A 576716-nucleotide genomic window follows, 5' to 3' on the forward strand; every position below is an offset into this window, starting at 1 on the left:
ATTCTAAAGCTCCACTAAATGGCTCCCCACGCCCCCCCCCCCGTCATCATTTTCTATCTACTGTGCATTCCTATTGAACAGATGAAAAAATAAATTAATTTGTTTTTCTTCTTTTGCCAAGTTTCACAGTATTCAAGGAAAGGTAAAAGCTTATTCAATGGTGATTCTGAAAGGCTTTCAGATCTGTCCTCTTGGCAATGGGTGCTCTAAAAGTATAGATTTTTTTTTTAAAGTAAAATGAAGGACTGAAAATAAATGAAGGAAGGAATGTTGGGATTGTAAATGTGTTTGAATGTCTTCTTTAAACTACCCGTGTGAGGATTTTATTTGTGACTTAGTTAGAATAAAAAGAATTTAACATAGAACTTTAATAAACTGATTTTTTAATGAAAAAGAATAAATAGTTGCCATGTAACTGAATTTCCCTGGAAACGGTGACTTAGTGACAAAGCTACCGGTAGGTAAATCAATTCTCAGGAGGTGATAGAGGACTTTGAGTAGGAAGGAGGTTGCTGTGTTCACGAAAGACAGAGAAGGTCTCAAACATGCAGAACAAGCTATATTCTCTCCCTCCCTCCCTCCCTCCCTCCCTCTCCCCACTCCCACCTATGCTCACTCATAGGCGACTTCACAGCACCTTCCATTGAAGAGGACGTACCTTCCCCAGCCCTAGATCCCGGGCTTCAGCTTTACCATAAACTTTTCCTTGGTCATCAGAATGCCAGCAGATACGACTTGACAGCATCTTCAGATGCACGGGTCTATTCTGGTGTTCTTCCATGCCTTTAGTGACTGATCTCAAGAGCCAAGGAGAGGCATGCAGACCAGCACATCCCCAAGGCAGCCTGCACCCGAAGCAAGGCCACCCCGTGCACAGAATCTCTATCAGCCAGTATTTACCTACCCAACAGCTGTGTGGGCCAAACAGATAAGCAACCCCAAGAGAAAGAATTGTATGGAGCCAGAGTTTGTGGGGGGTATATCTAGAAAGAAAGCTTGCAGTTAAATCCAAGGCCCACATGACTCCTACACTCTGAAGACAATCAGAGCCACAGAGCCTTGTGACCAGGGATGCCTCCCACAGGACTTCCCAGGAGGGGCACAGCTACTACCTACAGCCCCCTTTCTTCTTCTTGCTGCCATAACCAAAGGACCACTAGAAGAAATAGGCTGTCACCCCTTGAAGAGAAATCATGGGAGAGGTGAGCTGCTGCTCTCCTGGGTGTGGAGGAGGTTTCTGACGAGCAGAAAGCTCCAGAAGAACTTGCATGGACTCAATGAGCTTCCCTCAGGAGGAGGAGACTAATTTCTTGTTCCTGTACTAAATGTTCACCCTGGGCCCAGTGGGAGCTCTGAATGGAGAAGCAAAGCTTCCTGTGAGGGCATGGCAGTTGCCCCCAAATTTGTGGTATTATAGAAACTGTAGAATCACTTCTGATCCAGAATGTTCTTTTTCTTTTCTTTTTTTTTTTTTTTTGTCTTTTGTTTTTTTGTTTTTTGTTTTTCGAGACAGGGTTTCTCTGTGTAGTCCTGGCTGTCCTGGAACTCACTCTGTAGACCAGGCTGGCCTCGAACTTAGAAATCCACCTGCCTCTGCCTCCCAAGTGCTGGGATTAAAGGCGTGTGCCACCACCGCCTGGCCAGAATGTTCTTAAACCAGGTGTTTTACTGGCACAAGCCCATAGGAAAAGAGATGACTGGGACCCCATCGCTTCTCTGTTCTCTACAGTGCTCAGAGCTTGTGGAGGGAGATCACAAAATCTGCTTTAGGTCTTGTGGAGAAACATATACCTCAACAGAAAGGTGGCGGGTGAAGGTCACCTAATAGGCCATAGAGAGTCAGCCTTGGGAGGGACCATGGAGAAGGTGAAAGTCAGCACTGTTAAAGGAAACTATCCACATAGCCTCAGAAGAGACCATCAACCCCGCTGTACCTTATCTCTGCTTCTCTAACCTGGAGTGGGAATTGGAATCTTGAGACAGATCACACCACCTCTCTCAGATCACACCACCTCTCTCAGATCACACCACCTCTCTACCCAAGCGGCCATTGGGTCATAGCTCTAGATTTTACTAGGACACAGGGAGAAGACAAATTTAAGGACTGAAGCATCAGACTGAAGAGAATTAAGTTTTACCAACTGAAAATGATTGAGTCATTATGGAATTGGGCTAAGATCATGTTAAGGGTATTTCCAACCAAGTAAAGTAATAAAACAAATAAAACCATTTCATATTTCTATGTCTATGTCTTGAGACTCTTCACCAAACCATCGGAACCTATTAGTCCTTAATGCAGAGACACCAGGTGAAGAACATGAGTTTATCTCCAGTTGTTTTTCTAGTTTCCCCATTGATTTATTCTTTGAGCCATTCATTGTTGAAGGACAAACTGTTTGGGTTGGGTATATGAAGCTCAGGAAAGTTACAGGAAGGAGACACATTTGGGAGAAACGGGCTTGCACAGGGATGCGAATGAAAGTTAAAATGATGAGAGTTGATAAGGCCATGTAAGGAGAGCTGCACAGAGAGGAGTCCTAGGACCCTCTGAAAGGGTTAAAAAATTTCAAAAACTCCTAGCAGGCAGAGCAGAACCAAGAGTGCAGGTCAGCTTGGTGGTGAGCTCTGTGTTTCAGGAACTTGGCTGACCACAAGATAGATGGTTGATTACAAATAGGCTCTTAGAGAATAGCCTATACAAAATGTTCCCCATGACTGTTCCTTGGACCCTGTCACAAGCTGAATAATGGGCTGGGACTTTCCACAGATAATCTCCAATAACCCTCCTTTACTTCCCCTGGGTTGTGTTTCCCCCCCTGAGTTGTGGTTTTTGGCTTTAAATTCTCTGTCTCCAAAGCCCCGGGGTCAGACCCCACTGCCCCGGGTGGGTCATAGGTCTTGACTTCAACATGTTGATTGAAATATACCCCTTGCTAATTGCATCAAGTTCAGTGTCTTGTGAGTTACTGGGTGGCCTCGAATTCCTGAGGCTTGGGTGAGGTCCTCCCTTCGTGGGGGCCTTATACCTCCATGTTGGGATGTGAAGCAGCCGTGCTGTCACAAGTGAGAGAGAGAGAGAGAAGAGTGCTGTGGATAGTCCCAGCCTTGTATTTTGATACAAATTCCCCTTTCCTGTGAAGGGCTGCAGAGGAGGTGTGAGTCATTACACAGGTGACTTCTATTGAACCTTCTGCCTATCTTAATTTGTAAAATAAAAGCTGGAGCCAGTGATTGGGCAGAAAAGGACGAGGTGGAGAAATAAAGGTTGGTGGAAGAGAGCAAAGAGGAGGACTGGAGGAAGACAATGGAGGAGGAAGATGACAAAGGAGAGGATGACTGGGAAGCAGGAGGTAGAAGGACAGATGCAGGGGCTGGAAAACCCTCAAGTTATAAGGGTCTCATAGCTGGGGAATAGAGTAGTGAAGTGGTGAATCTGCCCAATCTAGGTTTGCAGAATATATTCATAATTAATGAGTTGTGTTTTATTTGACCGGTCATATTTGGGTTGGAGATTTGAATATCTCCCACTACAGAAGAGGACCCTGAGACAAGAGAATGCTTCATGCAGCAGAGAAAGCACAGCCACAACAGCTTTGGGAGATGGGGTCTTTATTGTGAGCAAACAGCTCCACTGGAGATGGCTGCAGGGACAGAGGCAACTGTAGAAGCATCCAGGCTTCAGGGAGATCCAGCAGAAGGACAGAAGCATCAGGGCAGTGGCTGAGACTCGATGGGAAAGTGATATGACAGGCCATTAAGTTCCAAAGTGCAAGATGGGTGGGAGCTTAGGAAGTTAAGAAGAATATGAAACTGGGTCAGATGAGAGGAAATACAGAAGGACGCAGAGGTACAAATCATATGGAAGGTCTGGGGGTGGGTGGGTGTGGCCTACAGGTGGGTTGTGAAGAACCAGCAGTGAAGGCATCACAGGGAGGAAGAACTGGAAAGTTCATTTACCCCAGCTCTGCTCCCACTGTATCGCAAAGGATAAGCACTGGCTGCAGCAAGTAGGACAGACATTCAGGGTGTTATCTATTCATAAGGGTTTGCATCTTGTTCTTGCTGTGAATTACAAATTTGCAAATTTCCAAGCATGCTTTGGAACTGAACTTGGGCTCTAGACTAATACTGATAATCTGAATGAATCTAGAATTAAAACACACAAATGATCCAAGGGGAGAGAAGAGGCATAAATGAGACCTCTTTTTATCTCTTTTAAAGGTCCTTTCTTACCTTCACCATTGAGTGGAGTCATCAGAGCAGAAAGTAGTCAGAGTTGCATCTGCTGAATACTATGATGTGATTTTGGTGAGTATGCAGTTGTTATTCCGATCGAATCTTCTTATACAGTACTGCTTTTAAATGTAATACTGTATTTTTGAAATGACTATGAGTGGATGACTAGTTGATAAAATTATATACAGTATATGGTAAAATATGCCTGCTTAAAATGACTCACATATATATACATTACATGTGCCTATAAGATATTATTAAGTCCAGTAATAGAACCTGAAAGTGGATGCAAAAAGGAATAAATAGAAAGGTGATAGATAGATAGATAGATAGATAGATAGATAGATAGATGATAGATAGATAGATAGATGATAGATAGATAAAATATAGATATGAGGTAGATGATAGAGTTTCTTCAGCCTTCCTTTTTCACAGTATTCAACTGTAAGTCAGGAGAACCAGAGACAAAGAAGGTTCTTATTTTTCATGGTTAGTAGATAGTCTGGGTGTATAAATGCACAGAGTCCAAAACTCAACCTCAGATTTTGTTCCTTTGTCTTGGTTATGATCTCTCTCTCTCTCTCTCTCTCTCTCTCTCTCTCTCTCTCTTTCTTTCTATTTTTGTCCAGTAACAAAAATTTGAGAAACTTTCTCACTGGGATCTGGGCCTTGCCCAACATGCTAGGCTGACTGGTGAGCCCCCCACAGCTGCTGATTGCTGCTTCTCCAGCCCTGGGAATACATGACTGACTATGTCACCATGCCCAGCTGTTTATGTGGGTCATTATACTTAAACCCAGGTCCAAAGCAAGCACTTTCCTAACTGAATCATCTCCCCAGCCCCAAGGTTCTGCTCTTTGATCAATGATGGAGAGATGTGACAACTCATCTCAATTGACAAGTTGACTGGACTTAGAATCTCCTAGAATTTTCCAGATGGGTCTTTGAGGGAGTTCCTAAAGAAATCTGAGAGGGAATGTGGGTGATTGGATAAGGAGCTGAATGGGGCATGGCAGCTGAGCAACACTGTTGCAGGCTCTCCCCTTCCTGGTCTTCCCAGGTGTGAAGGGTCAAAGCCGCATGCCCTTCACACCATAAACTCTGCTGCACCTTATCCGCTATAAGGGACTGTCTCCCCTGAAAGAATGAGTCAAACTATAACCCTTCCTCTCTTAAATTCCTTTTGTTTTAGCAACAAAAACCTAGAACTCAACCATAAAATTAGAGGGCATGGAGAAGCCCACCCAATTCCACAGCAGATTAAAATACCACAGTTGGAATTGACACTGCCAAGAAGCATCCTTGTGGAGGCCCAAAAACCCAGGTGACAGGAAGGAGTGGGAAAAAATAAGTGGATGTGTTTCTGACCACAAGAAAGTAACTCCTTAGGATATTCAGATAATGAGGAAGACCCCAGAGAATAAATGAAATTGGTCATGCCAGGCTGGCAGTGGTAACATGAGCCCTTAATCCCCAGCACTTTGGAGGAAGGAGCAGATCTCTGTGAGTTTGAGGCTAGCCTGGTCTACAGAGTGAGTTCCAGGACAGCCTCGGTTGTACATAAAAACCCTGTCTTGAATAAAACAAACAACAACAACAATAAAAATCAATTGATCACCAAGAACTACCTATAGTTCAGACACCAATATGAGTAAAGATGCTTTATCATTAAAGGCCTGAGCTGGGCCACATGAGGCCTTTCCATAGTCTTTCAAATGTGGTATTAGTTCTCCAGCCTGCCCAAGAGTATGAATCCACACCTCTTCTTGGTCCTTGGAAAACCATGCTTTACTGTGTCCCTATGACTGCTGTCTAAGTCTATTTGGTATTTCTATAACAGAATATTTGGTGCCGAGTAATTTTTAACAAAAATAAGTTTATGTTTTACAGTTCTAGAGCCTTGGAAGTCCAATATCAAGGGGCTGGATCTGTGTGCTGTGTATCACATGGCAGAGGGTGCACGTAGCAAGAGCGAGGGAAGCATATTCTTTTTCTTCTTCTAAAGCTATTCATCTCATCATGCCTGACCCCATCCATGGTCTGTCACTCAAAGGTCCTCTCCAAATACCATCAATTTGAGAGCTGAATTTCCACAAGAAGTTTAGTTCAAACCATAGCAACTCCACTTGAATTTAGGTCAGGGCTTCACTAGCCTCTTGGGGGCCTGGACACATTTGACACATGCTCCATTCAGGCATCAGCCTGAACTTCTAGCAAAACGAAGTCTTTGATTTAAGAGTGTGCCATGGGCTCAGTTGGGAAGCATATAAGTAATGGAAGCTGGAGGGTGGAGAATGGCAAGCTGGGACAATCTCATTCATCAGATCCAGATGCAAACACTGGAGCCAATGAAAAATTCACGCAGGATTTCTTTTTAAACATTAACACACTGCTATTTTAAACGTCGATTCTGACTGCGAAATTCCTCTCTGCAGGTACTTTTTTTTTTTTTACCCCCATAACCTTAGCACATTGCCAGGGCCTCTGGAGACTAAACAAATTGCTAACTTAAAAATTCATTATAGTATCTGTTCCCTTTCCAAGACAGATTCCACTCTATAGCGTTTGTTCTTCTGGATCCTGAAATTGTAATCATCAAAGCTGCGTCGTGTCCACTTAAAATCTACTAGTTATAGGTTGGTTTTTTTTTTTTTTTTTTTTGAAAAAACACACCACACCCAGAAGTCTTAAATGGGAAGTGAAAACACCCCTAAGCAGCACATTCATTTCCGCCATATAAGCAACATCAACAGTGATGACAAGGCTGGCCCCGAAAGGCCTGGTCCTTGGGAAGGAAGTGTGGAGTGCTGCCAGTCTACATGTAGACTAGCAAAAAGACAATATGGCCCAGGGCCCAGAGTCACTATTAGAAGTTCATGTTCAAAAGAAACTTAATTCCATGTAACTATGCAAAAACTAACATTATCTTGAGATGGGTAGAGCTCAAATATGTCCCATTAGACATTGGCTCTCTATAAAGTAGGCATGTGGGAAGAGGAAGAAAGTGAACACCCAGATCCAAGGAGTCAGACCCAGCCAGAACTATGAGGGGCCACTGAGAAAGGGATAAAAGTAAAAACTTGAGGTTAAATGATATTCCTTTATTTTAAATAAACCTGTGAAGGTCAGGCCATGATTAAGAACTTTCTCCGGTTGCTTGAAGCTAAATTCTCAACTGACTTCAGTTCCAAGCATCTCTCTAGAACATAGTCCATAGAATAATATAGCAGAGATGGGTTTAATAAATGAAGGACTTAGAAACCTAATTAAAGAAAGAACCCATAGATTACTAATGGATAATATTCTGCTCTAACGAAATGGAATGCTTTCTTGTTTTATTTTTTTTTTTTTCAGTGATGTGGAATCCAGGGCTCCACGGTGTCTAAGTGAGAACTCTGTTCCTGAGCCATATCCTTAGCTCTCTCCCTCCTTTTCGGATGCAATGACAGATAAGTGGAGGCCAAGGGAACAATGTGATCAGGCCATCTATAATAACCCTTTAGAGTGGCCATCGGCTATAAGTCATTCCAGATTACATGAGAAGTAATGCCACTTTGAAGAGGCAGTATGACCTCACTTCTACTTGACCTTGATATTATTATAGCTGATGAGAAATGTGTCACTCAGTGGAGTAACAGCCCAGCCGGAAATGAATACTCAGAAAAGTTAGTGGTGAAGACCAGCAATGTCAGTCACAACAGGATCACTTCTCTTAGAGGTGCCTGCAGGAGGGCTTAAATGTACCCCACTGTCCCCACAGCCAGGATAATAAAGCCCTTGGAATCATTCCCATAAACTCACTTCAATCTTGTCTTCACTTAGCAGCTTTCTGATTGTGCATTCAGTCTCTCAAGCACCCTAGTACTGGAAGGCCTCATTAGGTGATAAAAATGAATATTTTAGTGCCTGGGAAGAAATATCCCATTAAAATTAATAAACCAACAAGCATATTTATCCACCATTCTCTCATAAGTTAATATGAGCCTATCTTATTCTCTTCCTCAGGGAGTATCCCACGGGGTGTTGGCACAGAAACTTCTCCAACTGCAAATCTAAAATCAGCCCCAGACAATAGCAAGTCCACTAACCAGTGATTCAGCAAGACAACCAGCTAGCTAACCCCCTTGGCTATTCTATCCCTCATGTCACAAAAAAAAAAAAAAAAAAAAAAGATTAGGAATATGTGATTTTCTTATTATTCTGTAAATTTAGTACTAGATGATTATTTGAACCTGAAAGGAATCCTGTCAATCAAAATCTAATATTAAACTCATTAGATTATTGCAAAAACAAGCCACATATTTATCTTGTTTTCTGTGGGCACCAACATAATATCTAGCAAATTTTAAGAAATTTAAAAGATAAAAAAAAGAGATGCATTCCATTAATTTTTGTGTTTATTTATTTTATTTAAATATTTATGTGTATGAGTGTCCTGCCTGAACATATGTATGTGTATCACAAGCAAGCGCAGTGCTAACGGAGGTCAGAAGATGGCATCTGATCCTCTGGAACTGGAGTTACGGATAGTGATGAGCCACCATGTCGGTGATGGGAATTGAACCTGGGCCCTCTATAAGAGCCATAAGTGCTCTTAACTGTGCATAAATTTCTCTAGCCCTTTGAGAAAATACTTTGAGAAGTATTTTTAAATGAATAAAATTTGAAGAAAGGGGAAAAAAAGATTTAAAGCCAATTGTCTCTCCAGGAAATTTAACTACTGATGAGAAGTGATGTTTTTCTATGAGGCTATTATGTCAAGTGGTTTCTACCCATTTGGAGCTACTCTTAAAAGTCTTTTGGAGAAAAGAGAACTAGGTCTATAGATCAGTCAAGTAATTGGACATTCACTGTAGTACAAAACTATTATGATGCTAGCTGTTTTTGTGTGTATTAGTCAACTTTCTGTTACTACAACAAAATACCTGACATAAATAATGTAAAAAGAGAAAAGGTGTATATAGTTCCTAGTCTGGGAGGTTTCAGCCCATGGTCTGAGGCAGCACTTCATAGAGGAGGTAAGTGGAGGGCAAGGTTCTTTTTCTTATGGTCAAGGTGTGAATAAGAGGAGGGAGAAGTTAGAATCTCAGAGTACGCTCCAGGGCACACTCTCAGTGACAAGACACCCTCCCAGTAGATTCCATGTCTTAAAGTTTCCACCCACTTCCAACAGCACCAAGCTGGAAACTACCCCTTTAACAGGAGTCATTAGAGAACATGACAGATCCAAGCTACAGAACAGCATTAATGTAAGTATAGATTGAGATTACCTTAAAATGATTCCTGTGTGTTTATTATCCTACTTGAAAAAAAGCAAGGCATCTCAAAGTCCACAGTATTTGTCACTCAGGGATACACATCTACACATCTACAAACAGATGTTTCTACCAAAACTATGCTGGAGAAGGAGAAGGGTGGGCCATAAGAAGATAAGGGTGGGCCATAAGAAGATAAGAAGATAAGGGTGGGCCATAAGAAGATAAGAAGATAAGGGTGGGCCATAAGAAGATAAGAAGATAAGGGTGGGCCATAAGAAGATAAGGGCCATAAGAAGGGTGGGCCATAAGAAGACCAACTACAGCTGGTCCTTCTGTGAGGGAACCTTTTGTGGATAATAGACAACATGTAAGCCATTGACATGAAAACTCAACAAGCCTTTCACAAACAATGTAGATGTTGCTGGTGTGTGGTGTGTGTGTGTGTGTGTGTGTGTGTGTGTGTGTGTGTGTGTGTGTGTATAAGAACTGTTATTCTCCTGATGTGTCATCATGGAGGCGTACTGCCTCTGCTAACCTAGGCCTAGTCCTGGAAGCTTCTAGCCTCTGTACAATCTAATCATGGCCTAGAATGTTTTCAGCCTCTGAGACTTACTACTGAATAAGCTAGCCCTTTCTAGTTCTTTTTGAGCTCAAACTGGCTGGTTCAACTCAGCTGTTACGGCTCCAGATTCCTCCTCAATCTGACTGATTCAAACTGGCTTCTTTCTGCTTCTCACTGAATTACCCTGCTTGGCCTCAAACTAACTCTAGCAATCTGTTTTAATCTTCTGGCTCCTTCTCATTCTCTGAACACTTGAACACTTTATACAAGGTATTTTAAATACACTCAATATCTTCAATTACCACCATCTTTATCCTCTCATCCTTTCCTTTCCTTCCCTCCTCCTCCTCCTCCTCCTCCTCCTCCTCCTCCTCCTCCTCCTCCTCCTCCTCCTCCTCCTCCTCCTCTTCCTCCTCCTCCTCTTCTTCCTTCTCCACCTCCTTCTCTACCTTTTTCTCCATCTTCTTCATTTCTCACTAAGTCAGATTGTATTGCCCACCTCATCTTGGGAGTGGAGGCTGCCCCAATGTGTGATAAATCTATATCATCATTAAAGAAAACTGGCTCTCCTCTCTCCTAGCAGCTATCAAATGCCAGTGTCTCTTCTGCTAGCGATGAATTTTCTGTCCACCTTCCACCATCTATGCAGGGATTTTTGTCTGGCTGGGTCACTTTATATGGTGATATTCTAACATATTCTGAGTCTCCTGACATAAGCTCTTCACATGTTACAATGTCAGAGAGTAGGGTTTGGAAAAATCTAAGCTATCCCAGTATTGCTATAAGTCAATCTGTGAAGTCTCTGAAAAAATAAATTCTAGTGAGAATTTTATGCTAATGAAACAGGCCAGTCACAGAAGGTCAAATACTGGCGACTTCACTACATGAGGAGGCTGGGGGAGTCAAATAAAGAGACAGAAGGCAGAAGAGAAGTCAGCATAGCTAGGAGGAGGGCACAGTGGAATGATTGTTTAATAGGTACAGACCTCTGTTAAGGTAGTAGACATCTTTTCTAGAGATGAATGGGGTGGGGGTCTGTGCAACAACATGAATGTCCTTAATCACACTTAAAACATAGTTAAAATGACCAATCTCATGTGAATTTACTACAGTAAAAAAGTCTAGTGAGAAACTCCTCCCTCACTGGACTCTGTGGGAACCATTCAGTGGTGAGACCAGCAATCCAAGGCACCATCCTCTGCCCACAGGAATGCTGGGTAGTGTTCTGAGAGGCCGTCCTCCCTTGTGACCCTTCAGCAGAGAGAAAGACCCCCATTCCTGGCCTAACTGATATTAAGAACTCGGGTGTCTTTTTCTGAAGGCCATTATTGTCATTCTCTGAGGTGTGCTGTGTGCTGCCAGATTCCTTCATGCAAGCCACTGCTTTGGAATAAAAACCAAGACTCTGATCTAGATGATTTTACTCATCTGCCTCCTTCTCCAGGTCCCTGCCCAACTGCTGTGTTCCACCTCAATTCTACACACAACTAGAGAGGTGGGGAAAAGAGGAAAGGAAGGAGACACATACCTCCACATGTGCAAGTGCACACACACACACACACACACGGGGGAGAGACAGAGATGGACAGACAAACACAGAGACAGAGACAGATAAATATACACATACACAGAGAGACAGAGACAGAGAGACACAGAAAAAGACAGACAGACATACACAAAGAGAGACAGACAACAGATAGATACACACACACACACACACACACGAGAGAGAGAGAGAGAGAGAGAGAGAGAGAGAGAGAAACAGATTTGTTCCATATTAAAATCATTTTTTAAGAAATCAGATTTAACTTGTGTGTGTAAAGACCAAAATATTTTTTAGGTTTTTTTTTTGTTTAATTTTGCTTTAAAGTCTTCAGGACATCCTACTCAGTGGTCAGTCACTGGCCAGGGAATTGCTGTAGTGCCTGAGTTCTTTATTTTGTTCTTGAAGTGTGAGGCCCCTCACACTTCTCCCTGTCTGGATCTGCATCTTACTCTGTTACAGTTACTGGTCAGTGTGCGCCTTCTGTAAGGCGTACCACAGTGCCTGCCACAAAGAAAGGACCAACTCTCCTTCAGGTGCTTTCTTGAATTCAAATACGGCCTGTTGTTGTTGTTGTTGTTGTTGTTGTTAGTTGAGTTTTCAAGACAGAGTTTCTCTGTGTAACCCTGGTTGTCCTGGAACTTACTCTGTAGACCAGACTGGCCTCCAACTTAGAGATCTGCCTGCCTCTGCCTGCCTCTGCCTGCCTCTGCCTGCCTCTGCCTGCCTCTGCCTGCCTCTGCCTGCCTCTGCCTGCCTCTGCCTGCCTCTGCCTGCCTCTGCCTGCCTCTGCCTGCCTCTGCCTGCCTCTGCCTGCCTCTGCCTGCCAGGTACTAGGACTAAAGGCCTGAGCCACCACTGATTGGCTGGGGCCTATTATTTTTAACAAACTGTATCCTTCCCACTTACAGTGAACCAGCTGAGACTAGGAGAGGCTAAGTCACTATCCCAATGAAGCACATCGAGGAAGTAGTGGAGATGGAATCGAATCTAACTCTCTGCAAACCTTTCACTATAATACACTATATTTATATACTACAATTATATTATATACTATATTATAGTATATTAATATAGTACATCTTTGAAAGAAAAGCAGGCTGTAGACTTCAAGAAGACTGTGAACCAATGAGTGGCACCCATTCCCAGATCATTCCACTTCAAGAAGACCGTGAACCAATGAGTGGCGCCCATTCCCAGATCGTTCCACTTCTTATATATTTTTTGGAGACAAGTTTTCACAAAATGTGTAGGTCAGATTAATAACGGGTAACATGCTACTGAGACTTAATGGCTGTTCTCATAGGCCCATTTACTTCACAGGACTCAACATGCTCTTTTCCAAGAATCTAGATTTTAAAAGAAACAACAAAGCTGAAATATTTTCAATTATCAAGTTTCTAAGCAAACAATAAAACAAGCCAGAAAGTGAACCCTGGAAACTGCCCCCTATCTTCCACCAGGACTGCTGATGGGCACCCACTCAGTCTTAGGAACAGACCGTAAATAAGGTGTTCAAAACACAAAAGGAGGGTTTCAAGTATTCTCGTGGCTACACTGAAGCTCTACCACAGTCCTTAGTGCCCACTAAAGGCAAACATGGCTGAAACTCCTCCGTGGTCTGGCTGGCACAGAGCACCTGCCACAATAGACACACCTACATGAAACTACTTTGCAAAACACAGAGTGCTGTTGACATCTAAGGCTGATGTCCTCTGAGTAACTTCCTTCTCTGCTTAAGAGAGGAGTTTGGCTGCCAAGTCCCAGGTGACATGGGAGTGCCAACGGCTTTCTTCTCTGTAGCCAAGCCTGCCTTTCATTATGGAAAACTTTTAAGTACATACAATAGTAAGTAAACATTTCTGCCTGTACTTGAACAAGACTGTAAGTACAGAGTGTACAAGTCTGTGACTAAGATGGTGAGTCAGCCTACAGAGAGGTCTGCCCAAATATTCCAGTGCCATATTATAGTTTGGGCCACTCCATACTAAATCTTGGCACAGATGAATGGAGACACCTCTTGTGTTAGCCTGGAAGCCTGGGAGTTTCACAGTTGGCCTGCTAGCTACATCAAGCTTGTCACATGATATGTTGGAACTTTGTGGAGAGATGTTCATGGAATTGCCCAGTGGGCATAACCCAGCAGGCAGGAAACCACAGTTAAGGATAGTTGGAGTTCAGTGCTATGGGGGTGAGTCCCCAGTTATTTAGTTTATTGGTCTTAGGACCTTGAACAACTTAAAACACATCTTTCAGTATGTTCTCCATCATTTGTGCCAAGGAGTTATCTAAGGGGGTATTGCAAGAATTAGATTATAAAATGCAAGTAAAACCTTCAGTCTCAGCACGGCTACTTTTCATTTTAAAATCTTCAATAAATCATAAGTGTGTCACACTGTGAGTCATGACCATGAGTTCCTGTAACCTTCTCCCACGCCCAGCTCTGCTGAGGGCCTCCTACCCAGAAGCCGGTCCCCTTGCGTCCCACTGTGTCTCATGGCCTCCTCGCTTAGAGGCCCCGTTCTAATATTCTGAGTCTGTGGGTGGTGATGCTGGGTTGTACAATCAAAGCTGCCATGATGGAGTGTGTGGTGAAGCCACTTGGGGTTGATACTTAAAACCCCATACGTCAGGGCTTGTTGTGACAGGATCTAAAACCTTCAAAAAGTTCATTTATGTCTTTTCCTAAATCATAGATATTTATGGGATTTCAAAAAGATATGTGACTGTTTAAGACATGCAGTAGAATACAGACAGGGAAATAGAAAACCTTCTGGGTATAATTTTACCAAATCATGTCCCAGGCAACCTTGGGGTGGATACGTAGATACAGGTAAATTGGCTTATAAATGTCTAGTTAGCAATGGGGAAAAAGAACAAATGACCAGTTATAGCATTCATGTGTGCCCGCCTATGTCTTGTATGGCAGGCACTGCTACAAGCATTTTATCTGTATCAATTCACTTGATGGCCACTGTTAGCCCCTCCTCTGTTAACTGGTACTGTTGTTGTTGATGCTTAGATGAACAGGGAAGAGAGATGCCAAAGGGCTAATAAGTACCCATTCTAGTCGCTTGGCAGCACTAACATTTGAACCCTGGTCATCTGGGTTCACAGCCATCTTAAGGATGGAGTAACACTGTTTTGATAGACAAGGCTGCACAGATGAATGAAAGGCCAGCCATGCAGACATGCAGATGACCCATTTCCTAATACTGAGTCTTTACAAAGACAAACCATTTTGACAGAACACTCACTCACCACCCAGATACTGGAGTTTTCAAATCAGTTCTTATTTAAAAAAAACAAACAAACAAACAAACAAACAAACAAAAACCAGTCGACACAGAAGTATATGGCTTATGAATGACAACCTTTGTTTGCATGAATTAAAAATGAGAACATTTTTAAAACAATAATAATCACCCGAGGATTCCAACATCACTTCATGTAACAAATGACCACACAAAGAGTAGAAAGGACGTAATCCGAAAAGTAAAGATGTTATCTCTGCATGAGAATACATGTGGCCTTGTGAAGCAGATGCTGTTTGTATTCTCATTTGGCCCCTGCTGGTGAAGGCCACCTGGAGAGTACCAGTGATGCAGGGACTACCATGAGCAGACCACTGAAAACCTCCCCTTGTGATTTCTCTGTGACCTCAGAACACCCAGACTCTAGTAAGCCACTGGACACCTCATTCTTCTCCTGCTGGGTCCCAGCAAGTTTTTAGAATTAATGTCCTAGGAATCAAATGATGTAATCCAACCATAGGACTCAGAAGCTGTGAAGAGGGATGTGAATGGGAACCCACGGGCTTCACCTTAATGCTCACAGTGCCTGCAAATATCAAGGCTGCAGTGATGGAGATAGCCCAGTGATACTTCTGAGCTGTTAGTGATGGAGATAGCCCAGTGATACTTCCGAGCTGGTGTTCTTAGTCTGGACAAACTGGTGACTGCAACTTTTAAAAGAACGTCCTGTGTGCCTGGGATTGGTGGCACACACCTTCCATCTGGGCACCTGGCAGTGAGTTCAAGGCCAACCTGGTGTTCATAGAGAGTTCAAGGCCAGCCAGGGCTACACAGTGAGAGCATTCTCTTGTCTGACCCATGAGTGACATTTTTCTCTTCTCTTTTGTAAAGAAATTTTACACTTCTTGTAAATTTGTGCTAAATACACTGGATGTTTTCAGAGACTGAAGTGAACGACCTCATGTGTTCAGGGTGTTGTGTTTATAATGCTTACAGGCCCTATATTTCCATTAAAATGCAATTATCTTGCTTGGGTGGGGAGGGGAAATCAAGGTCACTGGGTTAATGGAGCTCACCTTTCATTTTTAGTCCATTAATAATAAATTAAATATAATATTTAAAATGAAAGCTACATCCTATACATCACCGTGCTTCTGATGCTTTCTTCATAGGACCTTTGGATGGTGGCCCTAAAAATGGTTCTAACAGTTTCCTTCCATCAGGTCCCCATGGTGCTGGCTTGGTGAGGGAGTAGATGGCGAATGACTACTAGGCTGATTCCCATCAATAAAGCCATCCAGACCTGACATTTTCAAATCAGATTAATGTACATCCTGTTCCACATCTGAGGAGCCTGTAACGGGATGATTCATGTACAGAAAACCTCACACGCTTTATTCAATAAGTATCGACAAACACTTAAAATTTCTGAAATCAAATATAGATTCCAACGCACTTCTGTGCTTCTAGAACAGCTCAGCAACAGTCCCTGGGAATACTCAGCAGGTGGGACTTCTGACCCAGGCCCTACTAATAACTATCTCCAGGTAAAGGCCTGCTACCCTTAGTCACCCTAATGAAGGAACAGTTTCCTGGCAGCTAAATAGATGAGCAGGGCTCTTAGCCCAAAAGAGCCTAATCAATGCTTTCACTTCAGTCTTCCCAGGGGATCAACTAAGCAGTCCCTCCATAGCTAGCACATAAGAATTTATATGACGGAATAAGGATGTGTGGCCTAAACAGCGACAGAAAACCATTTGTCATCAGTAATAAACAACAAAACCAGCTCACAGAAGCTCCCATTAGGTCGGTGCAATCCTCAAAACCAAGTCTGAGCCCCATGAGATTTAGAAAATACATTTTTTAAATAAAAAGAGGATTACAGTGCATCTCCATGTCCGATATTTAAAAAAAAAAAAAAAGTTAAATGCTTCTAATCGCTCTCCTGAATAAGGCAAAGGATCTCTGCTTTCTGACTGATACAGTCACACAGCCTGGCTCATGGCCCTCGCCAGTCACTGAGTTTCAGGAGCCTCTCGGCAAGGCCAAGGAACAGGGATTTTAACCTGATGTCACAGACAGCAATGAACCAGTCACTGGTTTCCTAAGCAACACAGCTTTTACATTCACTTGACATTTTTAAAAACTTAGGATTGTCACTAAATTAATAGATAGTAAACACACAGTAATTGTTTATTTAAAGGACATATGTTTGTCACAAACAGCAAGTAATTATTTTTATGTAATCAGCAACAATCACTGTTCCAATTTCATTTTCTTCTGTTAGTAGACCAGTATGTGGTCTGACTGGCAGATTTCATTTAATCCTTGAAAACAACTTGTGGGCTGTGAAACTGTGTTATCTAATTAAGACCGTACTGCCTGTCAGCACACAGCATGAAGAGGTAACATTTTTATCCTGTAGGCAGAATTTTCAGAGTATTCATTCTTAATGCATTTTTGGTTTTAAGATAAGTCCAGACATTATTGTAGCACATCTGACCGATACCAAATCTCACCCCAACTGACATTTCTTTCGTTGTTGTTTTAAGATTATTTACTTATTAATTTGTTTATTTATTTTTATTAAATAGTTTTTTCATACAACATCTTCTGATTATGGTTTCCCTCCCCCATCTATTCCCAGATCCTCACTTCCCCACCCACCCAGATGCATACCGAATCTTTCTGATTCTCATTAGAACACAAACAGGCATCTAAAATTAATAATAATAATAATAATAATAATAATAATAATAATAGTTAAAAACAAGCCAGAAATAAGACAACAAATAGAATAAAAAAAGAGTCAAAGACAATGCACAGCAAACGTGTATTTGCACACACAGAAAACTCATAAAAACAAAATTGGAAACTAATCTATAAGCAAAAAACTCTGTAAGGTAGAAGAAAAATAATACACAGACAAAGCATTGTGAGGCAAAAACCTTCAAATAAAACCACTGAGTTCATTTTAAGTTGGCCGTCTATTGCTGGACATGGGCCTGCTCCTAAGTGTGGGCTGTATACCCACCCACTGAGACTCCTTTGGAGGGTACTAAATTTTTCTTTGTGAGCACTTACTATTGGAGACAGTCTGTGTTTTAGGGATGGGTGTTGCACCCCACTCGACCAGCAAGGAGGATGCGAACAACCGGATCCTTCTCAACAGCCTTTATTGCAGAAGCGCTCTTTTAGTTTTCAGGAGGAGACCTCGAATGCCCAGGGTGAGCTGCTTATATACCCTCAGCCCTGGGGGGGAGGGAGGGGGAGGGAAAGCGCGTGGAGGTGCACGATTGGTCAGAATTGCAGTGCCTCATTAGCATACCACATTAGCATACCCTGCCTGGGAGGGGGTGATTGGTCAGGATCTGTGGTACCTCATTAGCATACCCCGTTTGGGAGGGGTTTGACACCAAACTGAGTTGATGCATGCGCAGTGCACTATTTACTAGTAGTCGATACCAGAGGCCGAGGCTGGCACCATCTTGACCAGCCGAGTCTGGTCTGCGGCCTACAGATGGGGGTTTGCATCTGTTTCCTCCCTCAGCACTAGGACTCCAGCAATCCCAGACCCCTTGTGATGGTTTGTATATGCTTGGCTCAGGGAGTGGCACTGTTAGGAGGTGTGGCCTTTTTGGAGGAATTATGTCATTGTGGGCGTGGGCTTTAAGACACTCAACCTAGCTGCCTGGAAGTGAGTCTTCTCCTAGCAGCCTTCAGAACAAGAGGTGGGACTCTCAGCTCCTCCCATGCCTGCCTAGACACTGCCATGCTCCCACCTTGATGATAATGGACTGAACCTCTCTGAAACTGTAAGCCAGTCCCAACAAAATGTCATCCTTATAAGAGTTGCCTTGGTCATGGTGTTTGTTCACAGCAGTAAAACCCGAACTAAGACAGAAGTTGGTACCACAGACTGGGATATTGCTGTGACAGGCCTGACCATGCTTTTGTTTGGAAGAATGTGGATTTGGGGACTTTGGAAAGCAGTGGAATGCTTTAAATGGGGCTTAATGGGCCATCCTAGTAGGGATATGGAAGATTGTTGACAAGAGTGACTTGAACTGTGGAAGTCTGGCTATACAGGTCTCAGAGGAGAAGAATTTTAATAGATTACTGAGAGACTGTTTTTGTGGTATTTTGGTGAAGAATGTGGCTGCTTTTTGTCCTTTTCCAAAGAGTCTACTTGAGGCTAAGGTAAAGAGATTTATATTAATTGCATTGACAGAGGATGTACCAAAAATTCCCAACAGGGACTTTGTTCTCAGGTTAAGCCTCATGAAGAGTGTTTTGAACAAGCGTAGCAAGCTTAGAAAGGAAAAATATAAGATGTATAGTTTGAGTGTTTAAGAGGCACCAGGAAATAGCTGAATCCTGTATTCTAGAAGACAGAAGATTAAGAGAGTGGGACTTTGGAGTAAGATCCCGTCCAACTAAATTTTTAGGTCCAGGCATGGTGCTACACACCTTTAATTCCAGGAGACAAAGCCAAGCAGATCTCTGAGTTCAAGGCTAGCCTGGGACAAAGAAAGTTCTAGGTGAAGAAAAGCTTGACTCCAGGAGTGATGAAATATACCTTTAATTCCAAGGAACAGAGACATTCAGATCTCTGAGTTCAAGGTCAGTCTACAGAGCAAGTTCCAGGACAGCCAAGCTTAGGCAGTGAGGGAGTGGGAAAGATAAAAGGGGGATCATGTTCCAGCCACAGCAAGCAGCAGAACTCGGCAGCTTTGGCCATGTGGCTCTGGCTTTAGTGTCCAGAATAGAAGGGACTACTGGGACAACTGATGCTGGTTAGCTAGAGCTAAGAAATTAGCAGTGATTAAAAAGAGACCAGTATCACTGAGGTGAAATCTTCTGGGACGTGTTTTCTGGGAGCACAAAGAAGTTGTGTTCCAGGTAGGCAAGGTTGTACCTTGTGCAGCAGCTGGACTTGGTAATGGGTAAAAGTCACCCAGGCGGTACTGGTTTTGAAGCATGAAGGGATCATGAAAAGCAGCTGAGGCTAGCACTGTGAGAGGCCATGGAAGGCCATTGGTGAAGGTGCAGCCTCAGTTGCAGTTGATGGCCCAGGACTGATGGGGTCATGCAAAGGAGTTGAGGCTTGGCACCATGAAGAGAGCCTATGAGAGGCTGTTGGTGAAGCCTAATTGCAGTAGAAGATCCCAGTGTATTGGAGATGCCAGTACCATGGAATGACCACCAAGAACAGCAGCAATAGTGGAGTGGATCAACCTGACCTTAGAGTGCTACAGAGGGCAGAGCTGGAGAAGTGACTCCAGCCCTTTGGAGGAACCCAAAGATCATGTGTGGATCCCAGACATAAAAAACAAGAAGCTGTAACATTGAAGTTGCCTTGGAGCCCCCAAGATGTTCAAGATGCCAGAGCTGTGGGCTACCTGCAGAGGAAAGCTGTTAGCAGGGAGTGGAACCAGCCCAGGAGAAAGAAGTTTTTTGCAGTCAACAAAGATGAAAAATGAGTTGGAGATCTGAAGACTGCTTTGACATCAGACATGGAGATGCAGAGTTTAGGGTTTGCTCAGCTGGTTTCCTGTCTTGTTTAGGAAATTACAGTTAAGTGACTGGATGGATCTCAGAAGAGACCTTGAACTTCGGATTTTTCACATTGTTGAGATTGCTATAGACTATGGGGACTTTAGAAGTTGGAGTAAATGTACTTTTTATTATCCTATGGCTAGGTATGGCCCCATAGACTCATATGTTTGGACAAAGCCTATGGGGACCAGGAAGTGGAATGTCATGGTTTAAATACACCCAGCCCAGGGAGTGGCACTATTAGTAGGTGTGGCCTTTTTGGAATTGTGTCACTGTGGGCGTGGGCTTTAAGACCCTCTTCCTAGCTGCCTGGAAGTGAGTCTTCTCCTAGCAGCCTCCAGAAAAAGAGGTGGAACTCTCAGCTCCTTCAGCCCCATGTGTGTCTGTAAGCCAGCCCAACCAAATGTCATCCTTATAAGAGTTGCCTTGGTCATGGTTTCTGTTCACAGCAGTAAAACTCTAAGACACCCCTGTAGGCCCTGTGTATGCTGCCACCACCGTCTCTGTGAACTCACATGTGCGTAAGTCCTGCTGTGAAGTGGAAACGTAAGGATTCTTCGGAAAGTTGGATGGATGGTGTTTTGCTGAGGCAAACACATGAAGGAACATCTAGCTGAAGTGGACACTGGTGAAAAGCTAAGGCAGACTCATCAAGGAACATTTGGCTGAAGCAGACACAGGTGAAAGGATGTTCTGCTAAAGCAAGCATGTGAAAGGACGAGTGCTGGAAGATTGGTATGCATGTATTGGTCTGCCTTATATTGCTTTGTTGAGCTACATTTCTCGGGATTCCATAGAGAGAAACGCACCAAAAACTTCTGGTGGTGTGCCGTGGCTCCTTGCCACTTCTGTGGTCTCAGGCTGATTGGCCGAGTGATGTCAGCTGAGGCAAGACACATGCTGAGGCAAGACTCGTGGAGCACATGTGATGTTTGGAGAGTATAAAAAGGACTTGACTCTTTTATAAGCGTGGCTTGCTTACAGAACTAGCTGTGCAACGCTTGTTGATCTCAAGGCTTTGCTGATCTTCACTTGCTGAGAGAGGCACAGCTGTGAATTTCTCCTGGTGTCCCTCCTGGTCCCTCCTGCTGACTTGTGCTGAGGCTGAGGCCAGGCTGTTCCTTCTAAGTCATGCCATCGCTGGTGCTGACCGGACTCTACTGAACTGGACTGATGGTGTATCCATGAGGGGTTTTCAAGTGGATCAAGCTGCTGCCGCTGGCCTGTGAACTGAACTGCCGATTTCTCAACAACACAGACAGGAGTTGCTCCACAAAAAAACATATCTAAAGAGGTCCAATTCCCTCATATCCTTTCTTTCCCCTTGCCTCTGGTGGGCAGTGGGCTAAAAGGGAAATTAAAGCATTTAAGAACCATCATTAAAAATAGACCTTGAAACAATTAAAGTTTAGACACACCAAACTGTTTAGACACTGCTGTGTTTAGAAGGTCTTGTTTTCTGGGTGTCTTCCAGCCCCTCTGCCTCTTACAATCTTTTCTCCTCTTCTGCAGAGTTCCCAGGGCGCTGAGTGGAGGGGTTTGATGGAGACATTCCATTTAGGACTGAGTGTTCCAAGGACTCTCACTGTCTGCACATTGTCCAGTAGTGGGTCTCTGTATTTGTTTCCATCTGCTTGCTATGTTCCTTTAGCCGATCAGTAGTATTTGGGTTTCCTCTAAGTCCATGGTCTAACTAGTCTCAGGTTCTTGGCCAGCTGGCAGTGTCTGGCATGTGATCTATCTCATGGAGTGGACCTTAATTACAACCAGATAATAGGTGGTTACTCCCGAAACTTTTGAGCTACTTTTGCACTAGCACATAGTGCAGGCAGCTCCCCACTGTAGATCACAGGGTTTGTAGCTGGGTTGGTGTTTACCAGTCCACTGTGCAGAATACCTTCCGGTACCATGAACACTAGTCAGTAGAAGTGATGGTTCTAGGTGGGCACCAGCTCAGTTCCTCCGTGTTCAGTGTGTGTGGGGGTGTCGTCTTCGGCAACAGGGCTTTACCATGAGTTTGTGGAGAACAACCACTAGCCTTGGCAAAAGCCTGGGTTATTTAACGGTGTCTACGGGGCCAACAACTTGTTTAAATGTAACCCTTTTCTGGTATTGGAGGTTTCATTTGGTGGCAACAGATGTCTAATTGAGGTTAGTCTCCCCATTATTTATATTTATTTCATATGTATATATATTTTCAGAAGAGTCTACTGTATTTCAAAACCAAACTCAGCAGATACTTCCTCCCACTTCCCGAGTAAGGACTTCTGGATTTAAAGATCTCCAAATTCAACCTGGGCTTGGCTCAAAATAGAAATCAGTTAAAGCTTGAAGGCAGGCTACTTTCTTAGCCTAAAATTTATCCAAGACCCCCCCCCCCAAAAAAAAAATCTCCTGCAAGTGTAGAATTTCTTTAAAGGATAGAAAAGTAATCCTCTCATATCCACTACATTATGTCTAATTTTTTTTAAATAAAAATTATAAGGAGGGGCGATAGAGATGACATGAATTAAGAGTGCTTGCTGCACCTCCAGGGGACCCGAGTTCAGTTCCTAGCACCCACATCCAGCAGCATACTACCATCTGTAACTTCTACTCCTCTAATGAGTATTGGCGCCCTCATTTGGCCTCTCAGGGTACCCACACATAGGTGCACGTGTGCACACACATGTCACATGCTCACATACAGAAGCATACACACAGACACATAAATAAAAATACACCTTTTAGAAATGATAAGAGACTGAGAAAACGAGACAATGTTTCCCCCTATAAAGCCACCTTCAACCCATTTGATATATGAAAAGAGTTGAAATTTTCGTTCATGCTGGTGTTACCACGTATGAGCTTTAAATGTCCTTCAAGGACCAAGTAGCACTCAAGTGGAGTAAGTCCTTGTCTTAGAACCATGCTTTCAACTTCTAACCTAGAGAGAAGAAATCCAAAAACATTTGACTTGTAAAAGTCACTGGTGATGGATGAAAACTCAAACCTGTCAATTTTTTATGTAAAGAAATTCACTTTTGCTAAGAAGTGCTCTATGCAGATCCCATGGGCAGGATAGCAGACATCTTATCCAGTGCTGGAGTATCAGGGTATGAAATGGCACAGGCCCCAAGTCCCTTTCAGTGTGAACAGAAGGAGGAGTTACACAAGAAGAGAAATGACTTTCTCTATATGAGCCTTGTTATTTCACAAATGCAGGCAAGTTTTAAAGCACTACTGCTCCATTTGTGGCTTAAGGCACGGTCTTTAGTTAAATATGGTGCTGGTGTGTGTATACTATGTATGTATGTAGTATGTGTCTAGTGTGTATGCATGCATGTATGTATGTAGTCTGTGTCTAGTGTGTATGCATGCATGTATGTATGTAGTCTGTGTTTAGTGTGTATGCATGCATGTATGTATGTAGTATGTGTCTAGTGTGTATGCATGCATGTATGTATGTAGTCTGTGTTTAGTGTGTATGCATGCATGTATGTATGTAGTAAGTATGTATGTTTGTGACTATCTTTAGCAACAGCTTTTTAAGTCTGTTTGGGGGTATTTAGGCCGAGCATCCTGGTTGGTTCATTTGTGGTTTATGAACACAGCATATCCCTGACCAAAGAGCATGCAAGTTTAAAGAGATACAAAAAGTCACCTGGTACAATCAATGAGAAATACAACATTCCTTTCCACCCTGAAAGCTCTGATTAAGTAGCTAAGAGATTGAATCAGGAATAATTTTTTCAAAGATGCTCCAGATTATCTTGATGAGAGCAGCCTTAAGAAACACTGACTGCTTTGGGTGGTTGGAAAATGGTTACCTCTGATTTTATTCTTCTCATTTATGTTTTATTTTTGTTGAAGTCCGGAACAAAACATGTATGTTCTACTGGAGGGCACGGTTACCTGCAAAACTTAAGATTATCGGTTAGTAACTATGTTACCCAGAATGTTCCTTTCCAAAAACAAAACCCAACAAACTGCAATTATAATTTCCATATCCCCAAATAAACAGAAAGCAGCCGGAGAATGAGTGAGACCAGGAGCATGAACAGAACATGGCACAGATACGTCCATTCCTGTGCCACCTATGAATGCTGGTCCTCAATCTGTGTGACTTAGTAAAATGACACTGGAAAGGCCGGGCGGTGGTGGCGCATGCCTTTAATCCCAGCACTTGGGAGACAGAGGTAGGCGGATTTCTGAGTTCAAGGCCAGCCTGGTCTACAAAGTGAGTTCCAGGACAGCCAGGACTACACAGAGAAACCCTGTCTCGAAAAACCAAAAAAAAAAAAAAAAAAAAAAAAAAAAAAAAAAAAAAAGACACTGGAAAGACAACCTCCATGTCTCTCTGGTTACAAAATGGGAATGAAACTGCATTTAAAAACATTACTGGATGGTGGGAGGTCGGATATGAAACATCTAACAATGGCTCCTGTTCTTGAAACAAATATATTTTACAAGGAGTTAGGAATTTTTTTTAAAAATCCTAATTCAATACAGTTGACACTGTGAAGGAACATTAGCAGCAGGCAAACTCCACCAAAATAACTACAGAAGAAGTAAGTCCACCTCTGCCCCATGTGTGAAGGTAGAAAGCAGTGGGCTTTTAAAGGAGAAACAAAGGACTGTGTCAGCCACAGGAGGAGGGGTTGTTTGAGCAGAACACATTTAAGTATGACCACATTGGTTCCATGTCCCATGAGGCCAAGGGGAGGGCCAGTGATCACGTGCAGTGGGCTGGTCTCCTGGGCTCAGGAGCCTGTTGCTTTGACAGCAAGCAGTAAGCAAGGGTGTTTACTGAAAGGAGCCCAGCCACAATGAAAAAAAAAAAATCCCAGTGCACTATCATCTCTGGATTATCAAATGCACAGGGCCCTGTGAAAGAGTGCCCTGGGACTTTCAGCACATTGTAGCAAAAAGTATAGGTGCACAAGGGACCTATAGGAGACCCTTAAGCACGCATAGCATAATAATGCAAACGAATGGACTGAATGAGCAGGATCAACTACATGGCTCATTTCAAAGGAGAACATAAAAGATCAAAAGGTTAGTGTCATTTTCACTGACTTTGCCCAGAAGAATCCCAGGAGTAAAATATGAAGACCTGGCTTCTCAGTGCCAAATTTAAAAAAAAAATGTTACTACATACACTGAGGGTTAGGTGTCATTGTAGCATCTTTAGCCAGTTTGTTTCAGTTGATTCTCCTCCCATCTCACCCATCCATTCCCCATCCCGTCTTGAGCTCTCCCCACCAGTCTCCTTTCCAGTATCATATTAATGTGTCCCTTTGCCCCAACGCATCAACACCTCTATTTTATTCTTTTATCATCTCTTTGTCTTATTTCTAATTTCTAAGCTTCACCCACATTTACACATATATACATATGTATCAAGCCAGCGTCTGTACTTGAGAGAGAACAGGCAGCTTTTGTCTTTTAGTTTGGGTCACTTCACTTAATATAGTATTTCCCAGATCCATCCACTTTCCTGTAATTTTCATAAACCGTTTTTCTTCACAGCTGAGTAAAATTCCATTTTGTATATGTACTGTGTTTTCCTGGCGCATTTGCCTGCACAGGGATGGGTATCTACACTGACTGCACTTCCCTGTTATTACCAGTATAGAAGTGAGAAACAAGCCTTTTTAATGCAAGTATTTTGTGGTAAGATACAGAGTCCTTTGAGGATTTATAGATATCCAATTTAAAATTGTTAAACTCCATGGGACTGGACAAAAAATATTTTTAAGTTGCAGAAGTAGCTGCTACTTTAGAGAATTATCCTCAATATAATGGTTGGTTTAATGACCTAAAAAAGAGCCAATGGACCCACTATGGAATCAGGTGAACTCGGCCGAGAATGAGAGACTGTGAAAAAGGAGAGAGTGTGTGGCAAGCTGGACTACAGAGGAAGGCCCAACCCATGGAAGGCAAGACTCCATGGAAGAGTCTGGGTTTCTGGATTCGGTTGGCTTAAAAGCATCACAGAGAACACAGGAGGATTACTCTGCATCCTGTTGTCTCTCCTTCACATTGTGAAAGTGTGGAAGAGGGCCAGTCACTCTCAGCCAGGTTTTGAAGTGCACCATTTGGGAGCCAGATGCCCATTAATGCTAATTGGATCAGCGGCCTCCCCTGCCTCTCACCGACCCAAGGATGGCAGAGCTGCCCCTTCCTTCTGCAGCATTAAAATTTAAGACTCTGTCATCTATACAATAAGCCATAAAATATTCACACGGACCATGCTGCACTCTACATTGCAACTACTGGATAAATTCTTCAACAGCCTACGTAGCAATGTGAAGAAACACCAGTACTCAATGCATTGCTCGGATTGAAACATTTAATATATGCTTCAGGCACATTTGAAGCACTTGTGAATGGAATTTTCTTATTTTTTTTTTCTTATTGAAACTCTAGACTCGGCTATTCCAATATATCTCAGTTAGAAAGAAGTTAGAGGATTTTTCAGAATATAAAATTTGAATACCTTCATTTCAGAAATTAAATACCTTCATAATTATACATATGTCTATCCAGATAAGGTTATAATGTACTCTAAGAGCCTATGAACACCATTAATTATGTATGAGCACATTGATTTATTTTCAGTTTTTCATTTCAACTTGAAAGGGTAAATTTGAGTGAACATTAATGTCAATCTTCATTGGATGAAATGTTGCTTAAAGGAAACAATTCCCCACTGAAATTTATAAATATCCATAATTTTTAAATGAAGCAATATTATTAAAATTTTTCAAAGAATGACTCACACACAAAAAGGAATGTGAGACAATTCTGGCTTGTACAGGACAGAATCCACTCCAGCCAGTTTAAGAAAGGTTTTAATTATAGGAGGTAGGTAGACTTCAGAACATTTGAAAAAGCTTGGGAATTTTTTCTACTTCAAATTTCAAGTAAGAACTCTAGAAACACATGGCCCATCTAGGAAACAGGAGCCCACACAACTGAGCAAAAGGTCAAGTGGCCATTGCCCAGACCCATACCAGGAACACTGACGCCCACACCCCTTTTATGGTCTAAAAGAAAGAACAGCCAAGAAAGTTCACCCTTCAGTTCTAATGGACATTGAGGTGGTAGGCTTATACTACAAAGAACCGAAATGTCAGCCGGTGCACAGAAATGGCAAGTCCGCCTCTAAGCATGAAGTCTGAGGTACTTTGCCTAAGATATTTTGCATGTTTTTCTTGCTGGTTACAAATGTGTAGCTTGTGCCAGCACTTACCCAAGCTTTTTTATTTTTTAATTTTGCAACTATATTTATGTACAGAAAACTTAGCCGTGTATATTTATCCCAGTTTGGTGGTGACTTCTTTAGCCTTTACCTTTTCCAGCTTGGCAATGTGAGCTACAGATTTAGGACCCAGGGTGTTACCTCCTATGATGGTTAGAATATGCTTGACCCATGGGAAGTGGTATTATTAGGAGGTGCAGCCTTGTTGGAAGAGGTGTGTCGCTGTAGGGGTGGGCTTCGAGAGCCTCTCTCAAGATGTAGAAATTTCGACTCCTCCAGCACTATGTTTGTCTGTCTGCTGCCATGCTTCCTGCCATGATAATAACAGATGGAATCTCTGAAACTCTAGGCCACTCCCAATCAAATAATTTCCTTTGTAAGACTTGCCTTGGTCATGGTGTCTTTTCACAGCAATGGAAACCCTAACTAACACCCCCGCCCCAATAGCAGCAGATGTCATCATATCTGGTGCTATAATTGATCCTAATAGTTTTCACCAGCTTAGCCAGAGTGCCCTCGTCTTCTGAGTTAACCTGTGTGGAGGGAACAGTGTTGTACAGTGATGTACATCTTCCTGAGGACCAAGTGCCCCAGCCTGGGCTTTCCCTTGTTGATACAGTAGGAGGGACCCCATCTTTCACACGAAAAACCACCAGCTCAGTGGGATCTACATCATGGGCAGTCACCACCAGCTGAGCCTTCCTGTTCTCCACCAAGGTGGTGACTGTATTGACTCCTGCTCGGAGGACAGGTGGTCTCTTAGTTGGGACGTCCCCTTTGCCAGCAGCCTTCTTCTCAGCGCGGGCCAGTAGCCTTTGCTTCTTCTCTTGCTTTGTCTCTGGCCTGTACTTGTGGGCAAGCTTAAGCAGCTGAGTAGCTGTTTGCCTGTCCAGAGCCTGGGTGAACTGGTTAATGGCAGGAGGTACCTTGAGCTGCTTATAGAGGATGGCTCTTTGCTGCTGCAGCCTGAGGTAGTGGGGCCATTTGACAAAGCGTGTTAGATCTCTTTTGGGCTGGATGTCCTGTCCAATGCCAAAGTTCTTGGGCCTTTTCTTAAATAACAGACTGACCCCTCTTTTGGCCTCCTCTTTCTTCATGATGGTGGAGGCCACGGCCACCTTCTTCCCCTTGGCCATCTTTCCTGTGGGCATCTTGCTTGGCTGGAGGAGAGAGCCACTTAGCCAGTTCAAAAGCTGTTTTTCTACTTTGCTTACATGATCGTCATGCTGTTTTCAGTTCTACTTTTCTTCAGGTAGGTCTGAAAAACTCACCACTAAACTATTGACTTTACAACACAAATTTTATTTGGTCAATATTAAATGTGAACCATGTCTTTTGTATATTTTGTTTGTTGGTTGGTTGGTTGGTTGGTTGGTTGGTTGGTTTGCTTTTTCTTGTTGTTTGCTTCTTTTTGAGATGGAATCTCACAGGGCAGCTAGCTCAGGCTGGCCTCAAGCATACTGTGTGATGCAGGCTGGCCCTGAACTCATGGTGATCCTTCTGCCTCAGCCTCCTATGTGATGGGGTCACATGCTTACACCACAACACCTAGTTCCTAACATGCCTTTTGTGTCTGATGTTCCACTTAACTCAATTCTCCATCTGTCACTTCTCTTCATAGGAAATTGCCATGACCAGGGGGATATTTTTGTGTCATTTACTCTTGATACACCACAGTCTGATAAAGTTGGAGCTGTGTTTAATCTGGTAAATTTCAGAGATGACCTGTCCTTCTTTAGGTTTGGATTGAAGAAGAAGGAGGAGGAGGAGGAGGAGACAAAGGAGGGTGAGGAAGAGGGAAAAGAGGAAGAGGGAAGGGGAGGAGCAAGAACAGGAAGAGGAGAGAAGGGAGGAGGAGGAAAGGGGAGGAGGAGGAACAGGAGGAGGAGGAAGGAAACAAACAAACAAACAAATAAAAGCTTAGAAACTGTCAGGGGAACGTACTGGAACTCATTCTGATAACCAAAATAAGAATGGCGTTTCTGTGTTCCCCAAATGCTAGCTTTCTTAACATGATGGATACTGGGAAGTATAATCTTCTGTATTCGGAATCTTGAGAATGTGTCATGATCTTAATAAAGCAAAAATCCCCCTGTGGAAAGGAAGATGTCACATACAGCCAGAACATGGTCCTCACAGCATCCATGAGCTTCCACGGTGCCAGGCGGCCAACCTCTTCGGAGAAGCTGGTGAACAATCATTCCTAACCTAGCTTGCCCGATGGGTATTTATTTACATAGCGATGGAACAAAATACCTGAAACAAGCAATTAAAGGGAGGAAGGTTTTCTTAGCTCACAGTGTGAGGAGACAGTCCACTGTGGAGGGAAAATAAAGACGGGCAGAGCTTAAAGCAGCTGGTCACATGGCACTCACAGTCAGGAAGCAGAGCGATGGCCACTGACACCCTACTTGCTGCTTCCTTCTTTAGCCCAGACCTCCAACCTACAGACGGGCACTGTGCATAGCTCAGGAAGGGCTTCTCGTTTCAATGGTCCTCACCTAGATAACCTCTCACATGTGTGTGCCCAGGGTTTTGTCTTCAAGATGGTTCTAGATCTTGTTGAGTTGACAATCAGTATGAACCACCATGCCCAGCAAACAGGAGAAACCAAATGCCAGGAAAATGAAATCTGCTGGGGCCCAGGGGTCATTTCATAGAGTACTAAGGATGAGAAGTTCAAATACGTCTTCTCTTTTCTTTAAAGCACTACGTTCTGATAGGCATTAATATTGCATCCGACTGCTATTTTTGAGAATGAACTGTGATGCGGCTACTAAATCTTTAAAATGTTTGCATTTTTAAAAGTCTAAGAGGACAACTCAAAACCTTTAACTTTTACCATGCACAAAGATTAACTCCACCTTCGGGCATCAGCAGGAGGGTCAGTTAGAAACTCCTGGCTCTCCCGCCACACCCCACCCCAGCAAAATAAATAGAGAATACTCAAAAACGAAGCAGAAATCCCGGTGAACATAGAACCCCATGGTGGCTACACATAGAGCTAAGGAAAAGCCTTGCTCTGGTACTGTATTCTCTAGGTGGGATGAGCTCAGGACCAGGATGGGGGAATGGTAAGCAAGGGGGCTCTGGAAAACCCCACTGCCACTAGATTTCTGTAGCCTTAGATATGGAAGGTTCGAGAAGGCTTTGCAGGCCTCTGAGCCCAACTGAGGGGGCTCCCCAGACTCTACATGTTAACCTCAACCCAGAAAAGGAGAGCATGCTATTCCCTGCCTGGGCTGTTGGTGCTCTAAGTAAGCCCTGGGGACCACAACCATGGCTAGACTGAAGATTGCTCTGGGGGCAAGTACCCATGGCTTGACCCATCTCTGAGTTTCAGCTACGGCTTCTCCATGTCCACTCAGTACCATGTCATCACTGAGAACAACTGTGTCTCTTGTCTGTGTTTTAGGGCCAAGTTGATGCAAAACCACTTCACCCCTAACCCATTCTAGCCTCTAGTGTAGCCGTTTGTTAGGGGCAACCTGATGTGGTACCCTGTGCCCAGGAACCTAGAATTTTAATTAACTACTGGAGTAGCCATATCCTGAAACCATAGCCAACTAGGTACCTCATATCTAGTTGATCTGAGACCTTGTGTGTTGATCATCTGCCACCCTCCCACCTGGTGACACAGGTGGATGAACACCTCCTTCTGAAAAGTGCCAACCCTCAGGTACACTAGAACAACTCTGTGTCCCAGCAGCACCGCTACCCTGGGACCACGTTGGCCTAAGAATCTCAGCATTTTACTGAGTCAAACAGATGTTCTTTCTGGGTCTAAACAGACAAGGTATCTTCAATCCAGGAACTCGGAAGCTTGGCTGGGCTTGACTACATCTTCCTCCATGGTAGCCTTGTCTGCCTGGAAATAGACTACAGTCCAGACTAGAAGAACCCATCCTCTCCAGAGGTGGCTGAGCAGATCCTCGGCTCCTGAAGGCTGAGCTACAAAGTTCTCAAGGCAGCTTGAGCAACCTGCTGCTGCTACAGTTGGTCTGACAGAATGTGGGCTTCCACATGGCAGAGGCCAGAGTCTCAACTCTGTGGTACCTTGTTCCCTAGAGACCAAAGCGCCTTTGTGTCCCCTTGTTTCTGGTCTCTGCAGCTGCCTTCTGTCCCCTGAAGCCTAAGTATTCTGTTTCCCAGAATCATGCCAATAGTTTGTCTCTTTTGTGAGGGTCAGATCCACAGCTGTATGCCAGGCTCCTGGGCTTGGGGTTTCTGGGTGGTGCCTCAAAGCAGACTTTTACACAAACTGGTTGACCTGAGTTTGATCTCCAAAACCCATAGTAGAAAGGGAAAATATTTTGTCTCTAACACACACACACACACACACACACACACAGAGAGAGAGAGAGAGAGAGAGAGAGAGAGAGAGAGAGAGAGAGAGAAATTTAAAAGTAAATCATTAAAAAAATTTGAAAAACCAAAAGTCACCCTGTAAAACCTGGAAGAAGTGCCCACATATCAGGTTTGCAGAGTCAACACAGGGACACATAAGAAATACACACAGAAAGTAAGGAAACACCTAAGGAACATAGTTCTCCAGTGTCTAACCCCAAAACAGAACTATGTGGATTTCCTGAATCCAAATAACAATTTTAAAGAAACTCCAAAGAAACGAGAATATAAACATGTGTTTTGATAAAATTAAGAAAGAAAGTCATAGCCTGAATGAGAACGTAGAGGCCAAGTATGGTGGTATGTGATGTTAATCCCAGCAGCTGGGAAGCTGGGGAGAAGGTTACCATGAGTTCAGGGCCAGCTTAAGCTTCACAGAGAGTACCCAGCCATCCAGGATGGGGGAAGAGTGTTCACTGTGCATGAGGATCTGGGTTTTGATTCCCAAGACCCACATGAAAAGCCAGGCAGGCTGTGTGCATGCCTGTAACTCCAGTGCTGGAGTGGTGTGGAGGTGGGGGTGAAGTCAGATGAGGATCACAGGGTGGCTGGTTGCCAGCCTAACTCCAGTGTCAGTGAGGAATATCTCAAAGGAATAAACCAGAGAGAAACAGAGTAAATATCCTTTTCTGATCTTTGCATACATGCATGGATCTACACACACACACACACACGCACACACACACGCATGAACACACATATGTGTCCATACACCACACACATACATGTGTGCGTATATGTATACCACACACAAGCATATGTACATGTGCATGAACACACACACACACACTCACACAAATAGGAAAGAAAAGTGTTTTTAAAAGATAAAGTAGCATAACAAATACCTACACAGAAACCTTAGATGTGGAGAATTCAGTCTGTTAAAAGGTAGAGTTCAGAGACTCAATAGCTAGCTAGATTAAGTATACATTTAAAAAAAATAAATCTGTGAATTTAAAGATAGAACCTTCTAACGAACTCAAAGAGAAGGTCAGTGAAAAGGAGTGCAAATAACCCATAGAGTTTGTAGGACACAATTAAGCAAATAAATATTTATACTATGGGAACACAAGATGGGAAAAGGGTTTGAGAAAGAAAAGGTGATACACGGGGGCATTTAAGGAGGTCATTTCTGAGAATATGGAGGTCTTAAGAGAGGGGAACATCCAGGTGCATGAAGTTCAAAGGTCCACAGGTAGATTTAACAAAGAGGGTCACCCTCAGCCATATTATACTTAAGCTGTTGAAAGTCAAAGACTAGAGGAGAATTTAAAACAGTAAATGGGTTGATTCACATAAAAGGAAATACTCAAAAAATCCATGGAAGTCTGGCGTAAGTCCTTGCCTACCCATGGTGACTCGAGTGAAATGGGTTAAATTCATCAGTCAAGAAGACAGAGTAGCAAAACAAATTGGAGGGAACAAAGAATCAATTGCATGCTGCTCATAGGTGTCCCAGCCAAGCTGAAGGATGGGCACAGTCTGACAGAGGTTACATGGTAACCAAAGGGAGGTAGCAGGCTGGTTCTATGGTATCTGATACAATGGACTTAAAAAAAAAAACTGCTATGAGAAAAAAAGACCATTACACAGTGTTAAAGGGGTCAACTCAAGACAACACAGCAATAACAAGCAAAGACTCCCCCTACCAATAAATTTAAAAAAAAAAAAAAAAAAAAAGCCCAGGACCTAAATCCATCACAGCCAAACTGTACCAAGTACACGTGGGAGTACTCATACCAATACTCAAGAGTACTTCCAAGTATATATTATTAAGACAGCAGCATTTTGATACTCAAGCCAGATAAAGGCACCAAATAGGAAAGAAAGGTGAGCAGATACAGTTCAGTTTTGATAAAATACTGGCAAACTGGATTCAACACATCATCAAAACAGACACTCATCGTGACTCAGATATCATGACACAGGTCTATCACTGGCACACAAACATTTGCTAGAGTCAAATGCTCCCTATTTACAACTGAGACTGATGGAGGCCAAATTTGGGATTCTGAATACCATTGTCTAACGACAAAATGTACTGATTACAAGATTGGGGGGTGGGTTCTAGAACTCTGAGCATGGAAAATATAAGGTGAGACTAGGTTACGAATAAAAGGTAATGTTAGGGAAAACTTTTTTTTTTTTTAACCAGAGAGATGTGAGAGTATCAATGGCCAGAGCCAGAATAGTTTGAGCTATAGAGAAAAACAAAAAAAAAAAAAAAAAAAAAAAAACAAAAAAACAAAAAAAAACAAAAAAAAAAAAAACAGAAGTGTATTATAACTCAAACCATAAAATATCTATTCTAAACAAATGCTCAAGAGTGTGTTCATGAAATTGAACTGTATGAACAATGGAAGGAAAAATGATACAGTAGAGGGAGGGAGGGAGGGAGGGAGGGAGGGAGGGAGGGAGGGAGGGAGGGAGATGATTCTTCCTAACAAAAACCTTGTACAGTAATGGAGAAAGTGATCAATATTCTACTATTAGTGAGCCATATAGGTGTCTACAAATTCTTAAACATACTCTCTTCAGAGTTGAAGTTTGCTAGTCCTCAATGGGACCCAACCACTCCAGTCATCAGGACGTAATAAACTTAAAGGTATATACACAGGTATATGTGATTTAGTGGTTCTATACGAATTTGAGGTCATGGTTAATCCTATTTCTTTGTTCAAATTGTAAGTTCATTGGTTAATTCAGGACTGCTCATACTCAGGAAAGAATTTCAGCCCATAGCAACAAGAAATTAATTGTCGTGATAATTATGAGGCTTGGCTACTGCCACCACCCAGGCAAAAGTGATGTTGGTAGAGTCAACAATTTTGTGAGCAGAGAAAAAACTACCTTTGAGCTATGCTGGATGCCAAAAGAATGACGGATACTCGTAACATAACACCTTACTTCTCAGAATACTCTAAAATGTTTTTTATCTTAAAATGTTCAAAAATCAATACTGCCTCTTACCATTGCCAGCTTATAAAACATATAACCTCTTTTAAAGGCTAAAAACAACAAATATAAATTCAGTTTGCCTAAGCATATTAAATTTTTAACAGAAACAGAAGAGATCTAACTGATCTCTTAGGAACAGAAATTCGTGTCTACAAAATGGCTCATTGGGGTTCCTGCAAAGATTCTTAACAGGCTAAGCACAGACACGAAGCTCCATAATTGAATTCTTCTCTCAAACACAGGCCACAAATGACTGAAAACTAGGAGCACAAAATAAGGACTCAAGAATTAACAGTTCGTGTTTTCTTTCTCTTTATTTATTCTTTTTAAAGTTTTAGTAGACCAGGCTGGCCTCACATTCACATATCTGCGTGCCTCTGCATCCTGAGTGCTGGGATTAAAGGTGTGCACTACCATGCCTGCAAGGAGTGATATTTCTTTAATTGACGTTTAGAATTAATGATAGAAAATAATTACTTCACTAGATCAAAAGAAAATATATAGTTACCTTATTTTGTTTATAAATCTTAAAAATCGAGGCAAGGATCAAATAGAATCCATGGAGATATCAGGAAAACAGTAACCCGATGCTATATCTTGTGCTAGGTTGTTCTTACACCAGCAGAGAAGCAAAATGGCGCAGAACCCTGCTTTTTGTATCACAGAAAACCAAACATTTTCTTTCTTTATGCCTCAGACTTCCTTGGCTCCATTGCTTGGGTTGAATGTGCAGGAACGCTTCCGAATTTCAAAATCTTTGTTCTGTAAAACAAAAAGTGTTTACATTGACTGCATCCTCATTGTCCCCACGGTCATGAATTCTCTAAAGATCTGGGAAGACATTCTAGCGTGGGGAAGATGAATTGTTGTGCGATTGTAATATTGACCTTTAATTCTGCATACAAACTCTGTTGAAATAACTCAAGGAAGAAGGTTTGCTTAAAACAACGGAGCTCATCGGTCTCGTGCAAGTGGGTGAGTTTGGCTATCAGCAGGACAACTGAACTGTTACCATATGTTGAGAGCAGTTTTGCTGGAGTTAACTGCTATGAGTCACCAGGATCCAGGCTCACCTCAGCCCACTAGACACTCTTCAGGAATGTACAAAAGAGAGTCGGAGTGTTCCAAGTCCCTGGTGTTCACCCGCAACTGCAGATAACACAACACCCTAAACATACCATCCTACCTACAAACATGTAATTTGATAATTCTCAACAGCCATACATACTGATGATAACATCTAATTTATAAAGGAGCACTGTAATACATTAAAGATGGTAAAACAAAACAATTGTTGCCCTCTGCAGCATGAAAGGAATGTGAGTATAGGCTCTTCTGTTGAGGGAGTCAAGGCAAACATTAATATTTGGAGATATCCTCAGTTGACCATGGGTAAGTTGAAACTGAAAGAAAATGAAGCGGTGAATAAAGGCACAGTGGCTACTGATGGCTTTGAAGTGAGGAGCACTTGCTGTTCTTCCAGAGGATCTAAGTGGGGTTCCCAGAACCCACATAGCAGCTCGTAAGCAAACTCCAGCTCTACGGGATCCAATGCCTTCTTCTGCCTACATACAAACGGGAAAAGCATCCACACACATAATTAAATAAATATTTAAAAATTATATTTAAGCCATATGCATATTGTTGAAATTATTATAGTTTTTAAAGTACCAGTTGAAATATATTAAAAGTAATTTGGACAGAGGGGGTTGCTCGGTCAGTAACATGTCTGTTGTGGAAGCCTGCGGACCAGACTTTGGATCATCAAAAGCAACATAAAAAGCCAGGTGTTCATACCTATAATCCAGAGCTGGTGAGTGCGGGTTCAAATGGAACCTCTAAAGCTCAGCCAGCTCAGCACAAGCGATGGGTTTCAGGTTCCACCAGAAAGCAATCAAGGAAACAAGGAAACGCCTGATGCGGACTTCTAGCCTCCTACACATGGGTATGCATGGATACTTTCATGCACATACATACATACCAACACTAACAAATGCACTCAACAGGTCTTCCTCCCCCCTTTCATCCCCCCCCCCCCATGGTGATTCCACTGGTTTCTCCTCCCATTTCTATTTTTTCAGACAAAGCCTTGCTATATAATCCAGGTTAGCCTCAGACTTGCTATGTAGCCCTGGCTTGTCTCATTTCTCATCCTCCTGCCCCCACCTCCTTGTTCCGAGCCTCTCCGTGTCCCCTTAGCCCGCGAAAGAGACACGTGAGGCGGTGTTCGGGTGGTTACCACAGCGAGGCTTTATTCTTGTATCAGCAGAAGCAGAAAGACCCCAAGCCCGGAAAAGGCACTGCTACATGTACCCTAGACTGGCGTGTTCACTTCTGATTGGCTGTTCACTCATTACCCATATTACGCCCGGGATGGGCAGTGACTTTGGCGCGCTTTTGCCTTTTGCACCTGCGCAGTTAGTTGTTTACTTGTGGGAGGACAGGATGCCCTCGCCATCTTGTGACTGTGAATGCTATCACGCTCACGCGGCTCCTAACACCTTCTGACTGCTGGGATGATAGGCATGTGCTATCGTGACCAACTTCTTTCCCCTCCCCTTTTTTGTATGTGGCTACTTGAAACATTAAGATTATGTTTGTGGCTTACATTATGTCTGTATTAGATCGTAACGGTCTAGAGCAGTAAGATCAGCCTCAGATTGTGAATCAGCTACCAGGATGTCCTAGGCATCTTCTAGAAAGAAGCACTAACAGGTCCCAGAGAAACCCAAAATGTGTTTTTGATGAGGGGAGACTTCCCATGAGAAGAAGTTGAGGAGATACACAAAGCAGGTTATCTGCCTTAAACCAGGTTGTCTAGGTCTGAGGATGTCATTGCTTTGATGCTCTGGCATAGCGTCTCCAAAAATTCTGTCCCTATCTGAATGCAAGGTAAAATCTTGAGTTATAGGTTAGGGTAAAATGAGAAGGGTGTCTTACAACAGGAATGACCAATAGAAACTGTCCCTGTTTGCTTTCTGCTTCTGTGATAAATCCCATGGCCAAGAGCGGATTACTACATCTTACAAGTCTCACTCCATCACTGAGGGAACCAGAGCAGGAACTGAAGCTGAGACCACTGAGGAACACTGCTTACTGGATTGCTTCCAAATCTATATTCAACTACCATTCTTGTAGAGCCAAGGCCCACCTGCTAAGGAAGCCACACTCCACAGGGAGCTGGGACCTTCCTACACCAATTAGCAATCAAGACATTGCCCCACAGACAAGTGCACAGTCCAATCTGATGAAGGCGACTCTTCAGCTGAGGCTCCCTCTCCCCAAGTGTGTCAGTTTGACAGTCAAATTCAGCTATCATGCATAGCATGGACCTGAGGGACAGATATTTTTTGAACATCCTAAGCAACAATCTCGTTGTGGCTCAGAATTTTAATCTATGGTCACTTGACCCTGTTTCTCTTGGTCTGGGTTGGTCCAGAACTGCACAGGTGGTACTCCAATGGAGATAGCTTGTTCTCCTAGTGCAGGCAGGAAAGCAGCCAAAGGATCAATACTCCCTTCCAGATTCTACCCCAATAGCCTGAACTTCTTCCCACTAGGTCTCACCTTTTAAAAGCTCCAGGACCTCCGGGTGGGGGGGGGCACTTGCTGCAGACTAAGCCCATAACCTCAGGGGCCTTTGAGTCAACTCTGTATTTACAGTGTTCCCTGCTAACCGTGGTGACATTTGCTGTATAGACTGTGCCATCCTTTAGCTATGATCACACTGGAAAGTCTTGGGGCTAACCACCTAGCAAAGACGCTTCCAAAGCCAAGGGCAATTCGTGACAGAAGCTGCAGGTGTGTCCCATTGGAAGCCTGGAGTCAGAACAGCTGAAGGTAGATGGGCACCTACTGCTGGGAAATAATAACTATATTTGGGCCAAACTATGGCAAGCGCTATCTCAGCATCAGATCAGTTCCGTGGAAGTCCTCAGTAGGTAGGTGATTCTCCATGTGATACACAGCAGGGAAAACTACGTATAATCAAAACGCTAGAGGGCCTGTGCTTAGAGTCTTACACCCTCCCAAAGCAAACATGGCAGACCACACTCTGCTCCGATTCTGTCTCCTACAGGGAGCTGAGAAGAGGATGCGATTTGGGATCTCTGCCTCAGACACAACTAGAGAAGGTGGGGTGGGTCACTAGGTAGCAGGCAAGGTTTCTGTGGATAGATGGAAGAAGCTCTTTTCCTACTAAAAGAAAGTCCAAAAGTTCTGGAGTTCAGACTTCACAGTGATGGCTGGCTACATCCTCAGAGCCTACTGGTAGATTGATAACTAGACCCTGGGCAAAGTAGCAGAGGTTATCAAGATGTAGGTGGCCGTCACAACTCCCCACTGCGCCAGACCCTGGACGGGAAGAGGCAATTGGAGGGGACACCCCAAGGAGCTGAGGTGTCTGGAGAGGAGGTCATCACCACCTTGGTGATTGCTCCACAAGTGCTGTCCCTTGCACAAGAGGATTCAGCCCTCCTGGGAAGGGCCAGAAGAGGGGGGCTTTGGGGACCACACCCCTTAGATTGGAAGGCCTGGCAACCAGGTCCTCCCTCTGTGTTCCTTCTCCTGCAGGAATCTGGAGCTGAGGCCACACTCCCAACCAGTAGAATAGTCTGTGTGAAAGGCAAATTGTATGTACAGTTCTCTTCCAGTAAATTTCTTAAATGGTTCTACACCAGCCTGAGGAGAGTCTATCTCGTTTGATATTAATGAACTTGTCTTTGTCTCTCCACCTCACCACACTCCCCTCTTGATACCCTTATACCCTCCCCGCTACCTCCCTCTGTCTCTTGTCTCCAGTGGCACAGGTTAAATTACTCTGATTTCCCCAAGGCTCAAGCATGTCTCTGATCACTTAGCCTGAAACACTCCGCAGTTCTGTCTCCCTGTAGCCAATTTCTCAAACCACAGTGTCCCAAAACCCCCTCCTTGTAACCCAGACACAGCTGTCTAGAACAGTGCTTTGTTGCGGCCTGAGCTGCTCTGCGTTTGAGGGCCAGAAATGCTGAGAACTGCACTACCCCACTTTTGGGGGCCAAAACGTCTCAGACCTCTCTGTCAATGTTGGAACCCGCACTGCCAAAAGCCTTGGGGGCTAAATTGTTAGAGCCCGCACTGCCCCAAGCTGCTCAAGTCCTCAGGTTGGGGTTCAGCAAGAGAGAGAGTGAGGATGGATTTGAAAAATGGAGACCAGAGAGTGTGATTCAATCCCGTTTATTCTTCAGACTCTCTTCCTAGTCCAAGTCCCAAGTCTTGAGTTCCTAGTCCCTAGTTCCTAGTCCCTAGTGCCTCCAAGTTCTAAGTTCTTCTTCCAAGTGCTAAGTGCCTAATGTCTAATTCCAAGTTCTTCCTCCAAGTGCCAAATACCTAATAGTCTGCTTCTTCCGAGTTCTCTAGTCCAAGTGTCTTCTTCTTCAATGCCCAATTCCTACTCCAAGTTGTACTCTCTAACCTAACTATTCCTAGTTTCAAGTTGTACTCAACTCTTCTGTCTGCCTCTTGCCTTTTATATGTCTCACTTCTAAGCCACGCCTCTAAGTCACGCCTTTAAGTCATGCCCTTAGGCCTTGTCTCTAAATCTGATCTCTAAGTCACTCCCTTAAGTCTTGGCTCTAAATCACAGCTTTAAAGTCTCACACACCCAAGGGAAAATCCTGGGTATCTAAAACAAGATGTTATCAGAGTGTGCTCAGCTGTTGTAGGCTGTTGTAAACAAGTCTCTTGTCAGGATATATGGCTCAAGATGGCTGCAAGGATGATAGCCGCCTTCTGTCAACTCCCCACAGTGCTTCTCAACCTGGGGGTCACAACCCCTTGGCATGCCTAAGACCATCAGAAAACCAGATGCTTGCCTTATAATTCATAAGAGTAGCAAAATTACAGTTATGAAGTAGCAACAACAAAGATTCTTATGGTTGGAGACCACTTCACTATTAAAGGGTCCGAGCTCTAGTGTATGGCATATATCTATTTTCCTTTATTTCACACTTACACCAAATAAACTGTCTACCTGTGTGCAAACAGAAGCTGAATATGGGAAGAGCCTGAGAGCTCATGTCAGAGGGATCTGGGCTTCCAGCCCCACCCCTGCATTTATCAACTGTGCATGTCAGCAAGTTCCTCGGCCTCTCTGTCTCTCAGTCTGTAAAGGAAGAGAGTCACAGTGAAGATCAATCAGGCACTGTGTGTTAAATATTTTGCACATCACCAGGCACTTAGGAATTAGTCATCACAAATGGCTTCAAGTCTGCCTCAAATCTCCTTTTGGCCTAGATTCTTCTCAAGACACTAGATGGTTCTCATTGTACCAAGTGAACACAGAAGGAGACAGAAATCATGGTTTTCCCACCCTCAGAAAAGTCCTTGACACCTGTTACTCAGGGTGGTTATCTGGCCTCTCTGATCTCCATTTCTTTATCTGAACAACTTTGTATAATTACAGTACTCATGAAAACATTTTGAACAAGCTGAATACCACACTGAAGCGACATGATAATTCCCTTATTGTTTGTTGAAAGATGTGATTCTCAAAGTATTTGAAGCTGGGCTGGCAAGATGGCTCAGCAGGTAAAGACAGTCATTTTGTAAGTCTGGAGAACTGAGTTCTCCCCCAGGAGAGAACCAACTCCTGAAATTTGCCTTCTGACCTCCATAGGCACCCCATGGCACACATACCCACATTTACACATGTACACATATGTTACACACATACATCCACATAATAATAAATAAATAAAATATAAATATGTGAAACTAACTGAATGCTGGAAGAACATTACTAATTTAACACAGTTAATCTTCACTTTTAGCCAAGACCCTTAACATTCTTTTCTGTCTTCTTTCACCAGAAAGGATGAGCTGTCAAATAAGTTTATCTTAGTTAGGGTTTTACTGCTGTGAACAGACACCATGACCAAGGCAAGTCTTATAAAGGATGACATTTAATTGGGGCTGGCTTACAAGTTCCGAGGTTCAGTCCATTATCATCAAGGTGGGAACACGGCAACATCTGGGCAGGCCTGGTACAGGAGGAGCTGAGAGTTCTACATTTTCATCTGAAGGCTGCTAGCAGAATACTGGCTTCCAGGCAGCTAGAATGAGGGTCTTAAATTCCACACTCACAGTAACACACCTACTCCAACATGACCACACCTCTAAATAGTGCCACTCCCTGGGCCAAGCATATACAAACCATCACAGTTATTAGACATCTCACCACTCTCTCCTCCCCAGTTTATATACATATATAAACAAATGTGCTGACAATTAGAGGGAAATTTATATTTTGTCCAAAATAGCCTTACATGATTGGTCTTGGGGCTTGTCATGTTTCTACTGCCAAAATGTTAGGTGCTTAGATCACTAGAGCTAAAAACAGAGAGTTCTGGAGAAAAGAAGATTGAGTCTGTGGATGTACTTTCTCAAAAACTGATAAAATGATTACCATAAAGCATACAAGGTAAGAGTTGAAGAAAGAACATTGTAAAAATGTAATAAATTAAAAATAGTGATCAAGGGCTAATTGACTCCTATATGAAATTTTTATTTTCTTTTTGTTGTTGTTGTTGATAAAAAATAGTTTTACATATGGAATGTAATATGACATTTCCATATAAGCATATATTTGTGGAATGATCAGACCAGTGATTAACACAGCTATTCATAATTTTTTGTAGTGAGAACATTTACAGCATTTCTTTGGGGATACACAATGCATTATACTATCACCATCACACTGTGCAGAGGTCATCAGAATGTCTTTCCCCTACCCATACCCCACTGAAATTTTCTATTCTTTTCAATCAGATTGCTGACTTAAATCTCAATCCTAAACCTTCAAGGAGACAGCTAAGAAGCAGCATCCTGGTTTTCTACTGAGGATCCTGGAAGTCTCTGGAATGAGCCACACCAGATTCTTCTGTAAGAAGCAAAACTAGGTCAACCAAGGGATTAGGCAATGTGGTGGTTTGAATATACTTGGCCCATGGAGTGGCACTATTAGGAGGTATGGCCTTATTGGAGTAGGTGTGGCCTTGTTGGAGAAAGTGTGTCACTGTAGGGGTAGGCTTTGAGAGACCTTTCTAGCTGCCTGTAACTCAGTCTTCTCCTAGCAGCCTTCAGATGAAGATGTTGAACTTTCAGGTTCTCCTGTGCCATTCCAGCCTGGATGCTGCCATACTCCCATCTTGATGGTAATGGACTGAACCTCTGATCCTGTAAGCCAGCCCCAATTAAATGTTATCCTTATAAGACTTATAAGACTTTTAAGGTCATGGTGTCTGTTCACAGCAATGGAAACCCTAACTAAGACAGGCAATGCCAGGTCTGTGCAGCAAACTGCATACTTCTCCAGCTCCCAGACACTGGAGACTCATGCACTAGAGAGAGAGCAGGGTTTCTGTTGAGGTATGTTAGGAACAGTAAAGGGGCTACTATGTTGTAGCCAGAATTATGAACACATTGCCTACTGCATGTTGAGAAAACACTTCACCATCTCCAAACTCTTTCCTTGATGAGATATTTTCTGAGCATGCACATGGGGTTGTTTCCCAAGTGGATAATTAGAAGATCTGTCCCTAGGTAACAGGAGCAGCCTAACTTGGCATATGTGACAATGTCCATAGAATGTCCCTGGAAATCACACTTCAATGAGCCCCACTGTCAGCAAGCCCATGGTTTCCAGGTAGCTCGGAGCTCTTAAATGGAACTAAGGGGTAAGCATCACCAGACACTTAGGAAAAAACATAGCCTAGAAGAGACTGACAGAGAGACCCAGGCTGGGGAGCAACCCCAAAAACAGAGATCGCCGTAGTCTTAGGTAAAGACAATTAATGTACTTGGGTACAAAATGGCGCTTTATTCATAAAAAAAGATTCAGCCCCTCTGTGTGTGTGTCTGTCTGTGTGTGTGTGTGTGTTTGTGTGTGTGTTTACTAGTGCACATTTGTGCAGGTGCATGTGGGTGTCAGAGGTTGATTGTTGGATGTTTTCCTTAATGTCTCTTTCCCTCATTCTTTTAAATACTTTTTGTTTGTTTGTTGAGATTATAATTATATCATTTCCCCCTTCTCTTCTCTCCTTCCAAACCCTCCCATGTACATAAGCAAAATCTTAGTTTCAAATTGATGTCCCCCTTTTTATTGTTACGTGTGTGTGTGTATCTCTGTGTGTCTGTATATGTTTATTTGTGTCTGTATATGTGCCTGCATGTGTCTCTCCCTGTGTGTATGTGTGTATATGTGTCTGCATATACATCTCTGTGTCTGTATGTGTCTCTCTGTGTGTCTATGTGTGTGTCTGTGTTTGTGTCTGCATGTGTGTATATGTATGTGTCTGTGAATGTTTGTGTGTGTGAGTCTCTGTGTGTGTCTCTCTCTGTGCGTCTTTCTGTGAGTGTCTCTGTGTGTGTATGTGTTTCTGTCTTTCTGTGAATGTCCATGTGTACCTGTATGTATATGTATGTGTGTGTGTGTGTGTGTGTGTGTGTGTGTCTGTGTATGTATGAGCATGATCACTCCTGCTCATGCCTTGGTGCACATGTGGAGGTCAGAGGGCAGTTTTCCAGAATTTGTTCTCTCCTTTCCCTTGTGAATTTGGAGGATGGAGTTCATGCAGCCAAGCTTGGCAGCACATGCTTTTTACTTACTGAGCCATCTTTCTAGACCCGAAGATGTCTTTAAAATAAAATTTCAGAAAACCAAAAATTTTTAGCAAGTATGCATGTAATCATAAAAGTAAAAACTCCATAGAAAGAAGAGAAGACAAAGAGAGAAATCTGTCTCAATTGTCAGAGCCAGCTGACCACAGGCTCACAGCTCTGGAAGCCGGAGTTAAAATAAAGCCTTCCTCCTTTAAGCTGATGCTCCTGGGTATTTCAACACAGAGAGGAGCAGAAGATTAACACAGATGAAAGATCTAAGTTACCATACATAAAATCTACATAATTACCCCCAGACATTTTGCTCAATGCTTCCGGTTTTGATTGAACAATGCCACTTCTGAGTATATGTATCACAAAGTCATGACACTGTCTACATTTAAAGAAAACAGAAAATAGCAAATGTTGGTGAGGAGGTGTGGGAACGAAAACTCTTCTGCACTGTAGACAGAAGTGTAAATACCATATTGTGTAATGATTTGTTCTCTGAGTATCTCTTCAAAAGAAAGCAAAGACTTAAGTGGGTATTCGCACAAACACGTCCAACGCAGTTTTGTTCACAATAGTCAAAAGCTAGAAATAACTTCCTTGCCTACTGACAGAATGACAAACAATATGTGGAATATAATGGAATGCTATTCAGCCTTTGAAAGAAGGGGGGATTGCTGATCGATGCTACAGTGTGGGCAAGCCTTTAATACATTGTGCTAAATAAAACAACCCAGTCATAAAGAACAAATGCCACATAATCCCACTTAGATGAGATATTCCACTTAGTTAAATATATAGAGCCCTAAAGAATGCTGACAGCTGGGGTCTGGGGTGGGGTGGCCGTCCAGTGAATATAGAGTTTCCTTTTGAGAGGATGAAAAGGTGAGCTGAATAGTGATGACCGTCACACAATGAACAGCACTCCTTAAATGATGACTCTTGTGTATGTTTTCCCATAAAAAAAAAAAAAAAAAAAAAAAAAAAAAAAAAAAAAAAAAAAAAAAAAACCCAACAAGTGAAATATACAATTTACAAGAAACAAGCAAAGTTAAATAGCTCAACAGCTGGGAGTGCTTTTCTCCAAGGATGGCAAACAGCTACTTGTCTTCTTTTCTTTTAACACATACACATACACACACACTACACACACACACACACACACACACACACACTACACACATACACACATACACACACACTACACACACACACTACACACATACACACATACACACATACACACACACTACACATACACATACACACACACTACACACACACTACACACACACTACACACACACTACACACATTATGTATATGTGTATATGTATACTTTTTAACATGTTCTCACTATGTAGCTCTGGCTGGCCCAGAAGTTATTCTACAAACAAACAAGGCTGGCCTTGAACACATAGAGATCACCTGCCTCTTTCTGCCAAGTAATGGGATGGCACACCTGGCAAGGATTACTGCTTTTCAAACAAGTTTTGTAAATAATCTTTTGAAATTTCATACCCAGAATTCTATCTTACTACAGACAAGTAACATGAATAATAAGTTAGAGATTATTTAAGATAAGATTAACTTAAAATGGCGAAGTCAGAATTCAGCATCCTTTGAATTGGCTCTCATAATAGCCACTTCTTGCATGTCCTAAAATAAACATTGCTGCAAGTTCTGCTTGAAGCCTTCTTAAATTACTTTTCTTCATGTTTTATTAAACGCCTAACAACACTGCTGATTTTCCCTCTCTGCCTAGCGTGGCTAGTTAATGACATCCCAACCATACTTCTGAGCTAACATAGTTTTCCTGGTTAACTCCACTATCTTCATAGTCAAATCAAAACTCAAGTTTCAGGTCCTACATTTGCTGTTGCTTCCCCACCGATTGGAGAGACTGTGTGATTAAAGGATTAGACATACCTTTTTAAAAGTGGAGTCGATTAAATTAACTGAGTCCAAAAACCTGCCCATGGCCACCTGTCTGGCTGTAGAAAGCCTCTCCATTTAAACTCAATTCAGCCACCAGTTAAATATTAATTTTAATGTTAATATTTTCCAGTAGAAATGTGATATCATTATAGAGAGCAGTTCAACTGAGCAATAATATATAATTTACCATGCTTCAGTCTTTAGAATAAAATCTTCATATCCATGGTGCTTCCAACAATACCCCATTAGTTAGCAGCTGAACATATATTAATGGGAAGCCATAAAATAATTTTTAAAAGAACCATCAGGACCAATCATCGGCATATCCTCAACACTGACAAAGTGCTTTTTCCCAGAATACTGCTCAGCAAGTGATCAATCTTAGAACACTAAATAAAATTCCCTGTGCTTTTAAGGCACCACCGATTATAACAGCGGTGTCGAATGCTATGCGTGGCTTCTCATCTGATGTCACTGTCTCAACCAGACCATGCATTTCCTCAGGACTACTTACATAAGACGCACCCATGAAGCATTTGTGAAAAGTAATGAATCAGAATGTGGTCTTAGAATGCTAAAGCTGAAACCAGTCTTCCCCCCCCCCCACATACCTCAGGAAAACTGAAGTTTTTAATTTCCTCTTGTCGCCCAAGGTTAGTCATTGTCAAGTCTGATATTAGGAATTGGTAGGTTAATCATTCATATTCTCAGTGTCGATTTCGAATTAGAGGAATAGGGGTGATTCCAATTCAGTGGGAGACAAGAAAGCATGCAAACAGAGCAAGCAGCTTGTGTGCAAACTGTGCGCCCAGGCTCTGCCTGGCAGAGATGAGGGTGATGTAGGTGGACCAGAGTCTTGGCACTCACCAGGCTAAGCAAGTCTATGAGCTGTGTTGTGCCAGGAAGCGTTTGTGAACCCCAAAAGACCACCAACGAGCCATTTCTGATGTAATCACATTAGGATGTTTTTATTACAAACTCAAGTTTGGGCTTACTCACCACCAACCCACAGAGCGGTTTGGTGAAGCAGCCCAGAGCTCTCATCGGGATAAGGTTTTATAGAAAACGGATGCAAATGATGGAAGTTCATCCTGGCAAGCATCTAATTGAATGACTATTGACAGGTGGGTGCTCTGAAACAAGACCGTATACAATCACGAGCAGTCTGAAAGTACATCTGAAACAATCAGACTAATGTTTGATTGCTAGGAAGTAGCTAGGGAGTAACTCTGGCCAAGAACAAGCTGTGGGGTCCTTCCTGGTACTTGAGTGCAGCTTGGGTTCAGCTGCAGACCAAGTTCTCAGGTCCAAGATGAAGTAGGGTTAGCCTGCCAGTTGCACAAACCTAGGCAAATGCTGAAAGTTGGGGGTTGCATGGACAGGTGAGGTTCCAGGGATTCACCAGGGTGGGCAGGCACAAAGGCTGTGAAAGCCTACCTAGGTGGAGGTTGGACAGCTTTGACTCTCTCATGTCTTAAGTAAAGAAATATAGATTCAGTACGATGAAGAGATGGATCCAATACCTCAGGTAAGAAAAGACCTAGAATGGAGACAGGCACGGGGCTGTTTTCCCCAGCTTCTTCATAGCAAAAAAAAAAAAAAAAATAATAATAATAATAAAAACCACTATGTCTTGTATATTCTAAATTTCTGTTCTACACAGGTTTGTATGGAATTGTTAAAGACATTAAAAGGCATCCATTTCTCTCCTCACTTTCTTTCATACTGTTGATTAAGTTTTCATGATGGAAAATTTCAAAATACACCAAAGTAGTAAAGAGAAGCGTAACACACGCCCAGTTTTAACTGTTGTCAACGCTAATCAACAGTCGGTAGCTTTATTTCAGTTTGCTTCCTACACACAGTTTTCCTCCCCTCTCAAATGTTTCAGGGCAAATAATTTCAGATCAGATATATAAATAAGTCCAACCAAACTGACTCCAGGTTGACTTGCTAACATCAAGACTCGGTGATACTGTCAGGAATTCGAGGCCAAAGAGAAAAACAGAACCGAATCTCCACCTGCAGTCAATATGAAACTCCGGCCTCTCTGCTTCTAACCCATTCTTTGATGGCTGGTGTGGCGATGCTGGCTCTAGGATTGTACAAGCCCGGTTTTTGCACCAGCAGTATGATCTTCCCTTTCCAATAGGGGATGTGGGATGTACACAGTTGCTTCAAGTTCTTACCTCTTCGGCTTCCACATAGTGATGGACTACAGCATTGTGAGCCAAAAAAAACCCTTCCTCCTGTAGTGGCTTTGGTTGGACTATTTCATCACTGCCATAAGAAATGAAACTAAAATACCAAGCCTGATTGAGTCTAGGAGGAAGGTAAAGGCCTTGGGAGATTTCCAACCAGGCAGAATCTTGCTTTCCAATATATGTGTGTTTGAAGGCCTCTCCATTTTCATAATGTCAGAGGTATATCATGGCCTTTATTGACAGAAGATACTTGAATGTGTCTCTGGTATTGATGTCATAAAGATTGAACTGGAGTTGAGAAATCTGCAGGTGCCAGGAACTTAGCACTGTTTCGGTGAGAATGGCATGCAGTAAGCTGAAGCTTCTTGCTTGTGTAGACCTTCTAATGACTTTAATGATGCCATAGAAATGGTCCCCAACCTTGGCAATATCTCTCAAGCTACCAATTAATTATTAAACTCTGATGTAATCCAAGGCACCGGGATTGAACCTAAAATGTGATGTCATCAAAGAGGTCTGTCAAGAGACAGAAACACACGATTATCTAGAAAAAGTTTGACTGGGCTCAAAGGACCTTTCATTAAAAAGACAAAAATACTCTTGCTTCATCAATGCAGCCACTGAAGGAAGCAAGGACCATCCTGCCTGGGATGGAGTGGGAGAAAGCTAAAAGTTGACATGATTAAATCATCGAGGAAGGAGCTCCACTGTTTGGATAAGCTGTTTCTGGTCCCCGCACCCAAAAACCCTGGGGCTGGAGTCTAGGGTTGTGACAAGGGCCTCTCAGCTTACCCATGTGGAGGTGAGCTCATCCTGATGAGGATATGGCTCAAGACATTTCCGATTTTGCAATCGGTGGGAAAGCTTTAAACAGGTCTTAGTGCTGCCATGGGAAAGGCACTGCCCTTCGGAGGATGAGAAGCCTCCGAGAAAGAAACCCACCAGATTCAGCTAGGTCTCAAAGAGAAATGGATCATCACATGTACACCAATGTGCATCTCATCCTTTAGTCCAGGGCGGGGCCCATCACATAGGGCTGCTCACGTTCAGGGCAGCTCTTCCCTCCTCCATTAACCCAAGTGAGAACATCGCCAACACGCCAACCTAATCTAGACAGTTCCTCCTTGAGACTTCTTTCCAGGAGTTTCTACATTGTGTCTGGAGGACCACCAAAGTGAGCCCGCACAGTCCCCTTCCAGAAGACATTTACTTTCTTCACCTCTGATTCTTTGTCAACTAGGGTAATGAATTCTGCTTATCCTGCCTACCTACAGGGTTACTCCATTCACTCAATATCGATCATCTACAGACAAGGTCTTGCAGTACCTATCCCAAAGTATACAATTAAAAGGCAAACACGGTTCCTGCCCGAAGGGAACTTACAATCCAATATTTTTCTATGCATCTAATAGGCAGTTAATGGAGCACCTGCTAGCAGACACAGCTAGTAGCTGAGAATACAGCGAGGTCTAAAGTATGGGTTCTTTCTACAAGGCTGAGAGAGACAGAGATGGAGAGACAGACAGGGATGGAGAGACAGACAGGGATGGAGAGACAGACAAGGATAGAGAAAGGCAGAGGGAAGACACGGGCATGAATAACAAGACTGAGTGTGAAAAAGGAGAATGAAGCCAGGCTTGCAATCAGCTACTCTAAAGGCAGGAAGTCAGGGGTTGAAGGCCAGCCTGGGCAATCTATGGAGTCTTGGTCTCAAGACAAACAAAGAAACAAACAAATGAACAAAATGGGTTGGGTTATACCTCAGCATAGAACATTTGCCTAGCATGCATAAAACCCTAACCAATTCCCAGTGTTACTAAATAGTGGCAAAACGAGTCAGCCTGGCAGTTGACATCAAAGACCTCACTGAGAGGGTCAGGTGAGATTGGTGGATTTGTCACTTGATGGTGAACTAAGTTTAAAGACTGAACACTGCAGAAAGTAACTGCCCTTTCAGGGATGCCAGTGACAGGCTGGCTGGTGACACATGGGCTGTCAGAAGTGGAGTGTGTTAGAACAGGGCACAACCCCACAGAGAGAGCAGAAGAGGGACACCGTCTGCAGAGGCATGCTGAAGAGTGGCTCCCAGGAGCTTCTCAGGCAATGAAAGAGTGTCTCTACAGCACAGTGTTCTGTGGTGATTGTGGTCGGGGCTTATCTTGTTTAGCTGCAGCCAGGCCTTGGGAGGTTGACTGTCTTGTCCAGAGGCAGAAATGGCTCCTAGAGCCACGGCCATCCACACTTAGCAGCTAACCACACCTAGCTTTCTGATGTGATTACAGTCCTGCTGGGAGTCAGGCTGGCTCTGTGACTCCAAGCTCTAAGGCAAAGCAACTTCCTTAAGTAGCCAAGGAGTCTGGGAAGCTCACAGGTGCTTGCAGGGGAGTGGAGCTGGTCACAATCAGAGAGGGGAGTGTGTATGAGGGAGAAAGGTTTGGAAACTTTTGTCCATGGTTATGATTGTGAATACAGGTTACTAGTGAGGCTGGACCTAAGGTGAGTACACGTGGTCTAATTTCAAGTTAAACTGATGTGAGTAGGAAAAACACTTGACATTTCCACAGGGCTGTCTTTTTAAATATAATATGCTGACAGAAGACTTCATGTTCAGTAAATCCCTTTGGTGGGTGAACAGCTGCCGTGAAGAAGACAGTTCTTTGAAGGAGTCGGCTCTGCAGGGTCATTGAAGCTCCAGATGTCAAAGTGTAGATTATAGACAATTAAGTAAATGGTCAATAATATTTCAGTATTTAGCTTTAAATTCCTAATATCCATCACAGTGATGTGCACCTAATAAGCAGTGGAAATCCCAGTGTCTGTGAGAGGCTCAGATGGTTGTAGCTCCCACCCCCGGGCATACACCTAGGAGATAGGACAGGTCTCCACTGCCTGCAGTAACCTGCAGATGGTCACTTTCTCAAGGAGGTCTAATCCACTCCCTCAGACAAACATATGTGGACATTTCAATGCATGGCCTGAACACCCTTTAATGAAGGCAGGCTGACAGCAGACAGCCAACAGAGATTTCTTTTTCTAGATGATAGGAAAAACTTGTAATCTTTCAAAAGAAATTAAAGGTGCCAAAAATGAATAAAAAGGAAAGAAAAGAACATGCCTGCTCCCAAGGGGATGTGGGTTTTATTACAGGTAAAAGGGAGAGAACAAGCAGATGCAGAGACATCTGGGAGAGTCCAGAGTGGACATGGGGGTGGGGGAGAGGGGACCCAGGAGCACTAGCCAAGAGGGCAAGAGCTAAAAGGGCAAAATGGTCTGTGTAACCAAAACGGCTGAGTTATATAGGAATCAGAAAGGCTAGGGGAAGGGGAAGTAGGGGGCAGGATATGCCAGCCAGGAGGAGCCTGCAGCAGGTAGGGACTGAGGGATGCTGGGAGAACATGGAGACCAGCATCAGCTTTGATATAATAGGTACCTCAGTTAGCCACTTTGTCCTGGGTTTGAAACTTAACAGGTATTAGAAAGATTGTAAGAACCAGAGGACTGGAATGTCTGCTGTGAATAAACTCATCTGAGAGCGGAAGCGGAAGTTGATTAGGTATACTGAGGCACAGATACAGTGAGCAAATCAGCAAAGAGAAGCCGTCTGTGGAGTCACTCAGGATCGCTTTTAGGGAGCCACTCAACGGGGCAGTGGGCAGTGTTTCTCCGCCCATCTGTCTATCTGTCTATCTATCTGTCTATCTGTCTATCTGAGTCAATCTATCTCTCTATCTCTCTGTCTCTGTCTCTCTCAGTGTAAACAATGAAAACACCAGTTGACATCCCCAAACAGATGGGGGAAATCTGAGTGAGAGAAAATTAATCTTCTCCAGGAATGAGCCTCTAACTGGCTATCAACACCAGCACTAAAATATATACATATGAGCAACACTAAATAAATACAATAGGCTATATGTATACATCATTCACTTATTCATATGTAAATTATATAGCACATATAATTTTAAAGAAGCCATGAATTTGAGAGTGAGTTTGGGAGGAGGTGAAGGGGGTTGGGGCGGGGCATGATGTAAACACAGCACATGTACTTTAAAAATAAATTTGATATGTAAAAACTGAAGAGTGCCCATTCCTTTTGAAGCAAATCTATTTTATTTTACAATTAGTAGTCTTAAAATTTTCAAGAGAAACAATGAACTCACACTTAAGAAGGTGAAAGACAGCACAGTTCATGGGATGGAGGGATGGCTTCAGGCATGGCTGTATCCAAGAACTTCAGAGATGCCCACAGAGCCTCTCCATCTTCATCTGTCTCGTGTCTACTTTTCTCTCTGTGCATGAGGTCATCTTCTCTTTATTTTATACTGGAAATAGCCTCTCAATTGTCAGGGACAGTGGCTTCAGACAGTTTCTGCTTACTTTATGTTTTAAGCTCCTGACACAGAAGGAAGAAGAAAGGCTGTCTTTATTTTTTTCTAGAATATTAAAAATAAAACAGGACAGTGATTGGCTGTACATCAATTAGGATCAGGTGGGGCAGAGAAGCCCAACTGCTTGTCTGAACAGGGGGAATTTAATATCTCCTATTTTTAACTAGAAGTGGGTGAAAGGTTCTTTACCTGAAAGTTAGTGCCTCCTCCATTATTTTTGTGATACCAAAGTCCCTAAAAACAGAAGAAAACACTCATTGCAGGCATGAAGAGAGCGGGTAAAAAAACATCTCCTAGCTCCAGGCTCCAGGTACTAGAACCACAGAAGACAAAAAAACTGCATGTTCTCTCTTGCAAGCTGAGCGGAGCCTCTAACTTGTAACTATGTGTCCAAGTGGGGGTAACCAGGAGTCTTGGTCAGGAAACCATAAGGGCCCGTGAGACTAGGGGTTGGGAGTGGGATAAAGAGGAGCGGGGTGGGAAGGCAGGAGAGCTAAGTAGAAGGTAACACTTGGTGTGAAAGAGAACAACCGGGAAGCGAGGCAGGGAGGTGAGAAGCAGGGTGGGCGTGGGGGGTGGAAAATCAACCAAAATGAAAGAGGAACGGAAGCCACAGGCAAAATCCTATTACTTGACAATCTAAATTGACGATGAATGATGATAATGATGATGATTTAAAAATGAAAGCCAAAAAAAAAAAAGGTCCAAGGTTGAATAATAATGAGCTGGAGATCCTTCAAAACGGCAAACGGCATGGCTACGTAGAGAAGAGGGCGCAGCCAAATAGGAAGTAGACACTGCTATTGGTCAGGAAATTTGGCACAAGACACAATGAGTGGTCTTCCTATAAAGAAAGGCAGCTTGCTATCCTGGGAGGGCATAGTCTGGATGGGCTTCACTGGGTCCATAGAAGCAGCCACCCTTGCCAGAGATTCTGGTCAATCAAAGTCTATGGGGTAAGATTACTGATGAAGTGACAGTCACGTGATATGACGTCCACCCAACACTAATGAACTCACAATGACAGCTGTCGTCAGATGGAGCCATTTGGCAGGCACTAAGAGTCTAACAGATGTCAGCTGATTTCATCTTCCTGACCTAGAGCCGGCAGAGGTTGCAGATGGAGCTCCCTCTGGCTAGCCACAAGGCTCTCATCACCATGGCAACAACAGAGGGGGCAGAGCCAGAGGGGCAGTTATCTTTTGATGCTATCACCTTTCAGGAGCACTCAATCCAAGTCCTCCCAAGCTTCCTCTCAAATTCACGGCCTCTTTAAAAATATGTACTATTTTAAAGATATATATATATGTATAGTGAATATATGTGACTATATTCTATACATATCTATAAGTGAATAAATGAATAAATCTATAAATATAGAGGTGGCTTACCATTCTTCTGGTGAACAAAGCCAGATGACTTCTAGGGCTCACTGTCCAGGCCTGGCTCAGATTCGTTGCTATGGTCAAGCCCGGTGCAGGCCGAGTCTCAAAGTAGAATGGCTTCTTCACAGACAAGGGCAGTTTCCCCCACAGGAACGGGAGGACTGTTAGAGAAATATTGGAACAGTTGGTTCCGATTGGGATCATTAGTTAAAGAAGGGGGGAATGAAAGCCTTTAAGATCAACAGCACTGTGTCCATTCACTCAAGGCTTATGAATCAAATCTTGCCAGCCCTGAACCGCTGCCGTGTCCATGGACTCAAGCAAAACTGGGAAGTCTAAACAAGAAAGGACCACTGAAAAGGTGACGCTGAGAACGGGTGCAGTGGGAAGCTACAAATAGTTACAACTGCTCCCTTGGGTCCTGAAGGTGTTAGTCTGGCCATGACTGTGTCAAACAGTTTGCACACTTAACTTGCAACCATTTCTATCCAGGTGGGGTCAGACAGAGGAAACCTCCCCTGGTGGGCAGTTGTTACTGCTGCAAAAGGGAACATGCCATAATTAGTGGAAATTCCACCCTCTATCTGAATAAAGCATTACTGTGTTGGTTTAAACAGCCCTTTTCTGGCTGTACAAGGGACTGCCTCACTTGGTGAACTGGCTGGAAAATACCTTCCCTGTGCTGTGTGCCCCAGTGTTACAACCCTTCAAAAAAGGCTTCTCTCTTTCTCAGGCCCGGGAGATGGCTTGGTGGTTACGGATGCTGGCTGATCTTCCAGAGGACCTGAGTTCTATTCCCAGCATCTATATGTCAGCTCACAAACTACATGTAATGCCAGGTCTAGGAAATTCTGCACCTTTTTCTGGCCTCTGTAGTCATCTTCACTTATGAACACACACACACACACACACACACACACACACACACACACACACACAGAGAGAGAGAGAGAGAGAGAGAGAGAGAGAGAGAGAGAGAGATAAAAAAAATAAATCTTAAAAACTTCTCAAGTGGTCTGTCCCCACCCCTACCTTTAATAGTGTGGTTTGAGCTACTAGTGTGAAGAAAGGGCCACAGACACTGAGAGGACAGAGAGCAGCTGGCATTGGTGACAGCAGGATGCCCACACCTAGACCCAGCTGTACAACACCAGCTGCTGTCGAGGACTGAGGAATCCCAGCCTCCTGGGTCTACACAGGAGCTTGAATGCTTGTAGTGCCCCGGGTCCCAACACTAGGGCCTCTACAGTAGCTGAATTACTTGCTGCCTAGGGCTGATGCTTCCGGGCGCTTGGCTCTGTACACCAGCTGCTTCCATTTCCCTGCATTCTAAAGAAATTAAGATTAATTATAAAATAAGAGTGATGACATCACAACAATAAGTAGAGGAAAAATGTACTCATTTGGAATCTGGCCAAATCAAAAAGAGAGGGAATTCTTATTCCTCCCTACCCTACCTGGTACCTGTAGCCATCTTGCAGTTGAAATAAAGCCCAACGAGACAGAGGTCAGATGCAAGCGAAGTCAGCTCTGAGACACACAAACTAGTCCTGTCCTGGGGTTATAGGATCCAGACCCCGACCTGCCTTCATGTCTCTGTTCTCTGTTACAGGGACACATTATTATCATTATCATTATCATTATCATTATTATCATCATCATCATCATCATCATATTCATTCATTCATTCATTCATTCATTTATTCAACTCTAATCCAAGGAAACTGGGACATACCTTAAGCATTAAAGATTTTCATTTTTGAAAAAGGAAAGAGTCTTGGGAGTTTTGTGGAGTGGTACACATAAGAGCCCAACCTGAGCCAGGCCTGGCAGCTCTCTGTCCTCCTGGGTCTATTTGTTTGGCTGATTCAGAGTGGAAGCCTCTTGTATCTTTGCATAGGAAATCATCTTGGTGTTTGACTTTCTGTAAGCTTTTGAAACACATTAACACTGCACGTGAAAGTGAGCAGCAGTCTGATATTTGAGGGGAGGTGTGCTGCATCTCTCTTCAGGATTCTTAATTTCCCAGCAGGGCTTAAAATATCAAAACTTAAAAACCAGATTGGGAAGCAATTAAACCAAGACTCTACAAAATGAAAGAGAAATGAAACCCATTTTGTAGTCTCTGAAAATGGCAGTGTTGAGAGGCCTGCCACCCGCCCTCCGCCAGCACAGCTGTAGCCATTTTGATCCATGCCCACCAGCTATTTCATATGGTTGCTGTAATATTCCTGCCAGTCACTGATGCAGAAAAATAACTTGACTCAGAGCAGGATTATGCTAACCGAATACCTTGTTACGTTCTGTATGCTACGAGGTTTGTTAATCTCAAGAAATTCCACAGCTGTAAGCTTCACATAGGACCCATCAAATTAATGATTGATATGAATTATCATGTCTAAAATGGCTTGAGTCAGGGCCGACCACTGGGCAGCACCTCCAGCACCTGTGTGTGATCTCATTTACGGCTTCTGCAGTTTTAGCCTTTATAAGCTGGCCCTGAGAAACGTCCAATGTGCAGCTTTCAGCTGTCCCCCTGGTCACTCAGCCTTTAGGTGTGTGTTCATTAACCAGCCCTGTCTGACTGAGATCGTGTGATTTGTGGAGTGACTCCTGGACCCCAACAGGCAGCAATAAGAATGAGGTAACTGATGAGACTGTCCTCAGACTCTGAGTTCATTGTTGACTCCTCCAGTTGTCTTTCAGAACTGAGCATTTGGTTCCACTGTTGATACCAGAGTTAATCTCCAGCTGCTTTGAGTAACTTGATTCCCTCTGCACCCGCTGGGCTGTGTCTCCAAAGCCACATGCTTTGCTTCTTTACCCAGAGAGATGGGCTGGCTTGTCCTCACTAAGGCAACAACTTGGGAGACTTTCAAATGCCACTTTTCTGTGTTTTTCTCTTACCCTCACTGACAATTCCACAGCATTTCAGAAAATAAATTTTCAGACTAGAATAGTATTCGTCTGTGTGGGAATAATGCTAAGAACCTCTATTAAATATTGCTAGCATTAGTGAACATGTTTACGTGTCTCTTTAGTTTTCTGTGGTCTTTTTAATTCTAAACATTGCATGCTTAATATCTTATTTTTTGAATTAATAAACAATAAAATTAAGGTCTTAATATTTTTCTCTATTTCTAGTTTCTATGAGCTGTCACTTTCAAATGCTTTTAAGGTTTAGGGTTTCAAATTATTTAACTTAGATGATGTTCTTGTATAGTTTCCTTTCAGAATTATTCAAGATGTTAACATGTTTAAAGACATCTTTCCCTTGTATCTACAGAACAACTGACACTATCATGCCAACACAATGAGAATTTACTTCTAGACACAGTTGATAGTAACCATTTGTGATGGTTTGTATATTCTTGGACCAGGGAGAGGCACTATTAGGAGGTGTGGCCTTTTTGGAGTAGGTGTGTCACAGTGGTCATGGGCTATATACCATAGTCCTAGCTACCTGGAAGTCAGTCTTCCACTAACAGCCTTCAGATGAAGATGCAGAACTCTCAGCTCTGCCTGCACCATGCCTGCCTGGATATTGTCATGTCCCTTCTTTGATGATAATGGACTGAACCTCTGAAACTGTAAGCCAGCCTCAATCAAATGTCCTTTGTAAGACTTGCCTTGGTCATGGTGTCTGTTCCCAGCAGTAAAACCCTAAGACACCATTTCATTTTGGAATGATATGTGAGCAGGGTGTAGCAGCATACACCTGTAATCCCAGCATTCAAGAGATTGTGTCAAAGGGATTACTGCAAATTCTGGGCCAGTATAGGTTACATGTCTATACCCTGGTTTAAAAAGAAAAGGAGAGCAGGCAAGATGGCTTAGCTGGTAAAGAGTTTGCTGCCAAGCCTGATGATCTGTGTTCCGCCCCCGAATTCTACCCCTGGGATCCACATGGAAGACTTAAAGAATTAACCTTTAAATGTATCCCTCAAAAAAAAACCCACAAATTAATAAAAATATAATAAAAAAATAAAAATGTAAAGGAAAATATGGGAAGACATATTTATCTCATAAATGTGTTTGACTCTCTCAACTAAAGATCATATCTTTATAGCAAAAGAAAAAAATGATATTGATATGTGATTGGTAAGACCATCTGTGTGAATGTGTCACCGCAAAGTCACTCTGCAAAGGAAATATTAAAAGTCCATCACGTGACTCAGCTCCAGGCACCAAGACGTAAAGAGCATCTGCTGAGAAACATTTACCTTGTTAAAGAAAAGAAGAACCAAAAAGAGATATTTCTTCCTCTCTGTCACAGCAGCCTAGAAGTCAAAAGAAGCGCCAGCTTCTATGAATGGATCTGAAGACTGGAGAGCACGCAGGAGTCAGGCAGGAGCTCACCTCTGGACCATCTACCCGAGGACCTCTTATCCTGGGAGACTGTCCAGTCATGAGTCATACTTCCTGCCACCTGCCACTGAGTTGGTCTAAACATGCTACCAGTTCACCTTCTGACCTTCCAATCACCCCGATGAGCTACACCTTGTAAAATCCAGCCCAGCTTCCCATGCCTTTTCTCTACTTCTTAGACCAGAGGTTGGTACATAGTGTCTTGATAAGTATTTGTCACTTGAATAACTGAACAATCTAAAAATCTCCATCACATCTCTGCTTATAGGAAATAAAGCCCTAAGGGTTGACCTAACATTTGAGGCACATCCTTTGGCTTTGTTCTGTCTTTCCAGCCTTACCTCCTACATTCACATCCTCTGTGACTTTGGAAAATATGATTATTTCCTGGTCTCTCCTAAACCCTGAATTAGCTGTGCTGCTTTAACAAAATACCAAATGTTGTGTAATTTTTAGGGGACAGAATTTATTTCTCACAGTTCTGGAAGCTTGAAGGTCCAAGGTCAAGTTGCCCTGGGGTTCAGGTGTCTGGTGAAGGAGGAATGTTCCAAAAGGGGAGCAGGGGTGGGTGGGGGATGTGTCTTGGAGGGAAGAACACTGTCTTCAGTAGGCCGAAGGTCAGGGAAAAGACATGGAAAGCTACTTTTCTAAGAACCTGATCCATTCATAAGGGAGAAGCCCTTAAAGCTACTCTTAAGGGTCCCACCTGTTAGATTTCTGAGGCAGCATTAGAGACAGAAGGCAGAACGAGACCCATCTGACCTCAGCAGACAGGACTGTTCATTTCAAATAACAAAGGACATACACAGCAGAAAAGGGGTGCCTGCCTTGAAGAGTATATTGGGGGATTGGGGAAAGGAGAAGCTAAGGGCAGCTTCAGGGGGCTACATGGCAGTCCGCAGTTTCTGCTCCTGAAGTTGTTTGTCCAGGCAAGGAGTTATATATATATAATATATTAATATATATTTATATATATATATTTATATATATTTAATATATATTTAATATATATTCATAATAATGAATATATATATATTCATTCTTGTGTGGTGGTACATGCCTTTAACACCAGCACTTAGGAGGCAGAGGCAGGGGATCTTTGTGAGTTCAAATCCAGCCTGGTCTACAAAGCAAGTTCAGGACAGCTGGAAGAAGGAAACCCTATCTCAAGAAACAAACAAAAACCAAGAATAATATTGTGAGGAGGAGGAGGTAATGTTGAGGCCCACACTCTGCCTCAACACTTTTGTCTAAGTGCTCTGTTCAAGAGAGAGAGTGGGGCTGCAGGGGCAGGAGACACGAAGAATGGAGACAAGACAGGGTGTGATCAAGTCTCTTACCAAGTCTCTTTTATTGAAGGGAATTCTGAGGTATTTATATACACAAGCAGGAGAACACAGGTGAAAACACTTTACCACGTGCACCATACAGCTGAGGTCACTAAACAGCAAAACAAGCTATGTGGGATAAACAATATACTTATCAGAGTGTGCTTCAGCTGTTATAGGCTTTTGACAACCAAGTCTTTCATCAGGGTATATGGTTCCAGATGGCTGCAAAGTTGATCTAGCCGCTTTCTGCTTAAGTCAGCTCCCAACAAGGTAGTAGAGGTTGAGGAGGAGGAGGTGGAGACAGAGGCAGATTATATTTATTTTATGTAAATTGATGTTTGCCTGCATGTATGTCTGTGTACTGCATGTGTGACTTGTGCCTGTATATACCGGAGGGCTTAGGGTTTTCTTGGAACTAAAGTTATAAATGTCACAAGCCAACATGTAGGTGCTGGGAATGACACCCCTGGGGCGACGCAGGGATGAGCCTGTGTCATGTGGAAGAGCAGTCAGTGCTTTTAACCCAGCCCTCCCAACCTGTGTTTTAGAGAGGAAACACAACCTTTGGGTTTTACTGATGTGAGACTTTGGCTCCTTCTCCACCTCTGTGCTTTTCTGCCAGCCTTGCTCCAGACCTCTCACTGGACACTTCCTCAGATCCTTGCTGAGATGGTTTGAAAGAGAATGGCTCCCATAGGCTCATATACTTGAATGCTTGTTCCTTAACTGATGGAACTATTTGGGAAGCATTAGGGGGTGTGGCCTTATTGGAGAAGGTGTGTCACTGGGGGTAGGCTTTGAGGTTTCAAAAGTCCACACTATACTAACGCACTCTCTGTCTTCTTTCTCTCTGTGTCTCTTTCTCTCTGTGTGTGTTTCTCTCTGTTTCTGTCTTACTGTCTCTGCTTCTCTCTCTCTCTCTCTCTCTCTCTCTCTCTCTCTCTCTCTCTCTCTCTCTCTGTCTTTCCAGCCTTTGGATCTGGATGTCAGCTCTCGAGCTCTCAGCTACTGCTCCAATGCCTGCCTGCCTGTTGCTACTCTCCCTGTCATAACGGTCATGGACTCATCCCCTGAAACTATAGGTAAATAAATCCACAATTTAATGCCCGCTTCTGTAAACCGTGTTGATCATGGTGCCTCTTCACAGCAATAGGAGAGTGATGATAAAGCTCCATTCAGGCACTCTCCTTCTCTCCTCTTTTGTGCCGTGTTCTCCCTTTCATGGTTCAAATACTTAACGTAACTCTCCTCTATCAGATCATAAGTTCCTGGAGAACGGGAAATTCATCCTCCCGAGAAACAAATGTAATGAATGTTTCACTCTAGCAGGTGCCTAAATATATTTTCGTTTGAGTGGAGGCACAAATAGAATTAAAGTGGGTCCATTTAAATGTCCATTTTAAAAATAATTGAGACCCAGGGATGGGTGCAAACTCTTGGATGCAAAGGCTAGAGTGCATTGCAGGAGGGCAGAGGAAAGCAGAGAGGGGACTTGTTGGAAGCGTTGGGTGCAAGCACAGATGTCTTCCTTTTTTTTTTTTTTTTTTTTTTTTTTTTTTTTTTCTGGGCAATGAAAGCGAAGTTCTTAATGGAAGATGATCCCAATCAATAGCGCCAGACAGCTGATTTATGTAATGGTCTCACGCTGAAGTAGTGGTCTTTCTCTGCATAGCGCTCCTGTGAAAGGGGAAAGGTTGCTGACCCGCGGACTCCCCAAGTAGATCTGTGGCCATCTGTCAGTGTTCATCAATATGATTCTGCATCAGCGATCCAGAGAGCTCCCAGAGAGCAGCCTGCTGCAGGCAGACTGGTTGCTGAATGAAGATGACTAGGGGGTTAATACTGGGTTTGGGCTGCTGAGGTGGGGCTGTCAGTGAGCAGGCAACCACTGGCAGGAGCCTGTTCTTTTGCTAAGAGTAAGAAGGTAAAGAGAGTGGGAACCCGGAGGCTTGCACACCCAGAGGAGACATCTAAGCTGCAACCAGCAGCAGCAGCAGCAGCAAGGGAAGCGTGAGCTTGAACCAAAACACGAGTCAGGTGGAACCGGAGATGTCATCGCTGGTGAAGGAAGACTTGCAGAAAAAACTGTTTAAGCCACTGGCGCAGAATCTCTGTGAGTTCATTGAGATCGAGGTCTCCGTCCAGGACAGGTATTACCTCTGTGTGTCAGGTGAGCAGCACTTTCTGATATCATTTCAAAATGCAAAGAGCTCAAAGGTGCATAAGGGGTAGAGGGGAATCCTGTCTGCTTCCTATCCAACTCAGACATGCATGGATCTTCTCCGAGAGTTTGGCCAAGTAAAGGAATCTATAATCTACAGACTTTTAAAGCACTAAAGTGAACCAAAAAAAACCCATGTTAGACATGGGTTCAGAAGCAAAACTGGGTCTGTACTCTCTTGGTTTAGTCAGGTTTTTTTTTTTTCCTCCAATCTTTTATCTGATTTGCTTCAGCGCATACAATTTTATTGTCTAAAGGCTTACTTTTAAAAATTCAATAGCATTAAGGATATGATTAAATGCATTGCAGAACCAAATTATACAGCCATTCCCAATGACTTTCTGTCCTGGAACATAAACAGAACCTTGGACTTTTCTTCCGAGGACCTATTGAGACTTCATGGAAGTTTATTTTGAAGAAAGAAATTCTCTTTTAAAAGATTCTTCCTCAGAAAAACAATACCAATACTTTAATAATAAAAATTAGTTCATGAAGACAGAACTTTATGGATGAGGGGACAGTCCCTAATATAGATAATCTGATATATTCAGAATCTAGTAAAAAAAAAAATAAGTATTTTCTTCCTGTTTTTAAAATATGTCAAAATTGTCCATGTACTGGCTTTTGCATTAATTATGATTTTTCTAGACCTTTTATGAATTTAGATGGAATTATTGGTGTCATGACTGAGTCTGATATGTAGCTCTCTCTCTCTTCCTGGCCCATGCCTCTCAGTACAAATTAAGGGCTTGGAAAAAAGAGCTCAGAGACTCTAAGTGATTGCTGAGGTGATCCTCTTTAAGGCAAACTTACATTTTCAGACAACTATCGTCTCTATCTACCTGGTAACTGGTTCAGAAAGGCTTTTTGAAGGTATCAAGAGGAAGCCAAGCATCTTTGAAGAAAGTTCTAAAAGTTCTCTAAAAGTTTATAATTCCTAGTACATGTAAAAGTATGTATTCAACAATAAGGATAGTAATATTTGGCCAATACCTAAGCATATTTTACTACACATATGAAATATGGGGATTTGGCATATCAACAGATAGAAGGGACTTAATCAGCTCATAATAATAACTTATGTAAAACAGTAAATTAAAATTACTTAAAAACAAAAACAAACAAAAATAAATAAATAAAATTACTTAATAGACCACATTGGGTCCTCACCACCAAATCACTGAATCAAGAGGTATTTTTATTCACTACGCTGGAGAGGATATCCATTCTGACATAAAGTATAGGAATTTGTACCTGTTATGAGTCCTGCTTTGTCAAAGTAACTTCTCATTAGGTGGCACTAGTCATATTTTATTAGAAAAAAATTAAAAATAAAAAAGCTAGAATATGTTATGGATCTAATTTGCCAAACATATCTTAGTGACTCCCTCCAAAAATTATATAATTAACTAAATTTGTTCTAAGTTTAAATATCATGTACATATATACATGCACATGTATATTATACACACATATATATGTATATACATACACACACATATATCCTACTTTTAAACATTTGAAGGTATTCAGTGATTCTGATGTGTACTAGGGAAATCAGGCTCTTCTCTGAGATGAGGAAGCCATGATTTCATGATTTTCAACATAAAGTTAACCCACTAAGCTTTGTTAGTTCCCCGCTTCCATAGTTCTACTTCCCGCCCATCAGTCTGGGAGCACTTTCCAAAAATGTAACACTTTTTAAAAATGACGGTTACAAACCATTTCTACAAAACAGCAGTTTAAATGATGCTTGACACTCCTAAGAGCGTGACCAGGCTTTACCTGGAAAACATGGATCAGGCAAGTCATTGGATATTTGTTGAAGCAGGCGACTCCATACTTCGAGCACTGTCCGTCTTCAGGGAGGAGTCACGTGACTGCATCTTCATGCTCTTTACTCAAGGGGCTCTTCTTCATGGGACCTACTGGTCCAGGGTAGTTACATTCCATCATGCATTTTTCTGATTAAAGAGAATTTATTTAAACACTGTTGAAACTGCCCTCTTAGCTGAATAGGGTCCATCTTTTGCAATGATCTCAAAACAAGGATTGTTTTCTATTAAATCTTAGTGATTCTATGATTGATATAAAAATAAGACATTATAAACTCAATGTCCCTCTCAGTAGCTGGCTACAAAGTACGTTGGGCATTCTCGGAGAGAGACCTACCTCCTTTGCAAAGCACCTCAGGCTTTTCATGGTAATTTCTCCCTGGGACTAGTCCATCCCTACTGAAAACACCACTCTTTCCTGGCAGATAAAGGCAGTCTCTTCTGGTGAAGGAAGGGAGTCTGTTGTCTGCAGGCGGGAGGAAAGAATACGTCACACGTCACACATGTGGTGAGAAGAATAGAAACCTGTGTTGAAGCATTAGCTCACGCTAAGCGGGAAGAAAAGGGGCATGGTGGGACAGGCCGGGGAAACTCTAGACCTCAGAGCTTATCGTGAAACCGATTTGTTGCCTACCAGCTGTGAAACTGGGGATAAGATAGCGATCCTTTATGGGTTCTCTGCCGGCAATTGCACACATGAACTCAGAGCCGTGTGTCAGCATGTACAAGACCTGCCCAAGCTCAAGCCAGATAAAATTCCACCATAGAAAGGGGAGGTGGCCATGAATCCCTGCCCTAGCTGGGAAGTTATTGGCAACTGATGGGGCTTCAGGGAGAGACAGTCACTTCTCTTTAAGGGTGTGGCCCTTGGTAGGCTGACCATGCTCCAGAGGATAGTCACACATCCAAGAGACTATGGGAAGCACGAAATAGACTTGTTTAAAAATGGGAGGGGCAACACAAAGTTGAGTGTGTGGGTAAGGTAGGGGATGAATCTGGGAAGAGTTGGAGACATTGTATGGCGTTCTCAAAAAACGAATACAAATGTCAACACCTATGAAGTACTCCTCTACTAGTCTCCTTTCTTAATTTTTATTAATCATGATTTATATTCTAAGCAAAAAAAGTAGAGCCTTAAAAGAGGTAGCTTAAAGCTTTAAAATACATAAAAAGCTATTTAATGTGCTGAATAATGTATATATACATATGCTGTAAATTTATATTCATAGTTAAAAAATAAAATATATAGTGAAAAATAGATATGCTGTTATCTGTAAAATGATACACATATTCATATATAGATTATTTTAAGTGGTCTTATACTTTCAAGAAAACATTTTTCAATCATGTTTTTTGTTTTAATAAAAATCACTTTATTGTAATGAACTCACAGCTAAAAACATTATGCACCTAGATTAATACGGCCACGCAAACACTTGGCTAGTTCCAATGCTATACATTTTTATTAATTTATTTATTTATTCACTTTACCAATTCACCAATCGCGGCTTCTCCTCCCTCCTCTCCTCCCAGTTAATCCCTCTCGCCTTACCTCCCCACCTCCCCGCTTTCTCCTCAGAGAAGGGGAGTCCTCCCATGGTTATCAACCCACCTTGGCCTATCAAGTTGCAATAGGACTAGGTGCATCTTCCCCTACTGAGACTAGACAAGGCAGCCCAGTTAGGGGAAAGGGATCCAAAGGCAGGCAACAGAGTCAGAGACAGACCCTGGTCCTGCTGTTAGGGGTCTCATATGGGGACCAAACTGCACATCTGTTACATATGTGCCGAGGGCCTAGGTCAGTCCCATGAATGTTCCCGGGTTGGTGGTTCAGCCTCTGTGAGGCCCTATGGGCCCAGGTTAGTTGATTCTGTAGGTTTTCTTGTGCGTCTTTGATCTCTCTGTCTCCTTTGATCCTTCCCCCCCCCCCCCCTTCCATAAGATTCACCAAGCTCTGCCTACTGTTTGGCTGTGGTCTCTGGATCTGTTTCCATCAGCTGCTGGGTGAAGCCTCTCTGATGACAGTTAACCTAGGCTCCTGTCTGCAAGTATAGTATTAGTAGCATCAGGGGTGGGGCTCTCTCCCATGGCATGGGGCTCAGCTTGGGCCAGTCCCCTTTCCTCAATTTCTGTTCCATCTTTATCCCTGCACATCTTGTAGACAGGAAAAATTGTGGGTGGAAGATTTTGTGGCTGGATTTTTTTTTACATTTCTTTTTTTTTTTTTTAATTAAAATGGTTTTTTCCATACAATATATTTTATTTTGATCATGTTTACCCTACCCCAGCTCCTCCCAGGTCCTCTCCACCTTCCTACCCACTCAACTTTCTGTCCTTTCTCCTCCACCTCTCTCCTTCCCCTGCTCTCTCCCTCCCCTCTTCTCATGCCTTTTAAAAAACCAAAAACAGACAAGACACAAAAATTAAATCTAGACAAATAAGCAAAATACAGGTAAGACCAAAAATGCTGAAACAGAGCAGGGGGAAAGTCCACAAAAATACCACTGAGTCCATTTTATCTTGGCTATCTATTGCTGGGCTTGCCCTGGAGCATGGCTGATGACCAGTGTGACCCCACTGGAGAGAATCAACGTTCCTTTGACAGCAGGTGTCAATTGCAAATAGCTTCTTGGTTAGGGATAGCAACCCATGTCTATTTCCCCCTCAGTGCTGGGACCCCATCTATCTTGAACCTGTGTAGGTCCAGTGCCTGCTGCCACAGTCTCTGTGAAACTCTATGCATCTTAGTGAACTTCTGTACAGTCAGAGTGGTCATTCTAAACCATGGGGCTTCACTTAGGGTTTTACATTTTCATTGTCAACTACGTTGTTATGTACTTATCCACCACAAGAAAAGAAGAAAAGAAAACCAAGACAGAGCTGATTATAATCAAGTTATGTGATAACTGTGTTTTATGCAATTTTAGTAAGATGTCCATTTGTTTCATGAACTAACTCTGTATTAATCCCCTCTTTTAGTAATGGACAATGGAAGGGCAGTCCAAGGATAATGTGTTCTCTTTGGGGACACAGATTTTAATACTGTGCACTGTGTTCATAGCTATATTATGGAATGAAAACAAATGCACATACTGGCTGTGCTCTGTTCTGTGCTCAGGATGTCTATGTGGCAGTTTGGATATATAATGGCCCACATATTGTTACACTGTCATGATGGTAACGTTTTTATGTATATGAAAACTTTCAAGATAGTATCCCATACTTCATTCTCACACATAGCTACCCATCAGCAGGACTGTTCTCAAGTTAGTGTTGACAAGTTTAAGCTATTTGGTGGTGCTTTCAGTAGGCACACTGAGAATATTCTAGAATGGAGCCAATTAGGCAGACCTTTTCCAAGCCCCACTAGATGGCTATCTTTGTTTTTTTGGCACTGTTGTTCCTACAAAATCAGTTTCTTTCTTGTCCACATCTTGTTTTTCTCTAACTTCACCAATAACACAGGCCCTAATTTGCTTAAAGCCAATCATTTAAATATTTTAAAGACTCACAATATAGCCTGAAATGGATTTTATAGATATTTCTAGAAATTTTTATTTGAAAATATGACTTTGGTGAAATCACCCATAGCCTTCTCAACAACCGCAAGGCATTAGCAATGCAGTGTGGCATTTCACTGAGGCTTTTAAAAAGTATTTCACGATAACTTCTGCTATTATTTAATTTAAATGATGAAAACCATTACATAACACTGGATTATGAAACAAAAGAGGCATCTACTTATTTAATGCATTTCTGTGCGGCTTAATTGTGAGTTTCACATTCCCTCGATTCTGGCTAATTATTTTAAATCAATTGGCCAGTTCTTTTCCCATTAGCCCTCTAAATAATCACAGCTCTTTTAAAGGTGATGGAAGAATTTATTAATGACAAAGCCTACATTAAAATTAAAATAGTGATGGCTACAAAGATTGGAATTCTGAAGATATCTACTAAAATATAAATGGGGGGGGGCGGACAGAATAAAATCTTGAACCCAGAACAGGTTGCTTCTGAAGTTTCCCAGGATTGTAGGTATCACTTTCTAAACCATAGTTACAAAACGGAGCCTCTAAGGAAGAGAAAATAACTCTCTAACATTTACACTTTATAAACACGTTTGGGTTTTTAAGACAATGTTCTGCAAGTGCGTTAATGTGGAGATGGCCACTTAATTCCAGCTGGCAGCAAGGCTCAAGTATGGAAATTAGGGATTGGGTCAACTCCAGCCTCAGCAGACTGCCTTGGCTTGTGGCTAAAGAGAACCATCGGTAAAGAGAACCATCGGAACATCCCTAGAGCCTGTGAACCCACGCATTCCTAAAATTGCCTGTATCCCTTTCTTCATACTAGCAAGTTCTGTTGCCTTTTACAACTCCGGATTACTCCCTACGGAGCCTTTCCTCCTGCAGTCTAGAGATAGCCACGCCCCTCCTCTACTGTCCCAGCCACGCCCTTCTTCAGCTTTGTCCATGCCTCATTCACTGCTGACAGCACCCTTCTCTTATTTTCCTCTGGAGCCTCTGTTCTCTGGAGTCTCAGTGATAGCTGGAATGATGCCTTATGGGAATTCATGGGTTTTTTTTTTTTTTTTTTTTTTTTTTCAATTCCTAGCACAGTGCTTGGTTCACAAGGGGTATTTAAATATTTATCAGCTTAATGAAGTGAATGAGTGGCTGACTGGATCCACAGCCAATCGGCTGGCTTTCATAACTTGTAGACTATGTCATGGGATTTGCTCCTTGAAATCATGCTTTCTTGCAATGTCCAATTATTTCTCCAAATCTCTTTACTCCTATTGTCTCTCAGCCCATTTCTTGCTAATGAGACAGCAGCTGGGGCAATAACAGAGTCCAGAGGTGGGTCATCTGACTCAGTGGTTCTCAGCTGTCCTAGTGCTGTGATGCTCTAATACGTTCCTCATGTGGTCATCCCCAACTGTACTGCCTGGTTTTGTGTGTCATCCTGACATCAGAGAGGATGGAGCCTCAGTTGAGGAAATGTAAGATCCAAATGTAAGGCATATTCTCAATTAGTGATCAAGTGGGGGAGGATCCAGCCCTTTGGGGGTAGTGCTATTTCTGAGTTCTATAAGAAAGCAGGCTGAGTAAGCCAGGAGAAGCAAGCCAGTAAGCAGCACCCCTCCATGGCTTCTGCATCAGCTCCTGCCTCCAGGATCCTGCCCTATTTGAGTTTCTGTCCTGTGATGGTTTGTATATGTTTGGCCCAGGGAATAGCAGTATTAGGAGGTGTGGCCTTGTTGGAGTAGGTATATCACTGTGGGCATCAGCTTAAGACCCTCATCTTAGCTGCCTGGAGGTCAGTCTTCTCCTAGCAGCCTTCAGATGAAGGCATAGAACTCAGCTCCTCCAGCCCCATGTCCGCCTGGACACTGCCATGCTCCCACTTTGTTGATGATGGACTGAACCTCCGAACCTGGAAGCCAGCTTCAATTAAATGTTGTCTATGAGTTGCTCTGGTCATGGTGTCTGTTCACAGCAGTAAAACCCTAACTAAGACATGTCTTAACTTCCTTTGGTGACAAACTACAATGTAGAAGTGTACACTAAATAATCCCTTTCCTCCCCAAGTTGCTTTTTGGTCACAGTGTTTTGTTGTAGTGGTAGAAACCCTAACTAAGACACCAACCATGAAAGTATTTTCATTGATACTTTATAACTGTAAGTTTGCCACGGTTATGAATTGTAATGTAAATATTTTTAGAGACAGAGGTTTGCCAAAGGGGTCTTGGCCTACAGGTTGAGAACCACTGTTCTAACTTGACAAACACAGCTGCCTCCCACTGGAAGCTATGAGACCTTCAGTGCCTCCACTTCAGCCCACCAGCCCGCTGCTTGCCCTCTTGTCTTTGCTTTTTCTCAAAGCTAACATGTAGGTCCATGTGCATGGACCCTCTTTGGGGCTAGAGAAATACAGAAGTGCAGAAACCCACTCACTTCTGCACAATGTTGGGAAGATCCTAGAATCTCAGCCTCTGTTGGCCCCAAGTTAAGACTTATAATTGATGTCTTTTCCAGACATGCCCCTCTATTGCTTCCTCTGTACCCCAAATTTTTCATCCCATCTCTTCTAAGTCCCTAGAACATATAGTTTACATCATTCCCTTTAGGCCCTCCTCCTACTAGCTCTTAAAATCTTGCCTGGCCCAGGGCCCAGCGAACAGCATAAATGCAACCTGTATTTGTGCATGGAGTCCTCTGCACGCCACTTGATCGGGTCACTGTAGAGGAACCATCTTCAGGACGGGAGCCAATGATCTTCCCCAGGTCAGATTCCTCAGGTCAGATCGGACCCATGCTCCTCTGTCTTACCTCCAAGCATCCACTGGATGGTTCTCATACTTTGAGCTATCTCATTATCTGATTCCCATGGCATCACACTGAAGGGCCTGCCTCTCCCTTTCTCCTCTAGCCTCTCAGCTGCCATCTTTTCTCCACACTACCTCACTTCTTTCCTCCGAAAATGTCACCACTAATATAACCTTGAAAGCCATTCCACATACACACACAAATCTCAAACCATGAAACTTCCATCTCAACCCCTTCGGAGGCTCCTTCAGATGCTTCCGGGTACATCAAAGCTCCTTGTTCCGCCTTTGGGCCCATCCCCCTCCCCCCCCCCGTCCCCTTCACACCCCGCTTCCGCTGTTTAATTTCCTTTATGTAGCATCTTAATCCAATGTCATCAAAACCTCACCTGAAACTTCACCTTAATTTGTTGATTGCTGCTTACCAACCACACACCATTCACTCTGAGGCTACCTACCAACATCCTCTGGCAAGCAGAAGGAAACTCTCGAGCCATGAGTTTCTACTGGGCACTCTCCTGAGTCACGTGTGTGCCTTAATTTTTCCTTATGAGTCAGATTTATTCTCATGTTCCCTTTATAACACCGGTGAGTGGTATTTCTTCTTTAGAGGTTAATTATCAGTTCATGTAAACCACACTGCACAGTGCTGGGATTTGACTCCAGAACATCGAACACCGGAGCTCACAGAGTATCGTCTCTCCCAAGGTCCTTTGCCTCCTCTTCCACCTCTAATTGTGATACCAGAAAACTTCTTTCATGGGCCACCATTTTATTTAGCCCTGGTTTACAAAGGGAAGGGTGACTACTGACTAGGTGTCTCCATGTGAGCTTGCCCAGAGCACCTGACACAATGCCCCATGTTGCACATGACACCTGGCTCAGACTCCCTTCTCCAGGAGCCTGAAGCCACAGCTGTCTGTTTCCTCACGCTGGCCTTCCCCAAGGGGTGCCCACATGGTGTTCCTCTATTTCCAGATCAAATAGCCTGCTCCCGCTACACATCTATGCCTGGAACTATAGTGTAATTACTTTATGTCTACATAACTAGAAGCTACATGCCTTAGTGCGTTTTGTGCCTACTACAACAAATCACTTGTGATTTAGTAATTTATAAAGAACAGAGGTGTCTCTCTTGGCGCTCTGGGAGGATGAGGATTCCAAGACTGAGGAGCTGGAATCTGGTGAGGGCTCTCTTGTTGCATCGCCTGTAGGGGAAGGCAGATGTGAAACAGTGTGAGGGTGAGAACAGGAGAGGAAGAAAGAAATGCAGGCATTAGAGCAAACATCCTTTCATGAGAAGCACACACCCACGAAAGCTACCACTGATCCTTTCACGAGGCCTCCGACCTCATGACCCAATCCTAAAGGCCTCACCTCTTAACGTTGTTTCAATGAAGATGAAATTTCCAGCACAAGAACTTGGAAGATCCATTCAAATCACAGCAGCATTGTAGGGAAAAAAATGGCTGGGGAACCCAGGGTTTCTCCTGCCACTCTGTGGGTAGTCGGCTGGGAACACCCTGGGTTCCTCCAGCTGGAAGTTAGGCCCGGCTGCTCAGTAAAGGCCTCTCCACTGTTCCTCACGGTTCCTCACAGCACAGCCCCAACACACTAGGAAGTCCCTGGGTTTCCAAAACCGGTTTATTGGCATGGTGGATGGTAGATGGATCTGGATGTGCTCCCCCAAAAACCCAGGGTGGACCTGAATTAAATAGGGAGGGGGAGGAGAGAGGAGGGGCTGAGGAGGAATGCTTAATTGACTCCACCCTCTGGCCTTCAGGTACCTTAGTATGAAAATCTCTCTAGGCCTGGGGCCTGTCTATCAGGACCACCTGTGTACATGACTGAAGGGTGAAGGTGGAATGGAGATTAGACCTCATGTCAGGCCTGACACAGCATGCCAAAGGAAACTTCCAGAAGCAGAAGGAATCTTCTCAAAACAAATTCCAGTCTCACTCAAAGACACAGCAGCTTACCACTCTCCTGGTAACACTAACCACCTGAAAAGGAAACTTTAAGCCTCTTATCCCCTCTGCCACCTCTTTATAATAACCCAGTAGATATGACCTATGGATAATCTTGTCTTCTTTCTAAAATTCTGAGCGTCTTCAGGGAAGATGCCAGGTTTCTTATATGTCTCTGTAGCATTTATACTCTATTCAGCAAATAGGAAGTACCCAGTAGCACTTACTGATCCATTGATAATTTTTTAAAGATGTATTTACTTTATATATGTGAGCATACTGTTGCTGTCTTCAGACACACCAGAAGAGGACATCACATCCCATTACAGATGGTTGTGAGCCAGCATGTGGTTGCTGGGAACTGAATTCAGGGCCTCTGGAAGAGCAGTCAGTGCTCTTAACCACTGAGCCATCTCTCCAACCCTCATTGATAATTTTAATAGAATAACTCAATATTCCAGTGAGACCAGAGACAAACGATTTTAGGAGGAAGCAATTGTTACTCTCATTTTGTTCACATTAAGTAGGGAAAGCTTTCCTCCAGGCCTTTCAAAGTAGAATAATAGAACAGCCTGTGCTGGGGGGCACATTCTAAACACTGGACTTGGAGAGGCACATGTGAGAGGGTTGACAGGCTCAAACATTACCACGCAAGTCACTGGAAGCCGTGCCTCAGGCACCTCTGCATTCAAAGCCTCACGGCAGGTTTAGAAGAGATGCTGCTGTGATCTGAATGGGTCCTCCGAGTTCTTGTGCTGGAAATAAAGTTAAGTCTTGAACAGATCTGGGAGACATGCTCAGTTACACCTGGATTCATATGAGGAGTGTACTTATAATTTGGGCACAAGGTCATTAAATAAAATGGAGATAAATACATATTGTAATGTGACTTGGAGAATTTATAAAGTAAGAGTTTATATAAATTGTTTTTTCTGTTCTACAGTGACGAAAACTGATGAAGTAAAAATCACCATGGTGAAGCACTACAGGGTAGGGCTGGATGAGAAGTATGAAGTAACAAAAAAGTGGTCCCTGAGCGATCTGCGGATGATTGACGGGAAGGAAGCAGATACCGTAAGTGTTAGCATCTTAGAAAGGCAGCAGGATCGATACACTGGAGATCGTTGCGTTCAATGCCCTCCTTTATAGATTCTTGGCATGTACGAAGTGTGAAGATGACATTTTGTCGTTCTTAAGTGGTATGGATTAATTTCCTGGGGTGATCTATATTGGCTTTTATGATTTGCTTTTATGAGTTGGAATCTGAATTTTGTCTATTACATTTAAAAAGCATCTTTCCTAAGTCGTTCTTGACAGGTTAAACACAATCCACCAGCCAACCCTGCAACTTTAGATGCAGCTTCCTCAAACAGATATTTTCTCAGACCCAGTTTGTTGTTGTTGCTTTGTTTTGCTTTATTGCTTGTTAATTTTGGAGGATTCCTTTCTCCTGAGAACAAGTATACAGTCAGCAAGCCCACTTCATCTTCTAGGATTCCATTGAAAACCTACAGACTTAAGAGTTCAAAGGGGACACAGTGGCTATCCCAGTCTCCTCCCCTGTCACTTGGTCAATCTGTGCTTGTGCTCGTCTGTTGATTGAGAGGTCATTCCTCACTTCTGACCTCTGTATGTCCACAGAGCTCACTCTCTTACTGTTTAAGTCCAGTCACTCCCAGCTCTTACCCCAGTCCCGGATTTCCCATTGAATAAATCCTACTCACAATTGCCCATCCCTGTAACACATTCATTGCGGATGCAAATGCATGGTTGATGGGCTACCCCATTCCCCTTGGGATAGAAAGCTCCTAAAATTCTGGGACCGTGACTTCATTCTTTATCACGGCCTTCTGCCTAATAAAGGATCAGTAAACATCTGTGGTGCCTAAGGTTGAATGAATCAAAACTTAAAAGTAATTTGTTATTATTTCCCAATAGCATATTCTTAGTACATCCATTGTTCCAACCTATTGAGTGTCCTCCTGTCTTGCTGTTTATCATCATTATGATGTAATACAGACTTAATACGATCTTAAAGACCTGGTCCAAGTCAACGACAAGCTGATAAAGCAGGTAGGGCCAAGTACTCACCTGTAAGGAATAGATGGCTACTGTTGCTACTGCCGTTAAATCTGTCATCAGTTAACACCCTACATGTAGTAAACAAGCGAGACAGGAGCCAAGCTAAGTATTATACAATATACAATATACAACTGTATTTATATAATACATTATTTTACCTCATCATTAAGCCCTGTGGATTAAATTCTACCACTGCTGCTATTTAACAGATGAAGAAAACAACATTTAAGAGACTAATTGACTTGTCATAAATCACGCAACTTTTAAAGGCCAAATCTCGTTTCTCAGGAAGCTATTAATTCATCTGTTTTAAGTCAATTGTTTAATCCTTGGGACTTCATATATTCATTCAGCCTTCAGTCATTTCTTGAGGATTTATAGACTGTCAGGACCTACCAGGCTCCCAGGCTACAGTGAGTATTCAAACAGCTGAAAGCATTTGAAGCAGCCATTAACTGATTGATTGCTCCAGTCAAGATGTCCCAACTTTGTCATCTTCTAAACTATCACAGTCTGTTATTACCTTTGTGCTCACCTAGAAATCCCACTTTTAAAGCTGAGTGTATTTGATAAGACACTGGCCAAAGAGTTGGGATATGTCATTGTTTTGTGTCCTAAGCACTAGAACATTTTCTGAAAATACATCTTACCTAAATGTTGAGGACTTAGAAAAACTGAGTAAGTGTATTGTGACATGTCTACAAGTTAAATTAGTTTGTACCCAACACAAAAATATTAAACCTTCTATTAAGTATACAGATGTGTCTATGCATTTAAATATGAAACAAATTTTAATAATAATTTCCTGAGTGATAGTGGTACAATTTTTTTGTCTTCATTATACTTTCCTGCATTTACCAGATGTTTATATTGCATTGACTGTGATGTTTGTCTGTATCATGTTTACCAATCCGTAGTGTAGAAATTAGCCATCCTTGTTCACTGTTAGCCCATTTGTCTTTTGTCTTTTCCCTCGCCCAATCATGACTACTATTTATGTCATAATTATTTCTGCCGAGCTTGACCAGCACCTGGGGACGTATAAACGAATCCTGTCAACTTTGATCCATTGGAAGCTGTTAACTGTGTTCTATTTCTTCCCTACTTCTCTTGGTCTCAAATCTCATTGCAAAATTATTGATTCTCCCCCTTTCACTCTGGAGATTCTGGTCTTCCATAGTGAAGCAGGCAAAGCAGGAGAGCTCATCATTTTTGCTTCTCGTCACTGAACCCGCAACACTGAATTGCTAGGAGACGAACTATAATACCCAAATAGCCGTTCTCTTAAAGATTTCTCTTCCTGGCTGCCCTGGGAATGTGCACCTCCTCCTCTTGGGGTTGAATCCTCTGGAGTCCGTAATCATTGTTGTTTTTATCAACGGCAATGATAAAGCGGTAAACAGAGTGACCTCAAGCCAGCTGTCGACTTTAAAATAGACACGGAATGAAATGAATTCAGTTTGTAAGACATAAACAGAAGTAATCTGGGATTTGGAGAGTGACTGGTGTGAACAAGAGATGACTGGTGCCATAGCACTGAGCTGTCTTGAGTTGACTGAGGCCTTGTTCTTGTTCTGGGCTCTGCCAGGCACTACATGGGTCACCTGAATGCCACCTCTTTGGAAACGATTATTCCAATTATACATAAAGGGGTACTACAAATCCATGAGTTCCCTTCTCAGCTCTAGAATTTTAGCAGAAAAAAAAAAAAAAGAAGAATGGGGAGGAAGGAGAGGGAGGAAGAGACTTATTCTATGTATATGCTTGCTCAGCCTCAATTATTAGACTAAAGGAAAATATCGATCTCTTCTAAGTATTTCAAAGGCATGAAAGATTTTCTCCACAGGATGAGAGTTGAGTGTGGGGAGAGAGAACTACCTGAAGGCACAGTCATTGTGATTCCCTTTGGTTGAGACTCTCTGTAATTGTTCTTCAACTGTCAGAAGGACAGCTCGCAAACAGTCCTGAGGTGTGCCTTGAAACCACGGTATCTCCATACCTCATTCATCTTTGTTTTGTAAACAGAGTCTTACTATGTAGCTCAGACTAACCTAGAACTCTTGATGCATCTCATACTGGCCTCAAAATCGTGGAGACCTTTCTGTATCAGCTTCCCAAGTGCTAGGATGCAGTGCTATATTCAACCCAAATATTACATTTTAAAAAGCACTGGTGTGTGTTTAGGAGGGTGCATGTATGCAGATATGTGTGTAAATGTGCTTGTCATGTATGTGAGCCCAGGAGTCATCTTTGGCTTCCACCTTTGTTTGTTTGTTTGGTTGGTTTTGGTTTTTCAAGACAGAATTTTTCTATGTAGCCATGGCTATCCTGAAAGTCACAATGTACAACAGACTGGTCTTGAACTCAGAGATTGGCCTACTTCTTTCTCCCAAGTGCTTAGATTACATATGTGTATCACCACTGTCTAGCTGCTGTTTGCTTTTCTTTGAGGCAAGGTCTCTCAACAAACCTGGAACTTGCCATTTTTGGTTACCCCAGCCAGTATAGTCCCAGCAATCCCTGGCTACTAAGCCTCTGGAAACCGCTTATCTTGGCTTCACTGCTTCTCTCCCCAGCACTGGGGTTTTAGGTGCATATTGCCATGCTCATTATTTGATGATTTGACTTAGATCACTTTCATATATGTACATGTTTTAGGAAGCTCCTCCTGATGAGGTTTCCATACTACCCCACAATGGTCCTTACTTTTAGCTGTCTCTTCTTGTAGAACCTCCTTTGACCCCCTTTCCCACCTCTCCATTTGATCCTCCCATTCTAGTCTCTGCCCCACCACATCCATAACTATCTCTATTTCTTTTTCCTTGGGAGATCTATCATCTCTTTACCTCCCTAGTCTCTTACTCTTTATCAAACCTCTGTGTTCTGTAGATTGGTCATCATCGACTTAAAAGCTAACATCCACATACAGACCATCATTATCTTCAGGATCTGGGTTACCTCATTCAGGGTGGTTTTTTCTTTATTCATCCATTTACCTGTAAGCCTCATGATTTTGCTTTTTAATACTCCATTGTGTAAATGTATCACATTTTCTTTATCCTTCTGTTGAAAGATACCTACAGCACTTCTAGTTTCTGGATGTCATGAATAGAGCAGCCATGAGCATGTAGAGCAAGCATCTCTGTGGTAGGATGGGGCATCATTTGATGTGCACCTAAGAGTACGATTGCTGGGTATTGGGATAGATCCATTCCCACCATCCTGAGGATCTGCCACACTGATTTCCACGTAACTTGTACATGTCTGCATTCCTACCAGCAACGAATGAGTGTTTCCCTTGCTCCGCTTTTTCTCTGGCATGAGCTGGCACTTGTGTTATTATCTTAGCCACTATGTCAGGTGTAAGATAAAATCTCAAGATAGTTTTGACTTGCATGTCCCTGATAACTAAGGATATTGAATGTTTCTTTAGGTGTTTCTCAGCCACTTGAATTTTCACTTTTGAGAATTCTCTGTTTAGGACTGTACCCCATTTTTTAATTGTGTTGTTTGTTTTGGGTTATTTTTCGATATCTACTATTTTTAATTATTTACATATTTTGGATATTAGCCCTCTATTGATGTATAGATGATAAAAAAAAAAAAAAACAACTTTTCCCATTCTGCCACTTTGTCCAAAGGACAGTGTCCTTTGCTGTGCAGAAGCTTCTCCATTTCATGAGGTCCAGTTCATTAATTGTTGATCTTGGTGCCTGTACTAACAGTGTTCTGTTCAGAAAGACATTTCCAGTGCCAGTGAGTTCAAGGCTATTCCCTGCTTTCCCTTTAGCAGGTTCAGTGTGTCTGGTTTTACACTGAGGTCTTTAATTTATTTGGATTTGACTTTTGTGTAAGGTGATAAACATGAGTCTATATGAATTCTTCTACGTGCAGCCATCCAGTTTGGTGAACATGGTTTCTTGAAGGTGTTGTCTTTTTTCTGGTGTGTATTTCTGGCTTCTTTATTTAAAAAAAAAAAGGTGTTAATTTATGTCTGTGTCTTCGATTCAAATCCATTGATCAATGTGCCATACCATGTTATTTTATTACTATAGCTCTGTAGATTGGAGGTCAAGGACAGTGATACCTCCAGTAGTTCTTTTATTTAACTCAGTATTGTTTTAGCTAGCGTGCTCTGTGTGTGTGTGTGTGTCTGTCTGTCTGTCTCTCTGTCTGTCTCTCTGTCTCTCTCTCTGTCTCTCTCTGTCTCTCTGTCTCTGTCTCTGTCTCTGTCTCTCTCTCTCTCTCTCTCTCTCTCTCTCTCTCTCTCTCTGTTTCTATATAAAGCTGAAGATTGTCTTTTCAAGGTCTATGAAGAATTGTATTGGAAATTTTGATGGGGATTGCATTGAATTGTAGATTGCTCTTGGTGGGATAGCCATTTTTACAATATTAATCCTACTGACTCATAAGCATGGAAGATCTTTCCATCTCCTGATGTGTCCTTTAATTTCTTCCTTCGGTGTCTTAAAGTTTTTATTATACAAGTCTTTCACTTGCTGGGCTAGAGTTAGGTGGAGATTTTTACATTATTTAAGAGTATTGTAAAAGGTGGTGTTTCGCTGTGACTTTTGCACTATCTATGTGACCCAAGACCACAGCAGGTCCTCCCCTAGACAATTACTTTTTGTTTGTTTCCTCAGTAAATCTATAGGACCTGTCTTTACGAAAGATGTTACTTGTACTTTACAAAAACTTTCGATATAGTCATGTCTTGAGCTTTGTTGTACACATGGGATTGAGTTAATTATATCCTGGAAACATTTTACCCAATTGTGCTGTGCTTAAATATGTCAAAAATAAACTAGTGGAGGTCAGACTCTCAATATTTGAACCAACACTGGCTACTGAGTCGCGTTCTACTGAACTGCCTTCTTGACTCTGGGATAGTCACGAATAGTGTTCCTCTAGGATCTATAGAGAAGCAGAGTGTGAGCAGCGGCCACACAGCTAGTTTGCTACAGAGCTGAGGATGAGGGGGGAGGGGGATTGGATATGGAGGAGAAGAGGGTGAGTGAAGATTGGAAGCACCCCTGCCTGCTTTGCTGGCCTTCTTACCTCCCTGGCAGGCTTGGCTGATGGGTTCCCCTGGATGCCTGCTGGAGTTGTGGACTGGGTAACAGGATGAGTGGGGAGGAAAGTTGAAGGAGACTGTCTGCTTGATCCACTGGAGGTGGGAATGGGGGATCCACAGCAGGTGATCTTCTACAGAGATGGGGTGAAACTGGGGGATTGGATTTGGAGGAGAGCAGGGAGTTAGCCTGCCTGCTTCTCTGACTAGAGTCGCCTGCAGATTCCCAGGGAATGCCTGCTGTAGTTGGGGGCTGGGATAAAGTAATGCGTGTGCATATGGGAGCTTGGGGGTGGAGTGAAAGATCTGTGTGATACATTGGAGACAGGAGGAGACCAGAAGCAAGGCAGCAGGTAGTCTGCTCCAGAGCTGTGGAAAAGACTGGGGGCTGGATTCAGAAGAATGGAGGGAAAGGTGAAGACCTGCAGTTAGCCTGCCTGCCTGCTTCTCTGGCTAGAGTGGCCTGTGGGTTCCCAGGAGTCTGTAAAGCAATGATTGTGCTGTTGATTTTAAGAAGTGGTGCTCCTCGCTTTGGAAAGCTGATCTTCAGATTTTAGAAATATGTCTGATCGTGACATAGTCAGTAGGCACACCCAGCAGAGTTTGGGAATCCAGACAATGGCCTTGAGTAAAAGGTTAATCAGGTCCCTCTTTCTCTTCTAGGACAACCCGTTTTTTGATCTGCACTTCAAGAAGGTATACAGCTTGGAGGCCTTCAGCTGTGCCTCCAAGTATTCCTTTGCTCGAACAGTGAGCAGGCTGAACCACGTGTATCTTAAGAAGGATTTACACATCGTGAACTTCGATTCTACTTACATTAACGATGACTCCATTTGGTCCTCCAACAACAAGGACTGCCTGGTCCTCATGAGAATATGCTTTTATGCTTTCAATCTTGTGTGCTTGTCCTTGTGTCCCCTGCCACTTTGAAGATGTAACTTAAAGTCCTTTACCCATGTCCGAAGAAAATGGCTCCCTAGCTGAATACCGATGGTCAGAAGTTTGTTTTGCCGCTTCACTGATGGGTATTATTTATACTAGAATAAGACATGGCTTTGAGAATTGAAGTGAAATGTGTTTTAGTGCAGCCACTCAACAGTTGAGACTCTTTTGATCCACTGTGTTCTTTAGGAACTTTGGAAGGTGTTGCATGCTTTGAGCTAAATTAGAATCAAGAAAAACTTTGTATGAGAGCCAGCCCAGGGGAGTTAGGACCAAAGAAAAGTTGCAGACGTGTCCAGGATTGCAGAATACAACCTACTGGGGACTTCCTGATAAAAATGTAGGTCTTGGTGGCCAGGGTACCATTCTGATCCCTGCCATTTGGGTGAGGACAAAAGTGAATTTAATTAAGCTGGAATGTACCTTATTGAGTTACACTCAGTCTAAAGTGTCCCTTAAAGTACTGGTATTCATGGCCTCATCATTCTGAATTCAGTCATAAAACACATATTATTACTCTAGTGACTCGTGTATTTATACTTTCTGGGAAACAGAGAGAAGTGAGCAGTGCATTTCAAGGGCAGTCTGGAGTGTGCATACAATTCAGGATGGCTCAGTCCACTCAGGCGTTTCCTTAAGAGACGTTACCAAATGACTCAACAGTCTGCAACTAGGTGCAGACCCAAACAAGTTCAAAACAGTGATTTGATTGGGTAGTTGTAATTCACTGTAATATTATGAGTCGTATACCAACATGATATTACAAATTGGCTTATAATTGTGTTTGCAGCATTCTTTGTAAGATGAAAAGAAGAAAACATCATGTGTCCATCAAAAGATGAATGAATTAACAAAATATGGTAGACTCAGATAATGGAGTATTATTCAGCATTTCATGGGATAAAAGTTCTGATGCATGCTGCAATGTGGATAAACTTTGAAAACATTGTGATAAGTTAAATAATCTACAAATGGAAGGACAATTATTGCATGACCTGACTTTATGAAATATTTGGAGTAGATGAATTCAGAGACAGATGAGAGGAAAAGCTAACAGACTAGAGGAGAAAAGAATGGAGACTTCTTAATTGTTATATAGCGTCTGTGATGAAAAAAAGTTTTTAAAATGGTTGTGCAACACAGAAATGTAGCAATGCCGCCACCTTCTCCCCCCACCTTCTCCCCCACCTAATCCTCCAACCTTCTCCACCACCTTTTCCCCCCACCTTCTCCACCACCCTCTCCCTCCATCCTCTTCCCCCACCTTCTCCCTCCACCTTCTCCCCCCACCTTCTTGTACATTCTGATCAGTATAATGTTAAATATTGACTATAAATAAAAATAAGTGATGAATAAACAGTATGTACAGCGTACTTTAAATGGGTAGGTTATATGGTAAATGAGCTGGGCAATAATAAAGATATAAAAGAAAAAAAGAATTTTTTGAGTCTACTAAAGGAAAATATGTAAACTCTGCACAGATTAAAAGTGGGGGAAACTGTCCTTACTATTACTCAAAATCCAGAAACATGGTAAATAATATTAATTATATAAAATAAAAAATATTAACTATATTATACATGTTTAATATAGTTAATATAGCATATAATATATATATTATATAGAAAATATACTCTCTATATATACTATAAAGAAAAAACAAATTGCAGCTTGTATAAAAACATACGTGTGTGTTCCTAAATTTAAAGAGTTTTTCTTAAAGATCAGCAAGAAATTGGAAACTATATGAGCAGACAGTTTACAGGAAATGAATTGCAAATGGCACTGAGAAACTGACATTATATCTGTGGGGTGAACTCAATTCTGTCTTATAGGAAAAAACTAAAAACATTGATAGCGTTTCATTGAAGTGGAAAATTAGTCCTTGTGTTTATTACTGCATAGGAAAGTTCACATTGTTTTTCAAATTGTGTGTGTGTGTGTGCACGTGTGTGTATGTGATGTGTGTATGTGTGTGTAATGTGTGTATGTGTGTGTGTGTGTGTGTGTGTTTACTCTTCAATGTGGTGATCTTGATCCCAAAGATGTTTTGGAGCAACTACAAAATGACATGTATGCAGACATATGTTGTTAGCAAAATGTTTACATGAACCCAAGTATCCAACATTGGGAGACTGATAGAATAAACTATTATATACAAAATAGGACAGTGTTCAGGAGAAAATAGAGACAGCTTCAGTACACCCTGATTGGGGCTGGGGTAGATAATTAGAAGCAGGGAATCTTTTTATTATTTAAAATTATTGTTTATTTTTAAAAATAGACATTTATTACTAAGACTTAAAATATAGTTGTTAATCATTTGAAATATAGTTACCATTTCAATCATTTCTTAAGTATTTTTTATAATTTGTATACTAATTCTTATTGATTTATTTATTTTACTTATTCACTTTACATCCTGCTCATTTCCTCCCTCCTGGTCATCTCCTCCCACAATCCTTCCCCCATCCCCTACCCCCTTCTCCTCTGAGCAGGCAGGGACCTCCTGGGTATCCCCCCATTCAGAAGTAGGGAGTCTTATGTGATTACTTAGGAATACATATGTGGGTTCTTCAGTTTGGCTCTAAGTTTCAAGGAGGAGTCAAGAATTAGAGAATCCATTAATTATTAAGCCCTGGCTTCTTGGCTAGCTGTCTCTACTACATGCTATACACAGTGGATAAGTGCATGGAGTAGTTATCGTACATAACATGTTGGTTCCTGGGCTGCTTGTTGCAGTTGTAAGGCAGAGTTCTGTTTTTGTGCATATCATTTGGTCATTATCAGAATACTCAGAACTATCTTAGTTGTGGTGGTAGTTACACCTATGTATAATTGTCAAAATTCAGCAAATGTAAAACCATACTCAGAGATTGTGGTGGTTTGAAAGAGAGTCCCCTTAAACTCCTGTGTTTGTTTGAATGTTTGTTTCCAGTATGTGGAACTGTTTGGGAAAGATTAGAAGGTGTGGCCTTGGAGGGGATGTGGCCTTGTTAAAGGAGGTATGTCACTAGAGGGTAGATATTTAGGTTTCCAAAGCACACACCATGCCAAATCAATCTCTCTTTCTCTTTCTCTGTCTCTGTCTCTGCTTCTCTCTCTCTCTCTTTCTGTCTCTCCTTCCCTCTCCCTCTCCCTTTTCCGCTCCCCCTCACTCTCCCTCCATCTGCCACTATCTTACAGATCAGGTGTAAACTCTCAGCTACTGGTCCAATCACGCCTGTTGTGGACTAACTCTTAGATATTAAATCCCAAATTAAATGCCTTCTTTTAAATTGCCTTGGCCATGGTGTCTCTTCACAGCAGAGAACAGTAAGTAAGACAGAGACACAATAAAAATATAAAATCTTTTTTTAAAAATTCATACTTTCCCTAGATCTGTTCACTGATACCCTGAAGCAAGCAGGTCAGTTAATAATGTTTAACATGCATCTTTCCATGTGGGGTGGAACGTTGACACCACTGCATACTGTCCTCTTAGAGAAACTCATGGCCACCTAGCTGGTGAGGATGCTTTATCACACGCTCTTTGCTTAAAGATCAACAGATCTAGGAAATGCATGCTGCTTTTGAAAACAGAAGCTCATGTTAGTGAATTTATATAATATTTATAACTAAAATGCAGCAGCCTGAAGTTTCCTCTTCTTTGATTTCATGTGCTTATATTCTCTCTTTTATCCTTGGCTCTTAATGACATTAATATTTGGCATATGATCTATCTACCATACTCCCCTAACAAGGCCAAAGTATTTACAGTGCTAATGCCTACTGATATTTATACATCTGGGTATGAGTTTTGTGGCACTTCCTCACCATTCAGTGCTAGTTATTCTTGCTTATGCTATGTCTCTCATCTAGCTGTTCCTGGGCACTTTATATCTCTTTATAAGAGACAGATAAGTCACATGACCCTCAACTTGAATTGCTTTTCCGGCTCTGCCACACCTGCTTCACTTATTATTTGGGATTGTTTTTCTTTCTGAAGATGCTCCCTTCTCTGCTGTCCTCTGAGTACAGCTCCTCTCAGAAAAGGGAAGCACAACGTATCCTGTCATGTTTCCTCTATTCATCCATGTCTATTGATCACAACGATGGCAAATATATTTTTAGTATTATAAGATCCAAGGACTTACTATGTGGCCAAAGACATAAAGGAGAAGCCTATTTTTCAAGGACCTTTAAATTTCTATTCATGTCAGATCCACTAGCATCTCCCACTCAAAGCAAGCAAGTCAAGCCCAAAGTCTGCAATGAGGAGGCTCGCTCCATCGCCCAGGGTAGAACCAAGACTGTGAGCAAACACCTTTGCTTTCTTGACCAGAATTTGGGCTAATAGATTGTTAATGAATATAATTACTTCCCAGATATTATAGGGCTGCATAAATAAATATTTCTCTTACAACAATATTTATAAAATTCTTTCTCCCAAAAAAATCCTATTGAAAGGAAATATCATATATGCAAATAGAGAGTGGGGAGAAAGAGAGGGAAGGAGACTTTGTAAAATGTAGCTGTCAGCTTTGGGTAAGAAAAATAAGGGAAGTTGTTTCTTGGATACAGAGTTTCAGTTTGGATATAGAGTTTCAGTTTTGCAACATAAGGACTCTTCTGAAGTGGGTGGTGGTAACATTGCACAGTATTATAAATTATATCATTGTATTTTTTTTTCTTGAGACAGGGTCTCACTCTATATCTTAGCCTGGCCTTGAACTCACAGAGATCTGCCTGCCTCAGCCTCCTGAGGGCTGGAATTACTGTATGTACCTCAGTGCAAAATGAATGTACTCAAAATACAACCAAACTCTTATGTAGAAAGGCAACTAAATTGAGGCCAGGTATAGTTATACACACCTTAATCCCAGAGGTAGAGGCAGATCCCAGAGGTAGAGGCAGATCTCTAACTAGATCTCTGAGTTCAAGACCAGCCTCATCTACAAAGACCAGGCCAGCTATGGTTTCACAGTGAGACCCTCATCTCAAAAACAAAAACAAAAAAGTGATTAAAATGGTTAGACTTTGTGTTACATAAATTCTAACACACTAAAAGAATTGAAAAAAAGAAAACACAGCAAATAAACAATGTATTGTTTTCAACTTTTTCTACCCTTAACCAAAAGATCAGTTAACAGAAAAACTGTACATTTCCCTAAAAATGAACATTGCTGGGACTATTAAGGCAGTAAAAACATAACACAGAACTCTTTACCAGTGTGAACACCGATACACAAATGGAGCCTATAATTTTAAATTTCCAGATGAGGGAAATGAGGATCAGAGAGGCCAAGTAACTTTCCCTGTGGCTGCTGACTCAGTAAAGGCTGAAACCAAATCTGACCCACACCTGTGTGATGTCGGGGACCATGAGGCTTCTACCCTTTTTTGGTCTTGTTTTGTTTTTCCTACTTATGTTACACTTTAAAAAAAAGTTTTACATTTCTAAGTAAAACTTTCAGAAAAGTCAATTCCTAACGACCAGAACCGGCTTGTTTCCACCATGCTCTTGGATTCTTTCTAGATAATTAACTTTTTATTGATGTTCTGTTCAGATAGGGAGACTGTGTGCAGGGTTCATTTACCCATCCTAGCTGGAAGGGGTTGTTGTATAGGTCAGGCTCTGATTTCTGCCTAAGTATGTGCTTCCCCATCTCACTGCTTAATTCTCCATGTTGGCTCACTACCAACTTTCAATATTTTTCCTGAAAGACTCAGGAGTCTGTGGGAAATAGGCTGCCAGCTCTTACACAACTACTAGATTCATATACAACCGCAAGGCAACTATTCTCTCTAGGATGCATCCCACTTCTCTCCTAGGAAGGCTAAAGGCCCTCATTAAAGGTAAAAGCTAATTCCTAATCTACCTAGTTGAGAACAGACCTATGTGTGTGAAGTTTAAATGTCCCATTCCAGAAAGGCACTTTCTATTGTTTAAATGTGGGTTTCTGAGTTTATGGGAGACCACATTCTCCAGCTGAATAATATAGAAACAAATCATAATTTAATATCTCTTGGGATGAGGGAGGAAAATGAGCTCAAGATATTTAGCATACTTAACATGAAATCTGATTTCCAATAAAAAAATTATTATGTCGGCTTGCTTACATTTCTAGGGAGGGAGTCTGGGCATGCCAGTGACATCATTATGAAGTTTTCCGTGTGCAGATTAGATCAAATGCTGAACCCAAGTGTTTGACCCAAGTGTGACTGAAGACGGAACGTCTAGAGGGACAATGTCACAGAGGAATCCAGGAAGGATGTGGAAAGGCTGGGGAGTGGTTAGATTCGGCATGCATTTTGGTGGTAGAACAAGATTTCTGAGTCACCAGATATAGAGTGTGAGAGATAGAAAGTCCAGAATCGACTTGGGCAGCTGAAAACATGGAGAACCCATTACTTCAAAGAGACACTGAGGGACCATGGTATCTGTTTCCTTGAGTAGCTCTAAGTCCTTTGAGCTTCATCTTAGTCTAGATTCCTGCTGCAGTGTTCAGTCACAGGTGTCAGCTAGCTTCTCTGAAGAACGATTTGATGACAACGTCTCTCTCACTCCTTGGTATGTCATATTGCAGACAATGTCATGGCTCAGAACATCTGAATGATTCAGCCCTGCAGTCACGTGAACACTGAAGCATGTGGTGAAATAGTGACCAGTGGCAGGGGAAGTGACAGATGAACATTTCTCTTTTTTCAGTTGTGTAGAGTTGTAAGATGATCTCTGAGGTTCTCAGAAAGTACCACAAAAATCATAGGTCACTGTGAAAGCCAGAGGGCCTCTGGGGCAGTGGAGCTACACAGCAGACTGTGCTGAGCTCCTGCCCAACTGTTTAACCATAAGAGAAACAGAAGCCGAAGGGCCAAAGATGCTCCAAGCAAAATCCATAGCCTGAAAATGCCATCGACATCAAAGCCTAATAGAAAAGTAATGGGACTTTGAAATCTAGAATGGAAACATTGTGTAGTTTCTAAAGGGACTCTGGCCGGTTCAAGCGTGGCAAGCATGGCTCTGGCCGGCCTTGCCCTTCTCCCCCATTCCCTCTGCCTTGCCAAACTGATAGATTACATTCCTGCAACTAGCCACCAAGGTCCATTCCCTTATTTGGTCACTTCCTCCTCCTCTTAAGGCTGACTACCAAGATGCAGCTATCAAAATATTGATGTCCAGCCATCAAAAGCCCCTCTTGGCTCACCTAATTAACATGCCTGATTAAAATTAAACACCCCATCCTAACACAGGGTTTCCCCCTTTACCTTTAGAACCTGCTACGTCCCTCTGTGCCACTTCTGCCTCCTCTCCATTCTGAGACAAATACCCCTCCTCAGTCTCCTTTGTCCCTTCATTTTCTCCCTTGTCCTTTATCTCCTGTGTTTGTCTTTTATTCCCTGCCCTCTGTCCCTCTGGGACAAATACACCTTGTGCTGAGAACTTGGTCTTGAGGATCCTGAGCCAATACTTTTCCTTTCAGATTTCACACTCTTAAACACTCAGAGTTTTCTCCACTTCAATGTGTCTTTCCTTTTGACAATGAAGAACAGTCTCCCCATGTCTTGAAATGTTGCAAAGAAAGTTGCTTCAAAGTATAACTCTATTTCCTTCACTTCCTGTTCCTAGCACATTTCTTCCTCATTGCCTGGATTCCATAACCAAGCTACCCAGCACAGCCTTTGTGAGAAATTGCAACCCCTGCTCTAGAGAAAGCTTCAGTAAAGGTTCCTCCCTTGTGGCAACTGGAACATTTTGGGATGAATACTTCTTTGCTGTGAAAGGCTAGTGTTATAGACCATTTAACACAAACTCTGGCTTGTATCCACTAGATGTCAGCAGATCTCTTTCAGTAGTGACAACCAGCAATGTCTCAAAACATTGTCAAATATCCCTCAAGGATTGAAAATCATCTGAGATTGAGAATCACCAAACTATGCTAAGATACTGCAAAATGGGCTAACAATGTGCCAATAGGAACAAGTGGAATGTATGTAAGAATAAACATTGAAAGTATTAAGTCAGAAAAATAAATACAGGTGCAAGGCTGGACAGCGGAAGCAGATGACGCTAGCGGATTCACCATTCAATGTTTTAGCAAGGACGGGTGGAGTGAATTCTAACACACAGCCTTTGTACTTCCTGGGCCTGATGATGAGCTATGCCAGACGTGGTTAAGATGCCAGAACGCAAAATTATAATATTCATCACTTGTCTATGTTGCCCAGAAGGGATGTCTGGCAAGTTGCCCTAGAACCCGACCTTTTGCCCCAACAGATCTAAAGGCTTGGGATTTGTGATGGATAAAAGTGCTGTGTGAAATCTCCAGAAAACCATAGTAAGAGTTGCTACACAAATCCACACTGTTCTGCAAGACATGTTTTCTGAAGCAGAGAACAATTTTCTACTGAGAAAACAAAGTTCATCTCTTGTGAGGTGGATATATTATTAGTTCCACCAATCCCCCGGTGAAGTTTCAGAAACAACCTGTTGAAGTATAAAAAAAAACACAGAATCAAGTTGAGCAGGTTCATAAAACACGTAATTTCAAGAATGGATAGTTCACACTCTCCCATCACTTACTTTCAAAACACTGACATCTCCTCTGCAACTCACTTCCCTGGCCACAGAGGAGCTCTTTATACCTACCAAATACAGAATACAGGATTTGATTCTGCCTCATAGATGGGTTGACACATGACATTAACTAGTCAGTAACACTGAATTAATACTGCATGTTACTCTCACTTGGGATAGCTCTTAGGAATATTCAATATACCCAGGGAATCTTACCTTTCAGCAGAGCTTGTATAAACACACTTTATTATTCATTTTTATGTAAAGAAATGGCCTGAAGTGAGACTTTTTTTCTCTCTCATTAATTCTGCCAATGCCCACAATCATCAGAACTATAGCATCCCAAATCACTATTACGTCAACCTACAAATCCTTTTACAGCTCCCTCAGGCTGAAGGCAGAACTACATAATCCATGGCCGCTACCAGATCAGTCTGTTCTTTCTGTTGCTGGGAAGAGACACCTTGACCACAGCAACTTTTATAAAGGAAATCATTTAACTGGAACTTGCTTACAAGTTCAGAGGTTTAGTCAGGTGCCACCTTGTCTGGTCCTCTGAAGTGACTTGTGTAGAGCTTTAAATTCAACAGAGTGAGCAGACGAGAAAGGTGCAAAAGATTGAACCAGAGTGAACCACAGCCTTTGTGCTGTTCTGTTACCTCTTCAAATCCTCTCATCGTGTTTACCGTATCCAGCAACCTGTTCTGCGCATGCTTTAATAAGCTCTGAGCAAATGCAACACACAGCCCCTCGTCCCTCATTCCTGAGTCTGCATATCCTTGACGTGGGTGTACACTGAGATTCACAACTGTGCAGTTTCAAAATGCAGAGTAGTCAAAGCCTGGGAGTGTTATTAACTTTTGGTCAAAGGAAGGGGATGACATACAAATGTTTCCTTTGGTCTTGCCTGTGGTAGACAATTCAGAGATTCGTAAAGTTTCTTAAAAGGCCTAAGAGAGTCAGAAAATAATCAAATATGGAGATGATCAACCAAAACTCCTCCTCTGACTGCATCTTTTTTTAAATGTTTCACTTCTCCTCTCACTCCTGCCCTCCAGGGATAAATCCTCAAAGAGAGAAAAATCCACAGAGGAAAAGGAGACTTAATATAATTATTAAATATGATATACTTTATATTCAATATAAAATACCTTATATAAAATAGTTTATCTTTTATATAAATAAAACATAATTTAACTGTGTAATTAATTAATTAAGTGTAAACATAATATAAATATTTTATTATCATTATTATTATTGCTGTTCAGTTAACCAAACAGAAATATCAGAGGCAGAGAAGTGAATACACAAATCTGGAGTTGAGGAGAAGAGTCTAGCCTTCTAGACTACCAGTCACTTCTCAACCCTGAGGAGAACTGTGACATATAGGTACAAATTTTTTTTAAAAGACCAATAAAAAGGCAAAATGACAACAAACACATCCAAATGGAATTGTCAGCTAAGACACCCAAGGCAAATATTCTGGAGCACAGAAGGAAACACCAGAGAAGTCTATCCAAATATACAGGACTAGATAGATCCTGTGAGATTCATCTCAGGTAGCCTTGAGTAGAAGACAACAATTTCAGCAACAAACAGGTCCCCGTTTATTATTCTCCTAGTTGTACCAAAATTCTACCTTTAGATAAATGGTGCAAAAAACTGTGCACAGCTCAGTCCATCATTTTCTTAAGAAATCTACCCTGTGTGCCTAATCCTGCAGTGACTTGATGTCGCAGGGTGGGTTGGTATCCGAGGAGAAGAGGAGGGGAGAATGAAGGAGAGGCTGGGGAGAATGGCAGGAGGGGCAGGCTGCGATTGGCCCATAAAGTGAATAAATAAATTAATGGGGAAAAAACAGCAAAGAAAAAAGAAGAAGAAAGAAAACCATCCCGGTAGAGGATGTTACCCTGCCTTCGCAATCACCTTTTCTAGTCCTACCTCTTGTAAACTCCTTCGGTATAGACTTAAAGTTTGAATGGTCTTTTTACCTGGAAATCAAAGTTCCCAACACTCAAATCCCTGCCAGGGATGTGGCCTAAATGAATCACACGTCTTATAGCCCAAAATCTTGGCATCATTCATGCCTCTCACACCGGAACAAGCATCACCTTTAAAACAAATTCTGCTTCAGTATCTGATGTGAGCAGGCGAGGGTGCAATTTCTAAAAGGCGCCCAAGAAGAAGGTCTGTGCAGTCGGGGTAGGGTATGTGGAAATTAAGTGGAGAGAAATTAAGGGTTCTAGTGATGTCTAGGTTCCTCTCCCAGAGATTCTGACTTAACTCGCTGAAGTGCTCCCAGGAATCTAGAGTTAACAGCGTTTTACATATGCATACGAGAAAACATTTAATGGGCTTTCAAAAGATTTGCCACAAATAACGGAATGGGTACGTCTAGAAAAAGGAAATACCACCATTATCAACTCTTCCTCTAATCAGCCTATGCTAGTGGTTCTCAAATTTCCTAATGCGTCAACCCTTTAATACATTTCCTCATGTTACAGTGGGCCCCAACTATTATTTTATTTCTACTTTATAACTGGAATTTTGCTACTGTTATCAATTGTAATGTAAATACCTGATATTTAGGCTATCTGATAGGACCTCGAAGGACCCACAGGTTGAGAATCACTGGCCCCTGTGCATGCAGGCCCCGCCCCTACTTTTTCCACGCCCATAGGCCGCCCCTGCCCCATCCATCAAAGCTATGTCCCGCCTCCTCCAAGTCCATTGGCCAGTCTGTTTTCCTCCACTGCCTCTATTTCCGGCTCCACAGGGTCAACTTCCGGTGCATCGCGGCACGTGACCGGATACGGGAAGTGGCGGGTTCTGGCCGCTCCTTTTCCCTGCTCAATGAAAAGCACTTCATAGCTGCTATTGCTGCCGGCGCCCTTCCAGAGTCCGTCTTGGAGCACCAACCTCGGCCGGCCGGCCTCGCGGTAAGCTTCCGGCCGGGGACCCGCGGTCCTGGAGGTGGTAGCCTAAGTGGAAGCTGTGTTCAATCCGCGCCGGGTCGGCCACTCCCAAGTGACCCGGCCCACCCACCCTGCTCTCCTCCGGGGCTGCAGAACCCGGGCTGTGTCCTTACTTACCCCTGACTCTGGGAGAAGGCGGAGCAGGGAGGCAGCCGAGTCAGTCCACAGTTCCGCCCATCCGGGACAGATTTCATTTTTGCCAAACTAGCGTGGCCCGGGAGAGGAAGATGTGACCTGGCTTCTGCCGACCCAGATCAACATAACATGTCCTTATAAAGCTTCTAAGTGCATTGCCCAGCTTCTGAGCAGTTTTCTTTTCTGGATGACATGTCTCCGTGTTGAGATGTTTCTGCAGTACATGGGCCCAACCCACTAAGGCACTTGGTGTGGACGCACAGTGTAATGATGGCCCTATTGAGCTGAAGGAAGTAAGACTCGGGATGAACAGAGGTTAGCTGCCTCTGTAATGGACAGCCTTCAGGTTTTAGAAGGCGAAAATCTAAAGAGAACCCAGAATATGGGTGTGGGTTTTAGATTTGGGAAACAGTTGTGAAGGCCACATATTAATACTGACATAATGTAAAGTTCTATATAAAACACTGGAGAATTCATCACTAGCCACAAAGAAGACTGACTGTCACAATGCTACATCGTCCCATTCATGTCCTTCAGATTCTTCACTAGACCCCAGAGTGCTGCCTGGCACTTAGTGAATAGCAATATTTGTTGAATTATGTTTAATTCCTTTATGAGTTATGACCAGCCTTCTTCTGTTTTACCATTTACCATGCATGTAGTATGAGTATTGACCATTGTTAATTTTTCTTTTGAAGAGCTTTTACTATTGCTATTAAATAGGTCACACCAAGAGGTTGTTAGTACCCAACACACAAACCTGTGATAAAGCACCCTCCTCCTACTCCTCTCAAGAAATGGCTGTGGAGCTCTAGGAGATGACACTCATATCCCCATTCGATGGCAAGCACTTGTCTAGTAAATACAGAAAGAAAAAAAAAAAGTGCTCTAGACATTTACATGAAAAGATCAGTGTGGATTAAGACTTGTATTGAGTCAGCTTCACCCAAATGGAGAAACGTAGGTTTGAATAGGGAGAAGTTAATATGTCCTGCATGGGAAAGCGCTTATGCAAAGATTTCAAGCCAAAAAGAACAGAGTGCTCTGAATGGAAGGCATGGCTTGAGAAAGCTAGATTGCTGTTGAACCAGTATGTAGTTTAATGAGAACTGGTTTAAAGTTACTTAATAGTTTTTCAGGGAACTTATAGAAGCCTGAAAAAAAAAAAATACTATTACTTAAAGGCAGTACATCTTGTTTGCTATGTTGGCAGGAAGGGGGGGGGGCAGTAAGTTGTATGTACATGGAGAAGTCACAGAATATGCTCACAGATTTTATGTTGGGATGGAGGAAGCAATCGATTAGGGCAAAGTTTGAATCTGGGTATTTTCTTAGAGATGCAAAAGTTGGAAAGAGGTAACTTTGAGGGAACTATCCATGGTCTGTTATTGAGTGTGATAGTATTCCCTTAAATGTTGACTCAGCACCCACTGTGTGCCTCTTGGCAAATGCTAGGAATATAAAGATGAATAAGATAAGGTCCTTGCCAACAGAGAACTATTTTTAATAGGGACTAGAGTGCACTAGCTAAAAAACACAGGTTGGAAGAGCTGTTGTCGGCAGAGGTAAGATGGGGAACAGAAGAAGAGGAATTTTTCTAGGAGAAAAGGCTTCAAAGAAAAGATAATGTGTTGCCAGATTCGTTGAGGGTGAGTTGGAATTTGCAGCGTCAAGAATTTCAGAAGAAGGAAAACAGTGAATAAAACCTAAGACAGAAGAGTAAACTGGACAGTATCCATAGGATAAGATGGGCTAGAGCTTTCATGTCCCATCCAGGCCTCAGGACATATTAAGGGGTTGTGGCTAGTTTTACATCAGTGTGGCGCAGGCTAGAGTCATCTGAAAAGAGGGAACCGAAGCTGAGAAGCTGCCTCCATAAGGTCCAGCTGAAGGGTATTTTTTAAATTAGTGATGGATGAGGGCTGGATCATAATGGTAGTTGCATGCTTGACTTATAGAAGAAACTGCTGGACTGTTTTCTAAAACCTCGGTACCATTTGTCATCCTCCTAGCTGTGTGGGAGAGTCTCCTTCATCAGTGCATGCTGCTGTGTGTCCTTTGGGTTTTTAGCCTTCCCAACAGTTAAAAGTATCAGGTATCTCACGGTGGATTTCAATCACATTTCCCAGGTGGTTGATGATATGGAGTGCTTTGGGTTTCTGGTGTGTGTGTGTTTGCAAAAGCCAAAGGGCAGCTGCACCTCCTCAGAACACCGTTCATACCCCTTCTCTTGACATGGTCTCTCACCAGATTGGCACTCCACCAATAGGTGAAGCTGTCTGGTCAGTGAAGTAACTCCAGGGATCTGCTTGTCTCTGCCTCCCCACCATGCACTGCTTGTTATGTGAGCTCTAGAAATTAAGCAGGATTGGACTTGTGTTCTCCAGGTACTAGGAAACACTTTGCCAACAGAGCTGTTGCCCCAGCCCTGTACTGAACTTTTGTATATTTATTGGCTATTTGTACTAGTCTCTGTATGTATGTGTGTATGCTTGAATATATGTTTATATGGGTAGTATCTGTGTGTGAGTGTGTGTGTGTGTGTGTGTGTGTGTACTGGTTTCTCTGATTTCATTTCCAAACTTGAAGCCCCATGGTTTTATGTTATAGATATATTAATATATTTATGTATCTATTAAGAATTTATCATTTGAGTCATAACTGGAACACTTTATGAGGGAGGGCGATGCTTTTGAGATGAGTTCAATACCTCTCTTCTAAATAAACACTTTTCAGCTGAGAAAAGATGACAGCCATCAAGCATGCGCTACAGAGGGATATCTTCACACCAAACGACGAGCGTCTGCTGAGCATCGTGAACGTCTGCAAAGCGGGCAAGAAGAAAAAGAACTGCTTCCTGTGTGCTACAGGTAGGTGTTTATTACGCAAAAATATGTGCTGGCTACCCACTTCCTTAGGGTCATGTTCTCCTTGTTTCTATAACTGGGAGAATTGTTGGGCTGACAAATTAATTTTAATCGTTTTTATTGACTGCTGAATGCTGTAAGAGAATGTTTATAGTGTGTGTCTAAGGTGGCTGACAAGTGAAAGGAAGAACTCTGGGCGTGCAGCGTAAGGTGACAGCTCTGCTGCTGTCTTTGCAGTGTGGTGGTGTCGTCCTTACCCCGTTCATTTCTGCTCTCTGGTGGCTGGTGTCTAGGATCCTGCGTCTTACCACAGTCCCCATGTGTACTTTCAAGCTGTACTTTACTTGTCTTTAACTTTTAATAAATTTAATTATAATTCCCCTCCCACTCAACAGTACATTCATGAGAATTGTGTTCATTTTGGAGTTTTCGTTGTTTTGTTTTTGAGCCGGGATTTCACTCTGTGGCCTGAGGCTCACAGAGCTCTACCTGCCTCTGCAGTCAGCCAGCGCACCTGGCCATGAGTCAGAATTCTGTTCTTACACAAGGCTCTAACAGCGTAAAGTTACTGCTATGGCCTGCTCCGCTGTGAGTGTCCCATGGTCACCATATCCATCCTACCAGGGGTGAGCAGTGAGGTTTGTGTCTGGGCTCTGCTGCTTAAACAGCTCGTGTGTGAATGTGTTTGTGCTTGTCTTGTGATACATTCACCAAAATGATTTTAAGGCAGATGGTTGGTGTGGATTCTGCTCTAGTAGACAGTTCTCGTAAAAGGGACGATTCTCACTCCCACAGCAGGTGCTTCTCTCAAGTTCCCCACACGATGATCAACAGTTGCTCCTGACTGATTGTCAGGACGGCGCAGTGACATAGTATCTCCCTGTCGTTTCAAAATGCACTTTCCCAGGTAATGGTGAGATTGAGCATCTTCTCACAGACGTATTCATCTTAATTTTAGCATCAACTTCTTAAGTTCCAGATTTTGTTGTGTTTTGATTGGATTGTTTTTAAGCTATCGTTCAAGTTGTAAGGAACTTGCATTTTTAAATGATGTTTATATCCATGAACATGTTTGTTTTCTATTTTTATAAGCCTTGCTGTTGTCTTTAAAAGTTTTGCATGTTGTTAGATTTGTTACGAGGTTCGTGTGCTGTTGCCAGTTATGATGGAAGATTTGATGGAACCGAGTGCTCTCTTTTATAAATACTGTTTGCCATATTTGGGTTTAGGATTTTGCATCCATGTTCCTTATCTATGTGTAGTTTTCCTCTTGTTACCTTCGGCTGGTTAGCCATAGTTATTAAATAAGCCAGTGCATGCCCCTTGCTTTCTCACTAAAATACTCGTGTGCTTGGAGTTATTCTCTTCTTGAAAACTTGGCAGGAGAAGTAGGCAGCAGTGCTGGACTAGTGTGGGAGATGGGGGTGACGGCATAGTTTTCCCAGAAAGTGCAGTTTAGTGGGTGTCTTTCAGTCCAGTGGGTCTCACCCTTCCTGATGCTGCAGCCCTTAACACAGCTCCTCATGTTGTGGTGACCCCCAACAAAACATTTTGGTTGCTCCTCTCTAGCTGTAATACTGTTTTCTGTAATACCTGTTTTCGGATGGCCTTAGGTGATCCCTGTGAAAGAGCCTTCCAGCCCCAGGTTAAGGACCTCTGCTTTAGTCCATTTGGTATGGTAAGATTTTTAAGAGAGTAAGAGGGCTTGTTGTTGTTTTGTCTGTTGTTATTGAACAGCCATCGGCTTTTCAAATGTATCCGTGTTCATTTCAAATCCAGACTCCATCCTGTCGCCAGAGTCATGTTTTGAAACTAGAAACTAGAGCATATAATTTCTCTAATAGCATCCCTTGCTACCTCATCTGGAGCCTCTGAAGAGCTGAGCACCTGTCTTTTGTAGTGACTTCATTCTCATCCACCTCCTATTACACTGTGCTGTCTGGGTTGAGTACTTACTGCTGCTCTTCGTGGAGGCATTGGGATCTTACAGACTCTTTGGACTTACATGTGTCAAAACCATTAGATTTCTTTTCCTACACTGTAAAAGAGGCCTGAAGCTTTCCCTCTCGGGCATCTCTCTGCCTCCAACCCTCTAGTCTGATTTAGATGCTTCCTTTAGGATTCTGTGACCTTCTCAGCCGACACATCACAAAACATTGCACATACTTCAGTGTTGCCTGAGAGCCACATTTACAGTGCGTGCACGAAGAATGAGTAGGTGACTGATGTGCTGACAATCTTGTCTGTGTGCTCTGTTCAACAGTGACAACTGAACGCCCCGTGCAGGTGAAGGTGGTCAAAGTCAAGAAATCCGACAAGGGAGATTTCTACAAAAGGCAAATTGCTTGGGCCCTGCGAGACCTTGCTGTGGTCGACGCCAAAGATGCCATCAAAGTATGTTTCCCATAGTCCTTCACTTGTGCTCAGGAAGAGTCTTTCTTGTTGCATACAGTAGTGTATGAGATGATCTAAGCTTGTTCCGTGGCTGTAGGCCTGCCATCTGCTAGTCAAAAATACATTCATCTCTGCTTCTTCAGCCCCGCTATTAGACCACTTAAAATAGTAATAAAACCACATGCATGTGCTTGGATCACTTTTTTACTTTGTTAAAGCTACAGCTGTATTTGTGTTCAAACTATATAAACTAGAGAAAAATAACCTTAATACTATGTATTTTTAAATTAAATATACTTAATATAAAATTCTATAAATTAGTATGGATTTCAAAGTACCATATGTTGTGTGAGTTAACTCTAAAATAGTCATTTTTTGGTAAGATTCAGTTCAAAAGTGTGTGTCATACATAAGGGAGGCTTCCTTTGTCCTCCCAAGTGAAATGAGGACTTGGCAGCTGATGGAGCCAATCTGGGCATTGGTCTTTGTGGTTCAAATAAAGGAAATAATATGGGCTTACGTACCTCATTTTGAGGTGATTAAACAAAATTTTAAGGATATAAATTTTATACCTTTCTTTGAATGTGCCCAAACTTGGAGGACACAGCATCATCCAGTGATCACATTAAAGGGCTCAAGGCAGTTCTCAGCAGTGCCCTGTGACGTCACCAGAGCTCCATCTCTTTGTTAATGGTCCTCCCTCCACCTTCCTTCCTGGCTAGCTCTGACCCGGTCGTTGCTGTGCTCCCTCAGAGCTCAGTGGAGCACCACAGCACACCCACTGTGTGTTGGTGGGTCTCAGAGCAAGGCTTGCACCAGTGAAACTGTCAGACCTCTGCTGGAACTCCAGAAGTCTTGCCTGCTTGCCAGAAGGTACAAAGGAGAAAAAAGTGGTAGAGGCATTTGTAAATTGATCTGGTAAGATAAAATTCCGGGGTTCTGTGTGTTTGTTAGTTTGAGACAAGGCCTCATGCAACCCACATTGGCCTCAAACTTACTGTGGAGCTGAGGCTGTCTCTGACTGAGTTCAGGTTCTCTATGCCTCTGTCTCTCAAATGTTGTGATAACAGGCATGCACCACTGTGCCTGACTGAAACTGTAGTTTTATTCCTACTGTGGCATAAATCTTGGCATCAAAAAGTTGAATAAAATGAAAGGTAGTTGAGCCATGTGCCTAGAAATAAAAGTACTTCTAACACACACACAGAGGACTCTATTTTAGTAAGCTAGTCTTTTTCCTAAGAAGCACACAGGATTTAGGGAAATGTATAACGTGGTTTGACAAGTGTAGAGAGAGAAAGGGAGGATTATTTGGAAAAACAAGTAGTTTGTTTTGTTTTTTAACTTCAGTAAATAATTTCTGATCCTGGGGTGGCAGGAGGAGGAACCCTTTTGGAAAGTTTTAAGAAGCACAGGTTTTGGTAGGTTTTCAGAAGTGTACCTGCTGCATAGCCCATGTGAAGTTCACTTGGCACTACCCAGTACTTTGTCAGACAGACTCCTCTATGCTGACTTGCCTCATGGGTTTGTGTGTTTGTATCATTTATGAAAGCACCTCGGTATGTGTTTACTATAGATGGATATAAACTGTGGAATCGTTAGACTCGGCCTGGGAGTAGCCGTTTAGGACCGTGCATTGACTCACACAGAGACGCCACCTCTGGAGCACTCAGCCTCATTGTTGGTGTATGGGAAGTTGCCAGTGCTCTTAGATGGCTTTATACACAGTAAAGTGATTCCTTTTAATCATAAATACAAGTTTTCAGTTAAAATTAGTTTATTACATGGGGGGGGTGCACATGTGCCATACATGCATGTGGAGGTTAGCAGACAATTGGCGAGAGTGTTGTACCCTTCCACCACGTGGAGCAGGTTGTTAGACTTGGCAGCAGGCGCCTCTGCCTGCTGAGCCAGCTCACCAGCTCAGGGTTTTAGTTTCTAGGATGCTTTAGCTCTGTTTATTCAGATATAAGTTGAATAAATTACTAATTTTGCCATAGTGTTATATGATAATGATGCTAAAAGTCAAGTCCTGTTCCTTAAAATATCCCACTCTTCAAAGTAATGGTTTCATCGAACTTTTCTTGCCTTGAAGGTCTGTGACATTTTTCCCCAAAAATAGTGCTATAAATGAGTAGAATTATCTTTTTAGCCTAAAGAACATTAATATATTAGAATATATTACTGTCCTATAGTGTAGTGCATTTGAGTCTACGTTTCAGTTCTTTGGAAGTGAACAATAATATACATTCATGATTGATTTCCACAGAAGAGTACAATAGACCTATAGTTGAGAAAGAAACATTGCTGTACAGTGGTTGTACTGGTTAGTTTTTGTCAACCTGACACAAACCAGAGTCACCTGGAAGGAAGGAATTTCAATTGAGGAAGTGCCTCCCATCAGATTGGGCGCTAGGTATATCTGTGTGGTATTTTCTTGATTTGATGACTGAGGTGGGAGGGCCCAGCCTCTGTGGGTAGTGCCATCCCTGGGCAGGTGGTCCTTGGAGCTATACTAAAGGTAGCTAAATGAGAGAGAGCATGGAGCAGGCCAGTCAGCAGCTTCTCTTCATGGTTCCTGCCTCCGTTCCTGCTTGAGTTTCTGTCCTGACTTCCCTCTGTGATGGACAGTTACCTGAAAGTGTAAGATGAAAAAATCTTCCTTCCCCAGGTTGGTTTGGTCAGGGTTTTATCACAGCAACAGAGAAGCAAAGTAAGCACTGATCTGCAGACTTGGAGACGGTGTAATATGACTCAGATTGTCTCGATTCCCTAAACAACTTTAAGGTGCACCAACACTGTTACCTTTTGAGATGCCTGTAATTATTCTAGATTTTCACTCCTAGACTTTAAGGGCACAGAGAGAAAGTGGCCACTGTAGGATGCTGTTGCTTGTCCAGTTTTTGCTATAAATCATATTCTCCAAGCATTTTAAGTCACTTGGTTAATGTGTGTATGTGTAACTGAGCCTGGCCCTTGACCATATGAGGCAAGTATATCCCTAGCCATTTACGTGATAGCTAATGGTCTTTTTTGCCTCCCAGGAACAGCTTCCATTCTTAACTTTTAAGTAGCTTTTATAGTAACAGTGAAAAGTGATAGGATCAAATCCTATCTCTATATTCTTTATTCTAGGAAAATCCTGAATTTGATTTACATTTTGAGAAAGTCTATAAGTGGGTGGCCAGCAGCACCGCTGAGAAGAACGCCTTCATCTCTTGCATTTGGAAGCTGAACCAGCGCTATCTCCGCAAGAAAATTGATTTTGTTAATGTCAGCTCACAGCTTTTGGAAGGTAAAGTGAATGAGAATGTATACGTGTGGTCACAAGTATCCTTAAGTGACTATATCATTTGGTGCTTATTCAAAGTAACTAGGATACTGAGTTTGCCTCGCAATATGTCATAAAACATATCAAAATCATTTTTATTACTGAAAACATTATATGCGTGCATTATAGGATATTGGTATATTAAAATTAAAACGTAGAATCACTCATCCTGGGCTTGGTGGCACAGGCAGCAGTCCCTCCCCACTTAGGAGGCTAAGGCAGAAGGATCACAAGTTCCAGACCTGCTTCAGCTCCAGAGTGAGTGTGAAGCCTGAGTGAGTCTTTTGGGCAGCTTAGTGAGATGCTGTCTAAAATCAGCAGTGAGCGGCTAGAGGCAGCGCATTGGTAGAGCACTTGCCTGGAGGTGCAAGGACACTGCCAAAAACATGCTCACCTGTAAATGTGCTCCTTGTGCAAGGACACTACCGAAAACATACTCACCTACAAATGTGCTCCTCGGAGACAACTGCTGGTATCAGTTTGACATATATATTCTTCAAGGCTTTTTCTATGAATACCTAAATAGAGAAGTTTACACTTTTGTTTCTTAACGTTCTTTTTCACAGAATGAATTCAGCACAAACTTTTTTTTATGTTACTACTTACTGTAAATTTCTATTTTAAACAGTCGTAGGGTAAGTGACCTACAGCAGTCCTTTTATGCTGAGCAGTAGAGAACACAGTTCTGATGTTACACGCCCGAGTTTAAATCCTGGCTTTGCTAGCTATTTCTTGGCTTTACATAGTTAATGGCAGCCTCAGTTTCCCTTATTTGCAAAGTAGAGATGATGATAGTATCTAACCTCTAGTTATTATTAATAATACATTTCTTAGCATGTACGCATGATAAGAAGGGTCTCAGGTATATAGAAAATGCTCAGTAAATCCCGTCTCTTCTTGGCAACAGAACCCTTGGACAGGATGTTGATGAGGGCGTCTATGATTTGTCTGCCTTTTCAAATGTTAGTTACTGTGGACTATTTTGTATGGCAAGACAACCTCTACTCTGAAGTATTAATATGTTCAGTGCGATCTCATTCTCTGCAAGTATCTTTCCTAAGGGTGTAAGCTTCCTGTTAGGGATGCCCTGTGCATATCACTCTTCATCTCACAGAAGAAACCAGCTTGCTTGTTGTTTTGAGACAGTCTCCCGGTGAAGCCCAGGCTAGCTTGGAATTCACTGTGTAGCCTGGACTGACTTTGATTTCATGGCAGGCCTCCTGCTTAGCCTTCCTAGTGAGCCATCATGTCTGCCTGAAAACTTTATTCATGTGTTTATTGGAAGGAGGACACGTGCGTCTCATGGCTCTTGTGTGGAGGCCAGAGGAAATGCTGTGAAGTTGGTTCTCATTCCATCTTTATATGACTTCCATGGACTGAATTTCAGGTCACCAGGCAAGCACCCATACCCACTGAATCAATCTCTGGCCCAGTATTCAATAATTTAAGATATAGCTTGAAGCAAACCATTTATCTAGCTACTTGCTTCTTTATTGGCCCTATTTTTATGTGGCTATGCACATTTCTCCTTTCAAATAGATTATTCTTCTCAGCAGTTCTCTCTAGCCTTGGTGCTTAGAACTGGCAGAAAAATGGCAGATACCTCTGTCAGGCCTGAGCATCCCCCAGGCCCCTCCCCACGGAGACACTGGCCTGGGTTAGGAGCATCAAGGAGGCTGCCATGTCACCAGGGCTTTGACTGTGGGGTGTGCTGGGAAAGTGACTTCTGGAAATGTGTGGTCATTTTTCTTGCATCCAACTACAGATTCATTTGTTTTGAATGACTTTGACTTTGAGGATTTTTGTTTTGTTGGGTTTTTTTTTTTTTCAAATTGAAACAAGAATATTCTGATTAGCTAATCAATCATTCATGAAAAGCTTGTTATTCTGTTTTCAAATATTATGTTTCTGGATGTCATGTATTCCTAATACATATTTTAAGTTGACATATTTCATTAAGACAACTATATTGAAAAATGCATACTCACTAAAAAACATTACCAAAAGAATACAAAGACTATTGCTAATTTTAAGGATAAAATTGAACTTTTTTTTAAAGGCACTTAATTTTTCAGGACATACAACCAAAATGTTGAAGTTCATAAAGATGAGCTCAGTGGAGAGTGGTTTTAAGGATGCTAATCGTCCTTCAGGAGGTCATTTCAGAAAGCATTTGCTGGGCCCTAAAATCACAGCCATTAATTCCAGTTTTTAAAAAATAAATGTCTCTAGGCTTAGGACAATGTTAAGGAGGGAAACCCTCATTACAGCCTGTTTTGAAGAGCCAGATAGTCAGCCAAGTAACTCGGCACTCTTACAGCTGTCCATGCGGCAGCAGCGCCCTTACAGCTGTCCATGCAGCAGCAGCGCCCTTACAGCTGTCCATGCGGCAGCAGCGCCCTTACAGCTGTCCATGCGGCAGCAGCAAGGTCGGTAGTTTGGATAAATGACGACAGGATGCTGGAGTTTACAGATGGAGAGGGAGGGAAGTTCTTTTTGTCTTAGCCTTTTCTTTTTTATCCTTTGACTTGCAGCCAGACTTTTAAACAATCTTCCACTTGAATCCTTGAATGCCTGCTTGTACTGCAGTCTTCTGTGTTCGTTTCTTGCCTCAGTCTTATTCTTTGAAACAGTGTTTTGTGACTAATCCTTTGTAAGGGAGTGTCCTGGCAAAGCTGTGGGCCTTGAGTGAAAATAACTTCACTAAACGCATGAGTCAGAGCTGACCTAAAAATAATCCCCGGAAACGATTCGCTTCCCAGCTTTCTTCTTCAAGGACTCATCAGTACTGTTTCTGAAAGACAAGAGAAAATAGAGAAATACACTTTGAGACAATGAATAAGAAAACAAACATACAAGTTTAGCTTCTTAGGGATCTTCCCACTGTGTAGTTGGTCTTGATGTTGCCCTGAGACCCCAAGTTTAACATAACGTTAAAACAAGATATGGGTCGTAGTTAAGAGTTTTAAATCTGTATACTTCCTACCCGCTAATATTCTTTGCTTCCTTTCCTCTGCTTTCTTCATACCTTTCACTCCAGAACTGCCTAAAGTTACAGAAGGTGCGTAACACCTTTTCTTTCTATTCTGTTCCATGTGTATGTATCACTTGCTCTGTTATCCATGGGTTGTATATTTTATGGAGTTGTATACAAGGATAAATTTATTACAAAATCCATATAGTGATAAAACCAATAGTACTATTCGTTATTAGCTTCCAAAAGACTGTTTCAGGGAAAGAAAATACTACTAACATAGTTTTGATGACTTAAAACACTTGTTTATGTCCAGTGTTTAGTATGTGACACTGGTGGGTTATTTAGGCAGTACCTGCCCTCTAGTGGTTAATATGGAGTCACATTTGACAGTTGAGGGTCTCCACCAGGAAGAAAATGGTCTTATTGAAAAGATGAGAAACATAGCAATGCTTCTCTGAAATATTTCTAGAGTGTAATCTGTAAATTGCTTATGTCAGAGATTTTAATCTCCTTCCTCCTAGGGATACAATCAAATCTGCCGAATTTATTATCTCTTCAGAGTAAATACTGTCTCACTTAGAATTATCAGGCTTTTGTTCTGAGACAAATGTCTTTTAAGTCATACTGAATGAAAATATTCATTTTCAAGTAAAATAACAAACACTAAGAGCATCCAGACTTTGCGATTTAATTCCTGCTACAGTCAGTCTAGAGAATCAGTAGCTTTTTCAGATGTATAATTAGGGATAAGTGTGATTTCATCTCACCTCCACCAAACTCAGAGTTTGTATAAAATGCTCGCGCACTGTGTTCCTTTCCCCAAAGTGGATCGAGATGAAGCCTGTCAGGCTGACCTCTCATGTTGTTAGGAAGCTGGGAAGTGTGCGATCTTATAGTTTCATATCCCCATGTTGTTCTCAGGTTACTAACGGCATTCCTGTAGTCTAGCTGTTTTATCTATGCATGGGAAATTTTTAAACAACAGCAAAAAATAGAAAATGCAGTCAATATTTTCAGTATTTATAATTTCTTGTGGATAATACACTTCTTACTTCAAAGTTATTCCAGAGGGGTGTGGTATGTGTGTGTAAGAGAGAGAGAGACAGACAGAGAGATTTTTATAAAAATATGAAAATAGCAAAAATAGCACGAGGAACTGCTACCAGGAGAGAGTTGTTTCCCATGTTCACAATTCATCAGTGTTTTGTTAGAGCAACAGCCATCAGGAGAACAGGAGGAATTAGGGTCACTTCTTCATGCTTTCTATTTTAATAGAATTATGTTTTGAGAGACTGACTAAAGACCACGTTAACACTTGTAAGTCAGCAAGCGTACTAGACTGCATGCTTTCTGTTGCTCTTAGGACCTAACTTCAGTGTCACTGTGGTCCTGTGTGAAAATGCGGTTTGAGACTTCTTTTCATACATTCTGAATCATTCTTTTCTATCTGTCATCTACTAAATGTGTCCTGTGCATATAATCGGTCCTAACTAGCTATCACTTTAGCACCCATGTTATAGTTCTTCACATTTTTTGATGACCTTTTTATCTTAAGAATCTGTGCCAAGCGGAGAGAATCAGAGCGTAACAGGAGGGGATGAAGAAGCGGTAGATGAGTACCAAGAGTTAAATGCAAGAGAAGAGCAGGACATCGAAATAATGATGGAAGGCTGTGAGTGCGCCATTTCTAACGCTGAAGCCTTTGCAGAGAAGTTGTCCCGAGAGCTGCAGGTGCTCGATGGGGTAAGAACTACTCATGCTGTCAGTGAGTGCTGCAGTGGATCGCAGAGGCTCAGGCTGCCTGCTTCAGCACGTGAGCTTTGATAAGTGGGATTTCTGTGTCTTTGTAAGCTTGTTAGCGCCGTTTAAAAGATGAGCCAGGTGCTGAGGAGATGGCTCAGTGGCTAGAGCACTTGCCATGCAAGCTGAGGACCAGGGTTCAGACCTCCACACCCCAAGTAAATGCTGGGTGGGCATAGCAGCTCTTCCATAGTCCCAATGCTAGTAACTCAGAAATAGCAGGTCCCTGGGTCAAGCCAACTAGACTAGACAAATCAGGAAGCTCTGGGTTCAGGTGAGAGAGCCTAGCTCAGTAATAAGGAGCAGAGCAATTAAGGAAGACACCCTACATTTGGTGTCCACGCTTACTTACACAGATGCCAGTGAGTATTCACACGTATCTCACACTCACACACATCACACACACACACACACACACACACACACACACACACTCACTCACTCACTTACTAAAAACAATTTCCAATGAAGACATTTGGCTAAGGCTAAGATTTTAGATTTTGGAGTGTTCTTATGCAATGGTGGAAGAAGAAAGATAACCAGATACTACCTTAGGGGTTAATTCCCCTGGGATCTGAATAGTTCATTACCAAAGAATAAACATTTTTTTGTTTTTGTTTTTAAGAAGCTAATAAGGACAAATTAGCGAATAAGAGAAATGTAGCTGAAGTAAGTGTGGGGAGCAGGGTAAGTGTGGGAGAGGGAGAAGGATCCAGAGCTTCCACTAAAGCGGACTTAGAACAGAGCCTCTGATGTCTCTGCAGTTTCTCCAGCGTGGTCTCAAACCTCCATCTAGAGGCAAGCGAGCCTCCCCAAATACTGTGTAGAGAGTGAGCCAGAAGCTAGCTGACTGGATGCAGACAGACTGGCAGCGTTTTACCTCTGCTTCCTGTACACATTTAAACTGCAAGAACTGTTACATCATCTTTCACTTTGTAGGCCAACATACAGTCAATCATGGCCTCTGAGAAACAGGTGAACATCCTGATGCAGTTGCTGGATGAGGCCCTGAAGGAGGTGGACCAGATTGAACTGAAACTGAGCAGTTACGAGGAAATGCTCCAGAGTGTAAAAGAACAAATGGATCAGATCTCTGAAAGTAACCACCTGATTCATCTCAGCAACACCAATAATGTGAAGCTCCTGTCCGAGATAGAGTTCCTCGTGGTGAGCATTGTCAGAGGCTACCAGCAGCGCAAAAGCAGGAAGAGTAGTAATGTTATGTAAAGCTCATTTATAAACCCACTTCCTCGTTAGATCATGATTTACAGTGATTACAGAGACTGAGTGATAGGCTTGAGTAGCGCCCTGCCTATATTTTCCCCACAACTACACATGCAAGTGGTGTCTTTGAATGTGTTCCAGAACCACATGGACTTGGCCAAAGGTCATATAAAGGCCCTTCAGGAAGGGGATCTGGCTTCTTCCAGAGGCATTGAGGCCTGCACCAACGCTGCTGACGCCCTTCTGCAATGCATGAATGTCGCTCTCCGACCAGGTGTGTCCAGTAGCCATGATAAAATCTGACTGAGAACCAAGACTAACACTGGGACTTGGTAGAAATAGTGTGACAAGAAGTAACTTGGGCTAAGTGATTTAGGGTTACTTCATTAGCTGTACAAATGAGCTTCACAGATTCCCCAACAAATTTCTATCCACACTTTTTCATTTCAGTTCCTTCTAATGGACCATCTTGCCCTCACAAATGTATTCTTATGCTCTATCTAGTTTTTATTTTCTTTAGTTAGGGGATGGCATCTCACACCATAGCCTGGGCTTGCCTCACAGCATAGCCTGGGCTTGCCTCACACCTACAATCTCCCTGCTTCTCAAGTGCTAAGTACAGGCACGTACCACCATGCGGCTCTCACCATGATCTTTTTTCTTTTTTTTTTTTTTTTTTTTTTTTTTTTGGTTTTTCGAGACAGGGTTTCTCTGTGTAGCCCTGGCTGTCCTGGAACTCACTCTGTAGAACAGGCTGGCCTCGAACTCAGAAATCCGCCTGCCTCTGCCTCCCAAGTGCTGGGATTAAAGGTGTGAGCCACCACCACCCGGCTCTCACCATGATCTTGTTTAAGAAAAGTATGTGTGTGCACATATGTGTGCATGTATGCACCATGTGTAGCAATGTATGTGTTGAGGTCAGACATGTTTGTAGTTTAGTTCTCTTGTTCCATCTTTACTGGGGGTTCTTGGGGTTGACCTCGGGTTTCCAGGTGTGTATGTAAGCACCTTCACCTTCGCTTCACTCCGGAGCCATCTCACTGCCCTGCCACAGTCTCTCGATGCTTCTTTAGCAGAAGCAAGCACAAGTAGACATTAGGACAGGCCAGGGAAGATAGGGGTTTCTAGGCAGTGGTTCCAGAACGTGAATGCGCAGTCAGATCACCTAGAAGGCTCACTGAAACAGGTTATCCGGCATAGCCTCATATTTGGTAGGTCTGGGCTGCCATCCTAAAATTCCTGTTTCTAGTGGTTGCCAGGTGATACTGAAGAGGAACCAGAGTGTTGTATTACTTTTCCTCCTTTTAAAATTGTATAAAGCAATGAATAAGCCATTACAGCTTTGGGTTCTTCAAAAGTTAAGTCTGGGTATCATTAGGATAGTATAGATTGGAGCGGGAGACGGTTTGCCTAACATGAACAAGGCTCTAGGTGCCTTGGGGCATGGGGGGCGAGGGGGAAGATGAACATACTAAGCATGGAGGGGAGGCCAGCAAGATGGTCCTCAAGGAGAGGAGTTTGCTGGACAACTTGGTGACCTAAGTTGGATCACTGGAGCTCATGTAAAGATGAAGGCTGAGAAAAGACTCCACAGAATTGTCCTCTGACCTCCACATGCCCCTTGTGGAGAGGTGTTTCTTGTTCAGACACACAGGGAGTCTGCCCTTGCCGAGTCAGTGAGGGACTGTTGTTGTGACGCAGGCCATGACATGCTCCTGGCCGTCCAGCAGCAGCAGCAGCACTTCAGTGACCTGAGGGAGCATTTCGCCCGGAGACTGGCCAGTCATCTCAACAATGTTTTTGTTCAACAGGTAATTTTAATTTACTGTTAAAACTGACATGTTTCCATAGGTCATATTGCTCTTAACTTAAATTCCCCCAAATATTTAATGTATTCATCTGGGACTATAGTGTATTCCTTCACATGTGTGTAGATATTCACATGTTTGAAGATTTTGAAATCTGCATATTTCCTCATAGAAATACCTTGGACTTCAGGTAACCCTTTACACAGACCTCAGGTTTCTTTTAGCTGAAACTGATCCTCGGAATCAGATAGCTGCATTCATTAGTTACATAAGCAATTGGCAAGCGTATGTTAACTTTGGAGCCTTTGTATTTTTCAGTGTTTCAAGGGGAGAATCAGACCTGACTCATCTTCAGTGTTCATAGGTTCTGAGTAGTCAAATACAGTATGTTCATGTAAGGAAACAACTAGTTCAGCTGGGAATTTTAGTTGAGTGGGTCTCCATGTTATAAACTTGCCTCTGTTTTTGGAAAAAGATGTTATAATTAATGATAATGCCAGAATAATTTAATAATGCCAAAGGACCTTACAAAATTTGAACAAAAGATATTTTATAGTTAATATAATTAGATTCTTGGGGGGGGGGTTGTCTTTTACTTTATTACACACATTGAACAGAAAAATTAGGAGAAATATTAATAATCAGTAAATTGTCTCTGAAAACATTGGGTTTTCTTTGAAGTATTCTAAACCAGTTGTCTTTATTATATTTTATTTCCAACTAGTTTACTCAGGCCCTCCTTCAGCTCTATAACAGGTCCTACTTTCTTTCGGTTCCTGTGAGTACATCAAATTGGCTCAAGCTTCTGTGATTTTTTTTATGTCTATAAAGTTTGCTAAAGTTGGCAGCAGAATATTTATGCTTACAGCTTAACTTACTGATTTGAGCTCCCCACTAACTTGATTTGTAATAGTTTTTAATGTCCCATTTGTCCAAAAAGGCATTTAACCTCATGCTGCCTGCCTTTCTCCCTGTTTCTCATCTCCTTAAGTTTTCAGTAATTACTTGTCAGTGGTTGAGATGCAGAGTGGACACTGCTCTGGAGAAATGCTACTGATTCTGTCTATGAGAAGCCCAAAGTCTAGGGCAGGGAGACAGACAGACACACTTGGGAACGCAGCTGTCACTGTGGTTTTATTAAGCATGGGAGGGGGAGGTCAGGACAGACGCCATCAACATTTCACTGGACTTGAAAAGCAGCAAGAAGAAGTCAACTGAAAAGTCACATAGGAAACTCCCGTTTTTCTTAGTTTATTATTTTTAATGCTGTTGGCAGTGATGTTGTCCACATGTGTAATGACATCAAAAATGTCAGTCAACAGTGGTCTTTTTGCATCCTTAACTATTGGTTATAATGTGCAGTTATTCATTCCGTTTGCTTCTTTGCCTTTTAAACTAATGGCTTTGTTTAAAATGAATGCTTCTCATTTCTGAAAATCTAATATGTCCTGTTAACATGTGAGTGATGCATGTTAAATGAGAGTGTTGCAGCAGCCTGTGATGTGTGGCCAACAATGGAAAAGATGTCTCAACTACAAGGAAGAGATCGCTTGTCTCTGTTGAACTTAGTCACCAGGTCACTAGCAAAGGGGCTGAAGAACATGGCGATTTCCGTTCCAGGCAAGGGGAAGATAGCTGGGAGGTTTTGACTGCATTTGGTAGTGCACCTCTGTCACCTCCCATCTTAGTTGCCTCATATAATAACAGATTATAAAAGTGTCTACTTAGACGAATATTTGGCTATCATAGGTTGTTCCGTGGTAACGTTTATTAGAAGCTCTAGTATCTGACTGGATGTAGTGGCACATGCCTTTAATCCCAGTATTTGGGAAGCAGAGGGAGGCAGATTTCTGAGGCCAGCCTACTCTAATAGAGAGTTTCAGGCTAGCCAAGGCTAGCTACATAGTGAGACCCTGTTTTGAAAGCAAACAAAAATTGTAGTGTATATATATGCTGGTAAAATCTTACAGCTAACCAGGTTTTTAATTTGAATAACCTGTGAATTGTGTTAATCATAGAGTTGTTCTTTTAGATGAGAAGTCCATTACAAGGGTATTGTATGGATTTGAATTTATGTATAAAAAGTACCTAGGCAGTGGGCACTCAGTAATTCTGTAATTGTTGTTGGTAATCTATTATATATAATAGAAACCTTTAAAATGTTCAAGCATATGAAGAACAGAATTCTTTATACTTAGTGGTTTGCATGTGATAATATTTGTTGAATTTTGTTGAAATATTGGTTGAATTAAGCAACTTAAACTATTTTACAATTTCCTATCCTTATTCTTGAACATTTTATCTAAAATTATATCTTTAATAACATTCAGTCTATGTTGACAGTAATAATTAAAGATAATGATACTCGGTCTGTGGAACACCAATTTCTCAGGTGTTTGTGACATGGAAATGTTGAGAAAATGTAGCACAGTAACATCTGCAATGAGCTTTGTAAACTGAAAGCTCCCCCACACAATTGCTAATAATTAATTCTTCCACTTCCCTGGAGAGATTATTTTCAATGATTTAAAAGCTTTCTCAACTTGAAATAATCTAACTTAACATATAGTAGACTGAGTAAATAGTTATACAAAATGCAACTTTGTGTCTTGAGTCATTGAGAAAAGTTACGGAGAAGAGTATTTTGGGTGATGAGAGCATTTGCAACGTTGCTCATTATAGCACAGTATTTGGAACATTCGTGAAGCAGGAGACTCTTTTCTCTATCAGCACCACTAGGTAAGAGACACCAGGACACACTCCTGGACCTGCAGATGTAGAGTTTATGAACATCTGTGTCCTAATGTGCACTTCTTAGAGCCCTTCTGTGATGTGATGCTTCACCAGCCATGACAAGTCTAGAGTGGAGACAGAAGAGCGAGACACAATAAAGCATGTGAATTTCAAATTAAAATAATTTTAATTCTTTAAACTCAGGATGTTAATCAAGCTGTTGTATTTCAACAAGTATATACATTTAGGTGACTTTACCAATAAATTAATTAATTGTCCAGCTCCTCTCTGATTCAGCAGCCTTTGTAAATTTAATAGTTTCCATAAAATACAGAAACAGCTTCTGACTATTTGAAATGAACTAATGAATGTAAATGCAGCTTGTGTTGGCCTTTGCTTGCTTGGTGGGAAGTTGTTTCTAGTAGAATCTGCTCTTGCAGCTCCTCATCTCTGGGGCGCTCACTGACTTTAAGCTCCATCACACATGCTGACTAAAGAGCAAGAAAGAGCTAGGTCATTCAGCAGAGGCCTGAGCTGTTACATTTATACAGAGCTAGGTCGTTCAGCAGAGGCCTGAGCTGTTATATTTATACAGAGCTAGGTTGTTCAGCAGAGGCCTGAGCTGTTACGTTTATACAGAGCTAGGTAGTTCAGCAGAGGCCTGAGCTGTTATATTTATACAGAGCTAGGTAGTTCAGCAGAGGCCTGAGCTGTTATATTTATACAGAGCTAGGTAGTTCAGCAGAGGCCTGAGCTGTTATATTTATACAGAGCTAGGTAGTTCAGCAGAGGCCTGAGCTGTTATGTTTATACAGAGCTAGGTAGTTCAGCAGAGGCCTGAGCTGTTACGTTTATATAGAGCTAGGTTGTTCAGCAGAGGCCTGAGCTGTTACGTTTATACAGAGCTAGGTAGTTCAGCAGAGGCCTGAGCTGTTACATTTATATAGAGCTAGGTAGTTCAGCAGAGGCCTGAGCTGTTACATTTATATAGAGAGATGCACACACACTCATCACTATATGCACATAAACTCAAGAGCTAGTTGGCAGTTGCAGTTTTTGATTCTGGCTCGAGGAATTTTAAAGGAAGGCGGAAGTTAGACTTGATTGAACAAGATTCCAGTTATGGCTTTCCTTCTTTGTGACTAGATCAAGTCACTTAACGCCATGAGCCTTGGATTCTTCTAGAAAATAGGGTTAACAGGCCAATAATCTAGCAGTCTATATTTTTCTAAAGCAAAAGTCAAGACATATGATCTAAGACTATTAATTTATTTACACAAAAATGTCAAGGTTTGGAATAGTCATATGCAGTAGTTTGACCAGCACATCACTTTAATAAACGGAATTGCATTGTTATTAGGGATTATCATAGAAAGCCCAAAATATAGCCATCTAGAGTCCTTATAAACTTTAAATTTTATATCCTGTACATTGTTTATTGTTGACAAGTCTGGCTTCTGATAGGAATCTCACTAGACAGTTTGTTCTGGGAAGACTCCCCTTTGGCGTGTTTCCTAACACATGAGACATTGATTTGTAAACGTAAGTAAGTTGTAAAGTCATAGAGAGCTAAGATTTATACGACTTTCTCAATTCTTCTGAAAGACAGAGTTAGTGGTGCTTTATCACGGTGCCACCCATGCATGTGTGTGGCCACTAATGGCGCTAGGAGCGCATGGGTGCACAGGGTGATAAAAGTAGGTAAGGAAGTGCTCAGTTCTTACTTTTCTGTATCCGCTTGGTATTACGACTACGTTTGGTCGTTGTCTAGAATTTCCTGTCGTCGTAACAGTGGTCCCTGAACGTTCCATCGTGCTGATTTACTTGTTTCCCCTAGGGTCACGATCAGAGTTCAACCCTTGCTCAGCACTCTGCTGAGCTGACTCTACCCAATCATCATCCATTTCATAGAGATTTGCTCCGCTACGCCAAGCTGATGGAGTGGCTAAAGAGTACAGACTATGGAAAATATGAGGGACTAACAAAGGTATGGATTCCATGGCAGTTACTCACCGGATCTACAATAGAGTCTTAAGTTATATGTTTAGTTCCTTAAGTTTGGAATATGAAAGAATGTTTTTGACAAAGCAAAAGATAATTGAGTTTCTGAGTGCTCATATATTTACTCAAATAAAAAGAGCCAAATTTTGAACTTCATTGTAAAATAGGATTAAGCTATATTGTAACCTGAAATATTTGTCTGTTCAGTCCAGTGTTGTCATGAACAATGCTTTTTTCTGTTTTGTGTGGGTCTGTGTGTGCATCTGTGTGTGCACTTGTGCAGAGGTCAGACGAGGACGCTGGGTAGCTTCCTCTGTTGCTGTCTGCCTTGTTCTGTTTAGATGGGGGTCTCTCACTGAACCTGGGGCTCATTTTCAACTAGGCTGGCTGGCCAGCAGATCCCAGAGACCTTCCTGTCTCTGCTTGCCCCTGTACTGGGTTACATGGTCACAACCAGCTTTTTTTATTTAGTTAAAGATAGCTTTTTTAGTTCTATGTATGTGTCTGATATGCATGCGTGAGTGTCAGTGCCCTCAGAGGTCAGAGATGCTGTATCCTCGTGGAGCTGTGGTTATAAGTGTTGTGAGCCACCTGACGTGTGCTGGGAGCTAGTCCAGCTTCTCTGAAGGAGCAGAATGTTCTCTGGACTGTGGGGCCATCTCTTCATCCTCACTCCCAGTTTTTTGCATGGGTGCTGGGATCTGACCCAGGTCCTTATACTTACCTAGAAAAGCCCATTTACCCACTGAGCCATCTCCTTAACCTCTTCTGGGTGACTATGTGTAATATAGACACTTGGAAGTATAAACATGCATAGGGATTATTAACCTTCTCAGAATGGATAACCTGTTGGGGTTTTTTATTTGTTTGCTCTAAAGAACAGTGGTGGTGGGAATATAAAGTGAAAGAGTGGTTCCTAAGTCAGAAGAACTAGGGTGATACTTTTCTTATGATGCTGCTCATCAGAACTGTGTCATGAACTAGTGACCACAGTCCAGGCATCTGCATCATTGATTCACCTTATTCAGTCTATTCTGGGCTAACATTGTTGAGTGTTGGAGGTTTGACAGTGAAGGAAACAGGCAAGCACTTGTACTCTCAGAGTGCATATCCTCAGCGGAAAGACAAAAAAGAAGTTAACTATATATGTAAGAAGTACTGTGAGTACTCTAGAGAGAATTCAGGAGATGCCAGTGTTTAGAGAAGGGTCCAGGTGGGATGGTGTTGAGCACTGATTATGGAGGTCAGAGAGGATTGAGCAGTGAGTGTTCTGTCACAGTGCAGACCCCTGAAGCAAAGCATGCATGCCCTGTTCTCCAGAGTGAGCCAGGAGGCCACTGTGGTTGCAGCACTGTGACCTGGGGACAGAGCCTGTGTGGGCTGGCAGATATGGAGATTTTAGAGCATGAGAAGGGAGTGGTCTTACTGTGTGACACTGGAGAGGGAAGAGCAGTAGGTGTTAAGGAACAGAATGATGGGATCCTCCTGGGGCTTAAATAATACCTTCAGGAAGCTCGTGCACCCCAAGTCGGTAGTCTCTGGCATTTCTGCATCACCTTAGAAATTGGACATCAGTGTTCATTAAAAAGGCAGAGAAAGAATTGTGACCCACCTGTCAAGAACTAGCAGACCACCCCCTCACGCTCTCACCCGACACTCCACCCCCACGGTCACGCTCTCATCAGACCCCTTCCTTTTCCTGGGGTTTTCTATTAATAGTATTTAGGTTCTCTTGCAGTAAGTACAACTGTGTGGGTTTGCTGGAGAAGAGACACATGGTTAATAGAATCTGCTTACACTTCTTGTTTCCATTATCTAGATGACAGTTCATCTTTTTCTTTTAAAAAAAATTTTTTTCACTTGCTGGTGACCATTTAAAACTTGGCCTACAACTCAACCTTCTTTCTTTTTTGTTAATTGAAAAAAAAATTAGTTTTTATACAATATCTGGTCATATTTTCTTTTTCCTAACCCCTTCTAGATCCTCTCCACCTCCCTAGCCCTCCAACTCCACACCCGTTGTTTTTTTTTTTTTTTCTCTTTAGAAAACAAAAAGGAGGAGGCTAGAGAGATGGCTCAGTGGTTAAGAGCACTGGTTACTCTTCCAGAGGACCTGGGTTCAATTCCCAGTACCCACATGACAGCTTACAACTGTCTTTAACTCCTGGCGTAGGGGATCTGACACCCTTACGAAGACATACATGCAGTCAGAACACCAATGTACATAAAATTACAAAAAAAAAAGAAAGGAAAAAGAAAAGAAAAAGGAAAAACAAAACACAACTCAGAATTTTAAAAAAGAAAGAAAAAGAAAAGAACCAAAAGAAACAGACCTACGTGCATATACACACACACACACAAACAAAACTTATAAGAACAGAAAATTTGGGAACTATAATATACAAGCCAAAGACCAGTAGGATGAAAAACTGCTCAGACAAAACAATAGGAGACAAAAGGTCCACACAAACACCATCGAGTTCCTTTGATGTCAGCCATGTACTGGTAGGCATAGCTTACCCTTCAGTGTGGTTAAGGTATTCATTGAGACCCAATTAGAGAAAACTAATTTTTCCTCTGCAAGTGGATGTCCATTTGGAGGTAGCTTCTGGGTTAGGATTAGAAGTTCATGTACCCTTTGGCCTTTCAGGGCCCCATCTGGCTTAGACCTGTGCGTGCCCTGAGCACACTGCCACAGTCTCTGTGAGTCCATGTGCACATCAGTCCTGTTGTGTCTGGAAGGTTTTCTTGCTGTCATCCATCATCTCTGGTCTCAACAGTCTTTCCTCCTTCTTTTCTCCATGGTTCCCTTATCCCTGAGGGGAGGGGCATGATGAAGACATCCCATTTAGAACTGAGTGTCCCATGGTCTGTTACTCTCTGCACGTTGTTCATTTGTGGGTCTCCATGTTAGCTCTGCGCTGCTGTAAGAGGAGGCATTACTGATAAGTCTGAGCAAGGCAGGATGTATCAGGAGTTGTTTCACTCTTCTGTTCCTCTGGCAGAATAGTAGTGTTTTGTTTTCCCCTGAGGCCGTGGCATATAGTCTCAGTTTCTGGGCTACACGAGCAGTGTCAGGCATGGGTTCTGTCTTGTGAGTGCGCCTGAAATCCAATTAGAAAGTGTCGATTCCTCTCACAACATTTGTGCCACTGTTAAACTGGCATATGATGCAGGCAAGTCACTGTTGTAGATTGCAGGGACTGTAGCTGGGTTGGTGTTCGCCTTTGTCTCTGGTGGCGTGCAGAGTATCCTAGTACCATGCACACTAGTCAGTCGGGGAAGGTTCTAGTTAGGCACCAGCTTGACTTACCCATGCTAAATGAGATATGTAAGTGTTGTCTTCAGCAACAGGGCCTTACCATCATAAACTGAGATTTTAAAAAGGGGAAGATAAATCTGGTAAAATGTATTCCAAACCAACGTTAAAAATGCCTTTCAAGCGCTGACGAGACAGTTCATCTAGTAAAGGCAACTGCTGCCTTCCCTAGGACCCACAGGGTAGAAGGGGAAAACCAGCTTCGACTAGTTGTCTGCTGACTTCTTCCCGCTTCCACACTCTCAACATCCTCTCCACCTCCCACACAGTGTGAGTGCACACACAAAGTTAAAATGTTCTTCAAAACAAATTTGTATCCCCTGAAGTATCAGTGTGCATCTGCTCTGGCTCGGTGTGTGGTAGCTTACTTCTGCTCCTCAGAGTGAGGCTGTTGGGTGTTAATGCAGTTCTTCTGTTGTGCTACTCTGTTTTATTTCATTCAACAGAATTCTGATTTGGAGGTATGTTAAGTAAAATTATTTATAGTACTCAGATTCTTCCCTTTTTGAAGTTTTAGGACATTAATATTTTAAATAATTAAATATGTCTTCTTAAGAGTTTCATGCCTGTTGGGCCAACAAGTCCTTTGTCCCCTAGTGACTATTCAAATAAGTAATCAATAAGCTTTTTGCCTAATTGTGTTCTGAGTATTATCATCTTGTCTGTATATGTTATGCAGTATTCATGAATGTAATTCAAAGTGAAGAAGTAAGATGAGTACCAGACTCGTGCTGACATGCTCTCTGCTCTAAGAGTTTTTGTTTTGTTTTGTTGTTTTCTTGTTAGTTTTGGCTACAAGAGGGTAATTCTAAATATCCCTCATATTTCCCAGGGATGTTACGTGATCCTTTGCTCTGAGCTTTGGTGTGCTTGTGTACTCTCTCACATGCATACTCCATATATGCCCAATTTAGTTGCTAAAATACTGTAAAAAGTCAGGAATTTTGTTTAAAAAAGAAGGGGAAAATGACCTAACAGCAGCAACAAAAAGAACCCTAATAAACACAAGCAAAGCCGCGTTTCTCTTAGCACTTGGCTGGGTGTGCACAGCTCACACTTGTGGGAATGACTAGGAAACGCCTATTCCAGGGTCTTGAGGGATGAGAATTTATTCACAACTGTACTGAGGCGGAATCTCGACATAGTCCTTAGTTTGTTTACATAATCAAAGAGAAAATAGCCTAACTTTTTATATTCTCTGAAATACACTAAGGTTTCACAAGCATAAAGGATTTAAGGGGAAGATTATAAAGAAAATTGTTAAATTAGTTTACTGATAATTGCTTGTTCCATTTATTTTAAGAATTACATGGATTATTTATCCCGACTATATGAAAGAGAAATCAAAGATTTCTTTGAAGTTGCAAAGATGAAGATGACTGGCACCACTAAAGAAAGCAAGAAGTTTGGTAAGCCTGGCGCTGAGCTCAGTGTCTCCTGTTGAGTGAACTTACTTACTGAGGTATAACTCTGAGGCCTTTAAACAAGTGGAGAGAACACGTAGAGCTAAAGAGGCAGGCATCTGTCCATAGTTCTCACAAGCTAAGGTTCTGTGTGTGGCAGTCTAGCAGCAGCAGGACACAATGCTGGGATTTGAGGTCACTGTGGATAGGGAAAGCAGAGGTGAATACATGCAGTGCAGCCTGGTAGAGAGGGTTAGAGAAGGGTTAGACCAGAGACTGCTGAGAGTGTGGTTCTAATCCAGAAGACTGCTGCAGGTGGGGACAAGTCATTGCTCTTTTCAGAGAAAGAACTAGGTCATTCCTGGCTTCCTACTTCTCACTGGCTTCTTTGAATTTTAGAAAAGTGTTTTTTTCTCTCTCTGCCAAGGGGTTATAAAAACATCACCAGAGTCTCCCTTGTAATGTGTCTTATTTTTCTAAAGCAATTATTTGGAGCCTATTGCTTTTTATTCCCTAACATTTAAAGGGACATGAACAGTATTTGAGAGGAGAGCCAGTGAAAGTATCAAGCTAAGAAAGGATGTGCTGAGGCCACGTTCTGCTCTTGCATGTACCCATCTCTGGAGTTCTCTTTGGATGGAGTTCTGTACCTAGTCAAGTCCAAACCTGGCCTTTAAGGGCTACATTGTGCACTCCTCGGTGTGTCTGCGGACTCCCTTTAGACCCCTGAGTTTAGCATTGACTGTTGAAAGGAGCCTGTGCCCTAAGCATCTACAGGAAGTAGGCAGCAGCACTGAACATTGCTGTCCTAGATGTCCTAATTTGGGACTCACTGTATTAATTATTGTGATCTGGAAATTGGAGTGGTTTGGGTTTGTCTGTTAATATGCTACCCTTGGTAAACGCTGTCTTGGACAGTAGGCTTTGAAAACAGAAATGCTAACTCACCCTAAAGGCTAATTGTTCTTAAACAGCAGTGTGTTTATATCCTTGTTGGTGTTTCACTGTGGATACGCTGTGCCGTTTTTGGGCAAAGAACATAATATGATGCAGTTACATGTTTAATGTTTTCATGAAGTATATTTGTCATTACTTGTTAGTGTGCCGTTTAATGCTGAGAAATCTCTCCTGTATGTGAAAACAAGTTGGATACACATAAAGATAAATGAAATAAAAATCTTTATATTATCCTCATGTTATCCTAGAGCTTAAGCCTTTTCTTTTCCTACCCTCAGTTCTTAAATTACCTTGTGAAATTATATTTTAACTTACAAATATAAGTTTAGAATGCATTTTATAATTTTAAAACAATGTCATAACAAAATGATAAATTTTCAATGTATCTATTAAATATTGATAGATAAGAGAGTAATTTGTGATAATTCATCATAGAAAATTACAGTATCAGTTATTTTGTTATAAAATACAAGAGAAGAAAAACTAACTTCAGAGAGCACCAGCGGTTTGTAGTCAGGTGACACCTGAGGGCCGTGGGCAGCAGTGTTCACGTTGGTGGATGTCAGCTGCACAGTGGTGGTTGCCACGCTAATGTCTAGGCTTTTTGTTTCTGTGCCCTTGAGCTTGAGGGCTAGAAGGTAGGAATAGAACAGTAGCACTGGAGTGGCCAGCTCAGGGCACTTGCCTCATGTGTGGCGCGGCACCTGCCGGTGACACATCGGTCGCTGTTTTTAAGATGGTCTTAGGTTATAGCTCATTCTTTAATCAGATTATGCAATTTACTTCTTGCCCTTCACCTTAACTTCTGAGTTTGAGTTCAGAATGTTTCACAGCATAAGCCCTGAGGTTGATTACAGATATTATGTAGAACAGAGTTTGAGACTAAAAGAAATGCCAAATGACCATAACAGAGTTCTGCCTTCCGAGCTCCATTGTCCCTCAGCCTTACTCTTCCACACAGCTCCTGCTTGCTGTTTTCCCACCTTTCAGTCGCCTGTTCATAGGCTGGTTACCAGGAAACTCAGAGTGGTATCTGATTTTAATTTTAAAGCCCCACTTACATAATCCTTAACAGATAAAGTAAAAGATTAGTGTGGTGAAGGTTCCCTTCAGGGACTTTCAGAATAAGATTGATAGTGTCTAAAGCTATCCCTTCATTCCTTACTGAATTAAATTAGTTGAGTTCAATTTTCTCAGGAAATAAAGCCTTATGAACTTATTCTTTTCAAAGTGTACCAACTTCCTAAACTAAAACAATAATCCCGTACATTTAAAAGGTTGGGGGAGAGTGTTTAAACACTGATATTTTTCTTGAGTAATATGAATAGAAGTCCTACATTAATGGTCTGTAAACTTCTCATGCGTTCTCTATAGTCACTGAGTAACTACACGTGTGTTTGCACTTCTCGTTAGTCAGTGCTCGGTTCTTTGCATGTGTCCTTTAAACTAGAGCTTTAACTGCCTCTTGTGCATGGTTTGTGCAAATTGCAGTTTATTAACTTGTCTTTGTCTTTGATGCTTGCAACCTAATCCATCACAGCTACACTGCCTCGAAAAGAAAGTGCTGTCAAACAGGAAACAGAGAGTGAGTATGCTTACTGTGCTAGTAGGCACTCAGTGCATGTTGTTAATGTCTAGATGTTAGCTGTTTGTCTTGAAAAACACTGATAGCAGATACGTTGGTTGCACCGAATCGCCAGGTATTGGAAAAAGAAACCCAGCATGGTGGTTGTATGTACATCCAAGAAATAAGTGACGTGGTTACAGTTACACAGTGAGGAGTGAAACTTTGTTGTCAGAAATTTATGGAAAACCTTACCATGGCACTTCTGTGGCAGGCTATGTTTAGAAGGGCTCTCACTGCCACTGGAGGGGCACTGGAGGGAGGGTTCAGTAGCTAAGAGTACACTGCTCTTTGAGACCACCCACCTCAGGTGGCTCAGAGCCACCTGGAACACCTGCTCCAGTGGGATCCCATACCACTCCTCCCCACATCCACATTCATGTACACACACACACACAATTCAAAGTAACAAAAAAGTCTTAGTGGTCTGGTAGTGGTTTGTGTACTGAGGTCAGAGCCTGAATTGCCTCTATTATAACTTCACCCTTTCTACCCATTACTAAGTAGTGAAGTTAACTGAGCAGTAGTGAAAACCTGTGGGGCTTTTCAAGTGTTATATTGTTTACATTCTAAATGTAAACATTATATATTCTTCTAAGAATGACCCATTGATTAATTCCTTAGTGTGGGTTTCTAGACTCAGGAACATAGTAAATTTAATCATAAATGATGGACTTTTATGGGAAAATTTGTCAAGAAGTGATATGTGGTTCACTTTAACCTTGGTTTTTAAGATAGAGACAATTAATACTCGGCTATAGGTTTTCTTTAGGAATAATCAGAGTCCTGTGAGCTGTAGTGTTAGCACAGTACTCAGTGAACATGTCTGTTCCTGCCCGTCTGCTCTAGCTTAGCACCATAGCTCTCCCTTTAGGGTGGGGTGGGACAGGGTATAGACTATTCAGCCAGGAAGCGCCTTTCCAGCCTAGTCCCTAGCTACATGTAGTTTTCCTTCCATTTACGATAGGATAGTCTCTGCAGTAGGACCCAGTGTTAATGAATACCAAGGACTCTGCAAAACATAGTAGAATCTGAGTCCTGGAAGGCCAAGACTCTAGTGGAGGCAGATGGTAGGGCTTTCATTCGTGAGACACAGCTTTCAAAGTTCTGTTGTTTCTTAGGTCTCCATGGAAGCTCTGGGAAACTCACTGGATCAACTTCTAGTCTGAATAAACTCAGTGTTCAAGGCTCAGGAAGTCGCAGGTCCCAGTCATCCTCCCTGCTGGATATGGGGAACATGTCTGCCTCTGACCTCGATGTGGCTGACAGAACCAAATTTGATAAGGTAAAATAACAGGTGATTCTTAACATTGGGGTTGCCTTAAGTGTTTTCAGAGATGCAGGCATGAGACACTTTTTAAGTCATTCCTATTCTGCTTTGAATCTGAAAAAAAAAAAAAAATCTCAATCCAAAGGGCAACTAAAATAGAATTTATCAATTCAGTAACATAAAAGACTCATTGGCATTTACTTGTTAAAAATATGATGTGCAAATAAAATCACCCCTGAGTTGTTTGAGGAATGACAGAATCCAGAGTTTGAAGAAACAGCTTCACTGTTGGCTGCCATGCCTCAAGTAAGTTTCAGAGTGTGTCTTCCTTGCAGATTGGAAGTGAGTAACTGTGGGTTTTCTTTTCGGTCTGTTTTACTCTGATATTTATTACTCTGTCCGTCTTGGGAGAGTTTGTCTTTGGCACACTGGGGATTATCTATTCCATGATCTGTGTCCTTGCGGAAGAGTGAACTGAACGTGGAGGCTGTTCCGAGTTCCTGCGGTCCTTTAGCTTTGCTCGTTTGGTTTCCTGCAGATCTTTGAACAGGTGCTGAGTGAACTGGAGCCACTGTGTCTGGCAGAACAGGACTTCATAAGTAAATTTTTCAAACTACAGCAACATCAAAACATGTCTGCATCAATGGTATGGCTTACATTTATTTGGATGGTATTTATAGTCTGTAGTATAATTAACCTAGTTACTTTTGTATTCTGCGTTCACAATTTCAGTATTCAAACAGAAAAGGAAAGGATTTGCAATACATCAATCTTGAAGTATTTTTGTTATTCACAATATACAGAAAAAAGGAAGGTAGTTGGTTTTAGATTTTTAGTATTCTAGAATTCTTAAGCTGACAACCTCTAGATTAATAAGATAGGAAATGTCTGCATTTATTCTGTAGAGACCATCATTCAAAAAGCAATTTTAATCAGGACGTGGTAGTTCCCATCTGTAATTGGAGCACTTGGGAAGCTTAGGTAGGAGGATTGTGTGAGCTCCAGGCTAGCCTAGGATGCAGAGTATAAGATCTAAAGAACCACAAATCCTACCAATTTAATATCTCAGTGTTCCCAAAGAAAAGATCCAACCTAAGAGATAATGATACACAGACGGGAAAGGGGCCTTAGCTTTGAGTCCGAGAGACACTGGAGGTGCTGCCCTAGTCCCCAGTCCCTACTTGTGTAATGCAGATGCAGCTGTTCCCCTCGGCTGCCTTCAAGGCCTAAGAATGGAATGGGAGAATTGTAGCCAGTTTTGAAGAACTCAGAACCACACAGAAAGCCGCTGCCACAAGAACAATGAGAAACTCATGACTGTTGAGAGGCTATTGTTCCTGGTAATAGGAGTGCTGGTAAATTTGTTTGCGCAGCTTCAGAAAGAATTTATGACAGCATTTAGATATTTATATTGAGTGCTATATTGTCTTCATGTAAGTCTGTGTCCCACATGTATGGATTGCCCAGAGAAGCCAGAAGAGGTGTAGGATGCTCAGAACTGGAGGTGCAGGTGGTTGGAGCTGTCATAGTGATGCTGGGACTCCAGCCTGGGTCCTCTGGAAGAGCAGTCAGTGCTTCTAACTGCTGAGCCATCTTCTAGCCCAACAGCCTTTTTTCAAAGCTAAAATTTTCATTCAAAGGTTGTGGATGTTTTCCTTTGTGTGCGTGTGCATGCTTGTGTGTGTGTGTGTGTGTGTGTGTGTGTGTACGCGTGTGCATGTGTACTCTCTTTACATCTGGCTTGGGCACTTTCTTTTCTCTTTACAACCATAATGTACACATAGACAACTACAGCTTTTTACCTGATAGTAATTCTTCGGGTGGGGGGTGGGGTCTAAAAACAGGCTGGTATGATGGGTCATTGGGGAAAGGTGCTTGCTGAGCAAGCCGGATGACCTGAGTTCAGTCCTGGAACCTATGGACTAACCTGAGTGAAGTATAAGAACAGATTCCACCACACTGTCTTCTGCCATCCACACATGCAGTGTGGCACTTACCTGCACACATACTTAACAAATTAATTTTTAAAATCTAAGAACAATGTATTTCATGAAACTTTCTTAAAGAGCATACAATATTGTTACTTTAATAGTAATGAGAAATTACTATTTTCCATAACATATTTTCTTGTAGGTGTTTTTAAAAGTAGCAAGCTTTTGATATATAAACTTTTCACACTATGTTGGTCTTTATTATATGTGGTTGTCTTTTCAGACTGAAGCAGAAGACCTGGATGGAGGCTCATTATCACGGCAGCACAGTTCTGGCACCCTGCTGCCTGTTTCCTCTGAGTATGTATTTATTACTGTGTATGTTCTGGAAAGCAGAAACTTGAATTGAGACATAAGCAAGTGTCTCACATTGATTATCAGTCACCTGCTGTTACCTACACAGACCTGTATGCTCTCCTATGCTTCTGTTGCCATGGTGAGGGAAATCCTTGATTATTGCTATGGTGAGGGAAGAGAAGCAAAGAGTGTATTTTGGCCTGCAGTTCAGGTGGGAAAATTAAGGCAGCAGGAACTTGAAGCATGTGGTCATGTGCCATCTCTTGTCAGGAAGAGCAGAGCAATCAATGCCTGTGTGTAGCTTACTTTCTCCTTTTTATGCAGTCCAGAATCCAGCCCAGGGAATGGCGCTACCCATAGTAGGCAGATGTTCTTACCTCAGCTAACACAGTCATGTCCAGAAGCAATGTAGCATAGGTAATCTTTCACAGATAGATATACATGAAGGCTTATCTCCTGGGTGATTCTAGATCCTGTGGAGGTTGACAATCAGCACTAATTATTACGTGTGCTCACTGTCTTATTAGGAGCTGGTATTGATTCTGCTCAAGGACTTGTGAATTCCTGTCTGGTGATCATAGGTGGACTAGCCAGTGCTAGTGTTTGCTACCAGAAACTTCAAACTGTAGTGGACTTCTTAGCAATAGAAAAGCAGTTTAGTGCCCAGCTTTGCAAACGAAGCAAAGCTGATTGTAATGATAATGCGTACTTTGGTCAGCTACTTTTATATTCGAAACTGTTCTAGAATGGTTCATTGATACTTTACTTGCAGTACCAATGTTTAGCTGTGTTTTTACACAGTACATTATAGTCACTGTTAAAGGTGAATTCCCCTGAAGTTTATGCTAATTATATGTTTTTCATGCTTTCTGAACAGGAAAGATATGATTCGCCAAATGATGATCAGAATATTCCGTTGCATTGAACCAGAACTGAACAACCTAATTGCATTAGGAGACAAAGTAGATAGCTTTAATTCCCTGTACATGCTGGTCAAGATGAGTCACCACGTGTGGACGGCACAGAACGTGGACCCAGCGTCTTTTCTAAGTACTACCTTAGGAAATGTCTTGGTGACAGTGAAGAGGAACTTTGACAAATGCATTGTAAGTTGTCAAAAATAACCCAAGAAGAAGTCTTTCAAAATGGCAGATTCATTTAATCTTGGGTTTGACACCCATGACCCCAGAGCTGTGACGCTGGGAGCTGGCAGTCACCCATTGGGATGGGCTAAGATGCAGAGTGACCCTCAGGGCTCCAGGACACAGGGTACTCATCTGTGACTTGTGACTCAGTGAGGCAATTGAAAGGCATTTAGATTTATTCCTGTTTTCATATATTCTAGTAAAATTAACTTATCTTAATTGAGGACCTTACAGTATTATTTTATTTAATAGTATACAGGTCTAATAATCATACTCCTCTAAGACTCAGTTGCTGCTGCACATGATGGTGTATGGCTCTAGTCCCAGCACTCCAAGGCTGAGGCAGGCCGATCTCTTGAGTTCAAGGTCAGCCTAGTCTACCTGTAGAGTTCCAGGACAGCCAGAGTTACACAGAGAGACACATGACTAATAACTTCTTCCAGCCATCGGGTCTCTCCTTGTAAGAAGCAGCGTAAGTAACTTTATTGTTCCTGTTAGACTTTGGCAATTTATAGGAATGAATTGGGCTAAGCTCAGTTCCTTGAAACACTTTCATTTTATTAATGTATTTTTGAATTTTTATCATTTGAATGTTCTCATATATAGCCTGTAAATTATATCCACTCTTAAATATTCATAGCATAATGGCAGATAAAATATTAAGGCCAATTAAAACCTATGCCATTTTTTTTTTACACTTTAGAAAATAACACTCAGGGCTGGAGAGATGGCTCAGCAGTTAAGAGCCCTGACTGCTCTTGCAGAGGTCCTGAGTTCAATTCCCAGCAACCACATGGTGGCTCACAATCATCTGTAATGGGATCCGATGCCCTCTTCTGGTGTGTCTGAAGACAGCTACAGTGTACTCACATACATAAAATAAATAATATATCTTTTTTTAAAAAAAAAAAAAGAAAGAAAGAAAGAAAGAAACTGGTGCTCTCTGGATTGGGAGTGTATTCAGTAGTACATAGCTTGCCTGGCGTGTGTCAGGCTCCAGGCTCCTCCCAGCACCACATGAACTACGCACCCCTCTCCAAAAGTATTGGTAGGTAGGAGCTTCTTACTACAGGAAGATATTTGAAAGAGCTAAGGAAGGCTGGGATGACAGTGAGCAACACAGTTGGAAGTCATGAAGGACTGTCCATTTCTATCAGCCTGGCTGAGAATAAGTGCTCTGTGCTGTCAGCCTGTGTGATTCACAGCAGTGGCGGCACAGTCCGCCTGATCCTCACAGTACCACCACTTTGGGGGATGGTATTCAAGAGGCAGAGTTACTCTCCTGAGTCGGCAGTTAGAAAGTGACCAAGCTGCTGGGCAGACCCATAAGGCCTGGAGGCAACACTGCAGTCCTCTACTGCCTTCTCAGTCTGACCTAACCTTGCACGCTTGGTTATGCTGATGAGATGGAACATTTGGAAGGAGAAGCCCAAGTCATTGTCAGTCCACAGAGCTCTTTACCCCAGTACCTGCAGTCTAGAAATTACTGTCTGAAACTCTGGTCCGTACAGAGTATAGCTTTTCAGCTCAAAACTGAAAGTTTAGGCAGGAATTGAAGTGATTTGACCATGTAATTATGGCCATAGACTCCTTAAGAAGTACACAGAACTGTACTTGAATCTGTAGATCTTTCTGGACCCCATGACTGAGTCTCAGAATGAAAACGCAACTCTGTAATAGAAATCTGTGTCCTTCTCCTCTGGTCTTATTATACCCACCACGCCCCACGCCACCGCATCACACTGAGAATGTGCTGTCTAAATCAGAGTTCTAGCTGAGCAGGAATCGGCAATGGTTATACTTTCCCAACTTAGCCACACGGCCACCAAACAGGAATAAAGTAGGGACATCCTCTGCGCCCAGGCCTTGGCTCTGCTCTGGCCTCAGTGGACACCTGCGCTGTCCCCGTCTTTCACAGATGATAGAAATATAAACTGCTTCTTGTTGGAACACAGACTTGAAGTTCAAAATCCTTGATTGAATTATTTTTAAATACATTTAATTTTTTTCCTTTTATTTTCTAAACAAAATACAACAGAGTGTTTCTATTCTGGAGAATTGGTTTTCTTCAGTATCCTCACCAGTTGCTGTTCTGAGCAAGCGTCTGTAATGCCTGGGCACTGATGTGTGTATTTGGTCATAGGCGTTTTCTAAGTTGCTTGGCTTTTCTCTCTCTCCTTGCTTCCTGCCCAACTTTAGAGTAACCAAATAAGACAAATGGAAGAAGTAAAGATTTCGAAGAAAAGTAAAGTAGGAATTCTTCCATTTGTTGCTGAATTTGAAGAATTTGCTGGACTGGCAGAATCAATTTTCAAAAATGCTGAACGCCGTGGTGATCTGGACAAAGCATACACCAAATTAATCAGAGGAGTGTTCATTAATGGTGAGTTTTTATGGTTTTCTTCTAAGGAGTGTTGTGCCTCTTCTCATTGTTTCTGGGTAACTGAAGCCGGCTGTAGACATGCTCACTGTTTTCAGTAGTCTGTAGTGAATGGATCTTAATAAACTCTATTAGTTATTAATAATAACATAGCTAGTTCCCCAATAATCAAGGCAGAGTCCTATGGAGTCATTTAGGGCTTTTTTGTTTGTTTGTTTGTTTTTTCCTGTTGCTTTGATAAAATAGTCTGATAAAAAAGCAACTTACGAGAGAAAGATTTAATTTTAGCTCACAGTTGAAGGTACTGTCATGACAGGGAACTTAGGTCATGAGAAGCTGGAAACAACTGTCACATTACAACCACAGTGAGAAGAAGATAGCAGTGAGTGCGAGTGTGTTAGAGCTCAGTTTCCCTTCTCTATGCCTATATAGATCCCCTGCCTAGGGAATGGTACCACCTACAGTGGCCACTTCTGCCCACCTCAATTAATGTAATCACCCCCTCGAAGCCATGTTCCAAGGCCCATCTCTCACATTATTTTAGATCCTGTCAAGCTCACAGTACTAACCATCAGTGTCTGTAATCATTTTACTGACTATGTGGTTATGTATATCACTATTTACTTACTGAATATGCCATTGCAATGGTTTAGTTTATTTCCAGCCAGGAATACAATTGGTTGTTCAAAGGTTTATGTATATATATCAAAGCTTTGCTAAATTATGGTGCTAGTGCAGAGAGCTTATACCAGTTTGGTGCTGTGAGCATCTGGTGGAAGTTGAATTGCTCTGTATACTCTGCAGTGCTGGATATTACTACCAGTGGGTCTTTTTATCCCCTGCCACCAGCATGCTCGAGATGTGCTCACGCAGATCATTGTGCTTCGTGGTTCTGTTCACGGTGTCCTTATAAGAGTTTTCAGGTTTTGTGTCATTCTTTTCCTCAACTCCTGTGCTTGAGTCATTCTTTAGGAGACCTGATTTGTAACTAGATATATTTTTCTTGATGTCTATGATCCTGCTGATGCTTTTTCTTTAAGTACTTGAGCATTTTAGAATCTGCCCATGATGTGCATCATCTGTCCTAACAGCTATAATTCACAGTTTCTCCACTGATTTGAAAAGTCACCTTTACTCCACATGGTACTGTGTGAAGATGACCCACTGTTTCAGGAGGCTGTGAGGACCTTGTGATGCAAAATACCGTGTTTAGTCCCGAACTGTTTAACTCGTATCAGAGATGTTTTTCTTCCTTTTCTGCATTGATTTCAGTGGAGAAAGTAGCAAATGAAAGCCAGAAAACCCCCAGGGACGTGGTCATGATGGAGAACTTCCACCATATTTTTGCAACACTTTCTCGTCTGAAAATCTCATGTCTTGAAGCTGAGAAAAAAGAAGCCAAGCAGAAGTACACTGATCACCTGCAGGCTTACGTCATTTACTCTTTAGGACAGCCCCTTGAAAAACTAAACGTAAATATATTTTTATTCCATGTTTTCCTGGTTTTGAGACCTGCATCTGTGTACTGACATGGGAATGAGGATTGAAGGACGTGACGCTGCCAGCATCCAGACGTTAGTAATTACTGCAAATTTGTAAAGTTGCAGTAGACACTCTTATAATCCTCACTCCCTGGGAGGCTGAAACAAGAGGGTTATAACTTAGGTTCAGGGCCAGTGTGGGCAGCTTAGGAGAACTGTCTCAGAGACATAAATCATACACAACAGAACAGTGATAGGAACTAAGACACTGTTACTCCATTTTACAAATACAGAAACCACCCTGAGGGTGAACCTTGACTGAGTTCTTCCCATTTTTTTTCCTCATAAATTGCCAACTTTTATGTAACTCAGGGGAAGATTTCAAAAGCTTTGTCAAGATAAACGAAGAGGACGGGAAATGGTTTGGGGTAAGGTGCTTGCTGAGTTTCTAACGCCCTCAGAAAAGCACACCCTAACCCTAGTTCAGAGGTGTAGATACAGATCCCAAGTGTTCGCTGGCAACAAATGTAGCCCCAACAGGGAGTTCCAGGCTCAGTGAGAGGTCTTGCTTCAGTAAATAAGGTAGAGAAACAATTGAGGAAGATATCCTAATGTCAGCCTCTGGCCACCACACCTACACACACACACACACACACACTACACACACACACACAACATTTGTAGTGTGTGTGTGTGTATTTGTGCATTTCCTTTCCTGACTTGAGTCATCTCCCTGTGTAAATGATAAATTATAAAATTAAGAAATGGTGGTTTTCCTGGGCATAAAGGTTTGTGTTTGTAATCCCAACATGCAGGAGGCTGAAAGAGACAGAGAGAACCTATGAGTCTTTAACATTAAATAGCAAATGTAGCATATGAGACTGTAGTTTTGTTTGCCCACATTAAAGAAACAGAAGATAGTCCAGATGTTTACAGCAGTTGTCACTTGTAGCATGGAGATACATGACTATCTTAATGTCCGTGTGCTTGCACGCATTGAGCCTGGCTTTTCAACAGTCCAGGTGATAATGAAGTAGTTCTTACCCATTCTTTCTTTCCGTTTCCTTAAAGCATTTCTTTGAAGGCGTTGAAGCGCGAGTAGCCCAGGGCATTCGGGAAGAGGAGGTGAGCTACCAGCTAGCGTTCAACAAGCAAGAGCTCCGCAAAGTCATTAAGGAGTACCCTGGCAAGGAAGTGAAGAAGGGTCTGGATAATCTCTACAAGAAGGTTGACAAGCATTTATGTGAAGAGGAGAACTTACTTCAGGTAGGCACATTCTCGTGGCTGCCTCGCTTTGAAGGCTGCTGCTTCTCTGCACAGACCCTCTACATGCTCTCGTTTTGGTGCCTGAGAAAAGCTCCACGGCTGAGTGGTGCACACCCGAAGCCCCGGCACTCGGCATCACCGTGAGCTTACAGCTAAGCTGGGCTACATAGACCTGCCTCAAAGAAGCCGAGCAAAAGTAAAGACAAATGCAAGTTCTATAAAGCACAGACGGTCATGAACTGAAGGAAGGGATTTGTTATGTAACTGTAATCGTTTCCACTTTGATTTTGTATTTGCGTAGGGTGAGGCTTTGCTGCTTTGGTGGCTTGAGTTTTTGTCTCACTGTTTGTGAGTAAGCTCAGTGTTGCTTAGTGTGGAGCCATGGCTCTGAGCGGGGATAGGGGTGAAAGTGGATCTGGAGTCCGGATTCACATTCTGCGTGATTTGGTTCGTGTTTCTTGAGTCTGAGCTTCAAATTGAAGCCTCTGGTGGGCACTATTGCTGCTTCGTTTCCTAGATAAGAGAAGTGGAACTTGAGAGAGGTGGACTCACATGGCAGCAAGCCTGGTTCATGTGCAGTGGGGCCAGGTTTGAGAGAATGAAGCTATGTCCTTTATAAACTTTGCCGGGAGGCCCAGGGACTGAGAATAATTGTGATTCAGCCTCGCAGAAGCACTGACCCACGGTGCTCCATTTGTGTTCACGTCCCAGAGGAAAGCCCTGCTCACGAGTGGCAGGTGAAAGAAATAGTGGGAGCCCAGTGATGGGAAGCAAGAGGTGTGGACGGCAGTGCCTGCCTGGTCTTAAGTTCACAGCGACGGAAGGCTGGGGAGGCTCAGTTGAAAGCTCCAGAAGTATATTCTGGGGTACGGTCACAGACCCCACCCTCCCCTGGTCCTTAGAAGACTTAAATTGCACTGTGCTGATACAGGGTAAACTCAATGAATTTAAGCCCTGACAACACTATGCATGGAATTCTGTCTTGAAATTTTCTATGTGTCTGCCCCATGGCTGGGTATCTCATCACACAGCTGCATGGATCATCATGGCTCCTCCACAGTATCAAGCTTTATGCAGTCAATTCTAGATAAAGAAGAAATTGAGCCATGACTAAAATGGAACGTAAATGTTAAGTATTGCACTCCTGAATGGTGGTCCTGCTTCCACACACACTTGTGTAAATGTTAAGTATTGCACTCCTGAATGGTGGTCCTGCTTCCACACACACTTGTGTAAATGTTAAGTATTGCACTCCTGAATGGTGGTCCTGCTTCCACACACACTTGTGTAAATGTTAAGTATTGCACTCCTGAATGGTGGTCCTGCTTCCACACACACTTGTGTAAATGTTAAGTATTGCACTCCTGAATGATGGTCCTGCTTCCACACACACTTGTGCAAAGCTGCATCTGCCTTGGATGTGAGAGTTTATATAATAACAGCCGAAGCATAACAGGTGCTTGCTCCTGCCAGACTGGCGTAATACCCTGGATTAGCCCCTTGGCTACCTCAGGAGGGAGGAATGTTACTATCCACACCTCGTTTACAGATAGGAATTTGTAGCCCACAGGACCAATGGCACATACAGAGGTCACTGAGGGCGTTGGTGTCAGAATGTATATTCCTATCTGCCATGTTACACAGATTCTTAGATTCTGTCCCATAACCTGTTCTCCGTGTGTGATTATGGAATCATCCTCTCACAGTCTGGCTTTCACTTTCTGTTTTGCAATAGGTGGTGTGGCACTCCATGCAAGATGAATTCATACGCCAGTACAAGCACTTCGAGGGGTTGATAGCACGCTGTTATCCGGGATCTGGAGTTACAATGGAATTCACTATTCAGGACATTCTGGATTATTGCTCCAGCATCGCACAGTCCCACTGAGCCGAGGAAAGAGAAAAAGAAGTGAGCATGCATTCTCAGTCCACCAAACACGACGTAAAAAGTGAGCAAGTGCTTTGAGAAGCCAGACTCAAATGTCTGTTACTAAATGTCAGATAACTGTAGTACTCTGCTCCAGATGTTTAAGTGCAAAGACGCGTCCTGCGGCTCGGTTTTATTTGACTTCCGGGTGATGTACTTAAGCATTTATCTCATCATGAAAAGCCTTCAGCACTTTCCAGTGATGGGCAGGACGTTTTGCTTTACTGCCAGCCTCTTGTGTTTGTGAATGGCTGTCCCCAGTGGAACAGTGGGGATCGCCAGTACTCACTGTGCGCCAATTGCTCACAAATCATGGAACTATGAAACAAACATTGCACAGAATTGTTTTGTCCCTGTGTCTAACAAGTGTGCATATTGGCAAGGGGGCCGATGTGGTAATCAGCTGTAAGGATTATGTGGCTCTGTATATTAAATAAAGGACACTATTAAAAGTTAATATTTGATAATATTCTTAGGTATTATAAATCTTACATATAAAAGCAAATTCTTCTAGAATTTCTGTATCAGAATTAACTGTGAGGCCTCACACCACAGAATACTTAGAATGTTAACAATAAGAAAGATAATAGAATATTAAGAAAAAGTTATAACAGCATCAAAATATTTAATATATAGGACTATACTGAAACATGTACTCTGGACTGAACAACCTAAATGTCCATCAGCAGTGAAATGAATGAATACAACTATATTCATTCCATGGAGCAGTGATATCAGAATGGAAATGTAGGTAAGTTCCAGGAAACACTGTCAGGTGAAAGAGGACATCACCAAGGAACACATGTATGTGCTGGGATTCTTTGAATATAAAACTTAAAAACAAATTAAGCCATTGTAGCATAGAGTTACAAGTGGAAAAGTAGGGGTTAATTGCAAAATTCTGGTAAAATCAGGCAGGGGCATAGAGGGTTAAAAAGTCATGTGACTTCTACATGCCTGTCATCCCAGCACTTACGAGGCTGAGGCAGGAGGATTGCTGATTTGAGACTTTTGCTGGTTTACCTGTTGTCTCTGTGATGAGCTTGGCAGCAAGCATCAAGGCCGCCTTGTTAACTCATTGTCTATAGCACTTACCTGCTTATTAAGTCCTGAGTCAGAAAGTAAAATCAGCGGGTAGTTCACAGAAGGAGGGACACACATATCCTTAGCTGTGTCTGCAGCATCAGACACAGACACAGCCTCTACTGCCTCAGACAGAGCCACAACCCCACCAAGGGGTTCTCAGCCTGGGGGTTGCCACCCCTTTGGCAAACCTCCATCTCTGAGAAATACTGACATTGAAAGGACTCAAAGGGGGATTCTCAAGTCTCAGGACGGCGCCCACCCAAAAGAACTCACGAGAGACCAGCTTGATGTAAACACATGAGGCAGTGTAATATCAGAGCTCTGGGCCAGTCCATATCTCCATATCTCACATAGGGGATAGAGGGATTGACCTGGAGGCTTTAAGAATTAGGACTTTTATGTGCTGAAGAGCACACATCTGAATTTTACAGGAGACATGAATCACGTGAGATGTTCCTCCATGGCTTTAATTCATTCCACAGACTATTATCCAACTTAAACTGCACTGGTTGCTCAATAGGGTGAGAACTATGTGTACATTTCCTCTTCCTTGAGGGCCAACGTCTAAGAATTCCTAGCCCCGTAGTTGTGAGCCTTCCTCATGCTGTGACCCTCTGAATCAGTTCCTCAACCATAAGATTGGGCTGTTGCTACTTCATCACTGTAGGGTTTGCTAGTTATGAATCGTCATGTTGAAAGAGAATTTTGAAATAGGCCCAAACTAATAAAATAACAGGGCCTTGTGATTCCTTTTCCATAACCTAAATAGTTAAAAATGCCTGTCAGCAGGTTTGGGCCCAGTTAATTAGTTACAGAAAATATAGAGTTATAAGACAAGGACAAAGGCTTGTAAAGCCTTCCAGAAACTGACTGACCATGAAAGATAAAAAGTATATAAGGACATCCTTAGAAGAACAGAGAGATGTCCAAGTGAGTAATGGGCCATCTGGTGTGCCTCCAAACCCTTTCCCCCTCCTCTTGAGGTCTTCTCAAGGCCCAAGAAACTGCAATTTAAGTTTAACTAGATACTATGCTAACTTAAGACTGGTACAGTCTGCTGATGTAAAACAACCAATCATGTGTACCCATGTAAAAAATCTCCCAATTCCCCCACCAAAGTTATATTTTGTTGAAGGTCTTCACATAAGGTTCATACTCCAAGCTCCTGCCTACCACCCTAAGCCTATCTCTACAAGGCTACTCACCTGTGAGATGTGTCTTAGCTGAAGGTTTAGTCCAGTCACTCACAGTAGTCTCCAGATGGAGGGCCAGAATCCTAGAGGAGACTCTGGCTGCGGTGCAGATCAAGGTGGTGTTTCTGATGTCTCCAGCAGTCCCGACAGAGTGGAGAGCAATGCATTGTCTGTCTCTGCTCATATACAGTCCAGTGGGTGCCATCATGTGGTTATCTTGACTAAACGGTGTCACCAGGTTCTGGTTATCCAGTGCAGCCTTGAGCGTAGTGGAGTTCCCAACTAAACTATTTCTATATGTCTAAGATACTTTCTTCCTCACGCTCATCACAGGAGGGTTATACTGTACCAGACCCCAGCATTTTTAAGTATCTGCCAAGGAGTGTTGTCCAGGGACAGGAGTGGGAAAAGCGGTAAGCAGCTAAGGATATTTAAAGCATTGTGCTCTTGAGAAGGTGACTAGTTCTAGTAGGGGCCGCTGCTGTTTATCCTGTGATGGGAAGATGCCTACAGTGGAAACAAGCTGCCAGGAACTCAACCCTGCTCAGAGTGCTGTGCCCTGCCCAGAGCTGTGGCTCCGGATCCAGCATGACTGAGCAGTACCTCCCCCCGTTGGTTTCTCAGGGATGATGTCAGCACTTGATGATACTTCCTTATAGTTCTTTTACTTGACAGCCTCGCTTTGAGAGGAGATACTCTCCTCCTGGGATGTTCAGTCCTGAAGTCCAGCTGGCTGCCTCAGTGAGACTATTTCTGCCAGGTGTGGTAAGCCCCAACTTGATAATGTTACCTTGTATTTGTACTCTTACATGGGCTACTCTAGTCAGCTCTGCTAGATGTGTCTGCTTTGTAGATGCCCTTGAGATTCCATCTCTCTAATCTTCACAGGCAAGAGATAGCAGACCCTAAGCCACTGCCTTAGGGTGATCTTGGGTGACCATTACTGTTCATCACCCTAGGCCTTGGGTCATGCACAACTAGGCTATGAAAAAGTCCTGTCACACTCAGAACTCTGGTGTCAGGGATGATGGAAACAACTGTAGATAGCCTATGAGCCACAGAAAGAGGACCATTGCTCTTCACTGGAGTCTGGAACATGGCTGTTTAAAAGGCCAATCTAATACTAGTCTGTGTTCATATGCATGGAAAACACTGCAGATGTATCAAAGGAAATAAATATATCCCGGTCTTCAGCTCAAATCATTTTAATAAGAGACTAAGAAGCTGGAGCATTACTGCCCCAGAGGATATAGTCAGATAAGTAATAGCTTTAGAGCCTGTGAGAAAACACTGAGGGTTAGGATGTTATTCTGAAGGGTCACCATGCTCACTCATGAGCTCACTCATGCTCAGAACAAATCACACATGCCGAGGGGAAAGCCGACTTCATTCAGCTGCATAAAGGAAACTCCCTTGACCAAAGCAGAGTTCTGTTGCCATGGATATATTCCTATGGCAACTGCCATAGACATTTGCGGGGGAGAGGAAATTGGTACCCTATTTAGAAGGTTGATCTAATTGACCTTGGAGGACCCTAGAAATTCTGTCCTCATGAGGTTGAGTTGATTTTTCTCTGAATAGCATCTATGTGCCCTTATGCTCCAGGGCTCTGGGTGGTCTGCCCAATTCACACTTGCTTTAATCCTCAGAGTTCAAGGTGTTGGCATGTGATTAATGACTTCTGGTAAGTCCTGAAAGCTGGGTATAAAATGTGGATGCTGGGATTAGCTCCTTCATAGGGTTGCCGTGTGATGGGATGGGACAGCACTTGCTAAGCCAGCACTCAGACAGAACCTCAGGTGCATTAGCACACTACAGCACCTACAGTTGCTTTGCTAGCCTCTTAGCACGTTGTCTCACCCGTCGTTTTCCATACGGCTACTCATCTTCCACACCTAAGTTTTCATTTGTGTGCTGATCTGATTTCGATACGAAACATCCCTTCAAAGGCTCAGTTCTTAAAGGTTTAATCTCCAGGTGATGGGCTCTCAAGAAGTGATGGTGCTCATGAGGGTACTGACCTAGAGACTTAAGACTTTGATGGACTCACAATGTGACAGTGTCACTGACATGAGACGGGGACCTTCCACCACAGAGCTTTGCTGGAGGAAGTTGGCTACTGGGCGGTGTTCTTGAGGGCTCTAGCTTATCCTGGGCTCCTTGCTTGGTTTCTGGCCGCCATATGTGAGCATCCTCTCCTGCCACGTGTGCCCACTGCCATTACAGTCTGAGACTTCTGAAATTCCAAGTAAGAAAGTCAACCTCCCCCACCCCTGAAATTGTTCCTGTCAAGTATGTGTCACAGTGATGAAAAGTGACAGACGTGCATGACCATCATTTTCAGGGATTGAGGATATTTCCATACTTTTGCCTATATTAAAATGATTTTCTACTGTCATTCATTTTACTATCAATTTGCAAAAAAAGTATTTTTAGGTCTATTATATTAGTTGTAAATATCTTTCTAGCTTCTTTGTCATTTAGCATGGAATGTGTGACATGGAGAAGGCCTGCTGTTTGGTTGGTTTTTTTAATTCAGTTATATTTATTGAGTTTCTCACTCCCTCAGAGTCTCCACTTACCTCCATTTCTTCTCAATCCAAAAGATGAAAAAAGACTGATTCTTTGCACCACCATTTGAAATGAAAATACCCTATGACTTTGTAGACACAAAAATGAAATTGCTGTGTCACAGAGCTATTCCAGGCCTGTGCTCTTTAAAGGTGACAATTTCCTCAGAGTGATTTCCCAGTGTCTTCTGCTAGAGAATAGCTTCTCCTAACACCTGCTCATTTACACAGCGTGGACATCTTTTTCTTGTCAGGGACAACATATGTCACCAAGACATAAGGTCAAGGCATTATAATGACAACATTTGCTGTCACTAGGCCCTAGATGGACTGGAACTACCACGGGTGGTTCCCTATCTGACAGTGATAATCACATTGCCAGCCAAACTATACACCATTGGTAACAAGAAAATTGAGTCTCTGCTGCTTAAATAAAAAGGACTTGAAGTAGCTGGCAGTATTGACATTTTAGCTTGATGTCCTAGTCAGGGTTCTGTTTCTGTGTAGAGACACCATGACCACGCAACGCTCATAAAGAAAAACATTTAACTGGGTTGGCTTACAGGTTCAGAGATTTAGTCCATTATCATTGTCTTAGGGTTTTACTGCTGTGAACAGACACTATCACCAAGTCATGAGGCCAAGGCATTGTAATGACAATATTTAATTGGGCCTGGCTTATAGGTTTAGAGGTTTCATCTGTTATCATCAAGGCAGGAGCATGGCAGCATCCAGGCAGGCATAGTGCAGGAGGAGCTTGAGAGTTCTACATCTTCATCTGAAGGCCACTAGAAGACTGGCTTCCACGTGGTTAGGAGGAGGGTCTCAAAGCCCAACCCCACAATGACACATTTCCTCCAACAAGGCCATATCTCCTAATAGTGCCTGGGCCAAGCCATCACAGTCATCATGGTGGAAGCATGGCAGCATGCAGGCAGACATGGTGCTGGAGAGGAAGCTGAGAGTTCTCCATCTGGATCCACTGGCAGCAAGAAGAGAGAAGGACATTGGGCCTAGCTTGAGCTTCTGAAACCTCAAAGCCAACCCCAGTGAGACACTTCCTCCAACAAGGCCACACCTTCTAATAATGCCACTCCCTATGAACCAAGGGGACCATTTCCATTCAAACCACCACACATAATTTCTTGGCCAGTTGCTGAAGGGAGGCAGCTGGGATTCTAGAAGGAATATCAGCTAACAGACCTGGGTCATTCAGTTCAGTTACTATTCTCCATCTTCCATTAGGTGCCTGTGGCTTTGCTCAGGTGATGCCTACAGAGAGAGGAACATTAGTCTCTTTATCTCAGGAGCTCACAGCCTAAGGAGGGATGCAGGAAGATCAGTGACTATGCTTGCCACAACGTCCAAAGCCACATCTCTTGTATGTACCCAGCTGTTTCCCAGGCATCTCTGCAAAACCACCTTACATTTCTGAGGTTCAAGTGAATTATATAAATTCCTTTAATTGCATCAATCCATTTATTCCAGTTGATATTTTAATTGTCTCCTATGTTTATTTATTTAACTGTTTTGTGTGTGGCTGGGTGTGTCACAGTGCATGTGTGGACATCAGAGGACAACTCTCAGGAGTTGGTTCTCTCCTATTGTGTGAAGCCCAGGGATTGAACACAGGTTGTCAGCTTTGTAGGCAAAGACTACCTGTTGCGCCATCTTGCCAGCTCAATATTTTAAAATTTGATGATTTTTTTTTACTATCCCATTTTTCTGATTGGTCCTCTTTAAAGAGGCTGGGAAGGCTGAAAACAAGGATTGACAATTTCCTAGTCTGGTGGGAGGCTAAATCCCTTTAAGAGAGAGCAAGCAGAGGGAGGCCTATGAGCACCAGATAGCAAGCAGGGAACCAGAGCCTCAGGCATACCCAGTAGGCAGAAAAACTTCCCAGAGCTGGGGAAGGTAGGCTTGGCTCCCAGCTGGTACACTCAGGCATTAGACTCAGCTCTCATGGAAGGACAAACTGAAGCTCCAGCCCAGAACGGGCAAGGGCACCCTGTTAGACAGATCCAAGGAGATGGAGTTAGCTGCCACAGATGTGTTTTGGCCTGAGGAGCCTGCAGATGCACCTAAGGGCAAAAGGAACATTTTCCCTGAGCTGTGGTGAGACTGGACAGCCCCAAACTTCTGAACTGGTAAGGTATTAAGTTTGAAAACAATAAAAGAGAAAAAATAAACTTGGGTTATAAAAAATCATAGGAAGAAATACTTAGTTTGAAAATAAGAAAGTTAAGTCTTTAAGGAGAAAGAGATTAAAAGGAAAATATTTTCTATGTTAAAAATGGAGAGAAATGCCAGGACACAATGCATCTGGATCCCATATGATCTTGTTTTGCATACAAGTGATTGTTTTTTCAGTAATGATTACAATTATGTATACTTTTCCTGGTGATTTAAATATGCTTGGCCCATGGGAAGTGGCACTATCAGGAGGTCTGGCCTTGTTGGAGGAAGTGCCTCACTATGTAGGCAGACTTTGAGGCCTCCTGGGCACAGGCTCAGCCCAGTGAGGAAGAGAGACTCCTTGCCTACCTTTGGAGCAATTGTAGAACTCTCAGCTCCTTCTCCAGCACAATGTCTGCCTCGATGCTGCCATGCTTCCTGCCATTGATAATTGATAATAATCGGCTGAACCTCTGAAACTGTAAGTCAGCCCCAATTAAATGTTGTCCTTTAATAAGAGCTGCCTTGGTCGTGGTGTCTGTTCACAGCAGTAAAACCCTAACGGAGACACTTTTTAAGATAGATCAGAATAAAACAAACAAGGAGAGGAGCAAAAGATGGAATGCTAGACTGGAGAGCATAGAACAGAGGTTAGAGGATTCTTTAATCAGAATAAAGAACCTTCAGAAGAATCCAATCTGCAATCTACAATAACAGCAAAAAAGGTAGTTCCAGATTTAAAAAATTCATAAAGACTTGAGGAATTAGAATGGCAACCCACGGAGATGCAATATATTGAATTAAGAGTACAAATTACGTTTGATGCTACTTTAAAGCAATGCCATACAATAGATTATATGGTTCATTTGTAGAGTTTGGAGAATTAAGATAAGTATACGTGTTGATACACCATACTACTGATACATATTTTGAACTCCAATGGGCTTCTGCCTTAAATTCTGAAAAGGCTGATTCTAATATTGCACATTTATTAGAGACGGTGATTATCTTGGAAATGCCTTTGCAGATTGAAAGTGATGATGCTTCAACATACTTATCCATTAGTGACCCGGCCCGTGGGTCGGTCAATGGGGTCTTCAGAGGAGAGAGTGGGGATGGAGGGGCAAGAGACGTGAAGAATGGAGACAAAACAGGGTGTCTGATCAAGTCCTGTTTATTGAAAGGCAATTATGGCTATATAAGCACAAGCAGGGGAGTGCAGCTGGAGACACTTAACCACGAGTGCCTTGCAGCTGGGGGCACTAAACAGCAAGTCCAGGGTATGTCTGAGAACAACAAGATGTTTATCAGAGTGTGCTCAGCTGTTGTTGGCTGCTTGCAAACACATCATGCTAGAAAAACAAGTCTCTTGTCAGGGTGGAAAAGTATCAACCTGCAAATATATGGCCCGAGATGGCTGCAAGGATGATAGCCGCTTTCATCTAGGAGTCAGCTCCCAACACATTAGAATGCAATTTCTTACACATTGTGACATAAAACCCGTTACAGATTGTTAGTGTCTAGTGCTTTGGGGTGTCAAGGGTAGGCTCACATTAATCAGGACACAGGGAACCCAAAGTGATTGTGTGCCACTGCATACTGTATTGAACGTTCCATCACCTTTTATGGCAAGCAGAATAAAGATTTCCCACAGCTTCTAATTCTCAACAGACTCGGTAAGACATAAAACTGTCTCCAGCCAGAACTTCAGCTATCACATAGTTAATAAATCTTATTGGGTACAAAATCCTCTGGACTTATCATGCCATCCTTTCAAATAGCATAGATAAACATTTGTATTACGGTTTGGTTATATAATCCAAACAAACTTATGAAGACAGAGATGCCGTCTCTGCTGGAACAGAGAGCAAAGAATCAACTTTAACTGAATTGTGCCAACTGCACATTCCATACATATATTAATGGAGAAATGTGTATTGTGAAAGTGTATATGTTTACAGACAGTAATGAAGTTAAAATGGCCCTGACAAGATTCGCCCTCAGGAATGAATCAAATGCTGAGACATTTATCCCAGCATCCGGCTTGATCCTACCTCAGACTGCCTAAATGCTGTTTCCTCAAACATCTACATCTGAGACAGTTTCAAAACAGCTAGCTAGCACAGACTGTTCCAGCTAGGATTTCAGTTAGGCCTTGAACTTTCTCAGCACACAGAGACTGGACAGCAAATGTAGCAGCTAGCTTTCTTAAGACTAAGCAATATCCCAGTTTTCTTAGTGCCCACCCCCTCCCAAAAAAGGAAAACAATGATTCCAGACAGCAGGAAGCAATTTTAAGAGAACAGTGCCCTATTCCCAAGAGATGGGGTGGATGATTTTTGGTCATTCAATGAATGATGGATGTTTGTCATCATTTAAGGAGGTGATTGCAAGTTAGTGGTCTTAATCAGGAAGAAAAAAAAGAGGTTAAACTCAGGGATTTCTTGTTTTTCTTTTCCTTCCTCTATCATTCTTCTTTGCTAAGGGGAAAAGGGGGGATAAGGGTTGGAAAGAAAAAAGGGGGGTATAGAAATAATAGGGTAAAAGGGTAGGTTATTGAACCTACTTTTAGACCAAAGACTATCAACAAGGCAACTCTTTTGACAGTGGTATGGACTTTATATATCTATACAGATTTAGAATTATAGTTTGCTATAAAATATTATGTATATATGTTTCAACTCTTGTTTAAGGTATTGAACCTATGCAATGTGAAGTTCTAGTCCTTGAAGGCTGCTATTGCAACTGTTTAGGGTGACTAACATGCAAGTTAGTAGTCAGATGATCAAACCCATGGTCGTGTTAGATATTAGTCTAGTTAGTTACAGTAAGATGTTTTCAAAGTTGAACAGATAGTAAATAGCTAGAAACAAACCAGATATAGTATAGATAGTATATCTTCAAAACCACCAGAGATCCACAGAAATTGCATTTAAGTTTATTTTATTAACAAAAGGCATGGCAGTACTCCCATTCTACTTCAAAGAATATGATGAGCATCGAAGAGCCTCCATATGGAGTTTGCAAGCTAGCCATTAGGCAAGAAGCTGCTGACAGTACGCTGTCCAGACTAGATAAACGAGACACAGGGAAGTAGACTGCCAAGCATTACCAAGACAGGGTAAGCAGTCCTTCATAATTCCTGCTTCACAGAAAAGTCTGGGCCAGAAGGCTGAAGATGATGCTCCAACAACACAGAGAAATTTGGGGGGACTGTCCAGGCAGCCAAGTATCTCTGTTATTTCTATAGTTTTGGAAGCTGCTTGCCTGAACTTCCTGTATATCTAGGTAATATTTATTCCTTCTCAAGTCTCTGATGGTGTTGAAGACTAGATGGTTACAGTCTCACAATGAGTTATGATAGAAATTGATTTAGGTATAGAACTTTAAATTCACCAAGCTAGGATAAATAATAGAATACTTTCTTCAGGGTTGCCAAATACAAATGGACTGAACAATGCCAATGTAATCTTACCTGATAGTTTTTTTTAATTGCTATTATTGTTTATAGTTGATTATTGAAAGAGAAAGAGCCTTTTATTGTATTAAAAGGAAGAGTTGTAGGGATAGTCTCTTGTGCTCTGTGTAGAAGCACCACCAGTCAATAAAAAGCTGATTGGCCAATGAGCTGAGGCAGTAGTAGAAGGTAGGATATCTGATAGAGATTGGAATTCTGGGATAGAGTCAGTTGGGGGCGAAATTCACCCTGAACTCTGAAGAATATGGCCACAAGAACCTGAAGAGATGTAATAGCCATGTGGCAGAACTTAGAACAAATGAGGTAACTGAGTTACTAGCCAAGGGACAGTGGGGGGAGCCAAAGCTTTTGGCCCAGGCATCTTTTCATATATACTTAAGTCTCAGAGTCATAATTTCGGGAATTTGAGCGTGGGTAGGAAAGCCTGCAGTTTCAGGTTTTCCCTCAAAGGACATTTGGGAAGTCCTGAAGGCATTGTGACTATAGCAACATCTGAAGTGGAAGCTGCTGTAAGCATCCAATGTGGAGAAGCCAGGAAGCGTGCTAAACATCCCACAATACTCAGGTCAGACTCCTCTCAAAAAAGATCGTTCATCTAAGTGGTAGAAGTGGTGAGCCTGAGAAACGATCTAGATCATTTAAAATATATCTACTACATTCTTTTTACCCACAGAACATCCTGATTTGCAAGCTCATGGTGTTGACTTTCCATCGCTGTGACAAAATACTTTATCAGATTAAAATGCTACAAACACTTCTTTGGGGCTTCTGGCTTCCATCTGTGGTTGGTTGGCTCTGTTGCTTTTGGACCTGTGACCAAGCAAGACAATCATGGCTGTAGTGCGTGGTACAACTGTTTGCCCAATGATGGGCAAGAAGGAAAGAGACTGAGAGGGGCAGAGATCACAATAGCCTCTCCTCCCACCTCTCCCTGCAATGGCAGACCCTAGGTGACCTAGCTTCCTTCCACTAAACTATTTCTTAAAGGATTTGCTGTCTCTCAATAGTGCCACGCTGAAGACCAAGCCATAGCACACAGGCCTTTGGAAGATATTTGGGGTAGTTACCTTTCTATCACAGTACTAAGACACCATGACCAAGACAACTTGAGAGAGTTACAGTCCATGACCATCATGTCAGGGGTCATTTCAGCAGGCAAGCAGGCAGGCAGGTATGGTGCTGGATCAGTAGCTGAGAGTTCACATCTGATCCACAAGCTCCAGAAAGATGGAGCTAACTGAACTCCGGAATGCAACACAGCCTCCAGCCACCTCAGTTGGGGACTTACAAAGGCAGAGAGCACAGCTTATACTTTGACTATGTGCTAGCAGAAGGTCATCTCATGTAAAGCAAGCTTTTGTTTACAAAGCAGAAACAGTAGTTTTGTTAAAGTTGTACAAAACCAGGTAATTTTAAAATCTAACCTTTAACAGGTCTTAACCTTGGGAAGTCCATTTTTGCTTTCTAGTTCTCTCAAGCACAGTTTTAAACTTTAATAGTTAGCCATCATATCTTCAGTGACACACTTTCTCTAGCAAGGCCACACCTCCTCATCCTTCCCAGACAGTTCCACCAACTGGGGATCATGCTACTCAAGTCTATGAGCCTATGCCCTTCTCATTCAAACCACCACATTCCAGACCAGATCTAAACTACAGCATCAGTTTTCAGTGAAAGGACCTCTTTTACCACCTTTACATCTGGCTTTCTTCCTACAATTAGGATCCCCAGCATCCCCTAGGCAAACTTCATTACAGCACTTCAGGGACTCCTGTTTGTGCGGATATGAAGTCTACAAAGCCCAGGCATCACGCTCATTTTCTGTTGTGAGGGGATTTCTTCCTGCCTCCACAGCAGTGCATTTCGCTTAAAGCTCTAGGACTTGGTGGGAAGCAGCAGCAGCATTTTGCAGTCCCATCTTTCAAGTTTTGTGTGTCAGGACCCCTGACCTTAGGCCTCAGAGGTCAGCAGTGAACCTGACTCTGGGTCTGGGTTATCAATGCCACTCGGAACAAAGGTTAACTGTGGCTTTCAATCCATTTACCCCTTTGCATTTCTTCATTGAGTTTTGTTCTAACCTTTAATTGGTGTGTGTTTGGGGTAAGGGAGGCCTACAGCTTATCTTCACTAGATGGCTACTGCACACCCAATTTCTGATATTTATGGCTTCTTTTTTTTTTAAAAAAAATATATTTGTTTTTACAAAAAATTAAAATATGCTACTTATATATGTGCAAAATGGTATAAAAAATCTCTATGGAATTCAATTCATTAGCTTCTTAAAAATTCCATTTAAAAACGGACAAAGCACACAAAATGTTGACGTGAGAGCAAAGAATGAGCTGGCACAAAGGGAGTCACATCCCAGCATACACGTCCATGCTATGCAATGATAACGAACCATTTTCAGAGGAAAAGCCAGCTTGGTAAGGAACATCAGAGAAACAAATAACAAAAGAAAACAAAAAACTCAGCTCTTAACCATCTAGAAAGTTTTTAGGGGAGTGGTGGACTCTGGGGATTTGACTATCCATGAGAAGGCTATGGTAAGCAATGCGTTTCAACTTAACATCTATAAATATTGTGATAGATGCTAGAAAAATACGGTTGAATAAAATAATATTTGATGCAAGGAGCCCACAATTGGATGCATCAAAACAATTATGTTTTGATGGTCGGATTCTATTCTGGGGCTTTACACGGGGTACGGGGCAATAACTTATCAGTTGGTAGCTAGGAGAAGCTGCAAGGACAGTGACGTCCAGGGGGAAGACTGGGCGGATCAGTAGGAATTCACCAGTGAAAGGTCATTCTCTGGGGGCCCGGAGACTGGGGCGCAGCCAATGGTTACCGCCAGCGGCCAGTTGACAAGGTCCTCGGGCGCCGCAGAGGTTAGGGCTTCCCGCCAGGGGGCGCCGTGGCCCCGCATCGGCCGGCCGTTACGTTTCCGGGCACCGAGGCCGAAAGCCGCCATCTCCGCCCGGCGCGCGCCCCGCCACAGTGGGCCGCTCCGGTCTGTTACCGGGGCAACCGCGGCGCTCCCTCCTGGTGGGCCGCGACCGTCTCTCCGCGCCATTTTCAAACTGCGCTCGCGCCGGAGCCATTGGCCGCCGCGGGACGAACCAGCGAGGACGGCGGGTCCCGAGGGCGATGTGCCTCCCGACGGAGCGGCGGTGAGGCGCGCCCGGGGAGGCCGCAGGGTCGGGCGGGGTCGCCGGGCCTCCGGGGCGGTCCCCACCCCCACCCCCGAGGGAGGAGGCCCGGGCGCTGCTGGGAGGAAGTGTGGGAGGGCGGCGCGGGGACGTCCCGCCGTCCGTTGGTTCGTGGGTCCGTGCGGCCGAGGCCGGCCCGGGAAGAACTGCGGTTCCACCCTCCAGGCTGAGCCGGGGAAGGACTGCTTGGCCGCCCCGGCCCCATGCGCTTTGCGGTGCCCGCCTCTGGTGTTTTGTGTTTTAAACGCTTCTGCATCCGCGGGTTAGATATTTCTGTAAAAGTAAAAGGTGCCGGCTTTGAGACAACAACGCGCCGGGGTTTAGTAGACAGCTAGTTGTAAATGCGGATCCTACCCTTTTCGGTTGTTTTGATGTAAAGGTTGTCGTCTGGAATATAGGGAAACCCTAATATGTACATATCCTCCCTCTGACACGCCCCCCCCCCCCCCCCACCCCACGAGGACTTTACTTATTATGGCCTATGGTGTTTTGATTCGTATTCTCATTCTGTCTTCATGAAGGATGGAGAGAGATGGTTTCCTGGGACCCGGAGGTGGCAGCTGTCAAAAAGGGGACATATTTCTTAGAGTTTGCCCTGCTAATCTATCTTGTCAGGTGTTTTTGTTGTGACTACAAGGGTTTCTCTAAAACACCCGGCATCAGTCAAGTCCCTTTTGTGGCAGGACCTAGAAAGCCCCAGGAGAAGCCTTTCAAAGGAGATCCTAGATTTGTTAACGGGAATAATCAAGAAGAGGCACCAGTTTAGAAGTAGCCCCGTGGTTGGGGAAGTTACTTTCATGGGACAGCCTTCTTTGCTGTATGCTTTAAATAGGAATGGCGCCGTTGGTACTTTATCCCACACTCAGGTTTTGCATGTATTCATTTATATGCGCTTACAATTTTTACTAGTGGTGAAGAACGTAATTTTTATTTGACTTAGAAATATGAGTTCTATGGCTACAATTATTTGGCAAAGGTTAGAAATGAGCTTTGCATGATTCAATATTAGGGCAGATTGATAAAGATAATAATATAAAGTTATAAGTGTTTAAAAAGACAAGTTTAGTAGCTGGAGGTATAGCCCAGTAACAGAATGCTTGCCTAGCATGTCATAGGCTCAACGTTTAATCCCGAACACTGTAAACAAACACAATAGACAAGTGTAAAAAATGTATACTGAGATACTTCTATATGCGAAAGGAAGTAAAGTTGGGCATGGTGGTACACACTGTACTTGTAGCACTCAAAGGTACAGGCAGAAGAAAAGTTTGAGGCCACTTAGTCTACAAAGGGGGTTCTGGACTAGTCAGGACATTATGAGGACTTTGTCTCAAAACAATGAAAAGAACCAATAGGAGAGTGAAATTTACATGGTGAGATGCACCGGCCTTGAGTGTGCATTTAAACACTTTCCATCAGTGTCTGTGCCTGGGTAACTTACCCCAGTCAATGCTCTTATCACTCTGGAAAGAAGGCTTTTACCCTCTCCAGTCTCTCTCCAGCGCCAGTGAAACTGTTTCTAGCTGGCTCCACAGTTTAATTTTTACCTGTTTCCGAGCTTTTCATGAATATAGTCACATAGAATATGTGTCTGGCTTCTTTTGCCTGGATAGCCCTTTGAGAGTCATCCATGTTGTCAGGAGGTATTGGCAGCTTCTTGCCTCTTATCTGAGTCATGCTATGAGGTATAGGGTATGATAGCTTGTTCATCCCCTTTCCAGGTCTGTACATTTTTGAGTAAAACTACTGTAGGCTCCTTGTGGATATTTGAGTGTTTTCTTTTGTAAAGATGTAGGAATAGAATTATGGTGTGATCGGCTAGGAGTGTGTTTCACTTTACAAGAAACTGCCCAACTCGTTCCGTGGTGGTTTTCTACTCTCTGAGCGATGTGTGAATTTCATTTGCTGGGAGCCTTTGCTGCCCCTGGGCATCGTCAGTCCTTGTAGTTATTTTGTATTCCTGGTGCTTAACACCAGGAAAACTCATATTAAGGAAAATAATGTTAAGCACCTTTTCATATATTTCTCTCGAGAGATCTTTTGCAAGGTGTCTATTCAAATTTTTGTAGAACTAAAATTTAGTTTTAATACAATTTGAAGATATAGTTTGAAACCGAGTCTCACTATGTATCCCTGGGCCTAGGACTTACTATGTACAGGCTGGTTTCAAATTGAGGGCAGATTCCCTGTGTCTGCCTCCTAAATGCCAAGATTAGTGTCATGCCCCGACTTTCTTTATTGGATTGTTGTGTTATTAAGCTCCCAGAGTTTATTTTCTATTCAGTATGTAAATATTTTCTTAGATCTTGTGAATATTTTCTGGTATTCTGATTTTTATCCTCCTCACCCCCATTCCTCTTTCTTGATGTCACCAGAGGTCAAATCCAGAGCTTCGCAGTAGTAAGAGAGAACTTCCATTCAGCCACACGGCAGCCATGCCGCTACATTTTCCTTAGTAGCGTGTTTTGATGGGTTGATGTTTCCCACTTCTGTGAGGTCCTGCTTAGCATATGTTTCTTTTATGTTTACTGTCACTAGGGGATTCCCTATGGGCTGTGGGCACAGCCCACTGTAGGGCACTTGTCCAGCCTGAGTGGATGCTTGGCTGCCATCTACAGTTCTGTAAGAAAGTGGAATTTCAAGGATCCCCTACCTGCCTCCGGAACAATCTTTGTTTCCTCCTAGAATTTTCATTGTTTTAACTTTTACACTCAGGTTTATGAAGAAACACATGTTGTAATGAAGCAATATGGAGATCATATTGCTGACTACCTGAAAAGAAACCAAATGATTGTTTGGTATTAAAGTTATGTTTCACGGCTTGTGCTAATCCTCTCTTTCAGGGCTTTAAGTTTGGAGTGTGACTAAAACTGGTTTTGGAAGCAAGATGACTACAGCTGCAGAGAGAAAGTATATTAACATTAGGAAGAGGTTAGACCAGCTGGGCTACCGCCAGACCCTGTCAGTGGACAGCCTGCCTTTGGTAGAAAAACTTTTCAGGTAAAGATGAAAATGTAGTTATAAATGTGTGTGATCCTTAATTCACTTACCGAGTTCATGTCTGACCTTCTTTTCATGGTAAAGCAGCAAGTGGATTTTGCAGAAGTCCTTAAGTCATCTGAAGTTTGTCTGTTCTCTCTTCAGTCCTAAGCCTGGTCCTCAAAAGAGGGCCTGTGTGGTGCAGAGCTAGGGATCGCTGTACCCATTGTGCCTTTCCGGGCCACCATTTCTGAGAGTGTCCCTGAAGGGAATCACTCTCTGAGGTTTCTGATAGAGGTCAGAGGCACTCCCTCCGTCTCTGGCTTGTCGTTGGCTGTTATCCTTCTGCAGTGGTGAGGACGAAACAGCCTTGAGTGTGCTGCGCAGGTGCTCTACCATTGAGCTATACTCCCACGCAACTTTCCCCTTACAGTCTGTGGCTACCGAGCTGGTCTTTAATTTCCGCTGGTCTAGAACTGCGCTCTAACTTGGTGTTATTACTGTCACATCTTTCCTTAACAGAAAGGCTCTTTGAGACTGGAGTGTTTAAGAAGGCTGGCTATCAGGACTACAAGGGCTGCTGGTAGAAAACAAGAGTATAAGGTTAATTAGCAGGACTACAAGTGATGCTGGCAGAAAACAGAGAATGGATAAAGAGAACGTGTGGTCTTTGATTTGAGCCCCAGACCTGCTCTCATGACCTGATCCCTTTGGATCGTGAAGCTTCAGCACCCGTGTGTTGAGTCACATGACACTCTGTAAAGTGCCGTGTACTCTGAGCCTTGCTGTCTTGCACACTACTCCCTCTGCTTGTAGCGTGCTCTCCCTTTCTGTCCTGCCCCTGTGCCCTTCTCACTCTCTGTGCTGTGTAGGACAGGCACAGCACAATCACCGTGCATCATCCTTGACATCTCGGTGGAATCCTTGCATTGCAAACTTCCTAAGACTACAGTGTTCTCCTATAGCTACTATTAATTGCTCACCTAGTAAGCACAGAAGTGTTTGCTCTATCATGTTCCATGATGTCTCCGACGACAGTCTGTAGAATATAAGTTCTTCATTAGTAAGTGCATTTGTGTGTGTGTTTTCTTCTCATGAAACATGTTGTGGGGGTTGTATTTTATTTATCTATTTTCTGAGAGGCAGGGAGTGGTTCTCGTTCATGTCTTCCTGGAGGAAGCATATAGCACACACTCAGTCCATGTTTACTCAGTGAAGAGCCGGTTTCCCAGGTTCCGCCGGCCTAGAGATGGAGCCAGACGGGAGAGTGAATAGAGGTTGGGCATGGTGACTCGTTTTGTTGAGGGATTTTTAAACCAAAGGTAAAATTATCAATGAAATTACTTTCAGAACTGAAGGACAACTCAGTCAAACAGCAGTTTGATGTGTTTGTATTTTATAATTTATAGTTATGCCTGTTTTGAGAAACTTGAAGGCCCTTTGATACCTTGAAAGAACCCTACTGTTCATTCTTCTGATAAGTTTTATATTGTTTAACATTAGCATCATATTTAATCCTTTTTAGAAACGTATTTTAAATTACTAAAGACTCATGGAACATGTTCTTGTGTTTGTGTTTTCTCTTTTTCCTTTAGTGATTTAGTTCATACGACAGAAAGCCTGCGGCAGTGCAGGCTGTCCTCGGTAAAGGCAGAAAAGGAAAGTGCCAATTTCGACTTTGTCTTGGAACCTTATAAACTTGAAAATACAAGGCTGAATAAGGAGAATAATGACTTGTATCTGGAGTTAATGAAGCTCAGAGAATACTCAGACAAGCACATTAAAGGTACATGAAACTTGAGGACGAGGTTTTCAGCGAAGGATCCTTGCCCTCTTATTGCCCTCTTAGTTTTCTAAGTGGAAAAGGCCAACATCCCTTTCAAACTTGATATGGAAAATGATACTGCTACTCACAGCTTCCTAAATCCAGTGTGGTGAGCTGTGGTTAGAGGGTGACAGTGAAGGATCATCCCCCAGCTAGGATAACGTGCACTAGATGCGGGTTATGCTTTTTAGTTAGTAATTATAGAGAACATTAGATGGCAGAGCAGAAGATGTTTTCTCAAATGAAAAGTAATAAAGTGAGAGCCATGTATCAGTTACTAAGCAGTGTTTGGGCCAGGTAGTAGATTTCAAAGGTAAAGGGTAAATTATTTGGTTATCTTACTATAAATTTTATTTTCCAAATTTTTTAGCTTAAATCTAACTTACTAGACCAAAGCCATGGTACACATTGGGTATATACAATAATAATGAAAAAACCCCAAAGTCTCCTTCTGTGCTTAGTGGGTTATGTGCAGATTTGTTAGCGGCGGGCAGTGACTTCGGCTTTCTACAGAGAGTGTGTAAGGCTCGGTGGCGCCTCTCAAGTCCCTGTGGACGGCCTGAGCCTTAGAACTGTTTTCATTTTCCTCACTTTAAGACTTGAAAATCACATTGAAGAAATGTGCACGTGAGACAGCTGATCTGAAGTTTCTGAATAACCAGTATGTTCACAAGGTCAAACTCCTGGAGAAAGACAGCAAAGCTAAGGATGAAAAAATCCAACAGCTCCAAGAAAAGAATCTGCGTGCTGTAGTGCAGACTCCTGGTAACTCTTTGGTTTCCTTCTTAAACCAAATTGGTTAAAGTGGTTGTGGATCCAGAACTGTGAGCTTATACTTATTTTTCCTGAGAATGTATTAATTTAGAAAGTATAGCTCTAGTCTTGCCAGCTGCTGAGAAGGTAAATGGGCCAGGAGTTTTATCCCTCTCCAAGGCAATCTACCTGTGTAACATGTGCCTGCTACCCCCAAAGATGTTCACTGCTAATTCAGATTGCAGCAGTGTAGGTAATAGCCTCTTACATTTAGTTTTGCTCATTAGAGTTTAAGTTACCCCCCCCCCGTGTGTGTGTGTGTGTGTGTGTGTGTGTGTGTGTGTGTGTGTGTGTGCTTTTCACCTGATTGTTTTGAGACAAGGTTTCTCACTGAGTCTTGAGCTTGCCTATTAGGTTAGACACGCTGTCCAGCAGGTTCAGGAATCTTGTCCCTCTCCTCTCTGGTGCTGGGATTATAGGCATGGTACCAATGGTTGCCGAGGACTGAGCATAGGTCCTCCTGCTCAAGCAGCAAGCACTCTGCTGTTTGAGCAGCCTCCCAGCCCCAGTTCTCTGTTCTTTTACAGTGCTTACTAAGCATGTGTGTCTTAGTCTTGCTGTCAGCACATGACCCTGACCACCGCAGGACACACTCAGCTTTAGTCCTGCCAAAATCTAATCCAGCTGAGGGACAGTTTAAACTATGTGCTTATGCCTGCCTACTGGCACAGAAAACTTATTTTATAACCTTGTCTTATTGATGTTTCAGAAATACATTGTTCAGTCATAGAGGAGCCCACGTTCTAAGAGGTTCACTTGTGCTGCTTAGTACCTAGAAAGTGTTCTGCTTGTCCCTTCTTCTTAAGCCATGCATCTGTTTCTGCTTTCTTAGGTGGCAGGAAAAGAAACATTGCATTTAGACGCCAACGGATGCAAATTGATGAACCAGCCCCACCCTCGGAAGTCAGTTCATACCCAGTTCCTCAACCAGAAGACCCTTACATTGCGGACCTCCTGCAAGTGGCTGACAACAGGTGTGTGACATACTTCCTGTGCTGAGACTGGGAGTGGGAGAGGTATGCTTAGCATGCCTGAGGACCTGAGTTCACTCCCTAACGCCAAAAGTGGTGGCGGTGGTGGCAGCAGTGACATCATCATCATCTTCTTCATCTTTGTTGGCTTGATTGATCATGTGATCACTGTTGTATTATAAGGTGTACAGTGGGAAGGTTTGAGCTTGTCAATTGTTGTGTCCCCATGTCTAGCACAGAACTTTGCATTGACACTCAATAGGTATTTTGAGAATGATTTGGAATTGTTTTTTTAAAGATTTGTTTATTTATTTTATGTATATGAGTACACATTGCTGTCTTCAGACACACCAGAAGAGGGCATCAGACCTCATTGCAGATGGTTGTGAGCCACCATGTAGTTGCTGGGAATTGAACTCAGGACCTCTGGAAGAGCAGTCAGTGCTCTTAACCACTGAGTAATCTCTCCAGCCCTGGAATTTTGTTTTTAACTTGTTTAAAAACTGTGACTTCAAATAAGTCATGTATCTGAGGTTTCTGCCCATATTTGCTTTAAAATAACTTACTGCTGTTAAGAAGATATAGCTATTTCCTGAGAGGCTCTGCCAGAGCCTGACAAATACAGAGGCGGATGTTCACAACCAACCATTAGACTGAACATGGGGTCCCCAATGGAGGAGTTAGAGAAAGGACTGAAGGAGATGAAGGGGTTTGCAACCCCATAGGAAGAACAGTATCAACCAACCAGACCACCCAGAGTTCCCAGGGACTAAACCACCAACCAAAGAGTACACATAAAGTGACCCATGGCTCCAGAAGCATATGTAGCAGAGGATGGCCTTGTAGGGCATCAATGGGAGAAGAGGCCCTTTGTCCTGTGAAGGCTGGGTGCCCCAGTGTAGGTGAATGCCAGAGTGGGGAGGTGGGTGGGTGGGGGAGCACCCTCATAGAAGCAAGCAGGGGGATGGGATAGAGGTTTCTGGGGGGGAAACCTGGAAAAGGGAATAACATTTGAAATGTAAATAAAGAAATTGTGTGTGTGTGTGTGTGTGTGTGTGGAGAGAGAGAGAGAGAGAGAGAGACAGAGACAGAGAGAGACAGAGAGAGAGAGAGAGGATGAAAACAAACAGGAAGAACCCATGTCACTAGAGTCGCTTTGACGTTACTTTCATCTCTAAGTAGGTCGTCTTTTACTAGAGTCTGTACTGCTTCAGATATAGCAGAACGCCAGCTGGACATGAACACATTCCTAACATGATCTGAAATTCTTAGGAATTCTCTAGCCTTCCATTTATATTTCCTTAGATATAAATCAGACTTAGCTATGGATTCCATTTCCTTAACTGTTCATCAGCCCTCCAGGGCAAGACCCTGAGCAGGTGCCCTGAGGTGGTCAGAGTAAACTGCTGCTGCTGCTGCAGGAAGTGCTTGCAGTCCAGATGCCACTAGAGAGTTATGCACGCACACACAGACACACAGACACACACACACATTGTTTGCACACTGTCTCTTCTGCACTGGTGTTGCATGCCTGCTTTTATTCTTAGCTTAGAGTAGTAGACACGTTTGGCTTTGGTAAGAGTTGGGATGAGCTCTCTGCAACCTTCTTATTGCAGCTCACAGACAATTTGTCTTCAAAGCAACCCTGCTTCAGGCTTTTCTAGCCAAAAGTGGGTTATGCCATACCGAGCCGATAGGATCCATGTAGAGTTCAGATGACTCGGACAAAGTCTTGATTCTGTTAGAACTTACAGGTTCTAGGAAAAGTAGGCTTTGCTGAGGTCACTTAGAGCATTGTGGTTTTCTCGGTTCTTTGCTCTCCAGAACTGTAAAGTAGTTTATAGGCGACACAGGGTTGGTTAGGGTCAGAAAACACCTTATTTCACTTAGTGATGTTGTGAATTTTGAACTGGATTCTCAGTTTCCTGCACCTAAGACTTGGTAGCTGTACCCCAGAATTGTTCTAAAGACCCAGTGGACCAGCAAGCTGCTTTATTGCATGATGTGTGTGAGTTTCAAATCCCTTGCCTCTCAGTTTCAATATCTGCTCCTGTAAAATTTGCTCTCCAAGGTGATGTACTGTATGCATGCTGAGACACTGGCACCCTTGAGCACAGCCCTGCATCCCTCCTGCAACAGCATCACTTTGATGTGCCATTGTGGTGTCTTGTCTCTGTTACACATGCTGACATTGGTGTGCATGTTTCAGGATTCAGGAGCTGCAGGAGGAAGTCCACCAGCTGCAAGAGAAGCTAGAACAGATGGAGAAGGGAGTGCACGACTACAGCAAGCAGGTGGGGTTTTCATCTGTGGCCTGGGTGGGATGTGTGTGCTCTGACCCCTGGCGGCCAGAGTTGTCGTATGCTGATATTATAGAGTCCTAGTTTTAAGTGCAGCCTCTTTCTTTTCCAAAAGCTTGTTAGTTGAGTTAGGTGGAGTAGCTCTCCAGTACTGGTCCATTCCCTTATTATTCACTGAGGTGAGCAGTGATTTTAGTTTTTCTTTTTTTAAATGATCTCTCTCCCTAAATAAAAAATTTTCCCCAAATGAAAATTGTAAGTGTTAACTGTGTTCATTTCAAGCATAGTTTTACTGAAGTACGACAACATACTTTTATAATTATATTTGTTTTATAATTATATTTGTTAGGAGGGCCAACGAGATGGCTCAGCCGGTAGAGGTGCTTGCAGCCAGGCCTGATGACCTGAGTTCGATCTTCAGGACCCACATGGTGGAGGGAGAGAACCGTCTCTTAAAGTTATCCTCTGACCTCCATATATGACATGCACACACAGAATATATCAATAAATCATTTTTAAAAACACAAAAAAATAATTGTATTATTATTTTATTTCTTTCTTATTTACTTTGGATATAAATCTTTGAGAGTTCCTCTTCTGGGCTGCTGCCTTCAGTGCAGCTCCTCTAGAAGTTATCACTACAGCATAATGCAGTTGTCTGAGAAGAGCTTAGCAGACGCTGCATTAGATCATAGCTCCAGCGAGCACTGCTCTTGCCCTTTGTGTTGGTGTCTTTCATTTTATTATTGTTTCATTCATTTACATTCCAAATGTTGCCCCCCTTCCCGTCCCCCTTCCCTTCGCCTCCGAGAGGGTGCTCCACACCCCACCCTCCCACTCCTCACCCACCCACTCACCCCAGATCACCCCACTCCCCTGTCCCCCTTCCCTTGGGACATCAAGTCTCTACATGATTAAGCACATCCTCTCCCACTGAGGACAGATGAGGCAGTCCGCTGCTACATATGTGCCGGGGACCATGGACCAGCCCATGTATGCTCTTTGGTTGGTAGCTTAGTCTCTGGGATCTCCCAGGGATCCATGTTAGTTGACACTGTTGGTCTTCATGTGGGGTTTCCATCCCCTTCAGCTCCTTCAGTCCTTTCCCTGACTCTTCCATAGGGGTCCCTGACCTCAGTCCAATGCTTGGCTGTAAGTATCTGCATCTGTCTCAGTCAGCTGCTGGCAGAGCCTCTCAGAGGACAGCCATGCTAGGCTCCTGTCTGTAAGTAACATGGCATCAGTAACAGTATCAGGTTTTGTGCCTGTCCATGGGATGGATCCCAAGTTGGGCCGGTCCCTGGAAGGCATTTCCTTCAATCTCTGCTCCATTTTTGACCTTGTATTTCTTTTAGTCATGTACAATTCTGGGTCAAAAATGTTGAAGGTAGATAGTGACCCCATCTCTCCACTGGGGGCCCTGTCTATCTACTGGAGGTGGACTCTTCAGGTTCCATCTCCCCACTGTTGGGCATTTTGACTAAGGTCATCCCCACTGAGTCCTGGGAGCCCTCACATCCCAGTTCTTTGGCACTTTCTAGGTTTCCCTGGCCCCAACCCCCTGCAGCTGTATATTTCCATTCATTCTCCTGACCCCTCTGGGCTTGTCTCTGTCTCCTCCCATACCTGATCCTGCCTTCCCTTTTTCTCCCCGTCTCTTTCCCACCCAGGTCCCTCTGTTCCCCCTTCTATGTGGGATTGAAGCATCCTCACTTGGGCCTTCCTCCTAGTTAAGCTTCCTACCATCCGTGAGTTGTAGCATAGGTATTCTGAACTTTTTGGCTAATATCCACTTTCAGTGAATACACATCACGCTTGTGAGTACACACCACGCCTGTCCTTTTGGGTCCGGGTGGCCTCACTCAGGATATTTTCTAGTTCCACCCATTTGCCTGTAGCATTCATGGCTTAGCTGGCCAGCATGCTGTGTTACTTTGCTCACGGGAGTTTAAACTTGGTAACGTGTTTTTCATGTACGTGGCTGTATAATCTGTACATATAATTCTATATGTGCCTAGTATGTTGGTAGTATAACTCTTAGTTTGTATAGTACTTTGAAAATTATTTGGATTAGAAAGGAGTTAAAGGAAATTTTAATATCATCAAACCAAAAAAATAAACGAGCCCAAAACACTTTTGCGAACACACTAAAAAGCAGCAATTCTTCACCCTTTGGGGTCACGTATCAGATATCCTGCATATCAGATATTTGTGCTATGATTCATAACAGCAGAATTACAGTTATGAAGTAGCAATGCGATGACTTTATGGCTGGGGTCAGCACACATGAGGATCTGTGTTATAAAGGGTCACAGCATTAGGAAGGCTGAGGACCATTACACTGCAGTGTCAGGAGTTTACACTGAGTTGTAGTTCAGAGGGAAGGTACTTGCTAGCATAAGGTGCTGGGTTGAATTCTCAACGTAGCAGAAAAAGACAAAAGTGCAGTGCACAAATTGAATGTACTTACTATTTTTCAGTTTATAACCACATCCTCCCCCCAACTACTTTATAAACATAAACTGCCCAGACCTTGCATCTGAGGTGGCTGAAGTGTGTGGAGGATATTGCTTGGCCATTCTGATTAAAGCACCCCGTACTGTCTGCCTGTCGTAGTTGCATCTTCTCTGCTATTGATTCTTTGTGCCTGAGTTTGTTTTTCTCAGAACTTGTTCCAGGTTGTGAGGCTAGGAACTGAGCTCAGTGGTAGGCACTCACCGAGCATGCTCAAAGCCCCGGACAGAAAGCAATACCAGCACCCCGTATTCTGCTGTCCCCAACCTCTCATGATGCCATCAGCACTTCTCAGGCTGTCTCCTTGTTTCAGCTCCCTGTTTGTGCTGTTAATAGTAACATTTGTTCTCAGGGTCTCCTAAGACTTAATGGGCAGGGGGCTGTTCTGGATCAACGCTCAATTCCTCACACTCCTCCCCAGCAGTGAGCTTCCTTGCACGTTATGGTCCAGTCATGCTGAGCCATTTCTGCTGCCTCAGATGTTTCCCGTGGTTCTGTGCTTTGGTGCATCTTGCCTGGGGGCATCCTTTTCCTTGGTACAGCACTGCTATGACCTTGTGTGAACATTCTGTATTAGCAAGGCCTTTGGTGTGTTATAGGCACAGGATGCAGAGTGGGGCGCTATATCCCCTTAACTGCTGGTGATGTTGTAACAGTATTTCCTTCACTCTTCCCTGGATGCCCCTGAGCCAGTCACTATTCAGATGCTTGCCAGCTTTCCCTGTGAAGTTCTCTGTTCCTGAAAGTCAGAGTCCATTGTCTCATTCTTATACAGATCACTGTGTATCCAGTATTTATTGAACTGAATTGTTTGTTCCCCCTCTGTTTTGGGGGAAAAGAAAGCAAAAAAATGTGTGTGCCTGCATGCAATTTTTCTAATTCTTGCATGTGAATTAGTGTCAGCATATGGTTAATACTAGTCCTTTGAGTAAATGTAAATAATAATCAAATTCACTCTATTTTCATGTCCCTTTTAATACTGAATTAGATAGGAACTCTGGTTTTGGTCTTTCCCTTTCATTCACGTATTCATTCATTCTGCCGAGCACTGCAGTGTGTCAAGACTTATCCAGTATTCAAACATGTGTATAATCTGCCAAGACATTTCTCTTCATATAAATAATTGCCTAATTTTAAAGGAGAGGAAACAAACTAAAAATTCAATTAGAATCAGTTCCATAATTGATTGCTCTGTTGAACTGTGGCTCTGCCCTGTGTTCTGTACACGTGTGGGTTCCTGTATAAATGCTGGCTGCTGTGTGCATTGCCAGGACATTAATGAAGAGTGTCTGAATGAATGTGCAGTTAAGGATTCGGTTTGTAACCAGACTTTATCAACTGAAAGCGTAACTTTCTGTTCTCAGATTGAACTAAGAGAACGAGAAATAGAACGACTGTCACTTGCTTTGGATGGCGGTCGTTCCCCTGATGTCCTGTCTCTGGAGACTAGAAATAAAACCAATGAAAAGCTTATTGCGCACTTAAATATCCAGGTAATGGCTCTTAGGGTGGTTTCATGAAGTATATAAAAACTCAAGGTTTATAAAAATCTGTGGGTTTATAAAAGTGACAGGTTTGTTCACTGAAGTATTATTTATAAGATAATTTTTGTTTGTTTGTTTATGTTGAGACAAGGTCTCACTATATAACGTTGGCTGCCCTGAAACCCCCTCTGGAGACCAGGCTCTCATTGAACTCACAGAGATCTGGCTGCCTCTGCCTCTCCAGTGCTAGGATTAACGGTGTGTGCCACCATGCCTGGCTCTGGAGGGTTTCTGATAGAACCAGAGTATGTAGAGATAGGGGTAGCTTTTGAGAAATCAGAGTGCTTAATGAGGCAGCAAGAAAGATACATCTAATGTTACAAACTTAAAGGACCATAAACCCTAGACATTGCCTTCAGTTTGACCTTAAAAAACAAAACTATGAATGAGTGAAGTATGGTAATTGTAATTGTGCACTCAGGAGGGAGAGAGGCAGGAAGATCAGTTTAGGAACTGCCTCAGCCCTGTGGTAAATTCTAGACTACCATGGTTACATGAGACTCTATCTTAAAAGAACAACAACAATATATATATTGTTAAAATAATATTTTAAAAGCTTATTGTGTACATTGGGGAATTTGTGATGGCTCTGTATTTTAAAAACATAATGACTATTTTATAGTATAAAAGATGGTTTAAAGGTATATATATGTCATACTGTATGTCATAAATTATATGTACTGGCTATAAAATATATGCTCTATATCTATTTCATACTTTACATACATACCAGTCCTCGCCATCTGCCTTTTCATCCTCAGATCAAAGCACGGTGCAAGGACACACATGAGTCGCAAGCCTCATGTTTTATCTGAGTGTAGCTGGTAGAGTTTGTTCAGAGATTATAAAGCAGCATTCAAATACTGCTGTCCAATGGAAATGTGAATCCAGACAGATGGAATTAATTATAAATAATATAATTATCCAATAGATCCAAAACTTCATTTCAGCATATCATAATTTTTACTTTTCTAAAAAACAAACAAATTCCCAGGACTTTGACACCTCATGTGTTTATAGCGCACCTCAGTTTAGACTCACTGCCATCTTTCTAGTCTGGCAGCCCCACCTAGATGCCAGCAGCTACTGCATTGGCTGCACAAGCTAATGTCATTGTGACAGTATTGTCATGTCTTTAAAGCTCTGTTGGGAACAAGCTCACACAAATTTCTTATCCTTCCCTTTAGTATTTAAAAATCAATGCCAGTGGACATAGATTTCTATTAAAGTCACATTGTGAGCTTTGGCAAAACAAAAAACAAACCCATAGTATTTAGGGTTACACATACAAAAATAGCTGGATTTAACTTTAGCACCTTTTAAAATACAGTGTTTAGAACTTCTACTTTGAAAATTCAGAAGTTTGGATAGTTTTTCAATTTATATATACTTAATCACTATGATTATAAATTGGATTTAGGTCGACTTCCTTCAGCAAGCTAATAAAGAACTGGAGAAGCATATTCAAGAGCTCGTGGCAACCAAGGAAACAGTGACAACTGAAGTTGTGAACCTAAGTAGCAGAAACGAAAAGCTCTGCCAGGAGCTAACGGAAATCGACCAGTTAGCCCAGCAGCTGGAAAGGCACAAGGAGCAGGTGCTGGAGACAGCAGACAAGGAGCTCAGCGAGGCAAAGGTGACGCTGGGCCTGGGCTGTGACCTCAACACGGCTGAGCGGGGGGGGGGGGGGGGGGGGGCTCTGGAGAGCCGTGCTCAGCTTTGGGGTTCTCTCAGTGGGGCTCCGTTTTTTGCCTTTAATACTTTAAGGTTTTGGTTTGGTTGGTTTTTTGCTTTGGGTTTTTTGTTTTTGTTTTATGTTTTTTTTTGAGACAGTCCTGGAACTTTCACTGAACTCAGAGATATGCCTGCTTCTGCCTCTGGGATTAAAGGCATGTACCAACACATCTGGCTTTTTTTTTTTTTTTTAATTTTATTTATATGTATGTATACGCCAGTAGAGGACATCAGATCCTATTCTACATGGTTGTGAGTCGCTCTGTGGCTGCTGGGAATTGAACTCAGAACCTCTAGAAGAGCATCCAGTGCTCTTAGGAGCTGAGCCCTACCCAGTCCCTCACCCCCGATGATCCAAGGCTTTCTTAAGCATCATTCGCACTCTCTAAGAGACTGCCTCTGTTCTAGCTGGTTTAGTTCTCCTGATGCTTGCCCATTCATAGAATAAATATCTAGACTCTGTCCTGATTTCCTCTATAGTTTTCACTCTTGTTCTTTTATCTCTGAAGTCTGTTCTCTTGTCAGATTTAACTCAAGAATCCTTGAAAAGTTATTTTTGCATGTGTGTATGTGTTTATATCATGTGCATGCATCTATGAGTGTATGTGTATTCATGTGTGTAGAATTGCATATATGCATCAGTGACCATGCCCACCTGTGAGCATGTGTGTGGAGGCCTGAAGCAGACATTGGATGTCTGCCTCAATCACTATTTACTTATTGGGGCTGGTTCTGTTCCCAAACTCAGAGCTCACTGATTCAGCTTGGCTAGCCCGTGGGCTTGCCCTGTGGATCCCATCTCAGACTCTCTAGTGCCGGGATTACAGACAATCACCCAGTCAGCCCAGCGTTCATACAGCTTCCCAGGATCCAAACCCTGGTCATTAAGCCTGTGCAGTTTGCATTTTATCATCTGAGCCATCTCTCCAGTCTCCTAAAGACATTTGAGAAACATTTTCCTTGTATATCTTATAGTTGATAACTACCATTCTTCATCTTTCTGCTAAAAAAGATGCATAGGGTGAAATTTCCTGATTATATTAATCTCTAAAAGCAAGTTTTGCTGTTATTTAAAATGTAACAGTGAGTCTGAATGACCTTTTCCCCTTGAAAGTCTCACAAAATTGTACCCCATTTTAACATTTTATACTTGATACCCTTTTTATCATCGGTCTATCATACTGTCCTAGAATAAAAACATGTAGGAATTGAATTTCTTTTTTTGTCTTTGAAGGTTCAAAGTGTCCTAATACTCCTCCCTGTAGTCTTATCATTACCGTTGTTAGTAATCACTAGGTCAAAGTGACAGTTCGCAGTGCTAATAAGTATTTTAAAAGTAAATTTATATTTGAAATACATCCCAATGAAATGTAATGGAAGAAAAATAAAGCCTTCAGCCAGCTCCAGCTTAGCCTTAAATAATCTATGTATCTGATGCTTCAAAGGGTTGGTTTTTTTTTTTTTAAGTCTTGAAATTATGTGCTTTTAAAACATGAATGAGATTTCTTTGAAGCCGAGTGCTAACAGCAGTTAGGAAAGGGAGAGTAAGAGTGGAGAACTCACACATACCTAGACCACAAGCAGGGTCTTGAGCAGGTCGCAAGGAGCACTATGTGTGAGCTAAATAACTAGATGCCAGTCTTTACACACAGGACACAGGGAAGATGAGGCTTACTGGTGGACACTTCTTAGTGTGTCCTTGCGCCTGGGCTCCCTCTCAGCACCACAGTGCAAAACAAAGCTGCTTGTGCCCATAGCTTGGTATCATGCTTGGGAACTCTTCCTGCCAAGAGTAGGGAGATCCCTGTGTGAAGCCCACTGTCTGCATCACTGTATTTGTGTTAGGCAGTGTTAACTCCATAGTTAGTGAAAGAGAAGAAAACTATATCAACATAATACAACTATTAATAAAAAACCCACAGCAAACACACTCAGTGTTGAAGACTAAAATCCTTTAGAGGCAGGAGCGAGTCTAGGATATGTTTATTCTTGTTTGGCATCATACTGAGCTAGAAGTGGTGTCACATGCCTAGAGATCCCAGCATTGGCAGTGACTGAAGCAGGAAGACTATGCTTTAGGCTAGCCTGGGATACCCTGAACCGTATCTTAATAAAATTAAGCTAAATTAAAACACAATACTGGAAGGCCTCAGCAATTAAACACAAACAGTAAAACAGAATAGAAGAACAACAATTCTTTGATCACATGTAACATGATCTTAATTGTGGAAAAGCCAAAGATTTGTACACAATGAAATATAGTAAACGAGTTAACAAAATTGCATGTTAAAACACACACAGACACACACAGACACACACAGACACACACACACACACACACACACACCAGATGCAATTCTGTATACTAAGTATATTAAAAAAATCCAACAAAGAAATTAGTGAATCTCATTTGTAACTACATCAGAAAGAATGAAGTTCCAGTGAAGTAGAAACTTAAGACAGAACACTGGTGACAGCTGAAGGGTGTGCAAGTGGAAAGGTGTCCTGTGTTCCTGTGAGTATGGTTTAGGAGACCTGTGTTGTAACACAGTCTGCAAGTTCAACTCAGATCCTATCAGAATGCAGTGCAGAAAATAGTCCCAAAGTCTATATGGACTCTTAAGAGACAGCCAAACAGTCTTGGAAGAAGACATGGGTTAGGGATGTAACCCACTTTGTAGAGTACTTGCCTCACATGCGTGAGGCCTTGGTTTTGATTTTCATAAGTGGGCTGTGGTATATAGCTCATCCATATAGTTTTGGTTCTGCCTTTCTGGTTTTAGTGTATTGCAATGCACCTCTGTCTCTTTTCGCACACTCTCTCTACTCCTTTTTGTATCTTCTGTGCTTTCACATGCAGTTCATTGAATGTGGTGCCTCATGGCCTGTTGACCAGGCCCACAGATGTCAACTTGAAGCAACAAAAGATTGCTCTCAGATCCCAATATTTCACTGGCTTTCTGTTCTCTTGGTTGTAGTGCAGCAATCCAGGTTGGTTAAAGCAGGCTGAGAGCAGGGGAGAGCATGGTTAGGAATTGACTACCATCATTCCCCAATGCTGAGGACCAAGAAGAGAGAAATGGTTCTTTACTTTGTAAGCAGGTTCACACAAGCACTGAGGACACCGCAGTATTAAACAGAGGCTTCATCTCAGCTTTATTCTCTGTCCATTGGGGCTGAGTATTAGATTCAAGTCCCAGACCTTATGGATAGAGAGAATGCAAACCAGCTGCTCTCAATCAGGATGCCATAGTGACGGATAGTCTTAGGGTCTTAGATCCTTACCTAATAGGCTTTTTATTCCTAGAAAGAGATTAAAAGAAACCTCAGTGAAATGCGGAACCTTGAGGAAAAAATGTCAAAACTGCAATGGGTAAGTTGATGACACACTGTTGCCAGTGTTCTCCTCCCCGACTTGATGCCTGGTTTCATAGGTCTATTGAGATAAAATGTGTATGGATACTGTTCAGTCATGTTAGTGGGCTGTGTGGTTTTACCACAGTCACAGAACTGTACAACCATCACTGCCAGTCCCAGAACATTCATCACTCTGGAAAGAAACCTCATATCCATTACCTTCTGCTTAGCCTCTGACAGCTGCTCACCTACCGTCAGGTCCTAGAGTTCTCCCGACCATTTGGTGTACGTGAATGATGAGTCCTCCATCCTTTTGCAGCAGGGTTCTTTGGTTTGGGATGTTTTCATGGTTTGTGAGGTTGCAGCATGGATGGGAGCTCCATTCCTTTCTACAGCTGGGTATAAGTGGTCCACAGTATGAGTATGCAATTTCATACTGTCATCATTCTCTTTTTTTATCTCCTTGAATTTTTTATTAATAAATTAAGTGAATTATATTTGACAGTTTAATGAGTATTCATAAGGTATATTGTGTTCCTTTTTTCCTTTTTCCTTTTTTTATTAGATATTATATTTACATTTCAGATTTTATCCCCTTACCCCAGTCCCCACCACCACCCAGGAACCTCCATCCCATCCCCCCTCCTCCTGCTTCTATGAGGATGTGCCCCCACCTACACCCCTTTCCCCCTCCCCACCCTCAAATCCCCCCCCCCACTCGGTGTTCAGCCTTCATGGGACCAAGAATCTCCTCTCCCACCTATGCCCGACAATGCCATCCTCCCCTACATATACAGCTGGAGTCATGGGTCTCTCCCTGTGTGCTCCCAGGCTGGTAGTTTAGACCCTGGGAGCTTTGGTTGATTGGTATTGTTGCTCTCCTCATGGGGCCACAAACCCTTTCAGCTCCTTCAGTCTTCTCTCTCACTCCTCCATTGGGAACTCCATGATCAGATCAATGGTTAGCTGTGAGCATCTGCCTCTAAATATGTCAGCCTCTGGCAGACCTCTAAGGAGACAGCTATCAGCGTCTACCTTTGGTGACTGTAACTGTTCATACACAGTATGAGTATGCAATTCCATACTGTCATCATTCTCTAGCTGTTCATAGCACAGGCTTGTAGGTAGAACTGAACATTTGAGACCCCTGTAGCAATTCCACATTCTACTAACTACTCTGTAGCTTCTCTGGTTACTGATAACAGTAACATCATAACTGTTAGTTAGTTATTTGTTGATTGTTATAAAAATACCCCTTGTAATTGCTTTATTTGGTGTTATTCAAGTGATTCTCCTAGTCACAGTTCTTGTCCCTGTGGCCTTTTAGGGAGAAAACCAGGCTTCATGCCAGGAAACCCCTCAATACAGAGACTGCATGGAATTAGCAGAATGCCTTACAAGTTAAAACTGGTGGTCATTCTGGGGCAGGGGCCTCTCTTCATTGTGATCGCCTCCTATGTCAGAAGGATTTCCTGTAAGATTAGAAACGAAGACCAACACTGACTTGCATCTCTTCATTATGTCTAGTCTATGCTGCTGTATATGGGGTACATGCATTTCTATGGCATGGTAGTGTGTATTCACTCTTTGTAGGTTTTTATACACCTAGTATGAACAGCACATGATAGTGGCTTCTGTTTTTCTTTCTTCGTTCTTTTCCTTCCTTCTTTCCTTCTACCTTCCTTCTTCCTTCCTCCTTTTCTTCCTTTCTTCCTTCCTTTCTTTCTGAGACAGGGTTTCTGTGTAACAGTCTTGACAGTCTTGGATTTCCATTTGTAGACCTGGCTGGTCTCAAACTCACAGAGATCCACCTGCCTCTGCCTCCCGAGTGCTGAGACTAAAGACATATGTATGCCACCACTGTCCAGTGATAGTGGCTTCTTTTTAAGTTGAGCTCAGCAAGTCTTGACTCTGGCATCGAGTAACTATGTTGACTAAGCCTGCTGTTGCTGGAGCTCACTCTCGGGTCCGGTAACTATACAGGGGTTGGTGATGCGGCTCTCTCAGAACATGACCTCTGTGTGCACGAGGGTTTGCTGCTGGCCACTATTGTATACACATCGTGACTGCTGAGGGTGAGTGACAGAGCTTGTCTCGGATCCGTGATCCATTTTCAATAGTGTTGGCTAACACTCACTTTTAGGAGTTTCTTACATTTCCTGTTAGTATTTTTGTATTGTATGCATTTCTGAGACAACACTGATAGTGAGAGCTACTGTTCACTAAGCACTTGCCGAGGAAGAAACAGTGACTATGCCCCTGGGGCTGTTCTGCTGCCCTCTTTAATCATAGGCAGTAGTGATTACATTGTGCATATTCATTTAGAGAGAAGCAGGACAAACGGTAAACAAATGTCTTACAAAATGCTTTCCACAAAAGAGCATCTGTCGACATCTGGGTTTCATGGGATGTTTGGCTTTTCCCTTTGTTTATTTGTTTACTTTCTTTTAAGTTTTTTTTTACATGCAATGTATTTTGATCATATTTTTTCCCTGCTAGCTCCTCGCAGATCCTCACTACCTACGCAGTTTTCATATTCTGCCTCCTTTCAAAAACAAAACAAAAGCAAAGGTCAAAGCAAACAAAAAACAGTAAGACAAAAAATACCAAAACAAAACAAAAAGCACCCTCAAAAACCGTGGAGTTCGTTTCGCTCTGGCCAACTTTTCCTGGGCATGGGGCCTGCCCTGGGGTGTGGTTAATATACAGAATGACACCCCATTATGGAAAACTGCTTTTCCTTTCCCAGCAGATGTCAAATGCAGACAGCTTCTTGGCTAGGGGTGGGAGACTGTCCACTTCCCCTTCTCTGCTGCCACCCTGACTGCCTTGAACCTGTACAAGCCCCGTGCATTCTGCCACAGTCTCTGGGAGTGCGTCTGTCCTGTTGTGTCTGGGAGTCACTGTTTCCCTGGAGTCATCCATATCTCTGGCTCTTACACTCTTTCCGGATGCTCAACCACACAGATCCTTCAGGGCAGGTTTGATAAGCATCCTGTTTAGAACTGAGTACTCAAGTTGCTCACTCTCCGCACATTGTCCACTTATGGGTCTCCATCTTAGTTCCCGTCTGCTATGAGAAGCTTCCCAGCTAAGGGTTAAGACTGGTAGTGATCTGAGTTCTAGCACAGAGTGGCAGCTGTGGGTCCTTGGGAGACAGCTGTTCTTGTTTGGACATTTGTCACTAAAAGTATATGCACACATGTGCACACATGTGCATACACGTATAAATGTACTATTATATATATATGTATATATACATACATATATATTATTATATATATATACATATGTATATATATTGTATATACACTGCTATATATGTGTGTGTATATATGTGTATATATATGTGTGTGTGTGTATATATATATGTGTATATATATATATATATATATATATGCTTATAAAAGTATCCATTTTACCCGTAATTGCTACAATGGTTAATAAGGTTACTAGAATACTCAATTATAGAGTTAACATTTTGCAGGAATTAGACGTAAGCCATAAGGAGAAGGAGAGACTGAACAGTGAACTACTTTTAAAGTCAGACCTGGAGACTGTTGTTCATCAGCTTGAACAAGAAAAGCAAAGACTTAACAAAAAACTGCAAAGTTTTGCAGTCACAGGTGAGATGCTGTTTTGTAAGTAGATGAGCGTTTGTTCGTCCGCTAACAACTCTTGGTTGAGCACTGGCTGTGAAGCAGAGACGATGCTCAATGCTCGGCAGTGTGGACTAGAGGAGGCCCTCCCCCATGCTTTGACCGGCTGCTGTAGGACAGGCTTCTTGAGTGGTTTGTAATGGAAGTGTATGCTCCTTTGAGACAGACTGAGAAGACCATTCTGAAATGACAGAAAGTTGAAGTTCAGAGTCTTTTTATGGAATCCTGTTGTATTGCCTTAAGATCCGCCCTCAGTGTCTCCATTTGATCACCCACTACTCCATAGCTCCTCATCCATCCATTCCAGGAGGCTTCTGCCCTCCCTTCACCAGCAGAACTGCCCTTCCACCCACTCCCTCACCGAATGCAGTGAGTGTTCCTCACTCGGTAGCTTTTACTTCTAAGTTAACTACAGTTGCCCATTCCTTCCCACTTTCCTACTTTCTCCGCCCTCCCTGGCCATTTCTTCTCAGCATGAAATGGTCAGTTCATGAGTTTTCTAATGTCTGGGATGGTTAGCCAGTCAGATCCAGTGGACTGTGAAGAGATGAAGAGGAAGACGGCAGTGCATTGGATAGATCACAAATTATTATTATTATTATTATTATTATTATTATTATTATTATTTTATATCTTTTTTTACAGTCCAGTCTTTATCCCCCTCCTGGTCTGCCCTCTGACTATTCCTCATCTCATACCTCCTCCCCACACCCCCTGAGACTCCTATCTCCAAGAGGATGTCACCATCCCCAGATAGCCACCTCACCAGACTTCCCCACTCCCTGAGGCCTCAAGTCTCTTAAGGGTTAGGTGAATCTTCTCTCACTGAGCCCAGACTAGGCAGTCCTCTGCTGTACATGTGTTGGGGACCTCATATCAGCTGGTGTATGTGCAGTGTCTGAGAGGTCTTGGGGGCCCAGATTAGCTGAGACTGCTGGTCTTCCTATGGGATCACCCTCCTCCTCAGCTTCTTCCAGCTTGGGTGTAAGTATCTGTACTTGACTCTTTCAGCTACTTGTTGGGCTTCTCGGAGGGCAGCCATGCTAGGCCCCTGTCTGTAAGCACACCATAGCATCAGTAATAGTGTCAGGTCTTGGAGCCTCCCCTTGAGCTCTTAAGCCGGTGTCTGTGTGTCTGTCCCACTAGGCTGAACTCTGTGAAATTGCTAGTATTTGCTTTGTTTTAGATCATGGAAAAGTAACTTGTAAGGTAGACTGGATACAGTGTCCCAGGCATTTGACAGGCCGAAGGCCTGTTTGAAGCTGAGACTTTGAGTCAGTCTTACAGTGTGGTGGCATCCTGTCTGAAAAATAACAGCAGCAAAAACTAATAGTTGTGTTTGTTGGAAGAAACTGTGAGTTATTTTGGTTTCTTTGTGCAAGTGTTGAATTGGAGGTCGGTGAAGTACGCTTGCTGCACGCTTGCTGACAGGCATTGTTTCCTCTCAGAGCTACTGTAGGGTCTCTAGAAGCTCCCCCCCCCCCCCCAGAAATGCATTGTTTCGTTTTATAGAACTAAGTGGTATCCTCCTGTGATAACACCAACACAGGGTGACATTCACTTGTTGGACATGAACTCATGTTAATGTTTTTCTTGTGTTTTCTTCTCATTCTTCATCAGTATTTGTCCAACATGTCAGATCCTGTGGTTGACACAAGACCAGCTGGTGATTGCTAGTAGTTTTCACTGTAGATTATTTACCTGACACATTGTATATGCAGCGCTGACACATTGTATATGCAGCGTTTCTAAGGCTAACCACTGTCATTTACTTGACTAGTCCACATATATGCAGCATTAGTTACTAAGGCTAACACTGATTTACCTGACTGGTCCACATTATATATGCAGCTTTCCTAAGGCTAACACTGTAATCTGCAGAAAGAGAACTGACTTTGGAGGTTGAGAGGATGAGGCTAGAACACGGGATAAAACGTCGAGACAAGTCACCTTCTCGTCTAGACACATTTCTGAAAGGCATAGAAGAAGAACGCGATTATTACAAGAGAGAGCTGGAGAAACTGCAGCATCTCATCCAGCGGAGATCTTGTTCTGTTAATTACTGTGCTCGGGAAAAATCTCCTGTAGTCAAATGCTCAGAAAGGGTAAGACCTTCTGTAAGAGTAATCAAAAGGAGTGTGTGTGTGTGTGTGTGTGTGTGTGTGTTGTTATAAACTTTTTTGCTTTGTTGCTGTACTAAATGAAATGTCAATAACACATGCTTTAAAATGTCCTAATTTTGACTTTTGTTTTGTTCTATAACTTGCAGCATGGGACCCCTGCTTTATAAGGAAAACTATCCAACAATAAAGGATAACATTTTGATTCTTGTAAATTTAGGTCGAATAGCTGAGCCATGTGAGAGGCATGTCAGCTTTCAGAAACTAGGACTCAGAGACTCACAACTCTGTACGTTTCTGCTCTTCCCAGGATTTATGTTGTGGAACATTGCACTTTGCCTTTGCTAACAGAGTCCCTCTGTCCTCATGGCGCACAACAGGCCTTTGTGTCATTCCAGGCTTTGTTGGTTGAGTCCGGAGTGTCATCACTTTCAACTTATCAAGTCTTTTCTAGACCCTGTTTTGCTGGGGGGGTGGGGTACACATCCGAAGCGCACGCTAAGTGGATTATTCTGTTAGCCTACTGTCACAGTTGGTTAAAAATGTTCATTTGGAAGACTGGACAAGATGGTAAGCAAGCACATGTATGGCTATGCACAAAGACCAAAGCTCAGAGTCAGCCTGGGTTGCACAGTGACCCCGACTTACAAAAGTGACCTACATGTATGTCACTTGGTTTGCTTTCTGGTTTTTGTAAACAGGTTTGGTTTTTATCTTGTTTTGTTTGTTGTCTGTTTTTGAAGCAGAGGACTGAAAGCAGGGTCCAGTGCATGTTCTGACACTGAGTTCTGTCTCTAGGTCCCTATGGTGTTTCCTAACTGTATCAGCCACTGCGGGTGGTATTAAATGTTGAGCATGATTCCTGAAAGATTAAAGTCACATGCTTATATTTAAGTCCTAATCGTTATCAGTGTCTTGCTACTATCAACTGTATTTAGAGTCTTCTTTTTTATTTTAAAGCTTTGGAGCTATAGAAGTCCTAAAGGTTTCTATGACAGTAGCATTATCTACAGATCAGGTAAAATGGAATGAAGCTGGGACAGCCATTAGTCAGGACATACGATTTCAGATTTGACTGAACTTTACTCCTTCTGTTACCTTCGCCACGAAGACCATGTGTCCGCTGTCTAGTAGTTCTGTGCCTTTGCGTTGACTTTGCTTTGTAACCTCGTTGGCTAACGGCTGCCGTTGGTTGGTCAGTATCAACACTATGCTATCTATTATAAGCAGAATGGGGTTTGAGACAGGCAGTCAAAGCTCATTTACGTTTAATTATGTTTTTATTTCTCAGGAGAAATAAATCACTGGATTGTTCATTTTTATTGTGCAGAAGAATCACAAAATGTATAAATGGCATATAATGTTACGTAGATAATCATGTCAACACTAAGTATTTACTCAGTTGCTTGGTTCACATTGGGAAGGCGGTGGAGACATTGGTGAGGTAGGGTGACAGTTAGGAGATACCATTGCCTCTTCAACCCCTCTGTGCTTTTCAAGTGTTATGTTATCTGGCATAGAATTCATTTTGCATAGTTAAAAAGTTAGGACATTCAGAGTGTTTCACAGCACCAGTAATAAGCTGTAGGCATGGTGGCCATCTGTGTGAGACCACTGGGAGCATGGAGACCCGGGGAGCACATTGCCCATAGAAAAGTAGATATTTTAAGGACTTTGTTGGCAGACAACAAAGACTGCTTTCAAGCTAGATTTGGTACTTGCTATGGCTATCAACTTCCTGCTTTATAGGAAGCTGTTAGGCACAGTTTCTTGGAATTATAATAAATCAAAAAAGGGACACTTTTACCGTTAGTGACGACCTTCATTATCACAGCCTCAAGGATAAGGAAGATTTCATGCTTTCACTTGTCTTTGCTGGGAGTGGTTCCCATTTAACTACACCCACTGTGGTCAGCACAAGCACAAGGTTTTGGCACTGGAAACCTGACACAGTTCCCAGCTTCTTGCATCAACGTGTGATAGATCTTAGAGAAGCTGACTCCCTGCAGCCTTAGTTCCTCATATGCAGGCCCAGGAAAATAACTGCACCTTCTTACAGGGACTGGATGAGATGGTCCACATAAGGGTCCTCTAGCAGAGTGTCTACTTCCCACCTTTGCTTGCTGGTTTAAAGCATCTCTGATCTGTGTAGACAGTTCAGTTCAGTAGATATATACTGTCTGCTGTGAATGAGGCATGTACTGTAGAGATTAGTTCCTAGCCCACTGTGGTGACTTGCATCTGTAATCCCAATACTGTGGGAGAGGTGAGAGGATTGCCACAAATTCAAGGCCAACGTGCCTACAAAGCAAGGACAGACAGGGCTATATAGTAAAACCCTGTTTCAAAGTAAGAAAAGGAGGTTTTGACATGATGTTGTGCTTTGAGCACTGTGCATGTTGCTTGTCAATGTGTTGAGAATAATAGAATGGAGAAACAGAGTGAATTAGCATATAAGTTTTCTATATAAGATATATTTATAGAGACGTGTAGAATTCCTGTGTCTCTCACAGGAATTAAATTAGTGAGTACATTAAAAGCATCATGCAGATTTGAGGGTATGTTACCATTGAGCCACACCCCTGACTGGTAAGTAACTTTAAGATCTCATTTATATTAAGTGCCAATGAGGGATCAATTCAGAATACTTGGAGTTTTATATACATCTAAATTGCATGAAGAATTTTGTAGAAAGTGACATTTAAGCTGAGGGGGAGACAGTAATGAAAACAGACTTGACTCTTCATTCACTGCACTCCTTTTCTAGGATCTGTGCAGACTGCATTCAGGAAGATGTTTTAAGTGATCACAGGTTTTCTTCTATGACTTTAAGCCTGGATTATCTTGAAATCTTGATATGCTCTTGTCGTGTAAAGCATCTTGCCCTTTAATGTAAACCTTGACCTAATGTTTTTATGCTAGTTATGCTTTGTCCATGACAGCCAGTCTTGCCCATCATGCTTTAATTGTGCTTTAAAGAGAATAGCATTTTCCTAAGTGGAGACTCCCTCACACGTTTTTAGCATTATTATTTACTGTTATCATATATGCTCAGTGGATATCAAATATTATCCACTGACTCTTTCCAATTGTAGTTACTTTTTTCTTTCTGTGGCTGACTAAAAACAAAGTGTTTAATTAGGCTTATGGCTTCAGAGGGGTAGAGTCTGTGATGGCAGAGCAAAGGTGTGGCAGCAGAGACAGATGAGAGTTCACCTTTGCATCCACAAGCTGGAGGCAGAGAGCACACTGGGAAAGGGAGTCTTTTGAAATTTCAAACTGCCCCTTTCATCTAACGAGGCCACACCTCCCAATTCTTCCCAAACAGTTCTACTAACTTGGGACCATTCAAACATAGGAGCCTGTAGGAGCCATTCTTATTCAAACCACCACACTAGTATAGCAATAGTATAGTGTATCAGATAGTTTATATTTTTAGTTCATTGGCATTAACATGCCGTAAATTTACCATCTCGTTTTCATGATGGCAGTGAGGACTGGATCTTCAGGATCATACTGTGATAGTAGACAGATTCCTTAAGATGTTGCAAAGAGTTGCTTAGTCAGTGACCGTCCCAATCATCTGTACTTGGACGGTGGCACAGATAGCCCTCCTGTGGGTTGAAGCTGGGACAACTGGGCTGTTGTACCTGAGAAGCGGACCTTAAGTCATAGAAAACGGGTACACACATACCTCTGGACTCTCCTTGGCAGAGAGTTATAAAGTGTCTGAAAACTTACCATGCGTCTGACAGAATGTTCTATACCCTGCTCCCAAAGGTTCCAGCATGGACCCTCTACTTCATGCATAGAACGAGCTTCTGATCTCGTTACATGGGAGCTACTGATCTAGTCTAGAGGCTGTAGTTGAGGTGTCATGTGTAATGGGGACAGCTAGGGATGTCAGCTGCAGAAGCCTCTAACGAGGTCTGCACAGGTAGTATTATTGGCAGCCATGTACCTTCCTGAGAAGCTAGAGGGAGGGAGTCGGCAGCATTTCTGCCGGTGCTTTCATCTGCTCTCGTGGCATGCTCTCAGGAGTTCTTTAATTACGTTTAGAGAACGTCTGTTCTTCTGTCTGTTAGTCAGCCTCATGACCAGCATGGCTGTGACAACCATACAGCCATAATTATAACACATGATGATGCTCATCTTTGTAATGTATTGTTTCAGGGTGACTACAATTCGGACATTCACCTGATCACAAGAGAAAGGGATGAGCTTCAGCGCATGCTAGAAAGATTCGAGAAATACATGGAGGATATACAGGCCAATGTGAAACTGCTGACGGCAGAACGGGACAAACTAAGTGCTTTGTATAAGGAAGTAAGGCGTTGCTCTGATTAACCCAACAGAACATTATAAATAGTTCCTGTAACAGAATCCCAGGTCCTGCAGTATGACTGTCATTGTTCTCAAAACAGACAGTTCTCTCTCCTTTTCTGTCATGTTTGTTCTCTTTTCTAGTTTATCAGTGTCAGGTCATCTAGAGACAGTTTCTCTAAAGTTAGCTGAACAGACTTTAGCTGGCTCTGAGCCAACATTGCCCTTGGATTTAAACATGCTGCCACCTGTCTGGATCCCAGAGATAAAGAGGACATGCACCTCCTGTTTGCAGTCTTGTCTGTCAGCCTCCAAGTTAAAGCCCCTGCTGCACAAGCCCCGAGGACCTGAGGTCAAGTCCCGAATGGTGGTTCTCATGTGACCTTAGCACTCGTGGGGGTCAAGGCCAGTGGCTCTCCAGAGCTTCCTGTTAGCCCAGTGTAGCCAGTGAGTGGGGAATGGTGCTGCACACATACTCTAAGGGTTAACTCCTGGTGAAAATCTGCTCTGGGGAGGGCTGCAGCCTGAGCCTGATACAGAGCCTGACTTAGCAGTGCTGAGTCGGCTGAACAGATCCTGGATCTGTAGCGGGTTTGCTACACACCCGCCTCCCATGGAGCCCCTTACTAATTTGACAGGAGGAAGACATGTAAGTTAAAAGAGACATTTTTACTTCTGTGAGCTTCTCTAGGACGTGGCAGTGCACTAACTAAATGGATCCACTTCTGGAGTTTCCCCACAGTAGACTTAGCTCTCAGCTTTCTTGAATCTGCCTAGTTAATTCTCTAGCCAGCTGCTTCTAGTTTCCAGTGTGTCATGGCCTCAGAATCTTGTCACTGGGACTTCAGTATTTAATTTTAATCCTGTTGTTCCTATTTTATTGGGTTTGGGAAGGAAGGGAAAGAAACTTGTATTTAATATACCCCAACACTAGCCCCTTTTAAAAATGGAATATATTCTAAGTATTTTAATATCTTTTAATTCTCTAAGGCAAAGGAAGAGTTATCTGCACTGAGACAGGAGTCCACTAATACAGCAGTCCCCAACCATGTTGTTAGTTGTATAGAAAAGGAGAAAGAACTCGCGTTATCTGACTTAAGAAGAATTACAGCAGAAAAGGAAGCTCTGAGAGAAAAGTTGAAAGTAAGTAATACAGTTTACAACTTTTTGAAATGTAGTTTATTAAGTATGTGGGGAAAAAGTGAAAGTAGCATGCACTCATTAGACCCACCCCCCACAGTTATACATGCCTCCATTCATAACTGCACTCTTCTGTGAAGTTACTGCACAGCACAGCACAGCACAGCACAGCCCAAACCGGCCCGGCCTGAGACCTGGCACGGCACGGCGGCCTGGCCCTGCACGGCCTGGGCTGAACTACCATTTTTGAGTGTGGTAGCCACTAAGAATACTCCACCATTGATAAAGTGTTGACCATAGCTGGGTTTGTACCACAGTGGCAGAGTTGAGAAGACACATTTGGCCTTCAAAACCTAAGACATTCCTATTGGTCCTTACAGCCACACCCTGTACTCAGGATTGTTTAAGTTCAAGAGTGGCATCCTTTTCTTCTTTATTTAATGACTTTATGGATATTTTTCACTTAAGTATACAATTTACCTATTTAATAAAGGGACAGTACAGTGGCTTTTGCTATCTTTTTCTCCGTCTTTTATAATCTTCACCATAATTTATCTTGGAAAACCTCCACCCAACAGTAAGGAACCTTGTATCCATTGAGATAGCTTCAGTCCCCCCACCCTGGCCTCCTTAGCTGTGGGCATCACTGATTCAGTGTCTGCCTTCTCTGGACAATCCGTATGAACTGAATCATTAAATATGCGAGGGTGGTTTTTCCTTTTATGTGCTAGGGATTGAACTTAGGGCCTTGCATTTACAAAGCCATCACCCTACCACTGAGTTACATCCCCAACCCACACATGTGTTTAATGTTTGGTGGCTCTTGGAATGATATCCGTGAGGTTCATCCATGAGTAGTGCTTGTAGGAGTATTTCTGTGATGTTTTCATTTCTCCTGGGTAGATTATTTTACAGTTGTTCCCGAATAAGTGTGTTAATACGCCAAGGCGTTATTTTATGGTACATCTACACAGTAACTTCTGAGTGATCTTATTGTAGAAGCCATGATTATTTTAAGTTAATATGAAATCAGTGCCTTAAAAGTAGCCACTAAAATTACAAACAAAAATAAGCCTTTTAAGCATAATCTTTGTGTTACAAATTTTCAGTTAAAGTTTTATACTCTAAGACAGTGTAAGAATGTTTTTAATTGAAGTCTTTTGGAATGTTTCCTTCTAGAAATTAAAAAAAAAAAAGTTAAAATTACCAGAGAGAGATGCTCAGTATGGCCTCCTTGTGCACAAGCTTCTTACTTACCCTTTCTCGTATCTGTTGTGATGACCAGAAATGTAAAAATAGAATTTTTAAACTGCATTGGTACTGGTGACTTGGAAAGCTGCCTTCATATTATCAGAACCCTTCTGGGTTGTAGGAGGCAGGCCTTTGTGAATTTCCGAGAGACCTTTTCTTTAAAAATCAGAACTAGTCATGTGACTCCTCAGCCTTCTGGAGTGTTTCCTGTAGGTTCCCTGGCCACCCTGCTTTCAAGCAGCTGTTATGACTAAACTCTCTCTGAAAGCTCAGTCACAGCTGTCAGCTGAGGCCTGCCAGCGCTGCCTCCTGAACAACAGTGTCAACCCCCGCCCCATGAGAGTTCTTTCCAAGTGTGAGACGAGCCACTACAGTGGATCTTCACGAAAGCCTTCTCTGATAGCTAAAGAGTGCAAATGCTTGTCTAGCCTCTCCCAGCTGACCCAGTCGCCTTGACCTCCTTTCTTTCCAGGTGTTCACTCCTGTCTCCCGACCCCACCTATGGTGGTCGGTGTGCTCTCTTGTGCACTATCACCGTGGGACCCTTTGGGCCTGAGTTTAGATTCTTTTTGTTGCGTTAACAAAGTGTATTACCTGTTACAAGATCATTAGTGATCAGCCCTGGCCTATTTCACTGTCTCATCTTTTCCCTGTGCTCATTTTTGCTATTTCTCCTTTTTCTCAAGGCTTCTGGCTTAGGGGACTTTTCTTGCCAGCAGTCTTCTGCCGACTACTGTGAAGGTCTCCACCTCTCCAAGTGCCCTTCTCTCATTTGTCCTTTAATGGTGGTTACTGAGCGCCAGGCTCTAGATTCCTTTTGACATACAGAAATAAAGCTTGTCTAGGAAAATATTCACTTATCTATATTTATTTTCCCACATTTTTGAGAGTTTCATGCATGCATACAATGAAATATGATCATATGTATTCCTGTTAACCCCTCCCAGCTCCCTTCACGTTCTAGTTTTTTGTGGCCATTCCCTGGGGCATAGGAATCCTGTCAACAACTGTATCCTTAAAAAAAAATGTGCTCACTGCAAAGAAGAAGTTTCTCTGACTACGCCCAGGTCTATAGGTACAAACATAAGTATGGCAGGAACTTGGACATCATGGTCATTTACAACATTAGAACAATAACAGGTTCTACTCTCTAGACTATGGCCTCAACAGTCTCGGGCCTTTGATCAGGCTTACAGTATCAGACAGTCCCCTTCTGTGGGGCAGCCCGCAGATCTAATCAGAAAGCAATTACCCCATAACAGTTGTACCATCACATCAGTGGCACATCTTACTTGGTACACATTGCAGCACGCAGGGTCCTTCCTTGGCTGGGCACGACTCTTGATGTCCTTCCATCAGCAACCTGGAGGACACTTTCCAGTACTGACTGTCCCTGAAACAAGGTCTCGTAGCCCAGGCTGACTTAACCATGCTTTATAACTGAGGTTCATCCTGGAACTGCCGACCTTTCGCCGTCATGGCTTACTGTAGTCTCTTGTTTTAGTTCTGTTTTTATGAGGCTTTATGTAAGTATGACGTCAGAGACTTCGCTGATGGCTGTGCCCTAACACCTTGCCTAGTGCTTTGTATAGAGCCTATGTCAGCACCGTTTAAGTGATTTAATTAACATAGCAGTCATCTCTTTAACCAGACATATACTCTAAATATCAAATACAGCTTTAAAATGAATAGCATGGACATGAGTATGCACCTCTACTAGAAAAACTCAGTGGCCATTACATTATGCATCCTTGACTTGGCAGCAGTTGAGACTTGAGTGAGCTAAGAAACGAGAAAACTAGCCTTCATTTATACCCTGACCAGCTGGTTCTTAAAACTGGACTCGTACTGTTCTACCGCCTGAGTCTGTCATGGATTTCTTCCCTGTGTCCTGTTTTCCTTACATCTGAGCTGTAGCTCAGCAACAGAGCAGTAGCGCCGCATGACTGAGCGCGAGGCTCTAGGTTCAGCCAGCAGCACTGAAACAGAATTAATGGGAGGTGTGTGTGTTGGTCCTTACATCTCTTGTGAGGGCGCATTGTGAGCTTGTGACTTGGTGTGTTGTTCTCTGTATGATGCCTGTTAACCAGGTTCAAGCTACTTAAGTCTTGATAATTGAGTCCACTCCCATTTTATCTTCTGCATGACACATGAAGATAGGAAATAGAACTTTTCCAGCTGAAAGAATGCTTTTATGAAATGTATGACCTTTCTATAGCATCCATAGATTCTACGAAATAAGAAACATAGCTCTGCACACTTGCATTACTTACTTTTGTGAGTATTTAATACAAATGAACATTTTCTATAAAATTCTTTTTCAGAATATCCAAGAAAGGAATGCAGTTGGAAAATCAGAGTTAGAGAAGACTATTGAACATTTGACTTACATTAATCACCAGGTAATCTATCAGGCGGTTGGGACTTAGGAGTGAGTGTGCCAATTTTTATGCTTTTGGTAAACTGTATGTTTTTGAGAACTAGTATGCAAGGAAGAGCAGTGCCTGCCCTGAGGCTTGTCATGTGGTTCAAATCTGGCTTCCTGTCTAGACCAGGGTCTTGGCCCTTCTCTTTCAGCTTTTCATTTTTGACATAGGAGGAGTGTTTCTATTTCTTGGGATTTCTGTGAAAATGTAATAAGTAACGAACACATAGGCCATACGTAAGAAAGTCCTGGAATGTTAGGCTTCCGTAGTGGCAAGTGGTGATTATTGTGGTTTGGTCTTAGAAGAGTAATTATGTAATACATACACACTAAAAAGTGAGACTCACTGTTAATTTTCCTTATAATTAGCCCTCAGTATCTATAGGAGATTGCTCCCAGGACTTCTTCAGATACCTAAGTCTGAGGAAGAACTTCATGTTTATATATAAAAATGTATAAAAATGGCATCATATTGAATATAACCTATATATTCTCCCATATCCTTTAAATCATATTTAGGTTTCTTACAGGACTTTGTATGATTTCATAATATCTTATACAATGTAAATGTTTTATAAATAGTTGTTATACTGTGTTTAGGAAATAATGACAAGAAAAAAATCCGTATTTTCATACAGATGCAACCATTCTAGATAACTAGATAGTAGATATTTTCTATAGTTGTCAACTCTGAAATTCCAGAAATTGTGCAGAAACAAAGAGCCAAAAGTCATATAGAAGTTTAAGGAACATGATACTGGGTTTTAGGGCCACTATAATTAAGGTAAGGACTAATAAAGACCAATGAAACCAAATGTAACAAATATACATAAAAAGAACTTACTATATACAGAAACCTAGATCAGTGAGTAAAGAGTGATTATTTAGTAATTCTTGCCTGGACAAATGACTACATATATGTTTCCTACCTCAAATAGACCATAACCAGAAATCCTTTTAGGATTATTTAGAGATAGCTACTCAAGGCTGAAGCCGGGGGTCACACAGTGTCTGCCGCCAGGTTGAACAGTAGCCAGGCCTGCTTGGACCATGGCTGCAGCAGCCACTGAGTCCTCAGGTGACCGAGCACTGGGAAAGATTCCCCACACTGTGAGTAGGGACACCTCTTCCTTCCTCAAAGCCCAGCCTTCCACAGAGGTTTCCACTTGTTCTTCTGGTCATGCCCTTGAACAGAGAAGAGCACAGCCTTGCTAAGGCTCTTCTGGCTTTCATCCTGTTACAAAGTGTGGTAGTTTCTTCGGTAGCCATCCCTTTGTTGGCCTCAATTTCATTTATTTTCTGACTGAACTGCACGTTTTTCAAACTCTCTGCTCTGGTATTTGCTCTCAGTTCTCACCATAAACCTGGCTAAAGGCTGCCAGAAATAACCAAGCGACAGCATGCTTGACTGTCTTAAAGTTCCCCTCCCTAGGTTAATCAGTCTGTCACCTTTTATCTCAGGTTTGTGACATAGTCACAAGTCTCAGGGAACGGACAAAGCTTACATGTTTTGCCATAGTGAAACACAATGGCTTTTAGTCCTTTTCCAGAGTCTTTGTTCCCATGTGAGACCTATGAACCTGGCCTTTGGTCATCCACATTCTTGTGGATGGCCAAATTCCAATTCTTCTCCAATTGGAATTGCCTAACCAGCTCGGTGTTATAAGATTCTTGGTTTCAGATCCCTTCCACAAGCCAGTCCCTAGGTTTCTGAGCTCCGTGGCTGGGGAGTCTCAACAGCCCACATCTCTTTTGCTTGTTTTCAGTGTTTGTCACTTTTCATTTCTGTGAGCCAGGCAACCTAAGGAAAGGTTTACTTGGGCTTATGGTTTCAAGTGTTCAGTCCATAGCTGCTGCCATTGCTTGATTCTAAAGCAAAGCAGAACTTTTTGGTGGAGAGGGTCCAGTAGACTGGTGCCACTCACACGGCATAAGAGACAGGGGCCGCGATGCCATGTGTCCTGTCAGGCCACTCCCCAACAACCTCCTTGCTTCTGCTACGTCCTTCTTCCTAAAGAGTCCACCACCTTCCCAACCATGGTGACCACAGTTATCATCTCAGCCTGTTGTGGACATTGCATGTTCAAACCACAGCAGATATGGTCACAACAACTGCATGCTGTCAGTAGTTCATTTCTAGATGTTCTAAAGGAAAGGTCAGCACATTATGGTTCCTAGATCAGATGGACCAGAGGCACTGCCTGCTCTGTAAGTTGGGTTGGTAAAGATACGGCTGGCTCATTTATTTGTGCTTCTGTATTGTCTGCATCTGCTGTTGTGTTTCACTGGAGTGGTGGTGACAGATGAGAGGTCCCACAGAGCCTACACTATTTGAACCAATATGTGATCATCAGTCATACAGTGGATCATCAATCATATACCTGCTCAATAGAAATCAATACAGTTTCTATTGAGCAGAAATACATGAAGGTTACTAACATCAGAGGTTGACTGGTACAGATGCAGGGTGTACCAAAACATGAAGTTGCAGAAGAAAGCACATGGTGTGATTCTTGGTTCAAAACCAAGCGAGCCTGAGCAGTGAGAGGCTTAGGAAGTGATGCTGCTGTGATCTGTGATGCAGGGCAGGACAGGTGCATGCTGCCCTGGCGCATACCTGCAGAGTCAGCATTTCACGGGTTTATCATTTAGTGAAGTCTTAACATACTTACTCTCCCGTGCAGAGAAGCACCGTGATCTGTATGAAGTCAGGTCTTGCTCCATGCGGTTGGGAAAACTTTGACTTTGTTTCTCCATAAATCTGACCGTGTTGTGGTTACATTCCTTTTGCCTCCCATTTTGTTTAATTCCTTTCTTTTTACTGCTGGTTTCGAGGTTTTTCGGGGGGGGGGGGTAGGGGTGGGAGTAGGGATTGGGGGGGGGAGGGAGAATCTGTTGGTTTTAAAGCCTGAAAATGAACCTTAGAGGGTTTTGTGGGTTCTGTATGAGTTTTAGGAAGTTCCTCTGACTTTTCATCCTGCTTGTAGTTTCGCTTCCTGTCTCTTGCTGTTATGGATTTTATGTTTTTATTTTTGTTTACATGTTTTTCTTTCATTGTAGTAACAGAGAGGAGGGAAACAGAACCCCCCACGCTGACATGTCGGTCCTCAAAGTACAGAGGACAGTTACTGCTTAATACAGCTCCATAATTATCTTTTGGAAATATTTTGAAAGAGTAGCTATGAAAAATAAGATATTATCATATATACTTATTAATTTTTTAAATTTAAATTATAGCTTGAAAATGAAAAATATGAATTGCAATCTAAAATGTTAATAATGAAAGAAACAATGGAGTCATTAGAGAACAAATCAAAACTCCAAGCTCAAAAACTTAGCCATGTGACTGGTGACTCATCTCATCAGAAAACAGAGATGAACTCACTTAGGTAAGTCTATTAAAGCTTTCTTTCATTATTTTACCGCTGGAACAGGCTTCTTGTGGGTATGCAAGGTTCAGTGGTGTTTTGCTCTGTGTCTTTGAACAGTGTTTTCCCAAGGTGGCCTCATGGTACAGTCTCCTAGGAGCTCTTATGAAGGATGAGGGAGGTCTCTGATTTACTGAGTGAGTCTGGAGAGATCTGGTATCCATAGTTTTGAAACTTTCACAGGTTGACATGATCATCAAAAGTTGTCTGCCCTATCTGCTATTAAAGTTCACCTCAGTAGCTAATCAAGACACTGTGCTCTGTAGGAGAGGCCTGCATGGATCTTAGAACCTCTGCCATGTGGACTGTTTCCTTCTTCTTCTTGCCTTTTTTAAGATAATATTAAGTCTGAATGTTATGTCTCCTATTTTTAACCCTTTCTGATTTAGAAACAGAAAAGTTAACCAATGGTTAGGAAACAGGCTGTGCTAGAACATAGAGCATGTGTTTGAAGTCTTAGAGACAGTGATAGGCAGAGGAGGTCACAGGTCAGGACTGAGCTGTGAACCTTGAGGGCAAAAGGCAAATTTAAGAAACGTTTCTTTCATAAAATCAAAAGGTGACTTACATGGGAATAAAGCAGCAGTACACAATGTACATAATGTATATGTTGGGATATTGGGCCATTTAGTTAGCCATTTGTCAATTTCAAGTACATACAACTGAAGGAAATAAAAGCTAACAGTGTCCCCAGTCCCCAGTTGCATAGCTGTCATGCGCAAGAGAGATAACTGAAGGTTAGCAGAAACCCTCTTCTCTGAAGAGTCAGGGGGAATCTATTTCTCTAAGTTACATTTGCCATAAAAATTAGGAAGAAATCTTTGAATGTCAACAAAATCTTTATGCAACTCAGTCATGAAGCAGTAACAGGTTTTGATTAGGAAGGATGGTAGTGATGATGATTCTTTAAAATAGATCGATACGTTACAGTTGACAGGTTATTGAGCAGTAGATTGGCTACTGTAGACAACTGACTTGGTAAAATAAAGAGCAGGTTCAAGAGTTTCACCTACAATTCAGATAGACAAAGAAATGGTGAGAGTAAGAGACACAGACTCCATACACAAAAGCGGGGAGTCACAAGCCTACAGAAGAAACCGTGACCTGTGATGGAAGAAGTCATAGGAAAGAGGAGGCAGGAGGCGGAGGGAGAGACTCAGGGGCTCTTGGCTCCCAACAGCCTTTTCTCCATTGATGCCTCACTACCATCTTTATCAGGCAGGCTTTGTGAAAAGCTTAGAGAGAGCTTTATCCTTCCTGCTTCTCTCTGTCTGCAGGTATCCCATGTAGGAGAGCAGAGTGAGCCTGCATCTCCAAAGTCCAACAGGGCTTTGACTCTACTCTCAGACGTAGATTTTGAGGAAAGGGGGGTTGACGTTAGGGAACTGAGGAGAACTTTAAAACTACCAAAAATCTTCTGGAAGAGAATATACAATTAGTTTCATCTTGATACCATATCATTTTTAAGAAGATGAAAGCATTTTGGAGAGGAGTGGTAGAAATAACATGTATAGTGGAAGCCATTGATTAGACTGGAGGAGCTTTATAATAAGAAATAAAAGAAACTTAAATAAGAAATCTGGCTATTCTAAAACCACTCATTTATCAAAGCTATTTCTGTGAGAGATAAAGAATGCCATTTGTCTTTGTCCACTGATTTAGGATGGTAAGTGAGCAGCTACAGCGGTCGCTTGATGATTGTCAACACCGGCTCGCCATAAAAAGAGGGGAGCTTGAGTCAGCCCACGAACAGATTAAAATGCTGGAGCAGAAACTAGGTGAGCCTTTTGAAATTTTGCTTTTGCTACCCTACATTGCCTCCACCCAACAAACATTCTTCTTCCTCTATAGAGAATCTCAACCACAGGATGACAGTGCAGAGCGAAGAAACTCACGCAATGAAGAAGACCATTGGAGTGATCGACAAAGAAAAGGACTTTCTCCAGGAGACTGTAGATGAGAAGACGGAAAAGATCGCCAACCTACAAGAAAGCCTCCTTAGTAAAGTATGTATCTGTTACACGTTCTCCACATCTCAGCAGGAGAGCCTGGTCAGTCTCCACATGAGACACGAAGTTCATGCAGCCCTTGAGGAAGTCTTGAGACCCATGGCTCTGCTGTGACATAGCTAGATTTCCTCTTATCCTAGTAATTGGAATTTTTACAGTGGGATTTTATCTATTCCTAGAATGTGATTTGGTCTCATTAAAGCACACTTTAAGGAAGCCACTTCAGCTCTTCAGTGGGTGGAGACATACTAAGACGTGACATATAGATGGGCATAGAACTGTGTTTATTTAGAGCGTGCTTTTATGTCTAATTTATGTAATTGAAATTACCTAAATTTAGTTGATTATGCAAATTTAGCAGAAGATGATTCTCTATGAATGACTTATAATCTTTTGTTTCTGTAATTTCTCCAGGAAAAAGTTATTGCCCAGTTGAAGGTCACAGTCTCAGAGTGTGAAAAGTCACTTAAGTGAGTAACCAACAAATGGTGTTCATGAGAAATTTCTAGCAAATATGACCTTCCTACTTAGCAGAGTCTGGAGCCAGCACTGTTTGTCCCGTGAAGCAGCCCTGCTTGCTCGGCCCTGCTCTGACTTGCTCCCTGTGGCTGTCGGATCGCATTGTCTCTGCCTTTACCCACTTTCTCTCTATGCTTACATAGTCACCTGTTCAAGTCCTGCTATCTCAACTTAGATTGTTTTAATGGCTAGTTTTTGCATTTGTTCCTCAATTAAACCTGTCTTGAGCACTCTTAAATTTTTCACATTGTGTGTCTGGTCTCCAGAAAGATTTCAAGCTATCTAAAAAGAAAAGTCACTAATTATATTTATTCTACATGCCTTTATATTTTACATAATAAAGGCAATATAAGCACTAAATATTTAATGTGGTTTTATATTGATTTTCTAACACTTGAAAATGTTATGTTTGTTCAACTTGTATAATAATAATAATAATATTTATTTTGTGGCTTTATTTGTATATAAAGTACCTGAGTATTTTTAGTCTGTGTCCAAGGCCAGCACACAGACTCTCTTGTACTCATACGTTTACTGTGACTGTATAGTCTTACTTTAAGTGAGCTAGAGCTTTCCATAACACTTTGTTCCTACTGCCTTACTCTTTGACAGCCAGCTACAAGAAACTTTGACTAATCGAGACCGAGAGGTAACCAGCCTCCGGCGCCAGCTCGATGCAACTCACAAGGAGCTTGATGATGTTGGGAAATCGAGAGAGATCTCTTTTAAGGAAAATAGAAGGTTACAAGATGACCTGGCCACAATGGCAAGAGAAAACCAGGTATTGAAACCAGACAGAGATTTTTCATGAACTTACTTTTTTTTTTTTTACTAAGTATTAAACTTCCAAATACATTCTTTGAAAATGCAACAGGATTGAATGGAAGCAGGGTAACTCCTTGAGGAGAATGGTGTCTGTCTGCATTAGCAGAGGTCGTTTTCAGATTACAGGTAGCACAGCGGCTAATCAGTGCAGAGACATCTCCTTTTCCATCTGGAGTTAAACGTCCTTCCTAGGAGTTGGTTTGTTTGCTTGTTTGTTTGTTTGGACACAGGATCACATGTAGCCCCAGCTGGCCTTGAACTCCCTATGTAGCCAAGAGTCCTGATCCTCGTCTGCGGCCTCTCGAGTGTGGGAAGGCAGCTGTGTCACCAGGCCACTAGGGAGCACGTTTTTTGTTGGGATGGGGTGAGTACACAGCATCAGTCTTTTTTTTTTTTTTTTTTTAAATGAACCATGCATATAGAAAAGTTCTATTCCAAAGATACCAGAACATTTTTAGTAAAATTATAATACAAATTTTTCAAAATCTTGGGAAAGATATGCCCTTCACAGTACAAGAAACATATATAACACAAACAGACAGGACTCCACATCTTAGAATAGTTAAACACTAAATGCACAGAACAAATAAATTGTAATTTTTAAAAGCTAAAAGAAAAATCACCAACTTACACATAAAGGCAGGTTCATCAAAATAACAGCTATTTCTCAATAGAAACTTTTAAAAGCCAAAGGTCTTGAAGGATGTAGTTGAGTTCTGAAAGGCCACAGCTGCCAACGCACACTACCCACCTAACAAAACTACTTGTCATAATTAAAAGAGAAAGGAAATCTTTCCATGATAAAAGCAAGCTGAAGGAATTTTGACCACTAAACTGTCTCAAAAGAAGATTTTGGAAGGAACTCTTTCAACTGAAGAGAAAAATAAATGTATCTAAGAATCATCAGGAAAAAATAAACCATGCTAGAATAGTAGTTAAGCAAATGATAATTGGGAAATTACTAAATACTACAAGTTGAATTGATACGTACCTTTCCATAATAACACTGAATATTAATGGTTTGTTTCTTTTGTTTTTCCCCTTCACTTTTGTCAGTACTAAGTGTCTGTCTAACCTTACATGATCTTGTGAGGAGATGTCTGCTTTTAAATCATATTTGGCATGTAACCTTGTTTTCATAAATTAGAATGAAAAAGCTGAAAAAAATACTGTCTTTCTGTCTCCTAATTCCTTTCATAGAATTCTTTGGTTTAATCGTTATATCCTAAGGTGGTGCCTATCTTTAATGGTAAAGTCTGTTTCTTTAACAGAAAAAGAAATATGGATCCTGTTACTCTGTGCCTTTTCACTGGGAAACTGACACAGCATCAGTCTTAGGCACCTCTTTTATGTATAAAGGACCATGACAGGTTTAGTAACCTGTGCTTCCTTCCATTCTCTTAGAGACATATCTGTAAACAAATAAGAGGATATTTTAAGTTGCAGATACTGTAAAGTTTTGTTTGTATTGGTTTATTACAGGATTATGCTATGGAGACTGATGATTTCTTTTATGTAATATAAAAATTACTTTCAGTATTATTCAGTATCAACCGTATTATAATTATTTTTAATACCAACTAACTCATCCTGATATAAAATCAAATACAAGGGCAGAACTGTCATGAGAGTTTTATGGCAAAGTTTGCTTAAAAAGTCAAGATCCGGGCTGGGGAGCTGGCTCAGTGGGTAAGGGTGCTTGCTGTGAAACGAAAGTAAGATGTTCTGAATTCAAACCCCTAGCACCTACGTAAAAGGGCTGGCGTGGCTGCTATGACCCCAGAGTTGCTGTTGTAGACTAGCAAATCCCAGGAACTTGTTGGCCAGCCTGCCTCGCTGAAATGAGGAGCTTCACTTTCAGTGAAAGATCTGTCCCAGGAGAATAGGGGGAGGGTGGCAGAGACATCTGGCATCCTCCTCTGCTCTGTGTCTCTGCACATTGGCTTATACATATGCTTTCACTGCACGCACGCGCACACGCGCGCGCGCACACACACACACACACACACACACACACAAGGCTAGCCATGGAAAAATAGCACAGTAGAGGTTTCCCACACTTCTCTTCCTCAGTTCCAAAGACGCTGTGCACATGACTGCAGCCTGACTGGTTCTCTGCTCTGCTCACTCACAGGAGATCTCACTGGAGCTGGAAGCCTCCGTGCAAGAGAAAGAAGAGATGAAGAGCAGAGTCCACAAGTACATCACTGAGGTGTCGCGGTGGGAGAGCCTAATGGCTGCCAAGGTGAGAAACACTGCTTAGTTTGCATCTAAGACCGGACTTCTATGCTCTCTTGGGTCTTAAATTCTGCTTCCAGCATTAAATGTTGGACATTTGAGATTACATATTAGATATTTGAGAGTAGGAGTCTGTCCTACTAACTGTATTTCTCAATATTTAACCATATTGGATCTTGGGATAGTACCTGTATGCATGCTGATGTTTCCTAAATTAAAGCAGTTCCCGGGGTGGTGTGGGGTGGGGTGGTGTGTGTGTGTGTGTGTGTGTCTGTGTGTGTGTGTGTGTGAGAGAGAGAGATATAGATGTTCCATTGACAGTACTGACTTAGAACAATTCTAATTGTTCTTAAACCAGGAAAAAGAAAACAAGGACTTACTGGATAGGTTCCAGATGCTTCACAACCGCGCTGAGGACTGGGAGGTCAAGGCTCAGCAGGCGGAAGGGGAGAACAGCTCAGTCCGCCTGGAGCTGCTGTCCATTGACACGGAGAGAAGGCACCTGCGGGAGCGAGTGGAGCTCCTGGAGAAGGAGATCCAGGAGGTGAGGCTGCGCTGCCCAGGAAAGGCGCCACTCAGGAATGCTCTGCTCTGCTACTGTCCTACTCCAGCGGGTGCCCGGTCCCTTGTCACAATAGTAAGAGACGGGTGGCATAAGGCTTGCCATTTAGCCTCTCATAAGCGTGTGGTCCTGTGGCATGAAGTACATTTTTAACAGTGTGCTAATCTCCACCCTGTGGAGTACCTCCATCTTCCACTTAATCTCAAAATGTATCCGTCTTAAATCATGGTTTGTCCTTTTCCAAGGCTGCATAATGACACATTCAAACGTGATGTAGCCATTCCCCTTTTGGTGAAACGTGTTTACTTCCATATTTGGGGTATTGAGAGTCATGCTCCCATCAACATGGTGTGCTAGTTACGTTCATGGACACTGTGACAAAATGACTAGCAATGGGCCAGAGGCATGGCTCAGGAGCTGAGCATTTACATAAATAAGCTTTCCTCTTAATGACAGTTGAATAACAATTTTATTAATACAGTTTTGAGTTCAGTTAATAAGGACTCACAGTTTGATATAATTATATTGCCTAGTTGTTTTCTTGGTATAATTTTCAAGTTTTCATCTTTCAAGAGAAAGAAATGACATAGAGTATAGAGTTAGAGCCGTGTGTATGTGTGAATGTGTGTGTATGTGTGAATGTGTGTGTGTGTGTGTGTGTGTGTGTGTATACTAAGCTTTATTATTTTGCAGTAATGTCTTTGCAGTAAAATGGGGCTATCCCTTATAAAATTTAGACAAGCAAAGACATATTGGAAATTACTGTGCAAAGTCAGAGGCAGACACTGCTGACAGTCGCTTCTTGCTGACTTTGGAACCTCAGATGCAGGTATGGGGTGGGTTCTGCTTCAGAATGACTCTCCAGAGGGAATCAGTTTTGCTGTCACTTGACATTTGCATCTCTACCTCCTGGAACTGTGAAGACGAAATTTCTGTTGTAAGCCACTAAAGTTGCTGCTGCCACAGCCCCAGTACACCAATTCAGACTTGGGGATCAAGAAGGGGGTCACTGCTGTAACAAACATTGGAAAACATAGAAGTCTTAGAATTGAGTAATGAACAAAAACTAGAAAAGTTTTGAGGTGTGTGGTGGGAAAAGCCTGGACTGTCTTAAAGAAATATTTAGTACTGTGGGCTTCGTAAAGGGGAGAAAGTTGACCTGGGATATCGGTCAGGTAGGGAATGCCTGTGTAGCATCACCAGCCTGTGATGCTACTGCAGGAGGCTAGAGTCTTTAAGAAGTGGAGCCTCACTGAGGACGTTAGCTCATGGGGTACATCATTGAGGAAATATTGGGACCTTGGTTTTTCCTTATCCCCCCTTCTGCTTCCAGGCTGTAGTAAAGGCGTGGACTCCTCTGGACAGAACTGGCCATGCAATTCTGTCATGATATAATGAGCACCTCACCACAGTGTGTTGATACACTATAGTATCTTGGTAGCAGAGATTTGTTTTCTAGTATTAGAGGGAGGTAGCTAGAGTAAAAGGTTCCCTCACAGTGCGCCAGAATCATGGCCATAGCTGCCTTAGACTCCTAAGTGAGCTGGAGTGGATGCTCACACTGTGGGCGGAGGGCCATTGAGTTGGGGCATTGGAGCCAGATGCTTTTGAGTTTCTTCCTGGATCCCACATGGTGGGAAGACAAAACTGACAGCTGCAAGTTGTTCTTTGCACAACCGGTCCAATAAACACATATTCAAATTAAACCTATTAAGTAAAACAGTTTGGCCACACTAGAGGTGTTTTGTGCTTGAGAAGAGCCTACATTTTTCAGGGCTTTAGAGTAGGCACAGTTATGACTGCTGAAAATGTCCCTGGATGCCTGACTACTCATGTGTGTGACCTAGTGGCAGGCAGTGTCAGTGCAGACATGGTTAAGATTAGATCTTGCTCGGTAAGGCAGACCATGATCCAGTGAATAGCCTGTGTCCATCTTAGTTGATGGACATTTGGGACACTGATGAGCACGGTGAAGTGGAGGTACAGACGTCTACAAGGCAAAGTGATTGCCAACAGCACCAAAGAAAGGAGAGAGGCATAGAACTCTGCCTCGGGCTCCAGAAAGCTGTTTCTTAAAATCAGGGTTTGCAGTGATAGAGAAATGGGCCAGTAGTTAAGAGCTCTGGCTGCCCCTTCAGAGGACTGGAGTTTGATTCCCAGTACCTACAGGGCGACTCACAACAATTGGTAACTCCAGTTTCAGGGGAATCTGTCACCCTCTTCTGGCCTCTGTGGGTCCTGCAGACACATAGTGTACAGACTTGCTGGCAAAATGCCCATAACACATAAAGTTGAAAATACTTTTAAAAAGTAGTATTGGCTTGCAGCGTCCAGATCTGAAGGGGAATTGATGATCCTCGGTGGTATCAGCGATTTCTCTTGCTGTGATAAAGCACTGTGGTCGAAAGGGACTTATGGAAGGAAGTTTACTATGGCTTCTAGGTCCAGAGGGGGAGTCCATAACGGGCTGAGGATGACATGGCGGCAGGGGGCAAGAACAGGAAGCTGAGGTCACTCACACAGAAAACAGAGTAAGCCAGGGGTGGGCAGGGCTGTAAACTCCCAAAGGCCATCTCCAGTGACACACTTTCTCCTGCAAGTCTCCGTGTCCCAAAATTTCCATAACCTCTCCAAGAGGGGACCAACTGGGGACCATGTTCAGCTACACAGGCCTATGGAGGACGCCCCTCAGTCAACCAGCACACACAGTTTGCAGCATCTGTAAGGGCAGGCCCCAAATTCTAGAGTAACTCTACAAATTCTTTATTAAAGAAATGCTTGTCTGCTTTTAATAGTTTCTTAGAGGGGATGCCTTATAGTTTTATTCTTTATTATTGCTAATATTCTTGTGTGATGTATAGGATGAGTTTGTGTAGGTTTTTTGTTTTGTTTGTTTTTGTCTGCTGAGGCTGGATGCTCTGCCTGATGCATGCTAGGGAAGTGTCCTACCAGTGAGCCAGACTGCAAGCCTGGCCTTATGTGCTTGTATTGACTTTGGGGGAACTGCTGGTTGCTCAGGGTACTGACAGAGGACCATCCAAGCATTTACTTTTCTGTAGCTGTGATATCTCATAAGCCAAGTTGCACATATTGTGTTTTTCTAATTCATTGATTTCTATGAACTCTGTTAAAGTCATTTTGCTTTTTAAAAGTGGCTATCTTCCTGAAACCCCAAAGTAGATTTTATATAAATTCATAGTTATCACATAAAATTTAAATAACAAGAAGTTTAGATGTGTCTTATTTTGGGAAAGTCTTTGATGAGTATTTCAAATTTTGCTTATTATTTCAAAAATCACTAAAATCTTATAAAGTTAGCCCATGAAACCATACTAAATTTAAATATAAATTTAGGTACTTAGTATTAAAATAAACTAGTTTTGAAATTTAGAATTTAAAAGTGATTTGCAAATATATAAATATGTTTTTATATTACATGTTACTATTTGATGAGAAAAAATTATTATAACAAGGCACATTTATAAATATAAACTTTAAAAACACTGTCACAGCACTTCCATATAGTTTTCATTTTTGTATTATCTAAATATATACATGAGATATTATTTATGATTATGATTAATAATTATATGCCATTTCTTTTATGCATTAACTCCCTGTTTAGGCTGTCTTAAAATAGCACATTACTTCCTGAGAATGTTTTAGCATATGCAAAAGTGGGCACTTGGTTTTCTGTAGTAAGTTTGTGGCTACACAAATTCCAGAAGCTGTCTTTGAAGGCTTGCACTCTGAGTGACCGAGTTACGTTACTTTTCATCTTTTGCTTTCTGTTCTCAGCACATAAATGCACATCACGCGTATGAGTCTCAGATCTCGTCAATGGCAAAGGCCATGTCTCAGTTAGAAGAGGAGCTGCGGCGTCACCAGAGCGAGAAAGCGACCGTGTTAGGTGACGTGTCGTCTCTCCGGGAACTGTGCATTAAGCTTGACTCGGGCAAAGACATCATGACCCAGCAGCTGAGCTCCAAAAGCCTTGAGCTGGAGAGGGTAGGTGCCAGGGGACATTGGTGGGCACACTGCTTTACAGAGGCCTGCACCCACGCTTGACTTCACATTCGCTTTCTGAGTGTTCTGTTTGTTCCCTCTGACTGCAAGATTTGGGTGGCTGGGTCTGACCGGCTCTGTGCCAAGGTTTGTCAGTGGAGCAGGAGGATGTGACGGGTATGGCTGAGCAGGGAGCCCTTGCTTTCCTATGATTTGGTCTAGATTTGGTCTCAGCACTGCAAGAAAATAAAAAGCGGATAAAATTGGGTTTGGAATAGATGGTACTTAAGAGGTTAGGCATTTTCTAGTATAGATCAGGAACATATATTCTTTTTTTATTTAAAAGTAAAATAGGATTGAAGGATTAGTTTTCTGAGTTGAATTTTTTATAATAAAATCTCAAGGCATTTACCTTATTAATTAATCCTTCTTTACTGGACTTGCCCATTCCCAAATTGACAGATAACTTTGACTGGGCTGGCGTGTGCTCATGTGTGAACATGTCGTTGGGTTTCTCTTGTTGAGTCATGTACTGAAAAGTGACAGCACTTTCTTGACTGTGCTCAGAGAGTAAGCATGCTGCAGAGAGCACAGACTCATGGCTGACGGGGTGGGAGGTTTATCATATCATTACCCTCTCTTGCTGAGGGCGATGGCTGGTGATCAGCGGAGAGGTGGAGTGCGCCTTAAAGCCAAAGAAGCCCTGGTAGAAGTAGCAAAGAGGACTTTAAATCATGATGCTTTTCTTACAACTAAAGAGATGTTTTAAAGTCTTCAGCCAGCACTCAAAAACAAAACAACCAAGCCATCAGTTGCTGTTATATTATAAAAAAAATAGTTTCCCAAACTATGGCTAAACTTTTACTGAGTTAATCTTTGTTTTTTTCTGTAGGCAGCAGCAGAATTAGAGAATGTAAAATCAGAATCAGAACTGTTAAAAAAGCAGCTGGTGAGTGAGAGACAGACAATTAAAAACCTCGAGTCGTTGTTAGCCACCAACAGAGATAAAGAATTCCAGTCCCATTTAACCTCCCATGAGAAGGACACAGAAATCCAGCTACTGAAGGAGAAGTTAAACCTCTCAGAAAGCAAACTGTGAGTGTTGTGGAGCCACCTGTGTGGGACGAGTCTTTGACAAAGTAGTTTTCTACTTTTGAGGTAGCAAGGGCATTGGAGGCTGGAGGGCTGTAACACAACCACGGCACCTGACTTTCTCTCCTGTTGATTCTGCACATCCAGGGGAATAGCTCAGGAGACGTGGTGTTTGAAGCCATAGAAATGTACAGCCTTTCCCCAAGGCGGTGCCGTGAGAGGAGTGAGCAGAGGCTTTGCTGAGGACAGGCATGGCCGGCTGAGCTGGTTGTAGATAGGAAAGGCTTAGAGCAGATGAGATTTGGTTCTCATAAGTGTGTTCAGCACCATCAAGGTGATGACATCACCCTAGAAGAGAAGAGCCTGGACTTGCGAGCCTGCAGAAAATGGGCTTTTTACAGGGCCGAGGGGAGATGAAATAGTGCTCTTTGTGAGGCAAGGAAGAACCAAGGAAGATGTTTTACATCCTGTGTTTCTAGCTCAGGGGTTCTGCTGTGTGGGCAGCATGCGCTGCCAGCTCCGTAACTGACAGTAAGCCCAAAGACTGCAGAAGCTCTGAGTTAGAGCCACTGTGGGAGAGCTGTGATCTTTGTCTGTTCTTAAGCTTCACCTCCATTTGTATCTGCACTTGATTCCACAAAAGAGGTCATTCGTTTTTTTATTTCTAAGATCTATACATTTGTTTTTAAGAACTACCCAAAGCCGAGAAACGTCCATGCTTCGAACTAAGGTGGCACAGTTGCAGACAGATTATGATAATCTGAAAAGGCAGATGTCACATGAGAAGTATGAACGGTAAGACGTTTCTATTTAGCAATAAACAGTATTTCTGCATATCTTCTATCCTATTCAAAGAGTACTTCATATGGCTTGTGAATACCAAGCTGCTTTAGTATTAATATGTAAACTACATTCCTTAGGCATTTCTCCCCTAGAGCAAGGGACTCCGTAACAGACAGAGTCTCTGTAGTGGGGAGCTGCTATGGAGGTGTTCTTGGATCATTCTGCAGGGGACATAGGGTACAGAGGAGGACAGCAAAGGTCCGTGCAGGAGCCCAGATGCAGTGCAGGCAGGGGCGCTGAACGCTCTGCCATGGGGGAAAATGATCCTGTCATGAGAGCAGCTAGCAGTTGTGAGCTGGGCACTCAGTATGTCTGACTATCCCAGTGTTGTGCCTACATGATGGGAAACTGAGGTCACTTCTAAATGGCAGAGCCACCGTTAACACACAAACATGGCTTCAGGCCGCAGCTCACGCCGTGATCTCTACATATATTCCCTGCTCCTTAGTCGTTTTCATGCACACCGTGCAGTTCATTTGCTTTATGTGAAAACATGGAGTCTCTAAATAGTGTAGAGATGAGACCTGTTTAACAATTAACATCAAGCCAGATATGGTACCTGTCCATTCAGATATGTCCCACCATTCAGGAGGCTGAGGCAGAGGGATCATGAGCTTAAAACCAGCCTGGGAGACCAGTGTCCAAAAAGAAATGAATTAAAATCAAAGTCTAATTTGCAAATCAACAGCCAACTTATATTTCTCTGTTGCTCTATCCTTAGACGCCTGAGATAGTTCTTGAGTAAGCCAGCATTGCCCATTAGATCATTTAAAGCTTTATCCTCCCCGTTCACGTCAGGACTTGAGTGATGTACTCCATGAAGAATAGAAGAGTTTTACTGAAGCAGTGGTATAATTGTTTGACATTTGGAAGATGGAGTGCTAAATTGTATATAGTGATTTCTCTTTTCTGTAATTCCAAAACTCTTAGTCATGCTCTCTATGGTCCAGAGTTAAAAACCACCCCTTCTTCCTTCCCCCGGGCCTCATGAACACGTGGTCCCTGCTCTAAAGTTTACATCAGACTAAGTGACTCCCCATCATGGGCACCATCTCCCACCCTCTAGACAAAACCTGCTTCTTGTGGGTAGGAAGAGGCAACAAAGCAGTCTAGGTAGCACAGCACTCGATGGCCCTCGGAGGCCGCCATACACTAGCAGGGTCTTGGATAGAAGGAGAAGCCTGGAGAGAAAAAGTCTTTTAGAAGTGTCTTTGGCAGGGTAACATTGAAAAAAGAAAAAGGTTCGAGCGCGTGTCCTGGGAAGAAACAGTGAGTACTGGGTAACTGAAGGAAAGGACAGATGGGGGTTCCTGAGGGAACAGCTGGGCGCTGACACACTCCTGACAATGGGAGTAAAGAAAGTGGGCTTCCTCGTCTCTGACATTTAGGAGACTAGAGGCACAGCGAAGGCTAGGTGTGTGTGCAGAGAGAGAAGAGGGCAGAGGAGGGAAGTGTGCAGTGTGGCAGCACTGTTCTCAGGACCTGGACTCAGTCACAGCGACGTTAACGAGGTACACGTGATTCAGAATTGCTTCAGATGTGGGTGTGTAAAAGACTGTTTTTGAGTTCACACACACACACACACGTATATGATGGTGCACACCTATACTCCTCAGACTCAGTAGGGATAAGGCAGGAAGCTTGTGAGTTTGAGACCAGCCTGCCCTACAAAGCAAAAGCCTATCTCTAGAAGAAGTGCGTAATTGCTGGGTAGAGGCGACTGCAGAATTGTATTGACATTGGAGTTTGAACTTCCTTTTGCCTAGAATCAGGAAAGACTTGATAAAGTAGGCCCGGGAACAACCCAGATGTAAGGCTAGGCAGAAGCAGACTTCCAGTAAAGAACTAGGAAATGCCTCTGGAGGTAGAAGCGGAACCAGGAAAGGCAAGACATAGGCTGAGGTGCTCAACTGCACCAAACACCACAGAAGATGTATGAAAGGTCAGGAAGCCGCATGTTAGCACAGCACTTGAGAAATATGTATACACAGAGAAGAATGTCAGTTTCCCCAGAATCACTGTTAATATTTTGAGTTTAACATCTAGTTGTATATTGGTTTTGGTTTTGTTTGATTTTTTTGAGACAAACTCTCTCCCCTCATGCCTCTGTACCCCTAAGCACTAACATTTAAAACTAGATATTTCATTGTGATTGTTATATTTTATGTTATTTGTTAATAACCTAGTGTTCTGACACAGCTATAGCATAATTGCTCTGAACAATTTTTTCTAATATATATATTTTTAATTGAAATATTTTACATACTCCTGAGAACAACTACAAATTGGGGCTGGAGAGACGGCCCAGTGGTTAAGAGCACTGGCTGCTTTTCCCTGGGACCTGGTACCTACACAGTGGCTCACAGCCGTCCATAACTAACCCTCTTCTGCCCTTCATGGGCCCCGGGCACATGCGTTGTCCATAGCTATGCTTGCAGGCAAAGCACTCATACCTAGGAAATAAAGTTACTCAACCTTCATTTTTTAATCCTGCGGATTTGGTAAAAGTGTATAAGACTAAGCCAGGTATTCTATCGTTTGTATTTCCAGCTGCTTGGGAAGACCAAGGCAGGAGAATCACTTGAGCCCCTGAGTCCAGGATAGCCTGGGTAACATAGTAAGGCCCCATTTCAAAGACTAAACCAACTAAAATAAAATAAAGGTGGTAGAAATACTGATTGCGCTAGCAGGTGTTGTATAGTAGCCTAATAACCCTGACAGCCACGCGTTAGGTCTTCATGCCGCTTACATCATGTGATCGTCACTTACAGAGAGCGAGCAATCCAAGAGATGCGCCGACTTGGGCTCCCGACATCACCTCTGAGTTCCACTCTGAAGTCTCCTGTACAGTCTCCTGAGCACATAAATGCATAGTTACCAGAAAGGTATGCATCAGGTACCAAAGCCAGGTAAAGCTAATCTGCAGTTGTAGAAATTTTGGAATTGCCCCTGTGAGGGAAAGAGAGATGGCTTGGAAAGGTGTCCGGGGAACTTCCTGGAGCAGTGGACATGTCCTGTGTGTGGGTGGCATGGCAGAATTACATGGTATATGCAGTTGTGAACATCCATCAACTGAACATGTGCTCTGTGTATTTCACTGTGTGTCAGCTTTACCTAAACAGAAAGGAAAGGGCCAGGAGTGTGGGTCTGTTGAAGAGCACTCGAGGAGCGCTCGCCTTGCACGCAGGAACCCTGGGCTGGCTCTTAGCACCGCAGAGGAGTGGGGGAGTCAGCAGTTGCTAAGAAATAGGAGATGTCACAGGATGGCATTAACCAGCTACAGAATTCAGTGTACAAATCCAGCTGGTAAAGTGGGACAGGCTTGGAGACAATGCATGCATGAGGTGCAGGGCACTCAGTGTGGCAGGGTGGTGGGCTGCTGGGCAACAGTGTGGGAGAAAGCTTTGAAAGTTAGGGCGGGGCATACAAGCTATGTGAAGGTGATGTCACATGCAGATGCAGACTCTAACTCATCCGTGTAGGGTGGATGCAAAGAGGTTGAGTGAAAGACTTTCTGTAGTGGATCTGCCTCATGGCCGTGTCTGAGCCACACAGGAAATGTAGGAACCAGACATAGAAATTGTAGTAAGAGTTTGCAGTAGATCTCAAAATGAGTTCAGAAAACTCTTCTCCGCTCCTAGGAGGTGGAACCAGAATGGTCAGGAGTTCAAAGTCATCCTCAGCTACATCGTAAGTTAGACCCTTCTAGGTTACATGAGACCCTGACTACAACAGGCAGACAGTCAAGAAAAGGTATCACATCAAAGGTTCATAGCTCACTGAGATTACTCTAACAGATCTATTTGGCGTGCAGAAAGACAAAGCATAGGCGGAAACTTTGCTCTCAAAGCAGCTGTCTTAATCATTGAAGCATAGATTCTTCTTCCTTTGTTTTGGGATTTTATCAGTGAAATTGTACATTTCTGGCTTCTTATTCTCTGTGGTGCATTTATGAGATCCAGCCAGTGATACGTGTGCCTCTGGATGGGTATTGTTGCTGCATAGTGGAGTATCCTGATGTATGCTTACACCGTTAGTTCACACTCTGCGGCTGACAGGCGTCTTCCCAGCTGTTGAGAAGAGCACCCTGAGGATAGATTCAGGACTGAAATTGCCGACATCACTTACTTCCAAGCTTCCAGAGACACGAGGGTCTGTTCCCAAGGAGTTAATGTTAGGATGCCTTTGGCTGAGGCAGAGTTGAAGAGATGGATTAATTCCTTGGAGATTTGAAAAAGGCCCGAGTCAGACCCTGGCTGGCAGATCGTTACTGAAGAATGCGACCCACTCGCTGACAGAAACGGTTGAGTCCCTGTCTCCAACGCGATGCATTTCTTTGCCTCTTTTACTAGAAGCACTGTGTGTAGAAGAGACTTAGCATTTCCTCAGAGGCTCCAAGTCCCATCACAGACAAGGGTTACTCTGTGCCTTCACATACTCAAGCCAGTGTCCAGGGGCCGGTCTAACGATGGCTGGCGGCTGCTTTTGCATGAATGTTTATGTTCTTAAAACATTTATTTTCCTGTCACCCTTACATCCTGCTAGGGTACTATGCTGTTTTGAGGGTGCTTAGGTGACTGTTTACCTTTTGTTACAGCGCCTCAGAACAAGGTGCCAAACATGCTTCCATACGTGACTCTCCATGGCTTAGCTCTGTAGTTGACCAAGTAGAACGTGGGACCAATAGCTTCTGCCTCTCTACAGAATGTTAAACTTTACAGATTGTCCAGGATAGCCTTTTATCTTCATGAGCAAAGCTGGGTGGTTATGACTGACCCCATGGCCTACGCATCTAAAAGTTGTACTTTCTGGCCTCTCACATCAGGTAGCCTCTAAAAAAGTCAGCTGTAACACATGAGAAAGAAGCAGGAAGTGAAATGACAAATGATTCATTGATGTTATGAAATAGGCGGCAAGGAGGGTGTGTGTATCGGGGGGTTTGTCTTTACTTTGTAGATCCCCTAAAATTTTCTTAGGGACTTGGGATTCTTGGATTTCATAAGAGGCACTGACAACAGCTGGGACCCTCCACCGTGGTAGACTGTTCACCGAGCGTCAACAAGGCCCACTGGTTTGATTCCCAGTGACTCATAGTAAATGTGTGTGTGCCTATGTGATGTGCTGGCCCCAGTGTGAATGTGTGAAGGCCAGAACTCAATGTCAGATGCCCTCTGTCGAGTTCTACTTTACCCTTTCAGGCAGGGGCTCTCACTGAACCAGAGCTCTCCATGTCAGTTAGATCAGCAAGCCCCTGAAATCCATCTTTGTTTGCATTCTGAACCCAGCTCAAGCACTTTACCCGCCTGCAGACCTCTGCAGACCGTGTTCCACAGAGCTCCGCTGTTTCCGAGCCTCAGTGCTGCTCTAAGCTCTGGCTGTCCCCGCCTCCACCAGCACTTATGCTGGTTACCATTGTAACGCTTCACGACTTACAATTTTGTAATAATTGTCAATTAATCCTCAAAGTATTGCAGTGCATTTATTAACCAATAATCCTTTTTTTATAGATGTTTCTTAGGTTGTATCACTAAATTTAATTTTAAAGGATTTCTCCAATGAGCACTGAGACACAAATTATATACACATGAAATAATTTCTCAGACTAGTGTCTCTCTAATAGTAAAAATAGATAACCTAATTTCATTTTTATTATCTTTTTATTAACACCATAGGAGATAGGGGAAAAAAACTGTCATGAAGTCAACACAACCCTTCCGACAGTTAATTCTCCACCACACACCCACTAAGTGTCCTATAATTTGACTCTATTCCCTAAACTGTTCTTCTTAAAGACACTGTCAGATCCCGTTGGTAAGAAGGTCCTTTGACAAGACTCTTCCTCTCTTGGGTTGCCAGTTACAGTCCCAGGTAACTGTGCTTCTGATGTTCCTGCTGTTAAGCCCAGGATGCCACAAAAATTTCTTCCCACGTTTGATTGAATTTGCCAGGTGCTTGTGCTTTGCTTATGGTCACCCAGTTACTACCAAAGACACCAGTGAACGGCCAAACGCACAGAAGACGCAGGGTGTGTGTGCACGGCTTCCAGCCTTCAGCTCTCTGGAAGGCCCCCAACCCTAGTCCACTCAGGCCTTACAGAGGCTTCAGCACATGGCATAACAAGATGATATAACATTAGCATTGGCAACTGGCCCTTAGCCTTCCTCCTTTACCCAATGCCGCCATCCTGGTGAGCTGCCCCTTCCCCAAATCCCCCAGCCATTAGTCTTCTCATCAGCACCACCAAGTGACTCTCACTGAACAAGTGCTTATGGGAGCGCTTGCCAGGCACAAGGGAAAGAATGTGTGTTTTTCTTCATCCACAGTATCACACAGGCTCACTGAGGGAACGTGTGACTCAGCAAACCAGAATCTCGTTCTTACTGCCCTTTCCTTCACATGCCCAACAGTTCCTGAGGAAGTAGAGTGATGCGTCTTACACATGATGAGAGTTGGGAAATGAGTTTTCATTGGAGACTGTAATGTAAAACTATAGAATTTAAGTTTTTATTAATATATTGAGTGACTCTAATTTTTGTCTTCACTTACCTTTCAGATTATGGTTTTCAGTGAGTTTCTACATGGATTTTTATAAGAACACAAGAGTAATGAAATATTTGAAGTACTTGTTCCTGTGAATCATGAACATTGACACAAATTCTACCTCTGTCAACCTTTATTTAAATCAGTGGATATTTAAGTTAAAATGTTTAGTTTTAAAAGAGCCTTATATGTATATTTTCATATGTGAAAAAACAAAATATGTATTAATAGCTTAACTGATGTGATATGTGAATTTTTATTATTCCCAACTAAAATTACTCCTTAAAATGTGTTTATACTGTGAATTAATTTAACATGCTCACATTATGCTTTAATAACCAGTGCCTATATATATATATATATATATATATATATATATATATATATGCATGTAAATATTCTTGCACTATTTACGTGTGTTTGGTTTTCATGCCTGTGCTTATAGCCCATAGCATGAGGAATTCAGAGAATGATCCATCTGATGCTCTTCTCTGTAGTGTGACATCAGTCCACATGTGCTGTCTATCATTTAAATCTAGTCTAATAGCAGAACTCATTATAAGTAAAGAAAGAGTGAGTGTGAGCTCATGGTTCTAGGACTTCGTCAGCGAGGCCAGCAGCAAGCACACCATGCAAGCCAAGAGGGAACAGGAAGGAAGGGGAGGCGGTATATCCTAAAAGCCCATCTCCCAGACATACTGTTCCAGTAAATCTGTACCTCTTAACCCTCCCCAAACAGCACCCTTCACAACTGGGGCCAAGGGTTCCAGTATCTGAGCCTGGGGGATACATTTCTTATTCAGACTATTTATAAAACCAAGAATTCAACTGATATCATTTTTCTTTCTCCTGAAGTAGTTTTGCTATGTCTGAAAGTTCAGACATACTGGAAATCAATCAACTCAGCTACCTGTTTGGAAATTACTTATATTCTCATCAACTTTGAAAAGTCTTTTCCTGGATGTAGAGGGAGTGTGCCTAGTGAGCTCTAGATAAGTAGTTATCGCCTTGTGTAGTTAGTGCAAGCAGGAAGGACGGCAGTGGGAGGCATTTGTCTGTGTGGGCCTTATTTGGGCTGTCCTGTGGCTCTCCACATGATGCTTTTATTTTTATTTTTATATTTTTTTTAGAATTAAGCTAAAATATATTCAGGGTTTTGTAAAATAATCAAATGAAAAATTGGGGCTTTTTTTTTACTAATTAAATTCTTCAGTGTACTAGTCTAAAATTTCAGAATATGAAAGTATATAAAGTAAGTGTAGAGAAGTGTTTTGTTAAAAGTCCAGTATGCATCTGGCAATACCTATTTGTGGCCTCGAATACTGTATAACTTACCCAGCCTTGCAGAGTGTTATGTGAACACCATCCTGGTGGCATATAAGTTGAAAACAGCTTTTTACAATTTCACTTTCAAGGCTGTAACTCCAAAGAATTAGGTGTGTGCCAACCCTCAGAAACAAGTAGAAGTACAAGATAAAATGTCAGATGCAAACTCTAATCACGTACCAACTGTTCACGTTTGAAGAAAACCCTTCTAAAACTAGAATTCATTATGATTGAGAAAGAACTTAAAAGTCAGCACAGGCAAGCCAGTCAGCTGCGAGCAGCAGCTTTGTTTCCTCTTGGCCTAATGAACCTGCTCTGTGTGAACGGCCCTGAAGGTGGGTAGACCCTGTGTAACTAGTGCACCTTGTAAGTTCAGGACGTTCCCCTGGCAGTAATTTGCTGTATATTTGAATATAGGACGACTTCCTCTCCCACCATCTTTATAATGTATTAATTCTCTCTCCTTTAAGTAAATTGATGTTTTATAGCAAAATACGAAAAAAGGGGACCATTTACAATGTCATTTGGAAAGTCTTGTAATAAATACATGTGATAAAATTTGTCCCCACCTTTTCTCCCAAAGCAACAGCAAGACACACTGTCTAAAATGTTCATTTTTATTGTTTTCTGTACTGACCAGTTGGTTGCTTTCAGACTTGTTATTTTATAACCATCATACTACAGTTTTTAAAGTGCTTGTCATTTAAAAAGTGAATATTCTTTTTATAGATGTTTTTATTTTTGTTTTAAATAATTTTAAATCATGGAGCTTGATTATAGATTTACCAATAAACATACCAGTCAATTTACTTTCTCTTTTCTTTCCAACATGTTTTATAATTTTATATTAGTTATATTCTTAATTCTAAAATTAAGTACAATTTACTCAAATCAAAGTTTACCATGATGGGACTTGGGAAGAACTTTCAGCTTATTGCCAGCCATCTTTTTAAGTAACTCCTTAATTTTCAGTTCAAAATACAAGAATTTAAATCAGAGTTTCTAGTGGGTGCACTGTGAACAAATGCATTGACATGTGTTTATAGTTACTCCTGTCTTCTCACTGTAAATAATTTAACATTACTATTACGCTGTGCACTTATCCTCCCAGCTCGCTGTAAGTTGACCACACACACCTCACACCCTTCTCCCAGTTTAGAAGATTTGACCACATGGCTCACTGTCTGTCTTCCCACCAGTGGCTCTAACATCAGTCTTTTTATGTTAGTGTTTTTGGATCACCACATTGTAGTTACCTGGAGGACTTCGAGGAAAACCTACACGTAGCTTCTACTCTCCACCAATAGATGAGAATTTCTATGAATGAGGCACAGTCTTGCGCTTGACCAGGATAAAGCATGAATCATCTCCTATGGAATGGGGCCAAAATATAAGGACTTGCTTTAATTTCCTATATTTGTTAAGACATGCTTTGTGTCCTAATATATGATCTACTTTAGAGAAAGCTCCATCAGCCTCCTCTTGAAGCCCTGGTTTCCTGTATCAGTTAGTGATGGGGGTGGGGCAGGCCCTGCTCCTGGAAGTAACTTCTACTTTTCTTCCTGTCTGGGGCTGAGTGACTGCAACTTCATTCCTATTTTTCTGGTTAAAATGTTCAATATGTTGAAAGAAGAGACAAAGAAGCAGATTAATTCAGCCCAGGAGCTGGAGAGGAAGGTCATCCATATGTCGTCAGAAGATGGTGACGTGCGGGAGAGCTTCAGCAGTACAGACAGAAAGACTGCATGAAAGAACGATTGAGCAAACGAAAAAAGCAAACATGACCACAATGTCTAGAACTCTGGGAGATAGTCAAGACCTGTTGGGAGCTGACTTAAGCAGAAAGCGGCTAGATGAACTTTGCAGCCATCTGGAACCATATACCCTGATGAAAGACTTGGTTTTCAAAAGCCTATAACAGCTGAAGCACACTCTGATAAATATATTGTTTATCCCACATAGCTTGTTTTGCTGTTTAGTGACCTCAGCTGTATGGTGCACGTGGTAAAATGTTTTCACCTGTGTTCTCTTATTTGTGCTTATAAATACCCAGGATTTCCTTGTAAAGTGGTGGTGTAGTAGTGGTGGTGTAGTAGTGGAGTAGGGTGGTATAGTGTGTGGTGTAGTGGTGGTGTAGTGGTGGTGTAGTGGTGGTGTAGTGGTGTAGTAGAGTAGGAATTGTGTGTGTTGAAGACAGTAAAGGAGACTTGACTACAGATCCTCTGGGTTGTTTTCCATTCTTCGAGTTTCTCTCCCTTCTTCCCCCCACTCTCTCTCTTGCTAGAACCCGACCTGTGGACAGAGCGGGCCGCAACAAAGACCAAACCCAGGAGTCTGTGAGAATACAAAAAGGAGTTGACTTGAACAGTAAAGGCTTGGAGAATCGGTAGTGTCTGTAAAAATAATAGAAGAAAAAAGCAGAGAATAAGTATTATTGTGTCCTGCTTGAAGCCTTACCTGGAGCAATGAGACAAAGAAGCAAATAGGATACAAATAAGAAAGGAAGAAGTCAAATTATCTCTGTTCACAAACAATAGGATCCTATCTTTAAAAACCTGAAGACTCCACCAGAGAGCTTAATCTGAATGAATACTTCGAGCAAAGCAGCTGGATACAAAATTAACACACAAAATCAGTGGCCTTTGGGTACTTGTTTTATAATTTGATGCTTTAAATTGAGATGGGGTAAGCAAGACCCATAAATGCCAGAGAGGCCAAGGTGACTGAAGGGATTAGAGAAAAGGATGGGGGCATATGTAAAATATATAAAGAACTGAAAATATTCAACATCCCAAACCAAAATCATCCACCAGTAAATAGGCTAGTGAATTGAACACATGGCTCACAAGAGGAAGTGTAAATAGCAATACATACCTGAGAAGATGCTCAACATCAGACATCAGGGAAATGTGATGTTAAAACTGCCCAGAGATTCCAGCTTGTCACAGCCCGCACCGCTAGCATCAAGAAAGTGTGGCAGTGCTGCTGAGGAGGGGGAAAGATGACTGCTGCTGGAAATGTGAGCACCATGGAACTTCTCAAACTAAAATGCTCCAAGAACATTAGAGAGACCTGAAGGACTCTTAGTCAGTTTACCACAGAATGTACACTGCATGCTTACTGCTGCACTACTGACCATGGTGGGCTGGATGTGGAACCAGCCTGGATGTCCATCAATAGAAGAACATACAAGGAAAGTGTGGTTCATAAACACAACGACCACAAAGAAAAATAACACCAGAGTTGCAGGAAAATGGGCCAATCTAAAAATCATGTCGCAAGAATTTTGGTTTCTTTAAAAACACAGAACTATAAGAATGTGTTTTCATTTTAATCCCAGGTGTGGTACATGAGGCTACTTTACATTGTCCACAGCAGCTGACTGTGACCTGCCTCGTGAGCTAGCCGGAGCATGATTTTGACAGCTGTAGATAGTTTCTGTGAGTGTGTGACATTTGGAATTCTGGGGACTCTTCAGAAAGTATATAGATGCTAGGGCCCCAAGTGTGGGTTGTTGGTTCATGGTTGGATGCTGTTGGTTGTGGTTTGTTCAGTAGTCATCTGCAAAGAAGAAAGAAGGAGAAGGACAGGAGGAGTAGGGGGAGGAGGAAGAAGAGGAGGAAATTAGGTATCCTGATGTTAGAATAGAATTAGGTATCCTGGTGGTGAAGAGCACACTTAACCCAAGGATCTCAATGCCTCTAATCAGCAGGAAGCAGTCTCATGATGACATGTATGAAGTCCTACATTCAATTCCAAATAACAAACTGGTAAAACCATTTATTATTCACAAAAGAAACCTAAGAGTCAAAAGGTAAGTTAAGTCAAAATCTTTTTCTGATCACAAAATTTTAAAATAAAAAGACAGAAATTCTAGTATCCGGAGCTTGAAGCTTTTATAAATTTCCCTTGGGCAAAAGAAATCACAAGAGAACAAATGAAGTGCAGTGTATATAATTCTATCCCAGCATGCAAGAGACTAAGCAGGAGGGTGGCAGTGGGTATGAGGCCAGCGTAGTCTACAGTCTCAAAAGGCCAAAAGAAAAAAAAATCATGAAACAAATGACATTATTTAGGACTTAGAATTAGTGATAATGGATGTAGAATCATCTGGGGCACAGCTGGTATATCATCAGAAGACACACAACTTCAAATCTACCAGCAGAAAGCCATTAACAATCTAGTAAACATTACCCCAAGGTTAAAACACACACATAGAGCAACCTCTATTGCCTACAGGAAATAAGACACAAAGTAGGAAATTGTAAAATCAACAACACAGAGTAAGTTTAAGGAAACCAAGAATGGATCTTTAAAACAATAATCTTAAAAACAAAAATCACAAAAAAATTAAAACAAAAAGGAGGAAGTAACTGCAGCAAATGCATGAGGCATCAAAAAACTAAAAGGAGGAGGAGGGAGGGGAGGATGAGGAGGAAGAAGAGCCAGTGGTGGCCAATAATATAATGGATGAAGTAGGTAAGTTCCAAGAAAATTTAAAGTGCTGAAATTTAGAATAAGGAATAATATAACATTTGGGCAAACAATATGCAATAAAAACAGCAGGTCTGGGATTTGAGTTTATGGTCAAAGTGATGAGTTAGTATCTGAATGTTTCATGACACAGTCAGGAAATGTGATTCTTGGGTCAGGAATAAAGGCCCCTATTACTCACGGTACAGCAGGCAACATGAACATCATGTCTCTTTTCTCCCAAGCTCCTGAGACATATAGAAAAGTCCAGATTAATATCAATCATGCACAGGCTCATATCACAGCTTAGCAACACTTAGCTTTGCAAATTTGTTTCCTTTTAGCAGGTGCAAGTATGCCTGCTCTTTGTAGACCCAAGAATCACATTTCCTGACTGTGTCATGAAACATTCAGATACTTACTCATCACTTTGACCATAACCCTCAAGGCTGCTTATCTCAAACACAGTGCTGAGAATTTCTTGGATAAGCATCAAGAAGGGCCTTGCACCCCTGGCTCATCCACAAGGATGTGCAAAGATGCTCAAAGTACACAGAAAACTCTCTTCCTGGAGGAAAAACTACCTTTTGGACCTACATCTGAAAGACAAACTTATAATTTCGTGTGTGTGTGTGTGTGTGTGTGTGTGTGTGTGTGTGTGCAAACAGTTCATTGACCATCTTGCCTTATATAGCCACCAGAGGTTGGGAGCCAACCTGAGTCAGGCATGACTGATCTCTGTCACACCTCCCCCACTTTGGGTTATGTTGTCTAATGGCTCTAGATCATCATTACATTGGGTAAGAAACATGGGCGGTGTCTGTCACTGACCAGATTTAGCCTTGTCAGCTATACGTGATGCAACCCAAGTGTGAAAGTGAATCTTGATCATCAGCTTGATGGGATTTAGAATCATCACTTGAACAAACCTCTGTCTGAGAGGGAATTTTTATAGAGAGTAAAATGAAGCACTATTCTTCCTAAATTCGGGCAGCACAGAACATGGGCTGGGGTCCTAGACTGAGTAGGAAGAGTGAGCTGAGCCCTAGGATTTAACACTCAGCTTCCTGACTGTGGCTGTCACATGACCAGCTACCTCATACTCCTGGCACTGTACCTTGTCTGTCCAACTGTGAGCCAAAGTGAAGGCTTGGATCCTTACACTGCTTTTGAGGCCCTTTATCACAGAAACAAGAACAGTAGCTAGTACCCTGGAGACTGCTCTGCAGTCAGGAGAAGCAGATGCATTTGTAGCCTGTTAGAAAATGATTCTGCTAGTCTGTGTTCATGTCTGGGGGCTCTTCCACTCATAGCAGGTATGAGTGGATTAAAAAAAAAAAAAAAAAAAAAAAGAGCAACCATGCCCACGTGATTTTGTTTCCAGGGCCAGGACAGCAGCTGGTTGGATGGCAGCAGCAGGCTGGGTGGCAGCAGGTTGGGTGGCAAACCATTGCACTTTCCTGACTCAGGCTGGCTATGGAATGAGCGATGAAACTGTGATGTTGGATCTGGGAATAAAAAAGCACATTCACTGCTATTGAGTTGGGGCCTCCTCAAAGGATGCTGATTTGAGATCAAACAGGGTGTTCAAGAGTGGTCCATTCTGCCCTCGCTTGGTCCTTGTGGCTGGAGCAGACACCCAGCTGGTCTGCTCCCTTGAAGACACCTAATCCCGAGGGATCCTAGAGGAGCCACTGTACTCAGAGCACTTGGAGCTCAGGATCACAGGATCACAGGATCACAGGATCACAGAGACAAATGGACCCTGAGGAGTTCTGACACAAGCAAGATAACTGGAAAAGCAGGCTCCAGTCAGAACCAATGAGTGCAGGTAGCACTAGAGTTAACCAGATGGCAAAAGGCAAGCACAAGAACGTAAGCAACAGAAACCAAAGTTACTTGGCATCATCAGAACCCAGTTCTCCCACCATAGCAAGCCCTGAACACCCCATCACACTGGAAAAGCAGGATTCAGAATTAAAATCACTTCTCATGATGATGATAGAGGACTTTAAGAAGGACATCAATAACACTCTCAAAGAATTTGAGGAGAACACAGGTAAACAGGTAGAAGCCCTTAAAGAGGAAACACAAAAACCCCTTAAAGAATTGCAAGAAAACACAACCAAACAGGTAAAGGAATTAAACAAAACCGTCCAGGATCTAAAAATGGAAGTAGAAACAATAAAGAAATCTCAAAGGGAGACTACCCTGGAGATAGAAAATCCAGGAAAAAAGATCAGGAGTCATAGATGCAAGTATCACCAACAGAATACAAGAGATAGAAGAGAGAATCTCATGTGCAGAAGATACCATGGAAAACATTGACACAACTGTCAAAGAAAATGCAAAATGCAAAAAGCTACTAACCCAAAACATCCAGGAAATCCAGGACACAATGAGAAGGCCAAACCTAAGGATAATAGGTATAGATGAGGGTGAAGACTCCCAAGTTAAAGGGCCAGTAAATATTTTCAACAAAATTATAGAGGAAAACTTCCCTAACCTAAAGAAAGAGATGTCCATAAATATACAAGAAGCCTACAGAACTCCAAATAGACTAGACCAGAAAAGAAATACCTCCTGTCATATAATAATCAAAACATCAAATGTACAAAACAAAGAAAAAATACTAAATGCAGCAAGGGAAAAAGGTAAAGTAACATATAAAGTCAGACCTATAAGAATTACACTAGACTTCTCACCAGAGACTATAAAAGCCAGAAATCCTGAACTGATATCATACAGACCCTAAGAGAACACAAATGCCAGCCCAGACTACCATACCCAGCAAAACTCTCAATCACTATTGATGGAGAAATCAAGATATTCCATAACAAAACCAAATTTACATAATATCTTCCCACAAATCCAGCACTGCAAAGGATGATTGATGGAAAACTCCAACACAAGGAGGGAAACTACAACATAGAAAAAGCAAGAAAGTAGTCTTCCAACAACCCCAAAAGAAGATAGTTACACAAACATAATTCTACTTCTAATAACAAAAATAACAGGAAGCAACAATCATTTTTCCTTAATATCTCTTAATATCAATGGACTCAATTCTCCAATAAAAAGACATAGACTATCAGACTGGATACATAAACAGGACCCAGAATTTTGCTGCATACAGAAAACACACCTCTGTGACAAAGACAGACACTACCTCAGAGTAAAAGGAAGGATGGGAAACAATTTTCCAAGGAAATGGTCCCAAGAAACAAGCTGGAGTAGTGATTCTAATATCAAATAAAATCGATTTTCAACCAAAAGTAATCAAAAAATATAAGGAAGGACACTTCATACTCATCAAAGGAAAAATGTACCAAGATGAACTCTCAATTCTGAACATCTATGCTCCAAATGCAATGGCAACCACATACATAAAAGAAACTTTACTAAAGCTCAAAGCATACATTGCAACTCACACAATAATAGTGGGGGATTTCAACATCCCACTCTCAGCAATGGACAGATCATGGAAACAGAAACTAAACAGAGACACAATGAAACTAACGGAAGTTATGAACCAAATGGATTTAACAGATATCTATAGAACATTTCATCCTAAAACAAAAGAATATACCTTTTTCTCAGCACCTCATGACACCTTCTCCAAAATAGATCATATAAATGGTCACAAAACGGGCCTTAACAGATATAAAAAGATTGAAATAATCCCTTGCACCCCATCAGACCACCATGGACTAAGGCTGGTCTTTAATAATGACAAAAACAATGGAAAGCCCACATACACATGGAAACTGAACAACACTTTACTCAATGATGACTTGGTCAAGGAAGAAATAAAAAAAGTTAAAGACTTTTTAGAATTTAATGAAAATGAGGACACATCATACCAAAACTTGTGGGACTCCATGAAAGCAGTACTAAGAGGAAAACTCATAGCTCTAAGTGCCTACAAAAAGAAACTGGAGAGAGCATACACTAACAACTTGACAGCACACCTGAAAGCTCTAGAACAAAAAGAAGTAAATATAACCAAGAGGAGTAGAGAGCAGGAAATAATCAAACTCAGGGCTGAAATCAACCAAGTTGAAACAGAAAGAACTATACAAAATATCAACAAAACCAGAAGCTGGCTCTTTGAGAAAATTAACAAGACTTTGGTTAGCCAGACTAACTAAAGGGCACAGAGACAGTATCCAAATTAATAAAATCAGAACTGAAAAGGGAGACATAACAACAAAAACTGAGGAAATTAAAAAAAAAAAAAAATCATCAGATCCTACTACAAAGGCCTATACTCAACACAATTGGAAAATCTGGATGAAATGGACAATTTTCTAGACAGATACCAGGTACCAAAATCAAATCAGGAGCAGATAAACCATCTAAACAGTCCCATAACCCCTAAAGAAATAGAATCAGTCATTAAAAGTCTCCCCACCAAAAAAAAAGTCCGGGACCACATGGTTTTAGTGCAGAATTCTATCAGACCTTTCAGGAAGACCTAATACAAATTCTCTTCAAATTATTCTACAGAATAGAAACAGAAGGAACAATACCCAATTCGTTCTATGAAGCTACAATTACACTCATACCTAAACCTCACAAAGACCCAACAAAGAAAGAGGACTACAGACCAATCTCTCTTATGAATATTGATGCAAAAATACTAAATAAAATTCTCACAAACTGAATCCAAGAACACATCAAAACAATCATCCATCATGATCAAGTAGGCTTTATCCCAGGAATGCAGGGATGGCTCAGTATTTGGAAATCCATCAATGTAATCCACTACATAAACAAGCTCAAGAGAAACTATTCTCAACAATAAAAGAACCTCTGGGGGAATCACCATTCCAGACCTCAAACTGTACTACAGAGCACTAGTGATAAAAAAAAAAACTGCATGGTATTGGTACAGAGACAGGCAGGAAGATCAATGGAATAGAATTGAAGATCCAGAAATGAACCCACACACTTATGGTCACTTGATCTTTGACAAAGGAGCTAAAACTGTCCAGTGGAAAAGGTCAGCATTTTCAACAAATGGTGCTGATTCAACTGGAGGTCAGCATGGAGAAGAATGCTAATCAATCCATTCTTATCCCCTTGTACAAAGCTCAAGTCCAAGTAGATAAAGTACCTTCACATAAAACCAGATACACTGAAACTAATAGAAGAGAAGGTGGAGAAGACCCTTGAATAACTATGCAAAGGAGAAATGTTCCTGAACAGAACACCAATGGCTTATGCTCTAAGATCAAGAATTGACAAATGGGACCTCATAAAATTGCAAAGCTTCTGTAAAGCAAAGGACACTGTCAATAGGACAAAATGGCAAACAACAGATTGGGAAAAGATCATTACCAATCCTACATCTGATAGAGAGCTAATATCCAAAATATACAAAGAACTCAAGAAATTAGACTCCAGATAACCAAATAACCCTATTAAAAATAGGGTACAGAGCCAAACAAAGAATTCTCAACTGAGGAAACTCGAATGGCCGAGAAGCACCTTAAGAAATGCTCAACATTCTTAGTCATCAGAGAAATGCAAATCAAAACAACCCTAAGATTCCACCTCATACCAGTCAAAATGGCTAAGATCAAAACCCAGGTGATAATAGATGCTGACAAGGATGTGGAGAAAGAGGAACACTCCTTCATTGTTGGTGGGATTGCAAGCTGGTACAACCACTCTGGAAATCAGTATGGTGGTTCCTCAGAAAATTGGACATAGCATTACCTGAGGACCCAGCTATACCACTCCTGGGCATATACCCAGAAGATGCTCCAACATATAACAAGGATTTATGCTCCACTATGTTCATAGCAGCCTTATTTATAATAGCCAGAAGCTGGAAAGAACCCAGATGTCCTTCAATAGAGGAATGGATACAAAAAATGTGGTACATTTACATAATGGAGTATTACTCAGCTATTAAAAATAATGAATTTGAGAAGTTCTTAGGTAAATGGATAGAACTAGAAAATATCATCCTGAGTGAGGTAACCCAATCACAAAAGAACACACATGGTATTTACTCACTGATAAGCGGATATTAGCCCCAAAGCTTGAAATAGCCAAGATTCAACTCACAGACCACATGAAGCTCATGAAGAAGGAAGACCAAGTGTGGATGCCTCGGTCCTTCTTAAAAGGAGTAACAAAATACTCTAGGGAGCATATATGGAGACAAAGTGTGGGACAGAAACTGAAGGAGGGGCCGCCTTGAGACCATTCCACCTGGGTATCCATCCCATGTGCAGACACCAAAGGTAGATGCTGATGTGAATATTAGGAAGTGCCTGCTAAAACAGGAGCCGGATATAGCTGTCTCCTTAGAGGTCTACCAGAGTCTGACATATTCAGAGGCAGATGCTCACAGCTAACCACTGATCTGATCAAGGGTTTCCCAATGGAGAAGTTAGAGAGAAGACTGAAGGAGCTGAAGGGGTTAGTGGCCCCATGAGAAGAGCAACAATACCAACCAACCAGAGCTCCCCAGAGTCTAAACCACCAGCCTGGGAGCACATAGGGAGGGACCCATGGCTCCATCTGTATATGTAGGGGAGGATGGCCTTATTTGGCATTGGTGGGAGAGGAGGTCCTAGGTCCCATGAGGGCTGAGCACAGAGGGTGTATGTGGGGGGAATTCGAGGGTGGGGAGGTGGGAGTGTGGGGGGGAACATCCTCATGGAAGCAGGAGCAGGGGGGATGGTATGGGGGCTCCTGGGTGATAGGAGGAATGGGGTAGGGGGATAAAATCTGAAATGTAAATATAATATCCAATAAAAAAAACAAAGGAAAAATAAAATATTTTCTTCTTTAAAAAAAAAAAAAAGAGTGGTCCATTCTGTCTCAGTACCAAAAGGGTCTGACAGAGAATAAAAGCCTTCCTTTTGGTGGCTGACTTCCTTAGGTACATCCTAAAGCTGTAACATTGTTCTTAAGAAACTTGCCCTGGCCACTTCTGCTTGTGGGGCGGTGAGAACAGTCCCTAGAAGCCACGGAGACTGACACTTCTGAGTTGCCAGCCCACAGGACACTGTCTAAAGTCAGAGGACAGAAGCCGTCCTGCCAGATCTGGGCTTGTACACTGGTGATGAATGGAGGTGGAGTTTGTCCTATTGACCTGTCCCTTGCTTTAGGCGGTGACAGCAGTAATCCTTGATGGAACTTAGAGAGAAAAGACGAGGACACTTCTGCCAGTAGAGTGTTGTTTTGTACTGTAATATACATGAAGTTTCCGTCTTGGAGGAGATCTGCAATCACTGCTCTACTGAACCAGTGATCCCCAACTATGCTCTAAGCAACTGTCCTTATACCACAGAGGAGGATAGACTGCACTCCTCATCAGGAAGTTTCTCTTTAAGATGGAGGGAGACCATTACAGAAAGCCACAACCAATCAAAATACAGCATTGTGGAGCTTATATATTTAGGAAACACCCAATCAAAGAGCCTTTTGGAAGAGGGGGCAGAAAGGTTGTAAAAGCCAGAGGAGCAGAAAGTTTTCTGTGAGACTGTGTCTCTTACAAATGTCAGTAGCTACACTCATGAAGTCTTCCCAATGTGACTGCCGAATCGTGAGCCCTACAAGGAATACAAGGAAGCCATGTTTTAGTGTACGATTTGATGGCATCAAACACATTCATAATGTTACACAGTTACCACCACGTTTCCCTTCCTGGACTGTTTTATTCTTAAGGTACCACTGGGTTTGTTGTTAAAGGCCTTATTTAGATTGTTTTTTTAAAAAGATACACACTAACTAGTGGGACTGGCCCAAGGTTTCCATTCATGTGTGAGAAACAAGATCTTGCTTTTACTTCACAGTTCTCCAGCCTCCTAGAATGAGTTGTGAAGTTGCGCTTTTCCCATGCTGTGGAACGGTTTTACCTGCAAAGAGATTGTTGGTTTCTTTCTAGTTGGTCGGAATTGATGTGCAAGTCAACTGGGCAGTGTCTCAGAGGAAAACAACGTGTTCTTCTTTGATTTCTTCTACAATCACATTCCCTCCACCTTCTTCAGTTGCATGATTATATTCCTGGAAATCTTCCATTTAATCTATTATTATTCCACTTAGAGATGCTTAACTATTTCTCATTTCATTGTGAAAAGCTTAAGTTTTATGTCTCTTGGCTAATAGGCCAGAGATTGATTAGTCTATGCAATCAATTTTTATAGCATGTTTCCTAAGAATCACCTTTTATTTTGTTTAGTTTACTGGGTTTTTTTTTTTTTTTTTTTTTTTTTTTTTTTTGTATCTCGCCAGCTTCTGCTACACACACACACACACACACACACACACACACACTACACACATATACAACACACACATATGCAACACACACAACATACAAGAACACATACACACGCCAACACAGAGAGACACAGAACAAGATACAAGTCAAGATTGATGTGGGTGAATTTACTGGAAAGTATGCTTTGTCCATCTTTAATACAAAAGGTTCTTAAAATGAAGTTTCATCTAAGCAGGGCTCATAGGGGTTCACAGAGACTGAAGCAGCAACCACAGAGCCTGCATGCATCTGCAGCAGGCCCTCTGCATACATGCTGTGGTTCTTTAGCTTAGAGATTTTGTTGGACTCCTAACAATGGGAGTGGGGGTATCTCTGACTCTCCTGGGTTGCTTTGTCCAGCCGTGATATGAGGTGACATGCTTGGTCTCTTACTGCATCCTGTTATGCAAAGTTCAGTTGATATCACTAGGAGGCCTGCTCTTTTCTGAAGGGAGTAGATCTGAGGGAGAGGGGACGTAGTGGGGGATGGGGGGGGAATGGGAGGAGTGGAGGGAGAGAGGACTGTGGTCAGGATGTATGAGAGAAGGCAAAGAAAAAAAATGAAGTTCCAGAGGCTGGAAAGGTAGCTAAATTGTTGGTCTAACCTGAGTAAGGCCCTGGCTTCAATTCTCAGCACTAAAAACAAGAAACAAAAACAAACAAACAAAACTAAATATAAATCATTTAGGTAGGATTTTGATACAAATTTCTAATCCATTGACTTTTGGCCAAAGAATATAGCATGGATACATTTTACCTTTGAAACCTATTGAGTTTTGTTGTATTTTTATCTAAAACTTTTTTGTGTGACTATTGCAATTGTTTTTAGCATAGAGTGTATGTTTTCGATTTGCTGGGTATATAGTTGGCAGCTTTTCTATCAAGCTTGTTAATTTCTGTGTAGTCCTTCCTCTACTTAACAGGGCAGTTTCAAAGACAAAGTAAAACACGTCTTACTATAAAGTAGACTTGCATGCTTTTCCTTTTATTTTGGGTTTTGCCTTAAACCAAATTTTCTGTTGTTGGGTACATAGACTTTCAATATTGCTATGTACTTTTTCCAGACTTATTTTATTATTAATAGTGCTCTATCTGCATGTATGCCTGGAGTGGGAGATATTTAAATCTCTAACCCAAATATGACCGGTCAATGAAAACACAACTCAATAATTATGAATATATTCTGTAAGCCTAGATTGGGCAGATACCCCTACATTACTCTATTCCCCAGCTATGAGACCCTTATAACTTGAGGATTTTCCAGACCCTACATCTGTCCTTCTACCTCCTACTTCCCAATCATCCTCCTCCATCATCTTCTCTCTCTTCTCCTTCTCCCTAGTCGTCCTCTCTCTCTTCTCTCCTCAGTCGTCGACTCCTCTTCCTCATCTTCCTCCTTCACTGCCTCCTCCAGTCCTCCCTCTATTCTCTCCCCAGCCTTTATTTCTCCACCTCCCCTTTCTCTGCCCAATCACTGGCTCCAGCCTTTATTTTACAAATTAAGATGGGCAGAAGGTTCACTAGACATCACCTGTGTAATGACTCACACCTCCTCTGCAGCCCTTCACAGGAAAGGGGAATTAGTATCAAAATACAAAGCTGGGGCTATCCACAACATATGCCTGCATGCCAGAAGAGGGCATCGGACCCCATCACAGATGGTTGTGAGCCACCATGTGGTTGCTGGGAATTGAACTCAGGACTTCTGGAAGAGCAGCCAGTGCCCTTAACCACTGAGCCATCTCTCTGGCCCTGCTATGTACTTTTGTTTGCAATTTTTATCACTTGGTACGTTTTACCCTGAAATCCCTATAATCAGATATCAATAATACATCTGCTTTCTTCTTTGCAAACAGCTTTATCTGGAGATCTGCAGTGATGGCTCAGTTAGGAAACCATTTACCACGCAAGCGTGAAGACCTAGGTTGGGATCTGTGGGATCTCACTACAGTGCTGATAATGGAAGCACATGCCTGTAATTGCAACTCTGGGCAGGCAGAGAAGGAGGCTTCATTTCTGGGGCTTGTAGCCACACACGCTAGTTGAATTGATGAACACCAGGCTCAGTAAGAGACTGTCTCAAAAAATAATGTGGAGAAAGGTGGAGGAAGACACCCAACGTCTACCCCTGGTACCTCCACACACACAGGTGCACACATGCACGTGAACCCGCACATATATGTGCACACATGAACACATCCAAACGCACACAAAAATGTTTAAAAATATCTTCATTTTTACAACTTTATTGATATGTAACTGACAGACCATATAATTCACCACTGTATTGTATGGTTCGATGGTATCTCAGTATATCTATAGTTGTGGAACCAGTTCCACAATTTTAAAACATCCTCATCATTCCAAATATCCACTCTCTGTCGTCTTTCAGCTCACCTTCCTCACGTGACATGTGGCTATTTCAGGAGATTAGCCTATCTGGATACTTGATATAAGGGGTCATGCTGTATGTGGTCTTTTATGTCTGGTTTCTTTCACTCACAGTGTAATGTTCTCAGGGTTCGGCCCTAAAACATATAAGGCTCATGGGTGTTTATTAGCACTTCATTCCTTTTATTGCAAAATAAAGCAATTGTTTCCCAATATTGCTAGTTTGAATATAGATTGTACTTTCCAAACCTTCACTGCGAAGATTTTTTTTCCTAAGAATCTGATCGACTTAGTTCTTACCTTTATGCTTAACATGTACTTTGAGTTAATTCTTGTATAATTCTTTTGTATATATTCAATTGCTTTTATATATTTTGTTGGTATAAACTATGGACCAGTACACTTTGAGAAGTCAGAAGAAATACATTTTGTCACCTGTCACCTTTCCAGCGGGACAACTTAATATAGAAGTTGAAAATTTCCATTAGTCTACAGCCACACCCCCTCAAAGGGCAGGATCTGGTCTGAAAGTTCCGTTCTTCTGGGGTAAACTCAACAGCTCCTTGCTGACTGCGATGTTATCGATACAATGTGACAGTCAAAAGCCAAGGCAAACAGCTGAAAAGATAATCAAGGTTTCCTGTCAGCTTCCGACTTGAGGGCTGATACACAAAGTTCGTCACTGGAGTATTTAATATGAGTCTACTCTAGAAGGTTCAATGGCATGTAAGTTGCCATATTTGCCTTACAAAATAAAAAGTCAATGGAATCCACACTATGTGAATTTGAATTACTATAGAGTGGTTCTTGTGAGGTTGGCACAAGCATCAAGAGTATAGTGTACCAAGAAAAATGCCCTCATTCTGTATTCTGCCCAGATTTGATTTGGAGCTTCTAGAAGTTTCTAGTGCTGCTAAACCAAAGTTAAAGGAGCCTGCTTAACTCTTTCTAAAACTCATTGTTATTCTTATATAGTTTATTATATGTTATTCACACACAGTTTAGGATATGTGTGAGCAATGATCAGTGAAACAACACTCCTTAATTCTAGCACTTGGGAGGCAGAGGCAGAGGCAGAGGCAGGTGGATCTCCGTGAGCTCTAGGCCAGCCTCAGCCCCAGAACGAGGACTACAGGGCAGCCAGAGCTACATAGAGAAACCCCGTCTGGAGAAACAAACAAAACAAAAGAACACAACAACAAAAATTTATCCAGAAAAACTCAGTTGAGTAACCCGCCATGCACGTAAACACCCCAATATCAGTTTCTTACTTCTGACTCACTCACGCCGCCAGCATTGAAATTATTATTGAGTAACATGCCATGCACGTAAACACCCCGATATCAGTTTCTTTCTTACTTCTGAGTCACTCACTCGGTATTGAAATTATTAGTCCTGTTTTTGGCATTGGGACCTTTGATTAGGGTTGGCTTTCTGCATCTTTTGTCGCAGAACATTTTTTGCTTTGGTATTTAATAAGAAGCCTACATTTTGGCACCTTCGCATTTGTAGTGCCAGAAGGCAGAGTGGAAGTGATTTCCAACGCTTCTATTGAAATAGCCATGATAAAAAAAAAAAAAAAAAAAAAGTATGGAGCTAAGTCTCATTTCTTGCAATTAACCCACAAAAGGACGAACTAAGATATCAGAGTCAATATTTAATTTCATTATCACTGGGGACAATAACGACCGATGTCACTGTGTTCAAAAGCACCAAGACTCAGCAATGCAATCGCTAGCTTTTTCTTTCTCTTTCCACGTGTGCGACTCAGGAGTCCCAGATCCATCCTGATAGTTTGGACCGTACAGGGCGAAACCTCTTTATATTCCAGGTCACTCGAGTTACTGGCCGGTTCCGGCTAGTACCCGGGACCTGGACTACATCCCGAGGAGGTGGTGACGGACAGTCTTAGCCTCTTGCCCCTTGCAAGGTGCGCCTTGACCCTTGCGTTCAGCCCTCGGTCTGCCCATTCCTACAGCGGTGGAGAGGGCACTGGTAAGTCCCACACAGTGCCCTGGGCTAACTCCTGGTTTCAGGTCAGCCGGGATGCAAAGTGTCCAGGATGCACCAAGCGAGCTCGGCGGGCAGCGTAGCGGTCCCCGGGCGGGGCGGGCGCGGGTCCGAGTGGCCGAGGCGAGCGCGGGCGGAGCATGTGACCACGGCGCGCGGGGCTGGGCGCGCAGTGCCGCGCGGTGGCGGCGGCGGGGAGAGCAATGGAGGCCGCGGGCGCCTGAGAGCCGGCCGCGCTGCTGGAGCTGCTGCTGCTGCTGCGGAGGCTCGGCGGGCTGGGACGTTCCCGGGGCGCGCGGCGCTCGCCATCGCTCTCTCCACGGCGGCGCCCTGCGAAACCGCAGGTGAGTCCCCCTCGGTCGCGGGAACAGACAATGGGCAGCGGGTGGCTTCTCTCTCCGGCGGGGCCCGCGGGAGACTCCTACCTTGTGCCGGGCGTGGGCTCGCACGGCCGCCGGAGGTCTTGAGGCTACGACCCCTGGAGCGGCGCAGCCCCTCTCCTCTGGATCTGTGCGGGGCGTGCGCACCCGTGGGTGCCCGGGAGGAACCCGCGGGCGGGCTGCAACCCGGGAACTTGCCCAGAGCGTGGGACCCGCTCAGCTCCGCGCTCCTTCCCGCGCCTTGTCCGGCTCCCGGGTCCCCAGCGCAGAGCCCGACCTCGGTAGCCAGGAGCTGGGACGCGGACTGCATCCCCAGGCTGCATTGCTTTGTTTAACCTCTGCCGAACCGATGCGCACAAACTCTTGTTGCCCCAGTTCTGATGAGCTACCAGTTTGATGGCAGAGGCGAACAAAGGTTTCCCTCCCAGGGCTGGAGCCGGGCACCGCACGCCGCTGGGGCGTGAAATGGGCTCGCCTTATCTTCTCGCATCGCGGCTGTTTTCCCCGCAGCTATAACCGCCCTTTCTTGCAGAGCTCTGTGGGAGCGAGATTGGACCTCTAACCCCCTGGATGCAGTGGGTGGGGTAGTATGGCTTTTTTTTTTTTTTTTTTTTTTTTAAGAAAATAAAATAAAAGAAAAAGAACCGAGTATCAGCCAAGAACAGACCTTTGAATTCTATGTTAGATGTTTGCACACTCGCTATGGTTTGCCGAATTGTGGATTTCGAGGGGAAAATGTATATTTGCAGACGTTGATTCAGTGTAGGGGGAGGGTGGGGAAAACCTAGTAACTGTGACCATGTGTTGTGAAATTTTAATATGGTTTTACGAATACAGGCCGGGAAACTGATCTGGCATTGGGTGTAGGTGAGGGTGTGTGTGTGTGTGTGTGTGTGTGTGTGTGTGTGTGTGTGTGTGTGTGATGGGGAGGTGGCGGCGGCAGGGGAGTGGTTAGAATACAAAGGATAGGGCAGTTTTAGTAAAAGGTTTTCGTAGATATCCCGTGGCAAATGGGCAATTCATTAAATTGTCAGTTAAATCAATGTTACCCCGGAAAAAATTACCTCCAGTAGCTGTTGAATTATATAATAAAACGGCTAGCGGTCATTTGGCATTGTCTGTGACTCCGGTATCTGAATACAATGATCGATTTTGAGTCATTTTTAAAGAGTCAACAAAAGGAAGGCACCTTGGCCACCACCTTTATTGCCTGGCTCCCCCCCCCCCCCAAGAGAAAACTGCCTATAGGAAGAAAGAAAGAAAGAAAGAAAGAAAGAAAGAAAGAAAGAAAGAAAGAAAGAAAGAAATTAATTCAAGGCCAATTTTGAAAAGAGACATTTAGAAATGTATCTCGAATTGGTTATGTGGTTGCATTATGGTTTTTGCTAACTCACAAATGTGCGCCTACGTGAGGGGTGGGGTCCTGCAATGAAACCTTATTATTATTATTTTTTTACTATTGATTATTTTCTACTTAAATTTTACTCCAAAGTTTTTGTTTACAGTCACCTGTAACAATTGAGAGACTTTTAAGACTTTTCAGTATAAACAGAGCGTTGAATCTGGAGCCAGGAAGGTAATGATGCTGACGTTAGAATTAGGGAAAAAAAACACAAAATTATCTAGTTCTTCATAGTCTACAGAGCACTGTAACAGCGTAAGTTATTACTGCTAGGCAAAAGAGCTGCATTTTATGCTTTCTTATACAATTTTGTAGCAATTTGTGTCCATTTTTGTGTATGTTTCTATGTAAGTCTAAGTGTGCATGTGCCCATTCGTTCACCCGGGTGCAGCTTTTGGAGGCTAACGGTTTAACGCTCTCCATCATTCTCTTCCTTGTATTTTGAGACAAGTTCTCTTATTAATTTGAACCTGAAGCTCATCAGTTTATCTGGATTGGCAGGCCAATGTCCCCTCCCCAGCACTTTCTTCACCCGTCCAGCTTTTACATGTGTACTGAGAACCCAAACTCCTTGAGCTTGTAAGGCAGGAGCCCAACTGTTGTCTGCTTTTGCAATCTTTATATCTCTCTTTGCTTTTTGTTTGTTTTTGTTGTGTTTTGAGACAAAGTCTCATTTAGCCCTGGCTGCCTTTGAGCTCATTATGTAGCCAAGAAAGGCCTTGAACTCCTGATCCTCCTGCTTCCACCTCTAGGATGCTGGGATTGCTGGTGTGTGCCTCCATGTCAAGCCGCAGTCTATTTCTAACATGACACAGAGTGGTATTCAGTAGTTAATGGTGGAAAGAATAAGCTAGTGATAAAGAAAATGCAAATGAATAAAATATACATGCAGGTGCAGCTGGCTTACAGTGATAAGTATTTGCTGAAGACCTACTATGTGTCAAGAACTGAAAAGCATTTCCATGTGTGGTCCATGAAAGCCTAGTGCCTGACTTTTACAGTCATAGTTGATATGCATATTCATGAAACACGGGGCCTTTTAGGTGGTCTCCTTTATGTCACCCTATAGCTGAATAGGGACAGGAAGGCATTTCTCGTTGAGTATGGTTGTTTTTCACAGGCTCCTTGTGCAGAGGCAGGGCAGATGTTATCATTTCGATTTGTAGGTAAGGAAATCCAGACACAGTGGGATTAAATGACTTGCCAACTCTTGCCACTAGAGCAACGGTGCCAGGGGCAGAGGCTGGATCACATGCATGCTGCTTTGGTCCCTGAATCACAACCTCCTCTGAGACATTTGGCGCCCCTAGGAAACTAGTTAAAGTCTACATCCTGGATACATTTTATAAAAAGAAGAGCCAGTAAATATGCCAAACTCTTGACTGCACTTGAAACTGGCTGTTCTTATAATAAACCCTTTGTGTGGCAAATAGTTCAAAATTTCAGCTTCCTCCCCTGTAAGATTCCTTTTTCTTGAAGGAATTTGTGAGGGTCCAATGAAATGGTATACACATATCCTTTCCAAAATGTAAGCAAAACATCCAAGAACAGTTTATCTTTATTCTCATTACTAAAAGGGTGAGTTTGAATTAAGAGATGTATTGTTTCCTAGTATACAGACACTCAGTGTGTGTGTGGGGGGGGGGCACACGCGCATGATTTTTTTTTTTAAGGACTGAGTGTAAGACCCTACAGATGCTTAGCAAGCACTCTGTCACTGAGACACGTCCCCAGACTCTGGTCTTTTGGGACAGAGTTGCTGTGTAGTTTAGTCCCTATCTTGACCTTCCACCTGCTGGAATTATTGGCACACGTCACCATGCCCAGCACTAATGATGAGTTTAGATCTCCCACAGGTGTTTTCCAGATCACTTTAACGATGCTACTTGAGACCCACTAAATGATTCTGGTACTCATGAAAGCACGCCATAAAAATCTGCTGTGGGGTCTCTACACTTCTCCTTCCATCAGTTGGAGTTTCAATGTCAAATTACAAGTAGAAATATGTTCTTAGAGGATCAAATGGTAAAGTGCTTGCCTGGAACATCTTAGGGAGCCTAGTCTCCCCCTATCCCCACATGTACGTTTCTTAAACATTTCTTTTTCACAGTTGACATTTATTATTTCTCATGCCTGAGGTCCCAAATTAAGCAGTCTCTGTGTTATCTAACTTAGCCCTCATGACCGTCCCGGCAGGAGGCCTTGTGTTTCCATTTGATAACTGAAATTAGGACTCAATGAGCTTTTTGTGAACTTGTCCAAGGTCCCAAAGTTAGTGAGGGACAATGTGGGGGTTCAGTCTGAGTCTTGCTGGACCCCAAAGCCTGTCCTTCCTCTTGACTCCCCTACTCTTCTGGGGTCCCTTCCCACTGATGGCTGCAGGTGTTTCAGTCCTTAAAGAGAACCATAAATTTGGGTGCAACATATAAAATTTTCCTAATACAGCGCATGGCTTACAGCTTCCTTTGAAAGGACTTGTTTGAAGTCCATTTTAAACTTGGTTTATAAGTAAGAAAGCTTACACAGGAAACCAGTAATTCATTTTGACTTGGCTGGTCCTTAATGTAAATATTTGGAGTAGCTTCTCAGGTTTTTTGCGATAGTCAATTAATTGGTCATTTTTATTGAGCACTCAAAGGTTTAATATATCTTCAGAAGAGACACGGTATAGCTGTGCAACTATAAAAAGACTTCATTATAAATGAGTGTCGGCTGTTGTTAAGGCACAAATGAAGACTTAAAAGCCACAGAGGGTGCTTTATAGTGTATTGATTGGTCTCAAAATCACAAGGCAGTAAAAGTAATGTTAGAAAGTACATGTAAGAAACCACCATCAACTATTATACATGTATAGTATATTGAATATATATATATTGAATATACTATATTGAATATACTATATATATTGAATATACTATATATTGAATATATATATATATATATATATATATATATATATATATTCCAGTTTTAAATCAACAGTTCTTATGTTTTAGCAGTTACTTAATTTTAATACATTTTTTGTTTCTGGGACTCTCCTGCTTTTAAAAATATTGTGAGGAAGCTGCAAAGACGGCTCAGGGGACAAAATGTTTGCTGTGCAGGCATGGGGACCTGAGTTTGGATCCCCATCACCCACGTAACAGATCGGGAATGGTGACGTGTATATGTAAACCCAGTGCTAACAGTGGACATGGTGGTCCCGAGGGCTTGTTGGCCTGCCAGTCTACCTAAATGGTGAGCTCCAAATCTAGTGAGGGACTTTCCTCAGAAAATGTAAGATCTAGTGAGGAACTTCCCTCAGAAGACGTAAGATGGAGAACTAACTGAGTATAAGCATCTATTAAAATGTCTTTTCTAAGAAAGATTCTCAGGTAGCCTAGGGTTAGCCTTCAGATCTTTATGTAACTAAGACTGGCCTTGAACCCCGGATCATCGTGCTTTTACTTCTCAGATGCTGACATTACAAACAAACATGTGCTGATCCACTCTTGAGAGAGAGAGAGAGAGAGAGAGAGAGAGAGAGAGAGAGAGAGAGAGAACAGATGCCTACAGAGGCCAGTAGAAGTGTTGTGTCCTTAAGAGTTGGAATTATTGATAGTCGTGAGCCACCCTGTGTGGGTGTTGGGAACTGAACTTGGATCTTCTGGAGGAGCAGAAGGCATTCTTAATCGCTGAATTGTCTCTCTGTCACCCTGTTTTAATTTTTAAATCGCATGTATGTTTCTGTGTGTCCATGTGGGGTACATGCACATGCGTGCAGAGTGTCTCAAAGGCATTGCTTCCTCTAGACCTGGGGTTCCAGGTGGTTGTGAGCCGTCCAGCCCGGGCGCTGGCACCTGACACTGGCTGTTCTGGAGGAACAGCATAGAATGATAACTATGGAGCCATCTTTCCAACCCCAAAGCTGACAATTGTAAAATCAGGATTTGTATAAATGATGATGCTCTAAAGAAGCAGCTTAATGACTTACGTGTTTTGGAAATCTGTGTATTTCTGCTTGTCAATCATTGTCTTTTTCTGGGATTCATTATAACTGAATGTAGATATAGTTGCATTCATTGTTAAGCAGTCAATTTTGTCCTTAGGTTGGCTATGAAAAAAAATTCATTTGCAAGCTGGGCCTGCCTGGAATCCTGGTGTTTGAGACCAAGCCAGAAGGATCAGGAGTTCAGGGGCAGCCTGTGCTACATAGGAAAGCCTGTCTCAAACAAAACAGAACAGAAGTAAACCCACCCCAAGCCATATAAAAATGATTTTGCATCTAATGAAACTGTATTATTGTAGTGGTCCAGGCCCACTGGCGTGGAGCTCAGCACTGAATGTTTTATCTTTACTTTAAATTTGTTCCTTTTATTTTCTAATGCTTAGTCCCTAATGAACTGTTATAATGTTTGTAAGAATCGAGAAACTTAGCTGCCAGACATGAAAGTGCACACACTTAATCCCAGCACTTGGGAGGCAGAGGCAGGTGGATGTCTCAGTTGGAGGATAGTCTGGTTTACAAAGGAAGCTCAAGGACAGCCAGGGCTACACAGAGAAGCCCTGTCTTGAAAAACAAAACACTAAAGAAACTTAGCTGTTGGATGGTCCCAGTTGCTGTACTTTATATGTACAGCATAATAATAACAGAGATAATAAATTTGGCTTTTATTACATTTCACCCCCTTTATTAGTGATGTGAAAAATCTTAAAGACAGACACTGTCATTTTGGATACTTCCTTGTACTGAAGACTTTGAAGCATATGAGAGCGGCTAAGCGGTTTAGATGTGCAATCTCCACACACGTGAGAAGTACAAGGTTGCAGACCCCTACTCCATAAGCGGAACCTGATTTTAACCAATGTCGGTATAAAGACAGAAAATGCCTCTGAGAGATGCTTCATAGCCAGACAATGGTAAAGTGACATTGCCACGTATCTCGTAGAAGCCAAATAGAACAATACCACATGCATAAGCTTCTATACTCTAAAAACCCCCTACGTGTGTGTTTGTTAAAACATCAACAATGCAAAGTGTATTTTCAAGTGAACACTCGAATCCTCAGCAGCCCTTCCAAATATCTGTAAACTTGTTGGATGTCTGCTGTGTTGAGAGGGAATTTCAGTACACTTGCTTCTCAGATTGGTGCTGTTTTCAAAACCAGACACTTGGGAAGGTCAGAAGTCTGTGGCTCCCTAGAGACAGGTAGTCAGAATAGGATGGAGAAGCCGGTAGTAGCTGTGAAGAGGAGTTATTCAGAAAGAGGGGTAAAGAGGGCCAGCTTCACCAAAAGGTACTGACTGGTCTGGGGGAGGAACAAGCAGCTCCATGTGCAGGCTCATTGGCAAGGTCCACTCACCACAAGGTTTGGCTGGCACTAAGGCAGATCTGGAGACAGGCTGGGGGTGAAGCTGGGATCCTTGAACCCTTGCTAGTTATTTAAGTCTGGGAACAGCTGGAGTCAGTAAGTTATCAATGTAAGTTCATATATGTGATGGCCAGCCTGTGTTTTCCTCAACTGGCAGAAGATAAAAGGAAAGAAACACCATAATCCCAAGATCAATGTTAGCAGGCAACAAAACCGTATCACACCAAACCCCACAGCCGTAGCCATGTATGGTCTTCAATGAAGATCAGTCACAGCTGGTGTTCCTGGGTATGCTGTGACAGAGACAGCAGACACTGCTTCAGAATTTCCTTCTGGTTTTTTTGTTTGCTTGTTTTTTGAGACATTCTTGAAAACCATAAATCTTCAATTTTTTATTTAAAATTTAAACTGATGCATAAAACATACAAAATATACACAATTGTCAGGTGCCGTGTGATGTTTCCATATACGTACACCAGTGATGTATGAATCAAGGGAAACATCTCATTTTGCTCTGAGGAATTCTGACTAATACATCTTGAGTGTGACATTTTTTTTTCTCTTTGGGTGTCCCAGTGGCAGCCGAGGTCTGGTTTCTTGGCTTTCTTTATGGTGCACCTGCCAGTCCATGTTTGTGATGGGTTAACTGTTTCTTCGAGTTAATGAGGTCGGGGTCATAGGTTCAGTGCCTGGGAAGGCTAGCTAGCTCTGCTTTGTTCTGCAATTGCTTATTGTACTCTTAGCCCAGACCAGCCATCTGGCGGAGGCAGATCTCTGATCACAAAGGGATTAATAAACAATACCGTGTGTGTGGTGGGGGGGAGGGGAGCCTGGGGAATTTCTCTGAAGACGTGGAGTACTTGGAGAAATGATTGCAAATCATTGCAGATTTTTATTTCACAGCATCATTTTAATATGTGGATGATCACATATTAAAGACTGTTTTCTCGGTCATTCCTATTAAACTCTCATTTTGTGTTTTTTTTTTTTTCTTACTATTTTTTAAGGTGCTTCATTAAGACAGCTCTCACTTATACGTTGTCTCCAATGTTCTTAACTTACCTGGAGATTTGTAGGACAGTGGTGTTGAGAGTCAGGGTCAGGGTTAGAGTGATAGATCCGACAGTTTACTAGTTCACCCAACCACTAAGTTAAAAAGAACGATGTTACAATGAAAACAAAACACTGTTTCTGTTTGTTTGTTTGTTTGGTTGGTTGGTTGGTCTGGTTTGCTTTTTAAAGAATTTCTGGAGAGCTACTTATTTCTAAGTGTGCCCTGGTCTGTAAATCTGTTGTCTTCTTTATTAGAATATCTTGTAGTGCTGAGAGAAATACCAGAGGCTAATTAGACCCGTGCAGTGGCATATGGCCCCACTGGTCCCAAGAGATGGACTGACAGTCTAAAATATGTGCTTGGTTTACTGAGATGAGAAAGGCTGTAAACAATGTCACTAGTGATTTTTAAATGTTCATTACCCATTAAAATTGTACCATTTTGGCTCCGATAGATTAAATATTAATTATTCTTGATTCTGGCTATCATTATGGTTTGCAGCGAGTCCATTAGGAAATTTAAGAAAATGTATCATTGTATATGTAGTTTGCACTGTGTTTCGGTTAGGACCACTGACCTAGACCAACCCCTCTGATTAAAGACTGAGTAACTGAGCTGGGCTCTCCATTGCCCAGAACACTCTCTGTTAGTAGGATGGGCGCTCAGGAAAGCAGGAACGCTGGACCACCAGTGGACCGTTGGATGCACGGAGTTATCCTGTCAGAAGGTCTGTGTAGGGGTCATTGTATGTTGGATATGAAGGTAGTTTACACTATACTAATTTTTCCATACACAGTCATCCAAGGATAGGATGGCTTCATTATGTTCATAATGTTATTTAGGCTTGTTTAACCTTCTGAAATGGGTCAGAGGTCCTGTAGCTTTATTAGGTTCTGAGAAAAGCGTATTAAAATACTAGACGATAGTGGCTGGGGAGATGGCTCAATAGCAGAAAAGTGCCTATGTGTTCTCTAGCATCTGTGTTAAAAGGCCAGACTTGATGGTGCATGCCTTTAACCCCACAGCTGGGGATGTGGAGCCAGGAGGACCCCTGGGACTTACCAGCCCGGCCGACGGGGCTCTAAGTTCAGTGAGAGACCAGGTCTCAGGCAATGAGGCGAAGAGTGAAGATGGCACCCAGTGTTGACTTCTGACCTTCTTACACACACATGCGCATGTCCCTGCACACACGTGAACACATACACACAATAACAAAAATAAAACACATTACCTACCAGTTGTAACTCTGGGAAAGATAGAGAGGGTGCCCAACCAAGTGGGCACTTTAACATGTGTTTCTTCTGGGTAGTCATGGGTGAGCTGTGGGCAGAGCAGCTGCGCTCTGGGTTATAAGCAGCTCCACTGTGGCCATGATTGATGGCTTAAAGATGTCTGTGTTAGGAGGCGTCACGTCTAGAGTTTCTTTCTGGGACATGCTCAGGTCTAGTGATTCTCAGCTTGTTATCTACTTCCCAGGGACAACTAGTGAACAACAAGTTTGTTAGGGAACTCTGATGCTTCACTTAAACTCACAATCCAGACACTGTTAATATTCACAAATCTGTCCTTTTTTAAAAGAACAAGGGAAAGAAGATACATATTGACCACAGAGATGGTGTTATACGGGCATGTTTCTAACTTTTTCCTATGCATTTTCCCTATCATTTCCTATGCTTTTTTTTGGGGGGGGGTGGGTTTACAAATAGTTCTGGTTGGTGCTGGGTACAGAAAAACCAAACCAGACATGACTTCCCATAGAGTTACCCTAGGGTAAGGAAAATGACTGCCTGTGTCCTGTGTTATGAACTTCAGTGAATAGGACCATTTCCATCCTCGAGCCCAAGCGTGTCTACTGTGAATGTGCTGGGGACCCCTGTGTAGTATGGATGACAGTTTAGGGTTAGATTACGTGGGGGTGACATGGTAGGCCTCAGTTATGTTTGTCACAGGGCTTTTTAAATTATTTTTATTTTATGTACATTGGTGTATTGCCTGCATGTATGTCTCTGTGAGGATGTTCAGTCCCCTGGGACTGGAGTTACAGACAGTTGTGAGCCGCCGCCACATGGGTGCTGGGAATTAAAACTTAGTCCTCTGGAAGAGCAGCCAGTGCTCTTAACCTCTGGGTCATCGCTGCAGCCCCTTGTCATGGTTTCTAACTTGAAATCAAACAAAATAAAAACAACTCCCCCACCCCCCAATTGTGTCTTACGTTGAACAATGCATTCTGTCGATGTCTGACGGTTTGCTCACTGATTTCTCGTGTAGCCAGGACTAATGGCATCTTCTGTCTAGCAATAAAAGATTCTTCCCCACTGGATCACTTCCATGGGCAGCAGCAATGGTGGGGTCTGCACTGGCGATAGGAGTCTCACTGAATGTGGAAAGGCAGGAGGTACCCTGCGGATCCCCTCATCCCTTGCCACTCCAGCTGTTTGTGCTGGACACCGTGAAGTTGTTAGGTAATGTAAACGTAAAAACTCACACTTGGCTACAGAAGACCGACAGGGCAGAGCTTAGAGGGTCACAGTGGTGTGAGACCTTGGAGGAAGGAATCGTGTTTCTGGGGAGTGGAGGAAAAGTGAAGAAAGAGCAGGAGGAAATCCATGGGTGAAGAATATTTGAGCAGGGTCTTGAAGGATGAGTAGGAATTTAACAGGTAGAAAGAAGATGGAGACGTATCACCACCCTGGGGAACATAGCTTATGTGGAACACAGTGTACTCGAATAAACCACGAAGCCGTCTCTTACAGGACACCAAGCCTACAGGGAACTTAATCTTAGACTTCCCAGCCTCCAGAGCCATAATAAAAAAATCTTTGTGATTATAACACACTCAGTCTGTGCACTTTGCTATAGCAACATGATCAGACTAAGCAACACCTGCCATGGCGGATGCCCAGGCATGGAGTTCGAAGAGCACATTGGCTTTCTAAGGGTGGAGTTCGAAGAGCACATTGGCTTTCTAAGGGTGGGTGGGCCCTGTCCTGAGGCTCAGTGTTGCTTCTAATTGGCCTCGTGCCCTTGACCTTGGACATTTTGCTTCATAGCTGTGGGCCCCAAATATCTCACGTGGAAGGGGCAAGAGTTAGCCAGCCGGCAGATGTAGACATCGGAGACAGAGACTGCCTCTGTGCCCAGACTGTTGTTCATGTTTGCCCACCGGACTTTCATGGCGGAGAGGATGCTCTGTTACAAGAGAGGGACGATAAACAGCGATGGGTGACACTTTTATCCTGTAAGTCTATAATGTGCTGTCAGGCAGGGAATGGCACCTGGTGTAAAGGTAGAGTAGCCCAGGGAGGTCTGAATGGAATAGAAGAAGCCACGAGGATATTTGTAACCTCTTCCAATTCTAAAATCCTAAGTCTAATTAAGTGAAAAGCCACGGGTTCAGTCTCTTCAACACTGATTACAATCCATTTCTAAGTAAATATTCTTACAGTCTTGATTAGATCCAGCAATGTGGCCACTGATGGGCAGAGAGTAGTCCACTACCCCACTACATACAGACTGCCTTCTTTAGTGCCACGGAAAGAAAATGCCCCGGGACATCATTCATCTCAAGCCTTGAGGCTCATGCACAGGGGAAGGCACTAAGTAGTTCACTGGCTGGATTTAGGGTGGCTGTTTGATATACCAGCGGGCTCGCGTAAGTTACTTTAATATAAATTAAATGAAGTAGGAGCCCTGGGACAAACCTGTTTTAATTACAATTGGAACACATCTTTGGAGACTGTTTGACTGTTAGAATCATTACACTGTTATTATGGTTTTTTTTTTTTTTTTTAAGAATTGTTAATAAGCTGGGTCTAGCCTGGGGTCTTTTACGTTAGTTTGCAGATTATTCTTCTCAACTGAAGTGAAAAGGCTGAAGAGTGCAAACATTTATCTTCAGCATCATTGCTATTGGTGAGGCGACAGAGCTGAACAGAGGCAGAGGGCTATGCTCACGGGCGGCTCGTTCTGTTCTGGGACCGTGGCCCAGTGGCAGTGTGTGCGCTTAGCCCAGATGAGGTCCTGATTCAATCCTCAGCACCCAAATCAACAAACAAAGCAGAACGAAACAAGGCGTGGCCAGTTTCTAGTGGGAGATACCGGGCTGGGTGAACTACACTCTTCTTTGACAGATGGTCTAGTTTTCAGTTGATTTCCCATGCCTCTGTCTGCAGTGCTGGGAAGCTAGCTTGGTAGACTCTCTGCAGAGATAGTCTGGGTGTGATCCCTGACCTTGGCTGGCATGGGATCCAGGCTGTGCTGCTTTGTGTCCTGGGATAGACTTCACAGCCAGTGAAACCAGCCCTGTGTGAATTATTTAACTCTTCTCGTCCTCAAAGAAGGCGGCTGAGTGGTTTACACATTCAGGCTTGCAGTCTACTTCTCTGCTGCTTCTAGTGAAGACAGGGACCTTCTGGGTCTCTGGCTCAGCCCCACGTTTTTAGTCTCCCCACCTCCGCCACATTACTTCATTTTGACAGTCCTTGTTAGAGTGTAACTTATATTTTAAAGTCAAATTCTCATCATATTTTTTGCATGCATCCGTCTTCCTCAGAATGCTTTGTTACTTTGTATAAAACTAGAAAACAAGGAGGAAGAAGAGGAGGGACACGGGGAGGCAGCTCTGCTCTGATGCTGTGCTGTGCTAACAGGCGTGTGGGAAGTCACTTTGCTTATCACATTGAATGTCTAGCATTCTGGGTTTTTTTTCTTCAAATGTTCAAAAAAAAAAAAAAACCCTTTTATCCACATTGTGATGAAATGCTTTAACAGAACACCATTCATCTCCCTCTCTGTTTTCATTTTTTTAAACACTTGGTTTTATTATTTTCTTTTATCACTTAGAAGATAATAGTGGGTGACATTTTGTTTTATTCATCAGTGATCCCACTGATGCCAGATGAGGCAGTCCTCTGCTACATATGTAGCTGGAGTCATGGACTGACCCGTGTGTGCTCTTTGGTTTTAGTGTTTTAGTCCCTGGAAGCTCTGGGGGGTGGGAAGTTCAGGTTAGTTGGTATTGTTGTCCTTCCCATGGGATTGCAAACCCTTTCAGCTCCTTCAGCCCTTCTCCTAACTCTTCCATTGGGGTCCCTGGGGTTCAGTCCAATGGTTGGCTGTGAATACCTGCGTCTGTATTGGTCAGGTGCTGGCAGAGCCTCTTAGAGGGCTCCTGTCTGTAAGTACATCTTGGTATCAGCAGTAGTATCTGGGTTTGGTGTCTGCACCATCCACACCTCTTTAAATGTGTGACTCATTGGCATTTGTGATACTCAGAATATTAAACCTAGCAACCACCTATCACCATGTTCTACATCTGGACACTTGGAGGTGGGTGGCATGTGTGTCGAGGTCATAGGACAGTTTTCAGGAGTCATCTCTCCTCCACTTTGCTTGAGCAGAGTCTCTCCTGCTTTTACTGCAATTGTGTGGCGTCCTCTGGGCCAGTTGGCCCATTGCTGGGAGTTCGTCTATTCCGGGTGTTACAACATTTGCGTTTGGGGGTTTCATTTATCCATTTCACATCTCTTTAGGGTTCATCCATGCAAGAGTATGTACCACCTTTCTTCTTCAACAATGTATATGATACGATTGAATGTATATAAAAGATTAAAGATACATTTATCTTTTCAGAACATACACACACATTTTTCGTTTGGTGGATGTTTAGCCACTGTGAATAAAGGAGCCATGAAGGTGGATATACAGCAGCTGTATCCTGCTTTCTACTCTTTGGATATACTCAAGAGTGCAGTGCTGGGCCATCTGGCAATTCTGTGTTTGACTTTCTGAGAGCTCTTCAAGCAAAATCTCATGGTCACTGCATCATTTTGTATTCCTGAAAGCAACGGTGGAGAATTCTAGTCTCCATATCTTCACCAGTACTTGCTGTCTTCTGTCTCTTTCTGACATGTTTTGTCACCCTAATGAATGAGAGCTGTAATCTCATTTTGCTTTTGATTTGTAAGTCTAATCACTTTGAATATCCTTTTAGTGGGATTACTTGCCATTAGTGTATCCTGTTTGGAGAATTGTCTGTTTAAACCCTTGGCTCATTTTTTGAGTTAGATATTTTCCTTCCTTCATTCTCTCCCTTCCTCCCTCCCTCCTTCCCTTCCCTCCTCCTTCTTTTGCTTTTCTTTGCTGTTGAGTTGTATGGCTCATGTATCTAGATATCAATCAGCAGATAGATGATTTACAAACATTCCTGTCCTGCCTTTCTTTTCATTCTCTGGACAGTTCCCATATATTTTTTTAACTAGCCTATTTATGAAGGTGAAAGGAGGTTACTGTGAAATAATACTAGCAAGCATGCGTTTAGCTTCTCCTGGAGACGGGGCTATTACTGATGTTTTACGAAGGTGCCCAAGATGAACCTAGTGTCTGAGTCCCCACCTGGATTTAGACTGTGGGTTTATAAATGTTCCTCCTGGAAGTTGGTGGGGCAAAGCCATGGGTAAGTCCTGCCAGGTGTTGAGCCTCCTGTTCTCACAACATCTGACATTTAATGGTGTTGGATGTGGTTTCCCTGTGTTGCCTTCCAGAACTTTCCGTAACTTCCCTGTTCATGTTTTTTCTTAGTTGGCTGGCTTCCCCTCATTGCATGCAGATCCTCTGCTGTTCCTGGCCACACTGCTTCTGTTCTGATGTCCATTTTGCCCTGGATAGAATTCTATTGTTCCCTTAGCTCATGCTGGCAAGAAAGCTATCCACCAGCCCAGTGGGCAACCATCTCTGGGTCAGTTAGATGATTTCTTCTGGAGTCAGGATTAAGTGCTGCAGCTCCATCTATCCAGTGGCTTTTGATCAAAAGCTTCTGTTTAGAACAAGTGTTACAGCCAAGCTTCCCCAAAAGCATGCCTTTTGACTTGAATAACCAATTTCCACCCAAAACTGATGTTTAGTCTGCTTAAAGGCTTAATTGTCTTTACGACCACTTGGAAGCCTACATGGAGAAACAGGGAGAAAATGCCCAGGTATGGTTTGCTGACTCTTTCCATCTGGCAAAGAATGTTTTTTCTGTACTCAGTGAGACTTAGAATTAAGACGAACTCTTCCTATGAATCATCAGAAACTTGTCTTCAAGAGTGATGCCTTAGTTAGGGTTTTACTGCTGTGAACAGGCACCGTGACCAAGGCAAGTCTTATAAAGGGCAACATTTAATTGAGGCTGCTTACAGGTATAGAGGTTCAGCCCATTATCATCAAGGTGGGATGATGGCAGTGTCCAGGCAGGGATGGTGCAGGCAGAGCTGAGAGTTCTACATCTTCATTTGAAGGCTGCTAGCAGAAGACTGGCTTCCAGGCAGCTAGGATGAGTGTCTTAAAGCCCACCCCCCCCCCATAGTACCATGCCTACTCCAAAAGGACCACACCTACTCAAACAGAGTCACACCTTCTAATAGTGCCACTCCCTGGGCTGAGGATATACAAACCATCACAGGTGATCTCAGGTGAAACTACATGGGGGAGATGTATGTTTTCAGTAAGTGGTCCTTTGTCTTTAAGTTTAATTTTTTTAAGTGAGTGAGGCTGAAGGACATTAACAGGTTTAGAGATTGCATTGCTTTCTGACATTGCCCTTGTGGAGACAAGATGGGAGATGAAGGCTCTCTGGGCTACAAGTGATTAGAGACTTGCATAGAAAAAGCTGCTCTTATAGCATTTGGTAACTCTTAGTGGACTATAGAATTAGCATTGGTAATAAGGTGCAAACCAAAACACAAATATAGCCATTATCCACAGCTCGGTGCTTACAGCATGGTGAGGGTGGCATCTCAGGTCTCAGAATGTATGACCCAGATGTTGCACAGAGAGATTCAAGGAGTATAGGTTTTTGCTTGTTTCCTTTAATAATTAATTAATTAATTAATTAATTGTGTATAGTTGGGTTTTTTTTTTTTTTTTATGTATGTGTATACCACATGTGTGCCTGGTGTCCTTGAAATCCGGAAGAGGGCATCCAGATCTTCTAGAACTAGAGTTACAGACAGTTGTGAGCCGCCATGTGGGTGCTGGGAACCAAATCTTCTGGAAGAGGAATCAGTGTCCTTAATTGCTGAGGTAGCTCTCCAGCCCCTGTTTTCGTTTTCTTATAAATGAACAAGAGTTGTTCTTGGATATAGCTAAACTTCCCTTTGAGGGAAATGAAATCATAAAACCACTTTGCTGTAATAGCATCCTGGTTACTAGAATTTTGAAATGCATGTGTATGGATATGTATATGTGTGTGCATGCGTGTGCAAATTGTCTGTGAGTGCTAGGCATTGAATCCAGAGCCTTGGACATGCTAGGGAAACACTGAATCCCTGGGCTTCATTTCTGGAGCCTGCCTGGCTTTGTTCTTACGCAGCCCAATTTACTGGTATTTTTGCAAACTACAGTTTCTGTATTTGGTTGGTTGGAAACCACATGTACCTTTAAAAGGCAATAGGGAAACATGTATTTCCTCTGCAGGTATTTCAGTTTTGCTACACCAAATGCTATTTCAGTGTGAAAGAAGTGTCTCAGTGCTTTGCCCCAGGTCAGAAGCATGTGGTGTTTTCTGACCTTCTGTGAATGCATGAGCATCTGTCCCAGAGCTCAGAACACTTCAGGGTAAATTTCAAAGCTTTCTTCATCATTGCAATGAGAGAAGAAAGAGATAAGGATTTCATGGGGTTTTTTTGTTGTTGTTGGTTTTTTTTTTTTTTTTTTTTTTTTTTTTTTGCTAAAGTGGACTTTTCCAACCCTGGTCTTAGTAGAGCTTATTTCATGGAACACTTATGAATATTTTGGCATTATGTAAAGAGGAGAGACAATGCTTGCACAACCAGGATTCAAGATTGAAGGAGGAAGTCATAGGCTTTATGACCTCAGTTCTAGTTTGCTTCTATTGCTATGATAGACACCGTGACCCAAAGCAACTTGGGGGAAGAAAGGGTTTCCTTGGCTTACATGTCACAGTCCAGTCCAGTGGAGGCTGGACTCCAGCATGGAGGAACAGCTCCTACTAGCTTGCTCCCTATGGTTTTCTTATAGGACCCAGGACCATCTTCCCAGGGCTGACACCTCCCACAGTGAGCTAGGCCCTGCTACGTCAATCATTAATTTAAATGCACCATCGACATGCCCACAGGCCAATCTGATGGAGGCCCTTCCTCCTTAGATGTTCCTTTTCCTCTGGAGACTCTACCTTGGGTCAAGTTGACAAAAAATAACAGGCACAGCTTGGTCTATTCCATAGTCACTATGCTGTGAGTTTCTTGCATACAGCTCTGCAAACCACAGCTTCCCTCTCTGATAAGCTTTGTCTTCCAACCTCACTACTTTCTTAGTGATAAACGTTGGTGAAACTTTATTAGAAACCTCTTTCCCTTTGTGCTGGGAATTGACTCAGGGTTTCCTGTGCTCCACCCCTGAGCTAAGAACAGCTTATTGAGTGTACTGGGAAGGACTGTCTTAATTACTTTCCTATTGCTGTGAGAAGACACCAGGACCAAATCAACTTATAGGAGGAAGAGTTTACTTGGACCTACAGTTTCAGAGAGTTAGAGTCCATAACCATCACGGTACGGAAACATGGCAGCAGGCAGGCAAGCATGGCACTGGAGCAGTACCTGAGAACTTATGTCTCGATCTATAAGCAAGAGGCAGAGAGAGCTAACTGGGAATGTGTAGGCTTTTGAAACTCAAAGCCTGCCTTTGGTGACACACCTCTTCCTACAAGGCCACACCTCCTAATCCTTTCCAAACAGTTCCAACAATTGGGGACCCAAATATATGAGCCTATGAGGGGGCATCCTTTTTCAAACCACCAGAGGGTAATAGGCCGAGTCCTGCCTGCAAACTTTCCTGTTTCACCCACCCTATCTTCAGAGTAGGCTGATGAGCTAGCCTGGTAGCACTCGGCAGCAGCAGCCTTCCTAGAACACTGCCCTAGCCCCAGGCTGGCAGACCCAGCGGTGCATCTCAGTCTCCAGCTCTCTTTTTACTGTAGAATTACAGGTTGTGTTCTGTGTCCATTGCCATTTGTAAGGGTAAAGGGGTTTCAGTGGTCTACTCACTAACAATTGCGCTATATCCCATAAATGTTTACAGTTATATCCAATGAAAGAAAATTTCAAAAACCCATTATGCCATTAAAAAAACAAACAAACAAAAAAAAACCAAACCAGGCACATAGATCAGTGGTGGAGTTTTCCAGTTATGGTGACATGTGATTTTACTGTCTTTGACTCCTTACCAGAGTTTTCAAAGCCTTTTCATTCACTTTGACACTGACTTCATTCTGAGTGACTTGGCCTCTTGCCTTTTGGGAAATCCAACAGGAACTTGTTTCTCTTCCTAAACCTCAAACATTTTCCTTAATAACCCCAGAGCCTTAGGTTTTCTGTGGCTCTTTGTTGCCTTGGGGACTGAGCAGAACACCTTCCCAGTGGCTTTTATCTCACTTAGTGCTGCCACCTTCTCCTCCTCCTCTTCCTCCTCCTCCTCCTCTTCCTCCTCCTCCTCCTCTTCCTCCTCCTCCTCATTTCCTCAGATGTTCATGTACTTCCAAAGCCCAGACACTGATTACTCTCTTAACTTATTTCCTTCCTTCCACTCAGCAACTCTGAATTTTGTTCGTTTGTTGGGAAAAGGTTCCAAGCTGGTCTTGAATTCACAGGAATCCTCCTGCCTCCTCTTTCTGAGGGCAGGAGTATAGGCTGAGTGTTTTTTGTTTGTTTGCTTTGTTTTGTTTTTTTAACTGGGGATTGAACCTAGGGCAAGTGCCCCACCACTGGGCATCAGGAACTTAATCCTTAGACTCTGCCCACTTCTCACCAGTGCTTTTCTTTCTTAATATCTTCACTTGTCCTTTATCAACATACATACACACTACATAAACACACACACACATACACACACTACACACAGAGACATGTGCATGTACACATATACACACATTATGCACAGAGACATGTGCATACACACACATACACACATACACTATTCACAAAAGCATGTACACACATATACACACATACACATACTACACAGAGAGACATACATACACACACACACACACAAACACACATGGGGGAGGCACTTACTTCCTTTTGAAAATACCGTTTCATCTTTTCTGCTCATTCATTCACACTTTGTTTGTGTTGAGACAGGGAAACCTCTATGTAATTGTAGACCAGGCTGGCCTGGAACTCACAGAGACCTGTCTGTCTCTGCATCCTGAGTGCTGGGATTAAGGGTGTGCACCACCATGCCTGGCCAATATTCACACTTTTTAAAGAGCTGCCTCACGACTCTCAACCTTTCCATTTTCCACTGTTCCCCATCTGGCTTTCTGTTGTCACCTTTAATTGGTGCTACCTCACACAGACTCACCCAAAATGTCAACCTTGGCACCACAGAACACAGAACTCTTTTGCAGTCTCTTGTCAGGGCACAGGATAGTCACAGTTGTTTGTGATGACTGAAGTCATCTGAGGTTGGTACCCAGAATCAGGATGACCAGGTGTCTGCTTGGCAACAGACAAGGGAGATAATCCAGATAGAAGAGGATGAGAACTCTGAGTCCTTGGGAAAGACACAGGCTTCTGGAGCCTGCTTACACAGCCCTTCGTGATCACACAGAGGGCCGGTGCTTTCTCACCATCCTTCTTTAGAGACTTGCTAGGTGGTTGAGGTCCCTGGAGGTGCCTTGGTCTTAGCCTCATGCTTCTATTGGTGAATGAGTCCTGGCTCCTCAATACTTTCTACAACCTCGGTGAGATATGGCTTAGGCCACTGTATCATCATCAGACTGCGTGGGTGCTGTCCTGACTTGATTGCTGGGCTCATGGCCAGGTAGGAGTAGTTGTATTATTATTGTTATTATTGTTGTCATTGTCATTGTTGTTGTTGTCATTGTTATTATTATTATTATTATTATTATTATTATTATTATTATTATTTATAGTTGTAACAAATTATCCATGACATACACTTTACTATTTTAGCCGGTTTTAGATGTACAGCCCAGTAGTATTAGATACATTTACAGTGTTGTCTAATCACTTCTGTCCCTCACCAGAACCTTTTTGTTATCCCAGCACATGCTAGCTTACTCATTTATTGAACAACGAGACTCCTCAGTCCTACTGATCCCAGACTCAGCCACCTCTTTGTTCTAGAGTTCCACATCCTATATAAGTGGGACTGTACCACGTGAGTCCTTTTGTCCCTAACTCGTAGCTTAAAGGGGTCAAGCTTCATCCATGTCTTAGTGTATGTCAAAGATTTACTCTTATTTTATGGACAAGTAACACTCCATTGGGTTGTTTCTACTTTTTCACTGTCTTGAGTAACACTCGAACAGACACTTTTGAAGGGTGCCGTCCAGTGTGTGGAGGAGCTGTAAACTCAGCACCACCTAGCAGTTGGCTGGTTTCTGCTGTGATGGTGGTAGTCCGGGTTGTCTCAAGACAGTCTCACCATGTAGCCAATGCAAGCTTGGAACACATGATCCCACTTTTTCTGCCTCATGAATACTGGAACTAGGGTGTGTGTGTGCACAACTGTACTAGGAAGTTCTTCAGTTTTGACAATTGATCAAGAGATAAGAAATATGGCAACTAAATTATTGCTTCTACCTTTTTTTTTTTCTGAGCATTGTTAAGTACACATCAAAGCTCTCCGAGTCTAGATGAGGAATTTTCCACTGTAGTTTAAGGTCTAAAGCCAATGTAAAAGCAACTTTGCAATCTTTGTTCCTCAAATGTGAGGAGGAGGCACAGAAGGCAACGGCAGTGGTGACTCCGTTGTTGCAGGCCTGGATGTTCTGTTTTGATTTGAAGGAGTCATCAAGAGTTTGGCTGAGGGTGGCCCAAGATACTATAGTGGGTTGAATAGTGGCCCTCAAAACCTCATGTCTACCTGGGACTTTGGAATATTTACGATTAGAGTTTTTGTGGAAGTATTGATGTGGTTAGTGTTGTCAATTTCACAGATCTGGAGTCACCTGAGCAAGGGCATGTGGGCATATCCTTGAGTTCATCAAGGTGGGAAGACTTACCCTCTGTGGATGGCACTATTCCCTTGTAGGAACAGCAAAGGGAACATTGAATTTGTCCCTCTCTGCTTTTTTGACTGTGGATGCTATGTGACCAGCTTCATGGTTGTGATGGACTGTAACCCAGGACTGTGAGCCAGAATAGAGCCTTTCTCCCTGAAGTTGCTTTTGTCAGGATATTTTATCTCAGCAACAGCAAAAGAAACTCAGAGCCCAGCCCTAAGAAGTGGGGCTGTTTTTTCGTTTGTTTGCTTGCTTTTTGTTTTTTATAATCCTGACCATATAGTCCTTGAGCCTTTAGAATGGTTTTCTGCCTGGAACGTGAAAGAATTTGGAACTTTGGGCCATAGTATGCTGGAAGCAGAACTTTAGGGGTCATTCTGATAAGAACCTGGAGGATAAGACTATCGAGGTGAACGTGGACACTGGAGGCCCAGAGGGGATTAAGAACTCCACCAGGAATGGGAATAGGAACCTTAAGGGAACATCTGGTTAAGAATGTGGCATTATTTTTGCCTATGTCCTGAGAACTTGAATGAGGTTGAATTTAAACTTAACAGATTTGTTTGGAAGAGGAAATTTCCAGACAAGTGGACAGTCAAACTGATGTGAGGACAGCTGTAATTGTTCAAGAAATCTGCAACACTGGAGGGAAACCCCCTGTGTTGCCTCAGGATAACTGAAAGTGCTTCTTCCATCAGAGGCTCTGTCTTGTGAAGATTGGAATTTAATTAAAGGAAAGCCCAAGGCGACAGGGATTCCAGTTCTTTGAAAGTCACTGCTAAGAGAATCCCCAGCCCCCACCCCCACAAGCCCTGGTACAGCTGTGGTCCAAGGGAGTTAAGTTCCATCCTGAGCTGGTGGCAGAACTCAGTAGCATTGTTTATGAAGGAATGGAGGTTAGGGGTGGTGTGGGTCCCAGAGAACAGCTTAGTTGAAACTGTGTGGTATGGTTGGAGTCTTTGAGAGTCATTACATCACACTGTAAGTGAAACCACAATAGCACTGGAGACTTCAGGGGGTCAGAGGTGCCACAATTTATCCGATAAAGAGCTCTGGGCAAGAGGTGAAGCCAGCCCAAGAGAGAGGTTGTGAGTGCCATGGGTAGAAGAAGACCTGGGTGCGTGGCTGTTCATTCCCTTCTGGGCCCAGTTAATTGCGTTGTAAGCCCTGGATGCTGAACAAGGAGTGCCAGGATTTTCTTTCTCTGGCTAGTTTTGGTCTGATTTTCGCCCTGTCTTCCTCCACTGTGCCTCTACTCTTCTCTTATTAATGGGATGGTTTATTTTGTGCCATTTTATGGAAGAAGTGTGTTGGAGCTCACAGTTGACTTTGAACTTTTAAAGTGTTGGAATTTTTAAAGACTACAGGGACAAAAGGTGGAATATTGTGGTTTAAGAATGATTGTGTGTGAAGTTGATAAGGAGCTGTGATGGTCAGTATTAGTTGTTAATGTGGCAAAATCTAGAATCACCTAGGAGAAGGGCTTCTGAGAATGCCTTTGGGGAATTGCCTTGATTGCTTTAGTTGAGGTATCCCCTCAACCATTCCATTAAGTGAGATCATGGATAACATAAAATCTAGGGAGGGAGCTGATGCATTGTTGGCCTCTCTCGGTTTCCTGTTTGTGACTATGGTGTAACAAGCTCCTGATACCTTGACTTCCTGCTATGGTGGGCTACCCTGACCTGTGCACCAAAATAAACCCTTTGCCTTCCGTTGCTTTTGTCAGTCTTTTATCCCAGCAACAAGTAAAGAAACTAGACAGGTGCTTTGTTAAGGATCTTGAAGATGATCTTGTGCTGTGGTTTATCCTTAAATCCAAAGGCTTGTGTCTTCATAGAAGAAGAGGGCCAGAAAGACACAACACAGGCCTGTGTGACGATGTTCAGGGGTTGGAGTTTATGCTCCTCCAAGCCAAAAGGAAGGACTCTCTTAAGAGCTTTGGAGGAGATGTGGCCCTGTTTCACATCTCACCTCTGAAGTGTGAGGAATAAATTTATGTTCTTTTGAGCCACAAGGCTGTAGTCCTTTGTTATGGCAGTGCAGGAAACCCAGCAGGTGCCCAGCAGACACTGATGTGTAGGTGGTAAAATGAGTGAGTTTGGATTTGGGTGAATTGAACAGGGCTGGAGACAGACTTTAAGTCATTAGTAGAGATGGGATTTAAAACAAGGAAGAATGAATACATCCATGCAGAGACACTCCCATGGAGTCTGTCCTGGGCTCTGTGTGGGCAAGTGTGGTGGATCTCAGGAAGACCAGCTGGTGAGCTCATTCTGGCAGAGGTCTGGGAGAAAGCACTGAGCCATCTGAGGTTAGCACTGAGAAGTTTGGCCTATATCTGTTTTGTACTCTTGTGTTAACATTTGACCCCAGGCAGGCAGTCTCCATACATAAAGAACCGTACTCATGTGTATGTGTGCATATATCTTCACCCCCACACGTAAAATGTATAACCTAAACTAAGACTATATCCTTGTCACCAAGCAACTGAGACTTAGCCAATCATAGCAATGGAACCTCCAGCTGCCAAGTTATGACCAAATAAGGCAAATGCCCACTGCTGCCCATGAGGGTGCCTTTGTGTATGTTGCTTCATTTTCTCTGGCTATAAATACAACCTGCACTTTGCTGGAGAAGGGCACTCAGAACCTACTCCAGTGTGAGATGCTGTCCAGTTCTAGAACCTTGATTTTTGTTCAAAAATAAAGTTTGTTAAAATCAACCTCATATGCTTTTCAATAGAAAGGAATAAAGACGGAATACCTTAAAAGAAGGTGCTTAATTCAGTATACCACACACATACGCGCAGGCACGCACACAGTACACCACACACACAGACATACACACACACACACACACCACACAGACACACTCATGCACACGCACACACACACCACACACACATGCATGCACACATCACACCGCACATACACACCACACACACACACACACCACACAGACACACTCATGCACACGCACACACACACCACACACACATGCACACGTGCACACACAACACACACACACATGCATGCACACATCACACCGCACATACACACCACACACAAACACACACACGCATGCACACACAACACACACATGCATGCTCACATCACAACACACACACACACACACACACACAGAGCATGTTACTGTGACTGTTAGTCACAGGAGATCGTTTCATGGTAGGGGAGGGAAGGACAGGGAAGCCCCTTCATCTTGCTGGGTATGGGCAGTAGAAAGGGGCCAGAATACTGAGGAGGAGTGAAAAAGATATCTCTAATGCTTTTCCCTATTCCAAAGAGAAAATAGATCAAATCAAAGGAGAAATTAGAGAGATAGAAGGAGAGGGGAGGGGAAAGGAGAGGGGAGAAGTCAGGAGAGCAAGGAGAAACTGTATATGTATATGATGTATATGTATACATATATGTATATATATGATGTATATGTATATTGTATATTAGCCCAAGTATCTGAAGTTTCTTCCCATTTGCAGTCCCCTGGCTTGATTTCTAGGACACATGTGGAAGCTCTGCCTGCTTCCAGATGGCATTCATGGGGAGGAAAAATTAAAGTGCTTCCAGGCCATCTCCTTGTGAACACTTGTGCCTGTCCTTTTCTGGTTGAGCAGAGTCTGTTGGTTAACTCTGAATGATGTTGTAGCCCAGGGGCTCTCAGACAGGTGACGTGTGTAGGGGTCTCAAGAGAGGCAAAGAATCTCCGTTCTTACCTAGCAGATGTCTAGTCTGTGTTTTGTGTCTGGCTAGGCCTGTCTCGTGTTTGCTGTCATTGTTACCTTGTCAGATCTTGTGTGACCTTTCAAATTGGACCCTTCTCTTAATACTGCCTGAATCGAAATAGCCCACACAATGCCCTATTTGCACCTTGGACTTCCAATAATCAAGGACCTTGCTTCTTTGGGGTAAGAATTATTCTCCTAATATTCTTACACGAAGGTAGACAGACCTATGATAACTCAGGACAGGAGAAAATTGAGCCTTTACAAGAAAGTCACTAATAACAGTGATATGCACCTGAAGCACCTAGCATCTCTTCAGAAAGATGACTTGCGTGTTTCAAGAGCAGAAAATCATTGGTTTCTATGGTGACCGGCTGGAGTGAATGTTTGTGTCCAGTCTTTGCTCTTCCATCTGAAGTCATGTTTATCTTGTTAAAGGGGAGATTTAGATTGTTTGCCTTCACCTTTAAGTATGGGGATGTTAACAATTCCACTTAGTAGCTAGAAGTTCTTGCCTCTGCCCTCCTTCCCTCCCCTGTCTCTCCCTCTCTCTTTTAACAGTCTCCTTGTGTAGCCCAGGCTGACCTACCTCTCAATTTTGCCACAGCTTTTTAAGTGCTGGGATTTCAGATGTGCACCCCCGTGGCTCACGTGTGTTTTCCCTTTTACTTCTTACAGAAGTTTCAGATTGGAATATTAGGTAAAATCTAACTAGTGACTGAGATTCATCTAAGAGCTGTGCTTCTGCTTGTTCTTAAAATCTCACAATTCGTACATGGCTATCTGTGTGCCATGGAAGTGTCCATGACGCTTTGAGTGGATGACAGAGCACGCGGCTTTATGCTCTGTTGTAGCACACACCACGGTTGCACTCTCTCACAGTCAACAGGAAGAAACTCAGTTAAAGTCGTTGGCATGAAAGACAGGGCCTAGAAGCCGGGCCTTAATTCCTACCATGTCGTTGCTTCCTAGTTTGTTAAGAAAGAATTATTAATTTTTATTCCATCTGTATTTCCGACTTTTTTCCTTTAACAAAATTTTATTGTGATATGATTCACACACCATAAAACTCACACATTTAAAGCTTATGATTTACTTTTTAAAAAATATATACGGTTTTTAAATACTTACAGTTAACTATTTTCACTGATTTGAGAATGAAGCTGTTAATCCCCATTCCTTGTTACTCCCTTTCCCTAGCCCTTGACAAACGTTGTCTTGATAGATTTGCATGTACTGAACCCTGCACAGACGTATGAAGCTAATGTGGCGTGTTGGTGTGAGGCCTTTGATGATTGCTGGTTTGTTTAACTTAACGTCTTACCTGTGTTACAGATTGTATGGGATTTTCTTCGTTGCTCTCTCACGATACGATTCGATCACACCGGTGTGGCTCACGTATTTATCTGTTCATCACTTAGTGAATGTGAGTTGTCATCTCATCTTTATATTTATTTTTTTATTTTGTGTAAGTGTGTGGACACACGTGCCGCAGTGCGAAGGACAGAGGACGACGTGTCGTGGTTGATCCTCGTCTTCCACTGTGTGGGTTCCAGGAGCTGAGCAGAGATTGTCCGTCTTGGTGTCAGAGTCCTTTAACTGCTGAGCCAAACCACAGCTCTGTTTTCAGTTTGAAACAGTTATAAAGTTCTGAACATTTGGGGACAATATATTATGTAGCACCATTTTTTTTTTCGGTCTCTGAACCTACATTTAGGAATAGAGCTGCTGGGTCATTGGGAACCTCTGTCTTTAATATTAGAAAAATTCCTGGGGTTATGGCTCAGTACTGGAGCACTTGCCTAGTGTGTATGAGGCTCTTGGTTCAATTCCCAGAACCACCTCAAATAATCAAAGACGAAAGAAAGCAAAAATGTGAGAAGTTGCCAACCCTTTTTCCCCAGGCGACTACACAATTTTGCATGCTTACCTACCGTGTATCACAGTTCCAGTTTGTCCAACCTTTATTATCTCTCTTCTCTTTTCAATACTGGGATGAACCCCAGGGCCTCATGAATAGCACAAAAGTACCACGTCACTGTATCGCCCCCCAGTCTGTCCATCATTTTTCATTCCAAGCGTGCTGGTGAGCATGAGGTAGTATCACATTGTGATGGTTTGTTTGCGTGCTAGCTTGAGATAGAAGCTGGCCTCAAACTTGGCATGCTGCTAAGGCTAGCCTTGAACCATACCATGCTCAGATCTCCCTGTTAGTTTAATTTGAACTTTCCCAATGGCTGATGTCGTGAGCATCTTCTCTAAAAGCCACTACCTTGTTGGATGCTGGTGGAGCACGGCTTTAATTCAGGCATCAGAAAGGAGTGGCAGGAGTTTGTAGGCCAACCTGGTCTACAGAGAGAGTTCCAGGATAGCCAGGGTTACACAAAGAAACCCTATCCTGAAAAAAAAAAATCCACTACCTTATCTGTAGTTATAAAAACCAATGTTCATACTTTCTTCTGCATGCTTTATAGTCTTAGTGGTCATATTTTAAGCATGAGGTCCATTAGGGGCTGGTGTGTTTTCCTGTGGTTTAAGGTAAGACTCCTGGTTCATTCTCTGGCTCCTGGGTATGTGGTTATTCCAGTGCCATTTTATCAAAAAAGACTTGATTGTTTTTTAACCTTACTTGACAACCTTGTTTTTGCTTCCAGTGCCATTTGCTATTTGGCACACTCCCGTGAAAAGTGTTGGAAAAGCATATTCTCAGTGTTGTACAAAGAAATACATGTACAAAATGAAATAACCCAGAAAGGCAATTCAATCTTACTTTAAATGCCAGTGTTTGCTTCTGGACTATACTTTCTTTCCACTGAGCCACAGGTCTGATGCTGGTAACCTACCTTTCTGCTGAACGTGGCTTATGGTGTGTGTGTGTGTGTGTGTGTGTGTGTGTGGAGAGAGAGAGAGAGAGAGAGAGAGAGAGAGAGAGAGAGAGAGAAAGACAGAGAGACAGAGACAAAGATAGAGTTTGTGTCTTATGTATGTGTGTGCATATGTGTGTTTGTGGATGGGGAGGGCGCGTGTGGAGGGAGTTAGTACTCTGAAGCTGTGGTATGAGTGGGTAGGTCAAAGGACACCTTGTAGCTGTTGGTTCGCTTCTTCTACCATGTAGGTTATGGGGGTTGAACTTAGGTTCTCAGATTTGGCAGCAAGTGCCTTTATCCTGAGCCATCTGGCCAGCCCTGGCTTTGTTCCTTTTGATACCCAAATTATAGAGTGGGGGCATGTCCACTTGTTAGATTAAGTTATGAATTCAGTGGGAAAGGTGTAACTATGGGCTTCTCTACCCACACACCAGTTCCCGAATAACAACTCAGAGGCTTAGTATTTAATAAATTCATAGGCCATTAGCTAGGCTTGTTCCCTGATTCACTCATAACTTATATTAACCTGTTTATACTATTCTATGTCTGCTGCATGGCTAGTTACCACTCCTCAGTTTCATACGTCTGACTTCCTTCTAGTCATGGTGGGACATCTTCCATGCCTGGCTCTTTCCCCGAGTTCCGAGTTCCTCTCTCTCTGCCAGATGTTCCACCTTCTAATACTGCCTCAGCTTATTGGCCATTGGATTTTTATTGATAGGTGATTCTCCCACACAATACATAATAGATAATTCCTACAGAAAGGCACCAGACAAATCTGTAAGTCTACCATTGAAAAACTTTCAGAGGTTGAGTTCCGTTTTGTGTTGTACAGAAGCTCCTTGAGATATATAGACTTTGGGTCAGGTTAACTTGTTACTTCCCAGTTAATCTGTAACTAACATCTGCAGATACTAAAAGAGATTTCTTCCTCCTGGCAGGTTGCTTAAGGTGGAAGAGTTCCTACAAATCTGACCCAACTTAAATCCACATCCAGGTTACCTGTGCACCCTGATTGGTTGTCTTAGTCTTCTCTTCACATGGCTTCTAGAGTTGGTGTGTGGGTTTTCAGGCTTTCAAGGTGAATAAGAAAGGCACTGATATTTTCAACCACAGTGGGGGTACTATGGCAGTAGAGTTAGGGAGAGCACAACATGAGACTGTAAGAGCTCCACAAGGCTCTGCTTACATATAGTTTGAGAGGGCATCTATTTTACTTGGGTTTTAAAGAAAAAGATAAGAAATTGGAGAGACACAACAGCACCAGAAGACAGGTTCTCCAAACGAGCGTTCATGAGGTAAGGATCTGCAAAAACAAGGCCACTAAGAAGTAGTTGGTATTTTGCGGTTGGAGACTTGTACCTCTAGCCTCTAGGAGTGATGTCTGATGCTACCTGTCAATTTGACAGAATCTAGAATCAACTGGAAGGCAAGCCTCTGGCCACACTTGTTACCTTAGTTAAGTTAATGGATATGGGAAGATGGGCCCACTGTGGGTGGCACTAATTCCTTAGGCACAGGATGGAAGACTGTGTGGGGGTGGAGAAAGTACATTAGTGTGAATCTCTCATCACTCTGCTTCTGAATGTGATGATGTGACCGGCTCCTCCAAGCTGTGACTTCCCTGCCATGTGGGCTGAATGAACTGCTTCACTCATAAGTTACTTTAGTAACTATTTTGTTACAGTAGCAAAGACAATAAGGCATCTTTCTCTTGTACAGAATGTTGTTGTCCCCCTTTTTTTTTTCTCGAGACAGGGTTTCTCTGTGTAGCCCTGGCTGTCCTAGAACTCACTTTGTAGACCAGGCTGGCCTCGAAATCAGAAATCTGCCTGCGTCTGCCTCCCAAGTGCTGGGATTAAAAGCGTGCACCACCACCACCCAGCTGTTGTCCTCTTATATTGTTGTTTTACTAGATTCGTCCCAGGGAAATGAGTTAAATCCCGCAATTGTTGGATGAGAATGTCAGCATGAATTAACCGTTTTGTAGTTTGTATTGTCTATATTTGCTGTTAACACCTAGATTGAAATGCTAATATTCATAATTCACTGAATTATTTATTAGCGCTCACTATTAAGCTAGCATGGCTGGCCCCAGGGGCCCTCTTGTCTCTGCTTCTTCAAACCTGGGATCTCAAGAGTGTCACCACCCCAGGCTTTTTTCTTTTTAAAAAATAAAGACCCAAGGATCCAACTCAGATCTCTGTGCTTGCAAAGCAAATGCTTTTCTATTTGATTCATCTTCCTAGCTTCTGGTCTCTTCTTTTGATAAGAAAATTGCAAGTTTCCCTTTCTCTTGGGCTTCTGTTGTCTGGTCTTATCTAGGTTCAAGACCACATTTGGTGACGGTGCTTTTTTACGAGCCATCTTGGGGAAAGTTATCCAGTAGCCTGTTTGAACAGAGTTAACCATGGGTGCAGTTATTCAGTTCTACTCTGGCATGGGAGCAGCATAAAAGCATGTCAGGGGATGGAGGAGTGACTGCCTTGTTTGTCCAGCCCAGGTTGTAAAGGATGAAGGATGGAACAAGAGACACGGATCAGGTGAGGTTAGGATTCTCAGGAAATTAAGTCTACAGATTCTTGGCTAGGGATTGAAGGTTTTTTCCCTGTGGAGTTGAATATGTTTTGCCAAGGCAAGGGAGGCCACCTTAGGGGCACTGTGCTGGCCCACACACCAGGCTCTGGAGGTTTTCCTAAAACAACTTTATAGCAGGGACTGAACGGGCTTTTCAGTTCTCTGTGTTGCAGAAGGTTGTGGTCAACTCTAAAAGAATCTATGGAAGGATTCACCTTTTGAGTTTGTGAAAAAATTAAAAGTATTTTTTTTTTATGTGTCACACTTAAACAATCACCTCACATCCTCCCCCTGGCCAGGATGTTTTTGTCTGTCCTTTCTGACTAAAATTATTTATCTGTGTCAAATCCATGCTTAGATCTGACAGCCCCCTAGTGATAGTTTTCTTTAATTTGAGAAAGTCTTGTTATATATTCCCAGATGGCCTCATACTCCCTAGATAGTCCAGACTGGTCTCAGACTCATGGCAATTCTCCTGCCTCAACCTCCCAAGTATTAGAATTGTGAGGATATACCACCATGTCTGGTTTCTAAATTTTCTTTTTTATCTTTCTCTTCTTTTGAAATGTCAAAACGTCAGTGGACACTGTAATACCATTATAAGGTATAATGTTCATCTTTTAACAAGCTCTATATGCTTCTAAATTTGGCCAGCTTAACACCTTGAATAATCAGAGTCTGAGCTCTGGAAGGCAGCCTGGGATGGAGACACACAAAAGGATAAGGAAGACTGGACTTTAGAAATGCCATTACTGGTAACTGACAGCTTACCTCATTAGCCAAAGGCTCATTTATTAAGTCGCTTTTCAGAACCACATTAAATGAAATGCGGGCATAAAAACAGATCATCCCGAAATCCTCTCTCTGGCTGACCTCTGGAAATGGGGCCTTGCCTTCTTATCAAAGTGCTATTTTTCCTAGGTGATGCAAATGGTTCTAGGTGGGACATCTGTAAATTTTCCTGCATCATTTGTTTCCAAATGCACTCGATCAAATGTTCAATTGTGCCAGATTTTTATGTGTCTGGGGGTGTTTTATGGCATAAGTCCAAAGATCAGATGCCAAAGTCTGCCCCCAAAGTCTCACATCATCTAAAGTAACTTTATAGTGCACATATGCACATGTGCATGTTCTTGTATGGGTGGTTCTGAATTCTTTTTTTCTTTGGTGTATAATCAAAAATCTAGTTATTGACCTGAACAATGGCTCCCACACTTATGGAACTTGCTTCGAACCCTAGTACCGCCCTACTATGGCAAGTGTTGGTGATAAGCCAACTTCTTAAGGAGGTCAGCTTTCCAGAAGATACGGTTACAAAACGGGTGCCCCTCTCTCATCAACAGATGGCTCCAGTGGCAAGTCCAAGTGACAATGTTTAAAATATTTATTGCTTCTAAAGACACCCACTGTTTAGTAATGAGGACACCAGCCCCTCATACACAGGGGTGGCTGCTGTGGTTAGAACATTATGGAATAGTAATGTCCCCCAAAGTTCCTAATGTGTGTACTTCCCACGACACACCAGGCCTGCCCATGCGTTTCCTCTTTTACCAAAATTATCTTGTAACCTTAGATCAAATTACACACATGTGTGACTCTTTATCAGCATTTTGATATCAATAGCAGTTTGAAATTAATACTGTTTTCTTGTGTGCCCTGGAGCATTTCCAAGATGAAATGGCATTTATGCTGTGTTATGACTAAGCTGCAGCCAAGTGACAGCCTGAAAGTGTGTTGTTAGTGGTGCATGCACAGTTTTACTCCTAAGAGAGGAGAGAGAGAGAGAGAGAGAGAGAGAGAGAGAGAGAGAGAGAGAGAGAGAGAGAGACTAGTTGAATGAATAGGCTAAATTGGGTTCTTCGAGTGCACGGTGCACCCTTTTTGTAAGCCTCTCTAAGTAAGCAGAGTCTATAACAGGAAAAAGTTTTTTAAGTTGAACTGTTGTAAATACAATTTACAGACATCTGAAACCCAGCATTAATGTTCATAAGAAATGTTTGTTGGCTCAAAACGGTATCTAAAATGTTTTGCAAAATGAACTGATACGGTAGCAAGGACCAAAAGCTAAGTTTGACACTAGAAATCTATTATTAGTTATCTGCCTTATGTCCAGCAAGAGGGGATGTCACTGGCCCCCTTTTTTATGCATCACTTGCAAAGGCCAAGGCTTCTCTACTCTCACAAACAACAAAACAATTAGGGTGTTCAAAAATTGTGAACATAGAGTAGGCTTCAAAGTCAGGAACTACGCCTTGGTGAGGGTTTTTATCTTTGTCCCTCCTCCCTCCCCCTGCCTTCCTGCTGCTTTTCCTCTCTTGCAATTTTCACTAAAAATAAAAATCTCATATGAACTTTTAAAAAATGGGATTTTCTTTACTCATTCATTTGTGTGTGTGTGTGTGTGCATGTGACACATGTGGAAGTCAGAGGACAGCTTACAGGGGTTAATCCTCTCCTTCCTTCATATAGGTACCAGGGACTGAGCTGAGCAGTTCATCAGGTTTGGCAGCAAGTGTCTTTGCGTACTGAGTTGTCTCAATGGCCAGCAGTCTTTCTTTAATAGAACCTGTGTGATGGTTTATCTCAGATTGGACCTAGGATCAACCAAGAGACAAGCTATTGGGTGGGTCTGTAGGTGTACTCAAGGATTAACTGAGTGGGGAAGACCCCACTAGACTCTTCTAGAGTGGTACTCACTTTCACATCCCAGATATAGAGGTCTGAGGAAAAAGCAATGTGGCTTTTGCCTGCTTGCCTTCACTCCTTGCTGGCTAATGCATCTGATCTATTTTGGCAGCTGCTGCTACCATCATTCATTGACATTAGAACCCAGCTACTTTGCCTTTCTATGTAGAACAAAGGCCAGTGACTCCAAGAACCCTCTGGGCCTTTAATGTCAGACTGAGGCTGTTGAGGCCTCCAGCCTCAGGGAATGTGTTTCTATTGCGTTCTCAGCCTCTGCAGTACAGCCCACCATTGTTTGACAATGCAGCCTGAAATGCGCAAGCTGATGTCATCAATCTCTTTTGTAATATATATTCATTGTATTGGTCCAGTTTCAATACAGAACCCTGAATACTATAATATGGAAAGAACACTGAAGACTATAACTTAAAATGCCATCCCAGCATTCTCTGGAAACACTGGGGTGGATTTCTAAAAAATCTATTTTAACGTTGAAGTCTAGTTCTGGCCTCTTGTGATTGAAGGTTTTACTCATGTTGTTTATGATATTGTTACCGTTAGGATCAGCTCCAGCCACAGGCACTGAGAAATGTCCAGATAAATTATATAAAGGCTGTGCAATGATTCATACAGACAGATAAATTATCACTACCCTTTCTTGCTGAATGACACCAACTGCCTGTCACAAGGCGATTTTTGGATGAGTGAGCACCCATCATGGAGAGCTCACGTGGAAACCAGCCTTGTCTCTCTGGAAATTTTTATGCAGTGGAGTGTTGGTAATTCCTACTTGAATTTTGCTTGGCAGCTTTAAGGTGGCAAGTGGATTGCATATGAAACCTGGTTAAAATTTTCTAAAAAGTCATTTTGATAACGGGCTGACATTTAACCCACATCTCCAGACTGTTGTCTTTATGACTCTTACAGTGGTGTTGCTGTCTTCTTTATGGCGTTACTGTGGTGGCTGTGGGCTGCCACATGGCTCTATAGTTTGGTTTAGATGTGTGAGCATGGATGAATGATGCTGGACCATGAACGGTGACAGAGGCTGGAATAGATTTCAGGAGGCAATTTGGAGGCTCCTGATATGAGTGAAAGGGGCTGTCAGGGGTGTACTGTGCACCACTAAATATTTCACATTACCCAACCAGGAATCCCTAAGGAACACTGGCAGAATCTGTATTTTAAAGTTTATTTACTTGGTCTGGTAGAAACCCTAAAGGTGGTTCTCTTTTTACCTCCAAATAGGAGTTATTTCCATTTGCACCTGGCTGGCTATGTCAGCAGTGCTACCATGAGGTGGTAAGGGGCATTCTGAACTCAGAGCCTAGAGGTGGAGTCTTAGCTGACCCCACAGCCTCAGAAGTGGCCCAGCTCTCCTGGGTATTGATTGACTCTGTACCTTTCTTAAAGTTGGCGACTTACAGTAGGCCAGAGAGTAAGTGATTCAGGCTTCCCAGTCTGTTGTTACAACCCTTTAAACACTGAAGAGAGCATTGTTAGTTCCTGTAGCCAGGAAAGCGGAGTGCGGGCTGTGTGTGGCCTTCCTTGCTTGATTCTTCCAATCTATGTTATAGAAAAAGAGAGGAGAAAATTAAGAGGCTAGTTGGAGTGAAGCGCTTTTACAGGGAGACCCCAAAGGGTGGGTCTAGCTCGGTGGTGGAGCACTTATCTAGTATACAATTTAGCTCTGTGTTCAGTTCACAGCACCACACAGGCCAAAGAACTGAAGAAGGCAGACTCATGCAGAAGTAAGTGCCACTGTCCCATGGGCTGTTTGAAGGAGTGTTGGCATCTCTGCTTTCGGGGTCCGAATTCACTCAGGTGTAAGCAAGCCCGTGGCCTCCCAGCCTTTCCAGCCGCAGTGGGCTATGTATCCTCAGAGTGTGAGGTTAAATAAATTCTCCCGTCTTTAAGTAGCTTTGTTCCTGGTAGTTAACTGGTCGTAGGAATGAGGAGAGTGACTTCTATACTCGGTGAGCTGATTTTCAAATGAGAATAATAAAAATAGAACCATATACCCTAAGTGATTTTTAAAGGGACATACAAAGATAACAGTTAGTTTCCATCTGATTTCTAAGCATAACAGACATACCTCATGGACAAGATTCTGAGAAATTATTTTAGTTTTTACTCAGTATTGTAGTCTGAGTATCCAACTGGAGATGTTACATTAGGCGTGAGGAGTAAGTGAATTCTATCTACAGCCACCGTGAAGGACCGGGTTTAAATGTGTCTGTGTCTGCTGCTCTGTGAAGCACACACACGCCTCACGAAGGTCACACCTTTACCTGGAGTGAAGGTCCCTATGCAGCTAAACTGGGTCACTAGCAAGTGAAAGGCGCTTGTGTTGCAGCCGCTGGGCTCCTCGGCCTTTGTGAAGCTGTAAGCAAGACGCTTCCCTGTCCCTCACTGCCCCCTTGCTGCTTTTGTTACTGGAGGGTTCACTTTGCAGAATTTTTTTTTCTGAACCTTATCAGTTCTTTTGATAGGGCATCTGCTGTTAACCTGCCGCCCACAGAGATGCTTCCTGCGGGGATCTCAGCAGGCAGGCGGGCACAGGAATCATTTGGACAAGGTAGTCTAGGTCAGTATTACAGGTTTTATGGTCTGTAATGCTGGCTCCCCAGTTGCTGTGCTCCAGGAGTGTGCCTATAAAGGCGGGGATGTTTATAGAGTGGATTGATAGACAGGGTTACCATCTGCCATTAGTCATCATACAGTCTTTGAGGTTTGCATTTATTGTATGATTTAATCATAGAATTTCATTTTAAAATCACTGTACTTGTTAACAGAAATATATGTGGCTCTGTTGGTACTGTGCTCATCTAGAGTGAATGAAGCCCCAAATTCAACACCCAGCACAACGTAAAACCAGCCTCGGTGGCACATACCTGTAGTCCCAGAACTTGGCCGGTGGAGGCCGGTGGATCAGGAACTCAAGGTCAACCGCAGTTACATAGTGAGTTCAAGGCCAATCAGGGCTATTTAAGACCCTATTTCGTGTGTGTGTGTGTGTGTGTGTGTGTGTGTGTGTGTGTTCATATAAAAGCATCTAAGTGGCAGAAAACTTTGCCTAGTGTAGAGACAAAGTGAAGGTCAAGAAAAACACACTCTGCCTTCCTTGTGTGCACATATCAGGTCACAGTAGGTATGCAAAGTTCAGAGGACAATTTGCAGGAGTTGAATATCTCTTCTCAGTAGGTGGGGAGTGGGGATTTTCACTCACATCATCAGCCTTGGCAGCAAGCTCACTGGCTCAGAAGGCTGACTTTTAACAGGAAGTTCTGCTAACACATGTTAGGTGGATGATGGGAGTGTAAAGGTCACAGGAAGCCATAAGGCACTCGGTGGGAGTCATCTCCTAGCCCCTCCTTTTCTAGGAATCACTTCTTGCACCTCACCATTCAAACGGTGTTTGGTAGTGCAACTTGACTCCTTGCAAGGTCCAAGAACGAGTACCTGCCAAGCAGGGACAACAGTGGCTCTTCCACGTAGACTTTTGAAATGGAGCATAGATGTTTTGCATGTCAGTTTTGCATTGCTATAATACAGCACCTGACACAGACCACTTAAGAAGAAGAAGAAGAGGTGTTTTTAGATCACTGTTTTGCAGTTGCAAATCCTAAAACAGCATAGCATCGAGGCTTTCAGTTACATCACCTTAAGATGGTGAAAACACTGGTGGGCGTGTGTGTGTGTGTGTGTGTGGTGTGTGTGTGTGTGTGCGTGTGCGTGTGCGTGTGTGTGTGTGTGTGTGTGAGAGAGAGAGAGAGAGAGAGAGAGAGAGAGAGAGAGAGAGACAGAGAGACAGAGAGACAGAGAGAGAGAGAGATTATGTCTTGAGCCCTGAGCAGAGGGGGGCCAGACTCGACCTTTTAACAACTCTTTCAAGAACCCAAGGTTTCTCACAAGAACAACCTCAACCCAGTCACCCAAAAGCCTCCCATACATTCTGACTCTTAGACGTTCCATTGCCTCCCACAAGCACCGCTCTGAGCACAAAGCCTTCAGTCAAAACCGGCCCTCATAGAGGACCTAACCCAGATCCACACTACAGCTAGAGACCAGATGACCAAGGCATGTCTGGATGTCTCAACAGTAATGTGGAAGTGTGCCTGCAGTGAACACCTACAGCTCGCACCACAGACCTGGAGCGGTGATGAGGCCATAGCCAGGGATGGGAGAAAATAAATAGGAAACTGGTGGAGATACTGAAGATGAAGAGAAAGGTGTTTAGATTTCAGTCAGAGCTTTCTGAGACCCAACCTGGATAGTCGGATTCGTTTGTTTCTTTAAGGTCGTGTGACTTGAATTCTTTATGCTTTGCATCAGAGATTTGGTGTGTGTGTGTGTGTGTGTGTGTGTGAGAGAGAGAGAGAGAGAGAGAGAGAGAGAGAGAGAGAGAGAGAGAGAGAGAGAGAGTGTAATGTAGATATTTATAGTGTGAGGCTCTAGTTTAAAATGAAAGAACCAGAGAAAGTCATCTGCAGCATCTTTACAGTAATGCAACCATTGGTTAAATGGTTAAGTGCCCAAGCTTGCCCATAAATGATTTATCTAACCCAGTAGTAACTGTGATTGACTTTTATTTTCCCTTAGACTGGGTTCCTTCATTCCTGTTGAAGGCCTGCTGTGTGTGAAGGGTCTTGGAGTCATCAAGAGAAGCACACCTGATACTGTGCACTGGGTCTTTGGGGAGCTTTTGATCCACTGGACCATCTGCTGACTTTTATCAAAGGCACAGGTGCACGTGTGTCATGATCTGCATGTGGAGGTCAGAGGTCAACTTTCAGGAGTCAGCTCTCACTTCCACCATGTTATATTAGATTCTCTCTCTCTCTCTCTCTCTCTCTCTCTCTCTCTCTCTCTCTCTCTCTCTCTCTCTTCCCCCTCTCTGTTCCTTTCTCTACCCCACCCTTTGTGTGTGTATGTGTGTATGTGTGTGGGGGGGGGTATTGGCACACACAGCTGTGCAACATGTCTATGCAAATCGTTTGTACGTGCTTGTGTGCACATGATGCAAGTGGAGGCCCAATATTGAAGTCACGTGTCTTCCTCAGTCTCCACTTTATTTAGTGAAACGAGATCTCCCAGTGGACCTGGAGCACACCAATTCTAAGTAGTGTATCTAGCCAGCTTGTCCTGGGGTTCTCTTCTTCCCAGGAGATTGAGATTAGAGATTACAGGCAGCAGACTCAGCAGTCCCCCAATACTGGCTTTTATGTGGGTTCCGAGGATCCAAAAATTCAGTCCACTCTACCCACTGAGCAATTTGCGTAAGTACCTGAGTAGTTTTTGTTATTCTGAGAAATCGAGTCCCACATCACATTGTCCTATGGTGGACACATCTCATCTGTGGGGAGGAAACTTGGTACTCCCTGTCTATAGCAGTTAATCAGTGTAGCTAGTATTGACTGAGCGTTATCAGTGTGATTCCAGCGTGGTGAAAGACCAGGTCTGCTGTTATACAGCTTAAATTTGGAGGATGGGGAGATGGTCCAACAGCACAGTAGTGAAAAAGAAAGTGAGCAAGAGTTCAGTTAGTGCAGTGCATGATGGGGAAATGAAGGGAGAAGAGTGGAAGAGGGAGCAGTTGGGAAGAGGAAGTGACCATTGTGGGGGAGGGGACTATCAGGAGGGGGAGAGGACGGACCATTGGGAAGGGAAGGAGAGAGGACCATAGTGGGGGAGGCATAAGAGGGCAATGTGGAGTTAATATGATAAAAATACATTATATACATGCATAAAGATGTTATAATGAAGCCTACTATTATGCATAATTAATATATTCTGATAATTTTAGAGAAGTGGCATTCCCATTTTATATTGTCTTATATTGGAGGTTCCATTGCTGTGAAAAGACACCATGACCAAGGCAACTCTTATAAAAGAAAACATTTCACTGGGGCTGGCTTACAGGTTCAGAGGTTCAGCCCATTATCATCATGGTGGGAAGCATGGCAGCATGCAGGCAGACATGGTGCTGGAGGAGCTGAGAGTTCTCCATCTTGATCCAAAGGTAGCTAGCAGGACGCTCTCTTCCTCACTGGGTGGATCTTGGGCACTAGGGGCCCTCAAAGCCCACCTACAGAGAAACACACTTCCTCCAGCAAGACCATGCCTATTCAAACAAGGCTGCACCTCCTAATAGTGGGTCAATCGTATTCAAACCACCACATATATCTAGTCTTAGGCACCCTTTGTAGGAGGGGTGTGTTTGATACAGGGTTTCTCTGTATAGCCCTGGCTCTCCTGGAACTCAGTAAAGTGAGTTGCTTAGATCAGGCTGGCCTCAAACTCACAGGGATCCACCTGCCTCTGCCTCCCAAGTGCTGGGATTAAAGGTGTGAGCCACCACCACCTAGCTTGGGTAACTATTTTAGAAGAACTACTACTTTGATTTATGTTTACCCCATACTTGCCTCACCCTCAGCTGTTAATATTCTGCAAATTACACCGACATACATTTCTCTCAAGGCTTTCTACCATTTAAAAAAAATATGTAAAAAAATCAAATGTTTTTCCAAGTTTTGTTGGCTGTTAAGAGTAATTTTCTAAAAGCCCCTTAGCCTACCCAGGGATTTGAGACATTCGTTTGAAGTTTTAGTGCTTTATACTCATTGAATAAATGAATTTTTTGCTGAAGCCCAAGTAGGGTGTTTAGTAAAGTGTCTTTGAAGCTGGAGTCAAATTGGCTGGAGCCTCAAGCATAATGAGAAAACCAGGAAGGGCCTCCCAGACAGAGGGACAGAGTCCAGTGTGGATAGGTTGTAAACCTGCATTGGGTTCTGTGCCTGTTTTCATTTATGTGTTTGATGTTTTTCATTTTTTATATAGAAAGTTTAATGGTAACTAGATATAAGTATATTCTATGGGTAATTTTACAAAGTGTTATCCGCTTAAAATGCAAGTTAATTATTGAAGTTTATTCTGACCTACTCTGAGAGAATCATTTTAATTGTGACAGATTTGAGGTATCATTTTAACAATGATATAAATGCCATTTTCCCACTTACTAAGAAGGACTTATGGTATCAACAGGGTGATTTGCTCGGTCAACACTTGCTTCCCAGGAGACCCCCCCCCCACACACACACACCACTGACCACTGGCACCTTACCACCTCAGTGGCTTTTCTTATCAAGGTAAAGGACAGAAGCTCCCCACTGATCTCATTGCAAATGACATTTGTATAGAACACTGGCCATTTTTTGACGAGAAGGTGGCTACTTAAATTTCACTGTGGGTAATTGTGGGCCTCTGAATCATTGCTCTATTCTGAGACTGTGGATTTCATCTTTCAAGAAATTGGCCAGTACCTTTAGAGCCACACGGAGGGCTTTGGGTTGGCTAGACTACAACCACTGTAGATACACTGTAGATAGTTGACAGCTATCTATAGTGACTGTGCTACCCAGTGCCTGGCTTAATATTCTGTTTCTTCTGACCCATTCTTGTCAAGTGAAGTTAGATTTTACACACACCTGCTGACCTGGGACCTGCTTTGATAGTGTACTCACCTGTCTTTGCTATGAGGCATGAATTGGCCAAATCCACAGTTTCCCCAAGATAAAAACAGTTCTGTGTCTTAGAGGGACGGCAGTGTCCTCCAGCCGCTCACACTGGGGTGTTTTGAGCTGTTATCCTAGTAACCGTTCCAAATGGCAGATTTCCATGATTCCTGGGGTCCTATGATGGCTTCACCCTGAGGCCTGGCTCTCATTCCTGTGACTTACAGGCATGAGAAAGGAAGCCTTTTGTGAGCTAGCAGACAGCAAGGTTTCCGTGGGCCAGCCAGAATTTAGTTTGTCACTCACGGAGCTAAATTAATTGACTAGCATGTGTGGAGCAGACTTGCCAACTGGACATTAGACAGTGCCCAGTGTGCTGCTGAAGATGAAGCCCAGAACTGTGCCCTCTCTCAATTACCAGAGACTGTGGCATCTTGGGAAAACCATGCACATGCCACTTTTTATAGCAAATCTTGATCCTTGAAGTCAGTTGCGTGGTATTCTCTGACTAGGTTAGTTCTAAACAGTGAAATGAAAGTTTGTTTAGAGGAAAGCCATGTTTAATGTCAACATCAGAAACAATCAATTCGACTTTAACAGCACACATGTCTACATTTATTAACACATCCTAGACATCATTACTAGTGTCCGGGATTGGAGCTTGCCCACGGGATGGGTCTCAACTTGGGTCGGTTACTGGTGGGCCATTCCCTCAGTCGCTGCTTCATCCCCCATGCCTGCAATTCTTGTAGACAAGATAAATAAATAAAGCATGCATGTCTACATTTACTAACACATCCAATTATGCTTTACCACAAGCATATTTGCCATATATGCTAATTCTTTCTAGGTTAAGTGCAAAGTCGTTTACCATTTTTAGTGTCAAGAAGTAGAAGTTACAGAATTTATGAGAACAAGTACTTTTATTTTTTTTTACAAGTACTTTTTTTTTTTTTGGTTTTTCGAGACAGGGTTTCTCTGTGTAGCCCGGGCTGTCCTGAAACTCACTCTGTAGACCAGGCTGGCCTCGAACTCAGAAATCCACCTGCCTCTGCCTCCCAGGTGCTGAGATTAAAGGTGTGTGCCACCACCGCCCAGCGAGAACAAGTACTTTAAATCAGTAAATTTGCCACCTTCCTGACGATAGGAAGAACTTTCTGCCTGGGGGCTGAACTGTGTTTTTATTAAAATTCTAACCCCTGGTGCCTCACAGCATGATTTTATTTGGATAAAAGGTCTTTGCAGAGACAAACTGAAGCTCTTAGTGTGGCCCCTAATCTACTATGACAATTGTCTGTATGAGGAGAGGGCATTTGAACACAAATGGACATGATACACACAGGAAGTTACAGGGAATGGGTGGCTGTCTACAAGCCAAGCAGAGAAAACCAACCTGTGAGCATCTTGATTTCAGACTCTGGCCTCCAGAGCCCAGGGAGTTTTTCATTTTATTTTTTTATAGTACATGAATGACTTTACTCTTTCTTTCACTCAAGATGCTCTATTGTTACTAATTCAACAATTTGCATATTCCCTAATATACACATGCATACATGCATGTATTTGTATAGATATACATGGTATATATGTGTGTATGTGTGTGTGTGTGAATTTTCCTGAAATATTTGAGACTAAATGGTTTGTCTACTGTGTCTTTATTTTAAAAACACTTCTGCCTTCTTTTTTAAAATTTTAATTTAATTTTTTACTTATTCACTTTACATCCTGCTCACTAACCCCCCCCCCCGTCACCTCCTCCCATAATCCTTCCACCTCCCCCCTTCCCTTCTCCTCTGAGTGGGTGGGTCCCCCTGGGTACCTACCCTCCTCCCCATCGTGGCACTTCAAGTCTCTGCAAGGCTAGGTACTTCCTCTCCCACTGAGGCCAGACAAGGCAGTCCAGCTAGAAGAACATAGAATCAATGGGGGTGACCTTAACTGTGACTTACAACATGGGGGATATGGAACCTGAAAAGGCCACCTCTTGTAGCCAGGCAGGAACCCCAGTGGAGCCATAGGAACACCAACCCACCCACAAAACTTTCAACCGAAAATTTATCTGGACTACAATTATTGCAGGCACAGGGGATAGAGCAGAGACTGAGGGAATGGCCCACCAATTGAGACCCATCCCATGGGCAAGCTCCAATCCCTGACACTAGTAATGAGACTCTGTTATGCTTGCAAACAGGAGCATGTCGTCCTCTGAGAGGCACCACCCAGCAGCCGATACAGACACCCATACTTGGGGACTCTTGTGGAAGAATAGGAGGAAGGATTGCAGGACTGAGGGACAGGAACTCCACAGGAAGACCAACAGAGTCAACTAACCTGGACCCTTGGGGCTCTCAGAGTCTGAACCACCAACCAAAGAACATACATGAGCTGGACCTAGGCATCCCCACTCATATGTAGCAGATGTGCAGCTAGCTTGTCCTTCATGTGGGTCCTGAACAACTGGGTGGGAGCTATCCCAAAAGCTGTTGCTATACAGGGGAGGTGTTTTGTTTTGTTTTGTTTTGTTTTGTTTTGTTTTGTTTTTATCGTTTATTGACTTAGCCTCGGGTGCTTGGTCAATGCACTCACTATTGAGTGTGATCATGAGCCAGGCATGCTAGCACATGCCTTCAATATCAGCACTCAGTAGGAAGCAGATGGATCTCTGTGAGTGCAAAGCCAGCCTGATAGTGAGTTCCAGCACAGCTAAGATTATGTATAGAGACTCCCACCATCTCAGCACAGAGGGGAGGGGCAGGGACAATCTAATAACATGAGATTTGGAAGAAATTAAACAAACAATACTTTCGAAACCTCAATATGGATTAAGTATGATCTGGGTGGGGGAAACATACACCATTCCCTCTGTTACCAGAGCCCTAGATAATAGGAAACTGTGAGGCCTTGGGTGTGGAAGGGTCTTTGGATGTCACCGATTGTAAAGTCTGTATTTGTAGTGGACCATCCAGCTCTTCCTGTGCATAGACATTTATTCAGAAGTTACCCAGGCCAGTGATGGGCTCATCCATGCCCAGAACCCAGACCTTTTCTTGTTCAAGGCAAGCCTCAGCCTTCTCTTTCCCCAGGGCTGTCTACGTACATCTGTTTTGACAGAATTGGCTTAGAGACACAGTGTGGTTCTCTTCTCCTTCCTCTCGTATGCTGTTGTGAGTGGTTCCCACATGCAAAGGGGTAAAGACCAGGATCCCAGTCACTTGAGCCTCTGCCACTTACGATGCTCAAAGCCAAGTCGAGCTGCTTTTTTTCCCTTTCTCTAGAGGTGACTGCGATTTGAATCTGGCATCTAGACACTGCATCCTATGAGTATCTTACAGTTTTATTAAAATGATAAACGGTGACTTGTGGGTATGAGGGTGTTATACGCTAGATCCAGGTCTGTTGTGCTGGTGCACAGCAAGGTGCCAAAGAGTAGCTCTGAACCACACAGGGAAAACTAGATAGTGGATGTTTCTATGAAGACATAGTAAATGTTGTGACGATAGACATGTTTAATATGTGATGTAGGGGATGGGAAAGTGGCTCAGTCGGTAAAGTGCGTGTTGCTTAAGCATGGGGACTGAGTTGGGATCCCAGCACGTATGTAAAAGCCTGGTGACATATGTCTGTAACCCCATGCATGACATGTGGAACCCCGGAACACACTGGCCATCCATCCATCTCAATTCAGTGGAAAGCCCTAAGAAGTAACCTGCAGAAACAAAACTGCAGGTTCTCCATGACCTGGGTAACAGTAGGACATCCACGATGGAGTCTTAGTGAGGGCCCAGGATCTGTTATGTGGCAGAAGGCAGAGGCTGCAACCAGACCAACGACTCATGCAGTGAGCATTTCCAAGGGAGCTGTTTGAAATGAAGGGTGTACGGTGTGATGTTCCATAACACAGTTTGGCATGACGTTGTTCATTTTTTTGTTTTCTTGGGGGGAGGAGGTTACAAGGGTAAAGGGTACATATGGAAGGACTGGGGAATGAGTGGGATTGGGGTGCAAGATGTGCAATCCACAGAGAATCAATAATTTTAAAAAGAAATAAAATATAGAGCAAATGAGGAAGGCACAGAAAGTTAACCTCTGGTCTTCGCAGGCAGAAGTGCAAACATGCACACATATGCACATATATCTGCACACTAGTGCACATATCCATATGAACTCATACATACACCACCCACAGATACACGCACAGAAACGCAAGTACATAATGCAATGCATCCTGTGAACATGTACAGTTTTCGTTCCAGTGAAAAGTAAACTAAATTGTTAAAAATCAGTATTAAACATTTCCCATCTTTTTCCCCATATTGAATGTTGTATAAAAACATGTCACACGTATCTCAAGTTCTTTTAAAAATATTTTGCGTCACATGTATCTCAAGTTCTTTTAAAAATATTTTGCATCTCTTTATTGTGTGTCTTTATGGGTACTTACATGTGACAGCATGCGTGTGAAGGTCAAAGGTCTTTCCACCCATGGTTCCTGTGGTGAGTTCATCAGACTTGGCAGTGAGCGTCTTCTCCCACTGAGCCCTCATTCCCCTCCCCCCCAGTCTGTTATTGTTCCACTGAGGCCTATTTACAGAATTTATCCTTGATGCTAAAAATTCTCTTCCAGCACAAACAAGATAAAATAGTGTTTGTTTAATTTATAACCGTCTATCTGCTTCAGTGTTTCTCAGGGTTATAAGATGATACCTAACATAACTGCTACATTATATTGGGGGTTTTTTGGGGGGTGGGTAAAGACAGGACTAGTCTGTCCATGCCTGGAACAGATGCAGTGAATATGGAGGTCAGACTAAGCCGCACTTCCTTGTTCCGTTGCTGATATTTACGCTGCCTCTAGCTGGATTCTGTCATTCAGAATGCTGCTGAGACTGTTCTTACACACACGTTTCTTTGTGCATGTGTATGAGCCTTTATTTAGGGTATGTGTCTGTGGGTGGAATTGCTAACTCACGGGGTTTGGGGGGAGGGTTACACACTTTGATTTCAGTCTTTCTAGAAACTGCAAATGGTATATCCCAGTGTCAATTGCAGTTTATGGTCCTGTTCAATGCCGGGAGCTCCTGGGCTCCGCCTCCTGCTAGCAGGGCTTTGGGGCCAATCTAACGCCTTTAAATATTAGCATCTCTTTCATAATTGCTCATCACTTGCCTTTGGCGTGGGTCCTTCCCTCCTACTATTCAGAGGTGAGTAGAATGAGTGGACCTACTATGCACCTCCATCGTTTTGCTGTGAAAATAGACTAGATAAATGGGGGCATCTCAGGTCCCCAACGGAGGTGTGGGGGTGGGATCTCTCGATCCTCTCTCGATCCTCTGGATCCTCTGCTCGTTCGTTTGTTCCAAACACATGGCAGATTTGAATGAGTGACCATTGAGCGTTTCTGAGCAGGGTCTGGGCGGAGACTGTCCTTAGCTGAGTTCAGTAGACGGCTTGTGAAGCTTATAGTAGAGGCGGGACAGGGGTTTCTGGAATCTGGCCATTCCACAGCATCGGGCGGTGGAAAAAAGCGGAAACTGCGAGCTTCGAGCCTCGGTTACTGAATTTGTTTCTCCTCTTTGTCAAACCCCTCTCGAACCGCTCTCTACTTCTGGCCTACCACTGGCTGGCTTTATCTGTGTAGTTGCTGAACCCCTTCCTGGGCAAGACTCCTGTCCACTCCACCTGCAGCTTCTCCCCTCCTTACCATTGGGCTCCAGTCCCATCCATCCACAGGAAGTGCTGTAACCCCGGCTCTCACGTGACCTTTCCCCTCCGGGGTCCTCATCATAGTGGCCTATTTATATGCCTGGGTATGACTGGGATGCTGCCTCAGAGAATCAGGGGTTAAGTCTGGTATGCTTACTTTCTATCCCTCGCTTTCACCAGTGTGCCTGACGCATGGCGAGAACTCAGTAAACACTGGTGAAGTGAGTGAATGAATAAGTGGTCTGTCTTTACAAAGCTCATCTTGTCTGGTTTCCTGGAGGCAAAGCTGTCTGCCTAATTGGATTTTCCGATTCCTTCCCCAGCTTACCCCTACAGTATGGTCTCTTGGAATAGAACAAATCTTGTAGACCGTTAAAGATGTCTATTCACGTCTCAAAGGACACAGCAAGGAGATAAGTAGGGGAGAAGGAAAAGGAAGATCATTTGTCAGAAGAGCATCAGTTAGCGCTATCTCTGCCTACAAAGGCCGAGTCCAACCAGGCTGTTGTGAGTGTTCCCTTCTGAGAGCTTCTGAGGCCAGTTAGACAGCCATGCCCGCTCCACAGAAAACGCTGCTTGAATCATGTTAAGGTTGACAGGCTGTTGCTCTTCCTGTTGTCGTCATTCTAACTTAGGGGATGCTCGTCAGCTTTGTGTAGTTGTGACAACAACAACAACAAAAAAAAACAAAAACAAAAACAAAAAACAAACAAAAAAAAAACAGACAACTTGGAGGGAGGAGAGGTTTATTTGGGTCATGGCTTGATGTTGAGTGGCGGGGGCGGGGCTTAGTCCACAATTACTTCCACCTGCTATCCCAGTTGGGAATCCGGGTATCCCGGTATTGGGTGTCAAGGCTTTACATCAATCAAGGCAGAAGGCGTGGCACCCTAAAGCTGTTCAGATTACTGCAGCCGAAAAGCAAGAGGGGTGGAGGGAGAAGAGGGGGATCTGCACATGTTCCCCCCAGGGCATATCACTAACCGCGACCCACTTAGTTACTACTGAGCTCTGTCTCCTAAAGGCTCTGCTCCCAATAATGGCAGTGAAATCATCCAGCACATGGCCTTTGGTGGAAGGGAGACATTCAGATTCAAACTGTAACTAAGCCGGGAAACTTTAATGAGTAGATCTCATTTTGCTCCCTCCCCCGACAAATGCCAACTTTGGCTTACATGAGACCTATGTGTTTTTTCTCTGTGATTAATCATTTTGTTACGTTAAAGCACAACAGAACCTCTGATGTAGTCCAAACAGAGTCCAAGAAGTCATCATACTTTTAAAATGTTTATATGTTCACCTCTAGTGTTGAACCCAGAGTCTCAAAGGTGCTGGGTGAGCTACTGACCACATCTGTACCCTGTCCTTTATCTTTAGTTTTCAATCCCCTGGGACTTTCACAGTTCCAGACTTCCTATGGTAGAGGAAAAGAGGAGCCATCTTTCCCCCTTTTTATGGCTATCACTGTGATTCTTAAAATATTAAAGAGACCCAATTCTTCAGTGCAATTCTCAACCCGAGAAAAGAAACAATTCACCTAACAATAGGTAGGAAACAAATGTTTCTGTAAGATGGATGATAACAAACTGCCGCATTTTTTCGTCTAGCCTAAGCAGAGTCTAGACTTTGCTTTGCCCTCGTGTGAGCTTTCACTGTCAGGAGGAATGACTCTAGTGTTGCAAGAATACCAACCATGCCCTTTAAAGCTAATTAAACCGAACTCCCTGCTCTCAAGGAAGTGTAACTCCTTTGCCCTGAAATAGAAGGTATCTGCTTGTAGTTTAGTACTGTTGTTTCAAATGACTGGATAGTTAAGAGCATGAAGTTATTTCTCTAATTCGCTACAAATAAACAAAACCGATAAGGTTGAATTCTTCAGTCTGCAAGGCACCAATTCAAATCTGCTTTCGTTTTTAATTAAATATGTTAATTTGTAGCTCAAGGACCTGTCATATACTTGCTTGGGTTCAATAAGGTTTGACAAGAGAGTTTATAGTTTGAGACTTTCCTCCTATGTAGTAGTAGGAGGAGGAAATAGCCAAGAACAATAGCCATGTTTCTTGCTGGCTATTGTTCTTGTTGCCATTTTTATCATCTAATGATGTTCAGCCTAGCAAACCGGTGCTGTCTCTTAAGGTAGGAATGTCATATTTTCCCATTTAATACCCTTGTTTTCTACCCTAACTCACTGGGGCAACCGATTAGCTGCGCTATGATTGGATATGTAGAATATCTCTGCGGGATGCTGGGTGTTTATTATATTAACTCCAGCATCCTTTTCTTTCCAGTTTAGCTCTGCAAATCCATCCCTAGAAAATGCAGTTGTAGCAGGCACGCCAGTATTTGGGAGGAGACAGTAAGGAGACTGATCTCTGAGGCCATCCAGGGCTACCTAGAGAGACCCTGTCTTCAAAAAATTAAACTTAAGATCCAAGATCCAATTGCTTCTTTTTTGGTGTCTGAACTATAGAGTTGGAATTTGACAAAGTTGCAAATTATTTTACCCCATTAATGCATCAAATAATCCTCTTTGTGACCTATGTCTTTTTAAAGGATTCTTCTCCCAACCTGAGGTTTTTACTCCATTGAAACCCGTTTTCTGAAAAGTGCCAAATGCTGTATTGAAATAACTTTGTTAGACTCAGGCCTCCTTAGGACTTTCAGGCCCACATGAACCGGTACAAATAGTATCATCCTGGGTACTGTCTTTTTGTCATACCCCATAGGGTCTCTCATGAGGCACACTGCACTCTTCTAACACTTTAATAATGATAATCTTGTTTGTCCCCAGGCCACACATTTTTAAGCATGAACCTCTCTGTTTCTTTAGACATCTGCTTGAGTTTGGAAAGGCCCTGAGGAATTTCTGAATCATAAACCATAAACAACTGAAGAGCCCGGTAGGCAGAGACATGAAGTCCAAGTCCCAAGAGTGGATCACACCCTAAGTAATTAGAAAACTGAACTCTAGAGACCGTTAGTGTTTGAAAGCGCTCCTCTTAGGGTTTGGATATGAAATGCCTCCTGCATGCTTGTACGCTGATGCACAGTGCAATCTTCTGAGAGGTTCTGGAACCATAAGGAGTGGTGCCTAATTGGAAGAAGTGGGTGAGCCCTTGACAGTACCTTATCCTTGACCCCTTCCTGGTTTGGTTGGTTGTTTTTTTTTTTTTTACAAAATCTCAGTCTTTAGATTATACAATGGGGGAGCCATATGTTGGAGTGAAAGCTAGCTAGCTCAGAGAGGCAGAGAAAGCACACAGCTGAATTTCCTCTTCAGCTGATGTCCTAAAAGGAAACCCTTTCTCTGACACCATCTCAAAAATCCTTCCAACTCAATGCCTTTCCCTTCTACTTCCTGTGCATCTCTCTGACTCTCTCTCACTCTGTTTTTTAACGAGCAATCTGGTGTTTACTCTGTCAACTGGTTGCTTGCTCTGTCTCTTGACCTATGGTTGACTTTATTTAATCCTGTTACAATATTCAAACAGCAAGCTCTGGGATTAAAGGTGGTACTAAGGCTGAGTCACAACTATAAAGTTTGGTTTTTTTTTTTCAGCGATAATACAACTGTGAAAAACTATCTTACAGCATCTTCCATCTCTCTCTTTGCTTCTTGTCCACCGTGGATTGAGAGCCTTCTTCAGCCCATGCTTCTACCGCCATGATATTCTGCCCAAGCATCTGGAAATAAGCAATCACTGACTGAGCCATCTGAAATCATGAGCCCGACTAAACAGTTCCTCTTCTCTGTGAATGGGGTAATTGCTTATGATTTCACAAACAGCTAACAAAAATCCTTACTGAAGAAGATTTTTACTTTCTTGGCCTTCTTTTCATTGTTAGTCTAAATGGCTTATCTGGAAAGTTCCAGCAGTGGAAGATTGATTTATTCTGATCGGCAATCTCTTTCAATGTTAGCTGTGTGGAAATTTTCTCATCAGCCTCCCGAAACGCTATTTTACAGTCAGAGTGCATTTTGTAGTCCCTAAAGCAAATAGCAGGCTGGCTTATCAGAGCTGGGTGGGGGAAGTCATTATTCTCCCCCCCCCCTTTTTTTTTCTTGCCTCCTCTGTAATAACTTGGCCTTTAATAATCAGATCTCATTTAGGTTGTACAAGAACATGAGGCTGTTTAATGAAGACCATTGAGCTGCGATAATTACCATGGTTTTATAAAGAAGGCAGCCATGTATTTAATAGAAAACTGAAGGTGTTTTTGAGACCAAGCTCCCGCTTTCATGCTCAGGCTGTATGTTCCTGTCACAGCGTTTACACTGGCTGCAGCGATCGTCAGACAGTGACACCTGTCAGCCACACACACACAGACATACCCTCTCAGGCTCCCTTTACTGGGAAATACCTTTTTTTTTTTTTATTATCGAAACAGGGTATCAAAAAGAAAATGGGGAAACCATGGAAATCAGGAAATATGTTTTATGTAGCAGTCAAAGTAAATTTCAGGATGGTATAAGAAAAAAAAAATCTCAAAATAAGAGCCTTGAGGTGGGTGTGGAAGGCAGATCAGCTCTAGTAGGGATAGGTCGGCAGTCTCAGAGCGCCATGCATATCTTCCCGAGGATGCAAAAAGATTCGTTTTGATGCTGAGACACAGGTTCTCACTATACAGCCCAGGCTGGCATAATAGGCCATGGTCCTCCTGCATCTGCCCCACCTAGCAAAATTGACTGAATTCCTGATTTAACTTACCAAGAGAAGGTGCCCTTTGTATATGATTGTGAAAGTAATTGGAATTCGATCCATAAACAATTAGTCACTTGGGGTAGGATGCGAACCGGCATACTGGAGTTCCCGAAGAAACCACAAATAGTCATTAGGGACACATGTCTCAGCTGTGCATAGCATTCACACAGGATTGGTGTGAACAGGCCTCTCGGATGGAGTGGTAAACTGACGTTGCAGGGGGGAAGGGTGGGTGGAGTCGGCGAGAACCCTGAGCGTCTGACCACTATGAAAAGACGGAAAGGTAACAGGAAAATCAAGAGTAGCCAGTGCAACAGACATGGAGCCCAATGCCTAGAGAAATAAATACTCAAAGTCCTGAGTGAGGGTGCTTCTGGGAGGCGGGGAAAACAGGGATAGGCAGGGCACAGCTACTGTGTGACAAAGCAGGTAGAACTCTCTAATTCTTCAATGTGTCTATATAACTTTGGTTGTAAAGCAAACATGCATTAAAAAAATAGCTCCCCAAATGTCAAGTATTTAAAAAGTTTTAGATATTTCATTAAAACTATTTAATGTAACCTAAGAAGTGAATTATTTATGATCATCGTATAATAATCTCAAGACAGAAAAAAAGGTGATAAAATATTCCAGACAGATATATAGCTAGAGGAAGTAGAACTTTATACATATTACAGTCTGTCAGCTGTTCTGCCTGACAGGTCTACCAAAAAACTACAGTCTTCTTGAAGATAAAAAAAAAATTTCATAGACTGAAACAGAAGTTGCACCTAAATCATATTATTTGAAATCTTTTCCTTTGGCTTGGTAGAGTTTTTTCCCCTGTTAGGTTAGTTCCAATTTCAAAAATTAGGTGCCATTAATTTTGTGTTCAGTGTGAGTAAAAGTTGTATCTAAGATCCCCCCTCAGAAAAACATGTGTGTACATATGTATACACAGACACACACACACACACACACACACACACACATACTAGGCTTCTGTGTATGTATAGCCTCATAAAAGTAAAGCTATTGTGGAAATACTAGATTAAATGGAAGAATCAGTTTACAAATCTCATTGCTCCTAGACCAATAGGGTTTTAGTGTCAGAAGATGCTACAGGCATCATGTGGTCCAACCTCACCTTATTTATTTGGAGAGATGAGGTTACAGTTGGACAGCCTTCACCGGGAACAGCCTGGCTGTCATCTTCCTGACCCCTGCAGTTGTTTACTAACTAGGCAGTGCTTTGTAGATGCGGAAGTGAGAAGCCAGGAGAACACTATTTCAGGATCCTTTATTTTTACTGGAAACAAGACGCTTCCACACCGTGGAGTTTGCTGCTGCTGACACAGCCAGGCTTGCCCGTGCCATCATTGTGCTGAACCTCATTCTGCATTCTGTGCTTTTGCAGCCTGGGTCCTCCCTTCGTTAGAATTCCAAGGTTACTGCTGAGGGTACAGTGACCCAATTTCAGAATCAAAGAGATCAGGGAGGCTGTGTCCTCTCCAGTCAGCTTTAGGTGTTTGCCGCCGCATGCTTCCCTCTGCCTGAACTTCTGAATAACTGCTTTTACTAACAAGCCTAGTCATGATCCGAGGCAAACCTTATCAGAGACCATAGCCCCATCTCCCCAGTGTGTGTGGAGAGTTTTTGTCCAGTTTTATGAGGGGCATTGCTCCTGCTCTGTGACTCAGAAAGGTCGGACTAATGGTCCGGCTTCACGATGCACACGGGAAAAGGAGCACACACTTGGAGCAGAGGCTGGAGAGGAGAGAGAGGGAGGAAGGAGGAAGAGGGAGAGAAAGGAAAGTCAGAGGAAACAGAGGCTGACAGACACACACACACAGAGAGAGAGAGAGAGAGACAGAGACAGAGAGAGACAGAGAGAGACAGAGACAGAGAGAGACAGAGACAGAGAGAATGAGAGGGGAGAGAGAAAGTGGAGCCACTTTTATCTAGGACTTAACACGGTTACTATCTCAATTTCTGTGAGGTAGACTTTACCTTTCTTTTGCAAGGTCAGAGAGAGCTCAGTGATGTAATTCAACCCCAGGTCCTAAATTCACTCTGCAGAACCAGGGCGTGCATATAGGGCAAGGGAAAGAGAGCTGTGCTTGGTAGACCTTTTCAAAGGACAGTTCAGATTCTTAACAGCTTTGTGCACTATCCTTTCTGCAAGGAAATCTATTCGGTTTAAAAATACATGCCTTAAATGCTGGACAAATTGTGTACGTGAGTATACATGTGATCCCAGCACTAGAGAGGCCAAGACTTCAAGTTTGAGGCTAGCCTGGGCTACATAGTGAGTTCCAAGGCAGCTCCAGCTACCATGTAAGGCCCTATTTAAGTACACACACACACACACACACACACACACACACACACACACACTACATATATATATATATGTATATATATATATATGTATATATATATATATATATTTATATATTTATATATACATATATATGTAATAGTGGTACATTTTATCTTATGTATTTTTGTATTGTTTATAGAAACACTAAATAGGCAGTTTTTGCATATAACTTGCTTTCCAAGTTCTGATACTAATAAAAGTCTGTCCTATAATTTGTTGCTATTCAACTGATACATTGGTGACAATGGGGACTCATGTAATGCCAATATGATTTGCAAATCATAAGCCAATCATCAACCAAAAAACTGATATCTTAGAGATCGTCTGGGTCCTCTTATTTTGTGCCAGGTAACGTAGCCTATCTCACATGCTCCTGAATGTTTTCGTTCGTGCATGCATGCATTCAGTCATGCGTGTATCCATTCGCTCTTGTAGGAATCTTGCCGACTACTTATGCTAAGTACTAATTGCATCCTGAAGATAGTCTTGACTTCAAGGTGTCTGGAAGCCTATAGGAGGAACAGATGCTGGTTCAATAGGTGGGGTGACAGAGCCTCAAGCTACAGAAGCTTTGAGGACACACTGGTAATGCTGTCTGAAGATTTTCACTGGATGACTAGGAGACGGGTTTTGTTTTGCTTTTGTTCCTGGGTACTTAGACTGTGTAAAGTAATGAAAGAAGGAGACCCAGAAACTTACTGTTTAATGTCAATGGGAAAAGAAGACTACAGGGTAATTTTCATTTGACGCAATAATTTACTCAGTCATACATACAGAACAGAGATCAGAGTTGCCCAGACACTTTTGGCATCTGCCCTCTGGCAAGGATGAAGCTTCCAAAGGTCCCAAAGACATTTCTTGCTTTTAGTCAAGAAAGAAATTTACTTTTCTTTGGGGTCGTTTTTACCCTAAACTGCTTAGCCACTTCTTGAAGATGTGACCCTAACTGCCATTTTGAACTTCCAGCAGAGTTTGGCATGTCAGGCGTAGGAGTTTAGTGGTACTCCTCCAGAGGGCATATCTGGAAGACCCCAATTGTCAGATATAGGGAGGAAGGACTCCTTGTATATGACTGGTATTGTTAAACCTGAAAATTTTGAGAAAGAACAAATCTACGATTGTCCAATTGAAGCAAACATTATTAAATACTGGCCAGGAAGATGAACACTGGCAGGTCCATATCTGGGATTTTCAGAGAAGTGGTGCTGAATTAGGTCACTGAGGTTCCTACAAAGGCCAAACCCACAAGGCTATGTACTTTTACGTTTATTCAATTAGGGGCAAGCATACACCCTTATACTTCCTGCCTACGTGTGCTCTAGCACATCCTGGGCAGTTGAGGCAACCAACCTTGTTTACTGAAGTGAAAACACATGGCTTGTTATTTTACTTGAACAACATTTCAGGAAGTTGCCTGTCCTTGGGCAATTGGAGCTTACAGGGTAACTTTGGCCCTCACAGTATATGGATTGAGATATTTAAATGTTCAAATCAAAGTCCATTAGAATCTCTTGATGGGCTTACAGAAAGCCTTCATCCATTTGGCTCTTTATTGAAGAAAAGAATGCTTAAAAATAAGAGAAGGAATTTGCAAGAAATATTAAATGTGAATCTTTTCTATTAAATACTGTAAAATTTGTATTTAGGATAAGGAATTTCAATCTTTTTGTCTCTCTCACCTTGTAAGACTTTTATGCAAATGCTTTATTGTTCCTTTACTCCCTCTCCTCCCCAACAAAATCATAGTTTACACAAAGACCCTCTGCTGTGACTCTGATGGCCAGTGACACTTTTCCCTTTCCTCTTTCATTTCCTGGGCACCAATTCCTCTCACACTAGCCAGTTGAATAAGACTGTGAAGTCAGACCCCAATAGGGAAGAGAGGCAGTCACTACTTGAGCTAGAATAAAAACTTACTGAACTTCCCCTCGCTGTGTCCTCCCTCTTCTGAGCCAGTTGATTAAGAAATGGTAAAATTTGGCCTGGCCCAGACCCAAACCTAAACAAAACCAAAAACATATAGGACAATACAGTGAATATTTAAGTTCTAGCTACATGGCCACAATTACTACGAGTTTTAAAGGTTCGTCAGTACCACCAACAAGGCAGTTGGTAGGTTGCCCTAAGCCAGATGCTGGGCTACCTGTTGCACATCTCTCATCTCACCTGAGAAGCCATGTGTGGTGTAACCCGTGACTGCACTATCCTCATTGTACAGATGAGGAAACGGAGGCCCAGAAAAATTATTCATCATCCATGATCAACCAGTCTGTGAATGGCAGATTTAGGATTATCCCTGGGCCTGCACTCTGAACAGAAGAGATGGTTATATTATTTAGAAATGTTTGTACATGTTGGGGGTAAGCCATGCTATTCAACTCTGATGCAAAACCCTACAGACAGGGCTCCACTCTCAGCCATTTCTGCTTTTACATGGCCTCCCTAGCAAATCTGTCAGAGCCTGTGGTTTGTAACCCTCGTTGGTTTATTTGGCCCCTGGTGGCTTCCTTGATGATGTCAGCATGTTCACTTCTTATGACTATAGACATGAGATTCTAGCTTCTACAAGACACCTGCAAGGAATGTCCACAGGGGCTGAGTCTGGCTGTTGCCCTCTTAAGTGCCCAACAGCTGTAATTTGCAAGAAGAGACTTTCATAGATTGAACCCATTAATGCCATGAAGGAGCTCATGAGGCCCTGACTCCCTCCTCTAAGGACATACAGGCAATTAACAGTTGTCGGGGGAGGGGCTCACATATCCCCTCCCCTGTCTTATGTCTTTATGAGGGTCTGTGAGCAGTTAACAGTTGTTAGGTGAGAAAGAGACTGTGGTGGTGTAGTTACCCAAGCTCCAAAGCAGCCCCTCACCTCTGCCCCTGTGAGTAACCCTAGTTAAACTCACTGGTTCCCACTCGGGTGCAATCATTGCTTTGTTTCCAGCGTTGGTTCCGTCTTGAGTGAGCAGATGGCCAGTTCTCATGGCCCCAGGAAAAGCCACACAGATGAGCTTTGGAGCACATTTTGAATCGCTCATTTCCCGCTGTAGCGCTTGGGCCGTCTCTGGTCACATTTTACGATTGGTTATATTTTTCATTCCAGCGACCAACAGAGACTCTGGTTCTAAATGTCTTTCAAACCAATGATGGGGACAAGCAAGTTGCGAGGGATACAGCAAATATTTGCTGACATTTGGCCATGATTGCTGCCTAAAAGAGTGATTCAGATCATTTCGAGACGGAAAACTAATCGCAAGGATGATAGGAAAATGTGACTTGCCTCTTCTAAGTTGCTAAATCGTTCTCTATTAATAAGCAGCCGGATGAATAATTGTTAAATTATATGGAAGTTTAGAATTATTCGTTTTCTAATAATTAACCTCAGCCTTCTTCATCTGGATCTATACAAGTTGCGAAATCTCTGAATATATTATCAATCGACGTAAAAACTCTCGATAAGAATCAAGTAGTTTTTCATCTCTGAGAAGTTCCAGCCTATGATGTCTTACCTGGATGGTTTAAGTCAAATGTGAACATTGGACACAGAGTAGCGGATGGAATGGCTATAAATATGCATATAGGGAGTGTGATGTGATAACAACAATGCCAGCGGTTGGCAGCTTGGGTCTTTGTATTTTGTGAAGCATAATTGCCTGTTGGGCCTGAGTTGTCCTGCCCTTTTAGAAACATGTTTGATGTATGCATGCGACACCATAGTAACAGAGGTGTCAGCGCTTGCCTTTCACAGTCAAAACGCATGACCCGCCAACCAATGCTTGTTCTGATAATTATGATCAAGGTTTGTGTTTTTTGTTTTTGTTTTTTAATAATGTCGTGTGATTGATATCAAAACTGAAGTATCAGGTTATAGCATACCTTATATTTAAGCCAGAACAGGCTGGTTTGGTTATATTTATTTTATAGTGCTGGCACCTTGTCCTTGGGACTCTGCTACTGAGTCAGACCCTGTCTTCTGGAACAAATCACTCTTTAAATCCCTCCTCCTGGAACCATAGCTGTTATGTTTCACTCACAATAAGACCAGTAATAACAAGTTTCTACAGTCTTCAGTGAAACAAAAAAAAATTCAACTATTTCAATCATAAAGATACTAATATCAGCTAAAATATTATTCATATAAAATAAAATTTGCCCTTACCGAATACAAATATCATACCTGGCATTTAGTAATGTTTCCTGTTGTAAGGTCACCTAAACAACAGAAATGAAATAATTGAAAATCTTACTCATGGGGCAGTACTGGGCAATCACTGTTAATTCAGATCTGTTGTTCAGGGCATGTCACTACAGCCTCACAGTGTATGTGAGCCAGAGCAGATGAATCCGTGTAGCAGAGTCTGTCTCCACTGGGCACCCTCCACACTAACCTCCACGCACAATAAATTTTTATTGGAGACACAAAACCAAAATGTGCTAACTGGAGGCTTACACGGTGTTAGACCTTGACGGGACTGTGGTGATAAACCTTACGCTAGAAACGGCTTCAGCAGGAGGAGTACTTGCCATTAGCACTGGGAGAGTTAAAAGTAGCTTTGTGTTTTAAAAATTCTCCACAGACATCACCTCCTCTTTTTGCTCACACTAACGTAGACCGTTGCCACAGCCCTGCGTGTGGTGAGCATCCTGAGTTACTGCTTTATTTCTCCTTCGTGCTTCCGTCCACAGTGAGCAATGAACACGCATTGCTTCTGTCTTGACATGCTTTGTGGATTGGGTGTCTCTGCTTCACAGCAAGGACTGTGGCCTTCCCTTACCCAGATCTCAGAACCCTCAGCTGTCCCCAAATTGTCACTTGCAGAGAGGAGGCAGAACTCCCCTTCGCTTTTATGCTTTGGCTTTGTTGTGTTTCAGAATCTCAGTCACAAGAGCAGTAACTCGTGAGTCGAGTGGATTGTCTTTTCCCAGCCCTGCTTATGTCCACCACGACCTTATATATGCAGACAGGTATCTGGAACTCTTGCTTCGGGACAAAATGTATTTATGCATAAAGTAACTCACTAAAGGGCAGATGGGGTGATTTCTTACTATTCTGTGTCTTGGATTTTTTTTTTTTTTTTTTTTTTTTTGTCAATTAATATGAAGGAGCAAAATGTTTCTTCAATCTGTTATAAGCATAGCTATTTCACAATCAAATGCCACATCCATCCAATTTCAGGAACTCTGGAATGGAGTTATATTGCTTAATGGCTATCAAAGGGAGACAGTTGCTTATGTGGAGTGTTCTGTGGCAATAGAGTACACAGTAGAGTTGTCTTAATGTGATCAGCTGTTGGGTAGTGAGAATCGTAGTTGGCATGTGTTGAGTTGAGTGCCGACTGTGTGTGGGGCTTCCAATTACTCTCTGTGGATCTAACTTCTTTGCTCGGGATGCTATAACCATGTGTCTTAAATAACACATAGTTTATTTACTTATTTATCTCATGAATAATGTTCTTCAATGTAGCTTCTAAATTGACATATGGTTTTGTACGGTCAAAGTAATTAAACGCCTCTGTCAACTTTCACATAGTCACTTCTGTGTTTGGGGACCCTTCACTAGAGTCTCTCCACTAGTTACTTTGAACTCTACAATAGCTGTTGTGAATTATACTTGCCCTACTGTGCGCAGACATTAGCACTAATTCCCCGGCTAACTGTGTTTTTCATGCAATATCCACCCTCCCTTTCCTGGCCTGCTGCTCCCCACTCAAGACTCTGGCAACATCTGTTCTTTCTCCTTTTGTAGACACACTTACCCCTCACTGTTTTAAAGACTGGAAGTCTGAGGTCAAGGAACTAGCCTAGGTAGCTCCTAGTGATGGCCTTCTTTCTTCCTGTACAGGACTGCCTTCTTGTGTCTGACAGAGGGAGGGAAAGAAGGGAGGGAGAGAGAGAGGAGAACCTTCGCTCATCAAGCCAGTAGCTCATCATGAAGATGCCCCACCCTCACTTATTCCTAATTGCATCTCATTTTCAAAGGCAGTCACCTTGGAGGTGGGTGCTTCACCAAGTCAGTTTTGTGATGAAGTGATACAGTCAACAGCAGGTGGGTACTTTGATTCCTGGTGGATAGAAGAGGAAACAAAGGCAAACAGAAGCCCAGCAGTGTCCGAGTGTCACTCAGGCAGTAGTGGGCGGAGCTAGGCTTGCAGTGCAAACTCTCTGGCTCTGTGGACCATATTAGTAACTACCACACTCCCTGGTCCCCTAAATGGATGCCAAGTATCACTGAGTTTTATGTACTCTGGAGCATGGCTACCATTCTGGAAGTACACGGTGACAGAACAGCTGTGTAAACCCAGAATCTGGGCAGGCCTGGATCCCAACAGGCTACACTTTCTCCATGCCTGTAGCTGAAATGGCTTTCTTATTTTAGAACCATGCCTTCATGGTGGAAATTTCTAAACACACACAACACTAGAGAAGATAGGTGGACCCTTGCAAGCCCCATCACCCACAGTGGACAAGTACCAATATGGAATTGCTTGATGTGTAGCCTCCACTGTCATCTGACTGGTATATTTTACAGAAAAATCTAGCTATTATATTATTTTGCTAATAAATTCTTCAATATTTATCTTGTCTCAAAAGTACTCTTTTAAAATTCATCACAACAACACCCTTAAAAATGTAACAGCAGCCCCTACCTGTCTAATGTCTAGTCAGGGTTACAGCCTTCCCATTTCATAAATATCTTTTTACAGTTAGAACCAGGCTCCAGATAGGGATCTCAGCATTGTACTTGCTTGATACCGTTCTCCATTTTCTTTTGATCAATTGCAAATCTCCCCCTACCTCTATTTGTTAAAGAAATACTTCCCACATTTTCTACATTGTCTTTCTCTACCTTGAGCTAAGTAGAGTTGCTTTGTATTGTCCATAAAGCCCAGGAGAAGATAGAAAAGTTGCAGACTGTAGTGTTTCCAAGCAGAACCAGTGGCCATGGCAGCAATATCCAGCTGCCCAGTACCACTGCAACATAATAAAGTTAATGTCTGTTACCCATGAGTCCCTCTAGTTAGAAGAGCTAATGCAGGCTGCAGAGATGGCTCAGTGGTCAGGAGCACTGGCTGCACTTCCAGAGGTCCTGAGTTCAGTTCCCAGCAACCACATGGTGGCTCACAACCACCTGTAATGGGATCTGATGCGCTCTTCCGGCATACAGGGATACACACAGATAGAGCACTCAAGATCTAATGGTCCATTTATTCTAAAATCTAGGTTTGGAAACTGGAGAAAGTAGTATTAAGGAATAGGTCCTCATATAAAACTCAACTTTTAGGGCTGGAGAGATGGCTCAGCATTTAAGAGCACTGGCTGCTCTTCCGAAGGACCCACATCTGATTCCCAGCACCCACATGACAGTTCACAACAGCTCTAACTCCAGTCTCAGGGAATTCAACATCCTTCTCTGGCCTCTCTGGGCTCTGCATACACATGGTGCACAGATGTACAAGTTACCCATACACATAAAAGTAAATAAATAAAATGAAGAAAAAAATCATTTTCACCAAGTGGTTTTTGCACCCGTTTATGATCTTTGCCTAAAATACTGGTTATCTGGGGGTTTCTGAATGGTGCTTTTTCAGTTATTATTATTCCGTCTACGTTCATGGATTAGTTGGCATTCTTTTCTTGGGATAGTTTTGATTGTTCCTCACTCTCTTATTTGCTTTCTGGTGATACTCCTTCCTCATCCATTTTGGTTTTCATTCTGGGTATCAATTATAACTCTATCTGTCCATCTATTTATCTATCTATCTATCTATCCATCCATCCATCCATCCATCCATCCATCTATCCATCCACCCATCTGTCATCTGTCTCTATCATCTATCTATCCATGTATCCATCCATCCATCCATCTATCCATCCATCCATCCATCCATCCATCATCTGTCGCTATCCTTCCTATCTATCTATCATCTGTCTGTCTCGATCTCATATGTGTATATGTATGTGTATGTATGTATGTATGTATGTATGTATGTGTGTATGTATGTATGTAATCATTTTTCCAGTGGTGATGATTGAATCCAGGAATTTGTACTTTCCCACTGGCCTTATTCCTTCAAATGCTCACAGCACCTTAGGTTGGCTTCCTGATGCCTCCACAATTTTTACCACATCCCATAAATCTGTGATTGATTCCTTGCTTTATGATCAAACAAGGTATGCCTGACTCACCTCCCTTCCTGCCCCAGAGCAGACCTAAAGCACCCCCTTCGAGGATTACCATGGGAAATAGTGTTTGGAATCTAAGATCTGGGCACACGCTTACCCCTCCCCCTTCTGCGGTGGAAGATGTCACTCCAACTCTGTTCTCTATTGCCTTAATCTCTCATGGATCTTTCACTGATGAAGGCTGAATAAATAGTGCTTTGAGTTTTTCTGTTCCCTAAGATGAAAATTTCTAGTCTCTTTCTGTTCTAACTGGCATCCAATTTCACTTGCTCTGTTCTCCAAAGAACCAGAGCTGTAATCGATTTATGACTTCTTCATAGAAATCATTAAACAATTTTGAATCTCAGCATTTTTCTCCCCTGGCTGGGCCTCTGACTTGTTGAATTCCCCTGCCTCTGTTCCCTGAGTGCTAGGATTATAGATGTGACCTACCAGCCCTGCTAAATCTCAGTGATTCTGAAAGCCTGATGGAAATGGATGACAGCCTGGGATACGCCCACCCACAGACAGTTCTATATGCTAGTTTCAGCTAAGTGAGAACTTGGTCACTTCCTTAGGATTCCACAGTAGCAGAAGCCAGACCAGACCTAGGGGGATTTGCTTTTTGTAGCTATTATTTTCTTCTTATTCCCTTGATAAGAATTTATTTACCTCCAGTTTATGTCACAGTAAGTTCTAGCATATAGTAAGAAAATGAATGTCTGTGAAGAGAGGAGTTGTATACTCATTCACAAATGTGTACATGCACATATACACGTGTGCACACGCACATACATATGCAGACACATATGACAAGAGTCCTTAGACACAGGGCGGCTGATGGTTCTAGTTTAAAAAGAACAGTGTTGGGGCTGGAGAGATGGCTCAGCGGTTAAGAGCGCTGACTGCTCTTCCGGAGGTCATGAGTTCAATTCCCAGCAACCACATGGTGGCTCACAACCATCTGTAATGGGATCTGATGCCCTCTTCTAGTGTGTCTGAAGACAGCAACAGTGTTCTCATAAATAAAAATAAATAAAAAGAACAGTGTTTTTCATATTTAAGCTTTTTCTGCAGTTCCCTCTTCTCTCATCTTTTGCCCTGATGTTTGTATGAAAGGTGACTAATATTTGTGGACGCCAAGATAGAAGTGAGGGCAGGGCTTTGTGGAGTGAGCAGGTTATAGAAACTCCTGCCTGCTACCTGGGGTCTGCTTACCGCATAGCATCCTCAGGCAGATACCTGGCTGTATAGATGACTGTGTTTAGGAACGCTGTCACAGGACATCCTGTCCCTTCTATTAAGGTACCTCAGCTGTCACAAAGTCCTATGCAGCTCTTTGAGATTACTGTATTGGTTCTCTGTAGAGAACCATCACTCAGCACACCACTGTGACCTTCAGGCTGGAAGGCCTCATTAAATCTCGGCTATATTCCAGGCAGCCAAAGCCAGCTCCAAGGAAGCACTAGCTATCTGCTGGCTGTTGGCACAAAGGGACACTCCTGTTACACTGTCATTGATATCACAATGAGAGGAGGATGGAGCTATCACTACCTTGTTTTCTTTTAGTGGGAGACATTGAGGTAGACAAATGAGTGAATTTAAGTGAATAAGATAGGAATTTGTCATCGAGGGCATGTGTGTATGTGTGTACATGTGTGTGTGTATACGTGGGAGTGTGTGTGTAAGCTTGTGTGCATGGGTGTATGTGTAAGTGTCGGAGGATATGATTGTGTGTGTGTGCGTGTTTATGTGTGTGTGTGTTTGGCATGAAAGTGATTGAAATAAATGCTGGTTAAAAAAAAACCACACACACATGAATATATGCTTTTTCAAATATGAATTAGCCAGGCAATGAGCTTATCTCAAGCTGTCTGGACTGAGAGTCTAAAATAATAGATGATATAAATTTATTGCTGATCTTAGACTGTGCAGTTGGTGGCAAAGCATGACTTGGAGACCTGTGGGGGGTTTGTCACAGAGCTGCCTCAGCATAAGATAGTGCTTCCCTTCCTCCCTGCCCTCTCCCACTGGGCCCCTTCCCCTCCTCTCCCTGCCCACCCCCTCCACCCGATCATTTGTTCTAAAAGTTTTTCAGCCTGGTGCCTGGTCTCAGTTAGTTTGCAGGGCACACCTTTCATTCTGTCACAACAAATGCTTCTTGACAAGGACCATCGCATCATCTGCTGATGGCTTTAGTTATGGTTAAGCTGGAAAGGAAATTAGGAAGGTGTTCGGGCTTTATTTCTATAAGATGTGTGGCTGGATGATAGAGCATCCTTTAAAAAATATCCAAGCTCCCGCATAAGGAAGTTCTCTACAGATAATTGTCCACTAACAGGGATTTATTTATGTGTGTGGGTGTTTTGACTGCATTTATGGCTATGCACCATGTGTGTGCTGTGTCTGGCCAGAAAAGGGTGTCCGTGGGGCCACGGGAAACCAAACTCTGGTTCCTTTGAAGAGCAACAAGTGCTTAGAACTGCTCAACCATCTCTCTAGCCAACTCTTTGCATTTAGTGTGTGTGTGTGTGTGTGTGTGTGTGTGTGTGTGTGTGTGTGTGTGTATGTGTATACATATACACACACATATAAAGGTTAACAGCACTGCTCATTGGCCTGGCTTAGTTGTAAAGCTTTTTTTTTTTCACCAAGCAAGTAATTATCAGGTTCACTCTGAGAAAATGAAGATGGAAGCATTTGGACTTCATATGAACTGCCTCTCTTTATAAGCCAAGGACTCCTGTGTGCTGGGCAAGCGCTCTAGCCCTGAGCTGTGCTCCAGCCTCTGAACTGGCCCCTTCCCCCAAGGTCTCACCCTAACTGGCCTGGAATTTCCTCCGTAGATCAGGCCAGCTCACACTCACAGGAGTGCACCGGATCTACCTCAGAAGGTGTGCTGCTGGAAGGAGCATGCTGCCACCTTGACCAAAAATCACTTCTTTCTATCCCTTTCCCCATGTGCTGCACCCTGGGGTTTTGGCAACCTTGGGGATGCTTGCAACCTGGAGCATAGCTCTTGGTCCAAACCAGAAGACACCACAGCAGTGCCAGACTTTACCAAGCCTTTTTGAGCATCATGTGGCTAAGGCTCGATCCTAGGCACTGGGGTTATGAGTAGCAATGACTCCGTGCTCCACAGGGTTTTCCAGTAGAGTGCGGGAGGCAGATGCAGACCGTAAAGTGATGATTTCGCCTTGCTATAGAAACATAAAAGACGTGGATGATACCCTCCAAGCAGCTGCCGTCTGAGCCATGCCTGTGTGACTACGAGTTCCATTAAATTGAAAGTAGATTTGAAAACCAATGGTTCTGTGATTCCTTGCTGTGAAACTGTAACCACAAAGAAAAACAAAGTGTTCCATTAACAATAACATGTTAGGACACTGTCTTAGTCACTGAAAAGAGACAGCATGACTACAGCAACTCTTAGAAGGAAAAGTATTTCATTGGATCTTGCTCATAGTTTCTGAGGTTTAGTCCATTGTCATCATGGTGGAAGCATGGTGTCACGCAGGCAGACATGGTGTTGGAGAGAAGCTGAGACTTCTACCTCTTGATCTGCAGGCAGCAGGAGGAGAGAGCCACTGGGCCTGGCTTGAGGTTTTGACGCTCTGAACCCTCTCTCAGTGAACACTTCATCTCTCAAGGTTACATTGCCTAATCCCTGTCAAACAGTAACACTCCTTTATGTCCAACCATTCAAACATATGAGCCAACAGGGCCATTCCAATTCAAACCACCACAGACATGTAATGGGAAAGACATGTTAGAGGAATTGTGCAAAATTTGAAAGACTATAAGCACCTTAATATAAATATCTAATCAGTCGCCGATTGTTATCAGACAATTGTTATTCTAATCTTTCTTTAAAACCATCTTACTTATCTTTTTGTTAAGATGGACGCTCAATACAGGCCATCGTGGCTGCTGAGAGAGGGAGTCGGTTTTCCTTTTTCTTCTTTCATTTTCAGAGACAAGACCCCAATCCTAAGGGGTCACCCTACACAAGTGCAAGTAAGGATGACACTAACTAGACTCAGTATGGTGTGTGTGTGTGTGTGTGTGTGTGTGTGTGTGTGTGTGTGTGTGTGTGTATAACAAAAATAAAGTCAGCGAGGTCATCAGTCTGAGGGGCTGGTTAGGGGTACAGGAGAAGAGTTGGATGGGGAGGGGTGTGGATAGTATTCAAATACAGTGTACTCATCTGTGAAACCCTCAAATTAAGGGAAAAAAATCAAAGATCAATACATCTTTCTCTTAGTTAGGGTTTACATTGCTGTGACACACCCATGACCATGACAACTTTTATAAAGAAAAACATTGAATTGAGGTTAACTTATGGTTTCCGAGGTTTACTCCATTGTAGTCAAAGCGGAAGCATGGCAGCCTGCGTACAGACATGGTGCTGGAGAAGGAGCTGAGAGTGCTACACCTTGATTCACAGGCAGCAAAAGAAGACTGGATTCCACAGTGGGCATAGCTTGAGCATAGAAAGCCTCAAAGCCCGCCCCCACAGTCCCACAGTGCCACACTTCCTCCAACAAGGCCACGCCTCCTAATACTTCCACTCCCTATGGGCCCTTCCTGTTCAAACCGCCACAATCTCCGTTCTCTTAATTTGTATCTTTCTGTGTTTCCAGTCATTAATCTGTCATCCTCAGCGTTATCATCGTCTGATTTCGATTTCTGGGCAGCTGAGGTGTTTTTAGATTGTCTGCCTTCCAGTTTATCTCACTTTCATTCTCTTAGTTCCAGCGCAGTGCTCAATACCTACGTAGTTCTTTTCCGGTTCTCGTCCCCGCCCTACTAGGATGCTCTTGGCTTCCAAGGCTTTGAGGATGAAGCTGAGACTCCAGACTGTGGCCCTGCTCTTGCCTGCAGCCCTGTACCTCACTGCTCAGCGTCTCTGCTCATGTTACTCAGTGTCTCACCGTGTCAGGACCTCTGTACTGCAGGCCTCCTTTCCCTCTGGCTCCCTTTCTCTCTCCCTCTGCTAACCAACGTCTCTGTCTCCTGTTGGACTGTGCTCAGGTTTTTCTTTCTTTTATTATGTGTTTTTAAATGTTACTAGTTCTTTGAGAGAGTTGTACATGTTTTGATTATATCACCCTTCACAACCTTTCCAAGATCCCTTGCCTCCGTTTCTGCCTGACTGTGTACCTTTTTTCCTGTAACCTTTCAAGACCAAGTTATGCTGCCCCAGATGCTTTTGGATGTGTGGGCTTCCACTGGAGTGTAATCACCGCACCAGGGACTATGTTCTTTAAACTCCTTAACTGATTCCACAGTGTTCGTCGTCATTGCATCCCTCGTCTCTGGTTGCAAGGATGTGACACCTCTCCTCCTACCAGTGGCCTTTCTCAATCATAAGTGTCCCGCCACTTGACTCCAAGGAGACCTATCTAATGTCCCCATTGGCACTGTGCTCTAATTACCACAAGCATCTGTGTCATTTGATCATAAATAATTGAATCATGAAAGTGCTAAGATGCTCATTTAGAAAAAAAAAAAGTCTCACAAAAAAAGATAAGCCCCCACCTGGCTAGTGATATGTAATGCCTGGTATGTGTAACATACTAGTATGCAGTTTGTTCGACATTGTGGACTAAATTGATGGCTACTTTTTCCTGTTTGATTCACTTCCTCCTAATATTTGTCTCTACTATTTTTTTAAAAATATCTTATGATTATTCTGCTTATACCTTTTAAATTCTACTTTTTAAATTTTTGACAAGTTTGTACATTATACATGCCAGGGTAGGAATATTTTGCTTTCATGTGTGTCTGCACTATGTGTATGCAGTACCCACAGAGGCCAGAAGAGGGCATCAAATCCTCTAGTACTGGAGTTAAAGATGGTTGTGAGCCAGTATGTGGGTGCTGGAACTTGAACCTGGGTCCTCTGGAAGAGCAGCTAGTGACCTTAACCGCTGAGCCATCTCTTCAGCCCTTGAAATTCTACTTTAAAAAAATAACTACTAATACAGCAAGTGTTTGCTCATGTTTCATACATAGAACTTTTAATATCTCTTCGGTGTTCTCTTTTTTTATACTTGATCTTAACTGAAAGGCTGAGAAGTGACATTTTCTTTTTAATTCTTAACTGTATTGTTGTATTATTGTGCACCTGGGTGTGCACACATGTGCCTGTGCATGCGGATGTGGAAACCACAGCATGCATGGTGGGCCATAGATATCTTTCAGGAGTTGATTTTCTCCTTAACATTGTGGGTTGTGGGGACTGAACTCAGTTTGTCAGGTTTTGTGACAAACACATTTACCCTCTGAGCTCTTGCTATGACCCACCTGGTTGATGTTTTCAGTGTGGACTCTTACCATAATTCTACATAATTTGTTGAGAAGGTATTTACTTAGTGTCTTCTTTATGTGGTCAGTACATTGGGTACTGGGGACACAGTGCTGAATAACAAAGATGGGTACTGGGGACACAGTGCTGAATAACACAGATTTTGAACTACAGATAATTTCAGTCTGGTGCACACATAATGTAGACTAAGTATATGTTGGATGTTGGATTGTTCCCAAACATTTAATGCTTGAGTCTTGACACACAATGTCAGAATGCTTCCCGTACTTTGGATTTTAGGCATGGTAGCAATCCACCCTTCCACCAGTGGCTGCAAGGAAAATCTGGAACCTCTTGGAGTTAGAACTTGCCAGCATTTAGCACTGTTTGGGTTTGGCGTTGGGGGAGAATGACACCATGCAGCATTTGTCACATTTGGGATCTGTTTCATCTAGTATGGTGCCTTTAGTTACACGCGCTTACCCAGAGCACAGGAATGTGACCAGCCTGAACTGAGAAACACAGTAAATGTAAAATCCATACCGACTGGATCTCAATAATGCGTTGTTTTTTTTAAGTGTGCAGGATGTTAATAATTTCATATTGGTTGCATTTTGAAATACTGCAGAAGATATACATTTTAATTGTATCCATCTTGTATTACCATGACTATGAGACTATTTGGATGACCCGTGTGGTGTGCACTGTTTCTGTGGGACAGCGCTGTCGCATGGGGTCAGGAAATGTGAGTTGTGTTTCGGTATGGTGCAGTTAAGTGTCCCCTTGTGGACTCGTGCCTCTATATGCCTGTGCTGCCTTCTGCTTCAGGAAAGCGTATGAGCACATTTCCCCAGGGTCATCTTTTGTCCTGTAGTAACCCTTGCCTGATTGCCTGCCTGTCAGAAAGTCAAAGTACAATGCTAGATCAATGTTCTATGGAAATCAGCATGTGTACAGAATGCATTACCACTTTACTTTGAATCCACACTTAAGTATGAGTTGAAACCCATACATAACCTGGATTTAATCCTCAAGTCTGGTCATGGAATAAATGACTTCTTCTCCCAGTTGAGTTACAACAATGGCATAGCTTTGCCTTTGAGAGCTGTAGACAGGTCCAGGTTACGGGACATCCTGAGCCTCAGTTTCTTCACCTCAGAACAGATCTGATGGTATACAATTTTATACAGCTGGAGTGTTTGAACAGGTTGTCCCAGTGTGCTGCAGAATGCTTGCCCAACTTACCATGGGAGATTCATAAATTATGTTTACTGCTTTTCAATCAGCTCATCTAACGCTGTCCCCAGTCATACACAGGCACAGTGTCATTCATTTTGCCTATTGGTCACTGTCCCGTTCAACCTTCTGGTGAACATAAAGGATCAAGTAGAATCTGCTTACTTGGGATGTGAGTGGTCCAGCTGACATGACTCCAAACCTTTTGGATATGAGGACTTCTTATTTTACCTGACATAAATAGATATGACATGAATAGATGATGGATGGATGAATGGATGGATGGATGGGTAGATGGGTGGATGGATGATGAGACACTGGAGGGCGTATGAGCTGGATTGACCCAGAGCCAAAAGGGGGAGGGGAATGAGCTCCAGTTGCATCCAGTGGGGATTAGACCCTTGGTCACGGTGACTCACTTGGCTGGGTCAAGACTGGCTCAGGTTGCTTGCTTGAGTTGGTGGCCTCCATGGCTGGAGGTCATCGGCAGAAGATTAGACTGTGGCTTGGTAGTTGAAGACCTTCTCCACCAGTCCCCACAGCAGGTCCCAAAAAAGAGAGATAGTCCATGGTCTTAAGATATGGTCTTAAGATATTTATTGTCATGGTAGAAAATGGATAAAGTTGTACCCCGGTATTCTCAGGGTGGGTCTGAGGTTAAATACCTTTTGCAAGGAGAAGGGTCTGGGAAGGAATGTTTAATTGGCTACACCCTCTGGCCTTTAGGTATCTCATTAGTATGGAGATTTGTCTTGAGGCTCTGTGGCCTGTAGCCATACCCTCTGTGCTACATGACCAATGGCCACAAACCTAGAGTCCTACAGTCCCTGAGGGTCTCCAGGGTTCAAACCTGTTTGACCAGGTATCCAACTGCATCTCACAGCTCCACAGGTGGGTGGATGGATGGATGGGTGGATGGATGGATGGATGGATGGGTGGATGGATGGATGGATGGGTGGGTGGATGGATGGATGGATGGATGGGTGGATGGATGGATGGGTGGGTGGATGGATTGATGGGTGGGTGGGTGGATGGGTGGGTGGGTGGATGGATGGAAGGATGGATGGAAGTGTGGAAGGATGGATAAGTGGATAGATTGATGGATGGATGGTGGGTGAATAGATGAGTGAATAGATAGATGGATAAATGGATAGATGAGTGGGTGAATATATGAGTGGGTGGGTGACTGAGTGGATGGGTGGGTGGGTGGATGGTTGGGTGGATGCTCTGTGGTGTACATAGTAATAATTTAGTACTTCCCCATGCAAATACATGGAAAACTTATATAGCTTTCAACAACCTTGAGGACATCCAGTTGAAAATGAAGGTGTGGATAGTTCAGTCATATTTTTAAATATATTTCACAAGTTTAAAACAATAGTAACCATTTAGTTTTAAAATTGAGAATATCTTCGTAAAACCATCTATATGGTGTTCAGACCATGTTTGGTGTGGATATAATTTTATGGGAAGTCTTGAAGTAGCTCAGCTGGGACCTCGTGCACTTGGGCTGTAGTTTGGCAATGACTCCTCTGGGCAGAGCAGTCACTAGAGTCCTTGGTTTACTGATAATTGACAACTCCCAGAAGAGGCACAGCAGAGCAGTCATCATAGGATGGACATAGCCCATGCTGTGTAGGTGTGGACTAATCATGGGTGCTTTCATTCCAATATTTAGTAACCGTCGCTATCACACTCATGCACACAGATGCACACAGATGCACATACAGAGAGACACACACAATTTCTTTAGTCTTTTTTAGACAAAGACTCACTGTGCAGCCCAGGCTAGCTCAAAATCATGATTCTACTGCCTCAGGGCTAGGATTACAGGTGCATGCATCACACTTGATGAAGCTGCTCATGAGTCTTCATCATGCTTGACTGTGCAAACAAGATTGTCGATGGATTCCCATCTGTTTCCAAAGAGACCGGCTTCAGTAGGGGCTTGTGGATGTGTTTACTTGGAAAGTACATCATAAACCTTTCCTCGGTTTCCCCCTTCACCTCTACCAATCGAAATCCTGTGTGGTTCCCTTCAAGACTTAGTTCATCTATGGGATACTGGCTTTCCCATCTTCTCTGAATGGCTGCTCCACAGGCTTTCATGGTTTATTGTAGTCTGTTTTATATTTTTCCAAAATAGTTCAATGTAAGTCAGCTGTAGAGAAGTTTCTGGATGGCAGCCGTCTCCTCATAGACCCTGCTTTAGACTGCATGACTATTAGCCACTCACTAATAATTACTTATGTCTCTGAGTGAACACTTTTCTGGGATTTTTCTTTTCTCCAATCTCTTTCCAACTAGTCTAAATTGACCATCTAAAATAAATACATGCTATAACACTGATGTGAACAAGGAGGAAGGTCCAGGGGCCTCTGTGACTCGGAGAGGCAGTGGTTGCCATTGGCTTTGGAAAGCAGAGAGTGCTGACGTGATCCCATCTGCAGCCTTCACCAACAGGGCAGAAACTGTAGGCGGTCTGGTCACCCATGTCATCATTTCAGAGCTCTGCTATTGGTTGGGTCCTATATCTAAGATTGTATATCTTCAATATGAAAAGCCCATTTTTTCCCCATCAGAAATGGTTTATTTAGAAACACGAACAGTTAGTGATGATCTAAATTATATCCCCCCCCCCCCCGGCTTTGTACTGAGCACATTAGCTGGCAACTTAGAGGTCATGACAACACCAAAGGACAATGCATCCTGTAGGTAGAGTTTTGACATTATCGTCAAAGGAATTACATATTTGCTATTGTTAATGTTTTCTACTTTCTAATGCAATAAAATAGGATAGTGCCTTGATTTTCGATTTGTTTTTCCACCAATCTGTCAGTCAACCATCAGCCAACAACTATATAATAAACATGAATGTAAAAATGTAAGGAAAACTGTAATTCAGTTTAATAATAGCTGGGCATTTATTCTATCTAAAGCCTTGCAATTAACAAGAAGTGACTGTCTAATTTGTACCTAGTGTTAAAGTAATGTAGGGAGTAGGAGCTGGAGCCGTGGCTCCCTGGTTGAGAGCACTCACTGCTCTTCCAGATGCCCAAGTTCAGTTCCCAGCACTCGTGTGGGGCCGCAACCGTTTGTAACACCAGTGCCAGGGGATTTGGTGCTGTCTTCTGGCCTTTGTGAACACCCGCATGCTCGTGCACACACACATACACACGCATGAAAGTCAGTAAGTCTGAAAAATAAATAAAAGGCTTAAAAGGAGTTTTAAAAGATGTCAAAGGCAATTAGAAATGTGATCTGAATTTTAAAGTATATGGGAAATAAGCTGCATTTGTTGAAACAAAGATAAATATAGCAGTGTCTCTTCTCACAAGCACTTCATACAATGTGTTAAAGTAAATGTATTGATTTATTAGACTAGCAGGTGGGTAAGTATGAAGAAGGGATACAAAAACCGTACTTGGCAACAGGCTGTGTGCACATGCCTTTAATTCCAGTATTCAGACAGCAGAGGCGGGTGAACCTTGTCCTGAGTTTGAGGTCAGCCAGGGCTATGTAGTGAGACCCTGTCTAACAAAGAACAACAACAACAAAGTAATACTTGGGGGTCAGAGGCACTGGGGGATGGCTCAGTGCTTAAGAACACACATTGCTCTTTCAGAGGACCCAGGTTCAGTTCCCAGCACCCACACTGGGCGGCTTACAGCTAACTGACTGTAACTCCAGTTCTAAAGGATCTGACACCATGTTCTGAACTGTGCGGGCGTCCACATGCATATGATGCTTGTTTAGACAATCAGAACACACAATTTTTTTTAAGTAAAAAAGAAGTCATGAAAAGGGGAGGGGCTTTGGTCCCCACTCTGGCTTTGCCATCTGCAACACCTACCGCTTGGCTTCTAAGCTTGGACAGCTTCTGCTTCAAGACTGCTGCTATTATTGGTGTTCATCCCATGGGACTGGTATCTCCAAAATGCTGGTGTCTTCTCTGGTACCTGGGCTGCACTTTCAGCAGTAGCCTCTTGTAGGCTCTTTTCATGGTGCCAGTGTTCAGCTTCTCCACATGACTCCTTCAGTCAAGTCCTACAACTGCTGCTGCTGCCTCTTCACCAATGGGCCCTCCTGGCCTCTCACAGTGCCAAATTTCAGCTGCTCTTCACGCCTCCCAAACCAGCACCATCTGGATAACTCTTACACCACAAAATCCAGCCGCAAGCACAGGGGACAACCCTGGCTGCCCCTGGAACCCAGATTCTGTGTGCTGACTCTGAGGAAACACTTCCCTTAGGATTTTACCTCGCTGATGCTGATGCTCTTGTGATCACAGTTGATTCTTCAGCCCCAGCTAACCAACATCCATTGTCCCAGAAAAACAAAGGTTTTATGTTAGTGGTTCTGGTCTTTGCTTAATCACAGGTATTTCTTTAGCTTCAGCTTGATCGGACACCACACAAATAGTCTGGTGGAATCCTTGCTTCCCTCTGATGCATCTCAAGCCAGGCCTCCATTGTCTTCACTTTCCACAACATTCTTTACTTCTAAAGTCATACAGAACAGCCCGCTGAGCTCTCAACACACCAGAGTTCTTCCACAGTCCTCCCTAAAATACAGTGAGGTCTGTCACAACAATACCCCACTCCTGGTACCAATTTCTGCCTTAGTTAGGAATAGTATTGCTATGGTGAAACACCATGACCAAAAGAAAGTTGGGAAGGAGTAGGTTTATTTGTCTTATGCTTCAGTATCACTGTTCATCAACAAAGGAAGTCAGGGCAGGAACTCAAGCAGGAGAAACCTGGAGGCAGGAGCTGATGAAGGAGCACAGGCCATGGAGGAGTATAGCTCACACTGCCTTCTTCCTCATGGCTTGCTCAGCCTTCTTTCTTATAGAACCCAGGACCACCAACCCAGGGATGGCACCACCCACAGTGGGCTGGATCCTCTCTCATCAATCTCAAATTAAGAAAATGTCCTACAGGCTTGCCTACAGCCCAATTTTATGGAGGCATTTTCTTAATTGGGGTTCCTTCCTCTCAGATGACTTTAGCTTGTGTTGACATAATAGCTCAAGCAGTGTCTTGCATCTATGCTTTGTTTGACTAAGGGCTAGAAGGATACTGGGAACCCCAAAGCAATCCTGGTAAAGCCTGGCTCGGGTGTGGGAGTGGGAACACGGATGTGTGTGTGTTGTATATCTTCTGTTACATTTTCTCTCAGTTCTGAATTGTTTAAAGCTATTGTTGGTCTGTCAGTGGTGCTCAGTGGGTAATGGCACTTTCTGCCAAGCCTGATAACCTAACTTTGATCCCTTGATTACAAATAGTAGAGAGAAGAGATTCCTACAGTTGTCCTCTGGCTCAGCTGTTCTCTAATTTCTGTGTGTGCACCCCCATGTAGATGCACACATGCATGCACAAAAATAAAATACAAATGTAAAAGGAAAAAAGCATCATTACTGGTACTTTTAAAACTTTTAATTTCAAGCCCTTGGATTCTAGGATACATAATTTCCCTCAAATATCTTATGATGTTGGTATGGTCACTTTCTAGCTCTTAAAGCTTTTTTATATATTCCATAAGATCTACTAAGGTAATTATGTTGTCTACAAATAAAAGTAACTGTAGTTCTTCCATCCCGAACTCTACCCCCTGTCTTCCTGTTGTTTCATTGCTATGGTGGAGTTTCAGATAGTGTTGGGTAGAATTACTGAGAGCAGACGTTCTTGCTTTGTGTAAGCTCCTCCTTGGTGGGCATTCCTTCCGCCTTTCACTTTAGGTAAAATGTTGACAGATTATTTCGTACATGGCATCAGATCTCTCATTTCTCTTCTGCCTGGAGAACCTTCTCTGCATTTTTTTTTTTTTTTTTTTTTTTTTGTCCTCTAGACTGCTAGTGCTGGGTTTTATTAACACTTCTTTTTATAGCAATTAAAGGATAGAACACTCACTGGAGGTCAAGGTTGGGACTCTGAACTCTTTACTAACCCCAGTGCTCGCAATTCTGGTCTCCCTTACTCTGTCTTCTTAACTCAGGTCACTGGGCTGCCATGGATTCCTTCTTGTACCCACCTCTGTAAAGTCTACATCAGTGGTTCTCAACCTTCCTAATGCTACAACTCCTTAATACAGTTCCTCATGTTGTGGTGACCTCCAACCATAAAATTATTTTCATTGATACTTCATAGCAGTAATTTTGCTACGGTTATGAATCACAATGTAAACATCTGTGTTTTCCAATGGTCTTGGGAATCCCTGCAAAAGGGTCATTAGATGCCCAAAGGGTGGCAACCCAAAGGTTGAGAACCACTGTTGGTAAAGATGGAGACACCATGGGGCTCGCCTCTGATTCCTCACCCCAGGCATTACTGTGTGTTGTCTAGCATCTGATAAATATTGTGTATTTTGTCTAGTTTTGTTTCTTTTGTCCTTTAAGTAGATGAAAGATTTTGTCCTTATTACTCCATCCTGGACAAATGCAGTTTAAAACTCTTTAAAAACACGAAGAAAGGTAAGAAAAGAATCTAGCATACAGGAGGTCAGTATTCAAATATTCTGATCCTCTGGGACTAGGGTAGGGGCTGGAACAGACAAGATTGTAGTTGCTACTGACCTTCAATAAGACCTTTTTTGGATTAAGACCTACGTAGCACCCACACCTCTCCTGGGATTGGGCACATTGTACACGAAGCTAATGGTGACTTCCATTCTGTGGCATTGACCTTGTGCCTTTGACTGAGATTATGATCCAGGAACTCAAGTCGCTGGTCAGGAGCTGGACAGATAGTGGGGATGAAAAGTCACCCTTCTTATCTCTGGCTGGAAATCCAGGCATCTCCTATGTGTCACCCTGCAGCACAAGCAGCACCTATGGTCCCCACTGTGAAAGCTTAAACTTCCGTAGTCTCTGAAGCAGAGTGACATGGGAGATTTGTGAGAATCCTTGACCCCACCCAAAGCAGCCAGAAATGTGAAAAGTCACGCTGAGGTTTTGTCATCAATAGTCCTTCTCTGTCCTCACATATGGACTGATAAAACTGGTTTCTTTGTGGTACGAGACTCGAGGCATCGCTTTAGTGTTTGGTCATTAATGTTCTATCACTTCCTGGCTGCTGAGAAGCAACACCAAACCAAACCAAACCAAACCAACAAATGAAAAATCCCAGCCAACCCCTTGTCTTCTGTACTGAATCAGGAAATAGCACTGACCCTCCTTTCTTCCTGTTTCTTTCTCATCCTTATTCTGTCTGCCTGTCTGTCTATCTGTCTCCTTTCATTTTTGCTGTACCCCCAGAAGCAAGAAAACTGATAATTCTTTGAATCTTAAAACCAGGGCTTAGAATCAAAAGGAAAGATGAAGGAAGAAAAGGGAAAGCGGGAAGGGGGAGGGAGGGGGAGAAAGGGGAAGGGGAGGGAGGGGAGGTGGGAAGGGGGAGGGAGAGGGAGGAAGAGATGAGGGAGGAGGGAGGAGGCAGCTTTGAGAAGAATGTCAATGCAATGCTGGCTTGGTTTCCCTTTGTGCCATGGCCCCGGAACCTCGGGAGAGACACTTGCTATCTGGCCAGCCTGAAGGGTAGGGAACAGCTTCACTGTGATGACATGATTGACAGCAGCCATCATGGTAGAAATAGGATATGTCCCCGAAATGGGGGTGAATACGAACACCTAACATAAGAGAAAATGCTTTTTGCATAAATATAACTACAGTTACATAAAAAAATAAGGGCATAGCTTCCCTCTACATATTTAAAGCTTGCCCCCCCCACATGCAGCCCCATACTTGCTTCTCTATGTGATGATTTTGACATTAAAATCATAACACAACTACAGTTTGTTGTTCAGGTTTTGAAAGTCAGACTTACATAATACACAATGCAAACCTTGTCTGTTTTCGACACATTTCTCTGAGTGGCTGTAAACTTGTTTGGTTTTGCTTCACTCTGCATTCAAAAACAAGGCCACATCAGATGCCGTGTGCGTGCATCTGTTCAAGGCTCAGCACCATCGAGCTGCGTGCATTTTCTTTCCCTTGCTTTTGGAAACTCATCCTTGACCCTCTTAAATCCCTCAGTCCTCTTCTGGTGTCCAAGTCCCCAAGGCTAATGGTGGCTAGAACCTGTGCTTCCCGGGCTCCTCATTGCTCCTCAGACTTGTCAGTCGTTTTCTTTGGCCTTCAGTCTGATCATGGCAGGGGCCGGAAGTGACGTCACTGGCTTTGGGGAGAATTCCCGGGGCCAGTAGCATCCTCTGCACCTTCTCTGTTTACCCTTCTATTTTGTGTTTGTTTTGCTACCTCAGTAATCTTGTTTTCTGAAGTGTGTGCACACATCAGCAAGAGACATCTTTCTTTAATAAGTGTGATTGATGAAACCGCCCGGTGCTGTTGAGTGTCTGTCTCATTCCTAGTAGAATGACAAATGTTCTTGCGTTATGTAAGAACTTGTGCCTACAGACAGACTGTTCTCTCAGAATGTGTACCTGCAGCCTCAGAGGGGTAAATAAAAAGCTGTCCCCAAGAGGTGATTCAGGACTTCATGGGCCTAGATCTTTCTGCCTCTCCATTAGCCACCCCCTCCTTCACTTAGGGTCCTATCCCATGTGCCTTGCGGTCCATCACTTTTTATCTACCTTTTACAGAATAATAATAGAGTTAATTGGGCTTTATTATAGATACTGTCCTCAAACTTTCAAATACATCATGCCACTTAATCCTCAGAACTCTCCTGAGGGAAGGCGCCATGTTAGCTTGAACTCCAGAGAAGAAAATACAGGTTCGTGGTGTCCTGTATAAAAACAGAGGTAGGAAGCAGGAGGCAGGATTACAACATCAGAGGTCTGACTCGGATCCCCCAGCGGAGCCAAGCGCTATAAGCTCTAAGTGTGCAAAGAACTCAAATGCCAGTCCCTCCCTCCAAAGCCATTTCTAGAGTGTTAAAAAAAACCAAACAAGCAAAACCCTAAAAAAGAGAAGTCACAAGCCAGGCATTGTGGCTCACACTCAGCCCTCAGGAGGCAGAGGCAAGCAGGCCTCTGTTACCTCAGAACCAGCCTGATCTACGCAGTGAGAGCCTGTCTATAGAGGAAGGAAGGAAGGAAGGAAGGAAGGAAGGAAGGAAGGAAGGAAGGAAGGAAGGAAGGAAGTCAGCCAAGCCTGGGAAGATTAAAATGCTTGCTGAAAGACCTGAGTTCAGGTCCCTAGCACCAGTGTAAAAACTATCACGGTAGCATGCCTCTGTAATCACTACACATTGGGTAGAGAAACTGGAGGATTCACAGAGCTTGCTTGCTAACCAGGCTAGTCTAGATGGTGAGCCTCAGATTCAGTAAAAATAATACGGTACATTTCTCTTTAAAAAAAAAAAAAAAGTTTGTATGTTGTCTTAGAATTTGACTTTCCTCCTACTTCCAGGGAATAGGCAGATTGTACATAGCCATGGTTTCTAGCACCATATGGATTGTTTCTTAACCCCTGTACTGCTTCCCATATACCATGATGGTTTGTCTGTCTCAAGAAATAGGCACCTACATTATATTACCTAATGAGCATATAGGTAACTTATATTAATTGATTACATTTAAAATTGATCAGATGGGTTATTGTGCCATAATTTTGCTGCTTCTTCAATTGTCACCTCTGTATTTATTAATTGACTGATTTATGGAATATACCGTAGGGCTTATACTAGTATTTTCTATTGTTGGGGCCACAATACCTGATAGAAACAACTTAAAGGGGAAAAGGTTTGACTTGGTCTTGTCGTGGGGAAGGCGTGGTGAGGAAGCGGATCATGGCCATTGGAATGAGTAGAAGAAAGTTCTCATCTTACTGTAGACCAGGAGGCAGAGGTGAGCAGAGAGCAGGGGCCAGGGTTGACTTTCAGTGACATCCTAAGTGGCTTGCAGCACCAGCTAAGCTGCTCCACCTCCCAAGATTTCCAGACCCAACTCCCCCACCAAAAAACCAGCACCACTGAGATAGTTAATAGTCAAGTTGGCAGGATTCTAATTCCCTATGGGACAAGCCTTTGGGCATTTCTAGGAAGATGATCTAGTTTAGGCCAGCCTCTGAACAGGACTGTTGAGGGTCATCTAGATTCCACTGAGATGCAAGGACCCACCCAAAGTGTGGGCAGCACTCACTATTTGTTCTATGAGCTGTGCTCCTTGACTAAGAAGTAGAAAGCGAGCTGAGCACAAATGTTCGTTTCCCTCTGCATCCTGACTCTGGGTTCAGTGTGTGCCTTGGGTTCTTACAGCCACTTTTACTTCCTGGCCATGGTGGACTTTACCCTGGACCAGTGAGCCAAAAATAAACCATTTATGGTGATTTGAATAGGTATGGTCCCCATCCACTCATGGGAGTGGCCCATTAGGAGACGTAGCCTTGTTAGAGTAGGTGTGGCCTTGTTGGAGGAGGTGCATCACTCTGGGGGTGGGATTTGAGGTCTTTTATGCTCAAGCTATGTCCAGTGTGGAATCCAGTCTCCTCCTGGGTGCCTGCAGATCAAGATGTAGAACTCTCAGCTCCTCCAGCGCCACGTCTGCCTGCATGCTGCCATGCTTCCCACCATGATGATAGGGACTAAACCTCTGAACCTGTAAGCCAGCCTCAATTAAGTGTTTTTCTTTAAAGAAAAGGGTTGCCTTGGTCATGATGTCTCCTCACAGCAATGGAAATCCTAACTAAGATACCTTTCCTTAAGTTGCTTTTGACAAGGTGTTTTATTATATTATGTCAGTAGGAGAAATAACTAATGCAATTATCAATCAGGACCAACCATCCAGAACACAAACCTACTGTGTACAATTCACATTCAGATCAAAACAGTGCCCTTTTCAAAGGGCATTTTTAGTATCAACCTATTTCCTTATTATCCGTGGGAAATCATACAGCAACGGTTTTCAACCTGTGAGCCATGACCCCTTTGGGGTCACACGTCAGATATTTTGTGTATCAGATATTTACATTATTTTTCATAACAGTAGCAAGATTACAGGCATGAAGTAGCAGTGAGATAATTTTATGGTTGGAGGTCACCACAAGAAGAGGAATGGTATGAAGGGGTCCCTGCATTAGAAAGGTTGAGAAGCACGGTCCTAGAGTTACCAAACCTTTTCCTGGTTTATCTTTTTGGTTTTTTTTTTTTTTTCCTTTTCCTTCCATTTTATATGACTTGGGCTAGGGGAATGTAATTTGTTTAAATATAACCACCTTTGCCCGTCCCTCCTCTTGTATTCTTGGCTTTGTTTTCTTTTAAAATTCTGACTGTAGTAGTTGATCTTCATTTAGACACACCTAGGAGATGACCATTCTTGGACATTCCTGTTCTCACGCTACAGTACTGAAATTTCATCATGATGTTACATTTTGCTATCTGAGTAAAGGAGCTCATTTTCACTGATATTCGCCCTTTACCTTAAAAAAAAAAAAAATCCATACTATTGTCCTACTTTGCTAGAAGAGATTTAGACAAACAGTATCTAATTCCAGACAACAATTTCAGTGGCTTGATTGAACTTAAGTTAAATTCAATCTAGAGATCGATGTGGAAAATTTTCTTCATATAAGTTCTATATTTTTTGTGCTTAGTCTTGGAAAATTAACATTCTGATGAATCAGACTTTTTGCTCGTTTCTATAAAACCTAGAAAGATTCCTAATTAGTTCTGGCAGTATTAGAGTGGATACTGATAATTAGAAATAATTGTCTTCCTCCCTCACTGCTATGCATAGCTTAGCCCTGGAAAGCTGACTGGGGCAACAAGGGGTTGAAGAGGACAGACAGACAGACAGACAGACAGACAGACAGACGTACAGAGAAGCTGGTGTTACACTGCTTGCGTTAATGGTGGGCGCCAGCTGCCCAGCTGGGAACCTCAGTGTGTTTATTGTACAGAGCTAGTTTATTATGTACAGCACTAGAAGGAAGGGCTAGGTAATGTCCACCGGAGGTCTCTGTACAGGAGCAGACTCTGGCTGCAGTCATCCTGGAGGAGGAGGCCGCGGTTGGAAGTTTTTGCACACATTGAGAACTGGTGATGTAAATACACAAGGAAGCCTTCACCGTGTTCCTGAGCCTCACCCACAGGAAGACTTGTCCAGTTTCCAGTGGTCTGAGGCATTGATCCTTGCTTCCTCTGCTCTCCACACACTCTCCTTCCCCTGTTCTCACCTCCCCACCTCCCCTCACATCTTCTTTCCTCATTTTGTCTGTCCCTCCCTCCTCCCCTTCATTTTATCCTCTGGAGAGTGAGCCTAGGGTTTTGGACATGTTAAGTAACCACACTCTTGCTGAGATGTGCCCTAAGCCCCGTACTTTTCTTCCTTTTTCTTACTGTGTTCCTGCTACAGTACAAATGTTCACTGCCAGTTTCATAGGGCCCCATCCCATTCCTGTTGCTTCTGTTGATCTGTCATGAGGCACGATGATGCTTTGTACAAAGTTAATACCTTTCCATTTTAAGTTGATTAATGATTCCCATAGTGAATGTTGAAGTCCATCAGATGACTTTTATCATCTACCAAAGTGATTGCATGTGTGTTTTATACTAAGGCTTCCTACCGATGTATCATCCTTGCAGTCCTGAGGTAAAGTCATCTTGACCATGATATATTTTTATTTTACTAGAGTGATGTATTTGCTTGCTCATACTTCATTTCAGATTTGGCATCTGTATTCACAGGTGACGTTGGCCTACAGCTTCAGTGTGTGTTGTCATCTTCGCCATTGGTTTAGATGTGGTACTTCATGTATCCTTTAAATAAGCTCATGTTAAACGTTTGACACATGCCTGGAGTGCTGCTGGGTACTAGGATTTCAGTGGTGGACAAGATGATAAAACTTCTACCATTGTGAACTTGTAAAAGGAGATAGTCAAACAGGAATCCGAAGCACAGGCTTGAAATCCTACTGCAGCAGAAGCACATGGCATGAGGGAGGAGAGAAATCCCTCTCAAACACAGGAGATAAGGCTTTCAGAGGAGGTAGCCTTTAAACTCGAGTTGAACTAGGCCTGTCTATTCCAAAGACTCTGCTGGACAGTAGAAGGACTAACAGGAAGTGAAGAAGAACATGGCGCCTCTGGGCAAAGGATGGCTGCTCAGAAGTCAGCAGTGCTGAGCAGATGTGTGAGAGGACTTAGAGATGAGACTAGTGCATCCCAGAAAGGGACTTGAAACGTCTTGTGGAGCATGTGTGGAGTGTTTCAGTTTTCTCCTAAAGATTAATAAGAGAACCAGCAAAGGAGTTTAAGCAGGGAAGAGTCAGGACTCTATCTCTTTAGTAGAGGGACCTCACCCATTGCTAGGAAGGGAGGCAAGACTGGAGCTAGGGAATGAGTTGAGTTGTGGGAGAGGATGACTGTGGTCAGAAAATGGTAACTGGGTGGAGCCTGGGGATTAAGAAGCTCTGTGGCCCAGGAAGGCATAGTTGATTTTGACTGACTTATGCCAGAGGACCTAACTAGAGTATTTAATCATATTCTTAAATACTTTATTTTTTCCCAGCTATTAGACCATTCTGTCGTCTATTTCTGAGGAAACTTGTGTGTTTTGTGTTTTTATGAAAGTTGATCTATTCTACACATAGTTTCAAAGGTCTAAGAGTAACTCTTAACCTCGTCCCCACATGTATCAAACCTCATTTCTTATTCTAATCATTCTAATTATTCTGTGTTCCTCCTTTTGGACTTGTTCTTGGCCATCTGCATCAGAGACTTCTCCACGGCATCTTCCAAGTGTACAGCTGATATGGAAGTTGTTATGTTGTGCTTTACCTTGTGAGATGCTGAGACCACTTTCCCGAGTTCTTGTATCTATCATTTCACAACCCCTCCAGCAGTACCCGAGGACCAAACTCTTCCACATCTCCAACAACTCCTGTTATAGTCATCTGTTACCTACTTAAATGTGACTCCCTAAAAGCTCACATAGTAATGTAGATTTGTCTGTCATTTTCCATGTAGATTTGCCTATGATTCTCCATGAGTATTTGGAGATGGAACTTTACTGGAAGTTAAAATTAAACAAGATCATGAGGATAGATCCTAATCCACTATGACAGTGTTCTTAGATAAAGAGCCAGCAGGGTGCACAGGAATAGGAATAAGGCCCCATGAAGGCATACCAAGATGGCGGTCATCTACAAGCCAGTGAGGAAAGCTTAGGACAACCAAAGCCTGCTCATGACTTGGTCTGGCACTTCCAGCCTTCACAGCTGTGGCTGTCATTTAAATCACCTGATCTATGACATTTTCATAGGAGCAGCTTCAGGAAATCAACTGTCATCCTAGTTGATGTCAAGTGGTATTTCATGCTTTTGATTTGCATTTTCCTAATAGGCAATCATGTTGAACATCATTTAATATTTACTAGACATTGTTTTTTTCCTGTTGTTTGCAACTTCATGTTATTTTCATTTTCTGTTTCATCTTGATGAACTGAGCAGATTCTTAAGTGCAGTTTCAACTTTAGACTTTAGACTTTTTTCCCCCTTTTTTTGGTGCTGATGATCAAACCCAGTGCTTCACAAATGCTAGGAAAATGCTGTAACTTCACGCTTTGCTACAGCCCTGGCTTCAAACCATATTCACTACATTTAAACATGGATTTTTCTGTCCACGGCAAAAAGGGAACACTGAGACACTTTACCATTTTCTTTCAGTATTCTGCTGCATGATTAGCTTCTGCTAGGTCCTGCTAACTGACCTTGGCTCTATTCTCTGTGCACCACAAACCTGGTTAACATTAAAGAGGAAAAGCCTTATGCTGTAAGGTACTGTAACTCAGTATGACAAAGCGCCAGATTTTCAAGGGAAAGACAAAATTCCCGAACTCCTCAAACCTTACAGTTTGAGATTGGTAAACACCAGATGGGGGAGAGAAATCAACTCTTTTTTTTTTTTAAGCACAAGTTCATACATTGGTTCTTAAGTGTATTTACTTGCAAATAAACCTTTGTTTATTTGCAAGTAAAAACCTTGAAAATTGGAAAATAAATGAAATGACACTGGAGTAAAACAAAATGTTGAGGAAGAAACCTAACTCTGACGTTACCATGTCTATTGAGAGTACGGCGCATGCAAACTGGCTGAGGAGAGTCAGACCAAACCTGTTTTTATGAATCCTTTGAATTTTAGTGGTTAGATGCAATCTAGGTAGGCTATACCTGAGCCTCTTACTCTACTCCAGATTGCTGTAGTGTTCTTGATGTAAGTCTCTCAGCTTTAGCTCTGGCATGAATTTTTCTAGTTCAAATGACCTTTTTCTTATAATTAAAAACTGGGTCTCTACAGCATTGAAAGACTAAAAAAAAATATCGCAGAGCAGTATTGCATCTGATGGCCCTGTTAGAAGTGAGTAACTGTTGGGTTAGGCATCTTTTTAATCCTCATTCTAAAGGGCTGTACTAAGTACTGCGGGGAATCACAGAGAAACTCTCACGCACCTCAAATTCTAACAACATACATGGGAAAGCAATGCTTCAGAGCAGAGTCTGGCTGCTAAATGAGCAAGTTCTGGAGACGGCCTAAATGAACCTGTGTTCCCGTGTGTTAGTGCTGTCGTGTTGAATAAACCACCAAGCTTCAGTTTCCATATAGGAAAATGTGGAGGGAATTGTTCTGGTTCCTGGTCTACAGGCTTTGGACTTTTCAGAAGGATAAAGTGTATATATATATGCCCAACACAGTACCTGGCACACAGTCAGCACTCAAGACGTGTAAACAACTAATGAACAACTCAATAATTTCTAACTTGCATACGTAAGATGACATACGTATCTCAATGAATGACAGAGCTGAGCCCTCATGGAGTGACTGTAACAGGACCGTGTAGAGTGCCACGGATGCCCCAGCACCACTCCTAGAACCTAACATCCCGCCATGACTGTCTGCCCCAGCTCCAGTGTCCCAGTAACATTCACCACAGTCTGTAAGATCCATGCTTGTGGGTGAATGTGACTTCAGTCCACCCATAATCCTGACACCTCTGCGGACTACAGGCTAGTTAAACTGGATCAGCTTACAGACATTTCTCTTCCTCGTGGTTCGTTCACTGGAGGCGCTTAAGTTCATCACAATGTTCTGCTTTGTGTTCTCACTGTGTGTGCTGGGTGGTGGAGGATTGTGATTCATCATATTGCTGACAGTGTTGACTTTGGACCCTTGCTCAAGACTGCTGAGTTTTCCACTGAAGTTACTCTTCTTACTTTTGTAATAAATATCTTTGGCTACTGAATGGTAGCGGCGACTTCTTCTTCTTCTTCTTCTTCTTCTTCTTCTTCTTCTTCTTCTTCTTCTTCTTCTTCTTCTTCTTCTTCTTCTTCTTCTTCTCCTCCTCCTCCTCCTTCTCCTCTTCCTCCTTCTTCTTCCTCCCCTTCCCCTCCTCCTCTTCTTCTTTCTCTTCCCCTCCTTCTCCCCCTCCTCCTTTCCTCCCTCTACTTCTCCTTCTCCACCTCCCCCTCCTTCTCTTTTTCTCCTTTTTTGACTCTGTTTAGATAATTCCAATTTTGTTGGCAATATCTAACACATCATAATCAGGAGACAGCTGAACATACGCCTTTTTCTCTCCATCAGATCTCATGGGGTGTTGGCTTTGGCCACATCAGTGTCATGAAGCTTTGTCACAGTCTGTTTGAGCTGGTGCTTGCTGGCCTTGGCATCCACAGTCCACAGTGAACACAAGCATGGTGTTATCTTCTGTCTTCCTCATGGCTGACTCAGTGGTCAGGGGAATTGGATGAGGGCATAGTGTTCACGATTGTTTCTCCTGGGCACGCTCTTCAGAGGGTACTTCAGCTGCCTCTGGAGACTGAGAGTCTGGGGTCACCTGAAGGCTGCTGATGTGAGGATCTTTTTGTGGTTCTGCCTTCTTGGCTTTCAAGGCCTTCACCTTGGCTTCGGCTTTGGGAGGGGCAGGAGCTTCCTTCCTTGCTTTGAAACCATCTTAGCAAGAGCTTTTTTTCTAATATCTTTTTATCTTTCTTTATATTTTTATACCACCCTTTCTTTCACAATACTTTCTTGCTTTCTGGCTTTGACTTTGTGCAGTGCCCACCCTCCCATGAGAATGTCCTCCTCACCTAAAGGTGACCATGCCCAAGTTTACTGCTCACCCAGGCTCCTATAACTAATAGCCCTGCACATCTGATTGCACCCCTAACATTTTGGGCTATTTATCTTACAGGTGTCTTAAGACTTCTGTTGTTCAAAATAGCATTTCTGTCTTCATGCTTTACTAGGACCCTCCTCCAGTTTTCTCCCTCTCACTGAACTGTTTCAGCACCTTTGTCCATCTAGCCAGATGTGTTAGCCTTTCTTTGTGGTTTCCCACCACACCCACCCTCCACCCGCTGGCTCATTTCATTTTTACCCCAGGATGCGCCTATGTTCCTACTTCCTCTTCACACTCGTACCTCTTCTCCCTTTTAGACATTTTGCTGTCTGCTTCCTCTCTCTCTCTCTCTCTCTCTCTCTCTCTCTCCTCCATTTCTTCCATCCACACATATCTTTGATCACTTGCAGAACAGCTCATCACTTTCTTCTTATTCCTCTCAGAATAAACTCTAGACCTCTAAAGCTCCCTGTGGTCTGGGTTTGTTTGCTCTTCAACTCCATGGTGGCTTGAATAGGAATGAACACCATAGACTCGTGCGTTTGAATGCTGAGCCATAGTGAGCAGCACTGTTAGGAGATGTCTGTCACACTGGAGGCAGGCTTCGAGATCATATACACTCAAGCTACACCCAGTGTGGTACACAGTCTACTTCTGCTGCCTGCAGATCAAGACGTAGAACTCTCAGCTCCTCCTGCACCAAGTCTGCCTGGACACTGCCATGCTTCCCGCCATGTCGATAGTGGACTGAACCTCTGAATCTGTAAGCCAGCCCCAATTAAATGTTTTTATTTATGAGTCACCTTAGTCATGATGTCTCTCTACACAGCAATAAAACCCTAAGGAAGACAGACTCCATCTCATGTTTCTCTTTCTTTCACTGACCTGTTGAGAGCAAGAGAAACCGCATTGTTTCATTCAGCTCCTAAAACCCTCTCCTCTCTTCTCCCTCAGGGCTCTACGAGAGCACGTCTCGTGCATTACACTCGGCCTCCTTATCCTCAGGCCTCACGGTGATGTGCTCCTCAGGTATCTCTTCCTGATCGCCCAAGTGATGCTCCTGCATCTCATGGGCACCTCACTCTTCCATCTCCCCTCATCCTGTTTCCCTAGTGCTTCACATGACAAGACATTGTTCCGAGCTTCCTTCTCTCTCATTTCCCCACTTGACTCTGACTCCTCCCACTAGCAGGTTGGACCACCTCCTGACAGGAAGAGAGGTTAATGACAGTGGCCGGTACTTAACTCCAGTGGGAATGATCACAGTGCTTTGGACCAAGAGAGGAGATACATCCTCTTTGATGTATTCAGAAAGATTTAAATGTGACAGTTGATGATTTTCATAAGCTAATTTTCTATAAGCCATACCCTCTCCACAAAGGGCAGGAAAAAAAGAGAATCAACAAACCTGGTAATAAACTATGAAGAAATTTGCATTAAGGAATTCCCTTTAAAATGGGAAACTGCTTGTTTTACTGGACCTTTGGGCTTGGATAAGATAAATCATGGCTGCGTAGGAGGGAGCTGGGTAGGGTGAAATAAACCCAGCAGAGGGGCTCTTTGCTGTCTGGGAGATTGAGTAAGCAGATGGAGGAGAAAAATTGCTCCCTCGATTACATCCACTCACGTGTCCATGAGGTCTTTGTCACTGCTATGCCAGCTCTAAACTGTAGTGGGAAATCTATTGTGGAGGCGTACCATTTTTATCCAGTGATTTTTTTTTTTTTTTTTTTTTTTTTTTTTTTTGGAGAAAGGTTTTCCAGATTCTTTCTGGTGAAGTCACAATTTGATCCAACAAACAAACAAACAGAAAACAAAAATAAAACAATAATTTCTGCTTTAGCCAGCTGTTCTGTGATCATCAACAGACCCTGAGTCTCAGTGCTTGCAAGAACAGTTTATTTCTTGCCCACATTCTGTATCTGGGGTGAACTGGCCTCAGGCCTACTCCTGAGCTCTGTGTCTTTGTGTTCTGAGATCTAGGCCAGAGGAACAGTCCCTATTTGAGATGTGCTGGGTTGGTGGCTGAGGGAAGACAGAGCCAGAGGAACCGTGCTGGCTCACATGCTGCAGGCTGACTGAGCCTGGTCACATGGCCGAGCCCACTGCACTGGCCTGGAAATAAATAATCCTCCTTTGAAACTATAGACCACAGGGAAGCAGTGGGCAGGCATAGGGATCTTGAGATAACCTGAGGAATGAGGAAGGAGACTTTTGTGGGGCAGTGGTACCTCATTGGCAAGCATTCACTACCTGCCAGCGGTCTTAAATGCTTTACACGTATTGCTCATTGAAACCCCACAATTATCCTGTCAGGTAGGTAATATTATCAGCTCATTCCCCATTCTGAGGCCCAAGTTCACACAGTAGTAAATGGCACAGTCAGGTTTCACAATTAGACTCAGTAGCCCCTCTGTCACTCAAGGTGCTGTGGACATAGTGTTGTGTGTGCTTTTGGCAAACAGTTCTGTGTAATGATTAGATTTTTGGTTTTTGTTGTTGTTGTTGTTTTGGTTTTTCGAGACAGGGTTTCTCTGTGTAGCCCTGGCTGTCCTGGAACTCACTCTGCAGACCAGGCTGGCCTCGAACTCAGAAATCCGCCTGCCTTTGCCTCCCAAGTGCTGGGATTAAAGGCGTGCGCCACCACCGCCCAGCTGTAATGATTAGTTTTAACCTGCTTTAAGACTTACTCTACTTCTATTGCAGCCTGGGAATCGTGCTTTTAATTATCCTTTGGATTTTTTCAACTTTCACCCATAGTTTACTCTTATTGAGCTACATGTGTACTTGCTAGAAGTCACCTAATCCCCTAGGGAATGAGGTAAGTTCTAAAGGAAGATGTGCACACGCATGGGGTCTCTTAGCCCTGCAGTAGTTGCTCCCCGGAGGAACCTCCAAATATGGTTGCTAACACTTAGTGCGAAGAAGAAATTGTAGATCAAATAGGGATGCTGCATGCCCTGTTTCTCTGGACTCTGTCTTCCTGGTGTTTAAAGATGCTCTTGAACACATCTGGATCCTATGACATGGCCGGTGCAGTCTTGATCCCACAGCAGCTGGGGTTAATTGGTGGAAAGGAGAGAAGCTCTTTGAGGAGCTGTTGGTAGATCATAGGTGACCAGAGGAAGGGGAGTTGTTTCCAATGTTGTTGCCACTGATAAATTGTCCAAACTCCAAGAAATAGCTCCCCATCAATACACATCTGGCAGCCTAAACCCGGTAGGACACACACACACACACAAGGGGGTTGGGGTTGAGGAGGGAGGGAGGAGAGGGACGAGTTGGAAAAAAAGAGGTTATCAGGAGAAGAACGGGAAGAAGAGAAGAGAAAACAATAGGGGTTAAGTCTATTCATGTATGAAATTGTAGAAATAAGAAAAGAGAAAGAAATGGGGGGTGGGGGGGAGAAGAGGGCGTCTGGATCCTTCAGGTGGGCTTTCTGATAATGAGCTAGCTGCTGGTCAGCTTCTCGCTGTTTTGCTGAAATGTTGCTTTACCTGGCCATCTCCTGCCCCCTCCAGAACTCCTGTAAATAGTCTGTTTATAACTGCCCCCAAAGGAAAGAATAAAGATTATCCGCCAGGCCATTGCCTCTAGAAGAAACGTAGACCCAGTGTGCACTCTGCACGATAATCTCAAATAGGGGGGCGGTACATTTGTGCTGCAGTCATTTCAGCTTAATTGGCAGCTATTTTATGAATGTTTTATGGAAGATGCTAAATCTCAGGCCCACAAATTGTCCATTTGATGTTTGTTTTAGGAGGAAATAATGCTTTATCTTTATGGCTTGCTGTCATCTCTGTGTTGATATGTCTGAAGGGAGAGAAGAAAATGTGTGTCACTTGGTGACAGGCAACAATCACATCCGTCAAGCTGATGTCACCTGGCTGCCTCTGCCATCTGCGAGCTCAGAAGGGCCGAGCCAGGGAGAGACTTTTTCAGATCCAGTGTTGAGGCCAAGCTTCCTCTGTCAGCATTGCTGTGTGCACTCCAGAAGAACATGAGCGTCCCTCTTGGCCACTTTAAGAACTTTAAGAGTTCTTGCTTCCCTGTGTAGCAACAAACAAACAAACATCTTTCTTCACAACCAGCCCAAAGCCATTACTCTATGAACACTAGTCATCTCTTGGTGCAGAAGTGCATCCATGTTGTAAGCTGTGAACAGCACTTTGCCACTATAGCATTGAATGGTGTTAGAGAAAGGAACACTCTTCAAGCCCTGTTAATAAAGCCATCATGAATAGGCAGGCATGGTGGCCCACACCTTTAATCCCAGCTATTGGGAAGCAGAAGAAGGTGAATCTCTGAGTTCAAAGCAATCCTAGTCTACAGAGTGAATTCCAGGACAGTCAGGGCTACACAGAGAAACCACATCAATCAATCAATCAAACAATCATCAATCAAACCATCATAAGGAAAAGTGGCTGTTGGCATAGCTAGTCAGCAGTTAAGTACTGCAATCTTATATTTTCACCTATGGCTTGGGAAGGGGTCTGTGGTGATTTGAATAAGAATGCACCCCCCCCCCATAAGCTCATAGATTTGAATGCTTGGTCACCAGGGAGTGACACTAAAAGGTGTGGCTTTATTGGAGGAGGTGTGTTGCTGGGGGTGAGCTTTGGGGTTCTCGGTGCTCAAGCCAGGCTTGGTGTCTCTCTCTGTATCCGATGCAGAACTCTCAGCTCCTTCTGCAGCACCGTGTCTGCCTGCATGCTGCCACGCTTCCTGCATAAAATATTACCAACAGCCTTCTTCGAATTTTTTTTCTTTAACAAAAAGTACTAATTAAAATCATATATAATGGAAAAAAATCCTACCTAAATCATTTCCATATCCTATATTTTACCATTCTTTCTTTCAAGGAAAAGGTATATGCTGTTTCTCCCTAATTTTTAAAGCGTTAAGTATGAGCAGACCCTTAGCTCTGTACCGGTGAACAATCCACACTGAGCTCTCACACCTGCTCACTGCACTCTGCCCAAGAGCTCTGGACTCACAAATGAAAGACACACACACAGAGACACACAGGAGTGCACAGCAATATTTTTAATATGCCTTGTTGGCTCAGTGGTTGGGCACTTCCTGAACCTCCCGTGGCTAGCACACACTCCACTCCAGTATTCCTGAGTTAACATTTTCTAAATCTATACTTTATCTCTGCTATCCCAGACCCAATCGGGGAAGTGACCCCTGGGGCCTTGAGTTTGATCTCTCTGCTCCCCACAATTTCTGTCTCTTCTTCAGTCCCTTCCCTCCCACCCCCCAGTAATCTAAAAGTCCCGCCTCTGTCTCCCTGCCCAGCTATTGGCTGTACAGCAATTCTTTATTACCAATCAAAGCCAGCTGAGGGCAGGGACCCTCAGTATCTGGAAGTGTGGCTTTTAGGAGCCAAATTAAGACAAAGTGTTAGAACTAATCCCCAGCATAGCTCCCTCGGGAATATTTCCTCATTCCCTTAGGGGATTGTACCCAGATCCATGCAGGCGTGAGGCATTACTCCACCACAAAACTACACCCTCACCCCTCGTTTCTTTTCATATTGGATCTGTTCATCTGTGCAAGACAAAGCTGGAGAGAAGATAAAATATGGGAGATAAGGGGTTTATCAAAGGGTCCTTAATATAATATGAAAATTACAGAACTATATCATCCACCCTAAATAATAGCCATAGCTTTAAAAAATAAGTGCCGCCAGTATCATCGAAGAAAATAATTACCTGAAATACGCTTACTGTCCCTGGTAATTTTAAGACTAGTTCTGAGTCTCTGGTGTGTGGGTAGCTCCGTGTGACAGGTTTGTTTTTATTGGAGATCATTTAATGAAAGTGATTCTGCCGGGAAGGCCTGAAATAGCACCTTGCTTTTGCATAAATTTACATTTATCTTTAGAAAATGATAAAATTAGAAGGGGCCATGCAGAGGGAGGGCTGTCTTTTGTGGCAGAGGAAACACAGATTTGGGAACTGAGGATGGCTTTGTTATATGTGACCATCAGAGGAATCAAATCTCAGAAAAGTGAAGTGTCTCCCTTTTTTGTTTGTTTGGTTGGTTGCCTGGTTGATTTTTGTTTGCTTGCTTGTTTTTCAAGATCGGGTCTCTCTCTGTAGTATTAAATGTCCTGAAACTCACTCTATAGAAAGGCTGGCCTCAAACTCAGAGATCTGCCTTCCTCTACCTCCCAAGTGCTGGGATTAAAGGGTTGCACCATCGCTCCCTGGCAAGTGTCTCCCTTTTTAAAGTATTGATACCTGTCTTAGATTTTCAGCTTCTGAGAATGCAAGCCCTTAGCTGGCGTTAATCACATCCTAACTGGGCAGGAAGAACTCCAAGTAGCACTTTGATGAAAAGCAGAATTCTGAATCAAAGATGGGTAGACTTATTTCTAAACCTGGAGCTTTTAAATTAAATACTTTGAATGTTATTCTTTTATAATCTCCTTTGAAACACGTAGGTGGCAAAGAGGGCAAGTTAATGCAGATAAAGCGGTCTCTTAGGACCCGGATAATACAGCTTTGCTTTCCAGTGAAGATGTATTTGTCAAAGCCCACTCTGTCAAGGTGCCTTGCTTTTACAATGGTGGGGGTGGGAAAAGGGAACGAAAAGTGTTGAATTCAAGATACTCCTTACTGAAGAATTTTAAAAGGCTGGAGAGAAGGTTCCATGGGTTAAAGTGCTTGCTGCAAATCTGAAGACATGAGTTCAAGCCCTTAAGTGGTGTCATTCAAGAACCACCCACTACAAGTTGTCCTTTGACCTCCAAAGTCTTGTACAAGATGTTTGCCCCCCCCACAATTAGATAAATGTAATAAAGACATCTTTAGTCCTAGTAATAGGTGATAATTCAAAAGTAACAGGTGGAAGTGTGTTTAATCTGTTGTGTTGATTGGGGCTCTCTCTGAGTTAAGGGCAAACTTTCTATAAAGGACCAAATAATAAATCCTTTAGTCTTTGGGGCTGGTGGCCTAAGGTAGTAAGTACTCAGCTTTGCCACCTTGCAGCAGAAGTGGTAAGTCAATGCTTTAATGAGCGGCTGAGGCTGCCTTTCAATAAAACTTTATTTGTAAAATCAGGCTGGGGGAAGATTTGAGCAACAGGGCATTACTCACCAGCTCTACCCTGTTTAGCTGCCCTACTGAGCTGCTATTGATGCCTCAAGGGTATCCTTTTCTGCTTCAGGTAGATGGAGTAAATAATGTTCTGCCTATAAGAAGGGCCAGGGTGACAAAGAGGCCACGTGACTGTGGATAGAACATTTGACCTCAGACAACATTGCCCCTTTAAGGCTATAAATATTGATAAATAATGTCATCCCTCTAATACCATGGAAGATTAATGAGATAGTTCATGTGAAACATTTTGATTTACTCAGATGAATATAATTTTTAATGTTAAATTGATGCTTGCTCTTTAGAAGTCCCAAAGGGAATAAGTAAATAAGTAAATAAATCAAACTGATATCCATAAATACAAATTGATACAAACATTAGAAGCTCAAAAGACAGATCCTTTTTTTCTTTTCTTCTTCTTCTTCTTCTTCTTCTTCTTCTTCTATTTCTTCTTCTTCATTTCTTCTTCTTCTTCTTCTTCTTCTTCTTCTTCTTCTTCTTCTTCTTCTTCTTCTTCTTCTTCTTCTCCTTCTCCTTCTCCTCCTCCTCCTCCTCCTCCTCCTCCTCCTCCTCCTCCTCCTCCTCCTCCTCCTTCTCTCCGTCTCCGTCTCCGTCTCCTCCTCCTCCTCCTCCTCCTCCTCCTCCTCTTCCTCCTCCTCCTTCTTGTAACCAATCTACCCATGTGTTTCCATAGGCATTCTCTTATATGTGGATGTTAAGGCTGCCCTGCCCCCCACCACATCAATCATTAATAAAAAACAAATGACCCCACAGACTTGCCTATAGGCCAGTCTGATGGGGACATTTTCTCAACTGAGTATCTGTCTTCTCAGATGACTGTAGGTTGTCTTGCAGTGAAAACACTATCCAGCACATATATTCTGCTCATGATGAGAAAGAACATGTGGAATTTAGGTTTCTGTGCCTAGTGTATCTGACTTGATATAAAGTCCTAAAGTTTAGCGCTATTGTAATAAATGACGGAATGTCGTTCTCCCTTGAGGCATAGCTACCACACATTTGTTGATGAACACTTAGGTTCCTCTGTAACTCGGCTCGTGAGAATAAACTACACTACATGTGCAAGTGCAGAAAACTCTTGGCCTAGTGCTTTAAAGCTTTGAACATTGGGCCTGGAGAGATGGTTCAGCGGTTGGGAGCATTGACTGCTCTTCCAGAAGACCTGGGTTCAATTCCCAGCATCCACATGGCAGCTCACAACTGTCTATAACTCCAAGATCTGACATCCTCACAGACATACATGCAGGCAAAACACCAATACCCATAAAATAAAAACAAATTATATTTAAAAAAAAAAAAACCCTTTGAACATCTATTCAAAACTAAGATTACTGGATCTAAATGTGACTGTTTTGTCAAGGGGGAGAGGAGGAGTTGGGGACACTGCTTATAGCTCTGTGTGACTGTGTACACAAAGGATTCCTGGAAAGATACAGAGGACCCAGATTGGTCAGATCCCAGGATACCTTTTAAATTAAGGGATTCAGGAGAGGGTTGGGTACCTTTTCTATTACTGCAGGGGTGCTGGGGATGAGCTGGCTCATACGGAGCCTGCTCTTAGTACTTCAGCAACTGACTGCAAACCAATACCTAGAGACAAATTGGGCCTGCAGGCTTTCCTAGCTGATGAATAGGTTATTCTCCAGTCTAGTATCAGGGAGATGCAGTCATTGCCTAAGCTGTGCTTGTGAACAGCTGTCTTGGTGAAACAGGAGATAAGCCAATCGGTTTATTCTTCTGCAGTTCCTGAAATGACTGTGAGCCATCAGGGGCTAGGTATGTGTGGGTTGTGGGAGTGTGTTTCTGCTCTTCGGGAGCAGGCTAATATGGGATTTCTTTTTGTAGCTAAACCAGGAGAGATTCTCTACAATATTCTGAAGTCCCAGTATAGGAGAGCACAGCTGAGGTGAATCATGAAGTAGCTCTAAAACGAAGTGGAAGGAGAGCAGAGAATGAAATAGGCTTCTGTTAGAGGTTTGCTCTGTGTCTGAAGCATAAGTAATTGTTACTATCTGGTTGGGAGCCTTGGGTCAGGGAATGGTATTCTCAAAGGAAATGGCCCCATAGGTATTCTCAAAGGTTGCCTCCTCTGCCTGGTAAACAGGTTCTAGATTCTTCACCAAGCCTCAGCCTTCAGGTCTGAACCCTAGATGGGACCTCAAGGCTATAGTAAATTAATAGCTGCCTATTCTCCAGTCAAGTGTCAATGGAGATGCAGTTACCCTCTAAGATGTGAACACTGACCTTTGAGAAGCTGGAAATAAAGCAGATGAGTTACTCATCTGCAATTCAAGCATCCACAAAGGTATTTAGCCACTGAGCTACTTTACCAAAAACAAAAGAGCTGGTTCAGTAGACGATGGTCAGGTTCTGTTTGTACTTTCACTGAGCCACAGAACAAAACCCTTCCTTTGTCCTTCCTCCTCCTCACCCTCTGCCCTCTGTAATGGAGCAGCATCTTGATGCCACCAACACAGGCACAGAGGACCCTTCCTTTCCTGTCCTTCTGTTCCCTCTGGACATCACATGCTTTCTGGTTTGGTTGGAGTGATAGTTGTAGTCCCGACCAGTTTGGGTGCTTTGTAGGTATTTTACTCATGCTGTTACTCTGTGGGAGTGGGCTAGTGGGCTCATGAGTCACAGGGACAGTGGGGTGTCAAGTGGAAGGTCTCAGGAAAACCCTGAAAAAAAAATACCCTATACTGTATGAGAAATAGTAGGAGCTGGGACTGGGTGTGCATTTCAATAGAAGAGAATGCGTCTAGCTTCCATAAGGGCACAGCATGGGTTTTACTCCTCCTGCCTGCAAGGGATGAAAAGATGGAGTGAGGGAAAAGGGAGAGAGAAGAAGAAAAGAGGAAGAGGAGGTGATGTGGGTAGCAGGGGGAGGAGAGAAGCTTTGGGTAGAGACTCATCCCGGATATTCTCCTGTGATAGTAAGGACATTGATGTGTCTGCCATAGATAATTTGTTTAGGGGGTTGGTAAGTGTTGGGTACCAGGGCAGTCTTAGAGATATAAAGTGGTTCAGTGGACGATGGTCAGGTTCTGTTTGTACTTTCACTGAGCCACAGAACAAAACCCTTCCTTTGTCCTTCCTCCTCCTCCCCCTCTGCCCTCTGTAATGGAGCAGCAGCTTGATGCCAATCTGTGAGGCCAGGGATGCCACATGCAGAAACTTACTGTGTGAGTAACCAGATGTAATCGCATGTTTTGTAGAAACAGAGTAACTTAATGGGAACAGGATGTGCAGAATTAATTTGCTGGATCACAGGATACTGCAGCCTAGTCGGGCCTGCTTAGATGAGAGTCCAGATCAGGGCGGTGATAGAGATAACAAGTCAAAGAAAGTCAAAGAAACAAGTAAAACTAAAAACAACAAACAGTAAACCCAAAGAACCAGACATGGAGAGTCATGGAGAATAAACCTGTCTAATGGCCAATATTAGTGTTTGAACAACTGCACTGTCATCATAGCTGGTAAGGAACAGACATTCCCTTTGAAGATTTGTCAGTGGAGGAGAGCATGTAGAGGGTTCCGTACAGCCAGGAAGACACAGAACCAAGGAAAAGACAGGAAGAAAGTTTATAAAGACCTCAGTTAGCAGTGTCCTGTACTGTGGAACTATGGGTAGGAGGGTTGGGAGTGTTGAATGCAAATTGAGCAAGAGTTTTACTCGGAACTCAGAAGGCTTAAGTGTTTTATGTAGATGGAATGTGAGCAGACTGGTGAGCAGTAATTTGGGGAGTTAAGAGAACAGTGATGATATGGTGGGGTCGCAGACATAGATGATGGAGCTACAGGAATAGATGGTGGAGCTACAGGGATAGATGATGGAGCTACAGGGATAGATGATGGAGCTACAGGGATAGATGATGGAGCTACAGGAATAGATGGTGGGGCTATAGGAATAAATGATGGAGCTGCAGGAATAGATGGTGGAGCTACAGGGATAGATGATGGAGCTACAGGGATAGATGATGGAGCTATAGGAATAGACGGTGGAGGCACAGGAATAGATGGTGGAAGCACAGGAATAGATGATGGAGCTACAGGAATAGATGATGGAGCTGCAGGAATAGATGGTGGGGCTACAGGAATAGATGATGGAGCTGCAGGAATAGATGATGGAGCTACAGGAATAGATGATGGAGCTGCAGGAATAGATGGTGGGGCTACAGGAATAGATGGTGGGGCTGGCAGGCAGAGATGGTAGAGCTGGCAGAAATAGATGACTTGCCTCTGAAATTTAACAGTGAAAAGAAAAAGTGAAATAAAAATGAATAATAGCAATATATAGTAATATAATATAATAGCAATATAATAATAATAATAGTCTTACAGATTATCCCAACTGATTAAGATGTGTTTTCTCTACAAAGAAAAGATAGGAAACCATAAGACTTGTGCAGGTGCTCTAAAGTCCCCCTCGGAGCCTGCATCCTCTTGTAAGATGTCTGTGTGGTGCGGGTGGGGGTTACCAGTGACAATGTTTTTATTCTACTTTCAGCTTATAGCCCCACCCTCACCCCGACCCCCACAAAGCTCTTGGGGACTCATCTGCATCTGCCTTTCCCAGAAACTCTCCTGAGGAAGGCAGGGGATCAGAATTTCTATATTTGAAAGGGTGTGTGGAGGTAGAGGAGGAAGGGAAGGAAATCATTGGTGTCCCCCTTTACGATGTAATTTCATATCTAGGCAAGTCTAGAATAAGCATCTCCTGACCTGAAGTCCAGACCATCCCTGCTGTGCCCTGCTGTCTGCAGAGGAGGAAAAGGAGGGAAGTATCACTTTTCAGGTCGTGCAGTCCACTGAGTCACCAAAACCCACAAGTGTCACCTGTTGCTAATGAGACAGGGTGAGGGCTGGAGATGTTCCAGCTGTTAAAGGCTAGGCTCACAGCCAAGCCATCACGAGTGGGCTGAGGAGACTGTTTATAAAGGGACCACGCCTGCCTAGGAGGTCCTGCAGATGGAAATCTCATCTTACCTGACCGGAATTAACAGGCCGTGCCATCTCCACTCCTGGGCAGAAAGCTCAGAGCAGCTTCTGTTACACTCTGTTCTCAGCAGCCAGGTCACAGGTATCCTGGCTTGTAGAAGGAAATGAATCCCGCAGATGTGGCCTCCCGCTGGGCTTCCTGCGTGTCCTGATTCTCCGTGGGGTGGTCCTGTGACCGTGGGCTGTGCACCTTGCTTTTCACCACCTTCCGGAGTGTTCTCCTTCAGCCGTCCAGTCCAGAATGTTTTGTTTTTGTTTTGTGGCCTTGTGCAGTTTGCTCCTGGCCACGAAGGTGTTACTTCTTTCTTACTGACTTCACGCTCCTGTTTGGGAAAACCCAGATATATTTATTAGTTTCTTTTTGTTAAGTTTTTGGTTAGTGTATAAGTCACGACTTCATTGTGGCATTATCACTAAGCTTCGCTCATACGCATTCACCTTCTTCTTTAGATGTAGGGGGTTGGTTAGGTTTGGTTGTTGGGTACTAGGGACTAAACCCAGAGTCTCGCATGTGCCCGGCAAGTGCCATCCCTCTGAACTATACCCCAACTCGCGCTCTCTCTGTCGGTCTCTCTCTCTCTCTCTCTCTCTCTCTCTCTCTCTCAGTGTGTGTGTGTGTGTGTGTGTGTGTGTGTAATATATACACACTAAGTATTTTATCATTACTGATTTTGAAACAGGGTCTCACTGTTACCCAGGTTAGCCTTGAACTTTCTGTGGAGTGTAACCTGGCCTCCATCCACATGGCTCTCAGGGGATCTTTCACATCTGCCTCTTCCCAGATGTTCTGCTTGGGAAGGCTGGGGATGGAGGGACAGGATTTCTGTGTTCTTTCTGGCATCTGGATCACCCTTTCGCCGCATCCTTTGTAGTTGGTATTACAGGCACCACACCCAACCAGGACCACCTTGCCCGGCTTCCATTCTTGAAGCACAAACTGTTTTAAGCATTCTTCTAAGCTGCTTCTGCGGGCATGAGAAGGGACATGAATAGACACAGGCTTCCAGACGGAAGCTCCTGCCAGAGGACGTTTGGGGTTTTTTTTTTTTGGGGGGGGGGGTTGTTTGTTTTGTTTTTGACAGCTATTTTTTATTGGATATTTTCTTTACACTTCAAATGTTATCCCCTTTCCCCATTCTCCCCCCCCCCAACCCCCATCCCATGCCCTCTCTTCTGCTTTTATGAGGGTGTCCAACCACCCACTCCTGCCTTCCCACCCTAGAATTCCCCAACACTGGGGCATCAAGCCTTCATAGAACCAAGGGCCTCTCCTCCCATTGATGCCCAACAAGGCCATCCTCTGCTACATATGTGGCTGGAGCCGTAGGTTCCTCAGAGGGCATCTGTAGTTGCTGCCCTGACAGTAGGTGGGCATCTGTGGAGCTAGTTTTGTTCTCCTGACACCTTGATGCCTATCCGGACGGACGCATACACTAGGAAACTTACCTGAGACTTTGTACATACTGTTCTGTCTAAATGGCAAAACATTTAAGAAAAAAAAAAAAGAGTTGAAACTTTTAAAACAAACATTAGTAGTATAGTCAAATATTATGTACAAATTTGCCTACAAGTTAAAGTTTGTAATAATTTGTAAAAAAAATAAAAATAAAAAATAAAAATTGTATTTACAGTTGGGTACACACCTCTAATCCCAGACCTCAGAAGGCAGAGGCAAGTGAATTTTTGTGTGTTCAAGATCAGTCTGGTCTACACAGTGAATTCCAGCAAAGCCAGGGCTACAAAATGAGACTGTCTCAAAATATATATATTTGTGTGTGTGTGTGTGTGTGTGTGTGTGTGTGTGTGTATTAATAATTGAAATTTGAAGCCAGGCATGGTGGCACATGCCTTAATCCCAGCACTTGGGAGGCAGAGGCAGATGGATCTCTGAATTCTGGGCTAGCCTAGTCTACAAAGCAAGTTCCAGGACAGCTGGGGCTACACAGAGAAACCCTGTCTCAAAATACAAAAAAAAAGAAAAAAGGAAAAAGAAATTGAAAATTGAAATACTAAATTTAAAATTCATTTCAGTTTTTGTGTATATACATACATATATATAGCATATATGTATATATACACAAAAACTGAAATATATATACAAATATACACATATATAACTATATATGTGTGTATATGTATGTATATAGATACATATATATATTTAGAATTCCACTGCATATCACATGGCAATTTTATTTTTTAACATTTTGAGAAACTACCCTTCCATTTTAAGCATTTAAAGCAACCATACCAATTTACAATCCCACAAACAATGCACAAGAGGTCTACTTTGATGCCCTTGGCAGCCCTGGTTTTCGGTGCTTCTCTTAGTGGCCATCCTCATGGCTGGGAGACAGCATCTCAGCATGGTGTGCTTGCATTTGCTGAGATTAACGGTGCTACAGCTTTCCATGGGGCTGCTTCTCTTCTTTGGGGCACTGTCTATTGAAGTCCCATTTAGAAAATTAGATTGTCTTTTTGTGACTCGGTTAGAGGTGTCACGGTGACACGTCAAAATAGAAGTCGACAACACTGGAATGTTCTTGAGGCTGTATAAACCAGAGCTGTTGTGTTATCGATGGGGATTCCATATGGGACAACCACATTGCAAAGATGCCTGGCCGTTTCTTAGCGTTAACCACCCACTGACCTAAAGCCAGGCAGTTCCACTGCCAGGGTAGGGCATTCTCCCTGAGAGAAGTCAAAATACATATTTGCAAAAAGCTGATAGAGAAAGGAAACAGCTTTATCAGAAATAGCCCTGAATGAAAGCAGAAGATATTGCAAATGTGGCGTTTTCATGAAAGGAATATCTATCAGCAATTAAAAAGATCAAACTGCTGACACACTTAACACTACAAACGACTCTCAGAGACAGTGTCCTTGGTGTGTTCGACCAGACAGACACAAAGAGCACACTGTGCGTGCCCGCTACAGGAAGCTTAGGAAGAGCTGACTGTGCTCATGGAGATGACTATTCCCAGAGGGGCATGGTTAACTGACAGGGTCATGAGGGAACTTTCTGGAAGCATAGATGTGTTCTATGTCTTCTTGATGGTTCTAGAGTTGGGCCTTTTATCAGAATTGTACCTGTGAGTTAGGTATAATGGTGCACATTTTTAACCCCAGAGCTCTGGAAACGGAGGCAAGCAGGCCATATGGGTTCACATAGCAAGTTCCAGGGGGGCCAGAATCACATGGTGAGACCCTGTCTCCAAAACAATAATATATCAAATGAGTCACCCTATAGCAGCACTTTTCACTGTATGTAAACCTTACCTCAATTTTGAAAAACGGCTGTTTTTATAAACTCCTATTAATCTTTAATTACTTCAGAATAATTCATTTTGATAGTACTCTGATTTATTTCCATCGGTTGAAAGTTTTTTACACCTGCTTGACAAACTATCTAGGTTAATTTCTGTAAGTGCCTGACTTGTACCTTGAAAAAAATATGTGGTCACAGTCTTGCGTGGATGGCAAAGAGTTGTGTAACTGTGACCTTTGTACCCTTTCTAGGTTTGTTTTGCCTTTTTTTTTTTTTTTTTTTTTTTTTTGCTTGTATTGTAAGCTGCTAAGTGGTATATGTTACAGTCCTTTACAGGCTTTATAAACTGGAATGTGTCAATCATAGCTTCTTTAAAGACCACATCCTTATCTCTGGATCATGCCAGAGTTTGTTTTGCTGCTGCTGCTGCTGCTTCTTCCTCTTCCTCTTCCTCTTCTTTTTCCTTCTTCCTGCATCCATCCCTATCTCTGGATCATGCCAGAGTTTGTGTTGCTGCTGCTTCTCCTTCTCCTCCTCTTCCTTCTCCTCCTCTTCCTTCTCCTCCTCCTTTTCCTCCTCCTCTTCCTCCTTCTCCTCCTCTTCCTCCTTTTCCTCCTCTCCCTCCTCCTCCTTCTTTTCATGACTCCATATCCTAGCATTGTCTCACCATTGTTGGTTTGCTCGTTCATTTATTTTCTGTGTATGAGTGTTTGCCTGCACATATGTCTGTGCAAATCTGCATGACGTCTCCAAAGAGGCCAGAAGAGGTCAACAAAACCCTTGGGACCCAAGTTATGGATGTTTGTGAGCCTCCGTGTGGGTATTGGGAATAGAAACCAGGTCCTCCAGAGGTGCAGTCAGTGCTCTTAACCACGGAGCCATCTCTCCAGCCCCTTGCTTCATCATCGGTGACTGAATGCAGAACTTTATGCATAAAATATCCTGGAGACTGTAGGTGGTTTCTGTGGGTTTGTTTTGTTTTGTTTTCTCCCAAGGCCCTTTCTTTTGGCTTCTGACAATCATGCTGTCAAAGAGACTGGGCACCACAGTGACATGAAGCTAGGTGGGCACTTTTGAGGTCTTCGTCTGAGCCATGTGTTTGTTTGATTGGTTGATTGATTTGATTGATTGATTGACTGATTGATTTTCACCAGCACTCTTTCAGCAGCAGTGGCAGCTTCTAAACTATAGCTGGTATTCCCAAGCACCATGGAACTACCAAGAGTTCTGTTAACCTGTCAAGTGTTGTTTGCTGTTTGTGTGTGTGTGTGTCTGTGTATATGTCTATGTGTGTTTGTGTGTATATGTGTGTGTGTATATTTGTGTCTATGTGTATTTGTATGTGTGTGTGTGTGTGTGTGTGTCTGTTTGTATACTCTTGCATACCAGGATTACAGACATACACCACCATACTCAGCTCTCCCCATCGGTTTAAACACATTTTGAGATGATTTTTACCTGAGTGTCTAGTTGCATTCGGTCAGAAGTTAGTCTGATATGAGTTAGTCCTTCATGGCCAGGAGCTGAGAAGCCTCCTCTGCACAGGCAACTCTACCAACCCATCTGGAGTGATTTCTCGTTGTTTCTGTCCTGTTTCACTGGGTTTGCAAAGAACTGTGTCAAAACTGAGCTCTTCTTCTCCATGTCCCTCTCAGTTCCTAGTTAAAATCCACCACTGTATGTCACAGCTTTTACTCAGGCAAGGCTAGGGTGCATGTCCTATCACAGGAAGTGTTAAACCTGAGTGGAATTTGAGTGAAAAGATGGCCTCCCCCTAGGGAAAGAGATAACCTGGTGGGTCCCACCGTCACACTCCTGTCACACTGTCCTGTGGCTGCTCCAGCTGTAGCTAATCTCCCGTGAGGAGGAAATGTAAAAATGGTAGGTATAGGAGTGCAAAAGTCTCAATAGTCCTCAGTGTGGTTCTTTTGGTCCTTAAAAACAGGAAGTTTTTCATAAATACGCTTAAAGCCATACAATACATGTAGGATAAGCCATGAAATGCATTATTGCCTGAACCTAATTGAAAGTCTGGCAAAGCAAGCAAGCGAAGCCCACCTCTTTTTCCTGACTTTGGTCAGGAAACCGAAATGAGAACCATGCCAATGGCTTCTGAAGCAAGGATGAATGACATGAAACGTGTCTTCTGTTTGCTTTTCTCTCCACAGTTCCCAAGAGCTGTGATTCCCAGGCTGCCTTGGTGTTGCACCCTGGTTCCTGACTCACATCCCTGAGGTGGGTCCACCTTTTTACAAGAAGAGAAGTTTGGTGAATTATCCAGCAACAATAGGAGTTGCATCCGTTCATAACAGTAAGTCCCCTGCGTAGAGCACTGGCTGGGAAGTTGCTTGTGGAGAAGATACTGGAGAATGTTTCGTGTGTGTGTGTGTGTGTGTGTGTGTGTGTGTGTGTGTGTGTGTGCGCGCGCGCACGTGCACGCTCTAGACTGTAAAATGGACAGGGTGCCTTCACTAAATAGGACTTTGGTGATCTTTGTCACCCATGATCTTCCAATTCTAGAATAGGTTCCCTGCTCTCCTACTTAGCAGCTGAATGAACTTGAACAAGGTGCTGACAGTCGCTGAACGTCATGGGAAGAATATAGAAAGAATCTTTGTAAGTAGGAGAGAGAGTGCATATAAGTGTGTGTCACTGTTATTTTTATTGGCTTTTTGCTGTTATTCCATCCTGAGCTATAGAAAGGAGCCTTCTGTCTCATGGTGATTTTGGATCATTAGAGCTGGCTCTGTGGTTCAGTACTCACCTTCTGAGCGATGGGCCTGGGAGACGGTCCCCACCTGCCTCCCTCCCGAGAATAGTCATTCTGCTCTTGACAGAATAAATGGGCCTGGGTAATTTATTAAAACAAACAAAACAAACAAACAAACAAACAAAAACCCAAAACACAGACTCACTTGGCTCATGGCTCTGGAGGCTACATGTCCAGGCATGTGCCTCTGGCATCTGGTCAGAGCCTCCTTGTCTCATACCAAGGAAGGAGAAAGGGCACAGCACAAGCCTGGGGAGCAAGAGAGGGCCAAACGCAAGCTCACTCACGATAAGCCACACCACAAGAACATCTTGTAGAACACAGAAATAACATCTGTTCATTCTTGAAGGCACAGCTCCTTGTGACCAGGGAGGTCCCCACACCCCAACACTGTTCCCCTCAAAACTAAGCGTCTAACACCTGAACTCTTGAGACACATGTTCAAACATAGCCAAATAATCAGTTTCTCTGCTTTCTTATCAATGTGACTCGGAATTCTAAGTGTATTTCCTCCATGGTTAAAATACACGCAGCCATGCGTGCACACTTAAGTAAGTAAATTAGACCCCCATCGCCATACTCGCTTCCCAGGGGATGCTGTAACAAAGTAATAAAGTGCCAAGACTCAGCGGCTGAGAACAACAGAAGCTTCCCACTTCTGTGAGTTATCAAGTCAACCTCCAGTTAGGGCCGCGCTCCAAGCTGACTCACAATGGGGATTCCTTCCTTCTCACTTCCCAGCTTGTGGTGGTTTGGGGCAAGCATTGGCTGTCCTTGGCTTGTGGCTGCCACACTCCAACTCCTGCCTCTTTCATAGGGAAATGTTTCTGTGCGTGTCTCCACATGGCATCCCTGTTGAACTTGTCTTCACTGGCCATCTCCCCCTTTCTTACAAGGACACACCAGATATTGGATCTAAGGCTCACCCCACTCGGCTGTAATACCTTCTTAACTAGTTACTTGTGCAGCAACCCTGCTTTAAAATAAGGCTGTTTCCTGAGCGTGAAGGGTCAAGCCCTCACCTTATCTTTAGGAGAGGGGACCTACATTTAGTCTGTCACAGCCATCTTTGGTGGAACAGTACAGTCCCCACAGGGCAGGCAGAGGTGCTATCTTGAGTCACTCTAGTGGCTTGCCAAAGGACAGACTCAGTCATCAAAAGGGCCAAGCCAGTGTGGATTTTGCCTTGCCACTCACGTGCCGTTGATAGCGTGTTGCAGCTGTCAGGGACCTCCCTGCCTAGAACAGGAGTTACACAGACACAGTGTTGCAATTTGACTGGATTCTTCCGCTCCATCTCAGGTTGGCTCCCCTCCTCATCCTGTCAAAGGGAAGAAACTCCTCATCCGGACTTCACTCCCTGCTTGGTTTTCATCTCTGGTCCTGACAAATACTGAGGAGAGATGCTTCCCCCCCCCCCTTTTTTTTAGGAGCTTTTCCAAGAAAATAATACTGCAATTTCTGTGGTGCATAGAACATTTAGTGACAGGAACACAATTGTTTTCCTCATGAAACAGGGAAAAATTTACACACATGCACACAAACACACACGTCACACTCTGAGTCACTTGCTTAATACCCTTGAACCAGGGTTATTCTGAAACATTGGATACATTTTACTTTTCATTACATTTAAGTGCCTCTTAAACACAAAGCTGGTCTAGCTATTTGTGAGTGTGAGGCTATACCATGAGTTACAGTATACTAGGTGCCATCCAGAGATGTGCCTGCAAAGGGGGAGCTACAGCCAAGGGACCGGAGCACTTCCCATGCCAGCGAGGACACATGGCTAAGAATGGTGTCCCAGCCAAAGGCAGTCACATCACAGGAGTGTCTAAATCAGGATTGTCATCACCACCACAGAGCTCTGCTCCCTACAGCCAGACTGGCTGGTGGTCCGAGCCTAGGAGACATAGGTCTGTTTATTTAATCGATATGGTAAGAGTATATTATTTTTTAGTTTGGAACAGTGCTAGGGTTCAAACCCAGGACCTAGTGCATACCAGGCAATCACTGTACCACTGACCTGAACTGCCGGCCCTTCAGCCAACTTTGATGATGTAGTTGGCATTTGGCAACTGCTGGTGAATAGCGCTACTCTTGAGGCTGCCCCTGCTGGGTAAGAATGAGAGTCGGGGCTGAGGAGATGGCTCAGAAGGCAAAATGCCTGCCTACCTGTAATACCAGAGCTGAGCTATAGGCTGGAGACAGAGGTAGGAGGATCCCAGGAGCTTCCTGATCAGCCATTCTAGTCAACTGATGAGGACCTGGTGCAGTGAGTGACTGTTTCCAAAAATAAGATGGGAATCAAAGAGGAAGACACATAGAGAGACAAATGAACACATACAGACATATACCCCACACACACAGAGAGAGACAAGTGAACACAGACTTACATACACACATATAATCACACAGACACATAGACATGTAGACACACATACACAGACACACATTGATCTACAGAGAGAGAGAGAGAGAGACAGAGAGACAGAGAGACAGAGAGACAGAGAGAGGGAGCAGCATGTGGCCAAATAAACCAGGAGCCATTTGTTAAGATTTTTTACTACAGGTTCTGGCAGGCAGTGTGCTGGCTCAATCTGTCTGTCCCTGGAGTGGGAATAAAGGCATTCCCTTATTTCTCAGTGATTTGATATTGATGAGAAGTTATGAATACTTTAGTATTCTGAATATTTTAAATATTCAGATAAGATTCATGTAACATGAAGTTACCTACTCCATAAATTTATTTTCTAAACTTGTTTTGTTTTCTATGGCTAAAGTTTTCAAGATGGGTATGTTGGTACAAGCCTGTAATACCAGCTGATGGGGAAGGTGAGGCAGGAGAACCACAAGTTCAATGCCAGCCTTGGTGATTTAGTGAGACCCTGCCCACCCTCCAAAAAAGAAAGAAAGGAAGAAAGGAAGAAAGGAAGAAAGAGAGAAAGAAGGAAAGGAAGGAAGAAAAGGAAAAGACATCAGGATGTGATGGGGGAGGTGGGCCCGCCTAGTATGTTTGATACTTTTTGTTCAGTCCCCAGTACCATAGCACAATGAAGTAAAATAACCCATTTAAAAGCGGTTAGAAGATAATAAATTCAATGATACATTTAGTACATGCCCAGTGTCATAAATTTATTGCCTCTGATGCCTTCCAAAACACCTCTGTCACCTCAGATGGAACTCTGTGCCCATTAAACAGTCATTCTCCATCCCACCCCACCCCTGGCAATTTTCGATCTATACTCTCTACTCTGTGGAAATGGAGTCGTGTTGCAGTGACCCATTGTGACTGGTTAAAATTTAAAACAAAACAAAAACAACAACAAAAAAAACCCTTGACTTGTAATTACAAATCATTTTTCAATGACCTCATCCTCTGAGGACGTATCAGTGGTTTCTAATCTTCTAATCGAATCCTCCAAGAAAACCACCTCAGGGAAGCATCTATCCCTGCAGTTGTTTCAGGAGGCAAACAGCACTTTAGGATGAGATTACTTAATCTGCAGAGGTGTGAGGCATCAGCTTCAACTTACTTCACCCCGGCCGTATGGCCCACCCCCTCCAGCCACCTGGCCCCCAGCCCCTGGCTTGGGCCGCCATCATTCTTGTTGCTTGAACTCTGATATATCCCACCATGCAGCTGAACTTGTAATTGATATTTTGGCTGAGGATCCAGAGATTAGATTGCCAGCCTAAGCAACAAAGCTGTGTTCTCTCCCGAGGGGGTTAGATGATACCAGCTGCTGGGGATGAAAATTTGAGGCATACTCTATACTGTCATCTCCTGGGGACCTCCTTAGCAGCTCTTGCTCAGGAAGGGAACTGGGATGCCGACTTGGAAAGCTTGAAACATGAGTCCCCTCTCCATCTGCCAGGTGTAACCTAAGAAGGCAGCACAGGTGGAGAAGGGGAAACTGGGGCAAACAGGACTCAGTAAATCCTTTTTGGTGGCAAAAGAGCCTATGTTCTAAGACTGCAGAGCCAAAGAATTGGGTTGAATCATGGTAGTGGCTCAGTCAGTGAAGGCCACCCGTACATCTCCCTTCTGAGGCCTCCTGGCAGGTCATTAACAAGGTCCCTGGGACCACAGTTAAATACAAGCTCTTGTTGGCTCCTCTTAAGCAGAGTGAATATCATATTACCATATTGTGCCCGAGATGGGACTTTCAACTCCAAAGAGTTACTTCTGAGAGCCTCGGGTGGTAACCTGTGGCATACTGGGATAGTTTTGACCACAAAACTGATGGGCTTGCAAGGGGTAGTCTTGTGGTTCCTCTCCTCTCTTCCTCCTCTTCTCCTTCCTCTCTCTCTCTCTCTCTCTCTCTCTCTCCCTCCCTCCCTCCCTCCCTCCCTCCCTCCCTCCCTCCATTAGCATGCATGGGGTTGCTTGTGCACCATGGTACCTGGGCTAAGGATATAAATGAGACCCTGCTGTCTAGGGGCGTGTGCCATGCCCTCCTGCTGCCTACCATCTGTCTGCGGCTGCTTGTCCTGCTTCTGCAGAGGCCCGGAGGGAGCTGTGTACTTGTCTGTCTCTTACAGTAGGAGGCAGCCTGAAAACCAAGAGCCCCTGCTTGCCTCGGAGTCTTCGAACCTAGCTTGAGCAAATACCAAGGGCATTGCCATGTGAACCGAACTTCACCAAATTCAGATATGTAAACAGATAAGGATAAAGTGTGGTTAGTGATATTTGAGAGTGTTTTCTGCACACAATGCCTGGATCACAGAAGGCAAAGCCAACAGCCCACACAGGGAGAAGAGGGGCCTCTTCTCCCAGGGGTGCCATGTGAGCCCTCTGGTAAGAGGAGAAAGTGTTTGCCAGACAAACAAGGGGGACCCACAATCAGCAGGGGTCATGCCACATGTACATACTTCTTGGGAGGAGACCCCCCTGACCCTCTGGTCCTCTCCTTCTTCTGGTGTAACTTGAGAACCCAGCTGCTTGATTGGCCTGCAGCATCAGACTTAAAGAGGTTAAAACCAAGGGAGAAAAATATGCAGGGTTTCCTCACCCTTAAAATGCCACCCGTTTTCATCTTTGCCTTACTAAAATAAGTAAAAGTTCACTTCTTTTCTACACTGGCTGGAACTGGCAAGCTTTCACATCCCAGGGTCCTTTCATCATTTGGGCAAACATGCCAAATGCCTCCCACGGAAAAGGCTGGGCTCTGCACTTCAGGCTTGCAAAGGACAAACAGTCAGAGAGCTTTGCTCCTAAGGAGACCAAAATGGACCCTGAACAAAAACGCTAAAGTCAGCGGGGACAGGGGCCTCCACTACCATTTCCTATCATAGGAGGAAAAAAAAAAACCTTATTTATATGCACAGCCTCAGGACTGGTGTTAAGTTCTTTGAAAGAAAGGACTTCCACTCTGAAGTTGAGAGCGCTGGGGGAAACAAGGGAGCAGGCTGTAGTACTGGAAGTGCTGGGCACAAGCCTCACCAAGCCCTTTCCGTGGTGGGAAACAGCCCCAAAGGAACACTTGAGGCAGAACTTAAACTTCACATTCAAGACTTGATGATACCTATGCTTCTTTAATCTGTAACAAATGTCGGCATTCAACTAGAGCGCACAGTTTTATCTGACAAATAACGACAGGGTTTTTTTTTTTTAATTAATTATTTTATTTATTCTAGACGCTGTCCCTCTCCCAGTCCCCCCTCCCACAGTCCTTCCCATTCCCCCTCCCCTTTGCTTCTGAGAGGGTGCTTCCCCCTCCCCCCATCCAGGCATCCCCCTTCCCAGGGCCCTCAAGTCTCTGCAGGCTGGTACATCCTCTCCAACTGAGGCCAGACAAGGCAGTCATAAGGACGACTTTTTACTAGGACCTAATATACTGCCCCACCTGGGAACCCTGGGGCTGGAATTGGAATAGTGCATGTCATAGAGACAGTAGCAACTGTCTGGGCTCCATCCACACACAGTGCCCTTCTCTCTGTATCTTCAGCTCAAGGACTCAGCTGTCCTTCAAACACATTTGCAAATGATAAGTCCTCTGATCCCTCCCCTCCCAGAACTGATTCGCTCCTGTGGATTCATTCCCACAGCAGTTTCTGTGGATGTCTTTCTGCACCCCCTCACATGCAGAGCTTCTGCTCTACCGGGCTTGTGACTTGGTAAATAGGTCCTCTCTTCTACTAGACAATAATTTCCTTGAGCCCGTGGCATTTTCCTGGAGGTCTCCATCACATCCTGTCTCCATCACATCCTCTTCCACCATCACTGCAGCATGAGCCAAGCACTGGGCCCTGATGGATGCTCAGAAACAAGTGAATGCCTTCAGCCGAGTGGACTTTAGACAAAGGTAAATATATGTGAGACTGTCTGCATCTCCTGCCGTCATCGTGGGTAGCATAGCTACTTGGTCTGTTGTTTCCCAGAGGCTCCGAGAGATTGGGCGCACCTCTGCTGGCCTGTCTGTGAGGGTGTTCTAGAGAGTGGGAATGAGTGGGAAGACACTATGGATTCGGGTGGCATCATCCCCAGGGGCTGGATACCTGGATGGAATGAGAGAGTGGGGGAGGAAAAGCAGTTAGTGTCAGCATTCCCCTCCTCTGCCTCCTCACCCGCGTGGCCACCCCACTGCACCAAGTCCTCTCTGCCATACCCTTCACTCAGATGGTACGTACTCAAGGCTAAGGCATTCTGAAGAAAGATTTGAAAGATTGTCTTTAAAGTGTCTGTGGTGAAACGCCTTTGTGGAATTCAGATGTAAACAGAATGCAGCCAGGATCCCTTATTTTAACCCTTCCCAAATTATAGACATTCTGGAGATATTGGAGGTTCCCAAAAGGATTTATCCATAGAAACCTCAGTAGTTTTGCTTGGGAACATACATTAGTTTCCTGTGGTAACTCAGTCTTACAAACACAGTAGCAGAGGATACACTGTAGTTCTCAAGCTACAGGTCAGCAGGACTGTTGGAGACAGATACTGTAGCTCTAGCCATCTTAAACAAGTCATGGGGGGGGGGGCTGCTTCCTTCTGGAACCTTCAGTGTAGAATCTCCTCTCCTGGATCGCTTGGAGAGTCTGCCTGCCTTCCCTGGCTCGTGGTAACTTCTTCTTCAGCACCAGCAACAATGTTCCGCTGTGGCTGTGGCCTCTCCCTTTAGGGACCTGCCCGGCTCTCAGCACAGGTCCTCCTGTGACTGTCACACCCTGCTCTCCTGTGAGTGTCACATCCTGCTCTCCCACTTTTAAAGGCCCCTGTGATTTTACTGGGTTCACCCAGGTATTTAAGGCTGACCTTCCAGTCTCAACACCTCTCACAGTGTCGTATCTGCTGGGCCTCCTTTGCCTTGTAAAATAACATAGTCGGGGGGTTTTAGGGACTCTACCTGCCCCATGACAAGTGTTGTTCAGCACTGTCGCCAGCCCTTCGGGGAGTTTCTTGAAGGAGCACCACAGACACCATGGATGACGGCATTCCTCAGGGGAATGGGCCCTCGGGTGGGGAACCAAACAGATTCACATCTGTGATACACTACAGCGTGTAAACAGTGGGAGCTTTGCCTAGCAACAGTGAAGGTGTGAGCGGTAAGGATCCCTACAAGGGACTAGAGAGGTGACTCAGTAGTTAAGAACCCTTGCTGGAGGCTAGAGAGGTGGCTCAGAAGTTAAGAGCACTGGCTGCTCTTCCAGAGGCCCTGAGTTCAATTCCCAGCAACCACATGGTGCCTCACAACTATCTGTAATGAGATCTGGTGCTCTCTTCTAGCATGCAGGCCTATATACATGCATGCAAAATGATGTATACACAGTAAATAAATAAATAAATAAATAAGAAAAGAAAAAAAACCACTTGCTGATCTTGCAGAGAACATCCAGGGTCTGTTCCAAGCACCCCTGTCAGTCAGTTCACAACCATTTGTTAACACCAGTTCTAGGGGAATCTTAAACCCTCTCTGGCCACTACACACACACACAATGCAGAGACATCCAAGCACAAACACACATGTACGTACAGTTTAAAATAGTTTTTAAATTCTTTAATTGTAAAGATTACTAAATGATCCTTTTATCAAACATTTTTAAGACTACGTAACCATGAGCCTACTGTATACTGAAATAAAAGCAAAATATCATTTTGTGGCAAGCTCATACTTTCATTAAAAGTATATGTATTGGGAGTTTTAACTCTGGCCACTGCCCAGAAGATTCCAGAAACATCTCTCTAATACTGCAGTCACTAAGAGCATGACCAAGTGCCAAACAGAGAGATAGCAGGGCCTGCAAGATAGCTCAGGAAGGAGAGGCACTTGATGCCAACCTGAGCACTTGAGCTCAGACACCAGAACCCACATGGTGGAAGGAAAGAATCGACACCCACAAGATGCCCACTGACGTACATCCACACTCTACGGCATGTGCAAGGTGTGTGCACACACAGAGAATAAATAATTTTTAAAGCTAATAAATGAAGAATAATAAATAAGTAATAATAAATGAAGAAATTGACTCATGGGAAGGTGATTATGAAGTGGCAAAATAAAATGAGAGACAAGAAAACACAGATCAAGGGGAGAGAGAGAGAGAGGCTAACTAGCAAATGTGTCCAGAAAATCCATACGACAAAGTTCAGCAGGGAAAAATGTAGACATTTTCCTGGGAAGAGGAAATTCTGTAACCTAAGGAAGGCATCTGATTCCATAGAAGAAGAATGAAAAGGCTTTTCTATTGCTGTGATAAAACACCACGACCCAGGCAGCTTACAGAAGCAAGAGTTTATCTGGGCTTATGTTCCACAGGGATGAGAGTCCATGACCATCATGGCAGAAAAGCATAGTAGCAGGCAGGCATGGCGACTGAATCTGCAAGCTGAGAACTCGAAGATTAAACTACAAGTAGGAAGCAGAAGGACCAAACTAGAATCGGTGTGTGGCAATTAAAATCTCAAAGTCCACACCCAGTGACATACCTCCTGCAGCAAGGCCACACCTAACCTTGTGCAAACAGTGCCATCAACTGGGAACCACGTAGTCAAACATCCGAGTGTGTGGGGGATGTTCTCACCTGGCATTAAGATTACTCACCCTTCATCCCTGCAGACAGCTATAGCATGAGACTGAGTTCCATCAGGGAGGTGAAAGGATGAGGTTAACCTTGGCCACTCCCCCTTAGGATACAGTTGGGCATATTGCCAGTGTATGCTCAGCACCCAGGAAGGACATATGGGAGTCACTCTCTCTACACACCACAGTATGGATTCATCTGTTTGAAAGCAACTGCTCTAAGGAAGTGTGGATAAGGAAGGAAAGATCCAGAAGTAGAGCATGAAGGAGAATGGAAAGGTTTCCAGTGGAGACATCTAGAGACTTTCTTCACCTCAAGGTGCTCATTTCACTACTATATAGAAAAGTTCCCCAAAATGTGCCATATGGGGAATCAGGAACACAAGTGTATTGAGATTCAGATGTTATGAGAATCATTATTATAATTAATTATAGATCTCTCCTTGTGTGTTCAGTGTCATGTCATATATATATATACATATATATATGTATATATATACATATATATATGTATATATATATATCACATACATTCTTAGATATTATATATATTTATGTACATATATATATAGTCAAATTTGTCTATACTAAAGCAACAGTGCTTATAGGTCACTTTGTTTAGAAAATTAGGGAAAGAAGTTTCTGTTTTCTTCTAATCTTCTAGCCCTGGAGTGTTTTCTATCCTGCTTCTATTTAGAGTATAAACCTGGTAAGAGAAAACATGACTTAGGCCTCCTTTCCTCCTCTTCCTCCTTCCCTCTTCCTCTTCCTCTTCCTCCTCTCTTCTTCTGTCCCAATTTCTCCATTTGCTTCCTTCCGTTCTTTGAAACAGGGTCTCATCCTGTAAGTTGTCCTACACTTTTATGGTGTAAGCTAGCCTAGAACTCAGGGCAAATCCTCCAGCCTTCAGGCCCAAGTGCTGGAATTGCTTGTGTGGTGTTGTGCACCTAACTAATGCCTGTTTACAGTCTCTTTTCTTGTATGATGATACAGTGCACTTCATAAACACTCAGAAAGTAGCTCATGCCTTTTAGAGAAAAAAAATCTAACAATGTGAGCATTACAGAAACCAGTGGGAGTCGGCATAAAATAATTAGAAATACATTCTCACGCACAGCCATTCGAGCTCTGCTACATTCCATCTTTACAAACAGTCGAGACAAAAATACAGGCCGTGTTTGTAGGCTATAATGACAATAGACTCTACAAAAGGAAATACATACCTGACTTCAGACCAGTTGACCAGAGGTCATTTCTAAGTCAATGTTGAGAAAATTATATCCAAAAGCAACATCGTACCACTATGAGAGCAGTAGCAAAGAAAAAAATCATGACATTACAAAATATCCAGTTTTACTGTGATGATGGATAATTGTTTTTAAAGACAAAGTGTTCTTACATAGTTGGCTGATCTAGAATTCATTACGTAGACCAAGCTGGCCCCAAACTCACATAGATTTGCCCACCACTGTTTTCCCCTGTGCTGGGATTACAGGACTGTGCCATGATACCCCGCCCAATGATAAGACTATTGCCGCTAAGGAGGCAGCTAAGATGTACATAACACCTTAAAATTGAATATGTAACAGTTAATACCACAGCATTTACACTTCTGTTTTCTATGCTTGGGTCTTATGTTAAAATGGAAACCTCCAGAGTGGTGGTGGCTGGCAAGGGCCCTGGGGGGTGACAGATCATGAGGGCAGGGCACTCACAAATGGAAGTAATGTCCTTATAAAAGATTTCCCCAGAGAGCAATCTAACCCTTTCAGCCATGTGGGTCCATATACTGAAGACACCATCAGTGCACCAGCAAGGACCCCTTCCCCTGACACCAGATCTACTACCTCAATCTTGGACTTCTATTCTCCAAAGCTGGAGAATGAATTTCTGTGTTTAGCCTACAGTCTGTGATGTATCAATACAGCATCCTGAGAGGGTCCTAAGACACGTGGGAAGCAGAGATAGTGCTCTCACAGTGAGCTGACCCTATGTGGTAGTCAATTCCTTGGGTTGATCTGGTCCATTTCAAATGGAGTGGTGACATTTATGCTAATACTATGTTCATTATCATAGAAAGAAATTCTATACAATTAAGAGAAGCAAGTAATAAATGAGTTTTAAGGGAAGAGGCTTCCTTTAAAAAAAAAATAGTTTCCCTTTTACTTTTATTTTATGTGCATGAATGTTTTGCCTGTATGCTTGTGTACCACATGGGTGCAGTACCAGAGAAGGCCAGAAGAGGGCGAGGGATGCCCTGGGAACAGCATTGCAGAATACTGTGAGCCACTGCGTGCCTGCTGGGTATTGAGCTATCCTTCCAACTCTAGAAGGAACTCTCTGGTTGTAATGTTGATTAAAAGTACTAAAAAAAAAATGTCTTTGGTTAGATGTTTTCTGGTGTGTGTGTGTGTGTGTGTGTGTGTGTGTGTGTGTGTGTGTGTGTGTGGAGAATGCAGACTGAAGGCAGAGGGAAGGGAGAGCCTTAGTATGGCTGTAAGACGGTAGGGAAGAGATCACAGCTGTCCCATAGAAAGCTATTATGGGAAGGTGTCAGAGGTTCTTTAAAATACAGCATTATGGTGCTGAGACAACTTACTAATACTAGCTAAGAAAGAAGGTACCAAAGGAACATGGTACTCACTTACCAAAAGTCATGAACCAGAAAAGCAAGTGCAACTTACCTTTCTGAGAAACAGAACTTAAAATGGAAACACATCATGACTGGCAACACAGGAAGACAGAAGTAAACTGCATTTCTCTATTTTCTGTTGCTATAACAAAATGCTCAAAGCCATGGACTTTATAAATACAAGAAGTTCATTTAGCTCACACTTTTGGATGTCCGAGGGCTTGGTGCTGGCTCCCTGGCTGGCTTGCATCACAATGGATAGAATCGTGGCTGGAACACTATGCGAGGGAGCAGTCATGGTGAGAAGACAACAGAGATCGTAGAGGCGACTAACCCTGATTCACTCTGCTTCATCAGACCTACCATATATAATTCTCTCCTGAGGCAATGTCCTAGTGACAGGTGCATGCATGTGCCTGTGTGTCTATGTGTGTGTGCATGTGCCTGCGCCTGTGAGTGTGCGTGTGTGCATGTGTGTGTGTGTGTGTGTGTGTGTGTGTGTGTGTGTGTAAGGCCATTTCCAGAGAGAATTAACTGAGGATCTGAGGATGGAAACCCACCCTGAATGTGGGTGATATCATTCTATGAGCTGGGGGCCAGACAGATAAAATGAGGAAGAGGAGAAAGGAGCTAAGTGCCAGCATTTCTGTTCTCTGCTGCCCCCTCCACAGAGAGGTGAGGAAGCCTTGTGGCTAGCTCCAGCCACCTCAGGCCAAGCCACTCCATGCCATGCCTTCCATGACATGATAGACTGGGTTCCTTTAAAATATAGACCAAAATAAATCTTTTTCCTTTAAGTTGCTTCAGTCAGATTTGGTCGTAGCAACAAGAAGAGTAGCTAATATACATTCAAACCATACTTTTGACCTTACAGAGATTCAAGGGTTTCAATTTTTTTTCTGTTGGGAAATTTTTTTCTTAATAAAAAGTATCTGTAAAAATATCTGCAAATAATTTTGAGTTACTGGGGAAAATAATGTAGGAACAATTGAAAATTCAGTTACATATAATACTATTTTATAAACCCATTTACTTACCCCAAGAAATGCTAAAATAACAAAAAAGTGCCTGTTTGGGTAGTAGAGGTTTTTTTTGTTTGTTTGTTTGGGGGGTTTTTTTGTTTTTTGTTTTTTGTTTTTTTTTTTTTTTTTTTTTGATTTACTTATTTTATATATATGAGTGCCTCTTCTTCATTACTTTATCTTCATTACAACTTCGTGCCAGTAGAGGGCATCAGATCCCATTATAGATGGTTATGAACCACCATGTGGTTGCTGGGGATTGAACTCAGGACCTTAACCACTGAGCCATCTCTCCAGAGATCTTTCCAATGTTCTTGATTTTAAATTAAAATTTCAAGTTATCATATAAATAAGTTTCCCTGAGGCATCTTTGTGTATATGTTTTATTTAACTTTGGTCTCATCCCCCATATTCCTGCCTCCTCCCTGCTCCCTCCCTTCCTTTCCGAACCAAGGCCCTGCCTCTGCTTTCCTGTATTGTTGTCCATTCCCCTGTTTCTCTCCACTCACAGTCCCCTTTGAGCTTTGTGATATATAAATACACACATACAGACACACATGTCGGTATGCAAACATACACATATATAATTTCAAATCTAGATTCTGCACAGTGTTTGTCCCAGTCTGGCTTGTTTTGCTTAACGCGATGACTCCTGTCTACATCCTCCTTCCTGCAAATGTAGAGATGGCTTTGAGTTAGAGTCACTGAAACACTAAGGGTTTGAACCTTTGATGTGATGCGGCTTTCTTGCGCCTGGTTTAGGGGCTAAGTGTTTTGACTCAGCATAAACATTGAATCAGCTACGAATCAAAAGGAAAGCAGCCCTGAATAAATCCTACCTGTCTTTTTCTGGTCTGAGGAGCACAGCAAATGTCTTCTTCCAGACAAGGGTCAGCAATGTGACAGAGGCTGTAATTCACCGGCTGTGCTGTTTGTGTGGATGGTGGCAAGCGATAAGAGTGTCAGTGTTTGATCACAGGTGACTCTTCGTTTCCTCTGTTCCCATTCGATTACATTTATATGCATCAGCTGGCCAACAGGTAATGAGCTGGCATCCGTGTCCAGCAGAACCAATGCTGTGAGTGGGGGTGGCCACCCACCCCCGTTGCTGGGGGCGGGGGCACCCAGCCCTTGTTCCTGTGAGCATTGCATTCACATGTTCGCATGCTGTACTCTTGTATTTCAGTAACATTTAAAAGCCATGGCCTCGGAGGAAATTAGCCTAATAAAGACTGTCCGCAGCGAGGCCCTGAGTGCTCAAGTGGCAGGTACGGTACCCAGTGACTGCTGTGAGCTGCCAATTAAAGAGACAGAAGCTGCCTTTCCCTGTGGTTCTTTGTGTATAAAAATGCCTGGATTTACTTCCTGGTCATCTACGCAATGACCTCTCCAGTGTTGGATTCAGCAGAGCACCCAGACATGAACAAAGCCAAGCCAGGCACCTCGGTAGAAGCCTGTCATCCCCGCTGACCTCTTGGCAGAGATCGCTGGTCTCCACTTGGCACTTGTGAGTGTGCTTACACTTAATCCCACCATTCTGGATTACCTCATTTCCCTTCTCCCAAGTACAAGAGGCAATGAAGTTAGAAACAGAGTGGTTACGGGAACCAGACTCACCAGCCTAGTAAGAAATGCTAACTAGACTAGGAAAGGGGGCATCCGACTTCTTTTCCAGGTGTGGCAAAGCAGAGGGGCAACAAAGAAGGCTGTGCATATATGTTTCTTCTCCAGACATGGCTCGACTGTGTCTAAGCTCCATATTAGCTCTGAGACTTGGAAGTATTCCACTTAAGTAAGGTATAATCCAGTATGGAGAAATGATCACCCAAGATGCCATGGTTTTGAAGGCAGAGTTACGGGTTACTTAGTAACCCAGACCACCACCTCCTGTCTGCCCAATTCCATCTCCCAAGTGGTGGGAATCGTAAGCATGTGCCACCATGCCAGGCAGACACTTTATAGATGAGGATATAGCATTTAGTCTCCCTGTTCGTCAGTGTTAGTTTGCAGCAGAGGCTCTCTCTGTTTTTATTCGTGGTGCTCAGAGCAGCTTGACTTTAGACTCTGATTTCCATTCATCCTTTTTCCCCTGTGATAGTCCTACAGTTCTCATGGTGGCTTGGAGCACAGCGGGGGAGTGTGGACTGACCCTGCCTTTCTTGGCAGGATGGAAAGGAGATGAGAGAGCTAATGAATCCTTGCTGCTTGATTTCCAGTTTGTGGTATAGCTTTGTCTTGCTTGACCTTTGTACAGCTCAGTTTGTATTTAAAAAGAAAGTAGAAAATGGCTTATTCAGATGCCATACACTTTTGAAAGGTGACAATCAGAACAGGAGTAAAAGTAGCCAGGGGAAGGCACTCTGTGTTCGATAAGACTGAATGTCTCTTCCTCCCTCCCTCTCATCCCTGCCTGTGGATACTGTGTGCAGGGATGCACACAGTCTGCAGAGGGGACTTTACAGTGTCTGAGAAAGCCATGCCCACTATAACTTTCTGTGACTTAGACGATGAAATTGACCACGTCCCTTGAGACGTTCCAGAGCCTGTTAGCCTGCCCCATGTCCTGCTTGTGCAGGATGGTTCTTAAATGTATTTTGTTCTTCTTGGTGACCTGAGTCTCCTACACAGTTCTAATCTTCTCTCATTAGAAATCACAAGATCTACCTGGCTGTGTGATCATCTCCACAGCTACATAATTGCATGTTATCTGGAGGCATAAAAGAGTGGGCTTCCCAGGTGCCTCTCATGTAAATCCCTAAAAACCCAGATTCCATTTGGGGGTTAAAATATCTATATATAAGCCAGGTGTGGTGGTACACCGTCATAAACACCACTACTCAGGAGGCTGAGGCAGGAGGATCCCTTGAACCTAGAGGCCAGCCTAGGGAAGAGAGTGAGGCCTCATCTAAATAAAACGTAATATCATGCTGTAAAGATTTCGCTGGTGTCCCTTTTAGATACAAGGAAATGTGCAGTGCACAACCCTGGGCTTCAAAAACAAAGGAGAGAGGTTAACCAGAGAAGTACCAGATTGGCTTGGCATTGATCTGGTTACACCCTCCATTAGAATTTCTGCCCATCTGTTCCTTGGAAGGGATCGCATCTGGGATGGAAACAGGAAGAAACAAGGGGCCAGTGAATATGGGGTCTGCCTCCAGCTGTGTAGTGCCTATGGAGAAGCTAAGAAGAAAACCAATTGTGAGGTTTTTTTTTTTTCCTTGTTGTTGTTTTCTTTTATTATCACTAGGTTCTGGGTACCATAGGTCACAAATACATGGCCAAGTGCCATTGAGTGTCCACAGAATTCAAAAAGAAAATCTTTCCCCTCCTCATGATTTTTTTTTTCTCAAAACCAAACAACAGTAAAAGGTTTGCTCGCTTAAAAGCTGAAAGACAAATGTCAAGGACAGAACCGAGTCTCAGAAGGAGACCAGAGCAAGTCCTTAGGCAGCAGGTGGGTTGGTGGCTGGGCTTTAAGGAACCAGGGACTGTGGTTACAGTTGCTTAGTAGAACCGGATGTAGCCCTGTGCATTCCAGTTATCAGCTGTGTGCCCCCTGGATTCCCTGGAATTCCCTGTGGATTCCGTCTTGGTTGCTTCTTTGAAACAGAGTAGCATTGGAGGTACAGCCACTCCACCCCCAAACAACAGAATAGCAACTGGTTTCCTCCCGTTATCTTCCCTGACTTTCTAAACACACAGGTCAGGCTTCTGAACGTGTAAGGCTGTGTTTTCAGACCCCAACCTGAACTCCTGTGTTTCTCAGACTGTCCATCAGACCTCCGTATATCATAAGACCCCTTCTTTTGTTCCCATGTATTATTTTTTAATATAAATGGATCTTATTTTTTTATTATTAATTTTAAAGTGTAGAAACAACACATTCAGAAGTCTCTTTTATTAAACCAATGAGTTAGAGTAAAATGATGTCATTTCCATCTTGGAGGTCACCCTAAATCTTTTGGGATATCCTTAATTATATTTTTGTTGCACAGTCAGTCTCTCCCTCCCTTTTTCCCTCCCCTCCCCCCTTCCCACCATGGCTTAGCATCAAATAGAATGTTTATGTAGCTGAGGAGGACCTTGACTTCTGATCCTCCTGAATCCACCTAGGAGGGCTGGGGTTACAGGCATCTGCAACCACACACTTTATGTCAGTGATCATCAAACCCTGAACTTCATGCAGCCATGCAGCCATGCAGCCACGCAGCCACGCAGCCACGCAGCCATGCAGCTATGCAGCCATGCAGCTATGCAGCCATGCAGCCATGCAGCCATGCAGCCATGCAGCTAAGTAAGCACTGCCAACTTGGGTGCACTCCCAGCTCCTTAAACAGTGTGGTGGAAGAGTCGACCCCAGAGAGCCGATGTCCATTACATCAGGCTGCTGATAAGTGGAGTTCATTTATCCCTGTGGCCCTTTAATTAACCGACAACTTATTTTTTTTTCACATAAAAATAACTCAACACAATGAAATCTTCATTTATCAGCAACGAAAAACCCAGCATCTGAGACGGTGTAGACAGACTGGGATGAGTGCGTTTCTTTATTCCCAGCTCCACATTGCCCTCTGACCCACATTACAGGGTGGCATCTGGTGGGCACACTGGGAGCTGGGCTCAGTCTCCACACAGATATGTTTGGTTCTCCCAGTATAAAAGTCGCCCTGCCGTTTTCATATGTGCTGACAGCTCACTTCAGTGACATTCCTCAGGAGCCACTGTCAACTGAGTGCTCACTGAGCACTGTCACCAAAACGAAGGGCTGGGAAAGAGTCTTGCCATGTCTACTAACTTCCAGAGCTTCTTCCGTAAAGTAAGGGAAGATTAATGATGAGTGCAACACAGTTTAAGTAGATTTCGTGTTTTAAAATGATTTCACATTCACAAAAATACAGACCAGAAAAGGTAGAGGTCTCCTCAATATAAGATATGTACACATGTCTACCTATTGCATTTTACTTAAAATTTTAAAAAAGCTTAATAAGCCTGGCAGGCAGAAGCCAGACAGACTCCAGGTGCACGCCTGTAACCCAAGCTATTGGAAAGCTGAGCATGAGGGTCACTTGAGCCTGGCAGTTTGGGGGCATCATGGGCAAGAGGACGAGACCTTGTTCTCTTGGTTAAAAGCTTTTAAAGCTTTTTTAATTGAAGAAGGGAAGGAAGAAAAGAAGGGGGAAGGAAAAAGCAAGGAAAGAGCCTTGTTGAGACCTCACACACATGTACCAGAAAATAAGCCTTTTAAATTATATACTTAAGTGGATTTTTTTTTTTTAGTTTGCTCAAACTTGAACAAGTGCTACTGTCTATTTTTTTTAATTTTTGCCTTTAAAGAATGAAATTAAAATAACATTAGTTTGAAGAAAAGGTCTACAATGTACCATTCAAGTCAAATTTCCCCTAATTTTAATGCATTTTATTTTAGCTCTTAAAAAAAAAATCCAGGTATTTTTATGTGGGCTAATGCACGTCTTGTGTGTATTTATTTTTTTCAATTTCTCAGGAGTGCAGATGGCGCTGTCTCTTTAATGCTTGCCGTGTGTCGAGGTGTGCAGTGTGTGGTTCTTGCTGCTGTGTGTGTACACATGAAATTATTCAAGTCAAGAAAATAACTTCATGACCACAGCTGCAGTGCTAAAGTGCTCTCGTGAGCCATCCATTCTCTGTAGGGCTTCCGAGGGCCCTCAGAATCTTGAGGTTGATGGCCGATTCAGCTGGGAGGTGCCGTTTATGCCTGAAGGCAAGTGTGTGAAACATAGAAAAACCTAACCAAACCGTTATGACCTTAGATAAAGCTGAGCCCTCAAACCCAGGGCAAACCTGTACTTGGCATGATGAAGGAGGGGTTTGCATGTGAACATACAGGAACACGGAGTAGTGAGTGTGTAATCATGACAACCAGACAAAGGTGGTCAATGGACAGACAGCGAATATGGATGCCTTTACAGAAGAACCAATCATATAAGAGACAGAAAGGGTGGTCTGTGAAGATACCAATGAAAACATTTGTTCTCAAGAATCACATAAAGAACAGTTTAAAAGTTGACAATGATAAATGCCTTTAAGAATTTGGAAATGTAGAAATTCATACATTATTAGTATAATTGATAAAGCTTTCAAGAGGCTAGCTGGGTACTAAGAACTCAATAAAAGCGTGAACTGAAAAAAATGTATGTACAGCTGGTATGCACACTTGGAGTCCTTGGGAGGCTGAGGCAGGGGGATTGCTTAAGCTCAGGAGTGGAGGCCACCATGAGAAAAGTAGTTAGATCCTGTCTCAATAAATGATAATTTTAAATGAAACCACTTGCATAAGGACACTCACTGATGCCATATTGGCCACAGCAAGGAACTGGGAGGTTTTGTTCAGTTGGGAAAGTTGGCTAAGTTGTGATCTGGACAGACAGAAGGGTGTGTGTGTGTGTGTGTGTGTGTGTGTGTGTGTGCTGCCCAGAACACTAGTGTGTGATACATTTTATGCATAAAAGAAGATATAGCAATTCACATCCGATTTATAAGAAGCATACTTACAGGTCGGTCTGTTATGGGATCTCAGCTGGTATTGGAGGATATTTTACTTCTTGATATGTTATTAAAATTGAATTAAGTAATTTTTTACTTGTTTTTTAAGCTACATTTTTTAAAAATTAAGTGATATACTTAAGGCTTTTGAAGATGAAAGATTATAGTAACTTGGACAAGCTGTCAAAATGTTGACAAATAGAAACCCTGGAAACTTGCTTAATGACTAAGTAAAAATAATTTGTTTACCAGTTTATCCATTTAATAAGCCACTTATGTGGGAAAAGATAGTTCTAAAATATTTGGAAAAAATTGACTAAAGTTAAATATTTTGACATATTTTTTATTTTATAATTGTAAAAGTAATAAGTCACAATATAAACCCTTTCTTTCTTAAATTAGTGTGGGGGAGGGGATAGGTACTGTAAAGAAGTCTCCTGAGTGTCCCTACACAAAATTAGCTTTGTTACTACTTTATAATATATATATATATGTATATATATATATATATAATTTTTTTTTTGCAGTGCTGGGGATTGAACTGAGGTCCTTGTGAGTGCTAGGCCAGATCTCTGCCACTAAGCTATATATTCAGCCCTTAAGAACTTTTAGCTATTAAACTTTTTACACTTTTGGAGGGGTGTCACACTCCACTGCACACAGTGGAGTCACGGGACAGCTTCTGGAAATTTTGTCTTCGTCCACCATGTGAGTCTGTGGAATGAAGCTCAGTCATCAGGTCTGATGGCAGGTGCCCTTCCTCTGAGCCGCCTCACCGCCCCTCAGGACCTCCCGATGGACACTCAAGTCTTCTTAACATCTTTAATGTTCTTAACATCTTTAATGTAAATTAAACATTAACTTGTTTAATACCTGTACTTTTTGGCAGCCTTGAGAACATTTTTTCTACTTGAACGAGGAAAATATAGTTTGACTGAATCTTTATATATATATATTATATATATATTATATATTATATATATAATATATACTCAAGATATGCATATGTCCTCACATATACCAAAAGAAATGCAAGATTAAAGTAATAATAGTAATAGTAATAATAATAATAAAACCTTACCTTCTGATGGTTTCTTAGAACTTTGTGGTACTTTAGTAAAAATTCCTAGCTGAAAGTCTCTAACAACCATCTACCTCAGTGAAACAGTGGGAAGTTTCACTGACGCGAAAAGAAAGTAATTGGCAAGCTTGATAAATAAGCAGAAAAATGCATGCACACCATTCTGTTGTTGAATATGAATTGAAGTGAGCAATGCCGAGCCCAGTGTGGACATCATCTCTAGATTATGATGTCCAAGAATAAACAAATTCTGTAGCTAGCCCGAGCCAAGAGCATAAATACTAATACCCTTTCCGTAAGGGCGAAAACGCAAGGTGGATAATACCCACCTATGTCAGAGATTGAAACCTACAACTGATAGAACAATCAATACTAATTCAGACTTAAGGCTTTACAGCTGGGGCTGTACTCAACACAACTCCAACATTTAATAAAAGAACGGAAATGCTAAAGGCTGAAAAGAGGGAGACTGGAGGGCAGATAGGCATGCCAATCAAACCCTGAAACTTCACATTACTGAAAGAGGGAGCAGAGGTGTCTGTGGTTGAGATGGGCAGCAAAGGAATTGCTCCTCCTTTCTCCCTCTTCCTGTCTTAGGCTGGCAGCTGTTGTAGAGGAGGAGAGATACCTCTTTCTCTCAGCATTCCCTCTGCCCCAGCCTGGAGACAGTCTCCTTGTGCTCCTGAAGGAGAAAATTCCCAGCAGGGCACAGGTGGAGCCTGCAAATAGTCAAGGTGGATTCAGCAGACAGGGAGGTAAAGGCTGAGACCAAACAGCTCTGGGTCCCGGGTCGGGTAGGAGGGAAGGACATGACAGGGGCGGGGTGCTGAGGGGCGGGGCAGGAGTGCCAAGGGGCGGGGCTGAGTAGAGCAGAAGCAAAGGGCAGACTCCATCTGCATTTGGTCTACCATTTTAACTTCTCTCCCCCTCTCTCCAGGTCAGATGCCAGTCTTCCTTTAATAGGCGGAGGTTTTCGTAGACGTCATCATTACCCACAATTCAGTCTGTTACAGAGGTTTTCGTAGACGTCATTGTTACCCACAATTCAGCCTGTTACAATTTAGATATAAGAATAGACGTAAAAGTGAAACTACCCAAAAGTACTAAGGAAAGGGCATTAATTAGCACCTTTCATGGTGTGTGTGTGTGTGTGTGTGTGCGCGCGCGCGCGCGCGCGCATTCTCTAAGCCCAAATTTGTTGTTTTTCCCAGAGTCCTATGCTTCCTCTTACGGTCAGTACGGCAATCCTAGACCCACCTATGAGTCCTCTTTTTTTCCTTTCCTCTGTGTCCAACCTCACTGTTTTAACCCTACCATTCATTTAGCCATAATAACAACCACTATAATTCCTGCGAGCAAGAGGACAAGAAAGGACTAGTCACCAAGCACCTTCAGGCACTGTTTTATTTATTGGGAAGTCATTCTATGAATGACTCTTTGTGATGTATCCACGTTCACAGGAGAAAGAATTTGGGATTGCAGTTACCCTCTCCATGCTTCTCACCTCCACTACCCTGATGATACAGCCTAAGTGTCTTCTTTCCATGATCGACCCTGGGTCATAAGGTCCCAGCCTTCTTTTCCCCACACACCAGAATTGCCTTGTGAGCTATATCTCCAGGGTGCACTGCATATCAGCAAGGCCTGTGTGTCACCTCTCCCCTCCTGATCAGCAGTTTCCAGTTAGCACGAGAGGATCCCAGCTCTCCTTTAAGGAACTTACATAGCACTCACCTCTGTCTGGGACCCGGGGCCTTCTGATCTTGTAAAAAATGTGTTCCTTGGCAATGAGAGAATGCTGTCCTGCCCTGGCAGATGCAGCTTTGTGGCTCACCTCTTAAAGCCTTGGTGTAGTCAGAAAGACTTGCATGGAGATACATCCTCAGCCAGGGTAGTTCATGGCCTGGTGCTTCATGGGAATAGCAAGTGGGTAAGCTGGACTTTACCTGCCTCGAGCATTGTTGGCCTGGCTTCCTTCTTCCTTGTGCAAAAAAAACAGCCTGTGTCACTTACACAGGACCAGGCTGACAGACCACTGTGTGCTCCCTAAACTGCAGGGCCATAGAGTTCTTTTTCCTTAATAGTTCCCAGGTGACCATCGAAATCCCTTGATCTGGAACCCTTGAAGCACCTAGGCTGCTGTAGCTTGCTGCCTGGTCTTTGTCTCTTTGACCCGCTGAACTTTTCTGCATGATCATTTATTTTGAAAGTTCCTTTTCTGATAATAAAAATGTCCTATATTAATCAGATCTGGGATCTGCCTTCCCTGAAAGACATCTCACTGCAAGATGATGTCTGTATCAACAAAGAAAGGATTTTTTTCCCCTAAGACAAGGTTTCTCTGTGTAGCCCTGGCTGTCCTGGAACTTGCTCTATAGACCAGGCTGGCTTTGAACTCAAAGATCCACCAGCCTCTGCCTTCCAGGTGCTAGGATTAAAGGCATACCCCCCACCACCACCCCCCACCACCACCACTACCACCACCACTCAACTCAAAGAAAGAGATGTTTAAAAAGCAAAGTGGCCCATTATAATCCTATGCTCTTTGGTCATTCCTCATGAGCTCCCCTTATTAAAAGTCAGGGAAAAAATGAGGGCTGAGACAAAACAAGCAAACCAGAGAAACCAGGTTCTCAGAATGTCTTATTTTAGACTAGATCTGACTTTTAAACGTAAAACAACATCAGGCTCAATTTGTTGCCCACAGACCCAAAAAATTAATAATTACCTACCCAGAAAGAGTTTTGGGAGATAGAGTCCTGTTTACATTGGCCCTTTAAACCCCATGTGCAATTCTGTGAATTGTGTGAGAGTAACAAGTAAAAAAAAAAAAAAAAAAAAGTACTACTCGTGCGACAGACAGGGACTATTGGAATGTGGTTCAATGGACTCTCAGACATCCAAAACAAGCGGTTACTAAAAACCCATGAAATTCATTTTTATGATTTTATTTGTGTGTGTGTTGAGTGTAGCATATGTATTTGTATGTATTTGTTAATGTAGTGTGTGCATGTGGAGACCACAGATCAACTTTGGTTGCCTTTGCTCACTTTGTACATTTTTCCTTTTATGAGACAGTGTAGCTGTCTTTGCTACTTTGTGGATCTTCTTTCTTCCATCCTTTCAACCCCCAACACTAGATAAGAGAGAAAAGAGATCCCTGAATAAAGGGGGAGGTGGGGATGGGAAGGGGGCGGAGTTATCATTAGACTACTTCCTGCTGATTAGGGGCGTCAAGTTCCTTGGGGCAAGTTTGATCTTGGCCATCAGGATATCTAATTTCTTCTTGTTGTTATTTCTTCTTTGTGTATGGCTACTTAAGAATCCTCAACTAACAGCATCCGACAACAACAGGCAAGCTCTCAGGGCCCTAGCATTTCTATACCCTCTGAAAAGTTCCAGAATTCCAAACATCACACAATCGTAGAAACATCTGCAGCTGGCAAAATCACGCCCCTACCAAAGCTCAAGGCAAATCATAGTCAGCTGCTGTGGACAATCTGAAGCAGCCCATATCCCACCACACCTGGGATTAAGATGAAAACACATTCTTATAATATTTCTGTGTTTTTTAAAGAAGCCAAAAGTCCAAAATTGTCACTACAAAACAGTGTGTCTCATTGAACCCAAAGCTCATCAATTAGGCAAGGCTGGCCAGCCAATGAGCTTCAGGGATATTCTTATCTCTGTCCCTACCCCCCCCCCCACCGTGTTGGAGTTATGGATGCACACCATCACATCTGGCTTTTTACTTGGGTTCTGGGGATCTGAACTTGGGTCCTCATGTTTGTACAGCAGGCATTTAACCAACTGAGCTATCTTCTCAGTCCTAAATTGTCTTAAGCTGTTTAAGAAACTTGACTACAAGCGTGTGTGTGTGTGTGTGTGTGTGTGTGTGTGTGTGTGTGTGTGTGTACATGTATTCATGTTGGGCTGGGACTTTAAAAGTCCACTCACTCTTATATTAAACTGGGCTCACTCTTATCTACTTGTCTAGATCCTCAGGTTTGTCTGCTATTTCTGATGGCACAAATCTTGAGCCTGTGGTTTTGAGAAAGACTTGGTAATCCTCCTGCCCAGTTTGTCCCTATGAATTTAGAGCTTGTTTGTGAATAGGTAGATGTGCAAAGATATCATATGATAAGGGTGCGTGTATATCTCTACACCCTATAGAAACGTGACATTCTCACCACTAAAAATATCTAAGGCTGTCTAAAAAAAAAAAAAAAAAAAAAAAAAAAAAAAAAAAAAGGTTTTGTTTTTGTTGTTGTTAAATTTGGAAATGTCATTGAACTCTTCTGTGCTGTTGTTTTCTGACAAAAGAATGGGATCTCTTAAGTCAGCGAAAATACAACTCAGATTTATCTTTTAGTTAATAAACCTGGCCATAAAGAGCCGGGAAATTTGCTCCCCACTCCACCCCCAAAAAACCTTTAATATAAAAAGCATAGAACTTTCTGTCTCTTCTAACAGCTCAGGAGTGATGGCTCACAGGCAATGTAATAGCTCTCCTTCATGGGACATACCTGTGTAGTTCCAGGTGGCTGCTAACCATGACCATGTTTGAGGCAGCCAGATGGAGGGAAGGGATGAATAACAACCCCTGCCTTCCCTTTGAGCACATCTTCTGGATTTGTTTAGTATTGCATGAGCTTCAACTCAGCGGTGAACTTTGTAAGGCACAGTAGGGTACCTAGTCACAGGGCAGAGCTCAGCTCCCCTGAGGAAAGCAAGAGTGGATGGATGGAAGGACACTGGAGGGCAGCTGTCAGTCCCGGGCACAGTTATCTCTGAGATCAGATTCTGCCCATCACATTTTTAATCCAGAGCAGTAAGTATGAATGATGCAGTTACTTTCCTAGTTAGAACCAAAATCTGACCTTAAATTCGAATAACTTCCACGTCACAGTCGGTTTTGGGAATCTTCCAGTTGCCTGTGATACTGTGTTAGGTGGGTTATGGGGAGAGGGCGATGCACAAGGCAGGGCACATGGCGGGGCACATATGACAATAAGCAAGGGACACAGCCTAGAATAGATAAGTACTGTCTGCCCAGGGCACAGAGAGAAGAAGAATGTCATGTTTTCTCCTCTAAATTGAGGGAAAACCCTGCAGTCAAGGTGACACTGGTAGAGATGTTTTTCTTTTCCCCCAGAGATTCGTTCCTAAGCAATACTTTAAATTAGGAGATGGAGTTGCATCTTTTCTTGATGTTCTGGGAGAGGAAGTTTTTGTGATGGAAATACCACTGGCTAATAGTAAGGAAAGATAATTGAATGGGGTAGTAGGGTGTATTTTTAAGAGAAAGAAAACAGGTAAACCTGAAGATGATTAAAACAAACAAACAAACAGAACACACTATACATAGTCCCATTTAGGAAGGAAGGGGTAAGACACTAGATAGAACCTGGCAGCTTCCTCCCTGTGTAACTTCCTCTCTTAGACCACTTAGATGGCTATAAAAAGACATCATAAGCTGGTGTCTTGTTTATTTCTCCAACTTCTGGAGGCTAAGTTAAAGATAAGGGTGCTAACATATGCCACTTCTGAAAAGAACCCCCTTCCTCATGGAGATGTCTCTTTATTGTAACCTCGCATGCTGAAGTAGATGAGGGAATCTCTCTCTGGCCCTTCTTGTAATGTTCCCTCCACAGAATCGCCTACACAAAGCTCCAGCTTTTAATACCATTATATGGACATGGACTTGGGCTGGGATTTTAACCTATGAGTTTGGGAGGCACATGAACATTAAGTCTTCTGCACTTACATGTATAACTGAACTAGCTATCTTTGTGTGGGGGTGGGGTGTTACTTTCTCTTTCTGTGTGCTCTACCTTTTCAAAAGAACTGTGAGCTCTTGGGAAACAAATCTACATCAGACCTCTAGCACAGCATCTGATGTATACAAGGAGCACAGTAGGTATCTGTTGCTTCATTGGCTCCACGGATGGGAGTCTGGCTAGCTGTTGAAGTCATTATCCTTCAAGGAGATCGCTCACTGCATAAACATTACCATCTTCAATTTATCTGTGGGATACCGAGATTGGAGGGGCTGAGTGGGTTCTGCCGCTCCTCCTGTGGTGCTAAATGCATTATTGATTAGTAAGGGAGTTGACCGGCATAACTGGCCGTGAGAACTCTTCTCTTGTCTTTGCCATTTAGCAGAAGTGAGACGGTTTCCAAGCTTCCTGGGAGCTGCGTGACAAACAGCTGCTGGGTAAATTAATATGCTCTTATAGATGAGACCAAATCTAGGGGCCGAGCTTGGCCATCCTGGCAGGAGCCGCCTTGCTCTTGGTTTGGCCTCAGCTCCTCCCTTGCTTGTCTGTAGCTGTGGGTGAGTCATGGCAACCTTGCTGGCTCTCCTCTTCCAACTGTGAAGGAGAGGAGTTGCCACCAGATCTTGTCCTCTAGCTCCTGGACAGAAAGCCTAGCTGTTGATGGTGAGGGGGCGACTGAGGAGCTTCCCCTCTCCCCTCTGTCAGACTTCCTGCTGAGGTAAGTGATGTGGCTTTCTTGCCTTACCTTCGGCTTCCATTCCCTTTTGTATGCATCTGCCTTGTAAATGTGGTGAATAAATGCTATAATTATGACCCTCTTTGACAGCTCTGTAATCTAATTGTAATTCACTCTGAGCATCTTTTTAAGACAATGCTGTGTATGGAAGAAGCAGCTGTTCTAATCTCATCTGCTAAGCTGACGAGAATCAGCAACTATGGGAACTTGCAACCTATTCAAGACCTAACAACAGAGAACTATTCATTCTCTCTCTCTCTCTCTCTCTCTCTCTCTCTCTCTCTCTCTCTCTCTCTCTCTGTGTGTGTGTGTGTGTGTGTGTGTGTGTGTGTGTATGTCTGTGTCTGTGTCTGTGTCTGTGTCTGTGTCTGTGTCTGTGTCTGTGTCTGTGTCTGTGTCTGTGACGTATGCACCCATGGCTATCTACTTTCTATACCCTAGCTTGGCAAAAGAGTACTTGTCATTTAAATTGGTTTTTCCATGAACAACAACAACAAAATGATTCTGAAGTGAATGAGCTCTTCACATGTATTTGCAGTAAGCAAGATCATTCTTTCCCTTTTAACAGAGGCACAGTCCCTCTTAATCAGGAGTGAGTCCCTGGCACTGCTGGCTGGAGGCTACTGGAGACTCTGTTCATCCACTGTGCTCGTTTCCTAGGGTGCTGTAACTTAAGTGCCACACACTGGGCTGCTTACGCAGCAGAAATCAGCTGTCTGTCAGTTCTGGAGGCTAGAGGTTGGAAACCGAGGTGTCAGAAGCATTGATTCCTTCTGAGTTCTGTGAGGGAGAGTCAACTTCAGCCTCTTCCCGGGCTTCAGCTTTCCAGCAGCAGGTGTTCTTGGCTCGAACACAATACTCTCCTTAGGTGCTCAGATTATCTTCCTCCATTTGTGCCTGAGTCCAAATTCCGTCTTTTTACAAGGGCATAAGTTATATTGGATTACAGCCTACCTGAATGACCACATTTTAACTTGATAGCTGTTATAATGACCCTGTCTCCATATAAAGTCACAATCAGAGTTTAAATGTGCAAAGTCTAATACATCTTTTTGCTGGGCTTAAGGGAGATGCAGGTCAACCCCATGACTGGTGTTCATTTGAATATTCGAGATTTCTCTTCTTATAGCAGCCATCAATAATTTGTGCCCTACAAAGCTTTTGAATAAAAATGTATGCGGAATCTCAAGACCATTTCATAATGGTATTGTCCCTTTCATTTATTTTGGGCTATAAGGCAGAACAATGAATCGGCCACCCTTGCTGGTATTTGGCCAAGTCCTTGCAGTGGAGCCTGGCCTACCTTTTAACCTTGATTGCCCTGAATACAGCATCCTGAACATGAGACAATATGAAAGCTGATGGTGGAGTAAGTACTTCTGAACCCTCTGAGTGGTAGGTGAGTAACAGGGGTCTTCCTGCCATCTCTGCTCTCCGTTGCAAGAGGGAGGGTGAAGATGAATCGAGAAGGCCTCCTGGATTAGAAAACTTCTTTATTTGAGGGCTCCGGGGACCAGACATGAAAGCAGTGTCTGAGATCAAGTCAGAAGCAAGTGTCAGGAAAGAGGAGGCAGCTCAGTGTGGTGGCCGTAGCCATGAGCTGAATGTTAGGGAACAGGCCGTGGCCAAGGTTCCTCAGTCAATTAATGTGGTAACGGACAGGTGGACGCCTCTTGACTGTGCAGTGTGGGTATTGAGCTCAGGTATGTGCAGCCCACAGTCCTGCAAGGGCAGGATTGCCCAGTAGGTATAAGGGTGACAGATATTCAGTAGTAGGTCAGTACTCAAGTGTAAAAAAGTTGTAAAAGGCGTCGGGTAAAGGTCAGTCTGTTTTCTCCTGTGCAAACAGGAGTGAGTGCCAGGCACACCAAGAAGGAAATATGAGGAGCTGTTGAAAGAAATTCAAGAAAAGACAGAGGAGATTATTTGTGACTGAAAGAGGAAAAGTGGGGAGCAGATTAAAGGACCCCACCACCCACCTCTAGGCATACATGTGGGGTGCTGGACTAGGAGACTAATTACACACTTGTCCACACTTTGACCAGCAGACACCTGTGTCACAGTCACTTGATAAAGTGTATTTCTAGGGACAGATAACGTCCCCATAAGCTCAGAGACAGCTTCATTCACACAACAACAACTGAGAAGACAGAACTCCTTTGCTTCCTGGGAGGTGAATGTAGGAGTCTAGATAGAAAGACACACAGGGACTTCAAGCCTTTGCTACTGTGGCCAATTCCTGGCTCTCCAAATGCAAGCGTCACTGTGTGAAACACAGTGGGGGTTAGACAGCACACACACCGAAGGGCATATCCTTTTTACTTGGAGTGAGCCCGATGAACCCTGTTGGAAGGAGGAGACAGGCCTCAGGGGAGCTCTTGGTGTGGAGAGTAAACAACACCAGATGCTCATGTCAGAGACCATGAGGGATGAAGATAAACGGATAAGTGTGTTTCTCTGGACGGCTACCACACCCCAATCTTGGCTTTTACTATTAGTTTTGAAATCTCATTCTTAGAACATGACCCTTGGGGAGGGGACTGGGAAGAGTGGCCCATGGTAGGTTGCCTATGGGAGCTGAGGGCAGGCTTCTGAAAGGATGTATAACTCTCCATGAAGGACAGATAGAAAACAAAACAGTAAACAAGGGCTGAAAAGAAATTCCAGGCAAAGCGATAGCATTGGACAAAGAAGAAAGCAAGCACTTTGCATCTTAGGAAATCTAGCTGTTAATCCAGCATGCCTGGTGTAGGGATTGTTCTAAGGGTAGTACCCAGACCCCTGGAAGGCTGCAGGTTAGAGCTAACTCATGAGGAAACTGGGTGTTGTACCCTGAGGGGGAGTTGCACTTGATCCTGTAGGTAAGAGGAGAGGCTGAGTGTTGTGACCTCACCAGTTTCTGTCTGCAGCCCGGTGGGGGTGGCTGAGAGGGTGCAAGGCTGTGGTCAGGAATGTGCAGCTGCAGGACTCCAGGGAAAGGCAGCAAGATCAGCATGTCCTGTACACACGTGGATTGGTATTGCCTTGTAAATTAGTTTTAAAAATCTCTAGGGAAAAAAGTATGTAAAACTAAAAACAGGGTTATCAATGGGGAGGAGAAAAATTGGTATGAGGTGTGTTTGCTTTTTAGTGAGCGCCAGAACTGTCCAGAAGTCTGCCCTCTGTCTCCTTTTCCTTTTTCTGTATAATACCATAAGTTGGGCCTAACAGATTATAAGTTCTGTTGGCCCACGTACAGCCTGAGTTTTGCTAGTTGTCCATCTGTGTAGTGGTTTATATGTTCCTCTGCCCTATGTATTTGGCAGTGATTTAGGTGCTATCAGATATATATAAATAATATATATATATATATATATATATATATATATATATATATGTCACTGGCTTATTGGTAATGTGGTCTTCCATCTTGGGACAAGTAATACTAGGTAGGTTACCTCATGTTTTCTTGCATGTGTGTGTATGAGTGTCTGTGTGTGTGTGCCTGTGTGCATGTGTATGTTTGTATGTGTGTCTGTGTCCTCCAGCTCTCCCATTTGTTCAGGAATCTAACTGATGATTGAAGATGCCATTTTTATCACTTACTAGTTTACCAGTGTCCTCAGTCTATTTTCTGGACTTTATGTTGTATTCCATTAATCTGCCTATTTTTCTAACTTTTCATATTGTTTTAATTATTGGCGTTTATAAAGCATCCTAGTTTCTGGTAGGGTGGTTTGGTGGTTTGAACAGGTTTGGCCCCCACAGATTCATGTATTTGAACACTTGGCCATAGAGAGTGGCACTATTAAATAGGAGATGGTGTGGCCTTGTTGTAGACAGTGTGTCACTGTGTAGGCGGGCTTTGAGGCCTCCTATACCCAGGCTCTGCCTGGTGCAGATGACAGTCTCCTTCTGCTACCTTTGGACCAAGATGCAGAACTCTTGGCTCCTCCAGCACCATGTCTGCCTGCACACTGCCATGTTTCCTGCCATGGTGATAATGGACTGAACTTCTGAACCTGTAAGCCAGCCCCAATTAAATATTTGCCTTTATAAGAGTTGCCTTGGACATGGTGTCTCTTCAAAGCAATGAAACCCTAACTAAAACAGGTGGTTTCCCCTACTTTTTCTTATAAGAACTTACTATTATTTTAATTTGAATTAAATTTTACTCCCATCTTAAGAAGAGTAAGATGTTTATAGTCTTCAAAACTTCTTTTACTAAAGACCAGGCATTTGATAGTTCATGTGTTGGTTGATTTGCATGTGTTGGTTTTGAACTTGTGTAAGCAGCTCTCCACCTCGACCGTCTGTGTGTTGAGATGGTGGGCAATCCCACCAGGAGCTGGCTGTCTTGAAATTTTCTCATGTTTCTATTAATCTGTTTGATTCTGTTGGGTGGCACAATCATTGAGGTCTTTTCTTCCATGATAATTTCCTGTTGGTTGTTTGTAGAAGCCATCAATTCATACCCCATCTGACCCACTAAAGCCACCAATTCATACCCCATCACACCCACTAACTTCTTCTCTGTTGTGGTAACTTTCCAGTTAAACCCTCTTGAGCTTTCTACACAGTGCCGGCAAATACTGAAGGCTTAATCCAGTGTGATTCAGTCTTTTACACATCTAATTTATTTTGGTTGTGTTAACTAAGCCTATAATCCTGGCTCAAACATACATGTTTTCAGTTACTAGTAGCAGTTTACTATAGATTTACTATAGGTTTAAACCCAGGTCAGCCAACATTTTACTTCTCCCTTGCTGTGGGATGGGACCATGTGTCCTTAGTTGGCGTCAGGTCAGATAGAGATTGGGTGTCGTGGGCTTTCAAGCTTCAGGCCATCCCCTCAGTCTCCTCCTAAGGGTCTTTGTGTCATTGTTGTTGTTGTTGTATTATTTCTAGAATCAGGGTGTTACTCTATGACCCAGATTGTCCTTGAACTCATGACCCAGCCTTCCATGTGCTGGGATTACCTCCATGTGCTGGGATTACCACCAGCCACCACAACTGGCTCATGCTCTTATTCCTGTAAGGACATAAAATACACATCTTTTCATTTCATAGGTAATGTCTGAAATACAGGCATCTTCTTAATATTTCTTCTATGTTTTCTTCATCTTGAAACTCTCCCCGTTTTCCCACTGTTGAAACAGGGTCTTGCTAGGCTGGTCATTCATGTATGTTTCAATTGCCTAGGCTGGTCTTCCACTCCTGGCTTCAAGTGATTCTCTTATCTCAGACTCCTGAGTTCTGGCCACCACTTCCATCAGCATCTGCCTTGGACTTGATTTCTCCTCCTCCTCTTCTTCCTCTTCCTCTTCCTCCTCATCTTCCTCCTCCTCTTTCTCTTCCTCCTCTTCCTCCTCTTCCTCCTCTTCCTCTTCCTCCTCTTCTTCCTCCCCCTCTTCTTCCTCTTCCTCCTCCTCTTCCTCCTCCTCTTCCTCCCCCTCTTCTTCCTCTTCCTCCTCCTCTTCTTCCTCCTCTTCCTCTTCCTCTTCTTCTTTCTCCTCTTCTTCCTCTTCTTCCTCCTCCTCTTTTTCCTCCTCCATAGCTTTTACTGTACATTATGCTTGAATTTGAGTCTCAAGACAATCTTCTTACAAGGAAAAAAGATGTGCTCTTGGTTAGGTAAATGCCCTCTGTCCTTTCTTTAGTCCATCATTGGGGTACTGAGATGGGAGTGACAAATTTGTAAAGTAGGGAAATGTGTACAGACAACTTGAAATCTTTCTGGACGGGGAGTACGTCCTGATCAGAATATTACAAGTTATGAAACGTGTCTATAAAATATACTGTGTAATACAAGGATGTCCCCAGTTTTAGCTGATACTCACTTTCTGAAACCACCTCTCCAAGCTAGTGCCAATGGCCATATCCTGGCTAGGGGAAGTTGTTTTCTGACTACTCATAACTCCTTCCTTGTCCATTCAACTAATGTTCTGTATTATCATCAACCAAAGGACGAGTGTGAGCTGAGCCCTACAAGACGAAATACTGGGCTTTGTGAGGTAGTATTCAGACAGCAAAGTGGCTCTACATGAAGCTACCTGGGTGAGCCTGGTGTGCATGCAATCACATAGCATTAGTATCTTGTTTATGAAGAGAAGAAGCTCATCCAGCAAGATGGCCCAATTAAATTCAATCCAGGGACCCGTGACAGAAGGAGAAAACCAACTCTCCAAAGTTATCCTCTGACCTCCCTACATGCTTGTAGCAAATGCATGCCCATGTGTGTGCATGCACACACAGCCACATATACACACAGATAAAACAGAAAGGTAGAGACCATTGTTAATGATGGCGATTGTTGATTTACTGAAACTAACACTATAACTGGCTCTACAGAGGCATATTGTGGATATTTAATGATTGAAGAATTAAATTAGATCAAGCCATCCCATTAAATGGGCATTTGAGGAGAATCTAGCGGTTTGGATATGAGTTCTGTTGCTTGCTTTAGATCCTTTTGCTTCTGGTATCCCACTGCATATTGGCTCCTGAGGAGGAGAGGAGAGAATCACAGATAAAAAAAAAAAAAAAAAAAAAAAAAAAAAAAAAACCTGTACTCTTGGCTCTTTAGCCTGTTCAATTAGCCTTCATCCTTTAATGGCCTCAGAAGCGTATGGTACACTACATTTTATTGTGATGATTTTGAGTCAGCAAAATACTAAGACTGTTCTTTACACTCTAGGTTAAGAAGAGTTTTAAAGCTTCCTATAGTTTTAAAGCTTCCCATTAACCACGGTTCATAGTGTGGGTGGTTGTGTCAGTTGTGACTTTTGTGTCTGTGGCAGAAACAATTTACCTGAGAGAAATAATCCTTAAAAATGGAATGATCCATTTTGGCTTGCAATTTCAGAGGTTTTGACCCAGCATTGGCTGGATCTGTTACTGAGAGAAAGCAGAACCTCGTGCCAGAAAGGCTGTAATGCACTGGATATGCTCACATAACATCCAGGAAGAAGAGGGGGATGGAAGGGGGTCAGCTCATGGGATCCTCTAAGGACCCACGTCTGCCAATCAGGCCCCACCTCCCAATAACTTGATCAACTTTTGAATCCTCAGTGGATTAATCAGTTGATGAAATCAAGTCCTTTATAATCTAGTCACTTCCCCAAGGCCCCGTTAGCTAGAGCTGGGTATGTATCTTAGTGCTAGAACACTTGCCTAGCATGCACAGGCCCTGGGTTTAGTCTACAGCACTGAAAAAAGAACCTGTGACTCTCTTCCTGTTCAACCAGACAATAATAGTAGTGACTTCCCGTAGTTATATAAACCACTCATTCCCTTTGTCTACCCATTGAATTTCTTCTGCAGATGAGCTTAGGGGATAATCATAGCCAGACTTGGTGCTTAAGGGCTTGATAAATTCAGAGCCAGGCCACAAGAACGAGGAAGAGAATCCCAGCTTCACAGACAGACCCTCTTGGACAGAATTGTTCAGTGTCTTCACTGACAAAGGAAACTTCTTGGCCTTTATGCATCGACTAATAGCTTCTGGCCTTGTTTTTCCTTTGTGGCTGGCTTATGAAAAGCACGCTTGCAGCAGAGAGCTGCCAGCTTTAGTAAAGACCACAAAACTCCTAGCTTTGAATGATTCGCGGACTCAGCAGAGACTCTGGGGCGATTTGTAGGACATAAGCATCCGGAGTTACCACTTACACAAATAGGTGTGTCCATGTTCTGATAAAACTTTATGTACAAAAACAAAAGCGGTACAGACTCTTAACGATAATTATGTGGGATGGGTGGTGGAGGTGCCCGCCTTTAATCCCAGCATGCTAGAGGCAGAAGCAAGCAGAGCTCCGAGGTTGAGGCTAGCCTGGTCTACAGAGTGAGTTACAGGACAGCCAAGGCTACACAGATGCATCCTGTCTGGAAGAGAAAAAAAAATTCTGAACTGAGTGGTATTTCCCATTGTCAGTCATGGGTATATTGCACCTCATACATACACAGTGCCTTATCAAAGGTGACTGGCTTCTATTTTCAAGTCAGAATCCATCAGTGATCTTCCTGGTTACCTCTTTTTAATCCTAGCCTTCCCCTTCCCCTTCCCCTTCCCCTTCCCACTTCCTGTCCCTCGGGAACTACTTAAGTCACCTCCACCTGTAGTTCAGTGAAGGCCCAACCTTGAAGCTAATATTCTTTCTTAAGCAGGAAATACATAAGGAGAATACCCACCAAGTTCAGAGCTTGCACACCTGCCCTGCACCCCAGCCCTGAGCCTGGTACCCCAACTTGTACCTCAAACACTGACACTCTCATAATCCACAAATTTCAGTGACCCCATCCTCAGTGATTACTAAGCTCTGTGTTGAAATCTAAGCACATATTGCTGGAACTTGTGTTGCTGGTGACCTATTCTGTGTCACAAGTTCATTTGTAAATAGGAGACCACCCTTTCCTGGAAAGAAATTTGATCTTCAAACAGAAACAAGACCTCAACACAATGAACAATTAAACATTAGATAATTTAACCAATACAGTTTACAAACGAATAAGCAAGTATGGCTTAGTACGAATGTATTAAATATAAAATATGCAATCCAGACATCTGTTGTTTTCAGATGGGAATGATATATATATCACAATGTGTGTGTGTGTGTGTGTGTGTGTGTGTGTGTGTGTGTGTGTGTGTGTGTGTGTGTAACAGGAAATATTTAGAAAACGGTGCCCTGTCTGGCTTGTTCCCAGGCAGCCACCATGTTCCCACTGCTCCTTGGCTCTGTCTGGGACTCCAGCTAGCTAGATGTGCAAGCCCTGGTACCCATGAGACACCAGTGTTGGGGATGGCTCTGCCAATCCTTCACACTGCATCCACAAAGCTCGGCTGAACCTCAGACAGTATCTGCCATCCTCGCAGTACCCAGTAGAAATGAGACTCTTAAAGCTTAGTGACTATCTAAAGGATTTATATATTTAGAAATGCTCAATCAACAAGGTGCCCACACAATTAGAGTTGTCACCCAATATCTAACCTTTTGATAGAAGTTGCTAACCAGGACAGCTTTCCACCATCCGTGGTTCTCCATGGCTGCTAGCCTCCTCCTTCTCCTTCCCTTCCTCTCTTTCTCCCCTCCCATTTCTCTTTTTCTCCCCTCCTCTTCCTCTCTTTCTCTCCCAGCTCTACCTCCTCTACTACTGCCTAATCACTGAGCTCCACTGCAAATACAATGTAGCAGAATAAGTATTTTGCTACATATGTATACTTTTCCCTTTCCCTGTGTGCTGTTTTTATTTTTTCCTTTTTAAACAATTTTTTTATTCTATGAAACACATTCTTTCTCACCAACTCCTCCCATAACCACCATTCTGCCCCTTTCTACCCAACTTTGAGTTATTGTTGTCTTATTGGTAACCATCAGATCCAGCTTTGGGTTACTCAGCTAGCCTTGGGAGTCAGGCCTATCCTGGCATGTGGTCAGCCTACCAGGGTCGTATCTTTAAAGAAAATTGACTCTCCTAGCAGCTATAAAAGGACAACAAACAGCTCCTCCCCAGCCAGGAATGGGATTGCCCACCCTCTTCTGGGATTTTGCCTCCCTGGAGCTCATGCCGGTCTAGCTCATGCTAACACAGTTGTGATTCCATGTATGCAATGGCCATGTTGTGTCTGGAGATGCTGTTTCCTTCTTGGGTGTTATCTACCACCTCCAACTCTTATAATCCATCCCTCGTCCCCATAGGTCCCTGCGCCTTATGGGAGGAGGAATGGAATATGTATATCCCATAATAGGGTTCTTTCTCATGTACATGATCATGCACTCGTATGTGTATGCAGAGACCTCAGGCTGATGTCAGGAGTTGTCTCAAATTACTCTTCTATCTTTGCTATTTCCTGAGGCAAGGTCTCTCAGTCAAAACCAGAGCAAGCCCATATGGTTATTCTTGCTAGCCAGCTTGCTCTGGGATCTTGTCTCCTCCATCACTGGAGACTAAAATCACAGGCAAGTGTGTCTCTCCTCCAGAAGCCCTCCCCCAGCACTTACATGGGTTTTCAGATCTGAACTTGGGTCCTGATATTTATGAATTAAGTCTTTAACCACTGAGTCAACTCCGTGGGCCCTGTTACCAACACTAGAAAGGCCATCAAAACTCTCGAGGATGGAGAAGAATACTGAGCCCACCCTGAGGCTGTAGAGTGATCCAGAGGACAATGGGAGACATTTGGGTCTCATACTGTCATAGAAGAGTCATAGACTAAAAATCCCCAAGTTCAGGGCTTCTGTTTGATCCCTACTACTTATTAACCATGAGATATGAAGTCAATATTTAACATCTCCATGCTGAAGTTTCCTTTTATGTCAAATGACAAAGTACATATCATGGAGATGTGCTGAGGATAAAACGAGAGGGGACATGACACATGATTGAAAGTCATGGCTAAAGTTCTCCTCAGTGGTGGGAGACAGCCTTGATAGTTCAGCAGTATCGATGAGAGACTACACAGAGGTGTGAGCAAAGCAAGGTGTCTGGGATAGACCAGCCAGGGTGGCTTGCCTCAGGCTCATTCTATGTGTTTGTTTCAGAAGCCATGAACCTTAGGGTTCAAGACAGAGCCCACTGGAGGTGACTAGATCAGGCTCCACGTTTCTGAGTGGAAACCACACTGTTACAAAGGACCTGGACTAAACTCTCTGGGGCCTTTTGTCCTTTGTCTTCTTGTGAGGAACAGAGTTTATTTCTCTATGACTAGATGAATCACGGTTCATCTGTGAAGAAGGGCACCCACAACGATACCAGTTTTTCTGCCACCTTAATCTTGAACTGGGAAGGGCAAACCTCAGTAAACACAATTATGTGTTAGGATGTATGAGGCAGTCTCTGCCTCTGTAAGAACCATGTTTACATTGTTCTGACATCACCTGGCCCATAGGTGTTTTCTTGTAGTAGAAAACTCATGAACTGAGAACCGTGTGACTGAGAGAAAGCCTTTTTCTCAGTCTGAAAACCTACAATAAAGCTACCCTGTATGTACAGCAGGGTGGACATTTACTGACACAAATGCAGTCTCATAATCATATTATGTATATCAATAAGAACTGCAGAGATCTTTATGAGTTTAGGGAAAATGACCTTTTTATAGACTGAGCCAGAGATAAGGTGTGTGCCCCACGAAGCCCACGGGCTTGTTTCAGCTTCTCTCCATCCATGGGTGCCTCTGGATGGCTCTGAGCTCCCCTGGATGCCTCACTTCACCTCTCAACCTGAAGTGCTTTTACCATGACAGGAAATGCAACTTTGAGCAAAAATGACAACTTAGCAATAAAAATACCTCCTTCATGTGTGTCTGGGTTCTACAAATCTACTGCTTAATATTTCTCCGTGTCTTTTATCTTACCTTTAAGGTTTAAAATAGTCCACTTTGCCCCACATCTGCCCACCACATTAAACGCTGTGGGTAGGAACTTTCCATGTAGGGTTCCTCCCGGTTTTACAGTTTAAGTTCGTTATGCACCCCTAAATAGCTTTGGTTTTCACATCTTTTTTTTTTTTTCAAATTATTTATTTTATGTATGTGAGTACACCATAGCTGTCTTCAGACACATCAGAAGAGGGCATCAGATCCCATTACAGATGGCTGTGAGCCACCATGTGGTTACTGGGAATTGAACTCAGGACCTCTGGAAGACCAGTCAGTGCTCTTAACCACTGAGCCATCTCTCCAGCCCTAGTTTTCACATCTCACTCTTCTTTCTGCCCCTTGACTCCAGCTAAGGAGGCTCGAGTATGGAAACAGAGATGGCCCTTAGCTTCCTCGCTAAGAAGTATGGGTGGCTTTTTCTGTATGCAACTTGCTTTATTCCGGGCAAATTACAGGCATGTATCAGTTACTCCGTTGACAGGATGTTCTGAGCACTGCTGGCCTGTGTGGGGACACAGGGTTACAAAACGTTGCTTGTGTTATGGGAGAGCCCTTTGAAAAGCCTGTTTGAACAGCATTGGAGAGCTGGGAAAGATCAAGCCATGATTAGAAGCAGTGACTCTGCATGCTCTCGCCTCGTGGCCCTACCACAGCTTCTTTTTCTACATAATGAGTGACTTTCAAACAGCGACCTTCTTTTTTGAGGTTTTTGAGACATCTTACTCTGTAGCCCAGGCTGGCCTTGAAGTCATGGCAAGGGCTGGGGTAATAGCTATGGAACACAATGCCCAATTTCAACAGGGTTTCTTTTCTTTGTGTGTGCATGTGATGATGATGGTGGTGGTGATGATGATGGTGATGATGATGATGACAACAGGGATGAAAGGTGTGCACCACCATGCTCAGCCTTCAAACAGTGATTCTGAAGGATTCTTGCATCTGAGGATCTGTCCCAGGGGGCTAAGCTCAGCTTCTCATATCCATTAGGTTTCCATGTACTGTTTCAAATGGTTCATATGATCGATGCCATTTGAAAGTAAGAAAACTAAAGGAGCATGACACAGCTCTTTCCACTCTGACTTGGTGTGAGTGTGCAACCTTACAGACAATACGAGGGCATATATGAGTGTCGCTAGGGTGTGATACGGCACTCTGCACTGGGTGTGCAGTAAGCGTAGAGTGCGTGGACACCAAAGCTACCATCAACGCCGTGTCTTGGGCATTCATACAGAGATGGATGAGAAACTTAATTTGGCCAATAGTCCTAGAAAATAGAGAAAAGCAACAAAGAAAGAAAATCTGCTAGCTGACCCCAGAGAAAATGGCTCTTAAACTTCTGGGTTCTCTTCCATGTCTTTTTCTATCAAGATCTTTTAACCTTGTATTCCAGAAGTAGAGCCATGCTGGTTCTCCAACTTCTGGCTCACTTATGTCTCTGTTTCATATTGTGGAGGTCACGTAAACCACTTGCTTCTTTCTCTTTCAGAATTCATCTAATCATGTGAAGTATCCAGGACTTTACATATAAATCCGTAGGCTTATGTAAGTGATCTGAACACTTCTAGGCAGGACCAGGATCAGCTACGGGTATTTAGCTATCAAGTGTGCTTTCAACTTGAGTTATTTTCAACTGATGATAAATCTTTAAGAAAATAGCTCACATCAGTCAAGGAGTGATACACAGACACAGCTATACAAGGATGGATTGATTGGTTGATTGATTGATATTCTGGCTCCTTATTTAACATGGCAGCATGGATATTTTCCGAGTGCTACAGGGCCAGGCCAGTGAATATCACCCAATGATCCATGACCAACATACAGCACAGCACATGACTCAAGTACTCAACAAATATTGATGAATCAAATTGCTTGTTTGTAAAATGCATGCAAATATAAAAGGTTCTATTTTGTGTACTAAGTGAATGAATGAGTGAATGAATGGTCCATTAGAAGGTATTCATGCTGCCAAGTTAAATCAAAAGTTATAATAGGTTAGAAGCATGGAGAGAAATGGAAACCGAGCCCACTGTCTAACAGTCGGGATGTGTACCCTCCTTCTCAGTCCTTCCCTTGCTTCTGTTGCATCCCTTACCTTATGCAACCTCTAACATTCCACCCACCACTAAAGATGGGCTTCTGTTTTCTAGAATTATAGATGAAATCATGTAAGTCTGCACCGACCAGCCATTCTCTCTTGTGTGCACCTTCTTTAACTCACGTGTTATTTTGAATACCCCAGAGCGACCAATTCGTCTGCATATACGGTAGTTCAGTTCTTTTTATCGCCATGTAGAGTTCTATTAATATGGACATACTAGTCTGTCTGGGAACTTATTGGCGGATGTTTGGATTGTCTTCCTTTTAAAGCTGTTGCCACCTTCTCCTTCGAGTCACTTCTGTTGGATATGTTGTCATTTCTCTTGAGTTAATCTCTAAGGAGTGAGACGGCTGGAGAGATGGCTCAGCAGTTAAGAGCACCAGCTGCTCTTTCAGAGGTCCTGAGTTCAATTCCCACAACCATATGGTGGCTCACAATCATCTATTAATGGGATCTGATGCCCTCTTCTGGTGTGCGTGAAGAGAGCAATGGTGAACTCACATACATAGTAAATAAATCTTTAAAAAAAATACCTAGGAGATGACTAGATTGCATGGTAGGGCAGATGTATATTTAGCCTTTTAAGTAATGACCAGAGTGTTTTCCAAAGTAGTGTTCTCAAATCAGTATATGAATTACCCCTCCTCCACATCTCTGTCACACCTGGTATGTAGAATCTTTATTTATTTTTGTGTGCACCTTAATGATGTGTTTGCTCAAGTCTTTCCCCAGTTTTAGTTGGGTTATTTATTTTCTTATTTTTTGAATGTAGGGCTTTGAAATGTATTTGGGCTACAAAATTAATTAGATTTGGGAACTGGAAATGTGCCCTCCTAGTTTATGATTTATCATTTCATTCTCTTACCAATAACTCTCTGTGTGCATGCGCATGTGTATGTAGATACATGTTTATGTGTGTGCACACATATGTTTGCAGGTGTGGGCAGATGTGTTGGAGACTATGATCAACAAGTGTCTCCCTCAATTATTCTTTACTTTTTTTTTTTTTTTTTTTTTGAAACAGCATCTCTCACTGACCCTGGAGCTCAATGATTGTCTAGGCTGGCTAGGCAGGGAGCTTCAAAGGCCCTGCTGTTTTAGCCTTCATGGGACCAGTATTACAGGTGTGCATGACTGCTTTTGTTATGTGGACTCTGGGGGATTGAACTCGGGTCCTCAGACTTGTGCTGCAACCACTTTACTGAGCCAGCTCCTAAGCCCCTCTTATCATTGCCTTTTGAAAAGGGCTTTTAGTTTTTGCCTGAGTCCAATGTATGTGTTTGTTCAGGTCACACTTGTGCTGTAGTATCTAAGTTCTCATAAGTTTTACATGAATATTTAAATTATTTCATTCTTTCCCTCCTACCTTCAATTCCTCATGTGCCTTGCCTGACTCCCTCTCAAGTTCATAACCTCTTCTATAATTATTACTTACATGTGTATTACATATGTACATTCATATGTATAATATATCATATATGTACCTTCTGAAGTGTTGCCCTTAGGTACACATGTTAGGGGCTGACAGTTTGGAACTGGATGACTATCAGAGGGCTGGTCCCTGGAGAAAACTCACTCGCCCTCTCTCGGACGCCATCAATCATCTGGAGGGGTGGGGCCTAGTCAGCGTTGGCAGGTTCACAGGTGTTGCCATTATGCAGGTCCCGTTGGGGCAGTCCTGCTGTTGAAATTTCATGGTTGGAGAATCCCTGTAGTGTCTTGAAGACACTGCCTCACAGAAGCCATCCTCATCTTCTGGCCCTTGTATCTTTCCACCCCCTCTCTCTAATGTTCCCTGAGCCTTGGGTGTGGGGTGTGTTGTAGATGAACCAGTCGGACATCCTGTGTCACTTCTCTGGTTTGACCAGTCATGGGGCTCCATGGTAGCCTGTCTGCAGAAAGAAAGCAAGCTGCTTTGATGAGGGTTGAGAGCTGTACTTAACCAAAATCTACACCTTTAGAGTATTCGACTCAGTTGTTTTCAGTATGTGTCACACAACAGTCACCACTGTTTAATTTTACAACTCCGTCCACCCCCACAACACAGATCCCCACCTTTCCTCCTCAGCCTCCGGCAATGGCGTTTTCTGTTTCTTTAGTTTTGCCTTTTCAAGAATATCACAGAAATCCAATCATAGCACACAGGTCCCTTTGTGACTAGCTTCTTTCATATAATTTTTTGTTTTGTTATTATTTTAGCATGCTGGGGATTAAGCCCAAGTGGTCATGGTCTCTCCTGATGAGCTAGCTATATATCCTCAATTCTAGTATATATGCGACCTTCGAGGTTCATCCGTGTTGTATAATAAGTGTTTCAGTCCTATTTATGACTGGACAGTAGCCCATGCTATGGCTCTATACCACGTTCCTTTTGATCAGTTATCAGTTCATAAACATTTAGATTGTTGTTACCGTTATCAATAACACTACCATGCAGATGCATCCACACTGTGTTCTGAATCCATCAATCCTTAAACTATGGTACAATTAGAAAATTATTGCAAACAAAGGGGGAAATAGGGCCAGCCATGGTGGCACATGAGATCTCAGAGCTCAGAAGGCAGGGGCAGGTGGATCTCTGAGAGTTCAAGTTCAGCCTGGGCTACGTAGACAGTTCCAGGCTAACCAGGGTTGCTTAAGTGACACCATGGCTGGCTCAAAAGGACAAAGAGAGAAAGAGAGGGGGAGGAGGAAGAGAAGGAGGAGGAAAAGGAGGAAGAAGAGGAGGAGGAAGAAGAGTAGGAAGAAGGAGAAGAGGAGGAAGAGGAGGAGGAGGAAGAGGAAGAAAGATGGAAGGTGTATGGGACATAGTGAAGTTAGAGGATTGGTGAGGAATGGTAAATGTATAGATAAGATTTCGTAGTAAGCAAGAAAAGAGAACAAGACCTGACTGCATCTAAAGCCATAATCGAATCAGAAATTGGAAAATGGTGTAGATATTGATTGCTTTTGTGTAACATAATTATGCATGGTGTGGGTTCAAGTGAAAAGGTTTCAGGAGACAGCTAGAATGTAGATGGAAGATTAGCGCTGGAAATACACAGCAGTTAGAAGCCAAGGGAACTCCCTGATCTCCCAGGCATGATGCACCCTTTGCTTTGCCTTCCGCTCTGAGTCGCAGAGCAGACTGATATTGTGTTCCAGGGCAGGATTTCAATAAGTCATTAGTATTTGTGTGTCATGATATAGTGGACTGCAGTCTGTGGATTTAAAAGAAATGAAATGTCTTATCCTGTTTTCATACAGTTAAAAATAGATTTTCCTGCAAGAGATAAGAGGGGAGGGGAAACATTATAAAAGCACCTTTTCCTAATATCTGACCAAGTGCCATAAAGCAATAAAAGTGCGGGCATTTATTAAGTCAACACTTCCATCAGCCACTGATAAGACGCTTAAGCTGTATTTGCCTGCGTTTTCATAAACCATTTACAGATTCTGCTTAGAAAAGTAAAGCACTATAGAATTTTGAAACTTTCATTCTATGAGATGTATGGAAAGGTTACCCGTTTTCTAGGAGCAGCAAGAGTGGGATGGGCGTACTCTGATGCTGTCGGTTCATTAAGTCCCTGCTCACATCTCCATCAGGAAGGCCCAGCTCATTGAGAAGTGAAATTGATCCCTCTGGGTGAAGGAATCAGACAAATTATCTGTCTAGATCACGCAAGTATACAGTCTCCTTGGACACTGACTCCAAAGTACTAACTGAAGGTCATGTGCTAGGATTCCGACCACACCCACAAATGCCAGTGATTGATGGCACATGCAACTTTTAGAGAAAAACCAATAGACTTAACCAGACATAATTTAAAACTTTTGTGCTATAAAATGTGGCACAAGAGAGGTTAGAAGGGAAACAGAAAAGAAACCGACGTCGTGTGACGGGTCTTTCCATTCTAAATATATAGAAAGTATGTACCACTGAGACCACATCCATCAGGAACAGACGTATGCTGGTGGACACTCAGAAGAAATCACAAATGGCTACGACTTCTTTTGGAAGGACATGGCGGAGGAAAGCTGCTTGCCTTGTAGTTACCAGGAAGTCCCAAGGACACTCTAAAAGCACGCCCTCAGTAATCTGTTTCTCACTAGGTCCCACCTCCTAATAACCCATTCAGTGACTTCATCAGTGGACTAACCTGTTGAAGTGAGCGTCCTCATGACCCAACCACTTCCCAACAATGCCACCAGCTGGGACCAAGCTTTCAAAGCACTGGTCTTCTTTGAAGATTGGAAGGGGCTCTATCCGAACCACACAGTGGTATCTACAGTGAGCTCTGCTCTTTATAGAACTTTTCTTTTACTAATATAGATATTAAACAGTTGCTGAAATAAATACAATAGTGATCAGTATTGTGAAAGAAGCACGGGGTGAAGAAAAGCACTAACTAGCTGGGAATGGTGGCACGCACGCCTTTAATCCCTGCACTCCTGAGGCAGAGGCAGGGGGATCTCTGAGTTTAAGGCCAGCCTGATCTACAAATCGAGTTTTTGGGCAGCCAGCAGTGTTATCAGAGAAAACCTGTTTTGCAAAAACAATAAACAAAAACAAAACAAAAAGCCCTACCAACTATGTAGTGACTGTTTAAATATAATGTAGGAACCAATATTTCACCTTACATGTGATTGGAAGTCATCTAGGCAGGAGTCGGAGGAAAGATTTGCAACAAGGAAGCAAAGGCCCAAAGAAAGACATGTTTAAAAAACTGAACGGAAGCCATCGTGGCTCGTTGCCAGAAGAGGCTTTGAGGCTGCCAAGGGTGGGGTGGCTTGAGCTGATCATCAAGATTGTGGACCTGACCTGACCTACCTCGGTGAAAGTCCCCTTAGGTTTTAAAACTGGGGAGAAAGGACTAAAGGTGATTACGTATGAAGTGGATTCCAGAGCAAAAACTGAGACAAGGGAGCTGATGGATCACAAAATTGATTTAAAAAGTTGTTTAAGGTAAGGAGTCCAGGATTTCCATTGCACACTACAAATCTGCCTTTGATTCCTCCTGTACTGCATGTGGAGAGGTGAGCCATTGTTGGCTGTGCTGTAAGGGATGAGAACTTTACTTTCTTGGCTTTCTTTTAGTTCACAGCAGAGGAGCCTATAACAACAAATAGATTTACATATTGTCTTAGTTAAGCTTTTACTGCTGTGAACAGACACCATGACCAAGGCAAGTCTTATAAATGACAGCATTTAATTGGGGCTGGCTTATAGGTTAAGAGGTTCGGTCCATTATCATCAAGGCAGGAGCATGGCAGCATCCAGGCAGGCATGGTGCAGGCAGAGCTGAGAGTTCTACATCTTCATCTGAAGACTGCTAGCAGAATACTGGCTTCCAGGCTGCTAGGGTTAGTCTTACATCCTAATTAAGGATTAAGTGACCCACAGTGACACACCTACTCCAACAAGGCCACACCTACTCCAACAGGGCCACACCTCCCACACCTTCTAATAGTGCCACTCCCATGGGGCCAAGCATATACAAACTATCACATTTCACTCCCTAGCCCCCATAGGCTTGTTCAAACATATGAGTCTATGGGGGGCCATACCTAAACATAACATAATGCAAAATACATTTAGTCCAACTTCCAAAGTCCCCATAGTCTATAGCAGTCTCAACAATGTGAAAAGTACAAAGTTCAAAGTCTCTTGAGATTCATCCAATCACTTAACTATAATCCCCAAAGCAAGACAGTAAACCAGCTGGGCAAACTCCAAACATCTCCATGTCTGATGTCAAAGCAATCTTTAGATCTCTAACTCCTTTTTCACCTTTGTTGACTACAACAAGCTTCTTTCTCCTGGGCTGGTTCCACTCCCTGTTAGCAGCTTTCCTCAGCAAATAACCCATGGCTCTGACATCTTGAACATCTTGGAGTTTCTAAGGCAACTTCAATGTTACAGCTTCTTGTTTCATTATCTTGGATCCACACATGATCTTCTTGGCTCCTCCAAAGGGCTGGCATCACTTCTCCAGCTCTGCCCTCTGGAGCACTCTAAGCTCAGGTTGATCCACTCCCCTGCTGTTGCTGTTCTTGGTGATCATCCCATGGTACTGGCATCTCCAGTACACTGTGGTCTTGCGCTGCAAATAGGCTTCACCAATAGCCTCTCATAAGCTCTCTTCATGGAACTTATGAAGTCTCAACTCCTTTGCATGGCCCCTTCAGTCCTGAGCCATCAACTGCAACTGAGGCTGCACCTTCATCAGTGGCCTTCCATGGCCTCTCACAGTATCAAGCCTCGGGTGTTCTTCATGATGCTTTCATGCCTTCAAAACCAGTACCACTTGAGTGACTCTTACACAGTACCAAGTACAGCTGCAGCACGAAGCACAACCTTGGCTATCTCTGAAACACAGCTTCTTTGTGTTCTCAGAAAACATCTATCTCCCAGAAGATTTCACCTCAATGATGCTGGTGTCTTCTTAATCACCACTAATTTCTTAGCTCTAGCTAACCAGCATCAATTGTCCCAATAGTCCCTTTCTCCTCTTGACTCTAAAGCCAGAGCCACATGGTTGAAGCTTTTGAGTTCTGCTGCTTACCAGGGCAGGAACATGGCCCCCTTGTTCTATTACGTCATCATCAGCTCCCTGTTTCCCAACTCCTTCACTGTCCAAGCTTGGCTCTCCTAGAACTTCCTCCATAGATTGACTTTGAACTCAGAGGTCTGCATGCCTCCTCCTAAACACTGGGAATAAAGGTGTGATCCACCAAGCCTGGATTTAAGTTTTTCTTCACCTACAACTTGCTCTGTTCTAGGCAATCCTTGAACTCAGAAATCTGCTTGTCTTTGCCTCCTGGGATTAAAGGCTTGTACTACCATGCCAGGACCTAAACTAGGTGGGATCTTGCCCCAAGTCACTACTCCCTTAATTCAATTTAATATCCTTGGACACAGGATTCAGCTCCACTTCACTTCCTGGAGCACCTTTAATACTCCAACCATATATTTTATATTTTTTCCTTTCTTAGTTTGCTATGCTTGTTTAAAATACTCTTCATGAGACTTCACCAGAAAACAAAGTCTATGATGGACATTCCTTTGTCAATGCAATTAATCTGAGTCTCTTCACCTTAGCCTCAGGCAGACTCTTCAGACAAGGGCAAAAAGTAGACACATTCTTCACCAAAACATCACAAAACTCTCTCTCTGCCACATATTAAAGTTCTTCTCCACTGAAACCTCTTGGGCTAGCAGGCACACACAGTTCAAATCACCCTCAGTACCACTGTCTTCCATATTCCTAGCAGGTTGGCCCATTAAGCCCCACTTAAAGCTTTCCAAACCAAAGTCCCAAATCCACATTCTTCCAAACAAAAGCATGGACAGGCCTATCACAGCAATACCCCACTCCTGGTACCAACTTCTGTCTTAGTTAAGGTTTTACTTCTTCGAACAGACACCATGACCAAGGCAAGTTTTATAAATGACAACATTTAGTTGAGGCTAGCTTACAGGTTGCTAGCAGAATATTGACTTCCAGGCTACTAGAATTAGGGTATTAAAGCCAACACCCACAATGACACACCCACTCCAACAAGGCCATACCTCCTAATAGTACCACTCTCTGGCCCAAGCATACACAAACCATCACACATATAAATCCAACAGAAGACTTTACATGAGATGAGAGCCTTCATAAGGAGATGAAGACCCAAAGGCCCTGGACCAGTGATGTCTGTGTAATTTGATGAGGAGGAGGAGGAGGACAGGCATGAGGGGACATGATTGGAGAGAGTGTGATCTCTTGGTGGTAAACAGGAAGAACTTGAGAGTGTTTCTCCCTGTCTTTGGTTCTTCACTGCTAAGCAGATACATCTCTTCTGGCCAAAGAAGTATACCTCAAAGGAGGGTCTTGCTTCAGGGGAGAAGGTCAAGGAGCAGGCACCCACAGTCCCTTTCAAGGGCAAGTCTCCAACAACCTGAAAGGCTTCCCACAAGGCATAGCCTACCAGGAGTGCCCAGTGTTGGGGTCTAGCTATTTAACAAGAGGGAGACATTTTAGATCCAAACAGTGGTTGTGTGTACAACCTAACATGAGCAGAAAGTAGGAAATGGGGAGAAACCCGGCCTTTTTCCATGTCAATACTCAATGCAAGTTTTGTTCAAGTTTTGTTCCTAAACAAGACAGTTTGTCTTTTGGAATAAAGAGGTACCTTATCTTAAGTTCTTTAACAAATATTTTGTATTAGAAGGCTCTCTCTAGATTATTTTAAACTATAAATAAAGAAAACAATACCTTGAAACTATGTATTTCACAATTAGAATGACCTTTGAAAGGAAGTGAAGTAATTTAATATACATTTAGTAAGTGATTGTGGAGGTTGGCTTCACAATTGCAAGCTTGGATATCATTGCCAATAAGCTTTTTAAAGGACCACTTCAGATGAAATACAATTAGCGGTTACTTTGTGGAGATCAGGGGTATACATCCACAGGATGAATGGAAATAAAACCGTTCTTATTTTAAGCAAATGGATATTTGTGGCTTGAGATTTTTCCCATGAGAGCATCGAATACAGATTTTGAACTTCCCGTTCTGGACGTAATGGAGCAACGCTGCTCTCACTTGTTCCTCTGCCTTAGAATCTCCTGAATAATAGAGAACAGGAACAGACAGAACCTTGGACTTAAGTGAGCCCAGGAGACATGTGTAACCCTGAACTTCAATCTGTGGGTTGAAAACTATCAAAGGAACCATGCCCGAGCACAAGAGTCACACCAAGTTTCTACAGCACTCCAAGAGTACCTAAAAGTCTCAGGAATCAAAGCACAAGAAAGAAACACGGGACCAGGATGGGTGGGAGGCTGTGGACAGGCACTTGGGAGGTTCCATCCAAAGTGCAGCTGGGCCCTTTCTCTGCCCCATTTCACCCCAATGGCTAACTAGACTCTGTGCCATGTGAATTGTGAAGCCTGTTCTCTGCAGAAACAGAATCAGAGGGCAACCAGACTGAGACTCAGATGTAGGAGGGTAGGGATGTGCAGCCCTAATGAGAATGGGGGTAGGTGAAACATTACCCAGCACAGTTAACTACCAACACCCCAGCAAGTGGGGCAAGACTTCGGGAGACCACCATCAAAACCTGGAAAACCTGGAGATGCTGACATTTGTTTGAAAGTACCAAAAGAAGGCTCTGAAGCTCTCCAATGTCTACTCTCCCCTTATTCTTTTTTGACTACTCAAATTCCTTCACATCTAGCAAAGAGCACAGTTGCCTAGATAGAAACTCTCTTTTCCAGACACCTATCCCACTTCCCAGAGAGCCGAGTCCAGAACTTACTACGCTCTTTCAGAAGAAATGTGCTGTCCTTGTATTTTCCCTCTCTCCAGTGGCTGCATGTGTTGGTGCTGAAGAGGCAGCTCAATCTCAGGGACAAAGACACCTTAGGACCCTGGAGCAACAGGGTGGAAGTAACCGGGCACGTAGCACAACTCTGGGTTTCATCCTGTCTCCGTTAGAGTTTCCATTGCTGTGATAAAATGCCAGGACCAAAAGCACTTAGCGGGGGATGGGGGGAAGACTTTTGCCTACATGTCCCTCTCACAGGCCATTATGAAGGGAAGTCAAGGCAAGAACCTGGAGGCAGGAATGGAAGCAGAGACCACAGAGGAGTGCTTCTGACTGGCTTGTTCTCCATAGCTTATTCAACTTGCTTTCTTAATACAGCCCAGGACCACCAGCCCAGGGAAGGCAACCCCACAGTGATCTAGACCCTTTTTGTGTCCATAATTAATCAAGACAGTGCCCTACAGACTTGCGTAGAGGCCAGTCTTATGGAAGCATTTTCTCAATCCCTAAGCGTTTCCTCTGCCCAGATATGTCTAAGATTCGGTCACGTTGATAAAAACCAATCAACATGCATCCAATAGTACCAAATCAAAACGAGCTGGGGGGTGTCCTGGTCAGTGAAGTGCTTATTCTGCAAGCATGAGTTCCTGAGTTCAAGCCCAAGAACACTCACCTATCCCCACCACAGAGAGAGAGAGAGAGAGAGAGAGAGAGAGAGAGAGAGAGAGAGAGAGAGAGAGAGAAACCTAATAGGTGAGCAGAGATACATGGATCCGTGGGTTTCACGGGTGCTGTATTCAGCAAGCAGTTCTGGCCAATGAAAATACCAGAGGAACAATTCCTGAGGTTGACCTCTAGACATGAGCAAACACACACACACACACACACACACACACACACACACACACACACGAACACGCTCATATGCAAGGAAGTGAGAAGAGAAGGAAAGAAGAGAGGGATGAGAAAAAGGAGAGGAGGGAGCTAGGGTAGGAGGAAGGAAGAGCGAGGAGGAAGCACTGGCTAAGGATTAAGGAACTTCCAGGTCTATATTTCCTGCACCATTCATCAACTAACATGATGTTAAAATAGAAATAAAGAGCTGACTAGTTAGTCACTGTGTTTCTTGATCTGTTTGTTGTAGCAACTCAGCTTGTAAACTAAGTGTGAGGCAGAGGCAAGTTTGGTGTGGTGGTGCCTGGGATCCTAGCACTTGGGATGCTGAGGAAGACTGCAAATTCAAGACCTGCCTGAGCTACATAGTGAAATAGTTAGTTTGACACTAGCCTGGGCTACATAGTGAAACAGTGAGTTTGAGACTAACCTGGGCTACATAGTGAAACAGTGAGTTTGAGGCTAACCTGGGCTACATAGTGAAACAGTGAGTTTGAGGCTAACCTGGGCTACATAGTGACCCATAGTAAACAAATTCAAAAACTTTCCTTATTAATTGAATAAATTTTTTAAAAATAATTCTTGGCTTTTCACCCAAATGCTCTCTGATGAAGTCTACCAAGCCATACCATGAGCTAGCTTAAAATCAGATTCTTAGTGACTCGCTATTAAATATGAATGACCAACCAAGCATTGTGAGGCTTTTGATGAAAGCGTCCAGCATAGGAGGCTGAAGCCAAAGAGAAACAGAAGAGGAGCTCAAAGGAATCGAATGCAGAGAGCAGAAGAAAACTTCAAAGAGCATGGAGCTAAATACTCCAAGACGTGGGGAAAATATACTGAATACATGAATAAGGAGCGGATGCTGTTCATGCAGAGAATAAAGGGGGGCTCCGAGAAATCAATCATTGAAGGAGCAGATAGTTCAATAGGAGGGTTGAAAGAGATACAGAAACTAAAGGAAAAAGATGGGTCAATGGGGAGGGAAAAGTAAGAAAAAATGAATATTCCTGTAATCCTAACATTTAGAAAGATTAGAAATTGTGAGTTACAAAAATAGTTTGTATACGACAGACTTATGAAATATAAATGCTCACTAATGCAGTATTTCTGAATATTAGTTCAGAATTATTCTAATTAAATGTATAGGAATATTCGTAATCCTTTGAGAACACATTTGTCTTTTACCTGTTCTTAAAATGTATTTAAGTTGGTCATAAATCTTTCCAAAGCTTTGCTTTATTTTTTGCTGGCCTACAAGCCAAGTTGTCTTACTGGGAAGATGGGGATATCCATCCTGGAGACTCAGGATCTGGTCAGAGATGATGAATTATGGGAATGTTAGACCATTCTTAAAGCTGAAGAACAGAGAATGAAGGAAAAGGCAGCCTTGCTCCCTTCAATATTCATACAATGATGGTTTCTCAAAACTGAGCGTACTGTTTGTTCATATGCTGGCAGTGATGCCGAGGCCCAGTAACGATTCATGGATTTCTAGAGCGTCTGGTGCCATGTCCTGATAGCTGCTGCATGTTCAAAAAAGCCTACTATGCATTCAGCTGTAGACTACTTAGTGTGATGCCTCCAAGACCCCCAGCTGTAGCTGCGCTGTCTGTCCTGACAAAGTCTATACACAATGCCTACTCGGGAGTCACTCATGTCCATGTTGCAGCCTTCTGCAAATGGAGTCTGAAATGCTATTCTGTGACACTAGAGTCCAGCCCTGAGCTCTCCTGTCCCAGGTAGTCTTCACTGCTTCCTGTCTCCCTCCCTGCCTTTCCTCACCTCCATTTCCTGTGTTCACCACCCAGAGACACTTTTTCCCTGGCTTCTGAGTATCCTATGTTTTAATCCATTCTTCAAAACCAATTAATTCATTACCTTTTAGCCAGACATCTTTCTTTATTTGGAGATAATAGTCCCCTCTTGAAGTAATGGCCCCGTTCTCACAGAGCAGGCTCTGCCTTTCTGCTCCTAGGCCATCTTCATCCTCTCTGGAACATTTTTTCTTTCTGTGGAAAGGCAGTAAATAATGCTGAGTGAGCAAAACTGAATTTCGATGAGAGGACTGTCTGCCTGTCGCTGCTGGATTTTCTTTGCTGGAAATTTCCATGACCTCTTTAGAAAGTCTATGCAGAGTGATCTCTAAGTCCACGAAAAGTCACCCCAAGTCTTATGTTTATAATAGATTTCATTATACAACATGCCCCACTCCCAATACAATGTTTGCTGATTTTCTAGACCAAAGCTCGTGGTGCTTCCAGTTGTCTTTTGATCACCTCTCTCCAGTATAAAATGGTAATAGTAGTTTTCCATTTTCTACATTGGCTTCAATTAATCTTTCAGAATCACTAGGGCAGAATTGTTTTTGAGAAGCACCATCTGTCTTGCCCCACCATTGCAAATCAAGCTCCTGTTGTAACTCTGTCAGAATGAGTCACTGTCTTGGCTGGACCTGTTTCCTAAGTCAGGTACAGGAGCAGAATGCCTATTGCCACCTCTGGCCCTATAACCTCTCTCCAACCTGCAGCCACTTATTGCTTTATAGAGACACTTCTAACAAATTGGTGGATCTAACAAGCAATTTGCACCAGGGGTTATGGCAACTTTATTTTTCTAGCTTACATATAATTGCTTTATTTGCTTCAAGAAAATTCAGGCAAAATATAGGCTCTAGGGTGTCCTGTGCCCTAATCTGTTATGCCAAGGAGCACCATTTGGCCTTTGACCTAGGTGGCTCCTGATGGAGAGACAGGAACCACTGTTTGCAGTCTCCCTAGGGCTGTGATCGCCCACCCCCCCAGCACTCAGCCATAACTGGTGTTCTGCTCTCCAGAGGGGAAAGGAAACTTCCTTGAGATGCCTGGCTCCTATCTCTGAAGCTAAACCATGCAGGTGTATGCATAACCAGTTTCCCATTTTTTCTTTCTTATTGAGCTAGTTTAAGAAAGGGACATGGTCCCTTTGACCTGAAGTGAATGTGGATGCAGTCAGCCAGCACACAACTTGTGGAAGGCAGGCCCCTCACGGTAACATGGAGTCAGTTACACTGTCTGTCCAGCACCTCTCAGAGCAACTGTCAGGCAGAATCCTGGGTTGAATATTCCAGGGGCTGTTTTCTCCTTACTGGAATTGGAACTGTGTCAAAAGTCAACCCAACGGTGCCTGTGCCTTACCTGGAGATCGCACTCCTCTGTAGAAGTCTGACTATAACATAAAACACCTTCTGGGCTCATGTGGGCCTTGCATACGCCTACCATCCACCACTCAGTGCCTTTGGTTTAGATAGCTGATCCCACAGAAGAATCTAGCATCTTGACCAGGAAATGTTAAGCTTAAGTCACTACAGGAGGTAAGTGTGTAGACCGTGAAAAGAAGGCTCTGCGTTTGCTCTCTGAAATCAGAAAGCAGGGGGAAGGTGAAGATGCTATCTTGTGACTTTGGCTTCTAGTTTCATTGCTTTATAAGGTTTTCTACAAGGGTGTGTCCTCTATTGTGTTATGTTTGTTATGTTCTGTGTTGAAAGCAAGTGCATTAGAGTGGACCCTCTTACGTCTTGCTCATGCGTCTGTGTTTTAATGAACTTGGCTGGCTGTGAAAGGAAAGGGTTGCAATATGGTAGGACAAGGACACTCCATATAACCCAAGCTTTGTGCTGTGTGGTCATTGTGCTCCATGGAATCTGTGCGAGAAGTGTGACCCAAGACCTTACTGCTCAGGGCCTGCTCTCTGTCTCATAAACTAAGAGTTATAGCCAGGTGAGAATAGTGTTATTTTTAGTAGGCTATCTTTTATTTATTCACACATGTGACAATTTTATGCATGAGAACTATGTATCTTGAGCCCCAACACCCTACCCTCTCTCCTACTTCCCCCAGGCAACATCAACACAGCCCCTCCCTCTTCATATCCTGCCTCTGTCCCTATCTCTGTTTCTCTTTGTCTCTGTTTCTATTCCTCTTTCTCTCTCTGTCTCTATCTCTCAATAACACTGATGCCTGTAGAATGTTGTCTCATCTTGTTGACTTGCTCTTCTGTAGGTAACCACAGCTCCACAGCTGCAGTTGATGGGTGCCATGGCCTCGTGTCCAGAAGAGAGCATTTCACAGTTCTGGCTCTTACATTCCTTCTGCCTCTTCTTTCTTGATGTTTCCTGAGCCTTGAGAAAGCTGAGTAGCTGAGTATTCAGCATAGCACTTTGTCCAGTTAGAAATCTCTGCATTAAGTACTGAGCACTGAAGGGAGAATCTTCTCTGGTTGAGGGCAGCACTAAACTATGTATATAAACATTTTATATATATATATATATATATATATATATATATATATATATATAATATATATGTGTGTGTATATGTGTGTATGTATATATATGTGTGTGTATATATATATAAAATTTGGATAGAGTCTCATCCTGTAGCTCTGGGTGACATGGAACTTACTATGTAGACTGAGCTAGTCTTGAACTCACAGATATCTGCCTGCCTCTGCCTCCTGAGTGCTGAGATTAAAAGTATGCACCATCATACCTGATTTAAACATAAATATATAGAAGACAGTTGAACCTTATGTCCATTTAGCAAGAGCTCAGTAGTAGGTTCCCTCACAGGGCCTAGAACCTCCCTTCCATGAGCTGTGGACCAGCTTTATCGTGCCAGGCATGAATTTCCTCCTGTGTAGGAGGCCTCAAATTCAATCCCAAACCAGTGGGTTACCCCCATAACCTTCAGGCCGCCATTGTACCAGTCGGTGTACCTTGCTAGGCGCATCAGTGTTGTAGCGTGCAGGGTTCGATGCTGTATGGCTTTTCACCGTCAGCACCTTATGTACAGTACCTCCACAGTACCTTCTGGAACTGTGAAAGCTAGGCAGCAGGCACAGGAAGTTTCCAGGTCAGTTCCCACTTGATTTCACTATGGTAGTCAGTGTCTTTGAAAGCTCGTGAGTCCTATTGGGTCAGTCCCGTGTGATGAAGTACCTCCCTCCCAACAGCTTCTCTCAGTCTGACTTTATTTCCCGTATTCTATTTACATTCTCTCTATGATTTAACAGTTGTTGAGTGACTACTGAAGAAAAGCCATATGGGGGCTTTTGCCTGACAACCTGTGGTCGGAATCCTTCCACTTAACCAGAAGAGCAGTCCCCACCCCCAAAGTCCCATAGTAGGCTCAGCTTTTGCACGGGTGGCCCCCACACAGACAGTGCTTGGTAAAGTATCTTAAGAGACTGAGGATTCTGAACACGATGTTCTCCGTGAAAGATAAGTGTGGTTGCATTTTTCATCTAGAACATCCAAGGAAATGGAGGGAACAGTAGAGCAGCACCAGATGTGTTTAGCTTTTCCAGGGATGGGGCTGTGGGACCCCACTGGAGAATTCTCGCTTGACACAGGCTCTTCTTTCACACAAACAAGAACACTCTCTGCTTCTCACTGAATAGGCAGGAGCCTGGAGAACAGCCAGTGCAATATTTTTTTCTTTCCCAGAGAACTTTTCTCTTTTCAAGTTAATAAATATTAAAATATTCTCAAAATAACTCTGTTTATCTTAAGTAAGTTGGAGCTGCAATTCAGCTAGTCATAGTTAACTAGACGTGGCTAACTAGATGTAGTTAACTAGCCATAGTTAACTAACTGCCTGTCAAACTCTTGGCACACTTTATAGGGTACATAATGGATACAGAAAGGCAAAGGACGGCCTGTTGATGAACATAGATTTTAATTTTATTAACTTACTGATTTATGCAGTGCTGGGGGTGGAACCCAGAGCCTTGTGCACACTGGCCAAGTACCTTTCTCAGAACTGAATACCCAGCATGTATTTATTTATTTAATCATTTATTTGTTTATTTGTGAGTTTTTTGAGACAGAGTTTTTCTAGATAGCTCTGGCTGTCATATCATTTATTTTTTTAAACTCTAAGATGTGAGATTTAAATGGAGGGATGGCTCTGTGGTTAAGAGCACTTGCTGCTCTTGCAGAGGACACAGGTTTGGTTCTCAGCACCCACATGCAGTTCACAGCCCTCTCTAACTCCAGTTCCAGGGGATCTGATGCCTTTTTCTGGCCTCTGTGGGCACTACGTGCACATGGTACACAGATATACATGCAGGCAAAACATTCATACACATCAAATAAAAAGCAATAAACTTTTTTAAATGTTCAATGCTACCACGTCTTAGGATATAAGACATGCTAAACAGAACTAAGCATAGGAAACCTAGCTTGGCTGTTACCTTCCAAAGGCTGCCAGATTCCTAATCCTTGAAGGGGGTCCTGGATCATTGTAGGCAGAAAACTGCCTCTGAACATAGATCTGTCCTTCACCTAGGGCCTTTGTACCACACCTTCTGAGTTCAGTGCCTACTAGGGTAGAATTGGTTCTAGCTATCCAGGAGGAAGGGGAAATCTCTTATCCTGCAATCCTTGAATCCCTCCTTTTATTCTACGCAAGTGGCTATCACTTCTACGTATGACACACCCAAATGTCACTGGCGTATGTGTTTGCTGAGAATGGTAGACAGAGTCTAGAAGAGTTGACATTATTCTTTTCAACCCAAACCCTTTCACACACCAATGAGATCTGATAAGTCCTAGAACTGTGGTAAAGTAGGATTAAGAGAACAATTTATGTCTGCGTTGCTCTAAAAATGACCTAATCTCCTTAACGTTTCTCGGCATTCCACACTTCCTGACAGTCTTCCTGGTTCCTCCTTCCCTTCGCCTTCATGTGTTTTGCACACTTCCGACTCTGCTTCCTCAGCTCACTCTTTATAACAAGTGAGAACTGTCACACACGGGTCAAAACAAAACCACTTACTGATTTAATTGTGTCTTAATCCTAGCTAGCACTTCAATGGTTAAAAGTGTGGACAGACTTTCTGTCTGTTGGGCATTATGATAAATAATTGAAACATGGCGTCTAACTTAATCCTTACAAGTTCTTAGTGTGATTGTTCCCATTTTCTTTAGACAAGAGGACAGTCACTAAATATAGTATGGAACTTGCCCAAAGTCTTACGGCTAGGAAGTGAAAAACTGGAGCCTCCAGTACCGGTTCCAACCCCAGAGCTTGCCTGTATCTGTGGAGTGAGCTCTGAGGTTGGTGGCCTGTCTGAGATATACCTTGTACTATGCAGAAGGATAATGAAGCATGGTTTCTGGGTCAGGAAGCCTAGTTTGAATCTTGTCTTGCTGCTGACTACCTGGACAACTTCACGCAAACCAGCTCACCCCACCTAGCTTGTATTTCAAGCCTGTGATGTGGAAAATTACCCTGAACACGGTTAGCAGGAGTAATGTAAGCCTTTAAGCAGCACGTGGACAGAGGTTGGTAGTTTACTAGTATTATTATTTATGAAGAGAATACCACTTCCTTCCCATACAGCCATCTTCATTTCATACAGATGTATCTTTGAAGTACCACTGGGAATCTACCACGAATGTTTAAGTGTCTAAATAAAGCAGTGGTTCTCAACTTTCCTGTTGCGGGAGATATTTAAAACGGCATTTTCTTGGGCTGACTATCTAAGTGGCGGCTCTGCTTCACTCTGCCGCCATGTTCCCCAGCCAGAGGCCATGTGTGTGCCACAGCTGGAAGCGGCCAGAGGCCACACGTGTGCCATAACTAGGAACAGCCAGCCAAAAACACTGCCCCGCACCCACAAGACGCCAGCATGGGAGATGGCTCTGCCAATCTATCACACTACTCCACAGTGCTTGGCTGAGCCCAGACCATCCTGCCATCCACACTAAAGCTTAAATATTAAACAAAGGCGTTACATGTTTGGTAATGCTCAAAAACAATATGCCCATACAATTAGAGGTGTTTCCCAATTAGCTAACCTAAATGTAAGTTGTTACCCAGGACTGCTTTCCATACCTGAGTGGCTCTTCATCCTCTTACATCTCTCTCTCTCCTCCTCGCCTGGCTCCTCTTCCTTTTCCTCTTTCTCTCCTTTCTCCTCTCACCTTAGCTCCTCCTATACTTTTCTAATGCTGCGACCCTTTAATTCTGCTCCTTCTGTTGTGGTGAGACCCCCAGCCATAAAAATGTTTTCGTTGCTACTTCATAACTATAACCTTTCTACTGTTACGAATGGTGATGTAAACATCTATGTTTTCTAACATTCTTAGGCGACCCCTGTGAAAGGGTCATTCAACCCCAGAGGGGTCACCACCCACAGGTTGAGAACCACTGGTCTGAAGGCTCGTTAATCCACTCTTGTTTTCATGCTGGGTACCTGGAGGTCAACAACAGGTTCTAAAAAGTTTCACATGGTGTGTGCGGAAACATCAAACAGGGTTTCCAGTGAACAGTTCTAGAATAGTCTCTGTCCATCTTTCTCCTAAGAACCAGATGCTACATAAATACTGAAAAACTGGTAGAGAGGCGTAGTGGGATATCGTCCCACTACATTTGTATAAAGCTCAGTGATTGGGCTATATGAGAGGTAGGTGGGGCGAGGAGAGGAAGAGGAGAAGGAAGAGGAGGAGCTAGAGAGATAGATAGGTGCGCCATGGAGAGCCATGCATGTATCGAGAGCAGTCCTGGGTAACAACTCATATCTAGGTTAATTAATTGGTTAACACTTCTAATTGTGTGGGCATCTTGTTATTTTAGCATTAACAAACACATAAAGCCTTTGGATAATCTTTAAACATTAGAGTCTCATTGCTACCGGATACCATGTGGATGGTGGGATGGTCTGGGCTCAGCCAACCATTGTGGAGACAGCGTGGCAGATTGGCAGTGCCATCTCCCACGCTGGTGTTTCGTGGGTGTCAGGGCTGGTGCTTCTGGCCCGTCTGAGCAGACCAACAGTGAAAACATGCGGCTGCTCGTGGCCTCAGGCCTTGCCTAGTCAGGAAGATGGCAGCCCCATACCACAAGACAGATCAGATGCTGCTGGTTTAAAATATTAACAGAGAGGAGTAGAAGATCCCTCTCCAGGCTGAGTCTCCCAGCACGAGGGTCTGAGTAGCCTGGTGGCTGGATATGGGGCTCAGAACAGAGACTCCTAGGCTCTCCTCCCTGTTGGCATCTCACCACCTTCAGCTTCATTAGAATAAAAGTTACTAGCAGCTTCATTGACTCTCCCAACTTCCAGATGTCATTTGAAAAGTGTGCAGAAAATACCACAAGGGTTAGGGCTATGGCAGGGGTACAAGACTTGCCCAGTGCGTGTGTGACTGTAGGTTCCATCTCCGGCATGTTCACAAGCAAACAAACAAGCCGGATTTCTTTTAACCCAGATGGGAATTTTATATTGATGGTAACACATGCACAAAAAGTAAGCACAATACTTTCTTAACGTTACACTCCTAATCAGAAGGTTTCGAGTCAAGCCTCAGCTAAGCTAAGCATCCACTAGGACCCAGATTTAATAAAACTTTCTTCTTTCTGTAATTAAGAAACGGGAGGTTTGCGTCCTTAATTAAATAAGATGCTCAAAGCCAGAGTCGAGCATCAACTCTGGTTTTGGTGGCACCAGACGTTCCATTTAATCACTTGGGTGGCTCTCAGCCCATTTCTGCTCACAACATCTTCATTTAGAAGCGTGGCTGTCGCTAAGGCAACAGTGTGTGCGGATCAATGGTTTCTGACCCTGGTATCTTAATGAGCTTTGTGGCCATTTTTCTTAGTGTTTTACAAATATGTTTTAATTTATCCTAGCAGGAAATACATCTGAATCTCTGTGTGTGTGTGTGTGTCTGTCTGTCTGTCTGTCTGTGTGTATGTACTGAAAACCAAAGTATCATGAAGTAATTTTTCCCCTTCTTTGTATTCCATTTTCATCTCTTCTACTTATTTTAAAGAGAATGTTGGTCATAACCCATTAGATAGATTGCCAAGTTCCCTCAGTTCACCTTAGTCTAAAAATACAGCCTACCCTAACACACACACACACACACTCTCTACAACCTCCTTGGTCATCATCTCGGGACTCTTGAGTCGAGAGAAAGCAGTTCATCGGCTGTTCATGGGAATTCTCTCCCTACCCCCAACAAGGCTCCAGTTATCTCAAGACCAGAATCTTGAGCACTTTGTGGGTTTGGAAGAGCTGCACGGTCATCTAAGGTACTGAAGGTCAGCTGGCTCTGAAATTCCTGAAGAGTGGTAGTGCTGACTCAGGGGGTTGTCTAGTTGGCTGCATGGACAGGCGCTCATCCAGACCTGCCTTGACTCCACTGGGAAACAGGGCTCTTGCAAGGGGTAGCTCTGACTTGTGCTCTGCGGCAGTGGGCCGAGTCTGCTATGCAAGATGGGAAACTGTCGGACTCGCAGGAGAGCAAAGGCCCACGCAGAGTGCATATTCCCAAATATGCAAGACAGTAAGAAAAGCAGGCAAGCAAAGGCAGGGGTTGCACAACTTGTATATCCTGAAGCAGAACTGGCAGTGACTGAAGCCACCTCTGTATCACTGGACCATAAACACAAGAATGTTTATGGCTCCTCAGACTTTGCCCCTAAAGGCTAAAAGGAGCCCTAAGTGGTTACTACAAGCCCTGCTGTCTTACTGTGTGTTTGAAAGCAGGTATTTGAGTTTATCATTGCAGTGCATCATACCTTATAAAAGCAATGTAATAAAGAGGGGGGTTATTGTGCCCTGGTTGGAAAGTACGGTCCATCGTGGTGGCAGAACAGGTGTGGGAGGCAGCTGACCGCACTGCAGCTCCAGGAAGCAGACAGAAGTGAGGACTGCTACTCAGTTCACTTTCTTCTTTCCTTTTTTTCTTCAGCATAGGACCCCACCTTGTGTGGGGGGTGCTACCCATATTCAGGATGGGTCTCCTTCTAGCACTTTTGGGAATACTACCCTAAGGCACACACAGATGTGTGCTTCCTGGTCAAATCTAAATCCCGTCAAGTTGGTGTTGAAGGTTAACCATCACAGCGGGTCCGCATATTCGCCCAGATTTTGACGGCCACACATTAGCTATTGGTAGCCTCACTGCATCGGGCCCAAGTGTAGCATCGGGATGACAAGGACAGACATTTGAGTTCTAAGACTGTGACTCTCTTCTTGAAAATCAGCGTTTTTCCTTCCTAGAGTAAGGTCCTGGATACCGACACAAAGAAGCGATATTACATGACTCAGCCTCTCTGCCAGTTTGCAGATTCCGCTGTTGCCTCTCCCAGGTGCCAAAGGTCACTTGTTTTGCTGAAGACGCACAATGTTTACAAAGCCAGCATAATCTATGAACAAAGCCGGGGAGAGAAAGCATAATGATGAATATAATGGATATTGTATGAAGTTACAGTGTGGGTGGCCGGACACAAGCGAAGCTCGCTTAGCTTTCTAAAGAAACAGGTTCTCGGGGCTGGAGAGATGGCTCGGCAGTTAGAAGCACTGGCTGCTCTTCCAGAGGGCCCCAGCACCCACAAGGCAGCTCAGAACCACCTCACTGAACATCTGCAGAACATCTGCAGGAGAAACTAACGTCCTCAGAAACTGCAACGTAGGTGAGGTGGCTTGCCCTAGATCCCAAGACTCTTTTCACATCTCTCTTCAACTTGAAATAGAGATTTCTCCTTGTTGCTAAGAAAAAGTAAACAGAATATAGTTCTTGCTTTGCTCTCAGACTCAGTGAAGAGAAAAACAGAACCAAAACAGAAAGCACAAAATGAACCCCTAATCTCCAGCCAGACTTAGGTGACAAAATTGGGGTATATAGCATCCAGAAGAGAATTTTGTTTGCTGCGGTCCTCTGGAATTCCTGTGGTCCTTCCTGGGGGCGGGGCTTGGGCAGTGGGGAAAAGAGAAAAACAGGAAATACAAGTATTTTGAAGAAACATAGCCAGCATAGATCAAGATGCCATTTCAAAAGTGCTTCCTAACAGAACCATGGGGGCCTAGAGTTTTTTTTCTTTACCATTCACCAGTGGCCACGAGACAACGAGGTTTCTTTTCTTGGGTAGAAGTTGAGATCATTAATCTCTTGAATCTCAGACTCTCTGGTCTCCTATTCCACCAGTCTCTGGTGCACAGATACACTTGAAAAACAGAACATGTAGCGTTTGGATACTCTTTGCATCCTCAGTGCAGATCAATAGGAGAAAAAACCCTTCGCCGGAAAAGCCATGTCAGTCGCTAACTACCCTCTGATGCAGACCTTTGTTTCCTCATCTTTAGAACCTGCTCCACTAGAAATCTCACTCAGTTTCAAAAGGATAATCACCTCCGCTGGGAACCTTGAACACTGGAATTCCTCTATTCAAGTTGAGACTGTGTCATCCAGCCACGTTGGGCTCCTGGTGCCTCTCAGTCAACAGGCAGAGAAGAGGTCATTACTTCAGTGATTTCTGAGGGGAAGCCAGGCTGCCCATAAATGATGAGATGAGATGAGTTCTTGTAAAATGGAGGGCGCTCCTTTAGGACAACCTACTTCTGTACTCCTAGGGTTGTGATGAAAGGCAGCAGGGAACCAAGGCAACCCAGTTTTAAGATGGCCAGTGGCTTGTGAGGAATGCAGGAGCAGATCATATCAGTAAGCAAAGACCACAACCAGCTGAGGTCCCAGCCAAAGGCAAAGGGGGTGTTAGCTCTAGTACAAGACGTATGTGTTGAGCATAGGGCTGTGGGAGAGGGTCTTAGTTAGGGTTTCCATTGCTGAGAAGAGACGCCATGACCATGGCAACTCTTAGAAAGAAAAACATTCAACTGGGGCTGGCTTACATAGTGGGGAGTGTGGTAGTGTCCAGGCAGACGTGGTGCTGGAGAAGGAGCCAAGAGTTCTACATCTGGATCTGCAGGCAGCAGGAAGAGAGAGACACTGGGCCTGGCTTGAGCTTCTGAAACCCCAAAGTCCACCCCAGTGACACACTTCCTCCAACAAGGCCATACCTACAACAACAAGGCCACGCCTCCTAATAGTGCCACTCCACGACGACCAAGCATTTAACTCTGAGTGTATGGGGGCTGTTTTATTCACACCACCACAGGGAGTGTGCTTGTGTGTGCACATGCAGGTGACGGCCAGATGTCCACATTAGGTGTTGTTACTAAGGAGCCTTCTGTCTTGCTTTTTGAGACAGGGTCTCTCACCAGCATCTGGGCCTTGTTCTAGGCTAGGTCGGTTGGCCACTAGCTTCAGGGATCCCCGTGCCTCCACCTCCACAGCTCTGGGATTGCAAGTGTGTGTGTGACTGATGCCCAGTTATATATGTAAGTGCTGGGAATTGAACTTGGCTCGTCGTGCTTGTTCAGCAAGCACCTCAGCACCTGAGCTGTCCCCCCCAGCCTCTCCCTTCTGGTTTGCAGTATTGTAGATTTAACTCAGGGTCTTGTGAGCTACAGCCTTTTACAAGAAAGTCTTTCAGTAGGGTGGGTGTATGTATTCAGGAGGTCAGAGGGCACCTTACGGGAATCAGTTCTCTCCTTCCACCATGTGGGTTCCAAGGATCAAAGTCGGGTCTTGGTGACAGGCACCTATACCCACTGAACCATCTTTCTGACCCATTCCTAGCCTTTTAGCTTTTTATTTGGAGACAAGATCTTGCTACATTTCGCAGGTTGGTCTTAATATGTGATACTTTTGCCTCGGCCTTCTAAATATCTGGTATTATAGGTGTCCCCCAGCTAGCCAGTCTTCTCTGTCTCATCCCTTTGTGACCTAATATAAAAGATGATGATGATTGATGGTGGTGGTGGTGATGATGGTGATGGTGATGATGATGATAAAGTTGAAATTGGAATTGAAGTTACAGGGTTTCAAAGGAGGCATTAGAACACTCAAGGGCATAGCATGTCTGGGGCATGGGGATGGGAAAAAATGGTTTCAGATGTGGGTAGGATATCACACGTCAGCATGCAAATTGCCTTTATTTTGAGATTCAGCTTTATTTTAGGACAGGAATATGGGTGCCATATTGGAAGGGTGGAGCCTAATGATCATTTTTGTGTGCCAACTTGGCCAGTCTATCATCCCTGGTCACCTGATGTCGCTTACCTGAGCTGTGGACAGCGGCTTCAGCCTGTGCCTGTAAATGGCATCCTCTCTGACGATTTCGGACCTTCTTAGTCCAGGTTGAGACAGTTCTCTTAATACATCATATATAGATATTTCCCTATTGGTTTCATTCTTTGATTGAAGCCCCTCCTTGCAGATTTTGTCTTATCCATCAATTTGACCAGCTGGTCCCAGAGCAAAGCCTACAAGTGTTTCCTGTGTTACGTGTAGAGCTGTGTGACATTCTCGTGTTCTGGCCTTGTGTACTGTGGCACTGATGTGATCTGCCCTTGTGTATCATGACATTTGTGTGTCCCGCCCCTGTGTAGAAATGGTACAGTTCTCCACAGTTAGTCTCAGTTCACGGTGGGATCCCACACTGGCTCACACCTTCTGAAACAGCGGAGACTGGCAGTGAGAGAAGCCACCACCCACGCACTTCACACGATGTAGGAGAGATGTATCCAAACACGGAGGCTTTACGTTAGAAACCCTTGCTGCTTCTGTTGCTATTTCTAAATATTTGATTTCCCTTTTGAATAGTGAAGCATGTGGAAAAGGGCACTCTGACAAGCCAATGGAAAATACTAGAAATATTAAAACTCCTGGATTTGAGGGATAAGCAAGACAGAAAACCAGAAACAGTTGCCACTGGGGTCAAGGAGGTCCTTGCTCAGACCCGGGTAAGCACAAACCATTTCATGCACTCACCTAGTATGTCTTGTGGGTGAGATTGCACCCATCAATCAGGTGGAACAAATTTATATTTTCCAAAGCAGGTGCGATTGCTGGACTGATCAAGAGCACAGAGGAACCCTCTCCTTGATCTGTGCTGCCAGTGTCCCAGAGGTCTTTGTAAGGCTGGTGCACCTTCATGAATATTGATGTCTTCCAAAAACCGTTGTGCTTGTTTATCCAGTGCTGTCTTAAACCCCACAAGTATCTAACTATACCTCTCCGTGCCCAGGAAAGAACATGGCCCCGAAGGGGTAGGAACAGGTGATCCGTGCTATTGAGCGTCAGGTGCTATGTCAGATGCCGTAGGTGCAGAGAGACGTGAGGGCATTCCCCGTTATCTCTGGTCTTCCATTGGTTCTGGGGACCTATACCCTGTTCTAAAGGAGTCCTGATACTGTCTTCTCATCTTCTCAACATGGCAGCAAATGCCTTCTTCCTTCCCTGCTTCCCCTGGGAAATGAGAAGATGCTTCTTTTTCCTCTTGTGATCTGGCAAGCTGCTGGAATACCAGCCTACCTCTCCTGGGAGCAGAATACTAGACCCTGTTTTGCCGTCTCATGGCCCTGTGATGTGGAGTCCAGGTGACATGCTGCCAGCTCCTTAGTCGTGACTAAAATAACCCAGGACTGTGGGGTCTGGTACAAATGTGGCGACCACAGCCCCTGTGCAACACACAGTGTGTGCTGTTATCTTTTTAAACTTGGAAGTTCCATATGAAAAAAAGTGTTTAGATGGCCCCAGGGTAAGAAAATTCCTTCAATTAGTAGACTCTTGGGATTCAGACAATTGTTGTCTTAATGTATCTATCGTAATGTATCTATTTAAATGTGAGTGTTTGCAGACGTTTACATAAAACATTAAGTGTATTTAACCAGTAAAGTCTCAAATATTTCAGTTCTCTCTCAGGTTTACAGAGGAGTGTGCACTGGAGTTAGAGGAAAGAAGGCCGTGTGTGTGTGTGTGTGTGTGTGTGTGTGTGTGTGTGTGTGTGTGTGTGTGTGTGTGTGTGTGTGTGTGTGTGTGTTCTGTGTGTGTGTTGTGTGTGTGTTGTGTGTGTTGTGTGTATGTTGTGTGTGTGTTCTGTGTGTGTTCTGTGTGTGTGTATCTGTGTGTGTGTGTGATGTAAGACTACTTAGAGAAACTAAAAGACATAATGAAGTCGACATGTAGCTCAATGGTAGAATATTTGCCTAACATGCAAATGGTCAAGAGGCGGTGTAGGAGGTGGAAGTAGGAAGTGGGGGGATTGATGAAGACTCTATCAAAGTGAGTTCAGAGAAGCCCACAGGAAGCGGTGCCTGTAATCCTAACACTTGGGAGGCAGAGGCAGGATTGTCACAAGTTTGAGGCCAACCTGAGTTACACAGGAAAGCTCCTGGAAAAATTGGAGGACCATGAGGAGAAGGGGCTTGAAGAGGAGGGAGAACAGGAGGCAGAGGAGCGTGAAGAGGAGGCGGAGCATGAGGGGAGGGGCTTGAAGATAAGGAGCATGAGGGGGAGGGTCGAGAAGAGGAAAAGGAGCAGGAGGAGGCGGGGCATGAAGAGGAGGTGGAGCATGAGGAGGAGGAAGTCAAGTTTCTTTAACCTAACCAGACTTCAAGAAAAGCTTCCAGATAAGCGCTGCCTGTTCTCTGCTCTGTGGAGAGCAGTGATAATAGCACATTAGAGACTTGGCAAGTTGCTTCTCGAAGATGTGCACTTCATTTTTGGTTTACCTGGAATCTCCGATGTTCTGACCTTAGGAACCCGGTGTCAACTTCTGAGAACCTCAGACCAACACATTTATGACGATGCTTAAACTGAATTCTACCATCTGTTTCTGAGTTGGTGGCACAGCCTAGAATGCAGTGCAGAGAAGTTAGGTTCTTTAATAATTCTAAGATTAGGAATAAACACGTAAGAATTTTATCCATGTGAAAAATGGGAAAAGGAATCTTATTTGCTTGAACTTCCAGGTGGGATTTTTAATTTTTCAGGATTATCTATATAAATTAGTGGTTATGAGATGCAGGCCTCAGGTGGTATATGATGTTGTCCATGAAATAGTGGATAGTGAGCACTTCTTTAAATGGGTTAAAAAAAAAAAAAGGCCCTAAAGTAATTATTGGACTACAAAAACAAATTAATTTAATTCAGTACTTGGAGAATAAAAGTCACTGTGATTTTAAAGCAGCATGTGTACGTCTATAACGCCTTCCAGGCTGAAAATTAAAGTGGAAAACTGCTGGAATATTAAGGAAATGTGTCAGCCTGCTGCTCACCCATGAACTCAGTCATAAAGCTGAAGAGCATGAGAACCCAGAAGGAGTGGGAGGTAGATATAGTAAGGGACAGAATCGGGATTTGAGCCAAACACTCCTGTCTTTGGGGCCCAGACCTTTAATCACTAGATGTGTCTGTAGCCAGGGAAATACCACGTTATTAGTAATTATCATTCTCTTTTCTCTTTTCCCAGTTGTCCATCTACCCAAGATCAGTAAAGTCTGTGTTGTAAAATCAAATACGTCTGTGTGTTTTGCTCTGCTCTGCTCTCTGCTCTCTCTGCTCTGCTCTGCTCTCTCTGCGCTCTCTCTCTCTCTCTCTCTCTCTCTCTCTCTCTCTCTCTCTCTGCTCTGCGCTCTGCTCTCTGCTCTGCTCTGCTCTGCTCTGCTCTGCTCTGCTCTGCTCTGCTCTGCATGGCAGTGTGCTTGAAATGTTTCCAGTTAGCTTTGCGAGTGTGTGCTGGGTTTTGCCACAATCGTGAAACTGCCTAACTAATTGGTGAAATTTGTTCTTTCATGCCCTATCTTTGCCTCAAAGAATATTAACAATAGCATAGTCGCTTGTCAAGAAAATAGCGGCTACTGGGGGCTGTGTGCCCTTAAGCCAGCTGAGTCTATGGAGCTGACTTCCAGTGTTCCTTAAAGTCCTAGGTTTATTTAATGGACGTTTACAGACACATGTCCAGACTTACACATGGTGTGACAGGGAATTGCAACTGTTATAACTAGCCTGGGGGGGGGGGGGATGGGAGGTTTTATATTTGAGACTATAAATTGGGGGAATCAAATAAGTAAGAATTTATAATTCTTGCTATGATTTAAAGAGTTCATACTCTACACCCATAAAGTCTCCCCGTCATAACTGACTAAACATGAGCTGAACAAAGACAACAAAAGACACGCTAACGTGACTAGAAAGTCCATGAGGCCCCTCAGCCCTACACGAAGACCTGCAGACAGCCAAGGGACACTGAGAGGGACAAATGGCCTTCCCCAGGAAAGAGATCTCCAATACCAAATGATTTGCCCTGAAAACACACTTGCAGGCAACATTATGTGGAGTAAGCCAGTTATACTTATGTATTCATTTCTATATATTATATATGTCATAAGAATTAGTGAAAATGAGGCTTAGTTTGAAAGGGAACAAGGAGTGATATATGGGATGGCTTGCAAGGCAACGGAAGGAGTAGGGGGACATGGTATAATTATGTTTTAGTCTTTAAAAAAAATTATTTTTAAAAGAATCCACATCTATTAATGTCACCTTACGTTTTAGTGTCTAAACATAGGCTGGACCTAAGGGTCGTTACTAAATCTTCTCAAAAGAAGGCTAACAAATTTAATAGTAAAATAAGCGTAAGATGAACTCATGAACTTAATAAAGCTATTTCCGATAAGGAAGTACAGTGTAAACTTTGGAAATGAGGACATTTAACTGGGGCTGGCTCACAGTTGCAGAGGTTCAGTCCATTATCATCATGGCGGGAAGCATGGCAGCATGCAGACAGACTTGGTGCTAGAGGAGCTGAGAGTTTACATCTTGATCTGAAGGGAGCCAGGAGGAGACTGTCTTCTGCACTGGGCAGAACTGGAACACTAGGAGCCCTCAAAGCCCGCCTACAGGGTGACAAACTGCCTCCAAGGCCACGCCTATTCCAACAAGGCCACACCTCCTAATGGTGCCACTTCCCATGGGCAAAGCCCACCACAGGGACATTAATAATTCTCCATAACATCACGGCGTTAGCGCAGAGATTGATCTTTCCAGCAGGCCCTCGGAGTGGCGGCGGCAGAGTGAGGGTGAAGCAGTTTCAAAGATGGTCACGAGACTGCCTTGTGAGCAGCTCTAAGGTTCTCAAGGAAAGTTGACAAAGGGTACTCTTCTGGTGGAGAAGGGTTTACACTTTCTGTTCCCTGGTAGAACTGGAGTGAAGGAATTTGTATCCAAAGGAGCAGAGTGGAAGATACTGTCAAAAATATCTTCAGCAGAGTTTAGCAGCAAGCCCCGGTCCCTAGTAGATGCAGTAGAATAATGGAAAGAAGTTTATAGCAACTGCCTAGTATCTCTTCACTGGGAAATTTTAAAGGAGATATGGGAGATATCAAGGGCTATCTGGTCATGGGTGGCATTGACACAAAACCTGTGCCAAGAGTTAGCCATTATCCTCTGCATGTGACAAGGCTAAACCAGAGTGATTGGGGGTTTGTGTCGTATACTTGTGAAAATTCCTGTATGGCTTGGATGCTTTTCACAACTCCCCTCCTGGAAGCTGACCCTGACCATTGGCTTTGTTAAAGAAAGGAAGCGCCACCCTCATGTGGCACATGCGGGGGGGGTGGGGTGGGGGGGGGTGGTTGCCCTGTTGGCCTTGCAGTCGGAACTTCCCCTTGATCTTCTAGGAGCCTGAGGGTCAGAAGGTGCATCACGCCTATGGCTTGTGCCCTGCCTCACTGTGCACCTTGATGCCTGGGCGTCCCTGCCATGCTCAGCAGCGAGCTTGGTCTCTCAGGCTGCCCTTTGCCCTGGCTCTCTTGGCCCGAAGTAGCTGAGTGATAATTTGTTCCTAGTCAGAGGCACAGCCCTATCAAACTGCAGCCGTCTGTTTATCTTGCAATTCACAGACAAGAAGAAGGGAGGCAAATTCCAGCCTTTTAAGAAGTTGTTTGGCAAAAAGAAAAAGAAAGGCACTCTGTTGTCTCAGGAGGAATCAGCTGGGAGGCAGAGTCACTCGCCCCCAAGTGCCAGCAATGAGACCTTCTCTTCAGATGAGGAAACCCTGGAGAACAATCTGAGGTAACAGCTCCCGCCCTTTCCTTGCATGTTGCCGGCAGAGTCCCAGGGTAAGGAAAGAAACACCTGGAGGGTCAGGTTTTGGGTTTGGCGGGCATGGGCAGCATCACAGAGGTGCCCCACCTGGGCATGAGGGTGGCACCTGGTGTGCTGGGTGGGGAAGTCACCTCAGGGATTGAGCCTGTGTTTGTTTGCCGTTGCTGGTGGCGGAGGGCAGCACTTCACTGGCTGGGCTCAACGGGGGTTCTTTGATTGAGGACCCAAGTTCCCATGACCCATTATGTGGCAAGGAAAAGATACCCACAGTCTAGAGCTTACATCTGATGCAAGAATACAAATCTCGGGCTCACAAAGCCACCCAACACACCCCAGGAAGCTTCTACTGCTTTGGGAATGTGTTCTTCATGACGGGCATCTTACCTTTCCCCTTCATCTTTCCTTCCTGTCATTCTTTTTCTTTCCACCTTTTCCCTCTGTCTGTCTGTCTCTGTCTCTATCTCTGTCTCTGTGTGTTTCTGTTTCTCCATCCCCACCCTCTATTTCTTAACTATCTGCCTCTCCCTTTCTCTCTGCCTCTATCTCTCTGTCTCTTTCTGTCTGTTTCTGTCTCCACCTTCCTGCCTTTCTCTGTGTCTATCTCTCCACGTCTCTTTCTGCCTGTCTCTCACTCTGTCTCTCTCTGTCTCTATCTCTCTTTTCCTCCCCTTGCCCCTCTTCTTTCTCCCTTCCTAGGACACAGGTACTATAAATCTTATCAAGAATCTTAAAACTAAGGGAATGGAGGGTTTGGGGTGTGACCTTTGTCACCTGGGTGCTGGTAATGCTCTTGGAAACCATCCCAGCCATGGGTGTGATGTCTTCAGCCCTGCTGTGCTTGCTAGCATTTCTCCCTGACTCAACAAAGTACATGCCTGACAGTTTGCTTGTTTCTTACTGGGCTGGCTCCTGAATTCAGGGACCAGGCTTCATTCAGCCTCCTGTTGAGTGCTGGTGCCTGACTTACCTATCAGGCACCAAAAATAACAGTGCTCTTTAGAGTGTGTGACAATAAGAAGATTCTAGCAGATAACTATTTGTGTTACAAACCCTCAGGCAAGGCGGCACACGGTTGCTAAGCTGTGCGGTGGCCACTGCATCTTCCCTGACCAATGTTAATTCTGACCAGCGCTAACTCTGCCTCAACAAGCCTGAGTTTGCTTTCCACTGGTTTTATCACATAAAAGAATGGTCAATTTTAATTGCTCTCCTTTAGAGTAATAAAACTCTGAGGAAGGAAAGGCCTTCCCTGAAAGGAAAGTGTAGCAAACAGTTATGTGACCGCCTGGCTGCGGTGTGGGTATTGTCATGGAGTTGACTGTGGTCCCATCATGTAAACCATGAACATGGGTCATAGCACCTCATAGCAGAATGAGGTACAAAACTACTAATATGGAACCAAGACTTAATCAGTAGGAAAAGCCATCAGTCTACAGAGTCCACCTTGGACAGACAGCCCTCTGAACACACACTTCTCTTTCATAGTAGGCCGTGGGTTTTCCCAGCCTCCGTGTCCTGTTGAATTGCTTTGGACTCTTACACGATCTCTCCCCCTGTTTAACTTCTGCATTCCACTTACTTCTTGAGGGTGGTTTTCCTTAAAGCTTTAAGAAATCTTGGGAGACTCCACTCTGGGCTAAGCAATTATCATACAGGTAACATCACCTGCTCGTCTTATTGACTTTTGTTCAGAAGCCTGCACATATGGTATGGGACATATTTTAATTCCGTATTTGTTTATCTAAGTAAAAAAACACTCGTCACTTAAGTAAAGTAGCTAAAAGGATGTTTGGACTATGGAGTTTTGTGTCTGTCTTTAAAAATTAAAATAGTAATATAAGAAAACAAAAGTAACTTTAGATAAGACTTACCAGTGGCTGTGCATGCCTGTAATTCCAGGAGAGGACAGACTGTTAAGTCAGAGAGCGACTTAGTATGCCAGTGAGATCCAGGCCAGCCAAAGATACACAAGACCTGTCTCTAAACACCAAGAAGCATGTCCCTTCCTTCACGGATATAGTACATGAATACCTATAGCTGAAGGTTATAGCACGTTTGCCCTAGTGACAAATGGAAAAATTTGAGAACTATGCCTTCCTAAAATGATTTCCAGTTCACGGCTCAGTTGACAGACAGACATGCTACTGCATGCTCTGTAAAGATTTAGAAATGAGTCTGAAGGTGTCTTTTCTTTCCATCCAAACTGGAAAGTGTTCACTGACACACAAGACTTCCACGTCCCGTGGACGTGGACGTGGTTAAGGTGGCGGACTCCATCCAGTGTTGAGGGAGAGTTTCCTGAGTATTAGGGTTACTCTAAAAACCCGGGAGGCTGAGCTTGTGTCCCGGGGGTCGGGGCCCAGGAAGGTGGCATTTAGTCATTGAAGTTGCTGAAACCTAACAGGATGGACTTCAAGAATCTATAGTTCTAGAAATGTCTCTGTGGCCAAGAACAGCTCCTCACTGGTCTGCTCCCTTTGCCTCATGTTGGCCATCCCTTGGGGCTTTCAGGCCATTCTGCTGCTCTGTAGCTCAGGCGCCTTTGTGGCTCTTTGGCTGGTGCTTTTAAATCAAACATGCCTCTGGGAAAGTGAAGCCTAGACCATGATAGTTTAAAACAATTTAATAGCATCTCCTTTGCTCATTAACTACAATGAATAGCACATTTCCAAAAGCATGTTAAATAAGCCTTACAAGCCAGCATTTGCTAGGCTGAGGTAGGAGGTATGCTATGAGCTCAAGGCTAGCCTAAGCTACATGGTGAGGACCAGACCAATCAGGGCTAGGTAGCAACACCCTCTCTCAGAAACAACGATAACAGAAAATAGAAGGAATAAATGTTACATGTAAAAAGAGGGAAAGAGCCATCTTGGTGAATATGTGTGCATATGTGTATGATTATTGATTATATATAATATATATTAGTAATTTTACTTAAGTCTTTACAGGGCTTTTACTATGCTATGCACCATGTGAGTCTTTAAAAAGAGGGATATCCTATATAGCAGGGATATCCTATGTGATCCTTTGATCACACACCCTTTGTTCACAGAGAAGAACCAATGACATTTATTGAAATAGCCACACCTTGTTAGCATTAATATGTTTTTTGCACTGATGAACTCATGAACCATAACTCTCTAAGATTCTTAGTATCCGAGTTTAAAGATGAGAAAGCTAAGGCTAGAGTGGCTAGCCCAAGGTCAGAGAACTAATAAATCCCTGAGCAACCGCAAACAGTAAACAGTGTGTTCCTAATGTCCACAGCTCCGCCTCCCAGAGAGGCTGCAATATTGCTAGGGCCATGATATCGTACTGCTCTTGGGTCTCTGGGCTCAGATTCCTGCCTGCTTCCTGCTGTTGAATGAAACTCTGATGCTGCTTCTTGTTCTGCTTCCAGTTCATCCTGGACACTTGACGTGTACCTTAGCACACCCAACTGCAGCATTTGTAAGTGCCCTTTATAAACCAATAGGTCTCCAGACACAGTGAGCTCACATCCAGATCCGAATAATCAAGAAAGGGTTCAGGGATGCGGAAGCCTTGAAGTGTCTTCTAACAATGAACAGGGTTTGATATAGCTGAGGGGCAGGGCATGGACCCATCAAGGTAATGGCATAAGCAGAAACTTTAATGCCAGAACGAATGTGGGAAGCTGGGTATAGCAGTGTATACCTAGAATCCCAGAATACATGGGATTTTGGAAAGAGGATTGTGAATTCCAGGGTAACTCAGGCTACCTAGTCAGATTCTATGAAAGAGGGGAGGGAGGGTGAAGTAGACGAGGGTATAAAGCTTACATCTCTTTCTGTAGGTGTGTGCTAACTTTACACCATAAACAAGGAAAGATGTCACAAGCAAAAAAAGAAAAAAAATACAGACAAATATCCTCATGATTTAGGCACACATATCTTGTCTTTTTTTTTTTTTTGGAAAGATTAAAGCAGGCCAACCTGGGCTACAAAGAAAGACCCTGTCCCCCAAAAAATAGTCTAAGGAATCCATACTCATAAGAATCTACTAGACTTATGAGAAGAGCTGAGCCAGGTTACAGGAAACAAAGTTAGAGCTTTTGTGTCTCCACTGAGTTCCAGGAATGCAAAATCCTCTACAGAATGGAGGGAGACACTTGCAAGTGGTATTTCTGGTAAGAGCCTTGTATTGGGGGCAGGTAAAGAACTTTTACAATTCCATAATAAAAGGTCAAAACCTTCTTTAAAAACTAGACAAAGGATTTGGGTAGATATTTCTACTCAAAGAGACAGAGAGAAATAAAGAGAAAGAGAAGGAGTGGAGAGAGGGAGGAAGAGAGAGAGAGAGAAAAGAGAGACCTGTTAAAATAAGCCGTGCTTCTTCAACAGGGAAACACATCACATCCATGAGCTACAGCCCAAAAGACAGATTTTTAGTAAGTATTGGCAAGAACGTGTCGTGGTTAGAACCTTCATCCCTTGGTGGTAAAACATAAATTGATAAGATGCTTTAGGGCAGGGGCTGGAGAGATGACTCAGAGGTTAAAAACACATAATGCTCTTCCAGAAGACCCTAGTTCAATTCCCAACACCAACATCAGGTGGCTTACAACCACCTGTAACTCTGGGGAAGCCAAGAACTTCTGGCCTCCAAGGACACTATGTGTTGAAGTGCATACATGTCCACAAAGACAAGCATATACACAATGAAAAGAAATAATAATCTTTTTAAAGAAAGATTCATGGTAAGGTTGAGACAGTGAAACCAAGCAGCAGAGAGATGCCAGTAGCTGTGTGGCTCTAACCTTAGGCCGCACTTGATACATGGTGGGTTTCATCTGGAGCAACCCATCAGTATTCCCTTCACTCTTTGGTTTTCTAGACAACTGTGCCTTCCCTGGGGAAGCAAGTCCCTCCAATCCACTTGGACTCATCAGCCTGTTAATTCTGCATAGCTATGACCAGACTGTTCTGGTCTATGGCTGCTGGTCCCCATGCACTTGAGTAACACATCCTGACAGTGGGAGCATATGTCAGAAAAAAAAAAAAACCCATTCACTTCATCACAGACAGGAAACAAAGAGAAAGACAGGACAAGGCCAGGGAGAAAATCCCCCTAAGGACCCCCACACACTCTCCAGCTAAGTGCCTCCTAAACTTTATAAAGCCTCTTGAAATAGTGTCACCAACTGAAGACCAAACCTCCAACTCCTGAGCCCTTCTTATCAAAATCATAAGTCTCTCCCCCCCAATCCCCCAGTATTCTCACAGCCTCTTCACCTTCCCATAAGGGTGAGTCTTACGACCTACTGTGCTTGTAGTTCCAGCCCCTAGCCCTGTGGCATTACCGAATTCCAGGGATTTGGTAATTTTATTGGATGAACAAATGCATGAATACCGAGTTTTGACATTATTGATGTTTCCCCCTCTACAAGTCAGTATTCGTCTAATTCCTCCTCAGATGATAAAGACTATTAGCATCCCCCACTTTCTGGAAAAGGAAAGGTACACAGTCAGCATCATGAGCCGTGTTTTCAGCGAAATGTCAGCACAGCTCAGGGCTGCCTGGTCGCACTGTGTGTTTCCTGTCACTTGACCTTGACGGGTTTTCAGAAAAGATCAATTATACTAGACCATTTATCCTCTTCCTGCTCCATCGTTCCATCTATAAGGGCTTGTGGCTAAGTTGAACGAGAATAGAGAAGTTTAAGAAAAACAAAAAATAATCCTATCAGTTGTAATATCGAAACCAGCTAGGAGTGGACCTGGGCTGTGTAAGTCTAGGGAAAGAGCTATTGGCGAATCAGCAGTAGCAGTTTCGAAGGAAGCAGCAGAGGACGGGGCGGGGTTTGTCTTGTGAATGCAGAAGTTACCACTCAGGAGCTGGATGACAGGGGAAAGCCAATCCCTTGATCTGCTAAGCTAACAAGCCATCTCCTAGGATTATCAGAAGGTCAAAATATGCACATGATATTGCACAATCTGTTGTAAAGTCCTTTATAAACACAGAGCGATATTACCAAAGATAGAGACGCCACTGCTGATAGCCTGCGTTTTACTTCCAGAGCTCAAGCCTAGAGGAAATTTGTTCACATGATAGCGAGAGAGGTTTATGAAGAGATCTTTTTCCATGTGGGACAACCAAGAAATAAGATAGATAGTCAGAAGTCCTGAGGAACCCAGAGCTTGAGAGACATGTTTACATGATCTCACATGCCCTGTGATGTAGGGACAATTAGAGAACCCTCCAACTCACACCTCTAGACTGTTTAAGACTTCAGAATGTTTTCCTTTTCCTTGAATAACTGTGACATACCCTGTTCTGTTGTAATTGACAGGCAATTCACTACTCTGTGGTCTACTAAGCACCACATATATTTAGAGGATTCCAGAATCCGGGATATGTGTTGAAGATGCCACACCTGATAGAGTCTGGTTCCAGCTTTTTTTTCCCCCCAACAACTGTAGTTTGTTTGACGAAGATATTTAATTGCACATTAGCATTTCATTTGAATGAGGCTCATGGATCTTTTTAGAAAGAAAACTGCTGATCAATTGCAGTTGCCCCGTTGTCATGGAAACAAGCTGAAATTGGACTGTAATTATATTTCCTTATGTCTGAAGTCATTGCTATAGTAATTACCCAATATCTATGGTCCCAAATTACATGATGCTCATCCAAAAAGAAAAGAGAGAGAGAGAGAAGACAAAAGGACAAGAAGCAGGGGGTGGGGAGCATGCTGGCCTGAGGCGGCATTCACTGTGCAGCTGTTGGAGAGCCTTCAGATTCAGATGGGAGAATTTCCCTCTGTAGGCTGTGTGTGACTCCAAGGTGCCGTCAGTGCGTCTTGGAAACCGCCCAGTGCTTTGAGTAGTAGCTGGAAAGTTGTTAGGCAGGATGATTCTAGTTCTATAGAAGGCACAGTTACAATGTCAACAGTCACTACATGTATCTCATCAGTTAAGAGCACTGGTCGCTCTTCCGGAGGACCAGGGTTCAATTCCTAGCATGGACATGGTGGTTTACAATCATCCATACTCCAGTCCCATTGGATCCAATACTCTCTTCTGGCCTCCTTGGGCATAGTTCATGCATGTATTGCACAGGCATGCCACTAGTTCAAAGCTCTCAACATAACTTCCACTTTGCAGAGCTGGAGTAATTCAGGCCCCATCCCTTCCTGGCATGCTGGGAAAACACTGCCGCTTTGTTCAGTCATATTTGGCAAAAGGGAAGCACTGTTGTTTCCTGAGCTGCTAAATGGGCTGTGTACAATTAATGCCAAGTTTGAGAGAAAGCACAGTTGGGAAAGGCTCTAGTCGGAGGTCATTACATGTGCCAATCATGTCCCAATAGATTGGAGGTGAAACCCAGGCAACAGTGATGTCATACGCCCTTAGCCCTACAGCTGCCATCACTGGTTCCTCCTCTTCATTTTGTGAGCCCCCCCACACACACGTCATATCCTGTAATGAAGCGTGCGTGTACTCTGGGACCTCACTGCCGACCCTCGTTCAAGCAACAGAGCATCAGGGTAGCAGCATCCTCAGAAATGGTCCAGGGAAATAATCTGAAATGGCGGCTTCAGAATCAACAACAGAGAAAGTAAACCCTTCACCTGAACAGAGGTTAAGATGTGGATTCTTGATGGTGATGATGAGCGTCTTAGAGCAATAATTCCACCCAGCCCACACATTACAACAGAGTGCAGTCATTCAGCCAAGTGTCCTGGATACCTTCAAGCACAAATGTGGAATCTTCAGAACAACCCTGTATTTTCTTCTGTCTCCTGTCACACTAGCCTCCCATGAGAGTCAGTTTCATTGACTGGGCCCATGAAATTTGAGAAGAGAAATATGAGAGAAATCCATCGTCTGCTTCCTCCTGTCTTTCCAAATTCCCAACGACTATAGTTCAGAGGCTTAAATGTCCTAGGATGTACAAAAATAGGACCCTCTGGGGAGATACCCAGAGGGTATCACCTGCTCAGAGGAGAATGGAAGAGAGGATGGGAGAAGGATTGTGGGAAAAGGTGACAGGGACAGGGGCAGTGAGTGGGATGTAAAGTGAATAAGTAAAAGCAAATTAATTTTTTACAAATGAAGAAAATCAGGACCCCCAACACCACATTAATTTTCTCAGTGCTGTTATAACAAGCATTACCTCAGAACTGCCTCCACCCATTCAAAGCCTCTCCTCCATAGTTAATAGGTCTTAGTATCTCTCCTTATGTTTGAACTCCTAGATGGAACCCTTAGGGCTAATGGCTCTGTGCACCAGACACCAGCACTGCACCTTCAAATCTCACATGATGTTAGGCCAATACCAAGAACATCTTCTCTATCTTCTTCCTCCCTCATCACCTACTTCCTCTTTCTCCTCTTCTTCCACTTCCTCCTCCTCTTTTGTCCTATAGAATTTCTAATCTTCCAGATAGTGACTTTAATTTAGGACGGTGTATGGAGGTGATATCAAGTCTTTAGGTTGAAAAAAGAGCTTTTGTTCTACCAGCTAACAGTTTGGGGTCCCTGTATAGCCAAGAGTCATAATGCTACAGAGGTGGTTTAAATATGCTTGGCTCAGGGAGTGGCACTCTTAGTGGGTGTGGCCTTCTTGGGGTGAGTGTGGCCTTGGTGGTGGGTGTGGCCTTGGTGGGTGGCTGTGGCCTTGCTGGGGTGGGTGTGGCCTTGTTGGAGGAAGTGTGTCACTGTGGGAGTAGAAAATGAGACCCTCCTCCTAGTCACGTGGGAGCCAGTCTTCTCCTCTTTGCCTTCAGAACAACATGTAGAACTTTCAGCTCCTCCATTGCCAAGCCTGCCTGGACACTGCCATCCTTCCTACTATGATTATAATGTTCTGAACCTCTGAACCTGTAAGCCAGCCCCAATTAAATGTTGCCATTTATAAGAGTTGCCTTGGTCATGGTGTCTCTTCACAGCAATGGAAACCCTAAGACAGAAGTTGGTACCAGGGACTGGGGTCTTGCTGTGATACCTGACCATGCTTTTGTTTGGAAGAATATGGATTTTGGGGACTTTGGTTTGGAAAGCACTGGAATGCTTTAAGTGGGGCTTAATGGGCTGACCTAGTAGGAATATGGAAGATTTTGTTTCTGAGGGTGATTTGAACCGTGGAAGCCTGGCTCTAGGCGTTTCAGTGGAGAGGAGTTTCAGTATGTGGCCTAGAGACTGGTTTTGCATTATATTGGTGAAGAATGTGGTTGTTTTTTGCCCTTGTCTGAAGAGTCTACCTGAGGTTAAGGTAATGTTGTTCTTTATAAGAGTTTCCTTGGTCATGGTGTCTTTTCACAGCAATGCAAACCCTAAGACTACTTTTTTTTTTTTTTTTTTTTTTTTGAGACAGGATCCCACTGTGAAGTTCTGATTGGCCTAGAACTCACTGTGTTGACCAGGCTAGACATGAACTCAGAGAGATTCTCCCACTTCTGATTCTACTTATGAGAGGCACTTAGAATGGGCATATTCGTACACACAGAAGGTAGACTAGTGGTCACCAGGGACCATGGAGGAGGAAGAGGTGCAGAATTATTACTGACAGGATATAGAGTTTGTTTAGGATGGATATGGATGAGCGTTGTATAATAAGATGAATATATTTAATGTCAGTGGGTTGTACAATTCAAATGGGTCAAATGGTAAACTTTCATGTTAAATATTTTGCTACAGTTTAAAAGAATCTTGAACCAATATTACGGATATTTTTAAGGTTTATAGACACCAATATCCCATTTGATGTTGATGAGTTTGGAAGTAGAACTGGCTCATTGTCTTCTGTGTACACTTTGTAATTGTGAGTTGCCAGGGCCCCCTTGATTAGTGCTCCTGCCTTGTGACTGAGCAACTTTGCTCATGTTGCATCTATGTTCACCCCCAAATACCAACATCTTAAAGTAGAACCCTCTGTGACATGAGTCAGGGGCTGAGTTCAGTGCAGTCTGAGTCTCTTGTCCACACTTGGCTGGGCCTGTACATCCTTAGCCATGAAGATGCACAGTGAGAGCGGTAATTGATTAGACCTGGAATGAGCCCTGACTTAGCAGCTTTCCTTTCTTCCCCTGATACTCTGTATTGTATGCACAGTCCTACAGTGAGAGTTTACGACCCTGAGATTGGGGCGCTTTGTGTATCTCTTGCCACCATTTAGAAGCTGCTCCATTTCTCCAGCATCAGAAGAGAAGGCTCCACACACCAGACCTGTCCTTCCACCTGATCAGGAGGAGCCTAAAAGAAAGCTGTAGCAAAGAAATACAGAAGCCTCTTGCCTCTCAGTCCCTTCACCACCCAAGAAAAGAGGAAGACGTGGGGCTTGCCTACTTCACACTCAACTGGGGAAGACTTTAAATGTCAAGAATAAAAGGGTCCAGACGAACTCTGCTAAGGTACAATTTGTGGTAAATTGTCCTCCACTCCCAAGCATGTAATTTGAAGCCTCCAGCTGGTTAAGGACAATGATTCCACCCTGCTCTTTGTTCCTTAGAAGAGAGTTCAAGCTGAGTTCTCCACCACGCAGGCTCTGTGGGTCCTGCTCCAGATTGCCTAAACGCTGAAGCTTTGAGTAATATTTTCGAAGTCTTTGTTTCGGCCCCACACTCAGAGAAAAGGAAGTCGTCTACACGGTAGAGGTGTTTGGAGCCAGAAGCGACTTTTGTGATCACTAATGATTGCATATTATTACACAAACAGCTGAGAACTTAGATGAAGTAACTAACAAGAGAGTACTTATGTAACTAAGATATTAGTTACCACCTCCTCTGTTATTTCTTCTAAAATGAAACCAAAAACTAAATTTAACAGAAAAAAAAAGCATATACATGTTCAATCCCCTTAAGGGTAATGGCCATATATAATAGGCTGGTCTTGAACTTGCTCTGTAGCCAAGGATGACCTTAAACTCCTGATCTTACCAAGGGCTGGGATTACAGAGTCTTGGCTATATATATCAACACAAACTTCTGATGTGTTTATCATGTGCTTGAATCTATAATAAATATAAAAAGTCCTTCATTTACTTCTCCTGTGATACAGTGGGTTGTGGCATCATCAGACATGTCTTTGGGAAGAATACCTACAAATAAAGATAGAACATTGAAATAAATCACGCACGTCAAACGCTGGGGCCCACACAGCAACGCAGGCGCCAGTTCTTAGCCTCCATACAAAAAATTAACAGGTACACACATGCTAAGAATTTCATGACTCAGTCAAGACAGACATCATAGCAGCTGAAAGGGGAACTTAGCCAGGTGTTGTTACATTCTGCACACCGCTGTAAGACGTTAATTGACATTGTATCAGACACAGACTTCTGCTTGTGCGTGGGCACATAGTTGAGAGTCTTCGTGTATCTGTAAGAGTATCATGTAGATGGGTTGGGGGCAATAGCTCAGTCAGTAAAGTGCCTACTGTGCATGAGTGAGGTCTTGAGTTCGGGATGCAGCACCCATGTGAAAGGCCATTCCTGAAGGCACACACACTGGTGATGCCTGCACAGGGGAGTCAGGGGCGGTCCCTGGGATGTCCTGTCTAGCCAGCCTCACCTAATAGGCAACCTGCAGGGCCCAGTGAGAAACCCTGGTCCTAAAAATAAGGTGAATGGCTTGTGAGGCACAACAAACCTCTGGCCTCTACGTGCATATCCACACACATGTGCTTACACATAATATACACTAAAAAAATAATAATTTAAATAAAAATTTTAATAGGCCAGGTGGAAGTGAATTGCTTCTTCTCTTATCTGAACTGTAGTTTGAATTTAAGACAGAAAATATGGAAAGGTTTAGTCCCATCCATTGAAAACTTTACTTTCTGATGTCATCAGATGGGCCTGGAAGTCCAGTGTGTGTGTGTGTGTGTGTGTGTGTGTGTGTGTGTGTGTGTGTGTGTGTTTAAACCTGCATGGATGTAGCATCACCATTTCTTAGGATTAGGAGATGGTGAGAGATTTCATTTCACTTCATACTTCCAAAAACACTAATGTGCCACAGTTCACAAACCAAGCTGCTGCCTTGTTAGGCCTGTGATTCTCCTGAAGGCGGAAGAGGGTCTACTTTGAATCTCTAGCCTTGTACACACCAGCCTTCCTGGTATATGTCTTTCTCTCCCATACCTCTGTCCTTCTTGGCTGACCATAGTCTAGAACTGTCTCTAAAATATGTCAGCTGCCTGGCATGGGATCTCGTCGGTCACTCTGCCAGGTCCACTTCGATGCTGCAAGAACTAAGGAGGTGACATTAACACTCTCTGGTGAGGTCTTATCACACGTTACATGGCTACTTGTTCTTACCTAAGTTCACACGGTCTCTCACTCAAGCCTTCTGGCTCTGAACCTCAGGTGCTCTTTAGCATGCTTCCTTCCTGTACCTCAGCAAATTAAATGCCATAGTTGAATCAGTCTTTCTAGCTTCATCTAGACCTGGGTGGAGGAGCAGGCCGCCTGCAGTGCAGTGTGGAAAGTGCCCTCCTATGCTTTCCACACTTTGTCTCAGAGAAAAAAAACCTCCCTTTAAGGTTCCTCTCTAAGGAGGGAGGAAGAGCCTTTGTCACCTGGCACTGTTGAAATGGGCTGCCTTGTCATAGGAAGGGCAGGCTTCTGTGTCTGCTGGAGTAAGGACCAGTTGTGTCCTGGGGCTTCCTTCTCCTGAGCTCCCCACTGTGTGTGTCTCTCATCAGGTAGCTAGATGGCCATACATCTTTGAGGTGCAACCCTGTAGCTGGAAAGTGTCTGGTTTTTTCCTACTTTTTGATGCTAGACATTAAGCCTAGGGTTTTGTGCACCCTGAGCTCTGTACTAACTGTAACACTGTCTTCCATTAAGTGTAACATTGTTCATGCCTGGGACAAAGTTACCCGAGTTCCTAGAGGCCTGGGTGCATAAAGAAATGGAAGCTGACAATCCAAAGAGCATGGCGCTGGCCCTGGCCAGCACCCGGTTACATTGTGTCACCACGGATGGTATCACAGCAGGATAGATGTAAACCAGAAGTGGACGCTTCTTACAGTATGTCTCACCTGGGGAGAGGGGAAGGTAGGGAAGCCTAGTGGGGAGGGCTAGGCTTCCTCTTCTTACTCATTCATATGGGAATTACATCAGTTCCTCCTGAGGACACTGTCCACAATGACCACACATCTTAAACGTTTTAGTATTCCTTAATGCTGGTACAATGGAGACCAAGCTTCTAACACTTGGAACCTTGAACTCAAACCACAGCTGAAGCATAGCAGTTTTCTATGATCTATGCAAAACCCATCAAATGGCTTAAACATGGGTTTCTCCCCATTGGTCATATTCTTCAAGAATTGATAGTCCCTTCTTCCAAAGTCTTTGCTCTGTACATCTATACTGCAGCCTGATTGAAAGTGAAAGACACTCTTACTTGTTAAGATCTGTGCGTGACTTCTGTAAGTAGTTAGCAAGATTTTTCTGGAACAAACCTGATAGTCGCACCTCAGCCGGGCAGATCCTCTGGTTAGAAGTTAAGCGCCGTTGGTTCTACAGATAAATACCTTGCTCCAGGTTGTCGCTGTGAGTGGTTCTGAGAAAGATTGTTGGGGTGACATTCTCCAGTTCCCATGGGAACCTTTCATCTCCTCTGCTCCTGGTCAACCCTCTGCAGGAAGGCTATGCCGTTGAAGGACTTTCTGAATAAGCTAAGAGATGTGGGTGGAACCCTTTGAGTCGGGGGCAGGGTGGGAGGGTGGACCAGAAAACTGAATCTGGAGAAGGCATTTATCATCCTAATAAAATGAAGCACGTGATTTGCATTCCAGGTCCTTCAACTGTTCCATGGGTGCACGGGCATTCTCCCATGACAGTATTTTTATCCCTGATGGGGGAGCAGAAAGTCAGCAGACAGTTCAAGCAATGTCACAGGACAACATCCTGGGCAAAGTCAAAACTCTTCAGGTAAGGCAGCCTGAGGCTGGAGGATGAGAGCCAGAGCCCACCCCACCCCTGTCCTCTGTGAAGGGAAGTGGAAGAGTCCCTGGCTGGTCCTTGAGTGACAGAGTGGGGGAGGTCAGGGGTCACTTCAGGAGAGAAAGCTTTGACTTCTTATACCCCACTCAGTTCCCCTGTGAGAGACACACTTAGCACAGTGGTACCTCACCCCCAACACCCAACACCCGCTTGTCCTCTCCCCTCCTCCAATCGTTGCTTCCTATTCGACTGAGCATGAGAACAAGTCCCTAAGAGAGGCTACAAGGCTTGCGTGTGGAGAAAGGGCTCCTAACCATTAAGTTGTCTGAGCTGCTACCCAGAGTCTGCATTGCACACTTCCATCGTGTGAGCCTCCAGCATGAGGTCGGGAGAGGCGAGACTCTGGTGTGTCTGCAAATGCAGCTCCTGGCCACCTTGTCTAGAAGGAACTCTTTCTCCCCGCAATGTGGGCAGTCATGTCAACTAACAGTGACTTAGCTGGTGACTCCCTAGCAATGAAAATGTGGTCAAGCAGCACTATACTAAATGTGGGTTTTAAAAGGATGGGCCCAGGAAAGGTTTTTTTTTTTTTTTTTTAAAAGGAACAAAGGCTGTCATTCTGTAGAGTTGTACCATGGCTCAGAAGCATTTCCCTCACAGGAATCAGTGTCAGGGCAAGCAACTTCTCTGAGGTGAGGCCTGGAGATGACCTAACCCTTTGGGGGTTGCATATCAGTGGCAAAATTGCAGTTTTGAAGTAGCAACAAAAATAATGTGTGGGTCACCACAACCTGAGGAGCTGTATTATGGAATCACAGCATTGGGAAGGTTGAGAACCCTGCTGTAGACTTTGAACAGAGGGCTCTGGGTTACCCAGCCCCATCTGACTATGTCTACAGCATTGAATGTATGAGAAGACAGAAAGCAAAAGGAAGAAACAATGGTGGCCCGAGAACTGATGGACAGAAAGAAACATTCCACTCAAAAGTAACTTTTCTATTCTCTTTACCCATTCTTGTTTCTACTGGGCACCAGCTGTGTCTTTTATAACCTAAGGTCATACACTCAGTGCAAGAAACCAGGAAGCAGCCAATGCCCTGGAGCCACACCCAAACTTGCCTAGATCTTTATGCCTGCAGCCACCACTGACCAAGGCCAAGTTCCTGCCCACACAGACAGCTCAGCCTGGCTTGCAAATGCCGGCACTTCAGAGCGGGATCCCTTCTATTTGTTCCTGCTGGCTGTGGCCTTGTACTTTGAGACTCCAAAGAAGCAAGCTGTCACATTTTACACACGTTGATGAGAGAAGACTGCAGTAGTCAGAGGAAGCATTAACCCATTTCCCGCTTCCAGTCTTTTGATTACCGATAGATTCTGAGCCCCTGGCCCTATCACATCCCTTCACTAAAGGGAATGGTGTGCAGACTTCAGTCCATGAAATAGCTGTATTTTACAGGGGCTTCAAGAAATTCTCCAGCTGGGTAGAGGTGGCGTACACCTTTAATCCCAGCACTTTGGGAGACAGAGGCAGGCAGGATTTCTGAGTTCAAGGCCAGGAGTGAGTTCCAGGACAGCCAGGGTTATACAGAGAAACCCTGTCTTGAAAAACAAAAAGAAATTCTCCCAAGGGTCGGTCCTGGCCTGTTGCCTTCAGTGTATCTGCTCTGTAACGGTTGCCGCATGCCACCACCTCTTTAAAAAGTGGATTTAAGTGTTGTACAGTGCATGTTAATGGTGCAGTATTGAAAAAAAATGGAAACTCAGTAAAATATATGAGTGTCTGATTTCTTTTAACATGAAGGTATGCTTTTAAGTAAGCTGACCTCATAATTGATAAAATAGAGAGCCATCAACTTTCCTGAAGTGACAGTTTGATTAACACAAGAAGGAGGGGGGTGGTAAGCAGAGCAAAATGACTGGTGTGTGGTCCCAGTCATATGAGGTCTGCCTAATTTTGCTTTTGCCCCTGGAGTCGGGAGCCTCCTTTGATCTCTATAGCGATAGCTTTGAAAATATTAAGGGCTTTGTTCTTCAAGGTGGGGAAATGGGGACCATGGTCAGAGCAAATGGGATTTTTTTTTAAGTGACCTAAAGGTTTAACCAAATTAACTCCCAAAAGATTATGCTTTATTTTTCAGTCGACTAAGCAGTATGTTCCTGGTAAGTCCCCCAAATCTAGTGACTTTATACACTTGCATGAGTGCTTCGCATTTCCCACAACGGTATGCTGGTGTTGATGTTCAGTAAGAAGCATACGAGCCCGCCTCCTCACAGACTCCAGCATGGAATGAGAGTTTAGCTGTGTCAGGGGCATGTGTGTTTTTCATGTCTGGAATTGTCATTGTGTATGTCTTTGTTTGATGTTTTGTTTTGTTTTGTTTTAAGAGAAAGGGGATGGATAACGTCTCTTTGACAGTGAATGTTCTGGATAGGTGATTAGCCACGGTGATCTGAATATTCTCTCATAATGAAATTCTCTCGAATATTATTTGACAACAAAAATAAGTATTTAAGAAACTATCTGACCAGCGTTCATTTAGAACCCATCATCATGACAGTTGTATTTGCAAAGACTGCCCCCTAGTGCCCGCTTATGTCGTAGCAGCTAGTACTGTCATGGAGCACCCACAGGAGGCAGCCGGGCTCCACTGATGGAAAAATGTCATAGAGCACAGTGAACCTTCCCAGTCTTGAATAATATCACTAGATTGTGGCAACATTTCTGTGGAGAACCACTGAGCTTTCTAAAAGAACAAGTGCTCGCTTTTCTGAGTATAAAAATGTGCCGTGAGAACAAATTTTAGTGAACGTGTAGTTTGAACAATAGTGTCCTTTTTGAGGACCTGGTACCTAAGTCACTTGACCCTCAGCCAGTAGGATGGGTACCATTTGAAAGGATGCGAGAGCACAGGAGAACTGAAGAGTCTGAGTCAGGCCTCTGCCTCTGTGCGGTCGTATGACCTTGGGCCAAGTACTTATTAAATCTCGGTGACTCTCACTGCCCCCACCTGAACTGTGATGGTCAAGCCTAAAGGCTCCTCCAGGTCTTAACAATCTCAAGTCTGTATGAGACCACTGTTCACTGCTGCACACGGCGGCTGTATAAGCTTTGCACTTGGTTATATTTATGCCTCAATGACCTTGGCATTACCTATGTAGTTACCCTGGGAGCACAGATAAGGGAGAGTGCCTCTCTATTTAAGGTCAGGCCCAGCTGTGAGGTATGTACCAGCTGCTGCTGGTGAAACTAGGGCTAGCCCATTCTGTGCCTGTAGATGGTTTATAGAATTGTATCACACTTTAGTCGGGAAATGGCTGTGTAATTTGTAACACAGATTATTTGGCATAGGTGCGGTGAGGTGGGGGGGCCCCATTCTTAGTAGCCTCATGTCCCCCACTGAACTGGATTTCACATGAGAATTCCAAAATCATACATTTGAGGATTTTTTTTTTTCTTTGACATCTAATACAGCTGTCAAGGGCAGAAAGAATAACTACCAGCTCTTGGCCAAGTCTTCCTAGAACAGGTGTCTAAATCCGTATGCTCTGTTTTTTTTTTTTTCTTTGAAAAAAGAATTCACTTCTGGGATGAAAGGGTCTGCAGTTTGCTCAAAAAGACAGCCCCTCCCCCGTACCCCTCCCGTTTGTGCTTACAGGCATGGTTGGGGGGGGGGCGGCTGTAGAAAAAAAGAATGTGAGCAATTCTAAACCCTGGCAGAGAAGGAAGGTGCAGAATGCATTGTGCCCAGCACTTCCACACCAGCCACCAGCATCCAGCCTCATAAATATGGATGTGCATCCCTGCAGTGCCATTCCCGAACGAGCATTCCATACTGCAAAATGGTCCAAGTGACATGAATAAAATACACGCTCACATTCCAGTTGCAACAGTATCCCCACTCATAACCACTGGTGACACATGGACCGATCTCCACTCTGGTCTCCGGTTATAACCGAGACGAGTGCAAAGACAGAGCTGGTGGGGGAAGATAAGCTTCAGGGCCCCGCTTATAACAGCCTAATTTTTTTCAGTGATTGCTCAAGTTCTGTCATGGGTCCTTTCATGATGATGCCTGAATACTGAGCAATGAAAGGCAATAAATATAATTTATCCACATATAGTTTGTATGACACCTCAAATTACCAGATGGATTTTAACCATCATCTCCTAGTTGCCAATACATCTTACAAAATGTCACAGTAACTCATTCTCCCTTGAGTCACCTAAGGGAGGTATTTGGAGAAGGGCCTGTGGAGAAGGAAGGGTGTGTGGCAGGGTGTGAGAGATGGGTCCCTGAGCACCAGATGCCCAACCACATAGGGCATCAGTTGCTTCAAGCCTTGCCCCCAACCTTAGCCCACCAGCTCTTATCTAAAAACCACACTTGACAGAGACCAGCCCTGTTCCCAGTCCCCATCCCCACTGCCCAAAGTTGTTCTCCCTCAGGTCCCCCTCCACCAGCTGGAGTCTGTTTCCTCTGGGGAATCTCAAGTCAGGCTTACACTGAAGAGCCCATTGTCATTCTCAGCAGCAACAGCACTATTTTATTTCATCCTCGGCATGATTGCATGTCCTCCTTCCCGCTCTCTTCCCCTCGTGTGTCCCCCGGGTCCCCAGCTGCCGAACCCACTGTCCTGGATTCACTTTGCCCTCTTCTTTGCTCCACATTTGCTGTCACTGCCACATCTCCCCGCCCCACTTTTGATCTTTTCCTCTTCCGTTCTCAGCATCCCCCTGCCCATTTCCCAGCGTGATTCTATGCAGCCTACTACCCCCGCCATCCTTACCCCATCAGCTGTTTTTCTTTGCTTGCCCTTTCCTTTCCCATTTGTAACCGTACCGGCCATCTTGTCGTTGGACTTTATTTCCGCCTGGGCTGTGGCTGTGTTTTGCCACACCCTTTCTTGTCTCTTAAGCATCAGAACTAGCTAACAACCGTATTCTAAAAGGGAGCCCTGGTCACACAAAGTAGCATACGTGTTCTTTTTGTGAAGATGACAAAACCCCGTGTCAATTAAGTGTGATGCCAAGAAGTGCATTGCGAGTGTCCCTTCCGCTGGAGATATAAGAAACGGCCTTCATCTCTGTTGGTCAACAGACCCATCACAGTTAGGAAGACAATAAAGTTGTGGTGTTCTACAGCACAGTAGGGTAACTATGGTCAATAATGTGTAGTTTATTTCAAAATAGCTAGAAAAGAGAACTTTCAACATTCCCAACACAAAGATGCAGCAAGCGTGTGCAGTGGTGGATGTGCCAGTCACCGGGCTATGTATTATATGTATTATATACATGTGTTGAATTTCACAATAGTCCACAAATGTGTCCAGTCCTAAATAATCAATTGAAATGGGAGAAAACTCAGCCAAGTGGAAAATGCTTGTAACTCCCACTTTCAGGGGGTGCAGGCGGGAGGCTCCAAGGCCAGCCCAGGCTACATTAGCAAGATGCTGTCTCAGAAGAGAGTAAAAGAACCCATCCACTCCATCTCATCCCCGAGCACTGGTAACCAAAAAGACTCTGTCAGTGGAAGTCTCTCCAGTCCAAGGCGATTTAGAACCATGGCAGGCTCATGACCAACACGCCTAGGAAAGGTTGGATTGGGAGGCCACAGGAAGCACCCCTACCTCTCTCCACCCCTATCTCACCCCTATCTCCGCCCTCTTACCCCAGGGGCCACAGAGGAAGCCTGTGGCTGTGACTCCGTGTCCTCTTGTCTGACTCCATCAGCTGTTCTAACTGTGCTGCTTATTGACCTGCTTAGAGCAGATACTAACTGCCGGCTCCTGCTAGACTTGTTTTTGGAAGGCATCCTTTTTCAGCAACCTGCAAACTTTTGGGGGTTGCTGAAGCTTTCCTTCCCTGGCTGAATGGGGTGTGGGGGGGGTTGCTTTTGGTGTGCACCTTTTTCTGTGAGGCCAGGTGCAGGCTGAAATCTCAGCAGACCGAGTGCCAGCCCTTGTGCCTGACCTGGCATGCTGGGTGACTGGGGCTGGAGGGTGCTGCACAGATGGGAGTCCCCGGGCTCATCTCTGTCATGCTCAGTGGGCAAGCCTGGGGTAAGAGATGGGCTGGCTGACCATGGATGGACTCTGGTCCCATTGAGTTCTAAGGGAGAGGACACATGTCCCTCAAGGGATTCTTTTGCTGGAGATTTCTAGAGAAATATTAAAAATGCCACCTCATCTTCTTATGTAACTGTCCCTGCAAGAGGGAAGTACACTGTTGGATTTAAAAGGGCTGGATGTTGGTTTTGAGGACCCGGGCTCAAGATGCCTTTGGGGCCCTCAGCCTTCCCATAAGCTTGGGCAAGTCACCTCTCCCTACAGGAACCTGGACTGGGTTTTGCAAAGCGAGTGGGTTTGTCTTAGTTTGGTTTCCTGTTGCTATGATAAAACACTGACCAGAAGTAACTTGGGAGAAAAGTGTTTATCTCATCAAACAGGTTACAGTCCATCACTGAGGAAAACCAGGGTAGCAACTCAGAGCAGGAACTGAAGACCTTGAAGGAAGGCCGCTTAAGTAACTCCAATTCACCTACCTTTCTTATAGAGCCCAGAAGCACCTGCCCAGCCGTGGCACCACCCACCGTGGGCTGGACACTCCTCCACCAATTAAGAATCAAGAAAACACTCCCCCCTCCCCAGATGTCGGTTGAGGTTCCCTCTTTCCAGGTTTCTCTAGTTTGTGTCAAACTCAGAAAAACTAACCAGCCTAGGGTTGGAGCAGATGCTGAATCTCGCATTAGAAGCTCTGTTAGAGCTATCAGCCAGATTGAAGCTATCAAGCTGCGTTACATATGAGAGCTATATGGATGTCAACCTAGAGCAGTGGTTCTTAGCAGCGGGGGAGGTGAGTTTACTCCCCAGGAGACTCTGGCCACATCTGGAGTCGGTTTTCCTTTTTAAATATGGCCCCCGCCTAATCTACTGTTTATAGATTCCTGTTTGGAGCCCCCTTCTGGCCTTCCTTCAGCTGCCCCTTCTGCTGCCACTTGCCAGTCATCAGTCCTGTGGCCTTTTTCTCCCTGCCCCCACCCCAGGTTCTTTATGGCCCCTATTTCATGATCATGTAATTGTAGCAAAGAAAGGAAACTGGACCACTCCCACCCCGGTGTGATTTCAACATTTATCAAGGAAAGTCTTGCTGAACCTGGGACCTTCTTCACCTCAGCCATGACCCACTGTGACCTGAGCATGTGGCTTTGGCATGGCATTCATAAGCTAGGTGAAGAAGTATAAACACCCACAGGGGAATGTATCCACTCAGAAGTGGCTGTGCAGTTCAGGTACCCACCCTAAGCGTCTCGGTTTCTCCCCACGGGTCCTACATTTCATGTACCTATCTTCTGTATAATTTCTTCACACGTGACAAAGATTTTAGATTTATAGATGGGTCAAAACAATTATAAAAACATGTGTTTCCAGCCTTGGTTCTGAAATGTGGTTCCCGTAACCTACTGGACCCTGTCATTGTTTCCATGCAAGGGGTGGCTGGAGTTTCAAAAGCTTATGTCTCTTCAGAAGGAAACAAGTGGACCCACTGTAAGGTGGCTTTGAGGTTCCTTGGCATGGCGGTGCCTCTCTAGACAGCAGCCTGGCATGCCCGTCTCTGCTTCCTGCTGCTTCCTGTCTATGCGGGGGAACCTGGTCATAACTGTACGGACCTTGGCTGTTTCAGAATGCCTTCCTTTTGTTTCTCCTCAGCGACAGTTGGGCAAGAATATCAAGTTTGGGCAGCGGCCATCTAACACCATTCCCATGAAGAAGGCAGGCAGTGCAGATGCTAGCTCAGAGGAGGACTTCGTCCTCACCAGTCCCATGGAAATTGTGACCCAGCAGGATATTGTCCTCTCAGACACGGAGAACAAAGTAAGTCTCCCCCAGGGGAAATTTTGATTCTGATAAGCTAGAGAGCAGGATGTCGGGCAGTGGATGGTGGCATCCTGATGACCCTGTGATCTACACTGGAGGGGCTGTGGAGGGAACGAGGTAGGGAGAAGTTTTTCTGATGCTTAGGCTGTGGCCTGAGAGTACTGAGGACTGATGAGAAAGATGGGGAGGAGGAGGAAGGCACAGGCCCTTTGCCTTCTATACATCCTTCGAGGCTTGGGCAGAGAAGCTGTTCCTGGATTTGGGATATGGGGTGACTCTTACCTGGCCTCACCCCTCAAGCTGCACTGTCTCCTCTATGCTTCTCCATTCACAGCCTCCATCTATATCTGTTCTTGTCAAATTAGTTCCACTCTTTCTCTAAATGCTGGCTTCTTTGTATCTAAAACCACATCTTCCACCTCCGTCTCCTCGGGACTTGGAGATGCCAGCTGAGTAGCACTGACTAGTTATTTGTCAAATTGGACTAATTAAAGAGAAACAGAAAAGAAACCAGTGAGGTTCTGGTGAGATAGTGACACAGGCCAGCTTGAAGTCCCCTCAGCCTGCAGTCACATTCCAGCACCTCGCTGTCTACATTTGGTGCGTTGACACTCTTCAGGGAGTGCTTTGAATAGATCTTGAATTCTTCCTGCAGCAGAAGGGATGACTACATGCAGGAGAGAGGGCATGTAAGTCCTCTGAATAGCCAGAATCTGGGCTTCTCTACTGACAGTGGATTGGAGTCTTTCTAAAAGTGTTTTCTATACTTGGTCGATCAGAATTCCAGAACTTGGGTGTTTGTTATTATAATAGGCATAGCTGTTATCAGCCAATATGTCTGAAGAGTAGGAACCAACACAAGAAGTCCAAATGAAGGGAGACAATCCATCTTACTGTCACCTCTGCTGAGACTAGGCCATGATGACCCCTGGCACCCCACGTGTTGACCCATGGATGGTGGGTGAAGCGGGAACCAGTGTCCCACCTTCCTCCTGGATTTTAAAATGTTCTTCCCCACCTGTCCAGTTTCAGGCGGCAGCAGCCACAGCCATCGCTTTCACACGGAATTCATGAGGACTGAAGAATGTCCTTGCTCTATTACTTCTGATTTCACAGTGGGAGGTGCGGCGGCCTCGGGAGAGCGGGAGGCTCTTTGTTCGGCAGCCCTTATCTTAGGTGTGGGTGTAGAGGGATGAGTGAGATTTGTCGAGGGAGGGACTCTGGCAGTTTACATCCTAATGAGAAAGTGTCACCAAGTATACAGGTCACTATTCAGGTAAAGATAATCGTTTCAGATCAGGCTAAATGCTGCCTGCGGAGAACCAGACAGTAAGTAACTTTGTGTGAGAGAGGTTGGATTTTTTTAGATGCAGGCTTGGGAACAGACCAAGAGATGACAAGATGGAAGAATATTCAAGGCACAGAAGTGAGCTAAACACAAAGACCCAGAAGAAAGCAGGCTGATTTGAAAAGAAGACCAGGAAGCTGGTCCAGTGTGGAAGGATGGATGCTGGGGAGGGCAGGTGCCAGGGCCAGATGCTAGAAGCCTTGAAAAGGAGCCAGTCCTGTTTAGAAGTCTGAGTAATAATGGCAAGCAAGGAAACTTCTGGAGCTGACTTATGTTCTTTTTCATTTTAATTTGTGTGTGTGTGTGTGTGTGTGTGTGTGTGTGTGTGTTTGCACACCATGGCCCATGTGTACAAGTCAGAGTATGGTCCATAAGAATAGTTCTCTCCTGCCTCTGCTACCTTATAGGTTCTGGGAACTAAACTCAGGCCGTCAGGTCTGCACCTGCTCATTATTAATTCATCTCACAAAGTCCTGACTTGTGTGTCTAGATACCTTTTAAAATGTGCAGCACAGAGTGGACCAGGCAAGCTGACACACCGGCACAAGGCTGAAGTATAGCCACTCCATCCTAAAGATGTATGTGACCTGAGAATGTCTCCAGGGCAAGCCTGGTGTGTCTCCCTCAGCTTTCCCTCCCTAGTCGTTCACTGTCTAAGTCCGGCCCTTTGTACCTGGCTCCGGGAGGATCTTTGGTCCTCACTGAGTAGGAGTCTCAGGGGTAAAAGGTAGGAAGAAGGCTCCCAGCAAGTCTGAGAAGCTGAAAGCTCTGAGGTTGGAGCTCTGTGTAACATGGCCCCATTTCCCCCATTTCCCAGGCAAGATGGCTGCCATGTAGCCCCTCAGCTTCCCTCAGGCCATGGGAGGAAGCATGAGGACTTAAGTCTAGGAACAAACCAGGTGGGAAACACACTGAACTCAGGAAATGGAGAAGAGTGCCCCTCCGTGGCACAGGATAGTTGAGTCACCACAGTGATCCTTGTTGGTTACAAGAGAGCAGATGTCCCCCTGTGTGGAGCAGGAGGCCGCCCTGATTAGGCATGGACTGTGCAGGTTGTTTGCCCAGCACTTCCTGTCCCCACGTTTGACCCCAAGTGCTCTCTCTTCTTTTCCAGTCCAGTGATACACCAAGTTCCTCAAGTCCTCTGAATCTACCTGAAGCCGGAAGTGACATGGAAGAGAAGGTAATGGGGCTTGAGCTTTTTTGTTTAGTTTTTTATTTCCTTCTTTTAAAATCTGCTGTTTCATACTCTTTTCATAAATCAGAGCAACCAGTGGTAGAGGTTAAAGCATCCATTTCCATGGCAACACAACTGCTAGACTCCCAAGCCCTGCTCCAAAGAACAGCCTATTCCCATAATGCCTTGGGAGTTTTAGACAGTGATAGTTTCCCTAAATGCAAATGGATCGTGTACTTTAAGACACTGTTAATCCATTGAGAAGGGCACTCTAGAATGCCTGCAGGGACTCAAGACTGTTAGGAAGAGTCTTCTATTGTGTACAAATGTAAGAAACAAATCCCAAGCCCAGCCCTACCTTTCTTTGCTTTTACACACACTCACTTTTGATATCTCTTTGATTATTAATTTGTGTGTATGAGTGTGTGAGAGTTTGTGTACATTAGAGTGTGTATATGTGTATATATTGTGTGAGTGTGTATGTGTGTATGTGTGTGAGAGAGAGTGTGTGTATGTGTTTCTGTGTGTATGTGTGTGTGAGTATGTATGTAGGTAAGAGAGTATGTGTATGTGTGTATGTGTGTGAGATAGTGTGGGGGTGTGTGTATGTGTGTGAGTTGGTATGTATGTGTGTGTGAGTGTATGTGTAAGTGTGTGTGAGAGTGTCTGTGTGCTGGGTGAGTGGGTATGTTTATGCATATGCAGAGAGGATGTCAGAAGTCCCACTCTCTCACTTTCTGTGTTAGTCTCTGGAGACAGGGCCTTCTCACTGAACCAGGAGCAGAATGTTGAGCAGGAAGCCCCAGTGTTTCTTCTGTGTCTGTCCTCCACAGCATTGGGTTACAGATACATGAATGGCTGTGACCTGCCTTTTACATGGGTGATGGGATCCGAACTCAGGTCCTCAGACTTGCCTACAGATCATTTTCCTCCCCCATGGCCTTGGGATTTTACCTACAGTCTGGGGAGTCTAGACCCTTCACCCAGAGCGTGCATCCTGTAAGAGCTGGGTTTCTCTGATGAGACTCTTCATCTCTACATGGGGAAGGCCTTCTCTGAAGAAACTGTAGGGTGATGTTGTGTACAAATGTAAAAAACAAATCCCAAACCCAGCCCTACCTTTCTTTGCTTTTACACACACTCACTTTTAATATCTCTTTAATTATTAATTTGTGTGTGTGAGAGTGTGTGAGAGTGTGTGTACATTAGACACACACAGCTCTGCACCCATGAGGGGGTGGCTTTGAACAGTACCACCACTCAGACAGAGATGAGGTTGAGTGAGGATGTCTAGAAACAAAGCCTAACACTGAGATCTCAGTTTTAAGTGCCCCACCCTGACTTCAGTCTGTCACAGTGGCTCTGTTATTCCCTCCCCCACTCCCTACCCCCACACACACACATGTACCACTTCAGAAATGGAAATAAATGTTTAATTCATCTCAGAATTTTATATCTGTTATAAGAGTAATCCTAAACAATTGAAAGCCACAAGGCCAAAAGCTGGAGATATTTGTTTCATACTTTTTAATTAATTAATTTGTGTGTACTAATTAGTTTTTCCCAGTTAGAATTGTATGCTAGTGTGATCTTTTTTAATCATTTGTGAATAAATGTGGAAGGTAACTGCAAAACTGCAAACCCTTTGCTTGCAAACCTCACAGACTTTACACATCACAGCGCACACAGTTCACAAGCCTGGCCCTGTCCAGTGCTGGCCTTTGTGCTCAGAGCTAGTGGTGAGGCACTGAAAGGGCGGTGAGTGCCCCCTGCTGGACACTGGCACAGAAGCTCTCCAGTGTGGCTTCCTGCCTCATTCATTGCATCCTCTGACATGGCGACTGTGCCATGGCCTCTAACTTCTCTAGATGTGTGCAGTTTGTCTAAGGCTTCGGTCTCCTTTTGTAAAGATTTATTCATTTTATGTTTTGTTTCTGAGTGTTTTGCCTGCGTGTATATGCATGCCTGGTGCCCATGGAGGTCGAACTAGAGTTCTGGATAATTGTGAGCCACCATGTGGGTGCCGGGAGGTGAACCCAGGTCTTTACTGTTGAACCATCTCTCCAGATCCTTAAATTATTTCTTGAGACAAGAGTCTCCTGAAGTCCAGGCAGGCCTCAAACTCAATACATAGCCAACGGTGAGCTTCCTGATTCTCCTGTCTCCATCCTGCAAATGCTAAGATTACGAGTGTGCCACCATGCTGAGGTGGGAAGTGGTCTCTTAGTGGGTGTGACTTTATTCTTGAACTGCAGGCTCTCCCAGTTCCCTTTCAAGAATGACACTTGGCCCTGGGTCATGTTTTTGCCACTTGGTTATTTTTCACCTGAGCACTTCATTAGATTTTTGGCGTCCTCCACAGTCCGTGACTTTTGAGTGAGCATGTCAAAGCATTTTTAAAGCTTTAACAATCTTCATGTGCTCTGACAGTTTCACACACGTGTCCGTATCTTGGTCATATCCATCCCCTGTTCCTCCTCCCATTCCCTCCTCCTCCTCCTCCCATCCCCTGCTCTTCTTAAATAACTTACTGAGATTGTTAGAGGTGGCCCCTCCTGTTTCTCTGGCCTGCTTCTGGGCCTCTTTACCCTCTGCCAGCAAAAGAAACTCCCCGACTTTCTCCCACCTCAGAAGCTACTTAGGAACTGGCTGTGTTGTTCAAAATTTTGTATTGTGGCTGACTTTGACTCTCATTTAAAACAAACAAACAAACAAACAAACAAAAAAATCCAACAACAAAAACCCATTCCTTGGGCTAAGCCAGGCAAACAGAGCCCAGTGAGTACTGCCTGTGTTGGATCCCCTCTGGGTCAGGTTCTGATCCATGCTGGTGTTTTATAACTTAATCTGTATTGTAGATTGCTCCAGTTAAGCCCTCTCGGCCAAAAAGGCACTTGCCTTCCGCTGGTACCATTGAAAGTGTCAACCTGGATGCCATCCCCCTGGCCATCGCTCGTCTAGACAACAGTGCTGCCAAGCACAAACTCGCTGTAAAGCCAAAAAACCAGAGGGTGTCAAGGAAGCACAGGTGGCTTGTCCAGGTGTGTAGCGTGTCGTAGCAGGTGAGGCGGTGCCCTTGCTTGCCCGGCCTAATTCTACCTTCCTGTTGTGCTGCAGTAGGGAGATAACTCGCTCCCTATCAGGGACTTGAGTGTTCAAAGTTTATAGGGATCAATCGGTCCGGTCCTTTTACCCTCCACGGCCCAAGGAGGAGGACCTCAGGGTGTTGCCTATAAGGAGGTGCCAGATGCTGAGGGGTGGGGGTTGTGCAAAAGAGCAGGCCAGCTCTGCTTAGCTCTGGGCTTCTAAGCTTCAGGGGACAACAGTGAAATCCAAATCCCCCTCCCCCTTTCCGCTCATCTTTCTAATGCCGGGTTAGTTTTCCTGTTATTAAACCAGACTAAGAGAAATAAACTTGAGAATGGAGGGCTAGAGGACAAAACAAAATATATTCCTTTTCTCTGTTCCTCCACTCCTCTTGCTTTGTGTGACCAATGCTTGAATTCACTTGGGAAGGAAAACATTTTAAGACCCTGTATATACTGTTTTATCCCATGCTGAATATAGGTACATACATATAATAAAGGTTAATTCCTAAATTCGGTATGGTATAAAAGATTTCCAACAATAACAATTTACAACAATCATAATGACACACCATACTAAGTCATTTGAAACATTTTGTTTCTGGAGATTCAATTGCCCTTAGTATTCAGAAACCGTGAGAGCAATACCTTTGATAAAGGGGATGTATTAGTTATCACTGTCATTGCTGTGACAAATATCTGACAAAAGCAACTCAGGAGAGGGTTTGTTTTGCCTAACAGTTTGGGCATACAGTTGATCCTGTCCCAGAAGTCATAGCAGCAAGAGTGTGAGGCAGCAGTCACTTTATGCCATAGGAAAAAGAAAGGATAGTGCCCAGCTTGCTTTCTCCTTCCGACTCCTTCCGAGACCCCAACCACCCACATTTAATCTGGGCCTTCCCTTCCTCATTTAAGCTGTTCTGGAAACACCCAAAGGTACATTCCATGCTGATTCTAAGTCCAGTCAAGTTAACAGCGAGGCGTAAACGTCTTGCATCACTGCGGAGACTGCTGTGTCTATACTCGGAACGCCTTTCCTCTCGAGATTAAGAGCTATCACCTGTGGCTGGGACATTAGTTAGGGCGGTGTGGGGAAAGACTAACTGTGCTTCCCTTCCCCACGTCAGGACCGAAAGAATGAATCAGGCAGCTTTGAGAGTCAGTCCTCCTTGGACCAGAACGGGCAGCGAGGAGAAGACAAGCACGTTTGGCACGGAGAGGAAGCAGAGCCTTTGGAGTCCCGAGAAGAGAAAAGACTGCAGGAAGAGTATTGGCGGGAACTCGAAGCCAAGTGCAAACAACAAAAAGCCGAAGCTGCTGAGAAGAAGCGCCAGGAAGAGCAGAGGCGGCAGGCGCTGGAGAGGAGGCTTTGGGAGGAGAGCCTCAGACAGGAGATGCTAGAGGAGGTGGAGGAGGAGGGCGAAGAGGTGGGCCTGCAGCTACAGGCAGGGAAGGCACCTCCAGAGGAAGGGCTGCAGTCTGGTCTGGAGCAACATCGCTGTGCAGAGCAAGAGCTGGAGGAAGCCGACGACCCCGCCCGCCTGGAGGCAGAAAAGCGTAGACATGAGCAGGAAGAGGCCGAGAGGCAGGCGGAGAAACTGAGGCAGCGCGAGATCGAGAAGCAAGAGGCGGAACTGAGGCAGCTCGAGGCTGAGAGGCAGGAGGAGGAACTGAGGCAGCTCGAGGCCGAGAGGCAAGAAGAGAAACTGAGGCAGCTCGAGGCCGAGAGGCAAGAGGAGGAAGTAAGGCAACGCGAGGCTGAGAGGCAGGAGGAGGAACTGAGGCAGCGGGAAGCTAAAAGGCAAGAGGAAGAACTAAGGCAACGCGAGGAGGCTGAGAGGCAGGAGAAACTGAGGCAGCGCGAAGCCCAGAGGCAAGAAGAGGAACTAAAGCAGCACGAGGCTGAGAGGCAAGAGAAACTGAGGCAGCGTGAGGCTGAAAGCACCGAGGAGGAACTGAGGCTGCCGGAGGCTGAGAGGCAGCCCGTTCAGGAGGAGGAAGCCAAGAGGATGCTGCAGAAGGAGGAGGAGGCCAAACGCGTGGAAGAGCTGAACGGTCGGGAAAAGGAGGCGCCTGAGCGGCTGGTGGAAGAAGGACCGCCGAGTCCAGAAGGAGAGAGCCAGCGCTGGCTAACGGACGATGCTGTCCAGCAAAGCCCACTGCAGCGGGACCTTGAGAAGCCAGGGGGACGAGAAGATCTGGAATCCACAGAGCAGAGAGAGATCGCCAAGGAGCAGAGAGGAGGGATCGAGCCGGCAGAGCAGAGCGGAGACTTGAGCGTGCGCTGCGGTGGTGTAGACGTGGAAGGGAAAGAAGCCTCTCAGGTAGACAATCTCCAGCCTCAAGAGAGACTGATGGAAGGAACGCCGGCCCCGGGGGAGAAGGAAGCCACTGCCGCAGACATCGATCGAAAGGTGGAGGAGCTCCGATGGCAGGAGGTGGACGAGCGGCAGACCATGCCCCGGCCCTACACGTTCCAGGTATCCTCCGGGAGTAGGCAAATTCTCTTCTCCAAAGTCAACCTGAGCCCGGTGACACCAGCCAAGGACGCGAGCCTGGCCCCAGCGGCCCAGGAACCGTCCGCGCCCCGCGGTGCCGCCTCGCACGCCCTGCCCTCGGCGCTGAGCATCCCACACACGGCCATTCTGGTGACCGGAGCACAGCTCTGCGGCCCGGCAGTCAACCTGAGCCAGATCAAGGACACCGCGTGCAAGTCTCTCCTGGGCCTGTCGGATGAAAAGCGCCCGGTGGACGTTCCCACGGTGGAGCCCAGGGCTGGCGGCGGGAAGTCCAGGCCTGCTCCAGAGTCACCGAGCAATGCAGCGGCGCTAGCCGAGTGGGCTTCCATTCGATCCAGAATCCTGAAGAACTCCGAGGGTGACCAGCGTGGCGACAGAGAGCCGGCCAGAGCCGGGGACGAGCCAATGCCTCGAGCACGGTGCGATTCCCGAGGGAACGTGCGCAGGACGCCGCCAGTCAACGCCAAGTTCTCCATCATGCCTGCCTGGCAGAAGTTCTCGGACGGCACAGAGATCTTCAAACAGAGCCTGGACGGTGAGAGCATAAAGAAAAAGCTGGGGCTAGTGCCCAGTGAAGAGACCGCACCCCAGCCTCTGCCTGCAGCGGCTCAGCAAGAAGTAAGCCAGGAACCACCAGACACCACTGACGGATGCAAATTTGCCAAAGACCTTCCATCTTTCCTCGTTCCAAGCCTGCCTTCTCCGCAGAAAGCTGCGTCCCGCACAGAGTCCACGACCACTTTGGACGGCGAGACCACGAGTGACGTAGGAAACCCAGACCCTGCAATTCCTGGAAGCGAGGAAAAGGCCTCGCCCTTTGGGATAAAATTGAGAAGGACCAACTATTCCTTGCGCTTCCACTGTGACCAACAGGCGGAACAGAAGAAGAAAAAGAGGCACAGCAGCACTGGAGACAGTGTGGATGGGGCCACTCCCGCAACTGGGAGCGCCCCTGGAGAGAGAGAGCCTGAAGCCACATTATTCAAGCACGGCTCATCCCTTCCCCAGGAGAGAAAGCCAGCCCTACCCCCTCGGAAGGACTCTGCTGAAAGCCATTCTAGCGGTCACTATGTTGCTGTAGCCCAGTCTGGACTCCCACCAGCCAGTGGCCAGACCCCAGCTCCAGAACAAGACAAGGCAGCAAGCAAAATGCCATCCATTCAGAAGCCGGCCCTGGCTCCCAAGCCTGCTAGCCAGACCCCACCTTCATCCCCACTCTCCAAACTGAGCAGACCCCACATAGTAGAGCTGCTCGCTAGACGAGCTGGCAAGCTCGACTCTGAGCCCAGTGAGGCTGCCAAGGAGAACCAGGAGAGCAGTGATAACCAGCCACTCTCACCATCACTGTCGGAGGAGCCGAAGGGGCAGAAGAGGGATGAGAAAGATGTGCCAGAAAAGAAGCCAGCTTCCCCGCCTCTGCCAGCCAGCCAGCAAGAGAGACCTTCCCTAACTCCTGAAACAGGTAGAAAAGGTGTGTGACTGCAGAGTGAGTGTGGCTTCTTCGGTGGGGAAGGAATTGAGAGGGAACCCCGGGGAAGCTGCCTCTGGGAACACCTTAATTAGGAACAGGTTTGCCCCAAATCAGTCCCTTTACATTTTATACATTCCTCAAATTGGAATGTCGCCCCAGTTAACTCAGATACGGTTAACCATTTTGAACAAGTCTGTAGCGATGATCAAAAGCAGAATTTCCTAGACCAATGTCTGCCCTTCAGCCTGGATAGCAGCGGCAGGAAGGCGGAGCTCCAAGCTCCACTGTGCTAGGTAAAACGCAGCTTCACATCCGTTTCCCCATACAGCAGACTTCCCATACAGAACCGTCAGAGCTGGCCGCCTCTTTCTTCATACTAAACATTTGAAGCAGATAAGTTGACTTTCTTGCCTTTAAAGAATGCTCACCTAATCTTCCCAGAGACAAAGTTTGGATCGTGGCCAGGAAGTGTCTCTTTTTAAATGTTTAGGTGTGGGGCGCTTTTGCTTCCTTGAGAAGTGTTAGTTTGTCTCACTTTCATGAAAGCCCCTCGAGTACTGCTGAGCCGTGCTCTGTGCTCAGGTGTGCTACGCCAGAAACGGCCGGTGGACGAGGTTCCGTATTTCTGCAGTGTCAGAACTGATTGAATGACAATAAAGTCACAAGCTACACCGGCTTTATTGCTAGCCACTGCCACGTGGTCTCTATTTTCCTTGATGGTTGGCCATTGCCAAACCAAGTTCTCTTATTCCAATCTTCATTACTAACATTAAATCTCATATCATACATTGCACTTCATAAAGTAGATACACGCACATGTGTGCATGCACACATTCTCCAGCATGCACTTGTGTTAAGGACTACCTATAAAATGTTAGCCCTCGACCGGGTTCCAGGGATCCGGAGAGGACTTACTGGAGGCTAACACAGAGTTACAGAGTAACCAGAGAAAACAATAATAAAGCTAGCAGGAGGGGCTGAGGAGATGACTCTGTGGGTAAGAGCACGGTTGCTCTTATAGAGAACCATGGTTTGATTCTCAGCATGGCACCACACACCTCTTTGTAACTACAGTTCCAGGGGATCTATCACCCTCTTCTGGCCTTCATGAACACCACACACACATAAACACACACACACACACACACACACACACACACACAAAAGAACTATTGCCAGAGGAGCATGGTTTAAGTTAAATTAGACCTCAGACCTTAGGGTTGAGTCCAGCTGCAAAAACAGCTGTAGGTGAAAGACCACGGAACCATGGAAAGGGTTCGATGTCTTTATGGGGTTACAGGTGAGCAGCAGGCTGGATCCTTCCATGTGGTCTGTTCTATAAATCTTCAGGCTTAGCCTTTCTAAGATGATTTTAATAGTGCCCACATGTTCCTAGTCTACTGGATTGGCTTCCGTGAGATGCAGGACCATCTTGCTTCTGCATTTGCACTCAAAATGGAGCCCAAAATGGAGTCACCTAGGGCAAGCCACAGATTGAGAGCTACTGTTTACGAAATGTGGAGTAACTTATGGCATAGCAGGGTCTCAACAAGTCCTTTTTCTTTTTCTTTTTACCTTTTAGTGGCTTGTTGTTCTCATCTGATCAGCCAGTCAGCCACGCACACATTGATAAGGATGGGCTCTAGCAGCCCAAGAGCATTCTTTAGTTCTGATAAAGTGTGCTGCTCTGGCAGTGGCAGGCTGGCACTCCAGTTGAATCCAGGTACCTTTCTCTTTAGTGCCTTTCTTTTCCACATTGTTTTCCTTCATCCATTTCAGGAAGCCATCTCTAGTCTCTGATGCTTAACATACCCAACATGCAGATTCATTCTCTTGACAAGAATCTTGCCCTTGCCAGGAGCTGGTGGCGCACACCTTTAATCCCAGCACTCAGGAGGCAGAGACAGGTAGATCTCTGAGTTCGAGGTCAGCCTGGTCTATAGAGTGAGTTCTAGCACAGACAGGTTTCTACACAGAAACCATGTCTTGAAAAAAGATACAACAACAAAAAACTCTTGCCCTTCATTTTCTTGTTTACAACAGTGCCGACAGCGTGCAGAGCAATGGCATAGACTCCTAGTTTCGCTACGGTCACATTTATGAGGCGTGCCTTTTTACCAGTGTCTGTCCTCTTATTGTCTACTATATCACTCATCTTATAGATGTGGCCAGAGGAACAACTCCATGTTTTCTAACTGGCCCAGAGAACATATATAGGCTGCTTCCTCTTTCCCCTTGCTGGCCATTTCTGCGAACTACTGAAGGACATCCCCAAAGATCAGTCCTCTCTAAATGACCCATCTGCCCTACTTGCTTTCCTGGGTGAGCATGAGCCTGCACAGCCTGCACATTCTTGCCTGTAGTGACCGCTGTTGGATGGACGGTAGCCTTTGTGTCATTAGCTCTTGTGCCTGCAAAGTCCCTCTCAGCCCGAGGTGCTCAGTTAGCCTCCTCTCTCCCCCATGAAGAGAAAGCTTTTTAATCTTGGAGACGCCTCTTTGATTCTTGTAATTTTTCTCTCCAAAATGATTACCACCCCTGTCTTCTTTCCTGGTGTTTGGATTTTGGATTGTCAGGCTCCAAATTAAATAAGCTGGGCATGGTGGCTCAGGACCCACAAGACCAAGTTCTTAGCATAGAGGAGAATTATTTGCCCCAGAGGGACAGAGGGAGGGAACAAGGGAGAGGTGGGCAGGGATGTCTGTCCCAGAGGACAAAGGACTGCCTCCAAATAGAGAGGAGACAGGTATGGAACATAGGATACAAATGGCCATTTATAAATGTAAAGGGGGAAACCCTGTGTTAGGATGAAGTGTTTAATTTTAATTGGGCATGTTAATTAGGGCCCTCTGATTGCTTGACTTCAGTGCTTTGATAGCTGGACCTTGGTAGTCAACCTCAGGAGGAAGAAGTAGCCAAATAAGGGCATGGACCTTGGTGGCTTGCTTTAGGAATGTAATGCAATCTAACGGTTTTTTGGCAAGGCAGGTGGGAATGGAAGAGATGGGCTAGGCCTCCTAGAGCCATGGCCACGCTCAAGCTGAGTCCCTTCAGCATAAATGCCTTTGGTCCTAGTACTTGGGAAGCAGAGGGAGACAGGTCTCTGTGAGTTAGAGGTGAGCTCGGTCTACATAGCCATTTCCAGACCAGATGGCCCTGGCTCTGTGACTAAGAACTTGTAGTGCTCTTACAGGGACGAGAGTTCAGTTACAAGCACCCAGCTAGTGAGCCCCTGCCTCAAACAAATAAAAAGAAAGAAAGAAGCAAGCATGAAGGCAAGGACTACTTGCTTGAATTGTCGCCTCCCTTCAGTAGAGTTTTGCTAGTCAACTACTCTAGGCCGGGGCGGGCACCAGAACACCCCGTCCGGTTAAAATCCGTTAAGCATAGAGGGCAACAAGTTATTGACTGTGTATATGCAGAGGCATCATAAAACTTCCAGGATATTATCTACACCTTAAGCAGGCTTCAGGAGGGACGGTGTGTATCTGCTTTACAAATCATGTTGTCACTTTTGATTTTTTGGTTAGCTTCTTGTCAGATCTGGTTTCTTCCTAAAGAACTTGCTGCCCCTGCTAGTTTTTTGATGCTTTGTTATTAATAGTAAACTAACTTTTTACCGCATCTTTTTACTTATCACCTAAAGAATCGTGTGGTTTAAAGGAAGTAGGAGCTTTCAAATATTTACCTACTTATAGAATTTTTTTTTTTTTTTTGAGACAGGGTTTCTCTGTGTAGCTCTGACTGTCCTGGAACTCACTCTGTAGACCAGGCCGGCCTCGAACTCAGAAATCCGCCTGCCTCTGCCTCCCAAGTGCTGGGAATAAAGGCGTGCGCCACCACCGCCCGGCTAGAATCCTTCAATATGCTAACAGTGAGAATGAAAGCACCACACCTTCCAGCCTGCACAGGCCCTCCTCTGCATAATCTTCCTCAGGACTCTTAACTCGAAGCACTTGGGAGGCAGCTCTGTGTGAGCTCTGGGCTATCCTTGTCTGCATGGTTAGAGTCAGAATAAGCAGAACAATACAGTGAGGCTCTGTCTCAAAACCAACCAAACAAACAAACAAAACCCCAACCAAAAAAAGATTCTTTTTTTAACCTTAGATACATACATACAACCTTTGGTAACGTGGGCTAAGGGAAGGTGTCTGAATGAGCCTGGATATTCATCATTATCCATAGATTTAAATGGAGATAAATAGGGGCTGGAGAGATGGCTCAGTGGTTCAGATTTCATAGTGTTCTGACACGGATCAGAGTTCAGGTACAAGCACGCTTGTTGGGCAGTTCGCAACTACTTGTAATTCCAGCCCCAGGAGGATCCAATGCCTCTGTCCTATGTGGATACCTGTACTCATGTGTGTGTGCGCACATGCACACACATACAATTCAAAATAAAATAAATCTTTAAAAGTTGACAAATTGAAATGCTCACAGTCTCCTCACCCCAATGAAGTGTCATTCTGCCAAGTTTTTAGACCTCTGACTCACAAAGGAGTCTGTCTTCCTGTCTTCTGGAGGCCATGCATGGTCAGTGGGATATCCAGACGACGTCTAGTCTTCAGCGGCCATCTCGGTTTTTCCATGTCTTAGTGGTGGCTGACTGGCTGTTTCATGGTCCCAGTCCCTAGTAGGTGGTCCTCAACTTTGGAACATGTGACAAGGTGATTATTTTTCCACAAGCCTTGGAAGAAACCTTGGCTGAGGCTCGAACAGAAACCCAATTTTAATGTCCTGGTTTTGGTCCTGTGAGCTAGACCTAGTAAGTCTTTATATTTACTCTTTAAAATCCGATCCAAGGTACCTCATTACAGCAATGGGTATTACATCCATCTTAGAAAAATATGATGAGCTGGAGAGATGGCTCAGTGGTTAAGAACACTGACTACTCTTCCAGAGGTCCTGAGTTCAATGCCCAGCAACCACTTGGTGGCTCACAACCATCTGTAATGGGATCCGATGTCTTCTTCTGGTGTGTCTGAAGACAGTGACAGTATACTCACATATATAAAATAAATAAATCTTTAAAAAAAAAAAAAAAGACAATCCCTAACCCCAGATTACTCAAAGTGCAGTTCTCAGGAAATACAAACTTCCTTGTTTTCCCTTTAAGGACAAATTTGTCTTCATTTTCAGTTTGTTTTTAGGAGATAGATGGCAAGAAAAACACCGTGGACTCTGAATTGCCCCATCACATTGTGGGAATGTTGGTCAGGTCTTTGGCATGGGTGGCTTTGCCATCTTTGATGCCTTGCATAGAAATGGCAGGACTCTGTCTACCCGATTCTTAGATAATGGCAACACACCTTCTCTGTGATCTCGACTGAAGATCTCATAGAGATACGTTTGGGATACTGGCCTCCCTGTGGAGTGGACTCCACTGTTCATAGCTGGATCTGATCCCTTCATCCTGTTTCTAAGGCAGCCTCTCTCATAATCCGGGGTCCCCTTTCCTCCTCCTCCTCTGGGGTACCATTGCTAAACACAAACCTTACCAAGGCAGCAAACCACACACTTTCTGGATCTCCTGTAAACATGAATTTTTATCACACTGGAGATTTAATTTTTTTTTTTTTTTTTGTAAAGCAGTTTCACTTTTAGGGAAGAAAAGTACCCCTGTTTTTCTGTTAGTCAAAGATGTTGTCTTCTCCCTCCGTGGGGTCCCTTGGGCATCAGCCTGTTAGTACCCATACCACGGACTGTACGAAATGAGGAGTACGTCATCCGTTCCTTACAGCAAACATCATCTTCCTTCACAGAGAAGCCCGTGCTTCAGAGCAGGCACTCTGTAGATGGCTCCAAGTTGACAGAGAAAATTGAAACTGCTCAGCCACTGTGGATAACATTGGCACTACAGAAGCAAAAGGGATTTCGTGAGCAGCAAGCAACTCGGGAGGAGAGGAAGCAAGCCCGGGAGGCCAAACAAGCAGAAAAGCTCTCCAAAGAAACCGTGCGTAGCTCACTGTGCTTTTGGTGTGGCTGCCCTAAGCTTATCTCTCTTCTAAGTTGCTGGCTTGGTTTTTAAGATTAGTACTGGAGGTGCTGATTACCAAGGGCAGGGAAGGAAATGGGTTGACTAACTTTAAATCAGGACAAGCGTGTTTTCGGTATACAACTTAACTTGGTTTTATTATGCTTCTAGGCGAACCTGGTTTGGCAGAATCTAAGATGTATTTATAGCAACAGCTCGCACACAATGGTTTCAGTAATGTCCCTGTTCCCTGTCAAAGGCTGCACTTTTTATGGTTTGAATGACTGAAGGTCAATCATGATCCAGAAATATTAGATGGAAAATTCTATGAATAGACACAAATTGCCATTTGGTGTGATGAAACCTCACTGTCTTACTCCATGGGGCATGAAGACTCTCTGTCCAGTGTATCTTAACTGTAGGCACCAACTACTGGTTAGTTACCTGATAACCGTTTTGGTTGTCACATCCACCTGTCACAGGGTCCCAATGTTTACATCCATCCTATTTTACTTAAGAATGGCCCCATTACAGTGTGACTGTAATGACACGGGAGATTAGCACATGCCAGGAAGCTATAAAGTGCTTCCCCAGGCGAAAGCTGTTAGTAAGAAAAGCAATCATAAGCCAACGTGGTCCAAATCTAAGGTGAGACAAGGCAGAAGAGTCGGGGTTTAGTTCTATCCTTGGTTTCAGACATCCCGTGAGGATCTTAGGCTATATCCATCTCTGAGAAGGGCAATTGTTATATATGGGAGATACAGAAATGACTGTGCAGTGTGCACAGTGTAGCAAGAGCCTTGTTCTATGAGCTAATTTTATAATCAGCTTGGATGGTAACTTTCCACCCTCGGTACACAACACTGGGCTCTCGTGGGAGTGAAGCCCAGTTCCTCTGCTGGGGTGCAGAGGTTAGGGGTCAGGGGTCATGCACTGAAAACATGCTTTACCTGTCATTCCCAATGCAGGTCAGTGTCGGCCTACAGCCTGGAAGCAGTCGGGTAAGCAAAGCTGGTTCCGTGCACAAGCCTGCTGCTCCATCTGAAGAGAAAAAGCCAGAAACGGCAGTGTCCAGGCTCCAGCGCAGAGAACAGCTGAAAAAGTCCAACACTCTTCCCACGTCTGTGACAGGTAGAGAATAGGTCCTTCCCTGCTTGCCTGTGCCTACAGTTTCCCTGAGAGCATCTTTATTTCCTACCGTGTACTGAGTGCCTCAGCATCGCAGACATCACAGAACACAGGCTCTCTCCAGACCTGAGCATAAACTCTGATGCTGATGCAAATGCCAGGACTGCCCCAGCTCTCCGTGGAGAGACAGTAAGATGCCTTAACAGTCAACTCTTTATAGAGGTGTACAGATACCTCTGCAGTATTTATTATAAGTACTTCAGCTGTGGCTGAGCTACTGATGTGACACCAACTGGCTTGCTCAGCTTCTGAACATTTAACAGGACAATGAGTCATCATTAGTACCTCATTGCCCATCAGCCACTGTATCTATCATCTATCTATTATGTGTCGTCTACCATCGTGTGTGTGCGCGTGTGCGTGTGTGTGCGTGTGTGTGCGTGTATGTGTGTGTGTATATGTGTGTGTGTGTGTATGTGTGTGTGTGTGTGTATGTGTGTGTGTGTGCATGTGTGTGTGTGTGTGTGTGTATGTGTGTGCGCGGATGTGTGTGTGTGTGTGTGTATGTGTGTGTGTATGTGTGTGTGTGGATGTATGTATGTGTGTGTACGTGCGCGTGCGTGTGCGTGTGCGTGTGTGTGTGTGTGTGTGTATATGTGTGTATGTGAGTGTGCAGATGTATGTATGTGTGTGTACGTGCGCGTGCGTGTGTGTGTGTGTGTGCACGTGTGCGTGTGCATGTACGTGTGTGTGTGTGTATGTGTGTGTGTATTGTGTATGTATGTGTGTGTACGTGCGCGTGTGTATGTGTGTACGTGCATGTGTGTGTGTATGTGTGTGTGTTGTGTATGTATGTGTGTGTATTGTGTATGTGTGCATGTGTGTGTATTGTGTATATGTGCATGTGTACTTGTGTGTATGTGTTTGTTCATGTGTGTGTGCATGTGTATGTGTGTGTATGTGCGTGTATGTGCATATGTGTGTGTGAGACAGCATCACAGTAGAGGGTGTGTGTGTATGTGTGTGTGTGAGACAGCATCACAGTAGAGGGTGTGTGTGTGTATGTGTGTGTATATTTATGTGTATGTGCGTGTGTATGTGTGTGTGTGTGTGTGTATGTGTGTGTGTATGAATGCTATAGCAAGGAAAAGCATATGCCAGAACATTTAAACAAAGGAAGAGATGAGAAGAATAGGACTGGGCAAGGCAAGGTGTAAAGTTTAGGTAAAACTGAGGCAGAGCAAGCCTGGGTTTGGAAATAGACTCCAGGGTCATATCATCAGAAGTGACACAGTCGAGGTAAGTGTGTGAAAGCTGCCCTGGGCCTCTGGGTGGAGTTTGGAAGCAGAAGCTTGCGCTGCCCACCCCTAACTTCCTGGTGACGTCTCTACCCTGGCAACATGGCTCGGATGGCCAGGTATTTCCACTGATGTGACTCTAGAGAAGGTTATCATCTGACTTCCAGAGAAAGTTGTCTCTGCACTGTGTCCTGCCGCTAATTAACAACAGCCACTTTTCTTTGCGTATAACACATGCAAGATGTAAAAAAATGAAATGGCCAACTATTGCCTGGCTCCAGATCACTCAGGAGATGGATTGTTCTGAATACATATATTCCCAGGAACTAACAGGGCATCTGTTTCCCCGAACGGCTGTGCTGATCCCCAGAGAGCATAGCATGTCTGTCTTGGTCTATTTTCAGATGGCTAACAGAATACCCAAAGCCAGGTCATTTATCAAGCTGGGAGGGCCCTGTGCTATTTCATCTTAGGTTGGAAAGTGAATGGACACGCATGTACATGAGGAGAGAGAGAAAGCAGGTGAGCTCAAATGGTAGTGTGAGAAAATCATTAATCTACTTTTGAGGGCCTTGGACACCCAAACACACACCACTAGGCTTCTGCCTCCCCACACTGGAGAATTCAGTGCCGCTGCACTAGAGGGTAAATGAATTATTTATTCTAGCTCACCCATATAAGAGACATAGAAACCTGGTATTTTATTTCCAAGCTGTCAGCCTCGATTGGGCAGGCTCTATGCTCTTCCCCCCCTCTACACAAACCATCTGCCCCTTGAACTCCATATGCGGTTTGAGTCTCGCCTGGGCTGCTTTGCTCCCTCAGCCTGTCCTCAAGGTGTGCTTCTGGCCTCATGCTCATAATACAAACAGCCTCATTGTCTGCTTTCTCTCTGTATTTTTCCTCTCCTAGTGGTTTCTCTTGAGACCCTTCATTCAATTCTCAAGTCCCGCCTCCCTCTCTCTACTGCCCAATCACAGGCTCTAGCCTTTTATTAGCCAATCAGCTTTAAATTGTGGAGCAAGGTTTGCATAACTAAGTCCGGTGTGCATGAGAATGCGCTTGTCTGGACGGCGACAAGATCTAGGGGTTCAGAATTTATCCTTTGAATACATAGCAACAGACCAGCCACCAGCACTAGAGAATTAAAGATCCTACATGAAAATACTGGAGAGATTTCCTCAAACCTTAGCGGTGTCTAAGCCCGTGCCCTGGCCACCTACTACGTGAGGTCTGGAGATGTGGAGGTATTAAAACATGTTTTAGTACTTAGTGGTGGAGCAGGAGCGCTTATATACCACAGCTACCCTAAAACTGCTCTCCTGGCCCTCAAGCATTCTTGCATTTGGTCTTACACTGAGGGCTCTAAGTGTTAGAGTGAGACTGAGTTTCTTTCATTCTTTCCTTTCTGTACCCAGTTAGATGTACAAAAAGGTGATCCCCGCTTACAACAGCTCCAACTTAATAAAGCAAGCCTTTGCTCCAAAGTGTTTGCCTTCGCATTCAATTAATATCCGCTGAGCTCTAGAAGGATGCAGGCCATGTCCCTGGGCACCAAAGTTGTGAGCGCTCCGAAATTCTTACAGAGAACCTCCTCACAGAAGCCCAAGATCTCTAGTGAAGAAAGCAGAGGGCTGGAGAGATGACTCAGTGGTTAAGAACACTGATTGCTCTTCCAGAGGTCCTGAGTTCAATTCCCAGCAACCACATGGTGGCTCACAACCATCTGTAACGGGATCCGATGCCCTCTTTGGGTCTGTCCGAAGGTAGCGACAATGTACTCACATGCATGAAATAAATAACTATTTAAAAGAAAGAAAGCAGGATAATCAGGCATCATCAGGCCTGCAACTCTTAACCTTCAGGAGGATTACATGAGTTTGAGGGCCATCCTGGGCTACAGTGTGAGATGTCTTACAAAGAGGTGACGGGGACATAGGAGTTACAAGACAACACTACAAGCCATGACAGCTGGCAGTTTCCATGAGTTCATCTTAGGGCTCAGGTGGAGGCAGGGATTTCAGGAGTTGAGGGACATAGCAAGGCATCATGGCTCTATCATGTGTGGGAATCCGGGGAGTGACCTGGAGAGGTGTTTGCTAATAAGAAGTGCAAGGAATCTGTTGTGTAACACAGCGGCCATAGCGACCAGCCTACTGAATTCTTAAAATGCTCAGAGTAGATTTTCAAATGTTCTTACATAACTTTGTGAATAACAGCTAGATTTGGCTATTCTGTGTGTGTGTGTGTGTGTGTGTGTGTGTGTGTGTGTGTGTGTGTGTCTGTGTGAACAGCATTTCATGTACAGTAAGTATGTATGATTCTATTAACTAAACTTTCTGTTTTTACATGGCTCTCCCTTCTCTTTTCCCTTGAAACACTGCAGTGGAGATCTCAGACTCTGCGCCCTCAGCACCGCTGGTAAAAGAGGTCACCAAGAGGTTCTCCACCCCAGACGCTGCCCCCGTGTCCACAGAACCTGCCTGGCTGGCTTTGGCCAAAAGAAAAGCAAAGGCCTGGAGTGACTGTCCACAAATTATTAAGTAAACAGTGACTTTTATCCATTTCTGTGGCCAGTTGCTGGCTCTTCTCTTGCCCTTTTTATTTATTTATTTTTTTATATGAGGTAAGGGAACCAGGCTAGGGGAAAGCAGCATGTTTTATAGGCTCTAAGATAATGTTTAGACACGGAACTGGTGGTATTCATTGTAAAGAGTGTATTTGCACAACCTGGGTCCTGGTGCCTTGAGCTCCCCCTAGTTCTCAAGAGACAGTTTTGTCTGAGGGACCATGTGATGCAAAGTCTCCAAGCGAGAGCTCCTCAGGAGAGCCGCCGTGCCCACCCATGGCCTTCACATATGCACACCACGCACCATTTCAGAACATGTCCTTTTGCCAATCTTTGTAAGGTTTTTTTTTTTTTTTTTTTTTTTTTGATTCTCTACTCTTCTATCCAAAACATTGACCCTACTGTGTTTGCATATGTAACAGTGACAGGTTCACATGTACATTAAACATGGTGTCACTCTCCTGAATGCAGGGACTGGAAAATAAGGAAAAGCTGGCTCCCAACTCTGTGCCTATGTCTGGTTTTCATGAATTCTCCCCACCCTAAAAACCATAACGTAGCAAATCCATTCACACTCTTACTACCCTCCAGCTGTGGTGTGCCCTGTCGTACCAGTACCCTTAAAGACACACGGACCATTTGGCCTAGCTGGCTCCTAAGGAACATTTGTATTTAACCTGGTGAAAAAGGAAATTCTGTGTCAGACTTGTCTCTGAGAATCCCCACACAGTACAGTGGCTCGTCTGCAGCTCAGACTGTGTTCCCAGACTCTGGGAATGGAGGGCTTAGAACATACATTTTAGGGAAGACTCTTCAGATGAATTCCATTCATCTGAAGAACCTTGGGGTAGACTGGTGTCATCAAGCTTTTCACACTATGAAGAGAACCCCAAGATGCAAAATCGAGACAAGAAAATAAAATGTCTCCCACACCAGCTATGTCTGTCCGATGGTTTAGGTGGCTGGTGTTCCATGCCCCTCAAGTTTTCCCGTGGCCTTTAGGGAAAATGAGCAAGCCAAGATGTGTAACCTTTCTGTACTAAGGACTTCCAGCAGAGAACTTCTTTTTTTCTTTACTGTACTTGAATAATTCAGAGTCGAATGTTCCAAAGCATTTACAATTTAGAGCATTCACCTTGATACCTTTAAACAAAAAAAAAAAAAGCATCTCAGAGTTTTACGTGGCCTTGTTATCATACACACGTGCATACAAAGAAGGGACTTGGCAGTTTCAAAGCCACATGCATTTATTTCTCTAGCTTTGCTTTACACGACACTAGACATACCAGCAAATGCCCACACATCGCTGGCACTAGCTTTGTATTTCATGCTGTTGGCATATTTTCCTTTTTGTAGATTCTTACTCTAAAATGTAGGTGCGGATTCTTTGCCCAGTGCAAGGGGGATTACACCCTTCTTCCTCCTACACTAACATGTCTTACAGCATCCATTACTACTTCTCCTTTACGCTGACTCAATATGCAATGTGCTGTTCTTCTGTCTACCCCTACAGGATGACAGGGATGCTGTTTGCCATATAGAAACAATCCATTTTCTCTCTAGAAACAATAGCTCAGCTTCATGAAGCAGCTGGCATGTGTGGTCAGGTGGATAGCTGTACTATTGCAAGTTGGATTTAGTATTATATATACTGGACCTTCAGACTGTTAAGAATCAATGTAACTTTTTTTTTTACTGTTATTGTAAGCAACTAATATTCCACTGCACGTTTCCCAAACTGGTGTTCATTCCTAAATTTTATGTGTAGACAATTGTTCCTTTAATTATTTCCTCACTGATATAACACTTTTGAGTGGGAATCTTTCCACCAAAGCCCTAGAATGATAGTGCTACAGTGATTCTTCCAATTGACTTCTTCCTTCCTGCCAACTTTGGCCAGTACCACAGTCATGGCAGGAAACAGGTACAGAAATAAGACGACTAAGAAATAAGAGAGCTGGCGTGGTGGTGCATTGCCTTTTATCCTAGCACTTGGGACGCAGAAGCAAGTTGCTCTCTATGTGTTCGAGGCCAGTCTGGTCTACGTAATGAGCTCCAGGCCAGCCAAGGCTACATAACGAAGACCCGGTCTCAAAACAAAGAAGAGTAGATTCGTTCATTTTGACTCAATACCACAAGCCCATACACAGCACAAGAAACAGCTTAGTTAAAGATGCCCCACTGATATCTTGGAAAGAAGGATCTACTGAGGAAAAGGCAGTCGTCATACTTGCTGAGAACATGTTTAACATTTCATTAAAATCACTCCAAGCCTGCACTAAATACCAATCAAGTGTTACTCTGCTTATTTCTGTGTTGCGCTCTTCTGAGCAACAAACTAAGGGGAAATTCTGTGAAAACAAACAATTCTTTTCCTTTTTTTAAAAAATGAATGACTGCTGTATTAAATATACGAATATACAAGCTTTTTTTTTTTAATTTAAACACACTTCTGGCAAGATTATAGATGATTAACCTCTGTTCATAGACTTATATATGGAAGTAGAGTTTTTTGTTTACTTTGAAAATGTTTCAAGTGCAATTGTTTCTTATAAAACATGGTTGATTACCATTAAATTCTCGTTTTAGCTGGTTATCTGCAAATCTAGAGTGTGTCCCCACCGTCTCTTCCCGTGATGTTTAGTTGGCTCATTTCCAAGCAGCAACATTAGCTACAAGTGTCTTGCAATATTTTTACCAACAATAAAACTAAGTAGATAATTAATAAAAAATTCCTTAGTCTGATTTTAATATTATTTTGAGATTTTGGGTTGAGTACGGTTTGAAATATAAAGATGCCCATTATTTAAAGGATAAGACCTCTCAATAAAATACTGACAAGCTCTTTGGCACTGGTGGAAGCTCCTTTTTAAGCTGCCGTTCTGACTGGTTTTAATGGACATCTATGAGTAATCTCATGTTGGCGGAGTTCTGGATGCACAAGAAAACTTCAAGTTGTTTTTAATGCTACTTTATTTTTTTCCCCAAAAATCCCAGTGGAAGAATCCATGAATAAGGATGGCAAATGTTTTTATATCGATTCCAAACTGGGAGCTAGTGATCTAGTCGTGGATAAGATGATCTTGCAGTCTCCTAGTCTGAGTCAAGGGCCTGTGAGCAGTGCAGCTGAGGGCCAGCTACCACGGGGCCACACCCGGGTCCACGTGAGCACGTGACCTTCAAGAATAACTTGGTGAAAAACTCAAGTCAGCATGGGCTGCAGAGAAGGGATGATGAATGCCTGATGTTACCATACATCAAGTGGAACTGAGTGTGTGAATAACACAGGCACTTTTGCTTGCTTAGAAATCCTAAGGACGTAGTTCAGTGGTAGAGCACTTGCCTAGCACAAACAAAGCCTGGGTTCAAGTCCCAGCAATGCATGTACTGGTTTTCAACACCCCCTGTCCCCATCAAAATAAGGAGCCTAAGTTGATAGATGATCCTACCTTTAAAAACCTTTAGCTCAGTCTAGAGATGGTTCATTAAGAACTCTTGCTTCCCTCAGAGGACCCAAGCTCAGTTCGTAGCATCTCCATGGTGCTCACTCCAGCTCCAGAGGCTCCCACGCACTCTTCTGGTCTCTGGAGGGGAGGCACATGTGGTGCACGTCTTACATACATGTAGGCAAAACACAAAAGATAAACATCTTTTTCAAATTTCAGAATAAGTAGTAAATGAAGTATTCTGTTTATGACTTACAAAATACATTCTGATCCTTTCTTTCTTTTCCACAGAGATCTTCAAACCCCTGAAACCCACTAAACTACCTTAATGTATTAGTGTCTCTAAAGAAACATACCTGATCAGACATATTTATCTAGGTGGAGAGACAGAAATAAAAGGTTATTTACTTACTGCAAAATGTATAGTCTAATATGATTTCTCTGAAGAAACAATTGTAAAAGAAGAGGTTCAGGGATTGGCTCGTGAGGGTGTAGAGACCGGAAGTGCCATGTGCCATTCACACACTAGAGACCCAAAGAACCTATGGCATAATTCAATTCAGATAAAGGCCAAAGGCCTCAAGACCAGGGAATCAATGAATGGTGTAACCTGCAGAGGCAGGGAGATACAGTAGCTGGTGCTAAGTCTCAGTCTAGGAACTCTGGTATCCAAGGGCATGGAAATACAGGAGCCCAGCTGAAAAAGACATTTTCCTTCCCCTGCCTTCCATTCAGACAACCACCAGGTGGGAGAACGCCCCCACAACTTCCTCGTAATGGCGCACCAGTGAAGACAGACGGATCTCTGTTGGTGGCTAGACTTCAAATGCTAACCATTTTATATACAACCTCATATCCTCACCAAGGAATGGTGATCACCTGTCTTAGCTACAACTGAACATCACAGATGGACTATAAATAAAGGTTTATTCAGCTCTCAGTTCTGAAATCCTAGGAGTTTGAGATCCATTGACCACAACTGTAGAGACCTGCAGAGCCCCAACCACAGTGAGGCTAGCATCATCACGCAGCAGTGCACAGCACCTTGGCCTGGGTCTGTCTTTTACAAAGTTCCAGTCCCTCAGCAGCAACCTCCATACCCATTACCTCAAATAACCTTAATCTTCTCTCAAAGGTACCACCTCAAGGACCTCACTGGGGTTCTGTTTCCACTTTCTTAATACCACACAATGGGGGTGTCTTGATGGGAGACATTCAAACCAGAGCAGTGTTCTTTTGACAAAGGAAAATAAATGTGTCTATTACATACGACGATTAACCACCTGTCCTAATTGGGATTACCATTGCTGTGACGAAACACCATGACCAAAAGCAAGGCGAGGAGGAGTTTACTAGTCTTACACTTCCACAGCACAGTTCATCACTGAGGGAAGTCAGGACAGTAACTCAAGCAGGGCAGGAAGCTGGAGGCAGGAGCTGACGCAAAGTCCATGGAAAAATACTACTTACTGGCTTGCTCTTCATGACTTCATGACTTCATTAGCTTGCTTATAGAAGCTAGAAACAGCCTAGGGTTGGCATCACTCAAAATGGGATGGGCTCTCCCCCATCAATCACTAGTTAAGAAAATGCTCTACAGACTTACCTACACCTCAATCTCTCTCTTTTTAAAAGATTTATTTCGCTGGGCAGTGGTGGCACATGCCTTTAATCCCAGCACTTGGGAGGCAGAGGCAGGCGGTTTTCTGAGTTCGAGGCCAGCCTGGTCTATAGAGTGAGTTCCAGGACAGCCAGGGCTACACAGAGAAACCCTGTCTCGAAAAACAAAAAAAAAAAAAAAAAAAAAAAAAAAAAAAAAAGATTTATTTCATGTATGTGGCACACTGTTGCTGTCTTCAGACACACCAGAAGAGGGCATCAGATCCCATTACAGATGGTTGTGAGCCACCATGTGGTTGCTGGGAATTGAACTCAGGACCTCTGGAAGAACAGCCAGTGCTCTTAACCACTGAGCCATCTCTCCAGTCCCCTATACCTCAATGTTATGACGGCATTTTCTCAGTTGAGATTCCTTCCTTTCGGATAACTCTAGCTTCTGTCAAGTTGCATGCCATCACACATAATTAAAGGTGCTACTAATACATCAGGTGCTTCATCTTTATCCTACAAGCTCCTGCTGCTTCCAAAGGAAAGAGACATGGCTGCTCTCTATTGAAATAACCAGACAAATTCCTTAACCAAAATAGAATCTTTAATATAAAACCACCCATAAGCTTTACAATGAGATTCCCAACCATCTCACCGACATATATGTTATACATGTATAAGGGCTACACTTGGTTATTTTTATCACCACACAATAAATCCAGACAGTAAATATAATCATTTCTGCACCCAATGACAAGCATGGATTCCCAGACCACGGGGGAAGAGAAGACCTCTCCAGGGAGCTCATGCACACTTCGCAGCTCTCCGCTCTGAGACTCGAGGACCCACAGCTTCCCATCAGTGGATGCTACTGCCAGCAGTGTCTCACCCCCACGAAGGGGGTCACGGAAAGCAAAGGGTGTTGCGTACACCCTGGCTGTAGTCTCAAATTTCCACCGGAGGTGACCTTCCATGCTACAGCAGTAGAGAAAGCAATCATGGGAACCAAAAAATACTTCTTGTTCTGATGTTGAGATACATGGGGATGAAAAGATTGGTCCTCCAGCAGAAAAGCGCCAAACCTGTAAAGGAGAAGAGGAGCAATCATTCACTCACCTGACTGCAACACTTGAGTCTGACAGGGTCTCTCCATCCAGATGGAAGAGGTGAGACGGAGACCACTGGGTACCTCATACACCAGCGATGGCTCCTGTCTCTGGGAAGTAGCGCTCTCACACTAGACTGCTCTAGTGGGAAAAACCAGGATAAGACACACCCAAACATTATTACAATTAACCTTGAACATTCTTGAAAAATCCTGGTATGTTCAGAGACACTGTGTTTAAAAAAAAAACTCCATTAGGTCTTCAGTGTATGTTATCAAAAACAATCTTGGACAGGGGGTGGAACTTGGTTCCAATTCCTGCTCTAAATAAAAACAGTAGGGAAAACACACACACACACACACACACCTAAAAATCCTATGTTTTACTCAAGTTTTCCAAGCAAAGCAAAAAGGAACTGCACTGAAAACAGTTTACATGTAACAATCTAAAGCTTAAAACAAAAATCTGGGGCTGGAGAGATGGCTCAGCTGTTAAGAGCACTGACTGCTCTTCCAGAGATCCCGAGTTCAATTCCCAGCAACCACATGGTGACAAACAACCATCTGTAATGGGATCCGATGCCGTCTTCTGGTGTGTCTGAAGAGAGTGATTAATATATATATATATTAAAAATAAAAAATAAAATAGCCGGGCGGTGGTGGTGCACGCCTTTAATCCCAGCACTTAGGAGGCAGAGGCAGGTGGATTTTTGAGTTCGAGACCAGCCTGGTCTACAGAGTGAGTTCCAGGACAGCCAAAGCTACACAGAGAAACCCTGTCTCGAAAAACCAAAAAAAAAAAAAAAAAAAAAAAAACCCAAAAAATAAAATCTATGCATTGTCAAATGGCACACGCCTTTAATACAAACACTCAAGAGGCAAAGTCAGGTTGATCTCAATTCTAGGTCAGCCTGGTCTACACAGTGAGTTCCAGGACAGCCAGGGCTACACAGAGAAACCCTATCTCAAACAAACAAACAAAATTTAATATAATATATATATCATACATATATGTATGTATGTGTATGTATATACATATACACATATGACACATGTATGTACACACACACACGTGTGTGTGTGTGTGTATATATATATATATATATATATATATATATAGAGAGAGAGAGAGAGAGAGAGAGTGAATTAAGGAAACACATCAACCTCAGATCTACAGAGAGAGAGAGAGAGAGAGAGAGAGAGAGAGAGAGAGAGAGAGATCAGCCAAGGGCTGAGGATGTAGTTCAGTAACCGAATAGTCACTGATCAAGCCCCTGGGTTCCGTCTCTAGGGCTGGGAGTTGGGAGGGTCACACACAGAGCAGAGCTGGATCTTCCCACCTGCTCTCCTGAGTGTGTGAAGCAGAGCAAAGCGCCGTCCACGCAGCCGATGCAGACGTAGCGCTGGCAGCACCGTGGGGAAGAGAAGAGCGGCTTCCCACAGGGGTGCTTCCAGATCGTGCTCCCAGCAGCCTGTCGTGGCCAAAGCACTGGAGTTACTAACCATGGACCTTTACCATTTTAGTTATATTCATTTACTTACAGTGTGTGCACATGCGTGTGTGTAAGTATGTGTCACAAGGCACACGTGAAGGCTGGAGGACAACATGTGTGACCTGACTCTCGCCTTCCATCACACGGGAAGGAGTTGAACTCAAGTTGTCAGGCTTGGCAGCGAGTAAGTGCACGGCCATTTTACAATAAACAAAAGCTCTTCAAAGCCAGAGTGACAGTGACAGGGACACACTGGTGCTTTGATGAAGCTGACAGCTACGCACAGTCACTGAGGAGAGCTGGGACACAGCGAACATCAACCCAGAACATGGAGCAATGCAGCACTACACAGAGACCTAGCGTTAGAGTGGAAGAACAATTTAAAACTTGGGGAAACTAACACGATCGATCTGTCCTTACAGTAAGGAAGCTTTTTTGTTGTTTTGTTTGTTTTACTTAGGTTTTTTTTTTTTTTTTTTTTTTTAGAAAGGGTGTCACTAGGGAGCCCAGGCTAACCTGGAACTCTCAGAGATCCACCTGCCTCTGCCTCTAATTTTTGGGATTAAAGGCGTCCACCACTATGAGGGATAGACAAGTTTTTAACATGACTGAGAAAATCTTGTCTAGAAAGTTTGAAACAGAGTCTGGAGAGAGGACTCAGTGTTTAAGTGCACGTGTTGTTTGTGTAGATGACCCAGGTTTGACTCCCAACACCTCACTGCAGAGTTCCAGGAGATTCCATGCCTCTTCTGACTCTCTAAGTACCAGACACATGTTATACAGACACATACACAAACAAACAAATATTTACAAATGTAAAAACAAACCTCTTTTAACAGTTAAAATAGCTGAAGAAACAAGTGACAATAAAAACATAAACTCCTATTGACTTGTTTTTCGACATAATTTCAATCATTTTAAGCGAATTCTAGCTCATTAATAGATAGATGTATTATTTTTAACTGAAAAGTTTTCAGACTTTTAAACATCAAAATCAAAAATAAAGATAGGTGATACAATCATCACGTGGTACTTGATACCTACAGGATCTACAGCCAGCAAGAGTCCCCCCAGCGTAGCACAGTACAGATGGTGTGGACTCAGGCTCAAACACGGAGAAGAAAAGAGAGCTCCTTCACATTTTAGCTTCCAGACACATTTCTTCTCCTGCAAATAAGAATTCGAGTTAATTGTGTGGTGCTTGTGGTTAATAAGCCTGTATACAAGACAGCTGAGGTTTGGCTCAATTGTGCTCCTCCTGGTTGTAGGATTGAACCCAGAGCCTGTGCATGCTGTACCATGAAGCAGTTGTCACAAACCAGGGAAATGCAGATTTTTCTCTTCTCCTCTGCCCTCCCTGTTCACTCACTCCAAATCCTCCTGCCTTTGTCTCCTCAGTGTGAGGATTTCGGACATGCACCACCACACCAAGTAAGTTAGTGTAAAGGCAACGTGCACATATGCTGTGTGTGTGTGTGTGTGTGCGCACACACACGCACGCGTGCATGTACTTATTCTGAATATACAACTTGGTATGTTTCTTCCACTGATTTTATAAAATGACTTAAAGATAATTTTAATACATTATATTAAAAACAAAATGATGTGTCTTCCTGATCTAAAAATTCTTAGAAACTAGTTACTCAATCTTATAAACATAAGATTGATTTGTGCATATATTTGTCTATTTCTAATTATTTTGCCAGAATACAATCATAGAAAAAAAATTTCTTTGGTCAAAGGACATGAACATTACTCAGCCACACTGCTTCTTAATTAAACTTACTGTGTGTGTGCATCATCTTTTAAAAATAATTTCTGCCAGGTGGTGGTGGCGGCGCGCGCATGCCTTTAATCCCAGCACTTGGGAGGCAGAGGCAGGCGGATTTCTGAGTTCGAGGCCAGCCTGGTCTACAGAGTGAATTCTAGGACAGCCAGGGCTACACGGAGAAACCCTGTCTCGAAAAACCAAAAAAAAAAAAAAAAAAAAAAAAAAAAAAAAAAAACCCAGAACAAAACCAAAATAATTTCTATTTTAAGGCTTGTAGCACAGCTGACCTCAAACTCAGCATGTAGCCAAGGATGGTCCTCATAAGTACTGGGATTATATATAAGCTGGCTGTCTGTATAGTTCAGGGATCAAGCACAAGGTTTCATGCATCCTAGGCAAACGTTGTACCAACTGAGCCTCAGCCACTGGTGTCTGTCTCATGGACACCGCCTGTCAATCATGGTAGCATGGGGATCTGTGTGCCTCGGGGTCTCAGAGCCTTACTCTCGTGGCTTTGATGAAAACTAAAGGTCTGAGACACTTGTGCCCTCAGCAGCTCCTTCCTGGAGATCTTATGTGTTTATGTCCCTTGTTTTTGTTTTCTATCTGGCTCTTTCTAATTAACTTATATTTACTCTTTATTTCTATTTATACCAATAAGTGAGATTTGATTCACTGTTATTTCAAAAACTATCTTAGCCTATTTCTTGTAGTTTTTATTTTCATATAATGGTCCCTTAAAAAAGCTTACTGATATCTTTGATTTTTTCTTGTTACCATCATTCTGAATTTTTTATATTGCAGAAATTATTTGAAAAGAAGCTAAAAATGTCTAAAGATGTTAAAATTTAACTATCACTCCTTTCCAGACCCAGTGTTATGCTTGGGCTACAGATAACACCTGCTCCCAGACTCAAGAGCATGTGACAGTCACTTCCCCTTCTGTGTTTATGATGAACACTGATGAGGTGAATTCTTACATAAATGTCTAAAGCATATGCGTGCTGGTCATGAGAGCCGATGTAAATGAGTCCTGTGGTTGGATCCATGGCTGGCGAGCTTTTGACAGCATCTTCAGTAGTAAATGTCCAATATTTTTCTCCACTATTACTTTTCAGAACATAAACTAATCCATTATAACAGCCTACAGAGAAACAAAATATAAGGATGAGACTGAGATACATTTACATAAAGTATTTAGATACTGACAATTTCTATTCACACTCTTCACATATGTTTATGTGCGCCCATCTGGTTAGATTTCAGTAAACAGAAGGAGAAACTGAATTACAGTCGTTTGTGTAAAGTGCTTACTTAGTGTTTCAGTCCAGCCCTAGGCCTTCACCTCCTGTGCTGGAGTTACAGTCAATACTGCAACCAGCAGTCCCTTACTTTTTAAAAGTTCTAAGGACTAGCAAGATAAGTCAGTAAAGGCTCCTGCCACCAAGCCTGTCAACCTGACTTTGATTCCAAGAGCAACATGGGGGAAAGATGGAATCAACTCCTACAAGTTGTCCTCTGACTTCAGGAGTTCATGTATATACATACCCACACTGACAGAAGTGGATTCAAATCCATCCAGCTGTTGATGGATAGATTACCCAGCGTCACAGAGAGTCAGGTTACTCTCCTTCCACTCCGACAGGTATCGTAAACATACAAGGAAGAAAGACGCTCAAAAAGCTAACAGTAACAACCGATGTCCACTAGGCATTTCCTATGTATCACGGACTTCTTTTGGAAACAGGATCTTTAGCCCAGGCTAGCCTCAGGTAGCCTATTAGGGAAGTATGGGCCTTCTGATTCTCCTGCCCCACTTCCTAGGTGCTGGGATTACAGGTGTGCATCACATACCACCTGGTTTATGCAGTGCTGGGGACTGAGCCCTGAGCATGCTGGGTAAGCATTCTGCCATCCGAGCCACATCCCAGACTACTTTTTCAAATATTTTAGCGTAATTATGTCCACACTTATGGATGACAGCAAGGAAGCAGATTAACCAGCAGGGCAAAATTTCAAAGTTACCATGTGGCAATGTCAGGACTTAATAAATCTAAGCGCCTGTATTCTTAGCAACTACGCTGGACTTCTTTCCCAAGTGGTGGCCATGGATGAGAAAGTAACAGAGATCCCAGACCTTGGTGGAGTTGAGTAGAAATGGTAAAAAAAAAACAAAAAAATCAAGAACCTACAAATGAAGTCACCACAGACACTTGGGCATGTAGAAAACAGAGGAGTGGACGGAATGTGAGGGCAGCCATTTAGGACAGGTTCACTGTCTACGCTTTACATGGTTCTGCTCTCACCCAGGGTTCAGTCTCCATGACGCTCTGTTGCCACAGCTCAGTGAGAGCTTCATCTGTGCTGTGCAGTGTTCTAATGGCTTGCTTAATCCTGCTCATAACTCTGCTATTTGTCGTGGATTTAAAATCCACATATAAATTCTTAGATGATCTTCAAGATGTGGAGACTAATTCTCTCCCCAGAACAGAAGTGGACTAGGTGATTTATGTCCAATGAACAAATTAAGCAAAAATGGTAGTCCCCAGTCTTAGAGAATAGGTATTAAAAGGCACCTTGTGGCTCCTACAGCTTTCTCTTTGGGATCACCGCTCTGAGGCAAGTCAGATGCTACATCATGCAAATATTCAGACAGCTGGAAAGAGGCTCATGTGGCAAAACCCGAATGTTCTCAGCAAAAAGTGAGCTAAGAACGAGCCTAAGACCCGAGCCCCCATGATAACAATGCTGTCTGCAATCCATCGTGGAAGTGTATCTTCCAGTCCATAAAGCCTTAGATGCCTACAGAAGCTTCAGGTCTTCTTGATCAACAGCCTCCAAGATTCCTGACCCAGGAACCACTGTGGGCTAGGAGGTTTCAGCACAATGTGTTAGAGCATCGTATTTCATTATCGTTTCCATTTTATCCATGAGTAAAGTGAAGTAAGTCCAACAACCTGCCAAAGTCACAGAGTTTACAATATAGAGATAGGTCTATATCCAGGGACTCGAACTCCAAGCCATGCTGTTAAACAGGACAGAGTTAACTAACCACTGACGTGACAACAACCAAACACACACACACACACACACACACACACACACACACACACACACACACACAAATTTAACTCTACAGACCCCAGATTCAGAAACTTACCCACTACAATAAAGTTTCCACATTTAGACACACATGCCGAGGATTCAATTCGATCTCCCAAAAGCTGTTGCCACCTCATCTCCCCAGAGTAAAGGTCGACTGCCTTCACTGTGTGCGAGTGGGAGCCGACATACACAGTTGTGGAGGGCTTATCCTCCACAGCTGCTATCACAAGCAGAGGGGAAGCGTCTACGCATTTGCCGGTGTCTGACCGCCACCTCTCCCGCAGCACCATCATCTCAGCCCCCACCACAGGGTTCTCCTGCTGAGAAAGTGGTGGCTTTGCCAACTTCTCATCTGGAGCTGGAACACTTATGCCTTTTAATATTTGAGTGTTAGTCTGTGGAATTAAATCCAGAGGACGGACTGGAGGGCAGAGTCCTAATTCAGTTAACAGCCCCCTAGTACCCAGAGACAAAACCTGACTCCCTCTGCTCAGAGCAATCACGGAGTTGGTCTCCCTGTCATGGTTTGAAGGCCAGGTAAACTCCAGACATGCAGGCTTCCTGCTGGCTTCCTCTGGATCAGTGTCACTGAATTTCCTTTTTGTGGTGTACCTCCTGTTGGCTTTCAGGTCCTCCTGTGCAAACACGGCTTGAACGATGTGGTTGTAAATATCTAAGATGGAGCTGCTGAGGATAACTTCCAGAAGACCGGGTATGGCTGTACCCGTAAGCTTCTCAATCTCATTGAGGAGCCACATGGACTTGAGGGAATCTCCACCACTATCTAAAAAGACAGAGTTGTCGGGAACCTTCAAAGTATCCTCTGGATCCTCAGGGAGACACAGAATGGACTACAAATGAGAGGGATGGGGGGAGGAAATGGTAAACGGTCAAAACCAAAAGACTTTACAGTGTAACAAGTGATACAGAACTCACAGAACCTGTAACACAGATAGTATCAGTAAAACTCACAGAACCTATAACACAGATAGTATCAGTAAAACTCACAGAACCTATAACACAGATAACATCAGCAAAACTCACAGAACCTATAACACAGATAACATCAGCAAAACTCACAGAACCTATAACACAGATAGTATCAGTAAAACTCACAATGCCTGTAACACAGATAGCATCATTTGAAAAAGGCAAGGGAAAATGCTAACAATTAAATTATAAATGATTTTCTCTGGACTGGAGAAATGGCTCAGCCATTAAGAGCACTGACTGCTCTTCCAGAGGTCCTGAGTTCAATTCCCAGCAACCACAGAGTGGCTCATAACCTCTAATGCTCTCTTCTAGTGTGTCTGAAAACAGCTACAGTGTACTCATATAAATAAATAAATCTTAAAAAAAAAACAATGATTTTCTATGTACTAATGGTCATTGCTGCACTACCAACTCTGTCATAGGGTCACTGTGTAATTACTAAATATAATTCTGCTTAGAACAGGTTTCCTACCCATAAAATAGGGCATAAACTCACAGAAACACCTGCTTTACCGACTAGCCCTCACAGCTGATAGTCCCCACATGGAAATAACATTGATCCACCTCATGTCAGTCAAACAGCTTTACAAGTGGAGTGAGAAGAACTTAGCCCTCCGTTCCTAAGACCTACTAACAAATGTACCTACTTCACAGAACTGTTTTTGTTTGTTTTTTGAGACAGGCTTTCTCTGTGCAGCCATGGCTGTCCCAGAACTAGCACTGTAGACCAGGTTGGCATCGAACTCAGTGATCTGCTTGCTTCTGTCTCCTGAATGCTGGGATTAAAGATGCATGCCACCACTGCCCAGCTAAAATCTGTATCTTATCTAAGAAATCTGGCTTACCTATTAAGACCTACATTAAAAATGCCTTGAGAAGAAACATGCAGCTACTGCAAGTTTCTCAAGACTAACGGCAGAACCCCAAGTGCAATGGCTAGCCCACTCAGTAGAGCATAGCTTTAGCAGTAGGCACTGCATTGCCTTTTCCAGGGGAAACTCATGTCAGCAGTAAGTAGACACTGGCACCTTTTAAATTACCTCTCTTTCAATGCATTTCTTTGTAAGACATTTAATTAAACACTCCAACCTTTATTATGTACAAACTGGATTAAGGAAAGTATGCTAACTGGCCTCTGGGCAGCAATATCATTCTTAAAATATTTTTACTGGCCTACTAGGGATACTAAGATTCCCTACAATGAATTAATTATAGAAATAAATTTGCATTTAAAAAGTTGTACCTTCCATAAATACTGTAATTTTCCCCAAAGTTCCTCTTTTCCATGGAGTTCATTCCTAGGTTTTGAGTTTATGTAGTCTAAATACATCTTGTTTAACTCAGAAACATCAACTTTACCTTAATATGAAGAGAAACAGCAAACATTAAAATGACATTTGAACTTTAACCAGGCAGTTGGGTTTGCAGCTAAGCAGTAGAGCAAGTGTTGAGCACATACAAGGTCCCAAGCATGACTCCACCCATAAAATAAGCAAATGGATCCATTTAGCCCAGGAGCCGGAGCCGTTGTGTTTGTTACACTCCTCACTGTAAAGGTCAGAAATCATGGAGAACAGATGTGCAGTTTGTGGCCAAGGCCACAAAGACTGTAGTGAGTAACACATACGAGAAAAAGAGAGGCCATGTATCTAAGTTAAAGAGCTCAAGATGTGATACAGAGTGCGGGTGGGGAGGGGAAGCACTGCATCAAAGGGAGGAAAGAAAAGTACCTTGTATGAAAATGTATAACAGGCAGAGCAGCGGTGGAGGCGGGGCGGCGGCAATGCACACCTTTAACCCTGTTGGGCCTTGGACAAGGTAACTCCATTTAACCTGTTACCTTCAGTCACGTAGGACAGGTAGAGGGCGTGATTAACAAGTCTCTACCTCCAGAGATTTAAATATTAATGAATTATCAAAAGGCCAGGGGCGTAGCTAATTAAGTTATTCCCTCCCCTTTTTCCTTCCCTATAAAATGAGAGTCCCCTGGCCTTTGGCGGGGGAAGCGCGTACCACCTGCATCCATTTACCATGTCATGAACAATAAAGCTTTTGAAAACCGGACTCCACGTGTCCATGGTCTCTCCGCCTGATTCCCAGCTTTTGGAACCCTGGAACCTTGCCGATGCAGCCCAAGGTGGCCGGCCCGCCCACCAACAGCTGCGTGAATGTGGGATCCTCCGCTGGCGGCGCCCGGGACCCTGATGCCGGACTCCCTCCCCCCGCCTGGGAGGTTTCTTCCCCACAAACCCCAGCACTCAGGAGGCAGAGGCAAGGAATCTGAGAGTTCGAGGCTAGCCTGGTCTACAGACCAAGTTCCAGGACAGCCAGGGCTACACAGAGAAATCCCATCTCAGAAAACACACAAACAAACAAACAAACAAACTGTCATAATGGATTCCATTATTTTGTATTGTAACTAAACGCGTCTAAAACTTTTAAAACATGAGTAACTGAGCAGTTACTATATTCTTATGTATGAGTTAAATAAAAATAATGGTATGTGTCATGGATAAGGCACTATACATGCATATACATATATAAAACATACATTAAAAGTATGTGTGCGTGTGTGTGTGTGTGTGCGTGTGTACACACTTGTGTGTGGTGTAAGTCAGTACAGCTTTCAGAACTTGAGTGTCTCCTATCATACTATCAAGTCATCAATCCACTACGCATGTGCAGAAACCACACTTACCAGCTGAGGCATCTCTCCGGCTCCACATTTTCTTTTATAAAGCAAGTCTTACTATGCAGCTCAAGCTAGCATCAAGCTTCATAATCCTCCTGCCTCAGCCTCCACAGTGTTGGGATTACAGGTATGTGGCACTGAGTCTTATATTTAAGAGTGTATGTTTTGTAGCCTGGGCTACAAACTGAAATTAAGGCTACTCTGAAATATCAACATCCTGTTGCCAAAACGGTACATAATTTGATGCTCAGTAGCACTAGGCAGAATTTCAGTTCTACCACTGTGATAGTTCATTTTACATGTCAACTTGACTAGGTCAAGTCATGGGGTTGGCCTGCTGTTTAACACTGATTAAACACTGTTTCTGTGTGCATCTAAAATGATAATGAAGGAGAAGATTAGCATATCAGTCACTGAACTCAGTACCGGGGACTGTGTTCCCAAACTGGCTTGGAGGCCGGAACAAAACAAAAACCAGAAGAAAGGAGCTAACCTCTGCCTCAGCCTCACCATATATGTCAGATGCCTGCTCGTGGGACTTCAACCACTAGCCCCACTGGTTCTCAGGTCTCAAAACTCAAAATGACAGCCCCAGCTTTCTTAGGCCACGCCCAGCTTGCAGTCACAGTATGAGAGCTTTCAGCCTCTGGAGCTCTACCAGTCAGTTCCCTGTAATATTTTTATATATCTATATATCTTCTAAATATTAGTTCTATTTCTCTAATGATCTCAGGAATATAGATACTGACTATTTGTGATGGCTGACCTTCAAGGCCAACCTAACTGGATCCAGAATCACCTAAAAGGCTGAGGGATTCCTTGGGTGTGTGTGTGTGAGGATGTTCAGAGGATGAACGAACCTAGAAGGACCATTCCTGGTTGTGGGCTGGGGGCATAGCAAGAACCGAGGAGACAGTTTGACAAGCTTGACAGCTTTGTCCTTCTCTCTGCTTCCTGGCCCACCATCACATGATCTGAGCTGCTCACTGAGACTTCCCATCATGGTGGACAGACACACCCTGAAGCTGTGAGCCCAAATTTCTCTATCTTTAAGCTGTCAGGTATTGTCACAGGAATGAACAAGTAATTAACACTAAGCGAAATAATCTGCAGAGAAGTTGCCTCTCTGTAACTCATATATCACAATAAGACCACCAGCTCACGGGAGTTAGTTACACAAGCTGGCTGACAAAGGGTCTACCCTCTAATGCCAGTACCACTTGGAATAGTCCTTCCGTGGCCGCTGACTAACAAGCCCCACTAGTGTCTCCAGCACTGGCCACGCCCCGCCTGCCTCACCACTGTACCGTGACATGTGAACGGAAGGGTATCAATCAGCACCACGTCATCAGGCAGCGCGTGGGCTGGAAGGTGCTTCTGCAACTCTTGAAAGATGCAATCCTTTACCAAATCAACGTTGGGCACGATGAAGACAATCAATTTTTCCTGATTATACCAAGTAACTGCACAGGACTCCACCTGGGGAAGCTCTTCAGCTACCTGGAAGAGAGATTACCCTCATTTACTCGTGGGGACATCTAGACTCGAACTCCTGAAGGCTCGGATTTGTTGTCTGAACTCAGTGCTGCTGAATTAGTCCCAGCAATGCCTGGGCTCTTTAAAAAGAACTGCTTGCTATTAGTATCTCCTACTAACAGAAAGTTACTGTTTTTCAAAAATAATGCATCCTAAAGCAAATAAATCAGTGTATTTTCATAGATCTCAAAGTCTATATTGTTACTTTTCTTATGTGTGTATGTGTGCTGGTGTGAGTTGTGTGCACCATGTGAGTGCAGGTGCTGGGGGAGGCCAGAAGGTACTGCATCCCCTGGACCTGGAGTTACACAGGTTGGGAGTCATCTGATGTGGGTGCTAGAAAACAAACCTGGGTCCTCTGAAAGAGCAGTGAGCACTGCTAACCATCTCCCCAGCCCCTTATTTATTTTAAAAGTGGCCACCTCAAGCCAGGCTTGGGAATGCACATCTGTAATCCTAACACTAGGAAGGCAGAAAGACTCAGAATTTCAGACTAGCCCGGACGACATAAAGAGACTGTCTCAAAACAAAACAAGCGATATCCTCCTGAGGGAAAGAAGTGATACAATGAGTTACTCATGCTTTTATTGCAATTTTTGTTTGGTCATTGATTTTTTTTTTAAAGGTAGGCTCCTGCTATAGCTCGGGCTGGACTTGGGCCTGTAACCCTCAGCCTCCCGAGTGACATCTGCAGGCATGAGCCACCACACCCAGCTCCATGTCTTTTACTGTGATTAATTACAAATACAAAGATGTCAGCTTTAGACAAGCCGATAGAAAATCTGGCATAGAAATTTGGTGACAGCTGCCTCTACTGCCTTATATACTGGTAGGTTTAATTTTATTAAAGTAGATTATGATTTAATACATAAGTGGCTCTACCTGTTGCACAAGCCCAATGTTAAGTCGTTTGCCGTGGCGCTTGACCTGGCTGTCCTTTCTTCCCAAGAAAAATATCTCTCCATCTTTCACAGTCGCAAAGTCTCCTGTGGCTCGCATAGTGCCAAGGGGCACTCTCATTTCATCATCAAGAAAACATACTCTGTTTTCTCCACCTTTCAAAGACAAACTCCATTGTCATAAAATCCATGGAAAATTGATTTATCAATATCAAAATCGAAGTACCTCTAAAATTCAGTAACTAAGATTCAAACCTTGGCTGGGCGGTGGTGGCGCACGCCTTTAATCCCAGCACTTGGGAGGCAGAGGCAGGCGAATTTCTGAGTTTGAGGCCAGCCTGGTCTACAGAGTGAGTTCCAGGACAGCCAGGGCTATACAGAGAAACCCTGTCTCGAAAAACCAAAAAAAAAAAAAAAAAAAAAAAAAGACTCAAACCTTGATTGTTTATATTAAAATGAGATGACTTTTAAATGCTATTTGATAAAATTAGGCACATAACTTTAGGAAATTAGTAAAGAAATAAAAATATATTTATAAAACTATGTATGACTTTAAATGTATCCATAGAATACTGATACAGCTTTGTCTACAAATGCTAACATTTCAAGTTAACTTTCTAAATTATTAGAAACTGCATTTAAAGTAATTCATGCAAACTCTATCTCATGATTATGAACAGATTAAAACTTATCACTGAAAAGTAAACTCCACATTAAAAAAATCATAAAATGAATTTAAGAAAAGAAGCTGATTTTTCTTTTTTCAAAAATCAGCGAACAAATATAAGCCAACCTAAAAATACTTGGCCAATGCCTTCGTGAACTGGAGAGCCATTTTTGTCTCTGACTTCAACCACTGTTCCAAGTAGTGGAGACCCCAGCTGCACAGGGGATTCATGTCTGCAAAAAACACAGCCCAGAGCAAGTTTAAGATTCACATTTGAGCAGACGATTTCCCAGTGTATTAAAAGTACACTATAGCAAATAAAGACAAAACTAGTTTACAATACAATCCAAAGACTGCATGAGTAACTAGTTTGCCAGAAAGAGATGTGTTACCAATTCAGTACCAAAAGGGTCTGCCAAGATCTTGTCATGAGTTACAGGAAAGATTTTGGATTCTTAACTTGAAACACTAGACAGAATATCACGACAGTGCCTGACACGACCATTGGTAGGGTTAGGAGCACAGCTCCCAGGCAAGGGTGTGCTTCCCATGTAAGGACATGACTTCTACCATCACCATGTTCAACTGTCATCCCCAAACACTCACCTCAGCATCAATGCTAAGGTCTCAGAAAGAACAGCCTCTCTCCCCTTGAGGATAACTAAAGCCCTTACTTCACAGGAGAATTAAGAATCTCCTCTGGGATCCTGTAAAAAGTGGCCCAACTGGATACTTCTGTGATGCCATAGACGTTGAATATTTGTGTTCTATTGCCTTTGCCTCGCCAGCTTTTGAGGATGGTCAGTGAGGGGAAGGCTTCCCCACCGAGGGCTAGGACTCTCAGAGAAGTATGGGCTGACAGGACAGTGGACTTGATAAGCTCAGATCCAAATCTTCTCAGCAATGTTGGTGTTGCCTGGAAACACATTCAAATCACTTAGTTTCCTCCTTCCTCAAGTAAACAATATTAATTATTCAAACCCTGCATTCAGAGCCCAAGTGGACGTTAAGGCTGTGTTTTCCTTTTTTAAAAATTTAATATTTATTATTAGTTTCGGTATGTTTGTGGCTGTGGAAGCCAGAAGAAAGCATCACATGCCTATATAACTGGAGTTACAGGTGTTTGCTAACAACTAGACACAGGTGCTGGGAACTGAACCCTGCCCTGTGGGAGAGCAGGAAACACTCTTAACCACTGGGACATCTCTCTAGCCCCAAGGCTATAATTTTCAATTGGCAAGCCCTATTTATAAAGCCCTAAGTAAATATTTCACAATCCAGCCATGTCATTGTACAAATAAACAGTTCATTTCCTTTTTATCACCAAGTGGTTTCCACTGTATAAATTAGAACTATTTTCACCATTTCCATATAGAATCTAGGATCAGCTTGTAAATTTTACAAATGTTTACTGGGATTTTGGTAGAACAGTACATGTAACATAGTTTACAGACCGACTTATTGAGAACTGTGCTCTGGACAATGCTGCAGCTTCTACATAAACGTGAAGTGCCTGTTTACACAGGTAGGTTTTTAATTTCTATCAATGTTATGGAGACTTTAGTGGATGAGTCTGGCTATTCTTTAAACTTATTCCTATTTTATCATTTTTATGCTATTGTAACAAAATATGCTTTTCATTTTACTTTAGGCATTTCTACTTAGAAACACACATATATAGAAATGCATGAGTGTGTACATGTAAGTATAGCTGATTTTTACATCAAGTGTGTATCTTCCAGTGTTGCTAAGTACTCAGGAGTCCTAGCATCCTCCTCCCACTGCCCTCCTGATTGTCTAGATCCAAGACCATGCTATCTGCATAGGAAATTCCTCCTCTGCCTCCTCCTTTTCCTTCCTCTCCACTTCTTCTCTTTCTCCTCTTCTTCCTTTTCTTCCTCTTTCTTCCCCCTTCCTTCAGTCCTTAAGAAAAAGTAGCAGAAGGCACATCTTCATCTTTTTGGTGAAACCACTCAGGGTTTCTTCACAGATCTGCCAGAGCACTGGAATTTAACTTACGCACAACCACACAGGCTCTCTTCAACTTGTCTTTAAGACTTTTTAATTATGTGTATATGTGTGTGATTATGTGTGGGCATGCGCATTTATGTGCAAGTGCCCATTAAGGCCACAAAAGGGTGTCAGATTCCCTAGGGCCAGAGAGGAGCACCTGATGTGTGTGCTGAGAACTGAACTCCAATCCTCTTGGCCACTGAGCCATGTCTCCAGTACATGTCTTCGGTACTTTTTTATTTTTTGGTTTTTGTGATAGGGTCTTATTACTTAGTCTTGGCTGGCCTGGAACTCACTTGGATCTACCTGCAGCATCTCCCTCAGTTGCTAGAATTAAAGGGATGAGCTGGGTACACCTAGTCAATGTCAGCATCTTTAACCACTTAGACTGCAGTATCTTTTAAAATTTAGATTATTTAATCTACATGAGTGTTCTGTTCCATGTTTGTATGTGGGTGCCTCAGGATGATAGATCCCCTAGAACTTAGGATCTGGAGTTACAGATGGTTGTGAGCCACCATGTGGGAGCTGAAAACCAAACTAAAGTCCTCTGGAAGGGTAACAAGTGCTCTTATACTCTGAGCTATCACTCCAGCACCATCTCCTCAGTATTTTTAGCCATTTCCAATGTAGTATCTTAACACTTATATCCTAGTACTCTTATTTTATAGTCTTTCTGTTTATTTTATGTGTGTGAGCGTTTCACCTGCATGGGTATGTGCACCACATGTGCGCTTGGTGTCCTCAGAGGTCAGAAGATGGATGGTGTCAGCTCCTCTAGAACTGGAGTTACAGACAATTATGAGCCACCATGTGAATGCTAGAAACTGACACCAGGTCCTCTGCAGGAACAGCATATGAATCACACACACAATGGGTGTGGCAATGTGCACGAAGTCTATGTAAGCCCAGCCCAGGTCCTAGCATGGAGAGAGGAACTGGGCAAAATGTCCCATCCCTAGCCAAGGAGCTACTGACAACTGCTAGCAGCTGAGAGGGTCAGTTTTCTCTGAAGCGTATAGCCCCGGCAAGCGACCATGTGCCAGTGGAAGGTGACAGACCCAAGAAAATTTGGGCTGCAGAAACCAGCCTTGAGGGAAAAAAAAAAAAGGACACAAACTGAGGAGGGAGGAAGGGAGGAAGAGAGGGAGGGAGGGAGGGAGAGAGGGAGGGAGAGAGGGAGGGAGGGAGAGAGGGAGGGAGGGAGAGAGGGAGGGAGGGAGAGAGGGAGGGAGGGATCTCTAAAGACCGGGGAGAAGGTGAATGTTATCAAAATGTATGAAATCCTCAAAGAATAAAAAATGTGTTTTGAAATTGTGGGAAAGGTATGGTGTGTGCTACTGTACACATGTGCACATGCAGAGACCAGAGGACATCCAGTGAAGTCCTCTACCTGTCTCTACTTTATTTCTTTTGAGAGAGAATCTCTCACTGAACCTGGAGCTGAGCACTGCAGCTAAGCCAGCAGGTAAGTGAGCTTCCAGGATCCACCTGCCCCAGCCTGCAGCACTGAGATTCGGACATATGTGACACACCTAGCTTTTATGTGGGTGCTGGGGACTTAAACCCATGTCCCTGTACTTTCAAAACAAGCACTCTTGCACACTAAGCCACCTCTCCTGTTCCAATTTTTTGTTGTTGTTTGTTCAAAGACAGGATTCTATGTAGCTCAGGCTGTCATTGAGCTCACTAGGTAGCAGAGGCTGGTTTTAAGCTCCTTATTGGAAGCCTCTACCTCCTAAGTATTGAGATTGTAGGCAGATGCTAACACACCTACTTGGTTCTTAGCTCATTTGTAATAGTACCCTAATATACTAGCTTCCGGTAGGAAGCACAATATGCTTGAATGTTATGATAGAAGACACCCCAACAGCACATCCATAGTCAAAGTCAAGTTGCATGCACTATTATAGACATGACTAACTGATTTCTCTTTCATTTTAAAATAGACATGTGCTATCACAGGTGCTGGCTTCGGGTGAGCTAGTTAAATATAAAGGACCCTCTAAACCACATAAATTAGGAGAATGCAGAAGAAAGCATTTCTGCTGCTAGTGAAGTGTACCTGTAAAACAGTCACCCTGTGGCGGGAAAAGAGAACGTCAGCTAATTTTGATGGTAGCACTTTGACAGAAGTTGGCACGATAAGCAGGCAGGCCCCACTGGACAGAGAAACAAATATCTCCACAACAGATGGATCGAAGGTCAGAGGAGAAGCCAGAAACAAAACGTCTTCTGGAGTGATGTCAAAAAGTGACCTAAAGGCAAACAGAGCACAGCTGTCATGAGGCGGGCCCAAGCTTGGGTATGTGCAGACCCTGAAGAACAGTAAATAGGGACTAGAGTGTGGGGCCATGAAAGGATGGCTTGGTTTTTGGTAGAGCACTGGCTAGAAATGGCCGGAGACCCTACAAGGGATGGAATATATTTCGCCACCTCCCAGATTCCAGGTTCCTGACAGTGGCAAATATCTCCATTGATCTGGCTCATTCAGTCACATAGGGAAACGCCCTACCAGACCCACCACAGGTAGAGGGTGTGACTACAGGTCTCAGAGCCTCAAGAGATTTCCATATTAATGAGACACCTAAAAGCCAGAGGACGTAGCCAATTAAGTATTCTTTACCAGACCCTCCTCCTTACAAACAATATTTAACCAAAGGCCTGCTCTGAGGGTGCAGGGGATACAACAAGATTCATCTACCATCTGCCATAAAAATAAACCTTATAAAAACCATGGACTTCCTCGTGTTTTTAGGGCCAGCATGGGGAACTGTGGAGAAGGCCTTTAATGAGCGCAGCCGCTGTGCCTAACTTCCTGCCTGAGGACTTCTCTGCGTTCCAGGACCCTGCCAAGCGAGTACAATAACAAAGGGTCCTTTCCCACAGGCACTGTCCGGGGCCTTATTTTCTTCACCCACCTCGGCACGTCTCCAGTCTGCTGCAGCCCCCCCCCCCCCCCCAGTGGTATCTGGGAGTCGCAGAATGAAGGCTACCAGCCTCCAGATCTACTTAAAGGCCCTGCCCCCACAGAACTTCAGACTGAGTGAGAACTCCCCATGCCTGGGCGTGAGCCCCGCCAGGCACCGTGGCAGAGCGAACTCAGTCAAAAATCCAGTGCTTCTGCTTCTCTCCGGAGGCACGCCTCCCGGAGCCACCCTGGGCAGAAGACACGCGGGACCCACAACTCCTCCCAACAGGAACCATGCGCCCGTGCCCAGTCGAGCTAATCATCCCTGCACTGGAGAGATTGCTCAGTGGGTGAGAGCACCTCCTGCTCTTGTAAAGGACCCAGGTTCAGTTCCCAGCACCCACATGGTAGTTCATCACCATCTAGAACTCCTGTTGCAAGGGATTCATACCCTCTTCTGACACGTTACACTGACATATATGCAAGGAAAACATTCATACACATGAAATAAGAATAGATAAGTATAAAGTAGGAGGAAGAGGAGGAGGAGGAGGAGGAGGAGGAGGAGGAGGAGGAGGAGGAGGAGGAGGAGGAGGAGGAGGAAGAGGAGGAGGAGGATGGGAAGGAAAGATCAGCAGCAGCAGCAGCAGTAGCAACAGTATCATCATGGAGAAAAAAGTTTTCATGGTTCAGACTTCATTCTTCAGATTATTCAAAATGGCACTGTTGCTACTGGAAACCACTTATAAAATGTGGGACAGAAAGCCCTTTAGTTGGGTTTGGTGGTAGACTCCTATAATCCCAGCACTTGGGAGGCAGAAGCAGGCAGACCTCCATGGGTTTGAGGCTAGCCTGGTATACACAGTGAGTTCCAGGACAGCCATGACTGTATAGTAAGACCCTGTCTCAATAAACAAATAATACCTTTTTTTCTTTTGTCACAAGTTTTATCATCTGTGACCACTTTCTGAGATGTCAGTTTGGATAGAGGGAACTACAATCCCCAGAATTCCCTTTCTACTATGCTCTCACTTTGTTTTTTGTTTGTTTTTATTCTTTTATTCTTTCATTTTTTTAAGAGACATTGTCTTGCTATGCAGCTCTGGCTGGCCTGGTACTCATTAAGTTGTCCAGACTGTCCTCATACTCATGGCAATCCTCCTGCTTCAGTCTTCCAATAGCTAGGATTTCAGACTTGCATCACCAGTGATATAGGCTTCCTTTAAGGAGGAAACTAAAGACTAGAAGTTTGGCAGCTGCCACTTAGTAAAGCACACCATTCTGTCACTTATTTGGTCAAACATTCCTGTCTGCAATCAACTGAGTTTATCAATCTTGAGCTGGCTGGGTTTCTTCCTTAATGAAAAACCACACAAGGCTGCAGAGATGGCTTAGTGGTCCAGAGCAAGCTGCTACCCCCAGCACCTACTGAGAGGTCAGGTGGCTTAGGCTAACTCCAGCTAGAGAGGTCCGGGACTCCCCAGAAAGGGGTCCACTTAAGTCACAGGATAGCATGCACCCAAAGGACACACGAGAGACCGTCTTGCTGTAAAGTACATGAGGTGGTTTATTAAATCAGAGCTCTGGGCCAGCCCATATCCCCATATCTCACATAGGGGATAGAGGGACTGACGTCGTGGCTCAGGGGCATAGCGCTTAAATATGGGTGGGGTAGGGAAAAATCGAACTTTCGCGCGGGTGCACAGGATTGGTTGTTTTACCTTTTTTGAACACTAGTAGGCCGTACCATGGGGCAGGGTGTAGTTCTTCCCTTGGCCAGTCAGTTTCTGGGATGTTCTTAACAGGCCTTTGTCCTGTAACTCCCCCTCCTCTGTAACTAATTAGATGGACCCAAACCTGCTGGCAGGTGCTTTTCTACCCAAGGTCTAAGGCGAAAAATTCACACATATTTCATAAGATGGCCTTTATAATTTTTCACTCTACACAGCTAGAGAGGGAACCGAAATTTCAGGCATCTGCATGCACATAACATACTCACAGGTAGATACGCACATATATACATAATTAAAAACAAATTACGCCGGGCGGAGGTGGCGCACGCCTTTAATCCCAGCATTTGGGAGGCAGAGGCAGGTGGATTTCTAAGTTTGAGGCCAGCCTGGTCTACAGAGTGAGTTCCAGGACAGCCAGGGCTACACAGAGAAACCCTGTCTCAAAAAACCAAAAAACCAAACAAAAAACAACAACAAAAATAATTACAATATTTTTAAAAAATTAGCCGCAGTAGCAGCTGGACCTGCAGTTAATTTCCACCCCACCTGACTATGTTCCGACTGTGCTGATGCCCATGGAGTTGCAGCTTGCTGCTGACTGTCTCCTAGCTGCCTACCCATGGCCACACCGTGTGTGAGTCAGTTCCATGTAATAATCCACTCTTACACTCCGGTTTCCTTTCAGTAGACTCTTCTGTTGGATTGATTTTTCATTTTCATTTCTTAAGACTCTGTGTGTGTGTGTGTGTGTGCGCGCGCGCGCGTGCCTGGTGTTATAGAACTTGTGTCGGATGCCCAGCTTGTGACATGGGTCTTAGTATTCCAATGTCAGGCCGGGCAGTGGTGGCCCACACCTTTAATCCCAGCACTTGGGAGGCAGAGGCAGGAGGATTTCTGAGTTCGAGGCCAGCCTGGTCTACAGAGTGAGTTCCAGGACAGCCAGGGATACACAGAGAAATCCTGTCTCGAAAAACCAAAAAAAAAAAAAAAAAAAAAAAAAAAAAAAAAAGTATTTCAGTCAGCAGGAACTTGCAGGAAGCACTGTTAACCCCTGTGTCACCTCTCCACCGGCATTTGTATGTTTTGAGACAAGGCCTTACAATGTATCCCAGGCTGGGCAGGGATACATTATAAGGCCTCCTGTCTCAACCTCCTGATACTCACCGATGTTACTGCAGGCCCAGCCTTTCCTTTTTCTCTTATTTGGAATTTTCTCTTGCATGAGAACAAAGAACAGCAGGAGACTTTAAATTAGGATATCAGAGCAGGGATTTGTTTAGTCTATACTTCTGCTTTTTAAAAACTGAACATGCAAATCACTCCCTAAGAAAACTCTTTTAACTTAAAAACATCTTTAAGTGTGGCATGAAGATTTTTTTAAAATCGAGGCTAGAGAGATAGCTCAGCGGTTAAGAGCTCTAGCTAGAGAACCCCTTTTCAATTCCCAGCACCCCCATGTTAGCTCACAGCTGTCTTAACTCCAATTCCAGTGGGTCTGATACCTTCCCACTGACATATACGCAGGTAAACAATAAAGCACATAAAAATAAATAAGTAATCTTTTAAAAAAGGAGGCTGGAGAGATGGCTCAGCCATTAAGAGCACTGACTGCTCTTCCAGAGATCCTGAGTTCAATTCCCAGCAACCACATGGTGGCTCACAACCATCTGTAATGGGATCTGATACCCTCTTCTGGTGTCTGAAGACAGCTACAGTGTACTCATAATAAATAAATAAATAAATAAATAAATAAATAAATAAATAAATAAATAATCATTTAAAAAGAAGTTTAAAAAAGAACTTAAGGTTTTTTTTTTTAAATCTAAATATGATATACTTGTGCCTCACATAATGAATAACCCAAATTCAATTTTTAATGAAACTGTTCTTTGTATATACTGTCTGGTTTCACGGTGAGATGTTCGAAGTCAGCAAACTTTCTTTCTTCCCTCCCTCCACTCCTTCTGTTTTAGACAGGGTCTCACTATGAACCTTGAGCTTGGCATCCCTCTGTGTAGGAAACATGCCTATATACTTGTGTGTTACAGGATATTTGATTATTGTATGTAGAAAACCTAATTGTTAGCAAAATATGAAAGCCTAAATAGATATTGCATTTGTCAGATGCAGTTAGATGTGTCCAGAAGAGATGCAGTTTGGGTGTGCCTCTAAAAGCCTCCTTAGATAAGAATGGGAAAGAATAGAAAGTTCCTGCCTATTATAAGGCAAGTTGCTTGGAAGAGGTCTTGTGGCCTTTGCTCTATGATCCAAGGCAAAGTCAGTTGGGTGGTCTGAAGCTACATCACCAGTAAAGGTGAAATGGTTCAGCACCTAGTGACTTGGCTTGAGCTACACCACCATGGCTACATCATAGTTCAGTCTGGCAAGGATGTGGAGGAGTTAATAGACTTTTTGTACAGTAACTAGACCTTTGCTAGATCTCTCTCTCTCTCTCTCTCAGCTTGGAAGAACTTTTATAGCAGGACCTCCAGGTAAGAGATAGGGATTTCCTCTTTCGGCCTCAGAAACAACAGAGAAGCAACTGGCAGGACACAGATAACACAATATTCTAAGAAAGCAAGCTAAGAGCCCTCTTGGGTTTGTTGGTGCTCAAGAGAAAGGTAGACTAGCTCTGTAGAATGACGCAGATGGAAAGCAATTCCTAAAGAGCTAACAGTTCAGTTGTAGGATCAGGCTTGTGAATAGATATTTTGTATATAGTTAAGAAAATAAAGTTGCTGGGCAGTGGTGGCACACGCATTTAATCCTAGCACTTGGGAGGCAGAGGCAGGTGGATTTCTGAGTTCGAGGCCAGCCTGGTCTACAGAGTGAGTTCCAGGACAGCCAGGGCTATACAGAGAAGCCCTGTCTCAAAAAAAAAAACAAAATAAATAAATAAATAAAGTTACTTCACTGAGCTAGCAGGTTTCTACCTCAGTCTATGCCTTCTGTGTCTTTATTGGTATAAATATTAGATAATTTAAATGGCTACACTTGTGTTCACGGATAAGCAGTAGATGTATAACCTGTTTTCTGTCCAGAAGGCTGAGAACAGATATGGTTAATAGCCTGGTGACCGCGGCACTATCCGGATGGTCAGACCCTATGTTTATCTCAGTCAATCCATAGAACTATCCTTCCTGAGATACTATTTACCTTGAGCCTCCTCCTCAGTTAATCTATAGATAATCTTTATAAAGATGTTACTGGTCCTTTACAAGAGTCTCCATAAAGTCATGTCTTAAGCTTTGCTGTACACATGGGGTTGAATTAATTATTATAGGAAACTTTTCCCCAAATTGTGTTGTTCTTAACATGCCTAAAATAAACTGTGCCATGTCAGAATCTCAAAGTATGAACCAACACCAGCTACTGAGTCATGCTGGACCAAATTTCTGTCTTACCTCCCCTGGATCCACACTGTCAGCCATGGTGTTTGCCAAGAGCCTCACTCTTGTGCCTCAGCCTACCAATTACACAGAGCAAACTATAACACTGTTTAAATTCCACTGGGCTGTGGTGGCACACCTCTACTCCCAGCCTTGAGAAGTAGAGGTGGTGGATCTCTGAGCTCCAGAACGGTCAGAGCTACACAGAGGAACTCTGCCTCAAGAAGAGAACAACAGATTTTTTAAATGATATAAAATTGGATAAGTATCTTACCAGACCCCTCTTAGCAACTCTCCCGCCCCACTTCCCTGGGGCCATGCCTACACTGCTTCATGTCCTCTCTGCTTCTTCCTTCACAAAATGAGTACCCACAAGAAGAGACACATACTGACACCAGGGGAAATTAATGGCAGGCAAATCTGTTGGTGACTCATCATAATCTAACAGAATAAGTTAGAACCTGAACTGGGGATTTGAGGCTCCTATCCTGACAGAGCCATACAGAAAACCTAGTTCCTCCCATTTTTGAACTCTAAGATCCAAACCAGGGGACGTGCTCCCACAGAGACACACAGGGACAGGGGATTCGCTGCAATAACATGAGGTTTAATAATAATAACCAGTGCACTGGGGTTCTCTCACTCACAGGCAAAAAGAACCCTGAGTTGAAGTTAAGAGCAGTTTTTAATGCAGTTTAAGGGGTGGACTAGAGAAACAGTGACTAGGCACAATATGATTGGTGGAACAGTGTGACTTTTAAACTGATTGGTCTTTTGGGGAATGAGGTGGCAAGGACCTCCCTTGTTTGTAAGTGGCAAGGATTGGTTCTGCTGAATGTGTCTACATGCTCTGGGCCTTCCCCACCCACAGGTGGGGTCCCTTCCCTGTGGTCTGAGGAATGTTAATCCCTTCTTCCTCTGGATGTTAATCCAGCAGGTGTCCTCTGACTAAGGAATGTGCTCCTCCCAGGATGTGTCCTAGGGCAGTTAATTTTTAAGTTTAACTGAATTCCTACACCATACTTAATTGGTACCTTTGCCAAGGAATCATTTCTTCTTCTTTTTAGACTATTAACTAAAAATCAAAAAAGTGAAGTTGGCCTGTAGTCTCAGTGACTTGGAAGGCTAAGGCAGCAGAATAACAAGCTTAGGGCCAGCCTAGCTGCAGAGCAAGGTCAAGGCCATCCTGGGCAACTCAGTAAGATCCAGTGTCAAATGCAAAATGGGGGCTAGAGACAACTCACAGGTCTAGCCTTTAGCCATCATGTGTGAGGCCCAGAGTTCAGCACACACACACACACACACACACACACACACACACACACACACACACGCGCACACGCACACACGCACACACGCACACACGCACGCACACACATGCGCACGAACAGCTTCTGTCCACTCACTTGTTTATTCTGTGATTGGTGTTACTGTTAAGTGTATTCCCTGCCTACAGAGAACTAAGGATCATGTACAGATCAAACAAGACAGATACAATTGCTCAGTTACTCAAGATTATACATTTAGAGCAAGATTTACAATAAAACAGATACTAAAAATTATTTTTTAAAATATCAGATTTTTGTTTTGTTTTCCTGAGTCTCTTTCCATAGTACTAAAGACAATTTTGTGAAATATATGCAGGCTTTTTCTTTGCCCTTAGACCTGAGCAGAAAGTGTGCAGGTTCCAGAACGCAGAACTGGATGTAAGATTTCAGGCCTTTACTGCCACTGCCCTGGGATACATTCAGGGAAGAGCAACATTCCTCAAGCCTCAGGGTGGGGAAGTCCCAAAGCAGGAAGACACACTCCTGACCACAGAGAAAGATATAAGTCATCTAGGTGGGGCTATGGCAAGTGAGAAATAGTTAACCTGAAATAGTTGGTTATGACAGGGTAGGGCACAGTGACATGGAAAAACTACATTCTTGAGAATGAGTGTGCAGAGTGATTTTCACATGACTCTAAATCATTTAAGGTCAGTTCCTCTGAAATGTTCCACTGTTCTTGGTTACCCCTCCTTGAGGTTTTCCTAGTGTTACAGCCTGCTGATGTTCAAAATTTGTAAAACAACCAATCATGTGTAACTGCGCGAAAATGCAACCAATCACGTGTAACCGTGCGAAAATTCCTCCTTTTCCCCACCCCGTGCTATAAAAAAGGCCCCTCAGCTTGCTGACCTTTTGTCAAAATTCTGTTTCTGCATGGACAAGTTTTGACCTTGGCTAGCCAACTCTCCCCAATAAACCTCTGCTGATTGCATCCAGGTATGGTTTCTTGTGATTTTTGGGTGGTCATGATTTCCTGAGACTTGAGGAAGGATCTCCCGTGTTTGGGGGTCTTAAGTACAAACTGGCATCAGACGTCTAATCTTTCTGCCTCTAGCCTCTCAAATACCACTGAGTCCCATGACACCCAGCTTAAAACAGAAACTCTAAGAAGGATTCCAAGGACAGAACTTACCGGAAGTGCTGGATATTAGGTAGTATGCATGCATGAGGCACTCTGACAATCTTTGGTGTCCCTGTGGTCCCTGAGGTATGGAGGACATATGCCAAGCAACCCTCACGCTGCATGTCCATGTGTTCCTTCTCTTGGGTCCTGTTGTCACCATTCACTCTGTCTTCTCCCTCGTTTACCTTGTATTTATCTGTTCTGTCACAGAGCATTGAGTTTGCTTCACCAGTTTCCCAATGCAGTCTGAAGAGTACCAGGTCCTTATGTTCCATTGAAACTATAGCATAGTTCAAAACTGTTTCATGTGAAGACTTGAATTTCTGTTAGAGAAGAAATTTACAAATGTTAACATGTTAAACTGGGCGATGATGTCCCATGCCTTTAATCCCAGAACTTGGAAGGCAAGGCAGGCTGATCTCTGAGTTTGAGGCCAGCCTGGGCTATGGAGTGAGTTCCAGGACAGACAGGGCTACACAAAGAGAACCTTGTCTCAAAAAGAAACTGATAGGGCTGGTGAGATGGCTCGGCAGTTAAGAGCACTGACTGCTCTTCTGGAGGTCATGAGTTCAACCACATGGTGGCTTACAACCATCTGTAATGAGATCTGATGCCCTCTCATGGGGTGTCTGAAGACAGCTACAGTGTACTTACATATAATAAAAGAAAAAAAAAGGTCAGAGTGAGTGGGTCCAGGACCTGGAGCGAGCAGGGCGGGAGCAAGAGGGAGAAGGGAAAGAAAGGAAGGGGAAAAATAAAAAAATAAAAAATAAAAAGAAAGAAAAAAGAAAGAAAAAGATAAATAAAATTCACATGTTAAAAAATAATTATTTTATAGAGAATGTAAAACAGCCATTTACCCATCAATGTGGCTTAACCAAGGATGGGCGTACTAGCTTGTATCCTGGGACAAAGACAGAAATGAGACATATCTCATTAACTCAAGAGTTAAATGTTCTTATTTTCAAACTCACCTTCAAAGCAGACATGTAGAAAAGCACACACTTACAATGGAACACAGTAAAGGTAATAATGGCACATGACTGAAATGTTAGAGAAACTGAACTTAACTCCACACAAAGGGTCAGAGACTTCATAGACAATATTTGTTATTCTCTAAATGAGAAGATAGACAGTTCAGACAATCAGAGTGCATGATCTAAGAAACCTGACATTGGAGAACACTAAGCACTTCAAAAATGCAAAAATGAAGGAGAGGGTGAGGTTTGGTATTGACAAGAGATGAAATAAGAATCCTCAATTATTTTGCATAATCAGCAAAAAAAAACAAGTTTGGCCCTTAACCTGTATGTGATGGGATCAGCTGACCCCAGGTGGCAAAGGCATGGGACTACACTGTTAAATAAGAGCCACTTCCTGAACCCTTCCTTTACCATAGTTCTCAGCTAGTCTTGTACTACAAGTGGACAGCGATCATTTGGGCGCAAACGTTGTGCCTGTCTGCCTGTTGAGCCAACAACTGCAGGGTTCTGACTTGGTTGCTTTTGTACGATTTGGAATAAGCTGGATGAAACAGGGTTATGTTTAGTTTGTTTGGGTTTGGATTTTTGGAATAAGTTCTTGTTATGGCCCTGGCTGGCCTGGAATTCACTATGTAGACCATGACCTCAGACTTGAGGCATCATCAGCTTCCTGAGTGCTAATGAAGACCCCCAAACTCGGGAGACCCTTCTTACTCAAGTCTCGGGAAGTCACAACCACCCAAAAATCTCAAGACACCGTACCTGGATGCAATCAGCAGAGGTTAATAAACCTCTTAGAGAGAGTTGGCCAGCCAATGGTCAAATTGCTTGCTCACGCAGGAGCTGAATTTGACAAAGACCGGATGGCTGAGTGTGGGAAGCCTACAGAAGGCGGCTATCATCCTTGCAGCCATCTTTAGCCATATACTCTGACAAGAGACTTGATTACAATAGCCTACAACAGCTGAGCACACTCTGATAACATCTTGCTTTAGACACCCAGGATCTTCCCTTGGGTGTGTGAGACTTAAAGGTGTGTGACTTAAGGGCGTGGCTTAGAGATTAGATTTAGAGACAAGACCTAAGGGCATGACTTAAAGGCATGACTTAAAGGTGTGGCTTAGAAGTGAGACATATAAAAGGCAAGAGGCAGCTGGGTGGTAGTGGCGCATGCCTTTAATCCCAGCACTTGGGAAGCAGAGGCAGGCGAATTTCTGAGTTCGAGGGCAGCCTGGTCTACAGAGTGAGTTCCAGGACAGCCAGGGATACACAGAGACACCTTGTCTCAAAAAGAGGCAGACAGAAGAAATTATTATTAGGTATTAGGCACTTGGCACTTGGAGTAAGAACTTGGAATTAGACAGTAGGCACTTGAGAAAGAGAATTAGGTAGTAGGCACTTAGCACTTGGAGAAAGAACTTGGAACTTGGAGGAACTAGGGACTAGGAACTCAAGACTTGGGACTTGGAGAGAAGAAGACAGACTGAAGAATAAACGGGACTGAATCACACTCTGGTCTCCATTCCTCGAGTCCGTCCTCACTCTCTCTCTTGCTGAACCCCGACCCGCGGACCAGAACAGCTTGGGGCAGCGCAGGCTCTAACAACTTAGCCCCCAAGGCTTTTGGCAGCGTGGGTTCCAACACTGACAGAGCGGTCCTCAACATTTTGGCCCCCAAGCGTGGGGCAGCTTTGGCCACAACATTTTTGGCACCCAATGTGGGGCAGCTCGGGCCGAAACAGCTGAGGGGCTTTTTAAGGGGGAAAACCACAAACCAGGGGAGTGAGGAGGGAGTGAGGGGTTGCTAACATAAAAATATAGGAGAATTCCAGAGGAACCCAACCTAAGTGAATCAGGGTCATGTGGAAAACACTCTGTGTACCCATTCTTCTCAAAATGTGGTCTTGCCCTGTCACTTACTCAACTATTTCTCAGTTGTTGCCCTGTCATCAGTGGATACTAGTTTCTCAGCCCCACCTAGATGACTTGCATTTTTCTTTGTGGTCAGGAATGTGTCTTCCTGCTTTGGGCCTTCCCCCACTCACAGGTGGGTTTTCTTCTCTGAGGTCTGAGGAATGTTAATCTAGCAAGTGTCCTCTGACTCAGGGATAATGTACCCTCCCAGAATGTGGAATGAATCCGGGGCAGTGAAGGCCCCAAATCTTACATTTAGTTCCGCTTTCTTGGAACTAGTGAACCTGCATTCTTTTGCTCAGGTCTAGGGGTCATAAAAACTTTTTATATTTTTCATGCCCTTTAAAGAAAACTCTGTATATATTTTATAAAATGACCTTTATAATTTTTCATTCTATACTAGGATTACAGGCCACACCTGACCTGTACAGATTCAAAGTGGGAGTCTTCTGAACAGAGCTTCTTGGGCAGAATTTTAAAACTGCTTAACTGAAAGAATCTGAGTTGTCATATTAAATAAATATAAATAACAAAAGGTCAAACCCTGGTAGCTTGTAAAGTTTGCTACATGTGTGTGTTTTACATATGTGTGTGTCAGAAGTGGGATGAGGTAGTCCATAAAGCTAAAACAAAAGGCAAATAGTACCCATCTGTAACAGAGTAGGTGTGTGGAGAGCTTTTGGGGCTGACTTGTAGAAATCTGGCAGGAATTTGACATTGGACCAGGACATGGAAACAAGCTCAAGGTAAACTCATAAACTTAGCCAAGGAATGTGTGGCATTCCTTTTATCTTAGTCATTCTGATAAGCCGAGAGAGAGAGAGAGAGAGAGAGAGAGAGAGAGAGAGAGAGAGAGAGAGAGAAATATTAAGGAACTTTGATTATTTCCTTGTTTGTTCCTTGACCTAGAACTGATTTTATTATTTGCATGTACTTAAAATGATGTAAAAGCAGGCTGGAGAAAAGTAAGCCCTCTTCAGCCTCAGCACTGGCTGGAGTTGTGTTATAATGTTGTCTAATCATCTTTTTCTTTCCAATCCTCCCTCCTTCCCTTGAGACCCAGTTGACTGAGCTGGCTTGGGTGGCGGCAGCAGGACCCAGCTAAGGAAGCTCAAGCCTAGCTAGGGGTCATGGTACATGCCTTTAATCCCAGCACTCAGGAGGCTGACCTTTGTGAGTTTGAAGCTAGCCTGACCTATATAGTGAGTTCCAGGGCAGCCAGAACATACTCAAAAAAAAAAAAAAAAAAAAAAAAAAAACAACCAAACAAAAACAGAAGTTCAAGGTCATCAGCTTAATAACTTGTTTGAGGACAGCCTGATTTAAAAAAAAAAAAAAAAAAACAGGCTTTTAATAACAGGCTGTTTGTTTAAAACAAAACAACAAAAATAGTTCATGACCTATACATTCTTAAGACCTAGCTCAAAATCATTCTTTTCCATTAAAACTTTACTCTGCTGAGTCACACCCCTTAGGACCCTACTGAAAGAGTTAAAAATTTTTAAACCTTCCACAGATGGAGTCAAGAGTTCAGATCAGCTTGTTCTGCGTTCTGGGTCCTAGGAAACTAGCTATCCACAAGGCAAAATAGATGATAGATTGAATAGAGTTCAGAGCTGGGAGTTCAAGACAGCGTGACCAAGAGCTATGGGTACCAGGAACTAAAAACTAACCATAAGATAGATTGAATAGGGTTTGAGCTGAGAGTTCAAGTTAGCGTGCCCATGCACCCTGGATACCAGGAGAGTTTGAGTTGGGAGTTCTCAGCGTGCCTGTACATCCTGGATACCAGGAACTTGGCTGATTACGTATAGGCTCTTAGAGAATAGCCTGTTCCTTGTGCCCTGTCACAAACTGAATAATGGGCTGGGACTTTCCACAGGTGCTCTCCAATAGCCCTCCCTTTCTCCCCCTGTGTTGTGGTTCCCCCCGAGTTGTGGTTTTGGGCTTTAAATTCTCTCTGTCTCCAAAGCCCTGGGGTCAGACCCCATTGCCCCTGTGTGGGCTACAGGTCTTGACCTCAGTATAAATATAAATACTGAATAAAATATGCCTCTTGCTGATTACATCAAGTTTGGGGTCTTGCAGTTATTGGGGTGGCCGAGAATTCCCGAGGCTTGAGTGAGGTCCTCCATTCGTGGTGGCCTTACACTACCACACTGCAGATCTAGGGGAGGCTCTAAAGGACTGGCTCTTATTTTTTCCCCAACAGGGCATAAAGTTAGAATACTTGTATACACCAATATCCTTCCAAACACCTTCTCTCTACCTAGCCCAAGGTGCTACACCACTGACATTTGGGTTACACAATTCTGTGTGAAAGCCTGTCTTGTACACTGTAGGAATTTTAGCACCATCTACTTCCTACAGATGCCAATAGCCCCTTGTTTTTATCAGGACAATGAGAAATATCTCCAGACATTTGGCGGTACCTCCAGGGAGGCTGAACTGTTCCTAGATAAGAGTAACTGATCTGGTGGGAAAACAGTAGGTGCTCAATGGCCGCTCGTTGCTTCTTCATTAAGTGAAGCAAGAATGCTCACAGATCATGGAAATCATGGCCAAGGAAGTCAAGCCATTAGCTATGGGGCTTTGTGTATCAAACCCTTGCTATATTCCTTCACAAAGCATCCTGATACTGACAATTAATTCTCACACCTGACCATCTTTTATAAAACTTCCTTCCAACAAGACTTAAGAAAAATAAGCATTCCAGGTGTGGTGGCACACCCTGTAATCCTGTCTCTTGGGAATCAGAGCCAGGCAGATCTCTGTGAATTCAAGGACAGCCTGGGTCTACATATTTGGTTGCAGCATAGCCACATAGTGAGACCCTATCTCAAAAAACAAAACAGCAGCAAACAAACAAACAAACAAACAAGAAAAGAAAACGAAAGGGAAGCAGGGCATTGTTCTCTGAGATAAGTCTATTTGTGGGAACAAAGGACTGAGCACTTTCGGGAGTACAAGGGAAGGCCCCAGCTAGACACTAACATTTACTTCAAAACACTTATTAACCAGGTTAACCTTTCAAATTTCTTTCTAGAGACCACACTTTAATACTCACGAGCTTCACAGTTCATACATCCATGTACTCATACACATACAATGCATTAAGTTATTCTCAAGTATAAACTGGTTCTCATAGAAGATGAGTGAGTAAAAGAGAACTAAACCAAAAAGAACTTCTATAACAGTCTTCACTGGACAGACAGTATTTTCTCAACAACAAATAATTTAACGATAATACAACACGGACTACCTCTTGCTGAACACCCAGTATTAACTCCTGTCTCTAAAGCAGTATTGTTTCTCAGCTGCATTGTCAGTTGGCAGATACTTAAATTTTTTTTGTTAACATTTGTTTTATGTGTATCTGTGTATCTGCTCTTTTTTTGTTTGTTTGGTTTTTGGTTTTTCGAGACAGGGTTTCTCTGTGTAGCACTGACTGTCGTCTTGGAACTCACTCTGTGGAGCAGGCTGGCCTCAGACTTAGAAATCTGCCTGCCTCTGCCTCTGCCTACCAAGTGCTATAGGACTAAAGGTGTGCGCTACTACTGCCCGGCTGTGTGCCTACTCTTATCTGTATGTATACTATGTGAATGCAGTGCCTGCAGAGTCGAGGGTATCCAACATCCTGGAACTGTTGTTACAGGCTTGTAACATCATATCCAGCATCCGATATGGGTGCTGGAACTGAACCCACATCCTCTGCAAGAGCAGCAAGTGCTCATAACCTTTGAGATATCTTTCCACCTCCACACGTAAAACTTTTTAAATAATAAATTTTCCACTAATGTGTGGTCTAAGAGCTGATCCATTTTTCAAAATGTAAGCTCAGTTATAATTCTTTAACATAGTGGACCAATATGTAATTGACATAAAAGTACATAAAAGTAAACTGTGCAAGTACTATGACACTTTCAACCATAGGAAATAATTTGGAAGCAGGAAGGAAAAATGCAGAACCATCATAAGGCTAGAAGACACTTCCATGTCATAAAGTGTAGTTCTCAATGTAACATGCACTGGGGAGGGAGCCAGGGAACCCTAGGGAAGATCTGGGCATTTTTGGATACCACAGCTAGAAGGTACTGCTGGTATCTAATGTGCAAGAGACAGTAATGGTACTGACCATCTTATACTGTGTGGGAACTTCCCACAACACGTGCTCAACCAGAATGATGACATCACTGAGGCTGAGAATCAACGAAAAGTTAGTGAAGTCAAGACAGATGAAAGAACTCTTAAACTGAAGTCAGCCTGTCTCTCTCTCCCTCCCATTTCTCCCTCCCCCAAACACTTAAAACACCAAGACTTACATTAACCTGCCGTTTTTCAACGAGAACATACTTTAGGTCACATTTTTTCATAAAGTGGGTTGATAGTGATGGTGGGGAGTCTGGATCAATAGGTGCATAAGCTGCCTGGGCCTGAAGAATCCTGTAGGGCAAGTACAAGGTTACTACAATAAATATAATTCTCCCATGAGCACTTGATGTCTCTAAGAACTTCATTGTTCATTAGCATTTCACAAAATTCAGGGTCGTGTTTTGGTTGTAGTTATTTTATCTTGCACCCATTGGCTATCTAGATATTGTAAAATTATATTTTCACTTCTTATCCCAACTTGGGATGGGGGTGCAGCTTAATTGTACAGAGTTTGTTTAGCATGTACAAGGCCCTGTGTTCAATACTCAGTATTGAAAAAAGTATTGAAAAAAAGTATTGAAAAAAGAAAGAGGTCTTAACACTTAATATACAGAAAGATAACATTTTCAGAGAGTTGACGGCTCAATGGTTTTCTTTACCTAAGGACAATTATAAGATGCTTTACCTGTTTTCTTCTGACAGAAAAATGAGGCCTTTATACTTTGGAGATATTTAAATATTTTATTAGTAAAAACTTTTAGTCTTTCCTTAATTAGCTCAAATTAACTAATGTACATGATCAAAAAATAATACCAGAAGAAAATGACAAGCTAACACAGAAGAATCCAATAGTAAATAAAACAATAGCGTACAATGTATACTATGTACTAAAAACTATTAAATTAGCTTAGAGTAATATCAGTTTATACTAGAAGTATTACCCTAAAATCCAGGAGGGTAAGTTTATCCCAGGTTGACAATAGAGACCAACTTCCCGAATTCCTCCAAAGTCACAGTGTGCTAGCAGAAAATCGGATAATTCTGAAGCCTCGCTCAACAGAGTCTTGTAGGTATAGCACACTGGAGGCTGGTTGTTGCCTTGGTCAAAACATACAGCTGTTCTATCCAAATAGACAGAGGCAGCCTGACGCACCAACTCCTGAAGCATCATTTTATTGAGGTTTGTCTAAACACCTGTGGCTGAGAAAACTACACATTTAGAGAAATGTTAGACATTAGGGGAGTTTTCATGAGGTGAGAAGGAAACATGTCTACTAGCAAAAATGACCATCAGCTGAGTACCTAGGTTACTGACAACAGATCATTTACCAATGTGCAAGATCCCAATCCAGTCCCCAGTACTACAAAACAATGAACTAAAAGGAAGTGCCCAGATAAGAACTGTCTATTTAAGGTTCTGTAAGGCTGACTGGTGAAAATGCAGGAGGCTGGAGACTGGGAATGTTGCATACTCAGATAAACTAGCTTGGGTTATCTTGGCAGCAGGTTTACTGCACACCTGTGTGTCCACCCAATGTCCTAGTGGCTATCATCTGAAGCTTCTGTGAAGTTAAGTACCTTAGCTCCCACCAAGCCCAGAGCTAAGAATGTCATCTGATCCCACCCTAAACCTACAATAGGAAATCCCTTGATTTGCTGGAATCCACCTACCTAATTCCAACCAATGTATTTGAAAAGCCTTGCTATTTTACTTTCCTTTGTCATTTAACAATATAAGCTCATAGATCTGCTTCTACCCTGGGATGTGATTTTTATAGTAACCTAAATCTGTGGTCCTGGAACCTGGCCACTTATATTTGGCTCAGAATAAATGATTTCCTTTTGTCCTTAGGGTAACAGCAGTACTTTGTGTAACTAAAACAAACAAAATCTGTCTCACAGATACATAACTGAAGCTCTAAACTTACAAAATACCTGTAGCAACTTTGCTGAAAGCAATGACATAAAAAACAAACTTGATGACAGTCAATGAACACTGGATCAAAACTTAAACATGTAGGAAGGATGTGACAGTCACATAATAGAATTAAGCAGGGAGAGATGTAGGTTTATTTTTCAATTGACCACAGTATTAAAAGGATAGACATTTAAAAGTAAGCAATAAAGGGATGGAGAAGGAAAGGAAGGAAGGAAGGAAGGAAGGAAGGAAGGAAGGAAGGAAGGAAAGGAAAGGGAAGGGAAGGGAAGAGAAGGGAAGGAAGGAAAGAAGAAAGGAAAGAGAAACAAAAAGCAAGCCAAACAAACAAAAAAACAGGCATGGTGGAGCATGCCTTTAATCCCAGCAGATTAATCCCAGACAGAGGCAGGTAGATCTTTGTAAGACCAACCTAGTCTATATGAAGAGTTTCTGAGCAGCTAGGGCAGAGATCCTGTCTCAAAAAAACTACAAACAAAAAACCACTAGGGATCAATGCTAACAAAAACACTGTAACTCCTAGTATCCTTGACGACAAAGGAGACTTTCTACTGAATCCTGTTAATATATATCAGAGAGCCAGGCGGCGGTGGCGCACGCCTTTAATCCCAGCATTTGGGAGGCAGGCAGATTTCTGAGATGGAGGCCAGCCTGGTCTACAGAGTGAGTTCTAGGACAGCCAGGACTACACAGAGAAACCCTGTCTCGAAAAACAAACAAACAAACAAAAATACATATATCAGAGAAAAATAAAATTTATCAAGTGTCATTCCAATTTTTTACCTGTTCATACTTAAGTGGTTTACTTACTGATTCAAAATAGAATTTCAATTGTGTTATCTAATTACCATCTAGCTGGTAATTAAAGGGCTTCTTAAGCCCATAAAATCAAAAATGTCCAAAATAATGCAAAAATTTGAAATGTGATTCCTAAGTATCAAATTTTAAAGAACAAGACAATTTTAATGCTTATGGTATTTTAAAATAAGTATTTCATAAATCTAACTGTTGTGTATACAAATGATTTTCCAGATACACAAATGGACAGTAAACAAATTATATGAACTACAGTATGCTCTACACGATATAGAGAATGAGTTTATTTGGGGATATAAGGTTATTGTAGTAGAGTGTGTCTTGCTATTTTTGCCTGTATAAGAACACAAAATAACCAAATAAACTTTGCTAAGCACCCAGTTTTCCACATTAATGTATTATACTTATTTTTACAAAAAACTAGTCTGGACCTGGAGATGTGTCTCAGGAGTTAAACATTCCTTGTTCTTTCAGAGGACACAGGTTCCATACCAGCACCCAACTGGGAGCTCAATACAGTCCATAGTTCCAGTTCTGGGGAATCCGACAGCCTTTGAAGACGCCAGGCATGAACATGCTGCACTTACTATATACATGTAGGTAAAACATCCCTATACCTAAAATTAAAAAAAAAAAAAAGTCTGTTTAAAAGTTGCCTTTCCTGAAAAAAAGCAAGTACATGTGTAACTGTTAATTTCTTACAAGAAAATATAATCTACTAACATAATTCACAGCAGTAGAATAACAAGACTATAACTTAGTTATTAAAAAATGTCATTTTTATAACTAACTACAAAACTCAACACACAAAACCTATAATCAAGGAGTTTTTCTACTTTGAATTTAAAAGTTCCCAGTGGCAAAATTCAGTTTTGTCCAGGTTTTCATTTCAGTCATTGAATTTTATGTCTATGACCCTGTCTTCTCTGTCTTCTCTGTCCCCTCCGTCCCTTCAGACTTGGGCCATCTAGATGGCTCAGTGGAGAAAGAAACTTGCCATCACATCAGAAAACCTGAGTTTGATAATGGGACCCACATGATAGAAGGAAAGAACCCACTTCCGAAAGGTCCTTTTTGTTTATTAAGCATGCTGTGTGAGCGCACACACATACTTTAAATGAAAAGACAATAAAAAACAAGTCAACCATGAAAAGGGATGATCCAGCAAGCTACTTTCGAGTTGTAGCATTAAGATTAAGTGGCTCCCTAATGTACAACTGTAAATGAAGCTATTTATTCACCAAGAGATCCTGATCTTAAGGGCTCTCCCTATACTGGGCATTATAAATACTAGTAAATTATCCGTCTTCATCTTATACACATCATGCAGCCACCTTTAGTTACAATGCACTTCGTGGATCCCGAAAGTCTTTCACTGGCTCTCGGGACCACGCTAGGACGTGGCGAAGCATATGCTCCAGGAGACACATACAGCCGCTCCAAGCCGGGGTCCGGAAGCCGGCCGGAACGAGGAGGGAGCAGACAGTGGATCCCACAGTCTCCCAGAGTGTCCCGCGCACTCCCGCCCCACCTTTTCACGACAGCCCGTGGCGTGCACTTTCCAGCCCAGCAGCCGACGACGCTCAGCAGCCGTAAAGCGGACCTTCGCGTCATCTGCCGGCGCCCGTGACGTCACGCCAGCGTCGGGGGCGGGCTCTCGCCGCCGGGCTCCGCCCGGACGCACCGCTTGGTCCTGAAGGGCGTGGTACCTGAAGGGTGTTTTCCCTGGAGGATTTGGGCTGTGCAGATTCAAGCCTGATATACATTCCAGGCAACATACCTGTGTTTGTGTGTGCATCTGCGTGAGTTTACGTGCACCGTGTGCCTGCCGGTGCCAACGGATTCCCTGTAGCATCTAAGTGGTTGTGAGCCACCACGTGGGTGCTGGGAATCCAAAAGGGACCTCTGGAAGGGCAGTGAGCTCCTTGACAGCAGAGACATCGCTCCAACACAATTGAAATTTGACCGGGAATCTCCTTGTTCCTAAAGTGGGGGTAGAAATATCCCAAAGGCTGAAGTGAAGAAATCACCGCCAAATTGGCGAGTAATTGGCCTTATCCCCCTCCACATCTTCTGGGAACTAATCCCACTATATGCCTGAATGTGTGTTTTCCAAGGGTGACAATTATTACAATAAAGGTGAAGGATCACACCTGTGGTGAGTTACTGTGCCCCAACAGAGAGAAAAGGAGCAGGGATTTTTGTCTTTGTTCCTGTTGAAAGAGAAGTGGAAGCGGCTAGACATTCATCTACAGAGCCTTAAAAAACATAGGAGTGTGTCCTTAGGTGCTGGAGAGCAGAAGTTTGTAAGGGTCCATGATTCACTGAAGAATGACACCCCGGTCTCAAATAGCATGTAAACACACAAGAGTGTTTTATTCTGTAGAAGTTCAGCATGCTGGGAGTTCCCTATTACCAAGATAGACAAGCAAGTGAGCTCGTTTTAAAGCACACTGGAATTCTGGTGTAAATGAAGTTTTTTTATTTTTTTTAATGATTTGTTTAATATATATATATGAGTACACCATTGCTCTCTTGAGAGACACCAGAAGAGGGCATCAGACCCTGTTGCAGATGGTTGTGAGCCAACATGTGGTTGCTGGGAATAGAACTCAGGACCTCTGGAAGAGCAGTCAGTGCTCTTAACCACTGAGCCATTTCTCCAGCCCAAGATTTTTTTTTTTTTTTTTTTTTGGAATGGGGTTTGTTTGGCTGGTTACAGTGTTTTGTTGTTTGTCTCTATGTAGTCCTGTCTGTCCTACTGAAAGATATTGAAAACTTATGAAAAATATAGAAAGTTTTTATGACCCTTAGACCTGAGCGAAAGAATGCAGGTTCACTAGTTCCAAGAATGGGGAACTAAATATAGGATTTTAGGCCTTCACTGTCCCAGGATACATTTATATTCCGGGAGGGGTACTTTATCCGTGAGTCAGTGGACACTTGCTGGATTAACATTTAAGAGAGGAAGGGACTAATTAACATTCCTTAGACCTTAGAGAAGAGAACCCACCTGTGGGTTGGGAAGGCCCAAAGCAGGAAGACACATTCCTGACCACAAAGAAAGATGCAAGCCATCTGGGTGGTTTCAGGAACTAGCTGATGTTCCACTGTTTTTATGTTTCCTTGGTTACCCTGAAGAGCTCCAAACTCCGGAGACCCTTCCTCAAGCCTCAGGACATTTCGGCCACCCAAAAATCACAAGAAACCATACCTGGATGCAATCAGCAGAGGTTTATAGGGAAAGAGCTGGCAGCCAGTGGTCTGACCAGGTACTCGAGCTGGAGTCAAGGTCCGACCTCCTTGGCCAGTCCTTGGGGGGTTTTAAAGGGAAAAACCACAAACCAGGGGAGTGGGAAGGGGGGCGAGGGGTTATCAAAGATACAAAACATGAAAACAGTGGAACAATTCAGAGGTACTCACTCTAAATGATTAGTGTCATGTGGAAATCGCCCTGCATTCTTCTCAAAAATGTGGTTTTTACCATGCCATTGTGCCCTATCCTGCCATTTCAGATTACTATCTTTACTTTTTCTGGCTATAGGGTTATAGCACCACCTAGGTGGTAGCATCTTTATCTGTAATCAGGAATGTCTTCCTGCCTTGAGCCTCTCCCACCTGTGGGAGATTTTCAGATCCTGAAATACACCTCTTGCTGTTGCATCAAGAATGGTGTCTTGTGAGTTATTGGGTGGCCGAGAATTCCTGAGGCTTAAGGGAGGTCCTCCCTTCGTGTGGGGGTCTTACACTACAATTTCCTAAGTAGGCCAGACTGGCTTTGAACTCACATAGATTCTCCTGCCTCTGCTTCCGGAATGCTAAACTTAAAGGCATGTGCCAGCACACCCTGGGTAGACCATCTTTATCTTGCTTTATCTCTAGGCTTCGTTTGTAGGGAAGTCTAGAAATTAATGTTGAGGAAGTCTGGAAACTGCTAACCCATTGTCCTTGCCTCAGGCCAGGTGGTGGGCAACCTCTGATAAGCAGTGCAGTTTCGGACTAGCTGCCTGAAGCCTGCTTTTTTCTAGTAACTGACTGGCCTGGGCTTAGGCCTAGTCTCCTAAACTGCCAATTTGAAGCCTGTCATGGAAACAGCCTAGCCTTCTCATCTGTTGTACCAAACAGTGCAAGAAATACCCATTTGGAAACTACATTTTTCCTGTGTACTACGGGCATCTCCAAACACCTTTTTAGTGTTTTATTTTTTCTAGTTAGCTTTCTATTGCTGTGATAAAACATGACCAAAAGCAACTTGGAGGAACCAAGATTTATCAAAACACTACCACTAACAGAAGTCAGGACAGAAACTCAAGGCCAAACTCTGGAGGTGGGACCTGAAGCAGAGACTATGTTAGAATGGTGGTTACTGGCTTGCTCAGCCTGCCTTTTCTTTTCAAAATGTGTATGGGTCTTTTCACTGCAGGTGTGTGCACCACATCATGCCTGGTGCATGGCCACAAAAGGATCTTATTGTTAGGTCATCTAGAACTAGAGTTACAGTTGTTGACACCCTGGATACTGAGAATTAAACCTGGGCGCTCTGAGCAGCCAGTGGGCTTAACCCCTGGACCACTCTCCAGCCTTCAGGCTGTTTTCTGGCACACCTGCCCAGGGGTGTTATTGCCCACAAAGGGCTGGGTCCTCCCACATCAATCATTCAAGAAAAATGCCCAATGTGATTGAAGCATTCTCTCTCTCTCTCTCTCTCTCTCTCTCTCTCTCTCTCTCTCTCTCTCTCTCTGTCTCAGTTTTTTCGAGACAGGGTTTCTCTGAGTAGCCCTGGCTGTCCTGGAACTCACTCTGTAGACCAGGCTGGCCTCGAACTCAGAAATCCACCTGCCTCTGCCTCCCAAGTGCTGGGATTAAAGGCGTGCGCCACCACTGCCCGGCTCAGAAGCATTTTCTCAATTAAGGTTCCCTCTTTCCATGACTCTGCCTTGGATCAAGTTGACAAAGGGCCACCACACTTGTTTTTCTCTCTATAGAAAGCACACCATCTTTTATCTGCCCAGTGAACCGCTCCTCTTAGCTCCTTATTCACTCGGATGCTCTGGTGTTCCAGCCTCTGGCCAACTCCATCAAAACTACCTGGGATGATTTTAAAGGTGGATCCTAGTCCTTATCCCCATAGGCTTTCAAGTTTTCCCATTCAGGGTCTCAAGTTTACACTTTTAAAAAAATCTTAGTTCAGATTTTGAACTGCTTTTTCCAATGCTTTCCAGTATTTCATGGCTTTAAGAACTTTAACTTTCTAACTCAGCCCATAACACCTCATCCTTCAGATGTCTGATTCCAGCTTTTTCTTTTTAAAAGTCAGGAAATAAATCATTGCAAACAAGTTTTATTAAAAGCCAAAGTATATATATTTTCCACTAGTGGAGAGGGGATTTTCAAAACCAAGTTCCCCTCGACCCATTCTCCCTGGACATTTATGTTTTTAGTGGTGTAGGGTGCGTCCCCCTCTCTTTATTCTGGATTGGCCAACTTCTACAAATAAAAGGGAGATGATTTGCACAGCTTCACACAAGCAGAGACATGTCCAGGACTGACCTTGGGCATGTCAGCAGAGTGAAAAAGCCCACCAGGCCTTTGTTCTGGATGAAGAAGCCCTGGTGATTGTCCATGGCCTCTTTTTCCCATCTGTCTGTTAGGGTGCTTGTCTACCTTCAGTTATCCATGCTTTCCCTTCCTTCCCATTGCTTCTTTTCTTCCTTCTGGTTTTGGGCTATCTCACTCATCTTAAAGATACTTTTCTAGAGTGTAATACTCCATGAACATCCCTTCTTATTTTAAAGCTTTCTAAAAATCAAGAAGGGTTATAGAGTGTAGGGTGCACCTCAGTTCGGCTTCTGTTCAATGTCATTTCCATTGATACAGCATGGGCAGACCTTGAACTCCAGATACCAGTGCCTCAGGATCTTAAGTAAATGAGAGCACAGAGGTACACCACACTTACACTGACCTTTTGGCAAGGTAAACAAGTGTTCTAGGATGAGGTTCATGAAACTGGAAAGTGATAAACAGACTCAGGATGGAACAGAGTGCAGTTTATTGTGGACTTACTGATAGTCTGTGGTCCTAGCCAGAGCAAGGCTAGGACCTTTTTTTTATATGAATCGATTCATAAGCATAAAGTTTATATATAATTATCTGGCCACCCATAATGCACCTGGTTTATCACAAGCTAGAATTTAGGATGGCAAGTGTTGCATGTTATCTTATACTGTGACCCCTAAGACTATGTATTGGAAAAACCTGTCTCTAGTTAGTAGTCTCAGCCCTAGCACACACCTTTAATCCAAGAGCTTTGTTTTCTGTGAACAAGATTAAAATCAACCATTGGTCAAGATGTGGAACAAGCAACCATTTACAGGGATCGAACATGGGGAAAAAAAACCAAGAAGTCGGAGGACAAATACAAACAAGAAGTAGATGGGAGGAGCATTCAGTTGGAAGGCTTTTAAGATAATACGGAGAACTAGTTTCTTCCTTCTGAGATGAAGAAAGGTATTGTGGGTGCTTTTTCTGCCTTTCTGAGCTAGCAGACCAGAGCATCTAGCTCCTGAGTTTTCATTTGGTAAAACTGAATGAGATTTTGTTTTAAAAACAGGCAAGCACATTCTTACTGCCAAGCTGCATCTCTCTAAAGGTTTCATCTCCTTATGCTGGTAAAGTTGGCAGGAATAGACCAGTGTTACCTGGGATAATCTGCTGGTTAGTGAGTGTGGTCAGGGGTAACAGTCCAAACACTGAGACAGTTGTCTCCCTAGCCTGATCCCTAACAACAAGTCACTACTCCCTACAGCTATTGTCTTAGGGTTTCTGTTGCTGTGAAGACACTCCGGCCATGGCAACTCATACAAGGAAAAAATACTTAACTGGGGCTGGCTTACAGATTCAGTTTAGTCCAATATCATGAAGAGAAGCACAAAGGAGCTTAGAGTTCTACATCTTCACCCACAGGCATAAAAAACTGCCTTAAGCTTATGAGGCCTCACACCCCCATAGTGACACTTCCTCCAACAAAGGAAAGCACACCTAATGCCACACCCTACTGGCCAAGCATTCAAACACAGGAATCTATGTGGGCTTTTCCCATTCTAACCGCCACACCCCATTTTCCACAATGCCATACCCTTTACTAGGTCACTGAAAGAAAATTTTGAAAGAGGCCCAAACTAATAAAGTAGCAGGGCCCTGTAGATTCTTTCTCCCAAACCTAAGTAGCTGAAACTGCTGCCTGCAGGGTTTGCTAGCTGGAGGCCTAGTTAATTAGTTACTAAAAATACAGAGTTATAAGACGAAGTATAAAGGCCTGCTAAGTCTTCCAAGGACCTGGCTAGACATAAAGATAAAAAGTATAAGGACATCCTTAGAACAGAGATATGTCCAAATGAGTAATGGGCCATCTGGTGTTCTTCCACCCTTCCCCACTTTAGGCCGGCTTGGCCTATACAGCCTGCTGATGTTCAAAAATGTAAAACAACCAATCATGTGTACCCATGTAAAAATCTCCCACTTCCACTACACCTTGCCTATAAAAGTCCTAATCCTTTGAGCCTCTGAGTAAGTCCCTCTATCTCCTATGTGAGATATGGAAATATGGGCTGTCCCAGAGCTCTGATATTAAACTGCCTCAGGTGTTTGCAGCAAGCCAGTCTCTCCTTGAGTTTTTGGGTGGGCACCGCCTTGAGCCTTGAGTGGGAATCCCCCTTAGAGTTTTTTTCATTACTAGCCTTAAGATGGTGGTAAGTCTTCTCAACATATCAAGGCCTTGTTTCCACCCCTGCATGGCTGGATTTTTAACAGAGAGAGCCTTCTTCAAGGCTTGATGAGCAATTTAAACATAAATCTTCCTCTAACCCCTAATTCATAATTCAGTAGCTATTTAGTTTGGTTCCCCATGCCCTTGGTTTTTGAGAATTCAGCTTTTTTTGAAAGCCATTTGTCATGGCTTTCAAAAAAATGTCCCTACACTTTCTTACCAGGCCCGTCAAAAATGCAAAGCCCTGACCACTCTATCCAGTTCATGTTTTCAGAGTTGCTTGGGGTAATGAATTTCATATTATCAGGGATACCTTCCTAAAGCAAAAAGCAAGCCTGCTATTACTATAAAAAATAGGGAGGGAATCACTGCCAGGCGTTTTACATGTTAGTGTCTAAATCTTGTGTTGCTTCCCAACCTGTTTCCTTTACCACTGGATTGGACCCCACTGTCTAGATGTTCTGATTTGTCCATTTGTTACTTTGTTTGACTGTTTCAAGCCCTCTAAACACTTTGAACCTTGAACCATGCCTTCACCTTTCCAAAGAAATTGTTCCACAATGATGCCTTGACATTCTATTTTCCAATTACTTTCCTGCCCTCCTACTTGGCTGTGTTTGCCCTGCTCATAAGAGATGGACTATTTATTAAAATGCCTGAATCAGAGAAATAAGATCTCACCAGCTGGTGCCAGGTGTGAAATGTGGCCCAATGTAGTACTAATTACTGCTATTTTTAAAGAAGTACACATATAAACACATTTATTACATATATTTGTCGCCAAAAAAAAAAAAAATCACACGGAAAAAACAAAACAAAATAGGCTTACATTATTAGTTTGGGACGTTAATTGTGTTCAAACACATTTTCATATTTTCAGCATATAGTACTCTAGTTATATACATTTAAAGCAGATAAAACAAGGCTTGAAACTGGTAAAAAAGGTTAATTTAATCCATATTCAGAAACTTGTAAAATAAAAGGTAACAATGAAGTAATAATTAAGAAAGTTGTACAAACAACCATGGTTATTATTTCCCTTTATAAAAGTATTCCAATAAAACAAAATAAAAACTATGGAAAAAAACGCAAAAGTCAATTAGAGATTTTGGTTGTAGTACCTTCCCTGAGTTTCTTTGTAAAACATCAAATTTAAATAAGGCCATTTACAAACTGACCTAAAGGCCTTACCCCTCCATGCTGCCACAGGAAATGCATTTAACATAAGAGTCTGCACCCACTGAAATGGCCCCAGAGCTGGGAAACGCCAATCTGCCTGTATCTGCACCACAGGATAACCTCAGGCACTGCAGCACAGGACCTTAAAGTACTAACATTTTATCTTGACCTGCCATTATGTAACATATGATACTAGAAACCAAATGTAGACTAATAATTTCAGTTATTAATAAATATTATATTTCTAAGTGGGTTTGAAATGTATATAGCAAATTTTGGCAACAATATAGAAATTATTATTATTCCATGTGAAAAATCTTACACAAACAGGAGTTAGTAAATTACCTCAACCCATTAAATCTGCACAATAAAAACAAAATTAAAAATAAAATGTCACTAGCCCTAACAAAATAAAGTAGAAAAAACATGATAATGAGCTAACACTTGGGTACAGGCAATGTAATTCCCAAAACACTGGCTCCCCTTAGCCTCTAACAAAATCAGCCCTACTGTGTTTCTATTTGCTCGGTTTAAATCATAAGTATATACATTACTGTTAATGATCAAGCTCTCAATTCAAACAGCCAAGTTTAATCAAATTAAGGATAAAGGCTTACTTGAAATTAAAACTCTTCCCAATGGACTAAGTTAGTTACTAGGCTAAATATTTTTTCATCAAGTGTAGGAAAACACAAAAAGGCTCCAGATACATTTTTCAGTCATTCTGGTGCATCCCAAAGAGAATGGAAAAGGTCCACAAACCTGTACATTTCCCTCCATCACAATCAAACTGAAAACTGATTTAGCAAAAGCTAATTAACACTAGCTTCTGAAAAGCTAATGACCATGCACCATAAAAAGCAGGGGTAGAAAGGAAATTCTAAATAAACATCCTACAACAGGTACACACATTCCTACTATGTATTAAATGTATGACAGACTCAGGAAACAGATGGGGAGTCCGAGGCACAGAAAGGTTTTTTATCTTGAGACAGGAAAGTCCAGGTTGGCCTTGAACTAGGGTTTCTCCTGCCTCGGTTTCCCATGTAGGTTTTCATTTTTTAAAGAGTTTTACACTGGTCCCCAGAGCCACACGTGTGTATGGGGTGGAAGAATCTAAGATCAAGGCCATAATTACAGGCTTGACTGTATAGACTAGATACCTATGGGGCACAATGAATTCAAATTCTTCATATATATAATCTTTATAAAGCCCCCGTCTTGTGTACATAACATCCCTGGTTTAGCCTCTTAAAAACCACTCAAGCATGGGTCTGGGAAATGCCACTAACCTCCCGTTTTCTCTTGGGTGAAAAGTCAGTCCATGTACAAAAAGAATTTCCAGATGTTTTATTACATGTAATCTCCATGGTTCAATTATAACAACTTAGTAACTTCAGAAAATCTCAAAGCTTAAGGTATACATACATAAGCATGTGGTATCCACTGTACCAACTGAGTAACAGTATGTAAACTACTTCTTGATGACCTTTCAGTCTGGAAGCATCTGTCCAGACAGCTACCATTCCAGATCCACAGGGTACTGCCCAGTGAGGCAAGCCGTACAGTGTCCTGTCTTCTCGAAATATTCCAGACCATTTCCATTTTCTTGAATTGAAATATCATGTTTTTTCACTTTCTGCTTCTTGAATTTTATTTCTTGTTGCACAGATGAAACCAGTCCTTCCACTGACAGATAGACAACGCTGTTTGCCCCTGCAAGAGAAAAGGAAAACATGCCTCACCACAACACAGCTACAGGCTGTTTTTAAGTCAGAGTGAAAACGTGAAAACTTCTCTTAGCCTTCCAAAAAAAAAAAAAAAAAAAAAGCTGGATCTGATGACATATTCCTTACAGTCCCTGCTGCTTCGGAAGCTGAGGCAAGGTGACCCTAAGTTCAAGCCAACCAGGACAATTCAAACTTTTAAAGAAGAGGGAAACTGGGAATGTAACTTAGTGGTAAAATGCTGGCTTAGAACATTCAAATCTCTCCATTCAACCCTGTGTGTGTGTGTGTGTGTGTGTGTGTAGGGGAGGGGGTTATTCTATTCTATGATAACACTATGTTTTCTGATCTTGCTTTGACCTACAGCTCTAATATAAAAAGTACGCCATCCCTTTTACTCTTTAGAATTGTGTTCAATATTATAACAATTATTGTGTTTTGTTTTGTTGAGACAAAGTCTCACTCTGTAGCCCTAGCTATCCTGGAATTTCCTTTGTAGACCAGGCTGGCCTTAAACTCAGACCTGACTGCCCCTGCTTCCTGTATTAGATTTAAAGGCATGTGCCACCTCATAAAATAGGATTTGCAATCTATATGTTTAAATTACTTCTAGAAGATAACTTTTGGTGAAACTGTGAATGACTGTCCCCAGTGTGTATGTGTGCACACAGTCATGTATACATCCGTCTGTAGAAGGCCAAGGTTAATGGTCTCAGGATTCATTCTGTGACTGTAACTAGCCAGCTTACTCTGGGTATACAGTCTCTGGAATTACAGACACACCTACCCTGTGTAACATTTACAAATTCAACTGGTTCCCCAAAACTTGCATAGGCAGAACTGTAACTACTGAGCCACCTCCCCAGCACTCAAATGTATCTTCCAACTACTTGCTGTTTTACATAAAAGTACACTTAAAATTTAAAACAAACAGTTTACATTACAGAAATGTTAACACCTACCAAGGTATTCTGCAAGACATTCAAATTCTGGTTTATTGGCTATAAGCTCTTCTTTTGTAGGAATGTTAATTCCCATGAAGCACGGATATTTTATTGGTGGCGAAGCGACTCGAATGTGTACCTTGGAAAAAAAAAACCACATCATATACTCACAGTCAAACTAATTATGCGTTCCTGTTGAGTGGATATACACTCCTACTGCTGCTTTTGTTTTGTTCGAATGCCTAATTTTAAGGGTACTTTGCTGATCTTTATTTTACCACAGTAAAAAAAGATAACATCGGCTAGGTTATAATAAAAATCTTAGTAATCCTAACACGGCTTCTTCTACTATTGGTTTTGCCCTTTCTGTTTGATTCATTTACATGGTTAAAACCATGTAAATTTAAAAAAAAATTTACATTTTATTTTTAATCCTTTATATCATAAATCTTCACACAGATTTAAATGGCGACACTGTATTTCATCACACAGGCAGGGTTTTTTTTTTTTGTTGTTGTTGTTGTTTTTTGTTGTTGTTATTTTTCGAGACAGGGTTTCTCTGTGTATCTCTGGCTGTCCTGGAACTCACTCTGTAGACCAGGCTGGCCTGGACTCCTATTAAATGTTTAAGGGACTGAAATATTCAAAGTTAGAAAACTTTGTTTCAGATTGCTACAAGAGAGCAAACACTGCGATGAACTGAGTCACAAAGATTTTCTTCTGAGTTTTTCAAAAGAATTTTAAAGTTATTTTACATTATTTTTTGTCTATTAAAAATGTACAGTAACATGTTGTGCTGCTTAATTTTGTCAACCTCAAGTCATCTGAGAGAAGAGGACCTCAATTAAGAAAATGCCTCCATTAGAGGAAGCACCTGGCACCACAGAGACTTGAAGTGGCAGGGGAGGGTGGATGGGGGGGGGCACCCACTCAGAGGAAAAGGGGGAGGGAAGAAAGTTTTGAGGAGGTGACTGAGGGAAATGAGCAGGATGTAAAGGGATATATATGAAAGAAAAAAAGAACATGCCTTCATAGTGGCGGCTGGAGGCAACCTTGTAAGGTATTTTCTTGTGATTGATGGGGAGGACCCAGCCAATTGTGGGAGGTGCCATCCCTGTGCTAGGAATCCTGGGTCTTCTATAAGAAAGCAGGCTGGGCAAACAATGAGGACCAAACAAGCCAGTAAGCAGTACCCTTCCATGGCTTCTACATCAGCTCCTGCCTCCAAGTTCCTGCCCTGTTTGAGTTCCTGTCCTGACTTCCTTCAGTAATAAACTATAATATGGAAATGTAAACCTTATTAATAACACTTTCATCTCCAACTTGTTTTTTGGTCGTGGTGTTTCATTGCAGCAATAGAAACCCTAACTAAGACACATGATGCCTAAAGGAACAATATATAAAATTCAAAAATATTATATTGAGAAAAATGTTTGGGCTTTTTATTTGTTGTTTTTTGAGACAGGTTTATCAGCAGCCACAGCCAGCCTTGAAAACTTGATCCTCTGCCACCGCCTCCCAAGTGCTGGGAGTGACCTTCTTTCTATGTTTAGCTTCTCAATCTATTAAAGATTAAACTCAGTATAGTGTAAGAGCAGTTAGCACATGCTCTCCAGATTGCTGCCCGACTATCATAGAGCAATCTGATATACAAGGTTACACTGGTTATCCACTTGGATACAGCATTTTTTATGCCCACATTCTATGGTTAATTATTGGTGCTACAGCATATGCTTTAAAATACTTACCTCTTTTGCACCAGATTCTTTGAGGAGTTTTATGATGGGTGAGATAGTATTGCCTCTCACAATTGAATCATCTACGAGAACGATTCTTTTGCCTTTAAAGTTGTCAGACAACACGCCAAATTTCTTTGCAACACCGAGTTGCCTTAACCTCATGTTTGGCTGAATGAAGGTTCTTCCAACATACCGGTTTTTACACAGCACTTCCACATATGGCAGCCCACACTGATGGAGGGGAAAGAAATGCACATTAGCAGCAATATCGGCCTAAAACAATGCCTTTTAGAAACAAAAGGTATTCATCCATGCTCAAGGTACTGTCTGTAGTACATGCACATTACTTCATTTAGAAGCCTTTCACTGTGTTGCCTAGGTTAGCCTCCGGCTCACCACAATGCTTCTGCCTAGGTTTCTCTAGTACTAGGATTGAAAGTCTATGCTACCACAAAAGAGCCCTTATCTTTTTAAAACATGGAGGCCACAGACTTTCAAGTAAGATGCTACACCAGAAGCTTGTGTGACCCCATGTAGAAGAGCCAGAAAGAGAAAATAGACTGTATTCCAAGGAAAGGAAGAAGCACTGTACAAACTCACAAAGGAACTGATACAATGTGGAACACTGAGAAAAGGATGAGCACGCCACTGAAATGTATCTAGGCAACCTGAAGATCTATGTTGGTGTGTGTGTGTGTTTTGGGTTGGGGGACACACACCCAGGCAGGACCAAGACATTACATTCCAAAGGGGAAAGTAGAAGTAAAGGCTAATGGAGGGCATGTGACACGAAAGCAGAGGAGAACTACTGTGGGGAAGCAAGAGAGAAGCGGGGGAGGGAGGAGTAAGAACACCGGAAATGACGTGTGTGGAAATGCCACAGTGAAACCCACTATTCTGTGTGTTGCTAAACAGTTAAGATGAGGCCAATATTCTAATCTTTGGGTAATTAAAAACTTATTGTGTGCCTGCATGTGCATGTACAATCCCCAGAGCCAGTGTGGAGGTATGACGACAGCTCATTTGAGTCAGCTCTCCCCTTCCACAGTGTGAAAGAGATGTCTAATAACTCTCGCACAGGAATCAACATTAGAATCTTTCCTTCTTACAGTCAGTTAATGAATTTCCCCTTAGTGGGTTCACATTTCTTATTTCACTGCCAGACGACCGACTCACAGACAATAATTAAACGTAGATACCTTTGTTGCATATCCCAGAGCTGCAGGCGTAGCAGATTCTGGAACCGTGCTAACCAAGTCTGCCTCCACGGGTGCTTCAATCGCCAGCTGCTGACCGCACCGGTACCTTACTGTGTAAACCATTTGGTCTGGAATGTTTGGAAAGGAAACCAAATTGTCTTAACTTAGCATAATTTCACCTTAATATGTATTAGATAATCTTCATTACTTAAAAACAAAATCTGAGAGTTGAAAAGAGGCGCAGTTATGACTTGTGACTCAGTAACATACAGCACAAAGCCACGCTCCTCCCAAGAACCACGTAAGTACGGATCCTCACGTTTCAGTAAGATAAATGAAATTATTTAAACAAAGAGAAGAAATAGGCTTACCTTCAAACATACTATCTGGTCTCGCAAAATAAACATATTCAAAGATACAAAACGACACTGGGTCTCCATTAGGCCTTGGAATTATATCAAGAGTTCTGACACCATGTCTGGATATTTCTACAATTTCTCCAGGCCTGACTTCATGGCAATATCTTAGGAAAAACATACAGACAAGAAGATATTTTTGAAGCCTATCATTTTATACAATGAATATATGCTAATTTTCAAAAGGCAAAAGAGAAAAGACTTTTAATTTTTCTGTAGGAATTTTTCAGAATCTGAAGGCAGTACTGAACATAAGTCAGTACAATTGCTATGTACACTATAAATAACAAAACACATATATAAATGCTTTCTCACAGCAAAGAAAAAGGTATGGAAAAATAAAAAATATCCCTATGGGTGGTGGTAGCACACGCCTTTAATCCCAGCAGAGGCAGGTGGTTCTACCTCTGAGTTCAAAGGCAGCCTGGTCTACAGAGTGACTTCCAAGATAGCCAAGGCTACAGAAACCCTGTCTCAGAAATAAAACACAAAGAAACAAAGTAAATAAATAAGAAAATATCTATCACCTTGAAAAAATTATAATCCCAACCTCTCATTTCTTTCTCTTGTTTTTGGATACAGGGTTGCCCAAGCTGGCATTAACTCCTAAGTTTAAGATTCAAATACTTTTCCCGCTTTAACTCCCCCTCCCCAGCCAGTTCTGGGCATTAGGTGTTTGTCACCATGCCTCAAAGAAAGTTTGTTCTTTCCTCTCACTCACCAGCCCTCCTCTGGAGGGAGTAGGGAGAGGACACTGTGTCCATATATATTTACAAAACTCAGGTTTTTCTCAAAATTATAAGCTCCCTGCTGTCTCAGACTTCTGAATGCTAAGAATACAGTCATGTGTCATCAAATTTGGTAGAAATTTTTTCTCCTAAATGTAGAGGGAAATAATAAAATGAATAGGATACAACTTACCTTGCACCAATAGATAAAAAGCTGCAAGACTCCGAAGACACCACCCATCCGTCAGTTTCTGAAGATTTTTTCTCTGTAAGTCACAAGACAAGCAATTTAGTGAATGGACTCAGGGTCCCTTGTTTAGTGTTTGCCTTTTTTTGTATGGAGTCCTAGGGACAGAAGCCAGGAGGAGCCTTGCACAACCCAGGTAAGTACTGTATTAATCAGCTATATCCCCGGACCCCTCAAGTAATTCTATTTCAAAAGGCTTTTAGGCCAGTGAGATAGCTCACTGGATAAAAGTGCTTTCTGCCAAGCCTGACATCCTAAGCTTTATCCCTGAAAACCAAGTGACAGAAGGAGAAAGGACTCCCAGACTTGAGGTCCTCTGATCTCCATAGGCCACTGCTGTCTGTCATTGCGCACTCTAATGCAGGATGTAATTTTTTTTTTTTTAAAGACGCTTCTGCCATAGAACAGCTAAACATCAAATAGAGAAAAGTGAGTATCATCTATCACATTAAAAGCAGGTGGTGCTGCATGACTTAAAAAAAGACAATGAACAAGCCAAATTTCCTTCTCTCATTATGCTAGCATGAATTAACAGGAGAGATAAATCATAAAGAAAAACTGCTGCAGAAATAAGGATAGGGCCGGGCTGTGGTGGCACATGCCTTTAATCCCAGCACTCGGGAGTTTGAGGCCAGCCTGGTCTACAGAGTGAGTTCCAGGACAGCCTGGGCTATACAGAGAAACCTGTCTCAAAGAAGAAAAAAAAAAAAAAAAAAGAAAGAAAGAAAGAAAGAAAGAAAAGAAAAGGAAAGAAAAGGAAAGAAAAGAAAAGAAATAAGGATAAGCCAAAAACTTGAATTATTAACAATTCAGGAAAGAATATGAACATGGTATTAAATACACTGAAAGACGTGGCCAAAGAAATGTATTTTTAAAGCTAAAGCTCATTGACTAAATTGCTTGCTATGCAAACAAAAGGGCCTGAGGCTGGCTCCCAGCTTCTAGGTAAAAGGTAGGCATGGCAGTAATCACCATAACCTCAGTAACCCCAGCTCCGGGAGAGTCCCATAGAGCTCGCTGGCCAGCCAGCTACTCTAGCTGAAAACCGAGCTCCAGTTTCAGTGAGATCGTGTCTCAAAAAGCGCAGTAGAAAGCAACGGAAGTCGGTAATTGTGACCTCTAAACACACGCATAGGCAAGCACACCTGTATGCATAAATCCATGTGGACACCTCCACCCCTTACATATATTTTTAAAAACACCAATATCTAGGGCTAAAGAGTTTGCTGTGAAATACAAAGACCAGAGTTCAGATCCCAGCACCCATATAATAACCCTGACACCCTGCACATATCTGTAAACCCAGCCGAGGCTAGGCAATCTCCAAGCTCAGTAAAGACCCTGCTTCACCAGAATAGGTAGAGCCTGACAGAGGATGTCACCCTCTCCTACCCTCCTTAGGCAGCACAGGAGCACATGGCCACATACAAAGTGTGAACACGCATAAAATTTTAAAATAAAAAATGTTCCCTTCCCTATTTCTTCCTATCCATAAGCTTCCTGTAACCACAGGTTTGGGGACTCATACAAGAAAAAGGAGAGGAAGGGCAAGGATTTTAAGACTCGCCAATAACTCTGAAAAGCATTATGGGAATCAGTTCTCTGAGGCTCATTACCTTTTATATCAGAAACTGGCATAAGACGACGGATGCACAGAGACCCATTACCTTTTATATCAGAAACTGGCATAAGACGACCGATGCACAGAGGCCGATTCCCATACGGGTCTCGCACTGCGTAAATGACATCCCTGTGCATTATTACCAGAGAGTACGCCGTGGGCGCTTCCTTCATCAGGTTCTTAATTCTGGAATTACAGGGAACTGAATGAATCACTCTGGCTCTAAACGCACACAAGCAAAGCTCTCACCGCCGGAGCTTCAACTACAGACCAGTTCTATAGTTACCTTGCTACCCAGTCTGGAGTATCATCTTGTTCCTGAGGAGGGGTGTATGCAAGTAACTGGGTAATCATTTCACTGTCTGAGGATGTGGAAAGCCCAATACCATGGCGCAGAAGCTACGGGAGAGAGAAGTTTCATCATTAGACCATTAGATGCCCCACTCCCGACCCAAGAGCACACAGTAACAGAAACCAGGTGTTCTATACTTATAACAGATACTTAGTAACAGATACTAAGTTACAACCCCTACGCCCCACACGGTATGTGCACACTCATAGCAGTGGTCCGACTGCTGGGAACAATGACGGTTCCACAGCTAAGCAGGAGAAAAGCACTTCAGCAGAATAAAGCAGAACTCGAGTCTGAGGATGAGCAGACTGGCCTGTGGCCTTTTCTACCCTCCACAATCCCGATAAATAAATAGGGCACATTCCTTCCAATGACTCTCAAACTCCACTCTTGTTGGTGGCATACGTGAGCACCCACACTTCTGACCACCAAGAAGCCAGGAACCAGCATTTTAAATGACTGAATGTAGGAGATATTTAATAAGCATTGGTTGAATATATCTTATGATCAATAAATTCTCACCAGGACTGACCAAGACAGAGGCTTCACCATAGACACATACAGAATGATTTAAGTGGACACGAAAAAGCATTTAATAGCTGGCTAACTGTGTTGTTTAGACTGAACTCTTGGTGAGGATTATTCCTAAGCAGTGAACTTTTTTTTTTTTTTTTTGGTTTTTTTCGAGACAGGGTTTCTCTGTGTAGTCCTGGCTGTCCTGGAACTCACTCTGTAGACCAGGCTGGCCTCGAACTCAGAAATCCGCCTGCCTCTGCCTCCCAAGTGCTGGGATTAAAGGCGTGCGCCACCACTGCCCGGCAGCAGTGAATTTTTTGTAAGTCACTTCAAATTTAGAATTTTGTGATTGTCTACATTTAAAAAAATACTTTCCCAATTTGTGGACAGAAATGTATATTATAGCTGCCACAGTGCCGGTGCTCACAAAGAACCCTAAAGCTACCATAGAAAGCAGAGCCACACTGAGCAGCAATGGGGCCTGGGCTCTACACACTTCCAATCACCACTTCATCATCAGTTGCTTCTATAACGAATTATCACACATGAGATACCAGCACGAAACAGGATGCACAACACATGTGCATCTGTGTGAGAAGTATGGATGCTTTACTAACCGCTGCCTGGTCCTGAAGTTATCAAATGAAGATAACCAGAATCTGAGCTGAAGAAAGCAGATAATAAATGAATGGCACAAATGTGTCCAAAGGAGCTACCAGGAACATAAAGATGCCATGTAATTAGCAGCAAAAAGATGGAATGACCATGCATAGTTAGAAAGTGCAGACCGTTAACAAAGGAAGCTCCAAACAGCACTCAGCCTGTACAAGTAAGCACTCCGCCCTTCTTCCCAGATTCTAGTTTCCTGTGATTGTTTCTAATTTATAATTTTCTCATTTGTCACCTTTAAGTTCATATTCCACTTTCCTCTCATGCCTTCTTATGCTTAGACAACATACAGACAAATCAAGACAGCTCCAAAGTGTCTAGACCAGGAGCCCCCAGCCCTCACTGAGGCTGCTCAGCTGACTGTTAACAGTAACCTCACGACAGATCTTCATTGTAATGACTTCCAATTATCTATTCCTTTAGATTAAGCGAAAGTGTCAGGAACTAGACATTCAGCCTCATGATCTGACCCTGTTAAGACTTGCCATTGCAGCAATTACCCAAGAGCTGGCCTGTATTTGTCTGAGGACAGCAGAGACAGAAGCCAGAGACTGGCTACAGAGCTGCTACTGGTAAATTGGTGGCCCTCAGATATGGCTGAGTTGTGTGGAACACTGCTGTGTCATTTGTGATGCAGTGACTGGTGTTTCCTGGGGAAGGTGACAACCCCAACTGCAGCTTTCATCATTTTCAGGGAAATCCTGATAGCTGCCAAATGAATGGGTCAGGACAACTGCAGGGGAGACTCAGACTGACAGTGGTCACCCATAAGACTTACTTCTCAGAACCCTCAAAGGTTACTATGCCATGAAAGTTTCGGATAGCAATGCAGCCTGCAGACCGAAGCCATTCATTCAGATAACCCCTGGACCTCTTCACAGTTGTCTTCAGCACCTTGGGGACAGTTCCTCTCTGAACCACATCAACCCAAATATATAAGCGAGGCTCCTCTCCCCCTCTGGACATCTGTCTGGGAGACTTCCTTCCTGTCCACTGCCTCTGCGTGGCAGCGCAGCCGCCACTGTGATTAGCCGGCTCATTTGGTCAGCCCTGTTGCCTACTTAGAATCTTTCACTATGGATCCAGCTGGCTGAGTTAACTGAAGGAAGGACAGAGAATCCCTTGGGGCTCCTCATCCCAGGGACACCCAGGAACATCTAGAAGAAGCCTAAAGAGTTCTAAGGGGGTGGCCAGGGCTGTAGAGAATTATAAAGAACGGTGGGAAAGGGCAGAAGGGATGGCTCAGTAGCTATGAGCAACAGCTGATCGTTGAGGTTCAATTCTCAACACCAACACGGCAGCTCAAAACCACCCGCAACTCCAGCAGCTAGGGATGTAACGCACTCCCTGTCTCCAGAGGCTCCATCATGCACATGGTACAAAACAGAAAGAACTGTGGATAGCAAACGCTGTGAAGAAGCTGCAAGACCTTAGCTGGGAGGGTTCCAAAACGCTGCCAAAGCTCGCTGGCTCTGGCTACCCAACACCCCAAGCTCAGGGCTGTAACATGAGACTCTGGGTCACTGGTGCGGAAAGCCCAGATTGGTAATATTAGCAGCAGAGGGCCTTGACACCCTAGGCTCAAAACTTGTGACAGCAAGGGAGCTGCACTTTGTGTCCTCAGGATTTCTATGCCTATGGAGCAGAGAATCCCCCAGCTTAAAAAAAAAAAAAATGTACAAAATCCCCTTTATTTAGCCAACGTGTTTAATTTGTACCATGAAATATAATCTTCATGTTGGCTTGGCATTTCACGATGGGCACATAAATACTTAAAAATCTGAAAACCCTCTCACCTAAGCATTTCAGACAAGGAATACTGAGTGAGTCTGTGCTCCACTTTCTTCTTACATTTTCATGGTATTGTTCAGATAGGGAAATGCCTGTAATCCCAGCACTTAGGAGATGAAGGCAGGAGGACTACCATGAGTTTGACGTGAGCTAGAGCTAGAGCTCTGATCTGGGCTACCTAACCACCCAACCACCACGGCAGACCGAATCCCTTGAAAACACACACAGGACATGGCTCACGGGCACACTGTTTACTGAGCACACATAAGGTCTTAAACAAAAAGACACTTAAATCCCCTTTAGATTATTTTTTCCTCCAAGACAAGGTTTCTTACTTTGTGTAGCCCTGGCTCTCCTCAAACTCAGAGAGCCTTTGCTTCCCGAGTGTTGGAATTAAAGGAAAGCACCACCACCACCCAGCCTCCTTGTTTCCTACAGTAACTAACACAATGTAAACCACTGACAGGTTATTTAGGCCGTAACAAGGAAGGAGGCTGTGCGTGTTCAGAATAGGCACTGTTTTCTACTTCCAAATACTTTTTATCTACACTTGAGAGATCTGAAGAGCCAAGTGCATAATGATTTCAGCCTAATCTCTCCTGCACACAACCCTAAAACTGTCTGAGTCACCGAAGTGAGTGTATTTTGTACAATAATATAATAAGGACGGGACTGACTAGATACTTCTTGACAGCTTCAGGATAGAGGGGAGCTACCACAGAAACCAATCACGTGACCAGAGAGCTACACTCAGCCTTAGACCAAACCTCCAAAGAGGAAACAGGTGTCAAGTGTCAAGATGACCACCAAAGGCCAATAATTTAGTAGACATGTGTCTATAAAACCTAAAAGGGCTAGCTTCACGGATCTGGATGCTGTGCACGGTGGAGTGGTGTCCAGAAGACAACGGTGCTCCACGCGTCCTCTCACAAGCCTGTCCCCATCTCATCACCTGTTCCGTATCCTTTATAATGTCTCTTAAAATACATCAACACGCACAAATCCAAACATTTTTCTGAGTTCCATGAACCACTGCACTACCAAAATCAAGGAAGGATGTAGGAAATCAATTTACAGCTTGTGGGCCCTTAAGTGCCAAAGACCTAGACACGGGGTGGGTATCTGACCTGAGAGAGTCTTATGGAATGAGCTCTTAACATAGGGGACCTGAGATAGGGGACCCGAGGGAGAACGGAAGCACAGGTCACAGGAATATGGGTGTGCTGAGGCTGAGTTTGGACAAACTCAGAACATGAACATAGGAACAGAGTTATAAGGAGATGTTTATAGTAGCCTTCTGTGCTGTTGACAGTAACAATAAAACAACATTCCAAATCACAGCACCAAAGTGGCGCTGCTTCAGATCACTTGGGGAGTATACGAATATGGATTTACAGCAAGCATGTCAGGCAATTCTGATGCAATGGCTTTGTGCACCGAGGTAACAAGAGGCAATAACTAGAAGATGCCCTTTGTCGAGGTCTTCAGCTTCCTTTCATTAACCATCAAAAGGGAGCTGTTAGAAAACTTACCTTCTTCCTCAACCGAGCTGCGTTTACCAGTTCACCGTTATGGGCCACAGCTATTTTCCCTCGAAGAGTCTCAACAACGAATGGCTGGCAATTCTCCAGCTCACACTTCCCCGTGGTGGCATATCTCGTATGTCCGATGCCAAGATTTGAGACATACAATTTCTTCAAATTGTCTTCAGTAAAAACATGGTTTACAAGACCCATTCCCTTGAGAAGTCAAAGTAAAAGTAGATTTTAGGAAAAAACAGAAACTAGGATTGCTAACAATCCAAGTAACAAGACTGCCTGGGCAACCCAAATCAGACGCATACTGTCTCTGTGCTCTAGAATCTGAATGAATTCACTTTGGAGTGTGTGTGTGGGGGGGTGTGAGGCAGGGTTTCTCTACATAGCCTTGGCTGTCCTCAAACTCAGAGATTAGCCGGCCTCTGCCTTCCCTTCTGAGTGCTGGGGTGGAAAGGCATACGCAACCATTGCCCAGATGAACTCACTTTTTATAATGGACTGGGGATACTCACATTATTAGTTTAGGATTGCCACAACACCGAAACACTTCTATCTTATGACAGATAGTTAACAATAAGATTTTATTACTAGGCAATGAAAATCAAAGCATCTTAAAGTATTTAAACAGATGACCTACTGGCTTGAATGAGCCAGCCTAGCAAAAGATCACTGGGAAAGAAGAAGTGCGTCCTAATTTGACAAATGCGAGGACACACAGTGGGAAGCAGACCTATCTAAGAGTATGGCTTCTAACCGCAAATTTATTTACACGTCCATGCATAATTACTTATTACTTACTTGCTAACTTAGAGACAGGGTCTTACTATACAGACCAAACTAGCCTCAAACTCAGATCCACCTGCTTCTGCACCTCAAGTCCTGACCATGCCCAGCCTTCACCCTAGACATTAATGACCAGCTGCCAACAGTTTTCACTAGCATCCTGTCTTTAATGACTTACCTTGTGCACCCTGAATTTAGGCACCGCACTCCCATCACTGGTCACAATACCAGCACTCTCCTGACCTCTGTGAACAAAATAAATGTATCATCTGTTAGATCAGGCCAACTGATAGCTTCCCACAGAGCTTTATCAAGCATACCTTTCCCGGAGAGAACCCACAAGCTGAGGCTCCCAACATGTTAAATGCTACTAACACTGGCCTCCTGTCTCTGGACTGTAACAACAGGATAGTGTCATCTAATTCTAATTGATGTGCCAGGTCCTTCAGTAATCAGTATTTATGTGAATCATCTGATCTGGCTCTCACATCAATCCTGTGAAACTGACATTATGGTTATGACTCAGAGAGAAATGCAAAGAAACTGAAGTAACATACTACATGTGCAGCGGGTAGGTTGTACTGTGAGCTCAGAACAAACAACCCAACTCCAGAATTTGGGCATCTAATGCCTATAATCTGCTTCTGAATAAAGTCTCAACCGGTGAAGTATGAGATATCGATGTAATAGAAGGCAAGAATACTTAGTTTCATACACCAAAACTGTACATGACATCAAGTGAAATTTTCGGAGGCAAGGTCTCAGTATACCACAGGCTAGCTTCATGGGCACCTCTTGCTCTGATCTCCAGTGTGCTGGGCTAACAGGTACTTGTCACCACATCCAGCTAAAGGTTTTATCTTTTGCTTTTTATAATTTCCAAACTGTCTCCAACAAATCAATCCCCACCCTCCTTGTTTGGTAACAGGTTTCTCTATGTAGCCTGGCTGTCCTAGAGCTTGCTATGTAAACCAGGATGGCCTCAAACTCAGCTCTGCCTCCTGGATGCTGGGATCAGAGGGGAGCGCCATCACCATCATCCGCAGTATGAAACAAGTCTTCAAGTTATTATTAACTATAAACCTCAAACTGTAATGCTTTTGCAAGTGTTTTTCCTTTTTATTTTCTGTGTTTGGGTGTTTTGCTTATACGTATGTATAAGCACCATGTGGGTGTCTGATCCCCTAGGGCTGGAGTTAAAGACATTTGTAAACTGCTACATGGGTGCTGGGAACAGAACCTGAGTCCCCTCTCTTGCAAGAACAAGTGCTCTTAACCACTGAACTATCAATTCAGCCCAAATGCAGTGCTTTTTAAATACATAGCTATTCATATTAGATATAAACCTTAAAAAAAAAAAAAATCCCCACAGCTACTGCCAACCATTTCCAAGTAATTTTTAATAACCAACACTTTCAATGAATCCAAAAATTATAAGAAATAGACTCCTTACCCCCTCAAAGTACTTTTCAGTCCCTTTGTCCCAAGGTTAATTTTTCCCTAAAGCCCCAATATGTAAGATTAGCACAGCCCCAGGCTTCTTTAACCACCAAGCCTGCTTCTTTGGCAGATCCTCAAGTTACTCCCTCAGGCAGCTTGAACCAGTTAAACTACACCCCCTTAAGCTCTTAGGAGCTTATTGACAACCAGTCCTCTGGTTTCTTAGGAAACAAAAACATGAGCTAGAAATGGCAAATCACTTCCAGGTCACTCTCAACATGGAGAGTGGTCCTGGAAAACACTGGACCGAGGAGGAGGTTAAAGCTTTATTAAGTGTCTGGGCAGAAAGAAGTGTACGAAACCAACTTTCCGGAACACTGAGAAATAAAGAAATCTTTCTTTACGTTGCTAAAAGGCTGCGAGCACTAGGAGTATACAGAGATTGGAAACAGTGCCGGGCAAAGTATAAAAACCTCAAGTATGAATACAGGACAGTTAAGCATGCCCACAGGTCAGGAGACGGCTCTAGAACTATGAAGTTCTTCCGAGATCTGGACACAATCCTGCAGTCTGAAGCAACCACACAGTTAACAGAGGAGAAGGATGGTAACAACAAGTACCTGGCAGCCCTGAGCTCAAGTATCGCCCCAGAGATCAGAGAAGGTAAAAAGAAAAACGCCATTCTTTTGTCTGTCACTGCATTTACAATTTCTGAATACATGTGTGATAAGCGTAGCCTGAAATATCAAGATAAAAAAACCCAAAATACCATTTGACACAAGGTATGAACTTCCAAACCATCCCAACACAGCTAAGACACATTAAAACAGCCCTAAATTGGTCTAGTAACTATGGCTGGGTTGATATGCCTCTGAAACAGACAGGTCTGAATACTTTAGGACTTATTTTTATATCCTTAGCAAAAGGGAAAATATCAAATAATGCTGTCCGGCTGCTGTTATTTACATAGCTCCAAACAAGACCGAAGTTTATCATCTAATATCCCCACCTCTTAAATGGATAAATAAAAAGACTAAATAAATAAATCTAAAATGGAGGCCCCAGAACTAGGGGCTCCTCCAGGGATTGAATGCCAGGAATGAGAACAGGCTGCCTGAGGACCTGGTGGGACAAAGACCTTCCTCTTCTCAACCAATGCGTCACTGCCACAGGCAAGGTCAACAGATAGAGATTTCTCTCCAGCTTTGGTGAAGACTAAATAAGCCATCTCCCATTTCTCTGTGTACTAGTCACTGTCTCAGTGCAGACAAACATCTGCACACACAGCCAGGCTGTGATCCAGTAAGAGAACTTGATGAAGGAGACAGGGATAGTAGCTGGCGCCATCTTTAGCACTGATGCTTCTTTCTGGGGAGCTGCTCTGAGAGTTCTCTTTTCTCTTTAGCTCCTGTCGGAAGCCCTTTGCCACCCATTTGTTTCTATTTTGTTTTTTAAAGAATAATTAACTTCTAAAACCTACTACCCCACCCTCACCTTATGCAGTTCTGGGAATGAACAGCCTCAGGCTTGCTGACCAAGTGCTACCACACACCTCCAGTCCTTCCTGTTAGCTCTTGCTGGTTGGATGTCCTTGTTTATAACAGTGTAGATGATTCCTTCCTTTTCTCCCTTCTTCCCCCTCTCTTCTTTTATCTTTTGCAGTGCTAAGAAATTAACCTCTTCACTCCCGACCCCACCACTGACACTTTCACACCTAACTAGCTGTGCACAACACGTTTAGACTTACACACTTCCGTAAAGGACTACTCACGTCAATGGCATCTCACTTAAGGTTCATGTTCTCATAAGTGAAAGCGATCAGGGTCATATTTCCACAGTGGCTAAGAGTCCACTCACTTGTCTCTCCTTGCTTTTTACAAATGCACCATGAACAGTAAGTGTTCCAGCTTAACATCTCTAAGACCAGGGCCTCTGTACGACTTTTATGATTCACACCACAAATGACCAACTTGAAGGGGAAAAAACCCTCCAAAGAGGTAGGTGTAAGAGCCTTTCCTCATTCCACCGACCATTCGAGCCAGCCCTTTTCTGTGACCATAAAACCAGATAATAGACATGTTTATCCTTCTTTACTAAGCCCTAGCCAGGCTCTGATGGTAAGTGACCTGTGGCATCCATGTTCCCCTTGCTTGTCTTAATGCAAAATTTTAAATCTAAATTTCAAATCTAAATCTGGACCATTCCTTACCGGCAATTTAGCCCCAATTAATTGTGAAACCTGATTTTAAACAGACAGTTTAAATGTGGCCACATAGGTTCTCTCCTTCTACCTTGTGGGTCTGGAGGATCAAGCATGTCATCAGATCATCAGGCTTGGCAGAAGTGTCTCTACCCACTGTGCCACCTTGCCAGCTCTTATGCACATCAGTAAGCTATATCATACCACTGTTATAAATTGTGTCCATCTCTACAGGAGCTATCAGTTGCATCAATCTAGCTCTTCTCTCCTCATTTCAGCATGGAGAACTCTTGTCTCTCTCTAGGTACACTGTCAGCATCATGAGAACACAAGGACGCTATCCCAGGAAATCAGCATCATCAGAACCCAGAACCCAGGTGTCTTAGTCAGGGTTTCTATTCGTGCACAAACACCATGACCAAGAAGCAAGTTCGGGAGGAAAGGGTTTATTCAGCTTACACTTACACATTGCTGTTCAACACCAAAGGAAGTCAGGACTGGAACTCAAACAGGTCAGAAAGCAGGAGCTGATGCAGAGGCCATGGAAGGATGTTACTCATTGGCTTGCTTCCCCTGGCTTGCTCAGCTTGCTTTCTTATAGAACCCAAGACTACCTGCCCAGGGATGGCATCACCCTCAATGGGCTGGGCTCTCCCCGCTTTGATCACTAATTGAAAAAAATGCCTTTCTGCTGGATCTCATGGAGCCATTTCCTCAACTGAAGCTACTTTTTCTGTGATAACTCCAGCTTGTGTCAAGTTAACACAAAACCAGCCAGTACACCAAGGAATCTTACTGTTCATCTCTTGTATCAGAAAGAATGAAAAGGCCAAAATGTAAAGAAACTGATCTTTCAGGTTAGAAAGTCAGATTGGCTTTGAATTGTAAGGAAAATAGACATTCCCCCTTGACAGGGACTTAGAATTAACGATTTCTCCTTTTTTTAAAAAAAAACAATCTATACTGAAAATTTATCATTTCTAGGTCACATAATTTCTTTAGTAAAATCAAGTTTCCTAGAAATACTGGCTTTGTAAGTTCCAAACTTTACACTTTAAATCAGGTTAGAAATCTCAGAGCTAAGCCTATACCCAACAACACACCTATGTCAGCTTTCTAGGGGTCTAACAAGATGAATAGAAATTCACATCTGAAGTAAATAAAAGAAAATCACGTACACTTTAATTACTTTTAATCCCTTACTCAAACTAGCTCATGTCTGTGCCTCAAGAGAAAAGCTAACCCTTGCTACCTCGCTTCCTATGGAGACGGCGACTTACCACTTTATCTGCTTATATACTTTGCCTGATTACACAATCCATGTGTGCTCTTCTCTCGCTAGCTGATGCAGGCATATACCGAAACCCCCTAATAATTCAACTTTTATTCCAATGGTAGCAAAGGAAGGAGGGAAACACAGAAGTCTGGGCTCTAATAGGCATCTGGTCAGAAAAAAACTTACCACAGCAGCTAGAAGGGACAGTGAGAAATAAAAGGGTATTTGAACAAATTGTGAGCAGGCTTCAAAACACTGGAATAGAAAGAGACTGGAAGCCACCCAGAACAAAGCACAGAAACGTAAAACATGAAACAAGACTGTAAGAACAGCCCAAGTCCTGGGCATCACTGGAAATATAAAGTGCCATGCTGGGAAAGAACAAAACAGAAATATCACAAAAGTGTGAATTCCAAGATGGGGAACAAACCTCACAACGTGCACATGTAGAAATGGAGCAGACCAGACATGCTGGGAGGGGAGGAAAAGGACTGTCACATCATGAAGGGGCTGGTTCAGCTGCATTAGGTAGGTTTCATTAAATGTTACACATTTAAGTTATTATTTTGCGTATCTGCTACAATGCTGCTGTGTCACATGCTGGAGGGGGCATGTGTCACAGTGCACATGTGGAAGTCAGAACAACTCTATGAAATTTGTGTTCTTTCTTTGAGTGAATTTAGGTTGCCAGGCATGCATGCCACTTACCCACTGAACCATCAGGTGGGCCCCTTAAATGTTATTTAATAAACTGGTTGTTGAATTGATAATGAAATAGATTTAATGGATGTTTGTTTTCCAAAATGAAAAAAAAAAAAGATTACATAATTACAAAGGAGGAAATAAACACATACACACACACAAAAGGAGGTAAGAAAGGCATTCTTGTCAGAACTACCTAAGACAGGCTCAGTCTTGTTGACTGAAATAAAAAAGGGGGAGGAGAGAGAGAGCTTTTGGGGCTGCTTGGCAGGAATGTGGCATTGGCCAAGGACAAGGAAGTGGGCTTCAGACAGGAATCTAAATATTAGGCTAGAACAAAGAAGTAATTTCAGGCAGGAATCTAAATTTTAGTCTAGAACAAGGAAGTAGGCTTCAGACATGAAAATGACTTTGGGCTAGGACAGGGAAGTTGGCTCAGATACTTTGGTCCTCCTGATAAGAAACAGTGACCACAGGAGTATTGATAGAATTTTGCCTTGCTTGTTCTTTGACTATTTGTGTTTATTGTCTTGCTTGTTCTTTGAAGATTTGCATCTATTGTATTGATAGTTCCTCAACCTAGAACTGATCTTAGTACTTGCATGTAATTAAAATGGTATAAAAGCAAAGAGGAGGAGGGGGGATGGGATAGGGAGTTCTGGGGAGAGGAAATGGGGAAAGGGAATGGCATCTGAAATACAAATAACCAAAATATCCAATAAAAAAAGAAGAAAAAATAAATAAAGTAGGCTTTTTAGAACAAATCTTAAAACAGATGAAGTTTTCAAAAACCCAATATGCAATCTCAGATCACAGAAGGTATGTTTTCACAGCAACTGCATAAAATAGAAAATCTAAAAATGGCAGTCAAGAAATCCTTAGAGGTGGGTGAGGCCTTCTGAGAAATATCATGGAGACCTTTAAAAATAACTGTAGTTCAAAGGACAGAGATACAGCGCCCACAACCAGGTAACATGAAAGGAACTGAACCAGTTCTGGACCAGGAGCCAGGAATCTAAGTTCTAAGTCAGCCTCTGTGGAACCCTGACGCAACCTAGGACACTTTTGCCGAAAATGGGAGGATCAGGGAAAGTGGCCCTGAAGACCTCTACAAAGTACTTTCCTAAAGATTTTATTTGTGGCTAAATGATGCAACCCTGCTGTGTGCACCTAAAGAAGCCAGGAGGGAATAGCAGTTAAGAAACTTTCATGGAAGTAGAAGAAGAAAGTATGTTAGGTATTTCTGTAGCTATTTCCATGAAAGGAAAATGTAAGCTATCCACAGGAAAGTTGCCCACAGGTGGTGGAGTGATCTGTCACTGCCCAAAGGAATCTGTGTCAGAAGATTTAGAAATTTACATATGATCAATACCTACCAGTGGCCTAAGGCAAAAGGTGCCCAAGGTCAAGGAATCTAAAAGCAAAGAACCACAGAGTACTAGTGACTTTAAAGTGAAATTCTGAAAGGGAATAAAATAAAAACTACATATCTCCTAATGTTCCTACAGTCACTGGTGGAGACCTCACTAGGGATGGTTCAGTAGGCAATATATCAGAAGAGCTTTTCAGATGTATAACAAAAATAAGGTGTTATAGGGTACTGCTATAAATAAATTTAACTTTCCCACCTCAGTTTCCAGAAAATTCTTATACTGGGAGCCCTAACTCCAATAGCTCTAGAGAACAAGTGTGTTTAGATGAGGTCATGAGAGAGGGGGGACCTTCAATGTTTTACAAGAACACAAGCTGCTACTTAAGACGTAACATGTGAAATGTTGAGTAATACTCATATTTATGAAATACATGAATGGAAAGGGAAATTAACAAGAATAAGGTAACTTCTGTTGGCTGCTGTTCTTAAAGTGTAGAGGGAGCTGGTGTCAGAGAACTGATTTAAAACTTAGATCACTGGTCTCCAGCACCAGAAATGCGGAGACCAGGGGCCACAGCAAATCTTCCGGGTGAGGCGAGGCATGTTCCAAGTGAGAACTACTGCCCTGTGGCTGAGGAGAGGAAGGTGTTGAGTGCCAGCTTGCTATCTGATGGCTCACCCCTTCCACTCAGACCACAGGGCTGCAGGAGAAAGCCTCGGACAGCCTTGGAAAGGAGAAAGGCCTGTGATGACTTACAGTCAAAGCCACACAATCTAGAAGCCTTTCTTCTCTGATTTACTAGAGAGAGTTCTGTGCTTCCTAGGTTTGGGAGGGGGGGGAAATGTCATTAGTTAACAATCAGATCACACTTTTGAACAAGAAAAGTCCCATGGGGAAAAAAACTATGTGCTGTTAGAGCTGGAGTAGTGTTCACTGCTAGAATGCCTGGCTGGTCAACTTTGTAACCAGCATTACAACTGATTCATATTAACTCTGATACACAGATTGTGTCACAGTTATAAAAGTACATCCTTATCCTTCTGCTGGGTTAATGCCCCTCCCCTTCTAAAATTTTTCTTTCTTACTTTAAATATAAATTATAAAGTGTTCTTTATTATTAGTGCCAGGGCTGCAGCTCCTCCTGGACTGTCAATAACTAATTCCTAAGTTCAAGTTCCTGGAGATTTGCCTAGCACCGTGGTTCTCAACCTGTGTTAACAATCTCCAAACATATTTATGACTTATAACAGTAGCAAAATTACAGTTATGGAGCAGCAACAAAAATAAGTTTACAGTTGGGGGTTACTACAACATGAAAAACTGCATTAAAGGGTCTCAGCGTTAGGAAGATAGAAAATTCCAGAGCTAACCTAGAATTCAGTTCAGCACCTACATTCTTAATTGTCCTCAAGCACAGCTGTTGCTGGGAATCCCAGTCATGTTGCCATGCTCAGACAGTATGACCAGCCCACAATATGACACATGACAGAGCACGGCACACAAACACCAATTTGATTCCACTCAGAAGAAAAATTAGCCAATCCTAGTCTGCTCTCACATGAAAACACATGAGAATGCAGCAAGAGGAAGCAGCCACTAACAAGTATCATGAAAACTCAGACTACTCCTGTTAGAAAAGAAACCAGGACAGAATTGCTTTGTTATCTCAAACTGAAATATCCATATCCTTTAAGGAGGAACTCCAAATTCTCCTTACTGTATGATAACCATTGTTCTGTTTCTGCTCTCAATGTGACTACTCATGTATGCAGTATTACACTAGGACTTATCTCTTACTTCATTAAGCATGATGTCTTCAGGTTCATGGGTGTTACAGGACAAATCTGTGCTATGATCTGCATAGTTATTCACCTGTCAAAGAGCATCTGGGTTCTTTCTGCCTTTTGGCTATTTTGAACAATGCTGCTGTGAAGAACACGAGTACACAAAAGCCTCGGCTTCAGCTTCAATTCTTATGGGGGCGGGAGGACGACAGAGAGTGAAACTCCTAGGTCTGGGTAATGTATTTAATGTTTATAAAAGAACTTGCACATACTGTTATACAGAGCAAGCTCCTGACTTTATGTTGAACCTGTTTTCAACTCTGCGGTATAAAAGTGTTGCAGTTACTGAACCATCTTATCTTCTCACTACAATCTTTAAGAGTCTACTGAGTTAGAGTGATTTAAACAGATGCCCAGACTTGCAGGAGGCCTGGAAATCACTTAGCACTAAAACCTAGCCAATTTTGAGATGAGGACCTCCTCCCTCCCTTTGGCTGGTCTACACCAGCATTTGTTAAGGCCACTCACTAGTTCATGGAGATAACCCCCAGCAACTGCTTTCATTAAAGTATCCGAGAATGATCAGAGTCCCTTTCTTGTTCAAGCTTTTTTATATGTAAGAAAATTGTAAACAAGTGTGCAAGTGTTTCACGGATGGAAAAAGATATTTACTTCTCTTCAAAAGCCTGTGCCAACAACCCACTATCCTAGTATATGCGGCTCTGGTATAGAGTAACCAGGTACATTACTTACTACGCTTTGCCGTGAGAAAAATCAGTCCTTGAAGTGGTTTCCAGGGACATTTGCTATGCAAAGGGCAGCCCGGAAATCTGTAGTCCCCTGACAAAGGCATACTCAGGTTTGCCCAGTACAAGTCAGATAACGTAACACCTTGCCTTTATGTTAGCTTCATAATGTAAACAAGATTTTTTTTTTTAAAATTTCAAGCTTTGATGATTTTCTTCTCCCACTGGAAAAGGAACATCCACATACATATGCACCGGACAAATCCTTCCTCAAATATTTGCCTTCCCAAGAGTATTAAGAGAATAAAAATGAAACGCCATGTACCTGGGCTGGAAAAACATTAATAAGAAACAGCTGAATATACTTGAGAAATCAATGTAGTTTATAAGCTATACTCTTGTGGTAATACAACACTAGAAAGACAAGTACATTTTCCAGAGTACAGGCTCTAGTTAATTAATAGAGGGTCTAATTAAATGTGTTTGTTTATAGAGGTCTCATGTAGCTCAGCTGGGCCTCTAACCCCCTATGTAGCTCAGGATGACTTTGGACTTCTGATCCAGCTCGTTACCCATATGGTATGCACAACCATGTTTTCCCACCTTCTTGTACACTTGGAGGTGACTTTTATTTGAGTAACACCGAAGTGCAGTGTTACCATACTATCTAGAGCTTCTAAAGGTTAGGTACTTTGTGGATAAAAGACATCAGATAACCTTCACTCAGGTATGACTTACAGAAGCTGTTGGCAGTGAAGTCAATGTTAATGAATCTACATTAAGCAGAAATACACAAGAGTTATAGATTGGTCTACAGTGAAAAGTATTCTAAACCAGAGCCTTCCAGGAGCCTAACTCTGGGGGGTGTATCCCTGGGGGAAATGGTCCAGTACTCATGTCAGTTTTACACAGTGTCATTACTAAGAATGAGAACTGCAGGGTATGAGTGGCACATGCTATTAGTTCCAGCACTCAGGAAGCAGAAGCAAGTCGGATGTCTTGAGTTCGAGGCCAGCCTGATCAACAAAGCAAGTTCCAGGCCAGCCAAGGCTACATATGGAGACACTGTCTCAAACAGAGGAAAGAGGGACTAAACTGTGTCTTATTGAGTGGCTCTACGTGACTCCAGAATGCAGTCTATCATTGAGGTCTGATGTTGCCACAATTTATACTTCATCTTGGTCTTACTGTGCAAATATGTCCATAACAAGCTCTGGGCCCTGGCCCAAGGAAGCTCTCCTCATACCTGTTATCACATATACTTACAGGTCTCCTAACTATTATTTTGCCTCACTGGCTTATTAATACAAATTATTCTCTAGTTTAAAAAGAATTATTACTGGTGTGGTGATGCCTTCAGTTCCAGCTCTTCAGACGCACAGGAGTGACGGGGCCTTACCCAGTGTGTGAACAACTGACATGCACAGCATACCAGATAACCCCATGGCATTTACTAGGCTTAGGACTAAGAGGTTCCTGAAAATATTGATGATCGAGAAATCTGTGTAGTCAAATTCTTCTGGGGAATGCAGACTACTGTTTCAGCATGGACACTGATGAAGATGCTGAAGTGGTCTCCTGTCTTCGTATGAACCACACCAAGGAGCATCCTTATGATGAGGAGCAAATGAGAATGTTCTTAGGTACTAAACAGATGGACTTGGCCTGAAAATACTATCCCAGTCCCAAGTTCAGCCCACTGCAGAAGGCAATTTCAACACGGCCATCTTAAATGTGGTTGACAATGATACATGTTTTCAGTCTCAGTATTATGTTATAGAAGAGAGAATTTTGCCTTGATGGTGGGCTCAGCACAACCGTCAACTGAACGAACAGATTAAATTCAAACTGCTTCTCTGTTTTCTAACAGGAAAATACCATGACTACTACCCCAGGTCAGGGTCCAGATTTTGAGTGTTCTTTTGATATTTCCAGTCTATTACATGCCTTCTTAAGTAGTTGAAAGCTAGGGCTCTATTGTATATTAGCTCAGAGCTTTGGGTATGATAGGAGGAAGAAAAATGTCTATTCCTATTTCTTACCAAAAGAAATTACTAAATATAGCTTTCTATATTTGTAAATATCCAATGAAAACCTATTGATTGGAAGCAGCTATATCAGGTGGCAATTTGACTTATTTTCAGATTGAATACAGAATTATGAAAAAAGTGTGATCCTCCCTACTAAAATTATTCTAATTCTCAGCAATTTATGACAATCCTCATGTGTTAAGAGAATGATACCCAAAACATAAGAATTGCTAACGCATCTGAATAACCCAAAGGGTCCTGTTAATTTGCAGGTAATCGCATTCCCCCAGAAGATTCTGAAAGTCACACATACACCATAACAACGAATGATCAAGGAGCTGGAAAGCACTGGTCTGAAAACCAGGTCAGAGCTCTGGTACAAATATGGCCTGATAAAAAAATCAGGCAAGTGCTTGAAGAGACCACCAGAAACAAAGAAATGCTGGAGGGAGCTGCCGGGAGACCGATCCAGCTTGGGATGGACAGAGACTGGAAACGATGTCATGGCACCACGTGTAAAAATCCAAAACATGAATACAGAGTTGTACAAAAGACAAATGATAGCCCTCAGAGAGCACAGAGATTTCATGATGAAACTGACTGCGACCTAAAAAGCAGGACTCCTGAAATCACCAAATGGAAACATGGTAAGCCCGGCAATGACCTCAGCAATGACTTTAACACAAAAACTTTCCTCTTTGTATTTAAGTTAACAAGACAAAAAAAAAAAAAAAAAAAAAAAAAAAAAAAAAAAAAAAAAAAAAAAAAAAAAAAGCTCGTAAAAATGAAGTCCATACACCACCATTATTTATTCAACTGACTATAATTATCATTAGAAAAATATATTTCTAACTTAGATTTTTTTTCCTAAGCCCTGATCAAAATACTCCTAATTCTTCATTAATTTTTCTAATCACTTCAGTATTCCTAGTTTAATTTACTTGAAAACTAACACAGACCACAAGGTGTCACTGATTTTCTGATGACTGTTTAAGAATTACCTGAAGATCATTTTGGAAGCCCGGGAACTGGGAGAATCAAGAGAAAAGCACAGTTAGACGGTAAGAGCCTGGGAAAGGCCAGGGCTTTTTTTCCATGAAAAACTTTTGTTGCATTTTCCTGATAACACAGATATTTAGCCCTGTCCCTGACAAACTAGACTAAACACACTGTTTGTGTGTGAACTATCTGAGAGCAGAGAATGCTGGGAAATTAGTTCACAGCTCATTAAAAGGAATTCAAAAAGCCACTGGATGGGTTCCCAGTCAGGTAAATGTGCAATAACCATGCCCCTTCAAATTGCACTTAGTTACATAAAAAGAATGGGGCCTACAAATTAAAAGGCTATAAAATTTGGTTTTCTCATAGGGTAGGTAATAATGGGTATACTGTTTTAATAACTATGAAGATAAGCCAAACTCTGAAGCCTTTTTAGAATTATACAAATTAGAACCAGCAATCCCAATGTTACAACTCATTTCCTTGTAAACTCAGTACCTGGGAGACTGAGTGGAGACCACAGTGAGGCAGAGGTCATCATGGGATACATAAGAGAGCTCCAGGCCAGCCTGGCATAGTGTAAGACCCTGTCTCAAAATGTAAAAATGTGAGCCAACCAGATACCAGAAGAGAAAGTTCAATGCAATATATAGAAAACAAACCCCAAAATGCAAATATTTTGCAAAATGCAAATATACATGCAAATATATCAAGTTCCTTATTTGTATAAGCTATATATAGCCTATTCAAGTTCCTTATTTGTATAAACTATATATAGCCTCCTGTAATTTTAAACCATCTGATTGCTGTTAAGAGCTAATACAACATAATTACTACAAAAGTCACACCATGTATATATATATATTTTAAAGAACAATGGCAAGAAAGTCTTTTTATTGTTCAGTACAGCTAGTTAAAAAAAATACTTTCAGTATTTATGGACTGAAACCATGGATACAGAATGCATGTAGACAGATGGCTGACTGTATACAGGAATGTGCACAAGACTGAAGAAAAGACAAATTGAGTTCTAGTCTCTCACCGCTCCCAATTAGACAGCATGCTGTGTGACCATCACCCAAATCAATACTCAGGAGGCTAAGAAGGATCAAAAGTTCAAAGCCAGCATCGGTCACAGAGCAAAAGTATGCACAACAAACAATTAAGCGGGACCAACAAAATTATAATTCTAGATCCCCCTGTTAGTTTTTAACTCCATCCCATAAAGACCATCACTAATCAATCCACCATCATAGATTAACCCCAGATTTGTGCTTTTTCTTCTCCTTAGTGTGAACTTTAAATGTCAAGTTCTTCTCATGCAGCAGTGCTTATGAGATCCATCCCGAACTGTGCTTGTGTTAGGAATTTTGCGCAGTACTCTCTGGAATGGCCTATTGTAGGAGAATGTATTTCATCACCCCCACTCCATTCTACTATATTATCCCAGCTTTTTTCCAGACTAAGGGCATTATGAGTAATTGCATGTCTGTCAATGAACATCTGTATGCACCTCTACTAAGTGCATATCCTAGTGTGGGACAGAGCTGTAGGCCATACACATATCTAGGCACTAAACAGTTCATATAGAAGAATCTAGTCCATACAAGTTATGATGTAGCTGTGATCATCACGGACAATTTAAAATGCAGAAACTGGGTGCTAGAGAATTCTGTGCTTCTGAACTAGTGAGTTACACACCTCTGTGAGGACAGAAGCCAAGCTTGCCCCATGTCCCCTACTCACCAAGGTGCCCTGTATGCACCTAGGAGGAGCTCAATGAAATACAGCTTTGTGCTGCAGGGCAACATAGGAGGTGGATGGTATGTGCTAGAGGAATCCTGGAAGATTACAAAGGAGCTGAGGACACTTAGCGACATTTACCATAAAGCACCACAGGACAAAATCTTCCTCAAAGTACAGCACCATCTCGGAACAGCACGTGGCACCTAATGGTAGCGGCCAACTGCTAGTGGATTCTGTATTTGCTAGACTGTACTTTTCATCATTATTTCAGTGCGTGGCTATTTATAGAGGCTCCCATGACGTAAAACAACTGTGCTGCGTTACCCTGGTTGCAGCCTCCTACATGGAATGTTTACCAAGTCTCTGGATTGAACCAAGATACCTTGTTGAGTGACTGACCTGAATAGCAACCAAATGGCCTAATGATGCACTTCTTGGAATACATATCCCCGTACTTAGGTGGCAGGCAACAGCATTGGGGAGTAGAGGAAACACAACACACCCCCTCCAACTCTTGTTAACTCAAGTGAGGTAAAAATCTTGTAGTACCATTTTTTAATGTATAAAATGTAGGTCAGATGAGTTGGCCCACCTTTAACCTCCATTGAATGTCATGCAAAGTGACTGCTACTGGCTTAAAAGCATCCTTCTGAACCAACTAAATCTCAACACTAGAACTTTAAAGTACTTACCTGTAGCCCAAAAGATAACAAAATAGATCCAGAAGTTTATGAGGACTGCCAAGACTAAGCTGGGGTTTTAGCTTCATTGTTAACACCAGCGGCCTTAATCTGGCACCCTAAAAACTTACCTAAGAACTTCCTACTGTACTGTGTTCCTCAACACACTTCAGGAGAAACCTGAAAATACTTGGCTTGGAGTCTGAGTGTAGCTCTCCCTACTAAGTGCTTTTCTGGTGATATTACACACTCGTTACAGAAACAATGCCTACACCTCTCAAGAGAACGTCTCCTGAGATCATTACAAACTGGTTTCCTCAAAGCTTAACAGAACTAGAAGGTTCTACAGGATGTTTCTTCCATCAGGACCCTCACCTTTATCAGGTAAATTTCACAAATGTTGAGAAGTATAAAAATATGTAATATTAGTCATTGGCTTTAACTTCTGTTCTGGAACACAACCACTCACTGACAGAGGACATGCTCATTTCATCTATTTTCCGTTACTTTAACAAAACACAGAAGCTAGGTACTTTGTACTTTTTTCATCTTGGTTTTCTTTCAGTTTTTGAGACAGGGTTTCTCTGTGTAGCTCTGGCTGGCCTGGAACTCGCTCTGCAGACCAAATGGACTTCAATTCAAGAGATCCACCTGCCTCTGCCTCCCAAGTGCTGGGATTACAGGTCCATATTACTATGCCCAGCCTAGGTACTCTTTTTCTTTTAAAAGGTTATTATTTTGGTCAGTTTGGGAGGCTGGAAGATCATGTTTGGAAAGTCCCATCAGTTCAGCTTCCGGTGATAACCTCACTGTGTGGTGTGACCTCATGGTGATCCAGTGTAATGGTGAGGAAGGGAGGGGGAACACAGTTGGATAAAAGGCCAAAAGAATTCCAGAGTCAGACTCACCCTTTCATAGGAGCTTGCTCTCAGAGAGCTAACTTACTCAGTTAGATCACTGTTAATCCACAATATTCAACCACTCACTTTCCTGTAAACTCCATCTCTTAAAAGACACCACAACAGTACTGCCACAAAGCATCACTTCCCACACACAACTCTTTGGAGACTAAACCCTATCCACACTACAGGAAGAACCTTTAAGCAGCTGACTCATGGGATGTGTCTAGTAATTCCTCTTTAAAGAAGAATTTTAAATAAATAGATCCAAACTGCTCTACTCTCCATAAGATGTGATGGTGACTTAAAGATACAAGTGAGTGACCAAAGTCTAGTTTGTTTAGAACGCTGCAAAAGACTAGACCTGATGTTTCCAAGCCCACACAGTATCTGGTCATCTTATGACTCTTATGTGAGCACATCTTCATGTGAGAAGTAAAAATGCAGGCTTCTACAATAAGCCACACCTCTGTTTGTAGTTGTTTTTTTTCCAGACAGAATTTCTTTGTGTATTCCTGCCTGTCCTGGAACTCAAGAGGTCCTCCTGCCTCTGCCTCCTGAGTGCTGGGATTAAAGGCATGTGCTGCAGCCACTGCCACCACCCCACTCTATCGTACTTCTCTTTGGAAGAAACAGTGTCTATAATCTTATCTATTCACCTATGATCACCTTTCTAGGTTTCAGGTGTTCATATTTGCATTCATACACTCATCAGTTCCTGGGCTGGGTTCGTAACTTAGTGGCACAGGGTGTGCTTAGTCCATGTGAGGCCCCTCTGCCACCCTGAGCACGTCATTCCTCAATATGTGTTCTTAATCTTCTTTGGCCCTGACCTACTGTTTAGGGTAACAGGCAATTATTAGATCTTCTAAACATAATGGCATGTAGTTCCACTGGTTTTCTACTAAATGATAAGAGATGTTTCTATAACTTAAAATGTTGCATTGCCTAGATTTGTACCGAGATCTAGGTAAACCTTAATGTCATTCTTATTCAAGGAAAATAAATCATAAGTTGCTAGGTAGTCTGCTTGTTCCCCAGAAACTAGTTTATCATTTGCTGCTCAAAAGAAAAACAAGCCGGGCAGTGGTGGCCCACGCCTTTAATCCCAGCACTTGGGAGGCAGAGGCAGGGGGATTTCTGAGTTCAAGGCCAGCCTGGTCTACAGAGTGAGTTCCAGGACAGCCAGGGCTACACAGAGAAACCCTGTCTCAAAAAACAAACAAACAAACAAACAAAAAACAAGAACAAAAACCAAACCAAACAAACAAAAACCCCACAGTCCTACTTTCAACACTAGTCTCCTAACAAAAGCTTGCTTAGTTTATTATCCTAATAAAGTCATTTCTCCCTCTTTTGGTAGACAAGTTTTGCTATGTTTGTCAGTACTTTGATTATCTACTCTTCTATAAAATACAATCCATTGATACCACTAACACATCTTTATTGTCCTCACGTTATTTAATTGTATAGCTTTTTCATATAAAAGTATAGGAAAAATAATAACATAGGGACGTGTGACTAAGAATAAGTTGTAGTTTATTTGTTTATTGATTGAGACAGGGCTTCACTGTAGCTCTGACTGGCCTGAGATTTGCTATGTAGCCTCAAAAACAAGAGATCAGTTTGCCTCTGCCTCTCCAGTGCTTTGCGATAGAGGCATATGCCACCGCACCTGACAAGTAGTACTTCATTTAGAAAGAAAAACACCACACATAGAACCCTACATACATATTCATTCATTCATTCTCTCTCTCTCTCTCTCAACAATTCATGAGGGGAACTTAAGAAAAAGATGGAGTCCCTTTCATCTGCTCTCTAAAATTCTCTAGATCCATTCCCACTGCTCCTAATGGGATTCAAAATATCTAAATATACCATCGTCTACTGCTCCTCAGAAGCATATAATCACATTTAAATACCACCCCCCAATACTAGGGATTGAAACCTATAGCTTCTACTAATCTAGGCAAGTCTTCTACCATTGAGCACATTCCCAGCTCTTTTTGTTTTGTTTTTTTGAGACAGGGTTTCTCTGTATAGCCCAGGCTGTCCTGGAACTCACTCCTTAGATCAGGCTGGCCTCGAACCCCAAAACGCCTGCCTCTGCCTCCCAAGTGCTGGTATTGAAGGTGTGGGCCACCAGTGCCCAGCTTTTTTATTCATTTATTTTTGTTTACATTCCCAGCTCTTAACTCTTTAAAAGTATAACTGATCAAATCACTCCCCCCTCCTTCAGCACTGCAAAATCATCCATAAATCCTTCCATTTTTCATTAGTTGTTGTTACACGGGTGTACATAAATTCAACCTGCTCAGTTTGTAAACTTTTTCTCAAGAGGCTGACTCAAATGTTTGTCGTGATTCATCCCAGATGCTTTTTAATAAATAAGGAGTATACAGAATGTGAAATGCAAATTCAAAGACTTAGGACTCTGAAAGATGCAAAAAGACAACGTTGAGCACGGTAAGCGAAAGGTAATCATTAGTGATGCATTTATAAGGGTGACTGCACAGCTCTGTTCTAGATATTGTCGCTACCGCATTGTCTTATCAAACTCATGATATGATAGTTTTGGAAAACAGACAAAACCCTGGTTTGTATTATTTCCATAATCAGATTTATACTAACTGCCAGAAAGCAAAGGTCTTTTTTGCTCTGTTCTGTTTACCTCAAAGGCATCACCCAATTTTCCCATAGCTACTTTCAAACTCAAGATCCCCCCACCAGTCCTGCTTTCAGGCTGACAATCTACTCAATAGCTCTGCCCTTGCAAACAAAGCTCTTGCAAGCTGGAGGCCCCGGCAAACAACAACAAAAACAAAAAACAAACAAAACAACAACAACAAAACCTTCAAGCGTGGCTGGACCCTCAGCACCACCATCATACAGAAGCTTAGCTCTACAACAGTCCTAGTTTCAAGGAGATCTGAACCATCCCTTCCCAACCTGGCTAGTGTAAGCAAACTCCAGCGTAACAAACCCGCGGGGAGAGATGCACATTTTTGGAGTTAACCAATAAAGAGCTTTCGGGAGCAATGCGACAGGCTAGTTTAATGTCTATGCAGTCAAGGTGTACCCCACCCCCACTTGGTCAGTATCCTGCGTAAGAACTAGTCCTGATTCCCGAGATCCACCCTCCTAGCCTTGACCCACCTTCCTAGTCGAGATCCACTCCCCAAGCCCTGACCCACCTTCCTAGTCCTGACCCACCCTCCCAGTTAGCCTTGATCCGCCCTCCTAGCCTTCATCCACCTTTCTAGTACCGATTCACCCTCCTAGTCCCGATCAACCGTGCTTCTAGCCTAGATCCATCTTCCTAGTCCTGATCCACCCTCCTAGTCTAGCGGTCCCCGTAGCAGAGCTGGGAAGCGGCTCGTGGAACTGTGCAAATACTTGCTACTCCACCCCCACCCCTCATCCTGTTGCTCACCGGTGCTGTAGCCCCACGAGTCCCAGAGTGATCACATGCGGCACATCTAACTGCGTGGGCCACTCTCCAGAAGCGATGCACCCGAACACGCCACATTCCTCACGGATCCCCGACTCCTCCAGTTCCATGGCGCCGCCGAAAGCACGTGGAGGGACCTGCTGCCGCAGCGTGGTCCAAGCACCAACCAGCTGTCCGCTCCGCTATAGAGCGTCTCTGAGGCTCGCGCTACAGACTGCCTCCTCCTTCCCCGCGGGCTAGATTCTCGCTACTGCGGCGGCGCGCTTCACAGAAGGGGCGTGACCAGCTCGGCCTCCAGCTCCTCGCCAATCAGCTAGGGCACGGGGCGGGGGCGGAGCTATGGAGTCAAGGGGGTGGGGTTAGCCTTCCGCCGCAGAGGTCAGGATCGCTGCTTCTCCGCACGTGGAAGTCTTCGTTATTTTCCCGCTCTCAAGGCGTAGGTGATGAGAGTAGCGCAGTTAATCGCGTTGGTCCCTAAGAAAATCTAAGCTGTGCGTGTCCCTGGTCTCACGCCGTCCCCCGGCCGTCAGAACTTGGTCCGCTCCAACCCAGAAACCTCTCCGGCCAGCGGGGGCCTGCAGCCTGCGCGCCACTTTTGGCTGACTACGGGGAGGGGCCGCCCGGAAGCGTGGTCGCGTCAGCGCGCCTGCGCGGCGGGAAGCCTGGGGACACGGTTCCAGCCCCAAGCACGGCCAGCCCGGTACTTTGGGTTCGCCGGTGGGTTGCAGGGCTGAAGTTTTAATAGCGGCTGCTCTAAGGCGTGTGCGGAAACTGCTCCTCCCTTCCCCGCCCTCTAATCCTGTGACCTCGCTTGTATTCCAGAGCGCTCTCTCTTTTTCCCGCGCGGTCTGCTACTCTTCTTCACCTAGGATAATGGCGACAGCCGAAGGTGAGTAACTCGCTTTCGGACCCGCTAGGGTGCTCCAACCCTCTGTCCGAGAGCTAGCAGGCTTGAAGCAGACGCGGGCTGCCCCGGGGTCGGATAGCAGCCCTTCAGGCAAACTGCTGGGCCGGCTTCCCCAAGACGGCGCCTGGGGCCCGGAGCCTGCACACGTGGTCCAAGCGCTGGGAGACGTGAGTTAAACTCTGAGCACCTAGGGCCTACCTAAATACCCCAAAAAAAGGCCCCGAGACAGGAGGAAAGTAGCAGAATCGGAAAGTACAATAGAGGAGAAATGGCCAGAAACGTAACAGTTCCTAGAAACCTTGTAATAAGCAGATAAACAATCGGAAGAATCTAGCAGGATTTTTGTTGATTCTGGTAAAGCTAATATGCCAATAATCTCCTTCGCTGCAAGCTTAGTAGTTTAAACTGTGAAAACAGGTCCAAAAATTTTGGTCAAGTGCTGCTTTGCAATCCCATGATTTGGGATTATGGGTGTGGGCTAGTAACAACTTCGGAGGGTTCGGAAATCGAAGGCAAAGTTACTTATCCACTTTTTATTTGATATATTTATAGTTACATTACCATTTTGTCCTTGCATGGTAAGAGCCTCGGGAAAGATGGTTCTTTTATACTAACAAAACACTGTCTTGGAACAACACAAGTTTCTAGATTAATATTGAAGCAAATTGTGTGGGCAATCCATCACATTCTCTCCCATCTATGAAAACCAAAAGAAAATCCCCTTGAAGTTTAGGTGATACAGCTCCACAGCATTGGGATTTAGGGTCAGACATGCTGAGATCAGGAAAAACCTTAGAATCTTCCTTCCCTCCCCCCCCCCATGTGTCCCTATGCCAAAAAGGGTCCGAAGAAAGTGTTCACATCGGTAGTTTAGAATGGTTGTGAACTACCATGTACATACTAGGAACTGAACCTGGGTCTTCTGTAAAACAGCGAGTGTTCTTAATTGCTGAGCAATCTCTCTGGCTTCTATTTTACTTTGTTCGTTGTGTATCTGGTGTAGTTGTGCACACTTGAGTACAGAGTCTCAGAAGCCAGGTCCTGCCTTAAGGTGGAGTACGAGAGAGCCACCCAAACATAAGGAAATGGGAGTTCTAGAAAGGAAATGTACAGCTCAGAACTGGAGTTATACCATGAGGGCCTTTTTAAACTTGGTTAATTCTTCTGATCATTAAGTTAGGAAGAGACTGCATTCATCTTTTAAGTCACTGAACCACAGTGGCAATTGTTAGTCAAATTGTTATCACCAGTATCAACCCAGAGTCAAATTGGGGGGGGGATTACATTTATTTAGTGCTAATTAGAATTGTAATCTTAGATACCCAAAGGCAAGTAGCTTTGAATAGTGTATCTAGTTTTGACAAGACGCCCTTTTTATAGTTTTAAACTACAGGAAAGCTTCATAACAAATCACTTACAGGAGTATAGTTGCTACCAAAAGTTAGGTTTTCTGATAAAAAGAAAACTATCTCTGGGTAGTTGGGGGGGGGGGGAGGTCGTATACGGTAGGTAACAGGTTGTAAATTTGATGTTCCAAAAGCCCGGTTTGGTCCACTCCAAAGGTCATCTCACATAGTTGTGGCCAACTAAAATTTGATCCAAGAAAGGAATTGGCCTCTTGCATCCATTTTTAGGTACACTGAACTAATGAACCAATGATAGGCCATTGATTTTCTTCTTGGACACTTAACTGTTTCCTGTGCCAGCTGGTGTGACCTGATCAGCTCTTCTTTTTTTGTTTGTTTGTTTTGTTTTGTTGTTTGTTTGTTTGTTTGTTTGTTTTCCGAGATAGGGTTTCTCTGTATAGCTCTGGCTGTCCTGGAACTCACCCTGTAGACCAGGCTGGTCTCAAACTGAGAAATCCACCTGCCTCTGCCTCCCAATTGCTGGGATCAAAGGTGTGTGCCACGACCTCCCTGCCAGCTCTTCTTTAGTTTGGGGTTTTGTTTTTTTTTCCTATCTACTTGATTGCTTCTTTTTTGTTTGTTTGTTTTTTGTTTTGTTTTGTTTGAGACAGGGTTTCTCTGTGTAGCTGTCCTGGAACTCACTCTGTAGACCAGGCTGGCTTTGAACTCAGAAATCCACATGCCTCTGCCTCCCAAGTGCTGGGATTAAAGGCCTGCACCACCACTGCCCTGCTACTTGATTGATTCTTAATCACCACCAGTCTACAAAAATCCAGAACACTCAGTGCTTAGCCATGCTGACCTTGACTTGGCTACTTGGTCTTATATCTTTTAATTACCCCTTGTTAAATTCTGATCAATTTTCAGGTCTCTGTTTAGCTTTTACTTTGTTCTAGACTTTCTCTAAGGTGGTCCTGCTGTGAATATGTCATCCCATAGTCTCTACCTCGCATTTTATTATGGTTTCCCATTACCAGCTTTCTTCAAGACTTAGGTCCTTGACAACAGAAACTAGATTTCATTTGCTGTTCTGTCCACAGTCCCTGGCACACAGATACATTAAGAAAGTACTGAGGATAAATGTTGCAAGATATCTGATCACACTGAACCCCCAAGAATGTGTTATTTACTCAATAATGCTGTTTCTAGTTGTGATGTAAAGTTAGTTTGTAGAAGGAAGCACCCATGTTTGAAAGTGGGGTCTAATTGAATGGCAGACAAAGTAATGAATCAGAAAAATTTGACAAAATAGGCTATGCCCAACTCTCACAAGAGAGAAGAAAGGGAAGCTACTTATGGAGAAGTGCAGAGAGGAGGCAGTTTTACTGGGACAGTTGTACAGTGACAGGTCGAAGAGAGACAACAAGCTAGACACAGATGAAGACAGAGCAGATTAGAGTTAGTTTGAGGTCAAGTAGAAAATTTAGCAGAGGAGAGAAAAGCCAGATTGCATCAGTCAGCCTGGAGATGAGTTTGAGCCAGAGCAGCTGAGTTGAACCATCCAGCCAGAATTCAGAAAGAACTAGAAAGGGTGAGCTTATTCAGTAGTAAGTCTCAGAGGCTGAAAACATTCTAGGCCATGATTAGATTGTATAAGAGGCTAAAGCTTCCAGGACTAGGCCAAGGTTAACAAATTGTGACAATAGCCTGGAGACAACGTTTACTTACAAAAAAATGAAAGTTGTTTTTGCAGATTAGAACATGAGAAGCTATCCCAATACCTTTAAACTTTGGTTGCATTTGATTTTCATCTAAATCATTCTAATGAAGACTCTAGTATTCCTTAGGTCTTGTGAGTAACTTAAAATTAGATGGTTTGCCTTGGTCTGTTGCATCTTTAATCACAGTCTGAGTTTGAGGTTAGTCTGGTCTGGGAAGGGCATTCCAGGCTAGCCAGGGTTATGGAATGAGACCATGTCTCAGGGAAAAGAAAATGCCTTTGTGCGAATTTCCTGATACTTTCCTACATTCTTAATAAAGAGGGTACTGATGTCAGAAGATTGAGAAATAACCCAGTTGGGTTAATGGAAATGTAAATAAAATAAAGGAGAGCCTGTTGTCGTCTCCATGCCTAGTGGGTGTGGAGCTAGCTTCTGAACTTAACATAACATTTTCTTTTGGTTTGGAATTTGTTTTTCCTTTGGTGCTAGACTTTCGACTAGACCTTTTACATGTTGGGCAAGCTCCACTGAGTGCGCTCCCACTCATGGCCTCCACTACTTATCTGATTTTTTTCTTTTTAGATGAGCAGAAGAACCTCTTACACATTCATTTGAAATAAAGAAAGTGTTCTGAATTTTCTCATTTAGCCTGCTAAGAAAAGTCAGGGAAAATAAAGCATTTTCTTCCTGTAAGTTAAATAAACTATTGTAGTTGTGGATACAAAAAATACTAGTATGGCTGTAAAATTTTAGTTGTTTTCCATTCAAAGAGAAGCTAGTAGAGAAAGCATGGTGATGATATCCCATGATTATTTCTAGGTCTGCATATGCTCTGTGTGACCTCAACTTTTGTGAGCCTTAGTTTTCTAGTCTCTATAGTTATAATTAACACTAATGTGAGAGTATATGGTTCTGTGTAAGTAAGTGGTTCTTATTATTTTTATGACATTAAAATCTGTCTATGCAGTGATTCAACATTTTACTATTTAGGAAATCTTAGAATCTGATATAAGTCTGTTTTATTCCCACAGTACTGAACATCGGGAAGAAACTCTACGAGGGTAAAACAAAAGAAGTCTATGAATTGATAGATCATCCAGGAAGAGTCCTCCTGCAGTCCAAGGACCAGATTACAGCTGGGAATGCAGCTAGAAAGAACCACCTGGAAGGCAAAGCTGCAATCTCCAATAAGATCACCAGCTGCATATTTCAGTTGTTACAGGAGGCTGGTGAGTGCTAAACTTTGTCTTTTGCAATGGTCGTTTTCCAGGGGAGGAATTGTTTAGATCAAGAAAATGTTATACTTTCTTGTGTGTTATTACATCTAAAGCAGGTAATGGCTGTGTTTGATGTAACCTGTTGGGAATGTCTCACAAGCTAAGTTGCACATAATAAAATGAAGAGGCAAGCTTCTAAGGTTCATTCTACCAGCTTCCTGGTTTGGAAGTAATGGTGTTTAGGTTCTAAAGAAGCTTAAGCTAAGGATAGCCCAGTGGCATTAGGTTCAATTTTCAATGTTGCCACTGTCATAGTTACTTTGATATTACCTTGACTGAGGAAACGTACAAAAAGAATTTAATTTGGGGCTTACAGTTCCAAGGAGTCAGTAACCATCCTGGCAGAAGCATTCAGCAGATAGGCACTGGAGCAGTAGCCAAGAGCTTACACTGCAGGTAGGAAGCAAAGAAAGCTCACTGGGTGTAGAAGTTAGGGCTTACTTCTGTGAACAGACACCATGATCAAGGCAACTCTTATAAGGATGACATTTAATTGGGGCTGGCTTACAGGTTCAGAGGTTCAGTCCATTGTCATCAAAGCAAGTATGGCAGTGGCCTGGCAGACACGGGGCTGGAGGAGGTGAGAGTTCCACATCTTGGTCTGAAGGCTGCAAGGACAAGGGTATTAAGGACCACACCCGTAGTGACACACCTACTTCAACAAAGCTAAACCTTCTAATAGAGCCACTCCCTGGGCCAAGCATATGCAAGTCATCACATTCCACTCCCTGGCCTCCATAGACTTATTCAGACTCATGCATTTGTGGGGGCCATACCAACCCATAGCATAATGAAAATACATTTAGTCCAACTTCTAAAGCCCCCATAGTCTGTAGCAGTGTCAACAATGTTAAAATTCCAAAGTTCAAGGTTTCTTCTGAGATTCATCCAACCACTTAACTGTAATCCCCAAAGCAAGACAGGAAACCAGCTGGGCAAACTCCAAATTCTGCATCTCCACCTCTGATGTCTTTAGATCTCCAAATTCCTTTTTCATTTTTGTTAACTATAACAAACTTCTTTCTCCTGGGCTGGTTCCACTCTGTTAGCAGCTTTCCTCAGATAGTCCACAGCTCAGCCATCTCTACCGTGGCATCTCCTTTCAGTGTTACAATGCTTCAATGTTTGGGATCCACACATAATCTTCTGGGCTCCTCCAAAGGGCTGGCATCACTTCTCCAGCTCTGCCCTCTCTAGCACTCTAAGCTTGGGTCCATCCACTCCACTGCCATTGCTGTTGGTGATCATCCCATGGTACTGGCATCTCCAATATACTGGCGTCTTCTACTGCAGCTAGCCTTCGCCAATAGTTTCTCACAGGCTCTCTGCCAAGCCTGAACACCTTTGCATGACCCCTTCAGTCCTGGGCCATCATCTGCAAATGAGGTTGTACCTTCACCAGTGGCCTTCCATGGCCTTTCACAGCGCCAAGCCCCAGCTGCAATTCATGACCCCTGAATGCCTTCAAAACCAGTACCACTTGGGTGACTCTTAAACATTGCCAATTACAGCTGCAGCATGAGATACAACATTGACTATCTCTGGAACATAGCTTCTTTGTGCTCTCAGAAAACACAAAAGATTTTACCTCAGTGATGCTGGTCTCTTCTTAATCACCACTAATTTCTTAGCTCCAGTTAACCAGCATCAGTTGTCCCAGTAGTCTCCTCCTATTGACTAGAAAGCCAGAGACATGTGGCCTAAGCTGCTGCTTGCTGGGGCTGGAACTTGGCCCCCTTTTTCTATTACATCATCACCAGCTTTCTGATTTCCAGCTCCTGCACACTGCTTAGCTTGGCTGTCCCAAACTAGATTGACCTTGATTTCAGAGATCTGCATGGCTGTATGGGCTTTCTGAATGTTGCAATTAAAAGCATGTAATTGCCACACCTGGATTTAAGCTTTTCTCAACTCAGAACTTGCTCTGGTCCAGGTTGTCCTTGAACTCCTATATCTACTTGCCTGGGTTTAAAGGCATGTGCCTCCAAGCCTGGACCTAAATTTAGCTGGGTGGGATCTTTCTCCAAGGTCACCACTCCCTTAATTCAATTGAACACAGGATTCAGCTCCACCTCACTTCCTGGTGCTCCTTTAATACTTGAACAATATATTTTTTCCTTTCTAAGCTTGCTATGCTTATTCAGAATGCTTTTCATGAGACTTAGCCAGTGAAGGAGTCTCTGCTGAGCATTTTTGAGACTTCCTTTGTAACGGAGAGGTCAGGTAGACACTTCAGACAAGGGCAAAAGGCAGACACATCCTTCACCAAAATATCACAAGAACAGTCTCTCTAGGTTATATGCTAACATTCTTCTCTGAAACCTCTAGAGCCAGGCTTAGGATGACATTTAATTGGTGCTGGCATACAGGTTGAGAGGTTCGGTCCATTATCATCAAGGCAGGAGCATGGCAGCCATAGGGCTGGAGGAGCCAAGAGTTCCATCTCTTGATCTGAAGGCAGCTAGGACAAGAGTATTAAGGCCCACACCCACAATGACACACCTACTCCAACAAGGCTACACTTCCTAAGAGTGCCACTTCCTGGGCCAAGTATATACAAACCATCACACTGAGAATAACTTGTGCCTTTGAAATACTAAAACCTGCCCCAGTAACAGACTTCTTCCAGTAAGGCCACACCTCCAAAGAGTTCCACCAAGTGGGAAGCAAGCATTCAAACTACTACCTCACAGAGAAAATTTAAGAGAAAGAAACAAAGTTTCCTACAATCTTATCAGTCAAATGAATTGCTAGTTTAGCCTTGGGGAATTTAAAAAGAAGCCTTCCTGCTATTAGCAGCCCCTGGAATGCTGCACAGTTGTTCTTTGTTCTGCCTGTTGACAACAGTACATAATGTAAGTCTCTCTTCTGCTTGTAAACCCTGAGAAGTATTTGAAGATAGCAGCTGTGCCTTCCTGTCCTGTTCTAAGTGGAAGACCTTATGAAAAATTGAAGGAAGACTTTTCTCCCATTGGAGAAGTAAAAGATGAAACTAAAATTAGAACTTACCTTTGGGATGCTGGAGTGAAGAAAGGGCAGTTGGGGTGCTTGCTTCTCCTTGTTGGATCATGAGGTTTTGTGTTTTGTGTATGTGCAGAAGAGGGCATCCAGCACCAAGGAACTATAGTTACAGGTGCTGGTAAACTGCTCTGCACATGCTGGGAAGGAACCACATCCTGCTCCTCTGCAAATGTTCTTAACTGTTCCCAGGCCTGGGAGATGGCAGGTTTGAACTATTATCAGAGAAGTTGTTTTCAAGGTCACTACATAAAAAAAGCCTTCAGTCATAGTGGCAGAGAAGTGAACATGTATTCCAGATACCACCTGGTGGATGCTTTCGGGGATTATTTAAGCAGTTAAAGAAGAAGTATCTTTAGAATTTAGAACTGTTCTGATTGATAAGGTGATCAATCTATAAGATTACTATGATACTGAAATGTAAACATGAGAAATTCTGTAGTCAGGTTATCTTCAGAGGTGATGTCACTTGGATGACTTATGTACCTTCTACAAAGATAGATAATAGAGGGGAGACACTCTGAATATGAGTGAAGAGCTGGGGCCCAAAATACTGAACTCGAGTTTAGGTGTCATATATGGTGAGCCATGTGATATTAAAATGTCTGTTTTGATAAATAGAAAACATTTTGTTAGCCTTATGATTTTAATTATGTATGTCTGTGTATGGGTGTGTGTGTGTTTGAGTGCAGGTGCTATGGAAGGCCAGAGGCATTGGATCCCCTGGTGTTAGTTAGAGTTACAAGGGGTTGTGGGTATCTGGTCGTGGGTGATGGGTCCTTTAGGATAGTAGTAAACACTCTTAACCTGTGAGCCAACTTTAATCCCATGGCAGCATTTATTTTTGTTAGTGTTTTGAGTTGGCTGAGAAGGTAAAGCACTTGAAATGCAACTTTCTGTGTTCAGCCCCAGAAACTATGTTAAACAGGGAGGAAAACTGGTCTTTGACACTCATGCATGCATACACACACGACATGCATGTTCTTAGACACTCATGGATGTAAATGCACAACCACATACATACATGGCAGCAGAAATTGAGAGGAAAAATGAAAGGATGAAAACTTTGGTTCTTAGACTTTTATCTGTCTTCCTTAAGCACAAAATTAATTGTTTCTCCCCTACCCACCATCGTCAATTTGTAGGTATAAAAACTGCTTTCACCAAGAAAGTTGGGGAGACTGCCTTCATTGCACCTCAATGTGAGATGATTCCAATTGAATGGGTATGCCGAAGAATAGCAACTGGGTCTTTTCTCAAAAGGAACCCTGGCGTAAAGGAGGGGTATAAGTTCTATCCACCAAAAGTAGAGATGTTCTTCAAGGTAATTGCTTTTGTGACTTAAAACTACAAACTCAGAATGTTTAACATTGAAACATCTGAAACTATGTGTCTTTCAAGAGTTTATGTTGATAATAAATGATAAATCGTACTTGGGGGAGGGGAATCTGTGAAAATGTTTTTTTTGACAAAATGGACTAACAAAAATAAATTTGAGCAGAAATTAAGAAGAAAGTTAAGATTTGCTTGCACATTGGCCTGGTGGTACGCACCCATACGCCTGCCTACTATTTAATCAGGGCAGGGTTAGAGGTGGCTCAGTAGTCTAGAATACTTCTAGAGTGCTGGCTGCTCTTCTGGAGGACCTACGTTTGATCCCAGCACCTACTGGGATTGACACTGGTGGCTCATAACTGTGTAGCTCAAAATGTGACAGTCTCTTCAGGCCTGCAGGTGCAGTCATGCATGCAGGCAAAACACCCATACTTACTTGTAAATAAGATTTAAAGGAAAGGACAGGTATAGAAGAATTGCTAGTTCAAGGCCAGCCTGAGCTGTAGAATAAAGCCCGGTCAGAAAGCTTGTTTGTTTGTTTGTTACATTTGAAATTTTTATATATTCAGAGGAAGGGGGAAATGGTTTTAGTTTGTAGGAGTTTTTGGTTTTGTTTTGCTTTGTTTTGTTTTTTGAGACAGGGCTTCTCTGTGTAGGCCTGGCTGTCCTGGAGCCTGCTTTGTAGACCAGTTTGGCCTCTGCTTCCTGAGTGCTGGGATTTTTGTAAATTTAATTATAATGTATAACAAGTTATGCAGCTTTCTGATTAAAAATACACTATTGACATTGTTTTCAAACTATGCATGTGACACACATCCATGTAGGCAAAACATGCGCATAAAAACAGCTTTTCGGGCGAGAACAAATTTGAATGAATTATTTCATTACCTAGAATAAGTGACTCATCTAAACTCTAGGAAAAGGTAAAAGTATACACAGATGGCAGCTACTCTAGTAGTCCTGGGGTGTGCTACAGTCTTCTGACCTCCACAGACACCAGGCACGCCTGTGGAATGCAGATGGCATATATGCAGGCAAAACACACATAGACCCACAAAGACAAAGTAATGTTTTTATGGTTTTTTTTTTTTTTTTTTTTTTTTTGGGGGGGGGGGGGAAGTAGTCAGATTGGGGTCAGAATATTGGTTCAACACTTTCTACTCTTCCCAAGAACCAGAATGTGCTGTCCTCCTCTCCAAACATAGAACATCCACATACACATAAGATACAAAATAACATTCTTTTCTTTTCTTTTTTTTTTTTTTGTTTTTTTTTTTTTTGGTTTTTCGAGACAGGGTTTCTCTGTATAGCCTTGGCTGTCCTGGAACTCACTCGGTAGACCAGGCTGGCCTGGAACTCAAAAATCCGCCTGCCTCTGCCTCCCAAGTGCTGGGATTAAACAAAATAATATTCTAAAGTAGACTTAATTACTTGAATCATAGGATATTCTGGGAGAAAATTAAATTTAAAGTAGCAATTTTTAGGAACATATATTTAAAGGAAAAAACTTTTTTTCTGGAAAGTTAAAAATTCTTAAGATTTAAATTAACCATGCAGCTATGTTTTCTTCTTAGGATGATGCCAATAATGATCCCCAGTGGTCTGAGGAGCAACTCATTGCTGCAAACTTTTGTTTTGCTGGACTTGTTATAGGGCAGACTGAAGTGGACATCATGAGTCATGCCACACAAGCTATTTTTGAAATTCTGGAGAAATCCTGGTTGCCCCAGAACTGTACACTGGTTGATATGAAGGTATTGATAAAATAGGTGATATAAAAGTGAACATTGTGACTATGAAATGTCTTTAGTAATGTGTTTTCAAATCATTTCCTTGGCAATGCTTCTAGATTGAATTTGGTGTTGATATAAACACCAAAGAGATTGTTCTTGCTGACGTCATTGATAATGACTCCTGGAGACTGTGGCCATCAGGAGATCGGAGCCAGCAGAAAGACAAACAGGTATGTGCTATTTGGGCTTATTAAGCAAGCTGTGATAGAGCTGAAGGGGGAAGGATATTAGTCTTATTGATAAGTGTTTGGTTTTAAAAGTCATTCTTCAGGCTGGAGAGATGGCTCAGAGGTTAAGAGCACTGACTGCTTGTTCCAGAGGTCCTGAGTTCAATTCCCAGCAACCACATGGTGGCTCACAATCAATCATCTGTAATAGGATCCGATGCCCTCTTCTGGTGTGTCTGAAGACAGCTACAGTGTACTTTCATAAATAATACAAAGCTTTTAAAAAAAAAAAAATAACCTATCATTTCTCCGCTGGAGATACGGCACAATGGCAAAGCACTTCTTAGCAAATGCAAGGCTCTGGATTCATTCTTTAGTAGAAAAAAGTAAAAGCGAACAAAAGTCTCTTGGTGCTTAGAAATACTTTAACCTATAAACAGTTTTTGAATTTATCATCAGATTCTGAAACAGTAAAAGAACAGGTGTCCTTGTTTATCTGATAAGTAAATATCCTCACAGCATCAAGGCTAAGTGATGGAGGTGGATATACACCAAGTCTTCAGGGCCACAAGGGGCTTTATAGTTCTAACAAAATTAAGGCAACATCCTGTTTATATGTACGTGTTAATTCTTAAGTCAGTTACTTTCCTAATAAAGAAAGCATTTGAACTTAAATACTTTGCTTCTCAACTTTTCCACTGAAAAAGTATTGGTATGTCATGGTGCATTTTCACTATATAAACATGTCATGATCATGACTTGAAAGAAACATGTTTTAAGATAGCAGGAGAAAGTAACTTTCTAAACTTTGTTTTATTTTCTAGTGTTACCGTGATCTCAAAGAAGTAACTTCAGAAGGACTTCAGATGGTAAAGAAAAACTTTGAGTGGGTTGCAGACCGAGTGGAGGTAATTCTTCTCTAGCAAACCTGTAATAACATTATGTATTTTATTTCATGACATCATTGGACTGAGAAATTAACTCAGTAGTTGGTAAAGTGCTTCCCTGCCTTACAAAAACAAAGGCCTGACTTTGATTCTCTAGCACCCATATAAAACAACAACAACAAAAATACCAGATGTAGTTGCAGGCGTTTATAATCCCATGGTTGAGCCTTCAGAGGCAGGAGGACCCCCTGGTCCTTAGGTATATAGATGTGGCTGACCAAGGTGGCTTAGTATTAAATCACTTACTACACAATTCCAATACCTTGGTCAATCCCTAGAACATACATACTTAACTGAAAGGAAAAGGCCACGCTTACAAAATTCTTTGACGTCCACATGTGTGCACATGTACATTCACAAAAATAAGTAGAAAAAAATTTGAGTGAAAGAGAAAAGCCGGGTGGCACCTGAGGATGTCCTCTACACATGTGTGTGTATGTACACAGCAAAAATGAAAAATGTTTCAAACCAGGTGGAGCTTGCCAACAATTTTAGCTATTCTGGAGGCTAAGACATAAAGGGTTTCAAGTTTCAAGCCAGTGTGGAACCTGATTAAGTGAAACTGGCTGAAATAAAGAAAAGAATAAAGTGAGGCCTGTTTTCAGTGACTTGAACAAGAGGATCGCCTTTAGGAATGATCACAGCAAGCTACTTACTGGTATACCAAAACTCTGCCACTAAGTTAATCATGCTGTTCCCAGATGCTAGTGTGGAACCCTGGGATCCTATGTCTAACCTGTTTCACTTAAATTTTTATATTACTACTATGAACCCATGAGAGATGAACTTCATAGATACTTCATAGACAAATATTTCTAACTTATCTATATTTACTGTTCAAAAAGCCAACTAACAGGTTAACCTAATTTGGTTGAGTATTCCTTAAAGATTCAACAGGATGTGTGTGTGTGTGTGTGTGTGTGTCTGTGTGTCTGTGTGTGTGTGTGTGTGTGTGTGTGTGTTGAGACAGGGCCTCACTATGTAGATCCCGTTGATCTGCCTCCTTGGTGTTGGTATTACAGGTTTGTGTCACAGAGCCTAGTGAGTTTGTTGCTGTTGTTATTGGCCGAGTTTTTTGTTGTTGTTGTTGTTTTGTTTTTCATGATCTGTTTTGCTCAGCTTAATTTTGGTCTGTTCAAAAAGAAAATGTGCATAATGGCACAGACTTTGAACCCTAGCACTTGGAGGCAGATATGGCATGTCTCTGAGGTTGAAGCCAGCCTGCTCTTCATAAAGTTACCTGTCTTAAGAAACAAACAAACAAACAAATACATGTGCTGAGGTTGTAGCTCAGTTTATAAGTGCTTGCCTAGCATACAAAGCCCTAGGTTTGATTGCCCAGTACTACATAGAACAGTTTGTGGAACCAGCCTGTGACCCAGCTCTCAGGAGTATCAGAAGTTGAACTTACTTAGTATCAGAAGGTAACTTACTTAGTTACCTGTGAGTGCCAGTCATATGTGAGACCCTTTCAGAAAGGGAAGGAAGAGAAGGTAAGGAAAATGAGGACAGCCAGCTGTCTGGTATTGAAGCAAGAGCATCAGGAATTGAAGGTCATCCTCGGCTGTATAGCATTCAGGCTCAACACCCTGACGGACACACAAAAGTAAAAGATAAAACACTGTTACATTGACTATCACCCATTTTCTTTTCAGTTGTTGCTCAGGTCAGACAGTCAGTGCAGGGTGGTAGTGCTGATGGGTTCAACCTCTGACCTTGGTCACTGTGAGAAAATTAAGAAGGCTTGTGGAAATTTTGGAATTCCGTGTGAACTTAGAGTAACATCCGCGCATAAAGGACCAGATGAAACTTTGAGGATTAAAGCAGAATATGAAGGTAAACTTTAAGTAACTGGAGTTTCTAATTTGGGTTAAAGATTTTAAAATATATATTTTTGAATAATAATGCTTAAAAGAGCTTTTTCATATTCCCCAGGAAAAGCATGTGTCATGTGTATACTTTATTACACTTACTTTAGAAGGGATTCTGTAGAAGCCTATGAAAGAACAAGGAGAAAACTTAAAGTACAGGTATAGAGGAGCTGGAGAGCTGCCTCGGGATTCCCAGCACCCACATGAGGCATCTCACAACTGCCTGGAACTGCATGTTCAGGAGATCTGACATCTCGTGGTCACCTGCGTGCATAAACTCAATGCAGGCACACATAATTTTTTAAATTAATCTTTGTAATCTTTGTTTGGCTCAGTGATTAGGAACATATACAACCATTTGTAGCTCCAGCACCAGGAGAATCTTATCACCCTCTTCTGGCCTCCAAGGGCACTCACTGCACACGTGTGCATAGATACATGGCATGGAGGCAGTACACCCATACAAGTTAGGAAGTACAAGCATGAAAGAAAACAGACTAGACCTGTGAGGAAGTGTGGTCTCCTTATCTAATAAGCAGCACTCCTTAGCACTGTTTCTTGTGTGCTCGGACAGAGAAGACCCTTACCCAGCTGCAGGAGGCTGAAGCAGCAGAGCCTCTCTGGTATCTTTGTCAGACTTATTGGAAACATAAATAAGAAAGCTATAGTTTCAGTAGACCGTACATTAAATAAGTGATAGGATATCATTGATCTGAGATACTGGACTCTGTTTACAAATAAGCTGTTCTAAACAAAAAAAAAATGATGTTTGATTCTCTTCCAGTAAAAAAATAAAAAGATACATAATTTAGATGGACTGAAGATATGGTGTAGCTCAGTTGGTAAAATACTCATTTTGCATGTAAGAAACCCAGGATTCAATACCACGTAAAACCAGGAGTAGGTATCACACCTGTAATCCTAACAGTTGGGAACAGAAACATGAGGATTACTGTAGATTAAAAGTAAGCCTGGGCCACAGAGTAAGGCCCTCTGTTAAATATATCAACGTTAGTAAAGAATTTGAAATATATGTGCACTTTTGGTGTTGGGTTTTGATACTGCAAATTATTGAGCCTTTAGTCTCAAGCATGTTAAGTACTTGAAATGTGGGTGCTATACTACATTTATCCTCGCACCAGGACACTTTTATAATTTAGGTAGTATCCACAAAATCTCTTAATTACTATTAAATGAGTCTACAAGCACCACTTAAAGACAACCCAACATAAAGGTAGCTGTTTAGTTGGTGAGATTCTTCATTTTGCTGAGTCAAAGCAAGAATAGCAGAAGGAAGCTCTAAGCTATTCTCTCACTGATCTGACATTTCTTTTCTACAACAGATGTCAATAATGGTCAAACCTATTCTGCCTAGGCTATTGCTTACAATACAGTGACAAGACAAACGATACATTTTGAAATGAACTTAAGTATGTCATTACCCTCTAGAACTTTCTCCATAGCAAATTACTCAAAGATTTAAAGTTCATTTCTTATTTTGTTTTTACTGTATATGTGTGCAGATGCATGTACCAATTGCAAGAGTTCATTCTTTCCTACCATATGGGTTCCAGAGGTCACACGGGTCATCAGGCTTGACAGTAATCACCCCTTATCCACTGAACTGTCTCACCTGTCCTTCACTGTTTTGTACCTAGATATTTTTTGTTGACAAAACAAAAGGACCTGACCGTCTTATTATTTCCCTAGGGGATGGCATTCCTACTGTGTTTGTCGCAGTGGCAGGCAGAAGCAATGGTCTAGGCCCAGTGATGTCTGGTAATACTGCATATCCAGTTATCAGCTGTCCCCCAGTCACACCAGACTGGGGTGCTCAGGATGTGTGGTCATCTCTTCGACTGCCCAGTGGTAAGACCTTGAAAATTTTTAGTACTGTATTTCAAGATACAGTCTCAATGTCTTTATCCAGCCTCATCTATTAATATTTGACTGCATATTTTAACCATAGCCTACTATTTTAAATCAGATTTTATATTTTTGAACTATTTTATACTTAGATGCTTAAGTATGCATCTCTAAGAAAGAAGGATTTGGGTTTATTATTATCTTTTTTAATTTTTAAGCTACCAACTCATTTTTCTGTCTTGTCTTTTCTGAACCAATAGGTCTTGGCTGTTCAACTATACTTTCTCCAGAAGGATCAGCCCAGTTTGCTGCTCAGATATTTGGGTTGAATAACCATTTGGTGTGGGCCAAACTTCGAGCGAGCATATTGAACACTTGGATATACTTAAAGCAGGCGGATAAGAAGATCAGAGAAGGCAATTTGTAAAAAAGCAATTTAATTTTTAGGAGAATAGTTACACTATTATCCAATACCTGGTTTGGATTTAAAGAAAAATCAAGCAGAATGATTTCACATAAGAGAAAACAATTCAGTTTACTAATTGGACAAATGGTCCTCAATGTTTATGAGTTGGCACATTGTCAGTGCATATTATTAATATTTTGTAGCTTTACATAGTGATATGTCCCTGTAACCTTAGCACGCCAGAGACTGAGACAGCAGGATCACTAAGTTCAAGGCTACCCTGAACTGTGTACTGAGACTCTGTACTTGCTTGGGAAGGAATCTTTATAGTTAGTAAAATTGGCATGACACTGCTAAATTACATCTCATCCTCTGTACAGTCATTGTTGGGTTAATATGTCATGGAACTGGAGCAATGTGTCTGCGGTTCAAGAACCAGTATGGCTCTCTTGTAGACAACCTGACTGTCTCACAATAAATAACCTTTAACTCAGGGGATCTGACTCGCTGGCTTCCTTATGCACGTGCTCTCAAGTACTGTTACATTCCCTCACCCAACACACAAAATTTTAAAAAATAAATGTTTTTTAAAAGAGTATTGTTTCTAAATGGTAATAGCATTTTTTATTATTCAGTAGAAACTGCTTGATCTGAGTTGACACTTTGAAAATTTAAATATTTGTATTGTGTATAACATTATATTCTCGCTTCATGGTCTGTACATTCTAAGTCATTATCTAAGTTAATGCTACATGAATCTCCAGCTTAGGACTGTATTTGTGCTTTGTTGGGGTTTGTCTTTACAGTGGTTGAGGAAACCTTAGGTCCTTCCCTATACTTCAACCGTGGTTTGTTTGGGTGTATTTGATTGTTTAATTTTTAAAGAAATTGAGATTAGAGGTTTAAAAAAAAAAAAAAAAAAAGGTGCTAGCAAGGGCTTTCTTTCCTTCCTGAGGTCTTTGGCAGTAGGAATAAAGCCATTCCAGGGAAAGATGGAATGAATACTGCTTAGCCGCTTAACTAGGATCACTAGTTACCTCTCTGATAAGACATTTGCCACACCTGCAATCACCATCCTGCCACCATTTTCAGAAAATGAGTTTCTAATTTGTAATCATAACTAAGGAGTGGGTGGGGGTGGTGGTCTGATTGGTTGGTTTGCTAGTGTATGTCTGAACAATGGGCCAGGTTCATTTCTGTAGGAGCTTATGTTATAGGAAGTCCAAGTTTTGTGTTTCATGAAGCTTAGTACAGATCTGTCACAGAGTTTCCCCAACCTTTGCCATAGTCATCACATGTCTGCTTTAGAGAAGTGGCTCTAATAAACACACTGATCCAGTTGGGTCTCTTGTTTACCTCTCGCTTCTGTACCTTAAGGACTCTCAACAGTGTTGAATATATTTAATAAGCCTAGCTTGAGACTGCTACCTTTCAGTGGCAACTGCTGTGCCAGCATGTTTGCTACAGATATGCAAAGTCTAGAGATGGCATAATTGTAGGTTATCGAATTCTTTATGTGAATGATTACAGCATTATTTCATTGTACACTTTTTTGTTTTTGTAACGTGGGTACACGCACGCATGTGTTGGTGCCCTCAGAAGACTAGAAGTGTCAAAGATTTTTTTTTCCGGAGATAGTTATTACCTGATATGGGTATTGGGAGTCATTCAGATCTTCTGGAAGAATGGTAAATGCGCTGGACCATTGGGCAACTACTCTAACCCTTTCCCCTACTGTGCAGTGTAATTAGTGTTGTGTATATCTGAAAGTATTTTGTAAAAGCATACACAAACTTTGACGTTTCCATGGTTTATAGATGAACTTTGTTTTTTGAGACAATTAGTCTAGACAAGTAGTCTAGTTTTTATTGAGACACTAACATGTAGCCCACATTTACCCCGTACTTGATCTATAGCCCAGGGTAACCTTGAACTTTAAATATGTATACATATATAGGGATGTATGTGCTTGTGTCCTGGCGGGTTACTATGTTAGATTATGTGTAACCTATATAGGAAATAAAGGTTCTAATGAACTCCATGAAAGCCACCCTGACTAGGAGCACCATCAGCTACTTTGCTTCTGGACTGTGGAGCATCCAGTCTGCCACGATTTAGCACAGGAATCCCTAGAGCAGGTTATCCTGCAGTTCCAGGATATGGAACATTGGGAGTTGAGGATGATATGGGCAAAAGAGCACTTATCTCATGGGATTGCTGGTATAAAATAGTGTATGTAGAAGCTTCTTAGGAATCCTAACTGGCCATGTTTAATCATATACAAACAAGCTTTTGAGTGCCTACCTAGTGACAATGTCAATAAGAGATGCCCAGGTAGCTGCTAAAGTTATTTCTGTGAATGTTTCTGGAAGAGAATAGCATTGAATATAGACTGAGTAAAACCTGAATTTAAAAAAAGTGTGAGTTTGATTTCTGTTTGAGTTTGGAACATCATTTGCCCTTAGCTGTCATGTTTAACCCAGAACCATTACTACTATTTTGGGGTTGGGGTGTTGGGGGGGGTAGTGGTGACGTAGCTTGCATATGACAGAGTGGGATTTCTTTAGCTGTCAGGCTAATCAATTCTAAGTGTGTGTGTACTCTTACCATTGCTTCTCTTTCCCTGGAGCCTTCCCACAAATACAATCTATAATATATGTGGGGTCAGATCATTTCAAAACATTAAATAGTCCTTTGTAGTATTTGGGGATTTGGTTTGGTTTGGTTTGGGGTGTGAGGTTTTGTGTATGTGTGTGGTTGTTTTGGTTTTTGTTGATTTTTGTGTTTTGTGAGATTCCTCCCCTCAACAAAGGGTTGAACCTACAGCCTTGTGCATGCTAGTTAAGATGGCAACCACTGAATTAGAGCTTCAGTCCTTTAATGATCCTAATACAGAATAATGACAGTACTTTTGATATACTTTCTTATCTTTTATTATTAGTGTTTACATTTCAAACGTCCCCCTTTCTGGTCTCCCCTCCTCAACACCCCAGCTCGTGCCCCTCCCCTTTGCCTCTAAGAGGGTGCTTTCCCACCCACTCACCAATCAAAATAGCTAAGATTAAAAACTCAGGCAATAGCAGATGCTGGTGAGGATGTGGAGAAAGAGGAACACACCTCCATTGCTGGTGGGAGTGCAATCTGGTACAACCACTTTGGAAATAAATCTGACTGTTGTTCCTTGGAAAATTGGAAATAGTTCTACCTGGAGACGCAGCTATACCACTCCTAGGCATATACCCAAAAGATGGTCCACCGTATCACAAGAACATGTGCTCTACTATGTTCATAGCAGCCTTACTTATAATACCCAGAAGCTGGAAACACCCAGATGTCCCTTAGTGGAAGAATGGATACAGAAAATGTACATTTGCACAATGGAATACTACTCAGCTATTAGAGAACGTCATGAGTTTTGCAGGCAAATGAATGGAACTAGAATTATATCATCCTGAGTGAGGTAACCCAGACCCAAAAGGATATACATGGTATGTACTCACTGATGAATGGATATTAGCCCAAAAGCTCAGAATTCCCACAGTACAACTCAGACCATACGAAGTTTTTAACAAGAAGGAAGGCCAAAGTGTGGATGCTTCAATACAACTTAGAAGGGGGAACAAAATAATCACAGGATGCAGAGGGAGGTAAATAGGTGGGAGATGGAAGGAGGAGGGAAAGGGGAAGCATGGACCAGATATTTGAAGAGACAGGAAGTCCAGAGGGCCAGGAGAATGAATAGTGGGGGGTGGGAAGTCCCAGATGGCAGGGGTGGGAGAGGCTCCCAGAACCCAATGGGGATGATATTAGCTGAAATGTTCAACAGTGGATAGATGGAACCTCCAGTAGATAGACACGGCCCCTACTTGAAGTATGGGGCCACCCACCCATCTCAAAATTTTAACCCAGAATTGTTCCTCTCTAAAGGAAACCGACAAAAACATGAAATCCAGAGATTGCCCCCACTTTGGGGTCCATCCTATCTGCAGACATTTTTGCAGACGCCAAGATGTGCTTGCAGACAGGAGCCTGGTGTGGCAATCGTCTGAGGGGCTCTACCTGAAACTGGCTAAGACAGATGCAGACACGCAGAATTAGGTCTCCATCCTCAGCTATCCTCAATTTCTCAGAACCACCACTTACTATACTGTTTATTGTCTAGCTCACCTAACTAGGGGACGCATAATCCAAGTGCACTGGACATCTTATTTATCTAACACAGGCATATACACAGTACTAAAGTACTCACTGAGTGAATAAAAGTGCAAATTCCCAAAGATGAGGATACAGAACTGCGTGTGAGTTATTAGACTAATGCATGTTCAGCAGCTGGGAAATATATTATAGTTGGGGTCTTGAGTATTCTGTAAAGGCTCCTTTGACACTGTTTAACGGTGATAGAATGTCTAGGCCAGTGGTTCTCAACCTTCCTAATCCTGTGACCCTTAATACCCTTCATGTTGTGGTGACCCCACCACCATCATCATAGAATTATTTTGTTGCTACTTCATAACTAATTTTGCTATTGCTATAAATAGTAATTTAAATATCTAATATGTTCCCCCCCTCAAAGGGTCACGACTCAAAGGTTAAGAACCAGTACTGTAGGAGATAGTGCCTAGTGTGAGTGTACTTTTAAAACTGACAGTTTGGGGCTTCTCCAGCTCCTTCCTTCCCAGTAACCATTAAGTGAGCAGCTTTGGGTGACTAGTTCATGAAGATGCACCTCACTGAGGTTCCAGAGCAAGAAAACCAACCTACTATGTCTGAAATCTATGAAATCATGACCCAAAATAAACGTTCTCTTAAGTTCAGTATGATGTATTATTACACTGACTACACATACGACAATCGGCTACAGTTTCAGCCCTTGGCTCAAACAAGAAATATGAAGTAGATACTTGGTTTAAAAGCTGAGTAACATTAAGAGAACTTAAGGTTGCGTCTAGGAGAAATGAAGGAAGGTTTGGTTCAGGTCTCCCAGGTAGTAAACTAGCAAAGTAAATGAGGTCGCTGGCCTTAGGACTGACTATAGGTCATTCGAAGAGAGAGGACTTAAGGACCAGTACTCAGGAATAAAGAGCCCTGTAGAAGGTGTAGCTGAATGCTAAGACCATTGCTTAGCATGCATGGGTCTTCTCTACAAGGAAGTTGAGCCTCGGAACCAGAATGTATACTGGCTAGGCTGCACGAACAAGTTTCCTTAAAGAAGTACATTAAGGAAGTCCTCCAAGACGTAGTTTATTGAATAACATCTACATAAGTCAGAATGCGTTCAGAACCTGGACATCTCATCTCATTGGGCTTCCAGCCCACACTGCTCCTGAACTAGATCTCAAAGGGAGGTCAAACAGTACCTTTCACTGTATTTTCGTCAGTACCAGGTCTATCTGCACTTCCCGAGATTCAGTCCCAGGTTCTAATCACTGTTCATGTCCTAAAATGGCAATTCTGAAGCACCTATGAAAAGCCGTGCCTCTACCTGCCTCCTTTAAGCGACTCTCGCTACCACTTTACACCACCCGAAAACCCGGGAGTTTTCTCTCCCAAAGACTCGCCCGGCCACAGTCGGACCACGGTGCTCTCACCAGAACGCCGGATGCTTTAGGCTGACAGTTTCGGTGAGCACCTTCTGAATCTGACACTTCTACCTCCAGTCGCCTTTTGATTAAGAGTAGGGGCGTAAGGCAGGCAAATGTCTTGCTGCAAGACTGAAAGAAAACCGATTTCTGACGCTAGCTCTGGGACCTACAGGCTCGCGACTCCCGGCCTCCTAGCAACCACCTACTTCCTCCTTCGCGGGGCCAACTTCGAGATCCTCTTCCGGGGCAGAGGTCGCCCTACTCGTCCCCCACCCCCTCCCCCTCCAAGATGGCGAGCGGCGGCAGCGGTGGGGTGTCAGTCCCTGCGCTGTGGAGTGAGGTGAACCGTTATGGACAGAACAGCGACTTCACGCGTGCCCTCAAGACGGTCAACAAGAGTAAGTGTCGGGGCGGCCCGGGCTGTCGGGAGGACGCCGCCTGGGTCCAGCGCGCGGCGACTCTGCACAGCGCGGAGGGGATCGCTCCGTCCCCAGGCTCGGCCCCAAGCCCGGGGGCGGGTCGCTGCCCCACGGTCACCGGCGGCCCGAGCTCGGTCGCTTAGGGCCACGTGTACTTCCCTCAGTCCCCGCGAGACCCGCCGCGAGGGGGAGGGGGGACTTAAAGAGACCATGGCGCCCGGAACCGCTTCCAAATTGTTCTTGATGTCTTCTCCGCTGCCGGATTTTGCAAAGGTGTCAGACGGACTTTTCTTGGTTTATCTTGAGCGAAGCGATCAAGACAGTGTCATGGAGGAAACTTGTTGACTGGGGCTGGGGCAGGGGAAGGAACCTGCCTTGCTTGACACGTAGCATCCCATCCATGCTGTTGCGGACAAGGTGGAAGCGTTGCAGATTCGAAAGGGAAGGGGTGTGAATGTCAGGTCTTAATTCATTTCCACGTACAAGGTCTCCCCCATAGTGTTTAGCCAGAGAGAGAGAGAGCCCGTGAGTGCCCCAGCATTTAAAATAACATAAGGAAACTTTGACCTGCGTTTTTAGCCCCTATAAATCATAATTTCTAATTTTAGTTGCCTTCTATATGAGATTCCATAAGTTATTCTTCACTACATGCCTGTAATATGGCCATGCTGTATTCTGTACAGTAGACACACCTTTGTATGTTAGGTTTGGTAGTGCAACTACCTACCAAACCATTCAGCTGTACAAAGCACTAGTTACAGAAAGGATATCGCCGTAACATACACTTTGCACCTTTGGGTTCCTGAGTTACTATAAAAGTAGTGATAGTGGAGTGCATTAAGGAAAATAGCTACTAGTTAGACTTGATGACTGCCAAGCTTACGTGAGTTAACATTAGCCCTTCACTGTGCCTGCAGTATCAGTGTAACACTCTGTAGCAGTTCAGCCCAGGCTGTCACTTCAGCCCTACCTATTAATTTCTAGAAATTCCTTTGACGACTCCTAAAGTGAGACTGGATTCCTGTGGTCGACTAGGAGCGAGGGGAACCGTGATCCTGGTCACTTGGACACTGACATGCTGTTAGCATTGAACCTTGGCTGCCTGAGTTATTTGTCTCTCTCTTTGATCTCTTTATGGGAAAGGAAGATTTTTGACTATTTCTTTGGAACACTCCAAAGATAAGTCATGTCTACATTGTATTTTTTGTTTGTTTTGCAGTGCTGAAAATTAGACTCAGGGCCTCACATATGTTAGATAAGCTGTATTCCCGGTTTTATTTAGTAAAAGTGTGCAAGAGGAATGGATTTAAAAATGGCTTTCCTAAAAATGGTTCTCTAGTATTGCAGATCAACAAGGATGATATAACTGCCCTGCACTGTAAAGTCGTTTGCCTTATCCAGAATGGAAGTTTCAAAGAAGCCTTGAATGTCATCAATACTCACACCAAAGTGTTAGCCAAGTAAGTGATTCTTAGTCGCCGTCACTGGAAATACTGTGGTCAGCGCTATCACCTCACCCATTGCTCCGTTCTGCTCTTCACCTTTGCCCTCCTTTTCTTTCCTTTATTATTGGTCTTTCTGAAGTTGGGAGACAAAGTAGTCATCTTGGTTCTGTTCTACTGGACTGTTAGAAGAATTTCAGAATTTTTGTTTGTTTGTTTGCTGTTTTCTGTTTTCCTGGGGATTTATTGTTTTGTATTTGTATGTTTGTTTGTTCCGGATCTAATCCTTTACTGGCCTGGAACTCACTCTGTAGCCCAAGCTGGTTTTAAACGTTCAGTCCTACTTCAGCCTCCTAAATGGTGGGATGTGCACAGTTTCCAGAGCTGTCTTTCTGTCGAACTGCTAAGAAGGGGGTAAACCAGAAAAGACTGAAGAACGTATATGTGAAAAGGGTTACATATACCTTCTGTGCTTGTAATCCAGCATGCGGGGGACTAAGGAAAATTTCGAGTATGAGGCCATCTTGGGCTATGTACTGAGACTCTTGTTTCCAAAGGTGGGGTGAGGGAGCTGGTAATGGTTCATGGAGGCAGGATCTAGGGAGAAAGCAATCATGTATCTATCAACTAGACATGTGTAAACTTACAGCACATAAACATCTACATCCATAGAAGTCTTTAAGGTGAACTTGGCCTGACTTCTGGCCCTCAGACCATTAATTATTCAGGCCAAGACCTTTGAGTTGTTTCTGTTTAATTATTGATGGAATTTTTTTTTTTAAATCTCATTTATCATTTCACAAAATGTGAACTTCCTGAATTGTTACTTTTTAACATTTGCTTTGATAAGTTATTTCTGGGTAGGGGATTATGGTCAAAACTTTAAAATGAATTTTAAATATCACATTAAATGTAGGTGAATTTTAAATCTGGAGTAAATAACTACTTGCTTGGTTCTTTTCCAGTTACTTATAGATATCATATTTTATTACTAATTATTTTTTTCTTAATCATTTTCTTCATGACAAGTTAACAAGTATTATATATTTTATTAAGTAGATTTAAAAAGCTTTCTTCTCTGAAGGCAGCAGCTCATGTCTCCCACACTAGCCTCGAGCTCCTCGGTAGGTGAGGAAGAGCTCGGCTTTCTGATCTTTACCTGTACTTCCTGAGTGCTGAGATAACAGACATGTACCACCGTCCAGTTGAAGGGTGCTGGGCATAGAACCAGGGCTTCGGATGTACTGGACAAGCTGAATTACATCCCCAGTCTCAAAATGTGGCCCATTTAAGTGTTCCCTGTATCTAACTAAGGCAGTCTTGTATTGAGCTCTTCCATGGTTGCCTCCTTTAATAGTTGTTTCAGAATGCCCGTAGCTTTGTCAGAAGTCAAGAAAACAGAACAAATGAGGATGAGGATGTGCACGCTGTGCTGCTTTAAGGCGTGTGATTGGGAGGCAAGTCACAAAGATGGTTGTGACAGTTAAAGAAGTTAGCATGTATGCAGTGACAGTTCTCACACACACACACACACACACACACACACACACACACACACATATAAGAATGTGCTTTTGTTTTAATCCCAGGTGTAGAGATGTGGGGCTGCTGTAGGCTGACCACAGCAGCTGATTATATTTGTTGGGTGCTGTAACAGAGGCATGTTTTTTGCCAGCTGCAGCTAATTTCTAAGATTGTATGATGTTTGGAATTTTGGGGATTTTTCAGAGGGTATATAAATGCTAGAACCCTGTCTGGGGGTAGGGGATGGGTAGTTGTTGGCCTTTCAGGGAGGGTTGGTTGTGGTTTGTTAGTAGTCATGTTCAAAGAAGAAACAAAGAGAAAAAAATTAGATTCAGATTCCCCCCCCCATCCTTCTTTCTCAGCTCTCTAGTTATAGGGGGTGAAACGGGTGGGGGGATAAAGGGTGGGAAAGAGGAGTCCACGAAGTGGCAGAGACAAGCAGTCTGGAGTATATAGAGTGCTGTATGTACGTTATTAGATAATAATCAGATCTGGTTTTGTTTTCCTTCAGTAACTCTCTGTCCTTTGAGAAGGCATATTGCGAGTACAGGTTGAACAGAATTGAGAATGCCTTGAAGACGATAGAAAGTGCCAACCAGCAGACAGACAAACTGAAGGAGCTTTATGGACAAGTGGTAATTACTGCTTTAAATACCTGTTGGCAGTCACCTCAAATAAACATTGTTCTATCCCTAACTTGGAGCAGGAATGAGGAAATTTTGATGCTCCACAAAATTAGCCACCAAACTAGTTCTTGAGGTTTGGCTCTGTTCTCTATTCTTGCTCTTCACCGAAAGAATTGTGCATTGAGTATTCATTCTATAAACTCTGATTTCTTCAGTGCCATCATATAATATTTGATTAGAAAGGTAAAGGCCAGTGAGCTATGTATATAGTTGAGACAATATTTCCAATATTAAACTAGTGTTCTAAGTTTAAAAGAGGACAATTATGAAAGATAGGGATTTGGGAAACTTTTTCTGAACTATATATATTTTATTCGTAAAACTATGCCCTTTGAAAATATACTTTTTTGAAATGTATTAAAATTAGATTTATTAACTTTATATATGTATGGGTATTTTGTTTGCATCTATAGTATATACACCACATGCTTGCTTAGTGCCCATGGAGGTCAAAAGACGGTATCAGATGCCCTAGAACTGGAGTTACAGATGGTTGTGGACCACCATGTAGGTGTTAGGAATTGAACCCAGGTCTTTTGCAGGAACAAACAAGTATTCTTAACCACAGAGCTATCTCTCCAGCCTCTCAAGCATTCGAGACAAAATTCAGCCTGATCTGAAAGTGCTATCAATGATGAGGGGACAGAGGGTTATCTGGGTGGTTCTAGGGTGAATTCCAGGAGTCGACGGAAGGAGACCAGTCTCAGTCATACATAGGGAACTAACTGATTCAGAGTACCAGCTTTTACTGTCCTTTTTGTTTATATATTTTGAGAAAGGGTCTGTCTTACTATATAACTCTGGCTGTCCTAAAATTTGCTGTGTAGATTAAGCTGGCATTGAACTCAGAAAGATGTGCCTGCCTGTCTTTTGAGTGCTGGGTTTAAAGGCATGTTCCATCATGCCCACCCGTTCCTGTCCTTTAAGGACGACTTGACTTTGTGTGTGTACTCTGGTACTACTATCATCATGTGCAGTGTCTGATTGCTGAGAAACGACAGGGAACTTCTAGGGTATTTAAGTCTTCGGGGAGCATTTATTTTTTTATTCTGTTTACTGGTAACTTAGTAATCATTTTGTATGTTTTGTTTTTTTTTTTTTTTTTTTTCTTTTTCATTGCAATTCAGGTAACAGCATAAACTTCTATATAAAGATTTCCTTTCACAAACGTTAGGCATTTAGCTAAAATAAAGAGCTTTTAAATATGTACTATAATATAGATTCTTCTCAAGTAACTTTTTTTCTAAGTATTAGCACACAAAACTAGTTAAAAATATATAAAGATAAATGCTTGGCCTGCCCATCTTATGTTTTAACATTCCCTACTTAGTGGTTCCAGAAAGCATTAGTGTGGTCTGAAAAACAAGACAGTGTTAGTCACCTCTGACCTCTTGCTTTGGCCTCAGCTGTACCGCCTGGAACGCTACGATGAGTGCTTGGCTGTGTACAGAGATCTTGTCCGGAACTCCCAGGATGACTATGACGAGGAGAGGAAAACAAACCTGTCAGCGGTCGTTGCCGCTCAGAGCAACTGGGAAAAAGTGGTTCCTGTGAGTATGCTGTGCGTGACCCAGACAGCCATGAACAGTACTCACACTCACTGTCTGACTGGCATCTCTCTCTGTGGCAGGAGAACTTGGGTCTCCAAGAAGGCACACACGAACTCTGTTACAACGCTGCGTGTGCACTGATCGGGCAAGGCCAGCTGACCCAGGCAATGAAAATTCTACAAAAAGCTGAAGGTTGGGAATTTTTTTTAATGCTTTCTATAAATATAGTGTGGGATATATAAGTTTAGACAGTCCCAAAATTACATTTGATATTTGTAAAATTCTTTGGTGAAAGTTACTGAAGTAGTGAGAATTTTGAAGCATTTATCTAGCCTGTCTCCCATTGGCCCTATCTCCATATCTGTTTAAGAATTAAAGACGTTTCCAAAGTTTAATTTTAAAGAGTAGGCCTTTGAGTGGGCTATATGAATACTAAATGTAAAATAATTGGCATAATTTTTCTGTGACAAAACAGTATGTAAAAACAATCATTTATGGGCCAGTGAAATAGCTCATCAAGCAAGGACCCTTCCACTAAACCTGCTGGGTCGTCCTCTTGCTGCCACCTGACATAGCATGCATATATACACATGTACACATGCACAGAATCAAAGTGATAAATTTAAACTTTAAAAGTTTTTAAAGAAAACCATTCCATACATATTGTTATTCTATTATTTCTACCTAAGTAATACATACTACTCTTGTGTGTGTGTGTGTGTGTGTGTGTGTGTATATATATATATAATCGTATATTTATAGTACCACTCAAGGACATTTTAGCCCATTTAACATGTTTCTACATGCATTTCATGCTTTAAAGACTTTGATATAAAAACAGGATGCTAGGGGAATAGTTAACCCCTTGCTAGGTCTACAGAGGCCATTTCAGGACAGCCAAGGTCTTCTGGAGAAATCCAGATCAATTGAAGGGCTATTTAGGAGAACAAGAACTTATAAATAGCATGAGTTTCCGTGTTGTTAATAATTGTCCATGGGAGCTGGGGAAATAGTGTGGTCAGTAGTGCTTGCCCTGAATGAATTCACTGCGAGTCCAGTCCTCACATAAAAAGCTGTGATGGGCCTGAGAGATGGCTCAGCCGTTAAGAGCATTGGCCGCTCTTTCAGACAACCCGGGTTTGGTTCCTAGCACCCACTAGGTGGCTTATGTAACAATATGTACAAATAACCATATGTAACACCCAGATGCAGGCAAACACACATCTAAAATTAAAAATTTAAAAAAAAAAAAAAATAGGTCCAAGGACAGATGTCAGTTACTGTTTGAAATCTGCTCAGGACTAGTTTTTTGCTTTTTGGAACTGTGAAGAGAATAGGAAATGCCCAATGATGCTAATTTTAAAACTGTTTTCCTCCTCTAGATCTTTGTCGGCGTTCATTTTCAGAAGATTCAGTACGTATTAAAAAAAAAAAAAAAAAAAAAAAAACAAATTTAATGCTTTTGACTAATACTAGTTTAGGAAGTTTTATTCAGCTTCATGGGATAGATGGTACCATGCATTTGGTTCATACCTAATCACATACTAATTTCCTTTAGGAACTTGCCTTCACCAAATCTCTCTGTGCATTCTATATAACTTGCATCAGACAAGCATCTTTTTGCACTTGTGATTCTTTTGCTATTTAATTTTATATTTATATATTAAATATAATATTAAATATTTATATTATATAATAAATATGTTAAATATTTATATTATATAATAGTGACTGAATATTATATTTATTTTTAAACTTACATAAAAATACTTAATATTCTCTCTCAAACACAAATGGAATCATGTGTTTGGGAATAAGCATCTCATACCACCCAGCCAGCGTACCTTCAGCAGGTTGGTGTAGGTTAGGAAAAGAGCACATACTGCGTGCTGGGGAGATATGGCTTGCTCTGTAAAGTGCTTGCTGTGTGAGCTAATGGTATGGGTTTGATTTGCTGTGTTCATGGACATTATGAATTGCTTGCATTTACAATCCCAGCCTTCCAGAGGTGGAGACAGGTAAGCCCAAGAGCCTGCAGCCTACCTTGATCAGCAGGTTCCAAGAAAGTGAGAGTCCATCTCAAATGAGAAAGTAGATGGGCTGGAAAGACAGCTCAAAGGTTAAGGAGCACCTGCTGCTCTGCCAGAGGACCCAAGCTCCAGGGTCAGACGGCTGACAGCCATCTGTAATTCTAGCTCACAGAAACATAGTATGTACTCTACAGACACATAAATAAAAATAAAATCTTTTAAAAAGTAAAAAGTAGATCACACCCAAGGAACAGCATTCAAGGGTGTCTTCTGGCCTCCACATGTACACTTGTACATGAATATGTATACACATAAAGAATATAGCCTTCTTTTTTTTTTTTTTTTTTTTTTTTGGTTTTTTGAGACAGGGTTTCTCTGTGTAGCCCTGGCTGTCCTAGAACTCACTCTGTAGACCAGGCTGGCCTCAAACTCAGAAATCTGCCTGCCTCTGCCTCCCAAGTGCTGGGACTAAAGGCGTGCGCCACCACCGCCCGGCAGAATACAGCTTTCTAATGTAGAATACTTACTATTGGAGAATAATTCTTCATTGTATAAATCACGTTAGCTTCATCTCTAGCGTCAATTAAGAAAGATACCTACGTCTGATTTTTTATGTTGTTACTGTTTGTTTGTTTGTTTGTTTGTTTGTTTTAGGTATTGGGGATTGAACCTAGAGCTCTCATGCATGCTAGGCAGCACTGTACCAATGAGCTACATACCCAGAAACCCCTTCCCCCCCTTTGAGATGGGGTTGTCTCTAAGTCTCCTGTACTGGACTTGAACTTGCTTTGTAGCCCAGGAGGGGTTTGACCTTTGTTTCCCTGCTTCAGTAGTATCCCTGTGATTGGGATTACAGGTCTGTGACAACAGTCCAGCTGCTACTTGCTTTAAGTATAGTCCAGGCAGTGAACTTATGTGTAATGCTATTGCACTTTTTATTTCTTTTAAAGATTTATGTATGTGAGCACTCTGTTTCCATGTACTCCTCCACGACAGAAGAGGGCAGCAGATCCCACTATAGATGGTTGTGAGCCACCATGTGGTGCTGGGAATTGAACTCAGGACCTCTGGATGAGTAGATAGTACTCTTAACCATTGAGCCATCTCTCCAGCCCTTAAGATTTATTTTGCTTTTAATTATGTTAATGTGTTTGTCTCTGTGTGTGAGTGCAAATGTCCAGCAAGTCCAGAAAAGGGCTTTGGATTCCCTGGAAATATAGTTAATATGCAGTTGTGAGATACCAGATGAGTCCTGGGAACTGAACTCAGGCCCCTACAAGAGCAGGGTGTGCTCTCAACACTGAGCCATCTCTCCAGTCCTAAGAAGCATTCTTTTAAAATATGTTTTGCAAGAAAACTTTTTAGGAATTTGGGGAAAAATATCAAAAACCCATGTTACAGACTACTACGCTGTATGCAGCCATATTCTTTCACCCTCTCCCTCCCATTGTCCCATAAACAGTTCTCTACAGTGGCAATCCTCAGCTCAGGCTCAGGGAAGATTGCTGAAGTTATATGGTTCATTAGGATTGTATCTATTTCAAATGTCTAAATCACTTAGAAAAATAAGTCTGTGTTTCTTTTTCTACTTAGGATGGGACTGAGGAAGACCCACAGGCCGAACTAGCCATCATTCACGGCCAAATGGCTTACATCATGCAGCTGCAGGGTCGGATAGAGGAGGCGCTGCAGCTTTACAACCAGATAATAAAACTGAAGTGAGTGGTTAAAATGAAGCGTTCTTTCGGGGATGAGGCTTTTATTGACTGTTGTTTAAAGTGGTTTTGGTATTAACAATTGCTTGTTCACAGGCCAACAGATGTGGCACTTCTTGCTGTAATCGCAAATAACATCATTACCATTAATAAGGTATGAACTCTCTGGAATTTCTACATAGTGGTTTATGCTGAGAACATAATTATCCCAGCTTTATACTAGGGTGTGTTCTTTTTTTCCATGACAAAGAAAAGTTCAGGTGTTACAAAATCATAGTGGAGAGTATTTCAATTCCTAATATTGGTGTTTCTGCCGTGTTTATTCAAGTAATAAAACTTTGTAGTTATAGGCCTTGGGTTTTAATAAAGTTTTACCTTTCTAGTTTAGAATCTGTGTATAAGTACATGAGTGTTTTACATTCCTTTTCTGAGTCTAAATTGGGGGGGGGAGGGGCAAGGTATAGGTAGGTGCTATGGTTTGTCCTACCCCTGTACCTTCTATAAAAATTACCGCTGTGGCTGTAGGTACTTATAACTTAAGAGTGCTGTGCTAATCAAATTACTATGGTACTAATTACCAAGTGCAACATGGCTTAGATGGAAAAAACAGTTCAAGTTGAGATTTGAAATCAAGTTATTATAAATAAGAGAAGCAACTAATACTTGGTTTTTCATGCTATGCCATGCAATTTTTCCTTTTTAAAGGTTTCATTTTAATTACACGTATGTATGTGTGTGTCCATGCCCAGGAAGGCCAGAATTGTCCAATCACACTGGAGCTGGAATTGTAGATGGTTGTGAGCTACCCGATATGGATACTAGGATTTGAACTGAATAAGCTGTGCGTTCTCTTAACTGAGCCGTCTTCCCTGTTCCATGTGGAGTTTTGAAATACTCAGTTCGTTTTTGGGTAGTACTCCTTGTGTTCAGTGTGTAGGAGACTAAAGGAAGTCATTTGTATGAGGTCATTGCCAGGAAGATTTAGAACATGGATTCAGATACCATTTTCTGACACCAGAGGTTGTCCCTGGTACTCACTGTGTGATGGAGGTCTCCTGATGTGGCATGGTGGCATGGGGTAAGTTTCTAAGCATGGACGCCAGAGTTTACAGAAGTACTTAACTTTGAAATGTTTTGTCAGAATGAATGCTTTTTATCAGATATACAGTTGTGGGGAAGAGAATTAGGAAATATTAAATATACATCTCCACATAATTTATACATTGAACTTTATTCAGTGTACTTTGATGGGGGGGAGGCAGGGGGAGACAGGGTCTCTCTTTGGTTATCCTGAAACTTACTGTGTAGACTAGGCTGGCCTAAAACTGAATGCTAGGATTAAAGAGTATGCCATCATGCCTGGCTCCATATTAGTATTTTTTTACTTTATGTTTAAAATACTCCAGGTAATAGGTAATACTTAAGAAATAAAAATTCTGCTGGGCGGTGGTGGCGCACGCCTTTAGTCCCAGCACTTGGGAGGCAGAGGCAGGCAGATTTCTGAGTTCAAGGCCAGCCTGGTCTACAGAGTGAGTTCTAGGACAGCCAGGGCTACACAGAGAAACCCTGTCTCGAAAAAACAAAAATAAATAAATAAATAATAAAATAAAAATTCTTAAATCATTACAGTTTAAAATCTCATCTTGAAAAGCAAGACTTAGTAGTACAGGCCTATAATCCCAGAACTCAGGAAGCTGAACCTGGAGTATAGAGTGAGACCCTGCCGTAGAGGTGGGTGGTAGGCAACTCACCTCTTTCTGATGTTGGAAATAATTATGTACATTAAATGTCTTGTCTTCACACTTCCTGACTACTATATTTGGCAAAAGGTCTCTGACTTGGTAAAATTAAGCCAAATCTTGAAGAGTTAAAGGTTAAATAACAGCATTTTTACATATGAAGAAAAATTTGATTTGGGAGTAAAAGATAGGTACCAAAAAAATTTAAGATTATACTAAATGATAGTAACATATGGAAGACCTTGAAAATACAATTTTTTCAAAAAGTGTCGTGACAAAGTTTGAGAAAAGTCTTCCACTGAGTGCATAAAGAATTGACTTATAACAAGTAATACATGAGCACTAACTGGGAAACGCCTGTGTTTGTCAGGATCCTGTTCTGCCAGCCCAGGCTCCCATTAGCTCCAGGATTCAAGGGTTTCTTCTGACAGCCTGTCTGTCAAGGACTGCAGAAGCACCCCACTACTTCTGGCTTCAAATTGGTTTAAAGCATACAGTTTTTTTTTTTTTTTTTAAGTAGGATTTATTTTTTAATTTAGTCTGTAAATCAGTAGAAGATTTGGTTCAAAAGTATGAGTATTTGAGGAGTAGTTCACGCCTGTAATCCCAGCACTGGGGAGAGAGAGGCAGGAGGATTAAGAATTCAAGGCCATCTTTATTTAGCCCCCTAGAACCACCTAAGACAGTCTCAAAAAATAAAAATAAGAACATGCTTGCAAGTAAATTATTCACCTTCAGAATGCTTTGTGGCTTAGTTGCCTTGCTTTCTTAAGAAATGCATGCTACTGGATAATTTTGGTTTCCCTTCACCCCCCTCTTGGTGGGGGTTGAACTTAGAGCTTTCAGAGTGCAAAGGACGGTGGTTGCCCTGCAAGAAGTTTAAGAAATTGATTCCTTGTGTTTCTGCCTAGTTGAGAAAAGAGATCTTAGGAAAGGAAATAGTGACTGTGCTTCGTGCATATTGTCTGCTAAAAGTGGTTTCCATGATGGGGTGTCTGTTTCAGAAAAATAGTTTACTTAGCCAGGATTCAAGCAAGATTGCTGCCTTCTTCACTGTGTATCTAAACTCTAAACAGCATGGGTTGTAGAAACTGCAGGTACATTCTTTGTAGTCTTAAGTGACTAGGGTTTATGGTGTCCTGATTTAGTCCTTAAAAAACAAACAAACAGACAAGATAGTTCACTCCTGTAACCTCAGCACTTTAGCAGCCAAAACCAGGAACGGCTGGGAATTCCAGGCCAGAATCCCTGGGCTATAGAGTGAAACCCTGTCCTGTCCGAAAACCAAAAACTAAAAACAAAAGACCAACAATAGGAAGAGAAAACAAAAATCTTGTTCTTCCCTCTAATGTCATGTCAGCCCTTTCATAGCCATACCTGGACTGGGAAAACTATGTGTCCTAGTAGCTTTGAATTGCAGACATTTTGTTTGGGTACGGGTGCATCAAAACTTAAGGCAAATGTGGACATGTCTTGTTAGTTTAGGCCCCCAACCAGTAGTGTACCCCAGCTTTCCTGCTGTGTATCTGAAATAAGTGAGTGGAAAGGAGGGTCTCTTGGGAGAGCCACAAAAGCATGAGTAGAGATTCCTGCTAATGGTGGGTGGACTTTTCTTTGTCAGGACCAAAATGTCTTTGACTCCAAGAAGAAAGTGAAGTTAACCAATGCAGAAGGAGTAGAGTTTAAGCTCTCAAAGAGACAGCTGCAAGCCATAGAGTTTAACAAAGCTTTACTTGCCATGTATACAAACCAGGTAAGTCTCTAGTTTCCAGCTGACCTTAGGCACAGTGGGGATTTGTGTGATCTCTCTGAGTTTTGTCTTATTTCCTTTTTTAGGCTTACTAATTTTGTTAAGTAATTCTCCCAGTTCTCCAAGCATATGGCAGTAGTAACTTTAAGAGTGTTAACAGCTGTAAGAAAGGACACCTTCTCCTCTTACGTTCCTGTTGAGTTACACTGTGCTGATGCTTGACCTCAGCCTTGTTCATACTGTTGAGCTGTATATCCGGCCCTTTCATTACCTTCCTTACTAATCTTCCCGAATTAAAATGGAATCATTAAAGACACCATTCAGAGCTAAAATCCAACTTTTATTTTACTTGATGTATCACAAATTATAACTGTGAAAAGGTTCAGTTTTTTTTTTTTTTTTATTTTTTATTTTTTTTATTTTATGTATTTTGTTTGCATGTGTGTCTGGGCACCACATGTGTGCCTACTGTTGGATCCCCTAGAATCCAGGTCCTCTGGAAGAGCAGCCAGTGCTCTTAACTGCTGAGTCATCTCTCCAGCCCAAGGGAGTCAATTGTTTATCTGTATCCTAGTTAGATTCTGAATGTATACTCTAGAGCACAAGATTTTAGTCCACAATGAGACGCAGTAATGTTCTTACTATTTAGAGCTGAGTCAAGGATTCTTCATGTTTCATTTCAGCAAGAAGTATATTTCTGTGATTTTTTTTCCATTGTATTGCTTTAAGGAAGAAATTCTAAACTTCATTTATCTGGAATTTAGGTATTCAAATGATTAGAGCTTGCCTTTTGTTTACTGCTTTTAGAACTTTCTTAAATTCACTAAATTCAGTATATTATAAATCTATAAATCTAAATAAAAATAATAAGATATAAAATGGATGCTATAAACTTAACCTCTGCATTTTTTTCACTTATTGTTCTACAAGCTGATTACCCTGTCCTTTTATTTTGGATTACTTAATGTTTAACTTTATTAATACACTTATTAATAAAGACATGGCATCTTTTAGGCAGATCAGTGCCGAAAAATAGCTGCCAGCTTGCAGTCCCAGAGTCCTGAGCATCTCCTGCCTGTGCTAATCCAAGCTGCCCAGCTCTGTCGTGAAAAGCAACATACGAAAGCAATAGAGCTGCTTCAGGTAAAGACATTAAACTTGAATGCTTAATGAGGTGTCAGGTAGTTGTCAGCTGTTTTATTGTTGGTGCATTATGCTAGAACAACCCACAGACTAGTAGGTAGTGTACCACTAGATTCTAGTGTCATTCTTAGTTGACTTTTAAGTTAGAACTTTTTTTATATGTTGTATTATGTTAATTTGTTTGAACTCTGAAGAATACTTTTTCATTAAGAGATCCATTCAGCATGAGTTAGAGGATCAAGCTTTAGGCTTGCAGTACCAAGCTGTGCTCCCCCATTTCAGTGACCTGTTAGTTCCTCCGTGCGTCCTAGTCCACATCATCAGTCAGGGAGGCACTGACTTGGTTTTGAGGATCCCAGACCAGTTGTCTCATTACATTATGTGTTACATGAGTTTAGATAGCTGGGGAAATGGACAGGATAAAAATAAGACCATCCTGAGGGAAAGCTACCTAGCAGAGACCCTGGTGAGAAGGTAGTAGGTGAGTGAGTCTCTTTAAAACAAGGGGGTTCTGGAGCATCTCCATCAGTGATTCTGTGGGAATGTGACATCATTGTACCTGCGTGTAGACCTTGCTGTAAAGCCTTGGTGTGGAATAACGTGTCTCCCAAGGTGGCACACGCCTTTAATCCCAGCTCTCACAAATTATGAGGAGCCAGAGGCAGGAGGTTCTCTTGGGTTTCAGGCCAGCACTGCACAGAGAAACCTTGTCCTAGGGGGTAGGGGTTGGAGATTTTGACCTGAAAACAGAAGTTTAATTCTTTAAGCTAACTTTAAAATCTTATATAGCTGAGCTAAATAATTATAATGTCTTATAGTTGTATAAATCAAATTTATGTGTTTTTAACCCACAACTAAAAAATATTTTAGGAATTTTGTGATCAACATCCAGAAAATGCAGCTGAAATCAAGCTTACCATGGCACAATTGAAAATTTCCCAAGGTATTAATTAATATTTGACTTTAAATTCTTTGTTCAGTGGTGAAGTTTAACTGTTGTTTCAAACAATGCTAGACTGTGTGATCGTCAACAGACTGAGTAGAAGTTGGCCCTTTCCTTGAGTTGGTCCTGTGTTGTCAGAATGATTCTCAAGCCTTAAAGGTCCATACAAGCATGAGATCCATTTGTTGCAAAGCACCTTATAGGATGTCTCATGTAGAGAGAGATTGTACAGAGTGAGAAAGGGGTTCCTTTGGCTTGGACTTCCCAGTATATCATAGTTGGTTCCTTTTTCCTTTTTTTTTATACCTTGCTAAGTACAGAAATGATGAGATGTGATACATTTGATGGGCAATGGAAAACTACATTTTTTAAAAATAAGCTTGGTTATCTAGAATTGAGTTGTCTAGTGTGCTAGCTGCTATCTTCTTGAATATCTATTTGAATCTATTTGAATTTTAAACTGATCAAAATTAAATGAAATTTACAGCTTGGCATAGAGCACATGACTATAATCCCTGCTCTCTGAAGGCTGAGGCAGGAGGATTGAGCTCAAAGCTAATCTGGGCTAGTTTGTTTCCTGTCTCAGAAACTTAAAGTTTCAGTTTCTCTACAGTAGTAGATACAGTTAATGTGCCTGTAGAACAGCACAGATGAATGGAACTTGACTTCACAGATAGATATCAGATGGCTCAGGCTCTCAGTTGGTAGTAGCAAATGGTCCAGAAACTTTGAGCTGGCCACAGTGGCTTAGACAAAAATTTCATGAGAAGAACAGTTGGCATTTAGGAAAAATGGTAAGAAAGAAGAAGTGGGAGGAGGGGGGAGGCTCCTTAGTGAAACGGAGTTGAGAATTAAAGGTGACAGCTTTGGGTTACTCAAGTTTTCAGTGAGCATAAAATTGTACCACCAGTTTTCCATTAGACTCTAGTCTATAGTAACGTATATTCCAAGGCTTTTTGGGAGGGGCTCCTGCCTCCTTCAGGTTGCCATCTGAAAAAGAAGAAATGTCACTCAATAGCCTGGAGTTGCAAGACCAGCTCTTCCATTAGTAACTCTGTGAGCTTTAGGAAAACATGCTTTCAGGCTTGAAGACAGTGCATGGCCAAAGAGCTCCAGCTGTGCTAAGGAGTGCTGAGTTTGAATCCCTGACACTCACAGGAAACACTGGCCACGGCTGTACATACCTGAAATCCACCCTTAGACACAGGTTCTAGGAGTGCCAGCCCCACAGCTTAGCCAAAACAATGGGAGACCCTGACTCTCCACAGTGAGGAGGGGGCTAAGAGGAAGACACCCCACATCTTCTCCATGCTCAGGGACACTCACATACATACTTAGCTCATGCACCACACAGCACACAAAACATAGCAAAAAAAAAAAAAAAAAAAAAAAAAAAAGATATTTTTACATGTCAGTCTCTTAAGAAATGAGCAGTGGGCACACTATCTATCCACTGTTTCCAGAGCTTAAGTAGGAAGAGATAGGGCAAACATAGAACTGATGATCTCGTGCCCAAGGAAATGTGATAGGGAGTAAAGTTTCTTGTATTTTTTTTTTTTCACAGTATGCTTTAATCACTAATGGTGCTGCTTTTCTTGTTAATCTTCTTAGGCAATATTTCCAAGGCTTGTCTAATACTGAGAAGCATAGAGGAATTAAAGCACAAGCCAGGCATGGTAAGTTTCTGTTTGCATGTCTGCACTTGCCTTACGTTCTCTTTCATTTGTCCTTATTTCCTACTGTGAGACAAGGTAGGATAACAACAGTTATCTGTCTGGGATACATGTCATTCTGTGCTCTGGTAGTCATGTGAGTTACAGCCCATTTAGGCCCCACATTGTCCAGAAAAGGTAGCCTCAATCACAGACCGAGATGTGGAACTTTTTTTTTCTAGATTGCTTATGTCATTGTTATTATTTGGGGTTTTTGTTGTTGTTTTTATTAAAACAACTTAAAAGTAGTGGTCAATAAATGTAGTTCTTTATTCAGGTATTGAAGGTTTAAGCCAGGCATGATGGCACACGCCTTTAGTCCCAGCACTCAGATGGCAGAGGCAGGATGATCTCAGAGTTTTAAGGCCAGCCAGAACTACAGAGAGAAACCCTGTCTCAAAGGGCCAGGTTTATATAGCTCAAAACTCTGCAGGTTTCTCTCGCTGTGAAAGTGTCTTTCCAGCACTCACTGCCTCGGCAGTAAAAGAGAAGAGCTAGCTTTCCTGTTTCTTTCCTCTAGCACAGCTGTTGACAGCTGGACATGGGTGCATCTCCACATGCTTTCTCTTCATTCATAGTTTAAGGCTTATGCTGGCGTTGTTTGTCTTTCTTTTTTATTAGAATTATACCATTATATGACTGAAAAATATGGCCTTTTACTATTTAAAGACTGTATCCATTCCATCTGAACTGTATTGCCATAGAGACTGTGCGAGTGCTCCTTTATCATCTTCTTAATAACGTAGAATCTGACACTGGTTACGTGGCCTAATCAGCTTTCTCTTACTATGATAAAATACTCTTCAAAACCACTTTGGGAAGGCAAGAGTTCATTCATTTGGCTTACAACTTACAATTTTTGTCTAATACATGATTGACAGAAGTCTGGGAGCCAGAACTGAAGCAGACTGTGGAACACCTTTACTGGCTTGCTCCCGGCTCATAGTCAGCTCCACTTTGTTTATGTTGTCCAGGACACTTGCCCAGTGATGGCACCACTCACAGTGGGCTAGCTCTGCCCACATCAGTCAACAATTAGAAAATGCCACACAGACCAGCTACAGGCCAGTCTGATAGGAGACTTCCTCAGTTGAGGTTCCTGCTTCCTGGTGTGTGAAGCTAACATCTAAGATAGCCATCATGTGTGCTGTCTCTCTCTGACTACTTTGGCCAGACTGCATCAGTTATACCAAGGCTTCTTTAAAATGCAACCTTTTTTCTATTTCTTGTCCTTTGGCTGCCCCACAAATGCACCAGGAAAGCTTTTTGCAGCTTAGACCATGGGTATCTAACTCATCACAGTTCAGCTGTGCTGGAAGCTTCTTCATCAGACCCTTGACTGTCCAGCAGTAGTTTGTATAAATGCATCAAATGCTTATTTCTCATGTTTTGGTCTTATCCAACTGATACTGCTTTAGAGGAAGGTCTGTATTATAGATAAATGCATTATTTGGAAAAGACTATATTTTTATAAATATTTCTAGAAATTTTGTTCTCTAAAAGGAATAAAATTTATGGGGAATTAGGACTGGCAGAGAGCCCCATTCTTCTGTATCCATTCCTTAGTAGTTTTAATTTTTAAAAACTATGTTCTGAAGGTGCTGGAGAGATGGAAGAGCACTGATAGCCCATTTCAATTCCCAGCAACCACATGGTGGCTCACAGCCATCTGTAATGGGATCTAATGCCCTCTTCTGGTGTGTCTGAAGACAGCAACAGTGTACACATAAATAAAATAAATTTTTTAAAAAGTATGGTTAAAAAACAAAAAACTATGTTCTGAGAGTGAAGGAAGAATCTTGTTCATTCACTTTGCTCGTGTCACTTTCGCTGTACAGGTGTCCGCGTTGGTGACCATGTACAGCCATGAGGAGGATATTGACAGTGCCATTGACGTCTTCACACAGGCTATCCAGTGGTATCAAAGCCACCAGGTAAAGGACTGGAGCAAAGTATTATAAGGGCATATTTTTTCCATCAATAATAAAATGTTCTACTGAACCAAAAATTCCAGAGAACTGAAATATTCTGAGCTACTAGACTATCAAATTAATTTTTATAAAGTATCCCAGGTCCAAATAAAATTGTTATACATAAGGAACAGCTGCAAGGTGAAACAAAAAAGCTCATTTGTATTTTTAGAAGTTCTTTCCTATATATGTGTATGTGCACGCATGCATCTATATATGTGTATGTGCACGCATGCATCTATATATGTGTGTGCACGCATGCATCTGTATATGTGTATGTGCACGCATGCATCTGTATATGTGTATGTGCACGCATGCATCTGTATATGTGTATGTGCACGCATGCATCTATATATGTGTATGTGCACGCATGCATCTGTATATGTGTATGTGCACGCATGCATCTGTATATGTGTATGTGCACGCATGCATCTGTATATGTGTATGTGCACGCATGCATCTGTATATGTGTATGTGCACGCATGCATCTGTATATGTGTATGTGCACGCATGCATCTGTATATGTGTATGTGCACGCATGCATCTGTATATGTGTATGTGCACGCATGCATCTATATATGTGTATGTGCACGCATGCATCTGTATATGTGTATGTGCACGCATGCATCTGTATATGTGTATGTGCACGCATGCATCTGTATATGTGTATGTGCACGCATGCATCTATATATGTGTATGTGCACGCATGCATCTATATATGTGTGTGCACGCATGCATCTGTATATGTGTATGTGCACGCATGCATCTGTATATGTGTATGTGCACGCATGCATCTGTATATGTGTATGTGCACGCATGCATCTATATATGTGTATGTGCACGCATGCATCTGTATATGTGTATGTGCACGCATGCATCTGTATATGTGTATGTGCACGCATGCATCTGTATATGTGTATGTGCACGCATGCATCTGTATATGTGTATGTGCACGCATGCATCTGTATATGTGTATGTGCACGCATGCATCTGTATATGTGTATGTGCACGCATACACACACTCAAGACGTCATGGCATAGTACATTATTGGTAAGGAGCTAAGTGCCTGTGGGTGGCTGGTTACTAGAAGAGAAGTGTATGGGTTGAGTATTGTGCCTTATCTAACAGAAGCATCTTCGTTGTCTTTGGTATCAGTCTCTGCATAGTATCAGCCTTACTGTACATACAAATGTGTTATATTTACACTGTTACTAACTTTTAGCAATAGGAGGGCATCAGTGTCCTGGGAAATATTATGTTGAATTAATGTTTGAGAATGTGCCATATCTTTTAAGATTTGATTTGTTGTGTGGTTGGGGTCCGTTGCTAGAGACAGAGCCCGTCAGCCTCCTAGGCAAGTGCACCACTGGCCCTACATTCCCAGCTTGGTTTTTTTGTTAGGGGACCAAGATAGAAATGGTTATGTCTGGTTCCATAAACTGATGACCGCTTGTTCTTTCACATATGAAGATGTAGAATTTAGTGAGCAGGTCCATTTTAAAGGGCCTTTAGTAAGTAGGATTTCACTGACAGGCTGAATATTTAGCTTAAAACGTTGCTATTTTATTTTGTTTTGTTGAACCTGTAGCCCAAATCCCCTGCTCATTTGTCCTTGATAAGAGAAGCTGCAAACTTCAAGCTCAAATATGGACGGAAGAAGGAGGCGGTTAGTGACCTAGAGCAGCTGTGGAAGTAAGCTGTGGAGAGCGCTGTGGGGCCCACACCTTGTTCCCGGGGGAGGGCGGGAGGGTATTTCTTTGCTTATTTCAGTGGTGATTTTATAAACTTTTATTAACTTTTTTATTTCTTCTTTTAGACAGAATTCAAAAGATCTTCACACCCTAGCTCAGCTCATTTCTGCTTACTCACTTGTGGATCCAGAGAAAGCAAAAGCGTATCCTCTGTAGTACGGCTCCCTGGAGCGCCAGAGCCCTGCTAACACTTGGATTCATGCAGAAATGTTTCTGTTAGAAATTTTAACTGATAGACTTGCTTCCACCTTGTGAAAGCAAAATGTACAATTATGTATCAGTATGATTGAAAAATAGTAATGAAGCAGGGGAGGGGGTCACATACCCATCGCAAACAATGTGGATGAGAGTCACAGACAGGGCATGGTAGCATGTTCCTGCAGTCCTAGCACTTGGGAGGCAGGAGCAGGAGAATTAGGTCATCCTTGGTTATATAGTGAGTTCGAGACTAACCTGGACTCGAAGAAGAAAATTAAATATCCTGGTTGATCAGTTTGGGTTCAAAGTGCTACAGAAATGAGGCCATGTTCCCTGACCTGAATTGTCCACAGGATGCTAAGAACCTACAGTCAAAGCCGCTGCACTTAGCCAGCCTGTGCACTTGATAGTTGGGAAATACCTGGAACAACATCACTGAGTTAAGGAATGAATGATATACAGTGTATTTGGTGTGACTTGTTATAGGAGAATTCAGAGTATTTCTGCTGTTAATAAAGGCCATCCAGGGAAGACAGTAGTTTTTGTTAGCAAAGTTGTGTTGCGAGATACAAATGTATGTTGTGTTCCTAAACTCCTGTCTTCCTCCAGTCTTAGTAAACACCTGCCCTCATCGGATAGTATGTCTCTAAAAGTAGATGTCGAGGCTCTTGAAAACTCTCCTGGTGCTACGTACATCCGGAAGAAGGGTGGGAAGGTCGCTGCAGATAATCAACCGAACGAACAAGGGTAATGGTTTTCTAATTCAGAGTCTGTAAACATTTTCTAAGGTTGATTTGAAATTATGTAAGAGAACTTGATGGGGTTGGGATATAGCTCAGTTGGTAGAATGCCAGCCTCACATGCAGGAGGCTCTGAGTTCAGTCCCTAGCATCACATAAACTAGAATACCAGGAGGGATCAAGATTCCAATTCCTTAGCCTCAGCTACTTCCTCCTCCTTCAACTACAGGAGACTGTATAAAGATAAAACCAAAACTTTCATAAGGAATAAAATCTTTCATCTTCTGTGCATGTGTTCAGGTACACTTTTTATATGTGTGCAGAGGCCAAAGGACGACATGAGTCACTTTCCACGCTTTCTGAGACTGGGTCTCCCACTGAAGCTCACCTATTCAGCTGGTTTGGTTGACTTGCTAGCCCTGGGGATCCTCTTGCCTCTGCCTCCCTAGCATATAGGGGCACAGAGAAGTTTGCCACTTAGCCAAACCTTTTATTATGTGCCTGCTAAGGCTGTGGACTCAGGTCCTTGTGTTTTTGCAGTAAACAGCCTACCAGCTGGGCTGTCCCTATGGCTGCCTCCACCTTTTCCTCCTCATCCCCACCTGTCCTGTCACATCAGAACAAGCCTCAGACAGTCAGTGGATCTTTGCTGATCTTCTCTTCCTATTTACATATGCACACACAAAAAAATGTGAATAATTTCATTCTCTTTATACAAAATATGGAATTAAAGGCCAGAGAGATGACTCAGTGGTTAACTATAGTATGTAATTTTCCAGGGGACCTGAATTTGGCTCTGAGCACCCATAGTGGGCTGCTACACAACCACCTCTGAACTCCAGCTCTGTGGGATCTGACACCCTCTTTTGGATTCCAAAAGCAACACACACACACACACACACTTTTGAGTGCTAGGCTTAAAAATGAATGTCTTAATGCCCAGAAAAACAACAACTTAGGATTGACTGGCTGAATCCTCCTTCATGTGCCTAAGATACTAATACAAATTTAGTACATCCTCAGTAATTCTGAACCAGAGTTCACATGGTTTGCTGGTTGGAGAGAAAATTAGTCAAGTTCTCTAATGCACAGGACGTCAAATTCTGCTCCTTCCTTGTTTTCACACATTGACGTCTGAAATACTCAGAGACCTTCATGTTTAAGGTGTTAAATGTGTAAGATTTCTGTTTTGGTTCAGGATGAACAGAGCATGGAAGACACCAAACATTTCTTTTATAATTTTCATCTTTTAAAAATACCTTTTAAAAGAAGCCTCAGATGCTACAGTGTTCCATAATCCATCACTTCAACTGATTCAAATTTCAAGCTTTTGGAGAACACCAAAATAAAAAAAAAGCTAAATTTCAAGTAAATTCTTAAAGTACCATCTATTTAAATATTTAATATTTTCTCTAACATAAATGAATGGCTGTTGAAAATGCTGTTTCCTTTGAGATACTTTTATATTTTTTCTTAATCATTATGATTATTGACTTTCTTTTAAAGATTTTGTGTGTAAGTGTATGTTTATGCCATATGTGTATACAGGGTTAGGCCAGAAGAAGGTACCCAGTGTTTCCTGTCACTCACCAGACACCTGGCTTATTATGTCTTTTTCCACCTGGACACTGACTTTCCTTTTTTTTTTTTTTTTTTTTTTTTTTGAGACAAGGCCTTATGTTGCCCGGGATAGCCTAGAAATTACCATGTAGACCAGGCTGGCTTTGAACCCAGAGATCTTCCTTCTATGTGCTGGGATTAAAGGCATGTACCACCATGCCCATCTACCCTGACCTTTTCTTTCTTACATTATTTATTTAGTGGAGAGGCACACCTGTGCCACTGTACTTCTGTAAAGGCCACACAACAATCTGGTGGGGAGGTAGAGTCCATTCTTTCTTTCTACTATGGTTCGAGCTCAGGTCGGCAGGTACCTTATTAACCCACCAAATGAGTGAACGAACACTTACACTGACTTTGGAGCTTCAAATTGCCAGCACATTAATTTCATTAGACAATATTAGTGTTCTTTATACTATTAAATAGCAATGGTTTAGTATATTTTGAAGCTGTGTTTATCTTAGATATTGACCAAAGGGAGAAAAAGTTAAGCAGAAAAAAAATACATTTAAACAGTAATTGGAATGGAGGTTTCGTGTGGGATTTGCTGGGAGCAGAGCAGGTAGAACAGCTGGAAGAATGCTGTCAGTCTGGATAACACAAAGACACAATGCTTCATTCTTGTGGAATAAACTTTTGTCACCTTCAGCCTTAGTTCAGTGATTAATAGTTCTTAGCTGTATCACATGTGACATATACAAAGAGATGTCTTCTAGCTCTCAGAATGCTTAATAGTTACTTTAAAATATTTTCTTGATTTCTTGGTACCTGCTAAGTATCTGCTTTTTCTTTTTTGCCAATATACTTAGTAAACTGCTTTACTGATTTAAAAAATTAACAAATTTGTAAGGTTCAAAATTTGAAAAATGAGGCTAGGGGTGTAGTTCAGTCTTAGAGCACTTGCCTGGTTTGTAGGACACCTTGATTTTGATCCCTAGAACCATCAAAATAAATTTGGTTTTAGAGAAAAGAGAGAGAGTAATTGGGCATGGTGTCAGCAGCCTATAGTAGAATACTTAGAGGATGAAGTAGCAGCATCCCAACCTCAAGGCCAGCCTTCTCTACATGTTAGCCAAGTGTGGTGGTACTTGCCTGTACTACCAGTATGTGGGGGACAGAGGCAGAAGGATCAGTTAAAGGCCAGCATTGGCTACCTGACACATGTTTTTAAGGGAAAACAAAACCAGGCTAGGTATGCCTATAATCCTAGCAGTTGGGAGGCCTCCCAACTTAGCGAATCAAGGCCAGCCTGATGTACATAGTGAGTTTCAGGCCAGCTGGGGCTTCATAGTGAGGCCCTCTTTAAGAAGAAGTGCAAAATTAAGTGAGTAGTGTCCCTGCACCCATCTGTCCCTCTCCTTTCTAGGGCTATGACCAGTGTACTTTGATCTCTGTGTCCTCCTAAAGGATTACCTGTGTATGTTCTCCAGCAAAGAGCTTCTTGATTTTCAAAATCTTGCCAGACCGTGGCTCATTAAGGCCTGGTTGGCTTCTGCTTGTATGAGTAACTTTAGTAGATCTCTGGTACTCTGAGGCACTTCATACACTACTCACTACTTAGAGGATATCTTGGTAATTTAGGCATGATAGCTCTTCTCAGAGAATAGGTAATATTTATATTGTAAAGAGTTTTATGTTGTACTTAATGTGTATTATCTCAATAGTGATAATGATTCTGTTTCTTTTTAGACAGGGAGATTTGAAAAAGAAGAAGAAGAAAAAGAAAGGTGAGACTTTGAAGAAAAAAATGCATGTTAGATTTCGGTGTTGGGATAGCCCAGGCTGGCCTCAGACTCAAGGCAGTCCTCCTGCATCAGCTTCCCAAGTGCTCAAACCACAAGTGTACATCACCATGCCTGGCTTTAGATTCCTTTTTCAACAGTAAAAATAGTTTATGCCTAATAGAACTCTCTGGACCTAAAATGCTATTCCTCTTATGGTCTTTTCAAACACTACCTTTTATCTTGACTGGAACTAACATTTTCATTACATTAGTGTTCCCTTAAGAGTTCGTCTGAATTCAGAGTGCTGCTGTCTGTTAGGGTTTCCATAACCATAAAGAGACCACGACCAAGGCAGCTCTTACAAAGGCAAACATTTAATTGGGGCTGGCTTTCCGTTTCAGAGGATTAGTCCATTATCATTACGGTGGGAAACATGGCATCATGCAGGTAGACTTGGTGCTAGAGGAGCCAAGAGTTGTACATCCTGTTCTGAAGGCAGCTAGAAGACTGTCTTCCTTAGGCAGCCAGCAAGAGGTCCTGGCTCTGGCCAGGCATGAGCTCCACCTCCCCAGTGACTCACTTCTCTAACAAGGCACCTCCTCCAATAAGGCCACACCTCCCAACTTCAGTTGTTGTGTTATTTATTCCAATGCATGAACACATTATTTAGACAATTTTTAAGCTGTTCTAGGTACATTTCTCATTTATCAATTGTTTCCAGGAAAACTGCCTAAGAATTATGACCCAAAAGTCACCCCGGATCCAGAAAGATGGCTACCAATGCGAGAGCGCTCTTACTACAGAGGAAGAAAGAAGGGTAAAAAGAAGGACCAGATTGGAAAAGGAACACAGGGAGCGACTGCAGGAGCCTCCTCTGAACTGTAAGTTGTGGCTGCAAGACAGTAGTCTGAGAATGCAGTTCATCCTGGAGGTTGACTCAAGTCTTCCCTGACATGCTGTGTGAGAAATACAGTCCTCCTGCCTTGATAAGGATTGCAGTATGTGAAAGGAAAAAAATACACTGTTGATTTTATAGCAAGCACTAAAATTATGTGATTATAATGTTAAAAAGTATTGTAGGAGCTGTGGGGATGACCCAGTAAAGGAATTCTTGCCCTGGGTTTAACTGCTAGTCTTACAAACCATGAAACAGCCTAACAAGTAATTACATTTAGTTTAGAAACTAAGTAATGACTCATTTAAATGTGAATTTAATTTAAATAAAATGTGAACTATTTCTACATAGAATTATAAGTCATTTAAAGCTGATGTTCTAAACTTTAAACATTTGGCATGTGGATTATATTACATCTTTAGCTATAAAATGGTTTAAAAATATTCAAGAAAATCATGTACAGAGGATACAGTGTGGCACATTCATCCTGAAAACGTGGGAAATTCACTGTTGTGGAAAGTGAAATCCATGCGCGTACGTGCTTACACCTTTTCCTATATTACATTTCTAAATGACTAAAAACCTTCTGGTTTGATGATTTCAGGGATGCCAGTAAAACTGTGAGCAGCCCACCCACCTCCCCAAGACCCGGCAGTGCAGCGACGACGATATCTTCCTCTACAAGTAACATCGTACCCCCAAGACACCAGAAACCCGCAGGGGCCCCAGCAACGAAAAAGAAACAGCAACAGAAGAAGAAGAAAGGAGGGAAAAGTGGCTGGTGACGACAGTGTACTTGTTGCAGGCTGTTCTTAATCCAGTGTCAGTGATGTTAGGAACATAATAAAGGTAACACAGCAGGAAGCACAGAGCTCCCTCCTCATCCCCAGACTCCTGAAATGATTTCTTACACTTCAAATGGAAAGACATCCTCCTCAGGCTGCCTGATCAAATTTGGCCTGCTTGTACCAAGTAGCTTTACAGAGAGGGGCCTGAAGATGGCAGCGTAAGACACGTTAGCTAAGGTTTCCCGGGATTTAAATAGAAAGTGTCTCTCCTGTTTCAACTAGTGTGAAGATACATGTTCCTATCAAGTCTCACCTTAAATTATGTCTTACAAGGCTAAAAGTGGAATCTTCTGAGCATTCCAAGGATGTGTTTAGAGCTATCATGTGATGAAAAGGGATCTTAGTAACTGAGTGGCCAGAAAGACTCACTGTCTGAAATAATCTTAACCATAGATTCTGTCCTGTGCTACTGGAACTGGGACTCATCCCCGTGTGTGTGTATTTGTGCACATCTGACTGCTTTGTACCTTGGTTGTTTTCATTTTCAGATTATGTTAACATGCTGATTTAGTTCCACCGAAGACCTCAAAAAAATGTATCAGTGTTCCAAGTAGTTGACTCTTAGACCCGGTGTTCTGAGGGCGAATGGGTTTAGGCTTCTCAATCAGAACACTTAATGGCCACTATCAAGAACATAAACTTTGACTTCTTTATCTCAAAGAGGAAACAGTATCAGGCAGTATTGAAATTCCCAAGAGCATTTGGCCTGATTAATAATCAGATGGCTCCCCTTTCTGGTTATGGGACATGACCTTCGTTCCCTTTTTCAAAGTGACCTGGTCTGCGGTCATTCTGTGGTGTAAATGTTGCTCCTGTCTTCCATTGCTAACAGGCCACTTCCACACTCAACAGTTGTGAGACACACATGGGTGCCTCCCCTTGTTTAGTATTCATCTATGTCACCTGAGATATCATTTATTTCACACCTATATTTGCTGTGATCAGATTACTCTGTTCTTGTTAATAAAAGTGCTGCTGTGTTTGAGCATTATTTATTGGAACTTCTTCGGTGGGTTTTATAAGGCTCTCCTGCTCTATGGAATTAGAAATGGGGCTGCTTTTCTGTTGAACACTATCGGTGTCTGCAGTGTCTCTCCAGAGGACTGGACACCCTGCCGCAGGAATAACTGTCACTTAGGAGTCCATTACATCTCCTTTGCTTAAGGACGGGTTTTTAAGTTGACCAACAGAATCTTGGTGTTCTAAACTTTGAGAATTTTGGTCTAAGACATCATGGTGAAATACATACATAGTCCTTTTAGTTGGCATTACTAGCAGCACTTGATACTGTCATTGCTAAGCCACAGAAGCCTCATTTCAAATAAATTATTTATCTAAACTGCATCTGTATTAACATTCTAGTAACTATTTGGGGTAAATCTTTAACCAGTTCACTGTGTGTGTGTGTGTGTGTGTGTGTGTGTGTGTGTGTGTGTGTGTGTGTGTGTGTGCGAGTGTGCACAATGTGGAAAAACAATGTGGAAAACGTCCATTCACTGTGTCACATTTTAAAATTAATTTTAAAATAAACCTAGCGGTGAATGTGAATAAAGATGTTTCGGGTATTGACATTGTATGAAGGACTTCCTTATTAATATTTCTAAGAACTTTCTTTTAAAGTGACTATCTAAAATTGTCTTCTTCCCCCCTAGCAAAACAACAAATCTAGTAGGATTTGGAGAACTTGGTTTAAAAAAATCAAAATTTAGAGGCCAGAGAGATGGGTCAGTAGTTAAAAGCATTCGCTGCACTTCCAGAGACCCTGAGTTCAGGTCTCAGCACTTAACGTAGCAATTCCCCTCTGTCTGTGACTCCAGTTCCAGGGAATCTGATACCCTCTTTGGCCCCTCTGGTAACACATGTGTGATACACATATAAAATACTGCAGGCACAACACTCATAAACATAAAACAATAAATCGTAGAAGAAAAATCCATACAATTGTTCTGTGCATTTGTAAAGTATTGAGCCTAATATTTTTAAGACAACTCAAGCCATCATTCCTTTACCAGCTTATTTGGAATATCTAAAGAAAGAATATCAGTTTCACGTAGGAACTGTATTTTTCTCTATGGTGGGGGAAGAAAGGGGTCTCAACATGCTAGCCTGGTATTAAACTCACTGTTTAAATGAGTTTAAACTGAGCTTAAACTCAGTGTTTTCTGAGCTCCCCAATGCTAAGTTCCAGGCATGAGGCAACCATGCCCTAATGTTGGTTGATCTCTCTTTACTGAGTAGGAACCCAGGGCCTTATTACTGACTTACTCCCCCCATTCCTAAAAACTAACCTTGTTAAATAGGAAATATCCTGGGTCAGTTCCTTGGCTAGTTAAAGATGCCACCTCACTTAGGTTACTACATAGTGATCAAAGAGGGTGACTAGACCTTGCCTCAATTTGTTCTTCATTTGCTTTGTTATGGATTTGTTCATTTCGTTTTTGGTATCTGTCCTGACTAGCTCTCAGGACCTGCAATCTCTGTCCTTAGCTGACAGAATAGCTTGAGTAGCAGCCCTTTTTGTGGCTCCCAGGGAATTTATGTAGAATTGGGTCAGAGGGATGTGTAAGTTGTGTTCTGGGGTGGTGGGTTGTAAGATGGGGAAAGGTCAGGAGTCTTCTAGGGACTCTGGTGCTCTAGGCATTAAGTTAGAGGCATGACTGGTTGAGCAAATTGGGTCTTGAAGTCTCCAGAGGGCTGAACCTCTTAAGGAGTTTCTTCAACACTGCCAAATAGTGCCTTTGTGCCTTCTGGAGCACGGGGTGCCTAAGGACCTCCTGCAACAATAATCAATCCTGTCTGTTTCTCCCAGTTCTCTGTTGAAGATCACCAGATTCCTCTAGACTGGGCTCGGTCCATCCCCCTTAGCTTCCTCGCCCTTCCCTGTTCCACGGTCAGTCCTGGGGGCCAAGTTCAAAGAATCAGCTGCCAGCCCTAGGCAGGCGCGCTAACGCAGAATGCCAGACTGCCAGCCGCGCTCACTGGCGAGGACAGCGGTGACTGCGGGTGTGGCCCACGCCTTGTGGTCCTACGTCTCCACCTTGAGCCCCACACCAGGGCCACACCTGCCAGGATCCAGGGCCGCAGCTCCTGCGCGCGGGCGCGCGGGGGATAGGAAGGAAAAGGCGGCAGCGGGGATGGAGAGGGGGAAAGCTAAGAAAGAGAATCAAAGGTTTTCTTTGACCAGTAGAGAAACAGCAGGAAAAGTGGAGAAGGAAAAGAAGGACTTGGAAGTAAAAAGCAAGGAGAAGGGGAAAGAAAAGGGGAAGGAAGAAGAGAGAAAGAAGTCTGTGGAGCTGAAAAACAAGAAGGGGAAAGAGATAGGGAAGGGAGAAGAGAAGGGAAAGGAGGTAGGGCCGAAAATCGACCAAAGGAAAGAGAAAGAAGAGGAGAAAAGGAAGAGTGTAGATGTGAAAACCAAGGAGAACGGGAAAGACAAAGGGAAGGAGGAAGAGAAAAAGAAGAGTGTGGACCTGAAAACCAAGGAGAACGGGAAAGACAAAGGGAAGGAGGAAGAGAAAAAGAAGAGTGTGGATCTGAAAACCAAGGAGAATGGGAAAGACAAAGGGAAGGAGGAAGAGAAAAAGAAGAGTGTGGACCTGAAAACCAAGGAGAACGGGAAAGACAAAGGGAAGGAGGAAGAGAAAAAGAAGAGTGTGGACTTGAAAACCAAGGAGAATGAGAAAGACAAAGGGAAGGAGGAAGAGAAAAAGAAGAGTGTGGACCTGAAAACCAAGGAGAATGGGAAAGACAAAGGGAAGGAGGAAGAGAAAAAGAAGAGTGTGGACCTGAAAACCAAGGAGAACGGGAAAGACAAAGGGAAGGAGGAAGAGAAAAAGAGTGTGGACCTGAAAAGAAAGAGTGTGGACTCAAAAACCAAGGAAACTGGGAACAAGGAAGAGGAGAAAAAAAAGAGTGTGGACTCGAAAACCAAGGAGAATGGGAAAGACAAAGGGAAGGAAGAGGAGAAAAAAAAGAGTGTGGACCTGAAAACCAAGGAGAATGGGAAAGACAAAGGGAAGGAGGAAGAGAAAAAGAAGAGTGTGGACCTGAAAACCAAGGAGAATGGGAAAGACAAAGGGAAGGAGGAAGAGAAAAAGAAGAGTGTGGACCTGAAAACCAAGGAGAACGGGAAAGACAAAGGGAAGGAGGAAGAGAAAAAGAGTGTGGACCTGAAAAGAAAGAGTGTGGACTCAAAAACCAAGGAAACTGGGAACAAGGAAGAGGAGAAAAAAAAGAGTGTGGACTCGAAAACCAAGGAGAATGAGAAAGACAAAGGGAAGGAAGAGAAAAAGAAAAATGATGTGAAAGACAAGGAGAATGGGACAGGGCTGGAAGCCAAGGAGGAGCAAGGGACGGAGAAAGAGAAGGAACAGGTCACAGAACAGGTCAAGGAGAACAGCAGCACCTCCATTAAAACCCTGTACCCGCCGCCGGTAAGAGACCTGGGATCGGGACCCTCGCTTCCGAGGCCACTGTGGGCATCCAGACCCGCTGGCTCTGTTACGTCGTGGCCGAAGTACGCAGAGAACCGGGTCTTGGCCGAGGGCTTCTGTCTATGGATGGGGGGATGTGCCAAGGTTCGAACACACCCTTCCTGTCCCCAACTTCACCCCTTTCATATCCCAGGGCCCTACCCCTCGTTGTCTAGGGTCGAGAGATCAGGGATCTTAATTTGTCCTGATGGAGCACAGACACTGCCCCTGTCTCTGTCCCGCAGCGCTTCACAGCACCGTGCGGACCACGTAAACAATGCCGAAACCAATACTGAACCCTCTACCTCCTCGAGTTTACTGTAAATATATTCTTTGTTGGAAGAGATAGGGTTCTTGAATACATGCACGATGAATACATAATGTGTTGGGGCTCCCTGGTTTTTTCCATGGGCGCTGTAGTTACTATCTGATGGCTTTCTGAACACCAGCAGTAGGAGGGTGGGTGGCAAGATTAATTAGTCTCAGGACTCCAGGCTTTGTGTAGGTCAGAACCTTGGCTGGTTCCTTGCCTCAGAGCCTGGTTCTCAACGGTTTGAATTATTGACGGGACTTGATCCCTTGTAAAATACAGACTCCACAGAAGCACAGATGATAGAAGAAGTAACTATTGACAAAGAACACTGATGTTCAGAATTAGATTTGAGTATTTACCTTCCAGGGTGGTTTTCCGGGTGCCAGGCTTCTCACTTTGCCCTTCGGATGTGCCTGCCGCTGCCACTTCCCTTAATGTGAGAAATTGCATAGTTTTTGTTAGTTGTGGGCTGGGTTCGCGCCCTCCTAGGGGAGAATAAATTAGATTGTCTTCTAAACTCTCAATTTACAGTGTTTTGAGCTGTCTCTAGACAATAAACGGGAAAGGCCCTGTGGTTCGGTTTGGCTTGACTCTTAGAGTTGGCATTAGAACCCAGAACTTAAGCGGGGAACTCTACCGCTGAGCCACGCCACCTTCAGCCCAAAGTCTGTCATTGTAAACTTAAGATATAAGCAAAATGTAAGCCATGAGTGTGAAATTTCTAGGGAAGATAGGCCTGGGGATTAAGAGGGGGAGGGGGGGATAGTTTTTAATACAATATTTCCTAAGACTTCAGATGCCATTATTTTAGATATCACTAAGAAAAGCTGCTGCTAAGCAATAAGATGACCAACCAGAATAAAATATATTCTAATTTCAGCAATGGGCATGATCTTAGAATTAATGAAGTATGATGGGACAGCCTGGGTAGGACTCATATTAGAAACTGTAGGGACACAATCTGCGCCCTGCAGCCATTTCTTGGTGCCTCTGTTACTTTAAAGAGTGCAGTTTTGAAATTTTCAATGGCCTATTCCTTACCATAGTGTATTCTCAGAAAGGCACCGTAACACTTAGATTAGGAAAGGAGGTAAGGTCCTGGGTATGAAATACTCATGAAAATACCCATTCTTTCGGGCTGGGAAGCTGAAGCACAAGGACCTGACTTTGAATCCCCAGCATCCACGTCAAACCTAAGCATCAATGCTGGTGTATTTGTCCTCCGCCCCCCATGCAGGGGAGTGTACCAGATTACACTGCATAAACCCAAATATGTACTGTCTTTAAAACCCGAGGCCTTCCCAGACCCTGCTTTCAGCATAAGCCCTTAATAGCCCATAGCCCATACCTTAAAACACCTTTCTTTTACACAGATTTTTTTTTTTTTTTTTAACAGATGAGAATGGTTTTAGTGCCAGTACTAGAGAGAAATTAAGGCCACTCTGGGCTAAAAAGTGAGACTCAAGAAAACAAAAAATTCAACAGACAAACGAGATGGGCTAAAGGTTGTAATGCTATTCAAGATCACCTTCTGAAGCAAATGTGGTACTTACCTCAGAGTCAGAGGCAGGTAGATCTGTGAGTTCAAGGCCAGCCTGATCTACACAGTGAGTTCCAGGCCAAGTAGGGCTGCATAGTGACCTCTGACTCACACAGTAAGATCATGTTTTGGATTAGGGGTGGGAATACTTGCCTAGCAAGTCCACGTTCTTGAGTTTACTCCTCAGCACTGTGCTCAGTTAACACGTTCTAGTGTTCCAACAGAGTAAGCAGAGTTGTATGATGTTACTATTTTGGAAGCAGTACCATTGGAGACAATTGCTAGTGTTTTTCTTTAAATATTGTTTGCACTATAGAAACCACATCCCCCAAGCACCCTGGGCTATGTCTGCGTTCATACTGTACTCCCTTTCTGATCACTGGGTTTGTGTTTGTTTCTCAACACAGGGTCTTGGTATGCAGCTCAGGCTGTGCTAGAACTCACTAATGTAGACAAGGCTAACCTTGAACTCACAGAGTTCTGCCTGCCTCTGCCTCCCTAGTGCTGAGATTAAAGGTATAAGCTCCTTTCTGATCATTGGTGATGAGACCCTCTGAGACCGGAATGTCAGTAGGAAGCCGCTTTTGACGTTTGCCTACAAATGGCCAGGTTTAATGTTTGGCTTTATAACAAATGCTCCTTCATTATTGCGACAGGCTTAACAATTTCTATAGTCTAAGCCTTTCTGCTTGATTATGAAACCTCTATTAAAAATATAAGAGAGAGCTGGGTGGTGGTGGCACACACCTTTAATCCCAATACCCCAGGCAGAGGCAGGCAGATCTCTGTGAGTTTGAGGCCAGCCAGGTCTACAAAATAAGTTCCAGGAGAGCCAAAGCTGTCACACAGAAAAACCTTGTCCTGGAAACAAACAAAGAACAAAAACATAAGGGTGGAACCTTGTCCTAATATTTTG

The 576716-nt window shown here is 43.1% G+C and overlaps 9 protein-coding genes, 2 long non-coding RNA genes and 1 pseudogene across 45 annotated transcripts in view; 7 read left to right on the forward strand and 5 right to left on the reverse strand.

The window, feature by feature from the left end:
• Positions 1 to 27713: 27713 nt before the first annotated feature.
• LOC117713075 (large ribosomal subunit protein eL8-like) lies at positions 27714 to 28809 on the reverse strand (annotated as a pseudogene).
• Positions 28810 to 52941: 24132 nt separating this feature from the next.
• Positions 52942 to 54354, reverse strand: LOC143442982 (uncharacterized). Its single transcript, XR_013111611.1, has 3 exons — positions 54217 to 54354; positions 53387 to 53431; positions 52942 to 53202 (listed from the first exon to the last, which is right to left on the reverse strand). It is a non-coding gene; the product is annotated as an uncharacterized LOC143442982 (long non-coding RNA).
• Positions 54355 to 62026: 7672 nt separating this feature from the next.
• Exoc1l (exocyst complex component 1 like) lies at positions 62027 to 80836 on the forward strand. The gene is made up of 3 exons (XM_034508263.2): positions 62027 to 62451; positions 73576 to 73706; positions 80449 to 80836. Exons 1-3 carry the CDS (start codon positions 62331 to 62333, stop codon positions 80713 to 80715), a joined length of 519 nt encoding a protein of 172 aa, XP_034364154.1. The 5' UTR covers positions 62027 to 62330; the 3' UTR covers positions 80716 to 80836.
• A 4960-nt stretch (positions 80837 to 85796) lies between these two features.
• Positions 85797 to 91950, reverse strand: LOC117712935 (uncharacterized). The gene is made up of 3 exons (XR_004607351.2): positions 91863 to 91950; positions 89291 to 89352; positions 85797 to 89194 (listed from the first exon to the last, which is right to left on the reverse strand). It is a non-coding gene; the product is annotated as an uncharacterized LOC117712935 (long non-coding RNA).
• A 121-nt stretch (positions 91951 to 92071) lies between these two features.
• Exoc1 (exocyst complex component 1) lies at positions 92072 to 133046 on the forward strand. 7 transcript variants are annotated; one of them, XM_034509024.2, is made up of 21 exons: positions 92072 to 92223; positions 95131 to 95264; positions 97525 to 97655; positions 100791 to 100950; positions 104027 to 104047; positions 105519 to 105706; positions 106703 to 106930; positions 107129 to 107261; positions 108689 to 108798; positions 109520 to 109573; positions 113366 to 113515; positions 118152 to 118257; positions 120749 to 120793; positions 121954 to 122117; positions 122641 to 122748; positions 124317 to 124393; positions 125268 to 125496; positions 127735 to 127918; positions 129188 to 129387; positions 130468 to 130662; positions 132398 to 132698. In XM_034509024.2, exons 2-21 carry the CDS (start codon positions 95141 to 95143, stop codon positions 132548 to 132550), a joined length of 2760 nt encoding a protein of 919 aa, XP_034364915.1. In that variant the 5' UTR covers positions 92072 to 92223; positions 95131 to 95140; the 3' UTR covers positions 132551 to 132698. The 7 variants fall into 7 exon arrangements, with proteins under 7 accessions (XP_034364915.1, XP_034364918.1, XP_034364916.1 ...); XM_034509027.2 differs by lacking the exon at positions 109520 to 109573 and having other exon boundaries at positions 132398 to 133046; XM_034509025.2 differs by lacking the exon at positions 104027 to 104047 and having other exon boundaries at positions 132398 to 133046.
• A 13075-nt stretch (positions 133047 to 146121) lies between these two features.
• Cep135 (centrosomal protein 135) lies at positions 146122 to 201626 on the forward strand. 7 transcript variants are annotated; one of them, XM_034508195.2, is made up of 26 exons: positions 146122 to 146264; positions 149147 to 149303; positions 150878 to 151068; positions 151705 to 151872; positions 152753 to 152894; positions 155101 to 155185; positions 159070 to 159198; positions 160670 to 160885; positions 164291 to 164356; positions 167828 to 167966; positions 169881 to 170104; positions 174293 to 174445; positions 175433 to 175585; positions 179158 to 179235; positions 182496 to 182647; positions 184349 to 184464; positions 184538 to 184692; positions 185110 to 185165; positions 185827 to 185995; positions 188174 to 188284; positions 188636 to 188821; positions 192638 to 192847; positions 193737 to 193939; positions 194627 to 194731; positions 197551 to 197664; positions 201333 to 201626. In XM_034508195.2, the coding sequence occupies exons 2-25, from the start codon at positions 149191 to 149193 to the stop codon at positions 197651 to 197653; spliced, it is 3423 nt and encodes a 1140-aa protein (XP_034364086.1). In that variant the 5' UTR covers positions 146122 to 146264; positions 149147 to 149190; the 3' UTR covers positions 197654 to 197664; positions 201333 to 201626. The 7 variants fall into 7 exon arrangements, with proteins under 7 accessions (XP_034364086.1, XP_076794791.1, XP_076794794.1 ...); XM_076938676.1 differs by having other exon boundaries at positions 194606 to 194731; positions 201333 to 201471; XM_076938677.1 differs by lacking the exon at positions 146122 to 146264 and adding an exon at positions 146423 to 146565 and having other exon boundaries at positions 194606 to 194731; positions 201333 to 201471.
• An 18388-nt stretch (positions 201627 to 220014) lies between these two features.
• Positions 220015 to 439535, forward strand: Cracd (capping protein inhibiting regulator of actin dynamics). 14 transcript variants are annotated; one of them, XM_076938682.1, is made up of 13 exons: positions 220016 to 220147; positions 246098 to 246188; positions 323517 to 323659; positions 330264 to 330426; positions 394126 to 394297; positions 408091 to 408226; positions 415946 to 416110; positions 418576 to 418644; positions 421497 to 421679; positions 422852 to 425714; positions 431477 to 431667; positions 432657 to 432819; positions 436501 to 439535. In XM_076938682.1, exons 4-13 carry the CDS (start codon positions 330396 to 330398, stop codon positions 436659 to 436661), a joined length of 4134 nt encoding a protein of 1377 aa, XP_076794797.1. In that variant the 5' UTR covers positions 220016 to 220147; positions 246098 to 246188; positions 323517 to 323659; positions 330264 to 330395; the 3' UTR covers positions 436662 to 439535. The 14 variants fall into 14 exon arrangements, with proteins under 14 accessions (XP_076794798.1, XP_076794797.1, XP_034365381.2 ...); XM_034509490.2 differs by having other exon boundaries at positions 422852 to 425705; XM_076938684.1 differs by lacking the exon at positions 330264 to 330426 and adding an exon at positions 410377 to 410398 and having other exon boundaries at positions 394126 to 394344.
• Positions 439536 to 442323: 2788 nt separating this feature from the next.
• On the reverse strand, positions 442324 to 479919 carry Aasdh (aminoadipate-semialdehyde dehydrogenase). 4 transcript variants are annotated; one of them, XM_076938695.1, is made up of 16 exons: positions 479831 to 479919; positions 478731 to 478916; positions 476489 to 476756; positions 475718 to 475838; positions 468508 to 468821; positions 460077 to 460269; positions 456673 to 456914; positions 456125 to 456231; positions 455315 to 455487; positions 454204 to 454396; positions 451448 to 451563; positions 449267 to 450062; positions 447087 to 447250; positions 445380 to 445502; positions 444183 to 444314; positions 442324 to 442819 (listed from the first exon to the last, which is right to left on the reverse strand). In XM_076938695.1, exons 3-16 carry the CDS (start codon positions 476716 to 476718, stop codon positions 442421 to 442423), a joined length of 3303 nt encoding a protein of 1100 aa, XP_076794810.1. In that variant the 5' UTR covers positions 476719 to 476756; positions 478731 to 478916; positions 479831 to 479919; the 3' UTR covers positions 442324 to 442420. The 4 variants fall into 4 exon arrangements, with proteins under 4 accessions (XP_076794810.1, XP_076794811.1, XP_034364061.1 ...); XM_076938696.1 differs by having other exon boundaries at positions 479732 to 479876; XM_034508170.1 differs by having other exon boundaries at positions 479634 to 479841.
• A 6877-nt stretch (positions 479920 to 486796) lies between these two features.
• Positions 486797 to 521288, reverse strand: Ppat (phosphoribosyl pyrophosphate amidotransferase). 3 transcript variants are annotated; one of them, XM_034508695.2, is made up of 11 exons: positions 520822 to 521288; positions 501692 to 501758; positions 500725 to 500931; positions 496151 to 496263; positions 495911 to 496050; positions 494190 to 494262; positions 493224 to 493375; positions 492853 to 492980; positions 491663 to 491884; positions 489933 to 490053; positions 486797 to 488959 (listed from the first exon to the last, which is right to left on the reverse strand). In XM_034508695.2, the coding sequence occupies exons 1-11, from the start codon at positions 520947 to 520949 to the stop codon at positions 488763 to 488765; spliced, it is 1548 nt and encodes a 515-aa protein (XP_034364586.1). In that variant the 5' UTR covers positions 520950 to 521288; the 3' UTR covers positions 486797 to 488762. The 3 variants fall into 3 exon arrangements, with proteins under 3 accessions (XP_034364586.1, XP_076794815.1, XP_076794816.1); XM_076938700.1 differs by having other exon boundaries at positions 495860 to 496050; positions 520822 to 521092; XM_076938701.1 differs by lacking the exon at positions 520822 to 521288 and adding an exon at positions 504448 to 504538 and having other exon boundaries at positions 488564 to 488959; positions 495860 to 496050.
• On the forward strand, positions 503217 to 537989 carry Paics (phosphoribosylaminoimidazole carboxylase and phosphoribosylaminoimidazolesuccinocarboxamide synthase). 4 transcript variants are annotated; one of them, XM_076938698.1, is made up of 13 exons: positions 503217 to 503616; positions 513337 to 513711; positions 514060 to 514125; positions 516749 to 516873; positions 521662 to 521728; positions 525845 to 526042; positions 530254 to 530432; positions 532018 to 532197; positions 532293 to 532406; positions 533228 to 533311; positions 535006 to 535186; positions 536932 to 537090; positions 537348 to 537989. In XM_076938698.1, exons 1-13 carry the CDS (start codon positions 503232 to 503234, stop codon positions 537512 to 537514), a joined length of 2280 nt encoding a protein of 759 aa, XP_076794813.1. In that variant the 5' UTR covers positions 503217 to 503231; the 3' UTR covers positions 537515 to 537989. The 4 variants fall into 4 exon arrangements, with proteins under 4 accessions (XP_076794813.1, XP_076794814.1, XP_034364588.1 ...); XM_076938699.1 differs by lacking the exon at positions 514060 to 514125; XM_034508697.2 differs by lacking the exons at positions 503217 to 503616; positions 513337 to 513711; positions 514060 to 514125; positions 516749 to 516873 and adding an exon at positions 521257 to 521275.
• Positions 537990 to 543315: 5326 nt separating this feature from the next.
• On the forward strand, positions 543316 to 570466 carry Srp72 (signal recognition particle 72). The gene is made up of 19 exons (XM_034508698.2): positions 543316 to 543473; positions 544834 to 544954; positions 546972 to 547095; positions 548553 to 548696; positions 548777 to 548888; positions 550079 to 550110; positions 552320 to 552444; positions 552538 to 552595; positions 555802 to 555933; positions 556945 to 557073; positions 557944 to 558016; positions 559628 to 559692; positions 561567 to 561662; positions 563288 to 563391; positions 563516 to 563593; positions 564258 to 564395; positions 567698 to 567735; positions 568454 to 568613; positions 569232 to 570466. The coding sequence occupies exons 1-19, from the start codon at positions 543365 to 543367 to the stop codon at positions 569410 to 569412; spliced, it is 2019 nt and encodes a 672-aa protein (XP_034364589.1). The 5' UTR covers positions 543316 to 543364; the 3' UTR covers positions 569413 to 570466.
• Positions 570467 to 572464: 1998 nt separating this feature from the next.
• The window catches only part of Arl9 (ARF like GTPase 9), a 9974-nt gene continuing 5722 nt past the window's right edge, over positions 572465 to 576716 (forward strand). The window contains exon 1 of one of the 2 annotated variants that reach the window (XM_034508699.2): positions 572465 to 574052. In XM_034508699.2, coding sequence (XP_034364590.2) covers positions 572610 to 574052 — 1443 coding nt within the window. In that variant the 5' untranslated portion in view covers positions 572465 to 572609. The remainder of the gene's footprint in view (positions 574053 to 576716) is intronic. The other variant, XM_076938702.1, reaches the window with a different exon arrangement.

This window comes from Arvicanthis niloticus, chromosome 7, assembly GCF_011762505.2.
Source record: "Arvicanthis niloticus isolate mArvNil1 chromosome 7, mArvNil1.pat.X, whole genome shotgun sequence".
In the NCBI taxonomy this organism is placed as follows: domain Eukaryota; kingdom Metazoa; phylum Chordata; class Mammalia; order Rodentia; family Muridae; genus Arvicanthis; species Arvicanthis niloticus.

Coding starts and splice junctions, on each gene's coding strand:
- Cracd (XM_076938683.1), top strand. CDS start 330,396: ATGCCTTCAGCCGAGTGGACTTTAGACAAAG. Junction 408,227..415,945: donor GCAAAGTCAAAACTCTTCAG/GTAAGGCAGCCT, acceptor GTTTCTCCTCAG/CGACAGTTGGGCAAGAATAT. Junction 425,715..431,476: donor TCCTGAAACAGGTAGAAAAG/GTGTGTGACTGC, acceptor CTTCCTTCACAG/AGAAGCCCGTGCTTCAGAGC.
- Aasdh (XM_076938695.1), bottom strand. CDS start 476,718: ATGATGCTTCAGGAGTTGGTGCGTCAGGCTGCCTCTGTCTATTTGGAT. Junction 456,915..460,076: donor ACAGGGTGACTGTTTTACAG/GTACACTTCACT, acceptor ATGTGTTTCCAG/GCAACACCAACATTGCTGAG. Junction 451,564..454,203: donor CCTTCCGTTCACATGTCACG/GTACAGTGGTGA, acceptor CTTCATATTAAG/GTAAAGTTGATGTTTCTGAG.
- Exoc1l (XM_034508263.2), top strand. CDS start 62,331: ATGTCATCGCTGGTGAAGGAAGACTTGCAGAAAAAACTGTTTAAGCCA. Junction 62,452..73,575: donor GTATTACCTCTGTGTGTCAG/GTGAGCAGCACT, acceptor TCTGTTCTACAG/TGACGAAAACTGATGAAGTA. Junction 73,707..80,448: donor ACGGGAAGGAAGCAGATACC/GTAAGTGTTAGC, acceptor TTTCTCTTCTAG/GACAACCCGTTTTTTGATCT.
- Cep135 (XM_076938676.1), top strand. CDS start 149,191: ATGACTACAGCTGCAGAGAGAAAGTATATTAACATTAGGAAGAGGTTA. Junction 152,895..155,100: donor CTGCAAGTGGCTGACAACAG/GTGTGTGACATA, acceptor TGCATGTTTCAG/GATTCAGGAGCTGCAGGAGG. Junction 174,446..175,432: donor TAAGTGCTTTGTATAAGGAA/GTAAGGCGTTGC, acceptor TAATTCTCTAAG/GCAAAGGAAGAGTTATCTGC.
- Ppat (XM_076938700.1), bottom strand. CDS start 520,949: ATGGAACTGGAGGAGTCGGGGATCCGTGAGGAATGTGGCGTGTTCGGG. Junction 493,376..494,189: donor TTTTTATCTATTGGTGCAAG/GTAAGTTGTATC, acceptor GTTTTTCCTAAG/ATATTGCCATGAAGTCAGGC. Junction 492,981..493,223: donor ACCAGATAGTATGTTTGAAG/GTAAGCCTATTT, acceptor CAAACATTCCAG/ACCAAATGGTTTACACAGTA.
- Srp72 (XM_034508698.2), top strand. CDS start 543,365: ATGGCGAGCGGCGGCAGCGGTGGGGTGTCAGTCCCTGCGCTGTGGAGT. Junction 561,663..563,287: donor AGTGGTATCAAAGCCACCAG/GTAAAGGACTGG, acceptor TTGAACCTGTAG/CCCAAATCCCCTGCTCATTT. Junction 567,736..568,453: donor GAAGAAGAAGAAAAAGAAAG/GTGAGACTTTGA, acceptor AATTGTTTCCAG/GAAAACTGCCTAAGAATTAT.
- Exoc1 (XM_034509024.2), top strand. CDS start 95,141: ATGACAGCCATCAAGCATGCGCTACAGAGGGATATCTTCACACCAAAC. Junction 122,749..124,316: donor AAAACATGTCTGCATCAATG/GTATGGCTTACA, acceptor TTGTCTTTTCAG/ACTGAAGCAGAAGACCTGGA. Junction 127,919..129,187: donor CAGAGGAGTGTTCATTAATG/GTGAGTTTTTAT, acceptor CATTGATTTCAG/TGGAGAAAGTAGCAAATGAA.
- Paics (XM_076938698.1), top strand. CDS start 503,232: ATGGAGAGTGGTCCTGGAAAACACTGGACCGAGGAGGAGGTTAAAGCT. Junction 532,198..532,292: donor GTACACTGGTTGATATGAAG/GTATTGATAAAA, acceptor CAATGCTTCTAG/ATTGAATTTGGTGTTGATAT. Junction 533,312..535,005: donor GGGTTGCAGACCGAGTGGAG/GTAATTCTTCTC, acceptor TTTTCTTTTCAG/TTGTTGCTCAGGTCAGACAG.